At 42.0% G+C, this 553,054-nt stretch overlaps 3 protein-coding genes, 4 long non-coding RNA genes and 1 other non-coding gene across 15 annotated transcripts; 4 read left to right on the forward strand and 4 right to left on the reverse strand.

Moving 5' to 3' along the window:
- Nucleotides 1-1,983: 1,983 nt before the first annotated feature.
- On the forward strand, nt 1,984-13,319 carry C16H11orf91 (chromosome 16 C11orf91 homolog). 4 transcript variants are annotated; one of them, XR_006545271.2, is made up of 3 exons: nt 1,984-3,358; nt 9,901-9,978; nt 13,068-13,319. XR_006545271.2 is itself a non-coding variant. In XM_006062390.4 (2 exons), exons 1-2 carry the CDS (start codon nt 11,369-11,371, stop codon nt 13,151-13,153), a joined length of 582 nt encoding a protein of 193 aa, XP_006062452.1. In that variant the 5' UTR covers nt 10,850-11,368; the 3' UTR covers nt 13,154-13,319. The 4 variants fall into 4 exon arrangements, 1 of the variants encoding a protein (XP_006062452.1); XR_006545272.2 differs by lacking the exon at nt 1,984-3,358 and adding an exon at nt 7,703-9,067; XR_006545273.2 differs by lacking the exons at nt 1,984-3,358; nt 9,901-9,978 and adding an exon at nt 7,703-9,067.
- A 22,987-nt stretch (nt 13,320-36,306) lies between these two features.
- KIAA1549L (KIAA1549 like) lies at nt 36,307-353,674 on the reverse strand. The gene is made up of 21 exons (XM_044929278.2): nt 353,308-353,674; nt 165,767-168,274; nt 164,719-165,342; nt 162,513-162,628; nt 159,433-159,652; nt 158,055-158,188; nt 152,024-152,186; nt 150,319-150,378; nt 144,284-144,435; nt 134,522-134,693; nt 123,170-123,333; nt 116,847-117,037; nt 109,858-109,985; nt 100,057-100,235; nt 91,488-91,705; nt 83,256-83,385; nt 62,908-63,258; nt 50,516-50,613; nt 47,837-47,985; nt 46,564-46,715; nt 36,307-39,508 (listed from the first exon to the last, which is right to left on the reverse strand). Exons 1-21 carry the CDS (start codon nt 353,528-353,530, stop codon nt 39,227-39,229), a joined length of 6,414 nt encoding a protein of 2,137 aa, XP_044785213.2. The 5' UTR covers nt 353,531-353,674; the 3' UTR covers nt 36,307-39,226.
- On the forward strand, nt 56,479-83,338 carry LOC123329730. Its single transcript, XR_006545274.2, has 3 exons — nt 56,479-56,889; nt 59,342-59,419; nt 83,212-83,338. It is a non-coding gene; the product is annotated as an uncharacterized LOC123329730 (long non-coding RNA).
- Nucleotides 109,874-120,050, forward strand: LOC102413164. Its single transcript, XR_006640081.1, has 3 exons — nt 109,874-110,014; nt 111,359-111,427; nt 119,344-120,050. It is a non-coding gene; the product is annotated as an uncharacterized LOC102413164 (long non-coding RNA).
- Nucleotides 353,675-377,291: 23,617 nt separating the features above from the next.
- Nucleotides 377,292-459,113, reverse strand: HIPK3 (homeodomain interacting protein kinase 3). Of its 5 annotated transcripts, none has more exons than XM_025266251.3 (17): nt 458,983-459,113; nt 432,378-433,476; nt 403,261-403,384; nt 394,830-394,949; nt 394,132-394,218; nt 393,464-393,648; nt 392,552-392,711; nt 392,029-392,152; nt 385,983-386,104; nt 385,618-385,745; nt 385,365-385,526; nt 385,144-385,206; nt 384,540-384,839; nt 383,920-384,060; nt 381,987-382,222; nt 381,575-381,702; nt 377,292-381,216 (listed from the first exon to the last, which is right to left on the reverse strand). In XM_025266251.3, the coding sequence occupies exons 2-17, from the start codon at nt 433,472-433,474 to the stop codon at nt 380,740-380,742; spliced, it is 3,654 nt and encodes a 1,217-aa protein (XP_025122036.3). In that variant the 5' UTR covers nt 433,475-433,476; nt 458,983-459,113; the 3' UTR covers nt 377,292-380,739. The 5 variants fall into 5 exon arrangements, with proteins under 5 accessions (XP_025122036.3, XP_006043155.3, XP_025122035.3 ...); XM_006043093.4 differs by lacking the exon at nt 458,983-459,113 and adding an exon at nt 458,114-458,344; XM_025266250.3 differs by lacking the exon at nt 458,983-459,113 and having other exon boundaries at nt 385,618-385,742.
- An 809-nt stretch (nt 459,114-459,922) lies between these two features.
- Nucleotides 459,923-460,364, reverse strand: LOC123329732. Its single transcript, XR_006545276.1, has 3 exons — nt 460,353-460,364; nt 460,141-460,252; nt 459,923-460,025 (listed from the first exon to the last, which is right to left on the reverse strand). It is a non-coding gene; the product is annotated as an uncharacterized LOC123329732 (long non-coding RNA).
- A 115-nt stretch (nt 460,365-460,479) lies between these two features.
- LOC123329731 lies at nt 460,480-465,833 on the reverse strand. Its single transcript, XR_006545275.1, has 2 exons — nt 465,705-465,833; nt 460,480-460,717 (listed from the first exon to the last, which is right to left on the reverse strand). It is a non-coding gene; the product is annotated as an uncharacterized LOC123329731 (long non-coding RNA).
- Nucleotides 465,834-486,975: 21,142 nt separating this feature from the next.
- LOC112579780 lies at nt 486,976-487,078 on the forward strand. The gene has a single exon (XR_003104113.1). It is a non-coding gene; the product is annotated as a U6 spliceosomal RNA (small nuclear RNA).
- The last annotated feature ends 65,976 nt before the right edge of the window (nt 487,079-553,054 follow it).

Here is a 553,054-nt window from a genome sequence, read left to right on the forward strand (position 1 = left end):
CCCATGAATCGCAGCACGCCAGGCCTCCCTGTCCATCACCAACTCCCGGAGTCCACTCAAACTCACATCCATCGAGTCAGTGATGCCATCCAGCCATCTCATCTTCTGTCATCCCCTTCTCCTCCTGCCCCCAATCCCTCCCAGCATCAGTCTTTTCCAATGAGTCAACTCTTTGCATGAGGTGGCCAAAGTACTGGAGTTTCAGCTTTAGCATCATTCCTTCCAAGGAACACCCAGGGCTGATCTCCTTTAGAATGGACTGGTTGGATCTCCTTGCAGTCCAAGGGACTCTCAAGAGTCTTCTCCAACACCACAGTTCAAAAGCATCAATTCTTTGGCGCTCAGCTTTCTTCACCCAGAGTGCAACTCGGGGTGACTCTTTCCTCAATAGGACTTCTGCCTGAGGAAGTACTGACCATTCCATAGCAAAGCAGCTCATCTCATATAGTGCCTTTTAGTTCTAAGGAACAAGAACAAACTTTGACTGACTTAGGCAGGAAATGTATTTTGGGAAACTTTGAAGAGGAATTCAACCAGACTGAAAAAAGCTAGGAATTGGAATTCCCTGGTGGTCTAATGGTTAGGATTCAGCACTTTAACTGTCATGGCCCAAGTTCAGTCCCAGGTTGGGGAACTGAGACCCTGCACACCGTGCAGGGTGGCAAAAAAAATTTTTTTTTTAATTAAGAAAAAAGCCAGGAGTTGGGAAGTTCCAGAATTCTCTTTCTAGATTCAGATGCCAGGGTGAGACTGTCTGCTTGCTCTCCTGGGTCTTGTGCCCACTTTGGGGCCAGAGTGCATTGAGAAGGGGGTCATTCTCTAAAGCAGAATCTGCTAAAGGAGCTAGGGAGAGCGCTGCTGGGAGTCAGAATCAGCAAGGGTTGTATAAATAAAGTTTCGAGGTTTCTTTCTGCAGATAGTTGCTATGACTCATGCCGTAGGCTAAGGGTTGGATGTCTGGACCCAAAGGCAAGAATACAGGGACTTCCCTGGTGGTCCAGTGGTTAAGACTCTACACTTTGAATGCAGGTCCCACCCCTTCTCATGGAACTAAGGTCCCATGTGCTGTGTGGTGCAGCACCCCATGCCTCGCCAACAGGCAATACTACAAAGGCCAGATGAGTTGGAGAGTCACTAGTCTTGGGTTCATTACTGGGTGTTGATAACCCCATCGGGGGCTTCCCTTGTGGCTCAGATGGTAAAGAATCTCTGCAATGCAGGAGACCCGGGTTTGATCCCTGGTTCAGGATCCCCTGGAGAAGACTGACTGGAGAAGGGAGCTTCCTTTCCATGATCAGCTTCCCTGGGGCTGCTGCTCTTCCCACCCTTGCTATTGTGGGCCATATACAAATTAGTCAGCCCCAGGATGCTGACCCTGTATGTGAGCACTGTTGGCTTGTTACGGTGCTGTGACCAGAAGTGGAACTCAGCATAATGCATAAACTCTACTAGGGTAGATAAATGGGACCTGGCTCTAAGTTTTTGAACAGGGAGCATATTGGGTCACAACTTGAGGGCTTACTGTGTGCCAGGCACTAGTCTAGGCACTGTATGTATATGAGCTCATTTTTCTCAGTAACTATGCATAGTATTGGAGAAGGCAATGGCACCCCACTCCAGTACTCTTGCCTGGAAAATCCCAAGGACAGAGGAGCTTGGTAGGCTGCGGTCCATGGCGTCGCTAAGAGTCAGACATGACTGAGCGACTTCACTTTCACTTTTCACTTTCATGCACTGGAGAAGGAAATGGCAACCCACTCCACTGTTCTTGCCTGGAGAATCCCAAGGACAGGGCAGCCTGCTGGGCTGCCATCTATGGGGTTGCACAGAGTTGGACACGACTGCAGCGACTTAGTAGTAGTAGTAGTATGCATAGTATTGGGGCTTCCCAGGTGGCGCTAGTGGTAAAGAACCTGCCTGCCAATGCAGGAGATACAAGACGCAGGTTCTATACCTGGGTCGGGAAGATCCCCCAGAGGAGGAGAGCATGGCAGCACACTCCAGTATTCCTGCCTGGAGAATCCCATGCACAGAGGAGCTTGGTGAACTACAGTCTGTAGGGTCACAAAGAGTCGGACAGGATTGAAGTGACTTAGCACAGCCCATGCATAGTATTGTCTGTACCCAAACCCATCAGAGTGTTTACAAACTACAGTCCCTGTCCATTTCACCGAGTGGGGTGGTGGAGCCCAGGGCACTCAGCCTGGGGGTGGGCAGCCGCTGGCAGTTGATTCAGCTGCTCAGTGATGTCTGAGCTGGGATATTTGTGCTAATTTTGGTCTTTCCCTCCTAATCATAAAATGACTGCAGAAGTTCCAGCATTGCATCTGGGTTCAAGGCAGGAAGACAAGATGAGGAGAAAGTTTCACTTGTTTCTGTCCCTCTTATTGGGAAAGTAAAACCCTTCTCAGAAAGCTCTCAAGTATGTGTTCTGACTGGATTTGTGTCTCATGGCTGTCCCTAGCTTCAAAGGGGCTGGCAGAATTTCCAGTCTTTGTAGGGGATGGCAGCAACAGAAAGGGTTAAAAACAGTCATTGAGAATAGCCAGCCAATAGCATTTACTACCCGAGTTGCCACACTGAACAGGCTGTTGATTTCTTTTCCTTACCTGGACCCACAAGATTACCCTGGTCTCTGCATCTTCTAAACCTAAATCTTAAGATTTTAATTCCATGAGCTATCTCATATCCCTCTGTATAAATCTTCAATATCAACCTCTGTTGCTCATGAACAGAAAATTCTGACGATCTACCCTACAACTGTAACCATCAATGTAACACGAAAACACACCAAGTGGACAGCAAGTGTTACTGACAATTATTTCACCCAAGGTTTCACCACTAGTTCACGCTGGCTGATGGGACTCAGACTTGGGTCTCATCTTCCAAGCCCCTGCATTCTCCATGCCAGCCAATCTACCTCCCGGGGTTTGGTTTATTAAAAATTGTACTAACACTTAGAATGCAGAGGAACATATCCAACCAAGAGAAACAAGAAAGATGGCTAGGCTGCAGTTTTAAGAAACTTTCTTTAAATAGTGGGTGTTGGGAAGGGAGGTGGGAATGCCTCTGCCCCACCCCTGAGGTTCAGACCAACACAATGGTTAATTCAAATAAGTAATAAAGAAAAGACTGTTCCATGGTTCCCAGAATAGCTGGGCCCTTGAACTGTGGTACAAATAACTTCCAGTTAGAGCCAGCCCCCTGCCAAGAAGAGGATGGGAAGCCAGAGGCCAGGAACGTGGCCTTGCCTGAGGGTTGAGGCAACTGCTGGGAAGCTGTGGGAGGGAGTGGGCCCTGGAGTCAGTCTGCCTGTGTGGAACACCAGCTCTGAGGCTAACCAGCCACAGGACCTCGGGTAAGTAACTGAAGCTTGTGTGCCTCAGTTTCCACAGCTGGAAAATAGGGATAATGACACCTACTTCTAGGGGTTGTTAGAAAGATAAAGTGAGTGATGACAAGTACCTGGTACACAGTAGCCTCTCTTTATATGTTTACTACCATAGGGACGACTTCCCTGTAGCTCAAACAGTAAAGAATCTTGCCTGTGATGCAGGAGACCAGGGTTCGATCCCTGGGTTGGAAAGTTCCTTTGGAGAAGGGAATGGCAATCCTCTCCAGTATTCTTGCCTGGAAAATTCCATGGACAGAGAAGCCCGGCGGGCTACAGTCCGTGGGGTCACAAAGAGTCAGACACGACTGAGCAACTAACACACACACCATAGGGACAGAGTAGAGACAAAGTAGATGACTAAATAGTTCACTCCAACGGGGATCTTAAGTACAAAGTAGGGAAGACTCCAGTAAGTTAATGATCACTCAAGAAAGCAGGCTTGCTTAGCAAAGAAAGCAAGCAGGCTTTGCCTAGCAACAAAACCACACAGACTTGCTTGGCAACAAAACTGTGCCTCAGAAGCACGAGACATGCCCCCAAACAATAAAATGATGATGGAATAAGACCTATATCATACCCATCAAAATCAAGTTAATGATTCTCAAGAAGGGGCTTTTTCTGCATGTACTAAGAGCAGAAATATAGAAGAAAGGTGGGGGCTTCCTTGGTCGTCTGGTCCGGTGGCTAAGGCTATGCACTCCCAATGCAGAGGGCCTGGGCTCAATCCCTGGTCAGGGAACTAGATCCCACATGCCACAACTACGAGTTCATATGCCACAACTAAAGATATTACATGCCACAACTAAGACCCACTGTGGCCAAAATAGGGGGGAAAAAAAAATACACACACACACATATATATAGGAGAAAGGTGACATTTTACTGAAACTTGACATGATTTACCATATTTTACTATATGTTACCACGTGTTTCTCATTTCTGTAGTGCCATTGGGCTTCTCTGGTGGCTCAGAGGGTAAAGAATCTGCCTGCAATGCAGGAGACCTGGGTTTGATCCCTGGTTTGGGAAGATCCCCTGGAAGGGGGCATGACAATCCCTTCCAGTATTCTCCATGCCTGGAGCATCCCATGGACAGAGGAGCCTGGCAGGCTACAGTCCATGGTGTCACAAAGAGTTGGACACGACTGAGCAACTGAACAACAACGGCAACAGTTCCAGTTTGACTATGTGGAGATAAGAAAACTCCCCTGCTCAGTGTAGAGGAGGAGCTGATGGATGCTTGATGTCTACTCAAGAATGAGGAACAATGTGGTCTTCGCCTCTACCTCTTCCTTTGATTAAAGAACTGTAGCCCACTAAGTTCTCCGGGTGGCACTCCCTTTCCTCCCCACTTGGACTTCTGAGAAGTTTCGGTTACTAATAAGACTCTTGAGACTCCCCTGGACTACAAGGAGATCCAAGCAGTCCACCCTAAAGGAAATCAGTCCTGAATATTCACTGGAAGGACTGATGTTGAAGGTGAAACTCCAATACTTTGGCCACCTGATGCAAAGAACTGACTCACTTGAAAAGACCCTGATGCTGGGAAAGATTGAGGGCAGGAGGAGAAGGGGACGACAAAGGATGAGATGGTTGGATGGCATCACTGACTCAATGGACGTGAGTTTGAATAAACTCTGGAGTTGGTGATGGACAGGGAGGCCTGGCGTGCTGCAGTCCATGGGGTGTGAAGAGTTGGACACGACTGAGTGACTGAACTGAACTGAATCTATCACTCTGCCTCTCACTGAATTATTTCTGCACAAAGATGGGAGAACCTTCAGCATTACATCCTGAAATGCATTCTGTGGTTTCCCTATCAGTGTCTTCAGCAGGACAACAAGGAATCAGGTTCTAGGGTGTAGGGCTTTTCAACCTGGCTGCTGCTGCTGCTTAGTCACTCAGTCATGTCCGACTCTTTGCAACCCCATGGGCTGTAGCCCGCCAGGCTCCTCTGTCCATGGGATTCTCCAGGCAAGAATACTGGGGTGCATTGCCATGCCCTCCTCCAGAGGATCTTCTGAACCCAGGGATCGAACCCAGTTCTCTCACATTGCAGGCAGATTCTTTACCATCTAAGCCACCAGGGAAGCCCTCTCAACCTGGAGGGGGTCTGATTTTCAAGGAGGGACCCCTCCTGATCCATTTTTCTCATCAATTTACCGGGACCTCATGATGAACAAAGGAATCCATGTGGAAGTGAAAACTAATCAGTCACACTTCACTGAGCACCAGAGATGTGTCCCAGGTACTGCTTATCAAGCAGATACTGTCTTCACTTTACAGGTCAGAAGATGGAGGGTCAGGGAGCTAGCATGATTTTCCTGGAGTCACAGAGAATCCTGATTCAAGCATTGACTCTTGTCTCAGTCTGTTCAGGCAGCTATATAAAAAATACCATAGGCTGCATGGCTTAAATAACAAATATTTCTATCTCACAATTCTGGGGGCTGGGAAGTCCCAGATAACAGCTTCAGTGTACTTGGTGTCTGGTGAGACGCCACTTCCTGGTTCACTGGCAGTGGTCTTCTGTGTCCTCACATTGTGGAAGGGCAAGAGAGCTCTCTTATTCTCAGGGCACTCATGTATGAGGGCTGTGTCTTCAGGACATAACCACTTCCTAATACCCTCCCAATAGGAGTCAGGATTTCATATGAATTTTCTGCTGCTGCTGCTGCTGCTAAGTCACTTCACTTGTGTCTGACTCTGTGCAATCCCATAGACAGCAGCCTACCAGGCTCCCCCGTCCCTGGGATTCTCCAGGCAAGAGTACTGGAGTGGGTTGCCATTTCCTCCTCCAATGCATGAAAGTGAAAAGTCAAAGTGAAGTCGCTCAGTCATGTCCTACTCTTCGCGACCCCATGGACTGCAGCCTACCAGGCTTCTACGTCCATGGGATTTTCCAGGCAAGAGTACTGGAGTGGGTTGCCATTGCCTTTTCCATCATGAGAATTTGGGTGGACACAAAAGAGTTGTTATTCTGTCCATAACAACTCTGTTATATTTCAAGCCACTGTATTTCCCTAAAAGCCATCCAGAGCCAAGGCAGGCATGGAAAATCCCGATGTACCCCTGAAGAGCTAGAGACCCTAGAGAAGGAGTGCTGGCCAGCAGTGTATCTAGATGCAGAACTAGGGTGATGGAAGGAAAGGGTACTCCCAGGGGAAGTCTTCTGTACCATCTTCAGCAGTCCCACGACTGAGGGAGCCAGGCAGACAGCACCCCAGAACTGCCAGGCTGGAGAGGGATGTGGCAATGGAAAATTTACAAACTCCAACTGCAGAGGTGCAAACTAGGTAAATAGAGTTTAAATCAGTTTGGGGAGGAACTTCCATCTTGATGTCTTATGAAGAGTGACATTCCTGGCCCCTCTCCTCTAGAGAGTGAAGAAAGGACAGCCCTGCTTAGAGAGTTCAGAGAAAGGATCGGGTTGGTTCTTGGCAGTTTCTTCACTGTGCCCATGAAGGCCCTTTCTCTGCACACAAAGCCTGCGGTTTTCCCACAGGGCCTTGCGCTGGTGGGTGAGGTCTATTGAGAGGTGCAGTATCAGTAAGCCTAGCTGGCTGCCAGATCTCTAAGCACATCTTCTAACTGAACTTTATCAGCAAAAAAGGCCTCATGTGTGTCTTGGTTCCAAATGCAAGCAGTGGGCAGGGGTGTTAGGAATTGAATCCCTCAATCCCAATACAGTGGCACTAAATGGGGATTTGGGGGGAGAGGCAGGTTATACAACAGCTTTGGACTCCAGGAGAGAAAGATTCTGTTTAAAATGAACATAAGCCTGCTTTATCTTTTCTTTAGCAACTTGAATTTCCTCAACCTTTGTTTGCAGAAATAATCTGTAGGTGTTTTTCTTAACAACCATGGTTTGTTATGGCTCTATTTGGACTTTGCCTCCAAACTCAGGTTTATCTCATTGTGGCACCTGAGTTTTCTTGCATCGTGCTTGTTACAAGAAACAACCTCTTTATAAACCCATAGTCTAACACAACGGTGTTATGATTAAGCCATCCAGTGTCAAATCTTTAGATTATCTTGGAGCTAAGAAAAAACATCTGGAAGCTTTCTCTCTTTGAAAGGAGAAATACACTTAAAAACATCTGATTATATTACATCATTTATTAAAACTTCTTTGGAAGGAATGATGCTAAAGCTGAAACTCCAGTACTTTGGCCACCTCATGCAGTTGACTCATTGGAAAAGACTCTGATGCTGGGAGGGATTGGGGGCAGGAGGAAAAGGGGACGACAGAGGATGAGTTGGCTGGATGGCATCACCGACTCGATGGACGTGAGTCTGAGTGAACTCCAGGAGTTGGTGATAGACAGGGAGGCCTGGCGTGCTGCAGTTCATGGGGTCGCAAAGAGTCAGACACGACTGAGCAACTGAACTGAACTGAACTGAATGCAAAGTCTCTTTCCATTCTAAGGATCTTCAACATGTAACAACAAGAGCTAATATAGGTACTATGCCCAGGTACTTAGATTGTCTCATTTAATCTTGCCAACCCAAGCAAGTAGGTACCATTACTATTCCCACTGTATGGATGAAAAACTGAGATTCAGAAAGGTTCACCCACACAGCCAAATACACAGTGAATTCACAGCTTGGTCCCAGGTCTGAGTCTCAGACCCTGGTTCTTACCATCACTATGGTTCTATAGAGGTGGGAAAAAACCTCCTCTGCCACTTTGGTTCAGTAGCTGGGTCATGAGAATTAAAACAGCAAAAGACAGATTAACAGGAGAAAAGATTTATTATGCACGCACACGTGGGCCTTACACAACAGTAGTGAAAACCCAAAGAAGTGTTAGGCTTGAGAGCTTGTAAATCATTTCAACAAAGGGTGATAGACTGTGAACAAGACAAAGGGAAAGGGGCTTGGGTTTCCAGGAATTTTCATTTCTAGGTAAATTGTGGGAAGGTAAATATTGGATTGGACTAAAAGTTGATGCAAGTTTTTTAGTAAGATCTTACAGAAAAACCCAAACGAACTTTTTGGCCAACCCAATAAATGGGGGAGACTTATGGAAGATAAAGGTTGTTTGGTAAGGCTCTGTTATACAGACTCAAGTTAGGGCCATTTCCAGTGATAAGAGTTGTCTCCTTATTCTGGCGTGGGAGAGGGGGTTGGGGACACCTCCACAAAGGGAAATTTATTTTATCTTTACAAAGGAATTCTGTAACCTTTAAAAGGGAAAATTTATGCCCTGCTTTTAGGCAGAAAAGGAGAGGACAGAGTAACTCCTGTGTCTGCTTTTTCTCAATTAACTTCAACTTAAAATAATTCTTATGCCAAAGTGGTGTATTTTGTGGTGGTATATTCTGATCTTCTTCAGGTCCCACAATACATAACACTGTTTTAAAAGTGCCCAAATATTTATTGAGTCCTATTATATGCCCTGGTGGCTCAGTTGGTAAAGAATCTGCCTGCAATGCAGGGGACCTGGGTTCGATCCCTGTGTTGGCAAGATCCCCTGGAGAAGGAAATGGCAACCCACTCCAGTACTCTTGCCTGGAAAATCCCATGGACAGAGGAGCCTGGCGAGCTACATACAGTCCATGGGGTCGCACAGAGTCAGACACGACTTGGTGACTAAGCCACTCCACCACTATTATATGTCCAGCATTATAAGATTCTTGGGCCAGATCCTTGCCCTCAAGAAGCTTACAGGTGAGTATGGGAAGAAAAAGCTTCTTAGTTTCAGACAAGCCCCTCAATGGGAACTGCTCTTACATTTGGACAGAATACATACGTTTACAAGTTCTTCACACACTATTGTCTTCCATCTGATCATCAGAACAACCCTATGAGGCCGCCTGGTTCTTTCATTTTGCAGAAAACCACCTTAGAAGTCAAGCAACTCGCCACTCCAGGACATTTGACTCTGCTTTGCTGCTACACACACATACACCCACATGGTATTTGCTATTGGACCTGGATCTGACTCAGATCTTGATCTAACTGACCAACAGACTAAACTGGCCCCCACCCATCTTTGTTCATTCACCTTAATATCATTAGGCAGAGGTTTTTCCCTCTATGACTAATACAGGCTACTATTTAAATGAGCTGGGCATGTCCTTGGGCAATATATCCAAGTCACCTTAAATAACTGAGCTGTTTGAGTGTTGCTCTCCAGAATTTCCTATTGGTGGTTTGTTGACTGCCTTTTAGCTCCTGATAAGCAATGTTTGGAAGAAAACTAAACTGCATTTCACTAAAGACACCTAGGTCAGATCTATTACAAATCCATAAGAGGCTCTCTACCCACTCCAGTGTTCTTGCCTGGAGAATCCCAGGGATGGGGCAGCCTAGTGCGCTACCATCTATGGGGTCGCATAGAGTCGGACACGACTGAAGCGACTTAGCAGCAGCAGCAGCAGCAGCAAGAGGCTCTCTCTCTCTTCTTTTTTTCCCAGAACTGTCCACAACACTGGGAAATTTGGTGAAAACTTGGGTTGGTTCTAACAGCTATTCCCATCAACTTGCTTTTTCTGTTACAGAGAATGTAAAGTCAGATACTTGTTTCCCCAGACTTCTCTGCAAGGAGGGGTGATTAGAGAAGTCTGCTGATGCAGGGGGTAAGTTTCTAGGATTTTTTTTTTTTTCTCCTTATAAGAGGAGAGGGGATTCCCAGGTGGCACAGTGGGAAAGAATCCACCTGCCAAAGCAAATTCAATCCCTGGGTGGAGAAGATCCCCTGGCTAGGAAATGGCAACCCACTCCAGTGTTGCCTGGAAAATTCCGTGGACAGAGGAATCTGGTGGGCTACAGTGTATGGGGTCGCAAAGAGTCTGACACGATTGAGCACACACACAGGCACAAACACGTGAAAGGACAGGAAGACTGAAGAAAGTTTCCTCTCGGAGTTTCCTCTCGCGGCTTCCTACTTTTGGATGAGGTTATAGTGGGATGCAGTCACCATCTGTAGTGATTTTGGAGCCCAGAAAAATAGTCTGACACTATTTCCACTCTTTCCCCATCTATTTCCCATGAAGTGGTGGGACCAAATGCCATGATCTTCATTTTCTGAATGTTGAGCTTTAAGCCAACTTTTTCACTCTCCACTTTCACCTTCATCAAGAGGCTTTTGAATTCCTCTTCACTTTCTGCCATAAGGGTGGTGTCATCTGCATATCTGAGGTTATTGATATTTCTCCCGGCAATCTTGATTCCAGCTTGTGTTTCTTCCAGTCCAGCGTTTCTCATGATGTACTCTGCATATAAGATTCATGGGGTGGCAAAGAGTCGGACACGACTGAGCGACTGATCTGATCTGATCTGATCTGATAGTGGGATGCGGAGAAGGCGATGGCACCCCACTCCAGTACTCTTGCCTGGAAAATCCCATGGACAGAGGAGCCTGGTAGGCTGCAGTCCATGGGGTCGCAAAGAGTCGAACACGACTGAGAGACTTCTTTCACTTTTCACTTTCATGCATTGGAGAAGGAAATGGCAGCCCACTCCAGTGTTCTTGCCTGGAGAATCCCAGGGACGGGGCAGCCTGGTGGGCTGCCGTCTATGGGGTCGCACAGAGTCGGACACGACTGAAGTGACTTAGCAGCATAGTGGGATGAGAGAGCAGGAGTCAGGGGTGCAATAACACAAGTGAGGCTTGTGAAATTCAGTGGTGGTAGCGGGAGTCTTGGGGCGGGACCTGGCCGGGGTCTGGAGGACGTGGAGCTGCTGTTGTCGAGGACGGTGAGTGATCGCCGGTAGGGGATGAGCGGCACAACAGACCGGAACCGCCCGATTCCCCAGTCCCTCTACTAGGGTGGCCTATCTCACTACAGGGGCGTCAGCGGGCCACATTCTGGGGCGTGGCCAGCCGGACTTGAAAACCCCGACTGTTTGGGGGCGGGGCCGGTCACTCGGGGCGTGGCCTGTGGAACCTCGGAATCCCGGCGACTCGGGGCCGGGGCTCGCGTCTCCCGGCACGGGGTTCCTCCCACGCAGCTTCCCATTCAAACGATGCCGAAGGGGCTGCGAGGCAGCCAGAGCCCCACGATGAGCCAGCGACCGGCTCCGCCCCTCTACTTCCCGTCCCTCTACGACCGCGGCATCTCCTCGTCCCCGCTCAGCGACTTCAACATCTGGAAAAAGCTCTTTGTGCCGCTGAAGGCTGGAGGGGCGCCGGCGGGAGGGGGGCCGGCGACGGGGGGCCGGTCACTGCCCCAGGGGCCCTCGGCCCCAGCGCTCCCGCCGCCACCCGGCCTGGGTCCCCCTAGTGAGCGCCCTTGTCCCCCGCCCTGGCCCTCCGGCCTGGCCTCCATCCCCTACGAGCCTCTGCGCTTCTTCTACTCTCCACCGCCGGGGCCTGAGGCAGCGGCCTCCCCTCTGGCTCCTGGTCCCACGACCTCCCGGCTAGCCTCTGCCTCCCACCCCGAGGAGTTGTGCGAGCTGGAGATCCGGATTAAGGAGCTGGAGCTGCTCACCATAACTGGGGACGGCTTCGACTCCCAGCGCTGTGCGTGACCTCGGCGCCTTAGCCTGCCTCGGCTCCCTCCTTGGCTCCGTGCCCCCTGAGCCCCTCACCCGCAGTGTGGCCTTTAGGCTCAGACTCCAGTTCCCAGGAACCCCAGATCCCAAACCAATACCTCCCCCCACCCCGGAATCCAGACACTTCATCCTGGATTTCAACCAATTTCTTCCTCCACCGTAAATCTGGATCCTTTTGCCCCAAGTTCCAACTTCCCTCCGCCCTGAGCCTTGAGCCCTGAGTAACCTTTGAACTCTGAGCTCTAAACCTGGAACTGGGTCCATCACAACCCCCAGGTTGAACTTTAAGCCTCCTGCACAGTAGTACAACCACCCTGGGGGTCCACCCCCACAGACAACCCCTGTTTCTAGAGACCTGGCTCAGTGTTTATCTTAACTTGGGGTCCTCAGTGGAAGGAGGGGAAGTAGGTGAGGGTCGTTTGATCTCTAGGAGAGGTGCAAGACCTAGAAGGCTGAAGACACTCACCGAGGGGCTTTGGGATCATCCATTTCTCAATGCTGGAAGGTCACCTCCTGTGATGCCCCTGGCTGCCCTCTCACCAGGGTCCTGGCCTCTGCCATCTGATCTTAGGTCTAAAGTCTTAGACAGACCAGGGCAGACCAGGTGTGCTGATGTGGGCAGGATTCCTCTAGTGTGCAAACTGACTGAGTCCTCCCTGTTCCAGAGTGAAGTTGTTAAATCCAGTTTTACTCCCAGAAGGACCAGATTGCACTGTGGAATATTCAGGAGCCATAGGCTGTTCAACAGACTTTGTCTTTGCCAACACCTGGTCTGGCTAAGTCTAGCACTTAACCACTGGAGGAGGGCAGATGGGTATAGAAAGATCATCCCCACCATTGTGAAATAAACTACATGTTTAGGTACATGTGGCTATGGGTACGGTCCCCAATTCATCAGGCACTCTCTTATGTCCCCTTCCCCACTGCCTCAAGAAGAAAATTCCTAGAATACTTGGACTTTCCAAGTCCTGGATTTCTCAACCACATATTTCTCCACTTGGATGTGTTTTGGCTCTTAGGGGTTTCCCCCACCCCCTCACGCATCTTGGGTCTGAATAGGTTTGGGACTCATGTGGGGAAGCACATGATTGCTTCCCCAAAGCTAGCTTTGGAAGTGTTAGAAAAAAGCCCTTCTCTCTCCTACATCTAAGTTTGTTTTGGTCTTCTGCAGATAAATTCTTGAAGGCGCTGAAAGATGAAAAGTTACAAGGCCTGAAGACCAGGCAGCCTGGAAAGAAGTCGGCCTCTCTCTCCTGAGGAGCTGCCCACCAGAGTCTGGCAGCCGCCTCCTTAGGTGTTAGTGCTTAGATAATGTGTCCCGTTTGTTGTCATTTCAAAGATCGTTATTTTCTGTTCTGTATTTACTGCTGTTCTCGTTGCTCCCAGCACGTACTCCACATACAGTGCCCACTTGCATGGTAAATCTCATGGTCTTTCTCCTGTCTGTGCCACTGCTGGGGGGTAGTGCTCTCATGGGGGCTGGAGGCTGCTGCCCAGCCAGCATTCAGGGGCTTCCAAGACCAGGGGAGGAGGGGATCCCCAACACTGTCAAGTCAGGGGGATTGGAAAAAGCCAAGGGCAACATATATTTGGTTCTGTTGCCATGTCCCTACTCAGAAAGGCTCTTTGAGGACTGTAACAAGGGGTTAGTTTGGTTTCAAACAGCTTTAGTCCTTAGAAATGTTTTATAATTTTTAAATGTTTTTTGGAGCACAAAACTCTTTGCTAATCTGATGAAAGACACAGTCCTTCCTAGACATTCATATAGTCAAATATTTGAGTGATGATGTGTTAGGCACCCTCCTAGGCTCTTGGGATTGGGGGTGGGGATACAGACAACAAATATTATTAGTAAATCAAAATATGGTAGCAGAAGATGACAGGTGAAGGGGAAAACAAAAAGTAGGGATGAGGATGGTCAGAGGGTGGGAGGAAAGCAGGATTTCTTGAAGAGAGAACATGTTAACAGTGCTTGACGGAGATTGAGGGCAATAGCCAGGAGACGCCCTGGGGGAGCATTTCAGGGTGAAGGGCAGGTGCAAAGGCTGAAGGTGGGAGCACTCTGGGAGGTTTGAGGGTCAGCAGAGAGCACAGACGGCTGGAGCAGGAGTAAGGGGAAGGAGGAAGGGATGGGTGCAGAGAGGGTCCATTTGCATGGGACCTTACAAACATGGTAAGGACCAGGGGAGTTTACTCTGAGTGGGATGGAAAGTAGAGAGTTTCCAGCTGATGAGTAACAAGTTCTGATTTGTGCTATGTTGAGAACAGAGTAAGGAAGGATGAAGAGAAAACAGGAGGTTGTTGGAATTAATGCAGCTAAGTGAGAAGCAATGGTGCAGTATTCCTGCCCTTTCCCCCTCGCTGGGTCCCCTGCTGCCAGGTACCGCCTCTGTGGCGAGGAGGAGCAAGGACTCAGTGGCACAAGCACACGAAGGCTAACATAGTTGATAGAACAAATCTTTGATCTAGAACAAATCTTCCAGGGACTTCCCTGGTGGTTAAGACTCCATGCTCCCAATGCAGAGGAGATGGGTTTGATCCCTGGTGGGGGAACTAAGATCCGGCATGCCACACAGTGCAGCCTAAAAAACAAAACCTAAATCTTCCATTAAATATAACGTTTGGGTGCTTAGCTTCTCGACCCCCTTGTGCCTTCACTATGCCAGCAGCCTAGATCGTAGCTGAAGAATCTGTGAAGTTTGAGCTTCTTTCAGAGGACATTGGAAAAGAGTAGCTGGTGAGGCCAGGCTTTCCTGGTGGCTCAGAGGTAAAGAGCCTACCTGCCAATGCAGGGCACATGGGTTCAATTCCTGGGTCGGGAAGATCCCCTGGAGAAGGAAATGGCAACCCACCCCAGTATTCTTGCCTCGAGAATCCCATGGACAAAGGAGCTTGGCCGGCTATAGTCCATGGGGTCATGAGAGTTGGCTGCAAATTATCTACTAAACAACAACAGCTGGTAAGCCAGGTGTCTTCAAAGACATGTGAAGTAGGAGGGAGAAGCGGAGGGAGTCTGACAAATAGCGTTGATTGGTCAAGAGGAGCCTGAGCATTTGCAATATGCTGAGGATTTAGCATTTAACACGATTTCTATTTCATATTGGTGATTTTGCAGTTTTGGTTGAGCAAAAGGGATTGATGCCTGACTGCAGTTGTTTGAGAATGAGAGGAGAGGAATTAGAGACAGGAAGTAGATGCCTTTATAGGAAGTTCAGCTTCAGATAGAGCTGAGATCGGAAAAGGTGATGGCACCCCACTCCAGTACTCTTGCCTGGAAAATCCCACGGATGGAGGAGCCTGGTGGGCTGCCGTCCATGGGGTCATGAAGAGTTGGACATGACTGAGCGACTTCCCTTTCACTTTTCACTTTCAAGCATTGGAGAAGGAAATGGCAACCCACTCCAGTGTTCTTGCCTGGAGAATCCCAGAGACGGGGGAGCCTGGTGGGCTGCCAGTCTATGGGGTCACACAGAGTTGGACATGACTGAAGTGACTTAGCAACAAGAGCTGAGATAGAAACAATTGGCAGGGCAAGCAGGGTCAAGATAAGAGTGTTTTAAGAAAGGAGAAATGACCATGCATTTGTCTGATGGAGAATGACCCTGTAGAGGGACAAAAACTGACAAAGTAGAAGTCTCTGCCTGACTCACAGCAAGCCAAATGCTGAGACACCAATCTTTGCAGCAAAAAGAGGTCTTATTTGTGAGACAACTGGAGGAGAGGCTGAATAAGTCATAAGTCTGCCCCCAAAAGGCAAGGGACTAGGGTATTTATGGGATTACGAATAAAGATAATTCAGGTCAGCTGGAGGCGTAGGGAATGTGGGGATGTGATTGGGAAAAGATTCAGGAATTGTCCTCCTGTGCAGGTATAACTCGCCTACGCACCTCTGCACATTCTGAGCGTGGAGGTTTGGGCCCTCTGATGTCAAGAAGTTCCTGAGTGGACCCTGGTGCAGTCCCAGTTAGAGGGTCAGTGGTCCTATTCAATCTTAACCCATTCAGATCGAATTAGCCTCCAAGTTTCTGGGCAATAACTCAGGCAAACATCTTACTGTTTAGGCTTCATGCTGCTGGGAGGACATGCAAGTCTTAAACTTGATTAGTGAAGACAGGTGAAATGGATTTAACCTATGGCTTCAGAGAGAGGAGGAATTGCTGGAATGGTGTCCTTGAGTGGATGAGAGGGGTCAGGTCTAGTTTATAGTAGAGGGATTGGCTTTGGATGGAAGCAGAGATGGTTTATTCTTAATGTGCTTAGTTGCTCAGTCATGTCCGACTCTTTGCAACCCCATGGACTGTAGCCCCCCAGGCTCTTCTATCCATGGGGATTCCCCAGGCAAAAGTACTAGAATGAGTTGTCATGCCCTCCTCCAGGGGATCTTCCCAACCCAGGGATTGAATCCAGGTCTCCCATATTGCAGGTGGATTCTTAACCACTGAGCAACCAGGGAAGCCCTGGGTTTTCAATAGATTGGCTTTGGATGGAAGCAGAGATGGTTTATCCTTAATAGCAGGAGGTTATCACCTGATGATGATAGATGGGGTGGTGGGAGCCCCAGAGGCTACATACACTTGCCCCAGAGTTTGTGCAGCAAGCAGCAGCTTGAGGACACAAATGTGCATGTCTGTGAGGCCCAGCTGGAGACCCTGGGCATGGGTACCAGGAGCCAGGCAGAGGCTGGCCAGCCACAGAGCTGCTGCCTGACTGCAGGGTCGTTTTAGCCACTGCTGCCCACAGCCAGGAGTGTGGGCTCAATGACAGGCCAAAGCCCCCAGGTTCTAAACCTTAGCAACGAATTTCAGTGTTTCCAAAACCCAGTATAGGGTGAGGAAGTCTGGACAGTCCCCCAGAATTCACAACTGTGGGAGTTCACAACCCCAGAATTCACAATCCCCAGGAGTCCTCCCACCCTGGGCATTCCAGGTCCCGTCTCCCCTCTCTAGGAGGAAGCTAGATTCCCATTACCCCAGGCTGGTTGATGCAAGAGAAGCTCCCTTGTTCTAGAAAACTTCAGGCCGGCAAGTCCAGTGAGGGGAGCTGGAGACTGTTAATGAAAGTCAGGAAAATTCAGCAGCAAGCTCAAGGAGGGCAGAGCTGCCTGGGGGGGGGGGGGGCCATTTCCCATTTCTTCCCCAGAACCTCCATTGCCCCCCACCCCCATCCATCCAGGCTCATAAAACTGGCCACTGATTAAGTGCATCCTGGGCACAGAGGGAGGCAGTTGACATGAACAGTCTACTTCTTAGTAGTACCGGGACTCCATGCTTTCACTGCATGGGGCACGGGTCCAATCCTTGGTCAGGGAACTAAGGTCCAGAAAACCCCGTGGCATGGCAAAAAATAATAATTCTTACTAGCACCTTGTGATATAGGAACCATTCTTGGCATGTTTTAAAAATAAGGGGACAGAGACTCTGAAAGGTATAGTGACTTATACCCTCCTCCACCCCTGGGCACAGGGCTAGGGAATGGCAGAGTGAGGATTGGAAGCCAGGCTTGTCAAGGTTCTCCCAGGCCTTCCTGCAGCGTAAAAGGGCACAGACATAGGGGAAGCCCTAGTGAGTCACCAGAAGGAAACATTAGGTTCAGTACCAGGAGGACATAGTTTGGGAGTGAGCTGAGTTGTCTCCCAATGTTGAGAATGAGTTGACAGTCTTATGGTGTCACAGTCAAGGTCCCAGGAATGCCCACATTCAGCCCCATCGCTTGTCCCTTCATCCCATGGCTTTGGTCACAGGTCCTGTTATCAGGATGGTGGAGGAGGCAGGGCTTGTGATTCTCAGTCCGTCCTGAACAGAATGGAATGGAAGAGGCTGTATACCAAAGAGAAGAATGCTTGGTAATTGAAAACAAGATAAGGGTCCAGGTGAAGCAAACACCATATGCACAGAATGATAGATAAATGCAGTGGCATGCTGGAGCCAGCTGGAACAGCTCATGAAAGCCAATGGTTAAATTTTGAGGAATTTTGTAAGCCGGTTGTTAAATACAGCCATTGTTAAAAATTAACTTGTATCAACTTACAATTAAACAATATTTAAAATGAAGGTAATAAATATTCAAAATCCAGCACTCCCTAATTATTTTGCTCCATTTTACAATTACCCGTGCTCTTAAAGTTATTTATGGCTCTCGTGTCTCTATGGTGGAAATACTATATAACTGCACTAATGTTACATTCCTTCTGAGTAATGTCCGTGTTGATGTTTTAAAACTGGCCACAGTGAGAGTATTTACACTATGGAAATTGGCAAATGTACAAATCCAGATTGTTCTTGTCCTCTCTACTCTTTCCAACCTCCATAAAAAGTTGGTTGTTAAACATTTACTAACACACCCCCAGATAAACAGGAAAAATCACTGATAGCCGAGCTGGAAGGAAAGCTGCTTTGGAACACTCAGAGTTGGGCTGAAGGTATGACTGAAGCTCCCTGCTGCTTCTGGTTTGTCTGCTCACTTAGTTACCCACATGGAAGAGGTAGGAAAGAAGAGCCTAGTTATCTGCTCATGAAGGTAGGCTTTTTTTTTGCCACTGGACTTGCAGGATCTTAGTTGCCCTGAACCAGGGATCCAACCTGTGCCCCCTGCAGTGGAAGCATGGAGTCTCAACCACGGATGATGCAAGGCCCAGGGAATGTCCTGGACCTCAGCCAATCAGATTAGCAGCTTGTACTCTCAGGGTATCAACGTAGAGGGTGAACAGAGGAAACAGCCCATGGGTGGGGGACTGACATTCATCCTCTCCAGCGGTAACTTGTTTGAGCTAGATGGAACAGCAAATCTGACAGAGGGTGAAACCAGATATTTGCATCATGACTGCTCCATCAACAGATTGTTAGTCCTGAGAGAAGCAGAGATTTCAAGGTGATGGGAAACCTCCCACCCCCTCAACCAAATAACCTGTGCCCTACGCTATGGCCAAAGGATTCAGGCAGGATCCAGTGCCTGCAGGGGCCTGGCTTCTTGGGGAGCAGGAGGAAGATAGACGTCATCGCTGCATTCAAGTTTCCCTCTCCATGGAGGTGAAGGCTGTACTGGTGCCTCATGCACATTGGCCTTTTCCTTTCAATGACATCTTGAGCCCGTCACCACCCAGATAGGTGACCTTGGGAGTGTTACTCAACTTCTCTGAGCCTGTCTCATCATCTGGGAGATGGAGACATGTCCTCATCAGTTCAGTTCAGTCACTCAGTCGTGTCTGACTCTTTGCGACCCCATGAATTGCAACACGCCAGGCCTCCCTGTCCATCACCATCTCCCGGAGTTCACTCAAACTTACGTCCATCGAGTCGGTGATCCTATCCAGCCAGCTCATCCTCTGTCGTCCCCTTTTCCTCCTGCCCCCAATCCCTCCCAGCATGAGTCTTTTCCAGTGATTCAACTCTTTGCAATGAGGTGGCCAAAGTACTGGAGTTTCAGCCTTAGCATCATTCCTTCCAACATGGGTGGGAGAAAACAATCAAGATGATAGAGGGGAAATTTTTCTCAGATGAGAGTCATAATTACCATAGTCATAGTTTTCCATCCTATTTAGGACTCATCTCTCACTGCTGAGCTACTAGCCCTGAATCTGCAGGGCTCTACAAAAGTGATGAGGGTGAGTATGGCTGGGGGTACAATTTGGGGAAGAGGTTGATTCTTTTCTAGTGAGGGCCAACCATGTCTCTCCCAGGAAGCATCACATCTGCCACTTCAGATGAGGTCAAGGACTTGGCCCCTCCATAGGTGGTGCCCCAAAGAGAGGGCTTCCATCCCGTCCGCAGCCGAGCATCAGTATATCCAAGTGCAGCGACCAGAGGCAAAGTGACTAGAGAGGAATCCAGAAAATGCATCCATAACATCAAGCTGGAAGATCACATGTTCTAGGGGCTCTTCTTGTTGGTGGGGGAAAGAGGCCACTCAAAGCAGCTCACTTAAATAACAAAAGGGGATGATGGTAGGGTTGGTGGTTACAAACAGTATAAATGAACGCAAGAGAAAGAAACAAAGGGGGCATCTAGGGCTTTAGGAGGAAAGGAATGTGGCGCTGCCACTTGGCTCCAACCACGTTTGTTCTCTCCAATCACATTTGTTCCTTGGAGAGCAAATGTGATTGGCTGGTGTGGGTTGCTTGTCTCTTTCTGTCTGTATTGGGGTGGGGTGGCCAGAGTCCTGAGATTGCCGCCCCACCAGAGGCCCTTGGAACAGAGGAGCATTTTTAGACACATCACATGTCCCCTCATGGGCCTCAGGCCCATTGGCACCAGGGCCTGGAAGCCACAAGGAGCCCAGGCAGCTAGCCCCTTCTCTTCCTCTCACTCCACACACCTGCACACCTCATGCCTTTCTCCCTAGACTGTCAACTCAGTTCAGGTTCCCCTAGAGAGTCACGTCGGGTTCCCTCTCACAGGAACCCTTTGCTAGTTCCAGTTCCTAAGGGAAGAATGGGAGTGGCTCACCAGCTGGTTTTGGGCTCACCTCACAAGTCAGGGGAGAGGAGAGACAGAGCAGCAAAGGCCCTATCAGTTCATTTCAGTTCAGTTCAGTCACGTCCGACTCTTTGCGACTCCATGAATCGCAGCACGCCAGGCTTCCCTGTCCATCACCATCTCCCAGAATTCACCCAGACTCACGTCCATCGAGTCAGTGATGCCATCCAGCCATCTCATCCTCTGTCGTCCCCTTCTCCTCCCGCCCCCAATCCCTCCCAGCATCAGAGTCTTTTCTACTGGAGCCTAGGGGAGTATTTCTGCAGAAGCAGGAATAAACGTTAGCTGTTCCAGCCATCATTCCCCAGCGCCCCCAGGATTACTCATCTTATCTCTGTGTCTGTCTGAATGCAGTGCCAACATTCTATAACTGAAAACAGTGCATACAAACTAAACCTGCACGCCTTTACTGATTTGTTCATTCATTTATCCATTCAATGGTTCTTCACTTCTCTGAGCCCTTTTCCTCATCTGAAAAATGCACAGTACTTCCCCTGGCTGGGGCTGCGAATTAACTGAGAGAATGTATAAACTGCTCAGCTCACGACCTGACACACAGCTGATGCTCACCATCCTAGGGTTTGCCAGGCAAATTTACATCGAAGTTTCTGGTCATCAGTACGAAATCCTTGTTTCTGTCTTGGTGGCGGGGGGTGGGGGGGGGGGGCGGGATCCACTAGATGGCAGCATGGATTTAGACATGGGATGAAATCGCCCCCTGCCCCTCTCAGGTCCGGGGCTGATATTTATCAGCTTGCTCACTATTGTCTAGAAGAAAATGCAATTTGCATAGCCATTGCAGACGCTCATTGCAAAAATAAACACAGGTGCAACATCAGCCCTTTCCCAGAAGCGGCAGCTGGCAACCTGCTGGGAGTCACGTTTTATACTCCCACAGGAAAAATCTCTTTCCAAAACCAGTTTCAAGGTGAAAAGTCCAGTTCACATGAATTAAAAAAAGCTGGACAGGACCCATTTACGCTTATTTTCTGTATTGGTCTGCTCAGGTTGCTATAACAAAGCACCACAGACTGGGTGGTTTAAACAACAGACATTTATTTCTTACAGTTCTGGAGGCAGGGAAGTCCAAGTTCAAGGTGCTGGCCAATTTGGTTCCTGGTGAGAGTTCTCCTGGCTCGCAATCAGCTGCCTTCTTGTTGTGTCCTTACGTGACAGAGAAAGGGAGGGAGGGAGGGAGGGAGAGAGCACTCTGCTCTGTTTCCCTCTTGTCATTGTTGTTATTTAGTCACTAAGTCGTGTCCGACTCTGCGACCTCGTAGACTGTAGCCCACAAGGCTCCTCTGTCCATGGGATTCTCCAGGCAAGAATACTGGAGTGGGGTTGCCAGGCCCTCCTCCAGAGGACCTTACCAACCCAAGGATCAAAGCTGAGTCTCTTGCATTACAGATGGGTTCTTTACCACCGAGCTGCCAGGGAAGTTCCTCTTTCTTCTTATAAGGACATTAATCCCATCATGAAGGCCCTGCATTCGTGACCTCAGTCAGTTAAGTCGCTCAGTCGTGTCCGACTCTTTGCAACCCCATGGTCTGCAGCTCACCAGGCCTCCCTGTCCATCACCAACTCCTGGAGTTTACTCAAACTCATGTCCATTGAGTCGGTGATGCCATCCAACCATCATCTAAACCTTATTACCTTCAAAGGCTCCATCTCCAAACAGCAACACATTGGGGATTAATGTTTCAATGTGTGGAGGAGGGGAGAACACGACACATTTTAATCCACAGCAGATCAGTGTTGTCTAACAGAACTTTCTGCAGGGATAGAAATATTCTATATCTGTGCTGCTTAATATGGAGCCGTTAGTCACATGTGGCTAGAGGAACTGAATTCTAAATTTTATTTTTAGTTATTTAAATTTCAGTTTAAATAGCCACATAGGGTTAGTGACTACCATAATAGACAGCTCAGGACTAAATAGAGGAGAAGGCAATGGCACCCCACTCTAGTACTTTTGCCTGGAAAATCCCATGGATGGAGAAGCCTGGTAGGCTGCAGTCCATGGGGTCACTAGAGTCGGACACGACTGAGTGACTTCACTTTCACTTTTCACTTTCATGCACTGGAGAAGGAAATGGTAACCCACTCCAGTGTTCTTGCCTAGAGAATCCCAGGGACGGGGGAGCCTGGTGGGCTGCCGTCTATGGGGTCGTGCAGAGTCGGACACGACTGAAGTGACTTAGCAGCAGCAGCAGCACATATATATATACACACACACACACACACACACACATATATATATATATATATACACACACACTTTTTTTTCCCCTCTCCTTGGAGAAGGAAATGGCAACCCACTCCAGTATTCTTACCTGGAGAATCCTATGGACAGAGGAGCCTGGCGGACTACAGTCCATGAGATCGCAGAGTCAGACACGACTGAGCTACTAACACTTATTTAATTGATTGTGTTACATTTGGAAAGAGGAAATTTGGGGTTTAATGTAGGCTTGGTTTCCAAAGTTAACTGATATGGGAGCAGGTAAAAATGGTACCTCTTTATAAACCCGGGAAGTGGAAGCACTGCCCATGGTGACACAGTGGGTCAGCTGGCCCACCTGCTCCCTCCAAGCAGCAGCTCCTTCCTGTGTAAGCCTCCAGGAATCTAGGTTCCCTTTCTATACCTCCTGGGGGTGATTTGGGAGGAGTCACAGGTCCACCAGGACAGGCTTGCTAGTCCAAGGTGCTTCATGTGTGTTTGTGTGCATGTGTGTTTGTGTTCATGCACATATATGTACATGATCGGGCCTCTTACAGAATAAGGTTGTGTACACTTTATGTGGGAAAGGGGTGGTTTCCTAGTCTGAATTGTTCACTGTATCCTTCCTCATCTATCCCAAAGAAACAGTTTACTACAGGTATATTTCAAGAACTGATGTCATTTTATAGTTTGTTTTAGGAACAGAGCAAAGATGCTCTGATGTGACCAGTTCTAGCAAAGGACAAGATGTTTTGGGGTCTGGTACAAGAAAGACCACTGGGGTCTAGTGACACTCGTGGAGTTTCTCCCGAGCCCTGCCACACCCACTGCTATCAACTATCAAGTACCTGTTAGCAAGTAGTTTCTTTGTGCCAGGTCCCGGGTTTAGTACTCCATGTCTAGCATCTCATTAATATGTACATACTGAACCCATGAGGCACTTGTCCTCACCCCCATTTACAGGGGCACCAAGAAGTGTACAGCTAGGGAGCGGGCAAGCTGCTCCAAGGCCCAAACACTTAAACCCCAGCTCGTTTTTTGTTGACTGATTTCAATCTATTTTATTTTCCCTGTTCCCCTCCAGCCCACCTCACCTAGCTGTTATGGAGAATGTTTGTGCGAGCAAATGTCATAACTGCCAAGAGTCTGGACTCCAAGATAACAACAGGCAAGTTTTCTCCTGAGTTCAGCCTAGGTGAAATTTACTTTAGCAATGCCGTGCCTGAGCAGTTACATGGGTAGTCTCACGGAGTTTTCCCAACCGAATCTCATTTTCCACTGGCCTACTATATAATTCTGGTAATGAGTTCCACGTCAATCTTGTAGAGGTGATCATCTTTGCTGCCGATGTTTTTTTTTTTTGGCCTTGCTACACAAGTATGTGGGATCTTAGTTCCCTGACCAGAGATTAAACCCACATCGCCTGCATTGGCAGGGTGGAGTCTTAACCATTGGACCACGAGGGAAGTCCCCAGCCCAGGTGTTTTGGAAAGAGTTGTGTGCTGCGATGAGGGTGTATGCCCTGGGTGGGTTGAATCTTTCGGGTGCTCAGAAAGATGACTCTCAGAAGTGATAGGACCATGGAATCGGTGGGAGATCTCCAGCCAGCTCCAACTAGTCTCACCCTGGCCAGGTGATGAAGGGCCTTCCCTGTCACAGGACCAGTCCCCTCTCCCTAGATGTCCTGAGCTCAGCCTCTGTTTGGGGGCCTTATGGGTGCTTGAGCTGTTGAAAAGGGATGCTGTCTACAATGGAGAGCCAGAAGGGGCTGAGCACAGCAGTCACTCCTGGTGGATCAATAGGTGATGCTTTGGCTCTGGCAAGATAGTGAGTTCCTCAATGCTAGAAGTATTCAAGCAGAGATTAATCAATAACAATAACCTTGCAGTTGTCAACTGCGTGTTCTCTCTTTCCAGCTCTACAGTTATTTCACTGACTAGATCTTAGCTTCATTTCACAGAGAAGGCTCAGAGAGGGGACGTGACTTGCCCAATGTCACACAGCTAGAATGTGGTAAAGATGAGGTTTAAATCCCATTCAGGTATGACCTAAATCAAATCCCTTATGATTATACAGTGGAAGTGAGAAATAGATTTAAGGGACTAGATCTTATAGATAGAGTGCCTGATGAACTATGGACGGAGGTTCGTGACATTGTACAGGAGGCAGGGATCAAGGCTATCCCCATGGAAAAGAAATGCAAAAAAGCAAAAAGGCTGTCTGGGGAGGCCTGACAAATAGCTGTGAAAAGAAGAGAAGTGAAAAGCAAAGGAGAAAAGGAAAGATATAAGCATCTGAATGCAGAGTTCCAAAGAATAGCAGGGAGAGATAAGAAAGCCTTCCTCAGTGATCAATGCAAAGAAATAGAGGAAAACAACAGAATGGGAAAGACTAGAGATCTCTTCAAGAAAATTAGAGATACCAAGGGAACATTTCATGCAAAGATGGGCTCGATAAAGGACAGAAATGGTATGGACTTAACAGAAGCAGATGATATTAAGAAGAGGTGGCAAGAATACACAGAAGAACTGTACAAAAAAGATCTTCATGACCCAGATAATCATGATGGTGTGATCACTCACCTAGAGCCAGACATCCTGGAATGTGAAGTCAAGTGGGCCTTAGAAAGCATCACTATGAACAAAGCTAGTGGAGGTGATGGAATTCCAGTTGAGCTATTTCAAATCCTGAAAGATGATGCTGTTAAAGTGCTGCACTCAATATGCCAGCAAATTTGGAAAACTCAGCAGTGGCCACAGGACTGGAAAAGGTCAGTTTTCATTCCAATCCCAAAGAAAGGCAATGCCAAAGAAGGCTCAAACTACCGCACAATTACACTCATCTCACACGCTAGTAAAGTAATGCTCAAAATTCTCCAAGCCAGGCTTCAGTAGTACGTGAACCGTGAACTTCCAGATGTTCAAGCTGGTTTTAGAAAAGGCAGAGGAACCAAAGATCAAATTGCCAACATCCGCTGGATCATGGAAAAAGCAAGAGAGTTCCAGAAAAACATCTATTTCTGCTTTATTGACTATGCCAAAGCCGTTGACTGTGTGGATCACAATAAACTGTGGAAAATTCTTCAAGAGATGGGAATACCAGATTACCTGACGTGCCTCTTGAGAAACCTATATGCAGGTCAGGAAGCAACAGTTAGAACTGGACATGGAACAACAGACTGGTTCCAAATAGGAAAAGGAGTACGTCAAGGCTGTATATTGTCACCCTGCTTATTTAAATTATATGCAGAGTACATCATGAGAAACACTGGGCTGGAAGAAGCACAATCTGGAATCAAGATTGCCGGGAGAAATATCAATAACCTCAGATGCAGATGACACCATCCTTATGGTAGAAAGTGAAGAGGAACTAAAAAGCCTCTTGATGAAAGTGAAAGAGGAGAGTGAAAAAGTTGGCTTAAAGCTCAACATTCAGAAAACTCAGATCATGGCATCTGGTCCCATCACTTCATGGGAAATAGATGGAGAAACAGTGTCAGACTTTATTTTTTAGGGCTCCAAAATCACTGCAGATGGTGATTGCAACCATGAAATTAAAAGACGCTTACTTCTCAGAAGGAAAGTTATGACCAACCTAGATAGCATATTCAAATGCAGAGACATTACTTTGCCAACAAAGGTCCATCTAGTCAAGGCTGTGGTTTTTCCAGTGGTCATGTATGGATGTGAGAGTTGGACTGTGAAGAAAGCTGAGCGCCGAAGAATTGATGCTTTTGAACTGTGGTGTTGGAGAAGACTCTTGAGAGTCCCTTAGACTGCAAGGAGATCCAAGCAGTCCATTCTAAAGGAGATCAGTCCTGGATGTTCTTTGGAAAGAATGATGCTAAAGCTGAAACTCCAGTACTCTGGCCACCTCATGCGAAGAGTTGACTCATTGGAAAAGACTCTGATGCTGGGAGGGATTGGGGGCAGGAGGAGAAGGGGACGACAGAGGATGAGATGGCTGGATGGCATCACTGACTCGATGGACATGAGTTTGAGTGAACTCCAGGAGTTGGTGATGGACAGCGAGGCCTGGCATGCTGCAATTCATGGGGTTGCAAAGAGTCGGACACGACTGAGCGACTGAACTGCACTGAACTGGATGACCCCAAATCCTAACATGGGCATCCCTTTAAAATGTGATAACAGTGGTCTTAACAGACATTCAGAGCTAGAATAAAACCTTTCAGACTCCAAACTGAAAATATTTTGGTGTCCTCTCACCCCATACGTAAATTAAATCAAGGAAATTCCTCCACTCCCACCCAGTGGTGACTGCATTGCTTTTTACTCCTAAATATTAAATTACATTTAAAACTCTCCATGTGGACCCCATCCATTCCCTGCTCCCTCATTCTGAGTACCTGCCTTGCTGAAGCCCTATTTCTGCTTCATCTTTGACCAGGTAAGCCTATGTAGTATCCACAAAACATGAGGTTTTTTTCTGTGTTGATTCCAGGGTAGAAAGCTGGATAATTTTCTGACTAAATTGTATTCCAACTAAGAGAGTCTAGGATCATATCATTTCAAAACCAGTAAGATAACATCAGTGATCACATGATGATTTCCAATATTATGAGAATTTATAAATACTTGTTAAAATTTTTTCCTTATGGGTAATGGAGAAAGAACTACTAAGTAAGAGAAAGGACAAAATGTGAACATGAATATCCACTAACACCTTGGAAAGAAAATTATCAGTAAGACAATGTGCTTTATTTCATATGTAAATTGTCCAGGAGAAAACACAATTTCAACCAAGCAAAACAGGCTAATGCAGCAAAGAAATGGTATCACAAAGAAAGAAAAAAGAAAAAGAAATGATAATCACTGCAGAGCTCTACCTGGTTTGCCTGTTTAGATTTGCTCCATAGAGTAAATTTTATTCAGAGGCTGAGTAAAAACCGAAACCCATTCATTCATAAGCCAGCGCATCCTGAATGGCAGCTTATTGATATGAGCAGTGCACAGTGAGAGTGTTCAGTGGACTGTGGCTTCATTCGTAAAGTATACGGTGCTTAAAATTTTCGTTTGATGGCATAGTAGAGTCCCTAAATTGGTTGGTCTTTTCCTTACCGTTTGGGCTCCTGATTGCATTTGGTGGTGACAGGTCTGAAATCTGGGTTTGTAACTTGTTGATTCTTGGCAGTTGGCAATTTGTTCTCTATCCCCAGAGGGATCTTGTGGGCACCTTACTAATCAGTTAAAGATCTTTGGGAAGGAGAGTTGTGCGTAGCATAATCAGAAGCTGCAATGGCAGAGTCTGTCATTTTCTAAACCTAAACATTTCCAGAAAGAAGGGGACTCTGGTTTTCATTCAGCTGGCTCTGATGTGGCAGCAAAAGCACAGAATGAATGGTGAGTCCTTCATATGTTGGGCTTTGTGTCTCAAGGATCAGTCCCCCTTGACCATGAACTCTGAGGGCAGGTGCTGTGTCCTGCTGACTCCTGATCCCTAGCAGTGTCTGATGCATAGTTAGTATTCAGGAAAGTTTGCTCAGCCAATGAAGGGCTGAATGGACAGCTATGTGAAAGCTTTGATCAGTGCTTCCTATACAGTTCCAGTTAAATGAAAGATTAACCATCAACAGACACATACAACCCTGGCAGGGAGACGGCCCCACACAGCCCTTCTCCAAGCCTCATGTCTGCTCAAGTCATGGCTCTAGCTTCTGGTCTTGGTCTTTTGTTCTCTTTTACCTGGACCTATTCAAAGAGTTGTTTCCTGGGACACAAAAGGCTTATCTGGGACCTAATCTTAGAGACAAAAACTTAAATTACAGAGAAGCAAACTTTTAGTTCCCCAAATACCGGAATATTAATACATGCAGCAACTAGGGCAATTAGGCAACACTTTATTTTCACAGTCTTAAGACTATCCAGACCCTGAGTCTAGATAGGCTTTCATATCTAGACTCTAAATCTCCCTGGTCTCAAGGCTACTTCTTACCCAGTATTCTGCTTTCTTAGATCTTTGTTTTGCATACAGCCTATCATGGCCTATAAGTCTTGACCATTTGGTTTCAACACCTGCAGCTAATAGACTCTGTTTCTTGGTATTAATATTTCCTAGAGAATCTGGTTGATCTAGTCCCATGTGCTGAGTCACACTTGTTTGATGGGTGATCAACCTACGAATTGTGGCTCCTGGGGCAGATGTGTCTCCTGTCCAATCAGCTTAGATCAGAAGGCAAAGCATGGAGTATAACACATAGCCTCTGTTTAGATCTGAACATAAGGCTGGCATCATGATTGCTGTGACTAGCAATGGGGGCAGGGCAGTGGAGAAGAAGTAGGTGGTCTTGGGAGTTTGTGCCCCATACTAACATCATCCCTGGACTTATTGGGAGCACTGTATGGGACTTCTTTATGCTCTGAGAAGGGCATGTGAGCAGACACTGGCTTACTCTGCCCCTGGACACCATCTGTTCCAATAATACAGTCATGAGTGGGCTGGAACTGCTTTGCAGGGGCCTGTGGCTGGCCAGGGGTGAGCTCTTTTAGGCTGATGAGCTCAGGCTCCAGGCTAAGACCATAAGGGGTCTTGCCAGACCTACCACTGTCCTTTAAAAAACTCCCATGGGAAAAAAACAAAACAAAACTCCAGTGGGTACTGCTGTGCAACTGGTTTGTGAGGGAGATTCCATCTCACCATCTGGAGGAGGTAAAATGAGGAGCAGGCAGGTTTGGGGACATGAAAGCCTTCAGTCTTGTCCAACTCTTTGCAACCCCATAGACTATAACCTGGAAGGCTCCTCTGCCCATGGGATTCTCCAGGCAAGAATACTGGAGTGGGTTGCCATTCCCTTCTCCAGGGGATCTTCCCAACCCAGGGATCGAACCCTGGACTCCTGCATTGCGGGCAGATTCTTTACTGTCCGAGTCACCAGGGAAGCCCCTTTACCATTTTATTTTACCATGAAAACTCTAATAGCTTATGAACACTGTTCCAAGCAGAGGCCAAAGAGATACAAACTGAATTAGGAAGCAAAGCACGGCATGACAACAGGTACAGTCAAGCTCCTGTCCAGTACCTGCCTTGGCCCAATGTGTCTAATGTGGTTAGTGAGAGTTCCTGGCCTAGGTTTTCACCTGCAGAGTGAGAGCACAGATACACTTACATGCTCTCCAAATCACAGGCAACAGCAGCAGTGATGCAGGTGAGGCTGGCTTTCACGGGCAGTTCCAAACGCAGGATCAGCTTTACCTTTTTATTTTATAGCATAGATTTAAAAACTTCACAGAACATGTGACAAATTAGTGCAGTGGATGGAAGGACCTAACATATTTCACTGGATGAAACTGAATTATGAAGCTAATACTTTAAGAACATCTTCAAACATACTTTCCAAGACACTTTGCGATGCATTCTGCCAAGTGATCTTCATAACCACCAAAGGTGGGACATGCAGGAGTTCTTATACCCATTTCACAAATGAGGAATTAGAGACTGGTTTAGAGTGAGTTGTTAAGGCTGTGATTATTTCTGCTTTTTTTCATAATTTCCAGACCAATGATATTCCTGATTCTGTTTGGTAAGACCTCTCTCAATTCAGTTTCTATGTGGGTTGGGCAAGGGTGGGTGTGGGTGGGTGGGTGAATTTAGACATAAAGTCGAGATGGGGAAAATAAGGTGACTGCTAAGTCACTTCAGTTGTGTCCAACTCTGTGCGACCCTATAGACGGCAGTCCACCAGGCTGCCCCGTCCCTGGGATTCTCCAGGCAAGAACACTGGAGTGGGTTGTCATTTCCTTCTCCAATGCATGAAAGTGAAAAGTGAAAGTGAAGTTGCTCAGTCGTGTCCGACTCTCAGCGACCCCATGGACTGCAGCCTACCAGGCTCCTCCATCCATGGGATTTTCCAGGCAAGAGTACTGGAGTGGGGTGCCATTGCCTTTTCCGAAATAAGGTGAAGCCACAGTTAATTTATGTAAAATATCTTGATGGCCTCCCTCCATAATTTACAAAAGTCAGAGAGTGAAAATAATCCATTTCTAGATTTCTTTGCATAATGGCTTTTGTTAAAGTCTGGATCTGTCCTTTGAAGACAAATTCTGCCCCGGCACAAATTTCCCTATTTTGGAAACCTGCCTAATCAAAGCAACTTAATAACTTCTAAAAGAATTGTCTCTGGAATTACGAATTCTACTTCCTAAGTACTCCTTTCCAGGAACACCCCACATTTTAGCACTTATCACAGGCTACTGTCAAGAGAACTTTCAGTGCTTGGGAGACTGACTTTTATATATTTAGAATGGAAGCATCACAGTAATATCAGTTTAACTTGAAACCCATATGGTTTCAAAAGGCTCTATTGAGAGGCTCATCAGTTTTCTCATCACTCAAGTGTGTGGCCAGGAGCCATATTCACCACACCTGAGCTAAGAGCACGCATTTCAGTTTACAAATATTTATCATCTGCTGAGGAAGACATCTGCTAACTGGGCCTCAGTCAGAAGTCACTTTCCAGATGCAGCAGCAGTATCAACAGGACTGGTGTTGGGGTGGGAAGTGGTTGGGGCAGGTCAGGCCAGCCCGCCAGGGTTTCAAGCACATGTGTTCTCACCTGATGTGGAAGTCAAGGGTGCCCTTTCCTCTCCCTGCTAATGTCCATAGGGACCACCCAGCTGCTGGCTGCTGTCCTGGGGTGGGTGGCATGCTCCCTCCTCCGGGTACAAGCCCCCAACCTAAGCCTTCACTGAAAGGGTCGGTCCGTGGTGATGGTGGGGGTTGGGGGTATGCTTTTGTCACGTGACATGCTTCTGTCTCTTGCTTATAGCTGATTGTATAGGCACCTGACCCAAGCGTGGCTCATCATAGGCAGATGAACTGGACCAATCTGAGTCTCAAGAATTTGCCCTGGGAGCACAAAGAGGGGTGTAGAGAGGGGTGGGTACTGAAAGGGTAAAGTTGTGCAGAGTGGGTCCTGGGGTGGATTCTTTCAACTAAATACACACCACTGAGAAAACAGAAAAGGCTAGCAGGATGAGGCAAGCAAGAGAATTAAGCAGATATGTAGAGGTGAAAGCAGGTGGGAGAGAGGACAGGAGAGAGCAAGCTGGGTGAGACCTGGAACTGCCCTGCCCAGGGATCAAACCTGTGCCCCCTGCATTGCAAGTGCGGAGTCTTACTCACCAGGGAAGTCCAATTGGAATCTGTTGTGTTTCCGTGAAATGGCCCCTGAACAGGCCACACCTGGTCTTATTATGCTTTCCTTTATTGTGCTTCACACATATTTCATTTTTTTTTTTAAATAAATTGAAGGTCTGTGGCGACCTTCTGTTGAGTAAGTCTGTTGGCACAATTTTCCCAACAGCATTTGTTCACTTCTTGTCTTTGTGTCACATTTTGGCAATTCTTGCAATATTTCAAAATTTTTCATTATTATTATATTTGTTATGGTGGTCTAGGGATCACTGATCTTGGATGTTGCTGTTTTAATTGCCCTGGGCACCACAAACTGCACCCAGATAGAGGGCAAACATAATCAGTGTTGTGTGAGCTCTGACTGCTCCACTGACTGGCTGTTTCCGTTTCTTCTCTCCCTCTCCTCAGGCATTTCTATTCCCTGAGACACAGCAACATTGAAATTAGGACAGTGAATAATGCTATGATAGTCTCCAACTGTTCAAGTGAAAGAAAGAGTTCAGCATCTCTCACTTTAAATCAAAAGCCAGAAATGATTAGGCTTAGTGAGAGGAAAAGATTCTGATGCTGGGAAAGATTGAAGGGAGAAGGAGAAAGGGACGACAGAGGATGAGATGGTTGGATGGCATTGCTGACTTAATGGACACGAGTTTGAGCAAACTCGGGGAGACAGTAAAGGACAGGGAAGCCTGGCATGCTATGGTCCACGGGATCAGAGAGTTGAACGCGACTTAGCGATGGAACAACAACGGTGAGAGGAAGAGATGTTGATCGCTGAGACAGGCCAAAAGCTAGGCCTCTTGCAGCAGTTAGCCCAGCTGTGAATGCAAAGAAAACGTCCTTGAAGGAAATTAAAAGTGCTCCTCCAGTGAAAACACAAATGAGAAGAAGGTAAAGAGGCCTTTTTGCTGATCTGGAAAGTTTTAATAGTCTAAAGGTCCAACCAGCCACAATATCCCGTTAATCAAGGCCCAACCCAGAGCAAGGCCCTGCTGCTGCTGCTGCTAAGTTGCTTCAATCGTGTCTGACTCTATGCAACCCCATAGACGGCAGCATACCAGGCTCCCCCATCCCTGGGATTCTCCAGGCAAGAACACTGGAGTGGGTTGCCATTTCCTTCTCCAATGCATGAAAGTGAAAAGTGAAAGTGAAGTCACTCAGTCGTGTCCGACCCTCAGCGACCGCACGGACTGCAGCCTTCCAGACTCCTCCATCCATGGGATTTTCCAGGCAGGAGTACTGGAGTTGGGTGCCATTGCCTTCTCCGGAGCAAGGCCCTAACTCTCTTCAATTTCCTGAAGGCCAAGAGGTGAGGAAGCTGCAGAAGAAAAGTTTGAAGCCAGCAGAGGTGGTTCATGGGGTTTAAGGAAAGAAGCCATTTCCAAACCATACAAGTGCAAGGTGAAGCAGCAAGTGCGGATGTAGAAGCTGCAGGAAGTTATCCAGTAGATTCCCCTGAGATGGTTAACAAAGGTTGCTGCACGAAACAACAGATTGTTAATGTAGATACACGTTGGAGGACAAAGGGACAGAAAGTGCGCACCTAACTGAGAAGGCATCTTGAGACTGAAAAGTTAGGCAGGAAGCTCCATAAAATCAATGGATCAGTTTATTATATGGTATCTTCCAGGGTGGGATCAGGTAGACAGCAATTTGGAAGCATTCCACACCGCTGAGGAGCCACTGGCACAATTCTATAGTTAACCTCGAATATAGAGATATGTGCTTAGAAATAGGATGTGCATTCCTAAGTCAAGATTTATGGTAGGTAACTAGTCTCATGGGGCTTCCCAGGTGGCACTAGCGGTAAAGAACCCACCTGCCAATGCAGGAGATACAAGAGATGCAGGTTCTATCCCTGGACTGGGAAGACCCGCTGGAGGAGGGCATGGCAATCCACTCCAGTATTCTTGCCTGGAGGATCCCATGGACAGAGGAGCCTGATGGGCTACGGTCCACAGGGTCTCAAAGAGTCAGACACGACTGAAGCAATTTAGCAACTAGTCTCATGGGCACCAGGAATACATCAGGGAAGGACTAGAGAGCATTGAGGCAAACTGGTCCTGATGATTCTTAAACAATATCTATTAATTACAAAGCCTTTGATGACAGAGAAGTGATTCACTGCACAGCACAGTCCTGGGTAAGGTCAGCAAAGTGCAGTGCAAGTTGCTCGGTCGTGTCCGTTTCTTTGTGACGCCATGGACTGAATTCTCCAGGCCAGAATACTGGAGTGGGTAGTTTTTCCCTTCTCCAGGGATCTTCCCAACCCAGGGATCAAACCCAGGTCTCCTGCATTGCAGGCAGATTCTTTACCAGATGAACCACAAGGTCAGCATAAAGGACAGGAGAAACTCTTAAGTGTCCAGATGGCATCAGTTATGCCAACAGTCAAGCAACAAAACAGTCTTAGAAGGGGATGTCATCCAGGACTTTTATAGCCAGAGAGAGGAAATCAGTGCCTGGTTTTGAAGCTTCGAAGGACAGGCTGACTCTCTTATTAGGGGCTAATGCAACTGGTAACTGAAAGTTGAAACTAAAGTTCATTTACCATTCCCCAAACCCTAGGTCCCTTAAGAATTAGGCTAAATCTACTTTGCCTGTGCTCTATAAATGGACCAGCAAAGCCTGGATGACAGCACATCTGTTGACAACATGATTTAATGAATATTTTAAGCCCACCATTGAGACTACTGCTCCAACAAACAACACAAAAAAAGGTTAAAAAGCAAAATATTTCTCATTGACAATGCACCTGGTCAACCAAGAGCTCTGATAGGGATGTACAGTGAGATTCACAGTTTTCATGACTGCTAACACATCCATTCTGCAGCTTGTGGATCAAGGAGTAATTCTGGCTTTAAGTCTTACTATTTTATGAAATATATTTTGTAAATTTCATAGATAGTGATTCCTCTGATGGATCTGGGCAAAGTCAACTGAAAATGTTCTGGAAAGGATTCACTATTCGAGATGCCATTAAGAACACTCGCGATTTATGGGAAAAGGTAAAAATATCAACATTAATAGGAATTCAGAAGAAGTTGATTCCAATTCTCATGGATGATGTCAGTGGGGGAAGTACTTGCAGATGTGATGGAAACAGCAAGAGAACTGGAATTAGACATGGAACCTGGAGAAGTGACTGAACTGTTGCCATCTTATGATAAAACTGTAATGGGTGAGGAGTTGCTTCTTATGGATGAGCAAAGAAAGTGGTTTCTTGACATGGAACCTACTCCTGGTGAAGGTGCTAGAAGGCTGCTGAAAGGACAACAAAGGACTTAGAATATGACATAAATTTAGGTGGCAAAGCAGCAGCAGGGTTTTGAGAGGATTGATTCCACTTTTGAAAGAAGTTCTACTGTGGTTAAGATGCTATCAAACAGCATTGCAGTCATAGAGAAATGATTCATGAAAAGAGTCAGTCTGGCAAAGTCACTTGTCTTATTTTAAGAAATTGCCACAGCCATGCCAGCCTTCAGCAACCACCATCCTGATCAGTCAATGGCCATCAACACTGAGGCAAGATTCTCCACCAGCAGAAAGATCATGACTTGCTGAAGGCTCAGGTGATGGTTAGCATTTTTGAAGCAATAAAGTACTTTTAAATTAAGATATGTATTTTTTTAGAGATAATGCTATTGCACATTTAATAGACTATATACTATAGTATAAATATAACCTTTATATGCACCAGGAATCCCAAAATGAATGGACTCACTTTATTATGATATTTGCTTAATTGTGGCAGTCTGGAACCAGACTCACAGTATTTCTGAGGTCTGCCTATATTTTCTCAGTCACTCCCCACATCTGACCAAGTATAAATGGGTTTCTAGTCCCTGCAAATGCCCTTGACTAGAATATCTTCCAGATTGGACTAAATGGTCACATCTAATTTCTAACACTTGGACCCAAGTCACTCACTGCTCTAAGCTAAACTACTATCTTTCCCTAAGCATATTTGGCTGTATTTTGTTAGAAAAGTCCAAACTATTTTCTGATGTGTAACAGAAGGAGTGAATTACATTTAAATTCTGTTCTCAGACTTTAAAATAATATCTGTTATTTTATTCATTAAACAATGTGTACATGTTATGTATGAAAAAGAAGCCTATTTATTGGTAATCAGGATTTAAATCTTTTTATATATTTTGTTAGTTCCTGCCTGTTAGAGAAGCATTTTAGTCAGGTATTTAAATTTTTCTTCTCCTCCATCTGTACTCTGAGGTTTTTTTTTTTCTTTCTTTTTTTAAAAATCACAAATCCAACAATATCCTAACCATTCTTCCATCAAGAATACCCAGAAATTATACATGCCCTTCTGCTGAATTCTTAAATTAACAAATGCACAATATAACTTCTGGCACCAGAGAACTGATTCCTACATGATCCACCCTGTCTTAGTCATTAGTCAACTCAGGCTGCCTGTTTAGATCCATGGCACTAAGAGAAGAATACAACCCTAAAGTCTTCCACAGCAGTGGAGAACCCCATTTCCTTGATGGCACTCTCTAGAAAAAGCCAAAATGCTCTTTTCATGAACTCAGAAAACTCACATCGAAACTAGTTCCAAAAAACGTTTATTATGCCACAAATGCATTGCCCTCTATACACTGTATTCAATCATCTTTTTCCTTTGCAAGAATGTAGGGAGTCCCTCATATAACCCTTGTCTACTTTTTAAACTTCCTAGCACAGTTCAAGAAACGCATCACAGACAAGCGTTCAGGCAGCATGGTGAAATGGAAAGCAAGCCCGATCACGAGTAAGTGGGCTGGGGCTGAAGGCCTGGGCAGGTCACTCCACTTCTCCGAACGTTGGCTTCCTTCTCGGACGTCACCAAAGGTCCTCTGGTTCTTCAAGGTTTCTTCAACTGTCTGGAGGGTCATGAGGAACACAGAATCTCTGGGCTCTCATGGCACTTCTGAACACCTGCCTTGTCTCAGGGCCAGCCGTCCAGGTATCTATCATCTCCTGAGGGTCAGGAGACTCTTCAGAAAAGGGACCCCCATCTTAGTCACAGGACATCAAACAATGGCGGCCATCTTTGCATTGGTGGGACAATATGGACACACTGATTTCTCCTCAACTTACGGTTTCCCTCCCATATACTGCTCTTAAACCTGTGGTGTCTAGTTTAAAAGAGTGTCTGACTTAGAATGCTATATTTGTAGTCATCTCCACTGACTGACTCATTATCTCAGGGGACTCTGCACAGCTCGCCATGATTTTTCGGCATCCTCTTAGCCAACTGGAGCCAGACCACTGCACACTGTGGGCTCTTCCTCTGCGAGTCACTGGGACATCCAAAGTGTAGACACTGTCTTGGAAGCATGTGTATATATTTAAATTACACTAAGGTCTTGAAACTTCATTTTCACATACAGTATTTCCAAGCATTTACCAAGTAGACAAAGTACTGGGTTGATATCATTGCACTGATGAGATAGTAATATCACTGATAAGGTGGGACAATGTAGCTGACTTTATCAGACTCATACCGTTTGCATGAAAAGGCTGAGTTTCTTTGGCTCTTTGTTCATTCAAGTGCACTGAATACCTATTTGGATAGACTTAGGCATTGTGTTAATCTGTCAATAAACTCTTGCACTGTCCACAGTGTTTGCAAACTGATTTGCGTTTTGGGTTACAACAACTGGCCATTGGTAGAAATATACCATATATACACATGGAAATTACAAAAATACATTTTATTTATAGCTGATTTTTTTTTTTTTAAGTAACAAAAAACTAACACTATGAAAGATCAACCAGCATACCAAAAGGACGCTACCTAATATCATCCAAACAAGAGACTGGTTTGGGGGATCCATGACACATCATCTCCAGAACATTGCAGAAAGGGCAATTTGCCATTGAGAAATAAAAACAGCTTCTTTGAAAAGTCTGTGCTTTGACAGTTTGATTCTCTCACTCTAATCAGTTCCATTCCTACTCTTCTCTCAATTTGAAAATTTCCACCTTCTTCTCTCAATAAAGACCAAAGAAACTCATGAAGAGAATGGAAAGATGGACTCAGAGGAGATGAATACAAGCTGAAGCTAGATGGATCGTGGGTGAAGGCAGGAAAGGACCTCACTCCCCAACAGACACCATGAAAGCCCTTGACATTGAGCACAGCCCCCAAAGTTGGTGATGGAACCAGGGTGTCCCTTCCCTTGGGCTACTCGAAGTCAGCCTTGACAGTCAGCAGCTGGTGCCTCAGGGCTGCAAGGCTATGCCCACCCAGAGCTCTGGGGGCTGACCTACCATGCCAGGAAGCCTAACTTACAACATCATGGTCACGAGGTCAGAAGCCCGCCATTGCGGCAAATGTCCTCCTATGTCTATTAATTATGGGGACAAGTATGGGAGGGGACTGGCTAACTCCATACACCTTTTAAAATGTTATTTACATTTGAACATAAATCAACAGATTTTCTACATTCAGAAGCTTCTATAAACAGAGGCTGCAGCCTGGGGAGACTGGGTTCACTACTCCTGCTTCCAATAGGCATTGATGACTATTTCCTTTTGTATCACTGGGCAGCACATGCTGGACATCATTGTTGAAGAGACAGAGATTTCCTTGTAAAAGTCGATGTATCTATTGTCCCCCTAAAAAGAGAGAAGCTCTGTTCTCAGATTACCTTCACTGCAGGGCAAAGAAAACCCATTTTTCTTTTGTAGGATCCTAAAAGCTCTTAGCACCGATGCTCTTCCAGCTAGAGCCCAACTTGCAGAATACTCTATTTCCGACACGACAACACCTTTTCAAAGAACCTGTCAACACGAATCCACCATTCCCTCTTATCTTCTCTCTTTCTTGGCCTTTGTTGAATTAATTGAGGGGAGGGGGAAGAGTCAGGACTATGTATAGCTGCAGTCATTGACAGTCCTGATTTTCATCCAATTTATTTGACTTTGAATATGAACCTTTAAAAGAAAAGGACTCAAGTTTCTTGGCTGGAGTCAGTGTCTCCCTTGGAGACTGGAGGTGACTGGATAATTACAGTTCTGGCTGAATGAGAGAACAGTCTGGGGCTTCTTCACACGCCTGCATTGCCTTTAACACAGAAACAGTTAACATGCAGAGGTCACTGAAGATAGAGCTGTGCTTGCCCCCTTCTGGTGACCTGTTAAAATGTGGTACTGGACAGGAATCTGCAGATTAGCAAGCGTCTCGTCTCTCCTGACTAAGGCTCCACAGGGGATGGAATACACCCACAGCTCAAACAGTTAACGTAACAGAGTGTCAAACATATGGTCCCACATGCGGGCTTGTTGACATACAATCAGTTGAATAGGCCAAGCATCCCATTGTTCAAGAGTTTCCTGTTCCCCAGAAGCCCCTCTGTTCACCTTTTTAGAAACTGAGGCTGAGAAAGACTCCTGCATCATCTCATGTCTCCAGTCCCACCACACCTGGAAAAACCCAAAGCCTGCTTCCTCAGAGTCTGGAAGTCTCAAGGGGTGAAGGCATTAGACCTGGAACTCGAACATATCTGTCTGTTTCTTGGCAAGCTTGGCCACCTCTTCCCGGATGGCTTTCACCAGGGCTGCCGTGGAAATGTTGGTGAGGGGGGTGTCGGATGGGTCGTTGTCTGCCAGGCTCTGCTGCGAGGCTGCTGTGGAGGGCACCGGGGCCTGCTCCAAGCTGGGGTGCAGCCCGGCTGGCTGGCTGTACTGACGAGGGAGCCTGGAGGGCGAGTTCTGCTGATACCGGGATCGGGGGTAAGCCTCGATGTACCCCGGGAGGGGGACCTGCAGAGCATGTCGGGAGAGAAGACAGGGCCAAGTATCAGGAATGGGCTCAAGTCATAGGATACACTAGATACCAAAGGAGGAGGGGATTGAGGACAAGGAAAGAGATTTAGAAGAAAATGAAGGCAACTCGCCATTGTGCAGATATAAAAGCTAGGTGACTTGGACTCACTGGTTCTGCTGGTTGGATGAATTAAATAGGCATTTTACACTTTGTGCAAACAGTGGGCACAAACCCAGTCTACATCTGAATCTACCTGGCTACCTTTTTAATATAAGCACCATCTAGGCAGAGAAATGTGGTTCTTTAAGGACCTCAAAGCACTCAGGGATTTATTACTGAAGACAACAGTTAACACTGAACGAGCCCTGTGCTAAGGGCTTTCCAATCATGATCTCATTTAATTCTCAAAGCAATTCTCCTAGGAGGTAGGTATTGTTACCCTTATTTTACAGAAGAGGAAACAAAAACAAACAGTGTCTCAGTCAAAGCTGCCACAGCTAACAAGCCGCAGAGACAGGCTAGGCTGGCTTCAAGGCTGGGAGTTAATCACTGAACTATCATGTCATGCATCTGGAATAAGATCTTGGCTTCTTGAAAAAATTTTCTTTTCATTAAAAGTGGAAGAAAGTTCTATGCCAATAATGTGGACACTTCTAGAAATATGGACAGGACAATGATTTAGAATTCAGGATTGACTTGCCTACAGAAACAGGGCCACACATGGGGATGCTGTTCCAGGGTAATCCACAAAAGACCTTTATATCCCATAAGCTAGTCGCATCACTGTGAGATAAGTGCCCATGGGTACGTAGGCCCTGGAGTGCTGCAGGGGATGGGACACATGTGGGCAGTAAGGCAGCTTTCCAGGAGAAGCATCTTAGCTGAGTCTGGAGAGGAGATGGCTAGGATGGAAAGGCTGTTTTGTGGAAGACAAGGTGGAAGGGGCATTCTAGGCAGAGGAAAAGCCATGCAGAGGCCTGGCAATACATGGAGGATGGTGTCCCCAGGAAGGTTCAGTAAGGTGGTCTGACCACAGAGGGTGTGGGCGGTGTGGGAGGAGCTCAGGAAGAAGGGTGGGCTGGACCAGATCAGAAAGCCGCTGAACACCAAACTACGGAGTTACGTTTTCTATGGCCCACTTCTGAGGAATTCATCATGTTCCCATTCTTTACAGAGATGTATGTGTGGGAGCTGGTAAGGATGGAGTGGGATGAAGTTGGGTGATGATTCAGAAATTCTGGATGGGTGAACATGTAGTAAGAAAGCAGGCCCCTCCTAGTCCCTGTCAGCCCCTCCCAGTCCCTGGCCTGGGAGCCACCAGGGGTGGCAGGCAGAGGAAAGGTCTGTACTGAAGGAAGAAACACTGTGTAGGTGGTGGACCCACTGGAGGTAGAGAGGAGACAGGATCTGAGAACCTGGGAGAGAACCAGGGAGGACCCGAATAACGAAAGAAGTGACGGGATGTCCCAAAGTTTGGGGCTTTAATTTCACTACAAGACCTGGCAAAGAAAGACAAAGTTGCAAATACATTGCACTTGCATCTTAGAGGAAAACTGGAGTCAGACTGTCCAAGTCCTTGGGCCACGTGAGCTGGGGACACACTGGTAATTAACTAGGGGGACAGAGCACCAAGGCCAGGACACAGGATTTGCCTGTCAAGTCTCACTTCACACTGCTTCTCTTCTGAGAGACCCTCCCCAGCCCTATATTAGTCAAGGACTCCCTGTAAATTCCATAACTAGTCATCACTCATGACTTCATCACTCATCTCAGGCATCGACTTGTGAAGGCAAAACTGTGTCTCACCTGCTTATCATTGTGCCCTGAACTGTGCATGATACACAGAAGGGAGTGTCTTAGAACCCAGGGTTCTGAGCAGCATAATTTGAAAATCACTGAAGGATAGGCACCTGGTGCCCTGTTTATGAAAGAAGCTGCCATGTCCTCTTTCCCTGGATTTCAAGTTCAGGTGGAGCTGAGGTCAGTGTCCAACTATTGAGACCTCCCAGCTCTGCAGCATTAACTGACTTGGTGCTGGTGGCTGGGACAGGCTGGGGGCACTGGACTCCACTGGTTCAGTTCAGTTCAGTCGCTCAGTTATGTCCAACTCTTTGTGATCCCATGGACTGCAGCACGCCAGGGCTCCCTGTCCATCACCAACTCCTGGAGTTTACTCAAACTCATCTCCATTATGGAGTCAGTGATGTCATCCAACCATCTCATCCTCTGTCATCCCCTTCTCCTCCTGCCTTTAATCTTTCCCAGCATCAGGATCTTTTCAAATGAGCCAGTTCTTTGCATCAGATGGCCAAAGTATTGGAGTTTCAGCTTCAGCATCAGTCCTTCCAATGAATATTTTGGACTGATTTCCTTTAGGATGGACTGGTTGGATCTCCTTGCAGTCCAAGGGACTCTCAAGAGTCTTCTCCAACACCACAGTTCAAAAGCATCAATTTTTTGATGCTCAGCTTTCTTTGTAGTCCAAATCTCACATCCATACATGACTACTGGAAAAACCATAGCTTTGACTAGAGGGACCTTTGTTAGCAAAGTAATGTCTCTGCTTTTTAATATGATGTCTAGGTTGGTCATAACTTTTCTTCCAAAGAGCAAGCATCTTTTAATTTCATGGCTGCAGTCACCATCTGCAGTGATTTTGGAGCCCCCCAAAATAAAGTCTGTCACTGTTTCCACTGTTTTCCCATCTATTTGCCATGAAATGATGGGACCAGATGCCATGATCTTAGTTTTCTGAATGTTGAGTTTTAAGCCAACTTTTTCACTCTCTTCTTTCAGTTTCATCAAGAAGCTCTTTAGTTCTTTGCTTCTGCCATAAGGGTGGTGTCATCAGCATATCTGAGGTTATTGATATTTCTCCTGGCAATCTTGATTCCAGCTTGTGCTTCATCCAGCCCAGCATTTCTCATGATGTACTCTGCATAGAAGTTAAATAAGCAGAGTAACAATATACAGCCTTGATGTACTCCTTTCCCGATTTGGAACCAGTCTGTTGTTCCATGTTCAGTTCTAACTGTTGCTTCTTGACCTACATACAGATTTCTCAGATGGCAGGTCAGGTGGTCTGGTATTCCCATCTCTTTAAGAATTTTCCACAGTTTGTTGTGATCCACACAAAGGGTTGGTATAGTCAATAAAGTAGAAGCAGATGTTTTTCTGGAACTCTCTTGCTTTTTTGATGATGCAACGGATGTTGGCAATTTGATCTCTGGTTCCTTTGCCTTTTTTAAAACCAGCTTGAACATCTGGAAGTTCACAGGTCACATACTGTTGAAGCCTGGCTTGGAGAATTTTGAGCATTACTTTGCTAGCATATGAGATGAGTGCAATTGTGTGGTAGTTTGAGCATTCTTTGGCATTGCCTTTCTTTGGGATTGGAATGAAAATACCTTTTCCAGTCCTGTGGCCACTGCTGAGTTTTCCAGATTTGCTGGCATATTGAGTGCAGCACTTTCACAGCATCATCTTTTAGGATTTGAAATAGCTCAACTGGAATTCCATCATCTCCACTAGCTTTGTTCGTAGTGATGCTTCACAGGGCCCACTTGACTTTGCACTCCAGGATGTCTGGTTCTAAGTGAGTGATCACACCATCATGGTTATCTGGGTTGTGAAGATCTTTTTTGTATAGTTCTTCTGTGTATTCTTGCCACCTCTGCCACCTCTTCTTAATATCTTCTGCTTCTGTTAGGTCCATACCATTTCTGTCCTTTATTGTGCCCATCTTTGCATGAAATGTTCCCCTCAGAAGTGCAGAAGGTAAGGAAATGACATACTCTTCCTCTCTTACAGGAGATGCAGGTGGGACCCACCACACCTTGTGGACCAAAATCCAGGACTGGCAAACATCACTCCTTGCATAGCCAGTGCCCATGGGAAGCATCCCCTATAGACGTCAGCAGTTTCCTGCTGAGCCTGGTAACTCCTTCCCAATCCCTCTCCATCTAGCACCAAGAATGAAATCTATCAAGCCAGGTCCAGGTGTTATGCAAGCTAGCCCCTTACATCTGGATACCTGGAATCAGGAAGGCCAGACATCCAAATGACGCATGTGTGCATGCATGCAAAGTCACTTCAGTTGTGTCTGAGTCCATGTGACCCTTATGGACTGCAGCCCGCCAAACTTCCCTGTCCATGGGATTCTACAGGCAAGAATACTGGAGTGGGTTGCCATGCCCGCCTCCAACCCAGGGATAGAACCCACATCTCTTAAATCTCCTGCACTGGCAGTCAGGTTCTTTACCACTAACACAGCTGAGGGTAGGCACTTTTTTCTTCTCACATGGATGTAATTGTTGTTCAGTTGCTAAGACATGTAGACCCCATGGACTACAGCACACCAGGCTTCCCTGTCCTTCACTATCTCCTGGAGTTTGCTCAAACTCATGTCCATTGAGGTGGTGATGCCAGAGGGTGAACATTTTCTCCAATGGAATATCTTTCTCAAGCTGAAAGAATATCTGAATATCTTTCTCAGCTGGTCCCTCTGAACCTTCTGTGCTGTCTTTCAAATGCGATAAAGCACCCGACCTCCCAGCTTGGTTCCTGGCTACTGTGTTCCACGCAAGGGGCCATACCTGCTTACCTGCAGATGGTAAGTGGGCTCCATGAAAGACCCATCTAGGCTGTAGCAATCATTTTTCTCTTAAAAACAGCTAATAAGAAACTAGCTCTCCCTCACACTGGGGATGCGGGTGAGGGAATGCGGTGATCAAGTCATTCTGTCCAGAAGATTAGGTTTTGATTTGCTGGGTTCCCTTTCCTTCATTTTTAAGGCAAAATGAACCCAGAGCCATCTGAGTTATGTCGCCATAAGCCTGGCCAAGTGTTATCTGTAAGTATCTTGAAGGCAAGGGCCAAGGTTTTGTAAATACCTCTGCTGACTCCTGCCAGGCACCCAGAGCACTCTGCACACAGAGGGTGAGCTGACAAAGCTGCAGATTTACTGACTAATTAGCACAAGTTAAGTACCATCTACTTTCCGAAAAGTACACATTATGTTTAGATTGCAAGTGAAATTATGGAGTCAAATAAAATCTGAACTGATCAACGCACACCCTGTGATTTCAGCTGTTTAGAAGAGCTGAGCAAGACAAAGGAAGCAAAAAAGGCCCACTAACAACCAGAACACAGGCCAAACACTCCCACACTAAGATGTGTAGACTTATCAGTAGGGAAGGCCTCTAGTTACTCTCTTAGAGTTTATTTACTCCAACTCTACAAACAACTCTAATGAGCTCAGACGTGCCTCATTTGTAGATAAGAGTACATTAGGAAAAGCATATTTAAGGGCAAGTATATCTTAAAGTGGGGACATAGGCAGCAATAGAAGGAGTGAGCTGGGAGGAAGGGCAGAGAAAGAAAAGCCATACTAAGCCTTGTAGTAATTCCAAAAAGCATAGTTTGGAGATGTTTGACATAGGGGAAGTAATTCTACAAACCATCAGAGCCCATCTTACAGATGTCATTTTAGTACAGTGAGGCATAATAATGACGTTGAATCATTTGTTAAAGACAAATTAAATCATGTTTTTCTTCTAAAGAAGGGGAGAAGGGTGTAATTCATTCCAGAATTTTAAAATTCAAGATAGCACATATTTTAAAGATATTTTGGCAAGTAAAGGGATGAGCTTTTTTTAAAGATAACTTTTTAAATATACAATTTTATTTATTTATTTATGGCAGTGCTAGGTCTTCATTGCTGTGTGGGCTTTTTTCTAGTTGCGAGAGCGGGAGCTACTCTCTCTCTGCACTACACAGGCCTCTCCTTGTGGTGGCTTCTCTTTTGCGAAGCACGGGCTCTAGGGCACAGGCTCAATAGTTGTGGCATGTGGGCTTAGTTGCTCTGTAGCATGTGGAATTTTCCCGAATCAGGGATCGGGAGACACAATGCATGTGTCTCCTGCATTGGCAGGCGGATTCTTTACCACTGAGCCACCAGGGAAGCTCAGGGATAAGCTCTGATCATCAGGAAAATTAATAAATATGTAGGGTAGTTTTACCCTGACGATGTTGTTTAAATGTGGCATCACTACAATAAGAGCAGACACCAATGCTGGGGCTGAACTGAACCTCTAGGGGTAGACAGAATGGACCCTAGGGGTCTGGACAGAGAGAAAAGTTGACACAGGCCTTGGGTGTCAACGTGTATTGACAAATGCTGAAACAAACGCTAAAATGAATACAGGCCTTCAGAAGACAGCCTGCCTTTCTTATCCGTGACGGATGGTCTCACACACGGACTGGAGCAACCCACTCTAGAGGCCATCACTGTGCTACTTCTGTTTGCCTGCTTTTTGTCCTTCACTTGGCAGTGCTTTAACAGGTGGCCGAAAGGCAGGTCTGGGTGTGCATACTCGGGTTCAGCGGCTCACTGCCCCTCTTTGGTCTAGGCTGGGCCAAGTCGACTGTGCCATAAACTCCTACTCGTATAAGGAAGAAACCAGGGGCCTGTGACAAGACAGTCTTCAGCTGAAGACATGCAGAAAGCCTTTGGATCTACATGCAAAGTAGTTCTGTCCTGGGCTTCTAATACTTCTTTTTCTGGTATTGTAACTAAAATTCTTATAGGATTTTAAAGTTGAAAGGAACAAACTTGGTAAAGGCTTTGGAGCTGGGAAAATGCAAGTCTGAATGCTGGATACATCATAGGAACAACAATAATACCTACATTATGGGTCTTGTGTAGATTAAGACAACATAAATAGAACATCTAACATGGTGTCTGGCACATAGAAAATACTCAAAAATTGACAGTTAATATAAAAATGTATTTGATTAAGGGTGCCCTCCAGGAAGAGGTGGAATCTGACTGAAAGTGGTTCTCTGACATCTCTATCAAAGGATATCACTACCACCACCACCACCACTCCCCCAACCCCAACCCCCTCCACTTGCCAACTGCCTCTTCTCAAGGCTGACTTTGAACACCTGGTTGGTGAGAGGGGCCCTGAGATAACAAAACACTTAGTCTCAGCCTCACATTCATTTTCTCCCTGAAGTGTGTCAAGCAGGGAATCAGCGAGGGTCTCACCGAATCAGCCCACTGGCTGGGGAGCTCGTTCTCTCCGGCATAGGACATCCAGGCCTGGTTCCTGTAGGACGAGGGGGGCGTCGGGATGAAGTAGCCGGTGAAACCAGGTCTGTTGGCAGCTGGGATGGCGAACACTGCTGGCACCGTATTACCTGGCATGGAGGAAATGGATGGGTGAGATTAAGCCAGCGCCTTGCCCACTGGGCTAACATCTGCACAAGCTCGGGGAAGCTGGGAAATAGGAGGATTCTGGCATTGGAGAAGGAGCTCCTGGGGGGGGGGGGGGCAGCAGATTTCCACCTGTAGCCTCAGCCCCCGCTCACCTGCCCAGACAGTAGTCGAGTCACCTGCTGAGACTCGGACCTGGCTTTCTAGAGATGCAATGGCTCAACTCCCCTTGCCGAGCCCTCACCAATTCCCCCATCCCCATCCCACACCCCTGATCTGCTGGCAAGAGGAAATGACACCTTGGTGCCTGGGGTTTTCCTCCCAGAAGGCTGGGTGTTCTTAAAGAGCCAAGAAGAGGAACCAAAAGGAATGGGTTTCATTGGTGGAATTTCTGGACACACTGTGCTTTACTAAGTGTTGACAACTGGGTGTTTTAGCCTAAAAGGAATGGTTTGGTTACAAGAAAAAACCCATTAGGGCATGTCCAAACCTCCACGTTCATTGTAACAGCGAAACACTGGAAACAACCAGTATGTCCCTCATCAGGGGACAGGATCAACTGTGGCATATCTCATAATGGAATACCGCATGGCAGTGTAAACAAATGAACTAGATCAATATGAGTGTAGCAACCTGGAGAACCCTTGCTAACGATGTTTAATCAAGAAAATAGTGCAAAAGGAAAGGTATAGCTTGGCATCACTTATGTAAATTTAAAATATATATAGCATTAACACAGTATATTGTTGTAACGTTAACACCTACTACTTAAGGACTGTGATTACCTCTGGGGAGAAGGGGAATGAGTTGGGGGTAGACAGTTGTATCCGGATTGCTTTTTTTAAAGGTCTGAGGTCTGGAAAGATGTTAACATCCACCCTGGCTGTAATATATCTTAGTATTTTGTCAGATTTCAGATATTGTAAACAAATAAAAGCAGTAGCTCTTCTAGCCAGGGCTACAGGAGATCCAGAAATACAGCCTCTTTGATCCCTGAGCCTGGCAGGACAGAAGGTGGAGAGCGGGGGAGGCAAAGAAGAGAGGTAGAGGGGGTGACGCTGGGGCAGGACGCGGGCTTCTTCCAGACTTTTCTCCTCTAGCCCACCTGAGTAATTTAAAGCCGACTGATCCAACTGCGCCACGGACACGGGGCCTCGGGACACCTGCGCGAAGGAGGCGCTGTCGTGCAGCTGGGCGGGCTCGGGCCCCGCGGACTCAGCCATCCTAGTCTTGCTGCCAACGTCTGAAGTGGACCTGGGCGGGGAGAGAGGCCACCTTAGCCGCCTGCTGGGACTGCGGCCCGCAGGGTGAGGCGGGGCTCCAGGGGAAGCGGGGGAGCGCCTCGGCCTCCGAGCGACAGGACTGCTGGGTCTTCGGGCCTGAGTTTGCAGCCCCCGGCCCCCCGATGACAAAGGGGGCCTGCACGCCCAGACCTGGAGCAGCCGTCGCGGTGGCCGAGCTGGAGTCATTTTTAGACATTCAAGGTCAGTGCTCCCCTGTGGGTGACTCTTGTGTCTCTGGGGAGTAGAACACTTCATCTCCACAAAAACATGAGCCAAGCAATTAGCACTGGGTCTTAGCTGGGGATGGTCAACCTGGCAGGCGATGACATCACTGGCAGCCAATGGGAAGGCTTCGTCCGGGGAGCGGCTGGAAGCAACAAGCCCCAGGCTCCGGAAGCTAGGGCTGGGGTCTGCTCTCTGGAGCAGAAGCCTAGTGCTTGCTGAGTGTTATGAATGCGAGAACACGTTTTTGTTCCACAGGTAAGCAGAGAATCTGGCCCACTTAACACCCATTTCCACTTAGTGCTCAGAAAGCCAGGTAATAAGAGGGGGCTAGGGTGGGGGCATTGGCTTCTCACCCCAGTATAAAGGGTGCTTTAGCCAGTCTCTGTCTTCTCTTTGGCAGAGGCACTCCGGCTTTCCTAAAATTCAGATGGAAGGAGCAAAGACAGCCACAACAGGTAGCAGGCTGCCAGCCCACAGGGCCACCCTCTCACAGGGGCGCCAGGGAGCAGGACAGGAGGCAGGGGTCTGAGTCCTAACTACCTCCTCTCTCTGAGCCCCAGTTTCCTCAAAGGGGAGGGTGACTCCATCTCAAAGGTTCCTCTCTGGTCCAACTCTCTGGTTTCCTATGGAGGAGTGACCTCCTGATACTTGGCAAGGATGACAAACGGTGCAGAAGGACATAAAAGGAGAAATAAGAAGTAGGTGCGGGCCTTCAGCAAATGTAGCATGAGTCACTGATGACAAGCTCCTCCAATTCAGAACCCTCAGGAGCAACTATTCCCCAGGGAGGGTCAGACACAGGCTGTGAGGATTAAACTCCACAGGAGGTGGGGGGGGGGGGGGACCAGGACCGTGGGGTCTCTCTTCTCTCTCCTTCTCTCCTTTTCTCACTCCCACAGCTCTGACTTCTCACGTGCTGTTTCTAGGTATCAGCTACTCCTTTGGAAAACCATCCTGGGAAAATCCCTGGATTCTGCTCCGCACATGTGGTCACCTTTGAGGACTCCCAGAGCCTCTGAGATCATTTAGGCTTTTGCTCTCATTTGACAGATAAGGATGGAGAAGGCAATGGCACCCCACTCCAGTACTCTTGCCTGGAAAATCCCATGGATGGAGGAGCCTGGTAGGCTGCAGTCCATGGGGTCACTAGGAGTCGGACACGACTGAGCGACATCATTTTCACTTTTCCCTTTCATGCATTGGAGAAGGAAATGGCAACCCACTCCAGTGTTCTTGCCTGGAGAATCCCAGGGACAGGGGAGCCTGGTGGGCTGCCGTCTATGGGGTCGCACAGAGTCAGGACACGACTGAAGTGACTTAGCAGACAGATAAAGAAAGAGGAGCCAGACAGGTGAGGCATCGTGCCTGGGGTTACACAGCAGGCTACTGGCAGGTAAGGTGGAACCCTGGTCTGCTATCCCCACCCCTCCACCCCCACTCTGAGCTTGACTGGGGTCACAGGGTGATGTCTACACACAGCTCAGCATCCTAAACTGCTGGAAATGAAGGGAGGGTTGTTTCTGAGGAAAACTCATTTCTTTTCACCATTTTCACAAAGTTCAGACCTGTGGCCCACATAGAGCATGACAAGCATTTTGGGGGAGGCTATGGTAGGAAGGCCAGGGCAGTGGCCCATATGGACCCCAAGGCACAGTCTCTCTCCTAGCCCTGGACATATTATCTATTCCAATCTCCCCCAGTGCTCTTGGCTGTTGTTTCCTGTCTATATGTAAAGCACGTGCTTTTTATAGTGTTACAGAGCAAAGAGAATGCTGAATATATGCTTCCCAGCTGACCTGTCCAAGTTCATGTACTTTCAGCCTCCCCATCTTGGAAGGCAAGAGTTAGGGCAGGAGCCAAGACACACTGCTCCCCAGCCTCTTGGATACCACCCCTCAGTAACAAAGGGTCTTCTGACACACACACCTGCAGGAGGTGCCCAGACTTGAGACAGCTGTTGTGATGGCCCAAACTGGAATAATTTTTAGATGCTCAATGTCAAGGCGTGAGGTTTTCAGGGTATGGGGCAGTTGACCTTGGGTTTTTTCAATTGTGGGTTCTACAGGACTTTCCATTGTCAATGGTAAGAAAGTAGGCCAACCCTCTGTGGCCCCCACTTCTTTCATGGCATTCAAGATACCCTGGTCACATGATTGTCTATACAGGTGATGCACCCCCGAGTGGGGCAGGGCATGAAGGAAATATGTCAGGGCAGGGCTCACAGGACCAAATCCTCTGCAAATAGCCCAAATAAGGCAAAGAAAGGAATGTGTTACCGCCTGAGGGAAGCGACAGCCACAGGGCCCGTCCGCGGAGGCACAGGTGGAGGGGGAGAGCCCATGACCATTTCAGGAAGCTGGGAAAACCTGTAGGCCTGAGAAAGAGACGAGCAAACAGGGAGACACATGTTAATATCTGGTGCTCATCAACACACAGGTTCTTCTTACTTAAAAGGGAAGCAGACTTCTTTCCTCAAACCTCCCCCTTCCATCACCCTTAACATGTCCCCAGTCCCCTCTGCTGTCTCATCTACCCCCACTCTTCCCCTTGGTGGGCCCTTGCAGTCACCATCACCATTAACATGTCCCCAGTACCCTCTTCCGGAGAAGGCAATGGCACCCCACTCTAGTACTCTTGCCTGGAAAATCCCATGGACGGAGGAGCCTCGTGGGCTGCAGTCTATGGGGTCGCTAAGAGTTAGACACGACTGAGCGACTTCACTTTCACGCATTGGAGAAGGAAATGGCAACCCACTCCAGTGTTCTTGCCTGGAGAATCCCAGGGACGGGGGAGCCTGGTGGGCTGCCGTCTATGGGGTTGCACAGAGTCGGACACGACTGAAGCGACTTAGCAGCAGTAGCAGCAGCAGTCCCCTTTTCTGTCTCATCTACCCCCACTATTCCCCTTGGCAGGCCCTTGCAGTCACCATCACCCTTAACATGTCCCCAGTCCCCTCTGCTGTCTCATGTACCCCCACTCTTCCCCTTGGTGGGCCCTTGCAGTCAGAGTCCTTCAGTTGGTCTTAGAATCTGCCAAGATGTTTCCTGCCTTGGGCTTCCCCAGGAATGTTTCTCTCCTTTCTTTCTTTCTGTCATTCATCCAGCCCCATATTCCCTTGGAGCTCCATATTCTCCAAGTATCAGGAGCTCCATATTCCATATTGCCTTGGAGCTCCATATTCTCCAAGTATCAGGAGGTCACTCCTCCATAGGAAACCAGAGGGTTGGACCAGAGAGGAACCTTTGAGATGGAGTCACCCTCCCCTTTGAGGAAACTGGGGCTCAGAGAGAGGAGGTAGTTAGGACTCAGACCCCTGCCTCCTGTCCTGCTCCCTGGCGCCCCTGTGAGAGGGTGGCCCTGTGGGCTGGCAGCCTGCTACCTGTTGTGGCTGTCTTTGCTCCTTCCATCTGAATTTTAGGAAATGAATATGGAAGTGCCTCTGCTGTTTTATTTTTTTTATCATAGCAGTTATCACTCTGGTATTATATCATTGCTTATTTATTATTCACAACAAGACTAATGAGGGCAAGGGATCTGTTGTCAGCTGTATCTTCATGCCTGGAACAGTGCCTGTTATGTCCTGGATGGGCAATAAATATTAGATAAAGAATGAATCATTGATTGTGCTTATTTTCTCACTCATGGAAAGCAGATTTCGTGGGGGAAAGCAATGGGTTTAGAGTCCGGAATATGGGTTGAGGTTTGCTAATAAACAGAGTTTTTGTCCCTAAGCAAGTCAGGTGACTTCTCTGGACCTCAGTGTTTTCCGCTGAGATGGAGACAAGGATGCCTTGCTCAGAGGGGTGGGTGCAAAGAAGATCAGGCCAGGCAGTGTATGTGTATTTTATGATCTATAAAGCACTATTTAAACACAAGGGATCAAAACTGTGAAGTGAAGATTGTAATTAACTTGAGAGGGGAGAATAGAAAAATGGTCAGAGACAGGACCAGCAAGCCAGACCACAGCCTCTGAACAGGAGAAAATCTAGGAATGCTCTCTGCAAAGACAAAGCGTGGCTTGTGCTTCTTATTCATTTTTTTCTATAGGTATCATGGCCTGCCATATCTCTTAAGGAACAAGATGATAGGACTTTAAACCTGAAGGTATCCAGACAAAAGGTAGCAGAGAGAGAATCCATAAACAGGATTCTTTAAAATGAATGAGGGCTTTTCCCTCCAGCATTATGGGCTTTCCACATGGCACAGTGATGAAGAATTCACCTGCCAATGCAGGAGATGAAAGAGATATGAGTTCAATTCCTGGAGTAGGAAATGGCAACCTGCTCCAGTATTCATGCCTGGAGAATCCATGGACAGAGGAGCCTGGGGGGCTACAGTCCATGGGGTTGCAAAGAGTCAAACATGACTGAGTGACTGAGCACACACACATTATGGCAGACTACCTACTCATAAGGGCCAACCCACTAAATAACAAGTAGATCCTAGGTGAAACATGGCTTTTAATGCATGCTGGAATTGCAAGATGTAAGGAAATCTTAAGGATTCCCACCCACTATCCACCCTTTCCCTCCCACACCATAGCAAACTAAAATAAAAACTGTGAGCTGAAATCAGAGGTGGAAACAACGAGTAGTAAACAAATGTGAAAGGTGAGATTGCCTGGAAAACAAATGCCATATTGGCAATCAATTAAGCCTGGGATAGGCAAGGTGAGGCAGGTAAAACCGAGACCCTTACAGCCAACCTAGGCTCTCCTTTTGGTTCAGTCATTCATGCTCTGTGGACACGTCAGTCCCTCTGCGCCTTATTTTTCTATTACTTATTTTCCTTGTGAAATAAGGCACTCAAATACTTTGTGGGTTTCCACCAAAAAAAAAAAACAAAACATTTCTTTGGCCCTGAAACCATTCTGACATAGCCTGAATACATAACCAAATCAAAGCAGAACTGCTCTGGTAGAAGTTGAGGGTAGGGATGCCCTGGTGAGTTTGACCCTTTGCTTACCTGCATGATAGCACCTGGGGACTCCCTGAACCCTATGGTTTTGCAGAGTTTAAAAATCATTGTCCTTCCAGCTTGGCATTTACACTATTATCAACAAACCAACAAGTAAGGACATGCCTTTCCCAAAACAGAGAAAGAGGTGTCTAGCCTCTCATCTCTCTTCTGGCTTCTCCTGATATCAGTAGAGGAGACAGACAACTTATTTTTATCCCTGGCTCTTGGAAGGCATACTCTGTAGTCAACACAGTTTTACAGCCAAGAAAATGCATTCGGGGTCTCTGTCTTGTAACAGTTAACCAAAGAATTGATTAAAAGTTCTGAATTTTTGACAAGTACCAAGGGAATTTCCTACTTTGAATGATTTTCTCCAGGTACAAAGCAAGCCTGCACAGGACATCAAGGTCTCCTTTGGTCTGTACCCTTGGTGCTCCTGGGAAGCTACAGGGTCACATGAAAAGCAGAAAGGCCACCTTTGCCCCGGGCTGAGGAATTCCCCTCAGCAGTGTCTTCCTCCCTTCCCTGTGCAGTTCCCCCATGGGTCCAAGTCCTCCTGGATTTGCATTCTGGCTCCTTTTCCATGTGTTTGGAACCTGACTCCCTGCCAGCTGCCTTGTGACTCAGATCTCACTGGAAGCTATTGTTCAAAACTGTTACCTTGTTCCAGGTTTCTAGTTCCTGGAACAGGAACAGTGACAGTGGCCATGAGGGGCCCAGTCTGGCACCCAAGGACACCATCTTTTGGGATCCCTGTCCTCTGGCTAGAAAGGAGATCAGACACTCGGAACTGAAGGCAGGCTTTATAAAAATAGCTCTTAGTTCTCCCAGGTGGAAGAAGCCTGGATATAACAAGAAGAGGCTACTCTTTGAGCTCAGAACTTTGGTTGTAAAAGTAGAAGGGACATGGTCTGCTTAAGGTTCCCAGTCCCGATGTCCTTGGGCAGGGGGCGAGGGGGTGGGTCAGGGCCATTCTTTCTAGCAAACCCAGTGGAGAATGAGCCCAGGTGAGACTCCCTGTGTGCTGGACCCTCCTTGTGCACGTGCATCCATCCAGAGGGGGAATCTGGTCAAGATCAACCTTAGGCGGGGGGTAGCACTAGAGGGGTGACAGGTCAAAGTGGGCAGCCTGCAGTTGGAGGAACAGATCAGGGTCTCAGGCTTTGCACTGGTGGGAGAGCGAGGACTCACAGGCCAAAGCCACCTACTCTAGTTGGAGGCCACTGTCCAGGGCCAGCCAGTCGGCCCCAGGCCAGAGCGGATATGCCAGTTTTTCCATCCCTGCTGGCAGTACTGGCTTCCACCGCATGGCGCCCTTCCACCGCACTGCGAATACTGCTCAGCCCAACCTGTGTCTACCTAAGGCCCCATGCAGCTGGAAATAACTTTACATCCTATTGCACGAAGTAGAATCTTCCAGAGGATAGTTCTTATTTAGTTGAAAACAGAGGGTGTGGTAACTGAAGACGGACCCCATGGTGAAAACCCAGTGTTTATCTTGATCTCTCAGCTTACCAGGAGTTACTGAGAGCAACACTGGGGCTCTCAAGGGCCTGGGATTCATAGAAGGTTTGAGGTGGAAAGAACAGGAGACACCAAGACCTCACTCCTTACCTTAACACAGAGGCAAAAGGAAACCCAGAGAAGTGAAATGACTTGCCCAAAATCACACAGCCAGTTTAAGGGCACTGTCTCAAAATTGTGAGCCAAGGGTGGCGTGCTGCAGAGCATATGGGTTTGGAGTTAGACAAAACTGGAGTTGAAACCTGGCTTGACCTTGACCAGGTGCTTGACCTCAAGTAACTTACCTCTCTGTACCTGTTTTCTCATTAGGTAATGAAAGTAACAGGATCAAACCTCCATTTCAAAGGCTGTTTAAAAGACTCATTTTATATGTTGATGTGATGTCTGGCACATAGTGGGTACTCAATAAATGATATGCTCTTCCTTCTGAGACAAGATAATATTTTGATACAGTAATTGTAGTAACCAAGACCTTGCCACCACAGTTCCTTGAATCCAGGGCCCTTCCCCTGCCCCAAGAACATCTTGCCTTCCTGCCCCAGGAAAGGAAGTCCACTATCACTCAAGATGGCCCAAGAGCCAACTCTTCCTGGCATTTCAAAAGCTAAAGCTATTAAAATGCAAGAGTTTAGGATTTTGAGTATCAAAAACCTAAGCCCTTAAAGCACTCAAAGCTGATGCCAAAACGAGCTTTGAAAGAAGTGAGGTACCTTTAGACCAGCGGTCCCTAAGCTTTTTGACACCCTGGACCTGCTTCATGGGATACAATGCTTACATGGAACTGGGGAGGGGGGTGGTTTCAGGATGATTGAAGTGTATTACATTTACTGTGCACTTTATTTCTATTATTATTACATCAGCCCCCCCTCAGATCATCAGGCGTTAGATCCTGGAGGTTGGCAATCCCTGGTTTAGACCACTCTGCCCCTGTATTAGGCAAAGACCCTTAAGTAAAAAAGAGCAGAGCTTAGATGCTGATGAGCCTGGAGAAGGGGCTCTGTGTCCCATCTCAATCTGGGAGAACAAGGGATGGAGAGGAGAGAATAAACAGAAGGACAATGCTAGAGAGCGGAGAGGGGCAAGGGTGTGTGTGTGTGTAAGGACGATGCTAGAGAGGGGAGAGGGGCAAGGGCGTGTGTGTGTAAGGGCTAGAGAGGGGAGAGGCAGAAGGGAGAGAGAAGGCTCAAGCATGGGAGGAAGGGAAAGAGAAGTCTGGAGAGAGCTTGTAAGCAGGGGGACCAGGTAACAGCTGTGCTCTCCCCAGACCAACACCTGCAGACTAGGTGGAAAGCAGCGCTTCTAAGAGGTGCCGCCCAGAGTAGTTAGATGAGAATAAAATGAGACCAAGTACTGAAGCTTTCTTCACCCTCTGACCATGCTTTGCACCATGTAGCCACCCACTCCTACTCCTACACACACACAAAATAAGCTTAATCAGAGACGGGGAGGGAGGCCCTAGACTGAGACTGAGCTCTTGGCACTAGAATGCCAGTACAGAGAAACAGTTACCTGTCTTGCACACCTGAGTTTGTGAGCTGAGCTGCATATCCTCTCCTCCCTCCCTCTCTCCCTTTCCACGCAGTATTCCTGTACAAAATGTGATTTTTACTCACTTGAATGATTTCTCTAAGCCTGAAGGGATATGCATTTGGCAGACACTGGGCATGCTGTTGGTTTTCAAGGGGGATTCCTCGGGGCAGCCCATAGGCAAAGATCTCCAACCCAGGCTGTCCCAGGTAATATAGAGCAACCTACCTTCACAGACTCTGGGAGTTGCAACACCCCGTTGTTGGCAGCTAGCATAACTGACTCCATCTTGGGCCTGTTCGGTTCCTCCTGTCCTTCCATTGACCCTACCCGGGACCGTACCGCATGGTAAATCACTTCTGTGCTGTCAAGGGCTTTGTAGTTAATAGATATCATCTAATGATCATTAGGTTCCAGGTGGCCTCTCTGCTCTGCTACTCTCCAGTGATAAAGGCTTTCATGATGTAGTCTCTGCACCCATAAGACTAATTACCCATCATAAATCTTGACTTAGGAATGCACTGCCTGACTCCCTGTCCCCCAAACCCTAGGTTAACTATAAAACTGTCCCAGCAGCCCCTCTGCAGTGTTGAGTGCAGCTGCTAATGCTTCTGGATCGCCCCCTGCCCCATCCTACCCTGTAAGTAAGTTACCCTATAATACTGATCCATTGATTACATGGAACTGCCTCATTTTTCAGTCTCCAGATACCTTCTTGGTTTGTTGGGTTCCCTCCATCCTTAAACACCATTCAGCACTGCCTAGGGTAGACCTGTCCTGTTGTTCCAACTTCACCAAACTGCCAATGACTTTTATGCAAGAACTAACATTGAACCCCCGCCCACCCCCCACTTCCTGCCCCACCAAACCTGGCTGGATGGGAGCTCAGAATAAATTCAAATTAGATTTGGAGAAACACAAGAAATGTTTAACATTTTGCCTGATATGCCTGGTTATCTCATCATTAAGAAAGTTTAAGACAGAGTCTTTTGTTTTATTTTTGAGGGGAGAGGAGGAAAACAGGCTATAATCTTCTCAATTCTATCTTAGTAGAGATGTCTTTCTTACAAGGGGCTATGATAGGAATGAACAAAACCCCATCCAACTGGGGAGGCTTCCTGATAAGAAGAGCACACGCTGAAGTTTAGATTTGAGTTCTCATCAGAGCCTGGGACAACCTTCTGGCTTACCTGGCCAGAGGGTGGACAGAACATGGGCTTTGAAGTTGGAGAGCCCTGGGTTCCAGCCCCAGTTCTGTCCTGTGTCACCCTGGGCAAGCTTCTTTACTTCTCCAGGTCTCAGCTTCCCACGGAGTACGTGGGGGATAGTAATGTTGACTTCATGGGGTGGTTCTTAGATCAGAAGAGATAATGTGCATGTGTGCTAAGCTGTGTCTGACTCTGTGTGACCCCACAGACTGTAGCCCACCAGACTCCTCTGTTCCTGGGATTCTCCAGGCAAGGATTCTAGAATGGTTGGCATGCCCTCCTCCAGAGGATCTTCCAAACTCAGGGATTGAACCTGCATCTCCTGTGTCTCCTGCACCTCAGGTGGATTCTTTACCACTAGTAACACCTGGGAAGCCCTGGAAGAGACAAGAGCACTTAGCCTAATAACCTATTTAGTGGGAGCACCATAGATAGCAACTGTCGTTATTATCACTGTTAGTTACATTTGTAAGGCCTCTAGTGGGGAAGATGTTTTGACCCTGCTGCCTTTCTCGGAGGGCTTCCTGGGTAGCTTAGTAGTAAACAATCTGCCTGCAGATGTAGGTGACCCAGGAGATGAGGGTTCGATTCCTGGGTTGGGAAGATCCCTGGAGAAGGAAATAGAAACTCCAGTATTCTTGCCTGGAAAATTCCATGGACAGAGGAGTCTGGTGGGCTACAGTCCATGGGGTCACAAAGAGTCAGACACAACTAAGCATGCACACATACCTTTCTCAGCATCCCCTACTCTGACACCAACAGGAAGGCTATAGGATGTTTTCATTCCACTTGGCAGAGGCCCATTATGGCTGCTAGCAAAATTGGATTGGTCATTAGGTGTCAAGTCCAATTTCTTCACAGATTCAAGGGGTAAAATATGATCAAGAGTCTCCTGAACTGAGGTGCAGGAATCCCCAGCTGCCAGCAATAACCTTCTCCATGATATAAATGCTATCAGCCTGGCCGAATGCATTTAGAACCAGCAACTTCCAATTATCCTCCAGTAGAGCTTGGAGCGCTTCCTTTTTGGAAGCTGAAAAGTAATCATAGTTATCATTCTAAATTGCCACCTTGTCCATTGATTTCCACATTATCATAGCACAAGAGGGCTTGGCAAGAACTTGGGTTAAGAATTATCATTGCTACTGTGTATTGTTAGCCATTTCTCTTTTCATTAAAATAAGGATCTCATGTGTTGTTGGCAAAAGGAAACCTTAACGATGAAAGAACTGCCTTTGATATTCAGTTTGATGGATCATCTCTCTGCTGTGTTATTTCTCAGTCCACTTCCATTCTTTGGTGGCTTCATTTTTTCAAAGTATATAATACTAACATTTCTGCCTTTCTTGGCACAACTGCCAATCCTGAATTCTAGCAAACAGAACCATCTAAGCTTTCATATTCCCACAATGACATTTTTAGATGGTTTTGTTAAATTGAGGCATATGGATGTGGGTTGTGACATCTTCTGGCCTGTCATTGGAAGACTCATCCAAGTTGTTTAAGTTTTTCTCTCTGAAATCCAGATCTGTTCACAGATCCCCAGAATCTGGCCTCCAGCTAGAGGGGCCCAGTCATTCCTGAGGATCATCTTTAAATAGAAGTGAGGCTTCCCTGAGCACCCAGAGCATGCTCTTAAAAAGAGTATAACAGAGTAGAAGAAAAAGATGTCATCTCAGAAGTGTCAGGAAAAGGGAGATAAGCAGTGGAACCCAGTGGGAAAAAAAGAATATTTTTATAATAATGGCTACATTTATCCAGTAATTCCATGTACCAGGCTCCATATGAAGCACTCTGATTAAAATCCACAAACACCTGTTGGGTGCTAAGTGCCAGGACCGTGCTGAGCCTTTTTCATGAATTATCATCCTTTCCCCACTGCAGCTCTCTTCTCATCACCATTCTATGGCTAAGGAGACAGGAGGCTCAGAGTTACAGTCACTGGATAAGGTCATACAGTTGGTGAGTGCCATTCCACTCTGGGTAGAGGGAGAATTTGGGGATATGGTCAATGTCTGGCATCAGAAAGGATGAGTCAATGAAACTGAAGTCAGTGTGGATCAGTGTAAGAATGAATACAGGTAGCCCTCCTCCAAAGGACAGCCACTTTATGTGGTAAGATTAGAGTGTTTTCAACATCTCAGTGAGAAAATCCCTTCTTTCCTCATAAAGAAGAGTACCAATTTAATGGGCAATTAGTTAAGAAAACTGTAATTGTGGAAACTGTAATACGACTGTCATGGGAAAGTATTTTAAAGTACCCGATTTGCAAGGCTCAGTGAGCATTTTTCTAACTCTTTCTGAAAAAAAGGGTATGTGGATTCTCATCTGATGGGAGCATGGCCAGTGGCGGCCCCAGAGTTGCTGGCACTCTTCTGGAAGTCAGTGCTTCTTGAACAGATCCAGCACAGTCTGGATGGCAGAGGCAAACTCCTATTCCTGAGATCTGGGCATTGACCTTAGTCTTCTATTTAACTTAAACATTGTACTAAGGGGACTTCCCTGGTGGTCCAGTGGCTAAGAGTTCACACTCCCAAAGCAGGGGGCCCAGTTTCGATGTTTGGTTGGGGAACTAGATCCTGTATGTTGCAACAAAGACAGCACAGCCAAATAAATAGTAAATATTAAAATAAAGTCCTTTAAAACATTAAGAATTTTGCACTGTATTCCACCTATATCTCAGGAAAATGGGTTGCAAAAAAGATGTCCCACATTCATCTATTTCCTTTACTGACTTTGCTCTCTGGGTTTGCATATCACAGGCTGAGAAAAATGACTCTAATATCAACTAGTTTTCCTTCTGATAATGTCGTACTTTCCCTAAATTGGCTTCTACTTAACGAAAGACCATAACGTGAAGGCACTCAGTCGTGTCCGACTCTGCAACCCCATAGACTGTAGCCTGCCAAGCTCCTCCCTCCATGGGATTTTCCAGGCAAGAATACTGGAGTGGGTTGCCATTGCCTTCTCCAGGGGATCTTCCCAAACCAGGGATCAAATCCAGGTCTCCCCCACTGCAGGCAGACTCTTTACCATCTGAGCCACCAGTAAAGCCCAAAGTGAAAGTCGCTCAGTTGTGCCCGACTCTTTGCAAACCCATGTACTATACAGTCCATGGAATTCTCCAGGCCAGAATACTAGAGTGGGTAGCCTTTCCCTTCTCCAGGGGATCTTCCCAACCCAGGTATCAAACCCAGGTCTCCCGCATTGCAGGTGGATTCTTTACCAGCTGAGCTACAAGGGAAGCCAATGAAAGACCATGTTGACCAGCAAACAAATATTCTGGCCCACCTGGTCATTCAGCTTCTCACTGCAGGTTTGTAAGTTAATATTAATAATAAAGCAGTTTCAGTGAGTTTAAGCAGCATGATCTGATCACCCTGGAGTGAATGGACAAAACAGAAATTCTGCACCTGCCGACCTAAAGACAAACTCTTGCAGTGATGATGACCTCATCCAAGTACAGGTGTCCCTGCCCCCAAGGCTCAGTTTGAAATAAATTTTGGTCTCTCCTGATAAGAGTTTTATCAACAGGGCAAGGCTGGGCCAGAGACTGACATTCAAAGAGAAAGACTGAGGGGATTAGGAATAGTGTTAAGATATCTCAGGGACCTGGTGAAGGAGGGAATCTGGAACAAAGAACAATAAGGAAGTTCACAACAGTGTGTAGATTAGGTAGTTACGTAGCATAACAGCAATTTATTAAGTGCCTCTGTAGTGGTGCTGTCGGAGGCTGGTGGTTGAAGTTATCAAAAGGCTTCACAAGCTCATAGGTGTCCCGAATAGTCTACTGGAAAATGAAAGAAATAATACGATGGAGAGACAATATAACAGCAGAAGGCAGGTTAAGAACATGGCCTTTGTCATCAGATGGCCTGACTTTGGGTCCTGGCTCCACCCCTTCCTGGCTGTGTGACTTGAACAAGCTGTGAAACCTCAGTTTCAACATCTGTAAAATAGGGATAAAACTAGTAATGGTCTCAGAGGCATATAGTAAGAACTAAATAAATGAGTTACCATACATATAACACTTAGATCACTCCCTAGTAACAGTGAAGCACTCAAGAAATGTTAGCTTTTATTATTGTTGTTCACTCGAGAAGTTGTATCCAACTCTTTGCAACTCCATGGACTATAGTATGCCAGGCTTCCCTGTCCTTCACTAGTTCCTGAAATTTGCTCAGATTCATGTCCATCAAGTCGGTGATGCCATCCAACCATCGTATCCTCTGTTGCCCCCTTCTCTTCCTGCCTTTAATCTTTCCCAATATCAGGGTCTTTTCCAATGAGTTAGTTGGCTCTTCACATCAGGTGGCCAAAATACTGGAGTTTCAGCTTCAGCAACAATCCTTCAAATGAATAATCAGGATTGATTTCCTTTAGGATTGACTGGTTTGATCTTGCAGTCCAAGGGACTCTCAAGAGTCTTTTCCAACACCACAATTTGAAAGCACCAATTCTTTGGTGCTCAGCCTTGTTTATAGTCCAACTCACATCCACACATGACTACTACTGGAAAAACCATAGCTTTGACTATATGGACATTTGTCAGCAATGTGCCTTCTCTAGCTTTTATTAGATAATTACATATCACAACCACAATTTATAATGCTCTATTAATGAGTAACTTGGCTAGGGCATGAAATATTACAAGGGTGGAATCTATATATCACACAAAGCATTGTCTATTATGGTCCGTGGCTTATAAAACTATATCCCTTTAAAAAGATTATCTGTAGATGCTATGGTGATGAACTAATTAAATGCAAACTAATTAAAATGGTTGCTTAAATCATGGAAGCCTTTAGTCACTGGGTACTTTCTCAAATACTGAAGTACAGTTACTAGTTAGTGAGATGATCGTGACAAACCCTTATGGCATTTACTGGGTGCCTGGCATCCGTCTAGCACCTCATGTTAATCTTTACAACCACCTTAGGAAGTCAGTTGTTTTTCTTATCTGTTTATTTCACCTGTAGAAAATCTAAGTAACATCCCCAAGTCACAAAGACGCTGAATGCTAGAGGTGGAATTCAAAGTCAAACCACCCGCCTCCAGAGCCTCTGCTCAGAACCACGTGCTCCATGGCCCCCTGACATGGGGCCTTGCCCTACATTTTGACATTTAAATGAGGTCCTTGCCCTCGGGGTTGTAGAAAACCACCAGTGCACAAAGAATGAGGTCTGGCCTTCACAGGAGGGATAGAAAAGGAAATTCATTCAAAACCGTGTTTCAGCTGGACATCAGGGCTTCCCGTGCGCCTGTGCCCATAGGACTGAAAGACTTAGGCTTGGATCAGGGATGGAGGACGGGATGAGAGCCCAGCAAAGGTTGTCTCCAAATCCCAAGGTGGCTCGTCACAAAAGTCCCCACCCTGAGACCCCTGTGGGCACACCCTGGGACAGGCAGATCTGATGATGACAGGCAGATGGGAGGGACGTCTGACTTACCGGCCGGGGCAGACTGTACTGGTACATTTCTGGGCGGTAGGTTGGCACCCACTGCACCCCAGCCCTGGGCCGGGTCATGGTTCCCGGAGCGCTGGTCACCACCTCGGAGTAGGGCAGGTGCTGGGCGGAGCCGTAGGCCTCTGGGTGCCGGCCCTGGCCCGCGTGGCCCGCCGACGCCAGGCTGAAGGCCTCCTCTAGCAGCATGTGCATCTGCTGCCGGACCTCGTCGATGGAGGGCTGCGAGCTCAGCGTGGAGGTCTCCGAGTGGCCTTTTACCTGCCTCGAGCGGCCGTAGCCCCGGGGCTCGTTCACTCTGTCGATGTTGGTTTCCTCTATGATCTCAGGCTCCGTCTGTGGGACCAAACAAATGCCCCGCGATTTGTTAATGAACTTTCCTTCTATTAATGTTGTCTGTAACTTACTCTAAAATGTTCCATTTGGACAAGTGATATTAGCCATTTGTGCTAATTTATGTTATACCCTAGGTGCCCTCTCCAGGAATTCACACTAGAGGGCTATTCAGCTAGTATTGTATCAGTGAGGCCATGCTCCAACTATCTATGTGAAATGAACCTCAGTTATTGGAGCGTAAGGAATGCACCAGGCTTTGCTAACTAGCATAATGAGGATGAGAAATGGCTTCTCACTGATGACATTAACAGTATCCTTTAAATCAGGGGCCCCCAACCTCCAGGATCGAACGCCTGACGGTCTGAGGTGGAGCTGTGTAATAATAATAGAAATAAAGTGCACAATAAATGTAACCTGCTTGAGTCATCCTCCTGAAACCCCAGCCCCAGTCCATGGAAAAACTGTCTTCCACAAAATCTGTCCCTGGTGCCAAAAAAGGTGAGGACCGCCACTCTAAAACCTTTCACTGACATTCTTTACCCTTATGTCTTTTAGGTAAAGGAATCCAGAGCACCTTGTAGTCCACACCCAAGGGTTGGTGTTCTAGACCATAGACTAACTCTCTAAATGGTCCTGTGCCCAGGGATTGAGCCAATTGCTGGTTGCCTGATGCCATTTATCAGAGAGAGTAACAAAATCAGATCTCAAAGTGTGGAGCCCTTAGAAGCTCTAGGGTCAGGGCCCAGCAGTCAGTGCCTTAACAAGCCCTCCAGGAGGTTTGGATGGTTGCTCAAATTTGAGACCCACCGCTCGAGAATGTTCGCCTGCCTTCTTCCAGTGAAGCTTCCACTCCGGAAGCAGTCGCAGTACCCAAATGGGCAGAGAGTTGGGACTTGAGCAGTTTCCAGAGCAGGCTGCCTGCCCTGTCTTATGTTTGCCAGACTATGAATGCTTATTTAATAAGTCTGCATGTGTGGCAGGTTTTGCTCTGAGATTTGCTTTTGTAATAAGATGATGGTGGGACTGTGGAGACTAGTTAATCCACATCCACTTCAACTATGCCCATGGCTACTGCTATCTGCTAAAAGAACCTGAGAGTTCTGTGTGAAGCTAGCATAGATTAGTTTGCCACCCTGCTCTCCATTCATGACACAACTGACACCTTAGGAAAATTAGAAAATACAGATAAACAAGTGGAAAAGGGCAGAGAAGCCTTAGGGCAAAACCAAGAGATGAGGAACTGCCAAGACAATGACACCAAGTTGCTGCGCTCAGGGCAAATGCTGCCACAATGACCAGGTCTAAAAGGCCAGCCAAGAAGATAAAAGACAGCACAGGAAAGCTGTTCCAACTGGAACGGTTACTTAACTTCTTGATGTTTTGGTTTCCTGTTCTGTAAAATGAGGATAATAAGACCTGCCTCAAAGGGTTTTATAAGGATTGAATGAGATGACCAAGGTAAAGAGTTTAGAACAGTAGCACATGGTAAAAACACAATAATGGTGGCTTTTATCATCATCATAATTGTCATTATTCTTTTATTCATTCAACCACATGTTATTTATCACAAACAGAGCACTTAGATGGGCTTCCTGGCGGCACTTCCGGGTGGGAAAGAACCTGCCTGCCAACGCATGAGACTTAAGAGACGTGGGTTCTATCCCTGGGTCTTGAAGATCCTGGAGGAGGGCATGGCAACCCCCTCCAGTATTCTTGCCTGGAGAATCCCACAGACAGAGGAGCCTGGCAGGCTACAGTCCATGGAGTCGCAAAGAGTCGGACACAACTGAGAGACTGAGCACACACGCACAGAGCACTCAGATACAGAAGAATGTACACATTAAGAAAATGTCACCAGGGAACCCATTCATTAAGGGGAGCCCTTCCCTCCTTAAAATCTAGATGCGGAAGGTCAGAACTACATTATTTTTCATGTTTTAAAATTTTATTTACTTTTCTTTAGTATTAATACACACACATTAGAGAAGAAATTAAAAAAAAATACAGAAAGCATGAATAAGAAATTAGACATCTCCTGTAACCTTATCACACAAAATTAGGGCTTGTATAGTTCAAGATCAAAAGACAAGATTCTCTGCCAACTTGCAAGTCTAGATTTATCAGCACATTCACAAACAGTGAATAATTCAGAATACTATTTTTATATCAACACAAGCAAGGATAGATTTATGGAGTAGAGTGCAAAATTACCTCCGTGATAATAAACAAGAACTCAAAGACATTTCATGCCTGGGTGTATGCCTCCAGATCCTGGGCTGGAGATGCACTGGGGCTCTTATGCCTGGGGGTTCTTTAGGGAAAGGTTTGAGATCACCCTTGGGCAAATATGCTCCCTGAAGACCCCAGGGATATCTTCTAGGGTAATGAAAACAACCTCTTTTTTTGGTGGTTGTTAACTTTTCATTTTTTGTATATACCTAGAGCCTGTTACACAGACTGAAGAAGTCTGAAAGCAACTTCTGAACGACATTTTCATACAAAGCTTAGAACATTCTGACTGGAACTCCAGAGCCTGAGGGACTTGAGGAGACTGTTTCACTCAAGCCCTATTTTAAGGCTGAGGAGCTGGAGGCCATAGCAGTTAAGTGATTGACCCAATGTCCATCAGAGCGGGCAGTGGCACAGTCTTGCTCTCCCAGCTCCAGTCCCAGGCACATCGTGCTGCACCCCACTGCCTCTCACAGCTCCCTGTCAGTACTGGTTGCCACCCACACACTGCCCTTCCCCCTGACATCTCCTGTCTCCCTGATAAATAATGGATGCCTAGGGCTACGCTGCTCCCAGGTGGAAGATGAATGGCGCTGAGGCAGGCTATGAATCTCCCTCCCGTCAGCTGTGCTGTGCATTTCCAGTCATACTGGTGGGTCTCTTATTATGTGAATTTATAGTTGTGCCTTCAGCAGAGCCAAAACAAGCTTCTTAGCAACAACTTCCTACTCTCCCGTTTTCCTAGGATCCCTGGGATGGGGCTGTACTGATTGGGGAGGGGGTTCTCTGAGCAAGGCTCGGGGAAGACATTATCTTTGCCAGGGAGGTGGAGATACATTCTGTAGAATCCCATGGCATCTACCCCATAACACCCCAATGGAAATCAACCTCTGCTCACCCCGCTTAAGTTTTCATCTTGTGCGGGGGGGTCCCTTTAACTGGAGGGACCTGAGTCATAACCCAAGTGTGACCTCAACAGGTTTGCGCTAAAGAAGTCCTGTATTCCCACTGTTCTCGCTTGGTTGTTTAGTCTCCTGATGTCTATAGAATGGGAACAAGGCGAGCGCTCATTATTTCCTGGGATTTCCCATTTTCATATTTGATTTGCTTATTTAATCTCAAGCAAGTCTGAATGCTCTCTGAGCCCATTTTACTCATCTCTCGTGAGCTGAGAACAAGGCACTTGGCATTCAATAAAGCTTTGTGAAACTGAACCAAAATGAAAAAAAAAATCTGTTTAATTAACCACGAGTATTAATAGAATTTGAGGTTAAGATAAAGGGCCATGTTCCCCAACAAATTTCCTCCAACACTGCAGGACCACAGATAAGGTACACGAACTCCCTACGCCTCAGGCTCCTCACCTGAAAAATGGGAGCGCTAACCGTGGTCTGGGATGTCCCTTCTGGTTCTTACATTGACTCTGATTTAGGCTGATTTCTCGGACTCTGTCTGCTGTAATAGAATCCACATTCCTCCTACAATCATGGTTCTTGGGAGAATCTGATGTCCACTCATAAGGGCAATCCTTCCTCCCTCTGTATCACCTCTCTCCCTACCTCAAAATATACGAGTAGTGATAACTTTTTTCTTTTACTTAACAGATAATTGTTGATTTCAACCCCATGATCAGCCTTGGGTTGGGAGTTGCACATATAATTAATAAGATAGTGTCATAGTCCTCAAGGAGCTCTCAGTCTACAGAAGGAGACAAGTGACACAACAATAATAATAACAGCAAATGTTTACTGACAGCTTGTGTGCCAGACACTGTTCTAAGTGCTTTATATAAATATTACAATAATCTATGAGGCAACAACTATAGCTATTCTTATTTTACAGTTGAAAACATTATTGAGGCATTGACAGGTCAAATATCTTGCCCATAATTGGTGGAGCTGCATTTTGAACCCAGAAAGTCTGATTCCAGTACCCAAGTTCTCACCCACCACATATACTAACAGATCCAATACCGTTATCACAGATGTGGGCTCTTACAGAGGGACAGGCATCTGTGACCAGGAAGACAGACTACAAAGTAATACTTGAGATAATCTAGCTCATCAGATTGGGCTTCCCAGGTGGCACCAGTGGTAAAGAACCCGCCTGCCAGTGCAGGAGACGTAAGAGATGCAGATCCAATCCCTGGGTTGGGAAGATCCCCTGGAGGAGGGCATGGCAACCTACTTTAGTATTCTTGCCTGGAGAATCCCATGGACAGAGGAGCCTTGTGGGTTACAGTCCATAGGGTCACACAGAGTCAGACATGACTGAAGCGATTTAACATGCACACACACCTCATCGATTACTACAAGGATGTAAAGCATCGATATGCAAATATCAAGTGTTTAGAAGACTGTCTGGCACATAAGCAGACACTTTCATATTATCTGTCTCCTCCCACAAACTGGGGGCTCCATTAGGGCTGGGTCAGTGTCTTACTGCTATATCCACAGCCCCCAATTCAGAACTTAGCCCAAAGCTGAAACCAGTAATTGCCTCTTAAGCAAAAGAACTGAACAGAGCAGATGCTCAGAGTTCCTTGAGGCCCTGAGATGTGCCGGTCCTGTACTAGGTTTTCCATTTGTGGTCCCTCCCCAATCCCCGAGGATCATGTGGTTGTCCCCATTTTCCAGGTAAGACATACGCGTCAACTGGTTTAACCTGCTCCAAGTCCTTCTCCCTAACTTGCACATTTTTGAAAATACCTTTTGCTTTTATTTGACAGAAAGGGGTGACAGGCACAAAGACAGATCTCAGTGTTGGCTGATGGTTGGCTTGGGTACAAATGTCAGTGGTGTATCTGGGACAGAGAATATATTTTTAAACCTCCTTAACTTAGGGTTTACCATACTTACTTTTCCAACCTTATAATTCTGAGAAGCACTGGGGAACTTTTTTTTTTTAATGATTTTTATAAATCAATCAAGATATACTTCAATAAAAATTCTAAGAACTAAATCAGGGAATGTCTGTTCATGGTAGAAAATTAGAAAACATAGATAAGCAAAAGGAAGGAAATTAAAATCCACTCTAATCCTATCACCAGAAATAACAAAATGTTAACACTGTGACCTTCGTGCATGTCCTTCCAGCTGTTTTCTATGCATATGAAATAGAATGAAGATTATGAATGCTGGCGTATTCCCAACACGCTCCCAGTTGCTCACCCACCCCACCCATCACCCTACACCAGTTAGCTACAAAGAATCCTGGCTTGGACGATCTCAGTTTCTCCCCTCCTCTTCTTCCAAGCAGAGCCGACCACTTGGCACAAGATTCTCTGGCTTTTGTGATGGAGAACAGAAAGTAAGGGAGGGCACTGAGGCAGAAGGGCAGAGGGCTGCAGGACTGTCTTAGTGGGATTTTGGGTAGAGATGCAAAAGCAGCCATGTAGCATGCGAATGGGAAAGGCATTAAGGATATTGAAAAAGTATTACTGGACATGACAGGATAGCCTTCAGGTACAGAAGCAGAAGTAGGGTTTTCCTGGTGACTCACGCGATAATGAATCTGCCTGCAATGCAGGAGACTCGAGTACAGTTCCCAGGTGAGGAAGATCCCCTGGAGAAGGGAGTGGCTACCCACCCCAGTATTCTTGCCTGGAAAATTCTATGGACAGTGGAGCCTGGTAGGCTACAGTATATGGGGTTGCAAAGAGTCAGACACAACTGAGCAACTAACACTTTTCACTTTCTTTCATAACTATTTAAAATTTACTTTTGTTGATATAATTCTTTTGACTTAGATACAGTCTCAGACTAAGCCATCTGGGTCATGATTTTACAAACAGTATAATTGCACACATATATATTTTGTAAATGTATATAAATTAAATGTCCCATTTAATAAAAATCCTCCTACATATATGAATATATATGGATTTGTGTATATATAAAATAGAAGTATATCTATTTTGAAATCTTTTTATACAACATTGCAAATAAATATCTCTGTCAATAAAAATATGGTATTTATAGGGAATAACTTTAAAAGATTTCACTGCATTCTGCTATATGGAGTTTTCAACCTATATGTAACTATCCACTCTTTTATGTAGTTTCCCAACGAAAGTGAAATCTGTATATTGTGGTTAAAATTCTGAATATAACCATGCATTTAACCTTACATTAAATTCCTGGATACATATGGTATATAAGTGAGATAGGCTGAGACCCAGGACTTTTTGCTGTCCTGTCTGCACCTGGACAAACATCTCCTCCAGCAACAAAATACAAAGAAACTAAATATAAGGGACTAAAAATAACTGCATACATGTGCTGTTGGGCCAAATGATGAACAATAAGATACAAGAGGGCCACAAACCAACCGCCGCTCCTGGAGCGCCAGGAGCAAAAGCAGAGCGCTGCGTGATCCCCGCACTCAGGCACCACCAAGGGGGTGGGTGGACCACCTAAGCTTACGCCTCCTGCCCGACCCACCAGATCCGCCCTCCCCCTCACCCACTACAGGAGCCAGCTCACCGCCCCCCTCTCCACCTTGGGAGCAAGCAAGGGCACCCATTTCTGGTTTTCACTCCCTTGCTTGAGTTCCTCTTCTGGCCTCTTACCAATTTCTATCGATTAAAGATCTGCAGAGTACATCATGAGAAACGCTGGGGTGGAAGAAGCACAAGCTGGAATCAAGATTGCCGGGAGAAATACCTATAACCTTAGATATGCAGATGACACCACCCTTATGGCAGAAAGTGAAGAGGAACTAAAAAGCTTCTTGATGAAAATGAAAGAGGAGAGTGAAAAAGTTGGCTTAAAGCTCAACATTCAGAAAATGAAGATCATGGCATCTGGTCCCATCACTTCATGGGAAATAGATGGGGAAACAGTGGAAACAGTGTCAGACTTTATTTTTGGGGGTTCCAAAATCACTGCAGATGGTGACTGCAGTCATGAAATTAGAAGATGCTTACTCCTTGGAAGGAAAGTTATAACCAACCTAGATAACATATTCAAAAGCAGAGATATTACTTTGCCAACAAAGGTCCGTCTAGTCAAGGCTATGGTTTTTCCAGTGGTCATGTATGGATGTGAGAGTTGGACTGTGAAGAAAGCTGAGCGCCGAAGAATTGATGCTTTTGAACTGTGTTGGAGAATACTCTTGAGAGTCCCTTGGACTGCAAGGAGATCCAACCAGTCCATCCTAAAGGAGATCAGTCCTAGGTGTTCATTGGAAGGACTCATGCTGAGGCTGAAACTCTAATACTTTGGCCACCTGATGCGAAGAGTTGACTCATTGGAAAAGACCCTGATGCTGGGAGGGATTGGGGGCAGGAGGAGACGGGGACGACAGAGGATGAGATGGCTGGATGGCATCACCGACTTGATGCACATGAGTTTGAGTGAACTCCGGGAGTTGGTGATGGACAGGGAGGCCTGGCATGCTGCGATTCATGGGGTCGCAAAGAGTCAGACACGACTGAGCGACTGAACTGAACTGAAAGATCCCCAGGGCTTCTAGGTTGGTAACCTATGTATCCTCAGCAGCAAAGGCCACAGATATCTAGAAGAAATAAAGGCCATTTCTTTTCCACCCCTGGACACACAGGCCCCTTGGATTGAGTTTTATGGTGGCCACCGGACAGAGCAAGCATATGCAATCTTTCACTGTTAAAACAACACAGCCATACCACACATCTAGGAAGGCCCACACAGTGGCTATTTACGTGACTCAGCTTCTCTTTGAAACACCACAGGAACAAACTTGAAGGAAACTATAGCCCTGCTAGGAGCCCCAGTTATCTTCTTTCTGGAAAATATTCCATCAGATTGCTTGGTCTTGGAACACATTCTGTAGCTATAAGACTTCATCAAAATTTAAAAAACAGTTTTTTGTTGTTTTTTTTTTTTAAATCAGACAAGTAATGAAAAGACAAGCCACCAGCCAGGAGAAATATTAGCATTTGTATCCAGAATATATAAGTGTTCCCTATAAATAAATAACAAAATGACAAACAACCTAATTTAAAAATTGGGCAAAAGGCTTAAACTGACACCTTAATAAAAGAAAGTACATAGATGTCCAATAAATGCATAGAAAGGTGCTCAATATCATGAGTAATTAGGGAAATTATATCATTTCACATTCACTGGAATGGCTAAAATTAAAAAGATTAATCATAAATGTTGGTGAGGTCGAGGAGTAGAATTAGAACTGTCACAGTGCTGGGAGGAGAGTAAACAGTGCACAGAGTTTATAAACCTGTTTGTAGTTTTAAAAAGTTAAACATATACCTACACCAGGACCCAGAAATTCCAGTACCACTATATTTATCCAAGATAAATAAAAACATATTGTCTTAGTCTGTTCAGGCTGCTAGAATAAAATGACACAGCTGGGTGGCTTATAAACAGTACAAATCGATTTCTCACAGTCCTGGAGGCTGGAAGTCCAAGGCGGGCAGTGTGGTTGGGTGAGGGTCCTCTTCCAGGAAGCACATTCCTAACTGGATCCTCACATAGAGGAAGGGGCAAGGTTGCTCTGGGGGAATCTCTTTTATAGGGGCCCTAATCCTATTCATGGATTCCATACTTAATCCTGATTGCTGCCCCCAACCTCCTGATATTAACACATTGGGGATTAGACTCTCACAGTTGGAATTTTAGGGAGACACACACATTTAGACTACAGCACATAGGTTCACAAAACATGTATGTGAAAATGTATATGGCAATTTTTCTCTAGTAGCTCCAAACTGGGAACAACCCTAATGTCCAACAATAGGATGATGGATAAATAAATAGTGGTAAGTTCATACAACGGAATAGTACTCAGTAACAACAAAAAGCAAACTACTGAATACCAGACCACCTGACCTGCCTCTTGAGAAACCTATATGCAGGTCAGGAAGCAACAGTTAGAACTGGACATGGAACAACAGACTGGTTCCAACTAGGAAAAGGAGTACGTCAAGGCTGTATATTGTCACCCTGTTTATTTAACTTATATGCAGAGTACATCATGAGAAACGCTGGGCTGGAAGAAGCACAAGCTGGAATCAAGATTGCCGGGAGAACTATCAATCACCTCAGATATGCAGATGACACCACCCTTACGGTAAAAAGTGAAGAGGAAGTAAAAAGCTTCTTGATGAAAATGAAAGAGGAGAGTGAAAAAGTTGGCTTAAAGCTCAACATTCAGAAACCTAAGATCATGGCATTTGGTCCCATCACTTCATGGGAAATAGATGGGGAAACAGTGCCAGACTATTTTTGGGGGCTCCAAAATCACTGCAGATGGTCACTGCAGCCATGAAATTAAAAGACGTTTACTCCTTGGAAGGAAAGTTATGACCAACCTAGATAGCATATTCAAAAGCAGAGATATTACTTTGCCAACAAAGGTCCGTCTAGTCAAGGCTATGGTTTTTCCAGTGGTCATGTATGGATGTGAGAGTTGGACTGTGAAGAAGGCTGAGTGCCAAAGAATTGATGCTTTTGAACTGTGGTGTTGGAGAAGACTCTTGAGAGTCCCTTGGACTGCAAAGAGATCCAACCAGTCCATTCTAAAGGAGATCAGTCCTGGGTGTTCATTGGAAGGACTGATACTAAAGCTGAAACTCCAATACTTTGGCCACCTCATGTGAAGAGCTGACTCATTGGAAAAGACCCTGATGCTGGGAGGGATTGGGGGCAGGAGAAGAAGGGGACGACAGAGGATGAGATGGCTGGATGGCATCACCGACTCGATGGACGTGAGTTTGAGTAGACTCTGGAAGTTGGTGATGGACAGGGAGGCCTGGCGTGCTGTGATTCATGGGGTCACAAAGAGTTGGACACAACTGAGCGACTGAACTGAACTGAACCCTGTGTTTGGCGAAATGTGCTCTTAGAGCTCACCTTTGGAAGTGTGATCTCTGTGTCCTTGGGGCAGAAGGGGAGGGTCTCAGGTATCCCTTACAAAGCCCTTGTCCAGCCCAGTCATGCTGGAGAAAGGTGCCCTTTGAGGAATCCAATCCTCTCTTTAGTGAGTACAATTCTGATCACCAATGTGTAAGTTTTTTCCCCACACATCCAATTCTTGACACCAGCTGGGTGTCCTACAGTTCAACTCAATTCAGACACTACCCAGAGAAAGCATCAGATTCCACAGGTTAAGAGCTCAGTCCCACCAGACTGCCCTCCATCCCCACCACCCCCCTCCCCACCTCAGAGGCCAGTCCCAAGGCCAGGTTGTCACCAGTGCTTCTGACCAATGAGCTAGATAGAGATCAGAGGTTCCAGCAACCTCCTCTTTAGGTTCAATTAACTTCCTGGAGCAGCTCAGAAAGCTCAGAGAAACATTTTACTTACTAGATTGCTGGCCCATCACTAAAAGACATAAATCAAGAACAACCAGATGGAAGAGATGCATAAGGCACTAGGGGGAAGGGCAGGGAGTTTTCATACTGTCTGAGGGTACCACTCTTCCAGAATCACCACCTGTAAACCAACCTAGAAGCTCTTCAAACCCACTTCTTTTAGGTTTTTATGGAGGCTCCTTTGCTTAGGCATGATTGATTAAATCACTGGCCATTGGCCATGGAACTCAATCTCCAGTTCATCTCCCCTCCCTGGCAGTGGGCATGAGGTTGGAAATCACATATTGGGCTCCACAGGCAACCAGCCACCATACTTAGGTGCTTTCCAGGTCACCTCTTTAACATGAAGAACGTTTAATGTTCCCATCACTCAGGAAATCCCAATGGGTTTTAGAGCTAGCTCTGGGCCAGTAGCAGGGACTAAGACCAAATAATGTATTTCTTTCTTTCTTTCTTTTTCTTTTGGCTGTACCAGGTTTCAGCTGTGGCATGTGGGATCTAGTTCCCCAACCAGGGATGGAACTCCAGGCTCCCTGCATTGGGAGCCTGGTCTCTTAATCACTGGACCACCAGGGAAGTCCCCAAATGATATATTTCTTATTGTAAATCATAATATCAGAGTATGTGAGAAAATTCACAGCAGGCCTGAAGTGTCTAAAGTGTTAGAATGGAAAAGAAACAGAAAAAAGAATATCCTTCTCTCCTTCATGGAATATTAGCCATAGCAACAACAGCTAATATTCACTGTGCATCTTCTATGTGTTTTATGAGCATAATGCATTTAATCCTCATGTGCTTACTAATCCTCACATGGGTACCAAGTTGCTTCAGTTGTGTCCAGCTCTTTGCACCCCATGAACTGTAGCTGCCAGTCTCTTCTGTCCATGGGGATTCTCCAGGCAAGAATACTGGAGTGGGTTACCATGCCCTCCTCTAGGGGATCTTCCTGACTCAGGGATCAAACACACATCTTTTATGTCTCCTGCATTGGCAGGTGGGTTCTTTACCACTAGTGCCACCTGGGAAGCCCCTTAATCCTCACAACAACCCTATAAGGCAGGTACAACTTGTATGCCCATTTTCCAGTTCGAGAAACTACAGCAGGTGATGAAGTAATTAGCCTAGCTTCACACTGCCAGTGTTCAACCGAGCTGGACCATGAACCAAGCCTAGCTCCAGAGGCCATGAGCATAACCATTACACAGTACGGCCTGTGAACGCTGAGAACAATACATTAGCCAGAGTCACGCGTTAGTAACAAATACTTACTAAAAAGGGACCAACCTGAAAGTAAACACACAAGAATGGCTTTCTGCCATGGGAAGCTATTTTGCTTTTGCTCTTAGAGTGAGTCACTACCTGCTTTTTCTTATCTTCTTAGCTTAGTTGACCCTGCAGGCAACAAGGCTTAACCCAAGCCAACACTATTCTGTAACAAAAGAGGCTCTCCCCATTGCCAACTCAAATCTCCTTTTCCCCCTCCTGTCTCTTGAAAAAGCCAGACAGATTCACAAAATCCCTCTTGGTCATTCTATCTGCCTCCAAGATACAACCTTCAACAGTAGTCAGGCCTCCCCAAGCGCATGGAAAGAAGTAGTCATGGGCTCATCGCCTTGCCGATCTTTCCCTTTATGGGTGGTCAACCAAAGGTCTGTTTATCCCATAGCTGAGACTGGAGGGACAAGTGACATGGATGATTCTCCTGGTTTTACTCCTTAAAAGGCCCAACAGTCAATATTCCTCAAGGAGCAAGTACTTGGGTGGCCTCAGCATCCATCCACTCCTCTCCCTGGGTCTCAGGCATGGTCTCTGGGGTGTGGGTGGGGGACTAAGCCTGTCCCAGCTCTGCTGGTGACATCTGCCTGGGTTAAATCAATCAGTGGACCCCCCTCCCCCCGCCCACCACGCCCACCCCAGTGATACAGGGGTAGAGTGGGCATTGGACCTACTGTGACTCAGAGTGAAAAACCCATAAACTTTCAATCATGGCTGGGAAAGAGATAGTCTCTCTTGGGTTGGCCAACACAGCATGTAGACACAAGGCTCGAGGCTTCTGCAGGAAATGGTTATTTCCAGTGGGGAGAACCAACCTGTGTTTGAAGCCAACATATGAGGGGGCAGCACTGCATAATGCAGAGAAAAGGGGCACCAGCCAGACCAGGCCTGCATTTACTCTACCCAGTACATGTCCTTCATGAGCACAGACAGTCTGAGTTGGGTTGGGCTTTCTGTTATTTTAGCCAAAGCATCCTAACTGATAACCACCATTTAGACTGAACTTCAAACAGTAACATGCATTTGTCTATGGTGTTGATAAGCCAGTCAAATCAACTGTTTATATGGCTCTGAGCTAAATCTGCCCCATATTTTCAAGTCTCAGCCCCAGAGTCACTTCTGGTTGACACCTGTTTGTTCGTTTGCTCAACAAATAGAGACACCGCATCTGATATGCGCTGGTTCGGATTCTGAGTGCTGAGGCTTCCAGGATGAATAAAACATGATCTCTGTCCTTGAGGAGGGTGGGGGTTGGGGAGTAATACAAGTAAATGCACTTGGGAGGAACAGGAATAAAGAACCTGATGAAGTGAGTCCCAGGTACTAAGTCAGACTCCAGATGCAGGGTCGAGGAAAAGATTCTCAAGGAGGCATTTAACTGAGTTCTGAAAGCACTGCCTGAATAGGCAGTTTTGTTGTTTTTTTTTTGAAGACTTTTTTTTTTCTTGATGTGGACCATTTTTAAAGTCTTTTTTGAACTCGTTACAATATTGCTTCTGTCTTAGGTTTATGTGAGATCCTAGCTCCCTGACCAGGGATGGAACCCACACTCCCTGCATTGGAAGGCAAAGTCTTAACCACTAGACAGCCAGGGAAGTCCCAAGAATAGGCAGTTCTTAACTGGGAACAGGCTTGCCCCCAAAAGACACTTGGCAGTGTCTGGAGCATTCTGGGGCAGTCACAAGTGGGAGGGGCTATTGGCAGCTGGTGGCTAGAGGCCAGAGATGCTGCTGACCATCTTACAAGCACAGGACAGCCCTCCCTCCATACAAAGAATTATCCAGCCCCCAGATCAGTAGTGCCGAGGTTGAGCAACTTAAGCCAGAGGGAATGGATGTTCTGAACAGAGAGAGAAGCACGGGCAAAGATGTGGAGATGTGAAACCACAGGGCAAGTCTGGGGAGGGTGGGGAGGGCTGGACCCAACAGGTAGCTTAAGGAGTGGTGAGCATCAGCCAGAAGGGCATGTCGGGGCCAGCCGGAGCATCTGAGCCCTGAGCTAGAAGCTTAGGGTTTGAGTCTTTTTTTTTATTATTGGAGGCTAATTACTTTACAATATTGTAGTCGTTTTTGCCATACATTGACATGAATCAGCCATGGGTGTACATGTGTTCCCTATCCTGAACCCCCCTCCCACCTCCCTCCCCATAGGGTTTGAGTCTTGTTCCCAAGCCCTAAGGAGCTGTGCAGTGCTGTGCTTAGTCGCTCAGTCATGTCCAACTCGTTGTAACCCCATGGATTGTAGCCCACCAGACTCCTCTGTCCATGGGAATTCTCCAGGCAAGAAAACTGGAGTGGGTTGCCATGCCTTCCTCCAAGGGATCTTCACAACTCAGGGATCAAACCCAGGGCTCTCCTGCATTGCAGGCAGATTTTTTTTTTTTACCATCTGAGCCACCAGGGAAGCCCACAAATACTGGAGTGGGTAGCCTATCCCTTCTCCAGGGGATCTTCTCGACCTAGGAATCACACCGGAGTCTTCTGCATTGCAGGTGGAAGCCCCCCTGAGGAGCTACTGAAGGATTTTAAACAAGGGAGGGTATTTTAGGAGGATTCCTCTGGCAGCTGTGAGTGAGACAGACAGGAACAGACTTTCAGGAAGACTTCCTGTTCCCATCCAAGTTCACTACCCCAACATGCTGCATTTATCTCTACATGTCCCCTCCACTAGCCTCCAAAAGCACCTTGGGGCAAGCACTAGTTAATCCACCTTCTTTTCTCCATAGAGCCTCACACAGGTAGTACAGTGGAATCACATGTGGGGCTCAGATGCTAATACCAGCAGAGAAGGTAAAAATCATATAGTTAAACCTTTGAAAATTCATTGTCATCCACATAGTATGCATGCATGGCCTGTGTGTACAATCTTATAGAAGTAAGAAATAGGTCACCTATAATGCACAACATGAACAGAATATAGGCAAAAGCTAACTTTTTTTTTTGCAATATTTATATTTTTTCCCTTATATATATATTCCCTATATATATATATATATATATATATATATATATATTTATCTTTCAGAGACTATATTGTGGAACTGGCAGATGTTAAACGCACAAATGATGCAATGGATCCAGTGCACTTGAGAAATGTTTGCTGGAAGAAATGAAGGGGTAACAAGTACCGACGTGGGGTTCTCATTTGTCCTCTAGCTTTGGATCCTACAGGGATTTGAGGACTCCCCATGGGCCAAGGACCAGAGTTCGGAGCAACCAGCATGGGGTGGATGGTGCTGTGCTTCTCCAGACTCGAGGGTTTCTTCCCTAGCTGATGGGCATGTCTCCAGCCCTTGGCTGTCACCTGGGTATTACCCTTGCTCTCCCCTGGCATTAGAGAGAACAGGCAATGCCAGCTCTCTCACTAGGAACTGTCCTTGGCTAAAGTGAAATGCCTCACCCAAGGACACACAAGGACTGGTCAGTACTAGAGGCTAAGAAACCAGATGCTTCTTGAAATCTTGACACAACTCTTTAGGGTTGCGTGAGTTACAGTGCTCCCCGTGGGGAGGTCTTGTAGTTCCTATACCATATCCGGACCTTTAACTCTGTCCAATCCTGCTTCTTTCCTTCCCTCAAGGTGTCCACACCAAGAGTGTACTGGGTGCACTGACCTGCAGTGAGCAGCTGCCAATTCAGGAGATGTAAGAGATGCAGGTTCAATCTCTGGGTTGGGAAGACCCCCTGGAAGAGGACATGGCAGCCCCCTCCAGTATTCTTGCCTGAAGAATCCATGGACAGAGAGGCCTCACAAGCTATAGTCCCTAGGGTCACAAAGAGTCAGACATGACTTAGCACACATGCACACACTGGTCAAGAGGCTAAGAGGTCTCAGAGCCCAGGAGAGGCAGGATGGGTAGGTGGTGCCAAGAACAGAAGCAGGCAGCATCCAGAGCACAGGAGACCAGAGAGAACCGGCAGGCAGATGGCACCTGAGTGCTCACTAAGCAAGGAAAGTTGTCTCCTGCCCACTGGGAACCCACCTGCATGGGAAGGAAGCCCAGCAGGGAGGCCTGGCTCCAAGCAGGGTCACTAGGCCATCCTGAAACCTGATCTGCCGCCCCCCAAACTTGCAAACAAGAAACCACCTCCTGTTCCCCACATGCCAAGAGGCCTCCATCTCTGTAGGTTAACAAGTCTCTTTGTGGGCAGCCACCAGCCTGGAGAGGTCTAGATGACACTGAAAGGCTCCCTTCACCACCAAACACCTCCCCCTTCACCACCAAATGCCTCCCTCTGCCTCAGCCTCAACCAGGGAGCCTGATTTCCCATTGTCAGATATTTCCCTGGGATTAAAGGACTCTGTCAAAACACAAGGTCCTATACATTAACATGAGATAACATAGCAAGCCAGGGTTATTAACAGCTTAAACTAGTCAGCAGAGGCAAGATAAAGAAATGAAAGGCTGAGATGGGAGACCTATGTAAGCCAGTTCTAGGTGGGATGCTTAGGAGGTGATGGGGGTGGAGGCAGGGCCGACACGGAGCACGTGGTTCAGAGGGCAACAGCAGGGGGCTTCTGGTAAGGGACAAAATCCCCTAGTCCAACCATTCATTCCCCAATGAAACCAGTAGTTGGTTATGCCCTTCACTGGCACAGCATGTGGTACCAGGGCACCCTTGTGCTTTACCTTGGTCTCTGACTCTCATGCCACAATCGTAAGAGCAGGAGAGCCTCCCGTTAACGACAGGATTTACAAGTTTACTGAGAAGGCCCCAGACTCCCTCTAAGCTATCTCAGGCAGGCAGGGGGCTTCTAAATCACATTTCATTCCCCTCCAAATGGAAGCCATCAAAACAACTGCGTCAGGTCCTTAGTTGCAGCATGCAGGATCTTTTCCTTGCAGTGCATGGATTCTCTAGCTGTGGCACGCGACTTAGCTGCTCTGCAACACGTGGGATCTCAGTTCCCTGACCAGGGATTGAACCCATGTCCCCTGCATTGCAAGGCAGATTCTTAACCACTGAACCACAAGGGAAATCCCTGAAATAGTTACTTTTATTTTGAAATATTAGGCTGACGTTATCTTTTCTACCCACTTATGCACTGTGAGGAATTCATTTCAATTCATGTCGAAGTTAGTCTAAAGATACGGTCTGGCCTCATTAGGACTGATCCGTTTTGGACAATTTTTTAAAATCCTTCCTTCTTCTAAAAAGGATGGCTCCTCCTAGAAAATTATTACTCAAGTGAGCCCCAGTAACTGCTAGGAGTGTACAGCACGTCTTAGCTGTTAGGGTTGAGAATCATTGCTGTAAAACACAGGGGTTCCCAACCCCCTTGTAGCTAAGTCTCTTCCACATGTTCTTACTCTGCCTGCTCAGTGCAAAAAGTTCTGAAACAACCCAGGCGGCCATCAGTCCCAGGGCTGAGGTTTGCCCATGATGAGTGTGTTTGTTGGCTTGCTCATTTATTCCTTTATTTTTACTTACAGGCATTTCCTTTGGGACTCTAACGCAGGCAACCTTTGAAAAATTCACACTTAAATCAATCTCCCAGTGCTTTTGTTTCTACCATGTTAAGGAGTGGGTCCTTCTGGCATTCCCTCATCTGGCAGAAAAGACTTGAAAATGTTGGCCTGGCTTTAAGATACCCAGACCCAGTAGGACACATGACATGCCTCCAACTGAATGACCTGTTCACTGCTGAGCTACTGGGTTCTTCTGCCAGGACTGCTTTGGCACTTTTGGAAAATCAAGATTCAGAAAACAAATGCATGCATTATTTAAAACTATGACTCTTCTTTTTCTACTTTATCTGCAGGTCCACCGTTTGCTTGTGTGAGTTCACCATGCAAGAGTTCTTGTGAGACCTGACATCTTAGAGAGATCAGAAATACAGGGCATATGTTATGTAAAAACAGGTATATAGTATGGCGGGGGCACATGGAAGCAGTATTAAGGGGTAGTTAAGGGGACAGGATCTGGAGATGGGTAAACATACTACGTAACTGCCCGGAGCCTCAGTTTCCCATCTGTACAATGGGCATAATGAGAATAACTACTTGTCTGGTGACAGCAAATACAATTACATTATACACATAAAAAGACTAGAACAGGGCCTGGTCTAGTGTGGGCAGTCAGGAAATGATAGCAAATACCTCTCATGTAATTAAAAGGTTCAGGAGGCAATAAAGGAAACAATTTCATTCTTAGCATCAACAGTTTAAATTCTTCAAATTTTTCCCCAGATGATCATCATCTCTTAAGGAAACCTGTATTTGCATATGTTTTTGTGATCACACACACTTTTTAAAGAAACACATATTTTTTAAAAATTTATTGAAATGAAGTGGGCTTCCCTTAAAATAATCTGTAATTGGAATATTTATACATGACTGTGAGAGTACTCTTGCCTGGAAAATCCCATGGACAGAGGGGCCTGGTGGGCTGCAGTTCATGGGTTCGCTAGGAGTCGGACACGACTGAGTGACTTCACTTTATTTTTTCACTTTCATGCATTGGAGAAGGAAATGGCAACCCACTCCAGTGTTCTTGCCTGGAGAATCCCAGGGACGGGGGAGCCTGGTGGGCTGCCGTCTATGGGGTCGCACAGAGTCGGACACGACTTGAAGCGACTTAGCAGCAGCAGCAGCAGTAGCAGTGAGAGGTAAGCAACCTCCTTTTAAAAAAATCCTCTCTCTCCTACTGTTCTAATGCAACATTCCGAAAGTATCCAGTAAACACTCCAAGTCCTGGCACAGTGGCGAAAAACACCGGCAGTGTTCTCTTTTCAAGACTAACAGTGTTCTGGCCTATTTCCTCAAACTGTGAAAACGTCTATGTCTAGAACCTCATAAGAAATCTATTAATACAAGTCTTGAAAAAAACTAAGAATGCTATCACATATCAGCAGAATATTCCTGAGCAGAAGAAAAAGTTTCCCAAACTACAAGCATCCAGGAAAAATACTCACTGTTGGTAGGGAGAAATTAAATGGAAATTTCAAATGCCCTACTTTTAACTACAGACTGATTATCAAATTGATGACCAAGCTTGGCATAAGAAATATTTGTACAAGGAGAAAATTTAGCATTGAATACTTTAATCTGGAGGAGGAAAAAAAAGAGATTTGCCCAAAGCATCTGGAATTTTACAAAATTAAACCACCTAACTCTTAGCTATGAAAAAGAAATAAAAGATAAGGGTATCACCACCAACACAGATATCAAGTTTAAATGTCAGGAAGCTAATTAGAAATTCAAATTAGGTATAGTATCTCTGTTTTAATTGGACCAATTTAAAATCCCACTTTAAGCTTTGTGGCAAAGAATGGCCAATTCTGAGGGGGAAAAAACCTTCTTGCCTTCAAATTAGCACCGTATGTTTCAGAAAGCAAGTGTAGCTTTCAAATTACAACCTCACAATTAAAACAAAAGTTTATCTGGATATATTTGAATCATAACTCCTGTTACAGAAAATTTTGTATTTGTAATTAGAGAAACATTTTACAAGAAAAGGAAAGAAACATTTTCATAAAACCTAAGAGTGTATTCAAACCATTTGAATCTTGGGACACCATAAAGCACTATTGAACATCTTAGCAGAGCACCTTTCATGTGAACTCATGAGAGCAACTACACGTGAAGGGAGGTAAGCAGTTTGATAGGAGGCACCAAACTGTTAAGTCATCACCTGGGGAATTTGATGGGATTAGAAACATTTTTGCAGCCTGGAGCACCCCTGCACATAAGCATGTGCTTCATCATGTGAAATCACCAAACCGCTCTGTGGGAAATCTCATTGTTTCCATGGCATATTGAGGAGTTATGAAATCAGGAACAAATCCAACTTCTCAACAGTGCTCTGGATTAAAAGACGCCCGTGTTCAAATGAATTCTAACCCACGGCCATGGTTCCTACTGAGTTTCTAAGATCAAAGGGGGAAAAAATTAAGGGCATTTAGCATTGCTGTTGAGTTAAAGGTCAATAAAGTACTATTCATAAAATGGTTGAATTTAAACCTTGAGATTCTTTGAACAATAATTTGTTACTCTGATACATTCCAATTAGTCTTACTTCGCAAAAGAGGAAATAAGGAATAATAAAATAGAAAACATTTTAGTGTATTTTAAAATTCTACTAATATTCAATAAACTGAAACATGACAGAATGCTCTATCCCCTTTGCATTCAGGAAAAACCAAAGCTTGCATTCACCTCTGCCCACCAGACACTTACATCGTATCCACTGTTACGTATCCCACGCCGGGGTCGCTCCCGAGTTACCAGAAGGTCCATCTCTGTTTCCCCTGGACTCGGGCTGTTCAGAGATTGCCGGCTCCGGTAGACAGAGTTCTTCATCTGTTGCCTGAAGAAAATTCAACAACTGTTATGATGCAGCAAATACCCTGACAGATGGAATTCTCCACTGATCCAAACTACAGGCAACCAATGGATTTGCCTCGAGAATCTCAGAATTGATGGTATTTGTTCCCTGGCCATCAGGAACTACAGAAAGAGTGGAATAAAGATTTTTCCCCCCACATGCTGTAACCATTTGGCTGAATTGTAAGTGCCCTTTCGTATGGAAACTAGGTAACTCTAATCAATTGCATCATTGCAACCTCATCTAAAATTCTGCTGACAACAAGGCCAGGGACTCTCCCTTGACCCTCTAGGACAGTGAACGCTGGAAGAACAAACTTGGTTTTGTTGGCTTTGTTGACTTAACAGCCTCCTATTCCTTTTCACCTTTCTAATTTCACATGCAGGATTCCACAATGTGTCAACAAACACTGTGGATAATAAGCTTCTTAAACACGACTGATGATAGATTTTCTTTTCTACTTTCATCACAATGGATTCCCTTCTGGGCTAAGGAGCCATAAACCGAAAGGCAATTTGGGGCCCACGCGTCCATCCATCCATTACTGAGTGGCTAAAATGTACCAGGTAGGGTGGAAGAGAATGAGGATCCACCATGAGAGAGACACAGCCCTGCTTTGCTGAGCATACATTCTAAAGAGGCAGGTAGACAGTGCGCCTGGTAATTCCCAAATAAGGGTGACAGATAGTGACTAGGACGTGGGGTGACTTTAGATGGGATGGATGGTCAGGGAAGGCCTCTCTAGAGAGGTGACATTTCGGTAGACACCTGAACAGAGCCAGCCACATACCAACCTGGACACAGAGCATTTCAGGCCCAGGAAGTTCACTTCAATTAATTTCAAAGTTAGTTTACAGTTATCATCTAGCCTCATTAGGACTGATCAGTTTCGGACATCTTTTTAAAATCACGCCTTCTTCTAAAAGGGGTGCCTCCTTCTAGAAAATTACTAGTCAAGTGAGCCCCAGTAACTGCCAGGAGTGTGCAGCCCCTCATAGCTGTTAGGGTGGCAAAGTGGTTGAGAATTATGGCTGCAAAGCACAGGGAGGGAGATGGGAGGGAGGTTCAAGAGAGAGGGGACATACGTATACCTATGGCTAATTCATGCTGATATTTGGCAGAAAACAACAAAATTCTGTAAAGCAATTATCCTTCAATTAAAAAATAAATAAATTAAAAAACACACACACAGGGATACCCAAACCCCTTGTAGCTAAGAGTCTTTTCCGCATGCCCTTACTCCTCCTGCTCAGTGGAAAAGTTCTGGAACAATCCAGGCTTCAATCAGTGCCAGTGCCATCATTTGCCCATGATGAGTGTGTTTGTTGGCTTGTTTATTTATTCCTTTAGTTTTACATGCAGGCGTTTTCCAGCGCCCTGACCAGGGACTGAGGTTCACACGTTCAGAGGCTCCAGCCAGCTCACTCCAGGAAATGCATACTTTTGTCATCACTGTTTTGTTTCTACTTGTCCTTAGAGGAATCTTTTTTAGATGGGGGAAAGAACCAGTAACAGCGAGGGCTGTGGCTGTGCTTTTCTTTTTGCACAGGAGGCAACTCAGGAGTAATGACTTTTTTGCAGGGTTTTATTCTGCAAAATTTGCAGGGTTTATCCCACATGATTTTGCAGGGTTTATCCCATATGATCTTGCAGGGTTTATCCCACAGAAGTAGGATAAAATCACTGGCTACTTCCCTCTCATCCAACAGTAAGTTTTTCTCTATAAATTATTTGCATTTCAGAGCATATACCTTCAGAGAACTCCCCTATTTTGTGTCTTGGTTCTAAGATTCTGTCCATTCGTGGGTTCAAGGTACAGAGGTTGTGTTATTGTCAGTGACTATGGAAGAAACCTGGGAGGTAAAGACACCTTTCATGACCCCATACCCAGTTAGTCAGAGCATGACATTCACACACTGCTAGTCTAGAACAGACATCAGAACCCCAAGGGCGAGACCCTACCCTTGCAATTAATCTAGGGAATAAAACATGCACTATTAGACTGACTCCTTCACCAAGAGGAGCTTACACCTGTTTAGAGAGCCTCTGTGGTCTTTGCTCATCTGGCACCAGGACCAGCCTCTTTAGGTAAGGGCATTATGATGGCCAGCTTTTCTCCAGGGACAGGCATGTGACACAGGCTGGACAATCATAGCATCACAACCCCATGGCCATAAGAACTGGTCAGAGCGGGCACATGAGTTGGTCAAATGCGACTAAGTCTCAAGGCTTTTGCTACAACAATCAGGAAAGAGGCATTCTCTCGGCATTGAGGTTTCTAAGAAGATAGGATATAAGCCTAGAGTTGCTGGGAGCCAGTTTGCCACTATGAGGTAAGAGCCTGCTGAAAAGGAGCCAGCAAAAAGTGAAGAAAGAAGATAAACATGGAAGTCATTGTATGACCTCTTGGATCTAGCCAAGCTTGAAGTCTTGGCCTGTTCAGTGGTAAAATTTCCCTTTTATTGAGCCAATTTGTGTTGGTTTTCCATTATTTGCAACCAAAAGAATCCTGACTAATACAGGAGCTTACCACCTAATGTTATAAACTGTGCCCTTTAGTTATCTGCAAATAGAGGCGTCCTCTAGGAAAGGAGCACAATCTTGTGAAACAGAATCTGTTCTGAGTGACTCATACTTTAAGGAAGACCCCAAAGAATTCTTTCCCTTGACCCAATTACAAATCATTCTTTGAAAAAGCAGACTCCATAACTGTCCTGAGATTGCCAATTAACCCATTTAGAAAAGATTTACTAATAATGGTGGTGGAGGAGTAAATACTAGGATTAGCAATTGACATTTAAGTAGGTTATTTTGGAAGTATTAGAAATACAATAGTGAGATTGTATAAGCCCTTTCGGGAACCTTGAACGTGGGTGCGCCCTTAGACACTGGCATACCCTCCAGTCTCCTTTTCCATCAAAGACACCGTTCCATTATATACAGCTTAAAGGCTGCTGTTTAACATGAATCTCAATTAATCAGGCTACCAATGTGTGCCTGCAACTACTTTGAAATAAACTGGGCTTTTGGGTAGAGAAATACTTATTTTAATCAAATAGAGTTTCATTAGGTACATCATTTCCTATTGGTATTTTCCTATATCCTTTAAAAGTTAAAAACACTCTCCAACATACATCACAGCAGGATCCTCTATGACCCACCTCCCAGATTATTGGAAATAAAAGCAAAAATAAACAAATGGGATCTAATTAAAATTAAAAGCTTCTGCACAACAAAAGAAACTATAAGCAAGGTGAAAAGACAGCCTTCATAATGGGAGAAAATAATAGCAAATGAAGCAATGGACAAACAACTAATCTCAAAAATATACAAGCAGCTCCTGCAGCTCAATTCCAGAAAAATAAATGACCCAATCAAAAATGGGCCAAAGAACTAAATAGACATTTCTCCAAAGAAGACATACAGATGGCTAACAAACACATGAAAAGATGCTCACCATCACTCATTATCAGAGAAATGCAAATCAAAACCACTATGAGGTACCATTTCACGCCAGTCAGAATGGCTGCGATCCAAAAGTCTACAAGCAATAAATGCTGGAGAGGGTGTGGAGAAAAGGGAACCCTCTTACACTGTTGGTGGGAATGCAAACTAGTACAGCCACTATGGAGAACAGTGTGGAGATTCCTTAAAAAACTGGAAATAGAACTGCCATACGACCCAGCAATCCCACTGCTGGGCATACATGCCGAGGAAACCAGAATTGAAAGAGATACGTGTACCCCAATGTTCATCGCAGCACTGTTTATAATAGCCAGGACATGGAAGCAACCTAGATGTCCATCAGCAGATGAATGGATAAGAAAGCTGTGGTACATATACACAATGGAGTACTACTCAGCTGTTAAAAAGAATACATTTGAATCAGTTCTAATGGGGTGGATGAAACTGGAGCCTATTATTCAGAGTGAAGTAAGCCAGAAAGAAAAACACCAATACAATATACTAACACATATATATGGAATTTAGAAAGATGGTAACGATAACCCTGTATGCGAGACAGCAAAAGAGACACAGATGTATAGAACAGTCTTTTGGACTCTGTGGGAGAGGGAGTGGGGTATGATTTGGGAGAATGGCATTGAAACATGTATAATATCAGATAAGAAACGAATCGCCAGTCCATGTTCAATGCAGGATACAGGAAGGTTGGGGCTGGTGCACTGGGATGACCCAGAGGGATGATATGGGGAGGGAGGTGGGAGAGGGGTTCGGGATTGGGAACACGTGTACACCCGTGGTGGATTCATGTTGATGTATGGCAAAACCAATACAATATTGTAAAGTAATTAGCCTCTAATTAAAATGAATACATTTAAATTAAAAAAAATTTTTTTAACTTGCAAAATTGAGGTGTAAGTTTTTTAACCTCTGAAAATATTGCTGGGAGGAGGACGGTAGATTTCATTTGAATTTTTTAGGAGGTTGGGATCAACTGCTATAGTTTAAGAAAGTAGTTCCTGAACACTGTGTTCTGTGGAGCCCTAGGGTTCCATAAAGATGGACTAGAAGGAGGAGGAGGAAGAGGAGGGGAAGGGGAAGAGGAGGGGGAGGAGGTCCTGCTTCTACCAGAGCAACTCTGTCTTTACAGGTTATTGCCTTAGCTTGGGTCCCCCCAGAAGTAAGCTCTGTGATGATCTGAGTAAAAGTGGTTTATTTGGGAGAGGGTTCCAGGAAGCACAAGTTCAGAAGTGGGAAAATGAGAGATGGAAGGGAAGGGGCCAATAAAGAACGTGGTCTAGAGCAGATTAATGTCTTGGGTATCTGGGGCTCAAACTTACTGGAGAAGTGTGGGAGATCATTATTTTTAAATGTAGGCTTCATTGTTATTCAGGTATGGTAAACCCAACAGATCGGGGGATGACTGCCATTGAAGAGACGGCTTGTATACTCACAGATCCCGAGAGGAAGGGGCACACCGCACTATAGAGGGCCACAGGGGAAGCACCAGGGTCAGTCACAAAGCAGGGGGAGTGCAGGGAGAATGTGGGCAGGAGCCGTTATTGTGGCTTTCATGGGAAAGAACTGGAAAGGGGTGATTTGCACAGGAGATTAGGCCAGAGTGCAGAGCCCCTGTGTGCAGGAGGCAGCTGGGGTCTGAGTTCCCACTTGTTTGGTTTGTGTGTGACAGGTACATTTGCACATGAGAATTACTGTCCCAGGAACTGGCAACCCAGCCCGGGGAGGGGCAGTTTCTCCAGGGGCTAGACCCCAGATGTCAAATCATCAAATACAGAAAGCAGAAAATGTGGTTCTTACAACAGTGTAGAGTTCTCTTGCCAGGGGTGTTTATCTATCAGCCCGCGTCTGTCACGGACTGCGGCTGCTCCAGAGCACGTTAACTACCCGACACTTCTGCTTGGGGAGCTCATATCAGAGTCATAGATGTTTGCAGTAAGAAGGATGCTGCTGGCCTGTAGGGGGGTCGAGGGGACATATAGGGGGCCTCTGATAGCACCTGCCTCAGTTATATTATGTACTTTGTATCTCTGAAGACATGAAAAGTTTATAACATAAAAATGGGGGTGTGCTCTGACTTAAAAAAAGCTGTGAAAACTCTTTGAAAGGGGATCAGGATGAGTCAGCATTTGGAATCTAAATTTTGATTTGATTTATTTAGGTCTCAGGGTAAGATTCTGGTTATTGACGCTATCTCTGGCCTAGAGAATGGGTTCCTTACTCGTGCCTTACAGGGGCTGGTCACTGAGAGCAGAACCTCTAGAGAGCTGAACTGTGAAAGGTAACTAACAGGTATGTCTCACCTGTGATAACAGGTGACATACAACGGGCAGCAGTGGACAGTGCCTGGAGTCAACAGCAGAGTGTGACAAGAATAGTGCTTGAGGGACTTCCCTGGTGTTCCAGTGGCTATGACTCTGTGCTCCCAATGCAGGGGCCCTGGGTTCGATTCCTGGTCAGGGAACTAGATCCCACATGTGCAACTAAGCGTTTGTATGTGGCAACTAAAGATCCCTCATGCAGCAACTAAGACCCAGTGTAACCAAATAAATATCTTTTAAAAAGAAAAATAGTGTCCGAGGGCTTACTAAGTCTCTTTTTCGACATTAATCTTTCTCTTCTCGTCCCCATCTCTTGCTGATCTCATCTCCCTTTCTACCCCCACCCCACCTGATTTGTGGTTATCTCTAATTTTCCCATAACTGATCACATTTTTTAAATTAAATCCTTTCTTCAACAGACATTTACTAAGAATTGCCTGTATACTCCCAGCATCAGAAGGCTAGCAAAAGGCCTTAGGAAACTGGCCTGACCTTTTGTGAGGCAGTGGAGATGCACCTCTCCAGAAAAATGTTTTGTTCATTCTCCTTATAAAATGTCTTCAGTGAAAATTGTATTTAACTCGCAAATAATTTCCAAACTAAGTTTCACATACTTGTACATGATTTTTGATTCATTTTCCAAATGTCAGCAGGAAACCCAGGAAAAAATAAATCCCCACTCCAGTCTATAAAAGACCCCTGAAGTAAAAAGTCCCAAAGTGTGAAGTAAAAGCCAAAGACGCCCCCAGTCTCCAATAAAATCCACAGATGTCCTTCCCTTTTTTCCTATGGTTATCAACACAGGGGTACGTGCACCGTGATCCCATCACAGTGTGATTCAACACCAACAGCTTGTCATCCCCACCAAGCCTAATAAGAAACCTGGAAAATGAAGCACTGGCTTAGAATTCCCTCTTTTCATTATTAAACATAAATCATGCAGATTCCATTCATAAAATTTAGTCCCCACTCCCAGCTTGACTATGTGGCTTCCACCTAAGCCCATCACATAGTCATTTTGGCTTTTAATAAATACCCACTCAGTCCAGGAACCATCCTGTCCTCCCCAGGGACCTCTCTAGAGGCTGTATCTGTGAAGCCTATGGTTTGGGTTAGAGCACTGGCAGCTCTGAGTCAAGGGGCAGCTGCCAAGGAGAACACGTATTTGGAAGAGTTGGTCTCAAGTCATGAAAATGCTTCTAGGGGAAGTGCCTCAGACGGGAAGGCAAAAAAGAGAAGTGAGCCTATTGAGCTTTGCTGACATTTACCTCTTTTCCCTCAGATGGTAAAAAAACTGCCTGCAATATAGGAGATCGGGGTTGAATCTCTGGGTCAGAAGATCCCCCTGGAAAAGGGAATGGCAACCCACTCCAGTGTTCTTGCCTGGAGAATTCCATGGACAGAGGAGCTTGGCAGGCTACAGTCATAGAATCAGACCTGACTGAGTGACTAACACACACACACCCCTTTTTCTAGTAGGTGAAGCCACTCCCTGCTGAGTAAGGAGCAAAGTTTAGAAGGTTGCTAATTTCAGCCACCAGGCCTACCCCTCCCTTGCTAGGGCAGGCCTGCCTTTTAGGCTGCACATTTCAAACACCCATCGCACTTGTGAGCAAGAAACTCTTGGGTTCGTCTTTCTCTCCCATTAGGCCTTAAGTTCCATAAAAGCAGAGACTGGGCTGTTCGGCCCACCATAAAATATTGAATGAACGAACACATGACCTTGACGGTATTCAGGATCATGCCTGGTGCCCAGTACAGAGCAGGAGACAATAAAGGTCAAATGGACAAGTCTATGAATTAAAGACAGGAACCCAGCATGGAGATCAGAGTAGCTGTGCAGTAAATATTGATTGAAGCTGAATAAAAAGGTGAGGCATGGATTCTGTTTTTATTATGCAAGAGACACTAAAATCATTGATGAATACACTGTCCCTTGATCTGGAAGTTGCGTAACCAGTGATACACGCAACTGGGTGATAATTACATGCAAACCCAGCTCTGAAACAGCTACAGGTTTGAAAACATCATTAAAAGCTAAGGGAAAATTATGGTTGTTTGCATAAGTGTTGTTTTTCAGTGGTTTTAATTTTATTCTCTTCCAGACTCACTGTGGAACTCCTGCTTGTACAGACCAGTGCGGCCCAGACCAGCAGCCTGCAAAGATGACATTCCTCAGGTGACAAATAGAACCAGAGACCTGGACGGTACTGCCCAAGGCACCCCCTGCCTTCATCCCACTAATGGTACAGCGACCCCCGGAGAATCCCTTAGGAACTGCACCTGTTTTTAGCTTCGGTGAATGGGGCACACAGTTCTGGGTCTGGATCCAAGACGTGCTCAATTTCCTTTGGTGCTTTTTCATACATCTTTTTCCTTTCCGTCTGAGCCTTGCTAGCCTCCACCGGGGGGAAGTCGTAGTAACCCTTCCTCTTGGCTTTGAGGCGCAGCTTGTTCCGATAGTGCTCGATGTCTGACTTCTGCTTCAGGGCTTTGTTCACCTGGGGAGAGAAACAGTCTCATCATGCGTGGTGACATGCAGGTGACAACGACTGTCACGTGAATAAAGTCTATGGCCATTTAGCTGATGTCCAGCTGGATAAGACCACCAGCTCTTGAAGGGCTAGAGTTGGGATGAATGGGGTGGGAAAGGGGAGTAGACATTCTGCTTGCAAGGTCTCCCTGCTCTATCAACCTGCACTTGAAAGCTTATTTTTGTCAGTCTATAGCTTTGTTGTTGTTGTTTAGCTGTTCAATCATGTCTGCTCTTTTGCAACCCCATAGACTGCAGCCCACCAGGCTCCTCTGTCCATGGAATTTTCTGGGAAAGATTACTGGAGTGGGTTACCATTTCTTCCTCCAGGGGATCTTCCAACCCAGGGATCGAACCCATGTCTCCCCATCTCCTGCACTGCAGGCGCATTCTTTACTGCTAGGTAATTTTGAAGCCTTGCATGGCCATTATTGCCAACTGGTTCCTGCTCACCTGTCAAAAATACAAACAGATGATTGTGCTAAATAAATTAACAAATGATATGAAGATGTTATGTCCACAAAGAGAGTTGGATGAAACCTGCCTGATACTGAACAATGTGGAGAACCATTGGAGCTGTTTGCAGTCAGACTTGATTACATCTGTATAATCATGTATAGAGAACGTTTTCAGAGCTAAGATTTCAAGGGACAATCATGGAAAGGCTGGTAAATGTGGGGATGACGTCCACCTGGCAGATGAGGAAACTAAGAGTCAAAAAAGCTAAGTTAGTAAAGTGAAGAGTTGGGACCCCTAGTGAACTAAGACCTCCTCTTACAGATTCTGTGTGGTGCCATCACTGTGGTGACTTACGTGTATGATGTCTTCTTAACCTTCATGACAACCCATAATCAGAGGTGGGGTCAGGGTTTGACCTCGGACAGTCTGTGTCAGAGTCTGCACATTCAGCTGCTAAATACCCTGCCCCTCAGGATGAGAAGACAAAGAAGCACAGAGGGTCCAAGGTCTAAGCCCCTGGACTGTAGATTCTGCCCAGGGAGTGGCTGGGGGCTGGGGTTGGTGTGGGCTTGCCAGAGTTGGGGCTTTCCATTTGGAAGATGCTCAAGGCAATGGTCAATCGGCAGAGCATTGGAGCTGCATGCAGAGCTGGCAAAAATCCAGAGGCCCAGACCTGCTGAATCAGAATCTTCAAGAGTGAGGCTTGGGCATCTGTAGTTTGCAAAAGTCCCAGAGCTGACTCTGGTCCTGAACCTGGGTGAGAAACCTCTGGCACTGAACAGTGGTCTTCAAATTATATTCCATGGATTTTTGGAAGATCAGTAGAAAATCTGAGAGTTAGGAGTCTTGCCCTCCAAAAGCCAATACACAGCTATTTTCATATTGCTTTAGCAAGTCTAGGGACCTGGGCTAAGAACTGTTGCCCGAGGGCTCCAGGAGGGTCCTCAGGAGTCAGGGAAGTACAGGGGCAGCAAGAAGATGGGGCTGAGCTGCTGGTCCTCGTTCCCAATCAACAGAGCAGCCGCCCACACTCCTGTCTGCTGTGTTGGACTCCTACAAAACAGTGTGTTTGAAGAAAGGATTAGGGGGTGAGAGAAGACTTAAGGTCCAGTGGTCTCAGAAACTTGAGGTCAGATCCCCAGGTCAGGGTCTGCTGAGCTTCTGAAGGCACATGTGAAGTACAGAGGTGGCAAGGCCAGGGAGGACAGGAGGAACCGCCTGGAGGCCCTGGGGACACGGCAGAGGAGATTCCTTACTGCTGCAGCCTATGCCAAGGGAGGAAGAGGGGGTGGGGGGGTACAGCTGTCTCACCTCCATTTGTGTCCCTCCTGGACCTGAAAGTCCCCCCGGTAGCAGGGTCCAAAGCCTGGAATTCTGGGCTTCCAGCCATCGGACCCATGAATCCCTGACTCACTGTCCATGCTGCTGACAATACTTTAGACTAAGCTCTTTTTCTTCTTAAGTCTCTTCTGTTTGGATAATGAACTTAAAATCTGCTAGGACATCAGGACTCCAAAAACTAAGGCTGGTAGTACTATCTTCTGCAGAGGGAACTGCTTGCTCCCCTCTGTCCTCCAGGTCCCCCCGCTGCCATAGGGAAGCACAGGAGCAGGGTCCCCTCTTGAGCCAAACTTAAGTAAGTTTGCCAGAGACACAGGGGAAGAATCTCCTTTTAAAGTCAGTCTCTCTCTCTCACTCATTCCCAACCCTTCATGAAACATTTACCAGAGTTCACTGGGTTTATATGCAAACACTCTTGGGAGGATAATTCTGTTGCTTTCAGTCATTTACATTTTAATGATGGTGTGGCATAAAGCTGGGGCTAAGGGTATAGGTTCTGGAACCAGACCAACTGCCTGGGTTTAAATCTCAGCTCTGTCTTTCCCTAGCTGGGTGACCCTGGGCACATTACTTAACTTCTCTGTGCCTCAGATTCTTTCGGTATAAGAGGGAGATAATACTACTGCCCTCGTAGAGCTGTTGTGAGGATTGCAGGAGTTCACACGCACCGCATGCTTGCAATATGGCCAGGCACTGAGACCAACTCTAAAACAGGCTATCTATTTTACATATGGGAATGAATATGTTTCCACACTACTCTCTCCATTCATCTTGAAGATTTTTGTATGAAGAACAGAATGTAAAAATAATTTAATTGTATCTTTTGTATATTGAAAAAAAATAAATCTTATTACCATTAATGTGGGTTGTGCAGGGTTCATTTTCATCAAAGACTAAGGGAAACAGAGTCTGACGGAGACAAGGGGAGGGGAAATGAGTAGCTTTGGGAGCACAGAGCACTAAAGTGAGTAGGCTTGGGTGGAGTGGGGCAGTGGAGGGGGCTTTGGGCTGAACAGCATGGGTGCGGCACTTTGGGGGCCAGGGGTTCAGGGGAGGGGCGGGACGAAGAAAGGAAGGCGGACAGGCCACGTCTACACTGCTGTCTTCGAATGTCCCTGTTCCTTCTTTGCCCATGGGAGTTGCTCTGGTTGTTTTTTCTGGCTTTTGTTTCAAGAACGAAAGAGGAAGGGGCAATCCAGCTGCAAGAAGCAGCCGTGACAATACAAACCAACACCCAGGGGCTTTGAGGGTTAGATACAGAAATAGCTGTGTTTGGTCAAGTAGTGGTGAGAGTGTGGTGCTTTATGAAAACCCGTCCATGCAGCTAGCTCAGAAGCCAGGAGGCTGAGCACCTATATATATCCCATCCTCTAGGATAAACTCTCAAATGCCCAGGACATGGTTCAGTGTGCAAGCAGAGACTCCAGTCCTGACACTTTGTACTGCTCAGTGATTCTAGCAACGTACTCATCCAGGGGTAAGATATGTGTCAACTGATGTACAAAGCCAGGAGTTCACCAACATGAGGCCACATGTTATGTAGATGCTTTACTTTTACAAGGTTTGAAGAAACAAACTGAGGGATATATTTTTTCTAACTCTTGCAAAGATCTCCCCAACCTGGGTCCTGATGGTATCTTTAGGCTGGCAGCATCTCACAAGTGTTTAATTGTTGCCTCATTCCACTTGCCACTGAGAAAACCAGCAAAGAGAAGAAGCTAGCATGACATCCTCTGAGCCAGGAATCCCTTTCTGGAATCTCTCCTAAGATGACATTCCAAGAGAATTTCAAAGTCAGAGATGAAAGTTAACATCGTCAGTAATTAGATATATCAGTATCAGGTACTTCTTGATTCTGTGGCCACTAAGGGGCACATCATTTCCATGGATATGTGAAAAATTCAAAGCCTCAATCCAATCATAAGAAAACACCAGACAAATCCAAACTGAGGGACATTCTACACAGCAACTGGCCAGTACACTTCAAAAGAATAATAGTCATGAAGAACAAAATGGTCACAAAGGATGGAGGAACTCTCCCAAATTTGAACTACCCCAAACTTGTTTGGGAGGAAGCTCAAGAGACAATTAAATCCCACATGGGATCCTGGATTGGATTACAGAACACAGAATGGACATGAGAAGGAAACCGGTGAATTTCAAATGAGGTCTGCACATTATTCAACAGTACTGCACCAATATTATGTTCCTGGGCTGGATCATCTTTTATGGTTACACAAGGTGTTCATATTAGGGGTAGCAGGTAAACAACTAGCTGGATAAAGGAATTCTCTGTACTATTATGGCAACTCTTTTGTAAATCTAAAGTTATTCTCAAAATAAAAAGTTTCTATAAGTCATGCACGAAAACTAAAATCAAAAAATACCTGGTTTGAACAATGGGAGAGTAGTTTCCCAAACAATGGTGCACTTACTTAATCAAGACATTCACAACGATTGTCAGAACGATAACAGCATTACAGCCAATGCTTAAGATATAAGATATAAGGTGGTCTGAATGTGATAAGATTTTAAAATACACATGAGTTTGAGCAAACGCTTGAAGAGAAGGTGGAAAACATAAAAACAGAGGATATGTTAGGGTAGTGAAATTAAGTGGTCTTTCTTATTTTCTGAATTTTGTATGCTGTTATTCTGTTTACTTTAAAATAATCTTTAAAAGAATTACCTACAATTCATACAAAGAAAATATATGGCTTTGAGGCTGTGTTTTCTTCACTTAAACAAGCTGCCTGTAAGAGAAGGAGGAATATGATAAAATAATCTGCCTAGAATGTCACAAGGCAGCAAATCACAGAGAACAGTTCAGGGCTCTTTTTCAATCCAGATGCCAGCAGGGTCTATTCCTTCAACTACCAAAATGTGACATGTATACAGTTCTGGACAGGGAGAATGCTACTCTGTTCTCCCGTGACAGTGTGATGGGTCTGGCTGAAAAAGAGAGTGGTAAGTTAGATTTAGCCGACATCTGGAATCTGTCCCCATCGCTAAGCTGGGATGAAAAGATCCAGGCATGGCGGCCGTCACCTGGGTCCATATTGGGTAGAGGGTCTTAATGAAGAATAGTTATCAGTGCATCAGTGATAACCTCAGAGGCCTCTAATCTGGGGCTTGAGTATCCAGTGGCAGAACTGGGCCCAGGGAAAGATTCAGTGGCTGTGATTGGCTTTGAGAAGATATATAGATTCCCAAATTGTAGGGCCTAAGGGCATTAAGTACTTGATCAATGAATCCTGGATGGTTAGCTGACTAATAATGAAGTATGCTCAGTCACTATATAAAGCACATCTATTTCTGCTTTATTGACTATGCCAAAGCCTTTGACTGTGTGGATCACAATAAACCGTGGAAAATTCTGAAAGAGATGGGAATAACAGACCACCTGACCTGCCTCTTGAGAAACCTATATGCAGGTCAGGAAGCAACAGTTAGAACTGGACATGGAACAACAGACTGGTTCCAAATAGGAAAAGGAGTACATCAAGCCTGTATATTGTCACCCTGCTTATTTAACTTCTATGCAGAGTACATCATGAGAAACGCTGGGCTGGAAGAAGCACAAGCTGGAGTCAAGATTGCTGGGAGAAATATCAATCACCTCAGATATGCAGATGACACCACCCTTATGGCAGAAAGTGAAGAGGAACTAAAAAGCCTCTTGATGAGAGTGAAAGAGGAGAGTGAAAAAGTTGGCTTAAAGCTCAACATTCAGAAAATGAAGATCATGGCATCTGGTCCCATCACTTCATGGGAAATAGATGGGGAAACAGTCGAAACAGTGTCAGACTTTATTTTTGGGGGCTCCAAAATCACTGCAGATGGTGACTGCACTCATGAAACTAAAAGACACTTACTCCTTGGAAGAAAAGTTATGACCAACCTAGATAGCATATTCAAAAGCAGAGACATTACTTTGGCAACAAAGGTCCATCTAGTCAAGGCTATGGTTTTTCCAGTGGTCATGTATGGATGCGAGAGTTGGACTGTGAAGAAAGCTGAGCACCAAAGAATTGATGCTTTTGAACTGTGGTGTTGGAGAAGACTCTTGAGAGTCCCTTGGACTGCAAGGAGATCCAACCAGTCCATTCTGAAGGAGGTCAGCCCTGGGTATTCTTTGGAAGGAATGATGCTAAAGCTGAAACTCCAGTACTTTGGCCACCTCATGCAAAGAGTTGACTCATTGGAAAAGACTCTGATGCTGGGAGAGGTTGGGGGCAAGAGGAAAAGGAGACGACAGAGGATGAGATGGCTGGATGGCATCACCGACTCGATGGACGTGAGTTTGAGTGAACTCTGGGAGATGGTGATGGACAGGGAGGCCTGGCGTGCTGCAATTCATGGGGTCGCAAAGAGTCAGACACGACTGAGCAACTGAACTGAACTGAACTGATGCTCAGTCACTCAGTTGTGCATGATTCTGTGACCCTATGGACTGTAGCCCTCTAGGCTCCTCTGTCCATAGGATTCTCCAGGTAAGAATACTGGAGTGGGTTTCCATTTCCTACTCCAAGGGATCTTCCTGACCCAGGGATCAAACCTGTGTCTCCTATATCTTCTGCGTTGGCAGGTGGGTTCTTTACCACTAGCACCACCTGAAAGCTAATGATGATGATATAATAATAATATATTTGTTGTATGTCAGACAATATTCTATATGCTTTATGCATATTAACTCATTTGATCCTCACAACAGTCCCATTGTACAGATAGAGATACTGAGGCACAGAGAATTTAAGCTGTTGATGATGGACAGGGAGGCCTGGTGTGCTGTGGTTCATGGTGTTGCAAAGAGTCGGACACGACTGAGAGACTGAACTGAACTGAACTGAACTGAAGGTCACGCAGATATTAAGTAGAAAAGCCAGGACTCACATTCTTGCAGTGTGGCTGGAGAGTCCATACTCTTTCAAGCAAAGTGCTCTTTTTTATTAATGGGCCACAGTAAGCCACAGAGAGGGAAGGAGTGCTGGACAGGGAGCCAGGGCACCTGACCATCATGCTGTCACATTAACCTGCAGTGTGACTCTGAGTAAGCCACCTGAACCCTCTGACTTCCATTTCTTTGTCTAAAAAAAAAAAAGATAAGGTTGGGATACAAGTGCTCTATGAGTCCACAACCAGTTAAGTTCTTTTTATTTTTAATTATTTATTTATTTATTTTTATTTTTGGCTACCCTGTGCGGCTTGTGGGAGCTTAGTTTCCCAACTAGGGATCAAACCCAGGCCCACATAAGTGAAAGTGTCAAGTCTTAACCACTGGATCTCCAGGAAATTCCCAGTTAAGTTCTTTTTAAAAATTGATGAACATCAACTCATCATCCCTCTAGGCAGTTCAGTCTTTCTGTTGAGAAAACAGAAGGAGCTGCTGGATCAGGTCTGTAACAGGCTTTTTCACGTGGCCTGGATGGGGGATGTGGACAAGCCGATGAAGGGTGTTTACAGTACCCAGCTGTATGGGGTCGTGGTGTGTTCCTTAAGGTGTGGTGGGAAAGAGCCTTTAAAGCTTAGGAAATCTCCCACCCAGTGCAGGTAACCATAGCCAGCCGGGTATAAACAAACATAGTGAATAACCAAACTGATGAATGACAACAGAGAATAACAATGAAATTATGTGTGTGTGCATGCATGTATGAGGTATTCACGAGGAGGTTCCATAAGCATGGCCTTAAGGGATCATAAACATCTTCAGCCCACTGACCATTCTGCTGCAGAAGATGGAGAAATGGCAGCTAATTTTTACCCAATTTACTCTCTTGTTCTCCCCTAAACTGCCTCTATCTATCATCTATCTGTCTCTATCCACCCATCCATCCATCCATCCATCTGTTTTTCTTTGGTGAAATCTCTGATGTACAGTACTAATCTTTTTAAGACTTAGGAAAATTGACTAACATCACGCTATTCCTGGAAGCACACAAAGGGTTGCTTCAAGCTTGCTCAAAGAAATAAAAGTCATTTCAAAGCCTATGTAGTGGGCCACATTGCCTGTCCATATCTCCTCTGGTCCCCTATCAATTCCAGCTCTCTCCATCCCCACTGCCACAGATATCCCATCCTGACCACTTTAGTGGTGTTATCAAGAAAGGAAGCAGGCTGTGTGAGTGAGGGATTAGGGAAGCAGAATTTTGGCTGTTTCTCTTCATAATGACAGTTTTTTAAAAAGTCCCGTATGGGCTTTCTGGCCTGGAGAACTCCATGGACTGTATAGTTCATGGGGTCACAAAGAGTTGGACACGACTGAGCGACTTTCATTTCACTTCATTTCATGGACTCTCTGATGAAGGTGGAAAATGCTCCAAAAACATCACTCAACAAACTGGTTTGGGGTGACCGGTGTACTGATTCGTTCCACTGAGGCCTGCAAATGCGGAGGTAAAAATGACCCCCAGAACCCCATCCGTACACCTGCACTCGGGGCCCTCAGGGGCTCCTCCTTGGTCCACGTTCACAGAGGCCTGGCTGCACCCACTCCCTCCCGCTCTGTCCTGGGGTGCTCACCTCACCGTTGAGGACAGCCGGCTCCTGGCTCCTGTCCGAGGTGGGGTGCACCACGGGGAGGGCTGTGGGTTTTATTCCGATGAGTTGCACAGACCCAGAAGACGTGTCAAAGGGATCCACAGCCGCCTTGCCAGAGTTGTCAAAAAGGACCGCTCCTTCCTCTTCATCACTCGCCGGCACTAAAGCATAACATAAACACATTGATTTTCTGTTGTAGGGGAGCTGTGCCATCGTGGGGGAATGTATGTCAGGCTCACAGCGTAAGGACATCATTTTACTCAAAATGACCTCAGGAACAACAGCGTCTGGTTCGGTGCCAATGGCTCACTGCTGCTGGTGGCTTTCTCTTAAAATTTACTATTTATACTCTTCACCCCGCCACTGGTTTGAATTTAAACGGCAAAACCATTCCTTCAAAACTGTGACAGAACACATTTGGGGGAAAAAAAAAAAAACAACTTTAATTTGTTCTCTATATTTGAGACGGAGATGGGGAAAGTGCCATTTGGCCAAACTTGGTAGCTATTCTTAAAATATGATAATCAAGACAATAACAGCACTCAGTTAGTCTCTGCCACCAAAGCCACCCATTTTCGCATTGCATAAAGGTTGAGTCTTCCCTGGTCAACCAGCCACAGTAATTGCTGCTGAAACTTCTTTTTTTCCCCTAAATATTGTTTCTCCAGTGACTAAGGTTTTAGTTTCTTTCATTTGTGTAAAATGAAAAAGAGCTAAGAAATAACCACCGAGAAATGAATTTAAAGCTACAGTGAAAGTCACTCAGTCGTGTCCGACTCTGCAACCCCATGGACTATACGGTCCATGGAATTCTCTAGACCAGAATACTGGAGTGGGTAGCCTTTCCCTTCTCCACGGGATCTTCCCAACCCAGAGACTGAACCCAGGTCTCCTGCATTGCAGGCAGATTATTTACCAGCTGAGCCACAAGGGAAGCCCTTAAACCTACAGACAACTCCCCTAATTACCTAGAGCGATTTGCACCTACACTCTGTTAAACTAACGCTCCCCTCTGACAGACGGTTCTGCTGCAATTGCTGAACGACAGCCATCTCTCTTGTGTGTCCATAGATAGGCTGATGGAGAATGTTCCAGGGCCAGTGGTACCTTGCTGATTTACTTAAAGCACGTTCCCATTAAATAGCTATATGAATGACCATTTACTAAGCATGGCTCGGCAAGAGATAAATGAAGCCTGTTCAAACAACCAACCCAGTAAGCAACTTAGGAGCAAAATAGGTGTTATATAAAATATGAATGTAATAGAAATGTATTCATCTTTCCTCCTGTCTCATGAGATTGGGATGTCATTTAAATTATTGAGAAACACATAGTTTGTGTCATTCTGTCACTTATCATAATCACAGAAGATTTGTTAAATTAAGCCAGGTAAATTGCTATTTTTACAAAAGTCTAACCATGGGTTATAACTGGAATATTTGGGGGTGCTGAGGACTTATTTGTAAATAGGTCACCGATGAGCCAATGACAGAGGAAGATCTTTATTCAGATGTATTACCAGATGCATATAACATTTTAGAATGTAGTTTTGCTAGGCAGTTCTTGCTTTCCCATCATTATCTCCCTCCTAGACAACTGCTATGAAGTTCAAGATGGCACCAAGATGTCTTGGTGTATACAAGATGCACTCCAAGATGGCACCAAGTAATTCTCGCCTCCTAGTCACATAGGACTAACCTGTGTAACAAATAGGTAATTGCAGAAATGACAATGTATTGCTTCCAAGTCTAGGTCATTAAAAAAGCATTGTTGCTTCCACCTTGGTCTCTCTTGGATTACTTCTTACTCTAGGGGAAGTCTGCTGCCATGTTATGAGACCACTAAAGTAGCCCTATGGAGAGGTCCATTTGGCAAGAAACTGAGACTCCTGCCAGCAACTATGACAGTGAGCCATCTTGTAAATGGGTTTGGCCAGGCCTTTTGATGGTTACAGCTCAGCCCAACATCTTGACTGCAACCTCATGAGATACTCTGAACCAGAATCACCCAATTAAGCCATTTCTGAATTCCTGACCCACAGACATTATGAAGTGAAGTGAAGTGAAGTCACTCAGTCATGTCCGACTCTTTGCGGCCCCACGGACTGTAGCCTGCCAGGCTCCTCCATCCATGGGATTTTCCAGGCAAGAGTACTGGAGTGGGTTGCCATTTCCTTCTCCAGGGGATCTTCCTGACCCAGGGATCGAACCTGGGTCTCCTGCATCACAGGCAGATGCTTTACCCTCTAAGCCGCCTGCTGCTGCTGCTAAGTCGCTTCAGTCGTGTCTGACTCTGTGAGACCCCATAGATGGCAGCCCACCAGGCTTCCCTGTCCCTGGGATTCTCCAGGCAAGAACACTGGAGTGGGTTGCCATTTCCATCTCCAGTGCATGAAAGTGAAAAGTGAAAGTGAAGTCGCTCAGTCGTGTCTGACTCTAGCGACCCCATGGACTGCAGACCACCAGGCTCCTCCGTCCATGGGATTTTCCAGGCAAGAGTACTGGAGTGGGGTGCCATTGCCTTCTCTGCTAAGCCACCTAAGTGATGTCAAAAACCTCAAACTAAATCAACATACTTTTAAGAACCTCAAACTAAATCAACATACTTTCCCATAGTAAGGCAGCAGGTTGATCAAAAAGTCTTTACTTTTTGTTAGTATGCTAACTCAGGGCTTGTTACAGCAATACTTTTAATCTCATCCTGATTAGTAATGATAATGCTTGCTCCTCCTGACAGAATGTATTATTAGTCATTGTTCAATCTACATATAGAAATTCCTGGTTAACTGGAATTTCTGCTTAATGAGTATCTGGTAGCACTTTAAAATCATGCAGCATAATTTTGGGTGTCATAAACACGACTACATTCTACTCCTCTGAAAATACATAACTTGAGTGATAATAACCCAAACACGCTATCTCATGACCACATCATTTAACAGATTTGGTCTTGCTTGTGAAACAAAAAATAAAAGGCTTCATTACCTATATTTTATCTTTGTATGAGAGGGTAGGTCTCTGCTTGAATACTGCTTTGAGAGTGGGCTCAAATCACCCTCACAGACATTATGTGAGATACTAAATTTAGATAGTCATTTTTGGTGGCTAGGTGTTGGGGTAATTTGTTACACAGCTATAAGTAACTAATACACTTCCTAAACAACCCCCCTCCTCTGAGCTTCCACTCGGCTCCTCCTACTTCTAAAATACACATTCCACTAGCAGCTAGGATGGATTATGTTTTCAGGAGAAAACCAGATCACAGCACTCCTTTGATCAGAACGCTCTGAAGGCTTCATCTCTCTCAGAATAAAACCAAGAGTCTTTACTGTGACCTACAAAGTTCTGTACCATGTGGCCCTGGCCACCGTGCTGAGCCCATTTCCCAACTCTCCCCTGAGTCAGTCTGCTCCAGCCACAATGGCCTTTTGAACACAGCAGGCTTGTTTCCACCTCCAGGATTCTGCATTTACTATTCCTTCTGCTCAGACTGCTCTTTCCATGATTCTTTACCTGCCTAATTCCTTCTTATTTTTCAAGTTGCTGCTTAAAAAAGACTTTCTTTATCCACCAATCTAAAATAACTCACCTCATCCCTCTATTATTTCTGCATCACCTTTATCACTATTGCTGTATTGATTCAATCTGCTCCCATCCCCTGCTACTAGAACATAAGCTCCGTTCATGTCCATCTTTTTAAAGTCTGATGCCTTTGCCTTTAACAATGGCTTACACACAGTTGGCTTTCAATAGGGATTTGCTGAATGAGTGAAGGAAGGACTAAAATTTCCTGACTTGGCAAAGGAGATGCTGTTAGTACCTGCAAAACCAGTAAACATGTAGAAGTTAAAGTCTTGCTATCATGAAACCATTCAGAGGTTGAAAAGATGGTACTTCACATTTTTATTGCTTCCAAATTGTGATACTCTTACTTCCCACACCATGGTCAGGTAAAAGGGGGAGCATAACTATAATAGGACAGGAAAAGGATACCCTGGAAACTACAAACTTCAGCTCTTTTCCATCATCACTTAAAGTCATATTTAGATTCACACAATAATTCCTCTAGGTTTCTTTAAGAGCAAAATAGCTATACCCCCCCCCCCCACCCCCGGCCCTCCAAAAAAAAGACTGTGTGGAAAAATACATTAAAAGGCACTGCATTGAGTACTAATACATTAAAGTGTTATGTGAATACAGCAGGTTCATGAGAATTTTTAAAGTATAATTTGTCCCCTAAGAAAAAAGCATGGGGCAATGCTAAGAAAAGGGCCATGGTGAGGCTGAGAAAGTCCTAGAACATCATCATGTCATCAGTGATTGCCACCAAGCATCCACCCCGTATCTATTTGTGTTTTGTTTGCATTGCTGGTTTGAACTTCAGTAAATAAGGCTGAAAAGAGATTTCACTTTCTCCTGTTTCAACTGGCAGGAGGAGAACCTTCCCATCAGAGGCAGAAAATGCCCTTAAACAAAACGTGTTCTTTTGTGGGGGGAATCTTTAGTAAAGCTCAAAGACAAATAATCTACAACTAGAATCACTGCCCTTTGGGTTGCTTATCAAATAATAAGTGAGTCTCCGTCTCATTGAGAAGGCAAAGAAAATAAAAACTGAAACTGTTTTTGAGTGAATATCTCTAACAAATCCTCAAGGGCTCCTGCCAAGAAAGTAGTGCTTCATCCTCCAAGCTCTCTGATTCTTGTCTCCCTCCTGTCCCATGATAGCTAGGAGGCAAGGTCTGATTAAATTCTGAACCCTGGCTGTGAAATCACGGTATCTTAAAGGAAGGTACACCCTTATGGGTTTATGGAGGTTCTTTCTTCCAGATAACTGAAGGTATAAATACATACATTATGTTCTCACCTTGACCTCATTTTTAACTCTTTCATGGAAAACATTCTTCTTAAGGTGACATTCATTTTCTTTGAAAAGTTTGCATGCATGTGTCTCAGTTTCTCAGTCATGTCTATCTCTTTGTGACCTCACGGACTGTAGTCTGCCAGGCTCCTCTGTCTCTGGGATTTTCCAGGCAAGAATACTGGAGTAGGTTGCCATTTCCTTCTCCAAGGGATCTTCCTGTGGGAAGGACTGAACCTGTGTCTCCTACATCTCCTTTACTGGCAGGCAGATTCTTTACTACTGAGCCACCTAGGAAGTTTAAGCGTCTATATTTAGTTGAGAAAATGCCAAACTGTTTTGCTTTCAAAATCCTAGCTCTCACATCTATCTTTCCCATTTATATTTAAACATCATCTTGAAATAGACTCTAAAATTGCCTATAGCTATGGTAGGTATGGACCAAACAGAAGCAGAAGATATTAAGAAGAGGTGGCAAGAATACACAGAAGAATACAAAAAAGATCTTCATGACCCAGATAACCATGATTGTGTGACCACTCACCTAGAGCCAGACAACTTGGAGTGAGAAGTTAAGTGGGCCTTAGGAAGCATCACTATGAACAAAGCTAATGGAGGTGAAGGAATTTCAGCTGAGCCATTTCAAATCTTAAAAGATGATGCTGTGAAAGTGCTGCACTCAATATACCAGCAAATTTGGAAAACAGCAGTGGCCACAGGACTGGAAAAGGTCAGTTTTCATGCCAAGCCCAAAGAAGGGCAATGCCAAAGAATGTTCAAACTATCACACAATTGCACTCACATGCTAGCAAAGTAATGCTCAAAATTCTCCAAGCCAAGCTTCAACAGTATGTGAAGCGAGAACTTCCAGATGTTCAAGCTGAATTTAGAAAAGGCAGAGGAACCAGAGATCAAACTGCCAACATCTGTTGCATCATCAAAAAAGGAAGAGAGTTCCAGAAAAACATCTACTTCTGCTTCATTGACTATGCTAAAGCCTTTGACTGTGTGGATCACAAAAACTGAAAAATTCTGAAAGAGATGGGAATATCAAACCATCTGACCTGCCTCCTGAGAAATCTGTATGTAGGTCAAGAAGCAACAGTTAGAACCAGACATAGAACAATGGACTGGTTCCAAATTGGGAAAGGAGTACATCAAGGCTGTATATTGTTACCCTGATTATTTAACTTCTATGCAGAGTACATCATGTGAAATGCCAGGCTGGATGAAGCACAAGCTGGAATCAAGATTGCTGGGAGAAATATCAATAACCTCAGATATGCAGATGACACCACCCTTATGGCAGAAAGCAAAGAGGAACTAAAAAGCCTCTTGATGAAAGTGAAAGAGGAGAGTGAAAAGCTGGCTTAAAACTCAACATTCAGAAAACGAAGATCATGGCATCCAGTCCCACCACTTCATGGCAAATAGGTGGGGAAACAATGGAAACAGTGAAAGACTTTATTTTCTTGGGCTCCAAAATCACTGCAGATGGTGACTGCAGCCATGAAATTAAGATATTTGCTCCTCGGAAGAAAAGCTATAACAAACCTAGATAGTAAATTAAAAAGCAGAGACATTACTTTGCCAACAAAGATCTGTAAAGTCAAAGCTAAGGTTTTTCCAGTAGTCATGTATGGATGTGAGAGCTGGACCATAAAGAAGGCTAAATGCTGAAGAATTGATGCTTTTGAGCTGTGATGTTGGAGAAGACTCCTGAGAGTCCCCTGGGCTGCAAGGAGATCAAACCATCAATCCTAAAGGAAATCAATCCTGAATATTTATTAGAAGGACTGATGCTGAAGCTGAGGCTCCAGTACTCTGGCCACCTGATGCGAAGAACTGACTCATTAGAAAAGACCCCGATGCTGGGAAAGATTGAAGGCAGGAGGAGAAGGGGACCGCAGAGGACGAGATGGTTGGATGGCACCACTGACTCAATGGACGTGAATTTGAGCGAGCTTCAGGAAATGGTGAAGGGCAGGGAAGGCTGGCATGCTGCAGTCCATGTGGTCACAAAGAGTCAGACATGACTGAGTGACTGAACAACACAATGACAGCAGCTATGTTAACTAACGAAGCCACTGAACTACAAGTTTCCCTATCCCCACCCCACCCCTGCCTTCAGCCACATTGCATGTGAGACAGGCTTTTCCTTTTAAAGTTTTGATTTTCACAAAAAAGTAGAGAGTTAGAAGCTACTGAGGCAACCAACCTGGTGAAAACCAAGAACAATTTTAGAATAACAGCCTGTTAAATCAACATTTATTAATTAAAATCAGTAACCCTAACTTCTAGGATGGACACTGAGCCATAAAACAACATCTGATTATTCCATACCAAAAGAATAATCTATTCTCAGAGGTTATATTCACACAAGCAGTACTTTTTGCAAGCTGACAATGTGATGGAAATACACCTTATACGTTTTCCACAATTCCAGTCAATGTTATTTTTTGCTTTCCCTTCCTTCCCTGTTTATCTTCTAATCCAATAAAATATGTTATTGATGTTTTTGATGAACTATAATATTGTATTGTGATAAAGTGGAACCTGTGTTAAAAAAGGACACTTGTAGGTTCCACTAAAGGTCCAGCCTAGAATTCTAATGTGCTTCAGCATCTGTTGAATTTTACATTAAACGAGTTGGTCCTTTCATTTCTATTTGAAACTTTCAAAGTGAAGCCTCACTGAACAGGAACCTGTGGTCAAAGAGAAGTGACCAAGTCTGAAAATTCACTGTGTTTACCTTTGGCAAAAAATAAAATGCAACGAAGCACTGTAAATTTGGATAAAGGATGGCTTTTTAATAAAACAAACACATTAAAACCTCAACCTGGTACAGTAATTGCATTTTATTCATGCACTAGCTGTGGCTATTTCTGAACCTGATATTTAAATAATCAAAGTGACCTAAAGGAAATAAGGAGGCAGGCAGGAAGGGTGGGGAAAACAACAACAGGAAGGTCAGCAGGAACATTTAGAGAACTCAGTGTCCCACTGACTGGGCCAGTGGGGAGTCATGGAGTATGAAACTGGCTCTGCCCCTTCCTCTTGTACAGATTAAATGCAGGGAAGGGGGAAAGGCATCCTCTTGTAAGAGAGTACTTACTGACAGAAGAGTCTGTATGTTGCAAATTTTTAAGCAAGTAAAAGGGCATAGAGCAGTATGTACATTGGTCTCATTGTACAAAATAAAACAAAGCAATACAACAAAAAAGCAAATATACGTGTGTGTTGTCATATGCGTAGTCAATAGATCTGAGAGAGACACACTGAGTTATTTAAGACCCTTTGAAGACTGGGGTGGGTGATGGGGCAGCTGGGGGAGGATGGACTCTGATTTCAGTTCAGTTCAGTTCAGTCGCTCAGTCACGTGCAACTCTGTGACCCCATGGACCGCAGCATGCCAGGCCTCCCTGTCCATCACCAACTCCCGGAGCCCACACAGACTTTACACATTTCCAGGAAGAATATAAAGGAAGGTGGGGGAGGAGTGTGCCAGGAGTAGGAGGAGGAGGAGGGCCTCTTGATTAGAGGTCATGGTGGTCACCACATTTGGTTAAAATAGCCTGCCCCTATGGCTTCATGGCTCACTGTCTCTGGGTTGCTGCACTCCCTCTGCCCACCTCTCTGATGATCTCACTCAGGAGGAAAGAGGAGAAAGTTGCGAAGTTCACATCTCCCTTTACAAGCCGGAATTCCTGCGGTCCCCTGTGTGTTGGCTTGGCAGAACACCAAGTGGTCCCAGGTGGGGTGGTTATTCCAGGAAAACCCCATACGTCACACCCTGATTCTGGCATGGAATGAACGATCTCTATGTTACAGAACATAGAGGGGTTTAGGAAAAGAAAAAAATTTAAGAATCAAATCGGTATGCCAGTTTAAACAAATGCTTTACATAATGGCCAGAAATAGGGACCACGTTTTCCCTACAGAAGACAAATCCATTGTGTCACTCTTTTTTGGTCAAAAAAAGAAATAAGTGATATTTGAAAACAAAAGAATATTCTGGTGCTCTCTTCAAGACAGAGTCCTTGAACCACACTTCATCAAATTCCTTTTTAAAAAAAAGCACAGCCAACCAGAGTGCCAGACTGTTTGCCTTTTCACCTGGCATTGCTATAGGACTCCATCTATAACCCTTGGAGATCCAAAAGGAATTTTCCCTGATCTGAGTGGCAGAGACATCATACACGGAAGGATTGAGCAAAAATGAGGCTCAGGTCAAAAGTAAGATGAGGAGGAGGGCGGGAGGCTGCACAATGATGCCTGACAGAGGCCATCTATAGACGGTGAGACAGCACAGCAAGGCGGCTGTGACCACTTGTAAACAACCCCCAGGACCAGTCCTTACGGGGAGGGAAAAGACCTGTCCTAGAGAGAAACTAAATGGTTAAGCTGCCCTGAAGAATAAAGACAGGAGTACGGGCTGATTTTTATAGCGACAGATTTATTACTGTCTTGTTTTTCCTGGGGGAGCTAGACTTGTACTATCTGGATTCACAGGCACAGACTGAACCCCTGAAATTTATCAAGGGACTCAGGGCATGAAAATGAAGGGCAACCTCCAAGACAAGCATCGGTTCGGAAACCTGCCACCCTAGTGGACCTGGTGCTAGAAATCAAGGCAATTCACCCCCAAATAAGAAAAATCTCTAAGCAAACCTCAGTTCAACCTGTAAATGAGGTTTTTTCTGTGCAGTCCCATAAGAACAGAGGGCAGAGGTAGTGAAACAGAATAATTCAGGGAAGGGTATAGTGTGATACCTCAGGAAGGTAGGTAGGACCTTTGTAGGACACAGGAAGGAGGAGCGTGGGGGGCTGATTTAAAGCACACTGGTGTGCAAGTGTGAGCACGCGCTTGCGCGAGTGTGTGTGGGCTGGGCTCGGGGGTGGAGCTTGGCAGGGAAGGCTTCTCACCATTTCTCTTCCGAGCCTCCTCCTTTGTCACTTTCTGCTGTGCCATTACATTCTGGGGTGAGCGCCTCCCCGAGCTGGGCTTCCCTGATTCGTTGCTGATGACAGAGCCATTCTCACTGGGCGACCTGCTGGAGGTAACCATAGCAACAGGGAGACGGTAAGTTTCAACTGGAGCAGCCTCCTCTCAAGGTTATTTTATTTGCACAGTTTATGTCTGTAGCCTTTCTTTCCGGTTTTATCCACCAAGAAGACATAACACAGGAAAAGGGGAAAAAACAAACCCTGCAGTATATATAACCCTATAGCTTAACACTACAGGGTTAAGCAGCTAGCTGTTGTAAAGTGCGTTTACCAGTGCTTAGCTCTGCAGAGAAGTTCAACGAGTGCAGCCCTCCATTCCCAACTCCTTTTCACTAACCCCCAGGGACTACGGACAAGGCAGTGATGGCGTTTGCTCACTGTGCCCTCTTTAAAACATGGCAATTTGGAGAGTGTTGCAGAGTGCTTGATTCACATGGCATCTTGAGGGACATGCATAAAACATGGTTCTCTTTGGCTGGTTTCTTTACAGAATATACCTTGACTCCTAAAGATTAAGCCACTCTCCACCACTGAATTCTCTCTCTCACACACACACATGCACACACATTCTTTGTGCTAACTGGTAACCACTTACATTTGAATCTATCAATTTGAGCTATCCATTCATTTAGAAATCCCTGCTCTGTGCTGGGATCTGTGCCAGGTTTACAGGCATACAGAGATATGAGGATACCACCCACGTTCTCCAAAAACCCACCATGAGCACCTACTATGTGCCAAGGACTGTGCTGCATGCTTTCAAACTGTTGTGCTCAGTGCTAAGTCACTTCAGTCGTGTCCAACTCTAAGACCCTATGGACTGCAGCCCTCCAGGCTCTTCTGTCCATGGGATTCTCCAGACAAGAATACTGGAGTGCGATGCCCTTTCCTTTCTCCAGGGGATCTTCCTGACCCGGGGATCAAACCCCCGTCTCTTACGTCTCCTGCATTGGCAAGCAGGTTCTTTACCACTAGCGCCCACCGGGAAGCCCTTCAAACTGTTACTACATCCTTATTACAGCCAACTGGCATGGTGACTGCCACTCTTGTTAGCAAGTGAGGAATGTGAATTTCAGGAGGCGGGGTATTTTGTCCAGGGCAGAGTTGGGAAGTGGTGAGTCAGCCCTGGAAGCCAGAGCCCCTTCCCTTTCTGTCTTCTACAGTGTCCCAGAGGAGGCAGGCCTTACACAGGGCAAGCCACAGGGCCTTTTTGCCTTCCCTTGGGGCCATTCTCTGGTCCTCTGGAACCTATGGGGAAATGGACTCCTGCCCCTGCTGAGGCTCACACACCCCAGATCACACCAAGCCTGTGGGTGGGATGAGCTAAAGACCCACTGCCTTCCCCTCTGGGGGAGACAGTCAGGGGGCAGCTATCCAGAGGCTCACCAAACCCCTTGTTCTTCTCTTGTCAATTGCACAGACTCAGAACCTACTGGCATGTGGCCCCTACAATGGAAAACTGACTGGAATAAAATGCAGCCCCTGACCCGTAAGTAAGTCTCTTCCTCCCATTTCCCTCTTTTCCTCTGAGAATTTGGGATTCTCAGTCATGCACATTTCCATGCACTTCAGCACCCTAAAAACCATGCACAATGAAAGTGCCCACTCACAACCATGGGAGGAGGCAGAGTCGGCACGAGTGCACAGAGCACACCCAGGGCCACAGGAGATGCTCTCTGCCAAGGACATGCAGACAAGCATGAGTCTGGGAGAAACCGTTTACAATACTCCCTCTTTGGGCATTCTGATAGCATGTTAGCACTTCAAAGGGTCCCATCAGTCCTGTCAGAAAGAGATTCATCTTGTTTTGTTTAATTCAGCACTTCCCTGGGTTTTGTTTTGTTTTGTTTTGTTTTGTTTTTTTACCACAACCTCTTTCACCATAAAAGTAATACAACAAATGTAGTTTGGGAAATATGAATGAGGCATTAACTATGTGATCACTGAGTGCCAGGTGTGCAAACACACACATGCTCTAGGATTGTTTTCAGAACTTCACAGTTAATGGCACCTACTCTCCCCAAGACCCTGATGCTGGGCAAAATTGAAGGCTGGAGGAGAAGGGGATGGCAGGATGAGATGGTTGGATGGCATCACTAACTCAATGGACATGAGTCTGAGTAAACTCCAGGAGTAGCTGATGGACAGGGAGGCCTGGTGTGGTGCAGTTCATGGGGTCGCAAAGAGTCAGACCTGACTGAGTGACTGAACTGAACTGAACTCTTCCCATTGGCTTTTTGGGACAAAGGGATTTTTCACTGAGGTCCAGAAAGAAAAGCTCCCGGCAACTTGTTTTACATGCACAAAACATTTAATGGTTTTTCTGAGGCCTTTGCATGTCTCTTACCTCATTTGATCTTGAAACAATTTTCTGGCTATTCCTTTCCCTCTAAGGAAAGGTATGAATGAGCACATTTCCGGGGTGGAGGGGGGAGCCCAACTCTGCTTTATTCTTGCATCAGCTTATAGACTTCTGTTTACATGAAACTGTCAACTCCATTCATAGGGCTAGGTGGCTTAGACAGTAAAGAGTCCGCCTGCAATGCAGGAGACCCGGGTTTGTCAATTCCATGAATTTCTGATCCAAAACAGAGGGTAAGATGTGTGTGTGTGTGTGTCCACTCAGGACAGGGACAAAAATGTCTTTAAATGGGTCACCAGAGAGGCTGCAGTCTAAGGCTACTGAACTCAATAGTCCCCATTCTGAGTCTGGGTGGACACAGATCCTGAAGAATAATCATGGGGGTGGGGATTAAATCAACTGCTGAATAATCAGGACCAGTCCATGCATTGAAGTGCCCACTGCAAATGGCTGTCCCTATGAGGTCAATTCTCCATCCTTGCTCATAATTTCAGTCATGGACCAAGAAGATAGCATTGCCAAAAGCCTACATAAGAACCTGAAACATCATCTGGTTGTTTGCACACAGCTAAATCTTCCATTTTCCTTCAGTTTTAAAACAATTTTGAAGAATGGAGATATCTTAATGATCACCAAAATCATTGGTTTCCCCTATTCTTTTTTTTTGTTTTTAAAGATTTTTGTGTGTGTGGATCATTTTTAAGTCTTCTATTGAAGTTGTACAACACTGTTTCCATTTTCTATGTTTTGGCTTTTGGGGGGCCATGAGGCACGTGGGATCTCGGCTCCCGAACCAGGGGTCGAACCTGCATCCCTTGCACTGGAAGGCATAGTCTTTTAACCACTGGACCACCAGAGAAGTCACTCCCTTATTCTTCACTTGCAAAACTTTTTGGACCATCTAACAGCCCCATTCTGAGAGGTCACACAGTCCTGGTCTGGCAAGAATGAGGAGACTGATGTGGCAAGTTGGGGAAGACAGAAACATAGATGTATGATACGCTTGTTCTTGGATTTGGCATCTTAAAATCTTCCTAAATGATCAGAGACTCCTGTGATCAGTTGAACTTGAACAGAGATGAGGTATGTCCCACAGTTTTGGCAATGATATAGCCAGCCCTTAGTAAAGTTATATTTGTAGACAAAATTATGAAGCAAATGGAGATATCATTTAACAGGGTCATTGTTTTCTTTATTTGTATTTGTTTCATAAGCTAGTATTTCTTAATAAAAATCTGAGGTTAAAGAATTTGAATCTGATTAGCAAGAGTAGACTCCTTGCAAATTCATGAAAAAAAGAACTTGTTCTAAAACCAGTTTTTAAAGAGAAAGCTTTGCATAATTTAAACCACTCAACTAGAATGTGTGGAAAAGTTTCTATTCTTCCTGGCAGTGCAGAGCTATGTTAATATCCTAATTTTAGTAATTCTATTTATTTCTTTTAAGTGTCATCCTAATAGGTGATAAAAAATTATTAACGTGCCTTTACTGTACTTGGCAAAGATCATAATGAGAGTAATTACTATAGATAACACTACTGGCCAGCCAACTCCGATACATCATCCATTGCTTCTCTGTATGTTTCAACTCCAGGCTGGGGTGGACCCTGGCATTCAAGGCCCCAATTTGTTCACACTTCCCTGTAACCAACTTAGGGTACTCCCCTCCCACACTGACTCTTGTGTTTTGCTTTGGCCAATCGGACAGCAGTAAACATGATACAAGCAAAGACTTGAGGTTTGTTTGGGGCTTGTTTTCTTGCTTCCCTGGGAACTCTGTAACCATCCTGTCAAAAAGCTAGAGCTAACCTTCTAGAGGATTCAGGACCACATACCAAGACACCCCAGTTACCTGGCCACCCCAGACAAGGCTGTCAATCAGCAAGCTAGCCCTGCAGACCTCCCCCCTGACCAAAGATGCATGAGACAGCCCAGCTGAGATCAGCCAAGCCAAGTTCAGACTAGAAGAACCACCCAGCTGAGCTCAGCCAAAACTGCTGATCCCCCAAAAATTACGAGCTAAATAAATGGTTGCTGTTTTAGGCTGCTAAACTTTAGAGTGGTTTGTTATGGGGCAACAGATAATTAATCAACATGCCCTCCGCATTCTTCCCCACACAAGCTGAAATCCAACCCTCTGTTTCTCTGTAATTCCTTTTTAGGTACTAAGATCTCCTGGAGAAAAGCTCGGAGACTCGATGCTTGACTCCAATACAAAATTTGTAAATTTGATACAAACAATCCTTTCTTCCTCCTGAAATAACTTCATTCTCTTGGCTTCCTGGATTCCACTCTTGCTTTGTTCTCATGCCTTTCTTATGGATGCTTTTCAGAATCTTTTGCCGATTCATCTTCATTATCTGGGTCTCTAATCACTGCCATGTCCCAGGCATCAGTTCTTAGATTTCTTCTCCATCTATACTCTCCAAGGTGCCCATCTAGTCTCAGAGATTTTTGTAACTAAACACTGATAGCTCCTACATTTATGTTTCGACTCTCAACCTCTCCTCTGAACTCCAGACTCATATGGTTAACTGAGCTCTCAATGTCTCCACTTGCATGTCTCATGGGCATCTCACACTGAACATGTCCACATCCAAACTTCTCCAGTCTTCCCCAGCACAAAAATGGCAAATCATCCCTCTCTATTTCCATACTACACAACAATTTATCAGCACATCTTGTCAGCTCTTCCTTGTAAACACCTCTAGAGCCTAATCACTTCCCACATCTCCATGCCCTGGTCCACACCACCATCTCTCACCTGGACTCCTACAAAAGCCTCCTAATGGGTCTCTCTGCTTCTCTACAGTCTATTTCCACACAGCAGCCAGAGTGAGCCTTTAAAATGCAAGTCACATCCTGTCATTATTCTCAAAACCCTCTTCTAAGGACTCCTAATCTTCATTCACAATAAAATCCCAAGTTCTGACTTTGATTTCTAAAGCCTGACAAGATCAACCTCAGTTAGTTTCTCTGACTCAGCTGCTAAAAACTTCCTCCCTAGTTCACATCAGCCTCCTTGGCCTTCATGCTCTTCCTTAAGCAAGTCAAGACATTTCCTCCTCTGGGCTTAGCACATACTGTTCCATCTGCTTGGGATGTTCTTCCACTAGATAACCTTACACATCATTTCAATAAAGTCTTTCTCAATGTCACTTTATCAGTGAGGCCTTCCCCAACTTCTTGCTAAAGTAGCATCATATTCCCCTTTCCACATCTACAATTCCTTACCGTGCTTTGGTTTTCTTCTTCATACTCATCACCTCCCAACCCCATCACCTCCCAACCTACTATATTTTTATCTTTCTGTTTATTGTCTATCTCTCCCCCCATCAAACTGTAACAACTGTAGGAGTATGAACTTTGTCTTGTTCGTTGCAGTATCCTTTGTGCCTGGTTAACAGCAAACAATTGATAAATATCTGTTACCTGAAAGGAGAGAAGGAGGCCAACAGGATGTAGTTTTTCAGCCACCATTGTGGTCCCAAGCAAGAAAGAAAGAGGTTGGCAATGAGAGTTGGTTAGCCAGGCAACAGAATTGGCCATAGAGTTCATTACCTCTTTGTGAGGCTATTGCAAAGTCCCAACAAGTGTCCTGGCCTCTAGCCTAACCTCTCCCATCTATCATCCACAATGCATTGGAGTAGTCTTTCTAAGATACAGGTCGGGCATCACTGTCTTCCTGAAGAACTCTCAGTGGCTTAATACTGCCTAGAGTATAAAGGTCAAACTCCTCAGTCTGGCAGTTAAGACTCTCCACAGTTTTCATCTATCTTCTGGTTTCATCTTTCACTGCATTTCAAGCATTGTGAGCTTAAACCCCAAGGACATTCATCATAAGTAATCATTGCTGTCTCCCGGCTCTTCCAGCCTGGATGATTTTATCTCTTCCCCTCCATGGACATCCCACTTGTCCTTCAAGGCTTGGTTAAAACATAACCTCTTCCATGACACTTTCCCACATCAGAATTAAATTCTTCCTTCTCTCTTTTCCCCAGGACATGGTTTAGACTCCATAGTAGGTACCTGTCCATCAGGCTTGGTATTCCAACGATTTATCTCTGTTTTTCCATCATGAGATGCTTGGGGTCAGGAATCAATCTTAAACCTTTCTTTAGTCATCCCAATGCCTGTCAAAGTGCCCTGCTCATAGTAAAAGCCCAATAACTGGTTTTTGAACTAAAACCATAAGCTCTATAGAGAAATTGCCAGATAAAATACAACTATCCTGAACCAAAGGCACTGCTTTTAAGATAAATTTTAAAATATAAGTGTAACATCAGTGCCAAATTTGTTACAATAAATCTAAGAAGAAAACCTCAACCATTGTGGTTGATTAGACATCTAAAACGTTAACGATGGATGGCTCAAGAGATGCAGGAATTATGATTCGTATCCTCTTCCTTAGTATCCTTCTCAAATATTCACAACAAGTATGAAGGGGAATTTTTAAAGAAAACAGAGGAATTGAGGGCTTCAGCTCTTCTCCCTATCAATTATTTCTCTCGCTGACACAGAGAGGCAGAATTTGGCCCCGTGCCTACCTCTTTCTGGTTTCGATGGATTTGGCTGTCTTGATGGTGCTTCCATCCTGAGGGGCATCCCTTTCCTGAGAGGCAGGAGCATCTCTAACGGGTAGTGGGAGGACCACCGTCTCCTGAGTCACCGGGATGACCTCCTCGTCCGCCCCTTGCTGGCCCAGGTGCTGCTTGGCATAATCAAAGCCCTGCACAGGCTGCAAAGAGGAAACAGATTTGCAGTCATGTTTCTGGCAAAGTGTGATGCTCATAGCAGCTTTAAGAGAAGACAGGCGGGAAAGTGCACATGATGGGACCATACTTAGCTTTCCGATGAATACGAGTTAACTCAAATCTCCATCCTGATTTCTGTCTCTACGAAATCAAAGTCCACATTAATTCCACCTAGCTACAGAACTTCCATAGATAAGACTCAGAAAAATGAATAGTATAAACAAGATGCAAATATGTTTACAAGTTCTTTCAAGGATTTTAGACCACTTATTCTAAGTCACTGGATACTGCTAATTAGAAGCTCTTAATTGCTACATTAAACAGGTCCTGCCTCTTCTACATAAGAATAGTTCTGTCATCCCTTAAGTCCTGTGAAATAACAGGTTTTGTGACTTTGCCAAGTCATTGAAATCTGAACCTCAATGTTTTAATCTGAGAAATGAAGATTATCATATCTGTTCTACCTTCACCACCCTACAGTGTTACAGAGAATCACAGATCTGAAAACAAAAGAGGAGAAACACGCTACCACATGTGAGGCAGTATAATTATTAACAATAAAATGGAACTTATGGAATCACTCTCTAATCCAGACCATTCCCTTTAGCAGGCTAGCTCACCTCTCATTTGTCATGACTGAGAAATTAGCAAGGTTTTTATTGCAGTGTCTGAAGTCCCAAGTGAATAGGGCAGCTGTGAGCAAAACCCAACAGACATGTATTAGTGGGGTAATAAAAAACCAAGAAGCTTGTTTAAACAATTCCTGTGAGTGTCTCTATTCTGCTCTATGCCCCAAAGCAGCACAATACGGATTTGAGGCAGGACGATGGGGTGGCTAGGAGCAGCAACTCTGAAAACAGCCTGGGTTCAAATCCTGTCTCTGACACATATTAGCTGTGTGACCTTGGGTAAGTGGCTGAGATTCTCTGCACATGTCTCCTCACCTGTAACATGGAGAGAATATAGTGTGAGCAGGATCAAACGTGTATGTCTGTGACAGTGATATTTAACCACCCTCAAAGGGACGCTGTGTAGATAAGTAAATTCAAGCCCAGCATTGAGCTAAGTACCTGACACATAGTAAGTACTCAATCAATATTTGTTAAAATTGTTTTCCTGCCTACTAAATCATTGGCCAGGTGAAATGGACATCAGCGATTCTCTTTCAGAAAATTTGGGGTGAAAATTAACCTCTATCGTTTGGGTTCTATCAGAACTTGATATGATAAGACATTCCTCTTTTAGCACCTTACTTAGTCAAGAACTGTAACAGGAAGGCCAGATTAAATGGTCTAAGACCGTGGCCCAACCCATCACATCGTGTCTCAGAATAGGAGGGAGTTTTATTGCTAAATCCAGAAAAGCTTCCTTTTTCAAGCTGTCTGTAGTATAGCCAAGGGCTTCTCCAGTGGCTTGGCAGTAAAGAATTTGCCTGCAATGCAGGAGACACAGGAGATGTGGGTTCAATCCCTGGATAGGGAAGATCCCTTGGAGGGAGACATGACAACCCATGACTTGCTGATGTTCCTAGAATACTGAACCTGCTTCTCCTATAAACAATTAATCACCAGTTGAACTCAACTGAAATGTTTTTGGAAACTGACCTCTTCTCCCCAGGTCCAGTGCTGTACTGACTCTGCCATGGTCTTGTAATTTCGATTCTGCTCCTTTCCAGACCCATCCTTGACAATCCTCCAAAGTTAGAGGATTCCTCCCTTAGAAATCCTCCCTTAGAAATTAATCAGGTCATCACTCTCTCATTAAAAACTCTCTCTGGCACCCAAACTCTTTGGCAAGGCATTCAAGACCCTTGAATTCTGTGTGAACCCATGTGTCCAGTCTCATCTCCTATTGGTCCCTTTTCTGTTCTACCCTTATCCTCCCATTATCCTGTTCAGTTTTGTTCCAACTCTAGTTATTGGGCATTGGCTTGTGTCAGGGACTGTGCTTGGTGCTGGAAATAAAAAGGTGAATAATAACTGGCTCCTCTACCCTCAAGAAGCTCACAGTTTCAGTTTCACTTGATATCGTTGGTATAATACTGAATATATAACATGAGTTATGTCATTTCATCCTCACTGTAGCTCAAGGAGGTAGGTATTGTTATGGTTCTCCATTTTAAAGATGAAGAAACTGAGGTTCAGAGAGGTTCATCAGTTTCCCCAGACTCACTCAGCTGGTCTATGGTGGAGCCAGGATATGAATCCAGAACCATAGGGGCCAGAGCCAGAACACCCAAACACTGCTTGATGATTCATCCCGCCGCCTCTTCTCTCTTCCTGCCACCTAGGTCGGGCATCTCCTACCACACTTCGTCTGGCTCCTGTTTTCAGTCTCCTGGCCTGTGTGTGAGCCATCGGCAGTCTGCAGCAGCGGCTAAGAATTTAGTGAAAAGGACAAGTTGGTGCTGGCTTGTCCCCCTCATTTCCACCTTCTTTGGTTCCTTCACACTGCACTGGATACTTCAGGGGACTGAGCTGATGATGGGTGACCAGAAGGACATTAAGGAATGACAAGCTTAAGATGTGGCCTTTGTTATTAGGTTAACAAGAATCCCTGTACATGTTCAGTACTTACAGCCTGCAAGACACTGACACCTCATTTCATTCTCACAACAACCCTATGGGGAAAACTGGGCAAACAGCACAGTCTCCACTTTATGGGTAAGAAAACAAAAGCTCAGAGAGGTTCAGTGACTTGCCCAAGACCACACAGCTAGGTGGTGAAAGACTCAAGACTTGTATCCTGCTCTTTTGACTGACAGGATAGTTGTCTTTTAACCTCCAACTTGAAAATCACCTGAGATTAACTAACTGCCCACTGGACACACACTGGAAACCCCTAACACTACTAATACAACATCATGAAACATTTATAGTTGCTTTAATGAGTTTTGTAAAATTATCAAATCAAAATAATCCCCAACAATTTTAATGGTAGACATGTTACCTGGATATTTTTAAGAAACATGTGTAATAATAAAAATCAACTTACCTATAATGTTTATTCTGTACAGGGCACATTCAAAGTAATTCACATAACTCAATCCTCACAACAAAGTGTAAGTGAACACTGGTATCACCCCCAATGCACAGATGGGGAAAACTGAGGCACATATAAATAGTATGTGAGAAAAGAACAGGGCATCTTTAGGGGGTAACTGAGCCATCCTGAGCAGGCCATGCCAACCCTCCAAGCTCTGTTTTGTGTCTCCATATGGCCTTAACAACTTTCTCTTCAGGTTGCCTGTTCCAAGGGGCCATGTTCTCTTCAGTTATATGAAGGGACCATCTGGGGAAAGTCTGTGAATCCAATGACAAAGAGGAAGCAAAGTGAACTAGGAAGAAAGGAGGTGACAAAGGCATGACACCCAGCTCTCCTCCTGTGTCGATCATTTTTTTAACCTTCTGCCTGGGTCCGGCTGACTGCAGTGGTAACAGGCTTACGTCTGTGGTATTGATACCTTGTCTCTGAAGAAGGGAGCAGGCAGGTATGGCCTGATCTCGGCTCTGAGACAGCCACACTCACCTCGTCTGAGCCTGCTGGGTCTACTAGTGAGGCTCAGCAAAGGTCCCCAGCCGTGTCCTCTGGCTCCGCAGCCAACATTCTTACAGATGCAGCGGTGTCCCTGGAGACTAGGAGACCATCCTCCCCATCTCTGGGTTGGTGGCAATAGCTAACTTTCTCTTCCCACCTCGTCCCTTGGCACTAAATGAATTCTGCTCACACAGCCAGGTTGTGAGAAGTGACGCAGGCGGCTCGCTCCTCTGGCGAATGCTGCAGTGTCCCCGGGTTGCACCAGCAGAAGGAGTGTGGTGAGAAGGAGGCAGTTCCACCCCACTGGTTTCCCGTGATAACAGGGCTTTGGAAATCAAAGTGCGTAGCCCAGCCTCACTGAGGGAGAAAACAACCGCTGCCACCCCCACGAGTGAACTCAGTCATGTCACGCAACATAAATTTGCTTGATTTTCCACAGCAGCTGGGTATCTCTTGAAGCACAATGTGCTGGGCAAGGACATAAAAGGGGCTATGAAAACCCACAAACGTGAATCTGTTCCAGCCTCAGACAGCTTTCCAGCCAGGGGATATGCTGAAATCATGTGCTGCCCAGCTCATCTCAGCAAATTAATAAAATTCTGCCTTCATCAATCACATGAAGATGGCATTTACAACCTCGGTATGGCATGCTTTGCATTCCTGGACTTGGCTGCAATTAGATTCTGGTAATTACTGTTATGTCTGAAAGGCTCAGATTGTAACTGAGCTAAAATGGAAATGAAATACCCCCTCTTGGAATAGCTTCATTTTTCATTGCTTGGGTAATTACCAACATCGTGCCGCGTCCTGGCAGCGGGTACCTTTGTGTCAACAGACACGGAATGACATTCTCTGGGGTTGGACCCTTCGCTAGACAGAGTGTCTCAGCAAGCTGCAGCTTCTCAACAGGTGACTCGGCTTAATAAACAACCAAATTCATTTGATTTCTTTTGTTGAAGCAAGGTATGGTCATCCAGGAAGAACTAGGCATGCGTGACTCCCAGCAAGGACAACCACCAAGTCATGCGGTCCAGTGGATGTGCAATTCCATTCTCTATTTCATTCTTGCCCAGAGAATTAGGCAGAACAAGCGCAGAGGTAAGGGGCTGGAGGAGGGTTCTACCCACCAAGTGTCAGGGTTCAGGATGGTGTATAATGTAGACAAAGCCCAAAGACTCAGGTGTGGACCTGAGTGCCCCCCTCTGCTGTGGATAAGTCCCATTGTCTCTCATTCTTTTGAGTTTCTCTGCAGTAAAATGAAAATCATAAGAGCTGCCCTGACTTTGACCTACCTCATAGGACTACTGTGATGAGCAAACAAGGTGACAGACCTAGAAGAGCCCAGGATATTGTAAGACATTATTTAAACATGATATGATAATCTGGGTAGTAGAGGTTATTATATTCCTTTTGGGGACTATGGTGAAGGGAGCTACATGACCAGAAAACTTGTTATTGCTGAGTTGCTCAGTCGTGTCTGACTCTTTGTGACCCCATACTATATAGCCTGCTAGGTTCCTCTGTCCATAGGATTTCCCAAGCAAGAATACTAGAGTAGGTTGCCATTTCCTGACCCAGGGATCAAACCTGGGTCTGCTGAGCCGCCAGGGAAGTCCGACTGGAAAATTCGCCTTCAGAATTTCCCCAGTTTGCCCCTCTCCCAGTCACTGGAGGGGGATGGTGCAGCCCAGTGGAGGCTGTGGACGGTGGATGGAGCCCGCCGCTAGCCTTCAGTGGAGCCACTGAACTGGGGTTTGACAGCTGCCCTGCCAAGGCTCTGCAGCTTGGTCATCATGCAGCCTTTTTTTTTTTTTAATTATTTATTTGACTGTCTTAGTTGCAGCCAAGTCTTAGTTGCAGCATGTGGGATCTAGTTACCTGACCAGGAATATAGCCTGGAACCCCTGCACTGGGGGCGTGAACTCTTAGCCACTGGACCACCGGGGAAGTCCCCGTCATGTAGCCTTTAAAGATCAGCCACTCTGGCCAGGGGAAGAAGGAAGGTTTTGAGGGTCTGATGTGCCCCCAAAGAGCCTTGAGTTAGGAGCCAAGACACCTGGTTCTACCATCAGTTCTGCTACTTACTCACTGTGCCATCATGAAAAAGTCACTTCTCTGTAAAAGGGAAGGTGTCAGATCAGATGAGCTCTGAGACCCCTTTCAAGTCTATCTAATTCCTCATTTTCTGTACCTCTGTTTCCTCCTCTGAAAAATAATGTTCTTCCTCAAAGGGCTGCTACGAAGAGTAAGTGAGCTGGTACCTGCAAAGCACTGAGAAGCACTTAGAGCCAAGAGTTATTGTGTCCCAATTATAAAAATGAAGGTTTGCACAACAATGCAAATATCCTTAATAATACTGAGCTGAACACTTAAAAAGGGCTAAATGGTGCACGTTATGTTATGTATATTTTACCACAATTTTTTAAACATTCAAATAAGTAACCAAAGGGTCTCCTTCAACTTGAGGACTGAAGAGGAGGTTTCTGAAGGTATTTGCAATGACCTCAGTGGCCAAAAGGCAGGCAAAGCCCCCTCGGGCCAGGGTTCCTAGCCCTCTCCTCTCGGCTTCCGACACATACCTTTGCTCGCTGAGGCAGGTTCATCATGGTGTCTGGCTTGAAGTCGTTCTTGTTCTTGCGGCAGAGCACGGCAGTGATGATGATGATGATGACGGTGACCACGGCGATGGGCGCCAGTACTGCAGCGATGATCCACAGGTTGTTGGGTGGGTTCTTCACCACGGCTGCGGAGTTGAGGGGGGAAGCATGTGACCAGGAGCTCAGGGAAGCAAAAACACCCCTGAGATAAGCGCCTCCAGTCCCCAGTCATGAGGTGGTTGAGAGGCTTTGGGCTCAGAAAGGCTCTTGCCTTGACAAGTGACTCCAGGTCTCTGAGTCTCAGTGTCCCCATCTGTAAAATGGGCTATCTTGTGGTGAGGCATCAGAGACAAGGTACATGTGGTGCTTGGTGTAGCCTGTAGGAGGTGCTCAATGAATGAAAGTCTTTACTAGGACCAGGAGGAGGAAGAGGAAGATGGATTGGGATCAGTTTTCCCCACTGGTGATGTCCGTGAATCAGAAGAAGAGAGAAGAACTCTGAGGATTAGTGTGTTGCTTCAATCAGGAGGCAAAGGTCACAGAGAGATGACTCGAAATATTATAGTGAAGTCGCCCTCTGAATGACCAATGAATAAAACATACCTGAGTGGACGGATCTGCTCCCATCCTGCCATGGTCAGCTAGGGATGCTTGGAAATGCCATGCTCTAATCAATACCATGTCCGATTAGACACGGGTAATCTGGCCAGACTGTAGGGAAGGTGGTGGGCAAGATGGCTGTGACTGGTTGTTTTAGCTTGTGATACTGTCTGCTAACAACACACATGCTCTCATCTCTCCCACTCCCTGGATGATCTCATAGACTCATGGCATCAAACACCATCTGGGCTGATGATGCTCATTTACATAGCTCTAACTAGGACCTCTACCCCAAACTCCAGATTCCTATATCCAACTGCCAACTCAAATCTCCAACTGGATACATATGAGATGTCTCAAATTTAATACATCTGGAACACAACTCTCAATCTCCCACCCCCTAAAACCTGTTCTTGTGATATTCTCTTCTCCAATAAGTGGTAACTCTTTCCTTCCAGCTGTGCAGGCCAATAACTGTCATCAGTGTCAACCTGTTTCTTTTATTCCCTCCCGACATCCTATTTGTCAACAAACCCTGTCATCCCCATCTTCAAAATATATCACTTCTTTCTATTGCTATGGTCCAACCTAGCAACACGTCTCACCTGAAAACTCCTGCAATGGTCTCCTCCCTTGTTCTCTATAGTCTACTTGTAACACAGAAGCTGGAGTGATCCTTTGAAAATTCAGATCACAACACTCTTCTGCTCAAACCCTGCAAAGGCTCCAACCCCACTCAGAGTAAGAGCCACAGTACAATTTCTACAAGGCTTTAAGTGATCTGCTCCAGCCAACCATCCTAGTTACTTCTCTGCTCTTAAAGCTCTTCCTTCAACTCACTCTGTTCCAGTCTACCTTCCTCTGACTGTTCCTTAAGCATGCTGGACATGCTTCTGCCTCAGGGCCTTTACATCAGCTTATTCTTCTACCTAGAACACTCTTCACCTAGATATCCACATGACTCTCTCCCTCATCCCTTCAGGGCTCTGAACAAGTGTCACTATATCTGTGAGGCTTTCCCTGTATTCTTTGTAAAATAACAATCCCTGCCCCAGGCACTCTCCATCCCCCTTTTCCTACTTAGTGTTCCTTTAAATCAGTGCTTCTCAAACTATAAAGTCAAAGTGTGAAAGTGAAAGTCATTCCGTTATGTCTGACTCTTTGCGACCCCACGGACTATACAGTCCATGGGATTCTCCAGGCCAGAATACTGGAGTGGGTAGCCGTTTCCTTCTCCAGGGGATCTTCCCAAACCAGGGATTGAACCCAGGTCTCCCACATTGCAGGTGGATTCTTTACCAGCTGAACCACTAGGGAAGCCCAAGAACACTGGAGTGGGTAGCCTATCCCTTCTCCAGCAGATCTTCCTAACCCAGGAATCGAACCAGGATCTCCTGCATTGCAGGTGGATTCTTTACCAGCTGACCTAGCAGGGAATTCCCTCAAACTAAAGTGCATACCAATCACCTGGGAATCTTGCTCAATGTGGATTCTAATTTTGTGGATTGGGATGGGTCCACCTATAATAGGTTCTTCAGGACACCAGTCCACCATCTTCTCTGTCTACTGGCTGTCTGAATAAAGTCACTATTCCTTGCCTCAACAACTTGTGTCTCAATTTGTTGGCCTGACATGTGGTGAGTAATATGAGCTTGGACTTGGTAACATGCCTAATAAGCTCCCAGTAGATACCCATGCAGCAGGGCCCCAGGCCATACTTGGAATAGTGAGACTCTAAAGTATATGTCACCATCTGCTATGATACATACGTTATTTGCTCACCATCTGTCACCCCCTGCCCCTCATTTAGCACGTATACCCTAACAGAGCAGGGAGGTTTATTTTTTGTCTCTTGTTTGCTGCATCCCCAGGGCTAGAACAGAGCCTTGCACATAGTAGTGAAAAGTGAAAGTGAAAGTCGCTCAGTCGTGTCTAACTCTGGGACCCCATGGACTATAGAGTCCATAGAATTCTCCAGGTCAGAATACTAGAGTGGGTAGCCTTTCTCTGCTCCAGGGGATCTTCCCAACCCAGGGATCAAACCAGGGTCTCCTGCATTGCAGGTGGATTCTTGACCAGCTGAGCCACAAGGGAAGCCCAAGAATACTGGATGGGTAGTCTATCCCTTCTTTAGCAGATCTTCCCAACTCAGGAATCAAACTGGGGTCTCCTACATTGCAGGCAGATTCTTTACCAACTGAGCTATCAGGGAAGCCCCTGCACATAGTAGGTGCTCAATTAAAAGCTGAATGAATGTATAACTAAACTATCATTATTCCTGTTGCAATTTGGCTCCCCATACAGGTTTCCACAAAGGATAGAGTAAAAGCCATTTAAGGGAGAAGTTCCCTTCTCCCTGGTAGTTTCCATCCATGAAACTGTGCTGTGTGTGCTAAGTTGCTTCAGTCGTGTCCAACTCCCGGTGACCTCATGGACTGTATTCTGCCAGGCTCCTCTGTCCATGGAATTCTCCAGGGGAGAATACTGGAGTGGGTTGTCATTTCCTTCTCCAAGTTCCAATCCACATTTTAAATTAAATACTTTCAATCTGGTTTATACATCACTCTCTTATAAGTCTGGTTAGCGTAAGTTGGTACTCCTGATCCTGTTTAACTCTGGGGGCTGCTAAACTCACAAAACTGAGGACTCAAGTCTGGAGTACAAAGACCCCACCAGTAAGCATCACATGGTGAGGACCTGCCTGAGGAGCCAGCTGGTCTTTCTCTGACATCAACCACCCCCAACTGCCACTGGCACCTCATTAGCCAAGATTTACCTCCCCTCAGGCAGCTCTTGGCTCGGGAGTGCTATTAGTACAAAATAACTTCTTTTCCACAGTTTTTGTCAATCGGTGATTAATCACATTATTAACTTCTGAAAACAGCTCATTAGATAATGTGCTTCTGTTGACATTAAACATGTAATTGCTGCTGCTTTTAGTAATTCAGTATTTCTATGTGAGTTTTAGGCCATTAACATTTTTTAAAGCTTAATGCTTCTGTGAAAAATATCAATTTTGGCTATTCTATCCTGATGGGGAAAAATGTATAGTGTATCAGAACATGATACCCTAAATATATTTATATGTATTTTTTTCATTAGCAAGAATGAAATATTAACATGAGTTCAGCTTTTACTCAGCTTTATTGTTTTGATGGATGTGTGCAGTATGGAAAATCCTTTCACCTCTATTTAAATGAGGAAGGAATAAAGGTATGCTATGTACATTAATATTTTCATTTAACGGTCAAAGCGATAGTAAAGTTAGGTCAACTGAAGTCATCCAAACCTAATATATTCATTGGCATAATGATCTAAAACTACAAAGTCAGGTACAGAGGTGAAAAGGAACAAATGGCTATTTAATTTGCAACAATGTCAGAGGAAGGATAGGAAACTGAGACAACACATTCTGAGCTTCTACTGTGCGTTAGGCACTGGGATACACTCTTTGTCAGGCTTTTACTCTCATACCCATTTTGCAGATGAAGAAACTGAGCCCCAGGGAGGTTAGACTATGTGTTTTTTTAAACCATAAAAAGTCATTTCTCTGAAATATACAGTATAAGTCAGCTCTGAGTTAATGCATATGAATGGGAGTGTGTGCATGTATGAGTGTATACACACAAAGTATTGGTCAGAGTGAATGAACTCAAAAGGTCCCTATAATCTGAACTCAGAATTACTCTCATGTAGAGCAAATGGTGAAAGGAGAAGGAATCCATTCAAAAAAGTTCTCAGCTCGTCTTCATGACTCCCAAAACATGAGAAATCATGACTGGTGTGAGTAGACACAGGAAGGGTTTAACTCAGATCCCCAAAGCTGGGGAGAGCTCAGGCCCATCGTGCCCCTGCCCACACGCTCTTGCGGCTCTCATCCCACTCAGGTGTGGCCCATGAGGCTCTACCGCTGGTGGACCCTCTGCTGCATCTGTGACTCATCATTGCTGCTCTCTTCCATCAGGGACCTCCTCACTGGCTCTCAAACCCCACCCCTTCTCTGCCTGGAATTTTCTCCCCAGGTATCCTCAAGAAGCAACTCAAAAGTTGCTTCCTCAATATCGTCTTCACACCCCCAAACAATTTAAGATTGCAACCATTATCTCCTCGGCATCCTTCAGCCTCTTCCCTGCTTAAATTTTCTCCATGGTACTTACTAGCATATAACATATTATTCAGTTATTTTGTCTGCTTAATCTGCCCACTTAGGAATATAAGATCCATGTGGGCAGAGTGTTTGCCTGCTTGGCTCACAGCTGTATCTCCAGGGCCTAGAACAGTGCCAGACATATACTAGGTGCTCAATAAATATTTGTTGAAAGAATGAGAGTTCCCTTTACTGAAGGGCCAGTCTATATAGCTTTCTTTAAGTGATATTTTTTGAGATCGATGTCTGACGGCCACATAAGGGAAACCAGTTCCTGCCCTGGTCTGCTCGTGTATGGGAAGAACTGTCCTACGCCATCAGCTGGATAAGCTCTCTGAGGGACCCCTCACTCCAGATCCTGCAAAGAGCAGATAAAAACCTCCATCGGGAATGCAGCCACTTCTTTAGAAGTCACTGCTGCCCCATTTCCCGGAGATGACATGGGGAGAGCGGGCATCACACATTCCACTATAGGGCACTGCCCGTTGGCCCTGTGTTGTGTGTGTGCTAAGTCACTTCAGTCGTGTCCAAGTCTTTGCAGCCCCGTGGACTATAGCCCACCAGGCTTTTCTGCCCATGGGATTCTCCAGGCAAGAATACTGGGGTGGGTTTCCATGGCCCTCTCCAGGGGATCTTCCTGACCCAGGGATCCAATCTGCATCTCTTCCATCTCCTGCACTGGCAGATGGGTTCTTTATCACTAGTGCCACCTGAGAAGCCCTGCACTTCGGCCCTAGACCTAGCAATTTAGAAAACATTGGAACACACAGTACGGGATAAGGAGGTGTCTGTTCAACACCGTGATTCTCCATTCAAAGTGCTGACCTTAGATTTACATCGAAGGCTGATTTAAGAACTATTAGGAGAAAATGCGGAGAAGGCAATGGCAGCCCACTCCAGTACTCTTGCCTGGAGAATCCCATGGACGGAGGAGCCTGGTTGGCTGCAGTCCATGGGGTCCTAAGAGTCGGACAGGACTGAGTGACTTCACTTTCACTTTTCACTTTCATGAACTGGAGAAGGAAATGGCAACCCACTCCAGAATTCTTGCCTGGAGAATCCCAGGGACAGAGGAGCCTGGTGGGCTGCCGTCTATGGGATCGCACAGAGTCGGACACGACTGATACAATTTAGCAGCAGCAGCAGGAGAAAATGAGATTTAAAACATCTCTTTCTCCTCTTCTTCATGGGTCTTAGTGTCCTCTTCATCTGGGTGGAAGCATTTCCCAGGGTCTGTCTTCTGCTTTGTACTCCCTCCAGGACCAGAATTTCTCCAGGATTTTAATTCTGTTCTGTATTTACAACATTCTCAAAGTCTATAGTGTTGACTTTAGCCTCTCTTCTGGGATTCAGACTAGGATTTCCAACAACTTTCCTAACTTCAGTCCTATATATCCCCCACAGCACCCTTTAATAGTCCATCACCTAGGTACTTCCCTGGTAGTCCAGTTAAGACTCCATGCTTCCACTACAGGGGACTTGGGTTTGAACCCTGGTTTATGGGGGACATGGGTTTATACCCTGACCAGAACTAAGATCCCACATGCTATGCAATGTGGTGGGGGGCCCTACCCCCCAAAAGAAGAACAAAAGAAAGTCCATCACCTAAACTCATCATGGCCCTAAGTGAATAAATCACACTCTCCCTCCTAAAAGAGCTTCTCCTCGCCAACTCCCTCTCTAATTTCATTAACAGCACCCTGTTCTCTGAATTATATAGGCTCTTAACCTTCAAATCACCTTTGCTTCTTCATAGACTCTCCTTGAGTCCTTCCACCTTATGGATAAATGAGACATTCAGCTACCACTTATTATGTGCTTAATAGGTGCCCCAGGGATATACTAAACCCTCTATATGCAATAATTGTTTCATTTAGACCCCTAGTAGTTCTCCCAGGTCAGTGTTTTTATTTCTCCGTTTTACAGATGAGGAAAATGTAGGTCAAAGAGGGTCATTCATTTGTCTCCTGTCTTATTGCAAAGGCTCTGCTCTCAACTGCTCTGCTATGGTGTCTTCCAACCACATGCCTCACTCATGGCCTGGCAAAGGCATTTAGCAAAGGCGGGTCCTAGGCCTTCACAAGAATAGAGCCAGGCAGTAACTGAGGCTGGATATTCAGAAAGGAATGAGATGTGGTACCTGCTTTTAAAGAGCTCATGAGGAAGAAAGCAAGAAAACAATTCATTTGGCCACTGGGATAAGGGCAATGAAGGCCCTTGGAACTTGGGGGAAGGGGTCACGCTTCAGCAGTCAGGGACAGGGAATGTGAAGAATGAATCCTCCCATGTGGCTGAAGCCCTGGGTCTGAAGGAAAGAAGAGTAGGCTGTATGATTGGGAAAGAAGCCTGGAGACCAGGCTGTGAAGGGATCTGAATGTTTGCTGAGCACCTGTCGTGAAGGGCTTGGAAGACCCCCTTTAAGAAGCTTGGATTTTATTCTTGTGAACAGTGAAGAGCCACCAAATATTTTTTCAATGTTGTAGATGTACGATCAGAACCTGTGTTTATTATAATGACTCTAATTACAATGTAGACAGTCATTAGTGGCACAGAAGCTGAAGCTGAGTCGTTTGGGAAGCACATGCAAAGTCCAAGAGGAGGTAATGATGAAATGGAGAAGAAAAAACAGTTTGAGAATTACTCTAGAAGGGAGCTGGGAGGGCCAAGTGGATTTGAAGGAGTCAAAAAAGTAAGGGTGAAGGCTAGCAGCTCTGAAGGCAGGTGGAACAGAGTTGAAATCCTGTCTCTCTGAGCCGCAGTCACGCCTCTAAGGTCATCCCTAGATGATCCTTCGACTCTCATTTCCAAAAGGCTCCAAGCACCTTCTAACTGCTGTGACTGCTGTCTCTAGCCCACGCTCTTAAACCTTCCACTGTTCCCCATGCATTTCCATCAGTAAAGTCCCCTTAGCCTCAACCTCTTCTCCTGACACTTCATTCACCTCCCGGTCTAAATAAGGCCAGCTCTCCCATTGCTGCCCCTTCCCAAGTACAATGAGGCCGGGAGTAGAAGTAAGGAGGTCAAGGAACTGATCTCAAAGTAAAGGATGGGTTGGGGCAGGAGAAGTGGTGAAGAAGAGGAGACAATGAACCAGGTAAAAATCTCTAAAGGATGGACTTCCCTGGTTGTTCAGTGGTTGGGAGTCTGCCTCCCAACACAGGGGACGCAGGTCCAATCCCTGGTCCGGGAAGATTTCACCTGCCATAGGGCAACTAAGCCTGTGCACTATAACCACTGAGCCTGCACTCCAGTGCCTGTGCTCTGAAATAAGAAAAGCCACTGAAACGAGAAGCCCATGCACCACAGCTAGAGAGTAGCCCATACACAGCAACAAAGACCGAGGGTAGCCAAAAGTAAGTAAATTAATGTTAAAAAAAAAAAAACACTTCAAAGGACAGTGGGGGTCAGCTTGGGGTCTAGAGGTGACTGCAATAAGGAGGGGGCAGCTTTGAAGCATCTAGCATTTTTCCAGAATAGAAGAAATGGTCTGAACATAGCAATGAGGAGCTGGGAGGTGGGGAGCCTTCCTCTCTTATGGTGTTTCTCTAATCAGTTTGCTGATTCGCAGTGTGTACCACTGCACCCAGGCTCAAATGTGCCCTGCTCCACTATCCTAAGCTCAGCTGCCTCCTTCACTTCATTATGACCCAAGAGAGCAGAAACAACCACAGAGATTCCTCAGGCTTCCAGTACCAAATGTACCACGTGACTGACACCCACACCCCTGCTCCGCTTGCCTTCCTGCTGCCAAAGGCTGGGCCATCCCTGCTCCTTGCTGAGTCTGACCCTCCACTTGTGCCACCCCCTTGGTCCATGTGTGGACTTAATTCCTGCAGGGCTTGTCTCTCTTCTGCATTGTCAATTTCTCCCTCTCTATTACAGTCTTACTACTCAAATGTACCCACTCTCTCTTATGTGGTCTCATTAATCTTCTCCCTTTGCTGTCTTTGCTTCCCCACCTCCACTGTCTCCTGGGCCCGCTCCAGCCACTCTGTCTCCACTACCTATTCCTGGGAACTCCTCCTGCCAAGGTTCCCACCAAGCTCCAGTTTAGCAAGGCCACTTCATCTCCGTCCTTCCAGTCTCTGCCTCTTAAGAACAGAAGCTGATGCAATAGCTCACCCCCTTCTAAGACATTCACTTTCTTTGCTTGTTTCTGGACCCCACCTCCTCCTGGGTTTCCTCCATCTCTCTGGATGCTCCTTCTCAGGGTCCTTTGCTGGCTCCAGTTCTTCCCTCATGTAGCTTCCCCAGGCCTTAATTTTCACCCTCTTTTTAGTTCTAAATCGTGCTGAGTCTGGTTAATCTCATGAACTCCCTTAACTCTAAATGTCATCTGTGTTGATGACTCCTCCCAAGTTAGTATTTCCTGATCTCTACTTGCATGTATAAACTAACATGTTCAGAACCAAACTCTCGATTCCATCTCCCCATCCCCACCACTGCCCCACTGAACCACCTCCTCTCTGTACCTTCTGCATCTCAGCAAGTGACTCAAGCAAACACCTCGGAGTCAACCTTGAGTCTTTTGGCCCTCACCTTCTCCTACTCATACACAACCCATTATCTTGTCCCACTGGTTCTGTCTGCAAAAATATGTAAAATATCTTCTCTGAGTCTCTACCTCTGACACATTCCTCTCTCATCTGGACACCTGCAGTGGTTTTCACTCCCAGCCTCTACAATTCACTCTACCTGGAGACATGGATAAAGAGCTGAGGATGGAGCCTGGGGACACACACATGAAGAGGATACAGCAGAGCTGATGAGGTCATTGATCTGACCAGAGATGGGACAGAGCCCACAGGGAGGGAAGGACAGAGGTGCAGAGGAAGAGAATCTGAGTTAAAAACATTTTAAAGGCAAGACTGTAGAGGGTGATCATCATTTCTACGCAAAGGTGTGTCTATGAGGATGTGCTGGCTGAGCAGAAGTGAGGGCCATAACAACACACGGGCTGGACCATCCCCATGGAAGCCACACCCACCGTGGACGAAGGCAGAAGATGAGGAGAGGAAAACCATGAGCCAGGTGTCAGGTTCCTAAGGAGTGTGGACACCAACTAGGAGATCAAGCTAGGCCTTCCAGGCCTAGAGCATGCTCCACGTGCTGCCGAATCTAACGTTTCTGCCACACAGTTTGCTCACCTGGCTCACCTATTCCCTGGTTTCTCTGAAGCCCTTATTTGGGTCCCTAATGCCTGGGCCATCAGAAAGCCTCATTAGTTCTGCCTTCTCTCAACCTGAACACTGACAACAGATTAATCTCCCTAGATAATGGGTACTTTCAATGATACTACTCCCCTGCACAGAAATCTCCAGTAGCTCCCCAGAACCAATCTCATCACTGTACAATCCCTTCCCTTGCCATGCAAGGCCTGAGTCTCCTAAGCAATGCTCATTTCTACCCCCATCGTCTCCTCCTCATGCTTCGGTACTGCAGGAAACTTGACTCCTTTTTTCCAAGCACTGCTGGTACTTTTCACTTCCCTTCTATTGCTCCTGCTGCTTCCTCTTTCCGGACTATACCTTCTTCCCCTCCCTCGGCTGGATTCATAGCGTGCAATACAGTTAAGAACACACTTTGGAACTCAGATTCAGATTCCTGTCTTGGAGTTAATATCATGTCAAGTACTAATTCTGTGATATGGAGCAAGTTAGTTAACCTGTCTGAGCCTAGGTTTCCTCATCTGTAACTGGGAGCTGAATAAAGTTGCCACAGAGAAATAGAGAAAAATCTATGTAAAGCAACAAGCATAGCAGCTGCCATGGGGAGGGCCCTCAAAGAGGCAGTTATTATGTTTCATACCCTTTCTCTATTAATACCCAGATACCCCTTGAGAGCAATACCCCTTGAGAGCAATCTGTACCTCTGTTGAGCCCTGTATCGATCACATTGTCTCCTCGAAGCATATCTGCATTCTACACCTTTATATCTGCATCAACACCTTCTCTGCTCCTTAAAGGCAGGGATTTAGCAAGTCTTGCCCACTTCTCTGTGTCCTCCAGCACAGTTCATGTAGGACTCTGGAAAGTTTACTGAATCAAATTACCTTTAATTCCCCAGCAGACAAATACAATCTTAGCAGTGGTGATTTTTCTAGCTGTTCACAAGACTATACTGAAGAGCAAGAGTGGGTAGGACCTGGGGCAAAGCAGTATTACACCCTAGTATCCAAAACACATCCCTTATCCAAAACCTGATAGCTACCTCATATCAGGGCTTCCCTGAGAGCTCCATTGGTAAAGAATCTGCCTGCAATGCAGGAGACCTGGATTGAATCCCTGGGTTGGGGAGATCCCCTGGAGAAGGGAAAGGCTACCCACTCCAGTATTCTGGTCTAGAGAATTCCGTGGACTCTATAGTCCATGGGGTCACAAAGAGTCGGACACTACTGAGCGACTTTCACTTTCACCCAAAACCTATTGCTTTAAACAATACAGGAAACAGCTGGTTGGGCTGAGAACCTTCCAGAATAGAAATATTTTTAGCTCTGGGTCTACTAATATGAGTTTAGGGACTCACTTGGATGAACAGGAAATATTTACTGATGTTAAAAATATTGAATAGAAAGACTGTCCCCTTACGGTCAGCTTGCAGAAGAACAACATGATGCAGAGTCAAGGCCATCCTTTGGGAGTCAATGGTGCTCAGGATCTTGGCAGCTGCAGTCCCCAGCAAAGGTTTCCCATTGTACAGGGTGTAGTAAGTCAGCTCCGCGGGGTCTTTGGGTCCTGGCACCCGCTGCATCTTTACCATCTTTCAGAAAAAGATAGGCTTTGTTTACAGGGCATTGTGCATCAACTCTGCAATTACTCACGTGATCAGCAGGCTCACTCCTGACTGTGAAGCCTTCTCCAGCTGAGTGGACCCATAACATATATTTAAGGCATCAACCTTCGCATACCTCCCTAACACCGATGTCTCAAGGAACTCTGCTATCGCTGGAAGAGGAAGGCAGGGAGGAGAAAACAGTCTTGAAAATACAAACATCTGGGAAGAACAGTTTGAGATGGAGAAGAAACGCTAAAATGGTCAAGTCTTCCAGCCTCCAGAGAACTCTGGCCTCATTTGAAAATAGGCCTCCACATGAATTCAGGGCATGTTAGGTTATGCTCAAACAAGATTTCTAATTTCAAATTCCTGCAATTGCCAGAGAAGGGGAAAAAAAATGAACTTCTATGTCTACAATCCAAAAGGTCTCTGATAAGAGCAGGGTTTGGAGACTCAAAGTTCTTTTTCTAAAATAACCTTTGTTGCTTTTTCTCACTGCACTACAGAGAATTTGAAAATACAGAAAAGCATCGAGAAATGAAAAAATAAAAACAACCTGTAACCCCTCCTCCACAAGCTAATTACTATCATCATTTAAGAGTATTTGCTACTATTTTTTTTCCACACAAGCCTCTTATTTATCATTTTACAAAATTATTTATCATACTTCCTGTATAATATTATATATTGCCATTTTTACTTGCATCCATAGGGGCTTAATTATAATAAAAGCATAAACGTTAGTTTCTACATGGCATTCCAAGGCATACCTCATAAACTTACTTACCAATCCTTTATTGTTAAACACCTAGATTGTTACTCATTTTTCAGTATTGTAACTAACAATTGATAATCACACATAAAACATAAATTTTAATACCTACATAATGTTCTACTGTGTGTGTGTCTCATAAACTTAACTAAACCTTCATTTGTGGCCATTTAGGTTGTTATCAAGTTTTCACTAGCATAATTCACCATTGATAAATATGGCATCATGTAAGTATTTCCCAAAGTGTATCTGACAGATTACAAGTTTCACAGGATATCAAAAGAGGTAACAAAAATGTTTATAGCAGCATTGTTCATAATAGCTAAAAAAAAAAAAAACAAAAATTCAGAAGTCACTAACAGTAGGGTGGATAAATGAATTATAGTACTGTTGCACAATTAAATATTATAGAGTAGTAGAACTATGGCTCTTTGATCCAATATGGGTGAATACAAAACCTGATATGGAGCAAAAGAGACAAATTACAGAATATAAAGATCAAAAACAAACAAAACCAAATGATGCACTGCTTATGGATACACATGAGAATGGTAAAATCTATACAGAAAACACAGGCATGATTTAATACAAAATCCAGAAGCACACTCAACTCTGGTAGAAAGGAAGCAAGTAGGTATAATCAGAAAAGACACAGAGAAAGCTTCTGGGGTAAGGTAACAGTAATTCTCTTTGGGTTGTGGGTTCTTTTTATATTAGTGTTCTTTAAACTCTGCATATTTTTATGCTCCTGAGTATGTATGCTACAAATAACAATTAAAAATAAATATTACTACAATCCAATAAAAAATGGCTTTTAAAATAATCTGACCAGACATTTCACAAAGAAAGATATCTGAGGAGCCAATAAGCATGTTTTTTTAGATGCTCAATGAGGAAATGAAACTAAAACCCATAAGGCATCACTATCAACCACCAGAATGACTAAAATAGGAAGGGCTGACAACCCTGTGTCAATGAGGAGGTGGGGTAACTCCACATCTGGTTGGTGGGAGCATCAGTACACTCTGGGGAAAGGTCTGGCGGTGTCTCACAGAATTCGCATACACCAACCCTGTGAACCACTCCCGCATACCCAAGAGAAATGAAAGCGCATGTCCAAAGAAAGACTTGCAGAAGAGGGTTCAGAGAAGCTTTGCTTATTGTAGCTAAAAATTGGGAAAAGCCCAGGTGTCCATCAACAGAAGCATGGATAAACAATGCTTGGATAAACAACCTGTAGTATAGTTCATACAAGGGAATGTTACTCAGCAATAAAAAGCAATAACCTACTGAATAAAAGATGCATGATACTGGATGCTTGGGGCTGGTGCACTGGGACGACCCAGAGGGATGGAGTGGGGAGGGAGGGAGGGAGGAGGGTTCAGGATGGGGAACACATGTGTACCAGTGGTGGATTCATTTTGATATTTGGCAAAACTAATACAATTATGTAAAGTTTAAAAATAAAATAAAATTTAAAAAAAAAAGTAAAAAAAAAAAGTTAAAAGAATACAAAAGCTAAAAAAAAAAAAAAAAAGAACAACATGGATGAATCTCAAAAACACTCCAGAGTCAAAAGACTACACAAAAGGGAATCTACTGTAGGATTTCATTTATATGAGGTTTTAGAACAGTCCAAACTGATCTATGGTATGGAAATGATATATGTTATCAAATATAAAATGGTAACCTCATACACTGTTAATGTTAGAACCGAGATGTTGAGTATATGTGTGTTTACATCATAATTTTTGGAACTTTTCTGTGAGTTTACAAATGGTCATAATAAAATGTCAGGGAAATGTAGATATTATTATTTTTTTGTGTGTCGTTTTGTTTGTTTTTATTTTTTATTTTTATATATTTTTTTAATTTTATTTTATTTTTAGTTTTGCCAAAAATCAAAATGAATCCGCCACAGGTATACATGTGCTCCCCATCCTGAACCCTCCTCCCTCCTCCCTCCCCACACCATCCCTCTGGGTCGTCCCAGTGCACCAGCCCCAAGCATCCAGTATTGTGCATCGAACCTGGACTGGCAACTCATTTCATACATGATATTACAAATGTTTCAATGCCATTCTCCCAAATCTTCCCACCCTCTCCCTCTCCAACAGAGTCCATAAGACTGTTCTATACATCAGTGTCTCTTTTGCTGCCTCGTACACAGGGTTATTGTTACCATCTTTCTAAATTCCATATATATGCGTTAGTATACTGTATTGGTGTTTTTCTTTCTGGCTTACTTCACTCTGTATAATAGTTTCATCCACCTCATTAGAACTGATTCAAATGTGTTCTTTTTAATGGCTGAGTAGTACTCCATTGTGTATATGTACCACAGCTTTCTTATCCATTCATCTGCTGATGGACATCTAGGTTGCTTCCATGTCCTGGCTATTATAAACAGTGCTGCGATGAACATTGGGGTACACGTGTCTCTTTCCCTTCTGGTTTCCTCGGTGTGTATGCCCAGCAGTGGGATTGCTGGATCATAAGGCAGGTCTATTTCCAGTTTTTTAAGGAATCTCCACACTGTTCTCCATAGTGGCTGTACTAGTTTGCATTCCCACCAACAGTGTAAGAGGGTTCCCTTTTCTCCACACCCTCTCCAGCATTTATTACTTGTAGACTTTTGGATCGCAGCCATTCTGACTGGTGTGAAATGGTACCTCATAGTGGTTTTGATTTGCATTTCTCTGATAATGAGTGATGTTGAGCATCTTTTCATGTGTTTGTTAGCCATCTGTATGTCTTCTTTGGAGAAATGTCTATTTAGTTCTTTGGCCCATTTTTTGATTGGGTCATTTATTTTTCTGGAGTTGAGCTGTAGAAGTTGCTTGTGTATTTTTGAGATTAGTTGTTTGTCAGTTGCTTCATTTGCTATTATTTTCTCCCATTCTGAAGGCTGTCTTTTCACCTTGCTAATAGTTTCCTTTGATGTGCAGAAGCTTTTAAAGTTAATTAGGTCCCATTTGTTTATTTTTGCTTTTATTTCCAATATTCTGGGAGGTGGTCATAGAGGATCCTGCTGTGATGTATGTCGGAGAGTGTTTTGCCTATGTTCTCCTCTAGGAGTTTTATAGATTCTGGTCTTACATTTAGGTCTTTAATCCATTTTGAGTTTATTTCTATGTATGGTGTTAGAAAGTGTTCTAGTTTCATTCTTTTACAAGTGGTTGACCAGATTTCCCAGCACCACTTGTTAAAGAGATTGTCTTTAATCCATTGTATATTCTTGCCTCCTTTGTCAAAGATAAGTTGTCCATATGTGCGTGGATTTATCTCTGGGCTTTCTATTTTGTTCCATTGATCTATATTTCTGTCTTTGTGCCAGTACCATACTGTCTTGATAACTGTGGCTTTGTAGTAGAGCCTGAAGTCAGGTAGGTTGATTCCTCCAGTTCCATTCTTCTTTCTCAAGATTGCTTTGGCTATTCGAGGTTTTTTGTATTTCCATACAAATTGGGAAATTATTTGTTCTAGCTCTGTGAAGAATACCGTTCGTAGCTTGATAGGGATTGCATTGAATCTATAAATTGCTTTGGGTAGTATACTCATTTTCACTATATTGATTCTTCCAATCCATGAACACGGTATATTTCTCCATCTGTTAGTGTCCTCTTTGATTTCTTTCACCAGTGTTTTATAGTTTTCTATATATAGGTCTTTAGTTTCTTTAGGTAGATATATTCCTAAGTGTTTTATTCTTTCCGTTGCAATGGTGAATGGAATTGTTTCCTTAATTTCTCTTTCTGTTTTCTCATTATTAGTGTATAGGAATGCAAGGAATTTCTGGGTGTTGATTTTATATCCTGCAACTTTACTATAATCATTGATTAGTTCTAGTAATTTTCTGGTGGAGTCTTTAGGGTTTTCTATGTAGAGGATCATGTCATCTGCAAATAGTGAGAGTTTTACTTCTTCTTTTCCAATTTGGATTCCCTTTATTTCTTTTTCTGCTCTGATTGCTGTGGCCAAAACTTCCAAAACTATGTTGAATAGTAGTGGTGAAAGTGGGCACCCTTGTCTTGTTCCTGACTTTAGAGGAAATGCTTTCAATTTTTCACCATTGAGGATAATGTTTGCTGTGGGTTTGTCATATATAGCTTTTATTATGTTGAGCTATGTTCCTTCTATTCCTGCTTTCTGGAGAGTTTTTATCATAAATGGATGTTGAATTTTGTCAAAGGCTTTCTCTGCATCTATTGAGATAATCATATGGTTTTTATTTTTCAATTTGTTAATGTGGTGTATTACATTGATTGATTTGTGGATATTGAAGAATCCTTGCATCCCTGGGATAAAGCCCACTTGGTCATGGTGTATGATCTTTTTAATGTGTTGTTGGATTCTGATTGCTAGAATTTTGTTAAGGATTTTTGCACCTATGTTCATCAGTGATATTGGCCTGTAGTTTTCTTTTTTTGTGGCATCTTTGTCAGGTTTTGGTATTAGGGTGACGGTGGCCTCATAGAATGAGTTTGGAAGTTTACCATCCTCTGCAATTTTCTGGAAGAGTTTGAGCAGGATAGGTGTTAGCTCCTCTCTAAATTTTTGGTAGAATTCAGCTGTGAAGCCGTCTGGACCTGGGCTTTTGTTTGCTGCAAGATTTTTGATTACAGTTTCAATTTCCGTGCTTGTGATGGGTCTGTTAAGATTTTCTATTTCTTCCTGGTCCAGTTTTGGAAAGTTGTACTTTTCTAAGAATTTGTCCATTTCTTCCACGTTGTCCATTTTGTTGGTATATAATTGTTGATAGTAATCTCTTATGATCCTTTGTATTTCTGTGTTGTCTGTTGTGATCTCTCCATTTTCATTTCTGATTTTATTGATTTGATTTTTCTCCCTTTGTTTCTTGATGAGTCTGGCTAATGGTTTGTCAATTTTATTTATCCTTTCAAAGAACCAGCTTTTGGCTTTGTTGATTTTTGCTATGGTCTCTTTTGTTTCTTTTGCATTTATTTCTGCTCTAATTTTTAAGATTTCTTTCCTTCTACTAACCCTGGGGTTCTTCATTTCTTCCTTTTCTAGTTGCTTTAGGTGTAGAGTTAGGTTATTTATTTGACTTTTTTCTTGTTTCTTGAGGTATGCCTGTATTGCTATGAACTTTCCCCTTAGGACTGCTTTTACCGTGTCCCACAGGTTTTGGCTTGTTGTGTTTTCATTTTCATTCGTTTCTATGCAAATTTTGATTTCTTTTTTGATTTCTTCTGTGATTTGTTGGTTATTCAGCAGCGTGTTGTTCAGCCTCCATATGTTGGAATTTTTAATAGTTTTTCTCCTGTAATTGAGATCTAATCTTACTGCATTGTGGTCAGAAAAGATGCTTGGAATGATTTCTATTTTTTTGAATTTACCAAGGCTAGATTTATGGCCCAGGATGTGATCTATCCTGGAGAAGGTTCCATGTGCGCTTGAGAAAAAGGTGAAATTCATTGTTTTGGGATGAAATGTCCTATAGATATCAATTAGGTCTAACTGGTCTATTGTATCATTTAAAGTTTGTGTTTCCTTGTTAATTTTCTGTTTAGTTGATCTATCCATAGGTGTGAGTGGGGTATTAAAGTCTCCCACTATTATTGTGTTATTGTTAATTTCTCCTTTCATACTTGTTAGCATTTGTCTTACATACTGCGATGCTCCCATGTTGGGTGCATATATATTTATAATTGTTATATCTTCTTCTTGGATTGATCCTTTGATCATTATGTAGTGACCATCTTTGTCTCTTTTCACAGCCTTTGTTTTAAAGTCTATTTTATCTGATATGACTATTGCTACTCCTGCTTTCTTTTGGTCCCTATTTGCATGGAAAATCTTTTTCCAGCCCTTCACTTTCAGTCTGTATGTGTCCCCTGTTTTGAGGTGGGTCTCTTGTAGACAACATATGTAGGGGTCTTGTTTTTGTATCCATTCAGCCAGTCTTTGTCTTTTGGTTGGGGCATTCAACCCATTTACGTTTAAGGTAATTACTGATAAGTATGATCAGGGAAATGTAGATATTATTATAAACAAAGGTCTTGAAAGTCAAAGTGAAGTTGCTCAATCATGTCCGACTTTGCGACCCCAAGGACTGTAGCCTATCAGGCTCCTCCATCCATGGGGTTTTCCAGGCAAGAGTGCCGGAGTGGACTGCCATTTCCTTCTCCAGGGGATCTTCCTGATGGTACTTAAATTTAGAAACCAGCATATTGCAGAAAGGCAAGGAGATTACTTGCAGGTCTTTTGAGAGTCTTTGTATGTTAATATACCTTTGGAATCTTCAAGAATGCTCTAGAGGATGCAGCCTTGCCCAAACGGACCTGGTCAGATGGGCACCTTATAAAACCATTTTCCGGACACTCTGAGAAACAGTGCTCTCTCCTCTTTATCTTTGTGTTCACCTTTATCTTCTCGAAAGGAATTTCTAGGGGTGAGGTTGTGACCATCTAAAAGGTTCTTGTCTGAATTACTCACATGTTCTCCCATTTACTGAGTTTGAGGGTGCCCATTTCACTGCATCCCCGTCAAGTACTATCCCCTGGATAGTACCAATTCACTCACTTTAAGTAGGTGAAAATGGCATCTTGTGGTCGTTAGAACTTGCATTACTTTGATGACAAATAGAGTTACACAATTAAAAATGCTTACTGGTCCTATGTATGTCTTCTTTGGACTCACTTTTTCAAATATATCCACTAGAGAAATATCTTTAGATTCTAGACATTTAAATTTCCATATTCATGAAGGTGGCTCATCTTTAAAAATGATCTGAGCCCAGATGAAAGGCTTCTCTGCATGACGGATGATGTAAGCTCTACAGAGTGAATTTTATTTGGGAAACTGGGGGTGTTATTTCTGTCCCCAGTGGGAGAGGAGGTAGGGAGAGCATTAATATAACCAGATATGAGATGAATGAACTTTCAAGCAACTAATAACTTTGCTCAATTTCAATTTAACAGCAAATTCTTCCTAGCAAATTCCTCCAAGGATGATGTTGGAAGGTGATCTACACCCTTGGTAAATTGGAGATTTGCAGAAATAAATCCCTAGTTACTTCACTCAGGTTTTCCAGGTAACAAAAGGGGTCACACACACTGAATACTCAGGAAAAAAGAGGAAAAAACACCTTGCTGGGCTCTTTTAGGCACTTAGAATGTGTTGCGTTTCTTAGGTTAACAAATAATCGTGAGTGTAGGGGGATTCTTTCTCCCACTTCAGTTAAGGCAAACTCCATTTCAACTGTCTGAATCCCAGAGACTTCCTTTCTGTTACTTGGAGAAATGTGAATTATAGGGCTCACATGGACCCCCACAAACCTGGCACATGAAATTAACGACCGCTTTACCTCATCACGAGGCTGTCTTAGACCCCAAAGACTTTTAGAACCGAAGCGACGTTCAATAGGACAAGAGGCCAAATACACCAACTGCGAATGGGATACCTGGAGTCTCCCTAAGGGGCGGGATGTTGACTGATGTAGGAAACTGTGTTCCAAAAGATGGGTTGCTTGTACTTCCAAGATTGCCTGGGGACATGATCTGCAGACAGACTATGGTAATGTCTGTAATTTCCTTTAAAGTGTTCTCTTAGACAGTGCAATACCATGCATGTGTGTTTGGGTTAAGTTATACCCTAGATGTGGTCAGTCACCAATCAGGAGTTCACACCCCAGGGACAGTTGGCTAGATGCCATAGAAGAAGCCCACTCTCTAGAAACGCCTGCCAGAAGTGCTTCTATAACTTGATACCTTGCTCCACAGAGCTTTGATTAGCATAACAAATGTTGGAAATGGATTCTCATTGGGTAGAAGTAGTGGTACTCAAGATATGTGGATTGGTTAGAATATGCTGGAGACATTCCCACTCTTGCTTGAATTGGATAAAGAATCTAGAGTGGCTCAGAGCCTCTACCCTCAGGATGGTATGTCTGTTGGGTTCCCTCTGAAGCAGACTCTGAGAAGAGCTGAATGCTTGTCATTTATTGGAGAGGTGCAGAGAACTGACGGAGTGGTGGGAGGGCGGAAAGGAGCTGACAAGGGGTGCATTAGGAAGTGAGTCACCACGGTGGGAAACCAAAGCTTAATTCTGTGGGAAAGCTCTGCTGATGATCCTAAAGCACACTTTTCAGAATTCTCCCAGCCAAGAAACCAAAGAGCTGTGGTATTTACACCCCCACTGTCAGTGAAGTCCCAGGTACTTCCAGCCAGCCATGACTGGGCAAAGTGGGTTCTGGCATCTCAAGAGCAGCCCTTGAATAAAATGATGCTGGAAGTCTACCAGCCTTCATAGAAATGGTAAGCAAGTATGGGCAGGGCCCCAGCAGTGTCTGCTATAGTGTATTCCCCTAAATCTCAGTGTGGTCAAGTGTCCCTTATAAATGGAGAGGGCTCTGTTTGTTGAAACAGACACGACAAGGCCAACAGAACCCCACTTTTGGAAGGCTTATGGGTGTTTCTGCTGATCACAGCCATGGTGCTGAGAGGCCTGAAAGCTGGGACCTCATCCAGCCTCCAGAGCAGGTTGCGGGGGAGCTGACACTTACTAATAACACTTTGTTGAATAAATATGCACGTGTGGGCAGCATGTCTTCTGAGACCTGCTTCCCCCTGCAATCCAGAGTGAGACAGTCGGGAGAGCAGCTCTCACCCTCCTGCACAATGTCGATGATTATGACCACCAACCCCACAAATGTAAGAGCAGTGTGGATTAACCGGCCTCATCAGCTTGTGGTGTGCACACACCTCGGCACGCAGCACAATCTACTTCAGCTCAGGAAGCACGTTTCCATATCTTTCTTATAGTCTTTGCACGCACCCACCTGTACGGTGTAGCTTCCCAGAGTGGTGGCCCGTTTAAACCGCCGGCCTTGCTGCTGGGACATCATGAACAGCTGGGCCAGGCGCTGCTCCATGACCCGGGCGAAGCTCTGGTTGTGCAGGCCCACCAGGGAATTGTCCACGCCCTGCAGCACTGGACACAGAAGACAGAGGCGCTGTCAGGGGAGAGGCTCACTGCTGACTCAGAAGCCACGGCCACCAGGGCCGGGCCTGCACCAGCCATAAGGGCCGTGGGCCTGAACCCCTGTTAGGGTCTGGCCATCCTTCCCTCTCGACGCCCCAGGGGTTAGGAATCACTGTCCGCTTGTTTGAGACGCTGAAGAGGCTATGTGACTTGTCTAAGTTCACACAGCTAGTAATCAGCAAAGCCGGGGCTTAAGCCCGAACCCCTGAAACCCTGCCTTCACAAACTGGGACAGGCGTAATGACCCAAACTTGTTGTACTAGGTCCCAACCTTTTTAAGATAGTCTGTTCAGTCAGAGTCTGTATGGGAACACAGCATTGCTGCAGGAACAGCTGATTGGATTTCTCGGTGGTTCCTGGCTCAGCGCTACCCTGATTCTACTCTTCTTTCCAACAGCTTTGCTGAAGGATCTAAGCTCCATCCTGCTACTCAGCCCCTTCCATGTGGGCAAGCCACCCTGCTGTGTTGTCATCCCCTCCCTCGTCAGTGGGGACCTTTCAGGGCTCACTCCTAAAGTTGCCCAGGGCCCCAGGGGTCTCTCCTGGGGAGAGACCCTCCTGACTTGAGAGCAGGATCGTGTGATCGAAGGAGTGGGCTCTCTCAGTACTGGCACTTGCCAGCTGGGGGACTTTGGGCACACCACTGGCCCTCTCAGAGTCCAAGTCCTTCTCTGTAAAATGGAATAAGAAAGGCTACATCACAGCAAATATATTTCTAGTGGGCTTTAAGGTTGAGATGAGATGTATATAGCAGTGTAGCACAGAGCCTCCTGTGTGGAAGGTAAATGAAACCCTCTCTTTCTACCCTTCCTCCACTTCTGGACTTTATCCACACCTGGAGTATCTGTAATCAGTAAGTAAAGCACGGATATGGAATTCCAGGCTATGGCTGGTGCCTGGAGGAGGACTGTAATGAACGCAGGACCATCCTAGAACTGCTGCAGTCACTTACTATGGGGCGACTGCCTTTATGCTGTCTATTCCCCAAGCCAGCCCTTCTTCCAAGTCCCTTGGGAAGAAGCACACTTCTCCCCAAACACCTAAAACACTCCCTCCAAACACAGTCATCCCTGAAAACAAAAATGCTAAAAGCAATTCTCATCTTCTTAGACCAAAACTTACACGGGTTGGGGATGTAATACAAGATTTTTCCTTTAGCAGAGTTTGTTCTATTACAGTCCAGCCAAGGACCATTAATACCACCCTGTCTACTGGGATCTGAAAAGAGCTTGGATATAATGGCCGTATTGGGCCAGAACAGGGCACAGATGACAATGAGATAGAGACAGCGATGTCGAAACTGACCAGGAGAAAAGTGAAACCCACAGCTGAGTTTCAGAAGTTATTTCTTTGAAACCACAAATCCTAAAAAAAAATCCCTGTGAAGGGCATAAAGCAGCTTTCCTCCCAGGGCCCTCATGAGGGACTCCCAGCTCAGCAGAATTCCTGCAAACAAACTCCTGCAAACATTCCTGTGCCTCCCACGGTGGTGGGTCCCAGAAAGGCCCCTCCAAGCCCTTGTCACACAGCTGTCAGGCTGAGGAAGGGCTGACCCACCTCCTGACCCCAGGAGGAGAGCTCGTGTTCTTTCAAGTTCAAAGATACCCCTCCCATAAAACGACAGCGCCAACTGCTGCAGGATTACTCCTATGCTGGCCTCTCCTGACCAGGGGACAAGGGTGAGAGAGGGAATGCAGGACGGTTGAGGGGTGTCATCATGAGTTACTTTAGAGAAATCCCAGTGGTGATGCAGAAAGGGCAGACATCAAAGAAGAGAAGAGTCAAAGCCTCCAGGTGACAAACCGTTTCGGAGATAGACAGTGGTGATGGCTGCACAGTTCTGTGAACGTACTTAATGCTGCTGTGTTGTACACTTAGAAAAATGGTACCAATGAACCTAGTCCCAGGGCAGGAATAGAGACGCAGATGTAGAGAACAGACTCGCAGACACTTGCGGGGAAGAAGAGGGTGGGACAAATTGGGAGAGTAGCATTGACATATATACACTGCTGCTGCTGCTGCTAAGTCGCTTCAGTCGTGTCCGACTCCGTGCGACCCCATAGACGGCAGCCCCCCAGGCTCCCCCGTCCCTGGGACTCTCCAGGCAAGAACACTGGAGTGGGTTGCCATTTCCTTCTCCAATGCATGAAAGTGAAAAGTGAAAGTGAAGTCACTCAGTTGTGTCTGACTCTTAGCGACCGTGTGGACTACAGCCTACCAGGCTCCTCCATCCATGGGATTTTCCAGGCAAGAGTACTGGAGTGGGGTACCATCGCCTTCTCCCATATATACACTACCATGTATAAAATAGCTAGCTAGTAGAAGCTGCTATATAGCACAGGGAGCTCAGCTCGGCGCTCTGTAACGACCTGAAGCTGAGGGATCAGAGGGTGGTGGTGGGAGAGAGGTCCAAGAGGGAGGGGATATATGTATACATATAAATGATCCACTTTGATGTATAACAGAAACTAACACAACATCGTAAAGCAATTATACTCCAATAGAAAATAATTTTTAAAAAGGTTAAAATGATAAATCACATGTTATGTGTATTTTACCACAATTTTAAAAATTGAGAGAAAAAAAATGCCTCCAGGGAAGTGCAGGAAGTTACGGTAACCTGCCACAGAGTTCCACGGAATCAACAGCTGGGCAGCTCCCACGTGCCTCATGGCTCTGTCTGCAAAGAGGATGTGTCCTTCCTAAGGACAGTCTTCCAGCTGGATAAGAGCTGGGGGCTGGAGCCGGGAGCCTGGGTTTGAATCCTGATGCCCCCCGACTGAGTGTTCTTGGGCAGGTTCCTCTGGGCCCCAGTTCCTCATCCGAAAACAGGGTTATCATAAGCTACTCCTGACCGTATCATGAAGAACAGAATACTTTATAAAAGAAAACTGCTTCTAGCATAGTGCCATAAAGCCCTTGAGAGGATGCCCACAAGCAGTAGCCGTTGTTGCTCAAAGGCACCTCCTGCTTTGCTGGACAGTCCTCAGCAGAGGAAGGAATCGCCTGGAAAACACAGAGCTGTGTTCCAGGACTACAGCTCCTCTCCTTTCCCCTGAGAAGCCCAGTGGCCTCAGGCTCCTGGCCTGGGGAATGGGTTGAACAAAGCTATCTTCATCTCTCCGTTCCCAATCTCCTACCCCTTCTAGAAATGACGGTAAAAGTTGGTGGTGACTGCCCACAGGTCTAGAAAGTGGTCATGGGCCAAAGGGAAGGCAGGAGGGTCCTCCTGAAACCTGAAACTCTTCCCCTCTCTCCCTGCCCCTCAAGTAGAAATCAACTGGTCCAATGAGCCCCGAACACAGTGTTGAGATGAGTTGGGTGGGGGGTCATTGTGTATGCTGATTACCAACAGCAGCACCAGCGATAACAAGTGAGGGATGTCCAGGTGAGTGGGCGGGGGTCAAGTCGCAAGAGAATCCTGAAAACAAGACCATATATGGAGCATTTTATTAAGCACGTGTCACTCAGACAGAGGTACCTGAGGAAAGGACAAAACAAGAGGTTGACAAGGACAGGGTGTCTTACCATCAAACGTCAATCTTAAAGTTAGAGAAGGGGGGGGTATGTATCTGCAAGTTTGAAAAAAAAGCATTCCTTGGGCAGGAAACATGATTTTATAAGTGTTACATAACCTGCTGGCTTCAAAAATGTGCTGCTGGGTTAGCACTGTCTCTCTTGGGCATAAGCTCTGGTGGGTCGCCGCTGTTTTCCTTTGTAAACACATTTCTTTTGTTGGCTTTCTTTGCAGGTAAAATAATCTCTGCAAATCCATGGCTTTGCAGGGCAGAAAGAAACACAATTTTCTGCAGTTTAGGAGAGGTCTTGAGCAGGCTTCACCGAGCTCCTAGTTAGTATTCCAGCCAGCACCCAGCTACTGCTTGTTTGGGACCGCAAGGGAGGGAGGAGACAGGGAAGGGAAGAGGGAGGCTGGGGAGGGCCTGCTTGTCCAGGCTCATCTTCCAGGACTTGCAAAATCTTGCTCCCTCTTTGTTATGGGCGGAGTTGTTTCCCCCACACCGCATCTGATGATGTTTTATCCCCCAGGACCTCAGAATGTGACTGTTTGGGATAGGGCAATTAAGATACAATGAGGTCATTAGGGTGGCGCCTAGTCCTAAATGACTGGTGTTCTTGTAAGAAGAGGGAATTAAGACACAGACCTGCACAGAGGGAAGGTGGATGTTTTCCAAGCCAGGGAGAGAGAACCTCAGAAGCAAATAACCCTGCTGACACCTTGATATTAGACCTCCAGCCTCTTGAGTTATGAGAAAATAAATTCCTGTGGTTGAAACCCCCACCCTCACCCCCGAGCCTAGGGTAGCAGCTCTAGCAGACCAACACCTTCCTGTCCCTCCCCTTGAAACCGAGGAGGACCCTTTGGGGCTCCTGGGCATGGAAGCCTTTCTGTCCCCATTTCTTGTAGGCAAGACTCCAGCCACTGTAACCTTCCCCGAGTTCCAAAGGGCAGATCCAGAACAGCTGCTAATGAAGGAGAGAGCTGCCACAAAACCACGTGAGGCAAGATTTACAGGGACCAGAGAAGTGCGTCAAGAATAGGAGACCAACCACCTGAGACCCCGGGCATGCTAAGTCGCTTCAGTCACGTCCAACTCCTTGCAACCCTATGGACTGTAGCCCTCCAGGTTCCTCTGTGCATGGATTTCCCAGGCAAGAATACTGGAGGGGGTTGCCATGCCCTCCTCCAGGGGATCTTCCTAACCCAGAGATTGAACCCACGTCTCCTACATCTACCTGCATTGGCAGGCAGGTTCTTTACCACCAGCACCACCTGGAGACCCTACACACACCTTAATCTTTTTAGCAACCCTACCTTGAACTATTGCTATAAAACCCCTCATCAAATCCTCCCAGGTTGGGACATGTAGTTTTTTGAGGCAGGAGCTTGCGGTATCCCCTGCTAGCAAAGCAATGAAGCTATCCATTTCTACTTCACTCCAAACTGCCTCTGAGATTCAATTTGGCACCAGTGAACAGAGAAGCTGAGCTTTCGGCACCACCCTTAATGACCCAGCTGGTCACTCTGCCTCCTACAAGCTTCTGTTCTCTGCTTCTAATCCTTGCTTCTTTAATTTTCAGAGCTACTGTCTGGCTTTTGAAAAACACAAACAAGAACTTTTTTTTGCTATTTCATAAATCTCAGCTAGAAAATGTCAAGGAAAATGCCACCCAAACACCCTTCTACTTCCGTCCGCCTTCACTGTCAGGACACGCTGGGCTGCAACAGGATCAGTGTGGGTGTGCCCAGGGAGAGAGAAAAGTGCATGCCTGGCATTCCTCTGACTTCCACTGGGTTTTGTAGGGCAGTGCAGAAAGGCCTACGATCTTTAAACAAATAGACAACCATTCGCATGGACATGCCCCAGCCCTCCACAGATTAATGCTCTTCCTTCTGATGGATGCATGTTTTGCAAGAAGAAGGCTCCAGACTGGGACTTTCGAGGTAGCTGTTTTGAACTGATTATTTAACACCCATCTTCAGTGTGATGTCTTTTTTTAAAAATTTTTAATTGAAGGATAATTACAACATTGTGTTGGTTTCTGCCTCAACATGGATCAGCCATAGGTATATACATGTCCCCTCCCTCTCCAGCCTCCCTCCCACCTCCCACCCCATCTTACCCCCTCTAGGTTGTCACAGAGCCCAGGTTCTTATCTCAGTTTACTCCATTTCTGGTCCTATGGAAGGAACTCCTTGGCTTATAAGGCAGAATCCAAGAAAAGATGCCAATTCTATCACTGAAAGGCAAGCAAGCTTTTAAAAATAAACCAACCTGATAGGGTGAAAGGAGCAAAGAAAGAAGAGATTACCTGTAATTACCCAGTAGTCTCTCGTTGTTTCTGATATATCAAGGTTGGGGTATTCCAGTGCTAAAACAAACAAGAAACACACCAAATTACTTTCACAAGTTTTATATATAGATTTTGTTCAGGGAAATAGACACAGCTGACAAAATACCAAGCAGCTAAATCCTGCTCTATCATTCTTGGGAACTCTAGGACATACAGCCTGAAACTTGCTTTTTAGAAAACTAAAATACTCAGTAAAGGGCTAACTTTCAGATGAAGAGTTTTCTAAGGCTTTTGGGTGTCTGCTTTCAGCTTTTCCATCCAAACCTTCTTAAGGCAAAACAATTTAACTGTCAAGACCTTCAACGAGAACCTGTCAACTATAGCCTTCTTTTTAAAAAAATTACCCATCATAACATATTTTTAGGAATAATTATTTCTTGAATGGATCTTTCCAAAGACTAAGTTTAGTAGCTAAATGCTTACAAGCAATGGTCCCATTTCTTTATAGTGTGGTGACCATCAGAGTTAATATATGTTAAGGGTTTAGCACATTATTTGGCACATAATAAGTACTCAGTAAATCACAGTTGTGTTATTATTATTATTCTTAGACTATCAAGATGATCAAAGAAAATAAATCCTTCACATGCTACCAGGTGACATAATGCCATCTTTTTTTTTTTAATTTTATTTTGTTTTTAAACTTTACATAATTGTATTAGTTTTGCCAAATATCAAAATGAATCCGCCACAGGTATACATGTGTTCGACATTATCTTTTCCATAAAATCCAGAGTCATCTTTTCTGAGTACATGGAAATTCACAAAAGCTTGCCACTAAACTAACATTTTTATAAAGTCTGAGTGGCTACTTTGTGCTAATAAGTACATTAGCACATTATCTCACTTATTTACAATATAAAAAGGAACCATAGAGGGAAATGAAAACAACTTTGCTAATACATGTTTAAAAAAAAACACTTACCCAGTGACCTTGAGTATGTATCAACAATTAAATTTAAGAGCAGGGATCTATACTTCCTTTGGCTACTGAGTAAGTGTTTGGGTACAAAATGTAGGCTGCATCTTCAAAGTCTATGCCTGCTGCATGGTAATGAGGATTATGCAACTGAAGCATTAGAGAAAGAGGAGGCCACAAGCCTATGGGGACTTCATCAAGTGAAGTCACGATGCTGACTGCACGTGAGCTGCATTATAATATCTATAGCCCAGGCAAGGGCTGAAGGCCTGGGAATTTTTGGTGATGGCAGAAGTGAGGGAAACCCTAGCAACCAAGATTGCCATGAGGACAGACAGACGCTCTACCGGGCAGTGTTATAAGCTAAGAAGACAGACTGCTTGGTTCAAGCCCCAGGTTCGATGTCTCACCAGCTATGTCAGAGTAGGCATCTTGGAGTTAAACCTCTTGGAGTTTCAATTTTCCCATTTCTGCAAAATGGCACTAATTTTGCACCTACCATAGAGGGTAGTTGTGAAGATTAAATGAGACAAGACAAGTGAAGGGTAAAAGCACCTAGCCAGTGCTTTTTACAACATGCAGTGATGTTTTTATCAATTCAACCCCCTTCAGTCACATATTACAGTTGTGATTTTATGACAAAAGAGTTAGCATGTGGCACCATGGAGGCTTGCTAAACGGACAAGCTCCCGCAGAAGATGGTAGAGTCCTACAGGGATTCAAACATAACTCGAACATACTCACGTTCAGCGATGGTGAGCGGCGGGTAGGTGAGGTAGAACCCCACCAGCTCAGCGGAGAGCTGGCGGAGGAGGCTGCTGGCCACGGTGCCGTTGAGGAAGGAGCTTTGGTTGGCCACCACGTACACCAAGGTGACTGTCTGGGAGGCGTTGGATGTGCTCACCATCTGAATGGACACAGGAGGAAAGGGGAGGGAGACATGCCAAATAAGATGAGGGTCTGTTTCATGGAGGCCGTGGGAAGAGAAGCTTAAGGAGAGGTTAGGAATGAAAGGGAGGTGGGAAGAGAGCAAGGAAGAGATAAGAATAACATCAGTTGTCACTTATGACGGCTCACAACATGCCAGGCATCTCGTACCAGGCATCGTTCCAAGGGCACATGATCTCATTTAATCCTCACCACAACCCTAGGAGGTGTATCCTGTCATGGAGGTATATCCTTTGACAGAGGAGGAAACTGAAGCCCAGAACGATCAAGGGACTTGCCCAAGGTCACGCAGCTAATAAGTGACAGAGCCAGGATCCAAACCTGTGCAGCCTGACTTCAGGTTTTAACCACTGGTGCTGTATCTTTTCCAGGGGCTAAATGGTCGCAGGCTATTTTTATGGTTCTGAAGATACACTATAGAGCATAGGAATGATAAATTTAAGGAGGGCTCAACTGCTCAGACCGAGAAAGCCTGATTCAAACTTCTGGGGAATTTTAAAGTTGAAAGGACAGAGAATGCACGCCACTGGTCACCAACCTAGTAATGGATAGCATGATGAAAACTGATGACAATAAGAATGCAGAAATAGAAAACAGCTTCTTTTGAGAGAGATTCCATTTCATTGTGGTCTATCAATTCAATATAGAATATGTTAATATTACTATGAGATGGTATAGTTTTCTTCTTGAATCTTTAAGTCAGGTTTTTAGTTATGAAGAAATGAGACTTTCATGGGTCAGTGTATATACACACAAACACCCCACAGATGAAATGTGAAAAACAGATGCAGTAGGAAGACATTCTGCCTGGTGAGACAGTCTTTGTGGGCTTCTGAGCTGGATGTCTGCCCCTTCCCCCACCAGATCCATTTGCTACCCTGCCCTCATTCTGCTCAGTGCCCCCAGAGGCAGAATTCTGTGGACCACACCAATGGGCTACTTGGTGCCCTGGTGTTAGCTACAGGGAGCTCAGGAGGATGTGGGCGAGAAGGAGGAGAGTGAGGTCAGAGAGCTGGTGTTGGGAGCTCCCTCCTGGGGGGGTCACAGCTCTTGTTGGGCACTTCTGGCCCAAGTTTCCCACAACTGCTCCGTCCCCTCACCTCATCAGCCCCAAAGTCACAGCCTTGAAAGCTGCACCACCCCCCTGGTCCCCCTAGAGCCTGGGCACACTTCTGCAAAGTCCTTTTCATTGGACTTTCCTCAAATTGCCTTCATTTGAATATGTCCTCTCTTTTTGCCAGGATACCCAGTCTGTCTAAAACCTTTGTGTGCTCAGACACAGATATCTCTGCAGCATTCCTTTTAAAACTTACTTTGAAGACTGTCAAGAGTAAGCTTCTTCAAGCTATTGCGAAGTTTTTCCCATAAGAGCAAGTTCCTTTTTAAGTTCTCTAACACAGCGCCTAGAGTCCCATGATTACTGATATTTGGAGTCAACTTTTCTGGTCAACTCTTACTTCCTCTCCGGAGGATTTTTGGAATGTGGTTTAGCCACAAGTATTCACACCTCTTTCCCAAGGTACCAAGAAGAAAGGTACTTCTTTCTGAATAATTCAAAAGACCTCACTGTACTGTCAGCTAAAAAATAATAACTAAAGTAACTTTGCAATCTTTATCTCTATTTGGAACATTATATATATATATATATATATATGTATGTATGTATGTATATATGCTTGTTTCTTTTCAACAAAACTAAATCTCACTGGATCCCAAAGAGCTTGCAGTATGGTATCTTAGTACATACTACACTTGACAAAGTAAGTTATACTTTTTTTAACTGAGAACATGTTTATTGAGGAGACTTCATTAACATACACCACTATATTAGTTTCATACTTTCTGTGGTAAAATACACATTATGTTATACCATTTTAACCATTTAAAGTGTACAGTGGCATTAAGTACATTCACATTCTTGGGCAATCATCACCACTGTCCATTTCCAAACCTTTTCCATCATCCCAAACTGAAACTCTGTACCTACTAAATAACTCCCCATTTCTTCCTCTTCCTAGTCCCTGGGACCACCAGTTTTTCTGTCTCTATTAATTTGACAAAGCTAAACTGGTGGCTCAGATGGTAAAAGCGTCTGCCTGCAATGCGGGAGACCTGGGTTCAATCCCTGGGTCAGGAAGATCCCCTGGAGAAGGCAATGGCACCCCACTCCAGTACTCATGCCTGGAAAATCCCATGGTTGGAGGAGCCTGGTAGGCTACAGTCCATGGGGTCGCAAAGGGTCGGACACGACTGAGCGACTTTACTTCAAACACTTTTCATAAGTGCAGTCATACAGTATTTGTCCTTTTGTGGCTGGCTTCTTTCATTTAGTATGATGTCCTCAAGGTACACCCATGTTGAAGCACGTGTCAGAATTTCCCTCTGTTTTAAAAATGAATAATATTCCCTGGCATAGATATACTACACTTATTTATTCATTCACCTGCTGATGGACACTTAATGTTGCTGTGAATAATGTTATGAACACTGGTGTTCAAACATCTATTCAAGTCCCTGGTTTACATTCAGTTCAGTTCAGTTCAGTTGCTCAGTCGTGTCCGACTCTTTGCGACCCTATGAATTGCAGCATGCCAGGCCTCCCTGTCCATCACCATCTCCCAGAGTTCACTCAAACTCACGTCCATTGAGTCGGTAATGCCATCCAGCCATCTCATCCTCTGTCGTCCCCTTCTCCTCCTGCCCCCAATCCCTCCCAGCATCAGAGTCTTTTCCAATGAGTCAACACTTCGCATGAGGTGGCCAAAGTACTGGAGTTTCAGCTTTATCATCATTCCTTCCAAAGAACACCCAGGACTGAACTGAACTGATTGGCTGAAATGACTGTCCCTTCCCCCACCTAATGGTCTTGTCAGAAATCATTTGATCATGTATGTATTTATTTCTGGGGTTTCTGTTTGGTTCCATTGGTCCATATTTCTATCTTTATGCCAGTTCCATCCTGTTTTGAATACCATAGTTCTGCACTAAGTTTTGAAATCAGGAAGTGTGAGATCTCCGACTTTGTTTTCCTCTTTAGGATTGTTTTAGCAATTTGGGGTCCCTTGAGATTTCATGTGAATTGTAGGATAGATTTTTCTATTTCTGCAAAAGATGTCACTGGAATTTTGATAGGGATTGGATTGAATCTATCAATCATTCTTGGTAGTACTTGACATCATAACAACATTAAGTCTTCCAATTCATAAGCACAGAATGTCTTTCCATTTATGTTTTCTTTACTCATCTTTTTTATAGCTAAGAAAAGTGTAGTCATTCTTGGGGGCTACTTAACAACAGCTTCATAAAGAAGAAGAAACCAAAGGCCTGAAAACAAGGTCATATCACGGTTCCCTCATAGTCATGCCCTTGCATAGAACACTTTCCCATCACCCCTCTATTCTTAGATTCCTTTGGGTTCTGACATCATCTCTTACTTCCCATTCACTCGTGCCATGATTCATTTAGTTAATTAGACCCATAAAGCTGATGGAATGGAAAGCCATTGTTTTCATCCTTAGTATCCATTCTTCCTTCTTCCATGTCAGCACCACAATTTCTCTTGAGGAAACACCACTTCTGTCCTATGAGTTCATGTGCTTTGGGTAGAGTTGCCCCGGTCAGGTTCCAGGAGTGGGTATCTCAGTCAGGCTTAGTTGACTGGGACATTTCATATCCTCAATCACAGTTACTGGTCTAGAAATGAGCACATGATCCAAGAGGATTCAATGAAAACTAATCCCAGGATTTTGACTGGAATGACATGGAACCAAAGGCACTCTGGTTCCATGAGACTATGAGTAATAAAGATGAGACAAACTTGGAGGTACCAGGAGCCTGAGGATAATGCCAGCCTATAGCAAGGCAAGCCAAGAGATGAGGAGAGAATTTCATGAAGAAATCATGTAAGCACCTGGGTCCAACTGTTCCTGAAGTAAGAAGCTACAGACTTTTCGGTTACATGAGCCAATCACTTCCTCTTTTTGCATAAGCCTTGTGAGCTTGCATTCCATTGCTTATAATCAAAAAGTCTTACTTGAGCCTACTATAATCTAGCCCTTAATACCAATGCTATACAAGTAAAAACTAAGAAGTCACTTTTTCAATGACCCTCCGAAAAAATTAAATATTTACATGGTTTTATTACACAAGAGATCTAAGGTGCCCCACAAATTATATTTAATACAATAAAAGGGAAATTTATTAATTGCAAAACCAGGTCCTTTAAAAAAGAGATTAATGACAACCCTGGGGGATGATTAGCATGTAACAATCTATGCATAACATCGTGGCCTAGAGGGTTATTAAATCTACACAACAGCTTTGGCTCTGGGCTTCCTGTTAGCCAAGGCAAAAAGTGAACGAGGGTTATTAAAACAATTCACCCAATTACCCATTCATATCAAGAGCTGTTGATACATTCAAGAGCATCTAAAATCTATTTAGATGCAATTTTCTAATTGCCTGCTGTAGTCTTTTCCAAGGAGTGTTTGTTGCTTACTTTATAAAGTTTCATCTCATGGCCATGACTACCATACAACAACACAAGAGAGGCTTCTTAAGGCCAAGGGCAGCTTATTTATCTTGGTGTCCCTTCCACTGGCTGATAAAAAGAAGCTGCTCTGTAAGTCTGTACTTCCTGATTATAATTAGAATATGTTCCTCTGCCAAGCTTCAATAAGACTCATGTACCTGTGAGGATCACAAACGCAATCAGAAAGAAAAAGATCCCCCACAAAGGAGCTGAGTCACACTCCTTACATAAATCTTATGTCTGTGACATGTTTTTAGATCTTAGTCAAATATGAACCAGATCATAATGAGATACTTCCATATATACTTTGGGTGAATCTAGAAAGGGACAACTGCTCATTCAAATTAAATTGTATGCCTTCCACATCATATTGGCTTTGCTGATAATTCATTTAAGCTAAATGTCAATTTTAAAACCACTGGGTTTAATTGCAAAGGCTTTTTAGTTCAGTAAAACAGACAGATTGGTTAGTACAATCAGAGAAATTTGGGGACTGGATGAAAATTATTAAGAAGCATCTGTCTTTAGGGAGATGTCATCTATAGAAATGTAAAAAATGGGTCTGAGAGAGACATTTGGTAGCATGTCTACTGCAAATTCAGGAAGTTGAAATACAGTATACCAGTACTGAGACTGCCCTAGAAGAGAAGTCAAATGCCTGCTGAAAATTTCATCAAGGATCCCATTTCTACGTTGCGTTGATGCTAGCAGAGCATGGTGGATTAGAGTACAGGCTTTGGCTCAAGTCCTAATTCTGGAAGTTTCTTACCATTCTCTCCATTCCTTTTTCTGTGAAATGCTGATAATAACACCTCAGAAGGATGTCTTGAGAATTATGTAGCAAAGCATTTATAAAACATTTAGCACAGTCCTGGCACATAGTAAGCCCTAAATATAAGATGTGTGTCCTTAAACTAAGGTGATTGTTCCTGTGGATACCCGGAAAATAAACTGAATTAAAATCACAGAAAAGGAAATATTAGGTGAATTAGTTATTTAGAAATGATTCATTTTATATGAGACATCTGACATATAGAGTATATTCTAGTACATTAAAAAAAAATAAGTATATTAGAAAGACTTGAGGAAGCTTCACAAGGGAAAATAAACATAGAATCCCAAATCACAGCAGGTACACAGGGGTATACCATCTCTCTTATATGATCAACTCTAAATATCCTCACATACCCAAAGTACAAAGGCAGCTTTGAAATGGGGGAACCAAAGCACTTCTTGCCAACATTTGGGTTCCGGGTGGCCTCTGTCAACTACAGGCTAAAGCACACTCCCACTTACCTGAATCGTCAGGTTGCTTTTAGTATTCAGAACTTTCCTCTCAGCATCCTGGAAGGCCCTCTGTAGCCTCTGTTCCATGGTCTGAGCAAATTTACAGGACTGTATGTTGTCGGACTGGCTCACAAACTGTAGCACTAGAATGAGAGTAATAAATCAACGCTCACCAAAGCTCTAGGTCTTAATTCCTTGAACTTAACAGCAGTCATGATACAAAATGGCATGATTTTACATTAGAGAAATCAGGCAAATAAGGACAGTCATAGTTTTGGAAGTGGCTCTTAAAGTGATTTATAATATAGAAGAATTAAAAACATAATCGAACCTGAGATTCCCTCCAATGCAAAGAATTTTGTGATTTCAATTATTGGCATATGGAAACATCTGCTCCAAGACAACAAAATGACTTTAGAGTGATCATGTCTTCTATTTCTTTGGAAGGAAAAAAAAAAGTCAATTGACCTACATGACTAAGTTGTTTGAGTCTTTCAGTTTCAATGGTTCCTCTACTCTTGTGGCTTTCAAACCACAAGATCAGAATTTTAAAAAACATAAAAAATTAAAAAAATATATCTATTTAGGCTGCACTGGGTCTTCACTGCTGTGCAAGAGCTTTCTCTAGTAGTGGAAAGAGGGGGCTTTCTCTAGGTGCAGTGAGCTTTTGTTGCAGAGCACACGGACTCAGTAGCTGTGGCACATGGGCTTAGTTGCCTCGCAGCATATGGAATACTCCCAGGCCAGGGATAGAGCCTGTGACCCCTGCATTAGCAAGCTTATTCTTAACCACTGGACCACCAGGGAAGTCCCACCAGGGAGTTTAAAACAAAGACTCTAAGGCCTAAGCTCAAAGATTCTAATTCAAGGGCATCTTGAACATGTTGTTGCAAAGCACAGATTTTATGCTGAGGATACTCAACCCTCTTCAGTATCCATTGGTAATACAGGAAAAAAAAAATACAGTACCTGATGCTCATAAGTACTATATACTCATATAAATTGGGAAGACTTCTGTGAAGGAATATTTCTCATGAATCCAGGTTGGAAAAGTTTAGGCTGCTGTGCAGGGAACTTGGACATTAGATTAGCAAGGCCCTTGGAGGAAGGTACACGAGGACTCTAAGAAATGACAGAGCAGCTAGTGATGGAATTTTCCTTTTTTTATTTGGCCGCACCAGGCCTTAGTTGTGGCATCTTCAGCTGTGGCATGAGGGATTTAGTTCCCTGACCAGGGATCAAACCTGTACCCCCTGCACTGGGAGTGTGACGTCTTAACCACTGAACCACCAGGGAAGTTCCAGTGATGGAGTTTTCAAACAGGTGTCCTCCTGGTAGCGCCCACAATCCAGAATGAAGAGGAATCCTTTTCTTCTGAATTACTTGCCTGTTTTCAGCTGCAGGTAGCCTGCAGGCTGGGGAGTCCACGGGGAGGCAAGTACAGCCACAGACTGCAAGTTTGGGGTGTGCTGCTTCACATCTGCAGTGACGTTGCTGATCCCATAAACACCCAGCATTTCGATCACTGCGGAAGGCAAGTAGACCAGCCTCCCTTTGGTGGCGTAATAACCAACGGTGATGTTGTGAGAATGTTCCAGAAGGTCCACCTACAAGACAAATGGACCCAAAGAACTTAGTGTTCATTTCCACCATACTTTAAGTCTCTCTTGGTGTTTCTTAGAACCACAATGGTTACTCAGCATGGCTGGGGAGGAGGACGTTCCCATTTGACAAATATCCTAGCAGTGCTATAAGCTGATGGGATTGGCAGATCTCAAAATATCAGAATACAACAAAATATAATTTGTGTTGAACCTATGGATATAGGATTAAATCTATATTTAATTCTGAAACAGAATTAAGTCTGTGGGTAGTTTTTTTTTATTCCTTAAGTGTCTCAGTTTAATCCTGTGAGCACCAATTACCACCCAGGAAGGCAGGCAGGAGACAGCAGGCAAAAGAGATTTCCTGGGGTAGGAATGCTGGGAAAATGGCTGTACCATATTTCTCATCATTTATAAACATTAAAGGGCCTTCCCTGATGGCTCAGTGGGTAAAGAATCCACCTGCAATACAGGAAATGCAGGAGACGTGGGTTCAACCATGGGTTGGGAAGATCTCCAGGAACAGGAAATGGCAACCCACTCCAGTATTCTTGCCTGAAAAATCCCACGCACAGAGAAGCCTGGTGGGCCCCAGTCCATGGGGTTGCAAAGAGTCGGACACGACTGAGTGACAGAGCACAAGAACATAAACATTAAAAGGCAGAAATGATAGATTAAGTTCGGGCCCCTTCCAGACAAGGGCCAGGTAGTAGATGAGGTGAATCCTTCTCTTTAGAAACTGAGAGAACTGTTCAGATTTAACTCTATTCTTGGCTTGTAACTGGTTCATGACCAAGGCAAGGCTGGGCCATGGAGAATTTCTCTTACAGCAAAGGAGTCCTAAGGGATGCTGATGATCTGAGCTCTTTCTCACCCAGCTGGAAGAGTTTTGAGGCTTTTGACCTTATTCTTATTTTGTTTTGCTTTCCTCGTGTTTGATATCAACAGTTCAGGGTGTTTCGAACACCGCCTTTCCTCCCCTTCTTCTTCCATCTCCATTAGGAGTCTCATGTTTTTTGCCAAAGAAACCAAGACAACTGATTTTGCAGGAGGCTGGGTGTCCTTTGCTTCCTTCACATTGTGTGCTCCTCAGCACCTTGTCACTTGAAGCTCGTGTTCAAGGTGACATTAGGTGGGACAAGAGGTATTTCTGGATGGAACACGGACACAACACCAAATACCACCAAATCACCCAGAAAGAAGGTGACTCCCATTCCCATCCTCCTAATAATAATATCTCAAGAAGCAAGTCTCAGTTTGAGGACAGTTGACTTCTAACACCTCTCTAATCCTTGCTAATCATATTTTTAAACAAACAAAGGGACGCCAGGCCCCAGCCTTAATGCCTTCTGCAAGCAGTAATATCTAGCTTGAATTTAACAGGCTGTCTCCACTATTTTCATTTTTATTTTTTAATTTTGTCCATGCCATGCAGCTTGTAGGATCTCAGTTCCCTGACCAGGGATTGAAACTGGGCCGTGAAAGTAAAAGCGCCAAATCCTAACCACTAGACCATCAGGAAACTCCTTTATTTCATTTTTATCATTACCTTCTATTTGTGGCAAATGATCCTGACTTCTATTCATGGTGATAATATCACCATCCTCTTGAAAGAAATATGTTTCGGTGTTTTCTTTAAATTTTTATTGAACCACAGTCAATTCAAAGTGTTGTGTTAGTTTCTGTGGTACAGTGCAGTAAATCAGTTATACATATCCATATATCCACTCCTTTCTAGATTCTTTCCCCATATAGATCATTACAGAGTATTGAATAGAATTCCCTATACTATATAGTAGGTCTTTATTAGTTATCATCTTATATAAAGTAGTGCATATATGACAATCCCAATCTTCAGTGTTTTTTTAAATAAAAACTGATTTAAAAATAACTACTATATACTAATTCTCACAGGGCTCTGTGATGATATGCAACAAAGAGCAAAAACTGGGAGGCTAATTTGCAAACAACCAAAGTTTAATGCAATCTGTCTCAGGTAACCACAGGGAAACACTGACATTTTCAACTTTCAGATAAAGTTTCTGGTGCAGAAACCACAGATGTCTCTTGTGGAGAGCATTTCCTCTTCTTCTTTTCAGAACTATATAAAAGAGATTAACAATGATGAATAAACTGTACCCAATCTCCTTCCTAGTCCGTGGTCTGGTGGCAGGGAAGGACCACTAATTTGAATGCAGCTGTGCAGAGCATCAGAGCAGAAAGCTGGAGCGATATTTTTAAGTGATGTAAAGGGCTGTCCACTGACTGCCCATCACATGTACTGCTTTAAAACTTGGAATCAAACCAAAAGGGAGTAGAGCAAAACTTCCATCACTTGGATATGCCATCAAAATCAGTTGGTGGTTGTTAAATAGTACTTGGCATGAAAGTGTTTGGAGAGAAAAAAAAAAATGCTTATTTTCTTGTCTGTTGCTCTCAATTTAAGCAAAGTTGGACTCAATTTACAAGTCAGTAATTTTTAAATGTCCAGAAATAAATCGCCAACTGTTTACCATGGTGAGGAAAGATAAAAAGCAGTGGATGATTTCTGCAAAATTACACTGACACAATTAAATACTTTCCCCAAATAACAGGATAATGGGGCAATTTTTATAAAGTACATCCAGGCTTTTAAAAAACCAACCCCAAAACTAGACACAATTATCCTCAATTTTCTATCTCAGAATTTGACCTCCTTCTCCTGCTACCACACATTAGCTATTTGCCAAAATGATGAATGAGGAAAGATTCTACTTCCGTGATGGTTATGGTGCCCAGGGAGGAGAGAAGCAATGTAAACAGACTCTGGACCCAAAAAGAAGACGTGGCTGGATGAGCCTGGTTTCAAGAACAGGGGGCTTACATGAGCCAAGACGTCATTCTGGTGGAATGCCTTCCGCAAGGCCTGTGTGAGCCCTTTGGCTATATTGAGCTTCAGGGTTTCACTGATCTGCATCCGCCTTTGGGTCAGAAAGAGAACTGTGGGGTGAAAGAGAAGCACACCATCAGCAGAAGGCAGCAGACCTCCCACATAATTCATGAGCCCTCTGCTCCTCCCCAGCCACCCAGCAACCCCTGCAGGTTCTGAGCAAAGCTGGTGGGCACAGGGCCAACTGAAAACCAGATGGTTTAATTTCCTAGTTTCACAATTTTCCCATTTAGCATAGCTGGAGCGGCAGCTCTGTTGGTCCCGCTCACGTCCTAAAGGAAGAAGGCCCAGCCATTTGGGTGGCCCTAGTGGAGACGGCTAGCACACTAGTGGTGCTCACTTCTGAGCGTCACTGCCTCTAACTCGGAAAGCCAGGCTAAAGCCAACATGCCTGCCTCTGACTGGTCTGCATGCAAGGAAATTCCTGCAACAGCATCCCCGAGTGCCTCCTTAAGGGCAGGCCCTGCATCCTAAAACAGCCTAAATTGACCCTGCATCAGGAGGGGCAGTCCCCACCCCACAAGCAGGATGGAGACCTGGCATGGAGAAGAGGCATTTGTGATGGAGCACGACAGGTGCTCCCTGAAGGGAAGCCTAGGAAGTAGTTGGAGGCCCCTGGAGAAGCATCCGGCCCTGACTGGGGCAAGGGGGTGGGGATCAGGGAAGGTTTCCGGGAGGAACTGATGCTTCCATGAAGTCTTGGAGGATGATGGGCGTGAGCTGGGCCAAGGCAAAAGGGACTGCCCTGGTCACTCCCAACAGAGGGAAGACCAAGTGCAAAGGCACAGGGGAGAGAAGTGAATACTTCAGTCTACAAGTCCAGGCCTGGTCCTGAGGGCAGTGGGAAAGCAAAGGCGTGCACTTTAGAAGCTTCCCTTGACTGCAGACTGGAGAAGAGATTTGGAGGGGTGGGGGGAGTCTGAAGGTAAACAGAGAAATCTGGCTGCTGTTGCAGAATGTGGGTGAGTGATGTGAACCAGGAAAGGGGCTGTGGGGGTGGAGGGAAGAGGCATTCAGGAGGCAGAAAGGAAGGAACCAACTGGGTGTGGCTGGGGTGAGGGGGGTTGTGAAGAAGAGGGAGTGGAGAATGTTCCAGACTTCCACATCAAGGAGGCTGGGGTTGCCTGCCACTCAGAGGTGAAGGCAGAGATCTGGAGGAAGGGGGCAGAGGGAGGGGAAAACCAGATGGTATAATTTCTTGAGAAATTGAAAAAGATACTGTGCTCTCTGCTATGCCTAGCTTCACAATTTCCCATTTTAGAATAGGATGTGTCTCAAGAAATAATTTCATTTAATTCCTTGTGGGGTGAAGAGGAAGGCGGGACGTGAGCATTCAACACTGGCATGCTCTTTCAAACAATGTTTCTAATGCTTTTTATAGCAGACACTACCATACTATTAAAAGCATCCGTGTGCCTTCTTGGCCCATTTGCTGCAACTCAGAGGTGGGGGCTAAAAAACCAGCATCTACCACCCCAACTTTGGTCTCCTTTTTAACATCAGAAGAGAATTCAGGCGCCAACACAGAGAACCATGGCTGTACTCTTAGTATCCGATGGTTGAGAAGACACATGCCAGAGTCCTTCTGAGTTCTGTTGCCCTTCCTATGATCGTGCATTTTACTAATCACAGCATTCACACGTGTGAGACATCACTGTAGACATCGCATCATCAAGGTTCACCTGCAGATATGCTCTACGGGCAAATTTTGGTGTACCTTTGCTTTTTCAGACTCCCTAGTGGAACTGGTTTTAGGAGGCCTCTGATACCAGGATGGATCCCAGGACTAGATTCTGTGTCATATTCTCCACATGAAAGAAGAGATTCTTCTCTATCACTTAATAAAGATCAGGACTTCTCAGCCTCAGCACTTTGGATGTTTTGGGCTGGATTATTCTGTTGCCTGACCATCCTGTGCACTGTAGGAATGTTTAGCAGCATCCCTGGTCTCTTAACACACTAGATGCCTGAAACACCCTCCCTACCCTCCAAGATGTAGACACTCAAAAACGTCTCCAGACGTGGTGGCAGGGACTGGTTGAGAACCACTGATCTCAAAGAAATCTAAGAATTCTGCTACATCTCTGAGGCCAGGATGCTCTTGCAGCTTTCACATCAAATCAGGGCAGTGAACTCTTACCTGTCTTCACCAGGAGCTTACTGGACATGTGACACTCCAGGTTGGATGCTGTCTTGCCAGTTGTGACCACAGCAGTGGACACAGCAGGAAGAGCAACATCTGTGTTTTCTGCTGATGAAGGCGGCATCCGGGTGGCCCTCACTGGTGCGGTGATGGACGTCAAGGCTGCTGTGATGGTCAGCGGGCGAGTGGTGGACACCCTGGGCAGGTCTGGGTTGGTGGGGTTCGGGAAGCCCGTGTGCATGGCTTGTGGTTTCCTGGGGAGGTGTGTTGTGGATAACAGGCCAGAGGTAGCGCCCATGTTCCCTTGCATGGCTGTGTGAGTGCTCATGGTGTGTGCTGTTCTTGCAAACATGTAGGTCGGTGTGAACGAAAAGGCTGGATGAGCCACCCCTGGTGTTGCTTTGGGGCCAGATGCTGCACTGCTCGTGATGTTCTTAGCTAGAGCAGTGGTCCAGCTGCTCTTGGCTAATCCCGAGGCCATGGCCGAAGGGCTGCTGCCGGTGCCCTTAGCAACCAGGGCTGCAGACAGCACCAGTGGACTTGATTTCCGAAGAAACAACGTGGCTGCTGCTGCTGCTGCTGCTGCTGTCGGCTCTGCCTTGGGCAACACTGAGGAGTCCACTGCAAAGAGAAAAGGCAAAGTGTGTCATTGGCACGGAATGAACACACCACTTGTGGGGATGAATGGATGTCACTTTCAGGTTTGTTGGGGTGAGAGGTCTCTGAGCTCTGGAATTTAGGCAAAATGGCTTTAGGTTCATTAAGTCAATTAACCATAATGAGAATGCCACTTAGAGCAAAGCTATGGGTGGAAATAAAGACACTTAAATTCTGAATACGTTCCAAAAAATCAAGTCGGCCGAAGATCAAGGTCATGACTATCTGGACTAATAACTCATTCATCATCCTAAAATCAGGCGTATCTGCTCCTTTGGAGCAAAGCTAGGTATTTGTGTTGAGCCTGAAGATGATTTGGCCCCAGAAGCAGTCACATTTCTATCTTGGGAGGGACCAGGAAACAAACTACCTGCATTAGCGGTTGCACCTGTCCATTTCTCAGGGTGCTGAGAAGCCCATGGTGCTTTGGACGGGGTCCTGAACAAGGCACTGGTTGATAGAGAAGGCGATTCAGCAGTAGAGTGAAACCTCTGGATATCCTGGAATGGTGGGGAAGTATTTATCCCCGGAGATGGATAGATGTCACCGGCGATTTGAAAACTTGTATCCGTTTCATCTGAAAGCATTTCTGGCAAGCGAGCTGTGGAAGTCAGACTTGGAGAGCTCAGCACAAGTGGATGTGTTGGGTGGGCAGGTGACTGTAGATGGGGACGAGACACAGCTTGTTGGCTTATACGTGGGTAATCTCCAATCTCAGTTGTTTGGAAGTCTCTGGTGTAGTTGTTAGTGTTTATGGACAAGAAGTCTGTATGGTTTCCAACCGTGGTAACATCTGACTGTTGGATGGGCTGGTTGGTGCTCATACCAGACCCTGGATCCTGGATGCTAAAACCTTCCACAGTCACTGAATGCCCAACATTATCTTTGAAATCCTGAGATTTTATTGTATTGGCAGTGGAATTTAAACCACCAGGAGAAGTGGCTGAAGCTGAGTGAGTTTCCCAACTTGTAGAGTTAATTGTGTGCCCATTTACATCATAATTTGTTTGCTGCAGCCAGCCAGACATCATGGGTTCTGTGGAAAGGGACTCAGCTTCTGCTGCAACAGAATTCCAGAAAACATCTGTGGTTGCTGGCTTCCTCATGCCTCCCATTGTTGAGAAATCATAGACCTTACTGGAGGAGGGAAAAGCTGCCACCTGTTTGGAAGCCAAAACTGGCAACTCAGAATGGTCTGTCACAGCTGTGTAAGTCACTGGCTTGGTCCTGGAAAAACTATGAGATGGGGACACAGTCTGGGTAGCTCGTGTGAAGGGGATGGAAGATGGAGGTAATTCAGAAGGAAGGAGGCTGGTTCCTGGTGGTGTCATGTCTGTAGAGACATGATCAGTGCTGAAATCAGAGGTGAATCCACCTACAGCGTGAAGACTTAGACTCTCTTTACTCGGAAGGGTCTGGAGAGCAACTGTCAAATTTGCCTTTTCGTTTTTCTTTAAAACAGCTGCCATGCTATCTTCCTTCTGCAGGGGAGATGTCCAGGTCATGGAAGGATGATGAGGAAATGTGCTTGAGAGGAGGAGGTCTGTAGCTGCTGTGGGAGGGGACCCATCACTACCTGCTTCTTGAGGAGTTGGCACTTGGGGCACGGCGGATGGAGAGGCATGACTCCATGCCAGCTGGAGCGGGGCAGGCGTGGAGGGGAAGTCTGCTGTTGTGCCATTTGATGGGGATGTGGGAACTGCCCCAGAAGGGCCTTCTTGTCCTTGGTCAGCTGTGGTGAGAGGCAGAGGAGAAGGCACCAAAGGGGAAGATTTGTGTTCTGCTGAAAGGGTGGGCCCTTTGGAATTCTCTGGGGTTGCTGACACACGCAGGGGGTAAGCAGAGTTCTTTGCTGGAGCACGGGCTGCCTCCGGGCTGGTCATTCCCACTGCCACTGACTCTGCAGTCTGGACCAGTGAGGATGCCTCGTGGGTTGCTTCACTCTTCAAGGTTGGCAGAGACACCCCATTATGTGCTCTTTCAGCCACCTCAGCTTCAGTTGGCTGGGTGGATGCAAGACTTGGAGCCACTTCCAACATCGACAATGAGGGCCTTCCACCAGCAAGCTGAAGAAGACTTCCAGAGGCTGGGGGAGCGGGAGACAAAGGGGCCAGGTCTGCCACGGAGCTCAAAAATTCAGGTGAGGGGGAGCCCGCTGAGTGAGGACCCCCTGCTGGGCTGGAGGATCCGGAAAAACCTAGACGAGGGATGCCTATTAAATCCTGGGCATTTCTGGATGGAGTGTGGTTCATTTCCTCAGCAAATGGGTTTAGGGGATTCGCTATGCTCTGACTTGAGGAGGAGTCAGTTGGAGCTGTGTGGGGGAATAAAGGCACTTTGGTGTGTTGCTCTGCTGCCTTAGAAAAGATGATGGAATGAGGTGAGTCGGGAGCCAATGAAGAAGATGAAGATGAGAGGAGAGCATCTGCCCTCGGGGAATGTAGTTCTGAAATGGAAGGAGTCCCTACCCGCGGTGGCCGCAACGGGAGGCCAGCAGTGAAGGACGTCACTGGCGGGAGGGTGGGCAGTGGGGGCGGCATGCTGGTGTGAGGCAAACCTGACACGGCGGCCGCTTCTTTCCCCCCTGGAGGTCTTGGCTGGACCAGGGTCTCGGCGGAATCCTTGGAAGCCTCGAGGGAGGCGCTGCGTGCGCTGCCTTGGGAAGGAGAGAAGTCCCCGTGGGCCCGAGCTCGGCGGTGTGTCTTGGGTAGGGCCGTCCAGGCAGACTGCGGCCAGCTCGTGTTGTCAGGAGACGCTCCAGGCCCAGGCTTCATTCTGTCCACTGCTGAGGAAGACTGGACTTCGGAGAAAGGCCATGTTGGTGAAATCGGTAACAGCCTCCCATGAGGAGATGACTCTGGGGTCAGGGTGACAGCGATCTGCTGGTTGTCCATTCCTGTGAAATGAAATATCGTGCCATCAGGCCTCGGCTAATCATAGGTCCTGGAGAGAAGGGTAGGAAGAGAAGTAGCCCTTGGACCTCATAGAGCTTCCACGCCATTAAACATTCATTAAGACTCATTAAACACATTCAAACGATAACTTAGGTCATTACAGATAGGCCGATGCTGCAGCTAAGCTACACGGCAGCGTTGGTGAGAGATAGCCACTGATGAGGTGATGCTTAAGCAAAGATGTGGAAGATACTTGTGCGTTTTAAATCTCTTATCTGTTCCACCGACAAGGGTTGGACTGTGAAACTCACAGCCTAGAAAACCAAAACTGAATGGCTCCCTGCCATGGCCAAGGACACCAAAATAAACCTCATCCAAGAATCCTCAGTACAAAAGGGAAGGACTGTGTGTCTGAATGCAGATCTTTTATTCTTAGGGCATCTTAAGAGCAACAACTGAAGTTGCCTGTGTTTGGAGAGATGGCACCCAGAAGACTGATTTATTAATATCTTGTTGGATTTAAAAGGATTCCTGATGCTATGGTTCACACCATGTCAAACAGCAAAGGGGATTTCCTTCAAATTAGGCTATTTCCAAGAGAAAAACTGTTCGTATCCCACCCAGGACCACAGACAGCTCTCACAAGGCCTGGGGTCACTACCAGCACCTGCAGAGAAACCAGAACTGTCAGCGCAAATGTGCAAAACCGCAGGCGGAAAGGCGAGGAGACAGGGCATGAAATGTGACTCCGTGGGAAAGGAGGCAAAGAAATAACCGATCAGAAAGCTGGGAATTCCACGCTTGGGAGGACCTCCTGCTTGAGGATCCTCTCTGATCCCCTTTCCACGGCAGTGCCAATGGTGCTGATGACCCCAGAGGGGGCTCAGTGCCCTTAAGTAATATTTTAAATAAAAAATAACAAAGAGGAGGTACTCCTAGAGCTTTCTACATTATTGGCTAAAAAAAGTTAGACTCAGGGATTTCCCTGGTGGTCCAGTGGTTACGACTTCGCCTGCCAATGCTGGGGACAGGGGTTTGATCCCTGGTCCGGGAAGATCCCACTTGTCGTGGGGCAACTAAGCCCGTGTGCCACAACTACTGAAGCGCTTGTGCCTAGAGCCCGTTCTCCGCAAGGAGAAGCTGCTGCAACGAGAAGCCCACGTACCACAAGGAAAGAGTGGGCCCCGCTTGCCCTAACTAGAGAAAGCCCATGTGCAGCAATGAACACCCAACACAGCCAATAAATTTTTTTTTTAAGTTACACCCATCTGGTAGAAGCAGACAAACCAAGAGCTGAAGTCAGAAGACCTGGGCTTGTGCGCACCCTCCAGCCACCCGCAGCTGTTGTGTGTATCTGTGAACTGTTGTTGCAAGAGTAAAGGCAACAAGCACACTCCAACTGCCCTATGGGGCGACTGGAAGGAACACAGGGTATCACGGAGGTGGAAGGAAGGGCTCCCCAAGAAGAAAAGCACTAAACAAACACTAAAAAAAAAAAAAATCACTAAACAGTTGAGCAGTCATTGGAATGGTCATTACAGGATCTAAGTCCCTGTGTTTTTGTTTGCTTATTTGCTTAACAAAAGAGGACACTATGGCCCAGAGAGGGGACACCATTGGCAGAAACCACATAACCCATCAGGGACAGAAGCAGGTCCAGACACGAGGCTTCCTCACTCCCACTGCAGTGTCTTCTTCCTAACTGTTTCTCCAAACCACCAGTTCTAGTCTTCACTCCAGCTCCACTCTATCCTGCTACCTGAAAACCTAACAACCAAAGCCAAAACCTTCAAATACTTGATCTTTTAGAAAATGAAATATACTGAATCACAAAAGCTAAACAGTGATGATCTTCTGAAATATTCAGTTTCATTTTTTAAGTTGGAAACAGTTTAAGGACAAAGGGCAAACTTAGCCTCTGTGACTCCTTATTATGAGATCAGAATCTCTAAAATTTCCTTTGTGCAGGACCCAAAGCTTCCTCCCTTTATACAGCAATAATCAGCAAATGCATATACAGCTATAGGACCAAAAGTCTACACAGCATTTCATTAAGATAACTGCACTCCTTGGGAACTGTCTCACGGTTTGCTATGGAAATTGCGTTTCTGTTACTGCACTCAGCCTAAGGAAATAAAATTGGTTGCAATTTTACACGGAAGGCTGATGCTACTGCCATGTCTCGGTCCTTTTGTTCATGATGCTTACCTCCTAGATAGACTCAGGTTCACACTTGTCACACAGTCTTGTCTGGCTATGCATGTAGGTGGTACTTACATGAGTGAATAGAACATCCTTCTAGTGTAGTTTGTGCATTTTGGTATTTTCCAGTAACACGTTAGAATCCATTTTTACTACTTGCATGTCAGGTGAAATCTATGTAGGATTTCTTCTTTTGTACTCTCATTGAAATAAATTCAACCAGGGGCTCAACTCACAGATTCAAGACTCATACCAAATTAAACTGGTTACAAACAAGTACCCTTTTAAGTCAAAAAGGATGCAACAGGCAGAGTAGTTTTTGCTTTCAGAAAGATTTTTTGCAAACTCTTTCATAAAAATCTTACAAACAGGAAGGGGAAGTGGGTGTTAGAGGATGACTACAAGGGGATTTGTAATTAACTGAATTGCCACAACCAAAGGAGGCTAAAATAAAGAAACAGTCTCTAGTGGGACTTGCCTCTGCTAAACCTTGCTGTTTCTAGACTAGAATCCAGTGTTTCCCAAGCTATCCCTTACAAAACAGAATGTCCCAAGATGCCTCATGAAGAAAAGTTTCAACAAGCTAACAGTTTTGAGAAGCGTATGCTATACTCACACCTACCAGTCATTAATGCTATTCACCATATGCTTCTGGCTCTCTACCTTCAGAGCACATAAAAGGACTGCACTTCCCGGATACCTCTGGGGTTGGGTGGGGCCATACGATTAGTGCTGGCCAATGAGTTGTGAGCAGAAGTGACAAGTGTCACTTCTGAACTAGAACATTTAAACACTGCAGCAGGACTGTCCAGAACTTGCTTTCTTTGGAGGAAAAACAAAACAAAACAACTAGCAATATTATATCTGAATTAGTTAAGAAGGAGGAGGAGGAAGAGGAGGAACGTACTAATATTCAAAATGTTTGCAGGTCCGCCAGCATGGGTTCCTTAGGGACCATAATAAGCAAAGGCCCTCTGCCTTTGTAAAAGTGTGTACAGGTAGCATGAGCCAAAAATAAGCTTTTGCTCTTTTAAATCACTGAAATTTGGGAGTTGTTTGTTGTGGTAGCATAACCTAACTTACCCTAACCTATTCAGAAACTGGTATCAGAGTGGATTTGGAACTTAAATGGACATATTCCCATATACATCAACATTTAAATAAAAGCTGAGTCCCATCATCCAGAAAACAAAAGAGCACCTCAGTTCAGTTCAGTCCAGTTGCTCAGTCGTGTCCAACTCTTTGCAACCCCATGAATCACAGCACGCCAGGCCTCCCTGTCCATCACCGACGCCCTGAGTTCACTCAGACTCACGTCCATAGAGTCAGTGATGCCGTCCAGCCATCTCATCCTCTGTCGTCCCCTTCTCCTCTTGCCCCCAATCTCTCCCAGCATCAGAGTCTTTTCCAACGAGTCAACTCTTCGCATGAGGTGGCCAAAGTACTGGAGTTTCAGCTTTAGCATCATTCCCTCCAAAGAAATCCCAGGGCTGATCTCCTTCAGAATGGACTGGTTGGATCTCCTTGCAGTCCAAGGGACTCTCAAGGGTCTTCTCCAACACCACAGTTCAAAAGCATCAATTCTTCGGCGCTCAGCTTTCTTCACAGTCCAACTCTCACATCCATACATGACCACTGGAAAAACCATAGCCTTGACTAGACGGACCTTTGTTGGGAAAGTAACATCTCTGCTTTTGAATATGCTATCTAGGTTGGTCACAACTTTCCTTCCAAGGAGTGTCTTTTAATTTCATGGCTGCAGTCACCATCTGCAGTGATTTTGGAGCCCCAAAAAATAAAGTCTGACACTGTTTCCACTGTTTCCCCATCTATTTCCCATGAAGTGATGGGACCAGATGCCAGGATCTGAGTTTTCTGAATGTTGAGCTTTAAGCCAGTTTTTTCACTCTCCTCTTTCACTCTCACCAAGAGGCTTTTTAGTTCCTCTTCATTTTCTGCCATAAGGGTGGTGTCATCTGCATATCTGAGGTTATTGATATTTCTCCAGCAATCTTGATTCCAGCTTGTGCTTCTTCCATCCCAGTGTTTCTCATGATGTACTCTGCATAGAAGTTAAATAAGCAGGGTGACAATATACAGCCTTGACATACTGCTTTTCCTATTTGGAACCAGTGTGTTGTTCCATGTCCAGTTCTAATTGTTTATTCCTGACCTGCATATAGGTTTCTCAAGAGGCAGGCCAGGTAGGATGTAGCAAAAATTCAACAAATTGATGTTGGATGGTTTAATTAAACTTTGGCCAAAATTGATCAAGCATATTTAACGAAATATGTTTAGTTTATTTCTCAAATATATTTGACCTCAGAAGTTGGTTACTCAAAAAAAAAAAAAAAAAAAAGATATACATAAAGCTAAAGAAGAAAACATGCTCATTGAATTAGCAAATGATAGCAAATTCAAAAGAATAAGTGATATTAAGAACTCCAGAGAAATACTTCAAAGACATGTTAACTAACTGAAATTATTATTGAAGGAAGATTATAAATTAAGATTAAATATAAAGTCTTGCTTTTAATACACATATTACCTGGATAAGAACAGAACGTGGGAGCTTTCCTTTAAGGATAGTTTATGTTACCTGTAGGTAGGGTTGACTGGAGTTCATTATGAACTACAACAGGAATGTAGGCTAGCAAGAAAATGATAAATTCTTAGACCGCATTAAATTTTTTCACTCCTAAAATAAAAAAATCTTTCATACTTAAGAAAAATATTTATAATGTCTGTATGTAAGGCATACGGAGAAGGCAATGGCACCCCACTCCAGTACTCTTGCCTGGAAAATCCTATGGACAGAGGAGCCTGGTAAGCTGCAGTCTATGGGGTCGCTAAGAGTCAGATACGACTGAGCGACTTCACTTTCACTTTTCACTTTCATGCATTGGAGAAGGCAATGGCACCCCACTCCAGTACTCTTGCCTGGAAAATCCCATGGACAGAGGAGCCTGGTAGGCTGCAGTCCATGGGGTCGCTAAGAGTCAGACACGACTGGGCAACTTCACTTTCACTTTTCACTTTCATGCATTGGACAAAGAAATGGCAACCCACTCCAGTGTTCTTGCCTGGAGAATCCCAGGGACAGGGGAGCCTGGTGGGCTGCCGTCTATGGGGTCGCACAGAGTCGGACACGACTGAAGTGACTTAGCAGCAGCATGTAAGGCATAAAGACAAATGATAAAAAACATACATGATCTCTGGCTCCATGGACATCGTAGTCTTATGGGAGATAAGGAGTTAAATCAAATATTCTCACAAGTATAAAAACGATATATGTTACAGATGAAAGATACATAGTCCTTAAGAGCAGGCAACAAGAGGATGTGACCTGATGGGGGAGGTCAGAAAGCACATCACTGAGAAAGTAACTATCAAGCCAAGATCCAAAGAATAAGTAGAAGTTAATCAAGCCATGAGGGTAGGGAAAAACATTCCATGTAGAGAGGAGCATTTGCAGAAACCTTGTCGCAGGAAGATGCATAAATAGTATGCTGCGGCTGCTGCTAAGTCACGTCAGTCGTGTCCGACTCTAGTAACCGTAGTGAGATCAAGGAAAACACGAGTGGACATGGCACAAGATACAGCTGAAGAGGTAGTTGATGATCAAACCATCAGAGTGTCACAGACATTAGTTCAAAGATGAATGCGAAGGAACGGAGGTGAAGGTGGGGGGTGTACAGGAGCAAATGTGTTTCAGAACAATCATTCAGGTTACAGGATGAAGAACAGACTGCACCGTACGAGGCAAGAGTGGCCGACAGGAGACCAATAAGGAAATGCCTGCTGTGGTCCAGGTATGCAATGACAGAAAAGTTGTAAAGAGGAGCTAAGCCACAGTGGGAGATTGAAATGGATAATCCTTCTGGATCCCTTTCAATTCTCAGAGTTCAGGACAATAGATTTTTTTATATATGTGTGTTTGTGGTAATCTTTTTTCTAATGGCTGCAAATTCTCCTACATGCCTCTCATTGAGAGGTAGAGTCTATGTCCCCTTGGACTTGAAACTGTTCAACCAATTAGAGTGTGACAGAAGTAATGCCATGCGACTTCTGAAGCTAACATCATAAAAAGCAGCTTGGTCTTTGGAATGTTCCCCTTCATATCCTCCTTTACTGTTCCTCCTGGAACCCAAACACTACTCTATGAGCAGCCCAAGCCCTGTGGAGAGATCCAACCCTGTAAGTACTCCAGGCAACAGTCCCAGCTAAGCCAAGCTTCCCAGTCATCTCAGCCCATGGACAGACAAGTGAATGAAAAAGCCTCCAGATAATTCTAGCCCCCAACCATCAGAATCACCACGGTTGTTTGGATCTTCCCTACAGAGGCCCCAGGCATCAAAAAGTAGAGACAAGTCATCCCCACTGTGCTCTGAATTCCTGAAACCATGAGCACAACAAAATAGTTGTTGTTTTAGAGCACTTCGTTTGGGGAGGTATGTTGTGCAGAAATAATAACTGAAGCAGGACAGTGCTGTGTCCCTCACTTCTGGGAGTGAGTTACTATACGCTTGATTAGATTCTTAAACCCATGATAAACCACACACACACACACACGTATCTGAATCACTTTGCTATACAGAAGAAATTAATTCAACATTGTAAATCAACTATATGTCAATAAAAGAAATTTTAAAATAAAAAAAAAAGGATTCAGAAGCCAAAAAATAGTTAAGAAGCCTTCTGCTTTATACTCAAGACTTTAGAACTTTGTCTATGCTAATAAAAATATTTCTATATTAATTAAAGAGGCATCATTGAAGAAGAAGAAGGGAAGAAAAATTTTGAGGGGGAAATGAGAGGTAGGTGGTATATATTTAGAAGAAGGAAAAGTAAATTAGAAGTAAGGCAAAACCAAATTACAGAGAGATTGAAACACACTCAAAAGAAGGAAGTGAAGCAGAAAACTGGTAGAGGTGGTGAGTTGGACAGGCTCTAAGGCAACCCTGTGCTCCCTCTCTCTCGGTGGTCATGCTTTTGTGTGACCCTTCTCCTGGCACATGAGCAGAACCTGTGACATGCTTCTAACCAAGAGACTATGGCAAAGGTGACAGGCTGTCACCCTTGTGATTTCCTTCTTGCTGTTGTTGTTTAGTCCCTAAGTCATGTCCAACTCTGCAACCCCATGGACTGTTGCCCTCCAGGCTTCTCTGTCCGTGGAATCTCCCAGGCAAGAATACTAGAGTGGGTTGCCATGCCCTCCTCCAGGGGATCTTCCTGACCCAGGGATCGAATCCACATCTCCTGCATTAGCTGGCAGATTCTTTACCACTAAGCCACCAGCTTATAAGCCATACGATTATATCTTGCTAACAGACTCCTTCTCCTTGACGGACTGATGAGTTAAGGGGCCATACTGAGAAAGCCAGGCTTCCCGGGTGACGCTAGTGGTAAAGAGCCCAACTGCCAATGCAGGAGATGCATGTTCAATCTCTGGGTCAGGAAGATCCCCTGGAGGAGGGCATGGCAACCTTCTCCATTATTCTTGCCTGGAGAATCCCATGGACAGAGGAGCCTGGCAGGGCACAGTCCACAGGATCGCAAAGAATTGAACACAACTGAAGCAACTTAGCGTGGATGCACGCACTGAGAAAGCAAGTGTAGCAAAGAGCTAAGGGTGGAATGCGGGCAGTCTCTAGGAACTACAGGTGGCATTTCAGAACTGAGAGTGGCCTTCAGCAGACAGCCAGCAAAAATCTAGGGCCTTCAATCTGGCGGCCACAAGGAAAAGAACTCTGCCAACCTGGGTGAACTTGGAAGTGGATTCTTCCCCAGTCAAGCCTCTGGATGAGAATACAGCCTGGCTGACACCATGACGGTAGCCTTAAGAGACCTTGTACAAAGGACCCAGATAAGCTGTGCTCAACTCTTGACCCACAGAAACTGTGAGATCATAAATGTGTGTTGTTTTAAGCTGTAAAGTTTGTGGTAGTTAGTCAACAATTGAAAACTGATACAGGTAGGAAGGAAGGCGCCGTGGAAGGGCATATGGGGCTGTAGGAAGAGGACATGGAGTATGAGGGCCCATGGCTGAAGCGTAGCATAAAGGATGGTGAGAAGGGGTGCTCAAGGCAGCAGAAAGGAAGCATGAATTAATATGCTTGGACTATCACAGAGAACAAGTTGTGAAATAAAAAATTCTAACACAGTACCTGAGACGCAGAGGAAGTTATTTGAAAAGAACACAAGGCTTTGCAAGAGCGGAAACAAAGCCATAGCAGCAAATAGCGCCAGACATGCTGGAAGGTTGCTACGAAACAGGTTGTACTCATCTGTTTAAATTCTATTTTCAAGGGGGGAAAAAGGCACACTAGTCTAATCAAATTACTCAGTTCTTACTTTTCTCAATGAACTCTCACTGATTCTCCAACCTCCTCTTTCCTTATAACACTGTATTTGCTGAAAATACAGTAATGGTCTTCAAAAAATGCACAGAAAGCAATGTCCCACACATTACAGAGGGAGATAAAGGCAATTTCATCTTCCTGCACAAGCCCCAGACTGGCTATCCTTTCTAAACACTTACAAACACCACCCTTTCTAGGGATGAGGAAACAATTACTTTCTGCTTGGACAGTGTTTCTCACAAAGGGACTGGTAATCTCAAGAACTGTAAAGGGAAGTAGTTTAGATGGTTGAGATTTAAGGAGCTTCTGGATGAAGAAAGACAAAGAGCAGAAATCAACTTATGTTGTGAATGAGTGAAAGCAAACAAAGGAAACCCTCAAAATAATGAAAAGTTAACTTGAATCAGTTCTTTCCTTCTCAAGGCACCAAGAATGAGTGATTATACAAATGCTATTCAGCTGACAACTGACACAAACCCATTTCAAACCAAGTTTATCTGAGCCAGGTTTAAATAAAACCATGACTCTCATGGAGCCTCAGGAAAGTGATGTCACTCCTCTCCAAGTATCAGACGATAATAACAGGCATGAGCTTGCATGCACAGGTTAAGTCTGTTGCTCAGCAAGTCTGCATGAAGTCAGTCCCAGAACAGCTAAACTTAGCCTTGAACTAAGAGTCCAGCCAATGCCAATGTGTGTGCTCAGTCGTGTCTGATTCTTTGCGACCCTACAGACTATAGCTCGCCAGACTCCTCTGTCCGTGGGACTTTTCAGGCAAGAATACTGGAATGGGTTGCCATTTCCTCCTCCAGGGGATCTTCCCGACCCAGGGATTAAACCCGTATCTCCTGCGTCTTCTGCATTGTAGGAAGATTCTTTATCCACTGAGCCATCAAGGAAGCCCTGAAGCAGATCACTAACATGGTAAAACACCAAAAGTTAAGAAAATACTTAGCCACATTTGAACATAAAGTCTATCACTGACTAATGTCAAAATGGTGAAAACTACCTCCCTCATCTGGAGAAGGCAATGGCAACCCACTCCAGTACTCTTGCCTGGAAAATCCCATGGACGGAAGAGCCTGGTGGGCTGCAGTCCATGGGGTCGCTAAGAGTCGGACAGGACTGAGTGACTTCACTTTCACTTTTCACTTTCATGCATTGGAGAAGGAAATGGCAACCCACTCCAGTGTTGTCTGGAGAATCCCAGGGACGGGGGAGCCTGGTGGGCTAACATCTACGGGGTCGCACAGAGTCGGACACGACTGAAGCGACTTAGCAGCAGCAGCAGCAGCAGCAGCAGCACCTCCCTCATCTCCCCAGACCTCAGAGGCCCACGTGGGAACACCAAGATGCACAATGATGAATTGCTCAGGCCTCTGTCTTCCTGAGGCCCTTGGCACCGCCCGTTTATCATCCTTGGTGCTTATACATAAGATGCAGACCCAGGCTGTGATGCTGCTGCTGCCTGTGCAGGGCACACTCTAACCTCACAGATGCCCCCAGGGTAGAGCAGCGTCTCTGCTGCTGCCACTCCTCACCTGAGCCTCTCTCTTCAGTCCCCAGGGCTGTGTCAGCCTCCTGGTCAGGGCTGTTTCCAGAGCCCTCCGAGTCTGCTACTTATGGAGTGTCCTCAATTCAGGTTCACAGTATTGCTTCCTGGTTTCCTCAAAACCACTCTTGTAACCCAGCCATAACCCTTTTCCAATCAGCACTGTTCCTCTCTCTGCCTGCTGGCAACGCCGAGGAGAAGACAGCCCTCCTTAGTTGACCTAACACATGCTGCAGTAGGCTGCATTTATAACCAAGGTCAAGAAAGCATCTACTCTGTCCAGCTCCCCACTTCCCAGCAAGTCTGACTCACTGAGCACTTACAGGAAAGCAAGCCTGATCCTCAACAGCTCTTAAATGTAGGGAACTAAGGCAATCAACGAATAAATACCCTAAACTCATCTTCCTTGTATGTCAGAGAAAAACAGCTGCAGCTTCCTACCAGGCCCCACAGTCAGACTGCTGCTCCTGCTACCTCGCTTCAGTCGTGTCCGATCTGTGAGACCCCATAGACAGCAGCCCACCAGGCTTCCCCGTCCCTGGGATTCTCCAGGCAAGAACACTGGAGTGGGTTGCCATTTCCTTCTTCAATGCATGAAAGTAAAAAGTGAAAGTGAAGTTGCTCAGTCGTGTCCGACTCTTAGCAACCCCATGGACTGCAGCCTACCAGGCTCCTCTGTCCATGGGATTGTCCAGGCAAGAGTACTGGAGTGGGCTGCCATTTCCTTCTCCAGTGCATGAAAGTAAAAAGTAAAAGTGAAGTCACTCATTCGTGTCTGACTCTTAGCAACCCCATGGACTGCAGCCCACCAGGTTCCTCCATCAGACTGCCTGGATTCAAATCCCACTCACTCCTCCATTTGCCGTGTGACCTTGGGTGAGGTACTTAACCTCTCTGTGCCTCAGTTTCCTCAACAGACAATCACAGTACCTATTTTATGACACCCACAGTACCATGAAACTGTTTTAAGGATTACAATGAGGTAGCACATGTCCAGTTCTTAGAACAGTGCCAGGCACACACTGCTAGCTATTATTATTATTATCTGTTGAGTTCTGGGTAGGCATGGATGTACTCAGAAGCCACCTCAGGGGACCTGAACACTGGTCATAACTTAAAATGCCTTCAAATCATGTACCGTTATGACTCCACATAACTGTGGAACTGCTTATAGTTTGTATAATACTGTCACACCCTCATCCCACCTTGTTCCTCACAGTCCCTGTTATCACCCTCATTTTACAGGTGGAGAAACCAAAGTTCAGGGAGGTCAAGTGCTGCCTTGGTCAAGGTCATGTTGAGAGTTACCTTATAGCCACATACGACTCCACCCCCTTGACCTCGGATCCAGGGCTCTATTCCACATGGGGAAAAGTAAGTCTCCCTCCATCTCCAGGTCTGGGGTGGACTCCATCCTCCCAGGAGGACCCCCAACAGACTGCAACCCACATAGTAGCTGCCCCTTCCTGTCTGATGATGAGTCTGTCTCCTTGGTGCCTCTTCAACAAACATTACTGAGCACCACTCTAAATCATCGAGACCTGTCAAGCTTCGATACCCAGAAGGTCAAAAGAGATGGATTAAGCATCATTGCTATGCTGAAGCATCCACCCCTCACCCTGCAGTCCTGTTTGGTGCCTGGGATATTCTTGCCTAAGATGATTTCTCTTGGGGCTTTTTAAAACGAAATGCGCCAGTTAATAGAATCAAATTGCCATTCCTTGAAGTGATGCCAGCAAAGAGAAAGTTCTGTTTACTGCTTCAACAGAAGCATTTTAACTTTCAAAGATCTTTCACAGCTGTTTTCTTCTTCTTTTCTTTAAGTTTATTGCTTTCAAATCTTTGTAAAACAGGTTTAAAAATAAAGTTGATCTTCCCCCTTTATAGCAGTAATAAATTTCACTGTTTTTTCAAAATCCTTGATCTATGTGATCATTATAGAATATTCAGAAAATGGAAGATGGAAAAGTAGAGGGCAAGCTAAAATAACCCCATGCTACCCTCAGCCTTCTCCAAGTACATGTCCAGTTAATCAAGAAAACCAGGATTCATACTGTGATGAGTTGTACTTATGGACTTTATTCTTGGAAAAGCTTGGGTTTGCTCGGTTTTCAGACCTATGATTACACTGCACATCCAAATTTGCACCTGCTTCTTGTCTATTATAGCATTGTATTAAGGCATGTTTCCATATTGGATAAGGCTCTAATTATTTCCACTAAGATGATACCATAATTTGTTTAACCATCCCCTAACTGTTAGGATACAGGTTGTTCATAAATTTTCAGTATTATAAATAAAGGCCTCATCGCCTTCCAATTCTGTCATCACCGCCCATGTGTAGCAGATGGGACAGACATTGACCTCCTCTTATGGACTAGGACACCACACATATAGAAGAACATCTGCATCAAGAGAAATAAATCAATGAGACTTGGAGTTTCTCTCCTCCCCCTACACCTTAGCATCCTTCTGATCTCTCAGATAGGGTCATTTATAAGTTTAAAAACCTCATGATGGCCTAACTCAATGACAGAAAACACAATGAACCACCAGTAACTGACCTTCACCAGTATAACTGACCTTCTCCAATAACTGACCAGTAATTAGGACAACCTTAACCGGCAAACCTTTCCAAATTTTCGTATTTTTTAGTATTTCACTCTGATGACCTCAAGGGAGGTTGAGACCATTTAAATCCATTAGGCAAGAAATACTGGAGATCTAGGGCTGCCCAGGTGGCTCAGTGGGTAAAGTATCCACCTGCAATGCAGGAGACGTGGGTTTGATCCCTGGGTCGGGAAGATCCCCTGGAGGGGAAAATGGCTACCCACTCCAGTACTCTTCCCTGGAGAATCCCATGGACAGAGGAGCCTGAAGGGATACAGTCCATGGGGTCACAAAGAGAAGGACACGACTGAAGTGACTCAGCACACAATACCCATACATGCACTGGAGATCTAGGGAATTCTGTAACTAAAGAAACGCAGAAACAGGAACTTAGTTCAGTTCAGTTCAGTAACTCAGTCATGTCTGACTCTTTACGACCTCATGGACTGCAGCTTGCCAGACATCCCTGTCCTTTGCCAACTCCCAGAGTTTACTCAAACTCATGTCCATTGAGTTAGTGATGCCATCCAACCGTATTATTCCCTGTCATTCCCTTTTCTTCCTGCTTTCAATCTTTCCCAGCATCAGGGTTTTTTCAAATGAATCAGTTCTTCATTTGGTGGCCAAAGTATTGGAGTTTCAGCTTCAGCATCAGTCCTTCCAATAAATATTCAGGACTGATTTCCTTTAGGGTGGACTGGTTGGCTCTCCTTGCAGTCCAAGGGACTCTCAAGAGTCTTCTCCAACACCACAGTTCAAAAGCATCAATTTTTCAGTGCTCAACTTTCTTTATAGTCCAACTCACATCCATACATGGCTACTGGAAAAACCATAGCTTTGACTAAATGGACCTTTGCTGGCAAAGTAATATTTCTGCTTTTTAATATGCTGTCTAGGTTGGTCATAACTTTTCTTCCAAGGAGCAAGTGTCTTAATTTCATGGCTGCAGTCGCCACCTGCAGTAATTTTTGGAGCCCCCAAAATAACGTCTGTCACTGTTTCCACTGTTTTCCCATTTATTTACCATGAAATGATGGGACCAGATGCCATGATCTTAGTTTTCTGAATGTTGAGCTTTAAGCCAACTTTTCCACTCTCCTCTTTCACTTTCATCTTTAGTTCTTTTTTGCTTTCTGCCATAAGTCTGGTGTCATCTGAATATCTGAGGTTATTGATATTTCCCTGGCAATCTTGATTCCAGTTTGTGCATCATCCAGTCCAGCATTTCTCATGATGTACTCTGCATATAAGTTAAATAAGCAGGGTAACAATATACAGCCTTGACGGTCACATGGACCACAGCCTTCTCTAATTCAATGAAACTATCAGGCATGCCGTGTAGGGCCACCCAAGATGGACAGGTCATGATGGAGAGTTCTGACAAAACGTGGTCCACTGGAGAAAGAAATGGCAAACCACTTCAGTATTCTTGCCTTGAGAACCTCATGAACAGTATGAAAAGGCAAAAAGATAGGACATGGAAAGATGAACTCCCCACGTTGGTAGGTACCCAATATGCTACTGGAGATCAGTGGAGAAATAACTCCAGAAAGAATGAAGGGATGGAGCCAAAGCAAAAACAAAACCCAGTTGTGGAAGTGACTGGTGATGGAAGTAAAGTCCAATGCTGTAAAGACCAATATTACATAGGAACCTGGAATGTCAGGTCCATGAAGGCAAATTGGAAGTGGTCAAACAGGAGATGGCAAGAGTAAATGTCGACATTCTAGGAATCAGCGAACTAAAATGGACTGGAATGGGTGAATTTAACTCAGATGACCATTATATCTACTACTGTGGGCAAGAATCTCTTAGAAGAAATGGAGTAGCCATCATAGTCAACAAAAGAGTCCAAAATGCAGTACTTGAATGCAATCTCAAAAACAACAGAATGATCTGTTAGTCTCCAAGGCAAAGCATTCAATATCACAGTAATCCAAGTCTATGCCCCAATCAATAATGCTGAAGAAGCTGAAGCTGAACAGTTCTATGAAGACCTACAAGACCTTCTAGAACTAACACCCAAAAAAGATGTCCTTTTCATTATAGGGGACTGGAATGCAAAAGTAGGAAGTCAAGAAACACCTGGAATAACAAGCAAATTTGGCCTAGGAGTACAGAATGAAGCAGGGCAAAGACTAACAGAGTTTTGCCAAGAGAAGCACTGGTCATAGCAAATACCCTCTTCCAATAATACAAGAGAAGATTCTACACATGGACTCACCAGATGGTCAATACCAAAATCAGATTGATGTATTCTTTGCAGCCAAAGATGGAGAAGCTCTATACAGTCAGCAAAGACAAGACCAGGAGCTGACTGTGGCTCAGATCATGAACTCTTTATTGCCAAATTCAGACTTAATTTGAAGAAAGTAGGGAAAACCACTAGACCATTCAAGTATGACCTAAATCAAATCCATTACGATTATAAAGTGGAAGTGACAAATAGAGTCAAGGGGTTAGATCTAATAGAGTGCCTGAAGAACTACGGATGGAGGTTCATGACATTTTATAAGAGGCAGTGATTGAGACCACCCCCAAGAAAAAGAAATGCAAAAAAGCAAAATGATTGTCTGAGGAGGTCTTACAAATAGCTATGAAAAGAAGAAAAGTGAAAGGCAAAGGAGAAAATGAAAGATATACCCATTTGAATGAAGAGTTCCAAAGAATAGCAAAGAGAGATAAGAAAGTGTTCCTCAGTGATCAGTGCAAAGAAATAGACAAAAACAACAGAATGGGAAAGGAGATCTCTTCAAGAAAATTAGAGATACCAAGGGAACTTTTCATGCAAAGAAGGGCACAATAAAGGACAGAAATGGTATGGACCTAACAGAAGCAGAAAATATTAAGAAGAGGTGGCAAGAATACACAGAACTATACAAAAAAGATATTCATGATCCAGATAGTTACGATAGTGTGATCACTCACCTACAGCTAGACATCCTGGAATTCGAAGTCAAGTGGGCCTTAGAAAGCATCACTACAAACAAAGCTAGTGGAGGTCATGGAATTCCAGTTGAGCTATTTCAAATCCTAAAAGATGATGCTGTGAAAGTGCTGCACTCAATATGCCAGCAAATTTGGAAAACTCAGCAGTGGCCACAGGACTGGAAAAGGGCAGTTTTCATTCCAATCCCAAAGAAAGGTAATGCCAAAGAATGATCAAACTACTGCACAATTGCACTCATCTCAGATGCTAGCAAAGTAATGCTCAAAATTCTCCAAGCTAGGCTTCAACAGTATGTGAACCATGAACTTCCAGATGTTCAAGCTGGATTTAGAAAAGGCAGAGAAACCAGAGATCAAATTGACAACATCTGTTGGATCATCAAAAAAGCAAGAGAGTTCCAGAAAAACATCTACTTCTGTTTTATTGATTATGCCAAAGCCTTTGACTGTGTGGATCACAACAAATTGTGGAAAATTCTGAAAGAGATGGGAATACCATACCACCTGACCTGCCTCCTGAGAAATCTGTATGCAGGCCAAGAAGCAACAGTTAGAACTGGACATGGAACAACAGACTGGTTCCAACAGGAGCTTAGAGAGTTGAGCAAAAAGACAACATATTACTAGTCTTCCCCATGTTGAAGGGTTTTAATGTAAACCATTCCTAAGAGACAGTCCCATAATTAAGATGTACTATTCCCACAACTCTTTATTTTTAGCTCTATAGGAGTACTTTTCCCTTTCTGCTTAGTATTACAGCCAGTTATCTCAATTATTAGCTCATTACTTTACCATTTATCTCACAAGCAAACATTGAATGCTTTATCTGATTGTCTTACAAAGATGAACAAACTGTAATCTCACTGGTAAGGTGGCTTAGGAGGAGGGGCCTGCAGACATAGCAGCTGATGCTTTGTTCTAGCTGTGTAAACTTAGGCAAGTGATGTACATCTCTGTGCCTGTTTCCTCCTTTCTAGGATGAAGATGGTAATAATTGCTGTCTCGCAGGCTGTTTTGAGGCTTAAAGGCATTGATCCATGTAGAGTATTTGAAATGTATCCTGGGGGCATTGAAGAAGGAAATGGCAACCCACTCCAGTGTTCTTGCCTGGAGAATCCCAGGGACGGGGGAGCCTGGTAGGCTGCCATCTATGGGGTCGCACAGAGTTGGACACGACTGAAGTGACTTAGCAGCAGCAGTAACTTCTCCCCTGGAGAAGGAAATGGCAACCCACTCCAGTATCCTTACCTGGAGAATCCCATGGACAGAGGAGCCTGATAGGCTATAGTCTAGGGGATCGCAAAGAGTCGGACATGACTGAGTGACTTTTTACTTTACTTTTACTTTATGTGGTTAGCAGTCAAAATGTTACTTGTTTTGATTATCATCAAGGGGCACAAACTCCAGCTGAGAGGTTTCAGGGATATACGTTTTTTCTGAACTATGATAAAAATAAATTCTTATACTCTCACTTTTCTGGGTAAACGTATTCTGTCTTCTCAGGAATAGTTCTCGTTTCTTACAATGAATCTCTTTTATCCGGCCATAATTCTCCAACGAGTACCTGAGCAATCCATCTGGCTTTCTTAGCTTTAGTAAGATTCACAAAGCTTCTGCATTAGATGTCTCCCCTGAAGTCAACTTATTTCCACAGTCAAGAATGTGGTTTTGAAGATGATTAATTCAGCATGGTTTCAAAATGAACACTTTCCCAATAAGATTCCTTACAAATCTAACTACAGCTATAGCTGAGATGCTAAGAAGAAGGCAGAGACAGAACAAGAGCAACTCATATACTTATATCAAATTTTAAAATTAATAATTTATGTATTTATTAATACTTAATCCACTCCAGTATTCTTACCTGGGAAACCCTATGGACAGAGGACACTGGTGGGCTCAAAATCCATGGGGTTACTAGAGTCAGACATGACTTAGCAACTAAACAACAACAATTCACTTAATACGTGAGAAAAAAATTGATAACCAACATTAAGCCAAAAATGAAAAACTCAAACAGACAAATTAATACACAAAAAGGGAGCCACTATGAAAAAAGGCACCCGAACTAGATATATTCAGGTGAGAGATAGCTAACTTTAAAAAACTTAAAAAAAACAAACAGGTAATTCTAACGTTATTAAACTAACTCAGGCCTTTGAAATATATGAAAATGTCCCCACTTGTTTTATGAAATCAGTAATGCCTTAACACCAAAATCCAATAAAGATATATTAAACAAATAAACACTGATCAAAATATGTAAATGAATACAGGGAAGCCAAGCAAAAATGTGTATATGTTGGGGACAGGAAGAACATAACAGTGAAAAATAGAAATCTATGTGCACACCAAGATAGATTTATATTAAAATTATGTATATATATATTAATAAAGTATGTAATACATAAGAATTAATAAATACTAAAATTGTATAAGGTTTTGTGATAGTCAACATAAACACACTCACAAGTATATGCACAAAACACCCATATACACAAAAGGAGAATGTTAAACTCTTCCCTGAATTTAAAGACCAGATATTATGACTGTAGGCAAACTCTGGACTCAATCTTTTCCACCTCAACTCTGTACCATCTGCCTTGTAGTTCATGATAGGCAGAGTCCTTCTCATTCATGTTGTATCTCATAGGATATTTTGTTAAATTGATACAAAAATACTACTACAGATATCTAGACAACTCAACATTCTCTAAAACTGATAAAAAGCAAAGATAAGGCTTCCTGGGTAATTCAGCAGTTAAGAATCTGCCTGCCAATGCAGGAGACTCAGGAGACACAGGTTTGATCCGTGGATTGGGGAAAACTCCTGGAGAAGGAAATGGCAACCCATTCCAGTATTCTTGCCTGGAAAATCCCATGGACAGGGGAGCCTGGCGGGTTACAGTCCATGTGGTTGCAAAGAGTCAGACATGTCTTAGCAACCAAATAACAACCATGTTCCAACATCTGTTCCAATAAACACTGGTCCCATGCAAGGATTTGAGGGAAAAAAAGATTCTTTATTCAAAAATGTTCAGGACATTTCTCTAAAAAGGACATACAGATGGCCAATAGGCACATGAGAAGATGTTCAACATCACTAGTTATTAGAGAAATGCAAATCAAAACTACAATGAGATATCACCTCACACCAGTCAGAATGGTTATCATCAAAAAATTCATTCACAAACAATAAATGCTGGAAAGGGTGTGGAGAGAAGGGAACCCTCCTGCACTGTTGGTGGGAATGTAAACTGGTACAGACAGTATGGAGAACAGTACGGAGGTTCCTTAAATAACTAAAAATAGAGCTACCATATGACCCTGCAATCCCCACTCCTGAGCACGTATCCAGAGAAAAACAAAAAGATACATGCATCCCAATGTTCATTGCAGCACTGTTTACAATGGCCAAGACATGGAAACAACCTAAATGTCCACTGATAGAGGAATGGATAGAGAAGATGTAGTGCACATACATACACATATAAGTGAAGTGAAGTGAAGTGAAAGTCGCTTAGCCATGCCCGACTCTTTGTAACCCCATGGACTATACAATCCATAGAATTCTCCAGGCCAAAATACTGGAGTGCATAGCCTTTCCCCTCTCCAGGGGATCTTCCCAACCCAGGGATCAAATCCAGGTCTCCCGCATTGCAGTCGGATTCTTTACCAGCTGAGCCACAAGGGAAGCCCAATATATATATATATATATATATATATATTAAAAAGAATGAAATAAGGCCATTTTCAGCAACATGGATGGACCTAGAGAGTGTCATGCTGAGTGGAGTAAGTCAGAGAAGGAGAAATATCATATGACATCCCTTATATGTAGAATATAAAAAGAAATGATACAAATGGACTTACTTACAAAACAGAAACAGACTCACAGACTTAGAAAACTAACTCATGGTTGCCAGGGGGAAGAGATAACTAAGGACTTTGGGAAGGTCATGTGCACACTGCTACATTTAAAATGGATAACCAACAAAAACCTATTGTATAGCACTTGGAACTCTGCTCAATGTTATGTGCCAGCCAGGATGGGAGAGTCTGGGGGGAGAACGGATGCATGTATATGTATGGCTGAGTCCCTTCACTGTTTACCTGAAACTATCATAACATTGTTAATTGGCATTACCCTGATACGAAATATTTTTGGTGTTAAAAAAAATTTTTTTTAAGAGAGAGAGAGAAAAAAGAAGTATCAGTGGCAAAAAAAAAAAAAAGTTCAGAAAATTTCTTGTGGGAGATTCCCAGATTTACAGACAAGTACACTGAAGATTTTGAAAAGTGTGTAATAAGCAAAAGTTCTGTTTCATCTGAAGTGAAATATTAATCGCTGTCGTGTCCAACTCTTTGCGACCCCATGGACTGTAGCCCTCCACGCTCCTCCGTCCATAGAATTCTCCAGGCAAGAATAATGGAGTGGGTAGCCATTCCCTTCTCCAGGGGATCTTCCTGACCCAGGGATCAAATCTGGGTTTCCTGCATTGAAGTCAGATTCTTTACTGTAAAATACTAAAGCTAGTTGACTGTGGAATTTTTCTTCTTCTTCTTTTCTTTTTTAACCTGATACCAGTTAATAAACCCAACTGAAGAACACTTTGATGGAATCCCAGCTTAGATCATTGCAGAATTTAAAGTTGTTGCCCTTGAGCAATTTCAGACAGAGAGAAAAACTGAAGAAAAACTGATGGGTGGACTGAATTCATTAAGGAATCAGAAAACAAACTCTTGGTCATTATATGGCTGACAGATTCTGTTTGCTTGTTTCACAGTGTATGTTATCAGACTTATTCGCAAACTCCTTTATTGATGCACATCACTGAGATCACACAAACGTGAGCACTAGGAAACCAGTAAAGTGCTATCACTAATGGAGAGGACCATCATTATTATACTGATTGGCTCTAATGCCTTCCTGGGGCATTAAGTTAATTTAGGTAAAATAATAATATCAATAATTTGATAGTTTTCCCCTCTGACTGGAGACATATTTTAAAAAATGAATGCTGTACTGGAAAAGGCTGTGTGATGCTTCATGGATACTGATGTTTTTCTTACAATGAGACACTAAAAACCTACAAGTATCTATATGGAGACCACAGAAGCAGAATAAGTTGCCAATATTAATACAAATATTATTACTGACTCAATTCATAGTCATTGATGACTGATTTAGGCATATGTTTACTGCAGATGTCTAACTTCATTAATGTGAATATCTCTATTTTAGGATTTATTCAGATTCTTAAAGAAGAAATTATAGATCAATTCTATCAGGACTGAAAAACGATCAAACCAATTGCCTCTAAGACAGAAAAGAAAATCTTTATTCTAAGTAAAGAATTTTCGTGTGCTTTTTAGAAGCACCAAAATTCAAAAACATAGCCAATATTGTCATAGAACATCATTTCCATTCATAGTTGATTTGCCTTTAGTGTTTATACAAGTGACCCTATCAAGATAGCATTTTTTTTTAAAATTCTGTGATTTAGACATTTCTAACTGAGACTACATTTTCTCTCATTTGGGATAAAATCATAAGATCTATCTAAATTTAAAGACTAAATTTAAATTTATTTCACCAACAGAATTTCCAGTGCTATCTCTCAATACCTTGGCTTACCAAATAATAAACAAAATCATTAGACATGACTTTTCAGTATTGGCAATGGGACTTTCCTTTATCCTTCCAGTCTCCTACAGGCCAATCTGTGGCTAGCAACCAAGTTTAGAGGTGTGTGGCCCAAAGAAGGGGTACCCACAACAGGCAACCAGAATGCTGGTACTCTCTACACCTGGCCTACCCAATAAATTAGATCTCAGGAGAAGCTAGGACTGAGTACACACCAGTTGGTGGGAGGCAGGGAGGAGATGCTGTATTTCTGCCTGACTGCCACCTACCTGAAAGACAAGAGTAACAAAGTGTCCTACCATAGAGGCTTCCCTGGTGGTCCAGTGGCTAAGACTCCAAGCTCCCAATGAAGGGGGCCCAGGTTCAACCCCTGGTCAGGGAATCCACATGCCACAACTAAGAGTTTGAATGCTGCAACTAAAGACCCCACGTGCCACAATTAAGACCCAGCACAGTCAAACAAAATTAATAAATATTATAATATCCTATAAAACCACAGACATGAAACTTACCATTTCTATTACATTCATTCAATACTTCTGCTGAGTATCTGAGGTATGCCAGACCCTAGCACTTACTGGACATTTTCTACAGTCCAACAAAATATCCGAACTAAACAAGGCAGGATTTCATCCCTTCCTGCCTGTTTGAGGCAGGACATGGGTCTCCTGTCCTTGGATTAGGAGATACACCATCTGCTCCCCTGGTTCTCAGGTCTTTGAATTCTGACTCAAGTTATTCCTTGGGTTTCCCTGTGGGTCTCTAGATTTCCAGGTAGTAGAACTTCTCAACCTTCATAAACACATGAGTCAAATCCTCATATTAATCTCCTTTTGTATGTATTTGTGTGTGTGTTCACCAATTGCCTCTCTGGGTCTAAAGGACAATCCTCCATTTTGGGTGTCAAGATTTTCTTTTCTATATGATAGCAGGTGTAGCTATGGTTTTGTTCATACCCTTACTTGACAAAATTAAAAGTTCACCAATCTAAACTAGACTTCCAAACATCTTCATTTTACTAGTCTACAAGTTCTCCAAGTCTGAAAATCAATGATCTACCTTTTTGGAAAAAGATCTGAGGTTTCCTTCCATATTTAAGTATCACTGAGAAATGGATTTCACACCTGTTACTGCTGGGGTGTGTGTGTGTGTGTGTGTGTGTGTGTGTGTGTGTGTGTGTCTTTGGAGGCGGGCAGGGAGGAAATTCGAGTAGAGTCTGACAATGAAGCAGCAACCTCTACAGAACATTCTGATGCTAAGGGTTAGAATGGGCTAGTCTGAATGACCAAGGAAAAACCACAAAAATGAAGACTTTTTAAGGAATGAAAAACTATCTCTGTTTGTCTGGTGGCCCATAAAGAAAGAACAGCTCTCCTGAAGTCACAAGTTTATCTAGCTTGTGATTTTCCATGCTTCTTGCTCCAGGATCAATACACAGCTTCTTGAACTTAAAAACACACACTATTATCTGCAGAATAAATAACATACAATTCCCTCTTCTACCCTGAATTGTTAACACTATTATTTTCACAGTAAAAAACTGTTAGTAGCATGTTTTGTTGACTTTTTACAAATACCAAGAGAAATTAAATGTTTCTTGTGGCACACTGGTTGGGCTGTTAATGACCTGTAATTGAGCCCGAAATCCTGGCTTTTTTCAAAAATAGAAATAATCAATGATAAATACATGTCATATAGAAATCAACATCTCTATTACAGAGATTTCATTAAAATCTATTTTCATTAAAATCTCAAACTATGTTGAATATTGAATAATCTTTAATAATTTTATTTATTTATTATTTTGGCTATGGTGGGTCTTTGTTGCTGTGAAGGCTTTGCTCCGGTTGTGGCAAGCAGGGGCTACTCTCTAGTCGTGGTGCACAGGCTCCTCATTGCAGTGGCTTCTGCTGTTGCAGAGCACAGGCTCTAGGGCACACAGGGTTCAGGAGGTGCGGCTCAAGGGCTCAGCAGGTGCAGTCTGCGGGCTCCAGAGCACAGGTTCAATAGCTACGGCACACGGGCTTCATTTCTTTGCGGCATGTGGGATCTTCTCAGAACAGGGATTGAGCCTGTATCTCCTGCACTGGCAGGCAGATTCTTCACCACTGAGCCACTAGGGAAGCTCTGAATATTGAATAATTTAATTCTATATCTATTTCAGAAGGATGAATTTGTTGGCTAAATTGCTTGAATGGTAAGAGACACACCTTTATTCAGAGTTCTGAAACTTTAACTGGTTATTTTTCATACCAACCTACATCAAGTAGTTCCCATCTTCAAAACATTCAGTCTCTATAAGAATGAATTCCCCAAGAAAAAGTGCTACAGGTGAAAATACATAATTTAAATCAGTGCCAGAAGAACTACTGGAGAAAAAAAGAAAATTAATAACAAAGGTAAAGATTATTTAATAGCTTTAATTACAACTTTAGAGAATTTTAATAGTGCTGAACAATGAAAGTAACTTTATAATATCAAAACAAATAGAAAGCAAAAGAATAACTTTATTCTGTGAATACAAAAGCCAGAGAATGCTGCAGCTCCTGGGCTTACTTACAGCCACTATATGGACAAATAGATAATTTTGCTTGAAAGCCATTAACAGAACAGAGTAACACAAAGTATTCTCTGATATGTACTCGACTCTGGTGTGATCTTATCTATTTCAATGAACTCAAAGATAATATTAATGTACAACAAAGGTCATATTTGGGGGACGTAGCAAAACATCACACATGGGCCAGGGCATCTGGATTCTAACCATGGTTCTCTCACCTTCTTCCTTTTAGATGTGAAGTAAATCACTTTTTCTGCCTGGGTCCCAGGTTCCTCCTCCGTAACATGAGAGCACAAAATTGATCCATCTAGTGCATGCAGTCGCTTCAGTCGTGTCTGACTCTTTGCGACCCTATGGACCACCAGGCTCCTCTGTCCAAGGGATTCTCCAGGCAAGAATACTGGAGTGGGTTGCCATGCCCTTCTCCAGGGGATCTTCCCAACCCAGGGATCGAACCCATGTCTCATGTCTCCTGCAAGCAGGTTCTTTATCACTAGCGCCACCTGGGAAGCCCTGATCATGTAGGTGGTGGTGTCAGTTAAGTCGCTAAGTCATGACCGACTCTTGCAACCCATGGACTGTAGCCTGCCAGGCTCCTCTGTCCGTGGGATTCTCGAGGCAAGAATACCACAGTGGGTTGCCATTTCCTTCTCCAGATCACCTAGAAGAGCCCATTAATTAATGGCATGATTCAAGCTAGGAAATTATTTTTTAAATAATTTTATCACCCTAGACATGTATTTGGAGAAGGAAATGGCAACCCACTCCAGTACCCTTGCCTGGAAAATCCCATGGACGGAGGAGTGTGGTAGACTACAGTCCATGGGGTCACAAAGAGTCGGACACGACTGAGCGACTTCACTTTCACTTTCAGACATGTATTAATCTTATTCAACAGTAACAAAAAGATTTTGTTATTCCTTTTGGGTCTCTTTTAATCTCTAGATTCTGCCCTCCATTCCTTTTGTGACCTTACAGTGTGTCACCTGGGGCCTTGAACCTGCGGAGTTCCCACGTTCTGGATGGGTCAGTACCTACTCATGGTGCAGTTCGGCATGCTCCTCTGTCATCTGCAGAAGCAAATGACAGTTGGCTTCAGAAATAAAAGTATTTAAATCTTCACTTTTATTACCTTATGTTATTTTTTAAATGGGAAGTAAATATTAATAACAACAACAAAAGCATTTAAAGGCAGTCTTTATGGACTTTAACCCAACCTTCCTCATTCACCTAGAACATCACTCTTTTCCGAGGAGAAATACAGTGTATGGGCAGATTCTCAACCAATACCAAGGATTCTTTTCTCCTAGGAAGCCAGCTCTAGACTCCTATGGATTAGAGATAGACATTTTCTCCCTAGTCTGGTCATAGGAAAAGTTTCTTTTCATCCCTCTACTTCCATCTGTCTCTTTTCTAGACCTACAGCTCTCCTACCGCAAGGCTGTTACAGAAGGTAGCCCTACCACATGGAGCCTGCCATCAATACCTATTCCAGGAGGCAGGCTTTCAGCAGAAACATTGAAATATGCTACCTCAGAAGTACAAACTCATCTCTCCGGGGGAAGTGAACTCCAGAAGGCAACTTAAAAAACATCACCCAGCAGGAAAGGCAGAAAGGGAGAGAAATATGTTTCCCAGCATTGTCGTCGAGGAAACAATTCTGCCACCAGCCATTCCAGCTGCATAATCTGCAAAACTGAGTGTTCCGTAGGCAGAGCAGATGTTCCAAAACTGTGTCGTTTGTAAATAGAGACGAGAAATGTGAATTAAAGATGTGACCTCACTCAATATCATATTTGAGGGTAACAGCAATTAGGAACATTGACTATAATTTGAGCTGAGAATGCAGAGATCTTTTTTCAGACCAAATATAACTTCAGAAAACATATTTTCAAAAAGTAAAATGATGCTCACTGTTGCCTGCCACCACACAGTCACAAAGCAAGCCGGTCTAATTCTGAAGCTCTCAGACAAATGTGGCCGATTCCACATCTTTGCTAAAAGAACTGTCAATTCTTCAGCTACAGGAGAAATTAAAGGCTGGGTTGGATGGAGGTCAGGAAGTAAACAGTTTCTGTAAAAGAATGAATGACTGGGAAGAAAAGGGCAGAAGGAGGCATTAATTTTTTTTCTTCAAAGTTTCAGGGAATTAGGAATAACAGCTTCACAGATTCCATTCCTCTAGGGAAAGTAAAAGGAAGAAAAATTGGTAGACATTTGAGCCTTGATTTCTTGCTTGGAGATGGCTAATTGGTCACATCTCAAAGATGGGCTGCCTTCAGCTGATTTTTAGTAGTGGCTGCCTGGACCGTGAAGGACTCTAAGCACAGTCCTGGATCAGCAGGGAGGCATGCTGGGATCAATTAGTAATGTCTGCTACAGATGCCATACTTGCAGCATGGCAGCATGAGCAGACAGATATTTAGCATCCTACAAGGTGATCTCTAAGGTTTCTTCCAGCACCCTGTGTACCTCCATTCATTTTCAGAAGATGAAACCAGGACCAAAGGTGATTAAGTGACTTGGCCAAGGTCTAGCCCTGGGCAAGGCTAACTAGAGGCTGGTCTTGATTCCCAATGACCGTGTTCTTTCTACCACTACATGCATCATGTTACTTTCCTGAAGCACCAACTGCGACAAATGAGAGAAAACGAAGTGAGGAGAAGCAAAGAGAGAAAGGTAAACAGAGACTGAGGGACCAAATGAAAAAGAAGAAAAGATCAGCAGGATTAACAGGGCTCCATCAGAGGACAGACATAACTTCCAGGCTACAGAGAATATGCAAATTAGCTATTCCCACACCTAGTGAGTCAAGGATGCTGACAATGTCCTCTGCACCATTCACCTGAGAACCCACTTGTGTCACCTCCCCTGCTTCATCCCTGAGCCAATGCAATGCCAATGGCAATCGTGCTCAGTCATGCCCGACTCTTTGCAACCCCACTGACTGTCCCCCACCTGGCTCCTCTGTCCATGGAATTTTCCAGGCAAGAATACTGGAGTGGGTTGCCATTTCCTACTCCAGGGGATCTTCTCAACCCAGGGTTGAACCCGTGTCTTCTGTGGCTCCTGCATCAGCAGGCGAATTCTTTACCACTGGCGCCACCTGGGAAGCCATCCTTGAGCATCAGCTCTTATAGCCCCATCTGAGCAGATCTCCAGTCATGTAGTCACAGATGCCCGGACCAGGAATGGATAACTGGTCAGAGCTAGGCTGAGTGAACTTCCCCCCTTCCCATCACCCAGGATCTGAAACTGGAAACTGGGGCCTGAAGACACTTGGCATTCTACATTGTATGCTTGACAATGGAAGTGAGACAGAACCAGAAGCCATGTTTGGGACACACACATGCCAAAACAGAGACTGCCGGTTTGAAGAGAAAGAGAGAAAAATGAAACAGATGCAAGGAGCTGCAAGACAAGAGACTATGTGACATTAAGAAGAGAAATTGGGAGATTGGGACTCACACATATACACTACTCTATATAAAATAGATAACTAATAAGATAGATAACTAGTAGAACTAATTATCTAGATAGATCTAGATAATTAGTTCTAGATAACTAATTATAGATAGATCCAGATAACTAATTATCTAGATAGATAACTAATAAGAACCTACTGTGTAGCACAGGGAACTCCACTCAATACTCTGTAATGGTCTACATGGAAAGAAAATCTAGAAAAGAGTGGATATATCTATATGTATATATGATTCACTTTACTATACATCTGAAACTAACACAACATTGTAAATCAACTATACGCCAGAGTTTCCCTGGTGGCTCAGATGGTAAAGAATCTGCCTGCAATGCAGGAGGCCTGGGTTCGATCTCTGGGTCAAGAAGATCCCCTGGAGAAAGGAATGGCAACCCACTCAGTATTCTTGCCTGGAGAATTCCATGGACAGAGGATCCTGATGGATTACAGTCCATGCGGTCCCAAAGAGTCAGATACAACTGAGCGACTAACACACCAACATTATACTCCAATAATATTTTTTAAAATTTTTGTAAATGTTAAAAAGGAAGAGAAAGTTAAAGAAATTAGCTGCTCTGGTTCCACATTTTAGGGAGACTCAGACCACAGTGACAGATTTTATTTTCTTGGGCTTCAAAATCACTGCACTCAGTGACTGCAGCCATGAAATCAAAAGACGTTTGCTCCTTGGAAGGAAAGCTATGACAAACCTAGACAGTGTATTAAAAAGCAGAGATATCACTTTGCTGATAAATGTCCATATAGTCAAAGCTATGGTTTTTCCAGTAGTCATGTACAGATGTGAGAGTTGGACCATAAAGAAGGCTGAGAGCCAAATAATTGATGCTTTCTCATTGTGGTATTGGAGAAGACTCTTGAGAGTCCCTTGGACAGCAAAGAGATCAAATCGGTCAATCCTAAAGGAAATCAACCCTGAATATTCATAGGAAGGAGACTGATGCTGAAGCTGAAGCTCCAATACTTTGGCCACCTGATGTGAAGAGCCAACTCATTGGAAAAGCCCCTGATGCTGGGAAAGATTGAAGGCAAAAGGAGAATGGGGCAACAAAGGATGAGATGATTAGACAGAGTCACTAACTCAATGGACATGAATTTGAGCAAACTTCAGGAGATAGTGGAAGACAGAGAAGCCTGGTGTGCTGCAGTCCATGGGGTTGAAAAAAGCTGGACACGATTTAGCGACTGAATCAGTGACCACTGTACTCCAGACCACTCTGATCTTGCATGATTCCCAAAATGTAAGACTTTTTTTGCTTCAACTAGCTCAGGTGGCTTCTGTTCCTTGCAAGCAAATATAACCCCAGCCAAGTCAACTGAACCCTGGTTGGTTTCCATTTTCTGTGCATACAATGACTGCTGTGGAAAGAAGAAATGAGAAGAAGAGATGAGAAATAGTATCCTTTTGGGGGTCAAATGTTCTCAGAAAATCCGACCTAATATGCTAACCATTGCAATAACACACAGCCTTTTCTCCACCAAGCAAGGCATTAAGGCAATAAATGAAATTAAACAAGATATCAGCTGCTTTAAACCTATTTAATGGTTAACTTTTCAAATGAAGGTGAAACCAATATATGTTATTTATTTATTACCAGGCATTTCTGCACAACAACCCTAGAGTTCTCAGGCTGCAAAATCCTGAAAATATGGCACCCATTTGCTAGTCACAAGTTACTAAAAATCCCAGATGGTAAAGTGTTTAAAATCGACTGCGGGAAAAAGCAGTGTCTGTCTCCTAAGCAAGATTCTAGAGCTGTAAAATTGGCTGGTGGTATATGAAGAGTTCATAAAACTGTGATTAAATAAAGCACCAGCAAGCTCTCAGGCAAAGACTGCTCTGAAGCCTCCTTGTAGGAAAGAAAAGTGCTATAAAGTAGAGAGAGAGAAACCCTTTTTAAAAAACAATTCACTTTTGTGAGGATTGGGCTTTCATTGAAGTCCTCCAAATCTGGAACAGAAAATGAGATCACGGAAGGAAAACCCTGTTGAGCTGTCCCCACAGCCGGCTTCCTGTAGTGTAGACCTGTAGAAGTCAGGCAGTTTGCCAAGTGTTGATCAGTCCATGGTTCCCATCACACATTCTGGGAAACAAATGTCCCAGACTGAAATGTTTATTATCTCTGAATTTTTTAGTGATTTTGCATAAAAAACTACTCTAGTTTTGCTAAGTTTATTCTTCCTCTAGTTGACTCGTTCCTCTGCAGGCATGCTAAGTCTCTTCAGTCGTGTCCGACTCTGTGCAACTCTATGGACAGCAGCCCACCAGGCTCCTCTGTCCATGGGATTCTCTAGGCAAGAATACTGGAGTGGGTTGCCATTTCCTTCTCCACTAATTGACTTCAAAACCATGTGAAATATTTAACCTCTAAAGAGATAAACCTCTGGTGCTTTCACTGGTTATCAACCCTGAAGTCATGCAGATGCCAGAAGAGAGGTACCTGGGACAGTGAGGAGCAGCGGTGCAGCTCACACAGCAACACAACCTTTGCAACTGGTGCAGAGAGAGCTGTACTTGCATCTGCCTTCCCCGTTTACTTCCTTGGGCCTTGGACCTGTCCAGACACCTTAGATGGGGGTATGACTAAAATAATGTGGAATGGTAAGGGTGGTCTTGATTTTCATTTTCAGACAGTAGAGTGTTTCAGACAAGGTAAATGATCAATAAACAGTCATTATTCTGTCCAGCTGCAGAAGACACAATTTGGAGCATCTGTCCAGCACATAGCCCCTCCTCTAGCAAATGCCCCCTCCAGAAAACAAAATTGGTTCACGATCATCCCCTATTGCCGACTGGGCCAAGAGCAGACACCTGCCCCCAGGGTGAGCCAATCACTCCTGACCTTGCAGCAAACCAAGTTGTCCATGGGGCCACAGAGAACTTTCGTCAGGTGTGTAAGGGGGCACTGGACTCCACGATGCCCTTTCAGGCTGGCTATTGGTACCAGGGACCCAGGGACAGTTTTCAGATTATCATAAAGGAGAGTACCAGAGAGAATCAGAAATGAGAGAACTGGGGTGGAGAGGAGGGGCAGCAAGGAGGGAGAGAAGTAGAGACAGACAATAGAAACAGAGATGGCCAGCCCTGGATCTGCTGGTTCCTCTCTCACCAGGCCCAGCTGTACTCCCTCACCTGCGGTTCTCTGACATCCCCCTGCAGCCTTCCAATAAAATCCACATCTCTGGTTCAGCTAGTATGAGTGTTGCCAGCAACCCCATCCATCCAAACCTTCCAAAGCATCCATCCAAACTCCAACCATCCAAACCTTCTGTACATCAGCAAACCACCTCCTTCCCAAACCTCCATCCAAACCTTCCAAACCATCCATCCAAACTCTAACCATTCAAACCTTCTGTACATCAGCAAACCACCTCCATCCCAACTCCCGTGAGGAAAACTGTTGATCCCTCCATTACAAGACTGCACGTCACCAGAGGATTTTCTGTTGAGTTGGAAGACATTGGGTTTTTTCATGTTACCCCATTTTTCAGTCTATTGGTAAACTGTTCAGTACTGTCCCAAACACCATATAACATTTGAAATTCGCTTTCCCTTAAAGACACTTGATGAATGTGACTATAAATCGAGAGGAAAACTTCCCCTGCACACACTTCTGGCCACCGTGTAGGAAGGCCTGGGACAAAGCACTGCTGACGGTCTCTGTCTCCGTGTCCTGAGGTCAGATGCACCACATCATCAAGAGCACAGTGAGGGAGGGGCCTGGAGCCAAAGCGACAATGACAAAGGTGACCTGAGCTCAGATTTCTCAACCCCATGCAATTCTCTTCTTAGTTTTATCTTATCTCTTTGGTCTTGGTGGATAGGAACAGGAGCCTTGGAATCTGACAGACCTAGATAAAAATCTCAGCTCTACACTTACTGGCTGTGTGACTTTGGACAAGTTGCTTTACTTCTCTCTGCCTCAACCATCTCACCTATGAACCACCTTCGTCAAATAGTTGGTATGAGGACTGAAGAAGACAAGACATTAAAAGAGTTTAGAATAGGGACTTCCCTGGTGGTCCAGTGGCTAAGATTCCATGCTCCCAATGCAGGGGGTCTGGGTTCAATCCCTGGTCAGGGAGTAAGATCCCACATGCCCCAACTAGGAGTTTGAATGTTGCGATGAAAGATCCTGCATGCTGCAACAAAGACCAAGGATCCCGTGTGTCACAACTTAGAGCTGGCACACTCACATAAATATATATATTTTTAAAAGTTAAAAAAAAGGAGTTTAGAATGTGCCTAAGCACGTAGTAAACCAATAATATTTTGTTATCCTTTGTAAACAGGTGTGACCATGTGACTCAAGTTATTACCAATGGAATGCAAACAAAAGTAATATTCTATTTCTTACCAAAAAATGCTTCCCCTCCATTCTTTCACACCCACCCTTTGGGTTGGAACATAAGGTATGTAACTGGTAAGCCAGCCTGTATGAACAAGGGGCACACCTTAGGATATGGCTAAGGAGCAAGAGAAAAACACCTGAATCCCTGGATGGCTTCATGAAGTAGAATTACCTGCTTGCCTTACACCTCCTTCCCTTGATATTGTTATAACACAGAAATAAACTAGCTTTCCTGAAAAAAGTAGCTATTATTTATTAAGCATTACCACCACTGTGACATTAAATATTTTAAGAAAATGATGACCAAATCAAAAATCTAATTATATGTATAAAAAAATAAATCCACTATACCATCACTATTTTCTATGTCCATTAAATTGTCACTCTGAGAAAGATCTTAGGATATCAATGCTTGTTACCTCGTCTATTTCTGAAACTGTAAATTTGATGATCTTTTCATGAAGATTTCTCCCAATAATATAATCAACAAAACAAACAATCTAGCCATTGGAATTTTACCTGGTTATCGGTAGTGTTATTAACAAAATCAGAACAAAACTTTAGTCAAAGAATAAGTTTAATCAGAGAAGTAAGAAATGCAAAAACAAAAGAAAACAATCAAAGGAGACTAAAGAATAATAATGTAGTCTTTAGGCATAGTCAAGGACTTTCAGTTCTTTCTCAAGGGCTATAGACAATATTCTGAGCATTGTCCTGTGAGCTGTCTTATAGATACTAAAACAACAGGTGGAGAAGTCAACTACATGACGACCAGACTGCACCCAGGACAGGAGCTGCCACAATTCTGAGAACTGGCCTCAGAGAAATGGGAACAAATGGGCCTTGAAACTGAAGAGTAACTGTACCTAAAACAATCAAGAGGACCAATGTGAGGATGACTGTCAGACCAACGATGACCAATGTGAAGACGGCTGTCAGACCAACGATGACCAATTGGAAGACGGCTGTCAGACCAGCAATGACCAATTGGAAGACGGCTGTCAGACCAGCAATGACCAATTGGAAGACGGCTGTCAGACCAGCAATGACCAATTGGAAGACGGCTGTCAGACCAACGATGACCAATTGGAAGATAACTGTCAGAGCTGGCAGTGCTGTTTCTGCATATAGTTCCCCCCACTTCTATCTATAAAAGCTCTTGCCCCATTGGTTGCCAGAGTCGGGGGGGGGAAAGGGGGAGTCAGCCTTTGGACAGATGTTTGCCCTCCCCCAGCCCCAGGTACTGGCATCTGAAATAAAGCAAACTTCCCAACAACCCGGCCTGATTATTGGCTCTTGAGTGGCGAGCAGCTGGACCCCACACACCCTTTCAGAAACAGTTGTACATTTCCAGCAGTCCATTATCAAGATGATCCAAGAGAAATGGCTAGCAAGCTTATGAAAAATACCTTGGGCAAATTTCTTCCTTAGAAGAAGCTCTCTAGATAAATTTATTGCATACATATTCACCACATGCCAGGTTGGGCTGAGCTTTTTAGATGCATTAATCCATTTAATCCTCACAGCAATGCTAAAGTAGATATTCTAAGTACTCCCATCTTAAGATGGGAAAGTTGAAGCTCAGAGAGCTGAAATTATTGGATTCCCTGGTGGCTCAGATGCTAAAGAGTCTGCCTGCAATGTGGGAGACCCAGGTTCGATTCCTGGGTTGGGAAGATGCCCTGGAGAAGGAAATGACAACCCACTCCAGTATTCTTGCCTGGAAAATCTCATGGATGGAGTAGCCTGGCAGGCTACATACAGTTCACGAGGTCACAAAGAGTTGGACACAAGTGAACAACTTCACTTTTACTTTTCACAGAGTATAAAAAGGCATTTGACCTTATGCAGTCAGACTCCTGAGTCTGTATCTTTGACATATGTCAGCCAAGAAAGGAGATTCTGTACTTGGGCTCTAAGGAACATGCCAACACTAGCGTGTATTTGGAACTTAGACTTTATAGTCATCCATCCTGGGTGTCAGAGAAGGCGATGGCACCCCACTCCAGTACTCTTGCCTGGAAAATCCCATGGATGGAGGAGCCTGGTGGGCTGCAGTCCATGGGGTCGCTAAGAGTCGGATACGACTGAGCGACGTCACTTTCACTTTTCACTTTCATGCATTGGAGAAGGAAATGGCAACCCACTCCAGTGTTCTTGCCTGGAGAATCCCAGGGACTGGGGAGCCTGGTGGGCTGCAGTCTATAGGGTCGCACAGAGTCGGACACGACTGAAGCGACTTAGCAGCAGCATCCTGGGTGTCACGGCTTTGTGTTTTGTGGGATGGATGGCCAGATAGCTCATGACTATGCCCACATCACCACATCCTCTCCAGCATCACCAAACCTTAGACCTCATGTCTGGCTGCCCCAGTTTTGTGAGCCCTGATATTTCTTACAAGCACCTCAAAACCTAAGTCCAATATCAGTGTCCCTAAAATCTGGTTCCTTTAAAGACAAACAGATATTCTAGACACAAGCTGCTCTTTGCTGTCCTAGCAAGTCCTGTCAATGTGCGCTAATGAAAGCTCCTTCTGCTGTTTCTTGGCCCAACAGCCAGCACCAATTTGCTGTAAGCACTCAATTTCCAAAGCCTTCCCCTGAAGTCTGTTCTCATTTGATGCTGCAGATAGAATCCTGCCCTCTATAAACATGGTACCAGCACGGCAATTTCTGAAGCAGAGAAGTAGGTCCTCAAAGATTCTAGGAGGAGGAGAACACAGAACTTCCTGTCGGGGGAGTCATTTCTGCTCGCCCCCAGTTTCTGAGCATGATCACAGCCACATTATCGAGGGCAGCCCGGGATGGCAGAGGTGGCTGCATTCATTCCAAACACAAATCACACCATGTCGTGGCTATAAATTCCAGCAGCAGCAGGTGTGCGCTTCAGAGGAATAGCTTCTGCAATTAAAAAAGTGACATTTTAATGGATTATGCAGATCAGCTAAGGCTCTAAATCATATACCTCCTGCCTTAAATGGGACCGAAAGCACAGGCCGAGCAAGAGGAGATGGCATAAACACTATGAAAATTTTATCACTCCTTATGACCTTTCTATACTTTGCTGTGAAAATGAATATTAACCTTCACTCACATAGAAGGCCCCTTTCTGCCACCTAACAAAGGCAATAGTTCCTCTTGTAGTAACAAGTGAGCTCACTTGACTTTGCACTTCTTGAACAACACAAATGTTATCTGATATGATCCCATCACCACTGGTGAATAAAATAAGCGGTCTTTTTTTTTTTCATTTATTTATTTTGGTAATGGAGTGAGAAACAGGAATAAAGAGGGAGCAGGTGCAAGTTTCCTTGCTGGAGATAAAACACACAAAGAGAAACTAAAGTGAGCCTAGAACAGGGTTTTGGTATTTCCTGTTTGCAAATCATGCAAGGTAGGTTTGGTCTTTCCTTTCAAAGCTAAGAAGATAAAGGGGTCATCTATAAAGACTGAAGGGAAGACATGCATGCCGTCAAATCATTACAAGAACAATGCAATGTGGGTGGAAAACCTGGAAGAGTGATGGAAACTGAGCAGGTAAGGATCCTGCAGTGGGGTGTCAAGGTCACAGAGAAGGTGGCAAAACCCACTGATCTCATTTCAGAAAACAAATCACCCCCTCAAGTCACTTAGGAGGTGAACTCCCCAAAGAGATGACAGAATGGAAAAGTTGAAAGGAAGCCATGTGTCCCAATCCTCTCAGTTATACAGAAAGAAACTGAGGCTGAGGCCAGAGGTTAAATGACTTGTCTAGGGCTTCCCAGGTGGCACTAGTGGTAAAGAACCTGCCTGCCAATGCAGGAGACACAAGAGATGTGAGTTCGATCCCTGGGTTGGGAAGGTCCCCTGGAGTAGTAAATGGCAACCTGCTCCAGTATTCTGGCCTGAAAAATCCATGGACAGAAGAGCACAGTGGGCTACAGTCCGAGGGGCCTCAAAGAGTCAGATATGACTGAGCACAGGGACTGGCAGGACCACACAGTGTTAGGGACTGTGCCCCCAGCTCCATTTGAATTTTGAAGCCCTAACCCTCAGCATGACTGTACTTGGAGAGAAGGCCTTTATAGAGGTAACTGAGGCTGAATGAGAGCAGAAGGATGTGCTCATAATCCAATAGAACCAGTGTCCCTATGAGAAGAGAAAGCCATCAGGTAGAAGCAAAGAAAAGGTCATGTGAGGACTCTCAGCAAGAGGGCAGCCATGAGAAGCCAAGGAGACAAGCCTCGGGAGAAACCAAACCTGCCAGCACCTCAATATTAGACTTCCAGCCTCCAGAGCTGTGGGAAAATTATTATCTGTTGTTTGAGCCACCCAGTTCATGGTACATTTTGATAGCAGCCTAAGCCAACAATCAATGCAAAGAAATAGAGGAAAACAATAGAATGGGAAAGACTAGAGATCTCTTGGGAGAAGGCAATGGCACCCCACTCCTGTACTGTTGCCTGGAAAATCCCATGGATGGAGGAGCCTGGTAGGCTGCAGTCCATGGGGTCGCTAAGAGTCAGACACGACTGAGTGACTTCACTTTCACTTTCCACTTTCATGCATTGGAGAAGGAAATGGCAACCCACTCCAGTGTTCTTGCCTGGAGAATCCCATGGATGGAGAAGCCTGGTAGGCTGCAGTCCCTGGGGTCGCACAGAGTCAGACACGACTGAAGTGACTTGGCAGCAGCAGGCAGAGATCTCTTCAAGAAAATTAGAGATACCAAGGGAACTTTTCATGCAAAATGGGCTCAATAAAGGACAGAAACGGTAGGGACCTAAAAGAAGCACAAGATATTAAGAAGAGGTGGCAAAAACACACAGAAGAACTGTACAAAAAAGATCTTCAAAATCCAGATAATCATGAAGGTGTGATCACTCACACTCACCTAGAGCCGGACATCCTGGAATGTGAAGTCAGGTGGGCCTTAGGAAGCATCACTACGAACAAAGCTAGTGGAGGCGATGGAATTCCAGTTGAGCTATTTCAAATTCTAAAAGATGATGTTGTGAAAGTTCTGCACTCGATATTCCAGCAAATTTAGAAAACTCAGCAGTGGCCACAGGACTGGAAAAGGTAAGTTTTCATTCCAATCCCAAGGAAAGGTAATGCCAAAGAACACTCAAACTACTGCACAATTGCACTCATCTCACACGCTAGTATAGAGAAGGCACTGGCACCCCACTCCAGTACTCTTGCCTGGAGAATCTCATGGACGGAGGAGCCTGGTGGGCTGAAGTCCACGGAGTCACAAAGAGTCGGACACAACTGAGTGACTTCCCTTTTACTTTTCACTTTCATGCATTGGAGAAGGAAATGGCAACCCACTCCAGTATTCTTGCCTGGAGAATCCCAGGGACAGCGGAGCCTGGTGGGCTGCTGTCTATGGGGTCACACAGAGTCGGACATGACTGAAGTGACTTAGCAGCAGCAGCAGCACACGCTAGTAAAGTAATGCTCAAAATTCTTCAAGTCAGGCTTCAGCAATATGTGAACCATGAACCTCCAGATGTTCAAGCTGGTTTTAGAAAAGGCAGAGGAACCAGAGATCAAATTGCCAACATCCGCTGGATCATTGAAAAAGCAAGAGTTCCAGAAAAACATCTATTTCTGCTTTATTGACTATGCCAAAGCCTTTGGCTACGTGGATCACAATGAACTGTGGAAAATTCTTCAAGAGATGGGACTACCAAACCACCTGACCTGCCTCGTGAAAAATCTATATGCAGGTCAGGAAGCAACAGTTAGAACTGGACATGGAAAAACAGACTGGTTCCAAATAGGAAAAGGAGTACGTCAAGGCTGAATATTGTCACCCTGCTTATTTAACTCATATGCAGAGTACATCATGAGAAACGCTGGGCTGGAGGAAGCACAAGCTGGAATCAAGATTGCCAGGAGAAATATCAATCACCTCAGATATGCAGATGACACCACCTTTATGGAAGAAAGCAAAGAAGAACTAAAGAGCTTCTTGATGAAAGTGAAAGAAGAGAGTTAAAAAGTTGGCTTAAAGCTCAACATTCAGAAAACTAAGATCATGATATCTGGTCCCATCACTTCAGGGGAAATAGATGGGGAAACAGTGCAAACAGTGGCTGACTTTATTTTTCTGGGCTCCAAAATCACTGAGGATGGTGACTGAAGCCATGAAATTAAAAGATGCTTGCTCCTTGGAGTAAAGTTATGACCAACCTAGACAGCATATTAAAAAGCAGAGACATTACTTTGCCAACAAAGGTCCGTCTAGTCAAGGCTATGGTTTTTCCAGTAGTCATGTATGGATGTGAGAGTTGGACTATAAAGAAAGCTGAGCGCAGAAGAATTGATGCTTTTGAACTGTGGTGTTAGAGAAGACTCTTGAGAGTCCCTTGAACTGCAAGGAGATCCAACCAGTCCATCCTAAAGGAGATTAGTTCTGGGTGTTAATTGAAGGGACTGATGTTGAAGCTGAAACTCCAATACTTTGGCCACCTGATGTGCAGAGCTGACTCATTTGAAAAGAGCCTGATGCTGGGAAAGATTGAGGGCAGGAGAAGGGGATGACAGAGGATGAGGTGGTTGGATGGCAAGACCGAGTCAATGGACATGGGTTTGGGTAGAGTCCAGGAGTTGGTGATGGACAGGGAGGCCTGGCGTGCTGCGGTTCATGAGGTGGCAAAGAGTTGGACACGACTGAGCAACTGAACTGAACTGAACTGAGCCAACTAATGCACACACCATGGAAATGGGCTGACCTACAGCAAAAACCCAGGCTTCCACTTATTTGACTACTGCTCTTTCCCTTCCTCATTTAGAGAAGAAATCTCAAAGGGATCTGCAAGATGGTGATGGGAAATGTCTGGGTGCAAAACAGAAACACCCATCTCTCGTGTTAAGTTCAACAAAGTTAGCCTAGGTACCCAACTAAGACAATCGGCTATACAGTAATGTACCATAATAGGTTTATGATATTTTTCACACAAATAATACATAAAAACAAACATAAAAAATAAAGAGAACATTTTTAATCTTACAGTACAGTACCCTGAAAAGTACAGCAGTACAGTACAACAGCTGGCATACAGGGACTGGCATCAAGTGAACAGGCAAGAAGAGTTACTGACTGCAGGAGGGAGAGTAGGTGGGAGGGTAGAAGGATGAGCTGAAGGTAGAGCTGAGGGACCATCAGTGATAGGAGATGGAGGGCAAGCTGCAATTTCACTCACGCCTGACCGTGATGGAATGCACGTTCGCATCTTTGAAAGTTCGAGACTTGAAGGTTCATATGTAGTATTTTGGTATTTTGGTCATCTGATGCAAACAGCTGACTCGCTCAGAAGGTAAAGCCTCTGTCTACAATGTGAGAGGCCTGGGTTCGATTCCTGGGTTGGGAAGATTCCCTGGAGAAGGAAATGGCAACCCACTCCAGTTCTCTTGCCTTGAAAATCCCATGGATGGAGGAGCTTGGTGCAGGCTACTGTCCATGGGGTTGCAAAGAGTCGGGCATGACTGAGCAATCTCACTTTCTGATGCTGGGAAAGATTGAGGGCAGAAGGAGAAGAGGCCATCAGAGGGTGAGATGGCTTGATGGCATCACCAATGCAATGGACATGAACTTGGGCAAACTTCAGGAGATGGTGAGGGACAGGGAGGCCTGGTGTGCTGCAGTCCATGAGGTCACAGAGCGTCAGACACAACTGGGTGACTGAACAACAACAACATGTAGGGGACTTGCTGTACCTGGGGTCCTCACTCAAGAAGCCACCAGGCCTCGACAGTAAAATTTCAGGAGCACGCTGTCGGTAGCAGGTAACGTGAACTGCTCCGCTCAATACCCAGTCCAACCTCTTTGTAGCATGCAGAGGCTGGAAAACCCAAAACTACACTTCTCATGCCCTTGCACTTGGGGTTTTATGCATGAATTACTTTCCATCAAGTAGATGCATCGCACAAGATTTCAATCTGGAGCAAAGTCATATGCAGAGAAAGGCAAGGTGTACCACATCTGCGCTACTCCTGGAGGTTGTGTCTATAGCAGTGAGATTCTTGAAACAGCAGCTACGATAGCAGCTTCCTGATTGTGAAGAGCCCAGTTCTTCAAGATAGTTTTGGACTTTAATTCTGAATGTTCAGAAACTCACTAATAGCTGAGTAGTTAATCTGTCCAAGGTATTTTATCTGTACTCTATGATTCAATCAAAAATACCTTGTAAAGTATGAGTATTTCCATTTCACACATAATGACATAGTCACACAGTGGTAAACTCCTGCCAGGGGTCAGGCTGAGAGCTGAAAACTGTCTACACCCACAGTTCACTGTCTACACTAGTGGGATTATTCTGGCGTCACTGACAGGACTTCACTATTCTACTGTCTTCATCAACCTGACTTTGCTTTGTGGGGAAACTCTTGGCCAGGAAGATAAAAGATGCAAATAACTTCATTATTCATTCTAGAGACTTCCCCAAAATCTAATTAAAACTGCCTGATTTTTCAATTATAGTATCAAATGACTACCGATACTCTAAGACTCTTAGAAACTCTTGCCTCACTGGATCCATTAATTTTAAACTATTATATCTTGATCCTCACCCAAGCTTAAGACCTCCTCAAAACCTTATAACTGTCCCAACTTCTTGTTCTAAAACACTTAAACTCCATCATGGCAGTGTTCGCTTGTCTGAAGCAAGCAATGAACTCAGTCTTATTTAAGCTGCAGGTAACTTGGTGGTCTTTTAAGCAGCCATCATTTAAGAGGACCCAAATCTCCTGCATTCTTTCCACTGTGCCTTGCTGTTTTCCACTTTAGGTACTGTCATACCAGAAATTCGGTATTTTCCCTAAAAATCAAGCTGCTCAGGAGTTTGGCAAAGCAAATGGAGCAGAGCTGGATGCCATTCATCCCAAGGACCACAACCCTTCAGAGGTTCCTCCCAAGCACCACGCCCTCCATGCATCTGGGTTGGGGGAGGTGGGGCTCCTGCAACAAACTGGAGTTTGGCTATTGGTAGACCTGTGAAAGTAGAACTCCAATGTCAAGTGAAGCCTAATTTCAGAAACACTTCAAATACTTTGAGGTTCCTCCCATGGACCAAAATCTGGGTGTTTTCATAGTTTGGATGGAGCATAAGTGGTGATGAAGCAACCCACCAGCTTGAAAAAATAGCAAACGGTTATTCACGCCTGCGCCTTGCAGCCCCATGAAGTGTTTTGAGTCAGATCTAAATGAACTAAGGCTGCATCTCAAGGAGGGTAAAGTGAGGGGACAATGCTCATAAATGCTACTCTAGCCTTTGCTTTGTGTTAACAGCTCACAGCGGGGTTACCCAGGTGGTGCTGGTGGTAAAGAACTCGCCTGACAAGGCAGGAGAGGCAAGAGATATAAGTTCGATCCCTGGGTCTGTAAGATCCCCTGGAGGCAGGCGTGGCAATCCACTCCAGTATTCTGGCCCCGAGAGTGCCATGGATAGAGGAGCCTGGCGGGCTACAGTCCATAGGGTTGCAGACTCGGACAGGACTGAAGCAACTTAGCACACACGCATGCAATAGCTCACAGAGCACTTTTATGTGCAGCATGCTCATGGGACAGCACATCACTCAGCTTGTCCTCGTTTTACAAATAGGGAAAGTGAGCACCCTCTCCATGTTAAATGGCCAGCTAATAAATGGCAGGGCCAGGAACCATCCCAGTTTCCCAACTTCAGATACAGAGCTCTTTCCAGGGCTCATCTACCATTGGGTGGGGGAGAAGAACGAGTAACCATTACTGGAGTTATACTGCCTGGGTTCAAACCCTGGTGCTGCCATTTTTAAGGTGATAACCATGAGTCAATTTCTTAACTCTCTCTGCCTCAATTTCCTCACCCATAATACGGAAATAACAGAACTCACAGGGTTGTCATGTTGCTAAATTAATATGTCATATGTCTTACACAGTTTACCCTGAATAATGCATAGGACATGGTAGGAACTTTATAAATAGAAGCTATTGGAGAAGACTCTTGCGAGTCCCTTGGACTGCAAGGAGATCCAACCAGTCCATTCTGAAGGAGATCAGCCCCGGGATTTCTTTGGAAGGAATGATGCTAAAGCTGAAACTCCAGGACTTTGGCCACCTCATGCGAAGAGTTGACTCATTGGAAAAGACTCTGATGCTGGGAGGGATTGGGGGCAGGAGGAGAAGGGGACGACAGAGGATGAGATGGCTGGATGGCATCACCGACTCGATGGAAGTGAGTCTCAGTGAACTCCGGGAGTTGGTGATGGACAGGGAGGCCTGGTGTGCTGTGATTCATGGGGTCGCAGAGTCGGACACAACTAAGCAACTGATCTGATCTGATCTGATCTGATTATCATGGAGGTCAAACTTTAGAATCGTTCCCTTTGCCACTGAAAGATTTTTTAGTCTTGGAATCCTGTCCCCAGATGCCAAAAATCTGGCCATAAAAAACAAACCCAGAACTGTAGCTACAGGTGGGAAGGATCAAAGAGAAGATTCGTTTTCACTAATTGTTACAAATATTGCTACATTAACCTCCTAGAGAGCACAGATGGTGCAAAAAAGGAACTGTCTCCATTGCTTTGCTCAGACCTGAAATAACAGAGGAAGAGCTCACATAATAGGTGAAGGCTCAGTGTGATAGCAGTGGGAATAGAAGATAAACAGAGAGGAGTGGGGAGCGGGTGCAGAGCAGGAGTGGGAGGTAGTCTGCATTTGCAGTTTGCTAAAAATTGACAACTGATCTGGAATCCAGCGTGAATCAAGCATGGGATATCACGTAACAGAAATAGGAGACAAAGGCTGTGTTGGCAGCAGAATATTGCGCTAGCTGGCAAGGAGAGAAGAGGGACAAAGAGTTCGCAGATGCAGAGTTTTCAACCTTTACTGCCTAAAAGCACAGATAACAGGCATTCACTGGAGATTCTCCTGACAACCAGCTAATGAGCTTGAGTGAACAAAACATTTGCTTCAGAGAGTTCTGTGCATGGGGTGTTTTGTTCTTTGTAATGTAAGTACTTCTGAGGGAAGGATACAGAGACGTGAGAAAGTGTGGTAGAAGGAAAGAGCTCTGACTTCAGAGACCTTGTGCACTGTGGTTAGAACCTTGACTTCAGCACTTGGGAGCTGTTTGGAGCAACTTAACACCTCCCTATGCCATGGCCTGATATTCTAAGATGATTCCCACTTGATGGACTTGCTATGAAAATTAAATGAAACACACATAGTGAGTGCTTCACCCTGGGCTCTGTCCACAGGAAGCAGGCAATACATGACAGTGATGGTAAAGATGGAAGGTAGCATAAAACTTAAATCAGAAGGGGAAACTGATACAATTTTCGAGATAGAATAATAACAATTCTTAAGGTCATTTTGAAGGCAGAATTTTTGTGAATGTTGTTTGAGCTGAATAATGATAGTGGGTGTACTCTGCTGATCATCTCTGCTGCAAGCCAAGACTCAGTGAGAACTAGTAAATAATTCACAGGTTACACTCACAGGATTGAAGGGAGAGAAAAGCTTGGCATAAACACTGAAATTATTATTGAAAACCAACCAGTTTAAGCCCTGCCATACTTGAAATTGTCAAATGGTTTTTGGAGACAGAGTGAATAATTCCCAGGAAAAGGAACCCTCAGAAATAAAGTTACAAACTCAGACATACTTCATTTTATATAATGGGAATAATACTGAAAGTGTAGGTTATAAATATAATTTTGGTAAATAGATTCACATAGTAAACTTACTAACTCACTTATTTAAAAGAGTACTGGGATAGGAAAGAGTAAAAGCAGAACCACTTTGTAAAACTGTTTGACAGACAGTGTCTACCAAAACTGAATGTATGCATATCCTGCTGCTGCTGCTGCTAAGTCGCTTCAGTCATGTCTGACTCTGTGCAACCCCATAGACGGCAGCCCACCAGGCTCCCCCATCCCTGGGATTCTCCAGGCAAGAACACTGGAGTGGGTTGCCATTTCCTTCTCCAATGCGTGAAAGTGAAAAGTCAAAGTGAAGTCGCTCAGTCGTGTCCGACTCCTAGCGACCCCATGGACTGCAGCCCACCAGACTCCTCCGTCCATGGGATTTTCCAGGCAAGAGTACTGGAGTGGGGTGCCATTGCCTTCTCCTATAACCCTGCAATTCCACTCCTAGAAATATGCCTAATAAAAATATACACACATATAGTAGAAATGCCTGCATATGTTTACCAAGAGACATGTACTAGAATGATAATTAGCAGCAAAATCCAAAACAGGTAAAATGGGAATCCCTTAAATGCCCATTAGCAGCAGGATGGATTAATAATTATAATATATTCATATAGTATAATATTATACAGCAAGGAAGATAAATTACAACTACACATAGCAACATGTTTGAATCACAAATCTAATGCTGAGGAAAAGAAGTCAGACTCAAAAGAGAATGTAATCTGTAATTCTATTTATATAAATTCCAAAAACATTCATAATTTATCTATAAGGTGAGACTGACTGGAGAGGGCAAAAGGTGGTATTCAAGCAGGCTAGTAATGATGTTTCTTGATTTGTTGTTGTTGTTCAGTTGCTAAGTTATGTCCAACTCTTTGTGACCCTAAAGATGTGGTTATATAGGTGTGTTCATTTGAAAAATTCACCAGGTTGTATACCTAGGGTTTGTGCTTTTTTCTCTTCTGTCATACAAAGTTCATACAAAGTTGAACTTTATATTTCATACAAAGTTGGCATTAGAAAACAGAAACCAACTAGCATTTACTAGCTAGGCACTGTGCTAGGAACTTTATCTGCACAATTGCATTTGACCTTGTTAGACAACTGCTTAAGTTTAGGTTTTATCCCCACTTTAAGTCACAAGATGATCAAGGTTCTAAGAATACTACTTTCTCAAGGTCACAGAGCTCACAAGTGGTATATCTGAGGTTGGGACCAGGTCTCACTGACTTAGAAGCTCATGTTCTTTCCATGAGACCTCATTATACTCCACGAAGCAATTTCTGGTAATAACTATTTCTTTGATATATCTGTCTTGGGCATCTGCCTGTTAGGTTTCATGAACATTTAAAGTTGGAGATACCAGTACTCCTATTAGATGTCATTTTTTGTATGATACTGTAAATAAAATACTAAAAATCCATGACAAATGGCACCCAATGAACTAAGCTTACATGGTCAATTTGAGACTAAAAAGGACTAGTAAAGCAAGTGTCAAACCAGTCAATCCTAAAGAAAATCAGTCCTGAATATTCATTAGAATGACTGATGCTGAAGCTGAAGCTCCAAAACTTCGGCCACCTGCGAAGAACTGACTCTTTAGAAAAGACCCCAATGCTGGGAAAGATTGAAGGCAGGAGGAGAAGGGGATTACAGAGGATGAGATGGTTGGATGGCATCACTGAGTTGATGGACATGAGTTTGAGCAAGCTCCAGCTGTTGGTGATGGACAGGGAAGGCTGGTGTACTGCAGTCCATAGGGTTGCAGAGTCAGACACAACTAAGCAACTGAACTGAACTGAAAGGAAGTGTGCTTGAGTCAGATTAGGGAGGATTAGATTCAGATATCACCAAGTTTCCTTCACATAAAGGAAAAATGGCTAATTTAAAGAAGTGTTAAAGCTTTCAATGCAAAATTTTTCATAAACCAAACTGACACTCTTTTTCCTTGTCTCCCAAGTTCTTCTCAGAGACTGAAGGTAGTAACATAAAAATTCCCGATTAAAACTGACTTCTCAAGAGTGATGGGATGGAGCTGTATCCAGAAGCTAGTGGAGCAGACTCTCATTAGGAATCAGGTCCCAGCAACAGAAACACTGGTGTGCAACAAGAGGTGAAATGAAGATTGATTCATAAAGACCAGAAGGTTACGCTCTGCAAAAGCAAGTTGCAAAGTTCCGCGTGAACGTCTCTGAAAGTCTTCCCTCTCCCAAGGTTCTAAACTCCCTCTGTGTGTGTGCTTGAGGAGATTGTTTCTTATCCTTTTTTCTCTTTTCATCTTCCTTTCACTCTCATCACTGGCTTCTGGTCATTTCAGATTCTGAAGTAGACTCCGAAAGCAGACTATCTGGGTTCAAATCTCAGCTCTATCTTTGATTCACCATGTGACCTTGGGTAAGTACTTAACCCTCCTGTGCCTCAGCCATCTCCTCTATAAAATGGGGACGATGACAATAGCAGCCACATCATAGAGCTGTAATTATTAAATGAGTTAAGATAGGTAAGATGTTCGGAATACAGCCTGTCACCTAACACTAAATAAATGCTAGTACTTGTCAGTATTATCAGTTATATACAATACCCTCCACACATACAACTGCCAAGAAAAAAGATAATTTTCTTTCTTGATAACTGCTGATTATTTCCTTCATAGTACTTAATAGAATCTCAAATTATATATTTATTTGTTTATCTTCAGTATTCTCCCACAAAAATATTGTCTCCATGACAACAGTGATGGAGACACTTCTTGTTCACTACTCTATGTCTGGTTGCCAAGTACAGTCCCCAGAACACAGAAGTCTCAGTAAACATTTCTAGAATAAATGAACTGCAATTACAACTGTCCTTCATTATCTAAATTATTTAAATTTCTGGATTAAATAGAAAGCTTTAACAGTGAGAGATACTGTGTTACACAAATCTGTTTGATTTCTGATTTTCTGATAGCACTCAGCAGCATGTTAGGGGAGCAGAGGGTTTATCTGAAAATATATTTGTAGCTATTTGATTCCTGAGTTTGAATGACAAACAATGTATTTGAAAAGCACAGCAAACAAAAGCCTCACTATTTTCTCCCTTGAAATTTCTATAACCAAACAGGCCTTTCCAACAGCTTCTGTTTGTCTCTGTGTTCCTGCTCCTCTTCTTTGTTACTATTTCTTGTCCTGAGATTTAGAACATTTTTCTGAGACAGAGGAGACAATGACAATTCAGCACCATGGACAGTAACATATGGCCGGGGGGCATTTGGAATGCTGTTTTACAGTTCAGGATACTAAAAAAGTAGATGTTTGGACCTGAATAAGTCCTGCATAAAAATTCCTTTATTTTGCTATGAACTACATTGAGTTTCACAGGAGAATGATTAACAGGTGGTTTTTGTTTGTTTTATTAATGAGGAATGAATCTGGCCTCTGTTAGGAACTTTTTAATGATTGGCTATACATGCCAATCCGGAGAAGGCAATGGCACCCCACTCCAGTACTCTTGCCTGGAAAATCCCAGGGATGGAGGAGCCTGATGGGCTGCAGTCCATGGGGTCGCTAAGAGTCGGACACGACTGAGCGACTTCCCTTTCACTTTTCACTTTCATGCATTGGAGAAGGAAATGGCAACCCACTCCAGTGTTCTTGCCTGGAGAATCCCAGGGACAGGGGAGCCTGGTGGGCTGCCATCTATGGGGTCACACAGAGTCGGACACGACTGAAGCAACGCAGCAGCAGCAGCAGCAGCATACATGCCAATCATTGTGTTGGGGGGCTTTATACATACGAGTCATTTAATCCTCAAATCAACACCCTAAGAGCACTACATTTAGAGTCAGAAAGCTCTAGATTTAGATCCTGACTCCACCTTGGAAAGCTGCTTATCCTCTCTAACTCTTTCAATCAACCTGGAAAATTCAGTCTAAAATTCCTCTTTATAAGAAGTCTCAGTATTCCTGTCTGTAAAACCAAGATAATAACTGCATACTGCAGGTTGAGAGGGAGGCAAGAGTAACACATCAAAAGAAAGAATGTACATGCCAAACTTGTAAGCTAGTGAGAAGACTACCCTGGTACCTGTGAAGGGATAGGGACAGGACACAGGGAATTGAAGATGTGGTGGTGAAGGACAACAGTCAAGTTTCAGAGAGCCTTAAAGCCAAACCAAAAAAAAAAAAAAAAATCAGATACAGACCATGTTTTTTTTTCCTTCAATTTATTTCTATCTCCCACAGTAGCTACCATATGGTTGGCATATAGTAAGCACTTAATAAATGCACATTTATCAAATGAATGGTTTTGATGAAAGCTAATGGCCTGGGTGGCATCCAAAAAGATTAAAACCTGCTGCAGTTATGGGATAGATTCAATAAGAGGAAGTGGAGGTGAGATAACTCTGAGGTCCTACAAGTTGGTCTGAAAACTAACTGCACAAAATTAAAATGGAGAGATGAACAGGTTCACTCTGGTTTCAGGGAATAGTCAGTCTCTGTACATAACATTCTCCTCACTCATTCAATCAACAACTATTCACTGAGCATTTGTTATTTGCCAGGGTGCTAAAAAAAACCATAGGGCTGGGATGGATTATGACCCCGCCTTCAAAAAAGCTTAGAGTGGGAATACAGACCCCATTCCCCACTCCCACCCTCCCCAATGAAATACTCAAATATATGAACTCTAAGTATCTCTCAAAGTTAAATTTATGAGTTCAGATACAGGTCTGCATAGTGAGAGATACCACCCAGTGCATTAGCTGCTTTCTGAGCTTCCTCAAAAGAGCAATCAAAGTTCAGATGGTATGGATTTATTTATCAAGTAATTGAATCTACTCAGTTCCTGAGTCTGCATAGAAAAGGCCGCTTGCTGAAATAAGTTGGGTAGAGAAAATAACCAAGAAGCTAACATGGAGGAAAAGAGAGGGAGATCTTTTCCATAGAGTAGAATGTCAAGTGGGAATTTTAATTGCTCAGTGCAATGGTTCAGGAGGGGAAAAGGTTAAAAAATAAAAAAAAAGGCTCTAAGTTTTCATATGTAAGCTCAAAGAGATACTAGCTTGAGGGTCAATTACCTGTCTTACCTCACAGAGCTCTTTAAGGGTCATCAGGGTGAAGAATCAGCCCGCCTACCTCCCGACCCTCACAGGTTAATGTAAGAAGAGGACTAGGAATTACAGTTGGTGGTCTTGTAGGGAGTGCATTGTATGTGAAGAGTCTGGTCCCTCCCATCAATCCCTTTCATGAAAGGAATGGGTACTTTCTCACTGTGGCAGATGACCTCCAAACACAGCTGCCAACAATTACTCTTCTCCCTGTATGCACGTGCTCCATTAAGATGTGGAGTCCCTTTCCCCTCCCCGCTGAATCTGGGCTGGCATTATAATTGCTTTGACTAATAGCATGTAATGAAGAAATGTTCCAGGACTTCTGAGTCCAGGCTATAAAAGTCCCAGCAGCTTCTGCTTTCTCTCTGCCTTCTACCACATAAGAAGTCCAAGTACCCTGAGACCTCCATGCTATAAGGAAGCTTAAGCTAGCAATGTGGAGAGACCATGTAAAAGAGAATTGAGAAACTCATGCATATAACCCCAGTTGAGCTCTCCAAGCTGGCCCTCAGTTAAGACAACTCAGACATGAGGAAGCATGTACCAATCATCTCTACCACAACCTGGGAGGTAGGAGACATAAGAGGGTATAAAAGCTCTAGCCAGCTGCATCCTGAGTGAGGCAAACCACACATCATATTCCAATCAAAGCACAAGCCACCACTGACAATTCTCCTGTCGATATAGCCATCAGATTCAGACTGACAGAAAAGATTAAAAAGAGGAAGGAGAACAGAGTGAGTCTGGAGTAGACCCTGTGAGAGTGGAATAGGTGGAGAGAAGGGGTGTAGTAAAACTTCCTGGGGAGCCCCTAGATCATGATCATATGCTTTGACATCATTCCCAGTCCCATTTATAAGAGTAATTTATGTTAAAAATTATTCCTAACTAATAAAGATTTACAAGAAGTCCAGAACTGTGCTAAATGCTTTCCATACATGATCTCGTTTAATCCTTAAAAAGGATGCCATAAGCTCACCACTACTGGAAGCTCTGTTTTGTAAGTGAGGAGATCAAGGCTCAGAGAGCTTACGTGACTTGTCCAAGATTACACAGACAGCAAACAGCAGAAAGAGGATTTTAATCCAGGCCAGTCTGGTATTGTAGCTCCAAAGAATATCAAGATCTGGCAACTGTAGTGCAACAGCTGCCTCTTTAATTACATATTTAAGTTCTAATGGACTTTTCTGTGCACATATTAACTCAACACAAACGTCACTGGTACTTCTGAAGAAAGGTTTTTAAGTAAATATACATCGGTACTAACAGAATACTGCCTTGTCAAGCTGTGTTCTTTTTATACTTTAATTTTCAAAATTTATTTTTGTAATGCAAATGGGAAGAAAGGAAAATATTAATAAATGGGTTGCGATTCTCCACTCTTAGAGATACTAAGGAAGGGTGGTAGGAAGGAAGAAGATATTTGAGAAGCACTTTGGAATTTTACTTCAGACTACAGTAAAGATTCTAATTCCTTTTTGATTATTGTGGAGGATTGAGAAATGTTTCTTTGAAAGTGACATCTTAAAGACGGCCACACGATAACTGGGCTTTATATGGGCTGCTATAATGATTATTTTAATTTTCTCAAAAAGAATACGACTTGCTTATTAATAAAGTTACACATTGAGGTGAGGCAACTTAGGTTACTCTTTGAACGTTGGGGCTGAGTAGTAAGATTTACTTTGGGGTTTACTGTTTTGAACTTTGTGATGGACAATATTCTAAGTACTGGAGACACAAGGATAACATTTTTTTTAACATCCCTGCTCTTGTGGCATTTATGTTCTAGTGGAAGGTAAATAGTTGAATAGGACACAAAAGCAGTAAATTCAGTGAAGAAGAGAAAGTAGAATGAGTTCCCGAAGACAGCCAGGTAACCTTAGATTGGACAATCATGAAAAGCTTCTCAGAAGAGGTGACATTGCTGCTGAGATCTGAGTGATAAGAAAGAGTGGCTTGGGAAGATTTAGGGAAGACATTCTAGGTAAAGAGAACACTAACTAAAAGAGCTCAGGGTAGGAATTGAGGCTGGTGTGTTTAAGGGATTGGAAGAGAGTTACTATAGCTGGAATGTGATATGCAGAGGAAAAAATTGAACAAGGCAGGCTTAGAAAAAAGGCAGGCATAAGATCCTTGGTCACCATAAGGAGTTTGAGCTTTATTTTATTGAGATGGGAAGCTATTCTCTAATTGAAAAGCTATTCTATTTTAAATGTGGGAGCAATGTAATCTGAGTGGCATATTAAAAGATCACTCTAGCTGTATTGTGAGGAATGGACTGCAGTGTTGGAAGGATGAAGGCAAGAGTGGAAACAAGACAACCTGTTCGGGAGTTATTACAGTGGCTTGGCAAAGATTATGGTGATTGAATATAAGGAGTGACAGCGGATATGCTGAGAAGGCATCCATGCTGACGATGCTATGGAAATGGGAAGAACATGTCTGGGAGTAGAATTCAAAAGCTGTGCTCTGGGCATACTAAGCTGAGATACTCATTAGACTGGAAAGAAGTGTTGCAGGAGAGGCTATCAGTGGCTGCCACTGATGCCCCCTCCAGTGCTGACCAACCCAGGGGCCCCGGGATCCTAAGCCCCTATTTCCCAGATATCATAAAGAACTCCAATGACTTTAGGGGTGTTTGTCTAGGGGTGAAAGGAGACCTGACAGTTGTTGCTTTTTTGAAAAAAAAAAAAAGAAAATTATTTGTTTATTTATTTGGCTGCGTCAGCTCTTAGATGTGGCAAAGATCTTTCTTTGCAGCTTGAGGACTCTAGTCGCGGCATGCAGGCTTAGTTGCTCCATGGCATGTGAAATCTTAATTCCCAAACCATGGATCAAACCCAGGTCCCCTACATCAGCAAGGCAGACTCTTAACCTCTGGACCACCAGGGAAGTCCCATCCTGAGAGTTTTAAAGTCACAACTGCAATCTAACTTCTGATCTCTGCAAGTGGCCTAAGAAGGCTACTAATACACTTGACAACAACCCCCAAGGACTAAAAAGTGTGTGAATCTTTTTACAACATGGCATGGTTCTCCTCTCTTCACACTTAATAAAGAATGTATTTATTTCCTGTCAAGATCACTCTGCCTCAATACTCGACTACGATTAAAAGCAATGTGACTACAAATGCAGATAAATGATTCACAAATTATAAATTCTTTCTTCTCCCAGGAAAGCTGCATGGGATGCCTTTGCACCTTTGTTCCCAAGCCTGAACCTCAGCCACACACCCAGGGGAGAAGCAGGAAGACAAAGAGGCTCTTTTCTGGATTTGCATCACAATCAAAATGAAATCTGGCTTTTGGAAAATTTTCCATTTTCACTTACCACCCTCATTCTCAAAGATAACATTTCCTCTTCTGTGACGCCAACTGGAAAAATCTAAGGCACTTAAAAACTCTTTGAAGGTCCAGAAAGCCTTCCTGTTGCCAACTGCCTTTGAAGAGTGCCTGCAATGTCCCTGATTTATACATGTTTGCTGCCAGTAAATAGCTATCTGGCTACATGTTGATTTATCTCTAGCAGGTAGAGAAGGAAAAGAAGACATGTTGGTACTTAGAGTGTCTTTTGCTTAAGCCTTCCAGGGATTCTTAAAAAAGTTTCCTAATAACCATGCAAATCCCCAAGTCTTTGTGTTAGTGGAATAATGGGTTTATTTTCATGAGTGCATTTGGCTTTTTCATTAGGAAAGGAAGGATATTTGTTGGCTTTAAGCTGTCAAATCCATTACTTTTGGGTTCCTGGGCAAGGTGACTTACTTGCACTGGATTCATAGTAAACCACATTTATGCAATTTTTTTTTTTAGTATGTTAATGTTGGGGTAATCTGCTGCAAGAAACAAAACAAACTCTGGTTAATTTAAATAATCTGAGGATTTAAAGGAAGGTTTTCAGGAACTCATAGACTCAACAAGAAGGGTATTGGATTAGTGTGGAAACCAGGGAGCTTCAGAGGCTCAGGAACAGCCTCTTTGGCAGTCGTTCTTACCGTGGCTGCACACTAGAATCATCGGGGAGATTTTAAAGCTTTTAAAGACTATTGATGTCTTGACCTCATCCTCTGGGACTCTGATTTAATTGGTCTGGGATGGGACTGCTCTTGTTGGAGACCTGCTGTTAGAAATGACTGCTCTCCAACCATCTTCAATCCCTTAGCTATGCTATTTCAAGACTGAAATCCCAGGAGGAAGAGTACTATTGGCTTACTTTGATTCACAAGCCTGCCCCTTAGCTAGGGAAGATAGGGCACCTGGTTCCTAGCCCTACCAGACGGTATCACTGGGGAGAAGGTAATTCCTTAATAGGAGACTAGGATGCTACTAGGCAAGCAAATGGAAGTTGGGCAGCCAAAATATCCATCTCCATTGTTTTGTTTTTAGATATAAAGGCATGATTTAATTGATACACAAACTCATAGGAAACAGTCTCCATGAATCTGGAATTCTGTGTTTCACCAGCACCATCCTTTTCAACAGCAGGAACTCAGAGAGATAGATGTATGATGCCCTTAGTATCACATTAATGTGCTCAGGCAAGTTCACCATCCCATGTGCAGCCCAAATGCACCATGGCTGCAGTAAGTCAAGCCCCTAGGAGGGGGACCAAGACCTTCTATCATCACTTTCAGGAATTGGAGGTACAAGTCAGACAAAGAGGATTCCTGTTTTGTCTTTAAATTAGAATCATGACAACTGCATGGACTCCCACCAAAAGAAAACACTGTGTTTTCCTGATGGTGAACATAAGCTGCATCATCTCCCTCCCCTCATCCCTGTATTGTTACTGAAAATGCTAATGTTAACCAAGCTGAAAAATGGTTACTCCAAATAGCACTGAGGACTGTCTACCAGAACGATCGGTATTCATCTGATGACGGTATTGCAGGCGGACAGAATAATGAATAGAGTATGTGGGAGAGCTTCTGATCGGAAATGTTGTGCCCATGCCTGGGACAATAAAATCTAATCTTGCTAAAGGAGCAGAACTAACTCAATGATCTATGCAGTACAATTATCATGGCTCTTGACATCTCTGATCGTTTCTGAGATTGTTTCAGTGTTTGAAAAGAAACCAGCTTTCTCTGAATCGCCCAAATAACAAAAGGTAGAACCATGTGCATGACTAGTGCCCATGCAAAATTCCATTTGGGAGCAGATGAGAGAGAAACTCTTTAAATCCTGTCCCATGTTACCCATACCCTAGTCTTCATGTCTCTTCGCTCCAAGTGGTCTTAATCTGGGACCCAAAGACACCTTGAACTCACCACAACAATATACAAAATGTTGCAAGTATGTATCTCCCTGGGCAGAGGCACCGCAGGCGCCATCAGATTTTTGTGGTAATCCACAAAAAGGTTTGACCCGACAGTTGTTCAGAAACTTTCCCTTCTTCTTGCCTATCCTGACTCCATTCCTGGATCTCGCCTTCTACAAATAGGTCTAGTCTACAAGCCACCCAAACTTCTGACAGAAACCAGATCTCTCCTCTAGGCCTCTTTTTTCTTGTCCTCTTTTTTTTCTTGTTGGTGGTCTGTCACTGGTCAGAACTGGAGGAACCAGCCACCTCAGATAACCTCAAGGGTCCACCACTCATGGAGGCATGAATGTCTTTACAAAGTAGATTGATACCATCCCATTTCCAAACAGCTATGGTCCTCAGATTCTGATTCCTTAAAGAAAACAGATTTTCTGTAGAAAAATAAAATGTGAAAAGGATGTTGTTGGAGAAAAATGTTTATTTTATGGTGGTTGTTGTGTTTTGTTTTTTTTTTTTAGTTTGGGCTGCAAAAGTACTCCCAGATTTAAAACCTAGTGGTGGTTTAGTCGCTAAGTCATGTCCGACTCTTTGGGACCCCATGAACTGTAGTCTGCCAGATTTCTCTGTAGCAGGATTTCCCAGGCAAGAATAATGGAGTGGGTTGCCATTTCCTTTTCCAGGGGATCTTTCAGACCCAGGGATCGAACTCAGGTCTCCTGCATTTCAGGCAGGTTCTTTACCTACTGAGCCACCAGGGAAGCTCTTAAAACCTGGGACTTATAAGAAATAGGAATAGGAATAAAAAACTAAAAAAAAAAAAAAGAAATAGGAATAGGAACTATACCTAGTCAACCTGGGCTGGTTGGAACATTCTGGACTGTGTATTCCAGATCCTTCTTCCCACACCCCGAAATTAACATTAGCTGGATAATATCCCTATGTATCCCTCTATTCTATGGTCTTGCATTGTACTGTTAACAGTGAAGGAACCAAAAAGGACCAAAAGTTCTGTGGAACCTGCAGGTAGCCAGCTAATGGTTTCACGTAGCACCCTGTAGGGTGAGAGGTAATGCCCTTGACTGTGCCCCAAGAGCAGGATTCCCTGCAGCCTCGCACCATGCTAGCATTTGCAGTCATTAGTCATCTACTCAAAACGTGTGGATTCAGTAATCATTATGAATCAGGCATTAAACCAGACATAGAAGTTTCAAGTATAAATGGTCTCAATCTTCAAGTAACTCAGATTCTAGTTGAGGAGACAGACATCTATCCCATTAGCTAGAATATAACAAGTGAAATGACATATAGGAACAAAGTGCTAAAATAAACTGATGAGGGAGCAGGCTGATTTTTGTTATACAAGCACCAGATCCTTACTTTTCAAAACGTGGTTGATGTACAGGGAAAGAATCTGCCTGCCAATGTGAGGGACACAGGTTCAATCCCTGGTCTGGGAAAATTCCACATGCTGCAGAGCAACTGAGCCCATGCACCACAATTTCTGAGCCCACCCTCTAAAGCCCACGAGCTGCAACTATTGAAACCCCTGCCCCTAGAGCCTGTGCTCCACAACAAAAGAAACCACCGCAATGAGAATTGTACCACAATGAGGAGAAGCGCCCACTTGCGGCAACTAGAGAAAGCCTGCGTGCAGCAGCAAAGACCCAGCACAACCAAAAATAAACAAATAAATTACTTTTTTAAAATGTGATCAATGGACTTGCAAGGTGGGCAGGAGCTAGGGGCTTGTTAGAAATGCAGACTCTCAGGCCCCACCCCAGACCTGCTGAAGTTGAACATGCAATTTAATAAGATCCTAGATGTTGCATGGGCATATATACAAGAGCTTGAAAAACTCTAGGTTAAATGTCAACAAAAAAGCAAGCACCTGGGTCCCTGCTAACATACCTAAACTACAGCTGCAAGGAGAATGTGCCAGGAATAATCAAGAGTAAAGCCTTTTGCCTCTGCTTAAAGATATATGGATGCAAGATTTAGAAAAGCCTGGATAACTGGAAACAAATTAAGTAATTCTACCAACCACCACACCAGATTCTGACCCTTCGTGGCCTGGGCCTTGGATAAGAGAGGGAAAATAATTAGTGCTCCCCAACATGCTTAGTTACCTAATCAGTCAAGGCCTATGTTGTACCATCAATAGCAAAAGGGGACTGGAACCCCACTCTCCTGACTCGCCCTAAGAAGATGTAAACTTAAAGAGTGGTTATGAATACTGACTCCAAAGTCAGAGAGACCCAAATCTGAGTCCAAGCTTGGCTGCTCAGCATCTACCTCTAGGACCCTGGGCAAGTCACTTAGTTTGATGTCTCTCAAATGCTGCATCTGTAAGAAGTATTAACTTATCACAAAGACTGTTATGGGAATTTACTGAGATAATGCTTGTAAATTGTCAAGATCACAGAGTGCCTAACCTACAGCAAGAATTGGTACTATTTGATATTTTCATTATTTTTAGGTGTTGCAACAGAATGTGGCCAGCTGTTCACCAAACCTGTTTTCCTGTCTTCCTGAGCACACATCTAGACTACATTTTACAGACCTCCATTCTGTTTGGAGAGGCCACAGGCTGTCTCTGCCAAGGGAATGTAGGTGGAAGACACAGATCCCACTCCAGGCCTGGCCCCTCAGAGCTTCCTGTGGGATCCTCCACTCTCTGCCCAGCATGCTGCTGGATGGAGTAGCTTTGGAAATTGTGGGATGAGGATGGTAGTACCTCCACCTGCCTGGATCCCTGAATGATGGCAGATGCAGCAAATCACCCTCATTACTGACTGGACTGTATACAAGTGAGAAATAAACTGATACTGTGTGAAGTCAGAAATCTCAGGGTGTATCTCTTACAGCGTCTAGAGTGTTACCTGACTACAGCTAACCAGTACAACATTCATATTTTTCAGTTTATCTTACAGGGTTGTTGTGAAGGTTTAACAGCATAACAAATGTAGAAATGCATTGCAAACTGTAAAGTGCTGTGCCAGTGTTCAGAGAGAATGAAAAGAACATCAGATCTGCAGTCAAGACCAAGTTCAGCTGCAACCACTTGCACACAAACTAGAGGATTGCAGATAATTATTCAAACTCTGAGCTGATACAGAAAACCGAGATAAGAATAATACTTCACAAGGCTCTCAGGAAGATGACAGGCTCCTATAAGTGAAGGCACCATAGAAACGAAAGCTGTTACTCCACAGGCTATGACTTAGTGGTTAGGACCTAGGCTTCCTGAATTCAAACCTCTGTTCTGCTACATTCTCGTTAGTAACCTTAGGCAAGATAATTAACATTTACAAGCCTAGATTTCCATATCTGCAAAACTGGGATAATAATAGATCTATTTCATACAATTATTGTAAGTATTGAATGAGAAGACAGGCATGCTATTCCTAAAACAGGATTGAGTCCGTGGCAAGCAATTAACAAATGTTGATAACTATTAAGATTAAACAGGACATAAGAATTATAAGCTTCAGTTATCCAAAAACGTCCTGCTTTTGTCCACTCTGGCCTCCCTTCCCATTAAAACATACATTATTTGATAAATTTAAATATTTTTTGACAACTAAAATAATTAGACTACTCCTGCCATCCTTTAATGTCTGTTCAATAAAACTGAGGGGGAACATAACTGTAGATGAACTGTCTCACATTCAGGAATTAGACATAGACTAGAGCAGGGAATGTAAATAACAATGACATGGATGTAACTCATTTTCCTAACACTCACTTTGCATCTGGGTACCACAAACATCATAGACTTACCTACTTCAGGAGTGGGTCAGCACAAAAGTAGCACATTTATGAAACCACATTTAGAACTGAAAGATTCTATATTTATTTCTAAATTTAATTTGAAGTCTTTGTTTCACCAATGAGAAAGCTGAGATTCCAAGATACGTTTTGGCCAAGATCACTGTTAGTTTTAAGATGGAACAGAATCCAAGTCTCTCAAAGCCTAGTTCCTGGGTTACTCTATCATTCTGCGCCCCCCAAAAATCATCTTTCCTCTGAAAAATGATTCTATTTACAAGATTTCAACTATACATAGGACACAGAGTTCTTACTCATCAGCAGACTATCCAACCAAGCCTGATCAATGGTGGAGTCTAACACACCAGATCTTGGGTTTTCAACTTCAGACCATTACACTGGTCTTTCTGTTAGTCCAGGGGGGCTCAAGCCTGGCTGGACATTAGAATCACATGAGAAAACTGGAAAATGCTGGTGCTTGAGCCCCACCCTAGATTAAGTAGACCAGAATCTCTGAGGATGGGGCCCAAGTCTCACTTTTTTTTTTAGTAGTTGCCAAGTGATTCTAAAATGCATTCCTAGTTACAAACCAATGTTTCAGCTCATGACTTTTAAGGACAAAAGGGGAAAGAAGAGCTTTCAAAACTGAAGTGCTAGAGCTTTGCTAGAACATCCCTTTCCCCAAAGCTCCATGGCAACCACTCAGCCATTCAAAGAACAGTCAAGACCTGTGTGTTAGCTGTTAAGGATACAAAAGCAATAAACCAGAGTCCCAGCGTCCAGAGCTCATCCTCTAGCAAACCACCTCCATCTAGTGGACTGGACCTTTTAGTCCATGCAAATCACCTTCTCACCATCCAGTCTCTGTGGTCTGCAAGAGTCTTGCAGATGTTCTGTAGCTGGGGCTGAGAAAAGAGATTGTTAGTAATCTTCTCAAATGACTCTGTCCTTTCTGGAACCTGACCTCAACACTTTCACATCTTGAAAAACAACCAGTCTTTTCATTATCAAATGTTATCTTTTCCCCATTAGCAGACTTCCTACAGGTCAAGGCAGAGTGGAGAAATGCAATTTATTTCTGATTGAATGAATAATCAATTACTATAGAGACCCATGTAATATTTCTTGATATTCATCATGGGCAGGCTCTGTTGAAAATGCGCAAAGCCACTTGCTTTCACGGGTCCACAAAGTATATGATGGCATTGTACTGGGTCCAGTTAAAAAAAAAAAATGTGCCAAAGTAAGTCTTGGCTAGAACAAGGCTGAGAATACCTGCTCCATCATCAGTAACCAGATTTCTGTGACATACTTAATCACCAGCAGAAATTGAGTTTTGCAGGTAGCTCCTTGGTTGAGTTATTCACAGATTCTTTTTCTTTTTTTTAATCTGGAAAGACCTTGACATTTGAAAGATGTTAAAAGAAATGCTAGACATGGGCAATGATTCAAAGGATAATTTGTCCTTCGTGAGACAACAAAATAAAAAGCTGTCATGGTGTCTTGCCTATCAAAGATCATTTACTAGCCTTTCATAAAATAAAACATTGTTTGGAGTATAATATCACTTACTATAGAGACAATTAAGATAATGATACAGAGTAAAATTTTACACATAAAGTAAATGCATATGTAGTTAATTTTTTTTTTCAATGAGTTGAATAGCAACATGCCCAGGAGATTCCCTCTGAACCAAATTTGCCAAAATAAAAAAATGCCACATGTCTTAAACCAACAGAAACAATAATAAAACCAAGAAAGGTATACTCGAAACCAATTTTAAAAAACATAGATCTTCAAAAACTTTGCTGTCTCCATAAGGAACGTTGGCAAGATGATCAAATGCTCCTCTCCATGGTCTAAGTTTTTCAATGGACAGCTGCATTAGGATGGAGGGCTCTTACCTGAGCATTGTAAGCACCAAGGCGCCAGTAACAAATTAAGCCTAAATATGGATTGTAAGGTTCAAGATGCTGGGCCATGAGCACCAAAGCAGGAAATCCTGTCTGTGCTGGGCCAATGACAGCTGCCGAAGTTAGGGTGTGCGTGAGGAATGGCTTCTGACCCAGGGAGATGACAAAAAGAACCTAAGTATATTGAGATCAAATAGGAAGGGAAAGTTTATCCTAAACATGGCCCTGATTAGAACAGCAGCTTAGTGCCTTCCAAAGGCCAGCAGGAGCATGGCGCACAACCACTTATTTAAAAGATGCAGGAACAAATAAATGATCAAAGCAAGATTAAGCAGTGAAGTGAAGCTACCACAGTAGACTTACTAACTCATGGAACTGGGAAAAGAGGGTAAGGCACTGATATGATGGTATGATACTGCGATTTATAATAAGAACTATATATTTGGTCTTCATCTACTGTTCCTGGCATAGAGCTTCCGAAACCCTTGGAGTTTCCCAAAGCCCAAGATAAAGGTGTCTGTTCTTATGTTAATGAGATGACTTTGGGATAGCATCTAAAAATGAGAGCTGCCAGGAGAACCAATGGTGAGATGAAAAGATTGGAATCCACCTCACTGACCTCCTGGGAGGGGGGAAGGGCTAGAGACTCAATCAATCACCACTGGCTGATGATTTAACCAATCATGCCTACATAATGAAGCCTCCATAAAAACTCAACGGACAGCATTCCAAGAGCTTCTAGAATGGTGAACCAGAATGCTTCCACATGCCACTATGCTTGGCCCCAAACACCACAAGGACAGAAGCCCCTTTGTTCGGGAACCCGCTCTATGTATGTCTTCATCTGGCCGCTGATTTGTATCCTTCAATATTATTTGTAATAAACTAGTATTCTGGTGGGAGAAGGCAATGGCACCCCACTCTAGTTCTCTTGCCTGGAAAATCCCATGGATGGCGAAACCTGGTAGGCTGCAGTCCATGGGGTCGCTAAGAGTCGGACATGACTGAGCGACTTCCCTTTCACTTTTCACTTTCATGCATTGGAGAAGGAAATGGCAACCCACTCCAGTGTTCTTGCCTGGAGAATCCCAGGGACGGAGGAGCCTGGTGGGCTTCTGTCTATGGGGTCGCACAGAGTCGGACACGACTGAAGCGACTTAGCAGCAGCAGTATTCTGATGAGTAAAGGAGTTCTGTGAGCCTCTCTAGCAGATTAAACCCAAGAAGGGAGTGATGCAAATTTCTGATTTATAGCCAGTTGGTCAGAAGCACAGGTAACAACCTGGACTTCCGACCCATCTCTGAAGCAGGGAGAGTCTTGGGGACAGAGCCCTTCACCTGTGGAATCTGATGCTATCTCTGGGTGTGCTCAGTCATGTCCAACTCTTTGCAATCCCATGGACTCTAGCCCGCCAGGCTCCTCTGTCCATGGAATTTTCCAGACAAGAATATTGCAGAGGGTTGCCATTCCCTTCTCCAGTGTATCTTCCCAACCCAGGAATCAAACCCACATCTCCTGCATTGCAGGCAGCTTCTTACCATCTGAGCCAGTGTTGAATTGAGTTGAACTGTAGGAAACACAGCTGGTGTCAGAGAATTGCTCGGTGGTATAGGGTAAAACACACACATATTGTGATTAGAGTCAGAATTTTTAAACAGAGTACACACAGAACTACAGAATACCTAATTTATAGCTTTACCACACCAGTTGTTGTTGTTTAGTTGCTAAGTCGTGTCCAACTCTTTTGCAACCCCATGGACTGTGGCCCGCCGGGCTCTTTGGTCCATGGGATTTCCCAGGCAAGAATACTGGAGTGGGTTGCCATTTTTTCTCCAGGGGATCTTCCTGGACCAGGGATCAAGTCTGCATCTCCTGCTTGGCAGGCAGATTCTACAACTAGTATTTATATCACACTCACCTCTATCAGACACTGTACAAAGCCTTAAGTATGGGTAATCTCATTCTTATACCTTTATGAATAAAATGGCCATGATTCTCATCACAGAGTCAGAATTGACTATAAGTGGTAGACCCGGTGTTAGAACCTAGGCAAGGTTGATAACCTTGCTGTTATCAACAGACCACACTGCCTCCAAGGTAGAAGGAACAGCCGTAACTGGGAACAGAATGAAGATCCACACCATGACACATGCATCAAGAAGAAAAAGAGGAAAGCAAATGCACTGATGCTGAGATCACAAGAAGGCAGTGATACAGACTTACCTGGTGGCCCAGCGGTTAAGAATCCACCTTCCAGTGCAGGGGGCGGTACAATCCCTGCTCGAGGAACTAAGATCCCACATGCCGCAGAGCAACCAAGCCCATGCTGTGACCACTGAGCCTGCATACCACAAATAAGACTCAACACAGCCATAAATAAATATCAAAAAGAAAAATGAAGCGATAAAAATGAAGGTCTTTGTGTGAAAGATAATTTCTATGCAGATATCAGCCAACAAAGCTGCAGGGTGAGGCTTGGGGTTGAAGTCAAAGAGAAGTCTGGAGGCTTGCACTCAATAGCCTTCTAAACTTGAATTTCAAAGAGAAGATTCACAAGCTCCCACTAAAATTAAGAGGTATGATTGAAATAATAAGAATCACCTAAACATCCCACCTTTCATGTTGAGAAAAAGAAAAGGATCTGAGAAGGACCTACCCCAAATGAAGCCATATGCAGCCCTCAGAACATGGACAGTACCTGACCGAGAAGAATATCTTCCAGACCAGAGACCAAGGCTAAATGGCCAAGCTAATTCTTTGGTTGGAAGGATAGCTACCAGAGACAGAGAATGTCTGAGAGCAGAAAACATGTGCCTGTCCTGCTTCCCTGTCTGCATGCTCAGCTGTATGCTCCTTGGATGAAACTCTACCCTCAGAATATAAGTGCCACACCCACCATTCTAGATCAGCTCTTCTCTATAGGTGAATGTATACAACCCCTAAACAGTTTTCCCATCCATATCTCCCTCCTCAAAGTCATTCCAATCAAGGCTGGCATATCAGTCTCCTAAAGGGTGCCCCAGAATCTGGGATCCTCCTGTACAACTTCAGATCCCCTTACAGTATTACAGTGTTACGCTTCAATCGTGTCCGACTCTTTGTGACCCTATGGACTGTAGCCCACCAGGCTCCTCCATCCAGGCAAGAATACTGGAGTGGGTTGCCATGCCCTCCTCCAGGGGATCTCCCCGACCCAGGGATCGAACCCTTATCTCTGACGTCTCCTGCATTGGCAGGTCAGTTCTTTACCACTAGCGCCACCTGGGAAGCCCCTGGTCCACCCCTCAAATAAGCTATCTGTTACTACTCAACTTACAGGAAAATTTGTCCAACCCACTTCTTAGATAAAGAATCTCATGTTCTACTTTTTTTCTGGGGAAATCTCACATTCTAGAAATAACCTTCATAAACCAGGTTACTTTATGAAATAAAGGCCTTGACTCCCTAACCTGACAAAAGCACCAGCAAAAGCAAGGGATGGAGGAAGGATGAATGGAGGGAAGGAAAAGAAGAGGAAGGGAGAGAAGGGGCGACAAGAGAAAGGGAGGGGAGAGGAACAGAAGTAAAAAAGAGGGTGGAGGAGAAGGAACAAAGGAAGGAGATTAGGAGAAGGAAGCTGGGTAGTGGTTTATTGCTCTATGAAAATATCAGGAAAACACTGAACATCTAAACTCATTCGTAATAATCAAGTACAGTTTGTTCCAGTCATGTCAATCCAGTACCAATTTTAAAAACTAGTTTTACAATGTAGCATATTTGAAGAAAATCCTTAGATAGATATAATTATTAAATATGTGCCAATAAGGACCTCTGAAATTCAGCATTAACTTTTAATTAATTTCTTTTTTAAAATGGTACAGCATCTCTCTTAGCCTGCTAGAAAGGCTAAGCATATTTATTGTGAAGCATCAGTGGAAACCAGCACCCACTGGAAACAAAACAGCAGTGTCCCATTGTTACCATCTCTATTTAACCCAGTTCTAGAAGTATTCACAGATCACCATTCAGGAAAAAAATAATGTGCAAAAATGGCAAAGAAATAAAATAAAAGTTTCAGTATTTCCAGATGACATGTTTCTATTCCTAGAAAATTCAAGCAAATTTAACCAGAAAATGACTTTCTCAAAATTGTGGCTATAAAATAAATCTTCAAAAATCAATAACTTTTGTTTATACTTGTGCCAGAGAGCTTAAAAATAAAAAGTCAGGAAAAAATGCTATTTGCAATAGTAACACAAAGCATTAAATTCTTGAATATTCAATTAACTTGTTATGCATGATGCTTAAAGACAATTGTAAAACTCTGAGAAAAATAAATAAAATTTGAATAAATGGAGTCATGTTCCCTGTTTCAAGGGTAAATTTCCAACTCCTCTGAGAGAAAGGGGAGAAAGCATGGGACTAGGAATTATAAGGGACATGGGATAAGCCTATGGACTTACTGGGAAGAGTTAAGAGCGTAGAGATGGTTCAGGTCGTAAAGACGACCATATGTCCTACGTTGCTGTAGTTCAGTCACTAAGTCGTCTCTGACTCTTTGTGTTTTCATAGTGTGCAGCACGCCAGGCTCCCCTGTCCTTCACTTTCTCCCAAAGTTTGCTCAAATTCATGTCCATTGAGTCGGTGATGCTATCTAATCATCTCATCCTCTGCCGTCCCCTTCTCTTTTTACCTTCAATCTTTCCCAGCATCTGGGGCTTTTCCAATGCGTTGGCTCTTCACATCAGGTGGCCAAAGTATTGGAACTTCAGCTTCAGTCCTTCCAATGAATATTCAGAGTGGATTTCCTTTAGGATGGACTGATTTGATCTTCTTGCAGTTTAAGGGACTCTCAAGAGTCTTCTCCAGCACCACAGTTTGAAAGCATCATTTCTTCAGTGCTCAGCCTTTATGAATCAACTCTTACATCAGTACATGTTAAGACAAATTAATCCAATATCTACTAAAACCTATGGGAATACTTTCTAGAACCAGACAAATGAGTAAAACTCATATGGAGAAATACGGAATAACAAGCTTTTTTTTTTTTTTTTTAAATGCAAGTGGATCAATTCTACTGGATTGTAAACCATAAAGCCACAGTCATTTAACATTGTATGGAGCTTTATTAAAAACAAGTATTACTGGTCTGACATACACTTCAAAAACATAATTCAGACTATTAGAGGAATGTAACAAATTACATATTAGGAGCAATACAAAGTGAAAAAATAACTATTGTTAAGTGTCAACTTAAATAAAAATGATTTGTACCTTAGGTCCTGGTAATACAAAATAAATTTCAAACAGGGCAACAGATTATGTATTAGAACTAGCAGAATTATATTAGAAACGGAAAATGAAGATAAGAAAATGGTCTTACTATTAAAGAAATAAAAGAGAAAAGATCAAAGGGTTTGAGAATTTAAAGTAACATGGAAATATGACAAACGTAACTGATAAAACTTTCACTATTCAGAAGCAGTACATATAAAGAACTGATATAAATATACATTAAAAAGCCTAGATTTTATTCATTAAGTGGGCCAGAGGAAATGGTCCACTTAACCCAAAGGAAATCTAAACAGAAGCAAGCAAGAAAGAAAGGAAAGAAGAGAAATGAACCATCCATAGCCATCACAGCAAGACAAGGTAAAATAACTTTAAGACACAACTGAACACAATAAACTAAAAATAAACACAAATGGGAAAATTCAATGCTGATGCAGTTACACAAGAAAAAATTAAGTTGGTGATGGTAGAATTACTGGAGTTGGTGATGGTGCCATGTCCTTTTAGTAGCAGCAAAGGCAGATTCCTCCTCCACATGATATCCTAGGAGGTGGCTGGACTTCTGAGAGGGCTGGTCCATGGCTGCCAGGGAACAGAGCCATAGCACTGCAGCCTTGCAAACAGTGGCCATCCCACTGCAGAGTCTGGCAGAGGGCACTAAAATCACAGGGAGAATAGGAAAACCACCAACTTTCTAATGGGCCACACAGACTTGGGCAACGAGCATCTTGTCTTTTTAAGGAGTGAAGACCAGAGATTCTTCCCCTGGACTTATGGAGAACTCCTTGTATACATGTGTTCACAGCAGCATTATTCATAAAAGCCGAAAGGTAGAGAAAACCCAACCCAATATCCAAATGGCGACTGGGTAAACAAAGCAAGTCATTATCTACACAATGGACTATTATTCCTCCATAAAAAGGAATGAAGTTCTGATAAATGCTACAACATAGATTAATCCTGCAAACAAATTATGCTAAATTAAAGAAGCCAGTTCACAAAAGACTACATATTGTATGATCCCATTTATTAAAATGTCCAGAATAAGCAAATCCATAGAGACTGAAAAGAGACTGGTGGTTGCCTAGGGCTGGGAGGGTTGGGGAAAGGGTGGGGGAAGTAACTGCTAATGAGTATAGGGTTTCTTTTTAAAGTAACAAAAATGTTCTAAAATTGTGATGGTTGCATAACTCTGTGAATATATAAAGTCACTGAATTATATACTTTCAAGGGTGAATGGTATGGTATGTGAATTATGTATCAATAAAGCTGTTAAAAAACCACACATACACACCATTAATAAGAACCTCCCTCCCACCCTGCCTGATAAGCGGATACCTGCAGCCAAATTTGACTTCATTTAGGAAAAGAAGCTAACAGGATATTTCTTGTAGCCCAGTCTTTTGGAGTAAGTTTCTGCCTGCTTAACATATTGTAACTTCTAAATGGAAATCTTGGGTAGACTTCTCAGCTCTCTTCTCCCACTCTTGCTTGGTCCTGACAGTCTTATCTTTTCCTCCTTTTTTCTTGTTTCTCTTTTAAAATCTAACTCTCTTTTAAAAGTCTAATTCTCTTTTAAAGTCTAATTCTCTAGCAAAATGGGGCCAGTATTGGCTTTTGTTTTCCTGCCCACCAATTCTGCTAAAAACACACATCTTAATTCAATGTTCAGACCTCAAGGCCCTGCTCAGAACAATGGGAGAAAAGGCTTCAGAATCACAAAGATCTCCCTTTTGTACCAGTTTAGCCGAGAGCCTTCTCATATCCCCGACGCTTCTTTCATCTCAGATTTTCTAATTCAACTTTTAAATTTCCCACTGATTTCCCATTCTATTCCTGGCACTTCCGAGGCTTTCTCTTTGGCTCAACCACTTCAAGGACCAGCTTGTCATCTGTGTAGCCCAGACCTCCTGCCCACTGCTGCCTTACTTTTGAGTCGAAGATTTATTTTCACTCTTTGCCAACCTCTCTCAACCTGGAAGCCCCCCAACCCCCTCCCTCAACAAGCCATTCGTAAATCCCATATCCTGGCATTTTTTCCTAATCCTGGCCAATCCCAGAGGAGGCAAGGCCAGGTGGCTGCTCCCAGGTGGTCTGTGTATGGCTTGAATGCCCTCTGGCCTTGCCGTAGAGCCTCCCCAGTCACCACAGGGCAGCTGATGGCTCCTACCCCAGGACACCCCCAGCCCCTCCAGACCCCAGCTGGCAAATCCACAGACCTTGGCCATGCCTCCTCTCTACCCAAACAAAGACATAGAGAACAAAAATTTCATAACATCCACTGTTAAAGAAAACTCAGAAATTCTGCAGATTTGTATATATCCCATATAGGTCTTTTGGGGCTTCCCTGATGGCTCAGCAGTAAAGAATCTGCCTTCAATGCAGAGATGTGTTTCATCCATGGGGCGGAAAGATCCCCTGGAGGAGGGCACAGCAACCTACTCCAGTATTCTTGCCAGGAGAATCCCACGGACGGAGGAGCCTAGTGGGCTGCAGTCCGTGGGGTCAAAAAGAGTGGGACACAACTGAAGCAACTAAACGTGCACACACACACACACACACACACAGGTCTTTAACTGCCTTGGATTCAAATCTAGGCTCTGCCATTTACTGAGTGGTTTTAAGGGACAGTCTGCTTGGCCTCTCCAAGTCTCAGTTTCTCACTTGTGAAAACGAGGATAATAATATGGTGTGGATTAAAATGAGACAGTTCCAGTAAAGGGCTTGGGACTGTGGTCATTTTATGAGTCCCCATAAAGCAAAATCGTGGATTACTGTTTTCCTGGATAACAGAAAAAAATCAGATGGGAAACGTGCCATTACTCTTTGTGACCAGTCATTCAGAGGACGGAAGTGGAGGATTCTGCCCGCCTGCCCTTGTTGCTATGCAGGCTTCTGGAGGCGGAGCCCATCAGCTAGGGAAAATCTGCTCCTTGTGGTTATCACAGCTCTGCAAAGCCTGAAAAACCTCTTTCTCTCTGTTCCTCCCCTCAACCAGTCCAGGCCAATCTGTGTTCTTCCCAAAACAAAACTGCAACCCGGGCAAGACACAGCTTTGCAGAAAACCTTGCCCAGGCTGGAGCTATAAAGTCAGCTGTGCCAGTCAGGCTGGAACACAACTTGCCTCTCTCAGAGCCCCGCTGCCGCGGGGGCTGCAGGTGCAATCGATAACGTGTCATCAGTGAGTTCAAGGTCAGAGGAATCGGCGAGCTGCTGAAGAAAATAACTTTAATGTTGTTGGAGATTTTTTTCCCTTCCGTGCCCTTTTACAGTAGGGAGGTGAATCCCAGAGAAAAACTCAAGCCTTGCCCTTCTCTGGGACATGCCAACACCCTCTCTGGCTGGACCCTGGCCCATTGTCCAAATGTGGCCTGCTCGGCTGACCTGTATTTCGCTGACTTCCAAACCACAATCTACTTTAGCGAAGCAAGGGCTCTGTGCCCCTGGGGCTACTCCCTGGGTCCCTGAACTGAGGCAACGCTGAAAGACGTTCCTGCAGTGGCACGTGTGCACATGTTTGTGCAAACATTTATAACGCACCTATCGTGGGTCAGGCACTGTGCTGGCTGAGAAGGATATAAAAACAGGCAACACAGTCCTGTGAGGAGCTCGAAGTCCTGGGGGTGTGGAGGGCAGCAGGTAACTGACAACCCTGCAAGGGGAGGATGTGCTTGGGCGGAGCAAGCAACCTAAAGGGACTGAATGAAATAAGAACGTCTCCCCTGGCCCCCAGTGGTTCCCAAAGCAAGGGGCACCTTCAGTCAGTTCAGTTTAGTCGCTCAGTCCTGTCTGACACTTTGCGACCCATGAATCACAGAACATCAGGCCTCCCTGTCCATCACCAACTCCCGGAGTTCACTCAAACTCATGTCCATCGAGTTGGTAATGCCATCCAGCCATCTCATCCTCTGTCGTCCCCTTCTCCTGCCCCCAATCCCTCCCAGCATCAGGATCTTTTCCAATGAGTCAACTCTTCGCATGAGGTGACCAAAGTATTGGAGTTTCAGTTTCAGCATCGGTCCTTCCAAGGGGCACCTTGCTGTTGCTGCTGCTGCTAAGTCATGTCAGTCATGTCCAACTCTGTGCGACCCCATAGACGGCAGCCCACCAGGCTCCTCTGTCCCTGGGATTCTCCAGGAAAGAATACTGGAGTGGGTTGCCATTTCCTTCTCCAATGCATGAAAGTGAAAAGTGAAAGTGAAGTCGCTCAGTCATGTCTGACTCTTAGCGACACCATGGGCTGTAGCCTACCAGGCCCCTCCGTCCATGGGATTTCCCAGAGAAGAGTACGGGAGTGGGGTGCCATTGCCTTCTCCAAAGGGGCACCTTAATGAAGCTCAAAAAGTGAGTACTTGTGGGAGTGGGGTTCAGGATGGGGAACACGTGTACACCCGTGGCAGTTTCATGTTGATGTATGGCAAAACCAATACAATATTGTAAAGTAATTAGCCTCCAATTAAAATAAATCAGATCAGATCAGTCGCTCAGTCGTGTCCGACTCTTTGCAACCCCATGAATCACAGCACGCCAGGCATCCCTGTCCATCACCAACTCCTGGAGTTCACTGAGACTCACTTCCATTAAGTCAGTGATGCCATCCAGCCATCTCATCCTCTGTCGTCCCCTTCTCCTCCTGCCCCCAATCCCTCCCAGCATCAGAGTCTTTTCCAATGAGTCAACTCTTCGCATGAGGTGGTCAAAGAACTGGAGTTTCAGCTTTAGCATCATTCTTTCCAAAGAAATCCCAGGGCTGATCTCCTTCAGGATGGACTGGTTGGATCTCCTTGCAGTCCAAGGGACTCTCAACAGTCTTCTCCAACACCACAGTTCAAAAGCATCAATTCTTCGGCGCTCAGCCTTTTTCACAGTCCAACTCTCACATCCATACATGACCACAGGAAAAACCATAGCCTTGACTAGATGGACCTTTGTTGGCAAAGTAATGTCTCTGCTTTTGAATATGCTATCTAGGTTGGTCATAACTTTCCTTCCAAGGAGTAAGTGTCTTTTAATTTCATGGCTGCAGTCACCATCTGTAGTGATTTTGGAGCCCAGAAAAATAAAGTCAGCCACTGTTTGCACTGTTTCCCCATCTATTTCCCATGAAGTGGTGGGACCAGATGCCATGATCTTCGTTTTCTGAATGTTGAGCTTTAAGCCAACTTTTTCACTCTCCACTTTCACTTTCATCAAGAAGCTTTTTAGTTCCTCTTCACTTTCTGCCATAAGGGTGGTGTCATCTGCATATCTGAGGTGATTGATATTTCTCCCGGCAATCTTGATTCCAGCTTGTGTTTCTTCCAGTCCAGCGTTTCTCATGATGCACTCTGCAAATAAGTTAAATAAACAGGGTGACAATATACAGCCTTGATGAACTCCTTTTCCTATTTGGAACCAGTGTGTTGTTCCATGTCCAGTTCTAACTGTTGCTTCCTGACCTGTGTATAGGTTTCTCAAGAGGCAGATCAGGTGGTCTGGTATTCCCATCTCTTGAAGAATTTTCCACGATTTATTGTGATCCACACAGTCAAAGGCTTTGGCATAGTCAATAAAGCAGAAATAGATGTTTTTCTGCAACTCTCTTGCTTTTTCCATGATCCAGCGGATGTTGGCAATTTGATCTCTGGTTCCTCTGCCCTTTCTAAAACCAGCTTGAACATCAGGAAATTCACGGCTCAGATATTGCTGAAGCCTGGCTTGGAGAATTTTGAGCATTACTTTACTAGCGTGTGAGATGAGCGCAATTGTGAGGTAATTTGAGCACTCTTTGGAATTGCCTTTCTTTGGGATTGGAATGAAAATTGACCTCTTCCAGTCCTGTGGCCAATGCTGAGTTTTCCAAATTTGCTGGCATATTGAGTGCAGCACTTTCACAGCATCATCTTTCAGGATTTGGAATAGCTCAACTGGAATTCCATCACCTCCACTAGCTTTGTTCGTAGTGATGCTTTCTAAGGCCCACTTGGCTTCACATTCCAGGATGTCTGGCTCTAGGTCAGTGATCACACCATTGTGATTATCTGGGTCATGAAGATCTTTTTTGTACAGTTCTTCTGTGTATTCTTGCCATCTCTTCTTAATATCTTCTGCTTCTGTTAGGTCCATACCATTTCTGTCCTTTATCGAGCTCATCGTTGCATGAAATGTTCCTTTGGTATCCCTGATTTTCTTGAAGAGATCCCTAGTCTTTCCCATTCTGTTGTTTTCCTCTATTTCTTTGCATTGATCGCTGAAGAAGGCTTTCTTATCTCTTCTTGCTATTCTTTGCAACTCTGCATTCAGATGCTTATATCTTTCCTTTTCTCCTTTGCTTTTTGCTTCTCTTCTTTTCACAGCTATTTGTAAGGCCTCCCCAGACAGCCATTTTGCATTTCTTTTCTATGGGAATGGTCTTGATCCCTGTCTCCTGTACAATGTCACGAACCTCATTCCATAGTTCATCAGGCACTCTATCTATCAGATCTAGGCCCTTAAATCTATTTCTCACTTCCACTGTATAATCATAAGGGATTTGATTTAGGTCATATCTGAATGGTCTAGTGGTTTTCCCTACTTTCTTCAATTTAAGTCTGAATTTGGCAATAAGGAGTTCATGGTCTGAGCCACAGTCAGCTCCTGGTCTTGTTTTTGCTGACTGTATAGAGCTTCTCCATCTTTGGCTGCAAAGAATATAATCAGTCTGATTTCGGTGTTGACCATCTGGTGATGTCCATGTATAGAGTCTTCTCTTGTGTTGTTGGAAGATGGTGTTTGCTATGACCAGTGCATTTTCTTGGCAAAACTCAATCAGTCTTTGCCCTGCTTCATTCCGTATTCCAAGGCCAAATTTACCTGTTACTCCAGGTGTTTCTTGACTTCTTACTTTTGCATTCCAGTTCTCTATAATGAAAAGGACATCTCTTTTGGGTGTTAGTTCTATTCAACTTCAGCTTCTTCAGTGTTACTGGTTGGGGCATAGACTTGGATCACTGTGATATTGAATGGTTTGCCTTGGAAACGAACAGAGATCATTCTGTCGTTTTTGAGATTGCATCCAAGTACTGCATTTCAGACTCTTTTGTTGACCATGATGGCCAGTCCATTTCTTCTGAGGGATTCCTGCCCGCAGTAGTAGATATAATGGTCATCTGAGTTAAATTCACCCATTCCAGTCCTTTTCAGTTCGCTGATTCCTAGAATGTCGACATTCACTCTTGCCATCTCTTGTTTGACCACTTCCAATTTGCCTTGATTCATGGACCTGACATTCCAGGTTCCTATGCAATATTGCTCTTTACAGCATCGGACCTTGCTTCTATCACCAGTCACATCCACAGCTGGGTATTGTTTTTGCTTTGGCTCCATCCCTTCATTCTTTCTGGAGTTATTTCTCCACTGATCTCCATAGCATATTGGGCACCTACTGACCTGGGGAGTTTCTCTTTAAGTATCCTATCATTTTGCCTTTTCATACTGTTCATGGGGTTCTCAAGGCAAGAATACTGAAGTGGTTTGCCATTCTCTTCTCCAGTGGACCACATTCTGTCAAATCTCTCCACCATGACCCGCCCGTCTTGGGTTGCCCCACGGGCATGGCTTAGTTTCACTGAGTTAGACAAGGCTGTGGTCCTAGTGTGATTAGATTGACTAGTTTTCTGTGAGTATGGTTTCAGTGTGTTTGCCCTCTGATGCCCTCTTGCAACACCTACCGTCTTACTTGGGTTTCTCTTACCTTGGGCGTGGGGTATCTCTTCACGGCTGCTTCAGCAAAGTGCAGCCATTGCTCCTTACCTTGGACGAGGGGTATCTCCTCAAATTTATTTAATATAAATGAATTTATATTAAAAAAAAAGTGAGTACTTGGCCAAAGAGAATTATGTGCAAAGGGATGTGCCTGTGCACATGCGTGCCTGTGTGTTTGTGTGTGTGTGTGTGTGGGTGTGTGTGTGTGTGTGTGTGTGTGTCCCTGGGCATCTTTCCCAGGCACAGTCCACCACAAATTATTCATCATCATGGTGCCTTTCTAAAACCCCACATTAAACAGCTTCCATCTTGAAATTTATTATGTTCCATCCCATTGGGCAGAAGGTCAGAGAGAACATTTGTGTGAGTCATAGCTCGCTGGATTTCTACATCTTGTTAAACGTACGTTCACTCTTTCTGAGGTGTCAGAGGCAGATTGCCTGTCTCCCTCCTCAGCGTTCCTAAAGTGAGGGGGCCATTCTACCCAGTGGACACCTTTCCTTTCCTTGGGCTCAGGTCCCACTGAGGAGGTTCCTCCAGAAAGGGAGCTGCCTGGGCTCCTCTCAGCTGACACAGCTCCAGCGCCCTACTGCCTTTGACCTGGTTGCCCACCTGAGCTGCTAGAACTTCAGTCTTCCAGTTTACTGGCCTGAGATCTGCAATCTGCATTCATTCATTCATTCATTCACTTGGTCATTTATTCATTGAGCTCCCACTCTGTGGCAAGCACTATTCAAGGGGCTGGGAATACAGAATTGAACCAGGCTTACCGGTCTACTCTCATGCAATCTGCATTCTAACGGAAAAGAGAGATCTCAGAGAAGCAAGCAAGTAAACAAGCAAGGAAATAAATGAGAGGTTTTTATGTGGTGATAAATTCTAGGGAAAAGCAAAAGATAAAACAGGGTAAAGCATCTCAAAGTGACACTGGGAGAAGTCATTTTTCATTGGTGCACAAGAAAGGCCTCACAAGGAGACATCTGAGCTGAGACCCAAACAATGAGAAGGAAGCAGCCACGCAAGGGAGGGGCAAGAGTGGGAAGGGGAGGTGCCAGCAGCCCATCGTATGGAGTCTGGATTTCATTCTAAGTAAAATGGAATTCATTGGAGAGTTTGAAGCAAAAGGGTGACAGGACCTGACTCATGTTTTTTTAAAAGATTACTGCATCAAAACTGTTCAGGATTTTTTTATTATTATTATTGAAGGATAATTGCTTTACAGAATTTTGTTGTTCTCTGTCAAACCTCAAAATGAATCAGCCACAGGCAAACACTCTCTTCTAACAACACAAGAGAAGACTCTACACATGGACATCACCAGATGGTCAACACCAAAATCAGATTGATTATATTCTTTGCAGCCAAAGATGGAGAGGCTCTATACAGTCAGCAAAAACAAGACTGGGAGCTGACTGTGGCTCGACCATGAACTCTTTGTTGCCAAATTCAGACATAAATTGAAGAAAGTGGGGAAAACCACTAGACCATTCAGGTATGACCTAAATCAAATCCTTTATGATTATACAGTGGACGTGAGAAATAGATTTAAGGGACTAGATCTGAGAGACAGAGTGCCTGATGAATTATGGATGGAGGTTCGTGACATTGTACAGGAGACAGGGATCAAGACCATCCCCATGGAAAAGAAATGCAAAAAAGCAAAATGGCTGTCTGAGGAGGCCTTAAAAATAGGTGTGAAAAGAAGAGAAGGGAAAAGCAAAGGAGAAAAGGAAAGATATAAGCATCTGAGTGCAGAGTTGCAAAGAATAGCAAGAAGAAATAAGAAAGCCTTCCTCAGTGGTCAATGCAAAGAAATAGAGGAAAACAACAGAATGGGAAAGACTAGAGATCTCTTCAAGAAAATTAGAGATACCAAGGGAACATTTCATGCAAAGATGGGCTCGATAAAGGACAGAAATTGTATGGACCTAACAGAAGCAGAAGATATTAAGAAGAGGCGGCAAGAATACACAGAAGAACTGTACAAAAAAGATCTTCATGACCCAGATAATCATGATGGTGTGATCACTCACCTAGAGCTAGACATCCTGGGATGTGAAGTCAAGTGGGCCTTAGAAAGCATCACTACGAAAAAAGTTAGAGGAGGTGATGGAATTCCAGTTGAGCTATTCCAAATCCTGAAAGATGATGCTGTGAAAGTGCTGCACTCAATATGCCAGCAAATTTGGAAAACTCAGCATTGGCCACAGGACTGGAAAAGGTCAGTTTTCTTTCCAATCCCAAATAAAGGCAATTCCAAAGAGTGCTCAAATTACCTCACAATTGCACTCATCTCACACGCTAGTAAAGTAATGCTAAAAATTCTCCAAGCCAGGTTTCAGCAGTAGGTGAACCGTGAACTTCCAGATGTTCAAGCTGGTTTTAGAAAAGGCAGAGGAACCAGAGATCAAATTGCCAACATCCACTGGATCATCGAAAAAGTAAGAGAGTTGCAGAAAAACATCTATTTCTGCTTTATTGACTATGCCAAAGCCTTTCACTGTGTGGATCACAATAAATCGTGGAAAATTCTGAAAGAGATGGGAATACCAGACCACCTGACCTGCCTCTTGAGAAACCTATACACAGGTCAGGAAGCAACAGTTAGAACTGGACATGGAACAACAGACTGGTTCCAAATAGGAAAAGGAGTATGTCAAGGCTGTATATTGTCACCCTGCTTATTTAATTTATATGCAGAGTACATCATGAGAAACACTGGGCTGGAAGAAGCACAAGATGGAATCAAGATTGCCGGGAGAAATATCAATCACCTCAGATATGCAGATGACACCACCCTTATGGCAGAAAGTGAAGAGGAACTAAAAAGCCTCTTGATGAAAGTGAAAGAGGAGAGTGAAAAAGTTGGCTTAAAGCTCAACATTCAGAAAACGAAGATCATGGCATCTGGTCTCATCACTTCATGGGAAATAGATGGGGAAACAGTGGAAACAGTGGCAGACTTTATTTTTTGGGGCTCTGAAATCACTGCAGATGGTGACTGCAGCCATGAAATTAAAAGACACTTACTCCTTGGAAGGAAAGTTGTGACCAACCTAGATATCATATTCAAAAGCAGAGAGATTACTTTGCCAACAAAGGTCCGTCTAGTCACGGCTATGGTTTTTCCTGTGGTCATGTATGGATGTGAGAGTTGGACTGTGAAGAAGACTGAGCACCGAAGAATTGATGCTTTTGAACTATGGTGTTGGAGAAGACTCTTGAGAGCCCCTTGGACTGCAAGGAGATCCAACCAGTCCATCCTAAGGGAGATCAATCCTGGGTGTTCACTTGAAGGACTGATGCTAAAGCTGAAACTCCAATACTTTGGGTACCTGATGCAAAGAGTTAACTCATTAGAAAAGACTCTGATGCTGGGAGGGATTGGGGGCAGGAGGAGAAGGGGACAACAGAGGATGAGATGGCTGGATGGCATCACCGACTCGATGGACATGAGTTTGGGTGAACTCCGGGAGTTGGTGATGGAAAGGGAGGCCTGGCATGCTGTGATTCATGGGGTCGCAGAGAGTGGGACACAACTGAACGACTGAACTGAACTGAACTGATACATATATCCCCTCCCTTTTGAACCTCCCTTCCAACTCCCTCCCCATCCAACCCCTCTAGGCTGATACAGAGGATTCTGGCCCTAAAGCATCAACCTGTTCCTCCTTTTCTTGGATAATCTCCCTGAACTTGACTTTCGGTTTACTAACTCTGAGGATCTCTCCAGTCCGACATCTAGCCCCAGCCTCTCTGCTGCCCACAGTGGGAGATGGGGGTGAGCCTTCTCGATGAGGGGATACCCCCATTCATTCCTCTAAATGCCTTATTTCCTCATCAGCATGGTCTGTGTGCTTATGAGCCCAGAAGAAACTTCTCTTTCAACAAAACTGCAGACTCTCATTCCCTTTAAAGCCACCAGCCTGATAGCTTGCCAATCTCAGCTCAGATATAGATTTCCTGAGTGGCATTCACACTTGCCATCTCTGACACAGGCTGTCGCTCTGCCCAAATTTTAAAAAAATGTTTGGGTGATCTGTAGAAAAGGTGCTCAACCAGGGATAGACACATCTGGGGACTCTGGGAAGGTTCCAGACATGTCTCAGCCCACTTTAGATGCAGGGGATCACAACGTGGGGAGGGGAGGATAGAATCTCCACTCTTTTTAAAGTTCTCTAGACAAATTCTGACATATATTTCTGCTTAAAAGCCACTAAACTGCAGAGACATAGGCTATATTTATAAGCTCACCACTGCAAATTCTTATTATGAACAAGGCTAATAGGCATCCATACGCTAACAGTGGCAGAATCAGAAGGAAAACTGTCTCCTGCCTATGTGGATCGGGGCTATATCAGGAAGAAGAGGAGGTGAGGAATGATCGGTTAACGAGTAAATGGAGCCCTGATTCTCGGCTCAGAAAATCATTACAGACGAATGAGATGCACGTGTTTTTTCACCATCATAGTTTTCAATGTTCACAGCTCCACAGCAGCAAACAGCAAATCCACACACACAGGGATTTCAACACCACATGCCCTGAAGATGCCTATTCTGCCTGGCTTCCAATTCCCTTGGCTATTTCCCCTGAAAATGTAAAATCTTGCACTCCTCCTTAAGTAAAAAAAAAAAAAAAAAGTCTACAGCACCAAATATTTCAAATTCCCACACCATTTCTCACACTAGAGCGTTTATGGTGATGACAGACCCCAACACCCCCGCCCTGGAAAAAGCGAGACCAAAACAAACGGCAGCAATTTTGGCAAGTATTTCCTGAGCCCATATTATGTGCCAGCTTCTATTAAATACACTCTACGCATGTTATTTCATCTACCTGTCCAACCTCCCCATTGCAGTGGTGACTGTCATTACCTTTCTTGTACAATTGAGCAAACCAGGAAGCCAGAGAGGGCAAAGGGCTTCCCCAAGGCACAGGGCTCCTGCCTGACTGGAGCGCTGAACACAGATTTGAGTCTAAATTAGGTGCACTTTCACTCTTCTAGTAAACAATCTTAGTGGACTGAAAGATGACTCAGTTTTGCATCCCTGCCTTCAAGCTGTTCATAGAGGACTGATAAGCAATGTAAACAGGTATATGACTAGGGTTTTGACTGTGATCAGCACTGCATGGGGCGTTCCTGGTGACTCAGACGGTAAAGAATCTGCCTGCAATGCAGGAGACGTGGGCTCAATCCCTGGGTCAGGAAGATCCCCTGGAGAAGGAAACAGCAACCCACTCCAGTATTCTTGCCTGGAGAATCCCATGGACAGAGGAGACGGGCAGGCTACAGTCCATGGGGTAGCAAATCGTCAGACACAACTGAGCAACTAACTACACACTAGCGCTACGTGGCAAAATATATGCATTCTGGAAGCAAGCAAGTCCAATTCAGGACGAATTTAAGGCTCCACAAACAAGATGCCATCTTAGTTAGGACTTCCCAAGAGGAGATAAGACTTAACCAGAGGAGAAGCTAGGAAAAACGATTGTATGCAGAGATTATATAACCAGCCAAGAATGGGGAATGAGGGACGTGTTCAAAGGATGGGGGCCAAACCATGTGATTAGAAAGGAGCATGGGTAGAAAACCAACTGGGTGGCGAGGTTAGAACACCACCACCGGTTCTTTAGGCAAAGAGGACCACAGAACACTGACACCCAAAGCGACAAAACAGGGGCCTTGGGAAGACAACTATATCCTGGTCACTTTCAACTACCGACAGTTTCTCTCTCCAATGCTCCTTCACACCTGCTTTCTCTCTCCCTTCTTTCAATGCTGGGATGATTCTCAAGCACCTATAAGGCTTGTCGTGGCATCAATGCCTCCCGGAAGCATGCATCCCCCGTTCTCCTGAGATTGGTGCCCCTCCTGCGTGCTTCCTCGTACTGAATACTGATATTAAAACTTCTCTTTGCTTCCTGTCCTTCCCACTAGATGGAAGCTCCTTGCAAGTAGGCACCACAGTTACTCATCTTTGGTTTCCCTTAATTCTTGATTTCTTGGCATGTACTAGATGCTTAATAAAGGCTTGGTGGGTTGAAGTGAATAAGCATCAGAGAAGCCCCCAACAGACACTACGACCACAGCCGTACAAGCCTGAACTGTAGGTGCTGTTCACTCACTTGTTCTTTCATTCTCCCAAACGAGATTTCTTGTGGCCTTATTTTATACCCTGCACTATGCTTCAAGTTTGGTAATTACAGTGTGTCTGTCTCCAAAGGCAGCCCCTACTCCTGGTCATGTGACAGGACTGAAAGGCCCTGAATACCAGCTCCCACAGAGCCTCACAGCCTGAGTCCAGCCTTTTGCGGAGTACAGTGTTATTACCAAGTCCAAGGAAAGTCCTGCTTCTCAACTTGGGAACACAGCCCAGCGGGTAGCAGAGCATGGGAAGAAATGAGTGAAGCCACAACAACTAACCACGGCAAACCATTCGAAGGCACCCACTTTACTGATCAGATGTTACAGTATGGGAAACCTGGATATATTATGAACTGTGGTGCAGAATGTGCACAGAATTTTAAAATTAAAAGTAACAGACTTGAGGGAGTTCCCTGATGGTCCAGTGGTTAAGATTCAGTGCTTTCACTGCCACGGTCCAGGTTCAATCCCTAGTCAGGGAACTAAGATCCTGCAAGCCACACACAGTGTGGCCAAAAAAAGAGAGAGAGAGAGACTTGAATGAAATTTTTGACATGCAGGCAGTAACTACTCTGGTCTGTCCCCACTGACCCCTCCAGAGTCTAAGATCCCTCTCCTGTGTCTGAGGGGTGTGTGGCAGAGACCCTGGCTCTCTTCCTTAATGTCGATTTCCTTTTCTCCCCTGGTATTGAATACTCTGCTTTTAACTGGGTACATGGTCCCTGGAATTACATTTTCCAGTCTCCTTTGTGCGGCCATATGACTAAGATTTGGTCAATTAAATGTAAGCGGAATTGCTGTCACTCCCAGGAAGTGTCTTTAAAGGGAAGCAGTATCCTGTCTTTGTCTTTCTTTTTCCTGCTGAAAGGAACGTAGACATGAGGCGGAGAGCTCAAGCAGCCACGCTGGGTCCCAAGGTGGTCCCCTGAGGACATCAGAACAGCAGGATGCAAGAAGCCTGCATGCCAGCTCCGGGCTACCTAATTCCTGACTGTTTACACAAGAGAACAAAACCATGCACATTTAAGCCACAGTCTGGTTGCTTTCACAAAAAATGTTGAAGAGACTCTGATAAGGAATCTAAGGACTTCCAGACTCACAGAAACTTGAACCCAGGAAGGACCTCAGAAAGTTGGCTCCCTGTTCCTTCCTACCAGAACCCATGGCAGATCTGCACCTGCCTAGCCCCCTGGTAGGGCTGACAGACTTGCTGTGTGTTAACATAAGAAAGCAGATGGAAAAGTTTCCTTCTCTTAGCAGGTGGTAAGGAGACTATCTCTTAGAGAGCTTCTGCTGATGGGAGAAGGCTTTGCTGAGCTCCCTGGGCTAGAAGTTGTATCTTCAAAGCTGAATGAGCCATTAAAGAAAGAGGAAAGTTGATCTGTACAAGTGAGCATCAAGTGCTGGAGAAGGGGAGGGGAAAATCTGGGATGAAGGGACTAAAGAAAGAGGAACAGAAAGGGCAACTGAGTTGAAAGAATAACACTCATCCTGTAGAACTACTTAAGCAAGTCACCAACTTTCATGAAGTCCCCCAAAGCTGCAAAATGCTTGGCATGATTGCATGACTTATAGAGCCAATGTAGTGGCTGTTTGCCGCCAAAGGTGCCAGCCGGGGTAGAATCTGAGATGGCCCACTGAGCTGCAGGTGCCAGACATGGGAGACCCTGGGATCACGAATAAGTATGTTCAAAGGAGTTTATAAAGAGCTTTCAGGGAATTCCCTGAGGGTCCAGTGGTTAGGACTCCAGGCTTCCACTGCAGGGGGCCAGGGTTCAATCGCTGGTCAGGAAACTAAGATCCCACAAGCAAGGCCACAAATAAAATTAAATAAATTAAAAGGGCTTTCAGCTTCCCTAAGCCATGAAAATTTGAGGAGGGTGGTGGTGGTGGTAGTGGTGTTCAAAGATACTTCCCTCCGAATGCAAGAAACCTACGGAAGCACTTGTGTTACCATGGACACCAGAACAAAGCACCACATCCCACTGCAGCAGCATTATGCTCCGTCACTATCCCCTCCAGCAGCCACTAGCCCTGCCCTCTTCTTCCTGAGCTGGAATCTTGAGTGGAAATGGAACTCTAGCATTAAAAATTTCATTCAGAGACCCAGAATAGTCAAAACAATTACTTTTTTTTTTAAAGCCAGAGAACTCACACTTCTTGATTTCAAAACTCACCACAAAGCTATAATAATCAAGTCTGGGATACTGGCACAAGGATAGAATTAAAGATCAATGGAATAGACTTAAGAGTCCAGAAATAAACCCTTACATTTACGATCAATTGAGTTTTTACAAGGGTTCCAAGACCATGGAGGGAAAAGAATGTCATTTCAACAAACAGTATACTGGGACAGCTGAATATTCACATGTAAAAGAATGAAGTTGGACCCCCATCTAATTTCATATACAAAAATTAATTCAAGATACACCACCAGGGACTCCCCCTGATGGTCCAGTGGCTACGACCCCACACTCCTAATGCAGGGGGTCCAGGTTCAATCCCTGGTCAATGAACTATTAATAGATCCCACATGCCCAACTAAGAGTCTGCATGCCACAACTAAAGAGCCACAAAGAAGATCAAAGAGCCTTTGTTTTACAGCTAAGACCTGACACAGCCAAATAAAATAAGTAAATAAATATTTTAAAAGTACATAATCAATCTAAATGTAAGAGCATCAACTATAAAACTCTTAGAAAAAAATATAGGACTAAAACTTCCTGACCTTGGATTAGGCAATCGTTTGTTAGATATAACACCAAAAGCACAAGCCACAGAAGAAAAAACCAGGTAAAATGAACTTCATAAAAATTAAAAACATTTATGCTTCAGAGAATATCATCAAGAAAGTGAAAAAAAACCCACAGAATAGGAGAAAATGTTTACAAATTTTATATCTGATGATATGTAATGTAGACCCAGAATACATAAAGAACCCTTACAATGCAACGATAAAAAGACAAATCAATTTTAAAAAGAATGAAGGAAATAATAAGGAGGTACCTCATATATCTATTAGAACGGCAAAAATCCAAAACATTGACATCATCAAATGCTAGCGTGGATATGGAACAATAGGAGCTCTCACATTGCTGGTGGGAATGCAAAATGGTGCAGCCACTTTGGAAGATCAAATATGAAAAGTACATATGTACAGTTGTATAACTACATGACATTCCAGAAGAGGCAAAAACTATGGGGATAGTAAAAAGATGAGTGACTGCCAGGAGTTGCGGGGGTGGGGGTGCGGGTAGGGAGGGCACAAGGGATGAATAGGTGGAGCATAAAGGGCTTTTAGGACAGTGACATCATTCTGTATGATAAACACTGTAATGATGAATACATGTTACTATACATCTGTCAAAACCCACAGAATATACAACACCAAGAGTGAACCCTAACATAAACTACAGACTTTGGGTGACAAGGGTGTGTTAATGTAGGCTCGACAACCACTCTGGTGCAGGATGTTGATAGCTGGGGAAGCTATGCATGTACAGAGGTGGGGGGTAGATAAGAACTCTCCTACTTTCCACTCAATTTTGCTGTGAATGTAATACCTGTCAAAAAAATCTATTTAAAAGAAATGCCAGTGGGCATTGGATTTGAATTGTCATTTCTCCAATGATGACATACAAATGGTCAAAAAGCACATGAAAAAACACTCTATGTGATCAATCACTAGGGTAATGCAGATCAAAACCACAAGAAGATACCTATTCACATCCACTAGGATGGCTAAAATCAAAAAGACAGACAATAGCAAGTGTTGCTGAGGATGTGGAGACACTGGGATCCCCATAAAATGCTGGTGGGATTGTAAAAAAAAAAAAAGGTGTTTTTGGAAACTTTAGGAAAACAGGTTGGCAGTTCTTCAAATGAATAAACAGAGTTACCATACGACCCAGCATTTCCACTGGTAGAGAGAACTGAAAACAAATCTCCACACAAAAATTTGCACATGGGGACTTCCACTGGTATCCAGTAGTTGAGAACCCACCTTGCAACGCAGAGGACATGGGTTCAATCCCTGGTCAGGGAACTAAGATGCCACATGCCATGGAGCAGCTAAGCCCATGCACCACAACTACTGAGCTCAAGCACCACAACTAGAAAGTCCGTGTGCCACAACGAGAGATCCCACACGACATAATGAAGAGCCCATGTGATCCTGTGTGCCACGACTAAGACCCAATAGAGCCAAGTAAGTAAACAAATAATTTTTTTAAACTTGCATATGAATATTCATAGCAGCATTAATTACAATTGCCAAAAAGTGAAAACAACCCAATTCATCATTTGATGAATGGATAAACAACATTATATACACATATAGAACATTAATCAGCAATAAAAAAGCAACGGAGTTCTGATACTTGCTGAAACACAGATAAACCTTGAAAATGTCATGCTAAATAAAAGAAGTCACGCATAAGAGGCCACACAGTGTACGATTCCATTCACGTGAAAGGTCCAGAAGAGGCAAATCCACAGAAACAGAAAGCAGTGGCTGCCAAGGCCCAGGAGGAAGGGGGAATATGAGCAACTGCTAATGTGGACTGAGCTTATTTGGGGTGTGATGAAAACTTTGTAAAACGAGTGAGTGTTGATGGTTGAACCACTCTGTGAATACATAAAAACCACTGAATTGTACACTGTAAATGGGAGAATGTTATGATATGCAAATTATATCTCAATAAAGCTCTTATTTAAGAAACAAAAACAAACCAAGAAGTCCACTGGAGGCCCACATCTGCCCAGACCCAAGCCATCCCAGAGCTCCCTCCTTCAACACTTGCTTCTCTACCTTCCTGGGGACATTTAAACAACTATTAATATTCATTGGCATTCCTAAAACATTTGAAAAAGAAAATAAGTTCAGCATCTTCATCTCATCCAGGAGCAGGGAGCAATAAAATATACTCAGGGAAATGATGATGGCACAGAAATCAGCATTAAGATCATGTAATGCTATATTTTAGCAGAGAAGAGTTCATTGCAGTATATATATTTAAAGCAGTGCTGAGAATGCTAATCAACACTCAGAAAATTTAATCTTCTCACTGCGTACATGATGCTTTCTCCCAAGTTTTAATCACCCATCTCACTTACCAGCACCTAAAAGAGGAACAACAGAAAGGATACAAACGGAGAACAAGCTCTCTGGCAACATGCATCACTCCAGAGAACGTGACAGTGACAGACCTGAGCCCACAGGCAAGTCCAGGTCCGGGTGGCTGGCCCTGCAACACTCGTGGCCAGGATTGGGGAATTCTCCAAAACTAAGTGCATGAGCGTTGCTCAGTCGCTCAGTCATGTCTGACTTTTGCGACCCCGTGGACTGTAGCCCACCACGTTGTCCATAGCATTCTCCTACCAAGAATACTGGAGTGGGTTGCCATTTCCTCCTCCAGGGGAACCTCCCAACCCACGTCTTGAACCCGCATATCCTGTGTCTCCTGCATTGCAGGCACGTGCTTTACCATTGGGCCGCCGGGGAAGCCCCCATAACTAGAGTGAACTGAAACGAATTTCTTTTTGATAATTTTTTCAAAATGCGTGACACTCTTAGAGATCATTGGAGCTAGTCTGCAATATCAATAGCTACATGAAAATCTTGGTGCTCTGGAAACTCCTGACAAGTGGAAAATATGAAAATGTATACTCCTGTGAAACGTCCCCCTAACGCGCTAAAATCAGCACTTCTCAAAAGAGCCAAGTGTAACACTTGCCAATCGATCTGTTTTAGAATCCAAATGGCTCTGCTCAAACTGCTATAGCCCCACTGGAAGAAAAAAGCTTTGGCACTTACAAATGATCAAAAACTCCCTGCTATTTATAATGATGGAGAAATGTCACTGAGAATTAAATGTTTTGTCAGTGGAAAAACGTGGCTGTCTGGAGAAGGCTGTAGATACACCCAGGGAATTAATCACAGGGTGGCTGTGAACACTCAGTGCCCTACTAGTCCAAGGGAGTGCAAAAGACAAGTTTTTTGTTTTGGATTTTTCTTTTTCTTTTTGTACTGCAGAATTTTTCACCTTCTCTTGCACCTGAACTCTGGAATGGTATGACACAAGCAAGTCAGACCCCAGGTGTAACACCTTGCTCGCTGCAGAGGCTCATGTTTGTTTTCCCTCTGCACTCTCAAAATAAAACTGGCATCTCTCAACTTACAGTACAGTTTGATTAAAGTTGATCCAGAAACAAACAAACAAAATGGAATCTACTATGCTGCCCAGACAGAGAAAGCAATAAAGAAATGCACAGGGGGGAAGGGTAAATTTGGAATGAACAGATATACACTACTGTTTATAAAATAAACAACAAGTGCCTATTGTATAGCACAGGGAACTATATTCAATATCTCATAGTAGTCTATAATGGAAAAGAACCAAGGGCACCAAGGGCAGGAAAACATCGATGTCCCAGCCCAATCAATCAGGCAGAGAGAGAACCCTCCCGTCCTCCCTGTATGTGTTCCATTCAGGCTCCCAGCAGATGCAAGATGCACCCCTATCACCCCACATTGTGGCAGCTTTACCCACTTCACCAACCCAACGTTATCCTCTTTTAGAAGCATCCTCATAGACAGACCCAGATCTAAGCATCCCCTGACCCAGTCAAATCTGACACATAATATTAACTATCAGCCAATGAAAAAATAACAGAAAAAGGCTAAGCATTTTTCAGTACATACTGGTATAAAAGAAAACAGACCTTCTGCTTTCTTCATATTGGCATACAAATTTATGATCCACTCACTCAACAATGTTTACTAAGCTCCTACTATGTGCCGAGTGCAGTCTATGGAGCTGCAAAGAGTTGGACAAGACTGGGCAACTGAACAACAACACTGGGTGCCAGTCAGGGTGCCAGCTGCTGATGACTCAGCAGAGAACAAGTTCAAGCTCCTGGCACTCACAGGCCAATAGAGGGGACAGATGCATCTACAGGGGGTTGTAAAACTATGCGCTAAATGCCCTCAATGGGTCCTGCGTGCAGCAGTGGGAACACACAGCAGGGACCCCTGACCTAGGTTCTGGGGTCAGGGAATACTTCCCACAGGAGATGATGGTGAAGGAAGACAAGAAGGTCAAAAGAGGGGTTGAGGGTGGCAGGTAGGGGAGGAATGTTCCAGGCAAGGAGAACATCTGGGGCAAAAGGCTAGAGTTCAGAGACGTATAGCATGTTCTGAGATTTCTTAGATCTTCAAGAAGTTCAGTAGAGCTGGATCAAAGACTTGGGGGTGAAGGAAGAGGCAAGAAAAGAAACCTGGACTGTATCCTCAGAGCATCATGGAAATCCCAGGCAGCCAAATCAAGGTGGAGGGAGACACAAAGAAGATCAAGGAAGGGCTAGTAAGACACGCTAAGAGGCCTGGACTTTATCCTGGGGCCATCAAGACCCATCGAGGGTGATATAAGCAGTGTGTGATATAAGTGATATAAGCAGGTGTGTATCTGGAAAATCACTCTGTCCACAGTGAGAATGAATTTAAAGAGACATGGCAGGGATGGGAAGATGGGAATGCTAATTTCTCTGGCCAAAAAAATGGTAATGTTATTTAGGGGAGAAACGTGCAGGGGTCCTCAACTAGCCTGTATACACAGAGACACACACATAACGCACACATACACACACAGGGGCTCTGAAGTCATGCAAGTCTACCATGTGTCACTGTTGGCTTGTCCGTGTTCTCCATTGGGATGTAAGAGGGGAGACGAAGTCTTAATCGTCTTTGTTTACTCTTCAGAGCCCAACACAGTGCCTGACACAGAGCAGGCAATTAATAAACGTTTGCTCATTGAATGAATGACTGACTGCCTGAATGAGCAGGTGAAAGTATGAACATACAAGACACATGACAACAGGATGGGCACCTTGAAAAGTATCCACAGAAAGATCACAGGCTTTGGAACCTGGCAGGACCCGATTTAAATAAGAGATCCCTCACGTACTGGCTGTGTGAGCTTGTGCAAGTTTATCCACTCTGAGACTGTCTCTTCATTTGTGAAAAAAAAAGATAATAATATCTGCTCACAATATTATCATCAGGATCAAGTGAGACTGTGTGGGTAAGCTGCCAAGTGGAGGTCTGGCACAGTGTAAAGTGAAAATCACTCATTCACATCTGACTCTTTGCAATCTCATGGACTAGAGAGGTCATGGAATTCTCTAGGCCAGAATATTGGAGTGGGTAGCCTTTCCCTTCTCCAAGGGATCTTTCCAACCCAGGGATCGAACCTAGGTCTACCATATTACAGGTATATTCTTTACCAGCTGAGCCACAACAGAAGCCCAAGAATACTGGAGTGGGTAGCCTATCCCTTTTCCAGCACATCTTCCCAACCCAGGAATCAAACCGGGCTCTCCTGCATTGCAGGCGGATTCTTCACCAACTGAGCTATCAGGAAAGCCATGGCACAGTGTAGGCACTAAAGAAATACAACTCTGCCCCCTTTTGATTTTGCTTGGCCCCCTCCCACCTGGCACCAGCACAGTGTTTCAGAGATACAGTATAAGGAGAAAACAAAGAAGTGAAGATTCCGGACCTGTACCTGATGCCAAGTGGAAGACAATTTCTAAAAATTCCTTGTCTGTCATGAGAAAAACTGACCAATCCTCATTCCAGTAGCTACTGAGCCACTAGAGAGCAGATTAAAGTTATTAGAGAGTAAAGAAGTTAAAGCATGTAGGAAAGGCATTACACAGAGTGATACAAAATTACATAAAGCAGTCTGTCCTAGTCATGTTCCACCAACTAGACAGAGATTCAGATTGACTGTGACCAGTAACTATCAAACAGAAAAATAACCATTGACTTTAACCAACCCACTTTTCCAAGGGTGTTCCTGGGATTAGCCTGACAACAGACAGTTAATCCCCACTCCAGTACTCTTCCCTGGAAAATCCCATGGACGGAGGAGCCTGGTGGGCTGCAGTCCATGGAGTCGCTAAGAGTAGGACACGACTGAAGCGACTTAGCAGCAGCAGCAGCAGCAGACAGTTAATATTTATTTTCCTTTGATGTAAGAATATGAGTGTATGGACTTGGCTGTTCTCTTTATTTGGGGTGGTTTCAATTGGTGGTACTTATGCTGTGGAAAATTCTGAAAGAGATGGGAATACCAGAACACCTGATCTGCCTCTTGAGAAATTTGTATGCAGGTCAGGAAGCACCAGTTAGAACTGGACATGGAACAACAGACTGGTTCCAACTAGGAAAAGGAGTTCGTCAAGGCTGTATATTGTCACCCTGTTTATTTAACTTATATGCAGAGTATATCATGAGAAACGCTGGACTGGAAGAAACACAAGCTGGAATCAAGATTGCCGGGAGAAATATCAATCACCTCAGGTATGCAGATGACACCACCCTTATGGCAGAAAGTGAAGAGGAACTAAAAAGCCTCTTGATGAAAATGAAAGTGGAGAGTGAAAAAGTTGGCTTAAAGCTCAACATTCAGAAAACGAAGATCATGGCATCTGGTCCCACCACTTCATGGGAAATAGATGGGGAAACAGTGGAAACAGTGTCAGACTTTATTTTTCTGGGCTCGAAAAGCACTGCAGATGGTGACTGCAGCCATGAAATTAAAAGACGCTTACTCCTTGGAAGGAAAGTTATGACCAACCTAGATAGCGTATTCAAAAGCAGAGACATTACTTTGCCAACAAAGGTCGGTCTAGTCAAGGCTATGGTTTTTCCAGTGGTCATGTATGGATGTGAGAGTTGGACTGTCAAGAAGGCTGAGCGCCGAAGAATTGATGCTTTTGAACTGTGGTGTTGGAGAAGACTCTTGAGAGTCCCTTGGACTGCAAGGAGATCCAACCAGTCCATCCTGAAGGAGATCAGCCCTGGGATTTCTTTGGAAGGAATGATGCTAAAGCTGAAACTCCAGTACTTTGGCCACCTCATGCAAAGAGTTGACTCATTGGAAAAGACTCTGATGCTGGGAGGGATTGGGGGCAGGAGGAGAAGGGGACGACAGAGGATGAGATGGCTGGATGGCATCACTGACTTAATGGAAGTGAGTCTCAGTGAACTCCAGGAGTTGGTGATGGACAGGGAGGCCTGGCGTGCTGCGATTCATGGGGTCGCAAAGAGTCGGACACAACTGAGCGACTTATCTGATCTGATCTGATGCATCTTACAACACTGTCTTACTTTTTTTGCAATTCATTTACACTGGTTTTCAAAAGGGACTAATAAAGTAAAATGAATAAAATGGAAAAAAAAGGAAGAGAACAGTTAAAAGGAGGAAAGCAGATGAGCTAACCATAAGAATGACTATGGTTCCTGGGACTGAGCGTGTAGAAAGGTCATAGCATTCATGACATTCACGTGCTAAACGGTGCGTATGTGTCACCTTATGTCACTCTTATAATAACCACATGGTTGAGAGAGACACCATATTTCACTGAATTTAAGGCATCATTAAGAAAGGAAAAACTGCCAATTAAACTAAGAGAATTCAGAGATGTTAAAATACAAAAAAAAAAAGGATGGCTGATCACTAAGGAAACACAGCATTACTACTGCCATTTTGTAAGTAAGAAAACTGAAAAACAGGAAACTTAAGAAACTTACCCAAGGTTGCTGGTCAGTAAGTAGAAGAAGAATCAGGTTTTGAACCCAGGAAGTCTGACACTGAAGAGTTCAGGCCCCTTATCACTGAATACACTGTCTCCCTACTTCTGAGCTTCCCGGCAGGCACGGTGAAAGCAGATATAGGTTGGATTACATAATCCTCATTATTTGGGAAGAAACGCAATAGCTTCTCAGGAAGTCAAAGTTTTTCTAGTGAAAAACTCACAGAAAAATTTCTTAGAGATCTTACATAAGGGGTATGTGTAGATAGTTTTGTTAAAACTTTCAAAAACAATTAGAAGGCTAATATAAAAACACAACTTAATGAAAACAATTATCCATGGACAAGGTCATGGAGTCTAAGAAAGTCACCTTCTCAAAGTCTAACAGACCTCACAGATGGAACCAAATGTATCCAGAGAAGGAGAGAATATGTTCAAGTTATCCTCCCCAAATAGAACATCATCGTTTGCCATTCATTTTTTACTGACAGCTGGTTTATTAGGTGGGACAGAATATTCTGCAGCAAAAACCTGAGGGAAGAATTATGTTGACTGGTAAATTCTGTCCATATGGTGGTCCATTTATGAATTAAGAACTGACTAGCCACTAAATGATTCAGACACTGGGATTCAGCAAACACTATCCTCTCCTCCAGAAAGTCTCTACAGCCCTGGCTTCCACATGGCAGAGTCTTAGCCATTGTAAGCACACACTTTCTTCAGCATCTTGTCCTGAGGTAGCACGTAGAACTGAGTTGACTTCCTGGATCCTAAACCATCTCTAATACTCCCTAGCCGGGTACTCCTGCACAGGTTAAGATATCTTGATGCCTCAATTTCCCCATTTGCAAATGATGAAGCTCATAGTGATATCTTTCTCCCAGGACTGTTATAAAAACAATTCATATAAAAGATTTCATATGTATGGCACATGATGAATATTCTAGAAATGGCTGGCAAGTTTTATTACTTGGATGGTTGTGGTTTTTTAACAGATAATTTATTTAGCAAGAGTAACCCTAGGGCCCTTTGGGAGGAGAGGTTGTACAGGTGTGAACTATTTTGCTATTCAGGCATGAGGTAGAATGAGATGCCTGGGGATGAACAGCAATCACGAGGCACAGCCAATACCTACAAGATGCATTTCAGTGATCCTAAATGCCTTCGAGTTGAGGATGGCAGCCTGGCATGTGGGAAGAACCAAAGTTTAGAGTCAGGCATTTGCTCAAATCCCAGCTTAACACTCACCTGCTATGTGGCCTCAGGCAGGCTGGTTAACCTCTTTGTACTCCAATTATAAAATGCAGATAATACCACATACCATGCAATGTTGCTAAAACAGCCAGAAATAATATGTGTAAAATGCCTGGCACACTATAAACAAAAGATAGCTCAGCTGGTAAAGAATCCGCCTGCAATGCCTCAGCTGGTAAAGAATCTGCCTGCAATACAGGAGACCTGGGTTTGATCCCTGGGTTGGAAAGATCCCTTGGAGAAGGGAAAGGCTACCCACTCCAGTATTCTGGCCTGGAGAATTCCATGGACTATAGAGTCGGACTCTAAGAGTTGGACACGACTGAGCAACTTTCATTTTCACTGTAGCAGCCTATTGAATTTTACTTAAGTATCAATTTTCTTCTTTATTTAAAGAGTGTTTATAAGAATGCTTTTTCTTTCCTACCAAGCAAAAGACATCCATTTTATGTGAAAATATGATTTAGGACCTATTATTCTTTAGAGATAGGGAATTATGTGTGTATGTGTGTGTGTATGAAAAAATCAAATTCCTAACTCCAATTTTAATGCTCTTCTTTTTTCAACCTGTTTTTAAATACCCCAGCAAAGCAACTTCACTGTAAAAAGTGTCTAGAGACTAAATAAAAGAAAGAATATTAGCCTCTTCTAATTCCACTATGTAGAGATAACTACACACAGGGTTTTATTGTTTACCCTTCCAGAAAGTTTTTCTCTGCATATAAACATATATATGCAAATCCACTTTTAATAATCCCATACAGCAAAGATCAAGAATCCCATTTCCCTCAGGACCATCCCTGCCTGTGCTAAACTTTGCAAGGAACAAAATGTAAATCCTTAAATCGTATTTTTGTTTATTTCAGAGGAGCATGTAGGTAAGGGAATTGTTTTTAATTAAACATCCTGTCCCAAGATCTACAACCTCCCTAATATGTATAAATCTCCCCGTGCCCAACAATATGTAAGCATGTACCAGGCAAACAAATGCCCACACATTCACAATAGATGCTGAATTCAAATATAGTCAACATTCAAGTACTCAAGCCAGTTGAACATGTGACTGAGCGTGTCAGCACTCCAATACAACTCCATGTTTTAAGCCAATAGATAGCTCCTCTACACCAAGTACCCCTTACCTCCCACTTCAGATACAGACACACAACCATGTGAGTCCAGGAAATGGAATTTTGTTTCCACTCCACATCCCCCATCCTCACAATGCCAGGCAGCTGACTTGGGCTGCCCTGTGTGTAGTGACCGGTTCAAGCATTTCAAAATCAGAAACATGCAGGCTTGCCCACCTCCCCCATCCCCATCCCATCTCAATCCCTGGGCTCCCACCCCTTCCCATCAAGAGGTACTACTGAAAAGCCAATTTTCTAACCCCACTTTAGGGGAGCCTAGGTCCCTCCGTGAGGCCTGTGAGCACTTAGGATTAATTGTTATTTGCTATCTAAGCAATACCTTTCCAAGGTAGCCACGGTTAGTGAGTGCTCATACATTTTAATCACTTTCCTTGAAGGGATTTGCTCTCACAAAGAGCACGAGTGTGGTGAGGAGCATAAAAGATATGTGGTGGGTTGCTAAGAGAGAGAAGACAGAGATAAAAGGAGCAGGTGAGATGAAGGCTATTTCTACAAGGAGAACAAGGAAAAAGACTGACGGATGGATCTGACGGAGGCCATGAATCAGAATCCGTTTTCCATATCCTCTAGGACACTGGTTTTTCAACTCCTCATCCCTTTTATAGTGACAAATAAAAAGTAATATGTTATGCCGCTAAAAGGACATTGTCACACAAAGCGAACCCTCCTGGGCTGAGCGTCATGAGACAGGACTTATGTGAGACAGAGCACAGCCGAGTGGCCAAAGGCAAAGTGACATGAAATGGCAGATCCGCCGGGTAACGGCTCCAAATGTATATGATCATTTCCAAAGGAGGTGACACAAACCACCCTTCGGAAAGCCCTGCCGTGCCCACCTCCTCTCCCCAACACACACACACACACACGCACACACATACATACATGCACACGCACAGACGCCCATGGAGGAAGCAGACCTCTGACGGGGTGGAGTCAGAGTACAATCCAAATGAAGATAGATGTGGATTCCCACCACACGCCTCCGGCCAACAAGGTTAGTAATAGCTGTGTCTGAGCTAAATGCGTGAAGTCCAGCATCCTTTCATACTATTATCAATTCAGGCTGCTGTAAAGTTGAAATAAACTCTCCACTAGCACCCAAATGCCCAAATTTATCAATGCAGCCCATTAAAAAAAGCCTATCTCTTAGCAGCTGGCAACTGCAATCAAAACGGGGGAATTTGGGATTATAAAAAGCAATGTTAGCAATAAACATGTTGTTTAAAAGCTTGAAACTCCTCATCCTGCCACTCCTACCATCCTAGCTGTCACTTTCAGATGCCTCCATTTCCCAAATTCCAAGTTTTGTGCTCTCAAGTTTAACCTATTAATTCTACGCTTTCCTAAATCTATTGGGTTGGCCAAAAAGTTCACTCATCTTTTTTTTTTTTTTTTCCCTGTAACATTGGAAAAACTGGAATGAACATTTTGACCAACCCAATACACAGAGCTCCCCGTGGGGGACAAAAGCCCAGCGCAGTGGGTACCTCAAGCTCTCAGCCCAACCACATCAGCACAGCGACTCCTGTCACGTGATCAGCACCATCACTGTGGCATGCATTTATCATCATGTGTGATAAACACACCTGGATAGGGCCACCTGCCCTTTTTCTTCTTAGATCACCCTTTTTTCTTAGATCACCATTTTTCAGATGTCTGTGTTCTGAACACTACATGCCCTGCAAACAGAGTCAACCATCAAGCTGCCAAGCAGTGATTATTCCCAGGTCCAGCTCTGGTCTGGGCAGCATCTGGAGGCATTCACGGCAAGCACACTGACACAGCTGCTCTCAGATACGCTCGCCTCCCTACCTGCAGCCCAGTCCTCCGTCACCAGACTGGGCCTTCCTTTTATTGCAGGTTTCACCTAAAATTCATCTGATTCTTGGATCTCTTCCTAATTAGGATTCTTTCCTAATTAATCTAGAGTTACCTTCTATCCCCGAGGACCTGAAGCCATCCAACCGCCCTAATTAATGCACTTGCCTTCACTCCCATTCCTTTTTATTTTTTATTTTATTTTTTTTCTTTTTCTTTTGTCCTTTTTTTTCTTTTCTTTGTTTTTTTGTTTTTTTGCAGAACCTGGGACAGGAATACAAACGGAGGCCTGCAGGCCATAAATGTAAATAATTAAAAGTTATAAATCAAGCTGATGAGTTATTAAATGAAGTATAGTCTATCCAATCTTGTTATTGATTCCTTCATAATGACCTCAAGGTCAGCTTCAAATACAAAATTCTCACTCTAGTCTTTGGCCCTTGGTCCTCAGCCAGCCCACTTTCTTTTCTCACTCCCAGCTCCATCCCGCAGCACAAGGGAACTCGTGCTAACAGAAATGCTGGGCTGTGTGTAAAAATGCTTCTATCTCAGCCACATTTCTTTGTCATCTCTTAGGCTTATGGGTGCACACACTGAGGTTATGGACTGCCCTTGGGAGGTGGGGAATGAGGCCCACATAGGCCATGGAGGCAGATGTGGACAGGGAATTCCAGGGTTTGGGTATACAGAGCATGATGCAGATTCTAGATTCTAGAAGGGAGGGCATGGCTCCTCGGCCCCACATAGGCCCTGCCCCATGGAGACATGCAGACTGTGGAGGGCCAGAGTAGGCCCAGGCCTAAGGATGGTACCACTCATCTCTGCAGTCATATCCTATTCCTCTTTCAAAACCCAGCTCAAAAGAGATCACCGCCTCCAGGAAGTCATCCTTGATTATCTGCCCCTCCCCCACACACAAATCCAATAGGTTCTGTAAGTGCTTATTAATGAAGGCTGTAGAAAAACCTAGATGAGAATGGTATACCTATGATATAGACTGAACTTGTGTTTATCTGTCTTCCCTTGTGGCTCAGCTGGTAAAGAATCCACCTGCAATGTGGGAGACCTGAGTTCAGTCCCTGGGTTGGGAAGAGCCCCTGGAAAAGGGAACAGCTACCCACTCCAGTATTCTGGCCTGGAGAATTCCACGGACTGTATAGTCCATGGGGTCGCAAAGAGTCAGACACAACTGAGCGACTTTCACTTCACTTCCCCCAACAGAGACACAGAGCCTTGTGAGCAATGGTCACATTAAACTGAAATGTTCTAGATTCCTGGGTTCATTACCAAGTATATGGCAATCAGGGCTCACAGCTAAGATGTCCATTGAACTAGGCCTCCTCCTGGCTGAGAGATCCAGGTGCTTTTATAACAGGATGTAAAAGGCCACTTATTCTGTGGTCTCAGGTTGTTGAGGCTCACGGGTAAAACCATTTAAGAGATGTTAAGAACTCTCATATCTTGGATAACATTGGCAGGACTGGCCAAGAGACTGAGTTGCCAGTTCTGCCAGCTTGAGCCCACTACCCACCTCTAGGCTCTTTAAGGGAGAAGGAAGAATTCATTGAGGGGAGGGGCGAAGATATTTTCTATGGCAAGAGTTATCAGTGTGCTGTGTATTTCAACACACCCCACGCCCTCCCCTGGACAGGGGACTGAAGTTCTGTTCTCACTTGGAAAAATGAGAAAGTTCAGCAATGGCGGAGCCCAGAGAATCCTCAAAAGTACCTCACAATGAGCCAACAATTGTACTTCTGCAAACTCAGAAGGTTCTGTATCAAACCACAATACCAGGTAAGACCGTTCCTCATTCTTGACCCTTGACTCTCTCCCTGCCCTCCACCAACCCTCTTACTACAGCAGCTAAGGGATGGATAAGGGGGAGCAGGAAGTAGACATGAAACCAATTATACATCCCTCTTCCCCCAAAAGGGAAGATCAAGGAAGGCCTGAGCTGGAGGTGGGAAGAAGTTTTAAACTGGGTAAGTGTTTTTGCTTTTTTTTTTAATTAATTAACTTTAATTGGAACCTAATTACTTTACAATATTGTGGTGGTTTTTCTGTACATTGACATGAATCAGCCATGGGTGTACATGTGTCCCCCATCCCGAATCCCTCCTCCCACCTCCCTCCTTATCCCATCCCTCTGGGTTGTCCCAGTGCACTGGCTTTGAGTGCCCTGTTTCATGCATCAAACTTGGACTGGTCATCTGTTTCACATATGGTAATATACATGTTTCAATGCTATTCTCTCAAATCATCTCACCCTCGCCTTCTCCCACAGAGTCCAAAAGTCTGTTCTTTATATCTGTGTCCCTTTTGTTCTCTTGCATATAGGGTCATAGTTGCCATCTTTCTAAATCCCATATAGATGCATTAATATACTGTGTTGGTGTTTTTCTTTCTGACTTACTTCACTCTGTATAATAGGCTCCAGTTTCATCCACCTCATTTGAACTGACCCAAATGTGTTCTTTTTAATAACTGAGTAATATTCCATTGTGTATATGTACCACAACTTCCTTATCCATTTGTCTGCTGATGGACATCTAGCTGTTGTAAACAGTGCTGCAATGAACATTGGGGTACACATGTCTCTTTCAATTCTGGTTTCCTTGGTGTGTATGCCCAGCAGTGGGATTGCTGGGTCATATGGCAGTTCTATTTCCAGTTTTTTAAGGAATCTCCACACTGTTCTCCATAGTGGCTGTACTAGTTTGCATTCCCACCAACCGTGTAAGAGGGTTCCCTTTTCTCTGCACCCTTTCCAGCATTTATTGTTTGTAGACTTTTTGACGGCAGCCATTCTGACTGGCATGAGATGGGACCTCATTCTGGCTTTGATTTGCATTTCTCTGATAATGAGTGATGTTGAGCGTCTTTTCATGTGTTCATTAGCCCTCTATATGTCTTCTTTGGAGAAATGTCTCTTTGGTTCTTTGACCCATTTTTTGATTGGGTTGTTTATTTTTCTTGTATTAAGCTGCATGAGCTGCTTGTATATTTTTGAGATTAATTCATAGGACTTTAAGAAAATTTTAATTGGATTTTGATATTACATTGAGTGGACTTTTTTTTTAACTTTTTATTTTACATTGGAGTATAGATGATAACAAGGTTGTGATGTGATAGTTTCAGGTGAAGAGTTAAGAGACTCAGCTATACATATATGTGTATCCATTGTCCTCCCAAACTCCCTTCCCATCCAGGCTACGGGTGGACATTTTTAATGCATGGGAAAGGTGACTACTGGCTTATCATCTGAGAGTGTCTAGAAAGTTAAGGGATACAAGAAAGAGCAAAGTTGTTTCATGTCCCACCAAGTTCAGAACATTCAATAAACCAGTAGGTTTTCATTAACTCACATGTATAAAATACCTAAGTTGCTAAAGGCCTGCATGGACATTACAACATTCTCATGACCCCACCTACAACACAGCATCGGCTGCCCTTGGGGAAAAAATAAATTAGGTCATCAACTTGAGTTTTATAAGATGGAGAATGTCATTTTGTTCCCTGCTCAAATTACAAGTTACATATTAAACTGACTTTAGTTTCTCCTCTTTTTGTTTTAAATCCACATATATCATGACAACTATTAGCCAGCTAAAGAGGAACCCCTTTGACCTGAAATTGAATACCTTTATGTTTCCCATCGGAGAAGGCAATGGCACCCCACTCCAGTACTCTTGCCTGGAAAATCCCATGGACAGAGGAGCTTGGTTGGCTGCAGTCCATGGGGTCGCTAAGAGTCGGACATGACTGAGCGACTTCACTTTCACTTTTCACTTTCATGCATTGGAGAAGGAAATGGCAACCCACTCCAGTGTTCTTGCCTGGAGAATCCCGGGGACGGGGGAGCCTGGTGGGCTGCCGTCTATGGGGTTGCACAGAGTTGGACACGACTGAAGCAACTTAGCAGCAGCAGCATGTTTCCCATAATTTACTGGTTTTCTTGTTTTCCTAAAAGATGTATTCTTTATCATGACCATCACTCACAGAATGGACCACTAGCGAGCTGACCATTTCCTTCTCAGGTGATTTAAAACATGATGGTGTTGAGGCTGAACACACTTGTGAAGAAGTCATTTTGCTCCCTAAAGTCTATTTGGAAGAGCTGGCTGAGATTTTTTTCCCTACCACTTCAAATATATATCTTGCAGACTAACTCTTTAAAAATTAAGATAAATACACCAATTACTTAGCAGGGAATTAACCAAGAGGCTTGTGACTCTGTGATTTTTCCAGAACCTTCTGTGCATTTAGAAAAAGGACTTGCGGAAACATCATATTTTCAAAAAACTTATCTAGCGGCCTCTAAACCTATGCAAAAGCATCATACCCATGAAATCATTTCAGATACAGGATTTTTCTGACTAATTCTAACAGAACCAAACCTAACTTGAATCCTGCAATGACGTTTTAGTTGAAATACACAAACACCAAAGCCAAACGAGAAACTAACCCTGAAAGGTGTCAATATGATTGCTTTAATCCTCATATGAAGCCTTGTTTCCTCCTGACATTCTATGGCAGTGATGATTAAAAGAATCTTCTTTAGTGATAGAAATATTTTTATATCCATACTGTCCAATATGTTAGCTATTCATCACAAGTGGCCAGGGAGCACCTGAGATATGGCTGGTGCAACTGAAGCACTGTATCCTTAATGTTATTTAAGTGTAAACAGTCATATGTAACTGTGGCCACCATTTTATTAGACAGGTTTTATTAGACAGCTCAGTTCTATAGCATTTATTATTGTTGGCAATCCAGAGAACTTCCTTGGAGAATGAGTCCTTGTGGCTGACCAAGTTTTCTGGAAAATTAAGCAGCAGTCACTAAACCTTCACTTTGCCAAATGGTTTTCCAACTTTTTTTTAAGCAGCAATTCCTTTTTGTCTTATTTCTCCTTTCTTTTAAAAAAATTTTTTTCTATTACAATGCCACTGCTTTAGAGATTAGAAAAAAATGTCCTTCTAAAGTGATTTAAGAAAAAAATATACTGTACCCACATACCTTCTTAAACAGCATCTCCTGAGCATAACTGAATCTTTCCTACAGGCCTCGGGGTCATGGTTATGAACACAGGCTATCAGACTCAGAAGAAACACATCAATTACTATAATGCACCTTAATGCAATGAAGCTCTCAGGGTCACTGGGCCCAGTGGGGCTTCTGAAACCTACCCCAGTCAGAGATTTTTATAGCCTTCTGTCACATGTTGTTCCTAGCTGTCAATGTCAAGCCCTATTACTGTCAGGGTGTCTGCCTGTATTTATTTATTGGCTACCTTGTTTCCAAAAGGTAGTTGCCTATGTGAAGATGGCCTCTTTTCCCATTTCAATTGCTGCCTGATTTGCTAACATTGCAAGGATGGTAGACCTGGAGTTAGAAATGTTTGTAAATTAAAGATAATTAAGGTCGCATAGAGTTGGACACGACTGAAGCGATTTAGCAGCAGCAGCAGGGTATAAACAAGGGTATGAAGAGTTCTCAGTAAACTTAAGTTTTAATGCCAGGACCTCTTGATGTCTAACTCACAGCTCAGAGCCTCTTCTGCTTACTTCTTGATTCCAGGCAGACAGCTTGCATAATAGCTACTACAGATAGGTTGGGTCTTAGTTTTCTGCTGGAAGGAATCTTATTCTTGCCTTTGTTATTTAACTTTTTATTCAGTATTACTTGTTTCCCCAAATAGCACATAAACATTTTTGGTAAAGGGAATAGAAATGTGTTATTCTTCTTTGTATTCTTTACAATATTTTTCCTGGCACTATCCACCAAGAAAGGATCAACTGGATGTTGAATGAACTAATATTATATTTTACTTTTGAGTTTATTTTCATAAAGCTTAAGCATAATAAAAATGGTTTTCAAAGTTAAACATAACTCAAAGCAGAAACTGCTGATGCTCAATAGTGATTAAATATTAATATTTCTTAGCTATTTTTATCTGATTAGCTCTAATTTTAAGTTGAAACTTACTCTACTTGGCCATATTCAATTATATTCCTGACTAAATCAGATGCCTGTCACCTCTGACATTTCTTGTTTTTTGAGCTCAGAAAAGTGACTCAGAAAGATTCTAGATTTTCCTAGACAAAACAGAATTGAAATTCCAGAAATGAACCCAGTACTCGAGGAGCATCTCCCCAGTATCCCCAAATATGGGGAACAATCACATCTCTGATTCAAGATATCATATTTCTATTGAGGTGCCCTGAGAGTGACTCAGCTCTCTTAGTCAGCCATATCACATTGCTGAGTCACATTTGAACTTACCATGAACTAGAAGCTCCCCCTGCAACAGTCTTACTTTAATCAATAACTCTTAACCTCCCTTCTCTACCCTTGCCAGTAATTCCCAAATCTGGAGGAAGATAAAACTCTCCAGAAAAATTTAAGAGACACTCCCCAACCTTGCTCATCCTTGCAGATGTCTTTTCCAAAAATAATCTGACTCATTCCCAAAATCTCAAATTTTCACAGCTCTGCAATTCACTGACACTCTCAAGATCTTGTTTTCTTCATCTCTCCTGCGACATTTACAAGGATCCAGCTTCTACCTGAAAGAGCAGTGCTATATACAATGTAAGCCACTAGGAGAACACATGTGGCTTCCCAGGAAATACAGTCATCAATAGAATCTCAAAAGTGTGAGTCCAGCTGGAAAGATTCCTTTTTAAGCTTCAGCATGAGTACATCCTGGCCAAGTCTGAGTCAGTAAGAAAAACTCCTGCTTCATAAAGATTAGACAGAGGCACTGGCCCTACAACCTACCTCACTCACCCCAGCATCCAGCTTCCTGCAAAGCACGAAGATCCACAGCGGGGGGAAAAGACACACAGAGAAGGGTGGAGGCCCCAGTGAAACACCCCTCAGGCTGAACTACGGGGTAGAATGAGCTCATCAACAGCCAATCACCATGGGATTTGTAGTGTTGGGAAAAGGCAAAACAAATTTCCCTTCTGCAGTGAGGTGGTTATGATGGATACCTCCTTTTCCTGTTATTTCTTCCCAGCTCACACCTACTTCTTGGATATGAGGATAAGGGCAGGACAATAAAGGGATTATCAGTATGAGAGATCTGGGTAATTGAAGACTATCTTTAAAGTCTATTGGTTGCAGAGTTTTTGTTTTCTTTTTTTTCCCTTGGAGTAAAGGGCTTCGTCTGTCTTATTGGGATCTTTGGCTTAGAAGTAGCATACCATGGGACTTCCCTGGCGGTACAGTGATTAAAATCCACCTTCAAGTGCAGGGGACAAGGGTTCAATCTCTGGTCAGGGAACTAAGATCTCATATGCCACAGAGCAACTAATAAGCTCGTATGCCACAACTAGAGAAGCCCTCATGTTGCAACTACTGAGCCCCTGCGTCACAACAAAGACCCAGCACAAGCAAAAAAAGTTCCACAGCACAATGGGAAAAGCAACAACTTTTGGAGCTCAGATCAGATCAGTCGCTCAGTCATGTCCGACTCTTTGCGACCCCATGAATCACAGCATGCCAGGCCTCCCTGTCCATCACCAACTCCCGGAGTTCACTCAGACTCATGTCCATCGAGTCAGTGATGCCATCCAGCCATCTCATCTTCTGTCGTCCCCTTCTCCTCCTGCCCCCAATCCCTCCCAGCATCAGAGTCTTTTCCAATGAGTCAACTCTTCGCATGAGGTGGCCAAAGTACTGGAGTTTCAGCTTTAGCATCATTCCCTCCAAAGAAATCCCAGGGCTGATCTCCTTCAGGATGGACTGGTTGGATCTCCTTGCAGTCCAAGGGACTCTCAACAGTCTTCTCCAACACCACAGTTCAAAAGCATCAATTCTTCAGCGCTCAGCTTTCTTCACAGTCCAACTTTCACATCCATACATGACCACAGGAAAAACCATAGCCTTGACTAGACAAACCTTTGTTGGCAAAGTTAGGTTTTGGGTTCTAAATTATAGCTATGTGATCTTAGTGAAACCACTTGACCTCTTGGCCTTAGATTCCTCCCCTGATATCATGAAAGAATACAAGGAAAATATACATAAAATGCCTTGGACATGGTAAACACTGAAAAAGTGATAGCTATTTGCTCTTGAACTCTATGAGAGCCCCAACAAAGCCAAAAAGAGTGGCAAGGAAGCAGGAGCTGGTTGGACAAGGGGAAGGAAGGTTCTTGTTTTTGAGGGTTTTTTTTTTTTTTTTTTTTTCAGATTGTCTAGTTCAGTTCTCAAAGCTGGGAAAGTTCTGGAGAGAAGTTCAGTCTACTACTTCTAAGGAAACACAGCTGACATGAAGATAAAAGAGGATGAGGAGTTCTCACAAGTGAGACATTTATATTTTCTTCCAGACAAGAGTAGAACCATTCCTCATAAACCCTTCAACCACAAAGCAAACAAATTAACTCAACAGTAGTGAGTGAGCAGAATTTAATGACATTTATACACAATGAAAAATTTACCAAGTGTGTGCAATAAATAGAAATAATGTTGGAGAAAATGGCAATACATTAGAGAAGCTTCAGGAAAATAAACATGCTTTTTTATGTGCCTGTGAATGCTTATAAATATATCCAGGTTGGTTGTTTATGTTGTCCTATAGTAAAGTAATGCTCAAAATTCTCCAAGCCAGGCTTCAGCAATATGTGAACCGTGAACTTCCTGATGTTCAAGCTGGTTTTAGAAAGGGCAGAGGAACCAGAGATCAAATTGCCAACATCCACTGGATCACAGAAAAAGCAAGAGAGTTCCAGAAAAGCATCTATTTCTGCTTTATTGACTATGCCAAAGCCTTTGACTGTGTGGATCACAATAAACCGTGGAAAATTCTGAAAGAAATGGGAATACCAGACCACCTGATCTGCCTCTTCAGAAACTTGTATGCAGGTCAGGAAGCAACAGTTAGAACTGGACATGGAACAACAGACTGGTTCCAAATAGGAAAAGGAGTTCGTCAAGGCTGTATATTGTCACCCTGTTTATTTAACTTATATGCAGAGTACATCATGAGAAATGCTGGACTGGAAGAAACACAAGCTGGAATCAAGATTGCCGGGAGAAATATCAATCACCTCAGATATGCAGATGACACCACCCTTATGGCAGAAAGTGAAGAGGAACTAAAAAGCCTCTTGATGAAAGTGAAAGTGGAGAGTGAAAAAGTTGGCTTAAAGCTCAACATTCAGAAAATGAAGATCATGGCATCCAGTCCCATCACTTCATGGGAAATAGATGGGGAACAGTGGAAACAGTGTCAGACTTTATTTTTCTGGGCTCCAAAATCACTACAGATGGTGACTGCAGCCATGAAATTAAAAGACGCTTACTCCTTGGAAGGAAAGTTATGACCAACCTAGATAGCATATTAAAAAGCAGAGACATTACTTTGCCAACAAAGGTTCGTCTAGTCAAGGCTATGGTTTTTCCAGTGGTCATGTATGGATGTGAGAGTTGGACTGTGAAGAAGGCTGAGCGCTGAAGAATTGATGCTTTTGAACTGTGGTGTTGGAGAAGACTGTTGAGAGTCCCTTGGACTGCAAGGAGATCCAACCAGTCCATCCTGAAGGAGATCAGCCCTGGGATTTCTTTGGAGGGAATGATGCTAAAGCTGAAACTCCAGTACTTTGGCCACCTCATGCGAAGAGTTGACTCATTGGAAAAGACTCTGATGTGGGAGGGGTTGGGGGCAAGAAGAAAAGGGGACGACAGAAGATGAGATGGCTGGATGGCATCACTGACTCGATGGACATGAGTCTGAGTGAACTCCGGGAGTTGGTGATGGACAGGGAGGCCTGGCATGCTGTGATTCATGGGGTCGCAAAGAGTCGGACACGACTGAGCAACTGATCTGATCTGATCTGATCTGATAGTAAACAGGGAAGAGTTGAGCTTGTAACATTTTATTTCTTCCCTGGAGCAATTTGCACTTTCAACTTTGTAAAATCTATTTGCATTGGAGTCCAATCTGCCCAGCTAAGGCTATGAATTCCTTGAGAAAAAAATTTATGTCTTCTTCCTTTTTGAATCCTCAGTGAATTGCATATAGTAGGCCCTTAAAAAGACAACTGTTGGAACACATGAAAAGATGATCAACATCACTCATTATCAGAGAAATGCAAATCAAAACCACTATGAGGCCCCATTTCACGCCAGTCAGAATGGCTGCCATCAGAAAGTCTACAAACTATAAATGCTGGAAAGGGTGCAGAGAAAAGGGAACCCTCTTACACTGTTGGTGGGAATGGAAATTAGTACAGCCCTATGGAGAACAGTATGGAGACTCATTAAAAAACTGGAAATAGAACTGCCATACGACCCAGCAATCCCACTGCTGGGCATACACACCGAGGAAACCAGAAGGGAAAGAGACACGTGTACCCCAGTGTTCATCGCAGCACTGTTTACAATAGCCAGGACATGGAAGCAACCTAGATGTCCATCAGCAGACGAATGGATAAGAAAGCTGTGGTACATATACACAATGGAGTATTACTCAGCCATTAAAAAGAATACATTTGAATCAGTTCTAATGAGGTGGATGAAACTGGAGCCTATTATACAGAGTGAAGTAAGTCAGAAAGAAAAACACCAACACAGTATATTAATGCATATATATGGGATTTAGAAAGATGGCAACTATGACCCTATATGCAAGACTGTAAGAAGAGAATCAGATGTAAAGAACAGACTTTTGGACTCTGTGGGAGAAGGCGAGGGTGGGATGATTTGAGAGAATAGCATTGAAACATGTATATTACCATATGTGAAACAGATGACCAGTCCAAGTTTGATGCATGAAACAGGGCACCCAAAGCCAGTGCACTGGGACAACCCAGAGGGATGGGTTGGGGAGGGAGGTAGAAGAGGGTTTCAGGACGGGGGACACATATACATCCATGGCTGATTCATGTCAATGTATGGAAAAACCACCACAATATTGTAAAGTAATTAGCTTCCAATTAAAATAAATAAATAATTTTTTTTAAAGACAACTGTTGGGAAGAAATTTAATGACTCATCTACAAACCTGAGCATTTGAGTGTGTGTGTGTGTGTGTGCATAAAAACTAAATTGTCAAGGTACTACCACATGCCAGTCAGAATAGCCATCATTAAAAAGTCTACAAATAACAAATGCTGAAGAGGGTGTGAGAAAAGGGAGCTTCCTACACTCTTGGTGGAAATGTAAGTTGGTGCAGCCACTGTGGAAAACAGTATTGAGGTTCCTCTGAAAACTAAAAATGGAATTACTGTATGACCCAGCAATCCCACTCCTGTGCATATATCCAGACAAAACTATAATTTAAAAAGACATATGCACCCGTATGTTCATAGCACCATTATTTACAATAGCCAAGACATGGAAACAACCTAAATGCTCATCTATGGATAGATGGATAAAGAAGATGTGGTGCATATATACAATGGAATGCTATTCAGCCATAAAAAGAGCAAGACAATGCCATTTGCAGCAACATGGATGCAACTATAAATTATCATGCTAAGGGAAGTAAATCAGAAAGACAAATGTGTATGATATCACTTGTATGTGTAATATAAAATATGAACAAATGAACCTCTCTATAAAACAGGAACAGAATCAGGGACATAGAGTACAGACTGGTGGTTGCCAAGGGGGTATGGGGACAGGATGGATTGGGAACATGGAATTAGCAGATACAAACTGGTATATACAGAATGGATAAACAGCAAGGTTCCACTATATAGCACAGGAACTATATTCAATATCCTATGATAAACCATAATGAAAAAGAATGTGTATATATATATATATACATACACACATATATATGTATAACTGACTCACTTTCTGTACAGCAGTAATTAACACAATATTATAATTCAACTATATTTCATGAAAAAGAAATTTTTTAAAAAACTACACTGTCTTATTACTAGCAGCAGGAGTGCCTGGCATGGAGTAGTATGTGTGCTGGGCTCAGGGTTAGTGTAGCCTGTGAAGAATAAATTCAGATTGGGATGCAAAATGAAAGCGGGGCTAGTTTGGAGACCAGGTGGTAGGGCTCCTCAGATTTGCTTGTAGGAATAGCCAGCCAAGATGGAGGAAGGAGTCAAGACAAGATACAGCTACAACGCCAATGAGATTAAGAAATTCTTGGAACTCTAGCTGCCCATCAGTTGAGGTCCAGTTTTTTCATCATGTAGTCAAGGACACCAGGGTCAAGGACACCTGTTTCTTTGTGAAGGCAGCCAGTTCTGTATTTTCGAAGTTCAAGAACTCACCCTTGGAGAGTTTGTTATAATCTTGTCCAGTATACTTTAGGAAAACAGAAATCAGGGATGTACCATTCAGACTCTGCAGGGCTGGAGATCTTTGTGATGTTGCACATGAGCAAAGAACCACAGACTCTAACTCAGATATGGCACAGAGAGCTCCCCTCAGGGCTTTCTAAGGATGGTTTCTTTCATCAGGCCAGGACTGAAAGTCCAGTTCTTGCTCATTTTCATCCCAAGTGGTTGTATATCAGGGGATTTTCTTATATTTACTGGTCCTCGTCATCAAGGTAAAGAAGTTTCTGAGGTTATAACTTGATGAAGTATCCAGTTATCACACTCCCTGCGTGATCTCTGAAATCCTCACCCAAGGAAATGCTACAAGTGTACCATTAAGATGCACCACCATGAAGCCACTTAAGCAGCTTTGCAAACAGTTACTTGCTCAAGACAAACAGTGATATATTACTGCTGGTGGGTTGGCTGGAAGGCTGATTTCATCTGTCAGTCACCTGTGTGTGCAGGTATCAGAGCATCAGAGTTGAAAACTGGTGAGTCAGTCAAATATTTAGGAACTGTTTTCAAGGCTTTTGTACTTTGCTCAAATCCACTTTTTTTTTTTTTTTTTAATTTCAGAGTAGGACTTCATCTGATGTATCACAGAATTATCTGGTTACCCTAGGTCAGGCAGAGAGCATGTGCCCACAAACTACCTGATGTTTGTGATTTTGGTGGGAGGAAAATGTGGCCATGAGTGCAGAGGGTGAGATCAGGAGATAGTTTTTCAAAAGCACCTGCTGAAAGGAACATCAGCAGACTGGCAGATCTGTGCCGGGCAAAACTACCCAATGACCAGCAACAGAGAGTCACACACAGAAAAATGGTTGTTTCTGAACTTCCTTGAGAGTAACTGAGAGGTGTGGGGTGGGATAAACGTCTCCTCCACGGTGGCTCGCCACAGCCGCCGACGACCCAGCAGTCTCATTTGCTTGGCTCTGCCCTGCCCTGCTAACCTTCCCCAGGCAAACTGTAGTCAAATGAGAATCCTCTTCTGCCATTTGAAGCCCTCATTCAATCCACTATTACTGACATTGAAAAGTGAGCTCTGAGGAGAGAAAAGAGGGAGAAACAGGATCCATTTTGCAAAAACAATGCCTAGAGATCGCATAAAGTGCAAGTGTTGAAAAGTAAATTGTCCAAAAAGTGTCCTGGCTTTAAACCCACTGTAAAATCATAGTACACGCTCATTTTTTAATTTGTGAGGGTGAAATGAAAGCAGAAAGAAGGAAAAATACCTCTATTCATATCATCCAGACACAATTACTGTTAACTTTTTAGTCCAATTTAAGATCTAATTTGAGTTCCACTTTTTCAGAAGATCCAAAAATTAATTGCCTCTGTAACCTTTAAGGCTTATTCTTTGATACTGAACATTTACATTGCTAAGTGTGAGCAGAGGCAGATAACTAGAAAAAAATCAAAGTTACCCTAAGAAAAAAAACAGGGACCAGAGAAAATCCCTGGGGCCAAGTTGCTTCGTTTGAAATGTTTCTCAAAGATATTCATACTTTCAGATTACCCAAACATGGTGGCCACTAAGGAGAATTTCATAAACGCAGTAGAACCTGGAAATCTACAACTGTTTCAATCTTCTCTGTACAGCTGTTTCCTAAAATTCATCAACAAAGGACAAGCAGGGGGCCATAAGGAGGCATTCTCCAGGCATGCTAACATTTCTACACTGAAGAAGACTGGGAAAATAATAACCTAAAAATCTCAAGTTGGTCCTACAGTACAGTAGTATAAATAACATCTAACTCAACCTACCCTCATCACAGATCTGCAACCTCCTTCACTGCAAAATATTCTGAGCTGTGGCTCTATCTAGTACCAGTGTGACATAAAAAATCTTCAAGTCAACAGAGATGCCAAAAACCACATCTCATGTCAAGTTTACAGGGAAAACTAAAGATATCGCCACTGCAGTAAGGAAATATATTTTAAAAGATAAATGCATACAGTACTGAGGGAAAAGCTCAATAATAGGAAGGACATGCAACTCTGGTATTTGTGTTTCATTTATAGCCACAGTACAAGAATATCTATCAACTAGTGGAGTTTTACAAGAAGGCAATGGCAACCCACTCCAGTACTCTTGCCTGGAGAATCCCATGGACGGAGGAGCCTAGTAGGCTGCAGTCCAGGGGGTCACAAAGAGTCAGGCACGACTGAGTGACTTCACTTTTCACTTTCATGCATTGGAGAAGGAAATGGCAACCCACTCCAGTATTCTTGCCTGGAGAATCCCAGGGACGGGGGAGCCTGGTGGGCTGCCATCTATGGGGTCGCACAGAGTCGGACACGACTGAAGCAACTTAGCAGCAGCAGCAGCAGTGGAGTTTTAAGTTCAGAAATTTCTGCAAATGATGCCTCTTTTGATGTGCTTTTTAAAAAGAGGATACTATACAATTATATAGATCACATTATATAAAAATAAGTCCTTTCCAGAGCAATTAAGCAAGAAAAAGAAATAAAAGGCATCCAAACTGGAAAAGAAGAAGTAAAATTGTCACCATTTGCAGATAACCTACTATACAGAAAACCCTAAAGACATCATCAAAAACCAGTTATGACTAGCAAATGAATTCAGTTAAATTTCAGGATACAAATCAACACAAAAATCTGTTGCATTTTTATATACTAGTAACAAACTATCAGAGAGAGAAATAAAGAAAACAATCACATTCCTTATTGCATCAAAAAGAATAAAACATCTAGGAATAAATTTAACCAAGAAGGTAAAAGACCTATACATTGAGAACACAGAGTACTATTAACCTCTGTTCCATCAATAATATGTTCAGTTATCATATGTCTGTATTTCTACAGCTACTGAAGGAGTTTCTAAATACATGTATCACATATTTAGAGATTTTCTTTAGGATATTGGAGTAATGGATCAATCACCATTATTATTATAAGCTAGAATAATAAAATGTTGCTTACACTAAAAAAAAAAAAAAAGACCTATACATTGAAAACTACAATACAATAATGAAAGAAATTGAAGAAGACACAAACAAATGGAAAAATATTCTGTGTCCATGAACTGGGAAAAGCAATGCTGTTAAAATGTCTGTACTACTCAAAGTAATCTATAAATTCAGTGCAATCCTGATCAAAATTCCAATGGCACTTCCCAAATAAACAGAACAAATAGTCCTAAAAAAAAAAAAAAACACCCAAATAGCCAAAGTAATCTTGAAAAAGAACAAAGCTGGAAGCATCACAATCTCTGATTCCAAACTAAAGCACAAAGCTATAATAATAAAATTCTGGCATAAAAGCAGACACACTGGTCAATGGAACAGAATAGAAAACCCAGAAACAAACCCCTGCGTATGTGGTCAATCAGTTTATGACAAGGGAGTCGAGTATACAGTGGGGGGATTTCCCTGGTGGTCCAGTGGTTAAGAGTTCACCTTGCAGGGGGACATGAGTTCGATCCCTGATCGAGGAACTAAGACCTCACATACTGAGGAGCAACTGAGCCTGTGCTCTGCAACTAGACAGTCTGCATGCTGCAACGAAGTCCTGACACAACCAAAGAAATAAATACCAGGGAAGCCCTGGTGGCTCAGATGCTAAAGAATCTGCCTGCGGGCAGGAGACACAGGTTCATTCAGTTCTGGGTTGGGAAGATCCTCTGGGGAAGGAAATGGCAACCCACTCCAGTATGACATAAATATTTTTTAAAAAGAATATACAGAGGAAAGTACACTCTCTTCAATAAATGATGTCGGGAAAACTGGACAGCCACATGCAAAACAACGAAACTCGACCACTATGTTACACCCTACAGAAAAAGGAACGCAAAATGGATTAAGGACTGGAATGTAAAACCTGAAACCAGAAAACACCTATAGAAAACATAGGTTATATGTTCTCTGACACAGGTCTTGGCAATGACTTTTTGAATTTGATTCCAAAAGCAACAAAAGTAAAAATAAATAAGTAGGACTATGTCATATTAAAAAGCTCCGCACAGCAAAGGAAACCACCAAAAAATGAAAAGGCAACATACTTAACAGGATAAAAAACTGCAAATCACATACTGATAAGTGACTAATATCCAAAATATATAAAGAACTCATACAACTCAATAGCAAAAAAAAAAAATCAATCCAATTTTAAAAATGGCAGCTCTATGAGACATTTTTCCAAAAAAGACATATAGAGGATCAACAGGTATGTGAAAAGATGCTCAGCATCATTAATCGTCAGGGAAATGCAAATGAAAATTACAATGAGGTATCACCTCATACCTGTTAGAATGGCTTTCATCAAAAAGTCAAGAAATAAATGTTGGCAAGGATGTGGAGAAAAGGGAATCTTTGTGCACTCTTGGTGGGAGTGTTATTAGTGCAGCCACTATGAAAGACACTATGGAGGTTCCTTGTGCCTGCCCAGGGAGCCATGGACACATGTGCAAGAATAGCTATAAAGTCGAGTCCTAGAAGTGGACTTGCTGAATCAAAGTGTCAGCATACTGATAAGTCACGTACAAAAAATTTTAACAATTCACACTCCCAGCAACAAGGTTCAGCCCGTACTCATAAGTACCACAGGATCCAGCAATTCCACTTTGGGGTATGAATTCAAAGAAAACAAGAACACTAACTTGAAAAGATATGTGCATCCCCTTGTTCACCGCAGCATTATTTACAACAGCCAAGATATGGAAAAAATCTAAGTGTCTATCAATGGATGAAAGGATAAAGAAATTGAATATTTAAGAATATTAATTAGCCATTTAAAAAGGATCAAATCTTGACATTTGAAATAACACGGATGGATCTAGAAGGTACCATGGCATCGAAATAAGTCAGACAGAGAAAGACAAACACTGCATGATCTTTCACCGAAAAATATAAAAGAAAAAGCAAGCACAGAGTCACAGAGAACAGATTGGTGGTTTCCAGGGATGGGGAGTAGTGGATGGAAGAAATGAATGGAGGGGGTATAAATTAATTTTTTTTAAAAAAGCAACTACTGGAAGATACTGTTCTTACCTTGTAATTATACTTTTGGTTTCACAAACCTCATAAAAAGAAATAAGCATTATCCTGACCTGGGAATCACACTCACATATACCTCCATTCTTTTGCTCCTAAGATCTCCTCTATCTTCAATGCTCATTCTCAGCTCATCCACCTACCAAGCTCAATTTGTAGAGCAAATACTCCACAAAGCTTTCTCTAACCACCTCCTTTCCCTACGTGAGAAGACCTGGACATTTCCTGAGCTTGGGTACCCACACCACCTTCTGAATACTTCTTTCACCTCACTTCACTCTTGCATTTATTCAATCACATTATTAATGAGCCTCCAATATGTGCCAAACAATATTCTAAGCACTGAAGAAATAATAATGGAAACACAAAGTTCCCGGAGTTTATATTCTAGAGATGAACACAAGCAATAAACATAAAAGAAACATAATGCCAAGTAGTGATTAGTATTATGAAGAAAAAGTAAAGCAGACTACACTAAAACTCTGTGTGTGTGTGTGTGTGTGTGTGTGTGTGTGTGTGTACAAAACAGAAACTGTGCTGGTCAGCTTATTAAGAGTCTATTTGTCATATAGTCCAAATGCAACAAATAAATATCAGTTGGATAAATGGACACATGGATGGATGGACAGATGCACAGGCATCCCAAATACCACAAAGGTATTTTAGAGAATAAATCCTTAAAGAAAGTAAAATAATTTTCTTTGATTTGTGAGTATGAGGTGTCACAATTTGTCTTAACGATCACCACATCATTCTCAGATAGGTCAGTCAGTGTTGTCGTTGTTCAGTTGCTAAGTTGTGTCTAACTCTTTGCGACCCCATGGACTACAGTATGCCAGGCTTCCCTGTCCTTCACTATTTTCCCGTGTTTGCTCAAATTCATGTCCATTGAGCCGATGATGCTATCTAGCCATCTCATCCTCTGCCGTCCCCTTCTCTGTTTGCCTTTGATCTTTCCCAGCATCAGGGTCTTTTCCAATGAATTGGTTCTTCCCATTAGGTGGCCAAAGTATTGGAGCTTCAGCATCAGTCCTTCCAGTGAATATTCTGGATTGATTTCCTTTAGGATTGACTGGTTTGATCTCCTTGCTGTCCAAGGGATTCAAGGGTCTTCTCCAGCACCCCAACTCAAAAGCATTAATTCTTCGGTGCTCAGCCTTCTTTAGGGTTCAATTCTCACATATGAATATAACTGCTGGAAAAACCAAAGATTTGACTATACAGATCTTTGTTGGCAAAGTGATGTCTCTGCTTTTTAATATGCTGTCTAGGTTTGTCATAACTTTCCTTCCAAGGAGCAAGTGTTTTTCAATTTCATGACTGCAGTCACTGTCCACAATGATTTTTGAGCCCAAGAAAATAAAATCTGTCACTGTTCTCACTTTTTCCCCTTCTATTTGCTATAAAGTGATGGAACCAAATGCCATGATCTTAGTTTTTTGAACATTGAGTTTTAAACCAGCTTTTTCACTCTCCTCTTTCACCTTCATCAAGAGGCTCTTTAGTTCCTCTTCACTTTCTGCCATGAGAGTGGTATCATCTGCATATCTGACATTGTTGATATTTCTCTTAGCAATCTTGATTCCAGCTTGTGATTCATCCAGCCCAACATTTTGCATGATGTACCCTGCATATAAGTTGAATAAGCAGAGTGATAGTATACCACCTTGTTGTATTCCTTTTCTGGAGAAGGCAATGGCACCCCACTCCAGTACTCTTGCCTGGAAAATCCCATGGATGGAGTATTCCTTTTCCAATGCTGAACCAGTTCATTGTTCCATGTCCAGTTCTAACTGTTGCTTCTTGACCTGCATATAGGTTTCTCAAGAGACAGGTAAGGTGGTCTGGTATTCCCATCAATTTTCAGTTTGTTGTAATCCACACAGTCAGGGCTTCTCTGATGGCTCAGATGGTAAAGAATCTGCCTGCAATGCAGGAGACCCAGGTTTGATCCCTAGGTCAGGAAGATCCCGTGGAGAAGGAAATGGTAACCCACTCCGGTATTCCTGCCTGGAGAATCCCATGGACAGAGGAGCCTGGCAGGCTACAGTCCATGGGGTTGCAAAGAGTCAGACATGACTGAGTGATTACCACTTTCACTTTCACACAGTCAAAGCCTTCAGTGTACTCATGAAGCAGAAGTAGATGTTTTTCTGGAATTCCCTTGCTTTCTTTATGATCCAATGAATGTTGCCAATTTGCTCTCTGGTTCCTCTGACTTTTTTAAACCCAGCTTATACATCTGGAAATTCTTGGTTCACATACTGCTGAAACCTGGCTTGAAGGATTTTGAACATAACCTTACTAGCATGTGAAATGAGTACAACTGTATGGTAGTTTGAACATTCTTGGCATTGCCTTTCTTTGGGATTGGAATGAAAACTGATCTTTTCCATCCTGTGGCCACTGCTGAGTTTTCCAAATTTGCTGGCATATTGTGTGCAGCACTTTAAGAGCATCATCTTTTAAGATTTGAAATAGGTCAACTGGAATTCCATCATCTCCACTAGCTTTGTTTGTAGTAATGCTTCCTAAGGCCCACTTGACACTCCAGGATGTCTGGCTCTAGATGAGTGATCACACCATCATGGTTATCTAGACCTTTTTTGTGTCGTTCTTATACATCCATCACCACATTTATCTTCTTGTTCCTGCCCTATCAGAGCCTTTACCCCAGGACAACAGACCTACTGCAAGCTTCCAGGGTATATCATGCTTATTTTCACCTCCGTGCCTTTCCCTCTGCAGCTCTGTCTGCCCTGGATGCTCCCTTTTAACATACTGAGACACAGGTCTTCTTTTCCTTCAAACTGAACTCAAGCTTCACCTCTTCCTTTCCTGACAAGACTGTAGTCACAAGACGCTCCCCAGGGTATATCTCCATTGCAGCACTTTCCCCATGATTATTCATCTGCACCTGTGGTATCCAGACTCCAAGACACCCAGCAAGGATCCCCACCTTCCGATACCCACGTCATACTGAATATATAATTTTCTTCTATACTGAACCAGGAGTGTATAGTTCCCTCCCACATTGAATCAAAGCTGAGCTGTGAGACTGACAGAACGTAGCACAAGTGATGGTATTTGGCTTCTGAGGCTATGTCACCAACCTCACTGCAGTTTCTGGTCTGGTGTCTAGGGAAAGCTAGCCACCACATTGGAAGGACATTCAAGAAGTGCCATGGAGACACCCAGGTGAAGAAGAACAAACTTTTTAGTTTTCTTATGAGTGAGACATCTCAGAAATGCATCTTCCAGCATCAGTCAAACCCTCAGATGATGGCAGTTCTGGCCAATGTTGTAACTGTAACATCATGACAGACTCTGAATAGAATTATCCAGCCAAGCTGATCCTGAATTCTCAACCGCCTCAAAAATGCGAGATAAGTAACGTCCATCATAGTTTCAAACCACTAGGTGCTGGGTAATTTGCTACAAAGAAAGAGATAATTAACATTCCAACTAACAGCTAAATTCTCTAAAGAGGAATTATGTCCCCCATCCCACTTTGTAACTACAGCAGTGTCTAGGGCAGGGCAGGAGCTCCAAAGGTGTTCAACAAATCAATGAATTTTTTTAAACTGACATACACTGACTTTTGATTGTGCCAGGCACTGTCCCAACTACTTTATATTTGTTATCTTATTTAATTCTATGAGATAGATACAACTATTACATTAGCAATGAGAAAACTGAAGCACGAAGAGATTAAACAACTGTTCAAGGTCACACAGTTGGAACCAGGATCTGAACCTAAGCACATACCATCCTTAATCATTATGCAAAATTATTTTTGATGATCTGCTACTTCATTCCAATCCCAAAGAAAGGCAATGCCAAACAATGTTCAAACTACTGCATAAGTGCACTCATCTCACACGCTAGCAAAGTAATGCTCACAATTCTCCAAGCCAGGCTTCAACAGTATGTGAACAGAGAACTTCCAGATGTTCAAGCTGGATTTAGAAAAGTCAGAGGAACCACAGATCAAATTGCCAACATCCACTGGATCATCACAAAAGCAAGAGAGTTCCAGAAAAACATCTACTTCTGCTTTATTGACTATGCCAAAGCATTTGACTGTGTGGATCACGACAAACTGTAAAAAATTCTCAAAGAGATGGGAAAACCAGACCACTTTATTTGCCTCCTGAGAAATCTGTATGCAGGTCGGGAAGCAACAGTTAGAACTGGACATGGTACAACAGAATGGTTCCAAATTGGGAAAGGAGTATGTCAAGGCTGTATATTGTCACCCTGCTTATTTAACTTATATGCAGAGTACATCATGCAAAATGCCGGACTGGATGAAGCACAAGTTGGAATCAAGATTGCCAGGAGAAATATCAACAACCTCAGATATGTGGATGACACCATCTTTATGGCAGAAAGAGAAGAACTAAAAATCCTCTTGATGAAAGTGACAGAGGAGAGTGAAAAAGTTGGCTTAAAACTCAACATTTAGATAACTAAGGTCATGGCATCTGGTCCCATCACTCCAAGGCAAATAGCTGGGGAAACAATGGAAACAGTGAGAGACTTTTATTTTCTTGGGCTCCAAAATCACTGCAGTTGGTGACTGAAGCCATGAAATTAAAAGGTGCTTGCTCCTTGGAAGAAAAGTTATGACCAACCTAGACAGAATATTAAAAAGCAGAGACATTACTTTGCCGACAAAGGTCTGTCTAGTCAAAGCTATGGTTTTTCCAGTAGTCATGTATGAATGGGAGATTTGGACTATAAAGAATGCTGAGTGATGAACAACTGATGTTTTTGAACTGTGATGTTGGAGAAGACTCTTGAGAGTCCCTTGGACTCTTGGACTGCAAGGAGATCAAACCAGTCCATCCTAAAGGAAATCAGTCCTGAATATTCACTGGACGGGCTGATCCTGAAGCTGAAGCTCCAATAGTTTGGCCACCTGATGCGAAGAACTGACTCATTGAAAAAGACCCTGATGCTGGGAAAGATTGAAGGCAGGAAGAGAAGGGGATGACAGAGGATAAGATGGTTGGATGGCATCACTGACTTGATGGACGTGAGTCTGAGCAATTTCTGGGAGTTGGTGATGGACAAGGAAGCCTGGCATGATGCAGTCCATGGGGTCACCAACAGTCAGACACGACTAAGTAACTGAACTGAACTACTTAAGGAAGAGGAGTTATCTAATCCATCATGTATTCCCTCATGGGGCACAATGACTCAACAATAAATATGAAGTAAATGAATGAATGAATAAATGAATGAGCATGACCAATCATCCCTTTCACACTCAATTACTAATCATTTTAATAACTGACAGAAAAATTATTGCTTACAGGGTCTTGATATGAACCAGCCTGCATGTTCCTTCTGGATTAAAATCAAATTCTAAATATAAATTGAGTTTCATTCTTGAAAGGTGCTGTGAAATTTCACTGAACAACTGCTGTTATCCAAATTCTCTCCCACCTACTACTCCCACTGTTCTGCTGGCTTTGTCTCCTCCACCAGCAGCCACCCCCACAACAGAGGTTTGGAGATAAAACTGGGATGCCAAGGACCTTCACCACACTCAGTTTTTTCCAGTTTCCCTTCATCATGTCCACCACTCCATTTGCCACCCATCCAGCTGAGAACCACCAGGCCATGGGGTCTGACTGTGCCAGCCACTTGCTCTGCTATGGGAAGACTCAGTCTACTACTAACTTCTCCATCCCTAGACTTCACTCCTGGCAGGATCAAGAGTGAATCATTCTTTCCTCACTCATTGTGGGCCTGCTCCATGCCAGGCTGTGTGAGAAACATGACTCCAGGAGTTCACAGACGCAGAGGAAGAGCAGAAAAGAACTAGACAACTATGATGCAGTGTGTGAGACGGCAGGCCCCAGGAGAACACTTGGAGGACCTGGGAAAACCCTGACACGTGGGTCTCACCATCTGCACCCTGAACTCAAGAACCAGTCAGTCTTACTTGGAGCAGGCCTAACTGTTGAGACTTTTTTCTTGGTGCACAGAATAGTGTATTAGTTAGCGAAATATGTTATTTGATGGGCTTAATTAGTACATATTCTTTTTATGCTTTAATTGCATTTCAATATCAATAGCTGCCAGAAGAAAGGACAGTTCATTTTTTAATGAATTAATTAGAACTGCTGATATATGCACATGGCAAAACATTCAAACAATACAAATAGATATACAAAGAAAAGTCAGACTGCATCATTCTCCAGCCCTCAAGTTCCCTTCCCAGAAACAATCATTGTTACCAATTATCTCTTTCCAGAAATATCACAGGCCTTATGAATGGACATGCTCTTACATGTGAGAAGGCACAGCGCACTCAACTACACCTTTCCTTTCCCATTTAATAACCTATCTTAGAGTTCATTATGAGAGCACACGTATCTCTATTTTTTTGTTGTGTTTTTTCAGCTGCATCACGCAGCATGTGGGATCTCAGTTCCCTGACCAGGGATCAAACCTGGGCCTTCAGCAGTGACAGTACAGAGACCTAATATTAGACCACCAAGGAAGTCCCTCTATTCTTTTTAAAGGCTCCATAGGATTTTATCGTATGGATATGACATAACAAGCCAAAGCACTCCAATGTTTTATTTGAAGCTGAAAAGAACAATGAGAAATGCTGGGCTGGAGGAAGCACAAGCTGGAATCAAGATTGCCGGGAGAAATATCAATAACCTCAGATATGCAGATGACACGACCCTTACGGCAGAAAGTGAAGAAGAACTAAAGAGCCTCTTGATGAAAGTGAAAGAGGAGAATGACAAAGTTGGCTTAAAGCTCAACATTCAGAAAAACTAAAATCATGGCATCCAGTTCCATCACTTCATGGCAAATATATGGGGAAACAGTGGAAACAGTAGCTGACTTTATTTTTCTGGGCTCCAAAATCACTGCAGATGGTGATTGCAGCCATGAAATTAAAAGACGCTTACTCCTTGGAAGGAAAGTTATGACCAACCTAGACAGCATATTCAAAAGCAGAGACATTACTTTGCCAAAAAAGGTCCGTCTAGTCAAGGCTATGGTTTTTCCACTGGTTGTGTATGGATGTGAGAGTTAGACTATAAAGAAATCTGAGCACCGAAGAATTGATGCTTTTGAACTGCGGTGTTGAAGAAGACTCTTGAGAATCCCTTGGACTGCAAAGAGATCCAACCAGTCCATCCTAAAGGAGATCAGTCCTGGGTGTTCATTGGTAGGACTGATGTTGAAGCTGGAAACGCAAATACTTTGGCCACCTAATGCAAAGAACGGACTCATCTGAAAAGACCCTGATGCTGGGAAAGATTGAGGGCAGGAGGAAAAGGGAACAACAGAGGATGAGATGGTTGGATGGCATCACCGACTCGATGGACATGGCTTTGGGTGAACTCCGGGAGTTGGTGATAGACAGGAAAGCCTGGCATGCTGTGGTCCATGGGGTCACAAAGAGTCGGACACGACTGAGCGACTGAACTGAAATGAAAAGAACAATGAATAAACAATATTTCATTCTATTGTGGCAGTTAACTTTAAAAATAACAGCTTTTTTATTTTCCCTTCTTTTTGTTTGTTTTCTGAGGCCATCCTTAATGTCAATAACATCCTTAGAAAGTCAATAACTCTAGATAGCATTGATCTTGTCTAATTTCTTATCTTACGGAAATCCTATAGGTACAAAACTTAGGAGGTTCCTTTCCAAGGAACCATGTTGTTACAACAGCAGAAATGCTTTATTAAAATATATGTGATAAGACTACTGACTTACAATGCCTCTGTATAGCTGTCAACAGCTCCATTTCCTCTTTTAAGAAATTGAGGGAATGGGTCATGTCATAAACTACTTCTTTTCATCAAGAAAAAAGAAGTAATTTAAATATATCACAGAGGTTAATAATCTAGATATCATGTATACCTGTGGTGGATTCATTTTGATATTTGGCAAAACTAATACAATTTTGTAAAGTTTAAAAATAAAACAAAATTAAAAAATAAATAAATAAATAAAAATTAAAAAAAATAAAACAAAATTTAAAAAATAATAATAAATAAAATCAACAAGTAAAAAAAAATAATAATCTAGATATCTCTTAAAGGTCTCTCTTTTTTTTTTTAACAAAAAAAGAAAAAAAACATTTCAATTGAAGCTTTAAGATATCTTTCCATGAATGATTTAACTGGAGGCCACGATTTACCTATTCATTCAGCCATTCAACAGATACTTTTTGAACATCTTCTATGTGCTAGGTGTAGGTACCCTTTCAAATCATATTGGAAAAGAAGGCAAAGGAAAAATATATATTCTTTTCTAAGTGTTATATGGATTTTCATGATTAATTTTTTCAAAACATTATAGCAAATCAAAAATATTTTTAAAATTCCCAGGTACATTTATTAAAACTTACAATATTAAGTTTAAATATTTTATTTTTGTCTTCAAGTGAATTTACTATATATTTTTTTTCTTTTTAATGGAATTAAACTCCAATAATATTTTGAAAATTTACTTCTTTGTTTTTTTTCACACCAGTCAGAATGGCTGCGATCCAAAAGTCTACAAGCAATAAATGCTGGAGAGGGTGTGGAGAAAAAGGAACCCTCTTACACTGTTGGTGGGAATGCAAATTGGCACAGCCACTATGGAGAACAGTGTGGAGATTCCTTAAAAAACTGGAAATAGAACTGCCTTATGACCCAGCAATCCCACTGCTGGGCATACACACTGAGGAAACCAGAAGGGAAAGCGACACGTGTACCCCAATGTTCATTGCAGCACTGTTTATAATAGCCAGGACATGGAAGCAACCTAGATGTCCATCAGCAGACGAATGGATAAGAAAGCTGTGGTACATATACACAATGGAGTATTACTCAGCCATTAAAAAGAATACATTTGAATCAGTTCTAATGAGGTGGATGAAACTGGAGCCTATTATACAGAGTGAAGTAAGCCAGAAAGAAAAATACCAATACAGTATACTAATGCATATATATGGAATTTAGAAAAATGGTAATGATAACCCTGTATGCGAGACAGCAAAAGAGACACAGATGTATAGAACAGTCTTTTGGACTCTGTGGGAGAGGGAGAGGGTGGGATGATTTGGGAGAATGGCATTGAAACATTAATACCATATAAGAAACGAACCGCCAATCCAGGTTTGATGCAGGATACAGGATGCTTGGGGCTGGTGCACTGGGATGACTCAGAGGGATGGTATGGGGAGGGACGTGGGAGGGGGAGGTCAGCATGGGGAGCACATGTACACCTGTGGTGGATTCATGTTGATGTATGGCAAAACCAATGCTATGCTATGCTAAGTCACTTCAGTCGTGTCCCACTCTGTGCAACCCCACAGACGGCAGCCCACCAGGCTCCCCCGTCCCTGGGATTCTCCAGGCAAGAACACTGGAACGGGTTGCCATTTCCTTCTCCAATGCATGAAAGTGAAAAGTGAAAGTGAAGTTGCTCAGTCGTGTCCGACTCTTAGCGACCCCATGGATTGCAGCCTAACAGGCTCCTCCGTCCATGGGATTTTCCAAGCAAGAGTACTGGAGTGGGGTGCCATTGCCTTCTCCAATGGCAAAACCAATACAATATTGTAAAGTAATAACCTCCAATTAAAATAAACAAAATTTTGAAAAATTAATAAATTAAATAAATAAAGGTCTCTTAATATTCCAATATTTTTGGTTTCCTTTTAATTTCATGCATTATGTTTTAAGTACTGAAACTATCATTCTGACAAGGATTTTTAAACTTCACCAGATTCCCAAAAGGGCCCATTGCAGCAAAAAAAGGTAAGACTCTCTATCAGTAAAAGTGCATCATCTCACCTATTCACCATTTACACCTCTGAAAATTCCTTGACATTTCTCATTAGTGGGCATTGTTTCTAAATCAAGTGAAAGAGGTTCAGTAAACCAAGTTCACTTACTGGGTTCTTATTTGCTGTTTTGAGACATTTCTTATAAAACTAGCTTTCTCTCAAACAGCAATTGACCCCAAAGTGGATCACTGGATGATCAAAATCTCTTTCATCAGCTTTATTACAAAGTCTTGATCATCTCCTCATTTAAGAAAAAAACATTTCCAGCTTTTCTTCCCTCTCCATGTTTCCACTTTAAAGGGGTATAGATTAGGATGAATACTTGAAGGTACTAATTATTTGTTATTCCTTAATCCATCTATATCACTGGTAAAAATGAGGCAATATATTTTGTTAATGAAAACATGGCTTTAAAATATTTAACTGGAGAGAATAGATGCATTCATGCCTTATAAGGTTGCTCTCAGCTTGTCATTAAAAAGTCATTTTCAATCTCACACATATCTTAACAAATCACATTACTTGGATGTAGATGCAATCTATCTTTGAGCCCAAATTCAAGGGCTCCTCAACCATGCTGTCCTTATCACTGAATTAACCAATCACTTAACAACTGAAATGTTTCATTCAATTCCCACAGAATAATGGGTATATCCATCTAACGACATGGTGACAGGGTGATTAAATACACAAATATATAAAAAGATACAAGACCAAATCCCTTGCATGGGTCATTGTGAATATTTAGAAAGATTATTCAACATCATGTGAAATTATCTTAGGTATTGTTTTTGCTTCTTCTCTTCATTACTTAATACACTTAATGCAAGTGTACTTAATACACTTAAATACAAGCTCTGTGAGAAATGGGATCTTATTATCTTGCTCATTCACTACCGTATCCCAAACATCTAAAACACTACCTAACACATGCCAACGTTTGTCTCTGCAACTAGGTTGGGTCAAAGAGCCTCTTCTGATATAGATCATTTAAAGAAAGGGATAAAATATTTCTTAATCTGTTTTAAAGTATGGCTAAAGTTGCAATAAAGTTAGGGAAAAGAGTTGGAAGTCAGAAATTAGAAAGAAGTGTAATTTTACTATGGAAAGCAGAGCTGTTGTCCTTTGCTCCATAAGCCTGCATTTTTACACACTGCTTAGTATGGGGGCCTGAGGACAAAGCCTGGGCCTGATCCTGGTCACTGACCAGATCAAATACCCCTTTCCAAAATGCCACAATACTTACATGGAAATAACATCAGATTGAGACACAGGAAAAAAAAACAAAACAATTGTCCTTTAGAATGAGATATATCTATCCTGGCCTCAGCTCTTAGAGAAGCAGAAAAAAAAGTCTCTCTTGAGAGTCTATAGCCAAAAGCTCACACTTACATAGGTTCAGGGCCAGAATTTACACTACCAATGTGACTTGGAAGAATAACAACTACCACCAACCAGGTGAAAATGTCATTAAAGCTGGCTGGAACAAATTCAGATCCTTTCTCTCTAGAGGACTCTTCAAACACAGGGCTCTAATAATTCCTGAAGAAAACGTTTTGAGGAACATGAGCTCACAATGAAAAAAAAATCACTAAAAATATGAGTGGGCAAGTCATTGTGAATGAAAGGGATCAGAAAACTGGAGATACTGCAATGATCAGATATAGAATATAAAATAAGTAATTTTACTGTGTGTAAAGAAGTAATAGAGGGGATTAAAGATATGATGATGACAACTGAGTTAACAATTTTTTTAAAGTCAAGTAAAATTTCTGAAATATAAAATATAATCATGAAAGCAAAACAAACAAATCAGGTAAGTAGCATACTGGACCTAGCCAAAGACAGAATTTATGAACCTTGAGATGGACTTGAAGAAATTACCCAGAATGTAGCACAGAGAGACAAAAGTTGAAATACATGAAAGAAGATAAGTGATAGGGAGCACAGAATGAAAAGATTTAACATATATCTAATCAGATTTCCAGAAAAGAAAAAAATTAAGGAGAAAATGTTCAAAGAAATAGGGGCTAAGAGTTTTTTTTAATTAATATGTCATGAATTCTCAGATTAAAAAGTGCACTAAATCCCAGGCAGAATCAATAAAAAGAATTCAACAGCTAGACATGAAAAATTTTCAACATGTAGGGAAACAGAAAAAAAAATCAAGAAGAAAATAAAAGCAGACAGAGAGAAAAGAAAGATCACTGACAAAGACTGAGCTGATTTCTCAGCATCCAAAATGAAAATAAAATGACATCTTCAAAGAGCTGAGGGAAAATAACTGTCAATACAGAAAAAGCAAAACTCTCTCTTCAGACATGAGTGAAGACATTTTTAGGCAAACAAAAATGGGTAGAAGTCAGAGGATATATGTGTACATATAGCTGAGTATTTCATTGAACAGCAGAAACTAACACAACATTGTAAAGCAATTATACTCCAAGAAAAAATGTATTCCAACATCAAAAAAGAAAAATGGATAGAGGTCAGTACTAACAGATTCTTAATAAAGAAATTTTAAACAATATACTCAGAAACATTTAAAAGCAAGTGATTTAAAAGGAAGACTTGAGATGTCAGAAGGAATATTTAAGCAGTTAAGCGTCGATACTTACAGCTGGACAAGTCATCTCTCTTTAGATGATGACCCATCTCAAAACCCACCCAGCTGAGTTTTGAGATGGGTCCAACCCATGCCAGAAAGGGGAGGCCAGCGAGGGGCTTATTACTCACGAAAGTGATAAACTGGACAGACCAACCATGAATTGCTCAACTTAGGAACCTTGGACACAGCTTATTCTTTCATTTTCATATAAACTATAATTGCTGTAACTTAATATAAACTCCACAGGGTAAGAGAATTCTGCATGTAATTGAAATCAAATTTTCCAGGGTAGAACACTGAAATTTGAGATTTTCAAGCAAATGCTAATTTTGCAAAATCCTTTGTGAGAGACTACCAATTACTAGCTTCCATTCGATAAATGACTGGCTCAGTAGTTTCCACCTTCTGAGTCTCTTCTATCTGAAACATTTGTTTTCTCACAGATGCATGGCACATGATGGTTTGGATGTCCTAGGCCCACAGTCTAAATCATGAAGACTTTCCTTCTCAGGATTAGGGTCCATTTCAGATACAAGGAAGAGAAATCAAGAGAATCAGAAACAGTCAGTTCAGAGAAGGACTGCGTGGAGATTCTTTTCGGCCCTAAGTCACTAACCGACCAGAACACGGTCAGAAATGACCAGCATATGATGGATCTGATGGGACTGGACAAACAAGAATCTGAGTGCTCTAAGTGAAGTGAAGTGAAAGGCGCTCAGTCGTGTCCGACTCTTTGACACCCTATGGACTGTAGCCTGTTTGGTCCATTGGAATTCTCCAGGCAAGAATACTGAAGTGGGTTGCCATTTCCTTCTCCAGGGGATCTTCCAGACTCAGGGATCACACCCCAGCCTCCTGCATTGCAGGCAGATCCTTCACCATCTGAGCCACCAAGGAAGCCAAGGTTACATCTTAATAAAGGACCTTCAGATCTCTACCCTTTGATCACAAAGGAGCTGAAAGGGGAAAAATTAACAGAAGAGGAACACTTCTGACCCCATAAATGATGATTTATGGAGTCCAAGTGAAGTACTGGCTGCCTTCTGACCCCAAGTGGAGACTCATGCACCCGGGGCCTGCAGTGATCTCTCTCGAACTGAATCCAGTCAAAAATTTCAAATGATAGAAAGTTACATGGAATCAAATGACTCATGTCATGGGTTCTGCTTTCATAAACTACGTTTTTTTTTGGCTTGGTAGATGCAGGTGCCCCCTGTAACTTGCCTTTTCTGGACCTGGGCACGCTGGCCAGCATGACCTCTGGTCTAGCACTCAGACCACCAGCCCTCTCTCACCTGTCACCCCCCAGCAGCACTGAGATCTCTTCAGCCTTGGCTCCTGGAAACTGAAGCTCCCAGGTCCTTTCTAGTTCCAGCCAAAGCAAAGCAAAGATCGAGGTTCAGAGGAGTCCTGCTGTTATACTCCAGGCACAAGGTAAGGAGAACCTGGGGTAAAAGTCAGGAGGAATGGGACATTATGGCTGTGCCTAAACTGGCCACCAACTTGCTGTTTTGATTAAACAGACCACTCAGTTTAATGAAGATACCAGCCAGTGGGGTCAGTAAGCCACCAGATTAGTTGATATTTTTTCCCCCAGAAATTACTTGGAACTTGACTCAATGAACCAAATATACTGTCTCTCTTTAAATAGTGTAGCTCCTTCTAAAAAGATCCATGTGAAACAACTTTTTGTCCAAAAGAAAATTAAGAAAGGAAAAGAACTCTGCCCAGTTTGACACTAATAGTTAGACAAATGTGGTAAAACAGGGACTAAATCAGTTCTGGGGAAAGAGACTGGGACAGGGCTGGATGGGGGTAGGCAGGTAGTAGTGGGCCAGCCAGGCAGGCCGGGCTCAGAAGGGATGCAGGATGCAAACTGGGAACCAGGGAAGAGGCCCCTTTATCCAGTTTGAACACACACAACAGGTGTGAAGAGCAGGCGGTCCTAGCTACACCTGGCTAGAGCAGCAGGCTGACTCCACAGCTGCCCACTGGCAGGTACTCAGATGTGGCCACTATAGATGGGAAAAAGCAGGCACACTGAAGGTCTTCTCAGGGGGGGTAAAGGTGGGCCTTACCAGTACAGATGGGGGGATTTGTAACAGCTTTTTATTTATTTAGGGCTTACTGTGTGCACGCTTCCCAGGTGGCTCAGTGGCAAAGAATTCACCTCTCAATCCATCTCTCAAGGAGATGCAGGAGACACAAGTTCAATCCCTGGGTTGGGAGGATCTCCTGGAGGAGGAAATGGCAACCCACTCCAGTATTCTTGCCTGGAAAATCCCACTGACAGAAAAGCCTGACAGGTTACAGCCCATGGGGTCATAAAGAGTTGGACATGACTTAGTGACTGAAAAGTTAAAGAAAGTGAAGTAGCTCAGTCATATATGCCTCTTTGCTGGACCCCATGGACTGTATAGCCTACCAGGGTCCTCCGTCCATGGGATTTTCCAGGCAGGAGTACTGGAGTGGGTTGCCATTTCCTTCCCCAAGGGATCTTCCCAACCCAGGGAGCACACATGTTATTATGTGCCATGCACAGAACAAGCACTTCTCATCCTTACAACCATCTGGTAAGGTAGAAAGCATAATTCCCATCTTACAAACGAAGAAAGGTCCAGATAAGTGACACAAAGTGTAGGCAGCAGATCCAATATTTGAACCCAGAACTGTCTGGATTCAGTGCCCATAGTTCCTATGACTCTTCATTTCCCGGTCCAGGGCTCTTCAGTCTCCATCAGAGCTGCCTGCCAATGATCACCCTGCTTGAATAAACACTCTTTTCTCTTCCAGCATCTTCTCATAACTCATTTTTTCTTTTCTAATCTTGGCTAAGGGGAGGTAAAAGCCTTTTCTCCATTCACATCTACAGAGGGCCATAACCCCAGAGTAAATCCATTTTGTCAAGCTAATCCATTTTTTAAATAATGTGTATACATGAGAGTGCTCTAAAAAGTTTGAAGTGCTTTAAAATGGAAGTGTTTTAAACATAATTACCATACTCATCCATGTAGGCCAACTCATCTGAGGGCATTTTAGGACTGGAATATTATAGACACAAATTATAATGCTGATAAGGTGAGCTAACTGGAACTACTGCACAAAGTGCTTGAATTAACAATTTAGGGGTATAACTAAGTTAACTTTTTGCCTTTCACAAGCAAAATGTCCATTACACAGAGGGTACGCCATATTGAAGCTGAAGAACCTAGGGGCTGGGTCACGTGTCAGGAGACCTGGATTCAAACTCCAGCTCTGCCTCTAACCAGTTGGCTGTGCCTAAGTATTTATGTTCCTAGTATGGACCTAGACCGCTTCCCTTCCCCCATTTCCATCCTTCTTTCCCCATTGCAGTTTCCTCTTCTGAAAGGTACTTTGTTGTACTAATTAAAGTGAGAATTTGAGAAGCCAGACTGCCTGAGTTTGTTCTTTCTCCACTAATTACCAGCCTGTGACCTTGGTCAAGTTACCTAACCATTCTGTACCTCCATCTCCTCACCACCACAAAGGATGAAAACAGTACCTATCTGCGATGGTTAATTGTAGGTGTCAACTTGACTGGGGCACGCGGTGCCCAGATATTTGGCTAAACATTACTCTGAGTGTGACTTTGGAGGTGTTTCTGGATGATAGAACATTTGAAGTGACAGACTAGGTTAAGAAGATTGCCCTCTCCAATGTGGGTGTGCCTCATCCTCTTAGTTGAAGGCTTGAATAGAATGAAAGGCTGAGTAAGAAAGAATGTACTCTCTCTGCCCGACTGTCTGCCTGGAACATTGGTCTTCTCCTGCCTTCAGACTCAGATTCAGACTGGAACTTCTGCCATTAGCTCTGCTGGGCCTCCAGCTTGCCAATCTGCCAGATCTTGGACTTCTCACAAAGAGATGTAAGAGATGCATTCAAGTTCATTCAAGCCTCCATAATTGGGTGGGCCATTTCCTTCTAATACATCTCTCCAGCTATAGAGATATAGGGGACTTCCCTGGTAGCTCAGTCTGTAAAGAATCTGCTCACGATGCAGGAGACCTGGGTTTGATCCCTGGGTTGGGAAGGCCCCCTGGAGGAGGGTATAGTAACCCACTCCAGTATTCTTGCCTGGAGAATCCTCATAGACAGAGGAGACTGGAGGGCTGCAGTCCATGGGTTTGCAAAGAGTTGCACATAACTGAGCAACTAAGCATAGCACATAGAGATAGATTTAGATGGAACATATAGATAGAGGATCGATAGAGTGTAGTATAGTATAGGTACACATCCTATTGGTTCTGTTTCTCTGGAGAGCCCAGACTAAGACACCACCCCAGAGCTATGTTAGAATTAAGGCAATAATCTTAGACAGAGACTGCCACATCGTAAGACCTCAATCAGTATTATATTTCACCAATAGACATTTACTATCCCAGTCCTCCAAGCCTTTTTTAAAGAACCATAAAATGTGTAAAAGCAAAAGGTTTTTTAAAAAGCTACAGAATTGTACAGATTCAGGTTACTTCACCTGCAACCCCGAGTCTCTTCATTTTCCTTGTTGGAATATACATGCAATTTCCAGAGACACTGTAACTATGGTGACATTTATGAAAAGCTATCAAAAAATAACTGATGCCAAGCCCTAAATCACAGTCCCATTGGCTTCCTCACCTTTGATTTTATTGCTTCTTTCTAAAGCAAATGTCCATCCCATCCCTATTCAGATGGCCTTTGAATTTGCCGAACTTAATTAGAACAAGTTAAGACACTAATACTCAGACATTAGTACTCAGAGTTAATTAGCCAGACACAATGCAATTCTTCTTACTGTGCAAATCAGAGAACACCCTTGGCAAAGCTAACAGGGAAGGGCATGTCATTCTGTGCTTAAGAGAGAAGGCTGAAAGACAAAAATCTTGGGCTTTTCCAAGTAACCTTTTATTTTTCCAATTTCCAGAAACAGTACAGCTTTTTTGTTGACCATTTCTAAGAAATGAAGAACCAACCCACCATCTATATCGTGGGCTGACATCATTCCTTTTATCTTGTCAAAATCAAAAGATGACATGGGCAGTTCCTCAGAGCAACTTTCCTCTGAGAATGCCAATCGCACAAGCCTCTTTTTATATTATGGTGGCTTTCAAATTAAATACCCAAACATAACCTTTTTTTCAAATCTATTCACTAAAACTATTCAAACAACCTAGAAAATCTTTCTAAGAATGTCCATATCACTGTGTTTGAGGTGAGATCACGGAACTAGGAGGGAAAAGTACTTGGATTTCCATTCAGAATCTCAGCAGTTTTACAGAGGGCAAAATCCTCACCGTGCCCAGAAAGAATGACACAAAGTCTTTCTATTTATGAAACCCACAGGGATAGCATCCTTAAGCATATTTTCAAAGAAAATTCACTGAAGCTGAGTCCTAAAAATGAGTCACCATGAGGCTGGGTCAAGTGAATGTGCTACTTCAAAGGTTCATTCAACAAATGCTAATTGGCCACCTATTATGAAAACACCATGGTGTCAGGTATTAGAATCTACAGTGCAAACAAAACCGAAATACCCTCTGTTCTCTCAGAGATGCTTCTGACTGGGTCAAGGTAAGTCTGGTGCTAATGACAGAGACCACCCAGGGGACTCTGTAGGATTCTGATATCCCTAAGGGCACAGCAGCAATCATCTGGCGAAATGAGACAAAAGCAGAGAAAGGGCAAGTCTGAACTAGGTGAACAGCTCCAGGAGAAACTGCTTGTAAGTTATGCACACTTTGCTTATAAACACGAAACTGTGCAAAAACATGCAAAGGTAAAACCACTTTTCAAAATCAAAGAAGAAATAATTAGCCAGATCATACTTAATGAGTTATCAAAGCACACACTCAGGATAAACTCGGGCCTTTTGGAAACACAGTTTTCCTACACACTATAAAGTTTTATTAGTCAAGGGAAAAATACTCAGGTTATATAACATTCACCCTACCTATATCACCCCCAAACATGACCTAGCACAAAGAAGAGTCTGTTCCAGCATTTCCCAAAAATATTTTGCAAAAAATAGGCCCTATGAGTAAATAAATAAGAAAGAAAGAAAGGAGGTAAGGATAATATTGCAAAAATATCCTCTCCTTAGAGATTGTTAATGAATATCAGCATATTACAAACTCAGAGAGGTCCCAGCTATCTATGTTGCTGTATTGCGCATAAACATTGGGACAAAAGCAGTGAATAAAAAAAAAAGTCCTTACTTCCATGGAGTTGACATTCTAATAGAGGCTATGGAGCAATAAATAAATGAAAAGGAGAAAAACAGAGCAGGGTAAGGAAGACCAGAAGAGGGAGGAGCCCATCAGGAAGCTTACACAAACCTCTTAGACTCATCCACTAGAGGGCCGACAGAAGATGCAAGGAGAACCACAATCCCACAGCAGCTAGAACAAAAATCACATTACAGAAAGTTAATCAGGATGAAAAAGCAGGTAGTTCTGTCCCAGATGAAAGGATAAGATAAAACCCCAGAAAAGCAACTAAATGAAGTGGAGATGGACAACCTTCCAGAAAATGAATTCAGAATAATGATAGTGAAGATGATCCAGGATCTCAGAAACAGAATGGAGATAATGCAAGAAATGTTTACCAAAGACCTAGAAGAACTAAAGAACAAACAAACAGAGATAAACAATACTCTAGAAGGAATCGATAGCAGAATAACTGAGGCAGAAGAATGGACAAGGGACCTGGAAGACAGAATGGTGAAAATCACTGCCACAGAACATAATATAGAAAAAAGAATGGAAAAAAAAAAAAAAAATGAAGACAGACTGAGACCTCTGAAACAACCTTAAATCCACCAACATTTGCATTATAGGGGTCCCAGAAGGAGAAGAGAGAGAAAAAAGGGACCCAAGAAAATATTTGAAGAGATAATAGCTGAAAACTTCCCTAACAAGGGAAAGAAAATAGTCAACCAAGTCCAGGAAGCACACAGAGTCCCAGGTAGGATGAACCCAAGGAGGAACATACCAAGACACAAAGTAATCAAACTGACGAAAATAAAGACAAAGATAAAATATTAAAAACAACAAGGGAAAAACAACAAATAACATACAAGGGAACTCCCATAAGGTTATCATCTGATTTCTCAACAGAAACTCTACAAGCCAGAAGGGAATGGCATGACATGTTTAAAATGATGAAAGGGGAGAACCTATCAATATAACCAAAAATATTCCACCCAGCAAAACTCTCATTCAAATTTGATGGAGAAATAAAAGCTTTCCAGACAAGCAAATTTAAGAGAGCTCAGCACCACCAAGCGAAGGCGATGACACCCCACTCCAGTACTCTTGCCTGGAATATCCCATGGACGGAAGAGCCTGGTAGGCTGCAGTCCATGGGGTCGCGAAGAGTCGGACATGACTGAGCGACTTCCCTTTCACTTTTCACTTTCATACGTTGGAGAAGGAAATGGCAACCCACTCCAGTGTTCTTGCCTGGAGAATCTCAGGGATGGGGGAGCCTGGTGGGCTGCCGTCTATGGGTCTCACAGAGTCGGACACGACTGAAGTGACTTAGCAGCAGCACCACCACCACCACCACCACCAAACTAGCTTTACAACAAATGCTAAAGGAACTTCTCTAGACAGGAAACAGAGGGAAAAGACCTACAGAAAATAAACCCAAAACAATTAAGAAAATGGTAATATGATCACACATGTTGATAACCACCTTAAATGTAAATAGATTAAACGCACTAACCAAAAGATGTAGACTGGCTGCTGCTGCTAAGTCACTTCAGTCATTTCCGACTCTGTGTGACCGCAGAGACGGCAGCCCACCAGGCTCCGCCATCCCTGGGATTCTCCAGGCAAGAACACTGGAGTGGGTTGCCATTGCCTTCTCCAATGTATGAAAGTGAAAGTGAATGGGAAGTCACTCAGTCAGGTCCGACTCTTAGCGACTCCATGAACTGCAGCCTACCAGGCTCCTCTGTCCATGGGATTTTCCAGGCAAGAGTACTGGAGTGGGGTGCCATTGCCTTCTCCGGTAGACTGGCTAGGTGGATGAAAATATCTTCATGTATGCACTTCTACTTCCTATATCACTCTGCTTCACCCCCTAAACTATATGTAATTATTTTATATTGTTAAATAATATAATCATGTTTCCATTATGGCTTGCAATTTTAATTATCTTTTTTTTTTCAGTCTGGCTATTGATTGTGAAAACTGATAAACATCTTTTACTATTGTAAAAAAACAGACAAATATTAAGAACCTACTATATAACACAGGAAACTATATTTGATATCTTGTAATGACCTATAATGAAAAAGAATCTGAAAAAGAATATATGTATAAATAAAACTGAATCTTGTGGCTGTATACCTGATTTACACCAGCATTGTAAATCAACTATACTTCAATTGAAAAAAATATGAAAGGGGAAAATTTTTTTTAATTTTTTTAAAGCCTGGTTAAGGTGTGCACTGGTAAGGAATCCACCTGCCAATGCAGGAGATGCAAGAGATGCTCCCAAATTCATATGCAACAAATGAAGCCTCCTCCACTTCCTACAAAATGGCACATTTCACAAAAGCTGCCAGGGATCCCACTATCATGTTTTTAACTTCTGAAAAAAATGTTAGACTTACAGAAAATTACCAAAATAGCACAGAGAGTTCAATAGCCTTCAGCCAGCTCCCTTTTATGTTACCTCTTACATAACCAAAATATAACTACCCCAACCTGGAAATTAACATTGATCAAAGTACTATTAGCTACTCCACAGACCTTATTTGAATGTTCCAGCTCTACCACTAATGTTGTTTTTCTCCTACAAGATTCAGTCCTTGACCTTACATTGAATTTAGTTCTCAAGTCTCTTCAGCCTCCACTGACCTGTGATGATTCCTCAGTTTCTGTCTTTCAGGACCTTGACATCTGCAAAGAGAACTGATCAGGTACTGTATTTTGTACAATGTCCTTTGATTTGGGTTTGTCTGCTGCTTTCTCCTGATTAGAGTGAGCTTGTGCATTTTTTAGTAAAAAAAAAATCTCCCAGAAGGGCTGTTTTACCCATTGCAGTTCATCAAAAGAGGGGTACATGTCCACACTCCTCATAATCAGTACTGTCACCTATGATCATTTCGTTCAGGTGATGTTGGCTGGGTTTGTCCACCCAGATCACCTTTGATTCAGGGAAGAACAGAATTCCAGCCTTTTCATGATCATAATGGAAATAAGTAGATGTTTCTAGTATCTGTTTATTTTTGTTTCTTTTAACTATATTCTAAATGATTTTATCCCCAAACATGCTTCAAAGAAGAAAAGAATTTTAGTTACAGTTTTAGTTCAATCACTTTAGTCGTGTCTGACTCTTTGTGACCCCATGGACTATAGCCTGCCAGGCTCCTCTGTCCATAGGATTCTCCAGGCAAGAGTACTGGAATGGGTTGCCATTTCCTCCTCCAAGGATCTTCCCAACCCACGGATCAAATCCACATCTCCTGCGTCTCCTGCATTGGCAAGCAGATTCTTTACCACTGAGGCACCTGGGAAGCCCCTGAAGTTTAGTTCTTAATACATCCCCAGGTGAAAAAACACCTACCCCTTGCTCATTCAGCCCCATTCAGAATCCCTCTACCGCCTAAGTCCCATCTGAGAACTCACATATCAAAAGAACCAGTGACAAAGCGCATCAACCCTATGGTGACTGCTGCTTTCAAGGCCCTTGACATACATCATCTCTATTCCTCACAACTTTGAAGGTCAATGTTATTAACCCCATTGGAGAGAATGAGGAAAGCTCAGCGATTTTAAGTACTTGGGCCCATATCTTAAAACTAGTAAATGGTAGAGCAGGAATTAACCCAACCAAGGCCATCTGATGCTCAGCCTCCTGACACAGCAAAATTAAGTCTGATCAATGTGGGAGGAAAACAGCTTCCCTGGGGCTGAAGCCCCTCCCCAATACTAACAAAAAAGTGTAATCCTATCATAATATTAGCTACTTTTTACACAGCATGTATGTAGTCCTTCCCTGGATGTTCTCTTTTTAAATTTCACAAAATCTATAAGATGGGTAGTATGTACCTCATTTCACAGAAAGATCAGAAAGAACAACTACCATGCCCAAGACCATGCACCCTGCAAATGAGGGGCAGAGTCATGACTTGAACTTCATCTGAGTTCAAATGCTCTCTTCCTTCCACTCTCACTGATAAACCCGCATGACACTTCTACATACCTATCTCGTTTTGAAGCTTATGTTCCAAAAGGAAAGACCACAACAAATCACTCTTCTAAGCCCGGAGTTTCTTCAATGAAATCTATAGTACAAATTACAAAACGTATCTGTCAGAAAAACAAGGACTAGCAAGAGGATTCCTTGATACACAGGGTGACACAGAAACACTTGCAACACCTGCCCTTTATTTGCTGCAAATCATCAGAGAATGAGGTTTCCCTGGTGGCTCAGTGGTAAAGAATCCACCTGCCATGTAGGAGATGTGGATTCAACCCCTGGATCGGGAAGATCCCCTGGAGGAGGAAATGGCAACCCACTCCAGTATTCTTGCCTGCAGAATCCCAAGGACAGAGGAGCCTGGAGGGCTACAGTAAACAGGGTCTCAAAAAGTCAGACACAACTAAGCATGTACTCACACATCAGAGGATGAGCCAACCAAGAGTCCCCTAGTTGCAAATTTTTAAAATAGACCTTGAGGACCAAGAAGAAAAGCTGTTCATAGGAAGCAGAGAAAGTGAAGGCTCTCTTCTTTTCTAGGTAATAGCACATAAGTAACTCTTTAAAAGTGCCCTCAGGTCAATTAATTCTTCCTGGACTCCCAAAAGTTCCTTGAGATAGAACTGAATCACATAGTAACATCCCTACTCCACAAATGAAGCAAATGAGGTCAACATTTGATACCTGCACAGAGACTCAAAGTCAAGATTTCATGAACTCTTTCATTCATTCAGCAAGCTCTGATCCCCTGCCTGTTTTCTATTCTAAGAGGTGGGGATACAGAGACTGGAGGCCCATCTGTAGCCTGGAGGAGTTCCGGCTTTCCCCATGCCCTACGTACATAGAGTCCAGAAGGGCAGCACTTACGGTGCCCAGTGGGGCCTCCACTTCCCACCCAAGCCCCACAAACACACAGGACTCCACAGAAGTAGGCTGGCTCTGGGTAGTTCAGGGGAGGGAGGGACTGTGTTTTAAAGCCTGAATGAAGATCATCATTTAAATGCTGGAGTGGGTGTGGAGAAAAAAGGAAACCTCTTACACTGTTGGTAGGAATGCAAACTAGTACAGCCACTATGGAGAACAGTGTGGAGATTCCTTAAAAAACTGGAAATAGAACTGCCTTATGACCCAGCAATCCCACTGCTGGGCATACACACTGAGGAAACCAGAATTGAAAGAGACACGTGTACCCCAATGTTCATCACAGCACTGTTTATAATAGCCAGGACATGGAAGCAACCTAGATGTCCATCAGCAGACGAATGGATAAGAAAGCTATGGTACATATACACAATGGAGTATTACTCAGCCATTAAAAAGAATACATTTGAATCAGTTCTAATGAGGTGGATGAAACTGGAGCCTATTATACAGAGTGAAGTAAGCCAGAAAGAAAAACACCAATACAGTATACTAACACATATATATGAAATTTAGAAAGATGGTAACGATAACCCTGTATGTGAGACAGCAAAAGAGACACAGATGTACAGAACAGTCTTTTCGACTCTGTGGGAGAGGGAGGGTGGGATGATTTGGGAGAATGGCATTGAAACATGTATAATATAATATCATATAAGAAACGAATTGCCAGTCCAGGTTCAATGCATGATACAGGATGCTCGGGGCTGGTGCACTGGGATGCCCCAGAAGGATGGTATGGGGAGGGAGGTGGGAGGGAGGTTCAGGATGGGGAACACATGTACACCCGTGGTGGATTCATGTTGATGTATGGCAAAACCAATAGAATATTGTAAAGTAATTAGCCTCCAATTAAAATAAATATATATTTTAAAAAATCATCATTATCCTGGTTGAATCTCCTGTTTGTCCTCATCAGCATCCAGAGCAGAGGACATATTTCTACATGAAATAAAAGGCCAAACCATAAAAGGAAGTTGTCAACTTCACCCACAGATAAATGAATCACACTTCATCCAACTAACATTCACTGCTGCTGTTCAGTCACTAAATCATATCTGACTCTTTGAGACCTCATGGACTGCTGCACATCAGGCTTCCCTGTCCTTCACTATCTCCCAGAGTTTGTTCAAACTCATGGCCGTTGTGTCGATGATGCCACCCAACCATCTCATCCTCTGTTGCCCCCTTGTACTTTTGCCTTCAATCTTTCCCAGCACTGGAGTCATCTTCAATGAGTTAGCTCTTCACATCAGGTGATCAAAGCATTGGAACTTCAGTTTCAGCATCAGACCATCCAGTGAATATTTAGGGTTGACTTCCTTTAGGATTGACTGGTTTGATCTCCTTGCAGTCGAAAGGGCTCTCAAGAGTCTTCTTCAGCACACAATTTGAAAGCACCTATTCTTCAGTGCTCAGCCTTCTTTATGGTGCAACTCTCACATCCGTACATATTCACTGAGCTCTTACCAAAAGTCAGGTATATGGGTAACCAAATCAATGAATATAATCCAGTTTCAGCTGCCCAGGAGCCTACAATTGGTAGGAACCATAATCATATACTTAACAGTCAATGCTATTTTGTGTAATGTACCATTGGGTTTTTGACTCTCAATTTTGAAAAGTCATAAGTTTTTCATATACCTTTCCTTGTTTTTCATGGCAACATCCACTGACCTACACCTCACAATAAGCCACATGTGCCATATGTTATGGAGAAGGCAATGGCAACCCACTCCAGTACTCTTGCCTGGAAAATCCCATGGATGGAGGTGCCTGGTGGGCTGCAGTCCATGGAATCGCGAAGAGTCAGACACGACTGAATGACTTCACTTTCACTTTTCACTTTCATGCATTGGAGAAGGAAATGGCAGCCCACTCCAGTGTTCTTGCCTGGAGAATCCCAGGGACAGCAGAGCCTGGTGGGCTGCCGTCCATGGGGTCGCACAGAGTCAGCCACAACTGAAGCGACTTAGCAGCAGCAGCAGCCATATGTTAAAAGTTCAAGTCAAAAAAGAAGAGGGATATGGGGAGAGATGAAAAGGGCATCTTACAATTGACCAAAATATAAAGATTGGCATCTGATTTTTAAAAGCTAATTTTAGTGTCAGCTTTAAAGTTACACATCCCATGATGTAGGGATCGCAGCCAACTAGAAGGGTCATTTAGAAGGGTCATAACTCTCAAGGAGGATGTAGCTTCTGAGGAAGACCTGGAAGCAGGAGACAATCCCAGCAGGCAAGCAGGTGTCAGAGGCATTCCTAGTGCAATGGTGGTCCAAGCAAAGTGACAAAAGGGCCAAGAAAAGGGCGAAACACACTCTAGAACTAAGAATGTAATGCGGGGGAAGGAACACACAGGGCCCCTGTTGTTTATTGTATATGTGCCTATTAGTCACCCTGAGATGCTAATAAGCCATCCTGTGTTCCTCCAGGGATTCCGATTCAGAAGGTTCTGGGAGTCTGCAGGTACAGGTACATCATGGTGACACTCTGAGAAGCAGTCATAAAGAGGCATGGTGAGAGGACTGGCAGGAGAGGAAGCCCAGCACAGCTCCAAAACATAGACTTCCTGGAAGAGGGATCACACAGACAAGCACCACGCAGTTGCCATAATCAGACCATACCTGAGGAGTGTGATTCTCAAACTGCAGACCCCAGACCAGAGGCAGCAGCATCACCTGGGAACCTGTTAGAAACACAAATTCTCAAAGTCCACCTCAAATCTACCAAAGCAGAAACTTAAGGTGGATCCAGCAATGGATGTTTTAACAAGCCCTCCACTGATTGGAGTGCGTGCTCAAGTCTAAAGAGCTCTGCTCCGAGTTCATGTCAACAATGATATGTTGCTGAATCCAAATTCCCACCACCTCCAGTCCAAGGCAAATTCATATTATTGCTGTTATTGTTTGTTATTCAGCCCTTCCTTCCTCCGTCACATTGGGGATGGGCTGCAAACCAGCATGTATTTGAAAAACTTCCTCATCTGCTTTATAAGTCACTAACACTGACTGCTTGACCACAAACCTATAAAGGTTCTATAATGAAAGTGTTCAGTCAGTACTTCTCAAAGTTTAATGTGCATACGAATCACCTGGAGATCTTGTTAAATTGCAGAATCTGGAAGTCCAGATAGGGCCTAGGATTCTGCATTTCAAACAAGTGAAATAAGGTGATCATATCGCTACTTGCTACTGGTCCACAGTCCACATTGCAAGTAGTGAGAAATCTCATGATTCCAGAAATCTCAAAGCCTCTAGAGGAGGACTCCATGGACTTTGTGCTCAGACCCCACAATCCACTGCAGCAGCCCCCTGCTCAAGCTCCCCACACTCCCCGTGTCTTCCCTCCCTCCTAGTCAGCCAGTGGGTCAACACTTGCATATATTCATATAGTCCCCTGAGCGACAAGAGGGACTTTGGGCTCATAGAGCCAGTGGGAGGAGTGAATGCACTTCCCAAGCGCTCTCCAGGCACCTCCAGAGGGCCTTGGCAGGGGGCAGGATCCAGCTCCATTAGCTATTCATTATTTCAAATATAAGCCATCAGCTTTGGCTTCATTTGAGGCTCCAAAACAACAGTCATTCCTCAGGGCCAGAGAGGTCCTTGTCATCCTCCCATGAGCTCCATCAGTCAAGAGTCAAAATCCCAGCTGGGATCACTGCATTAACGCAGTGACAGCATCATGCTTGCAGACAAGCACCTCCCTAACAAGAGGGATCCTGGTTTCCTCTGCATTCACTGCACCAGCCGCCTGCCCCACGAGCTCATCAAATATTCTGTGGTTATGGAACATTTATGCTAACAAAACTGCAGAGCTGCAGCTCAAGACTTTGCTGTAAATATTTATTAACCACGACCATCAAGACATTACTTCTCTTTTACTTCAGGGTCCATTTTCTGGTTTTCCCTACTAGGTGGTTCTAACCCAACTCACTCCATCCCTCCCTGGAAAGGTACTTCTTATATAAAACTATTTTGTGAAAACTCACATGACCTCTTTAGAACAGCCCAACTAAAATTAATAAAAAGATTTCTGAGATACAAAACCAGGATTCTTAACACTGGAGCTAGAGGAATGGGGAGTAAATAGCTTTGTGGATGCTCTTTCTGTGCACAGATCACAAAATGATCACTTAATCACTGGGGGATCTTTATCACAAATAGTGTCAGATGATGTACTGTAAAATTTATGTAGCTAAAATCTCATATATACACAGTAAAGGACTGCTTAGATGTTTTCAACTTACTGGCCCAGGTTTATTTGGCCTTGTTTATTACATGAAGGCTTAATATTATAACAGATTCTCTTGAAGACTCTCTGTTGAAAAAAAAAAGAAAGCCTTGCAACAAATTATATTTAATGTGTATAGAAGAGGAATAGAGGAGGAAAAATACTCAATAGAGGAGGAAAAAATGGCACCACCCTGATGATTCTCTTATAAAGAACAGGGAAAAAGACTAAGGAATAATAAAACTGACTATAAGGAAAAGATGAGGGAAAACAGACTGAGAATAGAAACACTTTGTGCCTTCAGAATGAATTCAAGAACCACCAGCATATCTGTAGTGTAAGCAGAAACCATCAAGGATAAAGACTAGCTAATAAAAATTTCAAGGTATGATTATAATTAGATAGCCATCCACCAAGCCCATTACTCAGTTCTCATAAAGCTTGCCACGCAGCACTGAAGCAGTAATAGTTTTTTTAGTCTGGCCATTTTTAATCCTATGTTGAGAGGGAAACATAAGAGAAAACCATAAAGAGATGCAGGGAGAGCTTCTAGCACAGAAGATAAGAGACATGAATTCTAGTCTCAGATTTTCACAGAGTCCACAACATAAGCTAAGACTGGGCACTTCACCAGGACCCCAGTGTTTCCACGTAGAATTCTGTTCGTGGTTAGTTTCCTAGACCTCCATGTACTGCCATCCCCATCTCTCAGAAGCCCTAGGGCTACTTGTACTTTGAAAGATACAAAGTCTTTACTTGCTCCTCTGATTGCCCAGTGCATATCCAGACAACCTCCAGCATAACATTCCTGGACCCATACACAGCAAAGGCCCAAAAGCCAAACAAAATTTCCAAGAGGACAGAGACTTGTCTCCCTTCTTCTCCAGCATATCTATTCCCAGCACCCATAACACAAGCCAACCCACTGGAGTGAACTCAATATTGCCAAAGGAATGAATGAATGATTCCACAAACCTCTGATCATATCAAGCCATAAGGAAAGTCTGAGTAAGATCACAGGGCCATGTCTGTTCATCTATTCAACTAACAGTTTTTTTGAAAGCCTCTTTGGGATGCTGGGATACACCAGCAAACAAAACAATCCCTGCTTTTGTGGAGCTGATATTCTAGCTGGGAAGGAAGACAATAAACAAATGATGTACATGGCAGGTAATAAGCACTGTGACAGAGAAAAGCAGGTCAGGATAAGAGGGATGGGGAGTTTCCCAGAGTAGGGTGGTTATAAGAGGAAATCTCTAGTGAGCATCTGAGCAGAAATCTGAGGATGTAAGGCATGCAATCATGAGATGAAACAGAGAAAATCATACCGGGCAGAGGGAACAGCAAACACACAAAGACCCTGCAAGGGGGGCTAGATGCACAGACAGGAGATGAGATAGAGGAAATGGCTAGAGGTAGGGGATGGATAATGCAAGGCAATGTTCTTTTACACGGAGACTCACAATCCTCTCGTGAGTCACAGAGTCAACCGACGAAGTCATACCAGCACCTTTAAAATGAGATAGAACAGAATAAAACAGAAAATACCACTGTGCACTGCCTGTAGTAAGGCCAAATTTCATCTGGTGAAATTTTGGTGATGGGGGCAGGGGCAGGGGGGCACCAGCAAGGGCCGTGTGAGTGTTCAACACACGTGTTTGTGCTGCAGTACAATATAAAATGTGCTTCTTATAGTGAATTACAATCAAACAGTTTGAAAACCATGAATGTAGTACTTTATAAATCTGTGCTGTCCAATACACTATCCACCAGCCATATGTGGCTATTTAAATGTAACAAAAATTAAACAAAATTAAAATTCAGATCCTCAAACTAGCCACATTTCAAGTGCTCAGTAGACACAGGTGGCTCATGACTACTGTCCAGGACAGAGCAGAGATAAAACGTTTCCATCAGAAGACAGGAAGTTCTCTTAGCAAGCACAGTTCTAGATCATTCTGAGTTTGCATAACCCCTCTAACGTCACCTGATAGAATTACAAGTGTGTCCAGGGTGATCAGATGAATGCGTTTCCTGAATAGAAAGCTCTGATTTCCTATTGTCTCATAATTCAGCTGGCATCGAGCTGGAGATAAAACCAAAATATCCTGAAAATCACCCTGACACCTTCCAGCCATATGCATGGCTGCCTCAATTTTCTTCTCCATAAAGTCACTATTAATAAATAACCGCCCATTGTTTGTTTTGAATTACAAGGACTTACGGGGTAGGGGGAAGTAAAAAGTCCCAAAGGAGAGCACTTCAGGAATGGGCAGCTGACCAACTGTAACACAACAGTGTGATTTTTAAAAATTCATTTCCTGGCTCTGAGTGAGGCTGAAACCAAATCCAATGAAGGCATAATATTCCCACGTGGGACTCTAATGATTATCAGTTAGTGTTATCATCGGAAGCCCTGTAGCCTGAGAGGATGGTGATATATCACATGAAAGGTTTTTGGGGCACCTCACTCAGGAGTGGTCACCCCATCCCAGGACAGGTCCTCACCTTGTCGTATCTGGGGTGGTTGCTGTGTAGGGGGCCTTTTACATGCCGGGGAATCATCAGTGTTTTCAGATCCTTCACCTCGGCTCTCTCCATAGCAATGACATTAAGAAAGAAGCCTAAGGACGTGAGAGTCCGTCCCAAGCTTTGACTAGCTTAGAAAGGCAAAATGACTGTGCCAGCAATGTGGGCCAAAAAGTGAGGACAGGATCTTGTCTGTTCCACTGGGTATCCCAGTGGAGGATACTCCCTCTGAGAGCCAGAAGGAACAATACTCGCCTTGCGTACACACCTTCCACTGTAGCAGGACCTTGACCCGCTTCCAGTTGCAGCCTGGATGATATGCTTGCCTTCTGGGTCCAGGTGCAGGCAGACAAAGAAGGATCCCCAATGAGCATGTTACTCAAGGACAGTATATCCATACACATGAAAGCCAAGTTCAGAAACAATCTAAAACTGGCAGTGAGTTGAGATTGAGAATCCATAATGCATGGGATTATGCATTATGCATAATTCATGTAACTCAGTTGTATACTGTGCAATCTAGTGTCTAATACAGTGGCTAGAACATGGTAGGCACTCAATAAATATTTTTGAATGAGTGAATGAATAATTGAATATGAAATGTATGATGCCCTGCACTAATCAAATATAGTTAGGACTTCATTTGTCTTTCTGAATTGGAGTAGGAAGCAGGGGAAAGTACACTTGCTTCACCTAATATTTCACCAGTCTTATCAATAATGCACAGAGGAAAGAAATAATAAAGGAAAAGATTCATTATTTGGCTATATTAAATATAAGATGTTAAAATCATGATAAAAATTTAAAAGAAATTATATAAAATTGGGTAGAATACCTGCAACATATGATAAAGACAATATCATGACTCTATAAAGAGATCTTAAAGTACACAGGAAAAGATACACAGTACCATAATAGAAAAATGAACAAAAGATGTGAACAGACACACACACACATACACTAATAGCTTATAAACACATGAAAAAAAAAAGTTCAACCTCTCTGCTGGTAATCAAAAATATGCATATTAAAACCACAATAGGATACCATTTTCAATTATCAAATTGGTAAAGGTATTCTGTTGTTTTGCTTTTTAATGACAATACTCAACATTGGCAATGGTGTGGAAAAATGGGTTCCCTCCTCCACTGTTCAAACACTTATGAAAGATAATTGGATAACTTGTGCCCAAAACCTTAAAATGTACACCCAGTTTGATCCAAAACTCTATTCCAGGAGCTTAAGGAAATAATCAGAGATGCAACTAATGATTTATGAGAAAGAGATTTCAGTTCAGTTCAGTTCAGTTCAGTCGCCTAGTCATGTCCGACTCTTTGTGACCCCATGAACTGCAGCACGCCAGGCCTTCCTGTCCATCACCAACTCCTGGAGTTCACTCAAACCCATGTCCATCGAGTCAGTGATGCCATCCAGCCATCTCTTCCTCTGTCACCCCCTTTTCCTCCTTCCCCCAATCCCTCTCAGCATCAGAGTCTTTTCCAATGAGTCAACTCTTCGCATGAGGTGGCCAAAGTACTGGAGTTTCAGCTTTAGCATCATTCCTTCCAAAGAACACCCAGGACTGATCTCCTTTAGGATGGACTGGTTGGATCTCCTTGCAGTCCATGGGACTCTCAAGAGTCTTCTCCAACACCACAGTTCAAAAGCATCAATTCTTCGGTGCTCAGCTTTCTTCAGAGTCCAACTCTCACATTCATACATGACCACTGGAAAAACCATAGCCTTTACTAGACAGACCTTTGTTGGCAAAGTAATGTCTCTGCTTTTTAATATGCTATCTAGGTCGGTCATAACTTTCCTTATGGTAGGGCAAAACTGAAGTTACCTATAAATCCATCAATAGAAGGGTTATTAAGTGAATATTACCAGCCTAGTATATAGAAACAATGCATAATTTTGAAAGTCCCTTTACAATATTCACAATAGTCAAGAATTAGAAGCAACCTAAATGTTCATCAACTGATGAGTGAATAAAGAAAATGTCATATATAGATTTCAATCCAATGGAATGTTATTCAGTCTTTAAAAGGAAAGAAATCCTGTTATATACTACAACATAGATGAACCTTGAGGATATTATGCTAAGAGAAATGTATGTCACAAGAAGACAACTATTGTAGAAACCCACTTATATGAGGTATCCAAAGTAGTCAAACTCATAGAACCAATAAGCAGAACAGTGGTTCACAGCCTGGAGCTATGAGCGGTGCTGTTCAGGGCCACCCAAGACAGACGGGTCATAGTGGAGAGTTCTAACAAAACGTGGTCCACTGGAGGAGGGAATGGCAAACCATTCCTGTATTCTTGCTGTGAGAACCCCATGAACAGTATGAATAGGCAAAAAAGATATGATACCAGAAGATGAGCCCTGCCCCCCAGGTCAGAAAGTGTCCAATATGCTACCGGGGAAGAGTGGAGGGCAATTACTAATAGCACCAGAAAGAATGAAGCGGCTGGGCCAAAGGAGTAATGACACTTAGTTGTGGATGTGTCTGGTGATGAAAGTAAAATCCGATGCTGTAAATAACAGTATTACATAGGAACCTGAAATGTTAGGCCCATGAATCAAGGTAAGTTGGATGTGGTAAACCAGGAGATGAACATCAATGCCTTAGGAATCAGTGAACTAAAATGGACAGAAATGAGCGAATTTAATTCAGATGACCATTATATGTACTATTGTGGGCAGGAATCCCTTAGAAGAAATGGAGTAGCCCTCATAGTGGACAAAAGAGTCTGAAAGCAGTTCTTGGATCCAATCTCAAAACAACAGAATGATCTGGTTCATTTTCAAGGCAAGCCATTCAACATCACAATAATCCAAGTCTATGCCCCAAACTGATACCTAAAAAGCTGAACTTGGCTGGTTCTATGAAGATCTACAAGACCTTCTAGAACTAACACCAAAAAAAAGAAAAGATGTCCTTTTCATCATAGGGGATTGGAATGCAAAAGTAGGAAGTCAAGAGTTACTAACAGGCAAGTTTGGCCTTGGAGGACAAAATGAAGCAAATCGAAGGCTAATAGAGTTTTGTCAAGAAAACACACTGGTCAGAGCAAACAGTCTTTTCCTACAACACAAGAGACAACTCAATGCATGGACATCACCAGATGGTCAATACCAAAATCAGACTGATTATATTCTTTGCAGCTGAAGATGGAGAAGCTCTACATGGTCAGCAAAAGCAAGACCAGGAGCTGACTGTGGCTCAGATCATGAGCTTCTTCTTGCAGAATTTAGGCTTAAATTGAAGAAAGTAGGGAAAACCATCCAGGTAGGACCTAAGTCAAATCCCTTATGATTATACAGTGGAGGGAATCTATTTGATTCAAGGGATTAGATCTGGTAGACAGAGTGCCTGAGGAACTATGGTCACTGCACATAACACTGCACAGGAAGCAGTGACCAAAACCATCCCAAAGAAAAAGAAGTGCAAGAAGGCAAAGTGGTTATCTGAGGAAACTTTACAAACGGCTGAGGAAAGAAGAGAAGCAAAAAGCAAGGGAGAAAGGGAACGATACACCCAACTGAATGCAGAGTTCCAGAGAACAGCAAGGAAAGATAAAAAGGGCTTCTTAAATGAACAACGCAAAGAAATAGAGGAAAATAATAGAATAGGAAAGACTAGAGATCTCTTCAACAAAATTGGAGGTATCAAGGGAACATTTCATGCAAAGATGGGCACGAGAAAGGACAGAAATGTTATGGACCTAACAGAAGCAGAAGAGATTAAGAAAAGCTGGCAAGAATACACAGAAGAACTATACAAAAAAGGTCTTAATGACCATGATAATCATGATGGTGTGGTCACTCATCTAAGCCAGACATCCTGGAGTGTGAAGTCAAGTGGGCCTTAGGAAGCATTTCTACAAACAAAGCTAGTGGAGGTGATGGAATTCCAGCTGAACTATTTCAAATCCTAAAAGATGATGCTGTTGAAGGGCTACACTCAACATGCCAGAAAATTTGGAAAACTCAGCAGTGGCCACAGGACTGGAAAAGGTCAGTTTCCATTCCAATCCCAAAGAAGGGCAGTGCCAATGAATGTTCAAAGTATGAACAATGGCATTCATTTCGTATGCTATGTTCAAAAGGTTATTCTCAAAATCCTTCAAGCTAGGCTTCAGCAGTACATGAACCAAGAATTTCCAGGTACCAGCTGGGTTTAGAAAAGGAAGAGGAACCAGAGATCAAATTGCCAACATTCAATGGATCATAGAGAAAGAAAGGGAATTCTGGAAAAACATCTATTTTGCTTCATTGACTATGCTAAAGCCTTTGACTGTGTGGATCACAAAAAAAAATATCTGTGGAAAATTCTTAAAGATATAGAAATACCAGATCACCATACTGTCTCCTGAAAACCCTGTTGTGGGTCAAAATAAAAAAACCACAGTTAGAACCGGACTTAAAACTGGTTCTAACTTTTGTTTCTTGATCCATAAGATCAAGTGGCTCTGGTTTTAGACAGGTTCAAAATTGGAAAAGGAGTACATCAAGGCTGTACATTGTCACCCTGTTTATTTAATTTATATGCAGAGTACCTCATGTGAAATGCTGGGCTTGATTAATCACAAGCTGCAATCAAGAATACTGGGAGAAATACCAACAACTTCAGATATGCAGATGATACCACTCTAATGACACTGAAAGAGGAGAATGAAAAAGCTAGCTTAAAACTCAACATTCCTTTTTATGGCTGAGTAATATTTCATTGTATATATGTACCACAATGTCTTTATCCATTCATCCGTCGATGGACATCTAGGTTGAGTCAATCCTAATGAGATGGGTGAATCTAGAACCTATTACACAGAGTGAAGTAAATCAGAAAGAGAACAAATATTGTATACTAACACATATATATAGAATCTAAAAGACAGTACTGATGAAGCTATTTGCAGGGCAACAATGGAGATACAGACATAGAGAACAGACTGATGGACATGGTGAGTGGGGAGGAAGGAGACAGTGGGATGCATGGAGACAGTAACACAGAAACATGCATTACCATATGTAAAATAGATAGCCAATGGGAATTTGATGTATGACTCAGAGAATTCAAACCGTGGCTCTGGAACAACCTAGAAGGGTGGGATGGGAAGGGAAGTGGGAAGGATATTCAAGAAGGAGGAGACAAAGGTATACCTATGGCTGATTCATGTTGAGTTTGGCAGAAACCAACACAATACTGTAAAGCAATCACCCTTCAGTTAAAAATAGATGAATTCAATTTAAAAAACTAACATTAAAAAAATTAAGATAATAGCATCCAGTTCCATTACTTCATGGCAAAAAGAAGGGCAAAATGTAGAAGTAGGGACAGATTTTATTTTCCTGGGTTCCAAAATCACTGCGGACAGTAACTGCAGCCATGAGATTAAAAGACGCTTGCTCCTTGGAAGGAAAGCTGTGACAAACCTGGACAGCCTGCTAAAAAGCAGAGACATCACTTTGCCAACAAAGGTCCGTAGAGTTAAAGCTGTGTTTTTTCCAGTAGTCATGTATGGTTGTGAGCGTTGGACCATAAAAAGGGCTGAACGCCACATAATTGATGCTTTCAAATTGCGGTACTAGAGAAGACTCTTGAAAGTCCCTTGGACTGCAAGGAGATCAAACCAGTCAACCCTAAAGGAAATCAACCCTGAATGTTCATTGGAAGGACTGATGCTGAAGGTCCAATACTTTGGCCACCTTATGGGAAGAACTGACTCATTAGAAAAGACGCTGATGCTGGGAAAGATTGAAGGCAAAAGGAGAAAGGGGTGGCCTGAGGCTTCCCTGTCCTTCATTATCTCCCATTGAGTCAGTGATGCTATCCATCTCATTCTCTGCTGCCCCATTCTGAATACTGACATTAATATGTTTTTTATAATCTTTCAATAAGTTAAGAAATCCCAACAAGAAGTTGAACAGACATCAACAGATTTGGGAATAAACACAACTGTTCCTCTCCTGGTGGGAGAAAGTACCGACTTTCTGACCATCAGAATGCTACACCATCAGTCACAGAGCAAATGACCAGCTGGTTAAATGGAAGGCCTTTAAGACACTCTACTTTAAGACTTTTATGTACTTCAGTATTAATACTAGGGCAAGGCAGCACCCAGAAACACCATTTCTCGCCCCAGGGTAGAATTCAGCCACTCTTCTCAGCACAGCACTGCCCACACAGTCTTATTTATAGCAAGTCTGAAGGGTGTTAGTAATTCAGGGAATGCCTATATTAGCAAAATTTAGCCCATATATTTAGTCTGAAAAACAAGTCCTACAAACAATACATGTAATTTTGTTTACAATTTGGAGATAGATATAGATACATATATCTAGTATATCTATATATATATAACAGGAGCTATTCATATAACAACCCAAGAAGACAAGCTGCCAATACCCACTGGACATAATGTTAGATAAACATACAGATTCTTCTGTCTGTGAAGTTCACGTAAGAAATAGAACATTAGCTGATTTAAACATCATCATTTTTATTGGTTACAACACAAGCTTAAGAAACCTTTAATGGAAATTAAATGCTTTGTATTTAAGATGTTTCCTACTCTGACCTTTAAAACACTGAAATAACTAGAACCACCAGAAAGCAGAAATGAGAATGTTTCACTTATCTGCTACTACATTTCAGAGCTGCAGTTTTACATAAAAAGACATTTCACCTTCAAGGTCAGAAAGGACATAATGTCCTGCATGCAGCTAGAATAGAAGGTGCAGCTGAAACACAAGAACCCTCCCCCAATAAGAGAGGCAAGAAAAGACTCAAGTGGAGAATGTCCTGCATGCTTTACATCCATTAAATCTAAGTCTCTGTTGTGCTTTCTCCATAATCTTCAGTGATACTCAATCTGTGCTTGAAAATAAAAGTGAGCCTTGCTTCATACAAATGCAATGATCCTGAACATGCGAATACACTGAATGACCATCAAAAGCACTAGGAGAGATAACTCTATAAAAGCACAGCTATAGCTCTCCCTCATTTGGGTCCCTGCCATTTTAACTTCACAAGTCAGCAAAACTATTAAATCTAAGTACAAATGAAAACAAAACAAACAAGGTTGGGCAAAGCACTGTGAAAATGAATAAAGGAAACGTCATTTAAAATGGAGTCAAGGATTTCCCTGGTGTTCCAGTGGTTAAGACTGCACTCCCGATGCAGGGAGAGTGGATGCAATCCCTGGTCAGGGCACTAAGATACCACATGCCAGGCTGTATGGCCAAAATAAAATTTAAAAATAAATAACAAGATTCTAACAGATGAACAAGGTCAATTTTTAGAAATAAAATAAATACAAAACGGAGTCAGGACATCCTGAAAGGGGAGCTCACAAGCACTACCACTCATCACCACACCATATAGTTCCCCAACAGGAAGACACTTAACTTTACATACCTAGCAGGAGGAAGGAAGATTTTCTCCTTGCCCAGCAACAGTCCAGCCAATAAGAAGTCATGACAACTCCACCAATAAGGAGACACCAAAACCCTGAACTCTCATTCCCTCCAAAGGACTTTTGTTCAAAACCAGCCCCTCCCAACTCCCCCCTTTCCTCTACAAAAGGACACTCTTCCTTTGTTCTCCAGACTTGCCTATTGTCCACCATAGTTTGCATGTCCTCTATTGTAATTTTTCTGCTATTCCCAAATAAACTTAATTTTGCTGGCTAAACCACCTATCTTTTTGTTTTAAACAGCTGACAGAACAAAAGGCTTCCAATTTTTTGTTTTACCTAATAAGAACATTTAAAAGTCAAGCCAAAACGACAAAAATCCTACCATCCACTAGCAGATTCACAATCCTGACTGCACAACAGAATCATCTGGGAAGATTTGAACCCACACGGGCACTAGGCCTACCCTACAGCATTCTGATCCAATTGTCTTAGGTGAAGCTAGAACTCCATCATTTCTAAAACCTCCCCAAGTGGTTCTAAAATGTAGCCAGGGTTGAGAACCACCATCATTCCATAAAAGAAGGGCATTTTAAAGCCAAAAGAGTAAGGCTATAATCTTGGATTAAAGGATGGCTATTAAAAGTAAGTAAAACTAGGCTTATGAAAAACACACTATGTTAACTCTGTATTTTTTTGTTTCACTTCTAACAACCTACACTGAAAAGCTTAATGGACCAGCATTCAGGGATATCCTGTCCACACTAACACACTGGACTTCTCCATCTCTCACTCTGCAATCTCTTACAATCTGGCTTGCATCTTCTCCACTCAAGTAGCCCTTTTGTAGCTCACAAAGGAATCCTATGTAGCCAAATCCAATCATGTTTCCTCATTTCTCCTTCCTCCACATCTTTGCAGCATTTCACAGAATGGGCTGGTCCCCTCTTCCTGGAACTATCTTCCTCCTGGCCTGCCAAACAATTCACTGTTTCCCAAATATGTCTTGCAGTGCCTTGCTTCTAGCTCTGCTCATGCTTCTCCCTTTTCTTGGAACTCCCTTCTGCCTTATCTACAGACCCAAATTCCACATCAATCCTAAATCAAGGACATAGTCAATTGCTACCCATGCCCTACGCCCATCCGTGTTCCACACGTGGGTCAGCTGGGCAAGAAACCCAGTAGAGTTTAAACTGCAGTATTCATTTCAAGGAGTGAGATGAGGTCACAAACCAAAAAGCCAACCTCAAAGCCAAAAGCCAAGAAGGCTGAATACCTAGAAAAGCGGAGCGCAAGATGGACTGAGGCAAATGGTTCAGAACCAAGACGTTAACAATGTCCATGACAGTAAGAAACCTGAAACGAGAATAAATCCAGGGACTTCCCCAGTGGTCCAGTGACTAAGAACCTGCTTTCCAGTGCAGGGGACATGGGTTGGATCCCTGGTCCAGGAAGATCCCACATGCTGCAGGGCAACTAAGCCTGTGTGCCACAACTACTCAGCCCTCATGCCTCAACTACTGAAGCCCACACACCCTAGTACTCAGGCTCTGCAACAGCAAAGCCGCCACAATGGGAAGCCCGAGCTCTGCAACTAGAGAGTACTCCCCACTCAACACAACTAAAGACAGTCCACACACAGCAACAAAGACCCTGCACAGCAAAAAAAAATAAAATTAATAAAGTTTACCTTTAAAAAATAATTAAAAAAAAAAGAACAAATCCAGATACTCACTCTAACGAGTTCATGATAATAATTAACATGTTGGAGATGATTTCCTAGGCCTTGCCTAGGAACACTAAATTCATTATCTCACCTAACCCTCATAACTCTGTGAGGAGCCTATTACTGTCCCCATTTTGCAAATGCCGTATACACCAGCAATGCAGTTAAAACACTTGCCCCAGAGCACTCAGGAGTGAATGACTGAGCCAGCGACTGAACCTACCTTTTAACAATTCCAAAGCTTTTAAGAAATCTCTCCGTTACAACCCACTGCCTCCTTTATTGGTAACTTCTCTAAGCCTCAGCTTCCTTTTCCAAAAAACGAGGAGGTTGCTCTTAGTGATTCCGGTGATCCACATTTCAAATCTAATATCCCACAGTTCTATGAAAAAGGAGAGGGAGACAGAAGCAGACGCAGCAGAGGGCCACAAACAAAGAGAAATAAAATACAGAAAGGTAGTGATAATAAACAGAGGCACATGAAAAAGACAAAATGGCCTTTGTGGCCCTACTACCCCAGATTCCCTTGGGTTTTTTCCGGGCTGTTTTAAGTCTCTTACCTACTCTGAGATGGGTGTAAGGTAACTTTATACTGTATTGAGTTTTTCTTCCAAATCTTATCCCAAAATATCCTGAGGGCTTACAGAAAAACACCATGGAAATATAAGTACAGGGAAGGAAAAAAAAAGAGGTGAGAATGCACTAAAAAAGCAAGCTTTTGGGTTTTCATTTTAAATTGAGAAAGAGGATTATGATAATGATCAAATGAAGTCATTCAAAAGGGGTGTTTTCCAAAGAAAGAGAATAAGTAAGGAGAACAGAGAGGAAAGAGCAAGTAGAATGACCTTGACTTAGCAACTGATCTTTATTGATTTTCTTTCACCTTCTTACTTGATTCTGGGAAAAGTCGCAATGCAAAATGTGTAATATTAGAATCTATCCTTAATGAAATTAATGGATTAACAAAAATGTCAGTGAAGCAGAAAGGAGAAGGGAAATATCTTGGGGAAAAAATGCTACTTTCTTTAATCACCAGGAAAACCAGCAAGAAAAAAAGAGAACGGAAATTTTCAGAATGGGAAATGTCATCCATTTTCCTTTCCTACGAAAAGACCTTTAGAGAACAATCAATTATAAATCACCATCCTCACCTCTGATAAAGGCTTTTGCAAAACCATCAAATCAATGCTTTCGTACCCCAGGACCTAAGAAAGTCTGGGGTTTCACAAATGTTGGCGTTGACATGATTTAGTTTCAGTGTTGGAGGCATAGTTTTGAGGCTCTTTCCAATGGTCACAAGTACCTCCCCCACCCTGAAGAAACAGACAAAGATACTATGACATTTGGCCCCTCAATCTCCCAGCATCAGTTACACTTCATTTAACCTTTGACTGTTGTGCTGTTTTAAAGGGGAAAATGTTTCCCACACAAGCTATTTCTGGCCTTTTTGAAGAGTCTAGTTTAAGAGCAGGACACCTAATCTCAAGGAGAGAGGTGAGGCAACCAACCCTCAAACAGAGGGAAATCTGTGTCACGTGGACATGGAGAGCTGGGATACAGAGACGCCTAAGAACCTGCTCACACAAGGCATCTGTGTGTAGAAAGTTTCCCTTCTAGCTCCAGAACATATCAGTACAGTCACTGTCTGCGTCAGAAAAGAAGGCGCTACAAAAGACACTTTGCAATCTTTACTTTTTATATACAACAAATATCTATTCCTTATTTCAGAAGAGTAGAATTCTTTGAAATTATTTTTTCCCACTAGAAAGTAGATGATTGTCAGGGTGAATTTTGAGGGCATTATGCTAAGGAAAATAAGTCAGAGAAACAAATACCATAGGATCTCACTTATATGTGGAATTTTAATAAACTGAGCTCACAGAAACAGAGAAGAGATTGGTAGTTGCCAGAGTAAAAGATTGGGTAGTGGGCAGGGAATGGAGGGTAGAGGAAGTAGGTGTTGTTCAGTCACTCGGTCATGTCCAACTATTCGTGACCCCAAGGACTGCAGCACACCAGGCTTCCTTGGCCATCACCATCTCCCGGAGTTTGCTCAAATTTATGTCCATTGAGTCAGTGACACCATCCAACCATCTCATCCTCTGTCGTCCCCTTCTCCTCTTGCCTTCAATCTTTCCCAGCATCAGGGTCCTTTCCAATGAGTCAGCTCTTCGCATCAGGTGGTCAAAGTATTTAAGCTCCAGCTTCAGCATCAGTCCTTCCAATGAATATTCAGGATTGAAGTAGGTGAAGGTAGTCCAAAGGTACAAACTGGCAGTTGTAAGATAAATTCTGGGCATGTAATGTTTTAAAAAATTTAAATAAAGTCTTCTGCATACTGTTTGGAGAAAATAAGGATGCACGTGTGAGGAACAAGGATACGGAGCCCCTAATCTGAGCACATTTACTAGAAGCAGAAATATCACCCCTGAAGAACCTGGAGGAACCTTAGAGCACTGTACTTCCACCAGAGGCCACAGGGGGTGCTAGAGCTCACCCAAGTAGCACTTAAGGAGCAAGAAGACCTCTTCTGATAACTGGGTACCAGAAAGCGAAGGTTACCCCAAAATGAATAGAAGGAGGAGAGAAGGGGAGGAAGAAAAGGTGGAGGAAAAGAGGATGCGGAGGAGGAGGTGGAAGAGGAGGCAAAAGGGGAAAAGGAAGAAGAGAGAATAGAAGAAGAAGAAAAAGAGGCAGCCCCAGCAAGGGAACTGCTCCCTGCAAAGTGCCCGATGCTTTTCAATTAGACTTGTGAGGAAAGTGGGAGGTAACTTTGCCCGTGCAGGAGTGAGGGGGTCTTCAGAAAGAAGCAAGCGTGCAGGGCAGAGGGCAAATGTCAGGGCTCCTGGAATTTCAAGGTTCTGGGAGCTCTGTTGCGATTTCCCTGCCAGATGACAACACAGCGTCAGCCAGGGTACGTGTGGCTTCCAGCGCCCCCCGCCACCACCCCCCTACTACATCCACCTGTCTGAAAGACACACGAGGTCACAGGATTTGGACCAAAGATCATTTGAAAAACAGAGACACCAAATGGAAAGCCAGGGTGTCCCGGCAGCCGCCCCCTCCTCTGCACACGCACAGTCGCGTCGCCATATGGCCTGTGCACGGGTGAAGCCTAAGCGGGACCCGCGGGGGCCCCCTGCCCTCCCAGCCATGCTAAAAGCGAGCCAAGTGCATTAAGGCAGCACTCAATTACCAACAGAAACGCCAGCAGCGGGGGTGTGCCGGGGGTCCGTGGGGTTTCGGATTCTGTTCCTCCCTCTTCTCCGCAGGCAACTTGGGTGGGGGGAGCAACATGGTTTTGTTATATTCACACCAAAAAATACAATAATACTGTAATCGTGTTACTAAAGTTAAAAAAAAAAAAAAGGAACACTTATCACAGTGGTCATTTTTCATTCTTTGACTGTTGCAGTAATGAGTTAGTTTTGTTGCAACTGTCGGGAATCACTCAGAGAAGTGGTACACACGGGTCATAAAAAATAACCCGAATTCAGAAACATTAAGCTTCCCTATAGCAAGTCAGGTCCATAACCTACTGACATATAGCCTTTCTCACCTAAAAACAGGGCCAGTTACACCTAGAACACAGATAAGATGCTACTCCCAACGCTGATTTTGGTTCTTTTGAAAACAAAACATACAGAGAGATAACAGAAAAGACATTACTAGAGGATATTTAATCTGGATTTTTTTTTTATTATGGCAGTTTCATTTAAATTGCCACTCAGAACCACTGTTTAAATATTAATAATTTTGTAGCTCAAAATAATTTTGGTCATCTTGTAACGTCTTTTCTGTTACCTTGCTACAAAACCCCTTCCACAAACTTGGGTTTTTCTATTATATATTTTGGCATTAGTGCATTTATGATATTTATTCTATTTACTTCAATGCTTTATTGATATACCATTTTTATTTCTCATTCATGTTTTCTGGATTGAAAGATCCATGAGAGCAAGAATATTTATTCTGTTCACTACTGTTTTCTTCATTTTCATTACCAAGGGCAGTTGTTGACTTGATATCAACCAAAAAAAAAAAAAATTCTGGGTTGTTATTAAATATTTTAGCTGACTTTAAACTATGGTTTTATTAAACTTCCTTCACCAAGGAATTTTATGATGCCTTGCCCAGCTTTTCACTTTCCCATGTGTACAAGATTTAAAGGACCCATTCTGCCCTCCCTGAGAGTCTGCAAATATTAGCTTCATTTAACAAGGAACAATACAGGACATGTCAGAAAGCTAACACAAAGGGCCCACATTCAGAATACAGATCACTAACTTCTATGCTTGGGTATATGAAAGTGGCAATGTCTAGTCCCATTGAAAATAAAATATCTAAATCAGCAGTTATGAAATGTTTCCTCAGGCCCCTTGGAAAGTTGAGTGCTAAGGCAGTTCCCCTCTCTTCCAGAAAAACAAAGGTAATTTTAAACATATAATTTTAAGGATTTATAGACATCACCCCCGGCAAGGCAGTGTTTTTCAACGTATAGGTTGTGAACCATTAGTGGAACATGAAATCAGCTTAGTGGGACATGACCAGCTTGGAAGGAAAAGGAAGAAAAGGAGAAGGAAGGGAAATGAGAGAAAGAAAAGGAAAAGGGAAAGGAAGAAGACAGATAATGGGAGGTATTTCCTGGCACTGTTTTTTTAGTTGTAGTTTATGTGTGTGTGTGTGTGTGTGTGTGTGTGTGTGTGTGTGTGTTTGAATTTAGAAAACACTCTAGGGGTTTATAGATTCATGGACCCCTGTCCAAATGATCAAGGACGAAATTCATCTTACTTGGTTGCCAAGATCCTCGGAAAAGATTTTTACCTCTCATGTGATTTTTTAACCAGAAGAGCAATACATGCAAAGACAGAGGTATGAAACAAAATTCCAAGTTCAAGGTACTCCAAGAAATAAAGCTCTATGGGTGCAGACAACAAGGACTGCAGTGGGGCTCTTGCAGCTAGAGCAGACCCAACTTCATTCCACAAACCAAAGACCACCAGCTCAGGGATGCAGAAGCCAGGTGGGCGACATGAGTGAGTGAAACACACCTGGAAAGTTGAGTCTGTGATTAACGGATGAGGGCACACCCCCATCTAAGAGGCATGGTTGACCTGCTGTCCAGCCATTGGGCCCTTGGGAAATGTAGGAACCAGAATGCCAGGGCTTTTGGTTTTCAAAGATAAGCCAGAAACCTGGAGATCTCTGGGGAAATTTTCTGATATTTCATATAGACAGGATAAGCCAAAAGAAAATTGTTTTTAAATATGGTGCAGGCCTACACTTTCAGTCAAATAAAACAGATCTGTGGGCTGTTTTCAGCCTTAGGCTGAGGAAGGAGATATGTTCTATGATTTAAAAGATCTATGGAAGATGGATTGAGGTGGGCGAGGGGAGGGACACCAGATAGGAGGCTGCAGAAATCATCCAGATGGGAGGTCATAGGGGCTCGAGTAATGGTTGTAGGACAAGAGGGTGGACACAGGAAATATTAAGGAGACAGAAGTAACAGGACCTAAGATGTGCAAGCTGAGAGGAAAGAGTCTAGGGTGACTGGCTTCCAGCTTGTGTGGCTAAGCAGAGGCTCCATTCAGCAGGACTGGCAACACAGCAGAAGGACCAGCTTAGCAGATCAGGCTGGGAGACAGCTGAGTGCAGGTGACTGGAGAGCATCTAACCAGAAGTATCCATGCGTGAGAAGAGGGCTGGTGTGCTGCAAAAACTATGCTGGAGGTGTGTCACATGAGTGGTCTCCACCTAGACGTTGGCAAACCTGGAAGATAGGAAGGCTAGAGCAGAACCTTGGGCAACCTACATTTAAGGGACGAACAAATGTAGAAGGTAGTGCAAAAGTCATCTATGGAGAAGGTGGGTTGAGGCTGGAAGCAGGTTACAAGTTTCCAGGAGAATTGTGGGGAATGAGAAATGGAATTGATGAGGAATCCAAGAAGGGACTGCAAGTGGGGTGGAAGACCTTGCTGAGATGAGCCGTGTTGGACCAGCTGACTACAGGGATACTGGAAACAAATCCAGCAGCCTGTGGGTCGAAGCAGGGGCAGTGAATGCCTGAACTATTCCAAGGCAGAGGGCATGCAAGTTGAAGAAGGCAGAATGACAAAGGGGCTGAGACATGCATAGGGCTTGGCAAGGGATGGATAAGAAAAAAGAAGCATGATGAGGGAGGTGGACTAAGATGAAAGTCAGGGGTGGCGGGGGCTGAAATCTCAGGGAAGCCAAAGAATAGAGAGAATGGGAACGATAGAATGCGTACCAGAACATTAAGAGGTGGTAGACAGGTGAAAACTAGAGTCTGAGGCACAAGCTCCTGGGGGCAGGCCAGGGTAGGTTTGTAGGGGAGGGTGGCTGAACCAAAATGAAAATAAAAATGGTTCCAATTGAGACATCCATAAGGTGGGTTATTCTTATGGATCCTGATGTTGCAGGCACTGATGGCAGGATTTAGAATGATAGACTCTGAGAAGCTTGAACTCCTCAATAAGTGAGGAGCCAGGTGCCCATAAAGTCAGAAGGTCACAGCAACAAGGAGGAGGAAGGCAGGAATCTCAACAAGAGGAAGCTTTGTATGAGGGTGAAAAAACTAAAGGTAACAGAGAAATGCATAGCAATTCAAGACAGCCTCCCACCCACACGATGCAGGTAGTGCCAGAGAACAAGAGACTTCTTTGCAGAACAGAAAATACCTAGCTTGCCCACCCTGGATCTTCCTCCCATTCACTCACTCTATTCTGCCCTTTTCACTTCCCCTCTGCCTATGCAGCGGACCTCCCAGTGCACAGGCCTTTCCAGCCAGGGCCCCCAGGCTCTGGGTCTGACTCTGCATTAACCAGCTGAGTGACCACAAGCAGGTCACTTAGTCTCTGTGTGCCTGACGTTTTGTTGATGTTCAGTTGCCAAGTCGTGTCTGACTCTGTGACCCCATGGATTGTAGCCCGCCAGGCTCCTCTGTCCATGGGATTTCCCAGGCAAGAACACTGGAGTGGGTTGCTATTTCCTTCTTCAAGGGATCGAACCAATGTCTCCTACTTGGGAGGCAGATTCTTTACCACTGAGCCACCTGGGAAGCCCATGCCTGATGTTACTCATCTAAAAAACGGGTATTCATCATGACGATTGTTCCTTTCACCCTGGCTGGCTTTTTAGAAAACATGAGAGTCAAAGCAGGAATATGGTGTTTAATATTTATTTTTATTTGGCTGCACCAGGTCTTAGCTGAGGCACTTAGGACCTTTGATCTTTGTTTTGGCATGTAGGATCTATTTCTCTGACCAAGGATTAAACTTGGGTACCCTGCACTGGGAGCACAGAGTCTTAGCCACTGGACCACCAGGGAAGTCCCTGGAAAATGTTTTAAAGGACAATTCTATTCCTTAATCCTACTTGGGGAGTTTAAAGCTAAGGAGGTTGCCAAATCCTAAAATGAAACTTCAATATTACTGGTTACTTAATTTGACCAAATGCCTCTTCTCTGGGCTCAATATCTATCTGTAAAGTGAGAGAGATGGATGAAACGATTGTTACCTGTCTACCTAGCATTTATTTATTTAGTTTGTTTATTTCCAAGGATTTCCCCTGTGCTCCAATTCCTAGTGGACTTTCTTTAACTGAGATTCCCTCAGCCTCAGCCTACTATATCACAGGCATTTATGGTCATGCCCAACAATCTCTATAGTTAACTGGCTTTCAACAAAGGTTAGGTGAACAGGTGAGTGCTGAAGGTCACTCGGATGTAGTTAGCAGCTACTGTGAAAGATGAGATGAGCTGAACAAGGACAATGCTGAGACTTCAAGGTCAAGGAGAGCACAGAATATGGCATGCAGTAGGCACTCAATAGTTACTGTTGAATAGATGAATGATACAAGAAAACTATTGGAACATTTTTGGCCAGGGGGTTTCCCTTGTGGCTCAGTCAGTGAAGAATCCGCCTGCAATGCAGGAGACCACCTGCCATGCTGGAGACATGAGTTTGGTCCCTGGGTCAAGAAAATCCCTTGCAGAAGGAAATTGCAACCCACTCCAGTATACTTGCTTGGGAAAGCTCATGGATAGAGAAACCTGCGGGCTAGAGCTCAAGGGGTTGCGAAGAGTCAAACACAACTAAGCCACCACTACCATTATTTTTAACTGAGTATACAGATGCAGGAAATTCTCAATATCCATTTCAGATCCAGTTGTCTAGTACAAATGTATGTGAATTCCACAAAAAGTAGCTGGAAATATAAACATTCTTTTCAATATTGCTGGCAGGAGAAATGCAGCAGCACCGGGGGCAGGGAAAATGGTAAGTCTCCAAGATAAAGGCACAATTCACCAAACTCAAAGGGCAAATGCAGAATCATATGCCATGGCATCTAAATTTTATTTAGATGTAACTACAGTGTTACTCAGACTTGTGCATTTTTTAAGGGCTCAAACAAGACCAAAAGCACAATTGATTTAATCTACCTGTGTGAGTGTTTAAGATTTCTATGAAGTTCTTTAGAATTCTTGCCAGTGTATTTGAATTTCAAGCACTGTGGCGGTCAGAACACAATCTAGTCAATGCTCATTATCTCCAATAATAAGAGTCTGGAAATAAATATCATTTAGTGTGTATCTGAAATCTGAAAGGAAGGGCCACAAACCCTCTTTGTGGCAGAGATGGCAGATGTGGAAGGCCTCTGAAAGCATACAGGATGAGCCTATCAACTAAAACTGCTTTATGTCATCCTCAGGATTGGGATATAGCTTGCTGGGCAGAGGAGGAACAAATTCTGATATGGTCACAGAGAACACTGGGCAAAGTAGCAAAGCACAGATGTGGGTTCGGAGGGACAGATCCAACACCATCAGGCTCTGTGGTCCTGGGCAAGTTACCTCATCTTTCTCAGCCTCAGCTTCCCCATCTGTAAAATGTGAATAATTACAGTTTATATCTCATAAAATGACTGTGAAGATTAAATGCCACAATAAGCATGTCGGGTACCCAGCACAGCGTCAGGAACATGGTTAAGTGCTGACAGTATAAGTGAAAACTATTACTTTCACTGTAACTTACACATCACAGGGTTGTTCAGTTAAGGTAGTCTCCATTTAAAGGTAATTCAAGTGTGAACATCATAGAGACAATTTTATTCCACAATTCCCACTGTCTATGGTAAGAATATATTTCAGAAGCAAAGCACCAGCTTCTCTTTTAAAGATTCTGTTACTCTGTGTGATTCTCTAAGACTTGCTCTGGTAAAAATCAACACTATGGAAGTTCCCAGAGGACCTCCAGCACCATTCCAGACCACACGCACTCAGCAACCACTGCTGTTTCAGATAGGTTCTTAGCATTAATGGCCCGCCAGCCCATTTTCTCCCCAGAGCAAAGTCGGTGCTGAGATCAACAGCACAGTCCTTGAGGAACGAAAATGGTTAAATTCTTTTAACATTTATTCCATGTGCTGCTTATTTCGCACCCAGATACTTTACCTTTCATATTCGATTAACTATTTTCATGCAATTGTGTCCTTGTGAATATTCCTTAAAATCACTCTTAGTACCACTTTGGAAACCTCCCCAAGCACTGGCTTGATAAAACCTGATTGGTTGATTTCTATTTGTAAACATTTCATATTTGAAAATAGCTTTGGCTCATAAAGGCCAGAAACCAATAAGACTGTCAGAATTATTGTTAAAATATATGTTATTATGTCTAAGTCACAGAAATTAATTTCCTATTAATATCAAATTCAGAATAGATTATTAAGCATCCTTCTTCAAGACGGCTTGAGAGAGGAGTCAAATGTCAGTTTCCAATCAGTGTGAGTGGGGCTGGCTCTTTCAGCAGGGCCAGCTTTATGATGCTGTGAGCCAAAAAGCTGAGTCCACAGGCACATAAGTCATAAGAGGAGCTAAGATACCACTGCCCATGACCAAAACATGGCCACATCCTCCTTGCTTCTTTATCTTTGTCATTCTGAATTCACAAAACCAAGTGAATACAAACTGGAACCATTTCCAGGGTTTAGGAAGAGATTTTAAAGAATCATAAGACCAAGGTGGGCACAGGTGACTCAGAAGAGATCTCATATGACAGCATGCAAAGCCAAAATAAACCCTGGGGTGGGGGAGAACAGATGGCCAGTGGGCAGTGGATGGAGCCAGGGGGATTCGGAACGATGGCCCGCTGGATGGCATTCCTCCATGGGAGATGCCTATTTGTAGGAGGTGATGTCCATTTCACCAGATGGCCGGCTCACCGCCTGGAGTCTCAACTACCAAGTAAGCTTGGTGACTTGAGAGAATTTTGCCTCACCTGAACAGAGAAAACTAACAGAGGTTAAAAAGTGCATCTTCTATACCCTTGGGAGGGATGAGAATAGAATACTAGAAAGGTAAAGACATTTGGATTATTTTCTAGCAGTTTTTTGCATGACAAGATATCAATAATATTTAGAAGAAAATCCCCCCTCCCCTCCTTCTCCCACCAAAAAAAAAAACAAACAAAAAACCTCTTAGGATATTATAAACACTAACTGGAGCTAAAAGAGCTGAAAATTTCTTTTTAAAAAGTGACAGGGGACAAAACTGATTAATAAATGTTTAACTCAGACTATAGATAAGCAAAAATTGTCCATAATAAGGCAACTACGAGCTTGATTCTAAAGATGTAGAAACCATGATGGATTGCAGTTACAATTATATTTGTAAAAGGCATGCACACACACACACACAAAGGGTGAAAGGAAAGACACTAATCCCAAGAAGAGTTGTGTCAGATTGTTGTGATTATGGGTGAATTTTTTTTTTTCCTCTCCCTGGGCTATGACTGGAAGAAGAATGAATGATAACGGCAAGCAGTGCAGAGTGTTATCCACAGCCACAGACTAGTTCTTTGTTTCTTTGTTTTGACCTTCCAATCCATCCCCTACCAATTTGTGGTTCTCAGCTTAAGCCATCTGGGTCTCACCATATTGGTTCAATTTCACTCAAACTGGCCTACTTCCTGTTCTATGGCACAAGTCCCCTGGATGTCCCAATGATGTCTAATTACTATAAAAGTCTATACTTTTAGTGCCTGTACATATCTTGCCACAGACTGGTGAAAAGCAGTGTGGACCAATAACACAGGTGCAGAGAGGATGCAGGCCTGGCAGTTACTAATGAATAACACACCACCATATTGGAACTTTGAATGTTCCAACCAGATAAAAATCTATATGGCTGAGGCATTAACAGAGAGACTTTATGAGTGATTTCTCCTCCTTTCCAAATTTTCCTTTCTTGTTTTAAGGTTGCCTTTCAATATATTTTTTAAATAGGAAGGAAATGTTTTTTAACTTTTAAAGAAATCATGATGAAATTCAGGAAAAGGGAGAAGACCTAAGACAAATGTTAATTCATTACTTGAAGTTTTCTAAAGAAAAAAGAAAGTGAGTAATACCGATATGTTAAAGAGAGCAAAAGAATGGGTGCATTTAACTGAGTCAACTTCGTTCACTCTCATGCACCTGAGGGGCCCAGTGAGACTAGGAATCACCAAAACTCCTCCTTTCAACATTCATTCAAGGTCTTCCATCAGATTAACCCAACTCAGATACCCCACCACATTAATTCTCTCACATTAATCTTCTCTTCTCACAGCACTTCTGTAAATGTAGTATCTTTTTTTCAAATTTTTATTAGGTTGGTGCAAACATAATTGCAATTTCAGACTCTGAATTTTAAATCATTATAACTTGGCTCAAAGACATCTTTATTAATCAAAATAGGAACATTACAATCAACACTTTTTTGCCAACGAGAAATAAGCTTGTTTATTCCTGTAGTGGAAAAACCCATGCTTCTGGATTCGATGAACTCTTGGAAAGCATCTTCTGCCTTCTGCTGGTTGTGAAAGCATTTTCCCTGCAAAAAGTTGTTGAAATGCTTGAAGAAGTGGTAGTTGGTTGGCGAGAGGTCAGGTGAATATGGCGGATGAGGCAAAACTTTTTAGCCCAATTCATTCAACTTTTGAAGCATTGGGTTTGTGTGACGTGCAGCTGGGTGCTGCCATGGAGAATTGAGCCCTTTCTGTTGACCAGTGCCAGCTGCAGGCATTGCACTTTTCAGCGCACCACACCAATTTGCTGAGCATACTTCTCAGATGTAATGGTTTTGGTGGGATTCAGAAAGCTGTAGTGGATTAGACAGGCAGCAGACCACCAAACAGTGACCATGACCTCTTTTTTTGGTGCAAGTTTGGCTTTGGGACGTGCTTTGGGGCTTCTTCTCAGTCCAACCACTGAGCTGGTTGTCACTGGTTGTCATATAAAATCTACCTTTCTTCACACATCACATCCAATCAAGAAATATTTCATTGTTGTGTAGAATAAGAAAAGATGGCACTCCAAAATGACAATTTTTTGATTTTCAGTCAGCTCCTAAGGCACCCACTTTTAAGGTTTTTCACCTTTCCAATTCGCTTCAGATGCCAAATGACCATATTGAATGATCCGTGTTGAGTTCTTCAGCAACTTCTCATGTAGTTGTAAAAGGATCAGCTTCAATGATTCCTCTCAATTAGTCAATGTCAACTTCCAATGGCCAGCCACTGCAATCCTCACCTTCAAGACCTTCATCTCCTTTGCAAAACTTCTTGAACCACCACTGCACTGTATGTTCATTAGCAGTTCCTGGGCCAAATGCATTGTTGATGTTGCAAGTTGTCTCCACTGCTTTACAACCCATTTTGAATTTGAATTAAAAAAATTGCTTGAATTTGCTTTTTATCTAACATCATTTCTATAGTCTAAAATAAATATAAAATAAACAGCAATGTCATTAGCAAAAAAATCATAAAGCAAGAAATGTATATTAAAATGATGTATAACATAAACACATTTATTTAAGAGTGTATTCCAGTATCAAACAGCAAAGTTCAACAATGCAAAACTGCAATTACTTTTGCACCAACCTAATATATTGGAGTACAGTTGATTAACCATGTTGTGTCAGTTTCAGTTGTACAACAAAGTGATTCAGTTATACATATACATGTGTCTACTTTTTTCCAAATTCTTTTCACAATAGGTTGTTATAGAATATTGAGCAGAGTTCCCTGTGCTATACACTGCTATATTTGAAATGGATAACCAACAAGAACCTATTGTAAACACAGTATCTTAACAATCCATTTCTTTTGGTTACGTGTTTATATATCTCTGTTTATTTCATCCTTCCATCCTCTCGACTTCCCTGGTGGCTCAGATGGTAAAGCATCTGCCTACAATGCAGGAGACCCAGGTTCGATCTCTGGGTTGGGAAGATCCTCTGGAGAAGGAAATGGCAACCCACTCCAGTACTCTTGCCTAGAAAATCCCATGGACAGAAGAGCCTGGTAGGCTACAGTCCATGGGGTCACAAAGAGTCGGACACGACTGAGTGACCTCACTTATACATCTCTGTTTATTTCATCCTTCCATCTTCTTATGGATAGTTTTCTGACAAAAGACTAGAGTCTGGGGAAACACAAACTTGAAGCTAAGCTGCTGGACCATTGGCAGCTCCCTTCAATGAGTGGAATGGTGGGTTTCTAATGCCCTGATGGCCACAGGATAGGGTATTCTTCACACAAAGGTAGTTACACCTCCTGCTGCCCAGAATGCTGGGTTACCACCTTCAATTGCTCTAGCTGAGGTCTTCAGCCTATATAGTCCCATAATAACTAGCAAAGATGCAGTGCCAGGGGTAATAAGGTATGGAAAAAGTATTGTATTCCTATGGAAAAAGAAAAAATACAATCAATTCCTTCCAGTTAGCCTCAAACCTGCTGCTGCTGCTGCTAAGTCGCTTCATCATGTCCAACTCTGTGCGACCCCATAGACGGCAGCCCACCAGGCTCCGTCCCTGGGATTCTTCAGGCAAGAACATTGGAGTGGGTTGCCATTTCCTTCTCCAATGCATGAAAGTGAAAAGTGAAAGTGAAGTTGCTTAGTCTTGTCCAACTCTTAGGGACCTCATGGACTGCAGCCTACCAGGCTCCTCCATCCATGGGATTTTCCAGGCAAGAGTACTGGAGTGGGGTGCCACTGCCTTCTCCAAACACACATATGCTACTTCTACCCATTTCCCTTGTTTTCTACAGAACCAGTCTAATTGTAAAACAGTATTATACTTAAGAGACTCTCCAACTGGCCACCATTCACCATCCTCCAGTGGATACCGTGGCCATGCAGTATCATATAGGAAGACCAGGTGTGTCTTCTTTAAGCTCTGGGGATCAAATCTATCCCAGTTTTTTAGGATACAGTTCAAAGGAGTGAGGCTGGAATTGTTAGCTCCCATCCATAAGAGAGAAAATAGCAACCAGCACCATCTTTCTATCAGAGGCATCCCTCCTTGCTCTAGATGGGGGTGTAGACAGACTGTACACCAAAGCTTTCCTTCCCTGGTCGGACTTAGTCTGTCCCTTACCGATGGAGGCAACCTACTCATCCCTCCCTGTTCTATGACCAAGACGTGGTGGGGATGCACCAGGGGTAGACCTGATGTCATCCCTAAATGACGTCCCGCTCTTCACCATTACCTCTGATGCCACCCGGGGTGCAATCAGAGTAACCTTCCAGAACGCCTCCCAGGCTAAACCACTGGGGGAAACATTCGCCACCTGAGTGCCTGTGCACAACCAAACATTTGTCACCTGAGTGCCTGTGCACGACCCTGAGTATATTCCTGACCACAATAAGACCAATATGAACATAAAACTGAGATGTTTCTTCCAAGCATCACCACACCAGTATAAGAGTCTACTCTGGTCCTCTAAGAGCCAGCGCTACCAAAGGAAAAAAACCCCACTGCAGTTCCAATCCAAGTAACCTTTAACCTCAGAGATGCTCTTGTAGCTAGAGTTCCATCTAGCTTCCAAAGTTTTGATTCCTAGCGAGGCTAGGAGCTTCCTGACTACCAATCCAAGTTTGGGACATAAGTCATAATACACAGTAACAGCATAGATTACAAGTCCCTTGAAAGTCTATGATCCGACAGATTAGGTTAGTACTTCTAATAGGCTACCTACCCTCAAAGAAATGAGTCACAACAATAACAACAAAAAATTACTTTAAAGGTACCACAATCAAAAACTCAAACCATAGAAAAACTTCAGAGCTTCTGGCCTCCATGTTGTATTCTGCTAAAAGACATCAGGATGACTTTGAAAACCACACAAACTTTTTTGACAAACAAAAGACAGCTGATCACCATCCATCTGAAGTACAAAGGAATACAATATAATCAGAATTTGTTTTACACAAAGGAAGGAAAATCTCACTTTAAGGAGCAACCATCTGTCTTCCAAAACTACAGAGGTTGAAAATAGCTGATTTTTTTGTTTTTTAACCCTAGCAGTGAGCAAATAAGAAAATACATTAAATTTCCTCATCAGTATATAGATGAAAGGGAGTTCCCGTATTTTCAGAAAAATACTGAAAGTGGGAGACAAGAGAAAAAGAACTTAGCCATTTACTCTTCTTTCTAATCCTGTGGCCACCATCCATCTTAGCACCTTTTTCTGAGACAATTCCCAGCCTACCACCAGAAGTACATGATAAGCACTAAGTAAATAGTGGCTATTATCATTGCCCAGGACAGAAGGGGAATTCATTCATCTAACCAACAAAGGTTTGTTTTTTGTTTGTTTTGTTTGCAAAGGGGTATATTTTTTATTATCAAAAAACTTATATACAATTAATCTATAAGGATATATCATAGTCTGTTTATCAATTTACATGATGAAGGACATCTGGGTTGCTAACTTTGAGTGATTATGAATAATGCTGTTATAAATATTCATATTTTTACATGAACATAAGTTTTCATTTATTTCATTATTATTAGGATAAATGCCTGGGAGTGGAATTGCTGAGTAACAGAGTAAATGTATATTTAACTTTAAAAGAAATAATTTCTTAGATGGCTATACACATCTCATTCTGATCAGCGATATATGAGTTCAACTGCTCCAAATCCTCAACAGCAATTGGCATTGGTAATTTTAAATTTTTACAAAATATTACCCAGTATTTTAGTATGAAGTGGTATCTTGTGGTAATAATTTACATTTCCCTAATGACTAATGATGTTGAGCATCTTTTCATGTACTTACTTTTAATTTATTCTTTGGTGAAGAAGATTCAAGCCTTCCCAGATAGCTTGGCAGTAAAGAATTTGCCTGCCAATGCAGGAGACTCAGGAGACATGGGTCAGGAAGATTCCCTGAAGAAAGAAATGGCAACCCACTCCAGTATTCTTGCCTGGAAAATCCCATCGACAGAGGAGCCTGGCGGGCTACAGTCCATGGGGTCGCAAAGAGTCGGACACGACTGAGCAACTGAGTACACAGGCACATTCAGGTCTTTTACCCATTTTATGTTTGTTGATTTCCTTATTATCGAATTTTGAGAATTCTGTATATAAGCTCAACAAAAGCTTATTGAACACCTACTGTATACCAGGCACTGAGCACACAGCAGTGACCAAAACAGATTAAGCTCCTGTCCTGCTGGAACTGATGTTACAGTGATTTGAACCCAGGTTTCCTTATCTCCAAAGCCCATAGCTGTTAAATCAGTTTTAAGCACACTCAATGCCTAAAGAGGCCATGCAGGGAAAATAAGTGTGTTGGATCAGATTACTGGCTGGCTGTTCATCAAACCTGTTCTCCTTTCTTTCAGGTTCATCCCATGATTTCCGGCTTCTTTCTGCAGGCAGACACGGCCAAGCTGCTGAGCCCTAATCCATGGAAAGAGGGCAGGATGGTGCACAGCCTTCCAGATCTGTTCCCCGCTCTCTTTCCACTTCTATCTGCTGAATGCAGATAAGCACAGCAGCCTTGGAAGCCACAGACTGACGATGGAGAGACTACAAAGACAGGACCCTGGGTCCTTGAAATCACCATGTGGTAGCAAGCCCCTGGCCAGTTAGGAGCACTTGTTGGTCTCTATGTGAGTGAGAAGTAAAACTCCAGGGCTTTAAGCTATTATAGACTTGGAGGTTAGGTTGTCACCACAGTAAATCCATCTCAGCCAAGACATGACTGAAGTGGGATGGGTAGGGGTTGTGACAGATGCTCCCTCCCCGCCTAAAGGAGCTGCCACTGCTCAACCTTAGCCAGTTGTTGCCACACTAGAATACTGGACCAGTCTTCCCTGACCATCGTCCTCCTCACTCACCAAGCCTCCCCCAGCACCCTGCGCTCCCCCTTCAGCTCTCACCTCTGCTGGTAATGGGATACTCATTTCTGTGATGAGCTGATTAACGTCTCTCTCTCCACGTGAGCCAATGTCTTTTTCCTCCCCTCTTGTTCCCCCCGCACCCAGCACTGTGCCTGCCACATACCTCAATAAATACTGCCTTGAATTAAAAACACAAGGAAAAGTCAATCTGAAAGCAATAGGCAACATTATTTAAGACTGCACGATATTGAAACTAAAGTCAAAGTGAAAGTCACTCAGTCGTGTCCGACTCTTTGTGACCCCATAGATTATACAGTCCATGGAATTCTCCAGGTCAGAATATTGGAGTGGGTAGCCTTTCCCTTCTCCAGGGGATCTTCCCAACTCAGGGATCAAACCCAGGTCTCCCACACTGCAGGTGGATTCTTTACCAGCCAAGCCACTGGGGAAGCAAAAAATCAAATCATGATGCCTGGAGAGGTATGTCTGGAGAGCGGCAAGAGGGGACTTACTTCCTGAGGTGATGATCATGTTCTATATCTTGACAAGGATTTAGGTTACACAGGTGTGTGCATGTGTCCAGACTGGGGATTTCTGTATTTCTCTGTATGTAAAGTTTACCTCAAAAAAAAAATGAACCATAAACATGAACTTTAATCTGGTGTGCACGCTGAAACATTTAGGACTGAACTGTACTAATGTCTGGAACTTACTTTGAACACATCAAGAAATAAGATGAACTGATAGAGGGACTGATAGAATAAACACATATATATGATAAAGCAAATATAGCAAAATGTTCATAGTACCATCTAAGTGGTAGGTACATGGCTGTTCACTGTACAGTACTTTTCAACTCTTCTGTATGCTTGCAAATTTAATAAAATGGGGCAGGGCAGGAGGTTGGGGGTGGCCTGCAGAGTAAAGCTAAAAATATGTTGACACTGTAGTCAAATCTGGTTTTAAATCCCATTTCCAAAACTTCCAAGAACAGTGCCCTTAGGCAAGTCAGGTTCATAAATGTCTTCTCAGTCTTAGTTTTCTCCACGCAAAATGGACAGGAACTACCTCTTAGTGTCACTGCAGGGTTCAATTCTATAAAGCTCTTTTGATCGAGCAACTAACAAGTAGTAGCTGTTTCATAAATGTTTGTCCTCTTATTCAGAAGTCAACATACCCACAAACTAGGGCAAACCTCCAATGAGACATAAAAGAAGTGAGATTTGTAAAATTTCTCCCTGGCTACATCCCCAGGGAAATTAAAAGGATAAATTAATTGTACTATTTTTATAGGTAAAGATGCTGACCTTCCATCAACCAGTAGGACACTTAGAACTCCATGTCTGAGGAGAGATCTACGCTGTCCACACTCCATCGCTCGTTTCCCAAGGGTCACCACCATCCTTTGTGAGAGCCGGTTAGGGTTAACAACAAAGCCGCATCAGGCAGAAGGATGGAGGAATTGTAAGTAATGCACCGAAGCCAAGGCTCCCAACCCCCTCTCCAGATGTGCAAGGGCGGGCCTTGAAATCATGATGGCGTTTGACATACTCTCAGAGGTTGTAGTCACCAGACGGTCTTGGCTTTTAGCATAATTACATGACCTGAGAAATGGCCTTTTGGTCATAAATAAAAGCCTCCAATCAAAACTAATAGTGTGTGTGCAGCAGAAAGATGTCTAAGAGGCCACTGCATGGACCCAGCATCTCTAGGTTAGGAAGGTGGAAGAAAGGAGTTCCTTAATGACAGCAGCAAAGGAGGGGGAAGTGCTGACTGTGAGAAGCAAGGAAAAACTATCCCCTTGGGACTTCCTTGGTGGTCAGGTGGTTGGGAATCTGCCTGCCAATGCAGGGGACACGGGTTCAATCCCTGGTTCAGGAGAATCCTACATGGCGTGGGGCAACTAAGCCTGTGGTCTAGAGCCCACGCTCCAGAACGAGAAGCCACCACCATGAAGCCCAAACACCGCAACTAGAGAGCAATCCTACTCGCTGCAACTAGAGAAAGCCCAGGCACAGCAATGAAGACCCAGCACAGCCCCAAAGCAAAACACATTAAAAAAAAAAAAAACTAGGCCAATGCCCCTCCAAGAAAATGAGGTCTGGCATCTTAAAATCAGTGAAAGGGTTAATTACGTGTCACAGGTGAGGTACTACAGGCAAAGGAAGTTGCATTTTTTTTTTAGAAAGCATCTCCACCTTCCCATAGGATGGCACACTTAGGACAACAAGCTATTTTAGGCTGCGTGAGCCAAATCTAACTTCCACCCTCTCTTCCTTGAACTCTTCTTCCCTTTTACATAATCATAAGCCCACCTACTTGGTTAGCCTAGACTTCAAACTCCTTGGAGACATCCTGCACTTACTGTGTAAGTGGCCCTGCATCCAGTTGGAAGATGGATAGGATCATCTTGGTGCTCAGCCAAACATGTGCATCTCTTCCCAATTCCATTGTCACATCGGTAGCTTCAAATCAGCCACGGTGACAGTATTTATACCATGGAAATTGGCCAAGTCTATAAATCAGGCTACTGGTCGTCGTCATTTTTCACAAAATGAGCACATGAGCTTGTTTTTGCTGTGATGAGGGAGGAGACACATTTGGGGAAATCTGCCCGATCCATACCACCTCATTTAAAACTGTACTCTCCCCATGGCTATAGCCGAAGGAGGGGTCAGCCTAGGAGGGCATTTTTAAACCATGTGCCCCTTCACCTCTGGCCTCTGCTGATCAGATGAGGGGTCAAATCCTTACTTTTTGGCCAGACTATGACAGCCTGATGCTCCCTCTTGGGAAATATAGGACTGGGACTTAGACTGGAGGATGGACACATAAATGGAAAAGTCCTGCCAACTCTGGCTGCAGTGAGCACCACAGCAAGCAAGGCCCCGTTGTTAGACAAGAACCCAGAAGCTACAGGTAAGCAGAGAAAGCCAGTCTGCAGAAAGAGGCAGATGGACAGACCCAGCCTGCAGGAAAAGACAGACAGGAGACCCCCTGGTCCGTGAGACACAAATCCAGTAACCTCAGCCTTTCAATGTCAAGAAAGACACCATAAAAAGTGGACTGAAAGCTGTAGAATCAAACTGCCTGGGTTCAAATCCAGGTGTCAAGCCTTGACACTTACCTGTGTGACAACTGAATACATTACTGTTAAACTGCTCTTTGCTCCCACACCTGAAACCTGGGGGTCATAACAGAACCTATGTCACAGGGCTGTTGTGAAAATCAAATGAGCTGATACAGGAATAAATGCTCAAAAATGTTAGCTATGATTTCTATCAATTAGTTACATTGTCTGCGTGGCCCCATTATATTTCATTGCCATTCCAAATCTGTCACATGAGATTTCCCTGTGGCCTGGGCCCCCTACTTGCGCTAGTTTTAGTTGAGTAGTAGGTAATCTGTTCCTTGAATCACAGAACAATGTAAAAATCCCAGGACCACTGTGTGACTTTTAGCCAATTACTTTCTCAACCCCCTCCTAGGAGTGATATGAGATTCAAACAAGACCATGAAAACTTCTACAACTGTGATGTGCTCTACCAAACTCTGAGGACAAGTATCCCCATAGGGAAAAGTAAATATATCACATTAACCATAACAGTGGGAAAACCCTCGTTCAAATGTCATCATATTGCTGGACTAGAGCAAGAACTCATACTCCATACCTCTGGAAAAAAAAGGTTTCGTTTCCCTGGGATTCACCAGGTTGATTCATATGTTCACCTCCAGTATTAATAAGATAATAAGAGGAAACTGCCAAAGATAGCCCTATGGCAGTGATTTTTTAATATACTTCCATCCAGTTTAATTATATTCCAAAAATGCTCATAACCAAGCTCCTCCTATTCTTTTCAAAACAAAGACTCATAATTGATAATGCCATCTGTAGGTGTAGAGATATTTTGGCTCAGCTCTTTTCAATAAGGACTTAGAAGCTGTACTATTAATTTCAGCATGTTTTCTTCTCAGGCACATTTTTCTTCAGGCTCCCTTGGTTCACTCTTGACGTTTGGTAAATAAAAGACAAGTGACGGAGGAGCAGCATTCATTACCAGGGACAGAAGTAGAGGGGTCGGTCCGGGAGCCCTGGTCCCATTCTAGCACTTAATTCCATATTTCACGTTGAAAGAGTAAACTGAGAAATATCCTAGGCCTTCCTATTTCCCGGCACTGCATAAATACCAAAGTCATTTTGTGTTTCTGACGTCAGGAGGTTTTCTTTCAAGCTAAGAATAGATTTAACATATATAAATCAAAATTAAATTCCCCTCTCGTGGTTAGGATGCATTAGGCAAAGTCTCGCCTGAGTAGACAGATGGCAGGTGCAGCAATGACCTTGGGCTAAAGCTTGAGGCAGCTCCTTGGCCCTATTTACATCTGCATTACTTGGTTTATATACAACATTTATCCCTGTTCTATTTGGTGTTTAAAAGGGCCCATGATTTTTCTTAAACATGTGTGGAAATATTTTCTAGGGAAGAAGTCAAAGAACAGAGAAAAGAGGAAGAATGGTCTAAGGATGATACTTTAACTCTGTAGGTTTGAATCCAGTAGTTTTAAATTTGTTACCTTTTATAATAAAGGCTTTTCTATATTTCAGGGAGAAGTTCAAATTCTCTTATGACAAAATCTACTCTTTCATATGGAAAGAGGACAACAATACAATGATAAATGCAAAGAGAAAGGTAAATATTACACCCTTTATATATTAGAAAAATTACATGAGAATACATATATAAATTTTTGTATGAAAAAAGATTAGAAGGACCTACTATACTTGCTTAACAACAGAACTCTAGCAAATAGCAAGCAATTGAGCCACCAGGGCCTTTTTCATTTTGCTGCATATACTGTGCATTACTTGAATTTAATAAAGTACTGTATGTATTACTTTTACAATTTTTAGAAGCCAATTAAGATTAAAGATAAGCCAACATTTGTCTGGGCTTCAGGTTGGAACCATGACAGAAAACCATGGGAAATCTCTTCCCTTTTTAGAATGAGAGTCCTCGACTGGGCTTGCCACTAATATGGCAAGAAGGTAAGAGGAAGAGGTAAGAAATGAATTGGTCTAACCCACAAAAACAGCTGCTTAGGCCTCATAAACACACAGCAAGGGGAATGAAGGAAGAAGTGAAGATCCTGAGGCTTTTGTTCACAGGTGGGATAACTAAGGCCCCAAAAAGTGACTTGATAAACAGCAAACAATCAGCTAAGAGTGACCCATTTCCTGAATTCATTCAACACAATTTCCCCTCACTCAGATCATTCTAAACCTGAAACCAAACTCTGTCCTAATGTCTAAGTGTCCACTGGCAGTCCTGCTGCTGCTGCTGCTAAGTCGCTTCAGTCGTGTCCGACTCTGTGCGACCCCATGGACTGCAGCCCACCAGGCTTCTCCATCCATGGGATTCTCCAGGCAAGAACACTGGAGTGGGTTGCCATTTCCTTCTCCAATGCATGAAAGTGGAAAGGGAAAGTGAAGTCGCTCAGTCATGTCTGACTCTTAGCAACCCCATGGACTGCAGCCCACCAGGCTCCTCCATCCATGGGATTTTCCAGGCAACAGTACTGGAGTGGGGTGCCATTGCCTTCTCCTGGCAGCCCTGAGAATGAGCAAATATACTAGAGATACCTGATCATTTTTTTTTTACTAAAGAAATCCTCGAGGGATCCTCTCATTTTTAAGACCATAGGCTAAAGAGAAAAATAATACTAATTCTACACAAACATTTGATAAAAGAGAACAGAAAATACTTCCCTACTATTTTATAGAACAGCATTATCCTTATTCCAAAACCAGACAAACATTTCAGGAAAACAAAGCTACAGACCAATATCCTTCAAGAACATAAGGCTTTAACAATTCTTAATGAAAAGATTAGAAAATTAGACCCATCTGGAACAAACACCATGACTAAGCTGGAGTTTATCCCAGGAATGCAAGACTGGTTCAATATCCTAAAATCAGACTAAAAAGAAAAACAGGCTAAAAAAGAAAAACTTTATGGTGATTTCAAAAGAGAAAAAAACTTGACAAAATTTAATATTCATTCATAATAAAAAAAAATTCATAGCAAACTAGGAATAGAAGTAAGCTTCCTCAACCTGATAGTCTCTACAAAAACACAAAAACCAAACCACAGTTAATACCGTAGTAGTGAAAGACTGAATGTTTTCCCTCCAAGACTGAGATCAGTGCAAGGATGTCCACTCTCCCCATTCCTATTCAACAATGTACTTGACATTCTAGCAAGTGCAATAAAGCAAGAAAAAGAAATAAAAGGCACATAGATTTGATAGAAGGAAATAAGAGTATCTATTCATAGATAACATGATTTTGTATTTATAAAAATCCCAAAGAGTCTGTAAAAAGCTACTAGAACTAAATTGAGTTTAGAAGGGTCGCCTGATATAAGATTATTTTTTTTTCTTTTTGGCCACCCACACAGTTTATGGGATCTCAGTTCCCTGACCAAGAACAGAACCTAGGCTCTTGGTAGTAAGAGTGCAGAATCCTAATCACTGGCCTGCCAAGGAATTCCCACAAGATTAATATTTTAAAATCATATTTCTATATACTAACAAAGAAATTTTAAAATATTATTTACCAAAGCATTGAAAAACATGAAATACCTATACAAAATGCATATGCTGAAAGCTATAAAACATTGATGAAAGAAAGAATACCTAAATAAAAAGAGGGAGACATTCATGGATCAAAAAATTCAATATTGTTGAGATATCAATCTTCTCCAGTTGATCTAGATTCAGTGAAATCCCAATCAAAATTCATGCAAACTCTTTTTTATGGAGATTGACAAGAAGATACTAAAGTCTATATGGAAACACATAAACCCTAGAACATCCAAAAAGATTTTGAAAATGAAGAAAGTTAGACAATTCATACTACCTGATTTCAAGATTTATCACAAAGCTTGAGCAGTAGAACTCAATGAGGGGAAATCTGACCCTGAAGGGGACATTTAGCAATGCCTGAAATGTTCAAAATTCTCCAAGCCAGGCTTCAGCAATATGTGAACCATGAACTTCCAGATGTTCAAGCTGGTTTTAGAAAAGCCAGAGGAACCAGAGATCAAATTGCCAACATCCGCTGGATCATCAAAAAAGCAAGGGAGTTCCAGAAAAACATCTATTTCTGCTTTATTGACTATGCCAAAGCCTTTGACTGTGTGGATCACAACAAACTGTGGAAAATTCTGAAAGAGATGGGAATACCAGACCACCTCACCTGCCTCTTGAGAAATCTATATGCAGGTCAGGAAGCAACAGTTAGAACTGGACTTGGAACAACAGACTGGTTCCAAATAGGAAAAGGAGTACGTCAAGGCTGTATACTGTCACCCTGCTTATTTAACCTATATGCAGAGTACCTCAGGAGAAACGCTGGGCTGGAGGAAGCACAAGCTAGAATCAAGATTGCCGGGAGAAATATCAATCACCTCAGATATGCAGATGACACCACCCTTGTGGAAGAAAGTGAAGAAGAACTAAAAATCCTCTTGATGAAAGTGAAAGTGGAGAGTGAAAAAGTTGGCTTAAAGCTCCACATTCAGAAAACGAAGATCATGGCATCTGGTCCCATCACTTCATGGCAAATAGATGGGTAAACAGTGGAAACAGTGACAGACTTTATTTTTGGGGGCTCCAAAATCACTGCAGATGGTGACTGCAGCCATGAAATTAAAAGACGCTTGCTCCTTGGAAGGAAAATTATGACCAACCTAGACAGCATATTAAAAAGCAGAGACATTACTTTGTCAACAAAGGTCAGTCTAGTCAAGGCTATGGTTTTTCCAGTGGTCATGTATGGATGTGAGAGTTGGACTATAAAGAAAGCTGAGAGCTGAAGAATTGATGCTTTTGAACTGTGGTGTTGGAGAAGACTCTTGAGAGTCCCCTGGACTGCAAGGAGATCCAACCAGTCCATCCTAAAGGGGGTCAGTCCTAGGTGTTCATTGGAAGGACTGATGTTGAAGCTGAAACTCCAATACTTTGGCCACCTGATGCAAAGAGCTGACTCATTTGAAAAGACCCTGATGCTGGGAAAGATTGAGGGCAGGACGAGAAGGGGACGACAGAGGATGAGATGGTTGGATGGCATCACTGACTCATGGACATGAGTTTGGGTGAACTCCGGGAGTTGGTGATGGACACGGAGGCCTGGTGTGCTGCGGTTCTTGAGGCTGCAACGAGTCGGACACGACTGAGCGACTGAACTGAACTGAAGACATTTTGGTTGTCACACTGAGGTGGAGGGTGGGGGTAGCTATCAGAGACCAGGAATGCTGCAAATATCCTACGCTGCACAGGACAGTCCCCACAGCAATGAACTATCCAACCCAAAATGTCAATAGTGCCAAGGTTAAGAAACTCTGAGCTACAGAAATCAAGACAGTGTTGTATTGGAATAAATAGACAAGTATAGATCAGTGGAACAGACTAGAATCCAGAAATAAACCCACAACATATGGCACCAAGGCAATTCAATGGGGCAAGGATAATCTTTTCAATAAATGGCGTTGGAACAATAAAACATCCATATGAATAAAACATTAACCTCAACTCTTTCCTTGTACCATATACAAAAATTAATATGAAACAGACCATAGCCTGAAAACTATAAAACTTCTAGAAGAAATCATGAATGTTTGTAAACTTGGGTTAGGCAAATACTTCTATCCTAGCACACACAAAAAGACACAAACCCTAAATTTAAAAGTTGATAAACTGGAACTATTCAAAATTTAAAACTGTTCTTTGGAAAACACTGTTGATAAAATGAAAAGAAAAACCACACAGACTAGAAGAAAATATTTGCAAAAACCCATATCTGATAAAGGACTTAAAACACACAATTGATTTTTTTTAATAGACAAAAGACTTCAACAAGTGCTTCAAAGTAGATATATAAATGGCATGTAAAAGATGTAAAGATATGCAACAATAACATCATTAGTAATTAGAGAAGTTCAAACTAAAATTATGCTGCTGCTGCTGCTAAGTCACTTCAGTCATGTCTGACTCTGTGCGACCCCATAGACGGCAGCCCACCAGGCTTCCCCATCCCTGGGATTCTCCAGGCAAGAACACCAGAGTGGGTTGCCTTTTCCTTCTCCAATGCATGAAAGTGAAAAGTGAAAGTGAAGTCGCTCAGTCGTATCCGACTCTTAGCGTCCCCATGGACTGCAGCCTACCAGGCTCCTCCATCCATGGGAGTTTCCAGGCAAGAGTACTGGAGTGGGGTGCCATTGCCTTCTCCCAAAATTATCATGAGGTACCACTAAAAAAACTATTGGAATAGCTGAAATTTAAATTTTTAAAAAGTTAAAATCGAGTGCTAGTAAAGATGCAGAGGATCAACTGAAACTCACATAGATAGGAATACAAAATTACACAGTCACTTTGGGAAAAGATTTGGCAATTTCTTATAAGGGTAAACACATACCTCACACATGGCCAGAAACCTCACTCCTAGGTATTTACCCAAAAGAGTGAAAACTGCCCACACAAAGACTCCTATGCCTCAAACTGGAAACAACTCTAATGTCTATCAACTGGTGAGTGCATAGCCAATTGTGGTACAGTGAAATACTACATCACAATAAAAAGGATAGGACTAGAGGTGCAATTACATATGATTCTCAGGAGTATTACATTCAGCGAGAGAAGCCAGACACAAAACACTATATACTGTATCATTCCATTAATATGGCTCTCAGTTAAAGGCGAAATTATACATACAGAGAATAGGTCTGCCTAACAGGAATGGGGTGTGTGGGGTGGGGAGAAAATTGCCAAGGAACAGGAGGGAATTTTTGGAGAATACAGAAATGGCCTATAACTGGATTGTGATTGTAGATCCATGAGTGTATGTTTCTATCAAAACCCACCATGCAGAACGTCTAAAAAGTGAATTTTACTGTATGTAAATTACACCTTAATTAAACTTGACTTTAAAAATGAAGAGTGGTGGCTCACGGGCGTGCTTTCTGCACAGCATGACATTTCAAAACTCGGAACTTGTTGGTGACATTTGAAAACAAGAGTTGAAATAAAGATCCAGCTTTTCCCCAGAAGTCAGAACTCTGGCACCCTGAGCCTCATTGCAGCTGGTCAAAGACAACCTCTTTGAACAAGGCAGGTACTTTCTGTCTTGCCATACCCTTTCTCCTGATGCACTCATAGAGGTACTTTACCCATCTGCCACTCCACCCACTAAGTAAGGGTTTCTTGTCCTGGGCTACAGGGTAGGGGCCAGGTCTGGCTTGGTCTCCACTCGACCTCCAGTATTTAGGGATGAGTTTGACATGGCATATGCCTGGTGCTTGATAAATATCACCAAATCAATGTGACTCACATGCCACCATCCCCCCAGTGACAATAACTGACATTTCTAATACCCCGGTTGCTAGCTGTTCCTTTGGTCCTGGAGTCCCCACAGGGAGCCATCATCCAAGGCAGCCATCCCGTGATCTAGAATAATGTGTCCCTCTGTGTGTTTAGAAATCCCCTGTAATGTGTTGTCAAGCAACGAAAATGTTTTAGGGTCATTCCAACTATTCATTTTTGTCTGGAGAAGAGTGGAGTTGTTGTTTGCTTAAAAAAAAAGAAGAGGAGGAAGAAAAGAAAGAAAACCACAATGCAGGCTGGAAGGTTGATGAAAATGAAAAAGGAAGCATGCACATTCATTCTGAATATTCTCAGATCATATTCCAGTAATTTAAGACTTGCGATAAGTAGGCTTCTGAGAGGTTCTCTTGGAAGGATTTCAGTATTTCAGTTTCCAAAGTGATGTTCGTCTTTAGGAAGAGTATGGAGCAGGGAAGGGACACTTGACTTCCATTTGATGTCAATATTAAAAGCACAGACTCGTTGGTCCTCAAATCTTCTTCTTTACATTGTGAGATGGGGGAGAAAGGGGAGGCAAGTTTGGGATACTTTACAAGTATCCCTGAAGCACTAATAATTAATACTGAGAGTGAAAAAGTCCAAATATATTTTATTGGATTGTCTAAAAAGTGAAAAAAGTACAAGTATAATGTAATTATATCCTAATTAAACCCTCTTTTGACCCACCTCCCCTATGACTCTGCCTTTCTTTATAGAAAAGGCTAAAAGAGTTCTTTTTCACTGTCTGATTTCCCTTCATTTCCTTTTCTTTAAATTTTGTTATTGTTTAATTATTGAGAGAATGTCTGTATACAAATGCATCTTTGCAATAATCAATGCTGAACAATTATGTGTACTTAATAAAATGATAGTTACCGAAATTTGAAGTTCAGCAAAACCAAAGATATGAAGTGTACACTGAATGACTTTTTATTTTTGAGAACTGCCTTGCGGACACAGTGGGGAGAAGGATAGGGTGGGATGAATTGAGAGGGTAGCATTGACACATACAGACTGCCATGTGGGAAACAGCTAGCTAGTCGGGAGCCACCGTATAGCACAGGGAGCTAAGCTGATCTGTGATGACCTCGAGGGGTGGGATGCAAGGTGGGAGGGAGGTTCAAGAGGGAGGAGATACATGCATACACAGAGTTGATTCACACAGTTGTCGAGCAGAAACTAACACAACATTGTAAAGCAACTGGACTCCAATTCTTCCTTTCTTTCTTGAACCTGTTGCAGTAAGACTTTTGTCCCCTCTGTTCTCAGGGCCAACAAACACCTCCACATCTCCAAGCCCAACATCCATTGCTGTCCCTATTTAGCCATCTTCAGTCTCTCTGGTTGGTCCCCCCTTCTCCCTGAACCCCTAAATGCTGAAGTATCCTAGGGCTCATTGCTGACATCTCCCCCCTTCTCTATACTTTCTTACTTAGTTCCATACTGATGGCTCCCAAATATATATCTCTGGACCCAATATCTGCCTGGAATTCCAGACTACTTTGTTCAACGAGCTATTTGTCATCTCCCTTGGATGTTTAATAAACATTTCAAGCTTAACACACCCAAACCCAACTCTTTATTTACTATCCCAAACCTAAGCCTCCTGTAACCTTCCCCATCTCAATGGCAACTTCACCCTCTCAGTAGCATAAGCCAAAAACCCTGGAGCCATATTGGTTCCTCTCTTTCTTTCCCACTCCACCTCTAATCCATGAGAAAATTTTATTAGCTTCATCTTCAAAAGATGTCAGGACTTCACCGGCAGTCCAGTGGTTAAGACTCCGAGCTTCCCCTGCAAGGGGAGCAGGTTCAATCCCTAGGTGGGGAACTAAGATCTCACATGCCATTCAGGATGATCAAAATATTTTTTTTAATCTGTCCAAAATCTAACCACTTCTCCCCACTGTCTAAGCCTTCCTACCTGGTCTCCCCATTTCCACCCTTGACCTTAAAGTCTTTTGTCTCCAAAACAGCCAGGGATTTTTTTCTAAAACTTGAGTCAGATCATCTCATCCCTTGCTTAATCTCATCCAAAGTAAAACACAAAGTCTTTACTTTGCCAAAATGTTTTACATGATCTGGCATGTAAAACATTTCCCCTTCAATAGCATTTCTTACCACCCTCCCCCTATTCACTCAATTCCACATGGCCTCCCTGCTGTTCCCTGCCTCCTCAAGGCTTTTGCAGTCACCTGAATGTCTTTTCCCAGATATTCACTTTTAGGTATCTACCCAAACGTCACCGCATCACGGGGCCATCCCCCATCACTCAGGGTAACTGAGCACGTGCATGAGGGCGCACAGGCATGTAGGCATTAAGTTCTTATTATCCTCTTACCCTGGTTTATTTTTCTTACCACCTTCCAACCTACATTCATTTGTTTATATTCATTTGCTGCCTTCAGTGGGGTCAACAAACCACCAGCATCAATATCACCTTGGTGCTTGTTAGAAATGCAGAACCAGGCTTCCCTGATGGCTCAGAAGGTAAAGAATCCGCCTGCAATGCAGAAGACACAGGAGACACAGGTTCAATCCCTGTATCGGGAAGATCCCCTGGAGGATGAAATGGCAACCCACTCCAGTATTCTTGCCTGAAAAATCCCCTGGATGGAGGAGCCTCACAGGCTACAGTCCATGGGGTCACAAAGAGTCAGATATGACTGAGCGACTAAGCACAGCACATAAGCATTATCCCAGACCTACTGTGTCAGAAGCTGCAACAGGATCTTCAAGTGATTCAAATGCACAGTAAAATCTGGAAAGCACTGGGCTACTTCCTAATTGCCATGAGAATGGGAGTTTGATTTCATTCATTATTGTAACCTCAGAAAGCTGAGGCACTCCAGATACACTGAATGAACGAATGAACTGTTGCACTTGTTTCAAATGGGACTCCAAGCCGATGATGTGCAAAAGGTTGGAGAGGGGCAAAAAAGACCTCCTAGGTCAAAATTATCCCCCATGTATTGCACTCAATTAGAGATTCCCTGGTGTCAGCAAATCCTTCTTTCAAAATGCAAATACATTCCCTGAATAAAGCAGTCATTCACAACTTGCTGTGGATTACTTAAATGAGATGATTATTCTAACATTTAACAGAATCAGCCAAACTGAGGGAATAGGAGTGAAAGAATGCTGAAACTTCCGCAAGTGCCTAGTCTGTGCTGCACATTGTAGCAGGCCAGAGGGAAAGAGAGAGAAATCAGGAACTTATAAGCTGGTGGGAGAAGCAGAGGACCCTTCAGGGGAGGGGCAGGAGGGTGGAATGCCTGTGAGGGGGACTTGGGAAGGTTTCAGGGCAGGGAGAGAGTCCAGGGTATTCCTCCCCATAGCATCCTTTGCTCTGGTCACAAAGAACCCTTCTCCTCTGCCTGAAATACCATCATCAACTCTGTCAACATCTACTCATTCTCCAAAGCTCCCAGCCTTTCAGAATTAACTGTGCCTTCATTTCATCAGCTCTGACCATACCGTATCACATTTCAAGGACCCAGAGCACCCTGTTCAAGAGGGACTTCTACAAACTGTATTACCCTTATTCACGTCTGTATCCCCTGCCCCAGTGTAGCACCTGAACAGAGTGAATATTCAGTCGGTTTCTGTTGTTTTATAAGAATAGTTGGCATTCACTGAGCATTTACTGTGTACCAAACACTATTTTAAATACTTCAGCTCTATTAACTCATTGAATCTTCACAACAACCCAGTGAGATTGGAGCTATTAGTACCCCCATTTTATAGACAAGAGAACTGAGGCCCAGAGAAGCCAGGTAAAGGAATGACCACAGTACCTGCACCTAAAAGACACACAGGAAATGTTTACTAACATCAGTTCAACGGAAGATCAGCAGTTAAGATGATCGGGGAGTCAAATTTGAACTTCACCAATCTTCCTAGAGCATTGGAGGGCAAAAGAGAATGGGGAGGTCGCTGCTATAAAGAACCATCCTTCCCACACCAGCCTCCCACAGGCAAAACAGAAGTCACTGCCTGGGAGCAAGGGTTCCTGGGGACGGAAGTTAGGAGAGGAAGTCGGAGAGAAGAAACTCCAGACAACAGTCTTGAGACAGTACCCCAATTCCTCAGGAACATTAAAGCAAAAGACTTTGGGGCCGAGTGGGTGGAGATAGGCTGGAACACACAGGGGCTCCAGGACACAAAGGGCCTGTAGCATTGTACCCACTTGTCAGCCAAGACAAAGGTCTGGCTAGCCTTGCTTAGAAACAAGGTACAGCAGCCATGCAAATAGCATGACTGTAGCAAGCTAGCTCCCTCAGGAGGACCCAAGTATCATGGGTTTGGCTTCTCAGGCAACTCGGTCTCAGACCCACTCTGCAGTCAATGCCAGTGCCAAGCCACAGCTCCACCCCAGAAAAAGTTCAAAACCAGGGAGTCTGGTGAAAGCAGAAGGTCTCAGGAAACTGTCATTGGTTCTCTTGCCTCCCTCCTGAAACTACTTCCTCCAAAATTCCACAGGACTCCCTGCCTTGGGTCCAAGACTCACTCACCCTGCAGTAAAGCTCCTCAGGTGGAAATCAGAAAAGAAATGAAAGCAAGCAGGAGGCAAAACAGGGAGCCCAGTGCTTAACTCCTCCACTGAGAGAGAAACAAGTCCTGACGCTGAATGAGCGGCAAACACACAGAAAACCCTGGAGCCCGGCGGTAGACTTTGGATCCACAGGTAAGCTGCACCACGAGGAATTGGTCATCAAGGGTGACAGCAGAAAGGACACCCAGAAAACACAGATGAAACGAATCACTCCAGTGAGAAAAGGCAGAGACCTATGGGGAACAACATCAACTTTACTGATTTTTGTTGTTGTTGTTTAGTCGCTAAGTCCTGTCTGACTCTTTTTGGGACCCCATGGACTGTAGCCCACCAGGCTTCTCTGTCCATGGGATTTCCCAGGCAAGCATACTGGAGTGAGTTGCCATTTCCTTCTCCAGGGGATCTTCCCAATCCCGGGATCGAACTCATGTCTCCTGCACTGGTAGGAGGATTCTTTACCACTGAACCACCTAGGAAGCCCTTACTGATTTTTACCATCATTTAAATCAAAGCATCTTTCCTGGTGATCAGGATCACCATACATGAGAATAAAGGAAAAGGATTCCCAGGCTAAAGCTGAAAGATACAGATCTGAAGTTCCCTAAGTCAGGCTCTGGCAGTCTGAAAGAATAGCCAAGAAAAGTCTCAGAGGTTCAGAAGGGGCAATGTACAAAGGTCCGAACAGAGATCAGAAATTCCAAGCTGATCAAAGGAAATCATCTGACATATCAGGGCAAATAGGATCAATACATAAGTATTACTCAGCCATTAAAAAGAATACATTTGAATCAGTTCTAATGAGGTGGATGAAACTGGAGCCTATTATACAGAGTGAAGTAAGCCAGAAAGAAAAACACCAATACAGTATACTAACGCATATATATGGAATTTAGAAAGATGGTAGCAATAACCCTGCATACAAGACAGCAAAAGAGACACTGATGTATAGAACAGTCTTATGGACTCTGTGGGAAAGGGAGAGGGTGGGAAGATTTGGGAGAATGGCATTGAAACATGTATAATATCATGTATGAAACGAGTTGCCAGTCCAGGTTCGATGCACTATACTGGATGCTTGGGGCTAGTGCACTGGGACGACCCAGAGGGATGGTATGGGGAGGGAGGAGGGAGGAGGGAGGAGGGTTCAGGATGGGGAACACATGTATACCTGTGGCGGATTCATTTTGATATTTGGCAAAACTAATACAATTTTGTAAAGTTTAAAAATAAAATTAAATTAAAAAAAAGTTTAAATTTCAAATATTACAAATGGTTGAACAGTTTTTGATATCTGCACTCAAATGAAGAACATCCACAAGTTGGCATATCATAAACTGTTCACAAAACTATTAAAAATTTGATTCATTTAAAATAAAAACTCAAAGCATGTTTCTGATCCAATGAATACTAAGGTATTTACATTTGTCTGACTCAGAACTTACCTTTTAATCATTATACCTAATACACATCATTGAAAACTGAGAGAGGCGTAAAAACTGGGGGCTGAAGTTCTTCAGAAGCTTTTCCCAGGTCTTGGGCACACAGCCAAAGATTACTGAACTTTCTAACCACTATAATCACAACAGACAATTCCTGGACAGCAACTTCCACACAGAGACACCTCGTGTCAGTGACCCTTTAAGTGAATCAAAGGAAAATGGACTTTGAATTAAGCTTTGTAGACAGGAAATATTTTTAACCTAAAACAGTGTGAGCTCCTTTATAATAAGGAGATTTAATTTAACCTAGGGGATGGGGCACACTGAGGGATAAAAACAGTCCTCATTAATCGCTGCTAAAAACCACAGAACTACAGGGTCATATTGGCTGAAACGAAGGCTAAATTCCTTGATAAATGAAATGTACCAAGAGCCCAGAATTTTATCACAAAAGCCTTCCCTTTACAAGTGCCATAGTAATCATTCTTATTTCAAAGGCAATTGCTGACAGCAGAGTAAGTTTTGAAGAACATTAGCAGAATAATCTCCCCTAAACAGTTACAACAGATTTTTCAAGAGTTTCAAAAATTTCAACAATTTCAAAAAAGAAATTACAGAAATCTATTTCCGAAGGATTCCTGGGAGTCAAAGAGTCAAGTGTGGTTACTTTTAACTAACGTTCCTGCAAACAGGAACGTTATATACTCGAACCCTTTGCAAGATGAAATTATTTTGGGTACCTCTACCCCCAAAGTAAAGGAGTCTCCTGTCAAAATAGAGAGGGAAACGCCGACATGGGAATTGCCTAAAACTCTCTGGGCCATTCCGTGCAGTCAAAACACCAGTGGCCACCCATCCGAGAGCCCAAGTCATAGTGGACGTCCCCACCCTGAAATGTGTCCTACTAAAACACATCCCTTTTCAAGTGTCCTAAACACAGCGTTTCTTTATCTAAATGAAGCATGCCTGTGGGACCACTAGGAAGGATCTGCAACTTGTCCAGAAGGAAGACGCGAATGCACTTCTTTTTACTTCCCCGCCCAACAGTGCCTGCCTTCCCGGGAGACAGATTTCTGACAGTTCGCCTGCTGTTGCAGCAGCAAAGGGCGGGGGAAATCCTAGCGCCGGTGCTGCAAAGATCTCCCCATCCACCGCCACCCGATCAGGTACGGGCCTGGATGGGCCGTCCCGCTCCTCCAGAAACCTCCGCGGGCGCAAAGCAGCCGCCAAGTGCTTACCCTGGTCGGCCAGGCTGTGCTCGGGGAGGGCCGCCAGCAGCAGGAGTCCCAGCAGCAGAGGCGGCGCATCCTGGGACGCGGCACGCGAGCCCCTCACGCCCGGGAAGCGCGCAGCTCTCCCGGCGGCCCGATTGAGCCCGCGCGCTCGGAGCCGGCCCCTGCGCCCCCGAGCCGCCGGCCCACCTTTCCTCGGGCCCTGGGGCTTTGCCTCCTGCCGAGCCATGGGGACGCTTCACACATCCAGGCCGCTGCCTCGCTCCGCACCGCTCCGGGGAGCCCAGCCTTTGGCACCCCGGTCCTCACCGGGCATCTCCGGCCCCGGCGCCGGAGGGCGGGGGCGCCGGGAGGCGCTACTCGCTGGCTCGTGCTGCTTTGCCCGGAGCGGGCTCCGCGGAGCCGCGGCTTCACCCGTGCAGCGACCGGGGCCGCATGGAGCCGCGGCGGGAGCGGGCCGGGGTTCCCACAGCGCCTGTCTCCGCGCGCCGGCGCGCCCCGGGCAACGAAGGTGGAACGGGCGCCGCCCGGAGCCCCCACCCCCGGGAGGGCTTCCGCAGACTGAGTGGGTGAGGCTGCGAGCCGCGGGGGCCGGCGGCTGCTGGGCGCGCTCGGGACCCTCCCTCCGGCTGCTGCCTCTCCGCCCGGCTCTCCTCGCTCGCTTGCTGGGGCTCGGGCTCGAGCTCCAGCTCCGGCTCCGGCTCCCGGGCCGAGAGTGTTACTGCAGCTCAGAGCTTCGTCTCATTGACAAAGAAAGCACGTAGCCACCCGAGCAGGCGAGGGAGGCGAGGCAGGCGCGCGCGCGCATCCCCGCGCGGAGCCACCGCGCGCCCCCCGCACTCGCGCGCCCCGCCGGGCTCCGGGCTGGGGAGGAGGACCCCTCGCGGCAGTTCAGGCACCGCGGATGTCCGCACTAGGGCGATAGGGGCGGGTGGCTTCTTTTCTTCGCTATCCTTCGGCTAGAGAAGGGGAGATCCGCAGGAGAGGTCCTCCGGCCCGAAAAGAGGGGGTGGCGGGGGGGCTGCTTAAATAGTTGTGGTTAACTTGCTGAAGAGGTCAGAAAGCTCTTCAGCCTGGGTTTTGAAAAGTCCTTTAGAAGGGGGCGGGGAGGGGGGCGCTTTGTGCTATTCACTACTTCTCCAAGGGGCCCTCGACATCCGTATGCCTGTTTTACCGCCGAGGAACTGAAGAGTCTGTGGCCTAGTGGCAACACGCTGTGTTAAAACGCATCACAAATGTTTATAGCAGCCACGCCGTGTGCAAAGCCGTGCGCATTGGAAAAACCAGGGAAAAGTCTTTTCCTGAAAGTCCCTTCCTGAAAATAGGACAATTAGACAGTCAGTATCTGTGCGAGACACCGGAGATCTAAGTGGTGAGCAGAAACACAGTCCCTGATGTGAAGATCCAACTCTTCATTCAACGGTTCTTCCTGACTGCCTGCTAGGTGTCAGGCACTGTTCTAGACACTGAGGACAACAGCCGCCAGCAAAATCCCTGCCCCCTTACAGCTGACATTCTAGTGGAAGTACACTGGGGATTAACAAACAAGTAGTAGACAAGATGTCAGCTGGTGATGGGGAGGGAGGCCTCACTAAGACGCTGACATTTGAGCAAAGACCTGAAGGAGGCGAGGGAATAAGCTTGGCAAGAAGAGCATTACAGGAACAGGGGGCAGTTCAGTTCAGTCGCTCAGTGGTGTCCAACTCTTTGCGACCCCATGGACTGCAGCACTGCCAGGCTTCCCTGTCCATCACCAACTCCCGGAGCTTACTCAAACTCATGTCCATCGAGTTGGTGATGCCATCCAACCATCTCATCCTCTGTTGTCCCCTTCTCCTCCTGCCTTCAATCTTTCCCAGCATCAGGGTCTTTTCAAATGAGTCAATTCTTTCCATCAGGTGGCCAAAGTACTGAAGTTTCGGCTTCAGCATCAGTCCTTCTAATGAATATTCAGGACTGATTTCCTTTAGGATGGACTGGTTGGATCTCCTTGCAGTCCAAGGGACTCTCAAGAGTCTTCTCCAACACCACAGTTCAAAAGCATCAATTCTTCAGTGCTCAGCTTTCTTTATAGTCCAAATCTCACATCCATACATGACTACTGGAAAAAACCATAGTTTTGACTAGACAGACCTTTGTTGGCAAAGTAATGTCTCTGCTTTTTAATATGCTGTCTAGGTTGGTAGCTTTTCTTCCAAGGAGCAAGCGTCTTTTAATTTCATGGCTTCAGTCACCATCTGCAGTGATTTTGGAGCCCAAGAAAACAAAGTCTCTCACTGTTTCCATTGTTTCTCATCTATTTGCCATGAAGTGATGGGACCAGATGCCATGATCTTAGTTTTCTAAATGTTGAGTTTTAAGCCAACTTTTTCACTCTTCTCTTTCACTTTCATCAAGAGGATTTTTAGTTCTTCTCTTTCTGCCATAAAGATGGTGTCATCCACATATCTGAGGTTGTTGATATTTCTCCCAGCAATCTTGATTCCATCTTGTGCTTCATCCAGCCCTGCATTTCACATGATGTACTCTGCATATAAGTTAAATAAACAGGGTGACAATATACAGCCTTGACATACTTCTTTCCTGATTTGGAACCAGTCTGTTGTTCCATGTACAATTCTGTTGCTTCTTGACCTGCATACAGCTTTCTCAGGAGGCAGGTCAGGTAGTTTGGTAATCCCATCTCTTTAAGAATTTTCCACAGTTTGTTGTGATCCACACAGTCTTTGTGGATCTTTGGATGAAAATCCAGGGACAACAAGGGTGAAAACCAGGGGCAGCACCAGCTGGGGGTACGCAAGGCCTGGAAAGTGTTAACTCTCACTTACTGTGCATCTGTGGGATAGAAATCACACCATATTTCATCGGAGACTCACATTTTTTCACATACTATCTTTTCAGAAGTCAGATACGTCTTATTACCCACCTAAGATATGCTGAAACACAGTAATACCTTGTTGGTATTATTATTATTATTTAAGGTTGCTGTTCAATTAAATCAGTTCTACTGTTTTTTTTTAAGTTGCAGTCTAATTGAGGCAATAAATGGCTTTCCAGGTGGCAGTGGTAAAGAATCTGCCTGTCAATGCAGGATACACAAGACATAGGTTAGATCCCTGGATCAGGAAGATCCACTGGAGTAAGAAATGGCAACCCACCCCAATATTCTTGCCTGGGAAATTCCATGGACAGAGAAACCCGGCTGGCTACAGTCCATTGGGTCACGAAGGGTCGGACACAACTAAGTAACTGAGCATTTCATTCCACGAGGCAATAAAACAACTCCAAAAATCAATTTGAGCCACTAATGAGAAAGCCATGATTCAGACAACACATGATAGGAGGCACGGTGCTGGCCACAAGGGGTGATCCCAGGGATAGGAGGTGGGGGAGATGGTGCAGGCGGTCCAGGCAGAGTTGGACGGAAAGATGCCAAGGTTTGGAGCAGCAGAGGTGTTGAGGAGCAGGGAGCAGGGAAAAGAGAGCAAAGAGAGCAAAGTTGGGAAGTAGAAATATGCATACGTGGGGCCCTGGGGCCACTTATTTGACGCAAAGAACTCTAATAGGAAGAAATGGGAGGTAGAGGGGGAAAGGAATATGGGGATCAATTAGTGGGAGACTTCAGACACATTTGGGCTTTTCCCCGAAGAGAGGGGGAGGAGAGGGGGAAGTCACTCACAGAAGCACAGGTCATGTGCCAGGCTGTCTGTGAGTAGCTGAGCACATAAAAGCCAGAGTGATGAAAGTAAAAGTCAGTCAGTTGTGTCTGACTCTTTGCGACCCCATGGACTGTAGTCCATGGAATTCTCCAGGCCAGAATTCTGGAGTGGGTAGCCTATCCCTTCTCCAAGGGATCTTCCCAACCCAGGAATCAAACCCAGGTCTCCCACATTGCAGGCAGATTCTTTACCAGCTAAGCTACAAGAGAAGCCCAATAATACTGGAGTGGGTAGCCTGTCCCTTCTCCAGGGGATCTTCCTGACCCAGGAATCAAACTGCGGTCTCCTGCATTGCAGGTGAATTCTTTACCAACTGAGCTATGGGGGGAAATATAAACCCTATATAGTAGTCATAGCCTCAGCTGCTCTACCCCAAATCCTTTATTGTAAACTGAGGAAGTGTGAGAGCTGTCTGAATTCACATGGAAAGGTACAGAATGTTGTTGGCCTGAGACAGAAAAGATCCAGAGGGGAGAGGCTGTGAGACAAGAGAGGCAAGACCCAACCAAAGCTGGTTCTCCACAAGCATTGAGAGACAGTGGAGAGATCTGGGGAACAGAGATTTGGGTTGAGAGATAGCGAAGTATATCTTCTGTGTGGTACATGGAATTTTCCTTTCAACAGTATTTACCACAGTTGGACAAGGTATCAATTACTTGTCAGTGGTTTTGGTGGTTAGACTGGTGTTTTATTGAATTTTTCTCCCTGATGATGCTGGCCTCGAGAGCAGACACAATCCTGTCCTCCAGAAGCCCACAGTCGAGGGTCTTCCCTGGCAATCCAGTGGTTAAGACTCTGAGCTTTCACTACAGGGAGCACGGGTTCCATTCCTGGGTGGGGAACTAAGAACCTGCATACTAAAAACAACAACGATAACAACAACAACAAAAAACAAAACCCCACGGTCTAGAGTCTAGTGAGAGAGGGCAACACATAAAGTGTTAGCTTCAGAGAGATGCAGCAAGTGTGAGCTAGAGGCATGTATGCACAACATCCATGATGTGGGCATGTGGGGGATGGCTGGCTATTTCTGCCTAGAGGAAGAGGAGAGAGAGGACAGGTGAAAAAGGGAAAGGTGGCATTTGCCAGCACCGCAATGGGCAACCTAGAAAGGCAGGGGGGTCTGCAGGATTTTGCAAGGGAGGGTAAGGAATCTACGAGGGTGGCACAGAAGGGACCTCGGGAGATCCTGCTTCAAGGCAGGAGACCTAAGCTGGAGGCAGATGTAGGGAGGCTGGGTTTGTACCTTTTCCTCATCCAGTAGGAACAACTCCAGAGAAGCTTGCTGCTGGTGCAGGAAGATTGATGAGATCCCCGTCCTTGACTGAGGGTACAGACTGACCCTTGACTTCTTATATTTAAATTCTGCTCTAGGACTTCCTTGGTGGCACAATGGATACAAATCCACCTGCTGATGCACGGGACATAGTTTGATTCCTGGCCTGGGAAGATTCCACATGCCACAGAGCAAGTCAGCCCACGCGCCACAGCTCCTGGGCCCGCACTGTCGAGCCTGTGAGCCACAGGTGTGTCTGCACACTCTCAAGCCTGTGCTCCCCAACAAGAGAAGCCACCGCAGTAAGAGGGCTGTGCACCACAACCAAGAGTAGCCCCCACTTGCCACAACTAAAGAAAGCCCAGGAAAAGTAACGAAGAGTGCCACCATAAATAAATAAAGCCATGAACTTAAAGGACCCCCTAGGAAGCCATAGTAAAAATCAGTTTAAAAAAAATTTTTAATTAAAAAAAAAATCTGCTGTACCATTTTACTAGCTGTATAACTTTGGGCAAATCATATAATCTCTGTCAGTCAGTCAGTTCAGTCGCTCAGTCATGTCCAGACCCTTTGCGACCCCATGGACTGCAGCATGCGAGGCTTCCCTGTCCATCACCAACTCCCAGAGCTTGCTCAAACTCATGTCCATTGAGTCGGTGACGCCATCCAACCATCTCATTCTCTGTCATCCTCTTCTCCTCCTGCCCTCAATCTTTCCCAGCAGCAGGGTCTTTTCCAATGAGTCAGTTCTTCGCATCAGGCAGCCAAAGTACTGAAGTTTCGGCTTCAGCATCAGTCCTTCCAATGAACACTCAGGACTGATCTCCTTTAGGATGGACTGGTTGGATCTCCTTGCAGCCCAAGGGACTCTCAAGAGTCTTCTTCAACACCACAGTTCAAAAGCATCAATTCTTCGGCACTCAGCTTTCTGTATAGTCCAACTCTCACATCCATACACAACTACTAGAAAAATTATCATCTCTGTAGATCTCATCTATAACACTGGAAATAGTAAGAGTACCTACCTTTTTGGGTAGGTGGTACCTATCCACTTTTAAGAATCGAGTTGATACATGCCAAGCATTTACTCTTAATAATCAGAGTACACACAATAAGCACTATTACTGGGCAAAATCTTGTCCGACTCTTTGCAACCCCATGAACCACATCACACCAGACTTCCCTATCCTTCGCTACCTCCTGGAGTTTGCTCAAACTCATGTCCATTGAGTCAGTGATGCCATCCAACCACCTCATCCTCTGTGGTCCCTTTCTCCTCCTGCCTTCAATCTTTCCCAGCATTTGGGCCTTTTCTAATGAGTCAGCTCTTCGAATCAGGTGGCCAAAGTATTGGAGCTTCAACTTCAGCACCAGTCCTTTAAGCGATGAGTATTCAGAGTTGATTTCCTTTAGGACTGACTGGTTTGATCTCCATGCTGCTCAAGGGACTCTCAAGAGTGTTCTCCAATACCACATTTCAAAAGCATATGACAACTGCAACCTTCTTAAACCATAAACCCTTTTGTTAATTTTCATCTATTTAAACAGGGCTTTTAGACTTTCCTTATGTGTGTATTTATTGCTACATGGCTTTATAAAGTCAGTATCTTTTGTGCAAAGTATTTACAAAGCAAGATGGTGGGGAGAGGTGGGGAATAAATCTCTGGTAGTGGTTTTAGGCCCTCAACTTGACATTTCCACCATTGCTATGGAGGGTAATGCCTGGGCCGGGTTCATTTTTTTTATTTGCAACAAACAGATATTTCTCTTCTCCTTCAAATCTCTGTTACTGACACTCCCTGCTGGTACAAAGCCCAGGTCTTCACCAAAGTCCTTCTTTCATGTACACAAAGTACTAGATCCCTGCATTGTGCAAGGTCCTGCCCCCGCCCTCGAGTGAAGGAGTCAAGTCTTACATGATTCTGCCTTGCCTGGCAAGTGCTATCAGACAGGATGGGTGCTATGGGCACACACAGAAGGGAGCTAAGAAAGGAATAACTTGGTAGAATGGACTAGAGGAGAATGAGACAAGAGAGAAAGGGCCACTGGGAAGGAGGCCGTTGCAGAAATATGGATCATCTCAATTTCCCGTTGCTCAACCTATTTTTCTAAAAGAAGTTCCCAAAGTTCACTCTAAGGCCCAGCACAACAGGCCCAACAAGGTGGAGCTGGCACGCATTAGCACCAGCCCAGGTGCCCAGGTTGGGGAGGCTGATCGTGGTCCTCGACATGGCTCCTAACAGCAGCCTGGAGATTCAGTGTTTGTTGATCTGACCCAGTTTCCCATTAATGACATTTCAACTCCCCAGGTTCTGGCTAATGGTTCTCTAAGTCCTCCAGTGGGAGGAGAAAAGTAGTTTTTTAACCATCAAAGGTTAATTCATCTTGTTAGTATTCCTCTTGCTTATCGGGCTCGTCCAACCACAGAGCAGGGATCCATTCCAGGCATTGGCTCTGGGAGGCCGGCTCATTTTCCCACACACTTTGCCTTCATGTACCAGCTTAGCTACATTGAGCCCTTTCCTCCAGCCCTGTGGGGTGGGAACTGGGATTGGCCATTGGTAATCTCACTGATTCACAACCTGGGTTTCAATCCTAACTCTATCACCTAATAACTGGTGACCTAGGGGAAAAATTTTAAACTCTCTGTGCCTCAGCATTCCTCTTTGAGAAAACTGGAGATACCTACACAAGATATCAAGGTATCTATCCAACATAAATAAAACCATGTCCACACAAATACCAGTATTTATAGCAGCATATTCACAGTAGCCAAGAAGAGGAAACAACCAAAATCTCTATGAATTGGTGAACGGATAAACAAAACGTGCTCCAAAAACCTGCTAATCATCAATAAAAAGGGATGAAGGAGGGATTGGGTGGAAGGGAGGCTCAAGAGGAAGGGGATACATGTATACCCATAGCCAGGTGGCACAGTGGTAAAGAACCTGCCTCCAAGCAGGAGACACAAGAAACATGGGTTTGATCCCTGTGTCGGGAGGATCCTCTGGAGTAGGAAATGGTAACCAGCTCCACTATTCTTGCCTGGAAAATTCCATGGACAGAAAAGCCCGGTGGGCTACATGGCTATAGTCCACAGGGTCACATGAGTACAGTCCACATGACTGAGCATGCATGCACTATAGCTGATTCACTTTGTTGTAGACCAGAAACTAATACAGCATTGTAAAGCAATTCTACCCCGATAATAAAATGAAATAAAACAAAATAAAATAAAAGAACGAAGTTCTGAAACATACTACAGCAGGGATGAACCTTGCAAATAAGATGCTAAATGAAAGGAGTCAGTCATAAAGGGCCACACATTGTATGATTCCAGGTATGTAATGTCCAGAAAAGGCAAATTCAAAGAGACAGAAAGTAGCACAGTGGTTACCCAGGGCTGAGGGGTGAAACATGGGGAGTGACTAACTGCGAAGGGCACAAACTTTCTTTGATGATAGAGATGTTCTAAAATTGGATCACAGTGATGGATATATAACTCTGTGCTGCCTCTGCTGCTAAGTCACTTCAGTCGTGTCCAACTCTGCGTGACCCCAGAGACGGCAGCTCACCAGGTTCCCCCATCCCTGGGATTCTCCCGGCAAGAACACTGGAGTGGGTTGCCATTTCCTTCTCCAATGCATGAAAGTGAAAAGTGAAAGTGAAGTCGCTCAGTCGTGTCCGACTCTTCTCGACCCCATGGACTGCAGCCTACCAGGCTCCTCCGTCCATGGGATTTTCCAGGCAAGAATACTGGAGTGGGGTGCCATTACCTTCTCCGATATAACTCTGAAAATATACCAAAATTCATTAAACTTGTACACTTAAAACTAGTGAATTTTATGCTATGTAAGTCATATCTCAATAAAGCTGTTTTGAAAAAAAGACTAAGCTTGACACACTCAATAAATCTTTGATGTTATTTTTATATATAAAAGAATATTTATATTTCAAATTTCATTTTAAAGTTCTATCATTTTTGAAAGGTCTATAAGAAGTGTAATATAAACAGTACATATTCTAACAAGGATATTAGCCTGCTAGCAATAAATGCCAGCTCCTCCAACCAACCAATGTGCTTTTTTCCCAAAAGCACTTCTATTTTATTAGAAATTCCAATCAAGTGCATCTTCAGACCAGGTGACACCAGCATCCCTTTAGAGGCAATATGTGGGAATTCCATGGCAATCCAGTGGTTAGGACTCTATGCTTCCATTGCAGAGGGCATGGGTTCAATTCCTGGTTAGGGGAACTAAGATCCCACATGTTGCACAGTGAGGCCAAATAATAATAATAATAGAGGCGATATGCATAAAAATAACATCTCCCATTCCTGAGTACCTATTACAGGACTGAGAGTGCATACTTTCTGTATGTTAACAAAATCACATCTAACATTCTTCACAATCTCTGATTTAAGCCACCATTTTTTCTTTACTTCTCTATTCATTCAATAAACCTTTACTGAGGTCTACCATGTGTCCAACATGGTACTCACTGGGACTATGAAAATGAGTAAGAATCCCTCACCCTCAAGGTCTCAGGACACAGCAATGGATAAATTAAATTATAAAACATTGATGACATAGGTGAAAATGACATAAAGTAGGACATATGAAATCTCTTCCTGAGTCAAGGAAGGCTGGCAGAGGAGGTGACACTTGAGCTGGGACACATCTGTAGACAAGAATGGAGTAAGACAGAGGGCATCTGAGCCATGCCCAAGTACGGAAGTACAAGCCAACAGGTACCTTCCCACAAGACCAATCTGCAGATATGGCTGCTTAGTATGAGAAGGAAAGCCAAGAGGGATTCTATTGGTGAGGCAGACAAAGGATATATCACAGAGAATCTCCTCCTAAGAGATTTGGACATTATCCTGAAAGTGATCATTACAATTTTAAAGCAGGAAATCCCATGGACGGAGGAGCCTGGTAGGCTACAGTCCATGGGGTCGCTAAGAGTCAGACACGACTGAGCGACTTCATTTTCACTTTACACTTTCATGCATTGGAGAAGGAAATGGCAACCCACTCCAGTGTTCTTGCCTGGAGAATCCCAGGGACAGGGGAGCCTGGTGAGCTGCCGTCTATGGGTTCGCACAGAGTTGGACACAACTGATGTGACTTAGCAGCAGCAGCAGCATCCAAAGGCAAATCTAAGGTTTCCACGTGAGGAGCTTGTGGGGAAATAGTCAAGGACTTGACCTGAACCTGTATTTGATGGGCAGAACTCTGCTTTCAGAACTTTGCCCCTTTTGACCGATGAATAGATCATTTTCATTGTGTTGTTAGATTGGTATTTACTTGCACTGCCTCCCTTGCCCCAAGCATCTCCTTGTCATCTCCAATGCTGCTGTCTTAATCAGAACTAAATTTTAATAAGACCACACAGCAAGTAATAAGGAGGTTGGCTGGAGTTGAGAGAGGAAGGTGAGCTGGAGGCAAGGAAGTCAGATAAGAGTGTTAGCTTAGACAAGTTCCTTGGGCTTCTCTAGTGGCTCAGATGGTAAAGAGTCCTCTCGCCAATGCAGAGACCTAAGTTCGATCCCTGGGTCAGGAAGATCCCTTGGAGTAGGAAATGGCAACTGACTCCAGTATTCTTGCCTGGAGAATTCCATGAACAGAGGAGTCTGGCAGACTACAGTCCATGGACTTGAAAAGAGTCACACACAACCGAGTGTCTAACACTAGGTTGAAGTAGATCTAACAGGGGTAACTAATGACAGGAGGAGGAGGGTGGTAGAAACCGAAGAAAACATTCAGTTTTGGACTGGGTGAAAGGAGATTTCATTAACCAAGATCTGGGAATATCAGAAAATAAGGTTTGAGGGGGGAGGGTGCGGGGAGGGGAGGTCAGAAAACAAGAGCTAGCAAGGGCATCTAGAAAGAGATGTCCATTAGGCCCAATTTTCACACATTTTAATGGATACATAAATTTATAGATCTTGTTAAAAAAGAAGATTTGATTAACTAGATCTGAGGCCACCCAAGAGGCTGAATTTCTTTTTTTTTAATGTGGATCATTTTTAAAGTTTTTACTGAATTTGTTACAATATTGCCTCTGTTTTATATATATATATATATTTATATATATATAAAATATATATATATATTTATATATATATATTTATATATATATAAAAATATATATATATATATTTTGGCCATGAGGCAAGTGGTATCTAAGCTCACCAATCAGGGACTAAACCCACACCCTCTGCTTTGGAAAGCAAAGTCTTAACCACTAGACCACCAGGGAAGTCCCTGCATTTCTAAAACATTCTGAAATGATGAAGTGATACTCATCTTAATCAATAGATCCCACTTAACAGAACATTAGGTCATTGAACACAGAGCTTATATCCTATCTCAACAAATGAATTTTTAGAAAACAAATTCCTGATCTTTGGTAGTTTTGAGAAAATAGTCCACCTTCCCATCAGTTAAAACAAAAACCAGCTTTGTTTCGGTTTTTTACTTCCATGAGATCTGACAGAATATGGTCCACTGGAGAAGGGAATGGCAAACCACTTCAGTATTCTTGCCTTGAGAACCCCATGAACCGTATGAAAAGGCAAAATGATAGGATACTTAAAGAGAAACTCCCCAGGTCAGTAGGTGCCCAATATGCTATGGAGATCAGTGGAGAAATAACTCCAGAAAGAATGAAGGGATGGAGCCAAAGCAAAAACAATACCCAGCTGTGGATGTAACTGGTGATAGAAGCAACGTCCGATGCTGTAAAGAGCAATATTGCATAGGAACCTGGAATGTCAGGTCCATGAATCAAGGCAAATTGGAAGTGGTCAAACAAGAGATGGCAAGAGTGAATGTCGACATTCTAGGAATCAGCGAACTCAAATGGACTGGAAGGGGTGAATTTAACTCAGATGACCATTATATCTATTACTGCGGACAGGAATCCCTCAGAAGAAATGGAGTAGCCATCATGGTCAACAAAAGAGTCCATAATGCAGTACTTGGATGCAATCTCAAAAACGGCAGAATGATCTCTATTCGTTTCCAAGGCAAACCATTCTATATCACAGTAATCCAAGTCTATGCCCCAACCAGTAACACTGAAGTGAATGGTTCTATGAAGACCTACAAGACCTTTTAGAACTAACACCCAAAAAAGATGTCCTTTTCATTATAGGGGACTGGAATGCAAAAGTAGGAAGTCAAGAAACACCTGGAGTAACAGGCAAATTTGGCCTTGGAATATGGAATGAAACAGGGCAAAGACTAATAGAGTTTTGCCAAGAAAGTGCACTGGTCATAGCAAACACCGTCTTCCAACAACACAAGAGAAGACTTTACACATGGACATCACCAGATGGTCAACACCGAAATCAGACTGACTATATTCTTTGCAGCCAAAGATGGAGAAGCTCTATATAGTCAGCAAAAACAAGACCAGGAGCTGACTGTGGCTCAGACCATGAACTCCTTATTGCCAAATTCAGACTTAAATTGAAGAAAGTGGGGAAAACCACTAGACCATTCAGGTATGACCTAAATCAAATCCCTTATGATTATACAGTGGAAGTGAAAAATAGATTTAAGGGCCTAGATCTGATAGATAGAGTGCCTGATGAACTATGGATGGAGGTTCGTGACATTGTACAGGAGACAGGGATCAAGACCATCCCCATGGAAAAGAAATGCAAAAAAGCAAAATGGCTGTCTGGGGAGGCCTTACAAATAGCTGTGAAAAGAAGAGAAGCGAAAAGCAAAGGAGAAAAGGAAAGATATAAGCATCTGAATGCAGAGTTCCATAGAATAGCAAGAAGAGATAAGAAAGCCTTCCTCAGCAATCAATGCAAAGAAATAGAGGAAAACAACAGAATGGGAAAGACTAGAGATCTCTTCAAGAAAATTAGAGATACCAAGGGAACATTTCATGCAAAGATGGGCTCAATAAAGGACAGAAATGTTATGGGCCTAACAGAAGCAGAAGATATTAAGAAGAGGTGGCAAGAATACACGGAAGAACTGTACAAAAAAGATCTTCACAACCCAGAATATCACGATGATGTGATCACTGACCTAGACCCAGACATCCTGAAGTCAAGTGGGCCTTAGGAAGCATCACTACGAACAAAGCTAGTGGAGGTGATGGAATTCCAGTTGAGCTATTTCAAATCCTGAAAGATGATGCTGTGAAAGTTTTGCACTCAATATGCCAGCAAATTTGGAAAATTCAGCAGTGGCCACAGGATTGGAAAAGGTCAATTTTCATTCCAATCCCAAAGAAAGGCAATACCAAAGAAAGCTCAAACTACCGCACAATTGCACTCATCTCACATGCTGGTAAAGTAATGCTCAAAATTCTCCAAGCCAGGCCTCAGCAATACGTGAACCATGAACTTCCACATGTTCAAGCTGGTTTTAGAAAAGGCAGAGGAACCAGAGATCAAATTGCCAACATCTACTGGATCATGGAAAAAGCAAGAGAGTTCCAGAAAAACACCTATTTCTGCTTTATTGACTATGCCAAAGCCTTTGACTGTGTGGATCACAATAAACTGTGGAAAATTCTGAAAGAGATGGGAATACCAAACCACCTGACCTGCCTCTTGAGAAATCTGTATGCAGGTCAGGAAGCATCAGTTAGAACTGGACATGGAACAACAGACTGGTTCCAAATAGGAAAAGGAGTACGTCAAGGCTGTATATTGTCACCCTGCTTATTTAACTTCTATGCAGAGTACATCGTGAGAAGCACTGGACTGGAAGAAGCACAAGCTGGAATCAAGATTGCCAGGAGAAATATCAATCACCTCAGATATGCAGATGACACCACCCTTATGGCAGAAAGTGAAGAGGAACTAAAAAGCCTCTTGATGAAAGTGAAAGAGAGTGAAATAGTTGGCCTAAAGCTCAACATTCAGAAAACAAAGATCATGACATCTGGTCCCATCACTTCATGGGAAATAGATGGAGAAACAGTGGAAACAGTGTCAGACTTATTTTTCTGGGCTCCAAAATCACTGTAGATGGTGACTGCAGCCATGAAATTAAAGGACGCTTACTCCTTGGAAGAAAAGTTATGACCAACCTAGATAGCATATTCAAAAGCAGAGATATTACTTTGCCAACAAAGGTCTGTCTAGTCAAGGCTATGGTTTTTCCTGTGGTCATGTATGGATGTGAGAGTTGGACTGTGAAGAAGGCTGAATGCTGAAGAATTGATGCTTTTGAACTGTGGTGTTGGAGAAGACTCTTGAGAGTCCCTTGGACTGCAAGGACATCCAACCAGTCCATTCTGAAGGAGATCAGCCCTGGGATTTCTTTGGAAGGAATGATGCTAAAGCTGAAACTCCAGTACTTTGGCCACCTCATGCAAAGAGTTGACTCATTGGAAAAGACTCTGATGCTGGGAGGGACTGGGGGCAGGAGGAGAAGGGGACGACAGAGGATGAGATGGCTGGATGGCATCACTGACTCGATGACCATGAGTCTGAGTGAACTCCAGGAGCTGGTGATGGACAGGTAGGCCTGGCGTGCTGAGATTCATGGGGTCACAAAGAGTCGGACACGACTGAGCGACTGAACTGAACTGAAGAAGATCATACCTCCCCACCCATTACTATGTGACTTGCAGTGTCTTATGGGCTTCCCTGGTGGCTTAGGCGGTGAAGAATCTTCCTGTAGTGAGGGAGACCCAGGTTTGATCCCTGGGTCCAGAAGATTCCCTAGAGAAGGGAATGGCTACCCAGTCCAGTATTCTTGCCTTTAGAATTCCCTGGACAGAGAAGCCTGGAGGGTTACAGTCCATGGAGCACCGAAGAGACAAACAGGACTGAGCAACTAACACTTTCACTTTCACTTTCTTTCCTTCCCTGCTTGCTCTTCCCTCCCCACGCATATGAGACTTGGCCATATGGCTTCTTTGGTTAATGGCACATGGCAGTAGTGAGTGCACCAGTTCCATTCATAAGCTTTAGGAACAACTCCAAGGTCCAACTCCGCACCTTTTCCCTCTTCCTTTAAAAGAGCATGACCAATGTCCACTACTCCTTCAGTCCAGATAGAAACATGAAGAAAACGCATGGACTATACAGAGCCTGTGGCCGGGAGCAGAGCTGCCACCAGTCTGGACCAACATAAAATAAGAGCAAGAGATAAGGCTGTGTTGCTCTTAGCTGCTGAGGTTTTGGGGGTCATTTGTTACTGCAGTATAACCTAGTGAAAGTTGAGTAATAATAGTGTCTCTCTGCTATTAATGAAAAATACAAGGCTAGGGAGGAAATAGAATAGCTAAAACAAATATTCCACTTTTTTAATTATTAAACTTTCTTAGATCTCTTCTTTATGGATACCAAGAAGACAAATAATGAGGTTGGAGGCTTATAGTAACACTTGAGATTATATGAATGCAAATTATCAGGAGAGTTTAAAGAATATTAGTCTTGGATGTGTCATTTTGCCTTTAAACGCGAACAAGTAATAGCCCCTCTGCTGTTCATACAAACGAGGGAAGCAGAAGTACTAAATGCTTTGTGGGGTTTTATAAATATTCATTTATTTTCTTATTTGGCTGTGAAAAGTGAAAGTGAAAGTCGCTCAGTCATTTCCAATTCTTTGGGACCCCATGGACTATACAGTCCATGGAATTCTCCAGGCCAGGATACCCAGGGTTCGAACCCAGGTCTCCCACATTGCAGGCAGATTCTTTACCAGCTGAGCCACAAGGGAAGCCCAAGAATACTAGAGTGGTTAGCCTATCCCTTCTCCAGCACATCTTCCTGACTCAGGAATCAACCAGGGTCTCCTTCCTGCATTGCAGGTGGATTCTTTACATTCTTTACCAATGTACTACGTCTTAATTGAGGCATGTGGGATCTAGTTCCTTGATCAGGGATTGAACCTGGGCCCCCTGCATTGGGAGTCCACAGTCTTAGCCACTGGACCACAGGGAAGTCCCTTTATGTAATTTTGTAGTGATGTGCTGGATCTGGTTTGTACAAGAGTCAACTCTGAAAGTTGCAGCTATTTTGTGAACCAGTTGTTAAATACATTCCTTATACTAAAAATTGAATTTGATAAAGTTGTGGTTACATTATACTAAAAACAAAAGTAATAACATAAGCAGCTCTCATATGCACAAATAACATAAGCAGTTCCAATACGCACAAATTTCAGTTACCACAGTTTAGTTAAATAATACCAGTCCGTTAACAAGTTTGAATTTTAGTTACCACAGTATATTTGCTATCAGTGATTGCGTAAAGTACAAACTTCACCGATGGTGACTCAGTCCATAATCACTAGGTTAATAAAGAATGCGCTTCATGATCAGTGACCAATCACATTGCCCTTTCCAAAGACTTGGTAATTGACCACTGCTCATCTGTTCAGCAGTTCATGCCAACAGCAGAGTATGTAGTTGTGTTAGCTTCTTGTCTTCCTGCAATAAGCCCATGTGACATTTTATAAAAATGGATAATGGAAAGAGGGAATTGGCCCCAAAAAAGAGGAAAGCGTAGCAGAGAAATGAAACACGACAATGCTAAAAGTCAAATTTGAATCAAATGTAAATGGAGTCACAGAAGACAAAGCTAATTGTGAGAAGGCTGACATGCTGCTGTTTGAGAGACTGTACATACGGCCAGAGGAACTTAGTGAAAACAAACTCATCAACACAAACAGCAAAGTGGTTGTGACAAAAAAGATGAAGATATCCCAGAGAGGAAGTGATGCCAGGAAGTGAAAGAATTCATATTAGAGGAATTCTCAGAGATATTTCATGACATTCAAAGCACAAGGATAAAATGTGGAAGCTGATCTAAAATTAGAAAGGAGCGTGACATTTCACTAAGATATAGGAAGACACATCATAAGTTCTACAATGAGAAGAATGCAAGCACCATTTAAACATTTTAGTGTTTTACAAAGAAATAAAACTTTAAAACTCTAATTCTCAATCCTTCTAATGTCTTAAATTAGTATATACTAGTATAAATATCACCCTTGGTCCTATAAATATTAGCCTTACTATTTTTTCCTTTCCCTAGGTACATTTATAACCAACAGCAAGAGAATTTTTAATGCTTTAACAAAAGATACTCAAGATCAGGTAACAATTACATAATTCTTCCTATTGAGTATTAAGATCACTTTGCGTGGTTTCAACTTGCATGGTCATTTTTACGGTCCCCCACTACTGTCCAAAAGGAGAACTGCTTGTCTTCAAAACTTACCTCTAATTATTTCACTACATTTTACTATTATCTGTGTTCTTGAAGTTATTTAGGTCTATTGAATTTACATCTATTATAACCATCTGATGGACGTACTAGCTAATGATGCACATCTCTTCCCCACATTATGACATCATTCATGCAAGTAGCTTGAAATGCTATGATGGGAATATTTATACCATAGAAACTTGCAAACACTAAAATTTAGACTTTTTATTGTTTTGTTGACTTCCAAGACTTAAGCGATGAAGAAAATGTTACTGCAGTTAAAAGTATATCATGTGTGTAGCTGTACATTATAAATAGCGCCAAAAACCTGAGGGAAAGCATATTCTCCCATGTATTAATACTGGAAAACTATCACCAGACTGGGCGAAGAATTCACTCATGTTGTTGATGAATAAGTGAAGTTCCAACATATATCTTTTTTATTTCACTTTGGTCTTAAATGTAAAAGAAAATAGCAATGAACATTCAGAACTGCCCTTGTTCATCAATAATATAAGCAATTCTTTGCTAAATCAGATAGTAGTAAAATAGTTATTCATAGCCTGATTTTGTCAAATTGCGGCTGAAATTATAACCATATAAGAGTTTGGCAAAACTCAATGAAAGCCTTCTGTAAGAATCAACAGACTAAATGAAATTTATAATAAAAATTATTGTATATTTGGGCTTCCCTGGTGGCTCAGATGATAAAGAATCTGCCTGCAAATGCAGGAGACATGGATTTGTTCCCTGGGTTGGGAAGATCCCCTGGGGTAGGAAATGGCAACCCATTCCAGTATTCTTGCCTGGAGAATTCCATGGACAGAGGAGCCTGGTGGGCTACAGTCCAGGGGGTCACAAGTTTGGACATGACTGAGTGACCAGCATTTTCACTTTCATTGTCTATTTTATCACTTGTCAGTTACATGCTGCATATTCTTTATATGATAAAGTTTATTTATTTTTTTATATGATAAAGTTTATAACAACCTTATGTCTGTACATATACACACAAGCCCTACACCCTGCCTCCTACCACAGGCAGCTGTTAAATATTTACCAACATCGTGTTCAGTCAAAGTAATGAGGTGAAACGTCCACAGCTTTGGAGTCAAACAGGGACGTGCATTTCAGCATTGCTTCTGTTTCTTTCTGTGTTGCTTTATAAGTAAGTTACTGAGCCACTCCAGGCCTTTTCCTTCTTCTGAAAAACAATAAAAAATAAAGAGGGATTTTGGCACAGGAAAGGGTGGCCATGAGGAAGACAAGGAACATTAAAAGGCTTTGGCACAAACTAGATACTGAGCGACTCTTGCTTTGTCCTGTTATCATTTCCTTCCCCTTCTGGTTGCAAATCCTCCAAGGCTGATTTACTTTGCTGGAAATGAAGTAATTCACACATTTTTGGACCACGTGGCAGGTAGGCAAGGCAGCAGAGGAATGGATGGATGAATCGACATCTCCTTTTGATTCCATGATAAACCAACACATCTAATAACTTAAGGATTAATCGAGACTGGAAATCCTAACTTTCTCAAATTCTATTTGCAAAAGTCATTAACATCTCACTTTATATTATCAGTGTTCATGGGACATAGCCTACACTGCCCCATCTCTAATGTTCTTTAATGTTGTCATGGGATGAAACCAGAAAGAAAAATTACTAGAGAACTCTTACGCCCCCTGCTGGCCATATTACAATATAGCAATAATGAAATGAAGGGAATGATCAAATGTCAAAACTGAAAGGCAACTCAAAAAAGAATAATTATTCCAGCAAACTGGCTACCCACACACTAACTCTGGCCTGCAGATGACTTGTGTTTGGCTTACACAATATTTAAAACAAAAAATTTAATTGGTTGCCAATATTTCACTGACTTCCATACTCATTTTCTCAGAAACTAGAAGTTGGTAGTCATTGGGTATGCCACCCCACTTGTGTTCTGCTCCCTTTGGACCTAACACCCCACTTGGCCGCAGTTCCCACTCAGTCTGCTCTACTTACTTTGTCGTCTGCTCAGCCCTCGCTGCTTTTGAATATTTGCAACCCTAAACTATTACCAAGGAAGCCCAAACTTGCTTGAAAATGACCACCTAAATTATTAGCAAAACAGATAATAAAACTGTGCTTCCTAAATTCTGATCAACATATTTTTATTGATCTCATTCATTTATTTAACCAATGTTTTAGTGCCTGCTATGGCCAGGCACATAGATCCAAAGAAATGGCACATACAAGACAAAAATGTCCTTTGCATTCAGAGTTTTAGTTAGTGGGAAAAGCAGACCAGATAATTACAAGAAATATGATAAAAATGATGGAAGAATATGAGGACTACAATAGTGAGGCTGGAGCAGAGTTCCTGTTCTCACTTTATCACCTCCTTTAAGTTAATCATTATCATAATATAACACAATTATTTCTATGATTTACTAAATAATGTCCCCAAACCCTAGGCTCCACATTTATTCGACCTTCATTGGACATAACTGCTGAACAATGGAGAAACAGTAGTAAACATGCATTTATTAGATGAATTTTCTCAGGCACGCCCTCATCCTTCTCCCTGGTCAACTGTAATCAGTGTGTGAGACTGAGAGCCACAAGACGGTTAAAGAAGGTGAGTAGTAGTCGCTGGGCAAACATCTCTCTGCAGAAACAGGAGTCAGGGACTTCCCTGGCAGTCCAATGATTAAGAGTCCACCTTCCAAAGCAGAGGACTGGGTTCGACCCCTGCTCAGGGGCAACGAAGCCTGGTGCACTACTAGAGAAAGCCCACATGCCGCAACAAAGACCCAGTGCAGCCAAAAATGACTTTTAATTTTAAATTTTTATTTAAATTTTTTAAGTATTTAAAAAAAAACAACAAGAACCAGAAATGAGCTTGAGTAATGGGGATGCAGGATTAAAACTAAGAGAAAAGATCTGTCAACAACACCCATGACACCATGACACCGTAAGTGTGTGACAGAACTACAAAAGACAAAGGAACTACCTCTGTCTCGTAAACATTACTCACCTGGATCCTTTGAAACCTGGGAGAAATGACTAATTCCAGATCCAAGGTAGAAAAAATACAAGGTGAGCCTAAGACACCTTAGGAGGCCAGAAGGTGAGCAAACATTCAGACACGAATGTGGCAATGTCAACAAATTCCAGTCTTGATCCATGAATCCATAATGGTGAGAGAGACAGAGACAGAGAAAGAAGCTGGAGGGAGCACAGGGAGAAAGGCAGAAAGCCTTTATAGAAGAATATGATGCCAGGTAAAGAATGTAGAAGGAATGATGGAATTGAAAAACCCAGTGTAGTAATTGATTCTGACAACAATCATGAATGGACCCTAAAGCCAGTGAGCAAAATATTACTGATACTGCCACAGCACCAACCCCAAAGATGACAAAAGGAGAAATATGCTAGGAATCTCTTTATCTTAGTGGCATAGCTGATACTGGGTGACCTGACATTATGCGTGCACCCCTTAATGTGAAGCAATAAGGCACAACTATCCCTACGATACTTGCAGAGGAGCACTGAGTCTAATCAAGCCACCAAATGGCAAGCCACTCCAGTACTCTTGCCTGGAAAATCCCATGGACAGAGGAGCCTGGTAGGCTTCAGTCCATGGGGCCGCTAAGAGTCGGACATGACTGAGCGACTTCACTTTCACTTTTCACTTTCATGCACTGGAGAAGGAAATGGCAACCCACTCCCGTGTTCTTGCCTGGAGACTCCCAGGGACGGGGGAGCCTGGTGGGCTGCCGTCTATGGGGTCGCACAGAGTCGGACACGACTGAAGCGACTTAGCAGCAGCAGCAGCAGCAGCCCCAACTTGTACTTAACAGAAATTCATGCTATAATTAGCATGAAGAAACAATCAGAGGGAGAATGAAGGCTATTGTAGCCTGAACTCTTCAAAAAAAAAAAAAAAAAAAAAAGATGTGTCATTTAAAAAAAAAAGACTGTTCTGAATTTAAAATAGAGACAAGTGAAGTCATTCAGTCGCGTCCAACTCTTTTCGACTCCATGGACTGTAGCCTACTAGGCTCCTCCGTCCATGGGCTTTTCCACCAGGTCTCCCGCATTGTAGGCAGATGCTTAACCGTCTGAGCCACCATAACCAAAATTCGATGAGTGAATCTTGACTGGCACCTAGACAGGGGGAATGGGGAGATGGCTATAAAAGACATTATTGAAACATTTGGGAAATTTTGAATATGGACTGGAAATTAGATCTAACACCTAATTTTGCCAGGTGTTATACAGTTTTGTGATTGATTGAACAATGTTATTATTCTTAGAAAGCGATGCTTGCTTGCCTAAGTATTTAGGGGTCAAGGGCTACTTCAAAACCTCTTCTCTGGTCTTCAGTGCTCTGGCCGCACACCTGTTCGCTGCAATAGTCAGTTCACGGTGTCTGCTTTCAGCGAACATACACAGTAAAATCCAGACCTTTGGCCAAAAGCCTGCATTCCCAGCCCTCTGGTTCTGTCCTCTAGCTCCTGCTCCATTTACACGGAACTTGGACCTCACAGGCCACTTTCCTATCCTGCCCGTATTAAGTCTCATTCCCACTTACCGCCTTTGTACTTGCCGTTCTCTCCACCAAAAACTTTTCCCTCGCGTGGCTGACTAGCATTCTTCTTGCCACAATTCAGATGTCATCTTCTCACTGAGGCATTCTCTGACACACACCCTCCAGTCACTTAACCAGGTTCCTCTATTTTTTTCATTCTGCTTAGCCTACCTAAACTTACTTAAAGCTTTCTCTCCCTCAAAAAGGAAAGATCTGTAAGAGCAAAAGAATCTTCTGCTTTGTCCACTGACATATCCCTAGCATAGAATGCTGGGAAATGGCAGACGCTTCATAGATCACTGAATGACTCATGACATACCTGCCATGTGACAGGTACTGCTATGTGCTAGGCACTGGCTTAATGGTTTACACGTGTTGCTCAAATATTTTATAATCCTCAGTTCAGTTCACTCACTCAGTCGTGTCCAACTCTGCGATCCCATGAGCACGTCAGGCCTCCCTGTCCATCACCAACTTCCAGAGCCTGCCCAAACTCCTGTCCATTGAGTTGGTGACGCCATCCAACCATCTCAACCTCTGTCGTCCCCTTCTCCTCCCACCTTCAATCTTTCCCAGCATCAGGGTCTTCTCAAATGAGTCAGTTCTTCGCATCAGGTGGCCAAAATATTGAATTTCAGCTTCAACATCAATCCTTCCAATGAACACCCAGGAATGATTTCCTTTAGGATAGACTGGTTGGATCTCCTTGCAGTCCAAGGGACTCTCAAGAATCTTCTCCAACACCACAGTTTAAAAGCATCAATTCTTCTGCACTCAGCTTTCTTTATAGTCCAACTCTCACATCCATACATGAATCCATTTAAATAGCTGAACATTTCCTAACTCTCAAGAAGCCAATTTACCTTCAAGTGAATTGCAAAATCTGGATTTTACCTACATGTAGGATCAGGATGTTCACATAATTTTTAACAATTCATGGCCATAAGAATGACTAAATTGAAAGAAAAACTATATACAGTGTGTGAGGATGTCAAGTAACTAGAACTCATATACTGCTGTTGGGTGTAAATTAATCGCTTTGAAATACTGTTGGCAGTATCTAATAAGGGAAAACATCTGTACACCCTGTGACCCAGGAATTCCATACTTACATATATGCTCAAAGGAAATGCATATGTGTCCGCCAAAGATGTGAACAAAAATGTTTGTAGCAGCACTAGTCCTAATAGTCAAAAAGTAAAAACACAAATGTCTATCAACAAAAGATAAATGATTATATATGCACACAGATGAATACTACATAGTAATGGGGATAAATGATTCATAACTACATAAACATGGATGAATCTTAGAAATAAAATGTTGAATGAAAGGAAGCCAGACACCGAACATATAATAAACATATAACAAAGTGTGTATATCTTATATATGGCAAGTAAAGTTCACTGAGATTGAGAGTATGTATTCTCACCGGTGCGTGCTGGGGGGGCACTCCTCAACAAACTTTCCTACGGATGTTTCTCTAAACCTAAACTTTTAGTATAAGATGGTATTTGAAGGCAACCTAAACTGGCTTACAGCAACCACGTCCCTTTGAAGTCTCATGTTTTATGTCTTAAAAACACATGTGAGTTCCATATTCTTCACTCATGCACAATGAACAGAAATATTTACCTCAAAAAACATTCAAGGAAAACGGGCCCTGGTTATCTTGTGATTTGGGCTTCCCTGGTGGCTCAGACGGGGGGAAAAAAAAAATCTGCCTGCAATGCAGGAGACCGGAGTTCGATGCCTGAGTTGGAAGATTCCCTGGAGAAGGGAATGGCTACCCGCTCGTATTCTTGCCTGGAGAATTCTATGGATAGAGGAGCCTGGTGGGCTACAGTCCGTGGGGTTGCAAAGAGTCAACACGACTGAGTGACTGACACGCTGTCCCGTGGTTACAGTACTCTGGTACACTCCCTCAGAATTTAAACCAACTGCCGGACAGCAGTTGGTAGTTTGGTTACAGTTAGGGGTTAGGCAGCCTGTTCACATCTCAGATTCACCACTCATTAGCACTTGGGCTTTGGGCAACTTACCTAGATATTTGAGAGCCTATTTGTTCATTAACATAATAAAGATAATTGTATATCTGTCTTATAGGTGGTCTTGAAAATTAAATGAGACATGTAAGTTGGGTAACTCAAACTTCCTAACCTCTTCCTTCCCTACTCTGGAAGTAGTAATGGGGTGGAAAAAAAGTCAACAAGCTGTTTGCTGCAATATATATATTTTAATTCAAAGTGAATCGACAGTAATACACCATAAATTCTTATTTTGACACTCACCAAAATAGTCACCTGGAAAACCCGCTTTTTGTGACAAAGTACAGAAGGCTTGGTCACATTTAAATCACTGAGAACTAGAGAGAAATACTATCGCAAACCGTAATAGACATTACATCCATAAAAATTTTCCCAGTCCTTATTGTAATATTGCACAGTGCAACTGCTACATGGCAAACTAGTGTAGCATAGAAGTAAAAGCAAAAACAAACAAACCAAAGAAAGCCACAAGTCTAAAATTGTTAAACAGTTAATAGCTCAAACTTAGTAATCAAACCTATATCATTGGGTTCTTTAAAACAAATCTTCCTACACCTTGCAGTGTATGATTTAACTTTTACTTAACACAAACCAACTTTAGAAAAGTAGTAGAAATTTCTTAAATGAAAAAGTTTTGCTACTACAGTAACATACTCAAACACCCTGAAAGAAAAAGAAACAAAATACCAGGATATTTGATTAAAAAACAATTTGTAAATTAAAATAGTATGCAAATATGCAACTTGGAATTCATGCAGTGTTTTATTTAAGAAAGCATTAACACAAAAGAAAACTGGTAAAAAAAGGTTTTAAAGAGGGTATAAATCCAGATTCTTTTGTCAATATGCTAAATTTAGACTTTAGCAGGATCTTGGAATTTTTTTTTTTTCCTTTTTAAAAAGCCCATGATTAGAATCAGCTAAGAGCAGTGTACTTAACTCGGGTACGCCTTTATCAAAAAGGACTGTTATATTATGAAAACACTGAAGTTTATCATTTACTGTCAATTTAACAAGACATCACAGTCTTGGAACTGAAATACAGAAAATATGACATTTCAGGGTAGTAAACATGGCCCTGAAGAAAAAGAAAACTGTGCCAGTTTTGTACCTGGTACAAACATCAATCTTTTGCCCTTGGTGTTTCTTAAACATGAGCTTCCAGCACTGATTCTTCTCCAACAAGCGAGCAGATACCAGTAAACTGCTGGACCGGATAAATAAAATTAGAAGGCTGTGGAGGGCAGCAAGTTTACTTAAATAGTGACTCCATAAATTTGCCATCTGTAAATAATCTTTTAAATTAATCTTAGGCTATTCCTTTTTATGTGTAATATATATATATATTTCTATTTATATAAAATGCATAGAATTGATTACTAAAAACACTGAAACTTGTGGGGAAAATTAAGTCCTTCATTTTCAGTGTGACTAAAAATGTACTGCTGGTTTTTATTTTATGATCTAATACTGTAATTTTTAAAATTAATATCAGGCACATTTATTTCATCGATGATTATTAAATAAAACACTGCTTGTATTAATGGAGTAAAGAAAAGTTTATCCATTATTAGCTTATTGTCAACGCTGTACTAGATCTGTACTAGTGGTATGCAGTTCATTTATCAAAGAAATGCTGTAAATCCAAAACATTTGCAGAGTTTTACACTCAAATGCTTTGTACTGTTTCTTCCAGTAAATGGTATAAGATTATATTCCAGATTTTTAAGGAAAAAAAGTTAAGTCAAGCCTGCAAGATACAGCTCTCTCAAGTGTCTACAATGCCAGTATGAAAATAAAAAATTAAGTTACATTGATACATCCAAGTTTTTTTATATGCAGTGATGAGCACAAACATTAATAGAGATAAAATACTGATGCAAATAACACACCCCAAAATAACATACGCAATTATTTTCCATCATTTACAATACAGTAGTTACAATGACACTCCAAACAGAAAAGCAAAGTAAAAAATCAAAACCCCAACTTCTATTTCATGTAATTAGACTTATACAGAAATTAGAAGGCTAAATAACAACTAGTTAATCACCTAATTTCACAGCTATCTGAAGTGGCAATCGTTATATAGCAGCTTATCTATGATACATTCAAGATAAATGATACAATTTATTACTTGCCCATAAGCTAAAACACAGCCTGTTTAATACCTTCCTTTAAATTCCACCTCTACACTACAATATACTTGAGGTCTATGCAAAAAGTAGCTACCTTTTATATAGGAAATGGATGATTAAGTCTTTGGTGCTGTAAAAGCAACTTCATTTAAACATAACCACCACCACCACCAAAAAAAAGTACAGAATAAAGAGGGAAAAACCCAAGACATACTTCCTAGGAAAAAAAAGCATGTAATTTCTGTCCCTGACGGAATGTATTAAATAAGCAAACACCACCAACAAGCAAAACAAGTACTACAATGTAAAAATACTAAAAAAAAAAAAAAAAACCCTCTCACATGCATAAATGAAAAATTGCACACAAAGAACTCACATCTTTTCAAGCTTCAATAGTAAATATTCTGCTACTATTTATTAAATACTGCATGGTTTGCCCAAGCTAGGATGAAACCACATCATGAATCAATGAGCATTTTGCATTTTCTTTCATTATCTACTCAGTCATGCCTACTGCATCTCTAAACATTTTATTAAATCCAATTATACAGCAAACACTCCCAAAATAAACTTAGATTGTATTGCAGTTTCACTTAACAGTATATAAAATGCTGTGTTGTGACAGATATCAACTATTCATTAGATACTGAATCAATTTTTCTTAAGCACTACTACCTGCTTGCTTTTCTTGAAGCTAGATCATTCTGAAAAAGTCAGACAGCAGAATTCAGCTATCGCAAACATGCTGCCCTCTTAGTAAGGAAAAATAGCTACAACCTGAAATCATACCACACAAAACCAAAAATGAACATTACTCTATCAAAGGAAACTAAAGAGTAAGTCTGAATTTTAAGTGCTGCAGTCCTCAACATTTATATATAGTAATAACATTAACAACCTCAAATATTTAAGGCACTATGTGTGGGAACGGTTTACAATGCAGCTGAGATTATTAGAACAACATTTAAGAGCAAAGTCTAGGCAACATTTTGCCCATGCAAAGACACATGCAAATGTAAAGAACAATAGCTCAATTTCTTAGGTAAGTGACCCAACATTTATACACTAAGACACAGATAATACAATTCACTTGTATGCTGTAATTCTGACATATGTGCATCTGTTGCTCTAAGTCTGTACACAGAATGGCTTCCCAAATATGGACGTGTCTTGCACTAGTTAGAAGGCAATTTTATAAAAAATAGCGGGAGCAAAAACTGGACTTCTGCTCCCATAAGTCACCTGTCTAGAGTTACAACATAAGAAGATAACATGACCAAAGACAAGTTATACCAAATGTGCAAAACACATTAAAAGTGAGTTTCTTTTTTAAAGCTCAAAGTTGTTTAAATTGCACCCAAGTCTACATGATTCAAAAATAATTTTCTTGTGCCATGGCTAATATTTATTAAATACCATGTTTTATTTTTAATCAAATGTTTATATCATTGAGCTTCCTCAATATACTCTTGTGAGTTTTCACATATATGGATACTGGCTGAGTTTGGTTGGACTCAATGGAAATCCAGTATATGCAGGTGATGCTGCAATGTAAGAATGTGGTGGGAAGATTGGTTTGTACTGAGTCTGATGAATGGTTGGGGATGGTAACAGACGGGGGTTTATGCCCACTGGGACTTGGTGAACTATGCCACTGGGATGGGAGATATTGTAAGTCGGATGCTGTAACATAGGTCTTGAGGTACATGGAGAGGCTAAGAGGTGGGCCACTGGTGCAGCACTACTGAGGGGAGCTGATGATGGGTATGGAAGTAGAGTAGGCTGTCCTCCGAGGTGCGCACTTGCAGCCAGATGGGCGTGTACAGCTGTGTGATTAGGACTTCCATGAGAAAGAGTGAAAGGATTACTGGTAACGCTAGTAGGGATATAAGCTTGCTGCCTTCTATGTCCGAAGTTTCCATTCCACTCCTGATGCCCAGACCCAAAGTGCTGAACCTATTCAAAAACAAAACAAAAGACTAATTACATATTTTACAAGTCACAAAGAAGAAAAAAAGGGAAATTAAAAGATACTGTGACTAAAAACCCATAGGGGATCTCTCAGATCTTAGCTTACATTAAGGATAGAGAAGAATTCTCTCAGGTTCTCTTAAGAATCAAATCTTTCTAAAAAATTCAAGTTCCATGGATAATCTGATAATTATCCTATTATTAAGCCAATTACTTTTCAGTCACTTGGAATAATGAAAATGGAAGTGTTTAATTAAGATTTTATATAGTTTGAGAATCTTTTTCTCCCAATTAAAAAACTGCTGATTTTGAATCCCAAAGACTCATAAATTCACAAACATACCTGACTAAAATTCAAATGCTGCTGCTGGAATGCTGATGTCAATTTTTGCTGACGATTACCAACTGTGGAAGGCTGGTTTAATCTTCCAGGGGCAGATCGTCCTTTTATTAATGGCTGGCATATAGAATCTGGCAACAACAAAATATTAGAGAGTAGGTACTTTTTCCTTCTCATATAAAAATTATGAAAGCTCTTTAGATATTTTACACAACAGTGATTTGAGAGCCTTAAAATTAAATAAAAAGTAAAGATCTCCTAGTTTCCAAGCACTGGATAATATTAGAAAGTATTTCTTTGGTACAATAGATTTGCCAGGGACAAGTCAGAAATTCCGAGATGACTTTTGGTTCTGATGTTCCCAAATTAAGACCTTTTAAGGGACCATCAGGGAAATAGAGGGGACTCAGTTTACCTGTGTTTGCCATATGCTCATCGGCATTTAATCCATTTTCCAGTCCCATTGGTGGCACCACAACAGTACAAACAGCTGGTTTGGTTTCTGTGTCAGTAGAAGTTACCAATTCTGCATTTTGATGAGTGTCCTCCACAAAACTGCTCTCTGCAAATGGACTGTCATGTCCTGAGGAGTCTGATGTTGGAGAGCCATCCACAGTATCACAACCACTTTCTTGTTCTTCATCTGACATACTAAAAGAAAATATTTGTATCAACAATGTTTTTCGATCTTAAATCTAAAGTTAAATACTTTCCAAACTCCACCAAATTGATAAGATCTTATTAAATTATTTCATACCTAATTATAACTTTTTCCTTACCCCAAACACATTCTTCATAGATTCCCTAGACTCCCACATTAATCCTCTATTGGGACTGCTAATGCTAATTCTCTCTGTTTAGGAACACCTTCTTGGCATTTAATTTTCCTTCCTGTCTCTTTTCACTTGATCCTCAGTAGCAGTTCATAAAATCCCATATTATAAATTACAGAAGATTTCATCAAGATACTACAAAAGAAGTACTGTTCTGGACAACTGAAATGAAATGTACAAAAATATATAAGCAGGCAACTTGGATATTTGAGATCAAATTCTAATAAATTAGAATTATTAATAATATTGTAATATTAGAGCAATCACTAATAATTTAGTGATAATTTGGGTCTTTTTAACTAACCAGTTATTCAAAAGGCCTTCCTACCTCTCTGAAAGTCTAACCACCCAGAGCCCAAATTTCTCTTCTTGTCCTGATCCTTGGGCCCTGGCCCCCCTCTCACCTTGGGATTTTTGTTGCATTTATTCTGTTTTAACCACTCATTTCATACTTAAAATTTGAAGCATATCTTTGTATATGTATATTTTACTTAAATATATTTTTATATCTTATATATGTGTGTGTGATGCGCGCACACACACACACACACACACATCTCATGGGGCTTCCCAGGTGGCTCAGTGGTAAAGAATCAGCCTGCCAAAGCAGGAGATGCGGGTTCAATCCCTGGGTCAGGAATATACCCTGGAGAAGAAAATAGAAACCCACTCCAGTATTCTTGCCTAGGAAACGCTATGGACAAAGAAGCCTGACGGGCTATATATATAGTCCATGGGGGTCACAAAAAGAGTTGGACAGGACTTAGCAACGAAACAACAACAAATGCATAGTATCAACTTGCAAATCACGTTATAAACAACTTTAAGAAGATGTGTTAATACTATATTTTCCACAGAGATTTGGCTGTAAGTATTAAAAACTATATTTCCTAAGGAAAAAAAAGAGTAAAATTATGACTGAAAAATTTTTCCACTATAAAAAGAATGTCAGCGGAAATCAAACATATTTCACTGACATTTTTACAGCTCATCTCTTAATGAGATAGTACATCATGCAGGTTAGCAGTCATTCACTACTTCAGTGGCAATGCATATCCCTGGCCGAAAGGAAATACAGATAAAACCAGGCAAATCAATCACTGAGAGAGAAAAAAAATCACAGCAAATACTCTGACAGTGGGTCATTACTTTATAATGTAAAACATTCCTTTTTGTATTGTTAACGTATATGTTCTTATTCTAAATTTAAGTTACAATGGTAGTCTGTAAAGCTAGAGCTGAGAATGTGACTTTTTTACCTTTTCAAAAACAAATGATTTTTTAAAAACCATTTATTAGAACCTCAATTTTTCATTTATATCTGTTCTGTAATAATAACGAAAATTCCTACTTAAAACCTGAGTTCATAAAAAGGTGATCTAGTTCAAAACTTATGAACAAGAGAGAGCCACTGTGGTAAACTGGCAGGTACTTACTAATTTAAACAATGAAAGATAACATAGGCTTTTCAGTAGACTTAATGTTCATAACACACTACTGTTAAAATTCCTTTACCTGTTCGGTCTCTTGCAAGGGGATGGGCTGGACTGCCCCGAGGAGCTGGTGCTCAGAGTACTATCTGGACTACTTAATGAACACATCCGATCTATGTTCAAAGTGCTCTGGCAAGCTTCACAGTCCAGATTACCTTTACATCTAGTGAAGAGGGGAGGAGAAAACAGGTCAAAAATGAGAACCTACTACCCAGATATGAAAGTTAAGAAAGACCTACATGGATAAAAACCTAAAGCTCATAAATACAGGAAAAATGCTATAGTAATCATGCTAAATGGGCTTCCCTGGTAGTTCAGTTGGCAAAGAATCCACCTGCAATGCAGGAGACCCCAGTTCGACTCCTGGGTCGGGAAGATCCCCTGGAGAAGGGATAGGCTACCCTCTCCAGTATTCTGGCCTGGAGAATTCCATGGACTGTATAGTCCATGGGGTCACAAAGAGTCGGACATCACTAAGTGACTTTCGCTTTCAATCATACTAAATACTACTCGGGAAGTTTACTCCGAAGGACATGAACAGGCAATAATAAATCACAAAGTTTTTTTCCACCACAGCAGAGGATACCATCATCGTTATTTAAGAATGTCGCAAAAATGCAGGAATCTGCTTTCGGCACTTACTCTCGGAGGGAATGTCTCTGCGAGGACGTCTCTTCCTCATCGGTGTCACTGCTGATGGTGATTACGCTCACTGCAGGACTTGGGGAGTCAGCAATGATGATGGTTTGCCGCTGTTTATCTGAAACTGATGAATCAGAGTCTTGCCTGATAGACGTGTCACAACAATTTCTTGCCTCTCCTTCTGAGTTACGATTGTCCTGTGTTTCTATACAACTTACTTCCTGGACATCTTTCCCAGTTACTGTCTTTGGGCAGATAAATGCTGATTGTGGGATATTGGTATTCTGCAATGAATTACTCCTGCAATCAAAGGAATAATGTGTCATTTCTATAATCAAAATATATACATGACATTTTTCTAAGATACCATGTTATAAGTAACAATATGAACCTTCACTTGTTCAAGATTATGTATATGACACACTAACACACAGATCATGAGTTTGTGATATATAAACTCTCTAGAAACGAGTGTAGACTGCATTTACTTATATTCTAATGGTCTTTTTTTGGGGGGGGGGGGCAAATGTGATATCTGAGTGTCTAGAATTGTCTAACATTATAGGTAGATAATAAATCAAAAGGGCAATAAAGACAATCTTACCAACTGAAAGCATTTATTTCCTCTCTTCCTGGCTCCCATTCCATTAGTTTTACCAAAATACCTCTGAGAAATTGAGAAGGGAGCTTGGCTTAGTATTTGTAGCAAATCTATCAAAGAGGTCATTTTGAATACAACAGGGTGACCCTTTGGTGTGCATGCAAAATTTATTTTAATGATTCATCTTCAAAATGCAGAGGAAAAGTTAAAATATCAATACCAACCTGTTCTGGCACAGTTTATTTTTCTTGGTAGTGGCTGGCTGAGGCCAAACAACATGTGCAATGCCCACACTAATTGGCTGAGGGGCCGATAAAGTGATCTGATTAGTTAGAAGAGGTTGTGGCATCACTGAGCTGTAATGATTGCTGTGTGAAATCATTTTCCTATGGAGAAAATTTAGAAAAATTGAATCCCTACGTTACCATATGTATTTTGCAAATGACTTACAAAGAAGGATTGCTGTTTTTAACTTACCCCCAGTCTCCGAGCCTTTGTGAACCAGCCACACCCTCAGAAGCTAATGCAGTAGTAGCAGGAGCCAGGGGTGTTACCTGTTGCCAGGCAGGTATCAACATCTGCTGTGTCCTACCAGACCATGTCTGCTGCAGCAAAAACAACAAAAGCAAAAGAAAAACCAGTATGTTACAAGTAACTCAAAGTAACAATCACCTAATAATTACAAAAGTTAAATTCAATAATCTATAAGGACAGAATTCCTGTCTAGGTCATTTTCATTATTTCCAATAGCACAAGCCTATGTATTACCAATGGATTAAGGCCTCTACTTGAGTATGAGAAGGACAGCACATAAGCAAAAATAATGAATTATTATCACCAACCTGAGAAAGAACTCCTGGTCGGATCTGTAGTGGCTGCACGGCTGGGGCCTGAGTTACAAGGGGAACTGTATTATCTACCCTTATTGAATAACTAGTGGGTTTACCATGTGTCGCAGGAATACCTATGAAATAGAAAAGAATAGTTATCAAATAAAAGAAAAACTTCTCTCTGAGTTAACTGACAAAACTCTTATAAATTTATGAATTGCTAAAATTCTTCTTAGGATTATAAAAAAAACCCTGCATAATACTCTATCTACCTTGTGGTACCTCATTCCAAAAATCGTTATAAAGCTACTCTTTCTATTTTACAATACATAAAGTTGAATCATTTATTGTGTTTTAAATTTCTCATTCCTTTTAAAGTTTGCTATTATACTCTATTTTCCTTTTTTAAAAGTTCTGCCACTGATAAGACACAAAAAGATGAACCTGACTCAAAATCCTTATCCTCTAGCAGGTAAATGTTCATCTTTTTGTACAAACTTCAGGCTGTGCTTGGTATTCTCTTCTTTAAAACTGTAATAGTAAGATCCTTACACCTGAGTCACCAAAGGGGGACTGTATCACAGCTTCAATGGCCATGACAGTTTACAGGAGTCAATAAAACTCAGGATGGCACACTCATTTCCGTCTCCTAAGGAAAAGCAAAAAGTAAACTTTTCTGCCTAATATGATGATGCAACTGAGCTTTGATCATTGTGATTTAATTAACTATTATTTCTAGTGGAGAGCTATTGGAACTCCAGGAGAAACACATTCCATTTTGCTTACCCCCTAGGAAAATTAGAGGCAGGGTTACTACCCAGGCTAATACTGTTAATGTTAGTATGTCTGTCATACATTGCAAGAGCACCTTACAAACATTAAGACCCACAGTACTAAACTTTAAAAGCGTAAAGAGGTGTTACTCAACTAAGAACTTTAACTGACAAGATAGTAGGGATATCTCCTAAGATGAGAAAGCTCAGTTACTAAAATAAATTCACTATTTCATAATTCCGGTCTATTGTAGCATTTACTTTCAATATGGGCTGGCAGATTATTTAAAGATAATTAGTTTTTGGATAAAAGTCATCTTGGGTGATCAGCCATTTAAAAAAAAAATTGTTTTCTTTTCCTATTGAAAAATAACCTTACATTATTTATTGCATGAATACACAGTAGCTGATAGAAGGAAGTTAATTTTATTCTGTTTATTTTCTTCAGAGCCTTTTATCCTACTGCTAAGGGTGCTCTACCCTCTGAGCTCCACCTAAAGAGCTAAATGTGAATTAAGTTTCAGAAAGATCTATGAGTTATTTTTTAAAACTGACCTTCTTACCCTTTCCAAAAAGCATGTCTGGAACAGCAAATTCTCCAAGAAATGGAATCTAAGTACACCCAGGCTGTGTAGATATATTGCAGCAATAGAGAATCTCATCAGAGAAAAAAGCAGAATTCACTTTGATATGGATGAAATCACAGAGCAAATTCTTAAATCCCATCCCCCCAAAATCAGGTTGCTCTTAAATTCTCCTCATAATCAAAGCCTTAAGATGAGAAGAATTCTCCTACCAAGATTCTCCTATCAAGAGGTCGAATCTGTTTTAAAAATCATTCAAAAGTAGGTTAAAATTCCAATTTTCTGTATGGTTATAAGCTAAAACTTTAATGACTAGATTTGCTTGGTATCTGGAAAGCATGACACAAAGAGCTCAAAGCCTATTCTAGTACAACAGAGGAGAATTTTGCTGGAATGTATTTGACTCTGAAATTGCAGTTTCATCCAAAAGGGATGAATTAACTAGCTTTTCAGATCATGAAGTAATGTGAAATGCTTGTTCACTATATACAACCTATACTCAGATATGTTAAGTAAAAGCTTGTCTAAGTCTTCTGTACATAAAAACAGCACAGTATTAGGGACGTGGTACCTATTTAGCTACACCTACATATTATGTCTATAGTCTCTAAAATACATGAAACACATGCTTACACAACATAGCTCCAAAGTAAAAAATATAAAGTGAAGTACAACAAACATAAATTGTATTTTAAAATACAAACTATAATGGTACCATAACTGCTACTCAGTAATCATTTTAAAATGTTTCATCGAAATGTTGTTGTCATTCAGTCATAAAGTCACATCCAACTCTTTGTGACCCCATGGGCTGCAGCACACCAGGCTTCCCTGTCCTTCACTATCTCCCATAGTTTGCTCAAACTCCGTCCACTGTGTTGGTGACGCCATCCAACTATCTCATTCACTGTCATCCCCTTCTCCTCCTGCCTTCAATCTTGCCCAGCATCGAGAATCTTTTCCAGCTCTTCACATCAGGTGGCCAAAGAATTGGTGCTTCAGCTTCAGCATCAGTCCTTCCGATGAATATTCAGGGTTGATTTCCTTTAGGATTGGCTGGTTTTATCTCCTTACTGTCCAAGGGACTTCTCAAGAGTCTTCCCCAGCACCACAATGCAAAAGCATCAATCAGTTCTTCGACATTCAGCTTTCTTTATGGTCCAATTCTCCCATCTGTTCATGACTACTGTAAAAACCACAGCTGTGACTGTATGGACCTTTGTTGACAAAGCGATGTCTCTGCTTTTTAATACACTGTCCAGGTTTGTCACAGTTTTCCTTCCAAGGAGCGAGTGTCTTTTAATTTCACGGCTGCAGTCCCCATCCACAGTGATTCTGGAGCCCAAGAAAATAAAATCTGTCACTGTTTCCCCGTTTTCCCCATCTACTTACCATGATGTGATGGGACCAGATACTATGATCTTAATTTTTTAAACACTGTGTTTTAAGTTAGCTTTTTACTCTCCTTTTCAGCCTCATCAAGAAACTCTTTAGCTCCTCTTCCCTTTCTGCCAATAGCATGGTATCATCTGCATATCTGAGGTTGTCAATATTTCTCTTGGTAATCTTGATTCCAGCTTTTGATTCACCCAGCCTGGCATTTTGCATGATGTACTCCGTAAAGAAGTTAAATAAGCTACAGCCTTTCCCAATTTTGAACCAGTCTGTTGTTCCATGTCCTATTCTAACTGTTGCTTCTTGACCTGCATACAAGTTTCTCAGGAGACAGGTAAAGTGGTCTGGTATTCCCATCTCTTTAAGAATTTTCCATAGTCTGTTGTGATCCACACAAAGGCTTCCAGGTAGTCAATGAAGCACGCAGATAGATGTTTTTCTGGAATTCCCTTGCTTTCTCTATGATCCAAACGATATTGGCAATTTGATCTTTGGTTCTTCTCCCTTTTTAAAATCCAGCTTATCCACCTGGAAGTTCTTCGTTCACATACTGCTGAGGCCTAGCTTGAAGGATTTTGAGCATTACCTCGCTAGCATGTGAAATGAGCACAAAGAAATAGAGGAAAACAATAGAATGGGAAAGACCAGAGATCTCTTCAAGAAAACTGGAGATATCAAGGGAACATTTAATGCAGAGATGGGCACAATAAAGGACAGAAATAGCAAGGACCTAATAGAAGCTGAAGATATTAAGAAGAGATGGCAAGAATACACAGAACTATACAAAAAAGGCCTTAATGACCATGATAATCACAGTGGTGTGGTCACTCACCTAAAGCCAGACATCTTGGTAGTGTGAAGTCAAGTGGACCTTGGGAAGCATTAATATGAACAAAGCTAGCAGAGGTGATGGAATTCCAGCTGAACTATCTAAAATCCTAAAAGATGATGTTGTTAAAGTGCTGCACTCAATACATAAGAAAATTTGGAAAACTCAACAGTGGCCACAGGACTGGAAAAGGTCAGTTTTCATTCCAATCCCAAAGGAAGGCAATGCCAAAGAATGCTCAAACTACTGTACAACTGCACTCATATCTTCAAAATAGATTGGCACATTATGAGATAAAGGGGTAGGAAGACCAACACTGGGATTTTCTACAGAGATGCCAAAATGGATTAGAGGGAAAACTCCTTTCTAAGCAGCCACTATACTAAGATAAGAAATAATGAGACAACATATTATAAAGCTTGCCTGTTACGCTGCTGCAACCGCAACTGTTAGTTCAGTAAGTGAACAAGTATTTCGCTTTGTCTTATTATGAATTCCAAAACTATTGTTCTTGACATCTGATGAGTTAACAAGTCTGAGAATATCTCCTTTTCCTTCTGTTATCCTTGTTATGAACCAATCACAGCTGTTAACGTATTATGGCTTGCAGGATCTTAATTTACCCACCAAGGATCAAACTAGGGCCCACAAGAAGTGAAAGCCCAGAATTCTAACCATGGACCCCCAGGGAATTTTTTGCTACTCCAAATTTGGATGAAATACACCACACTGTAGGTAGAAGGCAATCCCCAAATTAATTCTGGTACATGCAAGAAAGAGATAGAACCTAACAATCTATTTTTTGTTGTTTAGTCATTAAGTCCTATCTGACTATAGCCCATCAGGCTCCTCTGTCCACGGATTTCTCAGGCAAGAATACTATGGTGATCTGCCATTTCCTCCTCCAAGGCATCTTCCCAATCTAGGGATCAAACCCATGTCTCCTGCACTGCCGGTGGATCCTTTACCACTGAGTCACCAAGGAGGCAACAATCTATTAGTACAGATTAAACACATCTATATGAAAATGTATCTGTCACGATACCACTTAAGTAGTAACTGATTAAATAAAAAAAAAAAGCAGCAGTTTTGTGTGCTCAAGTATTTAGAAGTAAAACATCTATGACTTACTATTAACAGTGTGTGTATGTGTAATAGAGAGAATAAATGTAACATGTTAATACTTGTAGAATCTAGAGTAGAAGGTATTATTATTATTTGAATTTCTCTATATGTTCAAAATTTTTATAATAACAGTTGAAGAAAAACAAAGAAATACAACAGCATCTTTAAGAGTGCTGACAATATGCTATAGGTATTTTTTATTATCGGATAAGCCATGGGTCACTGTCACAGATAACAAACCAAAGCCACCCTGGTAGAATCAAAGCGGCTGAAGAGCTGCCAGGTTTTCACACCTCTCATTACTAGTTAAGCAAGTCAACAAACATATTCTTGGTGCTTTTTAGATACTGTGCAGGAGATTAAAATAAAAACTTCAAAAAGTTGCTCATATCCTTAAATCAAATAAATATTTAAAATATCACCTTCAGAATCCAGAAATATTAGAGCTGGAAATGATCAAGAGAGTAGCCATTCCATCCGTTTTCTTTGACTAAGGTTGAAGCAAGATAACAAACTTGTCTGGGATGGCAGAGCAAATAGAGGAAACAAGAACTAGGTCCCAGGCATCCTGACTGAGCACCAAGAGCTCTCACTTATTATTAACAGCATTACAACACTTCAAACAGTCCTTTCAGGCCCATTTGAAATCAATCCCTTGATTTTAAGATTTAGACATTACAGCCTAGCAGGAACAAGATGCTAGTAAAGGACCTAGGAAAGAGGACTTTATTCTAGTTATTCCAGTCAAAAAGTTCACTGCTATCATTCTCTTACCACAAAGTAGTTCCTCAGTGTGAGAATTTATGCCTCTTCAAAGGTATTCTGTCATTATCTCATTTGAGGATTTGATATTTTTAACTAAATAAGGGCAATTTGATAAAAATAAATATTTAAAAAACAAAAGACTAAGCTATGGGTAAAGAACAAGACTACAATATTTTAGGAAAGAAATCCTTTGACCAAAACAAAGATCTGAGCTTTCGGTCACGGTCATGTCTAGAGATGACATGCAGATATTAAGTATTAAACCTGAATATCTGGAGCAGTTTTACCCAGCATAGGACAATCCACAGCTTTCCCAGTTCATTAATTCCTACTAAAGTATTTTATCATGCTAGACTCTACAGGAAATACAGCTGTCATATGACCCATTTTGTTAATGATGACTACAATGGAACTCCAGTCAATTAATGAGTATCAGTGGTTTAAAGGCTACTGACCAGCTTAAATTAAATGCAAATATAGCATTAAATGTAACAAAACCCATGCAGTGTATCTAATGAATAGATGCCTAAACTTATTTTAAAACAATGCATGCCAAAACTCAAAGTGTAATTTAAATAAAAGAATACCTTGAATAGCTGGGGGACAGATAATCAGTGTCTGCTGAAAAGCATCACCACAACCAAAATGAGCGGTTCCGGCCTGCAGAGGAATCCCGTGGTGCACAACTGAATGGGCAGATGTGGTTAATGCCTAGAACAATTGATGGACATGGCATTCATTATACAGAGTACGCTAATAATTGTGTACATGCTTTATAAGTAGAAGTCAAATGCATTTTAAAAAACCATAATTCTATGATAAAGATGGACCCAGAAATTGATCTTACTGAAGTCTACTTTTTGTAGACTTGAGATATAGAAGAGCCATTAGATTGTATTGAAAGAATAAAAGGTGAAAGAAAAAAAATAAATTTGAGTAGACACGTTCCAACTGTTACCCTGAAATATTAGAGATTTAATAGAACAGCCATAGTAAGACCTCATCAGCACTGGAAGTGCTGATATGGAAACTTATGTATATTTCAAAAGCAAAATGATTAATTGTTAAAGAAAAGAGAAGCAAAAATGACCAAATACTGTAAGATCTTACCTGACTTCTTAATGTGCCAATTTTAGTAAAATTTGCTGCCAGATTAGTAGTACTGCTTGGAGCAACTGGTCTTAAAAGTGAAGTTTTACTGTGATTATTTGCATCACATGAATTTGGATGGGACTTACAAATATCCATAATATGAAAACAGGACTTTACACTGCAAAAGAAAAAGTGAACAGTAATGGGGTCATATTATTTTTTAAATGTTTAGAATAGTTTAAGATTAAAAATTATTTTTAAAAGAAAAAAAAAAGTCTATGGCTTGCACTTAATCTGCCGATTTCCAATACTATACCTACCAGGAAATCCTATAAGATGGAAGTCTGAAGCAAGAAGGCATATGCTTCTATCTGAAACATTTTCTTGAGACAGTAAAGCAACAGTGAGCACATTTTGGTGAGCACACTATAATTTGTGACCCCCATTTCAATTTGGGCATATATTCTTCTCCACCAACCCATTAAAAAACCTCCTTCCACAAAGAAGAGAGGAAACGGGGGCGGGGGAATGGAGGAGAAAAGCAAATGGTGTGAAGGGAAACTGAAAAAGGGAGTTTTTCAATTTGGAGTTTGCAGGACTCAAAATTGAAGGAGGAAAAACTTAACACTTTCTTTAATTATAAATATGTCCAGTCATTAAGGTAAGAATATTATGTAAAAGTGATATCACTCAGTCATTTTCAGTATGCTATTTTGGAAAAAGAACACTGGACTGTGATTTAGATTTGCATTCTAGTTCTACTCTGCAGTTTACTGTCTATGGGAACTTGCTCCAGTTAGCTTAACCTCTTTTGACTCAGTTTACTTATATTTAATGAAGAAACTGAATCATTTTTCTAACAAACCGGTTTACTATAGACAGCATTATCATTTCTTCAGAATCATTTTAAAAGATTTTAAAGTAACATACTGGTTGCTATGAGGGAAATCAAGAAGATGCTTCATATTAACAAAAGCATGGTTCAAAGTCTCAGCTGGAGTAATTCTTAAATCTGCATCAATCAGCAACATTTTTTTCAACAGACCAACAAACTCTCTTCTATCAGCTTTCTCAGCCAAAAGATCACTTCCTTCCAAATCCATCACTGTGTTCACCTGCAATATCAACATTTCAAGACATCAAATAAAAATAAGCCATACTCCATAGTGTATGTTAAAGTCTAACAATTCAAAAAAACCCTCAAACAGGAAAGAACAAAGAACTACAATTATTTTCAAATAAGAAAGAACACATCTCAAAAATATTTTGAGGTATCAAAAAGCATTCAAAACAGTGGGGAAAAACTGCTTTAACTAAACAAACATTGAATTCTAGAGAGATGTAAGTAGAAGAAATACATTTGCTAGAGTTTTCCTTTTTAAAGAAAATACTGAAGAACAGGATAATACAAATCAAATATTTGATAAAGATGAATGAAATTTAGTTTCTGAAACCTTAGAATCAATTTCATTTGAAGAGCTTAAAAACAGCAAGCACTCTGTCATGTAGAAAATGATTAACGTGTTTTGGCATTCTTGGCATTCAAGTTCACCAATTTATATGCATGAAACATTGACAAATATGTCTGTGGTACTCACATGCACTATATCATCCAGGCTGTTGAATATGTACTTTCTGGCTTCTTTAGACTTCATTCCTGTCTCTGCCTCATGTTCTTCCAGTGTCTTATTGAATATATCAGAGAAGGAAAACATCTTATCACTACCACCTGTAAATTCTTTATTTCTTCAATTCTGGCACATTTAGTCTAATATACTGAAGATTCTAAGGCAAGTAGTAGTTTCAAAAGAATAACTATCAAAATATAATTTTTAAAAGTATACAGAAAATGAGACATTCAGGTTCAGGTCAAAAATATATAGATAAAATCACACATATAGATAAATTCCCTAACAAAATTACTAAAGTTAATCATTAAGGATTTACTGATCCTGGGAATAAATTACATACTTGGGTTACACCATAAGTGGTTAAGTTCAACCCTGTCCCATAAAGCTTGATAAATGTAGAGCTGGGTAGGGAAGAACTCAAAATGATACACATAAAATTTTTTTAACTATTTAAAACACATTACTAATTGTGTTGCCAGGTTAGAGAATGAGCTAAAGCTATTCAGAAAAGACTCACCTTATTAAAAGTGGGATTGGGGGATGGTAAAAAAGAAAACTCAAAAGAAACAAATATAATAAAGTAAAAATAGGCACAGAGAGTATTATCCATGAACATAAGGCATCTTAGAAAACTGTTTTTCTAAATATTTTTTTCAGTGAGTTACCTTTAATCTCCAACCAGAATGGGAGAGATCTGTTTCTCTGCAAAAAAATCTTGTGGATTTTGTACCCACATTTAACAACTGTTCTCCTGGTAAACCTTGAGTCTGAGAAATGTATCGAATCTGAAAGATAATTTACAAAAGAGAAAAATTATTCTTTTATTGCATTAAGACATTAATTGCATAGCTATATCAGACACTAAGCTAGATGTTAGGTCAAGAATTAAATGATGTAGTGTGTGTGCCCTAAGAAATCAGTCTGCATGTGTGCTAAGTCACTTCAGTCGTGTGACCCTATGGACTGTAGCCTGCCAGGCTCCCCTGTCCATGGGATTCTCCAGGCAAGAATACTGGAGTAGATTGCCTTGCCCTCCTCCAGGGGATCTTCCCAACCCAGGAATTGAACTCCTGTCTCTTACTCTAGTGGAGAAGATACAAGTAAGCAATCATAAGGCAGTGTAATATATGTAATATAGGTATAATAAAGGCATGCATCATGAGAAGGCAAAGAAGAGACACATAAAATAACGGGAGTCATATAAAGTTCTGCTCAAATCGGGCAGTAAAGAATAGTTTGTTAGTCCTGAAGGAGTGGAGAAATATGATCTATTATGATATAAGGCTTCCCTGGTGGCTCAGACAGCAAAGAATCCACCTGCTAATGCAGGAGATGCGGGTTCAATTCCTGGGTCCGGATGATACCCTGGAGAAGGAAATGGCAACCTACTCCAGTATTCTTGCCTGGGAAATCTCATAGACAGAGGAGACTGGCAGCTATAGTCCATGGGATCGCAAACAGTCAGACACAACTGAGCAAGTAACATTTTCAAGGTTATAATATGGAAAATAAAAAGAATATATCCACACACTGAGAGACTGAGGTTCACTAAGGGCGAAATGGCAAGAGACGAAATTGATGTTGTAGGCAAAGGGTTTTATCGATAGGTTAAGAAGCTTGATTTTAATCTCAGAGGTAATACTGGGAAACCACTGGAGAAACTGAAGAAATCTACACAGGAAATTGACAAGCTACTTGACTCAGTGACAAGTTAACCTGACTGGGTATATCAGGACTATGGGAACACTGGAGGGCGTGCATGCATCTATGTCATGACATATGTGTGCTTGGGTCAGTAGGGGAAGAGACACAAGCACAGATGAGCTCCCTCAGGAGGACACTGAAAAGCTCCAGCCCCAGGGCCTCTGAGGTTAATATCATTCTGTTTGAACACTCTTCCCCACGCACCTGTATGGGCTGTGTTTTGCTTCCTTCAGCTCTCAGCTCAAATGTCACCTTATTCATGAGGCCTTCTATGACCCACCAATAAATAAGGACAAGCTCTCCCCTCTTCAGTACCCCTACCTCCCCTTCTCTGTTGTCTTTTTCTCCACAGTGCTTTTTACCATCTGACATTCTGCACATTTACCTTGTATTTCCTTATCCATTATGCAGTAGAAGTAGGAAGGACTTTGTTCTGTTTCCTTACATATACACCCATGACAGTGTGACATCCCTAAAATAACTGTTTCCCTCAAATATCTGTTCCCCAACTCAACAACTGGGCAGCACAGGAAATAAACAGAGGCTTAACCCCTTGAAATTGTATTTGAAAACACAGGGTTCTTCTTTAAACCTGGAAGACAACTACTCTATCCTCTTCTGCATCTTCTATTTCTTCTTCTCTATGAGATTTTTGCCCTCAACCTACAAAAATGTTTAATATCTTCCAGCCTAAAAACAAAAAACTCTCTTAACTATTTGAAACATTTAATTGAGTAAGTCTTAATAATCTATAGTTTCCTTTTCATTCTAAGCTCAACACACAATTAGAATTCTATTACTCTCACAAAACGATAAAGGTAAGTGATGTCCTGTCATTAACTGAAACATTTAATAGTTGAATATTAAACCTTATCTTACTTAAACACTATTAGCTATTATCTTTTCACTTAAAAAACTGTTCCTTTCATTTCCACATCATTCTTTTCTAGTTGGAGGCACTCTTGGCACTCTTTAATTGCCTTCCCCCATAGCTTTATCTCTAATTCTATGTCTAAATATTTATCTCTAGCTCTGGAGATTTAACTGCTTAAGTGAAACTTTCTATCTGGAGTGCCTTCCGGTACCTCAAAGTGAATACATTCTAAACTGATTTTTCTTAAATCTGTTAAAACCTCAGGTACTTCCCCTTTGGTGATCACTATCACAATGCCTGAATCAGAAACCTGAAATTGACAGAAACCTGGAATTGAGGCCTGACAAGTACCTCTCTCACATCACCCTCTTTCCAACAACCAAAACTCTTAACAATTTTATCTCATTTGTATTTTTCATAACTATCCCTCCTCTCCATTCCTCTTTCAGGTCTTCTTCAATTCTAGTTATACAGTCTCACAGTCTACAGCCTCCTAATTAGTCTACATGCCTCCCTAATGGGCTTCTCTGGTGGCTCAGCGGTAGAGAATCTGCCTGCCAATGCAGGAGACATGCGTTCGATCCCTGAGTCAGGAAGATCCCCTGGAGAAGGAAATGGCAACCCACTCCAGTATTCTTGCCTGGAGAATCCTATGGACAGACGAGCCTGGTGGGCTACAGTCCATGCAATCCCCAACCCCATCCACTCATCCCCGATTCATTATTCACATTGCCAAGAACAAGAAATTGCTAACAACCATTTTGGTAAAATGTAAATCTGATTGTTACTCTCTGTATAAAATTACTTTACTGCCTACAGGCTGGATTCCAAATCTCTAATTGTGGCATACAAGTCCCCCTGCCCCCACCCCACTTTATCTCTTCCCAGCTCTTCACACATTCCGTTATTCCTACCCTCTCCAGCACCTGCTGAACCTTGCATGAACCAGTTTGTCTTGCCGAGATTGCTCTCTAACTCCTACTTATCACGTCCCTGTCCCTCTCCCTCCTTGCCACTTCACCAAGCCAATGTGCTAATCTTTTACTGTTCCTTCTTCAAGACTCAATTCAAGAAACTCTCCTTTGTAAAGCTCTCCCTAACCAAAACAGAGGCCATCGTCATCTTCTGTGCTACCACCACACCTAGAATACAGCAATTTTAATGCATTCATAACACAAAACAATTATTTTTACACATCAGTTTTCCCTGCTAGACTATGTGCCTCCTGACAGTCTATGTTCATGTATATTTGTATCTCCAATTTCACAAGAAATGATAATTAAAATCTTTACAAGTTAGTTTCCTTTCATTAAAGCACAGTGCCTTTCCCTTACTCGGCATCCCAAGTGCCTGAGTTCCTTGTTTTACGGAACGAGAAAATGAAAAGTGCCCAGATGCTGCATCAGAGTCTCTCAAAGTAGGGAAGGTGCTCAACATATCAATTTCAACAAACATATACAGGGCATTTATTATGACAAAGACATGCAGATTAATAGAATATGGTGTCAGTCTTCAACAGCATTAATTCAGTAAAAGAGATAAATAGTTAAGCCCATAACATGCAATTAAACTAGGACGTGCCATTATAAAGAAGAAAACAAAGTGCTAAAAGAACCCAATAGAGCAGTTAATATACCTTAGAAGTAGAGATAGCACTGAAAAAACAGCAAACAAACCTGCAAGTTATTTTTCGTCCTAATGCCTGACAGTCATTTGAAGAGAGAGAACTTGTTCCACCTATCTGCCCCTCCCATCCCCAGTGGATGAAGGGCAGGGACTAGACTTAAAAGCAATTTGCCTTGTAAACTCAACTAGAATTAAGCTAAGCAAATTAGATTTACAATGTCAGAAACATAAACTAAGAAACTCCAGACACCGTTGGCGGATGAGCTGAAGGGCATAAAGCAGAGCTAGAGTTTGATGACTATGCTAACATAACCAGAGTAAGCAGAAAATCTAAGCAGCAAGTCAGAATCAGACAGATAAAAGCACTTACAGAGCGGCTAAATTATACTCATGATCTAGCACCAGAGTGAGATTCTACCCATGCCTACTAATTCTTCTAAGTGTTGCTGTGACTCCAAAACCACCTTCAACTCCAGACTTCAAAAAATCCAGTCACAGTAAAGCTCATTCTTGGATTTATGTGATAGTCCACACATAAATGGGGCTGCCTTCACAGATTAGCTGGTAAAGAATCTGCCTGCAATGCAGGAGACTAGGGTTCAATCCCTGGGTTGAGAAGATCCCCTGGAGAAGGAAATATCAATCCAATACAGTATTCTTGCCTGGAGAATTCCATGGACAGAGGAGCCTGGCAGCTACAGTCCATGGGGTCACAAGAGTCGGACACGACTTGGTGACTAAGCCACCACCAGCACACATAAATAAATGAACTCTGTATGAGGCTACTCGAGAAAGGCTCTTTGAGGCCTGAATCGCGTGATGAAACAGAATTCCTTGACGATTCTCACCCCACCCTGGAATTGAAATAGGGAGCTTTATTTTTCTTACGTAAGATATAATTTGATATTACCAAGTGTAATAAAATTTGAATATAAATTCAGGCTTTTAGCCATTGTGGGTATGGTTCTATCTAAACTCTAACAAACATTCTGCAAGACCAATCAACATTTATCAAGTAAATATTGCCATTCATCCATTAAAATATTATTTAATTTCCTGAACGATATTGACATTTTCCCAGTAAATGTAAGTCAAATTCAGTACATATAGCACTAGTGAGACAGTATGCTTACAATAAAGACAGGAAGGGATCCAAAGCACAGTACCAATTCATGAGGCGCTGTCTCTAAACAAACACAGTACATACAACTGTGTACGAACAGAAATAAATGCATATGAGAAAAATATAATGTAAAAAATGGTCAGTGGCAAGCTGTAGAATCCAAAATTCAAAGAAGTAATTGCCTTTGGAAGACTTCAAGAGATAACACAGACGATCAAAGGAACAGAACAGAAAGCTCATAATAAAGAATTAAAATAATCTGAATAGTTTTTCCTAGTGACTCAAATTTGGCCTTGAAGTATGTAACTATAGGTATACTGTTAACTCTCTTTCACCTCTGGAAAAAAACTTTGGGTTAGAATGTTAAATAAAGATTACACAAAAGACATATCAACAAGGGTTAAGAAAGATATTACAACACATTTCATAGAAGTCTTTATTTTTGTAAATGTTTCACATGCACTTAAAATAAATGTAACCTACACTTTTGCATGTTGTATTGGGCATAGTGCTCTATGCCTGTATTAGCAGGTCAGCTTAGTTAATCATGTGTTCAAATCATTCATATTCTTACCGATTTTTTCTATCTATGTTCTCTATCAATTACAGAAAGAAATGCACTGTAAATCTCTACTTATGACTATGGGTTTGTCTCCATTTTTTTGGTTCTATCAACTTTGACTTATACTATTTTGAAGCTGTTGCAAGGGATATAAAATATAGAATTTCTGTGTTTGTGATGAATTGAATTTCCAAATTAATTGGCTGGGCTTCTGCTCTTTATAATCAATACTGATAATATTTGTAATATAAGAACACTCCTGCTGTTAAAAGCAATGTTATGATTAAAAGCAAAACAGAAGAAGAATATCTAGTACAACATACAATTTGAGAGAGAAATATTTGTACAAAATGTTATCACAGGGAAAAATCATAAACTAGCAGAGGCTGCTGGCTCCTTCCCTAGAACTCAAACCTGGAGAGAGAATACCAGTGGAGGTTGATGAATTTGAGAAACTAATATAAAGACAGTGAAAACCCTCTTTGAGCGAGAGCAGATTGGCAGTGGCAGGGTGGAGGTGGAGTCCCGAAGAGGGCTAGTGCCAGGGAGTCAGGGCAGACTGGAGCAGGGTTCAGCTGGACTCTTATTGCCCTGAAAGTATCATTATCCATGAAGTAGTGTAGAGGCAGTTGACTGCTAACAGCATAGCTTCTGGATTCAGACTACCTGTTATTAAACCTGCAAGTTATTAAACTTCCCCACACCTTGGTTTCCTCATCTATAAAACTTCCTAGGGTTGTTGTAAATATTATATGAGTTAAAGTGTTGACAGTTTCTGACACATAAAAGAATTCAATAAGTATTAATTAGTAATGTTACCACTACCGCCCACTGCACTGCCACTGAAAGGCAAAAAATAAGTAAAAAAAAAAAAAAAAAAAATAGCAACAAATGCCTCAATTGGGTATCCAAGTACATCACAGTAGCTGATGCCTAGAACAGGAAACAGGTAACAGAGAGAGGCATGCCCTTTCACATCCTGATTGCTGCTGCTGCTAAGTCGCTTCAGTCATGTCCGACTCTGTGCGACCCCATAGACGGCAGCCCACCAGGCTCCTTTGTCCCTGGGATTCTCCAGGCAAGAATACTGGAGTGGGTTGCCATTTCCTTCTCCAATGCATGAAAGTGAAAAGTGTCCGACTCTTAGCGACCCCATGGACTGCATGGATGGAGTGGGTTGCCATTGCCTTCTCTCACATCCTGATTAGATGATCATAATCCAGGGAGTTGAGGAAATTTTATGAAATTCAACCACATAAATAAAGTAAAAAAATAACCAAAAAAACAACAACAACAAAAATGCCACTCACGTGAACATTTTAATGCAAAAATGCATTTCAGAGTCCAAAACCAATTTAGGATAAAAAATAAAACTTCAAATTAGGAAGACAAGGGATAGCCCTGAAAACAGGCATTTATCAAAACCAAGTAAGCATCATATTTGAAAATGAGTATGAAGTCTAAGACTGCAACAACAACAAAATCATCATTCCTGTTGGTTTGCATACATTTATATTGGAAAATAACTTTTAAAATACTGGGTTGATAACTGTGTAACTATTGATGCTGCATGCTAATAACTTTTTTCAATTATTATGACCTTTTGGAATTAAAATAATACACATTCTGAAAATATTGTTAATCTGGATCAGATAACAATTTTTTTTCTCACTTTTGGCTTTTTTAAATTTATTATAGATTTTAGAAAAACTGAATTTATAGGGTCCTTTTCAGTATCAACATGAGTTGTCCAAGACTAACTATAAGGTCCAAATTCAGAGTAAAATAGCAAATCGATCTTTTTACTTCCACTAGCTGGTGTCCTGTTCCAGAGTACTACGCATGCCATAAATTGTGGTCCACAAAGTCAAAGGTTTATTTCCAGCATTTGACAGGTTCCTCAGTACGTCAGCAGCTAAGGTGTTTCGGGACTTTTCAATCAGATCATTAATTCTTTCAAAACTAGTTAGCTTGGCATCTGAATCAAAGTTAATGACTGGGTTAAAAGATGAAAGAAGGTAAAAATCTATGGAAATTTTTACAGAAATGGTCTTTTAAGAGGTATGTTGAACAGGGAGAGGGAAAGTTAAAGTATTAAAAAAAAAAAAAAAAAAAACCTGGCCTAAAAGAAGTTTCATGGGTAGAAAGTCTTTGGAAGAGGATGAGATTAAAGTTAACAATAACATCTAATAATTAATATTAAATAATTTTTAGAGTCTCAGCAACATTTAAGTCACTAAATTAACTACTTCTCATATCCCCTTTTATGTAGAAAGCTAAACCCTAGAAATCAGCTATCTTGCTGGTTATGTCAGGCATGCTTTTAAAATGTTCTACTTCCTATTTTTTCATATCTAAAAGTTAACTAGTATATCATTTAAATAAAAATATAAGCCAAACAAAATTTATGTAACCCTTGTTAATTCTGACTAACATTTTTCACTAAAATAGGAGTTGAGTATGTATCTCTTTCTAATAAGGGAGGGTTTTCACTGTCTTTATATTAGTTTCTCAAATTCATCAAAAAGTGAAGAAAAGTACTTCAAACAATAATCTTGGTAATAAAAACCAAGAGAATAGCAAACAATATTGTCTAGTAGCTTAAAAAGACTAATGAACATACCTGAAAACCACCATGAAAAGTGTGTAATGAGGTGCCTCACTGGATTCTATGGAGAATCACTTCAAATAATCTTAAGCAAGACTTTTAGCACCAACAAAAACAGTGAAAAATACTAAAGAGGGTCAGGTGACTGAGTTATTTAAGACCAACAAAAGGTGCTGGCTCAAGACCAGTAGTTACGATGTCTTTTATTTCTTGGGACAGGCTGACATTTCATCCATCACCAAAATCTGTCACCCAGGCAAAGCATTATTATTTAAATGGACATAGTCCAGCCCTGTGTATATATACCTACAATATAAAAATTGGAACTAAAAAAATTCTCCCAAGAGGTTTACAAAACTGGTTTTCAGGCATGTGGATTACAACTTTATGAAATTACAACTTTGTTCATGAAAACACTTTAAAAATCAAATGCTGTTTTGAGATCTTGAATTTCAATTCCGTAAGATCCCTGGTTTTGCCATTTTATTCCAACAAGAGCTTCACATGTGCTGTATGCCTGGGGAAATGCATTCCTATAAGTCTATTGCTTTCCTTTACATTCTACCAACTCCACTGGATTATCATGACAGTTCTGTTACCTGGTCGTACTCCAAGGCTCCTGGGTAGAGAGGCCATCCAAGGAATAATTCTGCAATCACACATCCCAGTGACCACATGTCTATGGCTTCACAAAATGGCAACCCCAATATAATCTCCGGAGCTCTGAAATTCAAAAAATTTAAAAAACGATTGTAAAATTATCGAATTCATCTGGTATTCAAAGAAAAGCTCATAAAATGAGAGAGAAATCACCTATTCACAGTAATTCATCATTTTTCAGAACTCTTTCAAACCTAACCATAACCCTGAATTAAACTTAAAGGGATGCTATGAGTACAATGGGGAGCTTCCTTGGTAGCTCAGCAGTAAAGAATTCACCCACAGGAGATCCAGGTTTGATCCCTGAGTTGGGAAGATCCCCTGGAAAAGGAAATGGCAACCCACTCCAGTATTCTTGCCTAGAAAATCCCACAGACAGAGGAGCCTGGCGGGCTACAGTCCATGGGGTCACAAAGAGTTGGACACAACTTAGCAACTAATCAACAACAACATGAGAAGAACACTGCTATGATAAAATATCTAAGTTTTATTAACATGACAGTAAAAAAAGAAGAAAAAAAGGAAAAGCATAGATCTTGTTTTTTGAGATGACAGCAGAAGTAACACACTAGAAAGAGAACTGACAGATTATTAAATGCACACACCATGACATCAGCAGAACTGAAAACCAGACACTGAAAGATAAGACTCAAACCAAACCAGACCAAACCCCAAAGACTAACCAGGGATCTAGACCGAGGTATTACTTCAGAAGATAATAATAAAACTGGGTTATTTGTTCTCCAAAACAGACAAGACCAAGTTCACTATAATCTGCCTTAAAGGGCAGAAAAATACAGAGCACGTCAAAACAGTTAAAAAGCATTTCGGCACTTAAAGAGCTTTGATTACCTGGAAAATGTATTCCATGAAAGATACAATTCTCAGATAAATTATGTTGCTACTTCCATGACTTTCCCATAAGAAAATTAACATTCTAAGAGAAGTTGCACATATAGTTCTCTAATTCCAAAGTCATACAATCATGGTTATCCTGAACAATTTCAATGGTACAGAGAAGTTATAAAAACAGTACAATAAATACTTTTTCCTAGTCCACTTGAGAGTAATTTGCCAAATAATGGCATGTTTTGTATTTCCTACATACAAGATTACTCTAATAATCACAATATAATCATCAAAGTCAGGAAATAAATACTGATACATTTTCACCAGCTAAGCCTTAGACTGCAAGTTGGGCCAACTGCACAGATAATGTCCTTCATGGCAAAAGAACCCAATTCTGAATCATGTACTGCATTTAGCTGTCATATCTATTTAAGGCTTTTCCAACATGGAAGAGTCCCTCAAGTCTTTCCTTGATTCTATGACCCTGGCATAAGATATTACAGGCCAGTTATTTGTAGAATATCCCTTAGTATGGGTCTGTCTGACATCCTCTCATCGTTAGATCCAGGTTATAAATCTTTGGGAGAAATGTTTGAAAAGTGACGGTTTTCCTCACTATATGCTATCAGGTAGTACAAAACTTTGCAGCACTACTGATAATGTTCATTCACTTTGATTACTTGATAACATGGTATCTGATAGATTTCTTCACTATCAAGTTTCTTCTTTCCCCTTTGTAATGAAGTTTTTTGTGGGGCTTCACTTTGAGGCTGGAATCCAATTTCAATTTATCCATTTATTTATCTATGTAAGTATAATGGATTCCTATTTTATTCAATGGGTTATAATTCATTACTATAATTACTTATTCTGATGCTCTAAGTTTCCCAGACTTGACCAGTCGGAACTCCTTCAATGAACAACACAGGTCCTCATTACTAATGTGGAGGCACTGTTCCCAGGATCTCTCAGTATACTTATTTAATACAGTTTAAAAAATTCCTTCTGCCAGTTTTTTTTTTTTTTTTTTAAACTTAAGAGTACTGATTGTTTTATCTCCTAATGCAGTGGTTCTAGATCTTGGCTGCACATTACAATTTTTGTGCTGGCCACACCCATACCAATTAAATCAGAAACTCTGAGGATGGGACAAAGGCATCAGTGGTTTTTAAACCTCTCCAGCTGATTCCAATATATGACACACGTCGAGAACCAAAGCCCTAGACTCGATAGTTAAACCCAATGGAAAGACGATTCCATCTCCTCCCTACAGTTCTTCTGTTCGAAATAAGTTCAAAAGATAATAAATTGTTTGCTACCATAGATTTAGAATCTATTGACTCTACTCCTGAATATCTCTGCTGTAATTAATATTTAAGATTCAATAGATTCTTAATCCACAGTACTTGTTAAAAAACAAGTAAGTGTCATGGGGAGATGCTAAGAGGAATAAAAGAACCTTGCTGCTGCTGCTGCTAAGTCGCTTCAGTCGTGTCTGACTCTGTGCGACCCCAGAGGCGGCAGCTGACCAAGCTCCCCCGTCCCTGGGACTCTCCAGGCAAGAACACTGGAGTGGGTTGCCATTTCCTTCTCCAATGCATGAAAGTGAAAAGTGAAAGTGAAGTCGCTCAGTCGTGTCTGACTCTTAGCGACCAGATGAACTGCAGCCTTCCAGGCTCCCCTGTCCATGGGATTTTCCAGGCAAGAGTACTGGAGTGGGGTGCCATTGCCTTCTCCGAAAGAACCTTAAAACATAGTTATAAAAAGCCTGCACTCTTTTGACTACTTAACTCTCTAACTGTGTAGATGTATACATGCAAATTATATTCAGATATAATCAAATGCTAAAATACTACAGAAAGAAAGGCTTACCCTAAATTATATTTATTATCATATTCACAAGATTTTATCCTTTTTTTGTTCACTAGTTTATACACAGAACATAGCAGAAAATATGCACTCAATAAACATTTCTTAAGTAAGTCATGCCAACACAGGTTGATTCACACAAAGGAAAGAAAGCATCAGTGTGAAATGTGGGTCTGAACTAGGCATCAGAAGAATAAAAGTCTAGGCAGAAAGAGAGAGAAATGAGCACAAGAGTTTATAAAGTATATACTAATCTATACTTCAAAAGGTTCAAAGCAAAAGGCAGCTAGTTTCAAAAAGTATGGAGTAAATGAGATCAACTAGTAATAGTTAATCATGTATTAATTTGAATCCTAAAGACTTGCCAGTAAGACTAATAGAACTATAGCTGTGTGTAAGGGCTTCATGGTTATTTTGAAATAATTAATACAAAAAATTCACAAGACTTGAAATGGACTACTGTAGAAAATTTCAACATTGTATTTGGTAATGCAAGAAAACTAACAAAATGATAGTATTTAGGACATACAACTTAAAGAGACAAAAACTGCTTGAAATCTGGTCAACAATTAAGAGTTCTGTCTTGTGGACAAAGAGTGATGAATTCTTTCTGCCATTTGCTACCATTTAGTGAGAGAGCTGGAGAAGGCAATGGCACCCCACTCCAGTACTCTTGCCTGGAAAATCCCATGGGCAGAGGACCCTGGTTGCAGTCCATGGGGTTGCTAAGAGTCAGACACGACTGAGCGATTTCACTTTCACTTTTCACCTTCATGCATTGGAGAAGGAAATGGCAACGCACTCCAGTATTCTTGCCTGGAGAATCCCAGGGATGGGGGAGCCTGGTGGGCTGCCGTCTCTGGGGTCGCAAAGAGTTGGACATGACTGAAGCGACTTGGCAGCAGCAGCAGCAGCAGAGAGTGAGCCACTTTGACCATGATAAGAATACAGACTTATCTTTTTAAAAATCTTGATTACAAATTGTATAAAACCATTTCAAACACAAAATCTAAGATTCAAAAGTTATATTTAGGGAAGCAAACTCAAATATCTCATTTTTAAAAAAGAATTTTAATTGCAAATTTTATACAAATTCATTATGTATCATTGCATCAGTTTAAAATCCTGAGAAGCAGATGAGATGTGCAAAAAATTGCTTGGGGAGAAAATGTCTCTGAAGGATACAGAGGGAGATGAAGCAGGAGTAGGTGAAGAGAGCCTCAGACCTCAAGCAGTTCAGACAGCTGTGAAAGAGGGGCAAAGGAAGAATTAGAACTTCTATCCAACTGCAGTGCTGTTAAGAGAAGAGTCTTGGCAGGGTCAATGAGGAGTCTCTAAGCAAAAATTCTCTGCTGGAGTAGGTCCCCATCAAACTAGAACAGCGTGGCTCTAGGGCCCCCAGTGTTTGGTCACTGGCTGGGAGCAGCCCAGAGGAACGGGCCTCTGCACAGCACTGCTGCATTATCTAACAGGCACAACAGGGGGAGGCTGGCAGCTAACTGCTCTTCACAGCAGGTTCTCTTGAAGTGGATCCGAACGCTGCCACAGCCATCTTCCCCAAAGCTTTTGTATTTTATTTTGTAAAACATGAATACCATAAAGAAAATGCAATATAGTTCTTCACCAAGTCTGAGTCAAACATACTCAAATTCTCTCCAGTTTACCACAGCATACCACAGAATGTTATATTTTCTGTATGTATCATCACATGTGAAAAAGTCAGGAAGCAACACCTTCAAGCATTTACAATCTAGATGAAACTGCCAGAGATATCAGAGCTCAGCCAGCCAGTCTTACAATACAATAAACTTTAAAAATCAAATTATGCACAAAACAATAATATACCCATCTGTAACTTAATGAATAAAGCTTAGTTTTCTGAATATATCTTAACTGGCTCTCAAATTATTTCTCTGGGCTAAATATACTTTTAAATATAAATGACCATAGCAGAAAGTCTGATTTATGGACGACTCTCAAAATAAACCTTGTGTTCTACACCTAAAGGAAATTCTTCCACTTCTTTCCTTATCCGCCTTAACTCCCTTCTGAGCATCTGTAATGTGAGTGGTGAGCCAAGGGCACAGCAGGAAACAGACACCATGTGTATTCTGTGGACAGCAAGGCGCGCATTACACACGTCCACTGGATGCAGAGTGTAACTAGACCGCTTTACCACTCTACAAACAGTAACACAATTAGAAAGCAAGTGTCAAATCCACAAACTCAAAAATTTAGGTTATATGGTAAGAAAGGCTATGCATAAAATGCCATGTTTCCTTTTTTGCTATATGACTAATAAAACTTATCAATATTCATTAAAACCAAGTCCTTTTTACTTTTCTAAAGCCTTGAAATACTGATATGAAATCTAGGTAAAGTGGGTAAGCTAAAAAAAAATTTTTTTTTTAAGTGGGTAAACTAAACTCTGAATGATCTGTGGGTCTTTTGCTAGAGAACTCAGAAAGAATGTTAGCAGTAGATAGTTCAAATAAGAACATGGTGAAATACTGTCACTCAGAAAAGATGACTATTAATTGAACATTTTACTTTATTTCATTTTTATTTAAGTTGAAAATTCAATTACTGGCAGAGAAACCTAGCCCTGTTGGGAAAAAGGATGTCTCAGTTCAGGAACTCAATATGTCAAGTTTGAGGAACAGTTATATATTCTTATAAGAGAAAGATGCCCTGGGTTTTCCTGGCAAATGCCATTAGGCTATGATCATGCGATGATTTCAAGGCCATCAAGAAAGTGGTGACCATGATATGGCTCCTAACCTATTTTTTCAAATACAGAAAATACAATGGTTAGGCCAACTTGATTATTTAGCCTGCCTAATGTTTCTCACTAAACTTAATAAAACTAGCATAATGCTGATATATTTCAGTTTCCTGAGAGTTTAGTGACAGGAACAACCCAGGTCTGGTTAAGTCTAGGACACTGATCAAGTAATTTCTGAAATGACAAAACTAAGGGCCAGACTCTAATGATGCTGTCAGGGATGTCACTCAGTAAAAATGAGAGCTACAGTTATCCAGGCTTCTTTCGATGATACTCCTCTGGTGGTGGTGGTTTAGTCACTAAGTCGTGTCCGACTCTTGAGACCCCATGGACTGTAGCCTGCCAGGCTCCTCTGTCCATGGGATTTTCCAGGCAAGAATACTGGATTGGATTGCCATTTCCTTTATATACAAATGTACAGCTACATGCTTCGCTCTACTTTTGACAATAAGAAGACATCAGAGAAAAGCAACACAAACTTGGAAAAGGTAAATAAATAGTAAACTCAATACAGATAAAAATAATAAAATTAAAACAGTCTTCCTTGAAGTAGGTGATATAGAAGCTATTTCTAAAAATAAAGTTTTATTAAGACATAATTCACATACCATACCATTTATCTGTTCAAATGGTACAATTCAATGGCTTTTAGTATATTCACAGAATTATACAACCATTACCCCAATCAATTTTAGAACATTTTCATCACCATCAAAAGAAGTCCTTTATCCATTACCAGTCACTCCCCATTTCTTCCAAACTTCTCCATCCCTGCTGCTGCTAAGTCACTTCAGTCGTGTCCGACTCTGTGCGACCCCATAGACGGCAGCCCACCAGGCTCCCCCGTCCCTGGGATTCTCCAGGCAAGAACACCGGAGTGGGCTGCCATTTCCTTCTCCAGTGCATGAAAGTGAAAAGTGAAAGTGAAGTCGCTCAGTCGTGTCCGACTCTTAGCAACCCCATGGACTGCAGCCCACCAGGCTCCTCTGCCCATGGGATTTTCCAGGCAAGAGTACTGGAGTGGGGTGCCACTGACCACCACAAATCTCCTTTGTCTCTTTAGATCTGCCTTTCTGGACATATCATACATATGGAATGGTACAACCTGTGATCTCTTATGGCGAGCTTCTTTCATTTGGGGTTCAACCATGTTGCAGCATGTACCAGCACTCCTTTTTTATTGCAGAATGATGTTCCATTGTATGGGTATACCAAACTTACTTATCCATTCATGGATATTTGGGTTGTTTCCAGTTTCCGGCTATATGAAAAATGAAAAGTTAACCAGGAAAGGCCATGCCACTTCACCAGGGTATTGAGCAAGAATGTACTCCAGGGCTGAAGAAGGTCAGAGCAGAAAAGCTATACACCAAAAACAATCACTTCCTCAGAGAACTGAATGGTACAGGAAGAAAATGCCTTTGAGGAAATATATATCCAAAAGGGGAAACAGGGGGCTAGCGTTAAAGAAACTGCTGATTTTTCAGTGCAGCAGGCTTTACAACTGAGCTAATCTTGTGCTACACCTCTTTTTCAAACCTCTAGGGCACTGAAAAATAATAACAGTAACAACTTCTTGACCATCTGCTGGGAACCCAATATAAAAAGAGCATGGGGTCATGGGTAAATTTAAGGGTAAATTTCATAAGAATGTTTTGCTATAGTGTTACTATGCAGAAAGTTCTGGGAAGACAAATCTTTGAGTCTGGTAAGGATGCATGACTTCAACAATGAAAATCATCCAGAGAGAGCTAGATTTTAAACACTTTAGACACCTAGCAATCCCACCATTTACCCAAGCCTTAGTATTTTCATTTTTGAAATGGGTTTTACTGATGCAGCATACTCTGAAAATTATCTAAAGGACTAGGTAAAAGAATCTGTGTAAAATGTAAAACAGCATATACATTTACAAATTTATTCATACTCCCACTGTCCTAATTCACACCTCCTCTCTTCTCAAACCATCACCTCCTCCCCATCCCCATTCCTGACTGTTGTCCTTGCATCCAACTTTATTTGGCGGGGGTGGGGGGATATCTGAAAGAAACTTCTACATTCTCACCACCACATCTACTAGCCCACTTGCATCTGTCAGCACTTTTATCTAAGGCAGCCATGCTCACTCACTGAAGTACACCATTCCACCAATCTCCCAGTCTCTCTCATCACCAATCTCTCCCTCCCTTCTTCCCTCCCTCCCTCTCCCCAACCCCCAACATAAAGATATGACTGTTCCCATATCTCCCATTTTGAGAAAAAAGAAAAAACATTCTTGTTTACATACCCTCCTTCAGCCATCATCCGTTTCTCTGTTCCCCCTTAAACCAGGCCTTCTTAAAAGCATTATTAAGAAAAGCTGCCTCCAACTCTGCCCCTGTCTTGAACTCAACTCTAATCAGGCTTTCATTACCCCATCATTCCACCAAAATAGCTCTTGTCAAAGTCACCATCATCCACTGCATTGCCACATCCTTGATTTATTTGGCTTGCAGCATCTGACACAGTTGACTGTGCGCTCCTGCATTAAACAGTCTGCAGTTGACTGCCAAGACGCCACTCTGCTCTCTTTACCTCACCAGCACTCCCTTCTCAGATTCCTTTCCAGTTCCATCTCATTTCCACAACCTTTAAATTCTGGGCTGTCCCAAGGCTGTCTTTAGATACCTGTCTTCTCTACCTACATTCACTTCCTTTAGGTGATCTCATACAACCACACGGTTTTAAATATCACCTTTATTCTTAAACCCAAATGTGCATCTCCAAACCAGACCTCTCTCCCCCAACTTTAGACTTCCCTATCCAACTGTCTACTCAATATCTCTTACTGTCAATTATTAGATATCTCAAACTAAACATGTTCAAAACATCTTCACAATTCCCTCCAACCCACTCTTCCTCCAGCCTTCCCAATCTCAGGAAATGACAACTCTATCCTAATTTCTCAGGCACATAACTGGTGTAAGAATCAAATCTGACTCTCACTTTTCACAACTATCAGCAAATCCCACTGACTTTATCTTCAAAACAGATTCAGAATTTGATCATTTTGCCCCACCTTTACTGCTAAAACCACAATCCAAGCCACCAGCATCTCTTGCTGCAAGCTTCCTAACTGTTCTTGCTTCCGCCCTGTCCTCTACCATCTACTCTCAACTTAGCAGCCAGAGTGATCCACTTAGTACACAAGTCATGCCACATCAAGCTTCGCCTCAGACTTCCTAGCAGCTTCTTCCTGCCTCACAGTAAGGCCAAATTCTTCACAATGGTCTATACAAGGTCAGACGGGATTCTGCCCTCAGGAAATCTATTTAACATTTCCTACCATTATCCCATTTGCTTGCTCTGATCGACCTGTACAGGCCTCCTTACTGATTCTAATCATAGTTGCTGCCTCCAAACCTTTACATTTATCTAGGAGAAGGTTCCTGGCAGAGGGGAACGCAGGACGCGATCTCTGCATTCTTTGTGTTTCTGGGCTTTCCTTTACCACCTTAAACAGAAAGGTAAGCCCCTGCCAGCACGCATACTTACGCTCCTCCTTTATTTGGCTTTACTGTTCTCTATAGCACCTGCCACCAACTGATATGCTTCCTGATTACGTTTTCCCCTCCCCTACTAGAATATAAAACCATGAGGGAAACAACTTTAATTCTTTCGATGCTATATTCCCAGCACTGAGAATACTGCCTGGCATATAGTAGGTATTCACTTATCCATTTGTTCAATGAATTAATTGATCAAACAGTAGAAGCTGTTAGCATTCTGTTATAAATATCTTTATTAAATACATGAGCCAAAGAGGTATCAACCAAGAGACTTTGACATGCTAGCCACTTCACATTAGGGACAATTGAAATGTTTTGATTATAAAATAAAAGTCAACACCATTTACTGAGCTTTAATAGCGGCCAACATCACATAAATAATTTTTAAATACATTATCTCACTTAAATAATTTTTAAAAACATTATCTCACTTAAAGAAGATGTTCTAAAAATAGATTTCTGCCTTGTTCTGTTTCGAGATCAAAAATGCGGTAAACAAAATGTTCCACATAAAACAAAAGAACCCCTCAACTGAGTACAGTCAATCCACAGAATCATGAGAAATAATCAATCGTTTTTGAAGCAATTACGTTTTGGAGCCATCACCCAGAAACAGATAACTGATACAGTACCTAAAGTTACCCAGAAAGCAATGGAATTGAGACTTCAAATGCCTTATTCCAAAAACCTTTCTCTGTACTATACCATCTCAATGATAAAATTTTGTGACTGAAAGAAACACAGAAAGCCAAACAGGAAACCTAGAAACAGACACCAAAGCTACTTTTAACAATTCAACTAAAGTTATGTTCTAGCTTTATTTTCCACAAAATAAGAGGATACTAGGATTCCCTGGTGGCTCAAAAGGTAAAGGGTCTGCCTGCAATTCAGGAGACCCGGGTTCAATCCCTGGGTCAGGAATACAGCCTGGAGAAGGAAATGGCAACCCACTCTAGTACTCTTGCCTGGAAAATCCCATGGATGGAGGAGCCTGGCAGGCTAAGTCCATGGGGTCACAAAAAGTAAGACACAACTGAATGACTTTACTTTCTTTCTAAGAATATACTAACTGACCTATGTTTTCTAATAGTTCTATGCCTTTTTTGATTAGTCTTTAGCTTTCTAGGACAATCTAATTTAAGAAGTATTATGCTGTCATTTTCTAAACCCAGTTTTCACTCAGTATAAATCCTTTAAACAGCATAAATCCTTTAAAATACATATAAGGACAGGAGTAACATCAAGCAAAAACAGTCAGCAAAAAGAAGACTGGGAGTTGACTGTGGCTCAAATCATGAACTCCTTATTGCCAAATTCAGACTTTAATTGAACAAAGTAGGGGAAACCACTAGACCATTCAGGTATGACCTAAATCAAATCCTTTACAATTATAACAGTGTAAGTGACAAATAGATTCAAGGGATTAGATCTAACAGAGAGTGCCTGAAGAACTATGGATGGAGGTTCATGATATTGTACAGAAGGCAGTGATCAAGACCATCCTGAAGGAAGAGAAATGAAAACAGACAAAATGGTTGTCTGAGGAGGCCTTACAGAAAGCTGTGAAAGGAAGAGAAGCAAAAGGCAAAGGAGAAAAGGAAAGATATACCCATTCAGTTCAGTCGTTGTGTCAACTCTTTGTGACCTCCTGGACTGCAGCACGCCAGGCCTCCCTGTCCGTCACCAACTCCTGGAGTTTACTCAAACTCATGTCCATTGAGTTGGTGAAGCCATCCAACCATCTCATCCTCTGCTGTCCCCTTCTCCTGCCACCTTCAATCTTTCCCAGCATCAGGGTCCTTTCCAATGAGTCAGTTCTTCGCATCAGATGAATGCAGAGTTCCCATTTGAATGCAGAGTTCCAAAGAATAGCAAAGAGAGATAAGAAAGCATTCCTTAGTGATCAATGCAAAGAAATAGAGGAAAACAACAGAATGGGAGACTAGAGATCTCTTCAAGAAAATCAGAGATACTAAGGGAACATTTCATGCTAAGATGGGCACAATAAAGGACAGAAACTGGACCTAACAGAAGCAGAAGGTATTCAGAAGAGGTGGCAAGAATACACAGAAGAACTATACAAAAAAGATCTTCATGACCAAGATAATCACAATGGTGTGATCACTCACCTAGAGCCAGACATCCTGGAATGTGAAGTCAAGTGAGCCTTAGGAAGCATTACCACGAACAAAGTTAGTGGAGGTGATGGAATTCCAGTTGAGCTATTTCAAATCTTAAAAGGTGATGCTGTGAAAGTGCTGCACTCAATATGCCAGCAATTTTGGAATACTCAGCAGTGGCCACAGGACTGGAAAAGGTCAGTCTTCATTCCAGTCCCAAAGAAAGGCAATGCCAAAGAATGCTCAAACTACCACACCATTGCACTCCTCTCACACGCTAGTAAAGTAATGCTCAAAATTCTTCAAGCCAGGCTTCAACAGTACATGAACCATGAACTTCCAGATGTTCAAGCTGGATTTAGAAAAGGCAGAGGAACCAGATATCAAATTGACAACATCTGTCGGATCATCAAAAAAGCGAAAAACATCTACTTCTGCTTTATTGACTATGCCAAAGCCTTTGACTGTGTGGATCACAACAAACTGTGGAAAATTCTTCAAGAGATGGGAATACCAAACTACCTGATCTGTCTCCTGAGAAATCTGTATACAGGTCAAGAAGCAACAGTTAGAACTGGACATCAAACAACAGAATGGTTCCAAATCGGGCAAGGAGTACTTCAAGGCTGTATATTGTCACCCTGCTTAATTAACTTATATGCAGAGTACATCACGAGAAATGCTGGGCTGGATGAAGCACAAGCTGGAATCAAGATTGCCAGGAGAAATATCAATAACCTCAGATATTCAGATGATACCACACTTATGGCAGAAAGCAAAGAACTGAACAGCCTCTTGATGTAAGTGAAAGAGGAGAGTGAAAAAGTTGGCTTAAAACTTCTCAACGTGCAGAAAACTAAGATCATGGCCTCTGGCCCCATCACTTCATGGCAAATAGATGGGGAAACAATGGAACAGTGACAAATTTTATTTTGGGGGGCTCCAAAATCACTGCAGATGGTGACTGAAGCCATGAAATTAAAAGGCACTTGCTCCTTCGAAGAAAAGTTATGACCAACCTAGACAGCATATGAAGAAGCAGAGACATTACTTTGCCAACAAAGGTCTGTCTAGTCAAAGCTTTGGTCTTTCAGGTAGTCATGTATGGATGTGAGAGTTGGATTATAAAGAAAGCTGAGCACCAAAGAATTGATGCTTTTGAACTGTGGTGTTGCAGAGTTCCTTGAGAGTCCCTTGAGCAGCAAGGAGATTCAACCAATCCATCCTAAAGGAAATCAGTCCTGAATATTCATTGGAAGGACTGATGCTGAAGCTCCAATACTTCGGCCACCTGATGTGAAGAACTGACTCATTGGAATAGACCCTGATGCTGGGAAAGATAGAAGGCGGGAGGAGAAGGGGATGACAGAGGATGAGATGGTTGGATGGCATCACTGACTCAATGGACATGAGTTTGAGTAATTCCAGGAGTTGGTGAAGGACAGGGAAGCCTGGCATGCCGCAGTCCATGGGGTCGCAAAGAGTTGGACACAACTGAGCAACTGAACTGACTGAACATCAAACAGGTACTTAGCACTAAGAACAAGGCAATGCTCTAAGCACTTTGTAAGTATTATTAGCCCATTTGATAGTCATGCTAATCCTTTTAACAAAGAAACAGACACAAGCATAAGGAATTTGCCTAAGGCTCATACAGCTATTTTGAAGTGTAGCCAGAATTCAAAGCCAGGTTTTATGGCTTCAGGATCCATAAGTGCTGCATGTTAAAATAAATAATTCCCAAGATTACTAAAACTATCAGACTTTTATCGTGCTCGAAGTCTTCCCACTCAGATGCTATACTTATCATTAATGTGTTCTTTTTTCTCTTTCAACATGTCACCTTTGATTTTTAGACTAACTGGGAAATGTGAGATATATACTTATGTGAAAAGAACTACAGTTGACATTTTACTAAGTCCTCTTCCTGATCTTTAAGCATTTGCTCATCTTATCCATAAATAATCTTTCATATTAAATACATAGATATCTGCAGGACACTTCTCAGTTAAAATAAGGCTCTTATTTTGGCAGATGCTGTGTTCCAAAAGATGACTACAACAATCTTTTACAAAAGCTATTAGGAAATGAGCTCAATAGTGTTATAGATGTTACCATCCAGTAGGTGTGATTACTAATCAATATAACATCATGCACTCAACAGGCAAAGTTTTATACTTAGCAAAAGACAGCAAAGACCTAAAGTGGTTATAAAATACCGGTACTAATAAACATGTATTTATACAAACACAACAAATCTAGCAAAGGATACACACCCAAGTTTTAACAGCAGTTCTCTTTCACGAATCAACCTGAAAAGGAGACAGAAGTACACACTTCCACAACACTGGTTTCTAAAACAAGCATCTCCCACTATACAATAAAAGACTAATGTTTAAAAATTGTCAGTCAGCTAAATTTTATAGAATTTCATGTTTTCTTCTAACTGTACTACCATCAAAGTAATCACATAGTCAGTGTTAAGCCAGTTTATTTCCTTTTATTATCAGGAATAACTTCCAAGTGTGACTCTCTGAAGCTGGGAACGCAGAGTCTTGGGAGGGAGGATCACTGGAGATGGCCTTGAGAGGCTCTACACCGTCTGCAGGGGACACCATGGAGAAGATGCCTCTAAGTACAACAGGGAAACTGGAAGATCTCCAAGAATCTTTCAAATCATAACACAACTAAAATTTATGAAAATATGAAAGAACATTTGTACAACCAGACCTTTAACAGAAAGAAGACTTAAAATGTATTAGGGAGCTTCTTTCTAGCTTAATCAGCACTCGATTCAATATTGTGCAGAATGGTGCTTTTTAAAAAGAAAAACCACCGACAAAACCTCAACACTGACAGAAAAAGGCTGCTGCTGCTAAGTTGCATCAGTCGTGTCCGACTCGGACCCCACAGACAGCAGCCCACCAGGCTCTCCCGTCCCTGGGATTCTCCAGGCAAGAACACTGGAGTGGGTTGCAATTTCCTTCTCCAATGCATGAAAGTGAAAAGTGAAAGTGAAATCGCTCAGTCGTGTCCGACTCTTAGAGATCCCATGGACTGCAGCCTACCAGGCTCCTCCATCCATGGGATTTTCCAGGCAAGAGTACTGGAGTGGGGTGCCATTGCCTTCTCCAGACAGAAAGGCAAATAAGTTTTAAAAGAACCAATCAATCACTTCTAGAAATATTTTCTTTTTGAAGTCACGAATGTTTACCATGATAAGAAACTTGTTGCTATAGGCAATAACAAGGCTAGAGAATATTCGATATTCAACAGATTGCTTTTATGATTGTAACTACAACTATTCAATAACATGATGAAATGTAATCAAAAGTACAAGCTCTTAGAATAGACACTCATTCAAATGTAGCTTGAGTCGTAGGCTAAAAATACCACAATTAAAAATATCCTTATTGCAAGGGCACTTAATCTTTTAAGTATGCTGCACAATGCTCCAGATCAAAGCACCAAGTACAAAGGACTGCAGTAATAATAAATATCTTCAAAATATATTAAATGTAAAACCTCAGAGGTAGAGGATAGGAGACAGCAAAGATTTAATAGCCATTACCAATATGCCAAATATATCACTTAGACCCCAACATCCAAAAAGATGTATACATCAATGATTTGCAAACCTATGACTGATCAAGAGCTAATATTTTATAAAAGTAGAGTCAGAAATGTATTTCATTTACAAACAGTACTATTTTTCATGGGTTGGTTTTTTTTTTTTCCACGCCTTTTTTTTTTTTTTTTTTTTTTTTTTTTACTCTTTGGCAGCACCTTCAGGCATGAACGGGATCTTAAATCCCCAACCAGGGATTGAACCCGAGCCCCTTGCAGTGGAAACATGGAGTCCTAACTGCTGGACCACCAGGGAAGTCCATGTTTTGTGTTTTACCTATCAAGAACTGTAGGCAAGATCTCAAAATTCCATTTTATGGAAGAGAAAACTGAGAACACTGTTGTTAATACATATCAAGAGAGAAAAGCTAAGGAGCTGAGTTGGTACTATACTACAGGTGATGAGGAGGGAAGTACAAAAACTTCTCAAATTTATTTGACTATGAGATATATTTAAAATTATAATGTACCATCAGTGGATGCCAACAGAAGTTCATAACCTATATGATGTGTTTAAATCAGACAACAAAAATTATTTAATTGAAATTATTTAATTTGAAATTTTTCAAAAATATTGAAAATAACAAAAATATGTTTAGTGAGCTCTAATGAGTAATCAGATTTTGTACTAAATGTTTTATGCTCATTATCTCACTAATTCTAACAAAATCCTCAGCACTGTATTATCCCATTGTAGGCATGAGGAAAATAAAGCACAGAAGTAACTTTCCAAGTTCTCTAAGTAAGTAGGAGGGCTTATAAACATCACTGAGACCATGGAGTCTCAGTGAAAATCCAAGTTCCTCAACACCATTATATAGATCATTTTATTTTGTGAACTACTGCAAATGCATCATTCAATCATAAGACCAGGCAGTAACAAGCAGGTAGAAGATTAGATACTGATTCACCAAATGAGCGATCTCTTAATCTGGTGGCACATTTCTTAAAGGTGAAATTCTTAAATTTCACTTAACTCAGCAAATATATCACTATTGTTCTCATATTTGTTCCGTTACAACTTTTTAAGTTGACATCCTTTTAGATTTAGAGAAAAGTTACAAATACAAAGAATTCTTATACACTTGCAATCAGATTTCTAAACATTAACATTTTATCACATTTGTATTATCTTTTATATACACATACAAATGATTTTTATAAATCATTTGACAGTTAAGATGCAAGCGCTGAATCCCTCTACCCTTAAACGCTTCTTTCAGTGCTTACCTCCTAAAAACAAGGAGAGTCTCTTACATAGTTACAGCGTGTAATTCCTGTCAAAACCAGGAAATTAATATTAATGTGATACTACTATTCAGATTTTTCCAACTGTCTCAATAATGACTTCTTTCACAATAAACCATTTTTAAAAATAAATCCTAGACCCATGTCTCTTTAATTCCCTTTACCTGGGATAATTCCTCAGCATTTCTGTGGTCCTCATGAGACTCAATTTTTAAGAATACAAACTAGCTATTTTGTAGACTGTCCCAGGATTTGTGTTCAGTTAATGTTTCCTCACAAGGAGGTTCAAGTTATCTATTTTCAGCAGGAATACCACAAGAGTGATGCTATCTAACACTTAATAATACCCAAGGTCCAGTGCTAAAGAAACAAGCAAACAAACAAAAAGTTACCAGCCTAATAGGAACTATAATCAAATGCAAAGAAACAGAAAGAGGAAAAATTAATAGAGGCAGCCCTAATTATCGAGTTATTGAAATAATAATAGGTACTTTAATGATAAAAACTGTTGAAGAGAATGAATTAAATGATAGTTTCACCAAAAAAAACCTGTAATCTACTTGTTAAAACAACAAATTCTTGACATCTAAATACCATTCCCATACCTAAAAGGAAGTAGGGAGCCTTAGAGAAATGGCTGATTCCAAAACTGAGAGGCAAAGTATAAGGTAAGCTTGGAAAACTTCTTGTGCCAGAAAAATTACTTATCAATAAAAAGAAATGATCTACTGATACAAGAAAAAACACCAAAAATCACAAAATCCTTGAGTAAAATTAACTTTAAACAAAAGGTGTGTTCCACTGACAGGAAGTTCTAGAAGAGAAAAACTAATGTGCTGTGAAAAAATGAAAAGTCAAGATGGAGGGACAGACAATGAATGGAGAGAGACATGAGAGAATTTTCTGGGATGACACACGTGAATCTGGGTTACACACGTGTATGCATCTGTCAAAACTCAATGGGATATAATGCTTAGATTTGTGCATTATACTACATATAAAATGTCATTACAAAAAAGGAACCACAAATAAATACTGAGCTATTTTATGAGTAGCATGCGTAAGTGTATAATGGTACAGTGTATGGGAACATCTATAACTTTGAATTGTCTCATGAGAAAAGGATGGAATGATAAATGGACAGAAGGAATATCTGTGATAAAGCTATGTAGCAAAATCTTAATTATAGAATCCAAGCAGTGAGCATATGCATGTTCACTGTAAACCCTTTCATATTATTCGTAAGTCTGAGACATTTTAACAGTAAAATATGGAGAAGAAAGGGGATTTAAATAAGGCCAGGCAGAATACACACACACACACACACACACGTCAATTGCTTAAACCAAAGAAAAACCCGTAAGTGTACCCCTCTGGGTACATACCATCATGTATGGTATGAAGGACATACTATCATCAAAGGAACCAATTCCCTATAGTAACAACAGTCACCAGATTATAACATCTTTAAAGCTCTGAAAGAAAATAACTCCCCAAGCATTCCCAGGAATTATATCTATACTTCAAAAATGAAAGTGTCTTTTGTAGGACTGACACATTCTGCAATTCATCTAGAAGCCTTTGAAGAACAGCAGGAGGACACACAGTGCCAAGTGCGGTAATGACACCATGACACTGGCCCAAGAAAAGACAGAACAATGAGTCCAAAAACAGACGCACTCATATAAGGTCTCCTGGTTTGTGACAAAACTGCCCCTTCCATGTAGTGGAATAATAAATGTGGCTCACTTAAGGGACAGCCATGTGGAGAAAAATGTACATTAATTTCCCCACTACCCCAAACAATGGCTGAATTGACCATTATGAACACAAATTCAGCTACTTTTTCTAAGATTTCACAGGCTTTGCCTCAAAGAATAAAGCAGCACATATACCCAATGCAGGCCCACAGGGGATAATTATGGGAGACTCCTTATTACCTTGTTACCACTACACATTTTCTTTAAACCACACACTGTTTTTAAAAGTAGCTTCTACTTATAAAATTGTCCTAAGACTGTATTAATTGCTTTACATGCATTATGGAGTTTAACTTTCATAAGACTCTTTGAGGTAGCTAATATTTTACATATAAGTAAACTAGGCTCAGAAAGGTTAAATAACTTGCTCTAAGTGATACAATAAAGTAGCAGAGCTGAAGTTATGAACCTATGAATAAATAATTTGGCATTATTTAGCAGACATAAATATACTGTTTCATTTGGTTTTTTTTACTAAAATTCTGTCATTCCTTGAAACACTGCTAATGCTTCATATGAACCACTAAAAAGTATTTCCTCATAAGCCCTAAAAAGAAAGACCATCCTATCTAAAATACTACATTGTGTTTAGAATCTTGTTACTAATTCAATGACATTCTCTCTGAAGGACTTATGTTAATGAAAAGCAAGTTAGAGCAAATAAAATCTTTAAAAGATTCAAACACACTTTTCTGTCATATTACAGTTTCACCATCATATTATTCAAATGAGTGTATTCAGTGAGTTTATTCCTTTTAAATACTTCTAAGAGTATTTTGTTTGAAAATGATACCTGCTTTCAGATGGCTTTTGCTGTCACTGTCAACTTCTACCATTAAGTTTTACTGTTTACAAGGATAATTTACTATTACTTTGTTATTTCTCAAAATCAAATATAACCCTATTACATACATATAACACAGTTATTTATAAATGTTGATATGACAATTCTCATTTAGGTATATTGGATTTCACTGGTCTCTTCTATAAAGTAAGATAGACTAAATGTCTATACAGCTGTTTCCATCTCTATTTGCTTATACATCCAACATCTTAATACCAATATTTTTATCTTTATGAGCTACTGATGATTAATTTAGCTTTAGAGGAAGGAAAGGGGAAAATCCACATTTACTGTATAACCCCAGGGAGCATTCTGCTACAATATGAAATAGCTCCAAACCACAGAGAGACTCCTGACATAACAGAGATACAGGGCTCATGTTACCAGGGGGTGTACTATGAACCTATTGAAAGTTACCAAACGCTTCCTAAGCACAACATTCTACTAACACATTTTTTAAGTATTCTGATCCCTTTTTTGATTATTTTATCAGTGGTGTCCAATTGTGTACAACTATTTCAAGCCAAACGTATGCCATAATCTTTTTTTTTTTTTTCTGGCGGGGGTAGTGCACAGGGTCTTCATTGCTGCGCATGGGCTTTCTCTAGTTGTGGTGAGCAAGGACCACTCATGGTCGCGGTGTGCAGCCTAGAGCACGTGCTCTGCAACAAGAGAAGCCAAGTGGCTTCCAGGGTGCACAGGCTTCAGTCGTCGTGGCACAGGCTCCAGCAGCTGTGGCGCGCGGGTTTAACTGCTCCACAGTATATGGGATCTTTCTGGACCAGGGATCAAACCCATGGTCCCCTGCATTGGCAGGCAGATTCTTATCCACTGTACTACCAGGAAAATTCATGCCATAATCTTGAGGTCACTGAAATTAGGTTTCCAAAAGGTCACTATTTTGTCACATTTGCTGATCAGAACTGAAGGAGTAAAAAAGAGCAAAGCAGTTTTAAAAAACAAAAAAACTCTTCTAGCGTATCTGTGTGTACACAGTCCTGTGATCTCTCAAACCAACCCACAACACATCTCTAACAATTCAGGATTAAGAAGAGTAAGAGGCAGAGACTACGGGTTTAAAAAAAATCAATGACTAATCTAGTACCGAAGTCCAGACCAGAACAAAGCAGTGAGAAGAACATGGCAAAATTAACATATGAAGATATTTCAGAGGTAAAATCAATAGGATTTGGTCATAAAATGATTAGATACACAGGACATAAACATCTAATGGAAATGATTCTTTTAATAATTCTGATATGTAATAAGGGAGATGAGAAGCCTTGGGATAAAGACGAATCATTTGAACATGAGTTAGTAAAACCCAGAGACTGTCCAAGGATATAACTGGAAACAAATTAGGTGTTCAAAGGGAGATCAGGGCTACAGGAAGGTATTTGAAATTTTACCATACAACAAACAAACTGAAGTCAAGGGAGAGAGTAAGGTCTCCAAAAGGCAAGTATATTGAATGAGAAAGTGGCCCAGACTGAACCCTGGGGGGTGTACTCATTTAAGAGCTGTAAAAAAGAACAAAAAAGCTAGCAAAGTGAAAGAAGAATCTGAGGGTTATGGTGTTTAGGAAACTAGCAGAGAACATTTCAATAAAATAAAGCACTAACAGCATTGAAAGACAGAGGTCCAGCCAGATGTGGACTTCTAAAAAGAAAAAACCTCTCCAATATGGTGGTTAACAAACAAGTCATCAGTGTCCTTTAGCACAGGAGTTTCAGGAAGATGAAGGGAAATCTCTGGAGAAGGACCACAGCAAACAGATAGGCTGAACGGTGCTCAGATCACAGCTCTGCAGTTAACTGTGTACCACTGGGCAAGTTGCTTAACATATCTGAAACTCAAATCCCCTATCTGTCAAATAAAGACAACACTACCACTTACCATGACTGCTACGAGGGTAAAGGGTAAAAGTTCTCCGCACAGTGGCTGGTACTAAGCCATCAATAAATATTGTTTTTATAGGAACTTTGTTTATTTTGACATTCTCATTCTCCATATAAAAGAGTATCAACCAGTATAACACATGACAAAGAAGACATACATGCTGCTGCTGCTGCTAAGTCACTTCAGTCGTGTCCGACTCTGTGCGACCCCACAGACGGCAGCCCACCAGGCTTCCCCGTCCCTGGGATTCTCCAGGCACGAGTACTGGAGTGGGGTGCCATTGCCTTCTCCAGAAGACATACATAAAACTTTTTAAAACGTAGTGAAGAGTGAAGATAAAATTTAAATGATTTTCTTTTTTGCCTATTTACAGCTACCAATCAAAAAAAAAAAAAAAAAAGCCCTTGTGATGACAAGAATGTGAAGAAAAGGACATTTTCACACGTTATTGGCAAGACTGTAAACTGGAACAAGACAACATTTCTGAAAGGAAATTTGGCAGCGTCCAATAGCACAATGTTAGTATCCTTTGACCCAACAAGTCTCCTTCTAGAAATGTAGTGGAAATAAACCTACTACAAGTGTCCAAGGACTTACAAGAAGGTTCCCTATAGCAATATCAGAAAACAAACGAAACATACACCACAGGGAAGGGCTTATAAAGTATAAAACAAATTATAAAAATTACAAGGCAGAGTCACAATAAAGGGGGAAATTGTTCCTGTTTTGCTTCTTGGCCTTCTCTATTATTGAATTTTTTTCTGACAGAGCATCCATAACTAATATAATTTTTAAAACATGAAATCAAAAACATTTTAATTCGTACACTGGTTTTAGATAAATAAATCTAAAACTTTCTGTAATTCACTGTTCTCTCAAAAAAAGAAAAAACACATTTGTTCTTTTTAATGTCAAAGTTTAGCACATGTATTAGATTCTCTCCTAAGTAACACAATCTCACCACACCAACTGATGCCTAAATTATTCACTGGCCCCTGAACTGGTACTCTTCTGTGGCAGCAGACACTCTGCTAATAACATCCCGGGAGCTGAATTCCATTCACAGCAAAATGCTGAAGACTCAGAAACAAATAGGCACATGCATCCTGAGGTGTGTGTGGTCAGGACTGACATCTAATCCATGATGTCATCACATTCTATTACAGTACATCCATGAAACTACACACACCTCTGAAACAAAGCTACATTGCACAAGAGGAAAAACTAATAAAACCTTAGAAATTGAAGACCTTAATTCAACTTAATTTTATAAACCATCACAAAAGTTTTCATTTTAACCTGTGAATAACTAACAGTTATATGCAATTCTAGAATACAGTCATTCCAATCTGACATTAAATACTGATCAGCTGTTTATATGGCATTACATTTATTACATATTTTACATCTATAATCAACAGAATTAACAAACTCACTCTGTGACCAAGCTTTTACAAAATAATTTTGTCCTGCTGCTGCTGCTGCTAAGTCGCTTCAGTTGTGTCTGACTCTGCGACCCTGTAGATAGCAGCCCACCAATACCTAACTATGTTACTTAGCACATGTATTATGTATTGTTATCTTATAAACTAATATCACACCTATATACCAAGAGTATCATAACTCTTACTTTAAAACCTATTAATGTGCAAATATATAAAGTATCATCCTCACAAGTCATATATACTAAGTAACATTAACTATTTTAATATTTCATATAGTCTAATAAATAAGAACACAGAGGACCCAAAATGGAATATAATGAAATGAACTTAATTATATTTCAAATAAAAAACAATCACATTGAAGATGGGGGAAGGGGGCTGAGGAAGAACTAACCTAAGTAACTCTGGAATATAGCACTTTGAACACATTCTCAAGTCTAAGGCTAAGAATAAAAATTATAAATAAATGTGCACTCTTGTTAGTAAATTAGCAGTGGTATGGGTTAGCAATTCCAAAACTACTTGAAGTGTATTCTGAAATTGAGCAAATAAGTAACACTGTGGATAATAAAAGCCAAGTTTCTCGATATAAGAGAAGAGATCATAAATAAAGGAAGAAGGAGAGAATGAACTCTGAGGTGACGGAAATAAACATATCAGTATGAATTCCCTGCTTTACTATCATCTCCAACAAAAGGAACCAGAGTCCTTTAGAAAAATAGCCAATACAAAGTATGGAACAAGAAAAGTACAGAGTAAACCTGGAACAGCTCGAAACGCCAGCAAGTAAGCTCTCAAGGAAGGATGGGGCCATGTCAAAGGTACACAAGAGCAAACTTCAAAAGGCTCTTCCTAGGGCTTCCCTGGTGGCTCAGCAGTAAAGAATCTGCCTGCTAATGCAGGAGACACGGGTTCAATCCCTGATCCAGAAGATCCACATGCTGCAGAGCAACTAAGCCTGTGTGCTACAAGTGCAGAACCTGTGCTCCTGACCCCATGCTCTGCAACAAGAAAAGCCACCGCAATGAGAAGCCTGTGCACCGCAGCTGGAGAGCAGCCCCCACTCACCCCAACTAGAGAAAGCTCACACAGCAACGAAGACCCAGCACAGCCAAAAATAAATAAAGGAATTAAATTTAAAAAAAAATTAAAAGGCTCTTGCTAGACAATTTAGGACAACTGTGCCAGTAAAGCAAATGACAAGTAATGAATTACAACCCACTGCATATGAACCTGTAAGTCTATACAACAACAACAGAGTACAAAAGCTCTTCCTCATAGGAGAATTCCTTAAATGATAGAGCTTGAAAGTCATCATTTTTGCAACCCCTAAGTTAATAACTGTTAAAGGCCATATTCATCAATGGACGCTAAAACTGGCCTGTGAAAATAAGATAAGAAACAGCGACTGTGAATAGTCTCAAAGTATCACAAGATACAAAAATAAACCTTATGGTGGAAAAATCTGGCAGTCACCCCCTCAATCAAGTGATCAAAGTCAGCATTACTAGTAATGAGGCAAACTGACAGCATATGCCTCCCAACATTTGAGGACAAAGCAGCATTTCTGCAAGTTAAAATACTTAACCTGAAAACATCAGACAAACTCAAACTGACAACATTGTACAAAATAACTGGTCTGTACTCTTCAAAAGCGTCGTATAGTTGAAATACAATAGTGTATGTTTTAAGTATATAAGCACATATAAACTTAAGTATGTAAGTTTTAGTATATAAGTACAACACAGTGATTCACAATTTTTAAAGGTTATACTCCATTTACAGTTGTTATAGAATGTTAACTATATTCCCTGTGTTTTACAATATATGCTTGTATCTTATTTTATATGTCACAGTTTGTGCCTCTTAACTCCCTACCCTTATCTTGCTTCTCCTCTCTCCTCTTCCCTCTCCCCAATGAGAACTAGTTTGTTCTCTAGATCTATCTGTTTCTCTTTTGTTACACTCACTAGTTTGTTTTATTTTTTAGATTTCATACGTTATCATACAGTATTTTTCTCTGACTGACTTATTTCACTTAGCATTATACTCTCCAAGTACATCCATATTATTGCAAATGGCAAAGTTGCATTCTCTTTTATGGCTAAGTAGTATTCTATTGTGTATATACGGCAAAATATGACAACTGGTAAAATCTGAATTAAGTCTGTAAAGCTACTAGTGCTGAATTGATTTTAATTCCCTTAAACCAAATAGTATTGAGCAGTTCAGTTCATCAAATCAATAATACTGATGTCAACCAACAATGATTCTGATTATTGCACTGGGGTTATGCAAGAGGATGTCCTTAGGTTTAGGAATACACACAATCTCTTATACATCGTTAAGTATTTAGAGGTAAAGGGGTTTTACATCTACAACTTGCTCTAAAACTGTAACAACAAATGTACATGTGTATCTGTATATGACGCACATAGAAAAAGAATGAGGAGGAAACCCGGGTGGTAAATTTGAAACACTTAGAGAATCTAGGTCAACGGCATAAAAAAAAATTCTTCTCACAATTTTTGCAACTTTTTATTGCCTAAAATAATTAAGACAAAACAAAAAAATAAGTTTATCTTGTTAGTCTCTCTCCCTGTTCTTTTCCAATTAGAATACTTTACTTTTCTGGTTATCTACACATTAGATTGTAAGCATCATAATAGTAGGGTCTTTATTTTTGCTCCTCAATGAATAACCGGCACCCAGGAAATACTTTATACTTTATAGGCACTAAGTATTTTTAATGAAAGACTTAAACATGGGCCAGATTAGAGTTTTCTATTCACATTATCTTTTCACTGAGGTCTCCATCAGCTGATGAATGGATATATAAAATGTGGTATATCTATAAATGGAATTATTTGTCAACAACAAAAAAATGAAGTGCTGATACCTACTACATATAGATGAATCTTGAAAACATTATGCTAAGTGGGCAGAAAAAGCCAGTTAAAAAGAACAACATATTGTATGATTACATTCATATGAGATGTCTGGAATATGCAAATCTGTAGAGACAGAAAGTAGATTTTTGGTTGCCTAGGGCTAGAAGGGTGGGAAGATCGGGGAAAGATGCCTAAAGCGTGCTAGGGAGCAGGAGCGGGGGTTCTTAGGGGGTAAAGAAAATGTTCTAAAAGTGCGGTGATGATGCGCAACTGTGAACATACTAAAGGACAATGAATGTGCACTTTAAATGGATAAAATTAATAGTATGTGAATTATAGCTCAATAAAGCTGTTTAAAAAAAAAACTTTTAAGAGCGCTGTCAAAATTTTTATTTGAAGGCCTAATATATGGAGTAATTTATGTCTGTGACCACAATCTATGGCATTGAAAATCACATTATAGACTTTTGGAATCGTCTATTAAAACATCTGTTAAAACTAAACCCAAATGACAACTTTATGTTTGTCTAATAAAGATTCCCAAACAAAACAAGTTCTTTGATACAGACAAGAAGCTACCAGCAATTTCAGCCAATATTGAGCTCTTAGGTAAGGGTGGCTGTGGGACAGAGAACACTCCTTAAGACTAGTCCATCCTTGGGATTCCCTGGAGATCCAATGGTTAAGACTCAGAGCTTTCACTGCTATGGCCCAGGTTCAGTCCCTGGTCAGGGAACTAAAATCCCACAAGCCAAAAAGAAAAAAAAGACTAATTGACTACAACCCCTTCTCTCCTTTCAAGGCTCATTCAAGTCAAGAGTCATCTCTCCCCAGATCCCTCTCTAAACTCTCGGATTAGGCAGTGCTCTCCTTTGGGTTCCCAAAACACCCTACACAGGGTTCAGCCCTAGAACTTCTTGACACAAACTATTTTTTCTCCTGCATTAAATGAGGAAACTGTTTTTACCACCTCTGTATCCCTAGCATCTAGCACAGCATACAGAAAGGACTCCACAAAAATTCTGATAAGCTTGCACTGTGAACTTGGACCTGTCTCACTTGTATAAGCCTGTTTTCAACTTTTTAAACAGGAATTCCACCAAGCGTTTTATCTAAGAACACAGAAATTGAGATAGGAAAAACAAACTAGGAATTTTATTTAAAAGCACTTGAAAAAAGTACCCTATATAAAATACTGGTTATTTTATTAATAGGTCATCCTGTGTGTTTTAATTTTGTTACAGAAACTGTCTTTGATACTTAGGGTTTAAAAAAGGCATGAGGGGTTAGGAATAAGCTAAACAAAAGCTGGTAAGCCTGAATTGTTTTTTTTACCTTACATATCTCTTTGTCAACTATTATATGCCAAAAAAGCAGCATTTACTTCAACAACCACTAATGCTAAAAATTAATGCTAAATTATTCAGTCAAGTAGCAAAGAATACAACCGCTATACAGGTTACTTTCCAGCCCACTTTCCTGTCTCTATGTTCTGAAATGACTCAGAACCACAGGCTAAAATTCTGTATTTAAAAAAAGAAGAAAAAGATATTTATGACCTGAATGTTGCCACCACACCTCATAAATACAGCCCCTTCTGCTGCTAAAACCTTTTATGCATTGAGGAGCCCTACGTGTTCTTGACAGAAACCATACTCAAGCAGCTGAATTTAGAACATGCTGACCTTGAGCAAATCAATGCCCTTAGCATGTACTTCTGGCTTATATCACTACAAGAGCTAGACAGCCTCACCATCTATAGCAGTCAACAATTTCTGGCCACCGTCCTCTGTCTATTTTAAGATATCCCTACTATGTTTCTGTGCTGCGCGGTTCAAAGAAACAGTAACACATGAACCTGTGTTTAAACACAAATCGTTTACTTTGGAACTTGGGCTACGTGTTCCCACTGTGATTAGTTCAAAAATATTTAATTTGGTAAGTTGCCACTTCCTGCTTTCGTTTTTTAAGTACAATGTATCTTAAACAAAGAGTAAAAAATCAAGAATGAGACACTTTTGCTTATTGCCTCATCAGGTTTATAAGTAAACTCAGTCAAACCAAGGTAGAATTGATAAAGTACACACCAATGCTGAAAAATAATGGTAACCTGCTATTTTTATGCAAAATTATACAAAACATTAAAACAGTACCTGATTAAGGACGACATTACATTTTCACTAATTTACCATAATATTTCCTAACTCTTTTAACCTTGAATCCAACTGACAGAAACTCCATTTTTAAATTTTATCTACGTAACAGCAACCAAAATGCTAAATAACACATCTTTTTATAATTAAGAAACTTTTTTGTTTAAACGCTAAACATTTTAAGTCCAGCACCTATATAGCTTCTGAAATTCAGGTAAATTATTTACTAGAAATTTATGTATAAAAACAAATTAGAAACTACTAGCTGTACTCAGCAATTATTCATACCTTATTTTTCCATTCCCAAAAGAGGCTATTTGTGCAAAAGCCTAATGTTAAAAACCACTATCATAAAATATTTAGTATTTTAGACTGCTTTTTAAAGGATTTCTTTTACTCTCTTGAAACATTTAATAAACAGATCATCTCAAGTATAAAAATAAAGCTCTTTTTTTACTCTCATCCAAAAGAAAAGATTTCAAATAAAGAAAAGGAGTCAAGGTATTACACATAACTAAATCTGATATGCCGAATAATGCAGGACCCAAATATAATGAAGTCATTTACTAACAAGTGAGCTAAATATAGAGCCCAAGCAGCTGGAGCCGGGGGGTTTATATAATATGCTAGCTGACTGCTCAAAACTCATAAAAAGACAGCATCCACAGAACACAAGGGAAAGGGGAAACACTATTCCTCTCATGCTGTTATATCAGATATTAAAGTAATTTTTCCAGAGAAAAATTAACTAAAAGTTTATCTTGTGTTACATTAAATTGGGGGAAAAAAATTGGTTTTGGTCAGGAGCACAGAGGGTCAAATATATCCAATTATAGGAGATATCAATTAAGACTCATGACACTGCTACAACTACAATACCTTTTAAGCCATCTAAAAGATTTTAAGAACAGTACCTAGTGCTCTCAGACTAAAAATTACAACATTAGGAATATAAAGGGTAATTTAGGCTATACTTCTGATTTCTTATATTATAGTAAACTTAATTATCAACCAAGTGACATAAATGTGAGTTTCCTTTCTCCTGTTCTAACAGTTTCCAACAATAAACTTCATGTTTTTGTCTATTTATGAACTTATTAATAATGGCCAATATTGTCAGATCTTTCATTTGCCCGCTGAGTTGGGGCTTGTGGGGCTCCAGAATACACCAAGACCATAAAACTCATTTAAGCTGAAATGAAAAGAATTTCTCAAAATTATACAACTATGAATTTAAAAACACTTACAAACTTAAGATACTCTGAATCTTGGTAATGATTAGCTAACCTCAAGACCATTTATTGTACTCCAGGCTAGCATTATATTAATCATGACATTGCATGGAAATTATTTTCTTCTTTAAATTCCACCCATAGTACGAACATCAAAATAGCATTACCTAAAACATATATGTAAAGAACATAACCAAACTTGTTACAAAAGAGCAGCTTGAACATTTGTGGTAGCCATGGAAGTAAGTTTAAATCTTAAAATTACTAATCAAAGTGACTTTCTGTATTTTTAAAACTTTCTAAATGTTCAGTTCTATCAGATGTGTCTTTAAAAAGCTAGTTTTCTTAAGCACTGAAAAATGCCCAAGAAAATGACTGTTGCTCAGTCATGCCTGACTCTCTGCGACCCCATGGACTACAGCCTACCAGGCTCCCCTGTCCATGGAATTCTCCAGGCAAGATTACTGGAGTGGGCTACCACTTTCTTCTCCAAAGAAATGTACAAAATTTACTACAAACCCTTTCTCAATATTTAGACTTCCGTTTAATCATCATTAACCACCTATCAATCCTTCAGGTCTTCTATTAACAATAAAAATAACCAGATGTCTCTAGCACAGAAATTTGCAGTAGAAATTTCTATTCTGCCTGAACAGATTTTATGCCTAAAGTATCTTGATATCTATGTATCCAAAGCAGTCTTTTTCACCACATACACACACAAAAGTATTTCATTCAGCAAAAATTCAACACTTATCGAATAACCAAAAAATAATCATCACCTACCTGTAGTACCGAGATTGCAGATATGTTGAACAAACAGTCTTTGACACATGACTGGCTGACCCAAAGTCTATTACTTTAACCCTGTATGGCTGTCGAACAGGATCCACCAACATAATATTCTCTGGTTTGAGGTCTGCATGAATTAATCCAAGACTTTTCAATTTTTTCAGTGCAGTAGCCACTTGCTGAAGAATGGGTCGAATGACTTTTAGTGGAAGGGGACTGAACTTATTTTGTTTCAGAAAGTCATACAAATTTTGTTCCAGCATCTCAAAGACTAAACAAGTATGGTTACGGTGCTGAAAGCATTCGTAAGCTCGTACAAAGTTATATTCATCAGCATTTTCAGTACTGAGCCTTGCTAATATGCTCACTTCTATCTGACCTTGACGTGCATACGAAGGGTGGTTCTTCAAAATTTTGATTGCTACAATTTCATTTGTCCCTCTTTTCCAGCATTTGACTACCTGGCCAAAAGTGCCTCGACCAAGGAAGTCAAGGACTTCGTAAGTGTTTTTCATGGAGCATAAGACTTCATGCTGCACTAACTGATAGTCGCCCTCTCCAGTGGTACAGTTCTGTTTGGTTCCTGCGGTGGTTGTCACAACTGTCACTGGATTTCCCATGTTGGTTTGCAACATTGCAGGAAGTATGGACACCTCATCGACAATCTGCATCGCGCTGCTATGATGATCCAACTCCTCACTCTTGCGCTTCAATCCACATCGCTGGGGGCCTTCTAGGAAACTGAACCTGTGCCGCCACGCCCCAATCTGAGGTGCCTCCACTTGAGTTCGCGGCGCCTGAGCTGCTATAACCTTTGTAGCACCCGCAGTGTTTTTTATAACAACAGCACTTGTCTGCAAAGAAAGGTTGTGTCCCCGAGGTCTGTTAAATGGTATCTTTGTCTGAAAAGCACTACCCTTCGTGGGAGGATGAGAATTCCCAACGTTTCTACCATTCACATAGGTCCGTGGATAGTTTCTTTCCTGGAATACACAACTGCTTGGCTCTACTCTGAGTTTCTTCACACTACAAAAGGCACTTGACTGAGTTTGATAAATATACGGTGGGTAGACCAAGACTTGTGAGGCCATACCTACAAAAACAAACAAACAAACAAAAAAGGGTCACATTAGCTACAAAAGTTCAATTTTTTAACTCTCGTGAAGAAAACTTTTAACGAGTCAAGTCCATCATTTATAAAAACAGTTAAGGTCCATGAAGATTTTCTTCACCTTGGAAAAGATAAACATTTTCACTGTCTCCATTTTAGTTAATTAGTGTTTCAGATATTTTGTGCATTGCATGAAAGGTTGGGACTAAACAGTTGAGAACCTTCATTCAATCAATATTTATGGACAAGCTACAATGGCTAAGATATAACCAAGGAACTGTACCAACTATTTTCCCTCCAAAAGAAAATGTACAGATCCTTAAGCTGTATACATCTAGCAAAAGTAAGCATTCTATTACCAATGTATCATTTATGAATCAATGATCAGAGCAGAAAATATATATTACACAAATGTTGTCATATTCCTTAAACTTAAAGCTCAAGAACTACCTTGGGAAAAAAAAAATCAATTGTAAAAATAAGTATGTAAGTCACTTTCATGATGTTCTCTTTAAAGTCCTTTTCACATCATCCCTGAACATGTATTAATAGTAAATTCCTTTACATTCAAATCAAAGTGATACAGTGGTTGTCCTTCTTCTTCTTTTTTTTTTTTTGGTCCAGTCCTCAGCAGTGAAAACACTGAGTCCTAACAACTGGATCACCAGGGAATTCCTAATACAATACCTTCCTGATGAACCCTTTCCTAGAACACATATACTCACCGCTCACGCTCCAGGCATGATATGACGTGACTGACATTGTTATAATTGTCAGTGTATAAAACAGTCTTTCTCCCTAGATCTAAAACAAAGTACTCAGAATATAAAGTTGGTTTTTAATAAATGTTGTTTGGGAATTGATTTCAAAATATTTCCATTCTTCTAAAAAATGGGACTTCCCTGGTGGTCCAGTGATTAAGACTCCTTGCTCCCAATGCAGGGGATGTGGGTTTGGTTCCTGGTTGGGGAACTAGATCCCATATGTGGCAACTAAGACCCAGAACAGTCAAATAAATAAATAAAATAACCAACAGATTGCCATTACAATATGTAATATATGCAGCACTTAAAATAATAAGAGCTACCACCTACTATGCAACAGTTTGACAAATGCTTTATTTGCAGTATTTTATGTAGTCCAAGTTTGCTGTTAAGAAAATTAAAGCTCAATGCATGCACACTAAGTTGCTTCAGTCATGTCCAACTCTCTGCGACCCTACAGACTTCAGCCCACCAAGCTCCTCTATCCATGGGATTCTTCAGGCAAAAATACTGGAGTGGGTTGCCATGCCCTCCTCCAGGGGATCTTCCCAACATAGGAATCGAACCTGCATCTCTTATGTCTCCTGCATCCTCTTATGTCTCCTGCATCGGCAGGCGGGTTTTTTACCACTATCGCCACCTGGGAAGCCCAAAGGGACTAGTTAATTGGTTCCAGGTCCTATACCTAAGGTGAAGTAAAATCAACAGGAAGATACACTGCCCCTTCAGGTAAAAGGCATAAATTTATGCCTCTTTCAACTTCCTAAACAATTCTTGTTACTACCACTTTCTTAAGTTGACCTGGCTTTAGTAAGAAATCAGCTACAAAAACTTATTACACAAATTAAGATTTGTTGTTCAACATGTATGAGAAATTGTAAACTGAAATCCTGGATCTAAACCTTTTCATCCATTTTTTTAAATTCTTCTTGGCATCTGTTCTATGCTGTTACTCAGGGGAGTTTTTCAAACTCCACCAATTTATCATCTTTTTAATGATGCAAAGCCACATCAATAACTCCTTCTGAACATATCAAGCTTGCTTGACACTGTGAAGCTCCCCACCCTCATCTTCAATAACTTAACATCACCATTCTTATTTCAAATCCCTTCTGTAACCCACAATCACAGAAACACACAGAATGACAGTCAATAAACAAAATTCCTAAAGTAGCAAGTGTAAATATACTAATAGATTTAGAGAAAAGCATGAACAAAAACAGGAGAGACAGGAAAATAATTTTTTTAATGGAACTAGTGAGCCTGGATAATCCCATGGACAGAGGAGCCTGATGGGCTACAGTCCATTGGGTCACGAAGACTCTGACACAACTGAAGTGATTTAGCACACATGCATGCATGTTCTCTGATCAAGAATCGGACAATTCAAATATGGTACAAGGTATTCATGGAGCACTATGTGCAAAGAGACACAACACTAAAAACCTAAACACCCATGCAAAAGGCATGAGTTACATACACTCTGATACACAGACCAACTAGAATCTTTTTGAAAAAGAATGAAAACAACCTATTTAACCTGCTGCAACCTGATTCCCAATACTGTAATATGAAAAAGGCAAAATTTAGGAAAATGTGTACTTTACAATAGATATTACCATATATGTTTAATTAAAGGGGGAATTCTATATCTATATTTTTGCACATATATTAGTATCTATACAAACATAAATAAGTTATAGGCTGCTTTGCCTTGGAGAATAGTAAGACTACTGGGGGCAATGAGAAAGATTTATTTTATATGTTCTTTTAACCACCTTATTTTTTACTTTGTACATGTATTAACTGTTCAAAAGTTTTTTAATCATCTGGAAACCTAATAAAATATATACACAAAAAAATTTCAACATGAAATAATATACCTGGGATATGCTTCAAACTAATAGAGAAGAGAAAGTGGATGGGGATATAGATAAAATGAGATTAGCCATAAATTATCATAGGAGCTTAATTTTAAGTAAAAAGGGGTCATCATACTATCCCGTCTCCTTTTGAATGCTTACATTTTTCCTTAATACAAAGTTCAGTAAAAATATATTTAAAATTTCAGAAAGATTCTTGTTCAGTAAGTCTGCAATGAGGTTCAAGTATCTATATGTGTACAAGTTCCCAAGGCCATTTAGATTCACACTAACATCTGAGAATCAATGATCTAGTCTGTACAAAAACCTAGGCAAATTCAAGTCTGACCAATTCAGGGCCTTCAAGTCTGAAACATCAGGTTGAAGTTCTAGAGAATAAAAGATATACCCTCCTAGGCCAATCCATACCATGTTAAACCAAGGTGTTATATGGACAACTTTATGCCATAAGGGTGGTACCATCTGCATATCTGAGGTTATTGATATTTCTCCCGGCAATCTTGATGCCAGCTAGTGGTTCATCCAGCCCAGCATTTCACATGATGTACTCTGCATATAAGTTAAATAAGCAGGGTGACAATATACAGCCTCGATGCACACCTTTCCCAATTTGGAACCAGTCTGTTGTTCCATGTCCGGTTCTAACTGTTGCTTCTTGACCTGCATACAGATTTCTCAGGATGCAGGTCAAGTAGTCTGGTATTCCCATCTCTTTAAGAATTTTCCACAGTTTATTGTGATCCACACAGTCAAAGGCTTTGGCACAGTCAATAAAGCAGAAGTAGATGTTTTTCTGGAACTCTCTTGCTTTTAATATGATCCAACCGGATGTTGGCAATCTGATCTCTGGTTTCTCTGGCTTTTCTAAATCCAGCTTGAACATCTGGAAGTTTACGGTTCACATACTGTTGAAGCCTGGCTTGGAGAATTTTGAGCATTACTTTGCTAGCGTGTGAGCTCAGCAAAGCCAAGAAGAACCAAAGATCCTCTTGATGAAAGTGAAAGAGGAAAGTGAAAAAGTTGGCTTAAAGCTCAACAATCAGAAAACTAAGATCATGGCATCCAGTCCCATCACTTCATGGCAAACAGACTGGAAAACAATGGCAACAGTGACAGACTTTATTTTGGGGGGCTCTAAAATCACTGCAGATGGTGACTGCAGCCATGAAATTAAAAGACGCTTGCTTCTTGGAAGAAAAGTTATGACCAAACTTGACAGCATATGAAAAAACAGAGATATTACTTTGCCAACAAAGGTCAATCTAGTCAAAGTTGTGATTTTTCCAGTAGTCATGAATGGATGTGAGAGGTGGACTATAAAAAAAGCTAAGGGCCGAAGAACTGATGCTTTTGAACTGTGGTGTTGGAGAAGACTCAAGAGTCCCTTCGACTGCAAGGAGATCAAACGAGTCAATCCTAAAAGAAATCAGTCCTGAATACTCATTGCAAGGACTGATGATGTAGCTAAAACTCCAATACTTTGGCCACCTGATATGAAGAACTGACTCATTGCAAAAGACCCTGATGCTGGTAAAGACTGAAGGCAGGAGAAGGGGATGACAGAGGATGAGATGGTTGGATGGCATCATCAACTCGATGGACACAAGTCTGAGCAAGCTCCAGGAGCTGGTGATACACAGGGAAGCAGGGAAGCCTGGCGTGCTGCAATCCATGGGGTTGCAAAGAGTCGGACATGACTGAGTGACTAAACTGAACATGGACAACAACCGAAAGCCAGATAATTTACCTGGAGATATTAAAGAAACTAATGCAATTTCTGAATCCAGCTGTCACTACTTTTCCTTTTCCAACATGCCAAGCCAGAAGGCAGACAATCAGCTTAATCCAAGGGCCAACTAAAGGAAGCTTAGAAAAAGTAATTACCTCTCACCAACACTGTGTGCTGGGGTACCAATCTCGAAAAGCATTTTAGAAAATTCTTTCTAAAACACAAGGTAGAAGTGTCACATAATTTACACAGCACATAAGAAAAAGGGGGGAGGGAGGGGGTAACGCTGGAGATAGTTGTTATAACAGACCACAAGAAAGGAACTCTAAATTACTAATCAAACTGACCACAGGTATTAAGTCTTTCCCTTCTCCCACCCACCATCACATTAACTCATAACCTGAGAGAAGTCTCTCATCCTTGGTGTTCATGAATTTTACTGAGCATAGTCGATACTCCCAGAAGCTGCTTAGGTTCCAAACACTGGTTTAGTTCACTACTACATATTTCCTATTATTTTTCATTGCCATACATACTGTCACACCTCTGCAGCTGTATTTCATAAACTCTGTCATTTGTTCTTACCATCTGACTAAGAAATGAAGTTTTGGAATACTACCCTTTTGAAAGCTGAAGCTACCTGTACAGGCACTCTGAGGACAGTCAAGCCTCTGGTAGAGCAACCATTAAGCTTGCATTCCTCAGGTTTAATAATCTCGTGTACTTGAACAGGCCTTATTTTCCCATTCCTCTAAAAACAATTTTAAGACTCATCTGATATCTATCTAAATTCTTCACATCCTTTTACAATTACTGAAACAGCAATGTAACCAATGTTGATAACCAAACCACCACTAACCATAAAGAGATAGTTTCTTTTTTCTTATAATAATACATTATAATATAATAATATTATTATACAATATCGGACCCTCTGAAAAGGGAGGGAGGGAGCAGAGATAGAAATACTTTGAACATCTTGCATGCTCATGTCACTTCAGTCATGTCTGACTCTTCACAACTCAATGGACTGTACCCCTTAGGCTCCTCTGACCATGGGATTCTCCAGGCAAGGATACTGGAATGGGTTGCCATGTCCTCCTCCAGGGATCTTCCCGGCCCAGGAATCAAACCCGCATCTCCTGAGTCTCCTGCATTGCAGGTGGATTCTTTACCCACTGAGCCAATATGAAAATTCTGGGTCATTTTCTGCCAAACTTAAACATGGTACTATGTAATCAGGTTCTTATTTAAAATATTCTATCAAAAATATATTTAATGCCTTGCATTCTCCTTACTCAACTTTCTTCTTCTACTTGTTCAAACTTCATTAATTTTTTTTCTTTAAACTGTGGTAAAATATACATAACATAAAATTTACCATTTTTAAGTGTACAGCTCAGTGGCATTAAAGTTACTCCCACTATTGTGCAACCATCACCATCATCCATATCCAGAACTTTTTTCCCTCTTCTGAACTAAAATTCTACCCATTAAACAACTGTCCATTGTCCCCTCTCACTAGCCCCTGGCAACCAGCATTCTATACTCTACATTTACAATTCTGACTACCCATGAGTTTAGTTATTCATTTATCCTTTTCAGATCAGATCAGTCGCTCAGTCGTGTCCAACTCTTTGCGACCCCATGAATCGCAGCACGCCAGGCCTCCCTGTCCATCACCGACTCCCGGGGTTCACTGAGACTCACGTCCATCGAGTCAGTGATGACTGGCTTATTCCACTTAGCGTAATGTCCACGAGGTTCATCCATGTTGCAGCATGTGTCAGAATTTTCTTTTTAAAGCTAATATCCCACTGATGTTTATGCCGTATTTTTATCCATTCAGTCATCTAAAGATACATGGGTTGCTTCTACCTTTCAACTACTGTGAATAATGCTGCTGTGGACATGAATGTACAAACATCTCTGCAAGACTTTGTTATCAGAGTCTTACACTACTTCTGCATTCTTCACTAAGTCTAGCACAGAGTTAAACGAATAAAGACTCAAGGTGTTCTACAGTTTCACACATTTTCACTTATTTTTTTATATGATATTGCAAACACTAGTTTTATCACAACTCTAATTTTTGTACAAATGACTGATTCATTAGGTCTGACAAAGAGATCAAAGGAGACAGAAGTCTTCAAGGTAACAATACTGTCTCTAATCTAGTTTCATGTAAATAATAAATTGTTCCAGTTTGGTTTATGCACAGACTTAAAAGCTTTGTTTTCATAAATATACTTAGAAAAGGTTTCCATTTTTTTCCACTTTTAAAATATTTTCATTCAGAAACATTTTTACGATATTTGTAACTGGACACCATGCAATCAATATCAGAACTTCATTTCCATTTCAACTGAGAATTCGTCAACATTTTATTGAGGGATAAAAGGACCTTCTTCTTAAGAGCTTTAAAGCTGAAGGACAAGATATCAAACATAGAGAAGAATGCTAAAGACAAGTATCACACAACTTGACTTAGAGTGACTGAAAAAAGCTATTAACTGCACAACTATTTATTATTGTAATGCCACTTTAACCATCTTATCTTGGATTAGCTCATAAATGTAACTTTAAAATTAATATTAGTTTATTGTATAGATTTTCTAAAACATCACCCCCTAAAATAATTATGATGATACCACAAATGAAAACCTTTTCCAAACACTGTATTATTTGGGCAGAAGTTTGAATTCCTGTTAACTGACCTAATTGTCAACATATATTTCAAATGATAAATGAGTTAATAATCTATGAGAGTATTTTAATGTCTAAAAAACTCGCAGAGATTAATTAATTCACATATATCCAGAGAAAAACAAGGCCCCAAAAGATACATGCACCCCGGTATTCACCGCAGCACTGTTTACAATGGCCAAGACACGCAAACAACTTCAATGTCCATCTACAGGAAAGGATCGAGAAGATTTGGTGTATATATATACATATGCACACACATATACACACACACAACAGAATACTACTCAGTCAGTAAAAAGAATGAAATAAGGTCGTTTGCCGCAATATAGATGGATCCAGAGAGTGTCATACTGAGAGAAGTCAGTCATACAGAGAAGGAAAAACATCACATCTCATCCCTTATATGTGGAATCTAAAAAGAAGTGATACAAATGAACTTACGTACAAAACAGAAAGAGACTCACAGAAAACTAACTCATGGCTGCCAGGGGGAAGGGACAGTTAAGGACTTTGGGAAGGTCATGTACACACTGCTATATTTAAAGTGGATAACCAACAAAAACCTATTGTTTAGCACATGGAACTCTGCTCAACGTTATGCGCCAGCCTGGATGGGAAGGGGGTCTGGGGCAGAATGGATACATGACTATGTACGGCCGAGACCCTTCACTGTTCACCTCAAAGTATCACAACACTGTTAACCGGCTACACCCCAATACAAAATATTTTTAGTATTTTAAAAAATAAAAAAGAAGAAGGTAAAAGCACTAATCAAACAAACAAAAACAGGTAAAATAATGTTCACTGCTGCAGAGGAACAAAATTTTGAAGCAATCGTCAGAAAAGGAATGGATATAGTTGTTTTGACTTTTTCATACAACACACAACTGTGGCTTATAGCACAATCATCATATACTTCTGTACTGCAAAAAGAAAACAATTATAAGGTTAAGACACTAATTAAGATACTATCACAATTTCAAAGATGTTAAAACGTGGGGAAAATTGTGCATGTTAGAATTAAAGACATGCAGCAAAGCGAATTAATGTAAATTACACATAACATGGATAAATCTCAGAACAATGTAAAACAAGAAACAAGTTGCAGAAAAACATGTATTATTTATTTAAAGTCAATAGCAAACAAACCTATATTGTGTTTTTAGATACATTAAGTATGTGGCAAAAGTATAAAATCATGCACAGAAATTATAACATGCCAAGAAGAAAGGGAAAAGGAGAGACTTCAACTGCAGGAACTGTTTTGTACCCAGGGTGGCAGCTGCACAGGAACTGGTTCTTTTATTCTCTATACTTTCACAGCCTAAATGTACATTAATTTTAAATACAGAAGGAAAAAAACGTACCAGAGAAGAGGATATCCTCTTTAATTTTAAGAGCTAGAACATATATAACCATTTTAGATATATTTTATTAGCTTATTCAGTCAGCCATACACTATTTCATCCCATTCTTTCAATTTTTAAATTTTTCTTTCAATTCAAGTAAAAATATTTAGGAGGAGGAAGATTTAACAATGAAGCATTTTTTTCATCAATGAGCTCCTTCTGGGAAAAGGCAAACACATGTATACATATAGCTATATTACTAATGAGGGCAGTAACAAGGATATACGGTGCACACAGGTAGCAAAAAAAGGGGATGATTAACCTATGCCTGAAAGAACACAGGATTCACTAAGAAGTTAACCTGAGCTAGATTTTGAAGGATGATGGAAAGAAGTCTGCTACTTAGGAAGGATATTCCAATAGCACAAACCAATAGCTCGTGTAAGAGAAGAGACTAATGAAAAATATGACACATTGGCTTTGTGTGGCTAGAACAGGGGCCCATAAATTACAGTCAGCCAAATTCCACCCAGACTATTTTTGTATGGCCCACAAGCTAAGAATGTCTTTTATATTTTTAAAGCTTTAAAAAAAAAAGAAAAAATGCACGCAACCGGGATCATATGCCACTTGCAAAGCCTAAATTATTTCCCATTCAGCCCTTTAAGAAATTTGCCAACCTCTGCTCTAGAACATACTTGCTGCCAGGGGCAGCTGGAGAAAAAGATTCTCTTGAGAAGAAGAAAGACAACTTTAAAAAGAAAAATCACAAAGAACTTCATCTTCCATACTAAGAAGCTATGGGTGATGAGGTGTCTCTGAAATGTTTTAAATAGGAAATCAATATAATCATATTTGCGTTTTTTAATCTTATTTGTATTTTAGAAAGATAACTCAGGAAAATTTGTGAACAATAAACTGGAAAGAGACGATAATGGAAATAACAGTTGAAAGACTACCCTAATAATCCAGATAATAGCTGATCAGAGTCTGAGCAAAGGCAGAAGTAATGGAGTGAGAGAGTGCTGATTACCAATAGTGATAGGTGACCAGGAGATAAGAGCCACAGAACTTGGTGAGGATGAAGGAAGTGTCACAATCATGCTTCTGACTTGAAAAAATGATAACTAAATGTGCACCAAAAAATTATTTTAAAGGATAAATGAGAGAGGAAAAATTGAATTCAATTTTAGATACGCTGAGTTTGAGGTACCTTATGACTGAGCCCAATTAAATGCAGATTCTTACAAAAAGGCCTACATTCGAGTAGTTTACTTAGGAAGCTATCCCATGGGGCACAAGTAAGCAACATGGGATAATTAGGAAAGAGGGAAAAGCAATAAATGTAAAGGAATGATGGAATTAAAAATTAACTACTTGGCAACAACCGTAATAATTGATTCAAACAAGAATTATCAATGGGTGCAAAAACTAGTGGGTAAGAAAAAGAATGAATATATGTATAACTGAATCACTTTGCTGTATACCTTAAACTAACACAATGCTGTAAATCAACTATACTCCAATAAGATTTAAAAAAAAAATGGTGAAAGTTTCAAGAACAGGATATCATTCTTGGGAGACAATTCACCATGGATCTCTCATGCTTCTCCGTGTCTTGTAAGCAGGGACACTGAATGCCTTTGTTTTGGAGTCTCTTCTCAAGGATATTTGTATACTGAACAGCTTTGGAAAGTAGAGATAGCGTCTTCCTGAGCAAAGAGCAGGCTGCTTCATGCCAAGATAATGACTCCCTCCTGCACGCATGTCAGGCAGGTTCACTGCCCCTTACGAAAAATTTGTGTTTTCCAAACCTGGGGTGCCACTCCTGCAGTGCAGCTCCTCTTGGCCCTGTTTGCATCACCCTGTGGGAACTGAGCTGGGGAAACAGAGGAAATACTGAGCCGCTGACTACTACTATTGCTCAGTAAGTAAGAAATAAGAAAGTCCTTTATCTCTTACCTGAGTCTGTCTTCTGCAGCAGCCATTCCTAATCTGTTAGTTTGCAAGACCTTTCATAGTTCTTGACAATCACATATTTTTAAAGTACATTCCCACAAGATACATATTAATCAAAAAGAAGAAACGGGCAGATGTCACATTAATCGGGTGATCAATGTTAAAATCTCTAGTAATGGGCTATATTGCCATCAGTGACTCCATGTATGATGTATTGAGAGGAATATATTTCACTGTGCTACTTCTAAGCACAAGAAAACAAACATCCAGGTTGACGGCCATTCTACAAAACAACTAGCAGTATTCTTCAAAATGTCAGTATCAGGAAACAACAAAAAGACTGAGAAACTTTCCAGATTACAGAAAACAGAGATATAAAACAAAACAGCCTTTGCTTTTATGGAAGAGAAATTAGGGGTATATGGACATCAAGTTTGCAACGCACTCTCAAAAAGTTCAGGGGGAAAAAAAACACAGATAGAGAGAGGAAAAGGTAAATGCAAATGGCGTAAAAGTGTTAACATTTGAAGCATCCAGGTGAAAAAATACACAGGAATTCTTTGTACTATTCTTGCAAATTTTCTGTAGGTCTGAATTTTTGTCAAGTGACAATGCTTTTCTTGTACAAGGCTGCTCTTCAAGCGTTACTCATTTAAGAATGAACTGCTTAGGTATGGCCTCAGTTCAGTTCAGTTCAGTTCAGTTGCTCAGTCATGTCCGACTCTTTGCGACCCCATGAATCTCAGCACGCCGGGCCTCCCTGTCCATCACCAACTCCCAGAGTTCACTCAGACTCACGTCCATCGAGTTAGTGATGCCATCCAACCATCTCATCCTCTGTCGTCCCCTTCTCCTCCTGCCCCCAATCCCTCCCAGCATCAGAATCTTTTCCAATGAGTCAACTCTTCGCATGAGGTAGTCAAAGTATTGGACCTTCAGCTTCAGCATCAATCCTTCCAATGAACACCCACGACTGATCTCCTTTAGAAAGGACTGGTTGGATCTCCTTGCAGTCCAAGGGACTCTCAAGAGTCTTCTCCAACACCACAGTTCAAAAGCATCAATTCTTCGGTGCTCAGCTTTCTTCACAGTCCAACTCTCACATCCATACATGACCACTGGAAAAACCATAGCCTTGACTAGACAAACCTTTGTTGGCAAAGTAATGTCTCTGCTTTTGAATATGCTATCTAGGTTGGTCATAACTTTCCTTCCAAGGAGTAAGCGTCTTTTAATTTCATGGCTGCAGTCACCATCTGCAGTGATTTTGGAGCCCAAAAAAATAAAGTCTGATACTGTTTCCACTGTTACCCCATCTATTTCCCATGAAGTGATGGGACCAGATATCATGATCTTAGTTTTCTGAATGTTGAGCTTTAAGCCAACTTTTTCACTCTTTCACTTTCATCAAGAGGCTTTTTAGTTCCTCTTCACTTTCTGCCATAAGGGTGGTGTCATCTACATATCTGAGGTTATTGATATTTCTCCCGGCATCTTGATTCCAGCTTGTGCTTCTTTCAGTCCAGCGTTTCTCATGATGTACTCTGCATAGAAGTTAAATAAGCAGGGTGACAATATACAGCCTTGACGTACTCCTTTTCCTATTTGGAACCAGTCTGTTGTTCCATGCCCAGTTCTAACTGTTGCTTCCTGACCTGCATATAGGTTTCTCAAGAGGCAGGTCAGGTGGTCTGGTATTCCCATCTCTTTCAGAATTTTCCACAGTTTATTGGGATCCACACAGTCACAGGCTTTGGCATAGTCAATAAAGCAGAAATCAATGTTTTTCTGGAACGCTCTTGATTTTTGATGATCCAGCAGATGTTGGCAATTTGATCTCTGGTTCCTCTGCCTTTTCTAAAACCAGCTTGAACATCTGGAAGTTCACGGTTTACTTGCTGAATCCTGGCTTGGAGAATTTTGAGCATTACTTTACTAGCGTATGGTCTAGATCACCTAGAATTGTCAGGCACAAAGCAAGTCCCTGGGATCATGTGCCCCCATTAATAAAAAAGTATTCGTAAGCAGTGACGGGAAATCTTTTCATTAAAATATATTACTTAATTCACACTTGCTTTTCAAGCTTTGGGTCATTATGTAACTTCTTCAATCAACAGAGACTAAAACTATTTAGTATTTCACTATGTGGTCCAATAAATTGACAATAAAAGAGTCTTTTTATTCTTCAAAGACAGAGAACCTTAGTACTAGTCTAAACAAGGTTCTACAACAGGAATTAGAAAATGAAACTATATGACTAGCAATATTTAGTCAATAAAAAGTAGTATCTAGTCACGCTTTCATTTTTCAATTACTTTGTTTAAAGTACATATTTATAAAAAACAAAACAACAAGTCTTCTTAAAAATAAAAGACAGGGTATGCCAGAAAATAAGTTTTCAGTGTGAATAGTAAGTTTAACTCTTCACTGGCCATTTTTAATATCTATATTATTAAAGAGGTCACTGTGCATATTATATCCAGGAGATTACTGATACTAAAACATTTCATGTAAGAAAATGCATATACATGAACCACTTCAAATTGTAAAGCTTCATAAAATAAACCTGCTGTCTCAGGTACCTACAAAACATTTATTTGAAAACACTAAAGTCTTGGGTATTTTCCAGCAGTATTGTGAACAAAGCATCTAGGGAATGTGTTGACTATAACACAAATCAGCATGTTAAATAACAAGCTTCATCTGACTTAGCAAAACATTCCAACTTTTGGAACAGAAAGTGATCCGTTGGACATTTCAAAGCTGCTAGAATTCACCCTGCCAATACAAGTCTTTAGAAAGGCTAGAAGAGAGTTAATGAAAAACAGTATTTAAGAACTACATTTTCTAAAGCATACAAATCTCTAGATTTTTTTGAAGCTATGCAAAAATCAAAACTCAGAAATAGAAATATTGACAGAAAAGCTGACTAAAAGTGAAAAGTTTCTCTGAAGAACTTTTTTTATTGAAATAAACTTTAAGATTCATAATTCAAATCTAGTTTATAAAACAAGTACAAAAGAAAATTTCCTTAAATTCATCACACAATATCTACTAATGCCAGTACCTACCAATGGATTATTAGAAAAATTAAACAGCCTTACATCTTTAGGTTATGAATAAAAATAACTCTCTTCTAGAAAGCCAAATGAATTGTTTTCCACTTTGTAGGAAAGTCTGTCCCAAAAGAATCACTACAAAACTTTTCTTATTAAAACAAAAATCCATGTAACCAACTGTTAAAGCATGAATATCTCCTAACCTAAAACACCTCTGAAACAATTCAGAGGAAGGTGAATCATAGATTAATAATTTGATCAAACATCCACTGCTGATCAACCAAAATAAAGAAAAAAAAAAAATGCTGCTGACAAGTTAAGGCTTTTATAAGAGATAAGAGTTCAAAGTTCTAAATGAACATTTATAGAATTAAAGGTCAAGTTCTACAAAAATTTTCTAAATTATGGGCTATGCTAAATAAACAGTTTTAAGATTCTCTTTCTGTACAGTGTTCTTCATACATAACTAAGAGTACTATCACTCAAGAGTTATATATACTACATGAGTTGGAAGTCTAAAAACTAGTGTGAAGTGAGAACAGTAGCTGCCCACCACCATGCACACACTAATAACAGTTTTGTATTTCTAAGAGCTGAAGAGACAAATATTTACAGTTGCTTAAGCTTGATTTTAGTACTTTTGGTTTTGAAAAATCTTTATGAAAGACATTTTAGGGCTTGAAAAAATAAACTGGAACAAAAAAGTCAATTCCTTGTTCTTTCCAAATTATGTTAAGACCCTGTACGTTCCTGATGTGACCTACACTGCTAAATTCATAGTTTTTTTTCTTCCTATAATTATGTTCTCTCTCTTCATAGCTGGTTGCCAGATACGCCATTTTATAGAAAAGTCCTTTTTGAGGAATTTAGTGAAGTACCTTCAAATACTTTTCTAAGTAAAGAAACTTTAGTTTCAAATTTTAAATGTCATATACATCTTGTGAAGATGATCTTTCACAATGGCATCAGGAAATCCTGCACTTCTGGAATCTCTATGGTATCAAGTGAGAAACAATAGAAGGAACAGAAATGAGACTATATTAAGAAAAACAAAGATCTCACTCTTATTCTCATGACAAATTTGAGGAAGAGGACAGGGCAGAAATTTACAATGGATATCCTTAAGAAAGCCAGAAAAAAACTAAAGAACAAAGCAATTCATAAAGCCTTACAGAGGAAAAACAATCAGCTTCTCAAAAGTACTCTTAGAGGACGCTGAATTCTTAGAACTATTACAACTGCTTCTGTTTGGCTCTGACTACCTCTAACTTCTTAAAGTGACACGTTGTTGGGCTGCATGTAATAAGCTGTGAACTAAAACTGCAGATTTATATCCATTTAGCAAGCGTCACACAAACATTTATTTCTTCCACAACAAGCTCACAGAAACATTGAAAAAAATGTGTTATATCAGTGTAAAAAGCCACAGTGTCATATAGGATACCATATAACTATATGTATCAGAATTATAATGATAAGAAAAACTCAAGATTTATCTGGCTAAAGAGTTTTCTTAACGACAGTAATGCATTAAAAGATAAAAACATGATTAAGAAAGTTTAATTCAAAAAATTTTTAACTCAAAGAAACAGACTCACAAATATAACAGACTTGTGGTTGTTAAGTGGGCAGGGGCAATGAATCGAGAGTGGGGACTGCAGTGCAAACTATTATACACAGCATTGGTAAACAGAAAGGTCCTACTATATACAACAGGGTATGCAGTATATTCAATATCTATATTCAATAGTCTATAATAAATCATAATGGAAAATATGAAAAAATGATATGTATGTATATATATACGTACAAACAAATCATTTTGCTATACATCAGAATTAACACAACACTGTTAATCAACTATACTTCAATAAAATAAATTTTTTAAAAAAGAAAGTAATTCAGATTTAAGTTGCCTGTAATAGCTAACACATTTTTGCCTAAATAATTTATTTTATTTTATTTATTTTTGGCTGTGCTAAAGCGAGCAGGGGTTACTCTCCTTTGCATTGGGCAGGCTTCTTATTTGCAGCAGCTTTTGTTGTGGAGTACAGGCTTGAGGAAAGCTGGCTTCGCTGGCTGCAGCACATGGGCTCAAAAGTCGCGTTTCCCTCTAGAGCACAAGCTCAATAGCTGCAGCCAAGGGGCTGAGCTGCTCTGCTGCATGTGGGATCTTCCTGGATCAGGGATCAAACTTGAGTCTCCTGTAAAGGTGCACGGATTCTTTACCACTGAACCACCAGGAAAGCCCCCTAATTTTTAAGTTCAAAATTAAGGCTAGCTACTGATTCCATGGCATAAAACAAAAACACACTAAATCATTCGAAAATGACCACAAAGTAGTTATAGCTTACTGATGAGAAATTTATCCTCCAGATAATAACTAAAAATTTCTTATTGGCAAAACTGACCTCATGCCATTTTTCAGGCAATTGCGTAAGAGGCTAGATAGAATCTCAGATGTAAAACTAATGATTACATATTAACTATACATGATGAATATGCCAAAATGGTCATATTACAACGTTATAACTTAAATGTTATTTATTCATAGAAGCCTTGCAAATTCAAAGAGTAAAAATTATCACTAAGCCTTATCGTTACTTGAAATCAGATGGCTAGAATGAGTGGACTAATCTGTGACATTTAACATTTTGCACAAAAACATTTCCTTCAGTCATTCTAATGTATGCTTCATTACATGCTTATAATCATAATACATGTATAACCTGATATCAATTTGTTCTCTTACAGGATATCTTTACTCTTATTTTAAACAGCAGCATAATATTCTACCACATATGCATATCTAAGTTGCTAGACTGCTTTTTTCCCAGTTTTTTCACATTTATAAAGTTGTAAATATTTTCATATAGCTTTTATACATACTTTATTTTCTTAATATGGATTTCCAAAAAAGAGACTTAATAAAAACTGAAAGATTTTGTTTTGCAAAGCACAGTTTTGGCTGTGTGTCTTGTTTTTAGTAGTATTTTTTTTAATGCACTCATCAGAAAAAAAATAGTTTAAGACTTAAAGTTTCAAACATTAAAACCACAATAGAAAATGAATATGAATACCAAAAAGAAAATGCAGAAAAAGGAACAAATTTGGAAATAAGATTATCAATTAAGTTTGAGCTACCTGTACAGGAAAAATAGGGAGTTCAGGAGACAATTCAGAAGATGAGCTACAAGAAGCTCAGAACTGAATAGTGACTGGATGCAATCATCTGGAGGGATACACAAACCATGAATAAGAGAAAACTACTGGAGAGCTTAGTGGGAGTAACTTCACTAGAGTGGCATGGACAGAGAGCTACATTGTCAAGTAGAGGCTAGAGTACACATTAAGAAATGCGGAAGAAATAGAGTAGGGAAGATAGGTCCACAGACCTGTGGAGGCACAATTAAAAGATGCCTGTTTAAGGCTGAAGAAAAGAGGTCAAGAAAAAGAGGGAGACTGAAGTTACTGGATAGGTTCAAGATGCTGAAAAACATTTTAGGATGAAATCCACAAAAGAGAATAGGGAGTAGTCTTGGAGGAAAAGAGGTATTTCTTTTCTTGAGAGAGTAGTGGAAAAACAACATGGGTAATCGTAAAAGTTATACTCAGAAGTAAAGGGTTGGAAATCTGCAAGAAGTTGATGTCTGTTGACCTCTACCTAAAAACAAACTCATTTGCTAGAATTAAGGAGGTGAGGGGAAAAGTAGTGTTTTGAGAAGTCAAATGGGTCTTTGATACATTCACAATTGCTTCGTCAGGTACCAGTCAAGCTACTCAATAAAGTATGCCAGTATTTGACTACTTTTATGGTTTATGACTACTTTTATTGGAGAAGGAAATGGCAACCCATTCCAGTACTCTAGGCTGGAAAACTCCCATGGACGGAGGAGCCTGGTAGACTACAGTCCATGGGGTCACGCAAGTTGGAGATGACTGAGTGACTTCACTATCACACTATCAATGATAATTATATTTGACTCCCAAATGTCAAGCAGGCAGTTGAGGAGATATAAAAACCTTTGAGACATGGTCTCTGACCAAGGAACAGTTTAGATATGATTTTATATTTTTTTAATGTAATCTTTCCCCTACAATGGAATATATTGTTATTTTATAAAAATAGGTTATAAATTGAGGTATTTCATTTTCTTCCAATCAGATTAATAGGAAACAATTTCAAGCTAGATATACCTTCAGATATGAGATATTTTTAAAGTGATTTTCCAAGTTTCAATGCAGCCACTAGAAATACTTCCAGCACTGTCACACTAGGCTTGGGGCAACTGACAAGGCAAGCATTCCAACTAGTTTCTACTCAAAAGCTATTAGGAAACCAATTATGCTATAGTCCCTAACACTCTGAGTAGGCTTCCATACAGAAAACAATTTTAGAGAATTCCCTGGTGGTCCAGGGGTTAGGACTCACAACTTTCACTGCGGGGGCCTGGGTTCAATCCCTGGTCGGGGAACTAAGATCCTGCAAGATATACAGTGTGGCCAAAAAGAAAAAGAATTCCATTTTAAATACACATGTATAAAATATCAAAATGTTACCAAATTGTCAAAGTTCATTAAGAATTTATCATACACAATCGTAATAGGAGAAACACAATACAACACTTGCCTTTTGCATGACTAGTTTTAAGGACCTCAACATAAGACAGACTTGATTTACACAAATTAAGTACACAAATAATATACCTTCTGAAGAGTGGTTTCAAGATGAGTTATAGCCAGAAATTTCAATATTTTTAAAAGTACCTTAAAATGAAATTAAAAGATGCTTACTGCTTGGAAGGAAAGTTATGACCAACCCAGATAGCATATTGAAAAGCAGAGATATTACTCTGCCAACAAAGGTCCGTCTAGTCAAGGCTATGGTTTTTCCAGTGGTCATGTATGGCCGAGAGAGTTGGACTGTGAAGAAAGCTGAGCGCCGAAGAATTGATGCTTTTGAACTGTGGTGTTGGAGAAGACTCTTGCGAGTCTCTTGGACTGCAAGGAGATACAACCAGTCCATTCTAAAGGAGATTAGCCCTGGGTGTTCTTTGAAAGGAATGATGTTAAAGCTGAAACTCCAATACTTTGGCCACTTCATGTAAAGAGTTGACTCATTGGAAAAGTCTCTGATGCTGGGAGGGATTGGGGGCAGGAGGAAAAGGGGACAACAGAGGATGAGATGGTTGGATGGCATCACCGACTCAATGGATGTGAGTTTGAGTGAACTCCAGGAGTTGGTGATGGACAGGGAGGCCTGGCGTGCTGCGATTCATGGGTCGCAAAGAGTCGGACACGACTGAGTGACTGAACTGAACTGACTGAAAATGAAATTCTATCTGTACCCAGTTTTCTCCTGTTTTCTTCCCACAGATGGCATAAGAATAAGATTTGGAGAGCCCTACTCCAAACTGAGAAAGTAATAATATAATTAGAAGAGGCAATCCTATAATAACTTGCTCAGGCAATACAAGAATGGGGCAAGTCCAGAATGAAACACTAGAGAATAAGGGAATGAGTTTAACCGTATCTGAGAAATGACCCTCTCCTTCATTTAAATTAACATATGCATGTCTCCATAAGGCAATGAAAGCAATTACACTACTCAACCGCTTCCCTGGTGGCTCAATGATAAACAACACGCCTGCCAATGCAGGAAACGCAGGTTTAATACCTAGGTTGGGAAGATTCCCTGGATGAGGAAATGACAACCCACTCCTGTATTCTTGCCTGGAAAATCCCATGGACAGAGAAACCTGGTAGGCTACAGTTTACTGGTCACATAATAGTCGGACACGACTTAGCGACTAAATAACACAACACATCTCTATTAGGCAATATAAGGTTATTACACTACTAAATTGGCTAGACTTGATGGAAAGATTATCACAAAAATAAAATTCATAGACTCTACTTCCTCAAAGCAGAGATTATCATGTCTTACTCTTCATCCATAGACAGTAATTTGCAGTTAACAGGCACTCAAACATGTACTAATTTTCATATACTTATTTATCACTGTTTTACCTATCATAATAAAATTTCATTTATTTGTGGTCAGAGTCAATGATCCAGCTACAAAAAAATATTTAAAGCATACTAGCCCGATTAAAAACCTAATACTTTTGAACCCAATACTACTCTTATCTAACTTAAAATATAAAACTATAACTAATATACTATAGAGATACCTGTACTGTCACCACTGAAACTGGCCCAAAACATGTTTTGAGAATGTAGTGAAAAACAGCATCATAGCTATAGGCTATCTAGCACATAACCTCTAATTTTCATTGTGGTTTTATGTCACTGTACCCTATTTAATCTCATTAAAAGTTACAATAAATTACAGATTTAAAATCCTCAGAAGTATTATACTCTTTAAAAAAAAATGTCTCTAGAAAGTCGGGTTCAATTTTCAATGTTATCAGTCCATCTAACTTATTAACTATGTAAGACTGAGCATTATTTATCTAAAGTAGTATAGTTTACCAGACCTACAAGACTCTTGATGTATTATTAAACAGATAACACACAGTCAATATATACGGTAATGAAATTTTTACGCCTTTAAAATAATAGCGTTATAGGGGAGGAAACATTTTTTAAACAAGTTATTTTCTGCAAAGTTTACCTTCTGTTTTTCAAAAACTGTAACATATTTTATTTATGAACTATATGCAACAAAGCAAGAAGAAGTTGAAGAGTTTGAAGTTAATATAAATGCTTTTTTAGTAAATCAAATACTTTTTAAAATTTCTAAAATGGATTAACTGGCTAGTCAAATACTAGCCAATTAATTAGTAAAGCTTTATATTTTCTATCAAATCCGAAATACAATTTCCTGGTAATCCATATGTAATCAAATATAATTTATAATAAATGATTACAAAATTTTAAAAGAGGGAGAGAATGATTCATAGTCTGCTGATTTGATTATTTCAGTATCTATCAAACTTAAAACAATTTTTTTCCAATTAGAAAAGGTACTCCAGCATTAATAATTACACGAAAAAGAACTAAATCTGACCACCCTTGGCAATCTCTTATTTTGAATGTGACCAAAGAGTTATACTAAATAACCAGTTTTTCACAATTTAGATGCTCACTTCCCTAGTGGCTCAGACTGTAAAGAGACTGCCTGCACTGGAGGAGACCCAGGTTCGATTCCCTCTGGAGAAGGAAATGGCAACCCACTCCAGTATTCTTGCCTGGAAAATCCAATGGATGGAGGAGACTGGCAGACTACAGTTCATGAGGTCGCAGAATCGGACACGACTGAGTAACTTCACTTCACTTAGATCACGGAAAAGGTACAGTTTAGAGCAGCCAAGTACTATTTTTCCCTATTCCACAAACAAGGTGTAACCACCTTTTCATTTAAAAAAACAAAACAAACAAAAGAGACAAAGCAAGAAAGAAAATGCAACACGAAAAAGTACCTGGAAGTCTAATCTTTAAAAGAGATGTTCCTCTTAGAATGTAAAAATGAACTGTGTGACAAAGAAGCCTGTGTTTTGAAAAACCTAGATTCGCGTATTAAGTGCACTTCAGTTTTATTTTTAAGGATCTCCAAAAACTAAAAATATTATTCCCAAAAATCAAACTCATCATAATGGCAATATGTTCTGTTCTCGTCACACCTCTAATTTCAAGACAGGCCTGTAACGTTCTTTGTTTTTAAATTGTATAAAAAGTTTATCTTCCCTAAATTATACTTTAAGGAAAATAAATTGGGGGCTGGGGAGGATTTAAAAACTGGTCAAGGATGATAAACATATTATTTCACAAGAATGATCATTCGGCAGGTGCCAATGCCATATTCATAATCTTTCCTCCAAACTACCACAATATTTCATTGACTTTACAACTAAGAGAACTCTGGTTTCTAGCAACTTGAACATTTAAAACAGATTTCTTAAGTCTCCCAAATCCAATGAAACTCACGCCTCACCATCACCCCCCCACAGCCCAGCTTTCTCTGAAGCATCTCCCCTCTACCTTTCCCCTCAGTCTCCCTCAGGAGTGAAAAATGCTCACTCAGAAAATTAGACAAATTGTTTGGATCAAAATAAAATGCACTTAAGGTAAAAAAATATTATCTTGGTTTGTTTCATTTCAAAGACTTTTACATTAGAAAAAGACAGCTTTCAAAGAAAAAAAAAGACAGCTTTCTTGCCATTAACTACTAAATATGAAAGACAAAGTAAATCAGCTTAATGTCTTAACTGTCCACAAACTATAAACACCACCCTAAAAATATAGTATTTCCAATACTCATCCAGCTCTTTTAATTCCCACAGGAGTGGTGAGAACAGAAGCTCCAACACCCTAGCACTCAGGGGTATGCTTCAGAATCGAGACAATATGTTGCCTTTATGTAGCGACACAGGGCCCAAGTAGCAACTGCGGAGAACAGCCTGAACCACTAAATTGGTCAAGGTCTAATTCAACAAATATTTGGGTAAAATGTGTAACATACATCCTCCAAATATCTGTTCTGTCTTGACAGTGATTAAGATTTTTAAAAAAAGGACAGCTGTGACAAAGCTACAGAAGCAGCACACTAACATTAAACTGTTCTTCCCCAAATCATTCTTAATTATACCAACCAAACTAAAAGGAGTGGACTTTGGCTAATCCTAAAATCCTCCACTAATTTAAAACTTCTATTCCAAATCTATAGCCCTATATTCAACTTATAGTGTATGCTTTAACGTATTAGACAAATATATATATATATATATGCATGTGTGTGTATATATATAAATTTTTTAAGCAGCTGAATCCAGAATCAGAAAGGACATCTCAAATAACTCATTTAGACTTACATTCGTATTACACAGAAAAGGTTATACCCACCACAAAGGTTTCAGCAAGTCGGGGGGAGAGGGGGGAACGAGGGAGCCAGGAGGGGTTCTTTTAAAATAAAATACACTGATAGGTTCCTTGATTTTTACAAAGTTCTAGGGTTTGTCATCAAAAGTAACTTCCAAGTTAAACATACCACACTGGGAGTCTCAACTTCAGACATTAGGAAGCCAGGACAGCTGCAAACACAGAAACTTCACATGAAGATCTCTTTCGGTACCAACAATATAATCATGCAGCAAAGCATCTCATATCCTTTAATAGTTAAGAAGCAAGAATAATTCTGGACAGATACTTTAAATGTGGAAAAATTCAAAGGTCCTTAAAACACCCTTAAATCTAAATATTGCCATGATATTTTCATCTCCAAATTCAAACATAAAGTTACAATGGAAAACTATATACTTTTAAAGACTTTGAATTAACTAACCCCCAATAATGCAATTCTAATCTACCATATCATCATATTAAGAAAATTAACTTCGAAAGTTACCAGAATAAATTAACATTTAAATGGAAACACTCAAACAAGTATTCCATTCAATGGATGTGAAACAGGATTGGGAAACAGCATCTTAGCACTCTGAAATTTACATTTTCTTCATCTGCCCTTCCATAGAGATGCCCTCAATGTTGATATATCAAATATTTAAAACAAAGCTCAATGAAAAAGTTCATTTGACAGCTGCTGCTATTTTAAGTTGCAAGAAAAAAAAGGGGGGTGGGGCTTTCAATAATCTGCATTCAACAAATACTTACATGCCCTGCCTTACTAGCTACAGAAACCCACCTCTGTAATTTGCACCTTGTTTTATGATACCCATGACTGAACATCCAAAAAATTAAAATAGTATGATCTGAAGCTTCTTTTCAAGCATGTTTACAAGAAGAATTATTCCATAAAAATCATCCACTTTTATGTGACTCTAAAACTCCATGCCCAGAAGCCAATGACTGGTTTAGAAGCAAGATAATGACAAGTTCAATGGAAAAGGTATTATGACAGTAAACTAAGACTGGCTCACCAGGTTATGATCTGCCTGCCTAATATGTATGTTTAGCTACTATAGTCAGCAGTGTCCAAATATAAATCTGAAACATTTAATGGCTGGCTCTGTTCTAGAGTTCAAGCTCATTTTATCTTTCTAAAACATAGTTTTAAGCTAACACTCTCCACAAAAAATTTTTTAAATATAGTCCCTAGAGTATAAAAAATTAAGGAACAAATTAAATTATTCAATTTTTCCCATAAATACAAAAAAGAACCACACACAATGAAATATCCAAAATACAAATGTATCAGCACATCTTTACCTTTACACAAATTAAAAACGTTTCAGAAATGTGAAAAAAAATAAACCTCAACCATTGTATTTCACAAATAAGTACCCTAAACTTCACGAATACACCCATAAATATACCAAGAAACAGCTTGTTGATTAAAAAGCACGGAACTTTACCTGGTTGGTACATCTCAATTACTCTTAAGTGGCATGAAGGCATGAGGTAACCAACAAAACTATAAAAACTAATTTTTTTAAAGAAAACAAAAAGGGCCAGTCTTATTTTGTTTACTTAAATCCTAAGTTTAATCATGACCTATCAAAATCTTATCATGGCTCATTGTATAAAATTAGCACCGCACTTGCAAGCATAAGCAGAATTTAGACTTATCAAACATATGGTGAGGTTTGCCTAGCTTCTGAAAAATTGAGAATGCAGGATTAAAATGTTTTTAGTTGGGTAACAAAACTCACCGATCCTGCTTAAAAGTTCTCATCAAATATTTGATTACGAGAACCTCTTAAAATTTTAAAGCGCCCAGTAATTAAAATTTGGAAATAAACAGAAACGGTTTAAATATAAATCCTTCATCTTCAGAAGCTACAGCTAACAAGCAAATACCTAAAATAGAAAATAATAATAATAATAATCACCAAACTACTAAACAGAGGCACAGGCTGGTTTACCAGCTAACTTTTTTGGCCCTAGACCAGAGAGACATCAAAGTTGACAATGGAATCAACCATGAGCTTTGCCTGTAAACTGGACAATAATCTGAAAAACTTCTCTATTGCTAACAGAATCTCCTTTTAATGAGAAGCAAAGACCGACAGGTGGAAAAATAAATTCTAACAGGGCAGCAAGAGGTTGTGAAAACACGGTTCAAGGACTGAACGTGTTGTGACTGCTCTGTAACAGGTCCAAGGTAATTTACGCACACACCCTTCAGCGCAATTCCTCAGGCAGAGATAAGACTGGGAAACAACAGGCTTCGCCGAGAGCTACATACCATGTTAAAACAGCCGTCTCCCTCCCGACAGGAAAACAGACATTCTCTCCTCCGAAGTCTTGCCGCGAGTTCTCCCAGCGCCGCGAAGGGAAGCGGGCGGCCGCCACCGTAACGAGAGACGCCGGCAACAGACCTGCCGCGCGGCCGCCACGCCTTCCTCCGGCCGCGGCGGGGGACGCGGAGCGGCGGATCACATTTCTCCTCCCCAACAATCACACGCACTCACGTCCCTCGAGTTGACACCCTCCGGACCCGCCGCCCGACGACGCTGGGGACTGGGCCACAAAGCCAGGGACGCAGCCATCGGCCGCGGAGCTCAAGTTGCGTGCGTGCGTGTGTTTGTGTTTGTTCCCCTTAATGAAAGACAAGAGGTCTCCGTAGTGACGGCCCGGGCTGCGGGGAGGGAAGAGCCCCCCCCCCCCACCGCCCCACCAGTGGGACTAAACAAAACTTCGGTTGCTGGGAAGAGCCGTTGCGCAACCCTGGCAGGGGGCGGCGGGGGCCGCCCGGCCCAGCCCCAGCGCGGCTTCCCGGAGGCTGCGCCACCGCGCGCAGGAACCACGCGCGGCCCCCCGCGTCCGGCGGCCTCGGGCCTGGGGCGCCTCGGCCTCGAGGGAGACGCCTGGATCCGCCACCCCAAGGGGGCCAGGCGGAAACGCGGAGCACGAGCGCACAGGAGATGCGGATCCGGGTGCGGAACGCGCGACGGGTGCGGACCGCTTAGGGGGCGTCGGGCCCAGGGAGGGTCTGGAGGAGGGGCCCGCTGGCCCTCCGAACGCAGGCGCGGCTGGTGGAGCCGTTCCCGCCCCCCCCCCCCACCGCCAACCCCCGCCACGGGGTGGGGGCGCCCCCTTACCCTAGTCCCTTACCTTCCTAGAGGCCTGCGCTCTCCCCTCTTCGGGCGGCCGCAGCCCTGAGCATGTCCGGGGTGGGTGCGGGGCCGTGCCGGGGACAGGGAGCCAGGCGCTTCAGCAGGCGGCACCACCCAGCCCGGGCTCAGCCCCTCTCCGCGGCCGCTGCCATCTTGTCCTGGCGGCTGAGAGGAAACGGCGAAACACCCTCCCCCGACCACTGCTGCTGCTGCTGCTGCTGCTCTGGCTGCTGAGCGCCGGACCCGTTTCCCTCATTTTCCTTCCCGGGGATTTGGGGTGGGGACGGTTCGGCTGGGGTGAGGGGTGGTGAGAGGCCGGCCGGCCGACCTCCGATTGCTGGGGGGCCTACGGACGGCGCAGCGTGCGGGGCCCGCGGCGGTTGGGGCCCATTCCTGACGCCCCCGCCGAGACTGGAGGAGAAGGAAGACAGCCTGGAGCGGCGGCGACGGCGGGGCCCGGGGCTCGGTCTCCTCTGGTCGCCGCGCTGCCGGGAGTCGTCACCGAGGCGGCTGCCGCCGGCCGCCCCAGTCTCGGGCCCCTCCTCCGCGCCCGCCGGCCTCGGTCGCCGCCTCCGCAGCGCCACCGCCCGCCCGGCCGCTCTGCGCGCCGAGCCCCGGCGGCCCCGCTCGGCTCGGGCCGCGGCGCCTCCGCAAAGCCCCTCCCCGGGGCCCGCCCGCCCGCGGCCGCGCCCTTGTAGCTTCTAGCCCGCCAGGCGGCCGGCTAGTGTCCGATCCGGAGCTGCCCCACGCCAGCACCCCCTCTACTGTTCTGAACCTCATTCTTGGGCCCACTCCGCCAAAAATCTGTTTTTCAAAAAGGTCTTAATGCCAAAGAAAAGATGAAAATGCGGAAGCGCATTTTACAGGCCTTTCGAGATCCCGTAATCATAGTTTCCCCTGCCATCCCTTTCGGATCTGTTTCTTGGCGGGTTTTTTTGTTTGTTTGTTTGTTTGTTTGTTTTTAAGGTCTAATAATAAGGAAGGGGAAAATGCTTGAAGTGAACAATCCCAGTCTGAATATGTTCTTCCCGCTCCGTCATCCTAAAGCGTCAAGAGAATTGTAAAATCAGGTTAAAGAACGAGGAAAAGGCCCTCGTGGAAATTCTCCAAAAGCATCGCTACGGTCCGAACCCCCGTAAATAAGAAGTTCACCCACCTTTGCGTTGATAATTCTCCATCAAGGCAGTCAGTTCCTCTCCCAGAAACTAGTTATCTCCCTCTTGGAGACTAGGAAATCAACAGAATGGCCCTTCTAGGATGGTTCCATCCTAGAACCATAGAATTTTATAGATGAAAGAACCTTAAGAGATCCTTGGTCCAAACTCTTTTTAAATAGGGCAGGGATTCAAAGAAGTTTAGGTGACCTACCCAAGATTATCCAGCCGAGTCCTGGTCTGTACTCCCTCGTTCCTTCTTTTCCTTGTTGAACAACTGATCTTATAGGTATCGTTCAGAGTTAATCTTTTTAAATGTTCATTTCCTCTGTTTCTTTTTATCCTGAATTAGTGTTTGTGAGAACACCTTTCTCTGAAGCGTGGAAGGGCCCTCTCTTTGTTCCCTTCATAATCTTCACTAGGAGGATTGACTCTACCACACAAGGGTTTATCCCCAGATGTATGCTTTTGCAGTAACTGAGGCAGGGCAAGGGGAGTGGCAACTTGCTGCCGGTCTTAACTCCACACCTTGACTCCCTGCTGCTTTTCCAACTGGGAGAAGAGTATTTTGAAGGATGCCTTTAAAAGAGAAAAGGATAGTATGCCCTGAGGCGGTAGGAAATAACGTTTTGGAAAGAGTTTTCAAGTTAGGGAGGATAACCAGTTGCAAAGGTTTCCAAAATAGAAAAACAAAACACTGTCTGTCTCTCAGATAGCAGCGTATTAGCCATTCCTTTTTACTTAGTATTTAGTTACTTTTGATTTTTTTTTTAAAAAGTAGTCAAAAGAACCAAAAAAGGATAAAAGCATGACTCAAAGGAGAAAGTTACAGTAATAGAAAAATCTATCATTGAAACAAGAAAAATATTCCACTAGAACTTCAAACTTTCAGAATTCTTGCAAAACATTTCTCTGCGTCACTGCTAATGGAAGGCTTCTATTCTGTCTATTACAGCATTGCTACATCTATGAAGGAAGCTGAAAAGGGGAAGGATTTTTTTTTTTTTTTTTCCTTTCTAGCCCTGTCACTGATACTCAGTACACTGTAAGTTCAAGGAGCAGATCCTATCATTTAAAAAAGAAAAAATGATTGTTCTGTGAATGCCTATTACACTAGCTCATTTATAATAAGTCCTTAGTAAGTGTAGCTGAATAAGTAAATGAACACTTAGTTTGTATGTATTGTCTCTTAATCTCTTTACCTCCAGTCTCTCCCTCTCTTATCCATTCAGAACACCAAGAAAGAAAGTCAAGTCGCTCAGTCGTGTCCGACTCTTTGCAACCCCATGGACTATAGCCTATCAGGCTCCTCCATCCATGGGATTTTCCAGGCAAGAGTGCTGGAGTGGATTGCCATTTCCTTCTCCAGGGGATCTTCCTGACCCAGGAATCGAACCTGGGTCTCCCGCATTGCAGGCAGACGTTTTACCGTCTGAGCCACCAGGGAAGCCCTCAGAACACCAACCTCCATATAATTCAAAGCCTCTGATTTAGCCAGTTCATGAAATTTGTTTTAGAAAATGGAAAATGTCTCATAGAATTAAGTTCTTTTTAAAATGCAGACTACTAAATTGTACATGAAAAAAGTTTATGTGTAAAAAGCTTATAGCCAAAAAATAATCTTTTTGTTCAAAAATATTGCTAAAAATTTTCATTCAAAAACATCACTTGCTCCTTGGAAGATAAGCTGTGACAAACCTAGACAACGTATTAAAAAGCAGAGACATCACTTTGTCAACAAGGGTCCATGTAGTCAAAGCTATTCTTAAAGAGATGGAAATACCAGACTACCTTACCTGCCTCCTGAGAAACCTGTATGCAGGACAAGAAACAACAGTAGAACTGGACATGGAACAACAGACTGGTTCAAAATTGGAAAAGGAGTTAAGGCCATATGTTGCTTTAACTTCTATGCAGAGTACATCATGTGAAATGCTGGGCTGAATGAAGCACAAGTTGGAATCAAGATTGCAAGGAGAAATATCAACAACCTCAGATATGCAGATAATACCACCCTTAAGGCAGAAAGCAAAGAGGAACTAAAGAGCCTCTTGAAGAAGGTGAAAGTGAGTGAAAAAAGTGGCCTAAAACTCAACACTCAAAAAATAAAGATCATGGCATCAAGTCCCATTACTTTATGGCAAATAGATGGGGAAACAATGGAAATAGTGACTAGCGTTATTTTCTTGGGCTCCAAAATCACTGTGGACGGTGACTGCAGCCATAAAATTAATAAAAGATGCTTGCTACTTGGAAGAAAGGCAATGACAAACCTAGACAGTGTATTTAAAAGCAGAGACGTTACTTTGCCTTCAAAGGTCCGTATGCTGCTGCTGCTGCTAAGTCGCTTCAGTCGTGTCTGACTCTGTGCGACCCCATAGACAGCAGCCCACCAGGCTCCCCCGTCCCTGGGATTCTCCAGGCAAGAACACCGGAGTGGGTTGCCATTTCCTTCTCCAATGTATGAAAGTGAAAAGTGAAAAGTGAAAGTGAAGTCGCTCAGTCGTGTCCGACTCTTAGCGTCCCCATGGACTGCAGCCTACCAGGCTCCTCCATCCATGGGATTTTCCAGGCAAGAGTACTGGAGTGGGGTGCCATCGCCTTTCCAAGGTCCATATAGTCAATTGATAGTTGCTCAGTCATCTAGTCAAACCTGTGGTTTTTCTGGTCATCATGTACAGATGTGAAAGCTAGACAATAAAAAAGGCTGAGCACCAAAGAATCGATACTTTTGAACTGTGGTGTTGGAGAGGACTCTTGAGAGTCCCTTGTATAGCAAGGAGATTAAATCAGTCCATCCTAAAGGAAATCAGTCCTGAATATTCATTGGAAGGACTGACGCTGAAGCTGAAGCTCCAATACTTTGGCTACCTGACTCGAAGAGCCAACTCCTTGGAAAAGACCCTGATACTGGGAAGGATTGAGGACATGAGGAGAAAGGGCAAGACAGAGAATGAGATGGTTTGATGGCATCATCGACTCAATGGGCATGAGTTTGAGCAAACTCTGGGATATAGTGAAGGACAGAGAAGCCCTGGCGTGCTGCAGTCCATGAGGTCACAGTCAGACACAACTGAGTGACTGAACTGTGCTGAGAATACAGTGAGAATACACTGTATCTGAGAATACAGTGTGAAAAATGAGACACCATGTGAGCTTACATTCTCCCTAAAAATTGGCCATCATACTAATAATTAGTAATAATAGCAGTCAAAAAGAAAAGTACAGGACACAAAGAGGGGTCAGAACAGGAACCTAATCAAATGTAGGGAAAGGGGCAAGCCATGGAAAGTCTGGTTCATTTCTTATCCTCCAGGACTTGGTTAGTGGCACTATTGCTAAAGAATCTGCCGGCCCATGCAAGAGACCCAAGAGATGGGTAGGGAAGATCTCCTGGAGTAGGAAATGGCAACCTGCCCCAGCATTCTTGCCTGGAAGATTCCATGGACAGAGGAGCCTGGCTGGCAGGCTACAAAGAGTCAGACACAGCTGAGTTATTGAACACACAGGACTTGGCTAAATAAAACACTTACTTCCTTGGGGAATCTCCAGGCTTCTCTGACTAACCCAAATTTCCATATATCTTCCTCTGTAGCTTTTTTCTCAATTGCAATTTTATGTTTATTTTCTGATTGTTTGATTAATGTCTACCTACCTCTTCCACCAGTATGAAAGCTCTGCAAAAGTAGGGAGGACATCTTTTTCTGGTACTCCCTTGTATGTTCAGCACCAAGGCAGTGGTGCATAGTAGAGGATCAACAGGACTAGGTATGTACGTATGGATACAGGGCCCCGTGCAAAGTGAAAAGGCGGGACCCCTTGTTCAAAATTATTAAGCATTTCAGGTTGGTGACAAAAGAGCATTAAACAAACCGTTGTTGTTCAGTCTCTCAGGTATGTCCTACTCTTTGTGACCTCATGGACTGCAGCACACTGGTCTTCCCAGTCCTTCACTGTCTCTCAGAGTTAACTTTCTAAGCACAGGACTTTGTGCCAGTACACAGGCTGAGTTAAAGTTAAGATCTAAAGAATATAGGAATTAGCCCTAACAAAGAGAGAACACTTGAGAGCAGAAGATAAGATTCATGCAAAAGTCATAGAAAAAAAATGTGGTAGAGAGTAGAAATTTGAGAAACTGATTGTTTTTAGTCAGAGTGAGGATAAATCAGAAGCAGATAAGAGTAGAGGGAGAAGCAAGATCCAGATTAGCATCTAGGACTTCATTCTGCTAGCAAAAGAAACTGCTGAAGGATTTAACAGAGACACAGGCGTTCCCTGATAACTCAGTTGGTAAAGAATCCACCTGCAATGCAGGAAATCCCAGTTTGATTCCTGGGTCGGGAAGATCGGCTGGAGAAGGGATAGGCTACCCACTCCAGTGTTCTTGGGCTCCCCTTGTGCCTCAGCTGGTAAAGAATCCACCTGCAATGCAGGAGACCTGGGTTCCATCCCTGGGTTGGGAAGATCCCCTGGAGAAGGGAAAGGCTACCCACTCCAGTGTTCTGGCCTGGAGAATTCCATGGACTGTATAGTTCGTGGGGTCACAAAGAGTCAGACACGACTGAGTGACTTTCAGCATCATCAAAGAAGCCATTGGCTTTCCATGTAAAATCCATGTTTCAATCACTTCTTTGCTTTTTTCTGCGTTTTTCAAATTTTCCTTCCAGTCTCATTCAGATTAAAAGCTAAAAAACCTTGCAGTGGACCTAAAATGGTGTATAAAGCGCACAAGGAACTCACCTCCCACTTTGTCTCGCTCCAGCCCCAGTTTCACAAAGACTCCAGTCACTGTCCCTCCTCAGCTATCTGGATCACACTCTGTCCACACCTCCTTTTCAGATCGTTAGTCAAATTTACATTGTCTGTGAAGCCTCCCTCAACAATAACACCTATCTATACACATAACCCCCCCCCCCATTTTTATCCTTATTTTTATCCTTAGGTCTCAGCATCATCTAAGATACTATTTTGTAGGGTTTTCTGCCTCTCCCCACCCCCCACGCCCTGAACCCCAACCCCGACAGGAAGCTTCCTGAGGGCAAGAATTTTTGTTTGTTTTGTTGGCTGCATTATTCCCAGAGCCTAGATCATTGTCTGGCATGCAAAAGTAATGAAACCGATACCTGTAAAATGAACAGATGAGTTTTCTGTATCATCACTATGAGAAACTCCATAAACTCAGACTGCCACTGTCACAGTTGATCAAAACACCCAAATGTGAAATCCAGGACCTCTCTCTTTCTTTATCTTAGGTCTTTACCCAACCCCCAGATCCCAAAATTACTCATCAAAAGGGGAACAACCTTCCTAGATGGCGCAGCAGTGGGTAAAGAATCTGCCTGCAATGCAGGAGACAGAGGAGACGGCTTCGATCCCTGGGTGGGGAAGAGCCTCGGAAAGAGGAAATGGCAACCCACTCCAGTATTCTTGCATGGAAAATTTTATGGACAGAAGAGCTTGGTGGGCTACAGTACAAGGGATCACAAAGAGTCAGACACATACACAAAGGAGAACAGTCCTCCTCCCAATTACCTTGTGTTCGTCACTGCCCTTTTTCCTCACTTACCTCGTATAGGTTCCAAAATGGAGAAATCCAACAGGTTTAGGGAATGAGGCTGACCCTTCTCCAAAAGAAAAATCTTGGGATTTTGTCAGAGCCCGAGTCATCAACCCACATTCCCTTCCTCAAAGAAATTGGAGATTTGTTGCTGTTATTGTTGACTTCCTCCAGACCCTAGGTTTCCAGTCCTGCCTTGATGGGATGTGGGGGGAGGAGCACTTAGTCCACCAGAAAGTGGACTCTAAGCAGAGAGGTTCAGCAGCAAAAATCCTGTCTCCTTCCTCCTGGGAGCTCCCAGCCACTTTATGCAAATAATCTACTTTCCCTCTAGATAGCTTTGTGCACCTGGGCCTCAGGGAGGGGTGGGTAGGATGAAAAAAATGTTCAGGAGTGTCTCAAGACTACCTACATTTGCATGACTGAAGGGCCCACTCCAAATAACTCTTTGTAGCCTAGAGATCTGTTTCCTTTCTTTAAAAAAAAAAAAATGGTTCTAACTATAGATTAAAATAATCTCATTTTAATCTGGAACTTCACAAATCTCATCTTAAATCGGGATCTTGGTACTACAGTCAGCACAAAAATCTCATAAAATTCATCCTTGAAAAATACAAAAATTGCCCCTAATGTATAATGGCAAAAACTGAAAATAACGTGCCATGGATTTTAAGGATTCTTCACTCACGTAGATGCCATTTGGGTGTCAGGTGAATGGGTGTGTCCATCATCCTGGAGGAAGAAATTCAAGATTTAACAGAAGAACTGTAACAAACAGAGTGATTGCTGGACTCCATCTTAAGATGATGAAACTGGAAAAGCCTACAGTTTATAATCGTCATTAATATTCTTAAGTGCTCTAAGAGGTGAACCACATGAAACATTTACTTTATGACTACTTACAAGTAGCACATCATTAATATGTACTTATTATTGTACAGGATTATATACACAGAGAAATGTGTATTATACCTTGCAAGCATGCCTGTTCAGTTGCTCAGTTGTGTCCAACTCTTTGTTACCCCATGAACCATAACCTGCCAGGCTCCTCCGTCCATGGGATTTCCCTGGGCAAGAATACTGGAGTGGGTTGCCATTCCCTTCTGGGGATCTTCCTGACCCAGGTATCGAACCCAGGTCTCCTGCATTGCAGGTGGATTCTTTACCATCTGAGCCTCCAGGGAAAGACCCTGTTTCTGTTTTCATAGACAGGGTCATTTGTGTCATATTTTAGATTCCACATGTAAGTGATATGGTATGGAGTTTGTCTTTCTCTTTCTGGCTTCACTTAGTATGACAATCTCTAGTTGAATTCTACTTCAGGTTTGATTGAATCCATTGCATCAGCTCCTAGAGAGAAAAGGGCTGCCAGCACCCACACTGTTTACATTTTCCATTCTCTCCAGAGCTTCTGGAGTTTAATTCTCGGAAGTTAAATGTACTGGTGATGCAATTTAACAGAGTAGCGTAGTTTTTATATTAGAAAAGAGATGTTTAAACTGAGGAAATGCAAAGAAGGCAAATAAACCATTGATCTTGTTTTGATTTTGACATTTCCCTACTCAACAAGCATTTTGACTGTGTCACCCACTAAAACTGCCCATATTTCTTAATTTGGCTGTTGAAGGACATTGCATTTGGATTCCATAAAACCTTTCCGTCCATTTTTCCTATATGCCCTGTGATCCCACCAAAGTGTGCTTTTCTCTTTCCCCAGTGATAACCTTTTATTTCTCCATGCTTATCAGGCTTGCCCTCTCATCATTAAAATCCCATCCTTCCTTCAAAGTTAAATGTTCATGCCTCCAAAAAGCTTTGATTGAACATACCATTCTTAAGTGACATATATGCTCCCCACAAATATTTTTCAAATCCTACCACTTGCCAGACACTGTTCTGAATGCTTTTATTTAATTACTCAAGGATAACTGTTACTGTCTTCATTTTATAGATGAGGAAATGGAATCACAGAGAGATGAAAAAGCTTGTCCAAAGTTAACACAGTAAATAATGGAGCTGGATTTGTAATTAAGCTGTCTGTCCTTAAACATCTACCCCAATCACAGATTTTTCACTAAATGCATTCTTGAAAATGTTTTTATAAAGCATGTAGGAATAAAGGAAATTGTAATTTACTTTGGGAAAAGTTCACATTGAGAACTGTGTTCCTGACAAGTCTCAGCATCAAACCATGGCTATGACAAACATTAAACTCTTAAAAAAAGTAGAGTTTTATAATTCTCTAAAATGATACATAGAGAAGAGTCACCCAAGCTCATCATGTCCCACATTCTCCTTTCACAGATGAGAGAACAGAGATGAGATTCAGATAGGTGAGAAGAGAGGCTCAGGTAGGTTTCATTCCTTACCCAAGACCATCCACATCCAGTCCTCCTGCCTCAGTCATCCCAACTGATCCATCAGAATGATTTTATTCCCAGAACAGGAACCCCTTGATTTATCCTTAAATTCCTTCTTTCCTCTTTTAATACCTGAACTAGTGAAACAGCTCAGTTCCTCCACACTCAATATTGACTACCTGGCTCCAAAATAGAAATTACCCACCCTTCCTTTTTGAGCTCACCGTTGCCATAGTGGAATGTGTGAGGAAGTATGCCACAAACATCCAGGAGAATCCGTGGGAATGCCGATCATGCATAGCCAGGTAACAATTGCAATAAAAACTCTGTGTGCTAATCCATATTCCTCTGAGTTAGGGAGATTTCAGGCATTTAAGGAGACAGTCTCTTAGTCAGGGTCTGTCCTCAAACCACATCACAGCCTACTCTACGTATGTGTCAGTCTGGCTCTTCTAGGGGACAAGAAATAGGGAAGTGCTCTCCCAGGGCACTGGCATGGAAAATGAAGGGGGACAACTTAAGGACAGCTGTGCCTTTAACACTTCAGCAGTGATTCTAGGTAAGGTTGTGTATGAATTGGTACTCTCCTTTTTTCCTTGGTGCTTTTCTCCTACTTATTTGTGATGCTCCTTATATTACATTCGCCTACACACCTGCACTTCCCATTCCTCTCTTCAAAGATACTCCCTACAAACTGCAGATTATGCTCTGGCTGCCAAGCATCCAGAGATCTCTACCATCAAAATTACTTCTTCTTTCTTTCTTTTTCTTTGTTAATTTTTAAAAATTTTATATGAGTATAGTTGATTTACAATGTTGTATTAGTTTCAGGTATACAGCAAAGTGAATCAGTTATATACATATATCCACTCTTAGATTCCTTTCCCATTTGTGTCATTGCAGAGTATTGAGTAGGGTTCCTTATGCTATACAACAGGTTCTTGTTAATTATCTGTGTTATATATAGTAGTGTGTATATGTTCTTGCCTGGAGAATCCCAGGGACGGGAGAGCCTGGTGGGCTGCGGTCTATGGAGTCGCACAGAGTCGGACACGACTGAAGTGACTTATCAGCAGCTGTTTTTCTGGAGAAGGTGATGGCACCCCACTCCAGTACTCTGGCCTGGAAAATCCCATGGACGGAGGAGCCTGGTGGGCTGCAGTGCATGGTGTCGCTGAGAGTCGGACACGACTGAGCGACTTCACTTTCAGTTTTCAATTTCATGCATTGAAGAAGAAAATGGCAACCCACTCCAGTATTCTTGCCTGGAGAATCCCAGGGATGGAGGAACCTGGTAGGCTGCCATCTATGGGATCGCACAGAGGTGAACACGACTGAAGCGACTTAGCAGCAGCAGCAGCAGCAGCAGCAGTGTGTATATATCACTCCCAATCTCCCAATTTATCCATACCCTTCCTTATCCCCTGGTAACCATAAATTTGTTTTCTACATCCATGACTCTATTTCTGTTTTGTAAATAAGTTCGTTTGTACTTCTTTTTAAAAAAACTTTGAATATAAGCAATACCATAGATATTTGTCTTTGTCTGACTTACTTTCGCTCAGCATGATAACGTCTCGGTCCCTCCATATTGCTGCAAATGGCATTTTTCATTCTTTTTAATAGCTGAGTAATATTCCATTGCATGTATGTGCCACATCATTATCCATTCCCCTGTTGATGGACATTTAGGTTGCTTCCATGTCCTGCATATTGTAAACAGTGCAGCAATGAACATTGGAGTGCATGTATCTTTTTGAATTATGGTTTTCTCTGGTTATTTGCCCAGGGGTTTCAGGGTCACTCCTTGCTTTGATGAAAATATCCGTTCCCCCAAGTAAATTCAAGTTTAATCTTAAGGAAAGGAAAGCATTCTATTTAAAGCATCCTTTAAAATGTTATGTTTCAAAGTAGTTAAAGCAGCCAATAGCCTAAACAAAGCCTTTTGCTGGAATTAAAAAAGGCACTTCTCATGATGTTTTGCTTCCGTCTGTCAGAAAATTGTCCTATCATAAGGATTTTGTTAAGGCAGCACACTTTTCTGCCATATGTCTGAAAGACTTCTTAATAAACATACAAACCTGAGATGTTTGCAGTATGTCTCATGCCCTCCACCCTTCCCACCCCAGCAGCCCTGCTGATACAGCCTCCCCTTCTTGTCCTCTGTCCCTCGTAGGAAGCGGTAAAAGGAGACTAGACAAGAAGTAATCAGGAGACTAAGTTGCCTGTGTGACTCGGGGGGCGTTTCATACCTTTCCAGGTCTTTATCGTCATCTTTAAATTTGATATAATATTCATCTTGCAGGCAAGTTTAGGATTAAATGAGGTAGATTGTGCAAACTCAATATATGGTGGGCTCAATGTGAAGATTAGGTGACCACCTTAGATGAAGGTGATCAAAATGTGCAAACTTCCAGTTATAAGATAAATACATACTAGGGAAGTGATGTACAACATGATAAATATAATAACACTGCTCTATATTATATATGAAAGCTGTTGAGAGAGTAAATCCTAAGAGTTCTCATCACAAGGAAAAAGTTTTTTTCTTTTTATTTTGTATCTGTATGAGATGGTAGATATTCACCAGATTTTCTGTGATAACCACTTTATGATGTATGTAAGTCAAATCATTATGCTCCACACCATAAACATACATAGTGCTGTTAAATGTACACAGTGCTATGTGTCAATTATATAGCAATAAAACTAGGAGAAAAAATTTTGAAAAGGTGAATCTAAATGTTTAAGAATGTCTAATTAGTAAAATTTCAGGCTACTTGGAGAAGATATTCAGGGTTACATTTCTGGGTCTATTTGCCTTTTGAGATCAGCCGCAGAAGTCAGGGAGAAATGGGGAAGGATTTAGCTACAAAAGGCAATGTTTACCTTTCTCTAGATCCCCTTTCTCTGCCTCCCTCCCCTTCTTTGCTACTTCAAGGACCAACCAGTTTTCTCAAGCTTAAACCTCTCTTCCTCCTTTTATTACCCGGTGTTATGTCTGAACCATCCTTTTTAAGTTTTGTTCCACTTTGAAAAAGGCAGTTTTCCCTGAGACAGGAGAACTGCCTTGCCCTAAATGCAAAATTCTGAAGTCTATCCTAGGGATAAGCCCCAACCATAAAGTTTAGAATCCTATATGGATTCCTGTCAGTTAATAATCAAATATCAACTGAAATTTCTGTTCAAATTAAGTTCACACTTCCCTTATTCCCAAATGATCCCCAAAATGTCTGCTTTGCCTTCAGTAATTATATAGTTATTTATGCCTCTTGCTCATTACCCAAATGTCTAAATTACTATGTAGCATGATGATAGTGTATGTTATTAAATATGTGTGAGATTAATGCTGTGGTGCAGCTTGCTTTTTTCTCTAAACAGGAAACTCTGTTCAAGTATTTTCCGGCTTTATAGTTTTTTTATGTGGCCTAGGCCCACATCCTTGAAATAACGAAGGAAACATTAGTCATAAAATTGCTGATGGGATTAATGCAGTAACATTTTTTTTTCTTTTTTATGAGAGGAAAAAAACATTTGCAGAAAGAAAAAAATGAAAAAAAAGAGGGAAAATTATTAAAAGGCTTATGAGATTTTGAAAGAAGCAATCAAATGTGAAGCAAAAAATTAAAATGATATATTTTCTCATGTAGAGTTCAATCAGTTCATGTTGCAGTAAAATTAAATGAAATATGCAACAAAATCTAAACAAATGTTCATTTTTAATCAGTATACTGAGAATTACTATGTAATGTTCATACATGATCTACAGACTATAGAACTTCATTTATTCTTTGCATGATAAGGAATGAGTGAAAGTCACTCAGTTGTGTCCAACTCTTTGCAACACCATGGACTATACAGTCCATGGAATTCTCCAGGCCAGAATACTGGAGTGGGTAGCCTTTCCCCTTCTCCAGGGGATCTTCCCAACTCAGGGATCAAACTCAGGTCTCCTGCATTGCAGGAGGATTCTTTACCAGCTGAGCCATCAAGGAAGCTCAAGAACACTGGAGTGGGTAGCCGATCCCTTCTCCAGTGGATCTTCCCAACCAAGGAATGGAACCGAGGTCTCCTGTATTGCAGGCAGATTCTATACCAGCTGAGCCAGCAGGGAAGCAGAATATTTCAAAACCATGTAAAGGAAAATCTACTTTGTTTATATATAGTTTATTTTATTTAAAATATAAATGAACTAAAATAATGCTATATTAATATAGTTCTTATATAATTGATATGTTAGGAAATCATGTATCACACACAAATCTATATTCAGTAAAAAAAAAAATCAGTTGCTTGATAATTATATACTAAGCTCTGAGTCTTAAGATATACTTATTTAAATATCTGAAAAACTAAAAAAACAAAAAAATTTTATACAAACTGCAAAAGGATAAATACACTCATGACTCCCCTATATTTATAAATTTATTATTTCTTGCCCTAAAAATATATGAAAGAAAAATTTTAAATAAATTCCACATCATAACAATGTACTTCTGTTATTGAAAAGATGGACTACTCTAATATCATTGGAAGAAACTGAGAATCTATGGTACATATTTTTGAGTGTATTATTTTGTATGTCTGTGGTATTATCTTCAAGCAATTTAGGGATTCCTATGATACATTGAGCTCAGAGTTTTTAAGAGTTGAAATCACAAATTAGAGAACACAGAGGCATTTAAAGTCTTCACAGTCAGAGCTGGTGTAACTATAGCACCAGCTTTGCTATAGAAAGCGAAGAAGAAGTAAAGAGCCTCTTGATGAAAGTGAAAGAGGAGAGTGGAAAAGTAGGCTTAAAACTCAACATTCAGAAAACTAAGATCATGGCATCTGGTCCCATCACTTCATGGCAAATAGATGGGGAAACAGTGGAAACAGTGACAGACTTTGTTTTTTTGGGCTCCAAAATCACTGCAGATGGTGACTGCAGCCATGAAATTAAAAGACACTTGCTCCTTGGAAGAAAAGTTATGACCAACCTAGACAGTATATGAAAAAGCAGAGACATTACTTTGCCTACAAAGGTCCGTCTAGTCAAAGCTATGGTTTTTCAGTAGTCACGTGTGGGTGTGAGAATTGGACTATAAAGAAAGCTGAGTGCTGAAGAATTGATACTTTTGAACTGTGTTGTTGGAGATGACTCTTGAGAGTCACTTTGACAGCAAGGAGATCCAACCAGCCCATCTTAAAGGAAATCAGTCCTGAATATTCATTGGAAGGACTGATGCTGAAGCTGAAACTCCAATACTTTAGCCACCTGATGTGAAGAACTGACTCATTTGAAAAGACCCTAATGCTGAGAAAGATTGAAGGCGGGAGGAGAAGGGGACAACAGAGGATGAGATGGTTGGATGGCATCACCGACTCGATGGACATGAGTTTGAGCAAGTTCTGGGAGTTGGTGATGGACAGGGAGGCCTGGCGTGCTGCAGTCTATGGGGTCACAAAGAGTCAGACACAACTGAGCGACTGAACTGAACTGAACGCATCAGATCATCTTTCACTTATATTATGTTTCTTATATCTGTGTGCCTCAGTTTCCTCATCTATAAAATGGAGACAACAGAATGATACACAGCTCCTAAGAGTGTTCTGAGAAGTAAATGCATTAATAGCTGTAAAGTACTTAGAAAAGTTCCTGGCACATAAAAAGAATTCATAAATGTTAGCTGCCATCATTGTCACAGTCTCAATGCTGCTTCTGAGCTCGCCGCCCTAATGTCCATGCTCCACACAGCAGCCAGCATGATTGTTTAAAAATATAATCCCCGTGGCTTAAAACACCAGGGGCTTCCCTGGTGGCTCAGTGGTAAAGAATGCCTGCCGGTGAAGGAGACACAAGAGACGTGGTTTCAATCCCTGGTCCGGGAGACCCCACATACCATGGAACACCAAGCCCCTGTGCCACAGCTATTGAGCCTGTGCTCTAGAGCCTGGCTTCCCTGTGGCTCAGACTGTAAAGAACCTGCCTGCAATGTGGCAGACCCAGCTTTGATCCCTGGGTCAGGAAGATCCCCTGTACAAGGAAATGGCAACCCACTCCAGTATTCTTGCCTGGAGAATCCCATGGACAGAGAAGCCTGGTGGGCTAGTCCATGGGGTTGCAACGAGTTGGACAGGACTGACACTTTAACTTTCACTTTTCTAGAGCCTGGGAGCCACAACTCCTGAGCCCCTGTGCCACAACTACTGAAGCCTATGAGCCCTAGAGCCTGTACTCTGCAGCAAGAGAAGCCACCAGAATGAGAAGCCTACACACCACAACTAGAGTACAGCCCCAGTTAGCCACAACTAAAGAAAAGCCCACACAGCAATGAAGACCCAGCACAGCCAAAAATAAATAAAAAAATAAAAAATTGTAAAAGAAATGGAATAAAAACGTAACCCAAATTATATATCCCTACATTCAATGAATATTAATTGATCCATGCATTACTTTAAAAAATATGTCCAAAGTTATTTGATACTCCTCTCTTTTAGAAGTGAATTCTAGTTCCCCTCCTTTTCAATGTAGGTTGGACCTGGTGACTTGTTTTTTTAAACAAGTCCATAAAGAAAGCTGAGCACCAAAGAACTGATGCTTTTGAACTGTGGTTTTGGAGAAGACACTTGAGAGTCCCTTGGACTGCAAGATCTAACCAGTCAATCCTAAAGGAAATCAGCCCTGAATATTCATTGGAAGGACTGATGCTAAAGCTGAAACTCTAATACTTTGGCCACTTGATGCAAAGAAATGACTCACTTGAAAAGGCCCTGATGCTGGGAAAGATTGAAGGCAGGAGGAGAAGGGGACGACAGAGGATGAGATGGTTGGATGGCATCATTGACCCAATGGACATGAGTTTGAGCAAGCTCTGGGAATTGGTGATGGACAGGGAAGCCTGGCGTGCTGCAGTCCATGGGGTCACAAAGAATCGGATGCGACTGAGTGACTGAACTGAGCTGAACTTTTTTAAAAAATAGAATTAAGCAGAAATAATGGTGTGCAACTTCAGACACTAGGTCACAAAAGGATGTAGGGGCTTTCCCTGCTATGTTGAGAGCAATTTTAAAGAAACCAAGGAACTGAAGCCTATGGTCAAAAACCACGTGAAAGACTTTGGAAGCCAGTCTTTCCGGCCTCAGTCCAACCTTCAGATAACTTTAGCCCCTACAAGACCCTGAGCACAACCACCCTTCAGGAAGTTTAGCCCTTCCTGAATTCCTGATCCACAGAAACTGTGAGATAATAAATGCTTGCTCTTTTAAGCCACTGAAATTTAGGGTAATATGTTCCCCAGCAATAGATAACTAAATAGTAAAATTACCTATTATGTTCTAGACAGTTTTCTAGGCACTGGGTATGAAGTAATGATGTACAGAACAAACTCTGTGTCCTCATGTGGTACTTACTTTCTAGTGGGGCTGACAGAATGTGAGCAAGAAATAAATAAAGTCAGGTAGCAATAAATGCTCTGAAGAAAAATAAGAAGAAAGATGTAAGCAGCTTGAGGATTGGAGAGGAGACATGTTGGTAGGGTTGGGAATGAAGCTCTCTTAGATAGAATATCCGAAGAGATGGTTTTAAACAGAAACCTAAATAATGTAAAGGAGGGAGTCACATCATAATGTAGAGGAATAGTAGCTTTTGTTTCTTTCTTCTAAAGACCCAAAGGCAGGAAAGAGTTGGCATATTTCAGGAAGAGCCAGGCCAATGTGACCAGAGAGAAGGGACCAGGGACAGAGTGGCATGAGGAAGATCTGTGGGTAGTCAGGCAGACCATGGAGCTTCCTTGCCTAAACGCTTCATAAGCCAACTATTAAAATGAGAATAACACACATGCTTTTATCCAAGGGCTACAGACCTACCTCTCTGACCTCATCCCCTCCCATATACCCCTCAGTCACTGCAGTTCTGGTTAGACTGGCTTTCAGCTAGCAGCTATTACCCTCTAAAAATATCAAGTTCATTTGCTTACATAATTGTTGATTTTGTCCCCTCCTATTGGAGTATAGGGCTTGCCACGTGGCTCAGTGGTAAAGAATTTGCCTGCCAAGCTGGAGACACAGGTTCAATCCCTGGATCAGGAAGATTTGCTGGAGAAGGAAATGGCAATCCACTCCAGTATTCTTGCCTGGGAAATCCCACAGACAGAGGAGCCAGGCAGCCTACAGTCCATGGGATCACAAGAGTCGGACACCACTTAATGACTAAACAGCAAAAACAACATTGGAGTATAACCTCCACCAGAACAGTAAACTCTCATAAAACCTTGTCAAATGAATGAAAAGAATAAATTCCTTTAAGAACACACAACAACATTACAGCCTAACATACTCTACTACAAAAGCTATAACCTCTGTGTACTTGTGTGCTAAGTTGCTTCAGTTGTGTCCAACTCTGTGTGACTCTGTGGACTGTACCCCACCAGCATCCTCTGTCCATGGGATTCTCCAGGCAAGAATACTGGAGTGGGTTGCCATGCCCTCCTCCAGGGGATTTTCCTGACCAGGGGATCAAACCCACACCTCTTATGTCTAACTTGCATTGGCAGGCGGGTTCTTTACCACTAGCGCCACCTGGATAACCTCCATGTAGAACAAATCAACTCCCACCGGAGGGTGGGCAAGCTCTGAGCCATAGATAATTGGAACTCTGACAGTCTGAGTAGACACTCATAGGCTTATGGGATTCCAAAAGTTATGTACTTGACTTTGTGCTCAGTCGCTTAGCCGTATCTGATTCTTTGCAACCCTATGAACTGTAACCCACCAGGCTCTCTGTCCATGGGACTTTCCAGGCAAGAATACTGGAGTGGGTTGCCATTTCCTTCTCCAGAGGTATTTGACTTTAAGTAGATATATTTCTCCCCTCTTAGTCCAAAATAAAGATAGTAATGCATACATCTATTGAATTATGATGGCAGAATTCTTTTTCTTAAAAGGATATGTAATTTATTACCATTTAAAGTATCAGCATAATGTATTAAAAGTCATTAAAACTTTCAAACAGAGCAAAATTCAAATCATGTCATTTGCTTCCTATGTGACCTTGGGAAAACTACTTAATCTCTTTAAGCCTCAATTTTGTCCTCTATAACTAAAGAGGTGGTAATACCTACCTCATAGAATTATAAGAATTCAGTTAAATGCCAATAAGTAAGGAAGTGCTTTAAAAAATTTAAGAAAAGCCTACAGTGATGAGGGGTATGTCAAAGGCCACAGGAAGCAACTAAAGGAGCTCTCAGTGAATACATCTGGAACATTTTAAGCAACAAAACAAATGAAATAGTGTTGAACCATAACTCAGAGTATCAGATAAGTGAGTCTATGATGATATAAGCAAATGACTGGATAAGTAGACAAATAGGAGAAAAGAGACAAATCTCCCATGCAGAAGAATTTCAAAACATGTATGTAGATATCCATCCCATTGTCAAGAAGATGGACCGTAACGCCCCACTCTTCCCTACCCTCCCACCTTTCAATATTGACTTTAAAGGAAGTCATTATGTGCAGCCTTCCTGTAAGGAGTGGGGAGTTACAGTCCGTTTTCTTGGGGCTGGGGGCGTGGGTACTGGGGAGGGTGTCGAGGAGCACGGTTTTCCATCCCTGGTCTGGGAACTGGATCCCACATGCGGCAACTAAAGATCTTGTATGCCACCAACTAAGACCCAGAGCAGCTAAATAAATTAATTATTTTTTTTAAAAAAAGAATAGAATATTTTAAAATAAAATAGTAAAATGTACCACAGTACATTTTAATGTACTGTGATATTCTGGGTGGAATCTTGGAACAGAAAAAACATTAGGTAAAAGCTAAAGGAATCTGAACAGGCCATGAACCCTAGTTAATAATAATATATTAATACTTAGTCATTAATTCTAGCAAATGTACTATACTAAAATATTAATAATAAGGGAAACTGGATGTGAAATATATGAGAACTTTTTGTAATATGTTTTTGATTTTCTGTTAAATCTGAAGCTGTTCTAAAAAACAAAGTATTTTTTAAAATTCAATTAGAAAAGTATGTAGGAAATATATATAAAGTCTTCAGCACAATACCAACTATTCATTGAAATACTGTAGTTTATCTAACCTTAGCCATTGTTGATAGTAAAAAACAATCATTATTATTTTATAGGGTAGCAAGAAAGAAAAATTGCTGTAAATTAAATTATGACACAATGCCTTAAGAATGGTCCTGTGAGAAGTATGAATTGGGCATGCCATTTCCCCATTGCTTTGAAGTATATTTTATCAATTTTGAGTAGTTTGGCATGTTTTTCAGCTCTCACTTGCATTGCTTGGCTGCTGCTAGGCAATCCTCTTGCATACATCTTCATAATAAAGTGAAACATATCTTCATTATTATCAGTACTTTTTTCCATCTCATACAGGATTTGAAATCATTCCTTTGAAAAAAAGAAAATGAAATTACAATTATTTCCTGAATGACAAATATTCACTAAATATCAAATTTGTGCCCTGTTGCTCTGTGTCTTTCTGTATAAACAATAAATTTTTAATGAAAAATATTAGTGCCATCTTTTCCCATTTTAAGCAGCAATTAAACTCAGTATCTACAGCACCAGCAATGCATGTAACTGCATTAGGGTGACAACAGTTTGAACAATTATAACTAAACTCACAAAAACAACTAGGCAGAAACAACCAGGACACAATTGCTGCCCATGTGCAGTGAGTAGCGTCATGGATTTGTAAAATATAAATTTTTATATTTTCAGAAATTCTAAAATGTGGAAAAGAAAAATGTGTCTTAGAAAGTTTGGATAAATAACTCTGCTACAGCCATACAATGGAAACTGCAGCATTATAAAAATAATAATAATAAGATAGATCTACTTTTATTTACAGAGAAAGATGTCTAAGATACATTGCTTTAAAATGTTGTTACATTTGGTTTATTTCTGTAAAGTAAAAAATAACACATTAACATTTATATGTACTCAAATATATATGTTTTATTGTTGTTCAGTTGTTAAGTCCTTTCCAACTCTTTTTGATCCCACAGACTGCAGCACAACAGGCTCCTCTGTCCTCCTCTATTTCCTGGATTTTGCTAGCTTCATGTCTATTGAGTCAGTGATGCCTTCTAACCTCTGCCATCCCCTTCTCCTTTTGCCTTCAATCTTTCCCAGCATCAGGGTCTTTTACAAGAAGTTGACTCTTCACATAAGGTGGCTAAGGTATTGGAGCTTCAGCTTCAGTATCAGTCTTTCCAATGAATATTCAGAGTTGATTTCCTTTAGGATTGACTGGTTTGATCTCTTTAATGTCCAAGGGACTCTCAAGAGCCTTCTCCAGCATCACAATTCAAAAACATCAATTCTTTGGCCCTCAGCCTTTGGACTATAAAGTCCAACTTTCATATCTGTACATATCTACAGGAAAAACCATAGTTTGACTATACCGACCTTTGTTAGCAAGTGATGTTTCTGTTTTTTTAATATGCTGTGTAGGTTTGTCATAGCTTTCCCTCCAAGGAGTAAGCGTTTTTAATTTTATGGCTGCAGTCACCATATTGCAGCCAAGGAAAATAAATCTGTCACTGCTTCTACTTTTTCTCCTCATATTTGCCATGATGTGATAGGACCCAAGCCATGATCTTAGTTTTTTAAATGTTGAGTTTTAAGCCAGCTTTTTCGTTCTCCTCTTTGACCCTCATCAAGAGGCTTTTTGGTTCCTCTTCACTTTCGGCCACAAGAGTGGTATCATCTGCATACCTGAGGTTGTTGATACTTCTCGTGGCAATCTTGATTCCTGAATGTGACTCATCCAGCCCAGCATTTCGCATGATGTACTCTGCATAGAAATTAGATTAACAGGGTGACAATATACAGCCTTGTCATGAGTTCAGTTCAGTTGCTCAGTCGTGTCCAACTGTTTGCGACCCCATGGACTGCAGCACACCAGGCCTCCCTGTCCATCACCAACTCCCAGAACTTACTAAAACTCATGTCCATTGTGTCAGTGATGCCATCCAACCATCTCATCCTCTGTCGTCCCCTTCTCCTCCTGCCTTCAATCTTCCTCAGCATCAGAGTCTTTTCAAATGAGTCAGTTCTTCGCATCAGGTGGCTAAAGTATTGGAGTTTCAGCTTCAGCATCAGTCCTTCCAATGAATATTCAGAACTGATTTCCTTTAGGATTGACTAATTTGATCTCTTTGCATTCCAAGGGACTCTCAAGAGTCTTCTCCAACATCACAGTTCAAAAGTATCAATTCTTCAGCCCTCAGCTTTCTTTATAGTCCAATTCTCACACCCACACATGACTACTGGAAAAACCATAGCTTTGACTAGACGGACCTTTGCTGGCAAAGTAATGTCTCTGCTTTTTCATATGCTGTCTAGGTTGGTAATAACTTTTCTTTCAGGGAGCAAGTGTCTTTTAATTTCATGGCTGCAGTCACCATCTGCAGTGACTTTGGAGCCCAAAAAACAAAGACTGTCACTGTTTCCACTGTTTCCCCATCTATTTGCCATGAAGTGATGGAACCAGAGGCCATGATCTTAGTTTTCTGAATGTTGAGTTTTAACCCAACTTTTCCACTCTCCTCTTTCACTTTCATAAAGAGGCTTTTTAGTTCTTCTTTGCTTTCTGCCATAGTTTGGTGTCATCTGCATATCTGAGGTTAGTGATATTTCTCCCAGCAATCTTCATTCCAGCTTGTGCTTCATCCAGCCCAGCATTTCTCATGATGTCCTCTGCGTATAAGTTAAATAAGCAGGGTGACAATATACAGCCTTGACGTACTCCTTTCCCAATTTGGAACCAATCTGTTGTTCCATGTCCAGTGCTAACTGTTGCTTCCTAACCTTCATACAGATTTCTCAAGAGGCAGGTGAGTTGGTCTGGTATTCCCATCTCTTTCAGAATTTTCCACAGTTTGTTGTGATCCACACAGTCAAAGGCTTTGGCATAGTCAATAAAGCAGAAGTAGATGTTTTTCACTTTTTCGATGATCCAGCGGATGTTGGCAATTTGATCTCTGGTCCCTCTGCCTTTTCTAAATCCAGCTTGAACATCTGGAAGTTCATCGTTCATGTACTGTTGAAGCCTGGCTTGGAGAATTTTGAGCATTACATTGATAGCATGTGAGATGAGTGCAATTATGTGATAGTTTGAACATTCTTTGGCATTGCCTTTCTTTGGGATTGGAATGAAAACTTAGCTTTTCCAGTCCTGTGGCCACTGCTACATTTTCCAAATTTGCTGGCATATTGAGTGCAAAACTTTCACAGCATCATCTTTCAGGATTTGAAATAGCTCAACTGGAATTCCATCACCTCCACTAGCTTTGTTCGTAGTGATGCTTCCTAAGGCCCACTTGACTTTGAATTGCAGGATGTCTGACTCTAGGTGAATGATCATACCATCATGATTATCTGGGTTGTAAAGATCTTTTTTGTACAGTTCTTCTGTGTATTCTTACCACCTCTTCTTAATATCTTCTGCTTCTGTTAGGTGCATACCATTTCTGTCCTTTATTGTACTCATCCTTGCATGAAATGTTCCCTTGGTATCTCTAATTTTCTTGAAGAGATCTCTAGTCTTTCCAATTCTATTGTTTTCCTCTATTTCTTTGCACTGATCACTAAGGAAGGCTTTCTTATCTCTCCTTGCTATTCTTTGGAACTCTGCATTCCAATGGCTATATCTTTCCTTTTCTCCTTTGCTTTTCTCCTCTCTTCTTTTCACAGCTATTTGTAAGGCCTGCCCAAACAGCCATTTTGCTTTTTTGCATTTCTTTTTCTTGGGGATGATTCTGATCCCTGCCTCCTATACAATGTCATGAACCTCTGTCCATAGTTCTTCAGGCACTCTATCAGATCTAATCCCTTGAATATATTTCTCACTTCCACTGTATAATCGTAAGGGATTTGATTTAGGTCATACCCGAATGGTCTAGTGGTTTTCCCTAGTGTGAGTGTGAGTGTGAAGTCACTCAGTCGTGTCTGACTCTTTGTGACCCCATGGACTGTAGCCCACCAGGCTCCTCTGTCCATGGAATTTTTTAGGCAAGAGTACTGGAGTGGGTTGCCATTTCCTTCTCCAGGGAATCTTCCTGACCCAGGGACTGAAGCTGGGTCTCCCGCATTGTAGGCAGATTCTTTACCATCTGAGCCACCATGAAAGCTAGTGGTTTTCCCTCTTTCTTCAACTTAAGTCTGAATTTGGCAATAAGGAGTTCATGATCTGAGCCAAAGTCAGCTCCCGGTTTTGCTTTGCTGACTGTATAGAGCTTCTCCATCTTTGGCTGAAAAGAATATAATCAATCTGATCTTGATATTGACCATCTGGTGATGTCATTGTGTAGAGTCTTCTCTTGTGTTGTTGGAAGAGGGTGTTTGCTATGACCAGTGCGTTCTCTTGGCAAAACTCTATTAGCCTTTGCCCTGCTTCATTCTGTACTCCAAAGCCAACTTTGCCTGTTACTCCAGGTGTTTCTTGTTTTGGCCTTGTCATACTCGTTTCCCAATTTTGAACCAGTCTGGTATTCTATGTTTGGTTCTAACTTTTACTTCTTGACCCACATACAGGTTTCTCTGGAGACAGGGAAGGTGCTCTGGTACTCCCATATCTTTAAGAATTTTCCACAGTTTGTTGTGATCCACACAGTCAAAAACTTTACCATAGTCAATGAAGCAGAAGTAGATGTTTTCCTGGAATTCCCTTGCTTTCTCCATGATCCAATGAACATTGACAATTTGATCTCTGGTTCCTCTGCCTTTCCTGAATCCAGCTTGTACATCTGGAAGTTAGTTCATGTATTGCTGAAGCCTAGCTTGAAGGATTTTGAGTATAATCTTGCTAGCTTGTGAAATAAGTGTGTTTGTATGGTAGTTTTGAACATTCTTTGACATTGCCCTTCTTTAGGATTAGAATGAAAACTGACCTTTTCCAGTCCTGTGGCTACTACTGGGTTTTCCAAATTTGCTGGCATATTGAGTGCAGCACTTTCACAGCATCAACTTTTAGGATTTGAAATAGCTCAGCTGGAATTCTATCACCTTCACTAGTTTTGCTAGTAGTAATGCTTCCTAAGGCCCACTTGACTTCACATTCCAGGATGTCTGGCTCTAGATAAGTGACCACACTATTGTGGTTATCCGGGTCATTAAGACCTTTTTTTATATAGTTCTTCTGTGTATCCTTGCCACCTCTTCTTAATCTCTTCTGCTTCAGTTAGGTTCTTACTGTTTCTGTCCTTTATTGCGCACATCTTTGCATGGAATATTCCCTTGATATCTCCAATTTTCTTGAAGACATCTTTAGTCTTTCCCATTCTATTGTTTTCCTTTCTTGCTTTGCATTGTTCATTTAAGAACCCCTTCTTATCTCTCCTTGCTATTTTTTCGAACTCTGAATTCAGACGGGTATATCTTTCCCTTTCTCCCTTGCCTTTCATTTCTCCTCTTTTCTTGGCTATTTGTAAGGCCTCCTCAGACAACCACTTTTCCTTCTGGCATTTCTTTTTCTTGGGGATGGTTTTGATCACCAGTTCCTATACACTGTTAGGAACCTTCATCCACAGTTCTTCAGGCACTCTATCAAATCTAATCGCTTGAATCTATTTGTCACTTCCACTGTATAATTGTAAGGGATTTGATTTAGGTCATACCTGAATGGCCTAGTGGTTTTCCCTACTTTCTTCAATTTAAGCGTGAATTTTGCAGGAAGGAGCTCATGATCTGAGCCAGAGTCCACCCCGGTTGTTGTTTGTGTTGACTATACAGAGCTTCTCTGTCTTTGGCTGCAAAGAAGATAATCAATCTGATTTTGCTATTGACCATCTGATGATGTCTATGTGTAGATTTGTCTCTTGGGTTGTTGTTAATAGTAACTATGACTAAGAAGTGGGATTATAGTACACTTTAACTTTCTGTTTTGTTTGGGTTTATAAAAATAAACGTATTTTATTCAGATAATCAGTAGAGTATGTAACCAATCAGGAGAAAAAAATAACCTTATGATAACCTTTGAATAAATGATTATCTACTGGTAAAATTTCTTCACTTAAAAAATATTTTTAGCAAAAAATTAATTGTACCAGAAAAAGTACTAGATGCTTTCCTATACATTCTCTTAACCAAGAGAACAACAAAAAGCTGATTAACTATTTATCACAGAAATTATAAGGGAAATTCCAGTATAGAATAGAATTTTGAGCTAGATCTATCATCCAATTTTTAATATAATTAAAATATAAATGATATAAGCAACTATTAAGTATCTAAAAGACTGAACAAATATGTGACTCATTTAAAAGCACCATTTTAGGAAATATCATGCTCCACAAAAAATACTGTTGTTAATGAATTCTAATTCAAGGATTTAAGGAATGGAAAAATACTGTCACTTTTCCAGTTAGGGGAAATAGGTTAATCAATGACTAAAAGAGAGGAAGTATGCTTAGCAGATCTGGGTATGTTCACTTTAGTTCAGTCTCTCTCTCACAATATTTAAAGAATGGATTGACTTTCATACTGATTCTCTAAAATCCTGTATTGCACTAATTATATGCACTCATACAACAGACACACAAAGGCTTCTACGTGTATGCAGGCACATAAAACCTGATCATTCCTATTGTTACAACAGCAGTACTTAACACGAGTTGATATAATTCCAAATTACATGGGCACTCATCTAAGCAAATTAGGAAGTGTTGCTTTTCCTGTATTTGCAAAACAAACCCAACATTTTAAAAACACAGCCTAACACTGTTTCAAGTTTTGAAATGAGGAAACAGATGACAGGCTTAAGGAAATCCCAGACTAGGTATTTATAAGTTCCAAAGATACCACAGTTGTTGCGCTTCTCTTAAAATGAGCCTTTTCTAAAGGAGAATTATGACAAATTAAGTGTGAGTGCATGAGCAGAGGCAGGAAATTTGATAAAGATCCAACAAATTACGGAACAGTCCAGAAAACCTCTTGGGGGTTATGTTCTTTACAAATAGTAAATATCTTTCTAAAAGTTCATGCTCTTTAAAGAGTTCTCCAAAACTGGCATCATAGGAAGATGGCACCATTTAATACATGACATTTTTGTCATTCTTTTCTTGTCAAAATGAAAAATATTCTGAAAGCTAAAGGAAGTTAATTTGTAAACACTGAAAACAGGTGTTTTTTTTTTTAATTTATTTTAAATCTTGAGTCACAGGATCAAAACTAACCTAACTGCTTACATATTATTTAATTTGCTACAATAGAAATTTGCTTTAAGATTTTGCAGATCACAACTGCTGTAATGCCAACACAAACATCTGTAGTTCAGTAGGGTTTAACTCTGATCATATGTCACAGAAGTGTTCTCTCTACTCCTGAAATAGTGGGTTAGATCACAGTTTTGCATCTGTCTGTGGGAATTGTTACAAAAGGCCCAACTTTACAGAAACTTTATGTTTCGGTGTTTTCAAGTTCTTGATATAACAAGTTGTTAAGGCTGGCATTGAGGAAGGAGCAAATTACTGAACGTGACAAATATTAAGTAGAAAAGAGATTTGCACAGGTAAGAAATATTAAAAGTGTTATTTTATTTCAAATTATTTATTTTATTTTTGGCTATGATGGGTCTTCATTGCTGCACAAGGGCTTTCTCTAGCTGAAGCTAGCAGGGGCTGTCTTTGCCGTCACGTGCAGGCTTCTCATTGCGCTGACTTCTCTTCCTGCAGAGCACAGGCTCTAGGCACACAGGCTTCAGCAGATGCAGCACGTTGGCTCAGTAGTTGTGGTAGGCTCAGTTTCTCCACGGCAAGTGGAATCTTCCCAGATCAAGGATCGAACCAGTGTACTTTGCACTGCAAGGTGGATTCTTAACAACTGGACCACCAGGGAAGCCTCATCACTATAAAAATTTTGTATGTCCTTATATTAATAGGACACACAATTCACTGTGCTGTAAAGGAAAATATCATTTTATATAAGGAAACTTCAACCAAGACTTCTTACTGAAGATCTATACAATTCCCTTTTCCCCTTATACTACACACATTCATAATAAGAAAGTGAAAAGTCAATATATAAAGATTTCAACCCAGGTTTGTTTTTTTTTGGCCATGCACAGGGTCGGACACGACTGAAGCAACTTAGCAGCAGCGGCAGCAGCTTGGCTTCTTAATTCCTTGACCAGGGATCGAACCTGGACCGGGCAGTGAAAGTGCCAATTCCTAGTCACTGGATTGCCAGGAAATCCCCTCAGTCCACTTTTAACATAAACTTTGGCTCAGCTGGTAAAGAATCTGCCTGCAATGCAGGAGACCTGGGTTTGATCCCTAGGTCGGGAAGATCCCCTGAAGAAGGGAAAGGCTACCCACTCCAGTATTCTGGCCTGGGGAATTCCAAGGGCTATACAGCCCATGGGATCGCAGAGAGTCAAACGCAACTTTCACTTTCACTTCACTTTCACTTTTGAAAAACTATGGAGTCATACATTGAAGACTTGCTTTCTTTGTATGAATATACAGCTCCCAACAAATCATTAGAAATCTTGATAGAAAAAAAGCACAAAAGTATTTATCCTAGAGATATATTCTTACATTTTTAAAATAATATATATGTAAGTATGTTCTTCGTACTGTTGTTTAGGATTAATGTGGAAGATAAAGATTTATGGGTATATGTGTATACTCAAATATATAGAATCTCTCTGAAAGAATAAACAAGAAACAAAAATTTTCTAAATGAAATTTTTTTTTTTTTTTGGTAGTTACTGTATATGTACCAAGAAAGCTAATAGCTTAGGTTTTGGTTATATAGTTGTGTTTGTGTTTTTGTCTTCACTTTTTGTACTCTCTCCAGAAAATTACCTGGGTAAGTAGGGACCAGAAGAAGAGAGACTTACTATTCATTGTATAGTCTTTTTCATCTTTTGAAGCAATTGCTTAAAGGATATGCCTTTTTGCATGCTTCAGCAGCACGTGTACTAAAATTGGAATGATACAGCAAAGATAAGCATGGTCTCTGCACAAGGATTACACACCAATTCATGAAGTGGTCTGTATTTAAAAAAAAAGATCCTTTGATTTCACAAAGAACTGACAACATTAATTTGATGATTGCAGAAGAGATCACCTGTTACAATTCCCACCCACCTGAGGATCCAGCTTAATTAAAGATGGAATGTAGCCGCAACTGATGGCTTGGAAAGAACAAGGAAAGTCTTTAAAAAACTGGTCACCTTGTGGAGTGCTCCTCTTTTATTTTTCAGTAATTTTGTCTCCTCAAAATCCTTTTATTCTCTATTTCACCCCCAAGAAATTCCTCCCTCTAATCTGCAGTGTAAAAGAGGTGTTCTCCAAATTTTAAAACTGCAAAACACATTTTAGGTCAATATTTCATGTAGAATAAATTTAATTTTGACATACATTTATTTTATAAGCTCATTTACATTTACTTTTATCAAGTCAATCAAAAGGAACAATAAAGCCATTTTGACGAATGTGAAAAATGGAAATCAGAAGTTATGTATAATCATTTGCCTTGTATTTGTCTTTTCCTCCAATTATTATTTTTATTTTTTAAATTTTTGATTGGGCTAGGTCATTCTTGCTGAGTAGGTTTTTCTCCAGTTGCAGCAAGCAGAGGCTACTCTCTAGTTGCCGTTTGTGGGCTTCTCATTGTGGTGGCATCTCTTGTTGCAGAGGATGGGCTCTAAGGCAAATGGACTTCAGTAGTTACAGAATTTGGGGTCAGTAATTGCAACTCCTAGGCTCTAGAACACAGGCTCAGTAGTGTGGCACAAGGGCCTAGTTGCTCTGTGGTATGTGGGATCCTCCTAGATCAGGGATCAAACCTGTGTCTCCTGCATTGGCAGGTGGATTCTTTACCACTGAGCCACCAGGGAAGCCCTCCAATTAATTTTTATACTTTGTTTTGATTACATAGTATCACAATACTCCTTATCACACAAATATATGGCTATAGAGAATAATTCGTTGTTTTTGTTTAATTTTTTTTAAACAGCGTGCTTTGGAACTTTGAGTTGTTCTTTGATTAAACGCATTCAGAAATGCAAAGATTTATAATAAGAAGGTTCTTTCTAAATTGTATCCCTGGGACTTCCCTGGTATAGTATCCACATACCAGTGCAGGAGACATGGGTTCGATCCCTGACCGGTGAAGATTCCACATGCAGTGGAGCTACTAAGCCTGTGTGCCACAACTAATGAGCCTGTGCTCTGAAGCCCACGAGTTGCAACTATTGGAACTTGTGCTGTACAACAAGAAAAGCCACTGAAGCAACAAAGTCCTAGTTCCCCTCCCTGCACTAAAGAAAAGCCCACATGCAGCAACAAAGAACTCATGAGCTGCAACAAAGACTCAGCACAGTCCAAAAAAAAAAAAAAAAAAAAAACCAAAACCCTTCCCTGAAAGCCATAGGGTAGTTCCTGTCTTTTGAGCCTAAGCTGCCTATTCTCCTTATTTGACTCTATATAGGGCACCCTGCTCCTTGGAAGAAAAGCTATGACCAACCTGGACAGCATATTAAAAAACAGAGACATTACTTTGCCAACAAAGGTCCGTCTAGTCAAAGCTATGGTTTTTCCAGTAGTCATGTATGGATGTGAGAGTTGGACCATACAGAAAGCTGAGTTCTGAAGAATGGATACTTTTGAACTGTGGTGTTCGAGAAAACTCTTGAGAGTCCCTTGGACTGCAAGGAGATCAAACCAGGCAATCATAAAAGAAATCAGTCCTGAATATTCATTGAAAGGACTGATGCTGAAGCTGAAGCTCCAATATTTTGGCCCCTGATGCAAAGAACTGACTCATTGGTAAAGACCCTGATACCGGGAAAGATTGAAAGCAGGAGGAGAAGGCGACGACAGAGGATGAGATTGCTGGATGGCATCACCGACTCGATGGACATGGATTTGAGCAAGCTCTGGGAGTTGGTGATGGACAGGGAGGCCTGGTGTGCTGTGGTCCATAGGGTTGCAAACAGTCGGCCATGACTGAACGACTGAACTGAGGGCACCTTCCAGTAAACTCTGTGCTTTCCTTCACCACAACCCAATGTCAGTAGATTGGCAGCACATCAGGTGAACAGACCTGTTTGGTTCAGTAACAGAAACAGAGCTCCTCTGTTGGCAGTCTTCATATTGCAGCTCTCTACTACAAGGGCCAAGACTTTCTCAGAGCTGTTCCATAAGCCAAAGTTCTTTCCATCCAATTCTCAGTTCTTCCCTCCCACCTCTCAAAGGTCAGACCTTCATCACAGACTGACTTCTGTTTTCTCTCCTTTATCTTTCACAGGCCTTATCCATAATAAATCTCTTGCACTTCTAATTCTCAGCTGATATCTGCTTTCCTGGGATAGGAGCTAAAGTATGCACATTAAAAATACATTCACTATTTTTGTAATACATTCTAGTTCACTGCCATCAAATACATAATATTCACTCATCTCTTTTTTATTTTCTTGTTTGGACCTTGAAAATTATACCACTTATTCAGTCACAGTGATGTGTGTGTGTTTCTTGTTTGCCAGTTAATTCATGAAAAGGATACTACCTGTAAGACCTTGTATTTTAAAAGAATTGTTTCCCAAACAGTCCCTTCCATTTTATCATTACTCAGTAGTTCTTTTCTTGGCAAAAGATACCTAAAACACTATACCATTTTTCATCATAAAAGTGATACAGGCAAGACATCCAGTTAACAGAAAGCTTCTTTCCATTGGGACAACAGCCCAATTTGTTGAACAAGTGCTTACTATAAATTCAAAATGCTTATTACTGTTTTTTAAAATGTTGGAGACATTTATAAAGATGGCTTCTTTATTTGCTGGTTGTGAATTCCACATTCTAAAACTGTCAAATATTTAGGATTCAACTCAAAAGCAGAATGTGAAAATCAGTAGTAATTAAATCAATTGAGAAAACATTTATCAGCGCTGCTTACCAAGACTTCACTTAGAATAGAAATTTCCAGCTCTTACCAGAAACTGCAAATTTTCAGACATTGAAGCATCTTGTGAGATCTGTTTGCCTGCCCATGTTCATGATAAGTAAAGGAACACATCTTCCAGGAAATGGCCTCATAGATCTTAAAAGCACAAGAAAGGAAAACTGACATCATTCTTTCAATGGTACCCTACCAAAATCTCAGAGATAAGTTTTATACGAGTTTGTTTTTCTGACTGTTGAAAATAGGCTGGTTGCAACAGAGGTGTCAGATTGCTTCTCTCTGTCAACTTCAAGTTCAAATTTAGGAAGTCATTCTGCCTGAGAACATGTTGTGCAAATTAACCATAGATTTCTAAGCTGAAAATAAGTTTCAACAGGTCTAAATTTCGCCTAGGTTGTTCTTCTCCCCATTGCCTTTTGGTGCTTTATAAAGTTGATTGTTCCTCCCATGATTCACTAGGAGTAAAATAACATATCAAATTTGACATTTAGAAGAGAACTCTCCAAGAATGACATAGTGTTCTTGGTTTTCAATGTTTTGAATACTCTTTGCAATAGACTTTCCAATAAAGTACTGAAGGGAAGCAAAATGCTGATTTCCTACTGTAGTTATTTTATTAAATTAGATAATGTGTGTAGGAATAGGAAAAACGACAGGTAAATTTTGCTGAGCAGAAAGTGTGAAGCACACAGCATGACTTGTAGAGGGAAGGAGTTACACGAGTGAGTGCACTCACAATAGCAGAAAAGCTTGGGAGGATGGGATGGTTATGGAGGCTGCATAAACTCCCTGGGGAATGTAAATAGGGAAAAGTGTGTTCTTTAAAAGCTGGAGCATTTTGATAGAGGTTGTGGCAATATCCTTTCCTAGTTTCTCAACTTGTGTGGGCTTCATCCTAGGAATCACGTTTGAAGACATATGTTATTGTCCCACATTGTAAATGATTTGGTGACTAAGAAGGCAACAGCATCATATCGTACCCCAGGGGTACCTGGAAGAATTAGTGCGGCTTTCTGGCTGGCTTAGGGCCATCGGAGAATTTGACTTAGTTTCCTGATTTTAACACAGAGAAGGCTGAAGTCAGTCTAAATTGTTTTAAGAGGTCATTTTTAGCTTTGGGTTCCCATGTCTCCTTTTGGAAATTACAGTATATTTTGAAGGTTCGTAATATGTTACTGCCAACTAAACGCTAAACAGAACTTTGCAGCAATATCTTCATTGATTTTAAACATCTGTAATTCTGATGTGAAGTCTGGTGCTAGCAGATCAGTCAGTTACACTTTCTTTAGGTGTATAAAAGATACAAGTTTTCCATAAAGATGAATGAAGAAAGGCATATCCGTGCTGAAAAGTCATTCGGGTCTCCCGCATTGCAGGCAGACGCTTTAACCTCTGAGCCACCAGGGAAGCCCGAAAAGTCATTAGTACCTAGTAAATTAGCATGTTCTTCAGATCTGAAGGAACTGTAATTAAGTACCTATCATTTAATTGGATTTTCTCCAATTAGATTATGTGTTATCATTTATAAAGAAATTAAGCAGCTTAAACTCATATAACTACTTGGTATAAACAAAATAATCAAAATAGTTTCATATGAATGAGTGCCAAGAAATCTTCAAATTAAAAAAAAAAAAGTTTGCTTCTATTCTAACATGGTCCTAAGTTTTTAATCTTTACTCATTCTTTAAAGCCAATAGTACAGGTTCTACTCCTCCATTAAATCCCCTCCAAGGACTTTAGTTGCAGATTTCTTCCTTCTCTGTGTTCATTCTGAACATAGAGATTTTTATCTCTTAACTTAGCACTTAGTTATACTAGTGCAGGTCAGTTTAAGATTTCAAACTCTTTGGAAACTGGAGCCATTTTTTCTTGTATCTCAGTCAAAATTTAGTTTGTGTTACAGACACTGTGCTAAGCAGTATATAGTAATATAATCCTGACAATAACCTTCTAAGGATAGATTTAACTATCCCCTTTTTAGAAATATGGAAACTGAGGTAGAGATAATTGAATTCACAGCACAGTGAGCAGGGTTTCAAACAAGGGAGTTGTCTGACAGAGCACAATCTCTGAACCACAGTGCTATACAAATATAAATACTAGTGCCTTGGAAACAAAATAAGTAAATAAATAAATGGTGCTTTGTTCTATTCTGAAAGAAAATTGTGTTTACTCAAGCTAGAAACCTTTAAAGAGTCAGATCTTCAAATAATGAATGAGTAAAATATTCTCTAAATCAGTGTGTGATTATTATTGTGTATTTTTTTGTAGAGAATGTACAAAACTATGTCTAAAGAAATCTTTTGAAGGACTTTCCTGGCAGTCCAGTGTTTAAGACTCCATCCTTCCAATGCAAGGGCACAAGTTGATCACTGGTCCAGGAACTAAGATCCCACATTGCCACACACAAAAAAAGTCTTTTGAAAACTTTTGCTTATTAATATTAGTAGAGATTGAAAGTCAGATCCCATTCTCTCTAGAGTATGATTTTGTGAGGAAGCACTACTAAGTGAGAAACTCTTACATCCAAATATTATAAAACTTAAATGCTTAAACTGATTATTTGTTTGTAGGAATGTTAGTGAAAAATTACAAAGGGGGAAATTGCAATTCCATGTATGTAACTATCCTGTGGGTACTGGTAGAGAGGGTGAAAAAGCATGACCCAGTACTGAATATTTCCAGAATCTTTTCTGCCTCACATTTTGGTCATGTTCTATTTTTACATGAACCTCAGGGAATCAGGGCTGGGAAATATGTCTCTAAGGATACATATCAGAGTAAGTTTTTCTGAAGTCAACAAGTACTTATTGAGTCTTTTGTGAAGCCAAACGCTGTACTAGGCACTCTGGACATTGCAAAAGAAGCCTACCGCCTAATTTTGTGTTTTTGTTTTTGTTTTCTTTTTAAGTTGAAACCTAATGGCTCCTAATGGCTCCTCAAACTCAGCTCTCTTTCTCATCAGGTGCCTCCCATGTTGGAGAGTTTCCCTAAATGTATATATATTTTTGCTATGTTTTGTTAATATTGAATGTTGTGTCATCTTATGTAGCAGTCATTAGAAGCCAGTGAAAAAATGGGGCCAGAAATGAGATCCTGTGATGACTTAAAGGATTATGACTCCAACTAGTACAGAGGGTCGTTTGTAATTTAAATATATATAGGTTTTTTACTTTAAAACACTTTAGAGAACAAATTCCCCTAAATACGTTACTTGAGAAACTTGTGACCTTGCCTTCACATTATCTTTGAGTCCTCAACACTTCTTTCAAAAAAACTCAAAAAACTAAAGGTAATTGCACAACATTGTGGTTTGAGAAACAATCTTGTTGTATGGTTTTAAAATTGCCTCTTCCTCTTTTTTTTTTTTTTTTTAACATTTATAATGTCTACTCAGTAAAACTGAAGGCAACTTAAATTATAGTTTAGCAGTCACACAAAGTTCAGGGTAAATGCCTTCCCTAAAATAATTATTAAATTCTTGTGGACTCATCAGGAGTTATAGCAAGAATTCAGGCTTTTATTTAAACACAGAATTTATAACATAAGCCCCTCCCAGTAGTGTACTCATTTGTTTATCTTTTCTTTGTTAAGTATTTATTTACAAAATCTCTGGTTATATTAACACAACATAATAAAGTTCTGATGAATCAAGTACTACCAAATTCTCAAACATCTATGAAGGAAGGTTAGAGAAAGTAAACAAAAGCATAACAAATTGGTAGCTGAACTTTGTTGCAGTAAGGCTAACTGACTATTAAAACAGATTATGAAGCAACATTGCAACATTATTATTCTACACTGATAGCTAATATATAAAATTATCATTAAAAAAATCTTTTAAAACCTGCAGTCTGGATGCCACAAAGTGCCAGAAGTGTTGTTTATGACTAGCAGCTCTTTAAAGTTCAGTCATTTCAACTTTCCTTCAGAGATACAGATTGACATTCCAGCCTCCCCCCCTTGCCCGGAAAGTTTCATACAATATAAAAGTTTATGGAGTAACATCTTAAAATCCTTCTTCACTCCTACTCCAGTTTATAATTCCCATCTCAAAATTAAGCACAGTTAACATGTACATCTTTGCAGTTCTTTATTTATATATATACACGCACATAAACTTTAACTTTTTTTCCTTCACAAAAAGTTATTTTATGTTTAAAAAATTTGCAACATAGGAAACATGCAAGTACATTAAAACAAAGAATTTTTCACCTTGAATCATTAGAGAGTAAGACGCTAATGATACCTCATTCAGATCAGATCAGTCGCTCAGTCATGTCCGACTCTTTGTGACCCCATGAATCGCAGCACACCAGGTCTCCTTGTCCATCACCAACTCCCGGAGTTCACCCAAACTCACGTCCATCGAGTTGGTGATGGCATCCAGCCATCTCATCCTCTGTCGACCCATTTTCCTCCTGCCCCCAATCCCTCCCAGCATTAGAGTCTTTCCAATGAGTCAACTCTTCGCATGAGGTAGCCAAAGTACTGGAATTTCAGCTTTAGCATCATTCCTTCCAAAGAACACCCAGGGCTGATCTCCTTTAGAATGGACTGGTTGGATCTCCTTGCAGTCCAAGGGACTCTCAAGAGTCTTCTCCAACACCACAGTTCAAAAGCATCAATTCTTTGGCGCTCAGCTTTCTTCACAGTCCAACTCTTGCATTACAAAGGAGTAATGTAAATTAGGAGTTTTTTTTAAATTGTGTACATTTCCCATTCCTTGTCAAATCTCAATTCATTCCTTCATTTATTTATTTATAACAATATGAACTCACATTTTCCATTTTATTCAATGGTTCATTATCTGTTGTTCTGTTTAGTCTCTCAATCCGACTCTTTTCAACCCCATGGACAAGCACACCAGGCTTCCCTGTCCATCACCAACTCCCGGAGCTTGCTTAAACTCATGTCCATCAAGTCAGTGATGCCATCCAACCATCTCATCCTCTGTTGTCTCCTTCTCCTCCAGCCTTCAATCTTTCCCAGCATCATGGTCTTTTCAAATGAGTCAGGTCTTCACATCAGGTGGTCAAAGTATTAGAAGTTCAGCTTCAGCATCAGTCCTTCCAATGAATATTCAGGACTGATTTCCTTTAGGAATGACTGGTTTGATCTCTTGTCAGTCCAAGGGACTCTCAAGAGTCTTCTCCAACACTACAGTTAAAAACCATCAATTCTTCAGAGCTCAGCGTTCTTCCCCCCCTGAAGCATGCCAGGCCTCCCTGTCCATCACCAGTTCCTGGAGCTTGCTCAAATTCTTATGTCCAACTCTCACATCCATACATGACTACTGGGAAAACCATAGCTTTGATTAGACGGACCTTTGTTGGCAAAGTAACGTCTCTGCTTTTTAATATGATGTCCAGGTTGGTCACAGCTTTTCTTCCAAGGAGCAAGTGTCTTTTAATTTCATGGCTACAATCACCATCTGCAGTGATTTTGGAGCCCCCAAAATAAAGTCTCTCACTGTTTCCATTGTTTTCCCATCTATTTCCCATGAAGTGATGGGACCAGATGTCATGATCTTAGTTTTCTGAATGTTGAGTTTTAAGCCAGCTTTTTCACTCTCTTCTTTCACTTTCATCAAGAGGCTCTTCAGTTCTTCTTTTCTTTCTGCCATAAAGATGGTGTCGTTTTATTTAGATGCCTAATTTTTGGCCATTGGGAACTCATTCACTCTGGCTTCTGTGTCTTTTTGAAATGTCTCTGTATTCTTTGGGCTTCCCTGGTGGCTCGGGTGGTGAAGAATCTGCCTGCAATGTGGGAGACCTGGGTTTGATCCCTAGGTTGGGAAGATCCCCTGGAGGAAGGCATGGCAACCCATTCAGGTATACTTGCCGGGAGAATTCAATGGACAGAAGAGCCTGGCAGACTACAGTCCATGGGGTCCCAAAGAGTCAGACATGACTGAGTGACTTTCACCTTCATTTGCTTTGTAAGGTTAATATGGTCCAGGAGCATCTTTTACTTCCTCTGCACCAGCCGTGCAACCAGCCATTTCTTCAAGGAATTTTGGTTCCCTTTAGTAGAAAATGGTATTGAGAAACAATAGTTGGGCACCAGATGTGCTCCTTTCTTGTGAATGTTGCTGCTCAGTTATAGTCCTCAAAAACAAAATTAGTTGTTGTTCTAGTGTTTACAATATACATTTTTAACTAATATAAGTTCACTTTCAAATCACACCGTTCTGTTCCATGTATAGCAGTACTGCTGCTGCTGCTAAGTCACTTCAGTTGTGTCCGACTCTGTGCGACCCCAGAGATGGCAGATATCCTACAATAGTTTTCTTAATTCTTCCCTCCTATCCTTTGTGACATTTCTGTCTTTTATTTTACTTGTTTATATGATATAACCATTCGATACATTGTTACTATTATTGCTTTAAACAAACTATTATTTATTAAATCAATTTTAAAAGAAAAATAAAATATTTTATCATGACTTAATCTTTTTCTAATGATCTTCCTTTCTTTACGTAGATCTCAATTTCTGACTTATGTAGTTTTCCTTTTACTGAGAATTTTTTTTCCACATTTCTTACAGGGTAAGTCTTCTTGCATAAATTCCCTCAGTTTTTATTTGTATGAGAAAACATTTATTTCTCCATCACTTATGAAGGATAATTTCACTGGATATGACCACTATATTATTCATTGTTCACTCTATACATTAGGTTCATATATTTTTTTTTATTTTTCACACTTTACATATTTCACTGCACTCAATTCTTTCTCTAGAGAAGACAGTGGCACCCCACTCCAGTACTATTGCCTGGAAAATCCCATGGACAGAGGAGCCTGGTGGACTGCAGTCCATGGGGTCTCTAAGAGTTGGACACGACTGAGCAACTTCACTTTCACTTTTCACTTTCATGCATTGGAGAAGGAAATGGCAACCCACTCCAGCGTTCTTGCCCGGAGAATCCCAGGGACGGGGGAGCCTGGTGGGCTGCCGTCTATGGGGTCGCACAGAGTCGGACATGACTGACGCGACTTAGCCCCAGCAGCAGCAGCAGCAGTTCTTTCTTACACGGTTTCTGTTGAAAATTCCTCTATAGCTAAGGTGATTTTTCCCCCCTGCTCTGGCTTCTTTCAAAATTTTCTCTTTGTCTTTAGTTTTCCACAGTTTGAATATGAAATGCCTATGCGTGATTTTTGCTCCTTTTAGTTGACTCCAACACCCCACACCAGCACTCCTCCCCAGGTAAGCACTTTGTTTGGGTTTTGACACCTTGGGCTAGGCTACTTCTAAATTCAGAAGCCCTCCTCCCCCATTCAGGCCTGCCTCTCCTCAGTGGGCCACCCACCTAGCGTGGACAATTTCCTCAGCCCACTTGGGCTCCAACACTCCACTTCAGGTTGCCCCTCCACACCCTCCCACCTGGTGTGGGGCTCTGATGCCCCACACCAGGTCACCCCCAAAAGTTGATGCTCACCTTGTCCTCTCCCCCTGAACCAGGACTTCCTCTACAGAGATACTTTTGCCACCATACTTGGGCTTCCATACTCTCCATCAGGGCACAGACCCATGTGGTGGACTCCTTCCCTTCTGGCAGGAACATTCCAGAAGTGATCTTGTTTTCTTCCTACTCCATCCTGTCCGGAGATACCTGATTTCAATATGTCCCATTATGAATGATGTTAACTTGATCACTTGAATAAAATGGTATCTGCCACACTTCTCCACTATAAACTTTTTCTCCTTCTCTAACTAATTCATATTTTAGGAATACTAGGCAAATGTCTCATTCTTCATCAAACTTATGGTTTAAACAATGATATATCTATATATTTTCATATCTTATTCAATAGATTGTAATCTGTCATTTTCATTATTTATTTTGATTCTTAAATTTCTCCAGATTTCGCCATTGCAAGCCCCTTCAAGCTGGCCTCTGCATCCTTTGACATGTCCCCAACATTCCTTGGCTACTTCCTTACTTTCTGACACAATAAGATATCCTGAGATCATTTTGTTCTTTCTCTGTGCCAGACCTAGAAATAGCCATTTCCTTAAGGAGTCCTAATTCTTTTTAGTGGAGAATACTATTTAAAAATCAGGATCAAGCCACTAGACATGCACATTGCTGTTGAGGGGTCATGATTCCTACATTCTCTCAGTGGACAGAATACATGATATGTATGTATGTAATGTATGTGTATGTATATACTTATATATGTACATATATTTATTTCTCATTTATCTGTCTATAATATACATATATAATTTATACTGAGATATAGTACATATAACTTAAAAGTCACCATTTTAAAGTATATAATTTACTGGTTTTTAATATATTCTTCATAGTCATAACACTGACATGAATCACAACAATATCTTTTTGGATCTACCTTTCAGAGCAATGAAAATAAAAACAAAAATAAACAAATAAGGCCTAATTAAACTTAAAAGCTTTTGCACAGCAAAGGAAACCATAAACAAAATGAAAAAGCCCACAGAATGGGAGAAAATATTTGCAAATGAAGAAAAGTGACAAGATACTAATCTTCAAAATACGCAAATACTTCATGTAGCTATATATCAAAAAAATAACTCAATAAAAAAATGGGAAAAGATCTAAATAGACATTTCTTCAAAGAAGAAATACAGATGGCCAGCAGGCACATGAAAAGATGCTCAACATCACTAATTATTAGAGAAATACAAATCAAAACTACAATGACTTATCACCTCACATTGGTCAAAATGGCCATCATCAAAAAGTCTATAGACAATAAACAGTAGCAAGGGTATGGAGAATAGGGTACTCTCCTACACTGTTGGTGAGGACGTAAATTGGTACAACCACTATGGAGAACAGTATGGGTATTCCTTTAAGAAGTAAAAATAGAACTGCCATGTGATACAGCAATCCCGCTCATGAGCATATATCTCGAGAAAACCATAATTCAAAAAGATACATGGACCCCGATATTCACTGCAGTGCTGTTTACAATAGCCAAGACATGGAAGCAGCCTGGATGTCCACTGAAAGAGGGATATATACAGTGGAATATTCAGTTCAGTTCAGTTGCTCAGTCGTGTCCGACTCTTTGTGACCCCAACAATGGAATATTAGTCATAGACAAAGAATAAAATATTCTTTTTGCAGCAACATGGAGGGAACTAAAGATTGTCATACTGAGTGAAAGTAAGTCAGAGAAAGGCAAATATTGTATGATATCACTTATTGCAAAATCTAAAAAAAGGGTACAAATGAACTTATTTACAAAAGAGAAACAGACTCACAGACTTCAAAAACAAACTTACATTTGCCAAGATGGATGTGGAAGGGAGGAATAAGTCAGGAGTTTGGGATTCACAAACACACTACTGTATGTAAAATAATCAATAAAGATGTACCATACAGCACAGGGAACTCTATTTAGTACTCTGTAATAACCTATATGTGGAAAGAATCTGAGAAAGAATTCATGTGTGTATATGTATAAATGAATTACTTTGCTATGCACCTAAAACCAACACTACATTGTAAATCAACTGTAAAATAAAATAAGATTTTTTAAAAATTAATTAATTAATAAAACTTAGTCCCAGTTTAAAAAAATATTCTTTATATTGTGCAGCCATCATTACTATCTAATCTAATTTCAGAACATGTATGTATATACATATGCTGAAGAAGTGAAAGTTGAAAGGTTCTATGAAGAACTACAAAACCTTCTAGAACTAACTCCCCAAAAGATGTCCTTTTCATTGTAGGGGACTGGAATGCAAAAGTAGGGAAGTCAAGAGATATCTGGAGTAACAGGCAAGTTTGGACTTGGAGTACAAAATGAAGCAGGACAGAGGCTAATAATAAGTTTTGCCAAGAGAATGTGCCGGTCATAACAACCACCCTCTTCCAACAACACAAGAGACGACTCTACACATGGACATCACCAAATGGTCAATACAGAAATCAGATTGATTATATTCTTTGTAGCTGAAGATGGAGAAGCTCTATACAGTCAGCAAAAACAAGACTGGGAGCTGACTGTGGCTCAGATCATGAACTCATTGCAAAATTCAGATTTAAATTGAAGAAAGCAGGGAAAACCATTAGGCCATTCAGGTATGACCTAAATCAAATCCCTTACGATTTTACAGTAGAAGTGACAGATTCAAGGGATTAGATCTAATAGACAGAGTGCCTGAAGAAATGTGGACAGAGGTTTGTAACAATGTATAGGAGGTGGTGATCAAAACTATCCCCAAGAAAAAGGAATGCAAAAAGGCAAAATGGTTGAGGAGGACTTACAAATAGCTGAGAAAAGAAGAGACGTGAAAGACAAAGGACAAAAGGAAAGATAAAACCCATCTGATGAAAGAGTTCCAAAGAATAGCAAGGAGAGGTAAGAAAGCCTTTTTAAGTGAACAATGCAAAGAAATAGAGGAAAACAATAGGATGGGAAAGACTAGAGGTCTCATCAAGAAAATTAGAGATAGACTTAGAGTCTTAATACTAATGGAGCTCATTAGAAGATGATTGCTATAGAAAGAATAGAGTAAGGGAGATCTGGTATATTGGAGGCATAGAGGCAGGCTACATTGTTGCCGAATGATCAGAGGTAGCCTTATGGCAAAGGTGATGTGTGAGCAAAGATTTGAAGAGAAGGAATGAACCACGTGGACATATGGGTGAAGGGTATTGCAAGAAGAGGAGAGCTAGGTCCTAAGGCAAAAGCACCAAAACAGGAGAATGACTGGTACTGGTATCAACATCAAGGATGTTAATGTGGCTGTGGCTGAGTGAAGTGACTGAAAGGGAGGAGATAACGTCTTAAAAGCCAGGGGAGCACAGATGATGTTGAGCCTTTTGTCCATTGTTAGGACTCTAGCTTTTATTTTGAGTATGATGGGAAGGTACTGGAGAATTTCAAGCAAAGGAGAGACGTGATCTGACAGATTTTAAAAGGATGCCTCTGAATATTTTCCAAGTGTTGAGAATAGACTAGAGAGGCAAATATAAAAGCAGGAAAGTCAGCAAGGAGCCCACTGTAGTCATTTGGGCACAAAATGGCTGGGACCAGGGTGCTAGCAGTGGAAGAGGTGAGAAGTGGACAAACTCTGGGCATATTTTGAAGATAAAATTGGCAGGATGTCCTGATAAACTGGATGTATGACTCACAGGGTTTCATTCTGAGCATTTGAAGGATGATGTTGCCATCAACTGAGAGATGACTGTAGGCAGAGCCAGTTTGGAAAAGAATATTAAAAGTTTCATTTTGAACTTGGAGAAGGCAATGGCAACCCACTCCAGTACTCTTGCCTGGAAAATCCCATGGACGGAGGAGCCCGGTGGGCTGCAGTCCGTGGGGTTGCTAAGAGTCATACATGACTGAGCGGCTTCCCTTTCAGTTTTCACTTTCATGCATTGGAGAAGGAAATGGCAACCCACTCCGGTGTTCTTGCCTGGAGAATTCCAGGGACGGGGGAGCCTGGTGGGCTGCCGTCTTTGGGGTCGCACAGAGTCAGACACGATTGAAGCGACTTAGTAGCAGCTCACCAGGCTCCCTCGTCCCTGGGATTCTCCAGGCAAGAACACCGGAGTGGGTTGCCATTAGTAGCAGCAGCATTTTGAACTTGCTGAGTTTGAGGTGCCTGTAAAACATTCAAGAAGAGATGTCAATTATCTGGTTGGCAAAATAATTCAGTAGTTTTATAAATAAGTCTTAACTAAGGATACAGAATGCATGTTCAAGCCTTTAATTCAGTGCCTGGAAAATGGTAAATGCTCAATAATGTTAACTATAATGATGATATTTTCATCACTCACCTTTGAAAGCACACTGACTCCCAATTTAACTATTCGATCCCTTTACTTCAGCTAAAATAAAATTGGGTTTTTTACCACGTCACCTTGATTTTTATTTATAGCACAAATGAAATAGTACAGCATTAGAGCAAAATTTAAAAAGAAATGAAAGCCTCAGGGCTTCCCTGGTGGCTTGGTGGTAAAGAATCTGCCTGTCATTGCAGGAGACATGGAACGGGGAAGATCCCACATGCGTTGGAACAACCAAGATCATGTGCCATTACAATTGAGCTTGGGCTCTAGAGCCCAAGAACTGCAACTACCGAGCCCCTGCACCCTAGAGCCTGTGCTCCAAAATAAGAGAAGCCACCACAAAGAGAAGCCTGCACACTGCAATTAGAGAGTACCCACTGCTCACCACAACCAAAGAAAAGCATGCGTAACAATGAGGACCCAGCACAGCCAAAAATAATAAATAAATACAATTATAAAAAAAATAAAATCTTTGACTCGTAATCTGACTGTCTTACCATACTTCTTATCTCATTTTAAAAACATAATTTAAAATGGTTGAATCATGTTGTATGTACACGTACGTATCCTGGTTACTTCAAGTAACATTATTCCCTAAGCTATTTTCCAAGTTGCTCCATAGTTTCCGTATTTATAATTTGTAGTGGTTGCAAAATAATCCATATTTACTTGTGCACTTTTGTATTGTTGCACATTTAGACTGTTTGTTAACCTAGCACTCTTATAAGAAGGGTATATTGCCAAGATCAGAATTACTGGGTCGAAAGCTATGAACATTTTTGTAACTCTCAATATATAATACCAAATTGTGAAATACAATGCCAAAGGTTGGATTTTTTCATAAGAAAAAAGAAAGCATAAACTCAACACACGAAACTAGAGTAATTTACAAAATAGGTTTCTTAGTTCCCTTCAAACAAAACTCTATCCAAAGATATTTTTAGCTGGGCTACACAGACTCAGTTCATTTTTCTAGCCTACTTGATCACTGTGGTACATTTAAACTTTAGTCTACATTAGGACTGGTTTGCTGCTCGATACGGTGATTGTATTGCTATAACTTTTTTGTCATTTGTACTAGAACTGATTTAAAAATCATTTTATATTAAAAGACTCATATTTTCCTCTTTATATCCTTACTCTCTTATTCATATGTTCTAGTTTTAGGTCTGACTCCAGCTCTTTTAATGTACCAGGGGAATAAACACTGATTTAATCTGGCTACACCCCATCACTCTGGCCTAGGTTAGCTATTCAAAAGTATTTAAGAGGTAGAATTAACTGTCTTCAGTAATTAACTGAATATCTAATCCCTCTCCTCTTTAAGAGTGAAGAGAGGCAGGTTTGAAGTTGGGTAGTGTTCTTGCCTGGAGAATCCCATGACTGGCGGACTACAGTCCATAGGGTCGCAGAGTCAGACACAACTGAGCAAGCACACAGGCACTGAAGTAAAAACCAGACAAGCTGGTTTAGACTTGGGTAGTTATGCCTCCCGGAGAAGGCAATGGCACCCCACTCCAGTACTCTTGCCTGGAAAATCCCACGGACGGAGGAGCCTGGTAGGCTGCAGTCCATGGGGTCGCTAAGAGTCGGACACGACTGAGCGACTTCACTTTCATTTTTCACTTTCATGCATTGGAGAAGGAAATGGCAACCCACTCCAGTGTTCTTGCCTGGAGAATCCCAGGGACGGGGGAGCCTAGTGGGCTGCTGTCTATGGGGTCGCACAGGGTCGGACACGACTGAAGCGACTTAGCAGCAGCAGCAGCAGCAGCAGTTATGCCTCCAGGTAACAGCAGGCATAAATAGTAGGAATAAATAATAAAAGCCAGTATTTTGGTTTATTCTGGCCACAATAATGTTGATTAACAAACTATCCCAAAACTCAGTGGTTAAATCCCCAATTATTGTTCTTTCTTTTCCCTTCCCTTCTCTTCCCCCGTCTTCTTTAGTCATTTCAGTCCTGAGGCTGTTAGGTAGGTCTGAGCAAGGTGGTGTCTATGTTAGGCTGAGTTTGGGGAAGCCATGGCAGCCAGAGCAAGGTCTGACCAAGGTGAGTGGTGGAGCATGAGTAAGGTGAAGAGGGTGTCTGCATGGAATGTGGTCTAGTTGGGGAGTCAAAGCCTGAGCAGGGTAAAAGAGCTTCTCCAGGTAGACAGAGTTGTGACAGAGATGGGGGATGAATTACATACAGGGGGTTCATAAAATGATATTGAGAATAATGAGAGAATAGGTACAACTATAGAAAGAAGAAAACTAGAGTAAATCCTATGCTATTGGACTGGAGTTGGGTGTGTCAATGTGAATTCATGGTTCATATGTACATATTGTTGTTGTTCAGTCACTCAGTTGTGTCTGACTCTTTGCAACCCCGTAGGCTGCAGCACGCCAGGCTTCCCTGTCCTTCACCATCTCCCGGAGTCTGCTCAAACTCATGTCCATTTAGTCAGTGATACCATCCAACAATCTCATCCTCTGTTGTCCACTTCTCCTGATTTCTCCTCCTGATATCCACTTTCCCAGCATCAGGGTCTTTGCAAATGAGTCAGTTCTTTGCATCAGGTGGCCAAAGTATTGGAGCTTCAGCTTCAGCATTGGGCTTTGCAATGAATATTCAGGGTTGATTTCCGTAAGGATTGACCAGTTTGATCTCCTTCTGTTCAAGGGACTCGTAAGAGTCTTCTCCAGCGCCACAGTTCGAAAACATCAATTCTTTGGCTCTCAGCCTTCTTCATGGTCCAACTCTCACATCCATACATGACAAGTGGAAAAGTCATAGCTTTGACTATATGGACCTTTGTTGACAAAGTGATGTCTTGACTTTTTAATACACTGTCTAGGTTTATTGTAGCTTTTCTTCCAAGGAGCAGGGGTCTTTTAATTTCATGTCTGCAATCCCAGTCTGCAGTGATTTTAGAGCCTGAGAAAATAAAATCTGTCACTGTTTCCATTGTTTCCCCATCTATTTGCCATGAAATGATGGGACTGGATGCCATGAACTCTTTTGAATGTTGAGGTATAAGCCAACTTTTTCACCCTCATCAAGAAGCTCTTCAGCGCCTCTTTGCTTTCTGCCATTAGAGTGGTATCATCTGCATATCTGAGGCTGTTGATATTTCTCTCAGCAATCTTGAATACAGCTTGTGATTCATCTAGCCCAGAATTTCACATGATGTACTCTGCTTATAAGTTAAATAAGCAGAGTGACAATATACAGCCTTGTCATACTCCTTTACCAATTTTGAACCAGTCCATTGTTCCATGTCCGTTTCTAACTGATGTGACTTGCCCTGCATACAGGTTTCTTAGGAAACAGGTAAGGTAATGCGGTATTCCCATCTAAGAATTTTCCACAGTTTGTTGTGATCTACACAGTCAAAGGTTTTAGCGTAGTCATGAAGCAGAAGTAGATATTTTTCTGGAATTCCCTTGCTTTTTCTATGATCCAACAAATGTTGGAAATTTGATCTCTGGTTCCTTGGCCTCTTCTAATCTGTAGTTAGGTATTCTGTTAGCTACAGCTGAAAGTCTTCTAACTGATATAGTGTGACACCATTAAAAGTATATCACATTTTTTATAGAACAATATGTATCTTGAGTATTAAATATTAGATATTTAGTGCCACCAGCTTCTTGTTCACAAAAAGCTTTGTTTGTTGAAATGGTGAGAAAATACTGTGAACTCATGAGTATTATAAGTGAATAAGCTCCAAAATAAACACATACACACCAAAATGTACTTCATATGCATATTCAAATGTACTCTATAAATACATTCATCTTTTAGAAGTCTCTTAAGAAAGTGAAAAAGACATTTAGTTCCTAACCCTGTCAAACATATATTATTAGATCTTTTGGTCTTCAGAGCTCCTTATTACTTTTTTTCTAAATCTTGTCTCCTCTCATAAAGCTATTTCATTGATTTCTTTGTTTTCAAAAATATCTTTATTGCCTTAAATGTTTTCGTCTTTTTAAAAATATCTTTTTACAATTATTAAATGACTTCATCCTTATTGTAAAATATGCAAACAATAAAGATATATACAGGGAGTTCCCTGGTGATCCAGGGGTTGGGACTCAGTGCTTTCACTGCCACAGCTCAGGTTCAGTCCTTAGAGGAGGAACTAAGATGGTACAGACCAAAACAAGAGAAATATACAGAACAAAATATAAAAACTGTTCATTATCTACCTTCAAATCCTTCTTTTTCCTCCAGAGATAAAATTTCTCCCCACCCGCACATATGTTATGGAAACTTTTCTTATGTCATTAAATATTCTTTGAAGATATTATTTTATGATTTTATAATAACCCATTGTGTGAATATGCCACAATTAACTTAATCAGTACCATATTTTGTATACTTGTTTCCAAGTTAAATAATGCTGTCAACAAACCTTTTTACATATATCTCATCTTTTCCCTAAGATAAGACATTGACTCAAGAGCACAAAAATATTGGCACATGTCACCAAATTGCCCCTCAGCAATACAGTACAGTCTCACTACATATAATCGCATGTGAATTTAAGCAGGCTGTTCTTCCTTCCCGTTCAGGACTGCTGAGCGCTGTAGAGTGCCTGTAGAGTACCTTACACTGAAGACCTGTATTACTTCTACCATACTAAAATTGTATTTTATCCTCTCAAAAGTATTTGCCAAAAAAGTGGTAGTATCTGGCACCCCTTGTTTTAATTTGCATTTAATTAATGGGGAGGTAGATTATGCCATTCACTCTTTCATTCATGCATTTAACTAATACTTACTGGGCACTTATTAAATACCAGCACTATTTTTGGTTTCAATATGATACAAACAAGGGCTTCCCAGGTGGTGCTAGTGGTAAAGAACCTACTTGCCAATGCAGGAGACATAAGATATGCGGGTTCGATCCCTGAATTGGAAAGATTCCTCGGAGGATGGCATGGCACCCCACCCCAGTATTCTTGCCTGGAGAATCCCCATGGACAGAGGACCCTGGTGGGCTACAGTCCATAGGGTCGCAGAGTCAGACACATCTGAAACGATTTAGCATGCATGCATGATACGAACAAATGATACAAATATAAAATAAGGTCAGACCCTGCCCTGGGGTACATAGAAGGGCACCCTAAAATGAATGGCAATGCAAGGCATCGTCTGAGAATGTACATACTTGGGGGTGAGAATGGAAGAGTTGGGACAAACAACAGATTGTTACCGTAAACATCTGATTACACTATAGGAGATGTCTTAAGCCAATGTTGTCCCAGCTTTTATCGCTAAGATAGAGGAAAGTGAATATGTAGTTCTGATTGTCTGAGGGTGGGATGGAGAAGAGAAGGGGTAGGGGAGAAGATAGGCATACAGAATGTCTAGGAACTAGAAATCTCTCTATGTCACAAACTTTATCCCAAGCATTCAAGAATATTTTGTATTTTATTCTACGATACCTCCACATTTAATATGAATTTGAGATATTTTAGATCACTTAACATTTAGAAAAATTGAGGGTTCTAAAATATACTCCTTTTTTACCCTATTGCTTCTCCATCACATCACTGCATATTTTGAGGGATATTACTGCTGTGCCGGCCAACCCCAGTTGATGAAGCACAAAGTTAATATCCCACCAGAGCTGAGATCACCCTAAGGAGCTGCTGAATAATGTCCACTCCCCCTTTTAAGTTCCTATACAGTCAAATAATTGAAGTAAGGAGTCCCTAGGAGGGAAAGAGAAGTGGAGGCTACTAGCACGGTTGGGATACAGAAGTGAAGGACAGTATTGGGGAGGGTGAACACAGAGCCTCTAAGCCAGCCTCAGGTAAGCGTATCAGGCTCCAGGGACAAGGACCTAAAATAAAGACCAAAACAAATAAAATAGCTGCTGCCTCCTTGAAACCCTGCAGGAAACAAGAAACAGAGTCCACTCTGCTTTGCAACCTAACCATGGAGGGTGAGGGAGGAGACAACTCTTCTGCCTTCTCCATCCTCTCACCAGGAGAAGACCTAAATAGCAGCCAGTGGACATGGAAATGAGGCAGGAACAGTGACTGATGAGAGGCAAACATCAGCTCAGCAGAGCCCCTGGAACAGAATTTAGGAGGGATTTTAGGAGGGAATGAAGGTGAGGGAAGAGACTGAATTTCTGGCAATTTCATTATGGGGCCCTGAGCCAAAGATGCAAATTTTCTAATGCATTCTTAGTGGGGGAGGGGGTTGCCGTGAGCAGGGTGGGGTGAGACCAAGAGCTGGAACTGTTCAAATGTGTCCCTTTGGCTGTGTGATCTAGGTCAAGTAGTTTAATTTCTATGGGGCTGTTTCCTCATTTGTAAAGTAGTGATGTGTGTGTGTGTGTGGTCAGTCGCTCAGTTGTGTCTACCTCTCTGTGGCCCCGTGGACTGTAGCCTGCTGTCTCCTCTGTCCATGAAATTTTCCAGGCAAGAATACTGGACTGGATTGCTGTTTCCTATTCCAGGGGATCTTCCTGATCCAAGTATCAAACCCACATCTCCTGCATTGGCAGGTGGATTCTCTACTAGCGCCTCCTGGGAAGCACGAAGTGGTGATGCATGGTGTAAAATAATTATTATATTGAGGACAAAATTTAGGGGAAGTTTTCAGTGCTCTTGCTCTGACATTACAAAAATATGCATAATAATAGCATTTTCTTTAAAGGTTCTCAAAGCCGGTGGAGCTTCTCCAGGGACATTTTGACTTCATCTTTACATTCATAATGATTAGAAGCATGGCTGGGATTTAATGGACAGTTGCCAGGAGTGATGTCCACTTCAAAGTATTATCCTGGATCCCTCACAACTTTTTATATCTCTCCAGATTATAGTGAAAAGTCTGCTCATAATTACCTGAGCCTAGAACCAATGTTAGTTTTCCATATAAATACAAAGTTTCCCCCCAGCTCTAATACGCACTGAATTTTCTAGAAACACACCCTTTAGGTAAAATGGGGGAAGGCTGTATTTTGTTTCATTTGGAGTTTTACAAAGAACATTTCACCATTTCAGAAAAAAATCACTAACAATCACATTTCTCCCACTATTCAAGTCACTAGTTCAATACAATTGTAGCAATCATAGCTATTAATATAACATCACCTGCATTTATAGCTATTAATATGACATCAAAATTCTAGGCACAGGTGCAAATATTCCACAGCCTCATTGTCTCATAATGTTGTCATGCCCAAATATAGATACACTGAAATATGTATTTTGTTATAAAACACTTTCCCCTCATTTTTCTTTTATGTTCGACTTAGGACCTTCATTTTTTAAAATTACACATGTGAATGAGTTATTGTATGAATGCATTTTATTTCCGGATAACAAAGGAGATGTTGTGATGCATTTGTATTGGTAAAACAGGGATAACCCTTTCAGCACTACTACCTTCAAAGAAAAACTGCCTTCTAATAACGTAGTGATGATGACACTTGAGGCACGAATGAACGGTCCTGCATTTTACACAGTCCTGTGTGCAGATGCTGTGTGCCTGCTGAACACCTGTGAGGCTCAGGGGAATCTCTATGTGGCATGTACACGAGGGTGAATCATAGTGTGCTCTCTTCCATTTGCCAGCCAAGGCTTCCAGCTTGAGTAATTGGATTGAAATGGACTCTCGGGAATCAGGGTTGCCTAGTCTGAATAAGGAGCCAAGGCTGGGGATAAAGGCAGGTACAGAAAGAGGGTGACTCCTTAGATGCCAGAACCCATGCAGAAATAAGGGTAATGCCAGTTAATATTATCAAGGCTGGTTATGTACCAGGGTTTTACTTTATACATTAAGCATTGTGTCATTTGGGCAGACACGACTGAGCGACTTCACTTTCACTTTTCACTTTCATGCATTGGAGAAGGAAATGGCAACCCACTCCAGTGTTCTTACCTGGAGAATCCCAGGAACGGGCGAGCCTGGTGGGCTGCCGTCTATGGGGTCGCACAGAGTTGGACACGACTGATGCGACTTAGCAGTGGTTCAATGGTAAGGATTCTGCGTTTTCACTGCAGAGGGCCTAGATTTGATCCCTGGTCTGGGCACTAAGATCTCGCCAACTTCATGAGACCAAGAAGACAAAAGAACACAAACCAATTTCCGAGAGACTGACAAGCTGTTTCTGATTATAAAGTGGACTGCTGCTGCTAAGTCAAGTCAGTTGTGTCCAACTCTGTGCGACCCCATAGACAGCAGCCCACCATGCTCCGCCATATAACCCTCCCAAGGAAAACCAAAAAAACTACATTAAAGGATAATTTTTAAAATTATATCATTTAATCTTTACACCAAGCCTACAAAACAGGTACTGTTATTATGATCCCTATTCACATGTGAAGAAATTAAAACTCAGCAGAAGTACTATCTTTAATGACCAAGTGCTAGCAAGTGGCAGAGGCTCGGGTCTGTCTGAGAGCTCTTGCGTTACTCCCTCACAGGGTTGATCTCATGAATGCTTCCCAATAAATCCACAGAGTAAAGGAAGCAGAATTAGGAGAGGGGAAAGATGAGCTGTTATTCAATCACAGTAACTCAAGGAACCTTCATAGCTAGAACAACTTTCCTGAGTTATCCCGAATTGCATCCATTGGATCTGAAATAGCTGACTTTGGGAAGACCTTGGGTGAAGTATCTCCCTTCAGCCAAGGGCAACTTCTGGAGAGTGGTTCAGCTAAGGCTGTTGTCTGCCAATACCCTTAGCAGCTGAGGAACTAAGTCTCTCAGTCCTAAAGGAAGGGAATCTGAGCAGCACAGCCCCAAACATAGTGGCTTAAATAAGTTAGAAGTTTTTTTTCTCTCTCTCTTAATAACTCCAAAGTAGGTGAATCCAGCCTAAAATTCAATGGTGCTTGCCAGGAACTGGGGAAAGGGAGAATGGGGAAGTCTAGAGTTTCAGTTTTGCAAATGAAGAGTTCTAGAGATAATCGTTGCACAACAACATGAATATTAATACCCTTGAACTGTACACTTTAAAATAGTTAAAATGGTAAGTTCTGTTTTGTGTATTCCACCCACAATAAAAAAAAATGGGGGTGTGTTAGTGGTAGTTGAGGAGTTCTGCTTCTAAAAATCAGGGACTCTGACTCCTTCCATCTTGTAGATCCATTATCTTCTGAGTGATTCTTCCCAAACTTTAAAATAAATGTGAGTATCTTGGGCATCTTGTAAAATTTCAGACTCTGATGAAGTCCATTGGGAACGGGCTTGCACTAACGTTCTTTCTAGTAAGCTCTGATGCTGATGATGCTAACCCAAGGACCACATTTAGAAGAGCATGATGTGTTTGTGATTTGGGAGCTGCACACAAGTTACCTCTGTTCCCATTCTGTTGGCAAGAATCTAGTCATGTGGCCACACCGAGCTTTAAATTTACTACTTTGGAAGATGAGGAAACAGATTTTGGAGAACTATCAGTCTTCCATGGATCTCATTCTAGATAGCAGTTTTTTCATCTGTGAAATCGGGGGCTTTATACCTCTAATTCCCAGGTGGTGCTAGTGGTCAAGACCCCTGCCTGCCAATGCAGGAGACAGAAGAGATGCAGGTTGGATCCCTGAATAGGGAAGATCCCCTGGAGAAGAGCATGGCAATCCACTCCAGTATTCTTGCCTGGAGAATCCCCACAGACAGAGGACCATGGTGGGCTATGCAAAGAGTCAGATACGACTGAAGTGACTTAGCACCCATACCTCTAATAGTCTGGGGTTTTGTGACATCCAATGTCCTCAGCTGTAGAAACCTGATTCTGTGTGACTTATTGTTGCTTTCTTGCAAGGTGACAAGGAAAAAAAAATCGTTTTAAGACAAGGAAGATTGTAAAATTTTGTTTATTACTGGCTTTCTTCTAATGGAAGTTCATTATTGGATGAACAGGATTTTAGGTGTGAAGAAACCAGAAGAAACCTGAATTGCCCTGCAAGAGAAAATGAAGAGATTTACAAGGTTTGGAAGGATGATTCCAGGGGCCCTAAAGCAGATTATAACCAGGTGCCCCTAACAAGACTGCCTGAAAAAAAAAGACTGAGAAGGGCGAGAAGGTCTGAAGATGAACTTGGGGGAAAAAAACAAAACTAGTTAATGATGATTTTTATTAAGTTTTACTGTGTGTAATATGATGCAACCTTCCAATCCATTTTGTCTGCAAAATCTTCCTTCTATTGCCTTGTAGACTAGATTTCCTTTTGAGATAGAAAGGGAAGTACTGAGTCCTACCCTAAGGGTAGAACAACTCAGGAACAATCGCTATCACTGATTATATGAGACTCTCATATATCTTCAACACTTGCTTTAAAATAAAAAAGAAGAATACAACACACATACACAAGCATGTATGCATGCACACACACAACAAAAAACAGGCAGGCTTCCAGTTGCTCCAGAGGCTTACTGAAGTATGTTTCTGTTGATAATTTACTATGGGGGCCTTAACTTTCATTTATGACCTCAGTAACAGTTCAAGAATACTTTTTGAGTTTCTTTCCAATTTTACACTTCCATGCCTCAAACTCGAATGTTGAACAGAAGTACACTGAAAGTGAAAGTAAAAGTCACTCAGTCATGTCTGACTCTTTGCAACCCCATGGACTATACAGTCCACGGAATTCTCCACGCCAGAATACTGGAGTGGGTAGCCTTTCCCTTCTCCAGGGGATCTTCCCAACTCAGGGATCGAACCCAGGTCTCCCGCATTGCAGGAGGAGTCTTTACCAGCTAAGCCACCAGGAAAGCCCAAGAATACTGGAGTGGGTAGCCGATCCCTTCTCCAGCGGATCTTCCTGACCAGGAATCAAACCAGGGTCTCCTGCATTGCAGGTGGATTCTTTTCCAACTGAGCTATCAGGGAAGCCCAGGTACAACTGGGTCAACCATAATTTATCATTTTGGTGGTAGCAGGAAGGCAGAAATAAACAGTGAGGAACTGAAACAATATAATTTAGTCCAAACAAAACAAAACACAAAACAGATATACTTAAAGAATTAAAGATAAATTGCCTTTCTTGGTTTGGCAATCTATAAAATTACATCAATTTTTCACTTGAGTTATAATTTTTCTTTTAAAAAACAACCGTTTTTTAGTGTGTTTTTGCTCCGACTGTACAAAAGGAAGCATCTTGGGATAAGATTATTATATATATATGGAATAGGTATCAAATGCACATGGTGCAAAATGTTAACGGTACAAGAGCATGTCGTGACATGTCTTTCTCTATACCTCTCTCCCCAAGTCCATCAGTCCCCTGGAGGCAAGCAACTGTCTCTTGGGTATCCTTAAAGAGATATTCTGTGGATATGTAAGTTAAGTAGGATGTTGTAATGGGACTCTTTCTGTCTTAGTTTCAGCTGCAGCCTCAAAGGTTGAAAGAAAACAGTAACTACCACATACATTCACATTCCCAGGAGAGTGGCACCTTCCAAACGGGACTTATAAAGTTGAGAATCAAAAGCTAGCTTTCCAAACTTTAACCAGTTTTGAGGGTATAAAAGACTTGAAGCTGAAGTGACCTGAGGGGGATTTTCTTTGGAGAGGACTGTGTCATGTCCAGGGGGATTGGGAGAATGATGTTTCATGTTTCCCCTTACCTTTGACCCAGGGATCAAACCCAGGTCTCCCACATTGCAGGCAGATTCTTTACCAGCTGAACCACAGGGGAAGCCCAAGAATACTGGAGTGGGTAGCCTTTTCCTTCTCCAGGAGATCTTCCCGACCCAGGAACTGAACCGGGGTCTCCTGCATTGCAGGCGGATTCTTTACCAACTGAGCTATGAGGGAGGCCCCAAAATCCCACAAGTGGCAACTAAATTCGAATATCTGGTGTGCTACAACTAAGACTCAGTGCCAAACAATAAATAAATAAATTTTTTTTTTTTTTTAAAGAATCACAACCAACATCTGCTCCTCCTAGAAGGCCACACCTAAAATGACCTGTTTGCCAGTCAAGTGTGACTTTTTCCATCTTTAACTTCTCCCTCTTCTTTTAACCCTGAGGAGTCAGAAAAACTTAGAGAAGCAGGCCAGAGGCAGTAGAGGCAGAAGATGGAGGAGGCAGGAACCCTCTCACCTGCCCACTCCTCAGGCCCACAGCCAGCTGAACTGTAGAAAGGATAAGTTCTAAGTTACAGAGGGGTTTGGAGTTTCAGTTAGTTCACTGATCAATTTAATTATAGCAATGAAACTATTATTGAAAATAAAAAGGTTCAAGAGACTTTTTTTTCCTAAGGGTGGCCAAAAAAATTATGATCTTGAATGGGATTTCGTCCCAGGTTTAAAGGGATAGTTAAGGGGAAAAGTAAGGATGATTTCTACTTTTATCTTGAGTGTGACCCATTTAATAGGATTTTTCAAAAGCATATGTGTGCATACCATACATACTGTTCTATGCTTTCCTTTTTTATGTAGCTGGGTGGCTGTTCCCTATTAGTATGTATAAATTTACTGCATTCTTTTAAACAGCTGCATAGTAGGCCATTTTTAAAAGGATGCACAGTGATTTATTTTAATCATTCCTTTTTAGGGTGTTGTCAACGTATTAGTAAGTCTTAATTTGTAATGAAAAATGTAGAAAAAATTTAAAACAAACAACTTAACTGTTTGCTGTCTACTATACTTAAATAAACACACTTCCTAAGCATCCCTTTATTTTATGTGAAAGATATTTCTGTTTTTCCAGAAATTTTTTTTTTTTAAAGACCCTCATTGCTAACCTTTAGAGTAATCGACATAACACTGATTATCCACCGGATGACTGTCATTAGTTATTGGAAGCCGAGACTGAAAGCATTCAATAGTAAGAAAAGCAATTATAGTTAAATTAAAATCATTCTGGAACCTGGTTGAGCCATACACACACACACACACAATTTTCTACCTATTCCAAATTGTATTATTTTAATGATACCTAAGAGTCAGACACGACTGAAGCGACTTAGCAGCAGTAGCAGGAGGGTAAAAGCAGACCAGTTGTTTATTTTAAAAATCACTTTTTTGTGTGTTAGTTCTGTGCTATTGGACTTCTCTAGTCACTTTTCACTTTCATGCATTGGAGAAGGAAATGGCAGCCCACTCCAGTGTTCTTGCCTGGAGAATCCCAGGGATGGGGGAGCCTGGTGGGCTGCCGTCTATGGGGTCGCACAGAGTCGGACACGACTGAAGCGACTTAGCAGCAGCAGCAGCAGAAGTGGCTCAAGGGTAAAGAATCCTCCTGCAATACGAGGGACCTGGGTTCAATCCCTGGGTTGGGAAGATCCCCTGGAGAAGGGAAAGGCTACCCACTCCTGTATTCTGGCCTGGAGAATTCCATGGACTATATCATCCATGGAGGCGCAAAGAGTCGGACATGACTGAGGGGCTTTTACTTTCACTTTCTGTGCTACTATGTTATAAATTCAGGACACTGTTCTAAGTCCACCACTACTGTTAAGTCATTTAATCTGCGTAACAACACTAGGGAATAAGTATTGTCATTATACCCAATTTATAGATAAGGAGATGGAGGCCTAGAGAAGCTCAGTGACTTGGTCAAGTTCACATAGCTGGAAAGTGATAGAGCAAGGATTGGAATGCAGAGAGTCTGGCTCCAGAATTCATGATGGTAGGCACTACACCATGTTGTCCCCCTGTAGGCTGACAATAAATCGGTCACATCACTGCAGAGATGAAGACTTACAGGGTGCTTCTTAAAGCAGAAGTAGCACTCAAAGCCATGAACTCCAACACTATCATCAATAACAACAAAATATGATGACGAGTGCCATTACACAAAGGACACTATTCTGTTCCTATGGAAAAGAGAGATACAACATGGCCTCTGCTCTGGAAAGGATTTAATTTAATTTCCCTGTTCAGTTCAGTCACTCAGTATTGTCTGACTCTTTGAGACCCCATGAATTGCAGCACACCAGGCCTCCCTGTCCATCACCAACTCCCGGAGTTCACTCAAACTCATGTCCATTGGGTCGGTGATGCCATCCAGCCATCTCATCCTCTGTCATCCCCTTCTCCTTCTGCCCCCATCCCTCCCAGCATCAGGGTCTTTTCCAATGAGTCAACTCTTCGCATGAGGTGGCCAAAGTATTGGAGTTTCAGCTTTAGCATTGTTCCTTCCAATGAACACCCAGGGCTAGTCTCCTTTAGGATGGACTGGTTGGATCTCCTTGCAGTCCAAGGGACTCTCAAGAGTCTTCTCCAACACCACAGTTCAAAAGCATCAATTCTACAGTGCTCAGCTCTCTTTATAGTCCAACTCTCACATCCATACATGACCACTGGAAAAACCATAGCCTTGACTAGATGGACATTTGTTGGCAAAGTAATGTCTCTGCTTCTCAATATGCTATCTAGGTCAGTCATAACTTTCCTTCCAAGGAGTAAGCATCTTTTAATTTCATGGCTGCAGTCACCATCTGCAGTGATTTTGGAGCCCAAAAAAATAAAGTCTGACACTGTTTCCACTGTTTCCCCATCTATTTCCCATGAAGTGATGGGACCGGATGCCATGATCTTCGTTTTCTGAATGTTGAGCTTTAAGCCAACTTTTTCACTCTCCTCTTTCACTTTCATCAAGAGGCTTTTTAGTTCCTTTTCACTTTCTGCCATAAGGGTGGTGTAATATGCATATCTGAGGTTATTGATATTTCTTCCAGCAATCTTGATTCCAGTTTGTGCTTCTTCCAGCCCAGCGTTTCTCATGATGTACTCTGCATATATGTTAAATAAGCAGGGTGACAATATACAGCCTTGACATACTCATTTTCCTATTTGGAACCAGTCTGTTGTTCCATGTCCTGTTCTAACTGTTGCTTCCTGACCTGCATATAGGTTTCTCAAGAGACAGGTCAGGTGGTCTGGTATTTCCATCTCTTTCAGAATTTTCCACAGTTTATTGTGATCCACACAGTCAAAGGCTTTGGCATAGTCAATAAAGCAGAAATAGATGTTTTTCTGGAACTCTCTTGCTTTTTCAATGATCCAGCGAATGTTGGCAATTTGATCTCTGGTTCCTCTGCCTTTTCTAAAACCAGCTTGAACATCTGTAAGTTCATGGTTCGCGTATTGCTGAAGCCTGGCTTGGAGAATTTTGAGCATTACTTTACTAGCGTGTGAGATGAGTGCAATGTGAGGTAGTTTGAGCATTCTTTAGCTTTGCCTTTCTTTGGGATTGGAATGAAAACTGACCTTTTTCCAGTCCTGTGGCCACTGCTGAGTTTTCCAAATTTGCTGGCATATTGAGTGCAGCACTTTCACAGTGTCATCTTTCAGGATTTGAAATAGCTCAACTGGAATTCCATCACCTCCACTAGCTTTGTTTGTAGTGATGCTTTCTAAGGGCCACTTGACTTCACATTCCAGGATATCTGGCTCTAGGTGAGTGATCACACCATCATGATTATCTGGGTCATGAAGATCTTTTTTGTACAGTTCTTTTGTACAGCTTGGGACTGGAGGAGAGCTAATATGTGAGATGGTACCAAACAGACTAAAAGAGAGAGATCTTGAATCCTTACCCAACTGAGAATTTAGGTACTGGCCACAGAGAGTTACCAGTGGCCTCTGGGGTGGTTGTGGTGAGAAGAGTTAAAGAGTTCCACTCATGTGGAGAGGGGTATGTTTGCCCATCTAATGTATGGGAAATCAAGGCTCCAACCTATTACTCCTGAACTCCAAACAGAACTCTTTCAATAGTAAACATTTGAAATTTACATGATTGGCTGATTTTTTTTTTTTTTTTTCTTTTTTGGCTGATCTTGATAAGCCTTCAGTTGAGAGACATCTAAGGTGGGAAGGGAAATTTCAGATGCCTACAGAGGCCATGCTGATGACTCTACCTGGTGTACCTGGGAGTAGCAGGTCAGGGTAGCAAAGTGAGGACTGCCTGCTTGCTCTGACCCCATTCGACAGCAGCTCAGGATTTTGTTTATTTCATGCCAACAATCATCATGAATGTGGTAAGTAGCCACTCTAGGAGGAGGAGTACCAGCTGAAAAGGGAAGTAGATTGAAGAAAAGTTAAATAAACACACTGGTTTTATTCTTTATGGTTTCTAAGGGGAAGTGAGGCTCCTCAGAGTTGATGGGTCTTCCACAAAGGATGTGTTTATGACAAAGACAAGGACAGCTGGATTGTAGGTCCTGCCCTGGTATGTTGTGTTCTGAGTTTTTAAACAGGCTTCACACTTATTTTCAGAGACAGAAAGGAAGGGGGGAAGCTAAAGAAACTGGGTCAGACAACAGTCAGCCTTAGGTGGGATGGGGTGGGGGAGGAACCCCAGGAAATAGAGCAGGCGGTGGCAGCTGTCAGTAGTAGAGGAATGAGTGCTGAATCCCCAGGGGCCTGCTGAAAGCAAGAGACTCCAAGGGCGGTGGCCTGGAAGCGGGAATATAGCTGACTCCTAGCAGCCTTGCCCATGGAGTCCTGGGATAGTGCCCAATGATAACATCTTTAAAGCAACTAAACTGGAGAATCTATGAAATTCTGCCAAATGAATAAAATTAGTTAAATAAAAATCATGGTAATGTTTCTGGTATGAATATTTAGATCATTTGGTTTGATTGGCCCAGGCCAAAGGCTGCTACCATTCAGTGTGAAATCATAGCTCGCTTTGGGGGAGGAGGGGGGGTGGTATACTTGCAGTCAAGTAAAAAACTGTGCTAGAATAGCTGGATCTTTATTTTTTATATTTAAGAGACAATTTATTTTAAATTGATTTTCTTCCTCAGCTACATAGCTAAGAATCTTGTCTTCATTTTATCATGCCCAAAATACGCTTCTAAAGTAATGAAAGGTCTTAAGGAGGAAAAGAAACAAGGTGATGAAATTTCTTAGCTTTACAAATAAGGGATCTTGAGACCTGTAACTTTAAAAATTTAGCTTTTATATTCAACATTTTATTCCTATTACATTGGGTTTTGTTTCTATTTTTGTTTCATAAGCTCTAACACATAAATTTTAGGAAAACGAGTATGTGGCCACCATAGTTATTTTATTTTGCATCTCACAATTTGGAAAAATAGTTTTATTTTAGAAGCAGCCAAGAAAGAACTTTAGGCAGTAAATGATGTCAAAGACATAGTTCTTTATTTTGGAAATATATTAATTTAATCTATCATGCATCCAACAGATTCGAATGACAGGGACATAAATCAGACTAAATATTTCTAGTAGGACAGAAGATATTTGCAGGTGAAAGAATAGTCTGGGCCTGTAAGTAACATTAATTACATGTAAGTAGATTTGCCATTATCCCCTGCTTTAGAGTTATCCAGAAGATTTTATACAAATTTCTTGTTAGGTTACTTCAAGGCACAGTATGGTTTACTAAGTAATACTAGTTTTCTAAAAGGAAGTTACATATATTGAAATAGTCTACCAAATTACTCAATACACATGGAGTTGCCTTTTTAAAATGTTTCTATTAAAAGGATCCATATATTTTTTGATACCAGAAGCCCCTCTAACTATAATTAAAAATAAAACTTTAAAAGATAACTGTTGAAATAAGTAAATCGGTGATAACAATTTGAAAATACACTGTTAAACAATACCTTTTTAGTTGCTTAACAAAATATTTATTACAAATTATGCTTCAGTAAAAGTATGCTGTATTAAAATAGAGCTAGTCCCTTAAGATCTCTTCTTCTAGGATAAATTTCCCCACTCTGACAAAAGGTTTCCAGAATGTGGCAGGTGGGTGGTGCATGTAGTCTTACAGTCTAAGCAAAACAAACTTAGGAACAGATTTTAAAAAATAGATTAAGTGTTTTCTAAGCCACTGCTTGCCTACACTAGCCAGCTGAAGGCTTTAAATAATTTAATCCCTACAACAACTGCCAGCTCCAACTGGAAGCCTCAAACAAGGACTGGATTCACTGAGGACTCCAACAGGTGCAGTCTAATAGCGCTCCCCTGAATCTGCCACTGATCTATGTTTATGCATGTGTAGAACACTATATTCTTAATTAATTCAATTACTCCAAATACCTCTTGTTCTGTCCCATCTTCCACTATCATATTACTTAAGACATTCCTCTGTTTTTTTTTTCCCCCAGAGAATCGCTTAGCACAATGAGTGGCATATGAGTTTGTTTTCAATGTTGCTTTTCTAAGCAAGACCCCCTTTTTTACAGTTTAAGTTTTGGAAAACAAATTAACTAATACATTACTTTCTTCCTGTTGTTATTGTTCTTTCTATTCAACTGACTTTTCTATATTATGGCTTGCTGAGTACCACAAGAATTCCTCAGATTTTTTTTTCCTTTTACACATTAATAAAAGGTATAAGAATGTACTTCTTGCTTATGTAGTTAAATATATCTATAGAGAAAATTTGCACATAGCTTTCATGTAATCAAACTAAGATAACTTTTCCTATCAAGTTTAAGTGAAACCAAAAAAAAAAAAAACCACCACTATCATGCCCTCACTAATCAACATATTATGCTGTTAAAATAAGATCTTTGCCAGTCACACAATAAAAAGAAGTTTAAAAACCAATAGCTAACTGGATATCCAATGCAAAGTAATGAAGTGGGACCCTTACCTTATACCACATACAAAAATTAACTCAAAATAGATTAAATATCTAAATCTAAAACCTAACAGTATAAAACTTCTAGATGAAAACAAAGGAGAAAAACTTCAGGACATTGGATTTAACAATGATTTCTTGGATATGACACCAAAAACACAGGTAACAAAAGCAAAATAGACAAATTGGAACTACAGCAAAATTTAAAACTTCTGTGCCTCAAAGGAAACAGTCAACCGAGTGAAAAATCAACTTAAAGAAAGGGAGAAAATACTTGAAAATCATGCACCTGATAAGAGGGATATAAAGAACTCTTACAGCTCAACAACAATAAAAACAATTAACCCAAACAAAGAAAATATACAAGTGACCAACAAACATATGAAAAGATACTTAACATTACTAGACATAAGACAGGCAAATCAAAACCAAAATAATTACCATGTAATCTATCATTCCTACTTTTGGATATATACTAAAAAGAATTCAAAAACAGGATCTCAAAGAGATATTTGCATACCTATGTTCATTGCAACATTATTCACAGTAGTTAAGAGGTAGAAATAACCCAAATGTCCATCAATGGATAAATGCATAAAGAAAATGTGATACATACATACAATGGAATATCATCCAGCCTTAGAAAGCAATCCTACAGTATACAACAACATGGATGAACCTCAAGGACAGTATGCAGTGAAACAAGCCAGTCACAGAAATAAGATATGATTCCACTTATATGAGGTATCTAAAATCACAGAAAGTAGAAAGGTTGTTGGCAAGGGCTGGGGAAAAGAAAGAGGGAAATTAGTGCTTAATGGATCCAAGGTTTCAGTTTTATAAGATGAAAGAGTTCTAGAAGAAATTTGTTGCACTTAATGAATATATTTAAAACTATTGAACTCTATTTTTTAATATAAATTTATTTATTTTAACTGGAGGCTAATTACTTTACAATATTGTATTGATTTTGCCATGCATTGACATGAATCTGCCACGGGTGTACATGTGTTCCCCATCCTGAACTCCTCTCCCACCTCCCTTCCCCACCTCATCGCTCTGGGTCATCCCAGTGCACCAGCCCCGAACACCCTGTATCATGCATCAAACCTGGACTGGCGATTCGCTTCACATATGATAATATACATGTTTCAATGCCATTCTCCCAAATCATCCCACCCTCACCCTCTCCCACAGAGTGCAAAAGACTGTTCTACATATCTGTGTCTCTTTTGCTGTCTCGCATACAGGGTTATTGTTACCATCTTTCTAAATTCCATATATATGCATTAAAACTATTGAACTCTATACTTAAAAATGGTTAAGATGGTAAATTTAATGTGGCATATTGTTTTTACCACAATAAAATAAATAAATAAATATCAAGGGGAGAAACCCCAAAGCTACAGCTAACTTCCTGGTAAAATTCTTTCTGTAACAGTTTTTCTTCCTGCCCCAAAGGTTTATAGAATTATTTTTTTCCAGCTTTTTGTTCTGTAAAATTTAAAAAACAGAAAGGTTGTAGGAAGTATAAATGGAATGTTTATCCTAGATTTAGTTAATATCAACATTTTGTTATATATAGCTTTTCTTTCTCTTGCTGTGTCTTCCCCCCACACACACACACTAACATGTATGCATATATGTAAATATACATAAGTACATATGTACATTTACATACATAACTATACTTATTGTACTAAACTATTTACATGTTAGTGGCATACATCATGACACATTACTCCTAAATCAGTTCAGTTCAGTCGCTCAGTCATGTCCGACTCTTTGCGACCCCATGGACTGCAGCACGCCAGGCTTTCCTATCCTTCACCAACTCCTGGAGCTTACTCAAACTTGTGTCCATTGAGTCAGTGATGCCATCCAACCATCTCAATCCTCAGTTGTCTCCTTCTCTTCCTGCCTTCAATCTTTCCCAGCATCATGGTCTCTTCCAATGAATCAGTTCTTCGCATCAGGTGGCCAAAGTACTGGAGTTTCAGCTTCAGCATCAGAACTTCCAATGAATATTCAGGACTGATTTCCTTTAGGATGGATTGGTTGGATCTACATGCTGTCCAAGAGACTCTCAAGAGTCTTCCCCAGTACCACAATTCAAAAGCATCAATTCTTTGGTGCTCAGCTTTCTTTGTAGTTCAACTCTCACATCCATACATGACTACTGGGAAAATGATAGCTTTGACTAGATGGACCTTTGTTGGCAAAGTAATGTCTCTGCTTCTCAATATGCTATCTAGGTCAGTCATAACTTTCCTTCCAAGGAGTAAGCATCTTTTAATTTCATGTCTGCAGTCATCATCTGCAGTGATTTTGGAGCCCAAAAAAATAAAGTCTCTCACTGTTTCCCCATCTATCTGCCATGAAGTGATGGGACCAGATGTCATGATATTAGTTTTCTGAATGTTGAGTTTTAAGCCAACTTTTTCACTCTCCTCTTTCACTTTCATCAAGAGGCTCTTTAGTTCTTCTTCACTTTCTGCCAGAAAGGTGGTGTCATCTGCATATCAGGTTATTGATAGTTCTCCCAGCAATCTTGATTTCATCTTGTGCTTCTTCCAGCCCAGCGTTTCTCATGATGTACTCTGCATATAAGTTAAATGATACCATATTAGTATTTACTAAACAGTCCATATTCAGATGTCCACAATTGTCACAATAATGTCTTTTATACCTGTTTCTGTTTGTCTTGTTTTGATCAAGGACATTCAATGAAGGATCACATATGGTGTTTAATTGTGATATCTCTTTAGTCTCCTTTAACCTAGAACAGTTCTTCATCTTTTTTGTTTGCTTTTTGTCTTTTGTAACACTGACATTCTTTAAAAGCTAGAACAGTTGTTTTGCCAAATGCCAGTCACCCTGGATATCCTCATGACTGCTGCTGCTGCTGCTAAGTTGCTTCAGTCGTGTCTGACTCTGTGCGACCCCATAGACGGCAGCCCACCAGGCTCCCCCATCCCTGGGATTCTCCAGGCAAGAACACTGGAGTGGGTTGCCATTTCTCTCTCCAATGCATGAAAGTGAAAAGTGAAAGTGAAGTCTCTCAGTCATGTCCGACCCTCAGCAACCCCATGGACTGCAGCCTTCCAGGCTCCTCCATCCATGGGATTTTCCAGGCAAGAGTACTGGAGTGGGTGCCATTGCCTTCTCCATCATGACTAGATCTAGGTTAAAACCTTATCACAATACTGCATTGTTGATTTGTGTCCTTTCCCTATCAGGAAAGTGTTAGTTGCCCAATCTTTTTGACCCCATGGACTGTGGCCTGCCAGGCTCTTCTGTCCACAGAATTTTCCAGGCCAGAATACTGGAATGGGTTGCCATTTCCTTCTTCAGGGAATCTTCCTGACCCAGGGTTCAAACCCAGGTCTTTGCAGGCAGATTCCCTATCAGGTGGTATGCATTAAAGGGTTAACTCAGCAGGCTTGATTGCTCAAACTCCACACCTTCCAAAGAAAGGACTGGTTGGACCCTTATGTCCTCCAGGGAGATAACCTCTGAGCCCTTGAAAGTCTGGCCTAAAAATAATGTTTTTGTATGCTCTCGAACTTGGACCATCCCATATCTGTTTGATCAGATAATTTATGCTAACAATTTGATATCTGGTGACTGTACCTGTTTTTATATGCTGCATGTCTATGTGACTGACTCCCAAGAAAACCTGGGACACCCAGGCTTGGGTCAGCTTCTTCAGTTTGCAAGCCTTCATACATATTGTCACACATGGTTACTAAAAGAATTAAGTGCTATCCACTGGACTAAGAGAGGTCAACCAGAAGCCATACTCCCGGTTCCTCCTAGACCTGGTTCTGTGCTTCTTTTCACTCTGCTGAATTTAGTCTCTAAACTTTTGCTATCATAAACTGTAACTGTGATCACAGCTTTTTGAGTTCTGTGAGTACTTCTAAACAATGATCAAACCTGAGGGAGTCTTAATGTTAGTTTGCTTTATTATAGATGTTAACTTTGTTCATTTGACTAAGTTCCTTTCGAATGTCTCCAACAGGATTCTGTAGAGTGATACTTGGATACAGATGGGTTGCCATTTCTCTCTCCAATGCATGAAAGTGAAAAGTGAAAGTGAAGTCTCTCAGTCATGTCCGACCCTCAGCGACCCCATGGACTGCAGCCTTCCAGGCTCCTCCATCCATGGGATTTTTCCAGGCAAGAGTACTGGAGTGAGTGCATTCTGTTCCCCAAGAGTCTTCTACATAAGAGTTTTAGCATTTTTTGATGACTCTTGTATACATCAATTATGACTATGGGAGCTATAAAACGGTGATTTTTTTCTATAATAACATGGACTCGTAAGTTCTTTTTTGTTAATCAATGAGTGATAGCCCATTCCTATTATTATGTACTTCAATGCTCAACTTGATTAATATTTGACCAGTGGGACCTGCCTCAAGCTGACTCCTGCGTCCCCATCAGTTTTTCTATACTTGCTTACTTCTTTTTTTTTTTAAATTGGAGGATAATTGCCTTACAATATTGCGTTAGCTTCTGCCATACATCAACATGAATCAGCCATAGGTCCCCTCCCTCTTCTTGTGTGTATGTGTTTGTTTTGTTGCTAAGTCATATCCTACTCTTTTGCAACCCCATGAACTGTAGCCCCACCAGGCTCCTCTGTGCATGGGATTTCCCAAGCAAGAATATGGGAGTGGGTTACCATTTCCTTCTCCAGGAGATCTTTCTGACTCAGGGATCAAACCTGAGTCTCCTGCTTGGCAGGAGGATTCTTTACCACTGAACCAACTGGGAAGTCCCTTCCTTACTTTCTAATACAATGGGATATCCTAAACTCAGCTTGTCTTTCCCTGCCCCAGCTTGAAATCAACAATTTCTCCAAGTAGCCCTTATTCTTTTTACTTTCCTTGAACATTAATCCTAGAGTCATATGTAGTCTATAAGAAAAGATGAAAAGAAAACAGGGTCAAATTAGTCTACCAGGAGACTAGGAGAAAAATTCCAATCTACTTACAACCTTGAGTCCTTGATTGTAGATGGTTCTTTGGCTATTTCTTTAAGAAAACCTCATGCATGCATACTTTCCTAATTATCTAATTGGAAAGGATATTATATGTTGATACAACTCCCTCCATGACCTAAAACTCTGAGAAAGTGGTTTAACACATAACAGGATTCCAGAGAAACTAAACTGTCCTTTTTATAAAAAACCAACATCTTCTGATCTTCCAACTGTTAACAAACCTTGTGAGAGCAGACTAAGTCAGACTATCCCTATCTTTAGGATAGATATAGATATCCTCTCTATAGAATAGAAGAAAATATTCAAAAATCATGATTTGATATGGGGTTAATATCTAAAATACATAAAGAACTCATACAACTCAGAAGCAAAAAAAAACAAACAATAGGACTAAAAAATAGGCAGAGGGTCTGAATAGATGTTTTTCCAAAGAAGACACACAGATGACCAATGTGTACATGAAAATGTGCTCAACATCAGTAATCATCAAGAAATGCAAAGCAAAGCCACAAAGAGATATCACCTCATACCTATTAGAATGGCTGTTTTCAAAAGACAGGAGAATACTGGAGTGGGTTGCCATGCCCTTCTCCAGGGGATCTTCTCAACCCATGGATCAAACCCAGGTCTCCCACATTGCTGGCAGATTCTTTACCATCTGAGCCACACAGATAATTCCTAAATGATTTTGAATGAACAATTAATTGATTAGAGTTAGATGGGGTTTCCTAAATGTGTTTCTTGTATACCAATTAATGTACAAATGGAGTCATTTATTATTTTAAAAAATATGGAGAAAAGAGAATATTTGTGTACTGTTGGTAGGAATGTAAATTGATGAAGGCACAGTGATAAATAGTATGGAAGTTCCTAAAACCTTTTAAAAAAGAACTACAATGGGACTTCCCTGGCTGTCCAGTGGTTAAGACTCCCAGCTTCCAATGTAGGGGGTGGGGGGGATGGGTTCCCTGACTAGATCAGGGAACTAGGATCCTGCATGCTGCATGGCGTGGCCCAAAGTTTTTAAAACATTAAAAGAATTACCATATGAAGCAGTTTTTTATTTGAAGTGGGTATTTATTTGAAGCAAACAAAAACACTAACTCAAAAAGATATCAGCACTCCCCTGTTCACTGAAGCATTATCTACAGTTGCCAAGTGGAAACAAGCCATGACCATTAATGGAGGAATGGATGAAGAATTTGTGAAATATTGTGGAACATTAATGTCATTAAAAAAAAAAAGAAATAAATATGCCATTGAGGCAACACAGATAGACCTCCAGGGCATTATGCTAAATGAATAAGTCAGAGAGAGAGAGACAAATACCCTATCTCATATAGTATTTATATATAATACCATAAAGTTATTTATATATATATAAAGTTATTTACATATAACTTTCAGTTATAAATTTTTTTAAAATAATAAATGACTTCATTTGTACATTGACTGGTACACAAGAAACACATTAAGGAAAGCCCATCTCCATGGAAAGATAATGAAAGTGAAGTCACTCAGTCGTGTCCGACTCTTTACGACTCCATGGACTGTAGCCCACCAGGCTCCTCCATCCATGGGATTCTCCAGGCAAGAGTACTGGAGTGGGTTGCTATTTCCTTCTCCAGGGGATCTTCCTGACCCAGGGATCTAACAGGGTCTCCTGCATTGTATGCAGACTCTACCATCTGAGCCACCAGGGAAATCATCCATCTCCATTAAGATGAATCAATTAATTGTTCATTTAAAATCACTTAGGAATTGTCTGTGTGGCTAAGACAGTAAAGACTCCTCCAGCAGTGCAGGTGACCTGGGTTCGATCCCTGGGTTGAGAAGATCCCCGGGAGGAGGGCATGGCAACCCACTTCAGTATTCTTGCCTGGAGAATCCCATGGATGGAGGAGCCTGGAGGGCCACAGTCCATAGGGTCACAAAGAGTCGGACACGACTGAGTGACTAAGCACAGCACACATATAGGAAGTGCCTTTCTAAATGACTACCATCTAGAGATAGCTTAATTAATCCAGTCAATTGGAAAAGCATTTTAAATTATTTTTTCCAGTTATACCAGTGGCTTTACACAAATCATTTTATTCTCTTTTCAGGAATTCTTTAGATCAAAAAGAGACATTTGTCAAGCAGTTGGCTGGAGCTAGGGGTGCAGCCTCTGATTAAGGAAGCTAGCAACGATAAACGAGCCACATTGGGATCAAAACTATGACCTCATTGACAACAAGTTCCAAATAACCAGCATGGAGATAATAAATACATACCTCTTGGAACTTTGCTTTCTCTCTTTTCCACAGTGTTTTCTCTATAGTCACTGAAGTATGAAGACATTTTATTCTCTTTAAACTTCTAGCAGAACCCTTCATGCCAGAGATAGCACATTCCATCCTTCTGTGTACTATTACCAGTAAACAATGAAATGACCATCAGAGAGTCAAAGTATTTGTTGCCTCATGAAAGGCGTTTAGGAGTCTTTGGATGAAAAAATCAGCACAGAGTATAGTGGTAGTATTGTACTACTGTGCAAAGTTTATGAGGCATACATACTTACTGAGAGTCTTTTGTGGGACAAATTCATGTCCTCAAAACATGTGGCATTTTAGATAATGTAAATTTATGGATATTGTAGATTTTTCTTTTAGAAAATAAAAACATCCTTCACACAATTTCCAGAATAAAGGATAATAATGAAACCTTGGGAGCCAAGTTCTAAAATACTCTCTATTTTTATGCCACATTAAGTTGTTTTTGGAGATGGTAAAATCTGTTCTTTTATTTCAAATGAATCATTTGGTGAACAAGCGCACATAAAAGGTGAGTGAGCAGAAAAAGAAGGAGAAAGAGGACACAAATTGATAATTTATCACAATGTGGTTGTGTCCCACTTTAGTTTGTAAAGAAGAAAAGAAGCTCTTTCAGCCTTAAGGACAAAGGAGGTTAACTGTGAGGACACGAGTGGTTTACAACTGTTAGGCCGTTTCATAATCGAGACAATTCCAGGGCTGGTCACATGTGTCCACATGGTCTTTCTCTCCCTCTTCTGGTGTCCCTCTTCTTTCAGCTTTAGAATTTCAAGTTGGGTACCTGTCATTGGGTTGTTTAATTCATCAGTGTGGAGTATATCTATTGGGTAGATTCTTATTCAGTAGATTCTGACCCTGGTGCCTATTCCTGACAAAAGCATTTAGCTTCTTCTTTTAAGAGACAGTAGGAGGTAGTAGAAAGTCTTTGTTAAACCACTTCATACAGGCTTCACTTTTTTTGTTTTTTGAGGTGAGAGGTTTTTATTGTCTAATAAGAAGTTCTGGTCTATTTTATTTTAAACATGTACACATATTCCTTTGAAAAAATGAAAATAATAGTAACTGTGTGTATTCACATCCATTAAGCAAGGCTGTCTCCATTTCATAATTTGCCTTCATTCTGATCTTGTCCCAACAGGTTTCTTTTTTATAAATTAATTAATTTATTTTTATTAATTAATTTTTTTATTGAAGGATAATTGCTTTACAGAATTTTGTTGTTTTCTGTCAAAACTCAACATGAATCAACCATAGGTATACACACATATATCCCCTCCCTTTTGAACCTCCCTCCCATCTTCCGCCCCATCCCACCCCTCTAGATTGATATAGAGCCCCTGTTTGAGTTCCCTGAGCCATACAGCAAATTCACGTTGGATATCTATTTTACATTTGGTAATGTGAGTTTCCATGTATCTCACCCTCTCCTCCCCTCTCCCCATGTCCATAAGTCTATTCTCTATGTCTGTTTCTCCATTGCTGCCCTGTAAATAAGTTCTTCAGTACCATTTTTCTAGATTCCATACATATGCATTAGAATACAATATTTATCTTTCTCTTTGGGACTCACTTCACTCCGTATGATAGGTTAGGTTCACCCACCTCATCAGACCTGACTCAAATGCATTCCTTTTTATGGCTGAGCAGTATTCCATTGTGTACATGTTCCACAACATCCTTATCCATTTATCTGTTGATGGACATCTAGGTTGCTTCCATGTTCTAGCTATTGTAAATAGTGCTGCAATGAACAATGGGATACATGTGTCTTTTTCGATTTTGGTTTCCTCAGGGTATATGCCTAGGAGTGGCATTGCTGTGTCATATGGTGGTTTTATTCCTAGTTTTTTAAGGAATCTCCATACCGTCTTCTATAGTGGCTGTATCAATTTGCATTCCTACCAACATTGCAAGAGCATTCCCTTTTCTCCACACCCTCTCCAGCCTTTATTGTTTGTAGACTTTTTGATGATGGCCATTCTGACCAGTGTGAGGTGATATCTTATTGTAGTTTGATTTGCATTTCTCTAGTAATGAGCAATGTTGAGCATCTTTTCATGTGTTTGTTAGCCATCTGTGTGTCTTCTTTGGAGAAATGTCTGTTTAGGTCTTTTTCCCACTTTTTGATTGGGTTGTTTGATTTTCTAGCATTGAGTTGTCTGAGCTGCTTGTATATTTTGGAAATTAATCTTTTGTCAGTTGTTTCATTTGCTATTATTTTCTCCCATTCTGAGGGTTGTCTTTTCACCTTGCTTATAGTTTCCTTTGCTATGCAAAAGCTCTTAAGTTTAATTAGGTCCCTCCCACTTGTTTTTATTTTCATTACTCTAGGAGGTGGCGGAGAAGGCAATGGCACCCCACTCCAGTACTCTTGCCTGGAAAATCCCATGGATGGAGGAGCCTGGTGGGCTGCAGTCCATGGGGTCGCTAAGAGTCAGACATGACTGAGCAACTTCACTTTCACTTTTCACTTTCATGCATTGGAGAAGGAAATGGCAACCTACTCCAGTGTTCTTGCCTGGAGAATCCCAGGGACGGGGGAGCCTGGTGGGCTTCCGTCTATGGGGTCGCACAGAGTCGGACACGACTGAAGCAACTTAGCAGCAGCAGCAGCAGGAGGTGGGTCTAAGATCTTGGCATCTGGTCCCATCACTTCATGGGAAATAGATGGGGAAACAGTGGAAACAGTGTCAGACTTTATTTTGGGGGGGCTCCAAAATCACTGCAGTTGGTGATTGCAGCCATGAAATCAAAAGACGCTTACTTCTTGGAAGGAAAGTTATGACCAACCTAGATAGCATATTCAAAAGCAGAGACATTACTTTGCCAACAAAGGTCCGTCTAGTCAAGGCTATGGTTTTTCCAGTGGTCATGTATGGATGTGAGAGTTGGACTGTGAGGGAAGCTGAGCACCAAAGAATTGATGCTTTTGAACTGTGGTGTTGGAGAAGACTCTTGAGAGTCCCTTGGACTACAAGGAGATCCAACCAGTCCATCCTAAAGGAGATCAGTCCTGGGTGTTCATTGGAAGGATTGATGCTGAAGCTGAAGCTCCAATACTTTGGCTACCTCATGCGAAGAGTTGACTCATTGGAAAAGACTCTGATGCTGGGAGGGATTGGGGGTAGGAGGAGAAGGGGACGACAGAGGATGAGATGGTTGGATGGCATCACCAACTTGATGGACATGGGTTTAGGTGGACTCCGGGAGTTGGTGATGGACAGGGAGATCTGGCGTGCTGCGGTTCATGGGATCACAAACAGTTGGACATGACTGAGCGACTGAACTGAACTGAACTGAACTGAAGAGGTGGGTCATAGTGGATCTTGCTTTGATTTATGTCATAGAGTACACTGCCTATGTTTTCCTCTAAGAGTTTTATAGTTTCTGGTCTTATATTTAGGTTTTTAATCCATTTTGAGTTTATCTTTGTGTATGGTGTTAGGAAGTGTTCTAATTTCATTCTTTCACATGTAGCTGTCCAGTTTTCCCAGCACCATTTATTGAAGAGGCTGTCTTCTCCCCATTGTATATTCTTGCCTCCTTTGTCAAAAATAAGGTACCCATATGTTGGGGGCCGGTGTGAGGCACTCCGCCCATGGCAAAGGTCATGAGGAAGGAGGCTCGACATACGCAAAGGCGGGATCGAGCCTCAGGAGTCCCCCTGGAAATCCTCGAGCATCTACCCCCATAACAAGAGCCTGCCTACTTTACTACTTTGTGCTCTCACCTACACCTCTGGCTTTATGGGGGGCTGTCCCCCACCACCTCTTTCGGAGAAGGAGTTAACTTAGAGCTCCAGTTAATAATAATTCCTGGGCGTGATAGGAGTGTTTTAACCTACAAACTCCTCTGAAGGTTCTCTAGCCTGCCTGACAGGCTTGTCCGGCCACATGTGATTGCTCACAGCCTCCCAACTGTGAGAGGCACGAGATGCTTTAAACCTTCTAAAAACAGGTTCTTTAGAAAAGTTAGAAAATTATTAGTATAAGTATAATGGGCTGATTAGAAATTGTATTGGTGAAGGGTTTTTTCATTTGTTGAGCCAATGTTTGTTGCTAAGTCTCCATATCCCCTGCCCTTACACACATTAATGAATATATAGAAGAAATAAGTATTAACCTTTGATATAAATCACGTTAGACCTTAGGCTAAGTAAATTCTTTCCTTAACTAAAACCCACTACACCCTCACCCTATAGGAATGTAACTTTATTTGGGTGGCGTCTGTTTTAAGAATAATCACCCCTGGAGAAATAAGTGTCCTGGTTGACTGACCGCTGTCACAAGGAGAGGGTCGTAAATTGTCAGCAGGCCCCCTGGCCAGAAGATGATGTAACACCCCTAAGACCTCTGTATACATTTGTATGAAGCACCTGACTTTGATAAAAGTCAGGACTGCTGACCCCGCGTGACTTTTGCATAACATCTCAGTGTATAAAAGTAGACCATGGAAAATAAAGAATTGGGATCAGTTCCTCGAAAGACTGGTCTCCCCATGTCTCTCTCTCTCACTCTGGTTGAGTCTCCATCTGGAGCGCGGAACCCACCATGCTTACTAATTATGCCTGGGCTTCTAAGATCCGACCGGGGAGGCCTCAGTGTCTCCTCTCCTTCGGGAGAACGGAAGGACGCCTGCGGCCTACGTAAGTGGTGCAAGCTTCTTGTCTTGAAGTTTTATTGGTCCCCCGTGTAAACCAAGCTACTCAGCCTCTTTTCTCCACTGAATTTTCCTACTGAGCTATCCTTATTCTATTACTCTTTATATCCTTAATTAACGTTTAATTAAGCAGTTGTTTCCTGACCCTCGCCTATGCCGTCTCTCCTTCGAATACCCTGGATCAGCTGGGGCTGGACCCCGGCACCCATAGGTGCATTGGTTTATTTCTGGACTTTCTATCTTGTTCCATTGGTCTATATTTCTGCTTTTGTGCCAGTACCATACTGTCTTGATGACTGTAGCTTTGTAGTATAATCTGAAGTCAGGAAGGGTGATTCCTCCAGCTCCATTCTTCGTTCTCAAGGCTGCTTTGGCTACTCAGGGTCTTTTGTGTTTCCATATGAATTGTGAAATCTTTTGTTCTAGTCCTGTGAAAAATTCCATTGGTAATTTGATAGGGATTGCATTGAATCTGTATACTGCATTTGATAGTATAGTCATTTTCACAATATTGATTCTTCCCACCCAGAAATAGGGAATATCTCTCCATTTGTTTAAGTCATCTTTGATTTCTTTCATTAGTGTCTTATAATTTTCTGTGTACAGGTCTATTGTCTCTTTGGGTAAGTTTATTCCTAGATATTTATTTCTTTTTGTTGCAATGGTGAATAGGACTGATTCCTTAATTTCTTTTTCTGATTTTTCATTGTTAGTATATAGAAATGCAAGTGGTTTCTGTGTATTGATTTTGTATCCTGCCACTCTGCTAAATTCACTGATTAGCTCTAGTAATTTTTTAATATTATCTTTAGGGTTTTCTATGTACAGTATCATGTCATCTGCAAACAGTGAGAGCTTTACTTCTTTTCTCATCTGGATTCCTTTTATTTCTTTTTCTTCTGTGATTGCTGTAGCTAGGACTTCCAGAACTATGTTGAATAATAGTGGTGAAAGTGGACATCCTTGTCTTGTTCCTGATCTTAGGGGGAATGCTTTCAGTTTTTCACCATTGAGAATGTCCTTTACTATGTTGATGTAGATTTCTTCTATGTCCATTTTTTGAAGAGTTTGAAACACATAAATGGGTGCTGAATTTTGTCAAAGGCTTTTTCTGCATCTATTGAGATGATAGATGGTTTTTATGTTTCAATTTGTTAATATGATGTATCACATTGATTGATTTCCATATATTGAAGAATCCTTGCATCCCTGGAATAAACCCAACTTGATCATGGTGTATGAGCTTCTTGATGTGTTGCTGAATTCTGTTTGTTAAAATTTTGTTGAGGATTTCTGCATCTATGTTCATCAGTGATATTGGCCTGTAGTTTTCTTTTTGTGTGTCATCTTTGTCTGGTTTTGGTATTAGGGTGATGGTGGCCTCATAGAATGAGTTTAGAAGTGTTCCTTCCTCTGCATTTTTTTTAAGAGTTTTAGAAGGATAGGCGGTTTTTCCAGTGGTCATGTATGAATGTGAGAGTTGGACTGTGAAGAAAGCTGAGCGCCGAAGAATTGATGCTTTTGAACTGTGGTGTTGGAGAAGACTCTTGTGAGTCCCTTGGACTGCAAGGAGATCCAACCAGTCCATTCTAAAGGAGATCAGTCCTGGGTGTTCATTGGAAGGACTGATGCTAAAGCTGAAACTCCAGTACTTTGGCCACCTCATGCGAAGAGTTGACTCATTGGAAAAGACCCTGATGCTGGGAGGGATTGGGGGCAGGAGGAGAAGGGGACGACAGAAGATGAGATGGCTGGATGGCATCACCAACTTGATGGACATTAGTTTGAGTAAACTCTGGGAGTTGGTGATGGACAGGCAGGCCTGGCGTGCTGCGATTCATCGGGTCGCAAAGAGTCGGACACAACTGAGCGACTGAACTGAACTGAAATGAGAAGGATAGGCATTAGCTCTTCTCTAAATGTTTGATAGAATTCTCCTGTGAAGCTGTCTGGTCTTGGGCTTTTGCTTTTTGAAAGATTTTTTTATCACAGCTTCAATTTCAGTGCTTGTAATTGGGTTGTTCATAATTTCTATTTCTTCCTGGTTCAGTCTTGGAAGATTGGACTTTTCTAAGAATCTATCCATTTCTTCCAGAGAAGGCAATGGCACCCCACTCCAGTACTCTTGCCTGGAAAATCCCATGGATGGAGGAGCCTGGAAGGCTGCAGTCCATAGGGTTGCTGAGGGTCGGACACAACCGAGCGACTTCACTTTCACTTTTCATTTTCATGCATTGGAGAAGGAAATGGCAGCCCACTCCAGTGTTCTTGCCTGGAGAATCCCAGGGACGGGGGAGCCTGGTGGGCTGCCTTCTATGGGGTTGCACAGAGTCGGACACACTGAAGCGACTTAGCAGCAGCAACAGCATCCATTTCTTCCAGGTTATCTATTTTATTGCCATATAGTTGTTCACAATAGTCTCTTATAATCCTTTGTATTTCTGTATTGTCTGTTGTAACCTCTCCTTTTTCATTTCTAATTTTGTTGATTTGAGTCTTCTCTCTTTTTTTCTTGATAAGTCTGGTTAAAGGCTTGTCAATTGTGTTTATCTTCTCAAAGAACCAGCTTTTAGTTTTATTAATCTTTATTATTGTTTCTTTCATTTCTTTCTCATTTATTTCTGCTTGGATCTTTATGATTCTTTTCCTTCTACTAATTTTGGGGGTTTTTTGTTCTTCTTTTTCCAGTTCTTTCAGGTGTAAAGTTAGGTTGTCTATTTGATGTTTTTCTTGTTTCTTGAGGTAGGATTGTATTGCTATTAACTTCCCTCTTAGAACTGCTTTTGCTGCATCCCATAGGTTTTGAGTAGTTGTGTTTTTATTATCATTTGTTTCTAGAAATTTTTTGGTTTCCCTTTTGATTTCTTCAGTAACCTGTTTGTTATTTAGAAACGTGTTGTTTAATCTCCATGTGTTTTTGTTTCTTACTGTTTTTTTTTTCTTGTAATTGGTATATAGTCTTAATAGCGTTGTGGTTAGAGAAGATGCTTGATATGAATTCAATTTTCTTAAATTTACTGAGGTTTGATTTGTGACCCAAGACGTGGTCTATCCTGGAGAATGTTCCATTTGCACTTGAGAAGGTGTATTCTTCTGGATTTGGATGGAATGTCCTGAAGATATCAATGAGATGCATCTCATCGAATGTATAATTTAAGACTTGTGTTTCCTTATTAATTTTCTGTTTTGATGATCTGTCCATGGTGTGAGTGGGGTGTTAAAATCTCCTACTATTATTGTATTACTGTCAATTTCTCCTTTTATGTCTGTTAGTGTTTGTCTTATGTATTGAGGTGCTCCTATGTTGGGTGCATAGATATTTACAATTGTTATATCTTCCTCTTGGATCGATCCCTTGATCATTATGTACTGTCCTTCCTTATCTCTTGTAATCTTCTTTATTTTAAGGTCTATTTTGTCTGCTATGAGGATTGCTACAGTTTTCTTTAGCTTTCCATTTACATGGAATCTATTTTTCCATCCTCTCACTTTCAGTCTGTATGTGTCTTGAGGTCTGAGGTGGGTTTCTTGTAGACAGCATATATATGGGTCTTGTTTTTCTATCCATTCAGCCAGTCTGTGTCTTTTGGTTGGAGCATTTAATCCATTTACATTTAAATTAATTATTGGTATATATGTTCCTATTGCCATTTTCTTAATTGTTTGGGGTTGATTTTGTAGATCTTCTTTCTTCTCTTATATTTCTTGACTATATAAGTCCATTTAACATCTGTTGTAAAGCTGGTTTGGTGGTACTGAATTCTCTTAACTTTTGTTTTCTGAAAGCTTTTAATTTCTCCATCAATTTTGAATTAGATCCTTGCTGGCTACAGTAATCTTGGTTGTAGATTTTTCCCTTTCAGTACTTTAAATATACCCTGCCATTCCCTCTGGCCTGCAGAGTTTCGGCTGAAAGATGAGCTGTTAAGCGTATGGGATTTCCCTTGTATGTTACTTGTTGCTTCTCCCTTGCTGTTTTTAATATTCTTTCTTTGTGTTTAGTTTTTGTTAGTTTGATTAGTATGTGTCTTGGCATGTTTGTCCTTGGGTTTATCCTGTATGGGACTCTTTGTGCCTCTTGGACTTGATTGACTATTTCCTTTTCCATATTGGGGAAATTTTCAATTATAATCTCTTCAAATTTTTTCTCATATTCTTTCTTTTTCTCTTCTTCTTCTGGAATACCTATAATTTGAATGTTGGTGCCTTTGACATTGTCCCAGAGGTCTCTGAGACTAGCCTCAGTTCTTTTCATTCTTTTACTTTATTCTGCTCTTCAAAAGTTATCTCCACCATTTTATCTTCCAGTTCACTGATTCATTCTTCTGCTTCAGATATTCTGCTATTGATTCCTTCTAGAGTATTTTTAATTTCAGTAATTATGTTATTTTGTATGTAATTATGTTCAGTAATTATGTCTCTGTATGTTTATTCTTTCATTCCTCTAGATCTTTGTTAATTAGTTCTTGTATTTTCTCCATTTTGTTTTCAATGTTTTTTTTTATCATCTTTACTATAATTATTCTGAGTTTTTTTCAGGTAGTTTCCCTATTTCTTCTTCATTTATTTGGACTTCTGTGTTTCTAGTTTGTTCCTTCATGTGTGTAATATTTCTCTGCTTTTTCATTTTTTGTTTATAACTTATTGTGTTTGAGGTCTCCTTTCCACAGGCTTCAAGATTGAATTCTTTCTTCCTTTTGGTTTCTGCCCTCCTACCGTTGGTCCAGCTTCATACAGGGTGAGATTTGTGCTGAGTTTTTGTTTGTTTGTTTTTCCTCTGATGGGCAAGGCTGAATGAGTTGCTAATCCTGTCTGATGATGATTGGGTTTGCGTTTTTGTTTTGTTTATTGCTTATATAAGGCAGCCTGCAGGGGTGCTACTGATGGTTGGGTGATGCCGGGTCTTGTATTCAAGTGGTTTTCTTTGTGTGAATTCTCATTATTTGATACTCCCTAGGGTTAGTTCTCTGGTAGTCTAGGGTCTTAGAGTCAATGCTCCCACTCCAAAGGCTCAGGGCTTGATCTCTGGTCAGGAATTAAGCTCCACAAGTGGTTTGTTATGACATTAAGTGAGATTAAAACAAATATTCAAAAATGAGAAGCCAAAGATGAACCCCAGACAAATGACAGTTACAAAATCAGGCAAATAATAATTAAAATAATGGAATATACATATATACATATACACCCATGAGCAAAGTCAAAACAGTCCAACAAAAATACAGTACAGTTGATTGGCCCGGCGAATAAAGAAAATCATGTGGACTTAATCTGCAGCTTGTACAGCTGGTAGGAAGGCTTTGAGTCTTCTTCCTTAGCCACACTGCCCCTTGGTTTCACTTGTGGTTTTACTTCCACCTGTGTATGTGGGTCATCTGTCCACTGGAATTTGCTCCTGAGGCTGCCTTGGGTTTGCCCCTGTGAGGGCCAGGTGTGGAGGTGGTGTAGCTGCTTGGGTTGCATGGGTTCTGACAGCACCAGGTACCCAGGGGAGTTGGTGGCGAGGGCAGCAGGAAATACAGTGCTCTAGAAGGTATGACAACCAGTACTGGCCAGTACACTTCAATATTCTTGCCTGGAGAACCCTTCTCCCTGACAGAGAAAACTGGCAGGCCACAGTCTACAGGGTCGCAGAGTCAAACACTACTGAAGCAAACCTGTGTGCATAGATGCAAGACTTCTTTTGCCTGGGGCAGCTTTACCCCAGTGAGAGTTGAGCGTAAAAGTGGCACAGCTGCTTGGCTTTCAGGGACCCTGGCAGCACCAAGTGTGGAGTGACATGCACTGCCTCCGCCACAGGAGTTATGGCCCTATCAGAGTGTTTTTTTGAGCCTCTTGGAGCTGGCGATCAGAAGGCCTCTTTCACCAGTCTTTCTCTGGAGGTCCACCCATTCAGGCACTGGGGTCCCTGTCTGTTGTTTGGAGCATCAGGCACATAGAGAGGTTCCCTTGGCTGAGGTCCTACTCTGTAGATAAGCACTTCAGGCCCTTAAAGGGGCACCCTGGGTGGGATCCTACTCTGTAGTGCAGTGCATTGGGCATTTGATGTGCCAGTCTCTCTATTCAGCTGCGGGTGCTGGGTTGTGGGGAGAGAGGATATGGTGATGGCTCCAACCCCTACCTGTGACTCAGCGGTATCGCCTTGCTTCCCTGGCTGCGTGGCTTTCCTCCACAGGCATTTCCCACCACAATCTCTTCCCTCACATCCCCTCAGTCCATCTCTCTGCATTCAATAGCAGCCCTTGCCCTGGGATTGCTCCACAATCCCTAAACTTCAGCTCCCAGCCGCTGCGCCTTCCAGTGGACCTGTATCCCTGCCCAGGGTATGTATGGCTACAGCAAGGACTGTCTGATTCTCATTCCATTAAGGCTGCCACAGATCAGCCGTTTTACTCTCAGCCTTAAATGTTTCTCCTCTGACCCAGACAATTGCCCTGATGTGGGGATCAGACTGCTGCTTCAGTTCCCCCACCCACCGAGGGCAGGTCCAGTCCTACTAACACTCCTGTTTTCCCCCCTAATTCCTTCATTACTGAATTTTGTGAGGTTCTATATATTCTTTTCCTCTGGTCAGGTACTCCTGTTGGCTCTCAGCTGGTGTTTTGCATTCACTTCTGTGTCTGAAGGTGTATTCCTGATGTATCCGTGGAGAGAGATGTACTCCACGTCCACCTACTCCTCCGCCATCTTTTTCTCCCTAAAATTTATTTTTAATTAGAGGAAAACTGCTTTACAGTGTCAAAAAGAAATTTTCAACCAAAACATGTTGTGTTGTAAAGAAACCAATGTTGTGTTAGTTTCTGCGGTACGGCAATGTGAATCAACCATATGTATATATATGTCCCCTCCCTCTTGAACCTCCCTCCCATTCTCCCATCCCACCTCTCTAGGTTATCTGGCCCTCCATTTTTAAAAACAAAAAATAGCCCTCCACAGAAATCAAAACTGTACAGTATACCCGAAGTGTACCAAAAGGGAAGAAATATTTGCATATGATTAAATACAAAAAGGGACAATGTGAAATAAAATATGTTTTTCAAAGTGGTGAGATTGTAATTACTCCCCTCCCCCAGTTTTTGCCAACACTGTTGTTCTAATGTTTGACTAATTTAAGAAGGTTTTTAAAATATTTAGAACAATGAATTTAACAATGCCTAGCAAAGAGTCGGACCTGACTGAGCGACTGATCTGATCTGATCTGAGATGTTTTTTGTGGAGAAGGACATGGCAACCCATTCCAGTGTTCTTGCCTGGAGAATCCCAGGGACGGGGGAGCCTGGTGGGCTGCCGTCTATGGGGTTGCACAGAGTTAGACACGACTGAAGTGACTTAGCAGCAGTAGCAGATGTTTTTTGAAACTGATTATCATGTGAGAGTTGGACTATAAAGAAAGCTGAGCGCTGAAGAATTGATTCTTTTGAACTGTGGTGCTGGAGAAGACTCTTGAGAGTCCCTTGGACTGCAAGGAGATCCAACCAGTCCATCCTAAAGGAGATCAGTCCTGGGTGTTCATTGGAGGGACTGATGTTGAAGCTGAAACTCCAATACTTTGGCCACCTGATGCGGAGAGCTGACTCATTTGAAAAGACCCTGATGCTGGGAAAGATTGAGGGCAGGAGGAGAAGGGGACGACAGAGGATGAGATGGTTGGATGGCATCACCGACACAATGGACATGGGTTTAGGTGGACTCCGGGAGTTGGTGATGGACAGGGAGGCCTGGCGTACTGCGGTTCATGGGGTCGCAAAGAATCGGACACGACTGAGCGACTGAACTGATAACTGAACTGATCTCTATCTTTTTTACTTTTGAAATCATTTTAAACTCAAGCAGTAGAGTTTGACTAAATTTAGGACATGTGTAAGAGATGAGTTTAATTAACGTTCTAATTCAAGATGAGTCAATAGTCATTCAAGTCAGTTTCATTATGCACATGAAGAATGCATTGCTTGGAAGTGGTAACATGTTTTTTTAAAAACAAAATTCCAGATATATTTGTGTCCTTCTCACACAAGCTTTTAAAATATTTGCCCATCTCTCTACATAGCTGTAATCATGTGCCTGTTAACCTTTTTGTAAAATAGATCAAAATGTACATAGCAGACTAAAACATTAGGACAATAGAGCCATGAGGGTGAGGAAATGGGATATGATTAATGTATTTATAGCAAGTGAGTGTATTATAATCAAGTATCACATATACCCAGCCTTTTATGACCAATTTTAGTAGATATGAGTTTAAAATTAGAAATAACTGTAGAAAAATCCAAGAAGTTTTGAAAACTCCAATCAGCTGGGTAATAGAGCTTTTGGTTTATTATCAGTGATACTTAATTTTTTCAGATCCCAAACAAAGGAGCTGTATTGACTTTCATAGCCAGCAGATACATTTCTAAGTATAGGGTGATGGATCAGTTGGAATATATATTTATCAGAGTGTCTAATTACAACGATTGCTTGGCAATTTTACAGTTGCCATTAATGTTTCTAATAAAGTATTTATGTGAGTTATAAGAAGTTAGTTCCTTAATCATACGGTAGGTATGATTGAACTATATGCTAGAATTTTGATTAATATTTCTAACTGATTTGTAATAAGGAAGTAATGTTCTTACCAAATGAAGGGGAAATTGCATTTGTCTGCCACCTGGGGGATTCATGGAAACATTGCAAGTGGCAAAATTCTTTGTAAGAAGGTATTACAACATTTGTACCAAAGTGTTTTGTTTACATAATTGCGGCCATTGAGGTAGTGGCAAAAGGAGTAAACTTGTATCCTAAATGTCAAAGTGATGAAAATGTCCAAAAAAAAACCCCACAGTAATTAGCTTTGTCATATACTGCTTATACACCGAATAAGATGCAAAAGACTTAGGCTGAACACTGAATTTGGCAAGTGGGAGGTCATAGGTGTTTCTGGATGTTTTATGGGTCTTCTTGCTATTGTCAGAATATCTTTTCATTTATGACTTTTTTGTCCATGCTTGAGGACTCTTAGTTCCTTGACAGGGTTTGAACCTATGCCCTCTGCAGTGGAAACACCAGAGTCCAAATCATTGCAGTGGAAACACTTCTTCTGGATGTCTTATGGATCTTCTTGCTATTGTCAGAATATCTTTTCATTTATGATTTTTTTTGGTTTGTTTTGGCTCTGTTTGCGGGATCTTAGTTCCCTGACAGGGTTTGAACCTGTGCCCGCTGCAGTGGAAACTGGACCAGTCCTAGCCCCTGAACTGCCAGGGAATTTCCTATATTTTTCTAGTTCACTGCTAATGGAGTATAAGAAACTATTCATTTTTGTAAGATGATTTTTAATTGGGCCACCTTACTGGATTTTATTATTTCTAATAGTTTATCAGTTGATTTACTTGTATTTTCTAGGTAGAAAATCATATTCTATGAAAATATTCAGAGATTACTTTCCAACATTTATACTTTATTTGGCATTAAGTGGCATATCTAAATTTTAAATGATTTGCTGTATATTTCTGGGAAATATTCTTTATTAAATATGGAAGTTTCCTTCTAGTCCTAGTTTGTTAGAGACTCTTTTTCTTAAATCATTAATATGTGTGAAATTTTATCAAATATTTTAAACAAATATCAGAAAATAATGATTCTTTTTCAATTGTTATAACAACATCTTCATTAATAGATTTGCTAATATTATTTCATGCTTATGGATAAATCTAACTATCTGATATTTTATATTTTCTTTTAAGCTTGGTGCTGTTTTCAATTTGTTTTTCTTTTATTTGGTTAATTTTGAGTTTTTATTTTTCCAATTTTATTTTGTTTATAAGTAAGATTTGCCTTAGTATTTGTTATATGGCTTCCCAGATGGTGCTCTGGTAAAGAATCACCTGTCAAAGCAAGAAACACAGGAGACATGGTTCAATCCCTGGGTTGGGACGATCCCTTGGAGAAGAAAATGGCAACCCACTCCAGTATTCTCACCTGGAAAATCCCATGGACAGAGGAGAGTGATCGGCTACATTACAGTCCATGGGGTCACAAAGAATCTGATACAACTGAGCATACACATCATACACTTGTTGTAAGTGCCAACTTTGTACAGTTTTGGTATCAGAATAATTTTTAGCTCTAAAAGGATGTTGAGAGTTAATGAAAGGACTGAACTAAATAAATTCTAAAAATGTTAAATAACAACTATAATACAGGACAAATTCCCGAACTCTAGTTGATGATTTACACATTTCAAGCAATAGCTAAAATCAACTGCTTAATTCATTCAAAAGTACTCTGTTAGAAAGTGGATATAATCTAGCAGAAGAGAGAAAATATGAATGGAAATACAACACAGGGCAATACAAAGAAATGTTCTAAGGATTTTATGAGACTGACAATACTGAGCTAATGAGGCACTTCTAAGAATTTTAGAAGCAGAGATCATTTCTGGCTCAGTTGATCTGGTAAAGTATCATGTAAGAACACCTGGGGGAGGGCAAATATGTGCAACTTAAACTGCAGAGGACTGACCTCCTTACTATGTGAAGAGATCTTAGAAATCACAAAGAAAGGAATGAACACCCAATAGAATAATGGGCAAATGCCAGGAATAGAGTTCATAGGAAAGTAAAAATGGTTTTTAACATAAGAAAATCTTCTCAACTTCATGTGTAATAAAGAAAATGCAAAACAAAACTTCACTGTGACACCATGCCTCACTTATTAAAATTGTCACGAATACAAAAGTTTGACAACAACCCTATAGCAGGACTGTGAGGAAAGGAGCACTCAGATATTGGCAGTAAAAGCACAAAATGGTACAAGCCAACATTAAAAATATCTCATGTCTACCAAAATGACAAATGTATTTACCAATTGACTCATCAATTCCATTTCTTAGAATTGTGCTGAAGATGCCGCCACAAATAGAAACAATATATGCACATTTTTATTTATTGTAGCACTATTTGTAATAGCAAAGGATTGGAACAACCCTCCTGTCTATCAATAGGGAATAAGTTGAACAAGCTATGGTACATCCATACAATGGAGTCCTTCACAATTATAAAAATGATTGAAGATCTCTATGTGTTAATGTTAATGTAGTGTTAATGTACAGAAGAACTGTACAAAAAAGATCTTCACGATCCAGATAATCACGATGTGTGATCACTGACCTAGTGCCAGACATCCTGGAATGTGAAGTCAAGTGGGCCTTAGAAAGCATCACTACGAACAAAGCTAGTGGAGGTGATAGAATTCCAGTTGAGCTATCCCAAATCCTGAAAGATGATGCTGTGAAAGTGCTGCACTCAATATGCCAGCAAATTTGGAAAACTCAGCAGTGGCCACAGGACTGGAAAAGGTCAGTTTTCATTCCAATCCCAAAGAAAGGCAATGCCAAAGAATGCTCAAACGACTGCACAATTGCACTCATCTCACATCTTGAGTAAAGTAATGCTCAAAATTCTCCAAGCCAGGCTTCAGCAATATGTGAACCGTGAACTTCCTGATGTTCAAGCTGGATTTAGAAAAGGCAGAGGAACCAGAGATCAAAATGCCAACATCCACTGGATCATCAAAAAAGCAAGAGACTTCCAGAAAAACATCTATTTCTGCTTTATTGACTATGCCAAAGCCTTTGACTGTGTGGATCACAAGAAACTGTGGAAAATTCTGAAAGAGAAGGGAATACCAGACCACCTGATCTGCCTCTTGAGAAATTTGTATGCAGGTCAGGAAGCACCAGTTAGAACTGGACATGGAACAACAGACTGGTTCCAAATAGGAAAAGGAGTATGTCAAGGCTGTATATTGTCACCCTGCTTATTTAACTTATATGTAGAGTACATCATGAGAAACACAGGACTGGAAGAAACACAAGCTGGAATCAAGATTGCCGGGAGAAATATCAATCACCTCAGATATGCAGATGACACCACGCTTATGGCAGAAAGTGAAGAGGAACTCAAAAGCCTCTTGATGCAAGTGAAAGTGGAGAGTGAGAAAGTTGGCTTAAAGCTCAACATTCAGAAAATGAAGATCATGGCATCCGGTCCCATCACTTCATGGGAAATAGATGGGGAAACAGTGGAAACAGTGTCAGACTTTATTTTTTGGGGCTCCAAAATCACTGCAGATGGTGACTGCAGCCAAGAAATTAAAAGACTCTTACTCCTTGGAAGGAAAGTTATGACCAACCTAGATAGCATATTCAAAAGCAGAGACATTACTTTGCCAACAAAGGTTCATCTAGTCAAGGCTATGGTTTTTCCAGTGGTCATGTATGGATGTGAGAGTTGGACTGTGAAGAAGGCTGAGCGCCGAAGAATTGATGCTTTTGAACTGTGGTGTTGGAGAAGACTCTTGAGAGCCCCTTGGACTGCAAGGAGATCCAACCAGTCCATTCTGAAGGAGATCAGCCCTGGGATTTCTTTGGAAGGAATGATGCTGAAGTTGAAACTCCAGTACTTTGGCCACCTCATGCGAAGAGTTGACTCATTGGAAAAGACTCTGATGCTGGGAGGGATTGGGGGCAGGAGGAGAAGGGGACGACAGAGGATGAGATGGCTGGATGGCATCAGTGAACTCCGGGAGTTGGTGATGGACAGGGAGGCCTGGTGTGCTGCAATTCATGGGGTTGCAAAGAGTCGGACGTGACTGAGCGACTGATCTAATCTGATGTGTTAATGTGGAGATTATCTGCAATACAAACAACAAAGGCAAAGAGCAAAACCATGAAATAAAGAGGGGAGGGATAAGAACATTTGCACGTACACATATTTCTGCTATAATGAAATCTGTGCTTTTCTAAAAGGACTTGGCCTTCTGCGAAGTTGTATGCTTAAACTAAGAGGATTAGTTGAGGGAAAAAAAAAAAGTTGAGAGCAGACTTTGACCCTTACAAAGGGTCACTTTGTAACCAAGCATGAATAAAAATAATAATTGATTACACCTGGATTACTTTACAGGCAGCCTGAGGTAACTGGAGGCTGCCAGGATCAATATTTGAAATTTATAAAAACAAGGGGTACATCCAGGCATTTCAGTAACCCTGCTCCCCGACAGCCGACTCCCTTAAAGGAGTCTGTTAGTCTAGTCCTCCAAGAAGCAGAAACTAAACAGGATTAAATGTTCAAGGACTTTATTAGTCAAGTTACCAGTGAGAGAAGAGGGGAAAGGAGCCAGAGAAGGCTAGGAGGATCGTCCAACTGCAGTACAAGTCTGACTCCAGGTAAGAGACAGATGAAAGTAGCAACCTAGATTACCATGTAGCCAAAGAAAGATTTAATAAGCTGTTGGAAAGTCTTCAAAATCAGTCATCAAGAGGTTCTGGTTTTCCAGGAATGGGCCCTCCTTTGAATCCCTAACACTCTCAGTTCCTGGCTAGACTGCTAATGTTGTTCAGACACTCAGTCATGTCTGACTCTTTGCAACCCCATGGACTGCAGCACGCCAGGCTTTCCTGTCCTTCACTGTCTCCCAGAGTTTACTCAAACTCATGTCCATTGAGTCAGTGATGCTATCTAATCATTTCATTCTCTACCACTGCCTTCTCCTTTTGCCGTCAATTTTTCCCAGCATCAGGGTGTTCTCCAGTGAGTCAGCTCTTCACATCAGGTGGCCAAAGTACTGGAGTTTCAGCTTCAGCATCAGTCCTTGCAATGAATATTCAGGACTGATTTCCAGTAGGATGGACTGATTGGATCTCCTTGCAGTCCAAGGGATTCTCAAGAGCCTTCTCCAATACCACAGTTCAAAAGCATCAGTTCTTCAGCACTCAGCTTTCTTTATAGTCCAACTCTCACATCCATATATTACTACTGGAAAAACCATAGCTTTGACTAGACGGACCTTTATTGGCAAAGTAATGTCTCTGCCTTTTAATATGCTGTTTAGGTTGGTCATAACTTTTTTCCAAGGAGCAAGCATCTTAATTTCATGGCTGCAATCACCATCTGCAGTGATTTTAGAGCCCCCAAATTAAAGTCTGTCACTGTTTCCATTGTTTCCCCATCTATTTGCCATGAAGGGATGGGACCTGATGCCATGATCTTAGTTTTTTGATGCTGAGTTTTAAACCATCTTTTTTCACTTTCATCTTTCACCTTCATCAAGAGGTTCTTTTAGTTCCTCTTCTACTTTCTGCCATCAAAGTGGTATATGAATATCTAAGATTGTTGATCTTTTCCCCGGCAATCTTGATTCCAGTTTGTGCTTCATCCAGCCTAGCATTTCGCATGATTCACTCTACATATAAGTTAAATAAACACAGTGACAGTATACAGTCTTGTCGTACTCCTTTTCCAATTTTGAACCAGTCTGCTGTTCTACGTCCGGTTCTAATTGTTGCTTCTTGCCCTGCATGCAGCTTTTTCAGGAGACAGATAAGGTGGTCTGGTATTCCCATCCCTTTAAGAATTTTCCAGTTTGTTGTAATCCACACAGTCAAAGGCTTTAGCATAGTCAATGAAGAAGAAGCAGATTTTTTTTTGGAATTCTCTTGCTTTCTCTATGATCCAACAAATGTTGGCAATTTGATCTCCTCTGATTCTTCTGCCTTTTCTAAATCAAGCCTGCATATGTTCACATACTGCTGAAGCCTAGCTTAAAGGGTTTTGAGCATTACCTTGCTATCATGTGAGATGAGAACAATTGTGAGGTAGTTTGAACATTCTTGGGCTTCTCTTGTGGTTCAGTTGATAAAGAATCCACTTGGAATGTGGGAGACTTGGGTTTGATCTCTGGATTGGGAAGACCCCTGGAGAAGGGAAAGGCTACCCATTCCAGTATTCTGGCCTGGGGAATTCTATGGACTGTATAGTTCATGTGGTCGTAAAGAGTTGGACACGACTAAGCGACTTTCACTTCACTTATTCTTTTGAACATTCCTTAGCATTGCCTTTCTTTGCAACTGGAATTAAAACTGATCTTTTCCAGTCCTGTGGCCACTAATGTGTTTTCCAAATTTGCTGATTTCTGAGTGCAGCACTTTCACAGCATCATCTTTTAGAATTTGAAATAGCTCAGCTGGAATTCCATCCCCTCCACTAGCTTTGTTCATAGTAATGCTTCCTAAGGCCCATATGACTTCACACTCCAGGATGTCTGACTCTAGGGAAGTGACCACATCATTGTGATTATCCAGGTCTTAATAGACATTTTTGGTATAGCTCTTCTGTGTGTTCTTGCTCCCTGGCTGGGAGCAGCTCATGAAAAGCATAGCTTCAATGGATTTCGACAACTGGGACCCTTGGTCAGTGAAGCTTTCTGCAGCTGCACATCTCTCAGGCCCATTCTCAAGGCCAGCTCAAGAACAACTGAGTGGTGTATTTATATAGCCTCTAACACCATCATACAAAGAGAAAGCCAGTCAGCTGCAAGGATAATATCAATATACCAAGAAAAAGAAGATGGAGAGAATCCTGTGACTACGCCCCTGATACCACTTTTTCCTCAATTCCAGATTTCCTTGCTTTTTCACATAATTTGGCTGTTCAAATTTTCCTTGGTGAGCGAAAAAATTCCTCTCATTGCTTAAAAAATAAAAATTAAGATAACATATATGAAAACACTACAGCAAAAATACCAGTAACATTTTGATTAATGTTGAGGCTAGTGTGTGTTGAGATTATCTAGCTTGAAGGGGAGCTCTGAGCAGGTGGGGCTTTTATTGAGATAGGCCTAGAAGCTACCATATCTTGCTACAGGCATGTCTAGATCTTTCAGGGTATCCACAAGATCAAAATTTATCACAATAATGTGTAAGTCATTTTTCACTCTCATTCTCTGATGAGCATACAGGGAAGTTTTCCAGAGGCTAAATGACATGTGAATGTATTAAATTCAGAAACAGGTTGAGAATCCAGCTGTTTCTATTAAACCAGACATTAAGGAAATTTGCAAAATGCCATTCTTCTCACTAATTTTTTGTTTTGGAAAATACAGTTATTTTTCATTAATGTACAACATGTATGTTTACTTGTAATGATATTATTTTTAATTTACTTAATAAATATTTTGACATTTTATCAGTTTTTATTTCTATATGGTCCTCAATAATTTTTAAGAGTTTACAATGATCTTGAAACCAAAAGTTAAAGAACCTCTAACAGAAAAACTCTATACTTCCTTCCTTAGAGTGATTAACAGTAGTAATATGGCATCACTGAGTCTATGGACATGAGTTTGAGTAAGTTCCGGGAGTTGGTGATGGACAGGGAAGCCTGGCGTGCTGCAGTCCATGGGGTCACTAACAGTCGGACACGACTTAGCAAATGAACTGAACTGAACTGAATATTGTTATCAACATTTGGAAATATGTTCTTCCTATTTCTCAAAGATTTTAGTTCCTGACTCATTAGTATAGCTCCTTTCTTAGTTCTTGCTCAATGTATGCCTAGAGAAAACTTCCCACACCAACACTTTTCAATTTTTTGAACACATCTCTAATGACCTTGTCCTCAAATCTACCTCAGCCATTCACTTCTATGGTCACACCCTAGATTTTGTCATTATGGAAAACTACAGATTCCCTGTAATCTCATTTTTTTTTGCATTTCAGTTCTTTGATCACCACCTTCTATCTTTCTAGCTCAGTCCTCCTTCTATCTAGAGACCCTTTATTTTATTTATTTATTCATTTAATTTGGCCACATGACACATTACCAGTGAAAGCATGGAGTCCTAACCACTGGACCACCAGGGAATTCCCATTCTAGAGGACTCTTTAATGCCACCAGAGGTCCTCAAATCTAGAGATGCTACTGTTGTTCACTTTTGGCGCCCTCGTTTCTCCTCCTTACCCAGCTTAAATTCCATGGCCAATCATGTCTGGGTCCTGTGCCTCCAAAACTAACAGGCCTCTTCAAATAAAGAAAATCCCCTTGCTACTTCCTGCATTGGGAATCTCTTCAGTTCTTCAGTTACTTCTTCCTCTTGTCTTTATCCTTTCTCTGTGCTCACTCGCATCTGTGAAAGTTCAAAACTTAAAGCTTCATCTGTAGGGGACTTACGGTAACTACTGTTAATGCTTTGAGGCACTATATATACAGTGGGTCCACCCTCCTGCATCCAACAGACACCAAAATCTGTGGATGTTCAAAGTGTTTTATATAAAATGTTATACTATTTGCATTTAACCTATGAACATCCTTTACATCACTTCTAGATTATATAATACCTAATACAATGTAAATGCTCTGTAAGTAGTTGTAAAGACAATGTAAATTCTATGTAAATTGTTGTAAGCAGCAGCAAATTCAAGTTTGGCTCTTTGGAAGTTTCAGGATTTTTTAAAAGAATATTTTCAATCCACAGTTGGTTAACTCTAAGGATGCAGAATCCACAGATATGGAAGATTGACTGTATACATACATGTGTGTATATATGTGTGTGTTAAGTCGCTTCAGTCATGTCCACCTCTCTGCGATGCTATGGACTGTAGCTCACTAGACTTCTCTGTCCATGGAATTTTCCAGGCAAGCATACTGCAGTGGGTTGCCATCCGCCTCTCCAGGGGATCTTCATGTATATATATATATATATATATATATATATATATATATATATACACACACATACATACATACACTATTTTTGTATTGTTTCTTCGCTTTACAATATCATGGATGTTTCTGTCAGTAACTGTACCTTAGCATCAGTTTACCAGCTACATGATATTCCATTGTAGAGACGTCTTATGATGTAGAGTAGTCTCTGCCTCCCCTTCCCCACCCCATCCAGTTTCAGTTACCTGTAATCAATCTTGGTCTGAATAAATATTAAATGGAAAATTCCAAAAAGAATTCTTGAGTTTTAAGTCGTGCATCATTCTGAGCAGCATGATGAAATTTGGTGCCACTTAGCCCTCCCTTTTTGTTATCAGATTGACTGAGGGGGTATCTCAGTACTTGTGTTCAGTTAACCCTTATTTTACTTAAGAATGGCCCCCAAAAGCAAGAGTAGTGAGGCTGGCAATTTGCATATGCCAGAAGAAGTTGTAATGTGCTTTCTTTAAATGAAAATGTGAAAGTTCTTGCCTTATTAAAGGAAGGAAAAATATTGTGTGCTGAGGTTGCTAAGATCCATGGTAAGAACAAATCCTGTATCTGTGAAATTGTGAAGAAGAAAAAATAAATTCATTCTACTTTTACTGTTGTACCTCAAACTGCAAAGTTTATGGCCACAGTATGTGATAGGTGCTTAGTTGAGGTGGAAAAGGCATTTACTTTGTACAAGCATATATTTTGAAAGAGAATAAGCGCACAAGTGGGTGAATGAATGCAATTCATATAACATTTATCACGGTGTTATGATTGCTTTATTATTCTTAATCTTTTATTATTCATAATTTATAAATTAAACTATGATAACATAGATATACTTGTACAGGAAAAAATAGAATATATAGGGTTTGCTACTATCCAGTTTCAGGTATCTACTAGGGGTCTTGGAACATAGGATAATGGAGATATAGAAGATAAAAGAGACAGAGAGTTTATCATAGAAAACTAGTCCTCTACAGCTGGATGGTGCAGAAATATCTCTAATACACACCCTGTGCTCATGTGTTTACTCTGAAGAGTTAGAGTTCAGGCTGTGGAAAGGGCAGATGTGGAAACAAGAGCAGAGGCAGAGGAGACTGAAAAGAACAAGGAGTGTATGAGAAAGGCTGAATATTTTACTTTGGGCCATACGGCACCATAGCCAAGAGCATGGAATAAGTCTTATGATGATCTGTGAATGGGAAAGAGTTCCGAAGACTTGCTCTCACTTAATCCTGGACTATGTCAAGTACAGTTCCAAGCACTTTATCATGTATAACTTATTGGAATTACAGGTACTAGGAATCCCCTGATGGTCCAGCAGTTAGGACTCCATGCTTTCACTTCCCAGGGCTCAGGTTCCATCCCTGGTCAGGGAACTAAGATCCACATGCCCTTCCGTCTAAAAAAAAAAAAAAAAATGCAGGTATTATTGTTATTCCTATTTGTAGGCAAGGAAACTGAGGGACAGAGATGTTTTATTGACCATGGTCACTCACCAAGATTACCCATCTAGCAAGAGATGAAACCAGGATTCACATTAATGCAGTCTTTTGGACTCTGTGGGAGAAGGCGAGGGTGGGATAATTTGAGAGAATAGCATTGAAACATGTATATTATCATATGCAAAACAGATCACCAGTGCAGGTTCGATGCATGAGACAAGGTGCTCAGGGCTGGGGCACTGGAATGACGCTGAGGGATGGGATGGGGAGGCGGGAGAGGGGTTTAGGATGGGGAACACATGTACACCCATGTCTGATTCATGTCAATGTATGGCAAAACCAACTACAATATTGTAAAGTAATTAGCCTCCAATTAAAGTAAATTAATTAAAAAAATTAATATAGTCTAGCTCCAGTTGTTGTTGTTCAGCCACTAAGTCATGTTCGACTCTTTGTGATCCCATGAACTGCAGCACCAGGCTTCTCTATCCATCATTATCTCCCCAAGTTTGCTCAAACTCATGTCCACTGAGTCAGTAATGCCATCCAACCATCTCAACCTCTGTTGGCCCCTTTTCCTCTTGCCCTTAAATTTTCCCAGGATCAGGGTCTTTTCCAATGAATCAGCTTTTCGCATCAGGTGGCCACAGTATTGGAGCCTTAGCTTCAGCATCAGTTCTTCCAATGAATATTCAAGGTTGATTTCCTTTAGAATTGATTGGTTTGATCTCCTTGCTATACAAGGGACTATCAAGAGTATTCTCCAGCACCACAGTTTGAAAGCATCAATTCTTCTGCGCTCAGCCTTCTTTATGGTCCAACTCTCACATCCATACACAACTACCAGAAAAGCCATAGCTTTGACTATATGGACCTTTGTTGACAAAGTCATGTCTCTGCTTTTTAATACACTGTCTAGGTTTGTCATAGCTATTCTTCCAAGGAGCAAGTGTCTTTTAATTTCATGACTGTAGTCACCATCTTCAGTGATTTTGATACCCAACAAAATGAAATCTGATAGTTTGCACATTTTCCCCTTCTATTTGCCATGAAGTGATGGGACTGTATGTCATGATCCTAGACTTTCAAATGTTGAGTTTTAAGCCAGCTTTTTCACTCTCTTTCACCTTCATCAAGAGGCTCTTTAGTTCCTCCTCACTTTCTACCATTAAAGTGGTATCATGTGCATATCTGAGGTTGTTGATATTTTTCCCAGCAATCTTGATTCCAGCTTGTGATTCATCCAGCCCAGCATTTTGCAAGATGGCATTTCACAAGATGTATTCACGCTCTGGGAGATGGTGAAAGACGGGGAAGCCTGGCATGATGTAGTCCATGGGGTCGCAAAGAGAACACGACTGAGTGACTGAACAACACTTTGCACAGATGGCAACCCACTCCAGTACTCTTGCCCGGAAAATCCCATGGACGGTAGAGCCTGGTAGGCTGCAGTCCATGGGATTGCTAAGAGTCGGACACAACTGAGCGACTTCACTTTAAATAAACAGGGTGACAGTATATAGCCTTGATGTACTCCTTTCCGAATTCTGAACCAATCAGTTGTTCCATGTCTGGTTCTAGAGCCTCACTGCTATTAACCAAAAACCATGATGGGGTGGCAAGCTTAAATCCAGCCCTTACAGACTTCAAATCTTTGACACATGAGTAATGCATAAATAAACATTGGCTTGATCTGTTCCCCTCATACCGGGAAAAGTGTGAGGCACCTTAGCTGAGACCATAGAAAACTCTATAGATTCATGATCTCTAAAATATCGACTCATTGGACATGAGTTTGAACAAGCTCCGGGTGACAG

This window comes from Bubalus bubalis, chromosome 16 (genome assembly GCF_019923935.1).
Source record: "Bubalus bubalis isolate 160015118507 breed Murrah chromosome 16, NDDB_SH_1, whole genome shotgun sequence".
In the NCBI taxonomy this organism is placed as follows: Eukaryota; Metazoa; Chordata; class Mammalia; order Artiodactyla; family Bovidae; genus Bubalus; species Bubalus bubalis.

Coding starts and splice junctions, on each gene's coding strand:
- C16H11orf91 (XM_006062390.4), top strand. CDS start 11,369: ATGCCGAAGGGGCTGCGAGGCAGCCAGAGCCCCACGATGAGCCAGCGA. Junction 11,865..13,067: donor CGGCTTCGACTCCCAGCGCT/GTGCGTGACCTC, acceptor GGTCTTCTGCAG/ATAAATTCTTGAAGGCGCTG.
- HIPK3 (XM_025266251.3), bottom strand. CDS start 433,474: ATGGCCTCACAAGTCTTGGTCTACCCACCGTATATTTATCAAACTCAG. Junction 394,219..394,829: donor ATTCTGGTTGGAGATTAAAG/GTAACTCACTGA, acceptor ATATTCAATAAG/ACACTGGAAGAACATGAGGC. Junction 381,703..381,986: donor TGAGCATATGGCAAACACAG/GTAAACTGAGTC, acceptor TGTTGTTGCCAG/ATTCTATATGCCAGCCATTA.
- KIAA1549L (XM_044929278.2), bottom strand. CDS start 353,530: ATGGCTCGGCAGGAGGCAAAGCCCCAGGGCCCGAGGAAAGGTGGGCCG. Junction 168,275..353,307: donor GCACAGCCTGGCCGACCAGG/GTAAGCACTTGG, acceptor TTCATTTCACAG/GAATGGACAACCAGCAGATC. Junction 109,986..116,846: donor TCCATCGAAACCAGAAAGAG/GTAGGCACGGGG, acceptor GGTTACCTCCAG/CAGGTCGCCCAGTGAGAATG.